Source organism: Prionailurus viverrinus, chromosome B2 (genome assembly GCF_022837055.1).
Source record: "Prionailurus viverrinus isolate Anna chromosome B2, UM_Priviv_1.0, whole genome shotgun sequence".
NCBI classification, from domain to species: domain Eukaryota; kingdom Metazoa; phylum Chordata; class Mammalia; order Carnivora; family Felidae; genus Prionailurus; species Prionailurus viverrinus.
The window spans coordinates 80,353,116-80,835,033 of record NC_062565.1 but is presented as its reverse complement, the minus strand read 5'-3'; the positions used below and the strand labels follow the sequence as shown (position 1 = coordinate 80,835,033).

The 481,918-nt window shown below is 40.8% G+C and overlaps 4 protein-coding genes and 1 pseudogene across 15 annotated transcripts; 2 read left to right on the top strand and 3 right to left on the bottom strand.

The window, feature by feature from the left end:
* Positions 1–4,528: 4,528 nt before the first annotated feature.
* Positions 4,529–43,865, bottom strand: CASP8AP2 (caspase 8 associated protein 2). Of its 3 annotated transcripts, none has more exons than XM_047858291.1 (11): positions 43,794–43,865; positions 30,597–30,679; positions 27,417–27,485; positions 22,606–22,706; positions 21,985–22,059; positions 20,202–20,317; positions 14,533–16,742; positions 10,793–13,919; positions 8,634–8,733; positions 7,794–7,846; positions 4,529–5,402 (listed from the first exon to the last, which is right to left on the bottom strand). In XM_047858291.1, the coding sequence occupies exons 2-11, from the start codon at positions 30,649–30,651 to the stop codon at positions 5,393–5,395; spliced, it is 5,916 nt and encodes a 1,971-aa protein (XP_047714247.1). In that variant the 5' UTR covers positions 30,652–30,679; positions 43,794–43,865; the 3' UTR covers positions 4,529–5,392. The 3 variants fall into 3 exon arrangements, with proteins under 3 accessions (XP_047714247.1, XP_047714249.1, XP_047714248.1); XM_047858293.1 differs by lacking the exon at positions 4,529–5,402 and adding an exon at positions 5,582–6,181 and having other exon boundaries at positions 7,760–7,846; XM_047858292.1 differs by lacking the exon at positions 4,529–5,402 and adding an exon at positions 5,582–6,181.
* A 21,737-nt stretch (positions 43,866–65,602) lies between these two features.
* MDN1 (midasin AAA ATPase 1) lies at positions 65,603–238,649 on the top strand. The gene is made up of 102 exons (XM_047857750.1): positions 65,603–65,847; positions 73,708–73,934; positions 79,759–79,983; positions 80,503–80,610; positions 80,691–80,883; positions 83,414–83,656; positions 83,898–84,029; positions 86,702–86,805; positions 90,427–90,541; positions 95,208–95,401; positions 96,929–97,010; positions 101,701–101,796; positions 103,367–103,479; positions 104,694–104,842; positions 105,717–105,777; positions 111,270–111,481; positions 119,217–119,320; positions 121,718–121,862; positions 122,337–122,433; positions 123,892–124,005; positions 126,020–126,167; positions 126,962–127,072; positions 130,007–130,158; positions 130,900–131,078; positions 131,682–131,890; positions 132,056–132,202; positions 133,722–133,863; positions 135,236–135,370; positions 135,452–135,590; positions 136,192–136,330; positions 136,594–136,724; positions 138,691–138,835; positions 141,340–141,469; positions 145,859–146,077; positions 146,790–146,987; positions 148,364–148,572; positions 149,259–149,381; positions 151,071–151,268; positions 152,548–152,655; positions 153,005–153,193; positions 157,417–157,506; positions 157,612–157,875; positions 158,166–158,427; positions 167,788–167,947; positions 168,775–168,891; positions 170,127–170,335; positions 173,460–173,608; positions 173,973–174,184; positions 174,527–174,747; positions 175,865–175,978; positions 177,611–177,743; positions 178,897–179,012; positions 179,774–179,907; positions 180,899–181,056; positions 181,273–181,393; positions 181,735–181,945; positions 182,304–182,535; positions 182,878–183,004; positions 184,101–184,271; positions 187,701–187,915; positions 188,270–188,657; positions 189,377–189,486; positions 190,315–191,020; positions 192,947–193,108; positions 193,319–193,592; positions 194,332–194,567; positions 195,315–195,410; positions 195,998–196,092; positions 196,736–196,857; positions 197,384–197,530; positions 198,377–198,486; positions 199,094–199,167; positions 199,650–199,842; positions 201,149–201,308; positions 203,406–203,552; positions 204,092–204,215; positions 205,422–205,527; positions 206,798–206,913; positions 207,821–208,306; positions 208,578–208,804; positions 209,565–209,720; positions 210,120–210,289; positions 210,864–211,025; positions 213,388–213,525; positions 217,277–217,415; positions 219,080–219,255; positions 219,824–219,970; positions 220,466–220,610; positions 223,324–223,646; positions 224,117–224,293; positions 225,382–225,483; positions 226,187–226,388; positions 227,494–227,658; positions 229,283–229,446; positions 230,171–230,260; positions 231,170–231,285; positions 231,876–232,050; positions 233,691–233,764; positions 233,858–233,972; positions 234,856–234,919; positions 236,333–236,475; positions 237,228–238,649. The coding sequence occupies exons 1-102, from the start codon at positions 65,716–65,718 to the stop codon at positions 237,414–237,416; spliced, it is 16,824 nt and encodes a 5,607-aa protein (XP_047713706.1). The 5' UTR covers positions 65,603–65,715; the 3' UTR covers positions 237,417–238,649.
* On the bottom strand, positions 232,445–461,887 carry ANKRD6 (ankyrin repeat domain 6). Of its 10 annotated transcripts, XR_007152004.1 has the most exons (19): positions 330,851–330,875; positions 299,083–299,134; positions 285,723–285,821; positions 283,154–283,491; positions 279,078–279,176; positions 276,650–276,748; positions 271,921–272,019; positions 270,237–270,335; positions 268,218–268,316; positions 266,947–267,024; positions 262,989–263,192; positions 261,528–261,662; positions 261,030–261,215; positions 260,414–260,566; positions 252,764–252,877; positions 251,885–252,011; positions 248,687–250,476; positions 232,567–232,570; positions 232,445–232,455 (listed from the first exon to the last, which is right to left on the bottom strand). XR_007152004.1 is itself a non-coding variant. In XM_047857754.1 (17 exons), exons 3-17 carry the CDS (start codon positions 330,968–330,970, stop codon positions 249,905–249,907), a joined length of 2,283 nt encoding a protein of 760 aa, XP_047713710.1. In that variant the 5' UTR covers positions 330,971–331,115; positions 341,451–341,529; positions 461,766–461,808; the 3' UTR covers positions 247,359–249,904. The 10 variants fall into 10 exon arrangements, 9 of the variants coding, with proteins under 9 accessions (XP_047713710.1, XP_047713707.1, XP_047713713.1 ...); XM_047857754.1 differs by lacking the exons at positions 232,445–232,455; positions 232,567–232,570; positions 283,154–283,491; positions 299,083–299,134 and adding exons at positions 341,451–341,529; positions 461,766–461,808 and having other exon boundaries at positions 247,359–250,476; positions 330,851–331,115; XM_047857751.1 differs by lacking the exons at positions 232,445–232,455; positions 232,567–232,570 and having other exon boundaries at positions 247,359–250,476.
* On the top strand, positions 242,308–247,137 carry LYRM2 (LYR motif containing 2). The gene is made up of 3 exons (XM_047857761.1): positions 242,308–242,378; positions 243,000–243,140; positions 243,586–247,137. Exons 1-3 carry the CDS (start codon positions 242,334–242,336, stop codon positions 243,664–243,666), a joined length of 267 nt encoding a protein of 88 aa, XP_047713717.1. The 5' UTR covers positions 242,308–242,333; the 3' UTR covers positions 243,667–247,137.
* Positions 461,888–467,887: 6,000 nt separating the features above from the next.
* Positions 467,888–468,346, bottom strand: LOC125165224 (60S ribosomal protein L21-like; annotated as a pseudogene).
* Between the last annotated feature and the right edge of the window lie 13,572 nt (positions 468,347–481,918).

The window sequence follows — 481,918 nt, the reverse complement described above, 5'->3', positions numbered from 1 at the left end:
AGGTAGCTCAGACTCTAGTATGTAATACTGTACCTGCTTTCTTTTCACTCAATCCAAACCTATAGCTTCATGTGCAGCTCCTTATAACCAGTTAGGTGAGGAGAAAGATTTGGGTCTGGTTTCCAGGTGTTTCTGCATTACATGCTAACACAAGCCAGAAGCAGACTGCTATAGTATTACAACCCAAATCAGGACAGAATGAAAAAGGGATAAAAGGGAAATTCTCCCCCAAGGAGGGGGGATAGAAGAAGTATAGAACTTTTTCTTTTTTTTTTTTAATTTGCTCATTTATTTTGAGAGAGAAAGGAAGCACACATCGGGGAGGGGCAGAGAAAGAGGGAGAGATTGAGAATCCCAAGCAGGCTGCACTGCCAGTGCAGAGCCAGACATGGGGCTCAAACTCACAAACTGTGAAATCAGGACCTGAGCCAAGGTTGGTCGCTCAACCAACTGGGCCACCCAGGCGCCCCAGGGTATAGGACTTACAACAATATATATAGTTGTCTCCTTCCTTCACTTTGAGAGCCAAAGCTAGAACCTATTCAAGGACAGTGGTTAAAGGCTTGACTGGATGGTTAAAGACTTAGAACATAATTGCATATATGACAAAGTCTTAGGGAAGCAGCAATGTGAATGGACTTCTAACATTGTAAACAAAGAATGAATATTGTGTCCCAGGTGAATGTTCACAAAAGGCACCTTGCAGAAGAGAATCTCCATGAGATGGACAAGATAATACATTCTGGAAATGAGTCTCTTCCCCGTGCAAACCCAGTGCTTACTTAATGGACCCAGGTACAAAATAGCCATATGGCAAGAAAGCAAGCTTTGTATGGGCTCAACAACATGGACTTCCCCTCACCACAGCTGTTCTTGTTACCTCCATTGTGTAAGGCTTATCCTATCAACCACGAAGTCAAAGTTGAGTTCAAATACAGACTACCAACTACTAAGTAGCAGGTGTATTATAGCAGACTCACTATCCATGGAGGGGAGGCAATTATATTATTGGAATGACACTATGGAATACCTGTTCACCATTATCACATTCCACACATTTTTTGTCCAAGAAACTCATTTCACAGCAAAATACATTCAGCAAATGGGCTTATGCTCATGTCTTTCACAATTTCATCATATACCTCTCACAGAAAACAGAAAAAAAGAACATTTCCAATGCATTTTATGAAGCCAGCATAATAACCTGAATACCAAAACCTGAGAAGGCATTATTAAGAAAATATTTTAGATCTCACAAAAAAATTAAAAACCCACAGAATATCCTAAACAAAACATTAGCAAACCAAATCTAATATTATATAAAGAGGATCTAATACATCACATTAAAGTGAGGCTGATTTTTTTTTTAAGTTTATTTATTTTGGGAGAGAGCATGCGCATATACACGCATGAGAGCAGGGCAGGGGCAGAGAGAGGGAGAGAGAACCCCAAACAGGCTCCAGGCTCGATCTCACAATTGTGAGATCATGACCTGAGCCAAAAGCAAGAGTCGAACACTTAACCCACTGAGCCACCCAGGTGCCCCAAACTTAGGCTCCCCCTAACTTAGGCTTATTCTGAGACTACAAGCTTTGTTTAGTATTTAAAAATCAACGTAATTCACATTTACAAAATAAAAGAAAATTTTAATAAAAGTAAACATCCATTCATGATTTTTTAAAAATTTATTTTAGAGAGAGAACGTGCAAGTGTGAGTGGGGGAGGGGCAGAGAGGCAGAGAGAGAGGGAGGAGAGAGAAACCCAAGTAGGTTCCATATGGAGCCCCGTGCAGGGCTTGAACTCAAGAACCATGAAATCATGACCTGGGCCCAAATCAAGAAATCCCACACTTAACCAACTGAGCCACCTGGGAACCCCCATTCAGGATTTAAAAAAAAAAAAAAATTCTGGGGCGCCTGGGTAGCTCAGTTGGTAAAGCGTCCAACTTCGGCTCAGGTCATGGTCTCACGGTTTGTGAGTTCGAGCCCCGCATCGGGCTCTATGCTGATAGCTCAGAGCCTGAAGCCTGCTTCAGATTCTGTGTCTCCCTCTCTCTCTGCCCTTCCCCCACTCACACTGTGTCTCTCTCCTTCTCAAAAATAAATACACATAAAAAAAAAATTTTTTTTTTTTAATTCTTAGGAATAGAAAGAAGGAAACTTCCTTAAACTGTAGTCGTTTTTATTTTTGTTTTTAATTTACAGGAAACCTTATATTTATAAAATATTGAGTCTTCACTATGAGATCAGGAATAAGACTAGTTCACTACCTTAGTGTTCACTAGTATCAAATTCTAAACTTTATTGTATTAAAGGTCTTTGACAGTGCAAAAAAAAGTAGAAAATAAAGCTTACAGATTATAAAGAAAGAAAACCATGATTTTGTACAGAAGATTCAAAAGAATTTACAAATTTTTGACACATATATGATAGTTCAGCAAATTTCTAGGTATAAAGTCAAGTGTATTTCTGTATCCCCAAAAGAAAACTAAATCATTTACTACAGGATCAGATACTATCAAACACTAAGAAAAATCTAATGAAAAATATGCAAGCCTTATACGCACACACACATCATTATTTAAATAATTATAATAAATGGTGGAATATACTATGCTCAAGGACTGGAAAATTCAACATTGTAAACATGTCAATTCTCCCCGAATTTATTCAGATTCTGTGGAACTTGATAAACTGATTCTAATATGTATGTGGAAATGTGAAGAACCAAATATATCCACTAGGATAGTGAGGAAAGAAAACAAAGTGATGGAACTTGTCTACTGAATATCAAAACTTATTATAAAGCTACAGTAATTAAGAGAGTGATAAGAAACTGAAAATAGAACTACCCTATGGTCCAGCAATTGCATTATTAGATATTTACTCAAAGGATACAAAAATACACTCAAAGGGGTACATGCACCCCAGTGTTTACAGCATTATCAATAATAGCCAAACTATGGAAAGAGCACAAATCTCCACTGACTGATGAATGGATAAAGGGGTGGTAACAAAGGGGTGGTAACGAAGGGATAGTGTGTGTGTGTGTGTATATATATACGTATACATACGTATATATATACACACACACACACACACACACACACACACATACACACACATATACACAATACCAGTATTACTCGGCCATCAAAAAGAATGAGCTCTTGCCATTTGCAGTGGTGTGGATAGAGCTAGAATGTATTATGCTAAGTGAAATGAGTCAATCAGGGAAAGACTAATACCATTATGATTCCACTCATGTGGAATTTAAGAAATAAAACAGATGAAGATATGGGAAGGTGGAGGAAGAGAAGTGAGGGAAACCACAAGAGACTCTTAATGATAGAGAACAAAGTAAGGGTTGATGGAAGGAGATGGGTGGGAGATTAAAGATTAAAATTAAGAATGTATATTCATCAAAAAATATGTGATCCAAGGAAAGGCAAACGACAAAGTGGGAAAAGGGATTTCCACATACAGAATAAAGAGCTCATATCCAGAATATATAAATTATTCTTACAAATTAATAAAAGAGATCAGAGACTTGAACAGGGACTTTACCAAAAAAGGAAATTCAAATAGCCAACAAACATTCAGGAGGTATCATTCCACCAGAATGGCTAAGATTAAAGACTTATCATACTGAGTGGTAGAGAGCATGTGCAGAAACTGGAGCTCACACTACTGAAGAAGTATAAATGGATAAACACACTTTAGAAAACTGTTTGGCAGTGTTTACTAAAATTTCACACCTTTATTCTCATTCTTGACCTGGGTGTTACACAAGTATCCACTTTGTGAAATTTACAGAGCTACTTTTCCTCAATGCCACACTTTAATTTTTTTTAAGCTTAGTCTTTTTTAATGTTTATTTTTATTTTTGAGAGTGCATGCATGAACGAGCGGGGAGGGGCAGAGAGAGAGGGAGACAGAGGATCCAAAGCAGGCTCCATGCTGACAGCAGAGTCAGTCAGATGCAGGACTTGAATACACAAACCATGAGATCATGACCTGAGCCGAAGTTGGTTACTCAACCAACTGAGCCACCTAGGTGCCCCACCAGACTTTAATTTTTAAAGTTCAGCGTTTTTATATTTGTACCTTCATCCTAACAAGGCAAGGACTCTAACATTTTCTTGGTCCCTTGACCTCCATCATGTTGATACTGTCTAAAATTAATTATGGATATTTCCTCTTTCTCGTCCTATTCACACTTTACCCAGGTATCTAACCACTCCTTCTGCCTAGCTCTGATAATATCTCTTGGACTTACTGTTGCTGAGCATTTTCTCAAAAAATGTTTATGATGTGGATTTTTGATTGGTAAATCTTAATGATTGTATTAAGCCCTCACATTTGAATAACAATTTAAATGGATGTAAAGCTTTAGGTCCAATACTTTAAAAGGTTTTCTTACAGTCAGTTTTGCTCTTGAAAAGACAGATCAATCTGATTCTTATTCCTTTATACAAGAAAAATTTTTATTTTTTACAAGAGTAACTTTTAGATTTTTCACATTATCAATATCTCTCTAGATGTGGGTACTTTCTTCTTGTTTGGCACTTCACGGCCCTTTCAATCTTTAATTTTTTCTTATCCTGGACCTCTTTTGTTACTTGAATGGTGGCACATCTATTTTGTCCTTCATCTCACTTAAATCTGAATTCATGTCTTCTTTTTTCTCTTTTGCTTCTTTCTGGGAGAATTTCTCAATTTGACTTTCCAACTCACTAACTCATTCATCAGCCATACTCATTCAATTTTTATTCCACTTATGTTATTTTAAATATGTTTTTTATATTTCAACTTGGCTCATTATTTCTTATTCTTATACCACATTGCTAAACTCTTCCCTTTTTTTTCTGTTTACAGGCTTAATTTTAGATTCTGATGATCTTATGTAATTGAGTTTTCTTTTGAACCAGTGGCATTTCTTGGTAATCACTTTACTTTGGCTTGTGAACTCACTTACCTGATGGTATAGGCTCTTCTGAGTGATAGAATGCCCTGGGGAAAGGCTGAGGGCAGCAATCTGGGCTATGTTGGGGGTTCAAAGAGAGGGAAGAAGATAAAGCCCTATGGTGCACAGCCCCAACACTACAAAAACCACAGTAAATTATTTGTTTGTTATCTACGAAGTAACCCTTCAACCATAGCTCCCTCTTTAGACACCGTGGGAGAAATGGCAATTTCCTAAGGCATTTCCTAAAGTCTAGGGCCTACGCTGTAACCCATTAGTCCTATAAGTCTGGAGGGGGAGGAGTGAACAAATAATGCACAAGCTAGTCAGTCCTTACCTGTTTTCCCCAAATCTTCACCCAAAAGGGTTTTGTGCTGCCCAGATTTTATCTGTGAGGACACCTGCAGCAGAGGTCTGGTTCACTGTACTAGTACCTGCTGTGAGAAAGCAGGCAAAGGCAACTGGTTTTCTCTAATGAATCTACTCACAGACATTCAGCCAGCCATACCCCCACCAAGAACCACTTCAAAACAGCTCCCATATCCCCTGTGAGTTTTACCTTTTTTTCTTGTAATTATTATCTAAACACACTAAAAGAAACATTCTAATCAAAATATAACAGAACTTTACATGGCTTTATTTATACATTACTGGTATTGAAAACAAACTTTATACAAAGTTTTATACAGATAAAAAAAAATCCTTGGCTAGGCAAAGCCATTTATGTGTGTATGTACACACAAACACACCTATACACAAAGTATTATACATCACTGTAATTATACATATTTACATATACACTATTTAAATTATTTTACAATGTACCAAAATGAGAGGCAATTAGAAAAGCAAATAAAAATGGATGAAAATGAACTAAATAATCGTTTCAAATGCTACAAAATTATTTTGAAAAATCTAGAAAGTCATTTCTTTGAGGTTTCAATGCCATTTCGTTGTTGCTTTTATCTTAATAACAAGTTCTGTTCAAAAATAAATATCTTGACCAATAACAAGTGAGCAAATCAGACTGATGACTGGAACAAGCCAAGCATGCTGACTTGAGATTAAAGCGTCAGCAATTACAAATGTAGATTTTTATTACTAATCGAATATGCCATGAAACTGCCCTCTACTTCCCCATTTAAAACATGAGGAATTCCAAGCTTCTGTGAAATATGCAATATCAATCAAGACTCCAAGGAATTCAGCAATTTATCTGTAATGTAAGAAAATGCTGATGTTATGATTCTATTTTTCTGATGACCATTTTATAAGGTGTTGTTCTTTAAATGAGTTCACTCAGGTAATATCAGTGATAAAGAACTAGCTTTTTACAGACTCAGTTTGGTAACTTTATTGCTATATTCTGATTCTGGCAAGAATCTTATGAGACTATAGCACTTGGATGGAAAACAAAAGTCAGTTAAGAGACAGATAGGAATAAAATAACCTACTATTTTTGCTATCATGCAAGCAAAAAAAAATTCAAGTAACAAATCCACTGAAGATTTTAGATTTGTAAAGGAATTTGGAAATTTCAAACTAATAAGCATCACTTTCAGATACAAGTTAATTCTTTCATAAATGTATATATTATCTTCACAAGGGAATGGAACTCACATTTTAACATAACATTCAGGTAAAATAAAAACTCAGTTTCATTTCTTAAAGGCAATAAAAATTTTAAAGCACAGTAAATCTGAAAAATAATCAGGCCATTTTAAAAGGTTCTTAAAGAATAAGCTTTTCTATTTAAATTCTCCATTATTCAATCTTACATTCTGAAATATGTAAATAGGATTTTAACTTCACAGTAAACTGCTAAATATCTTCTGAAGATCTCATTAGCAAACTAGTTGCTTAGAGAAGATATTGAAACTAACAGGTTATCCACAGATAATAAAATTTACACTGGGTCCAGAAGTCGATTTAAACTTCAAAAATATAAGGACCCTTCACACTAAGATCTATGTCCAAATATGGATTCTTTTCAGATTTAATTTAATTTGAACTGAACTGAATTTGAAATTGGGTGTTCTGCATTCAAGTAATTATGATACAAATATAGTGAAAACAGTGATAGGTTAAGTACCTTTACAACTTTCTTTATGTAAAGTCCAAAATATCTAAGCAATTGGTTCAGGCCTTAGAGAAAAAAAACCTGCTGATAATTATTGCCTGTACAGGAATGGCTTATATAATTATAAACCTGTAGGAATGGCTTAAATAAACTAAGAAAACATGTCAGTGAACATCATTAATAATTTAACTTGGTAAATCATGTCATGTATTCAGATGACAAAGGATTTCATGTTTATGAATGACGTACATTTTATATTTTAAAATATTTAGTACTCCTAATTAAAATTTGAAAAATACTAAATTTCAAAGACTACAGGACTACAGAGTTCACTGCCTGTGAAATGTATGCTATTCAAGAATGTTTTATTTTTCTTCATCTATAAAAAATTTTTTGTTAATCATCAAATGGATTATCCCCCCGCATCTTAGACTCATCAGCAATCAGAAGGTTGAGAAGAAATATGATATGTCGGTTATACTCCAAAAAAAAACAAAAAAAAGGGTTGAGGAGAGATGCCATGCTGATCTGAACTGCAGCAGGCTTCGCTCTAAGCCACGTCTCTATGGATGAAGCAACCTTTGAATCCTGCACGAGCAACCATCCTCCAACCTGTGACTGAAGCAGAAACTAAACTGGATGTCTCTACCCACTACTCATATCTTCAGTGACTAACAGGCCATTAACTGCACAGTTACAGTGTCAGATATTTACTTTACTGGTGTCCTGTAGCAGAACCATTAACTACCTGCATTTTGACTTTTCAAAGAGCTTCATTAGCTGCTGGAATCTTTCTGAGACCTGAAAAATTTTAAGTGACAGTTAATTACAAACATCTCAATATATATATATTTTTTATCTGTGATGAATATTTTCACAAAACATCTAAAGACAAAGAAAGTTGCCCTCAATAATAAAAACATGAAGTAATGTTTGGAAAAATAAAATATCTTCATACTAAAGGTGATTGCTAGTTTAATTGTTCAATATTAAACATTCTTAAAGAAGCAAACATCATTATAAGACAAATGAGATCAAATAAGTAAATGGTAAGACAATAGGAAAAAATTAGGATTGTTCCCAGCTACGTCCACAATCACCAAGATTTTATTTATTTATTTTATTTCCTTAAGTAATCTCTATACCCAAAGTGGAGCTCAAACTCAACATCCCAAGATCAAGAGTCACATGCTCTACTGACTGAGCCATCCCGGTGCCCCTTACCAAGTTTCTAATAGTCCTGTGTAAAGAGCCATACTGTTAAAGAAAATGGTTAATAGGAGCCCCTGGGTAGCTCAGTCGGTTGAGTGTCCAACTCTGGATGTCAGCTCAGGTCATGATCTCACGGTTCGGGAGATCAAGCCCCACATCAGCTCTGCGTGGACAGTGTGGAGCCTGCTTGGGATTCTCTCCCTCTCTCTTTGCCTCTCTCCCACTTGCGCTCTCTCTCTCTCAAAATAAAGAAACATTAAAAAAATTTTTTAAAGAAATTGGATAATATCTACGTATTTTAAACATGATAAAGGTTAAATCTAAATATAGTAGAAACACTTGTAAAATTATAGAAATGTAAAAATTGGGTAGTTACCTGATATGGATTTTTATTCAACTTGGCAGCTAAATAAGAAAATGTTTTCAATGATGGCCCTCTTTTTTGACACTCCAATAAAATTTCCCGGTCATCATTTCTGAAGAGAGAAAAATGTTATTTTAGTTTCTGTAGATTAGAGTAGGAAGGTAACAAAAATTCCAATGCCTTAATGTCTACAAATAGGAGGTGACATTTTTCTTAAAAGCCCACAGAAACAAACAAACTGCATATACCAAAATAAGAACAATGATTATCTCTGAGAAATAGTATGCATGATTCTAATGTTTGAGTTCACACATATTTCCCAAAAAATTTAAAAAAAAATTTTTTTAACATTTATTCATGTTTGAGAGACAGAGTGTGAGTGGGGAAGAGGCAGAGAGAGACAGAATCTGAAGCAGGCTCCAGGCTCTTAGCTATCAGCACAAAGCCCGACGTGGGGCTGGAACTCACACGCTACGAGATTATGACCTGAGCTGAAGTCAGATGCTCAACCAACTGAGCCACCCGGGGGCCCCCAAAATTTTCTAAAATAAACCAATTTATTCTAATGACAAAATTAAAGGTTTTTTTTTTTTCTTAATCTACCTTTAATGTGTAGAGTACTTTCTTTTTAATGTTTATTTTTGAGAGAAAGTGCACATGTTCACACACAGGGGAGGGGCAGAGAGAGAGGGAGAGGGAGACAGAGGATCCGAAGTGGGCTCTGCACTGACAGCAGACAGCCAGATGCAGGGCTTGAACTTGCAAACCAAGAGATCATAACAAGAGCTGAAGTCAGATGCTTAACCCACTGAGCCACCCAGGTGCCCCAATGTGTACTTTTAAAATTAGGGCCCAAACAAGATCAAAGTCTTCATAAGCAGAAAAACCAAAAGTAAAATAGAATCCAGGCATTCTCATTCCCAGATTTGTTTTTCTACGTGATCTGAACCAGTGCGTGTTATAATCTCTGAGATACTATTCTGCCATCTATAAATTATCTGGAATTAAGACATGGAAGACTGTGGTATTAAACAAAACTGGTTACCAGGGGGTTGCTATACAGTTCCCCTAGACCTTTGAGCATGTCCAGGACCAGAGGTTAAGAGCAAAAGCAAAGGGACAGTTTCTAGAGACTTGAGCTAAGCTCAAGGTGACAAGGGAGAAAGAATGTGGGACTCTCGGGGTGCCTGGGTAGCACAGTCGGTTGAGCATCCTACTCTTGATCTCGGCTCTGGTCATGGTCCCATAGTTGTTGAGTTTGATGGGGCTCTGTGCTGATGGAGTAGAGCCTGCCTGGGATTCTGTCTCTCCTCTCTGCCCCTCCCCCACTTGTGCTCTCTCTAAATTAATCAATTAATAAAACTTAAAAAAAAAAAAAAAAAAAAGGATGTGGGACTCTCAAATGGGGCAAAGAGCCAGGCACTTCACATGCATCCAAACACCAACTGTTCCCCAAATGTGCATGTCCCCACATTCCACTTCCCTCTCTCCCTCTGCCCCCCCCACTTGCACATGCATGTTCTCCCTATCAAAATAAATATATTTTTTAAAATTAAATGCAATTAATTAAATAGAATAAAGCAAATTAAACTAAATAAGTAAAATAAACAAAACTGGTCACCAATTTCAACATGATTCAGTTTCCCTCATTATGCACTCTAGTTAAGTCTGGAGAGCATGAACCTCTAGTCCAATGGTTCACAAATGTAGTCACCTTTAAATCTCCATTTCTTAAAAAGTTTACATGAAAGTCAAGAGGACAAGCAATTGATGAAACTTTTTCAAAACTCCTAGTTTAGAGGAAAACTCAAATTACAAATGCACTTTTTGCCCGTTTCACCACCTGTCATTCTTCCTTTCTAAAATGTGGTTATACCAGTTCCTTACAAAGAATTTTTAACTGAAAAAGTTAAAAAAAATTTTTTAAAAGAACAGTGAAAAGTTATGTCCATGGTGCTAATGCACATACCTGGTTAAGAGCCACTGCTCTAAACTGTTCTATACTACAGCTGGACTGCACTCTAGAATGCATCCTTTACCAACTTTGGCCACTTTTGAAGTCAGTCCTCACTTGCCTTATTTTAGGATGGGATAAAACTATGATGACATGACAGAACAGATGCCTGGCCTCTCAAAATTTCCTGGTGACTTAAAAGTCTCAAGATTCTTACCTTGTCCATAAAACTATAATTTCTCCCTTCTTTTTAATAACATTTTTTGCAGAAAGGCTTATAGGAGAAGTGGCAGTTGCTGACAGCTCCTCGATCCCTGGGCTTGACTTCAACGATGAGGGATCTTTAGTCACTGCAGGGGCCTTTTTCTTACTGGCTTTCTTTCGGTGAGCTTCACCATTCTCAGAAGAATCATGGGTAATTTTCTTAGTCTTTTCCCTACTGGTTAAGTCTGTTTCCTTTCTCTGTTTTTTATGAGAATGATTTAGATCAGAAAGTTTTTTTCTCTTTTTAGGAGCATTATCCAAAGTCCCAGGCAACACTGAACTATCAGAATTTGATGCCGACTCTGGTTTTAAGTCATCCTTTTTTACTTCACATGAACTGGGAGGTTCTGAGGTCAAATCGATACAGGCTTTCTCAACAATGCATTCCAAAGGCCCGTTTGCCACTTGCACCTTTCCTTCCTTACAGTTATCTTCATCTACACATATCACCTGACATTCCAAGCGTTCAACACCTAAAGCAGGATGGTTACTCTCATTTTTACTCTCACTTGAAACCTCTTGTGTCAAATCAATGAAAGCATCTACAGTATCAGGCTGCATATCATCTAGTATTTGAGCATTCTGATCCAAATTGCCTTCAGAGCATCCCAACTGATCAATATTTAAAACTGTTACTTCTATGAATTCCCCCAAGTTTTTGGTCTCAGTGACTGGATCTTTTGTGAGGTCTATATATGTGTCTGGAAGATGATCCTCAACAGAATGTGAAATTTCTTCCATTGGAGGCAATTCTTCAATGCTTTCAGGTACTTTTGGTTCCCATACTTGATGCAACTTGAAACACTCATCAGCCACTTCATTACCATGACTCACTTTACCTGAAGCATCTTTAAGAAATTCATATATATCAGGAACCTGTGTTTGTATCATACAGTCCTGTTCTTCATGAGCTGATTTACTGCTGTCAACATTGTTGTCGGAATTTAATTCCTCCACAGATTTAAAAACTCCATTCTGACATGAAACATATTCTTTCTCCACTGCTTTATCTGCTTCTTTTTCCACTCTGGGCAACGATGCCAGTGACTCGTCAGCCACCATATTCTGTTTAAGACTAGGGGAGGTAGATGGTGCAGCACGCCGTATTTTCACAATGAAATGATCATTGGACTTTTCCATTATGACAGCATGCATGGGTAGGTTGGGGTGGTACTGAAAGCCTGGAGTAACAGACCGACTTGTCCATGATGAAGAACAACTTGATTTGCTGCTGGAATTATCAGACTCCAGAGCTAAATGAATATCTTGTTCAGATGCATCCTCTTCTTCAAGTAAGGCATCTTCACTAAAATGGGCACTAATAACTTCTTCAGGAGTTGAACTAGACAAAACTTCAGGCTTTAAGAAACTGAGATGACCATCTGACTTCAGAGGTGATGGTACTGTTAAAGAGACTGCGAGATCTTCAAGAAGTATGGAGGAAATGCAGGGCTTGCTCTTTTCTGAACTACATCCATTATCTTTACTCAAAGCTATATTAGTGGACACTTCAAACATACAACTTTCATCCAACACATCAGGATGAACTGGCAAAGAAAGTCCTGAAGACAAAGATGGACCTTTCTCAGATGACAATAATGACCAATTGTCATCACTAATCATTTTAGGACATGGAGAAACCACCCCTGAAACCAGCTCGTCAGTTGTACAAGTTGGTATAGATTCGCACTTAAGACTCTCCAGCAGCTGTTTTTCTGGAGTCTTTAACTCCCACTCACTTTTTTCATTACAATTAACACTGTTATCCAAAAGATCAGAACCCTGTAACAAACTTTTGAATATTTCACCCATCTGTGCATCGCTCACTAAATTAAAAGTAAGGCTAGATGCTTGCTGTTCAGTAAGAATCTCGAAACTGCGTTCTGGCTTCAAAGCTGCATGCTGGGATGTTTGTGCATCCTCTATGGTGCTGCCTTCCATTTTTCCTGGCTTTGGGATGCTGGGACAATTTGGTTCCAAGGAGCGTTCTTCAGACTGAGAGTTCTTAATGTTATCAAAGCAAGTGTTAGAACTTTTTTTAATGTCACGCTTTACTGTGTTAATACTGAAATTATCTTGAGGTTTTTCCTCAGATTTTTTACATCCAAGTGCAGACTTATGATTAACAGAATCTTCCGATTTGGGGGATTTCTCTTTCAGCATTTCTTTGCTGGAGTTGTCCACATTCCCCTTCTGACAATTTGAATATTGTGCTTTCTCCTTATTTATCTTTTCACGTTTTCCTTCATCACTGTCACTGCCAAAGTTTATGGAATCACAAAACTTTCCTAAGATTTTCTTAAGCTTTCCAAACAAATAATCCAGCTGTTCTTCTACAAACTTCCACAATTTTTTTTTCATATCTGGTAGCTGCTGTTCAAACAAACGATCCACAATGCCATTCTTTTTAACTTGCTTAAGTTTGGATTCTATAACATCACAGAGATTATTCTGTAAAGTAGTCACTGACTTTGAGATCTTGGATAAGTCAAGGTGTTTAATTAGTGATGTAAAACTCAAAATTGCTGACTCGATAATTCTATGAAATTGTATTAATGAAAATTTTACCTTGAATTTCATATAATTTTTCCTTACATGTTTTCTTATCATTCGTAACATGTGCATAATCTCTCGTACAGAAGAGGGTGCAGCAATAATTGGAACTATTTTTTCCAGGCTGGAGGTACTCATGGTCTTATCTTTCCTCTCTGTTTTTGAAGATCTGCTAGATTCACTTTGTCTATTATTATTCCATCTGCTTTTGGTCTGATGAATTTTTATAGATGTTTTCCTACTGTCTTTACCCAAGTGCATAGTACTTTTCCTACTTCCTGGGTTACTTTTTGCATTCTGGACTTCAGTAGAAGTTCTAGGTTTGTCACTTTTTTCAAAACTTTCTTGTGGTTTAGATTTTTCACTGTCGCTTATAATTTCTCCTTCTTCCAATTCATCTAAAGATGAATTCTTATGGTAGTCTGCATCTGTAAATTTGTCAGATTTGCAAACTGGCTTTTGATTTTCCTTATTGAGATCAGACTTGCTCTTAGAGGTAGATTGAGCCGAATCTGGTGGAAATATATCTGTGGAAGAGAAAAGTGTATTATAGTCACATGACAACTGAGTTCTAGTCATTTGACATTTCCATACTAAATATAACAAAAACTTAAGTACTGAGGCAACTCATTATTTTAATAGCTTTTTTTTTTTTAGTGGAATGTTAATGCCTAATATTTAATCATGTCATATGTCTTTTGTCACCATTTTTAATAGCTTTTTTTTTCTTAGTAGTATGTTAATGTTTAATACTTAATCACATCCTATGTCTTTCCTGGCCTCAGTTGGTACTCAGTGATGGTGTGGTTTGGTCATTTGGATAACCATCAACCAACCGGTCAGGTATCTTTACTTCATGTTAGGATCACCTACTCTATACCATTTGATGATGGCTTTGGAATAAAAAATATATCTGAAAGCAAGCAAAGAGTATTTGAAACAACCTGTCCTACCACTCCCTTGTTTGTAAAAATAGAGTTATCTAAATTTAGATTAAAGGCTCGATGTACCTCTCTAATTAACAGGGGTCTGAACAATATGTTAACTATGTTATCAAAAAAGAAAAAAGAAAAAGCACTAATTCTTCTTATATATTTTACAATCTCACAAAAAGTTATAGAACATAATATAAACTATTACCTTTATGACTGTTATTACATAATGAAACTTGAGATGGGCTTTCCAGTCTAAGAACTTTTGCTACAGGTCTCACTGGACTATTCAGAGGACTGATGGCTTCTGGAATAGGCCTCAGGTGATTGAGGTCAATGCTCAAAACTGAATTCTCATCATCATTATATACTGAGTTTGTTTCACCGATTTCCATTCTGTTGTCCACTATCGCAGACTGCTGAAGTGAAGATTCTTGTGTCTCTTTAGGTGAGCAAGGCTCCAAATGACAAGACTTACTTTCATCCAATGGTGTATCTACAAGAGAAGGCTCAAATTTGGGGTTACCATCTTCTGAAAGGGCTACTGGCAAAATTTCAGTTTCTTCAACTGAAGGCTGCAAAATGCTGTCACTGGATTCAGCTACTTTTGTTGCAGAAGGCTCCTTCATCTCCATACCTTCAGAAACACTACAAGAATTTAAATCAACATTTCTTTTAGTATCCAATTCCAAGCCAAAGTTTTGAGAAACATTTGTTTGTAATATGTCCATTGCCACAGGAACTGCTTCCCTGGCACCATTAATGGTTTGTTCCATTTCTGTTGATGATGGAAACAAGGATTCTGTTTGTTCCATTTCCACAGGTGCTGAGAAGGAAGTCTCTGTACCACAAATGGGCACATCACAACCCATAGTGTTCTCAACAGATTTAACCAACACACTCTCTCCTTCCATTTTCCTTTCCGGATTACTGGTCCTGGGTTCAGATGCAACTGCAAGAGCATCCTTTGGTTCCAATAACTTTGATTTGGTTTCCTCTGCGGTATGTTCACTGACAGAGGGCACACATGTCACTGTTGTCGCCTGAACCAAGCACTCCAAATCACATATGCCACTGGATTTGGGGATATTGGTTATTTTCGGGTGGTTATCCTGAGAAACAGGCTGCTTTTTAGCAGGAGAAAGGGTTAAGTTCAATTTTTCCATAAAACTCAACTTTAAGTCTTTGTTTTTTGTTTCATTTGGACCACTGTCAGCTTTAATTGCAGGCTCTTTATTATCCACTCCTTCAGAAACCTCATTGTTAGAGACTTCACCTTTATCACTTTTGGGCTCATTCTGTCTCTTTAAATTCGTAGTGGTTTTCTTAGTTTCTTTGCTAGTCTTCTGCAAATGTTCTGTAGGTGTTCTTTTTTCATTTCTTATATGCCTATTTTCTTCTTTGCTTTCTCGTTCTCTTTTCCTCTTATCTTCAGTCCTATGCCGTTCTGCTCTTAAAGGTGTATTTTCCCACTGTTGCACAGCATCAGATTCTTTGGAGTCAGTGTGTTTATGAGTTCTGCTGGATGAAAAAAAGGATGGACATCTTCCTTCTTGAAAACTATGATTACTTACACCCCTATCTCTTTTACAATCTTCCCTTCCTCTTCTCTCTTCTAGATGGTATTTACTTGAATTATGAGATTTTATTTCATTCTTGGAATGAGTAAGTGATGGTCGTTCAGATCTTCTCCAATGATCCTGGTCTTTTACTACGGATTTAGGTTTCTGATCAACTTTCCTTTCTTCTTTGTCTTGCGACTTAAGTTCTTTTCTATTTATAGTTTGTGATCTTTCACTTTGTCTTTCTAGTTTTTTGTCACTTTGAGATTCTACTCGAGTATATGACCTTTCTCTAAAGGTCTCTTTTTCCCAAGAGTTAATGCGTTCATTTTTATAATCCGTATCTGTATTACTTTTAAACTTTGAATTTTTACTTTCAGCCTTTGGTTCACCTTTACCATATTTCTCAGGACGTCCTTGTAGCCTTTGACTAGCCTCTGTGTTCCTTGATTCACTATCACCACAACTAGAATTTAAGTCTTTCCGTATTCTATCCGTTCCTCTGCTATATTGGCTATGTCTAATATCTTTTCTCCCTCTTCTATTATCCTCATTTGAGATACTCTCACCAACCTGATAATGGGAACGTGACCAAATGCCATTGTTGCAGTGTTTTTCAGTAAATGGAGACAAATACAAAGTGCTCTTTTTTTCACAATGTGATTTTCCTTCCTTTTCGGGATTTGGCAGTGAAGTGCTATGATGTACATCTTTAGAAACATCACTTTTCACTCTGAGATCAGTCTTTGCACAATCATCCAAATGGGGAGATCTGGATTTAAGATCTTTTGTTTTAACTATATCTGGTGTCCTTAGAGTTTTGTGATTATTTCGAAAATGTGAGAACTCAGACAGTCTGTTGAGAGATAGAAATTCACAACAAAAAACAAAGTTAATTGCTTTTTAATGATCCAGATTTTAATCACATGCAAAACATTTTAAAATTCAGGGGTCCCCACACTGGCAAAACTGTTTTACTTCATATAAAGATGTGAGTGATGCTTACCAGCTTCCAACTAAATGGGCCTGTTTTCAAAACAAGGAACTCCCTTTCATTTGCTTTGTTCAACAAAGACTAGAGGACCTCTCTGTTCTATCCCAGGCCTTACACCAAGGTCTTCCAGACTTCCCTCACCACAGGTGGATAACTGCCAAACTAACCACAGATTCATTTCTTTTAGAACAAATAACATTATTTTCTTGCCCTCACTCACTCTAGTGCAACTGAAACAGAAGGAAAAGTAAAATGTTGCCAGACAACACAATCAGAGAGTTCTGCGTAGCTCTCTACCCTGGTTTTCTGTTTCACATACAATCCCACAGTAAACCAAAGCATCACTAGCCGTCTTAAAGTGCCACATACTATGCAAAAATAAAGAGAAATATAGAGTTGTGATTCTTTCTTAGGGAAATGGTGTGTATTTATTATTTAACCAAAAAAAGTCTAAGTCTTAGGGTTTTATATTAGTGTTTCAGAAAACTGGCAGTTTTCCTAACAATAATATGCAAATAGCTCATTTTAGTTCTCAGTCCATTTTCCTGAACTTCCATAACTTCTCTAAATCTCCATAAATCTAATCCTAATCAGTACTAAATGTACAGAGAACACCAAAATTTAAAAGACTCAGGAGAATAAGGGGAGATTTTAATTAAACAAAAGAGGATATGGGAAATATACAATCTAGAACAATATACAGATCTTACATGGATCTTATAATGGGTTAAGTTATGTTCTCCCCAAAATTCATATGTTCAAGTCCTAACTCCCAGTATCTTACAATGTGACTTTGAGGAGAGGGTCTTTACAGAGGGGAATCAAGTTAAAGAGAGGTCACTAGGGTGAACCCTAATCCACTATAACTAGTATCCCTATAAAAAAGGGAAATTTGGGGGTGCCTCAGTGGCCCAGTCAAACATCTAGCTCTCTATATCAGCTCAGATCATGATCTCACGGTTCGTGGGATCGAGCCCCACAACGGGCTCTGCACTGACAGCACAGAGCCTGCTTAGGATTTTCTCTCTCCCTCTCTGCCCCTCCCCAGCATGTGCACGCTAGATAGATAAAATACTATCAAAAGTTTTAGGGGGAGCCTGGCTCGCTCAGTTGGAAGAGAATGTGACTCTTGATCTTGGGTTCATGAGTTTGAGCCCCACATTGGGTGTACAGATTAGTTAAATAAATAAACTTAAAAAAAAAAAAGTTTTATTTAAAACAAACCTTTACATTACACACTTTCCAGAATTTATACTCTTAAATTTTCACCTTACATTATTTGTATGTTTTCTATTAAACGTGAGGTTTCAGCCAAATGATAACCAGTAGAATACCCAATACAGGTCACAATTAAAAAGTGAAAATAACTGGCAGAATGTTTATTAGATAAGGTATAACCACATGAATCAATCTAATGACATAAGTCTCATCATTTATTCACCCAGTTTCTCTCTCCACCCTGTTAAAACATCACAACTATCCGCTAAAAGATTTAAATATGTATAAAATTTCCCCAACATTTCAGGAAGCAATCATACTAGCTGCACTGGTGCGATTTAGTTTAGTAAACACACAGCCATCTTCATTTCCAAAAGGACTAAAGTGCTTTACAGTATCACACAGTCTACATATAAAATTACCTTCATTCACCTGTCAATCATTTATTGACCATCTGCCATGCGCCAAACTCTGAGCTAAGTGCTTGATAAAATGGTGAAGATACACAGACATGGTCACTGCTCCCATGAAGCTTACAGTTTAGTGAAAAGATAGATACTAAAAGATAATTCTAACCCATAGAGCTCTTAACAGAGATAACAGGGAGATTAGAAAGAGAAAGATACTAAACAAGTAACCCCATTAATGACTTTAAAAATTCTAAGTGTAAGAGGAATAACAGACTAATACCCCTGTGAAAAAGACCTGAGGATAGGTTGGTTTTTAGCAAGTGGAGGATGGGAAACAGGTGGCAAAGGCAGAGCTCATGGTACATCAGAGGAACCAAAAGAATGCAGAAATTCCAGAGCTATGATTTCTAGGGCAAAGGTAAACACTAAAGGCAAGGCCTGAAAAGTAGTTTAGAACCATATTGGGAAGAGTCTTATGGGCCATGTTCAGATTTATGATCTTTTATCCTAAGAACAATGAGAATCCATTGATGTATTTTAATTAAGAAAGAGGGTAGGATGGAGTAATTCTATGATAGTGAGATGTTCAGTGTGGTTTAGAAAGTGTCCTGTGTGGGGCTTTTATACCGAGAAGAGATGAACCAGAGGTGGAAAAGAGCAAGAATGGATGCAGAAATACCAGCACAAAGACCACTGCCAGATGAGAGTTGATAGGTAACAATGATGGTAAAATCGGAGAGAAATGAATAATTTGAGAGATTATAAAGACATAAAAATCAGCAGAACATGGTAATGAATTAGGTCTGAGGGATGATTAGAGAGGTAAGGGTCAATGACGGCTTCTAGGCATGGTGACTACGTGTCCCAGTTTGCCAAGTAATCTCAGTGCAATTATTAATAGCATGCCCTTCTACTCTCAAAAGGGTCCTGGTGTGGGAGATAAATTAAATGGCCAGTCTACCCCTAGGTCTCTGGTTTACACCAGCTGAATAAATGATGGAGAACCCACTGAGTAAGAAACAACTGAAGAGGTTTGATCATAAATTCCATTTTGAATGAGGTAATTTTGAAAATTCTGTATAGATGCGAAGTAGTTATTTCTATATAAATGGAACTGATGTAGTAGGAGTGAGATTACTTCAAATGAATATACGGACAGAGAAAGGAAAAGACACAGGTCTGAGTTTTAAGAATTCCAACCTAGTCAAGTACAGAAGAATAAACCTCAAGTGAGGAAGAAAATTAAGAATCATGAAAGCCAAATCAAGAGACTATTTTCAAGAAAAGGTCAATTATGTCATATAATGTGTGAGGGTAGTTAAAATGAGAAATCAAAACTATTTGATAGACTTAGAGGCAGTCACCGTTGAGCAAAATGACAGCTATTTGGGTGTACCAATGGAGGCAGAAGTCAGCGTGAAAGGGGGTCAAGAGTGAGTAGAAACATAAAATGAAGACAGCAAGTTTAGATAACTGCTTTGGAGGTTTGACTATGCAAGGGAAGGAAACATGAAATTCTCTGGAAAATACTGCCCCCAACCAAAATTTTAAAAAGAGAGAGAATATTAGTCATAGTAAAACCTTAAAGACTTAATAAAATGCATGATTTTCATCTTTCCACTCAAAAGTTTAAAATATTCCACATATCAACAGCCATGTAATTCATAAACAGATCCACACCCCTCAATTATACCTTTGGTGAAGATTATTTATTTCTTCATCCTTGCGATTTATTTCCACTCTAGCAGTTTTGATAAGTGCTGAAATATTCTTCTTAAGAGACTGGTTTTCATTTTTTAAGCTGAAATTCTAAACATCATAAAATATATTTAAAGTATATATATAAATAAAGCATAGGTCTACAGGATTATTAAACTTTTACTTATATAATACAGCTAATGTTTACTGAATGCTCTAACTGCAAGCCAGGCATCACTTTTTTTATCTTGTGTGACTCCAAAAAAAGTCCTACGAGAAAGAAGTACTATTATGTTCATTATACAGCTGAGATTCAAAGATAACAGACACCAAACAAAGGCCATTTCAAGTGAAACTACTTAAAACATGGATCAAGGGGCACCTGGGTGGCTGTCAGTTAAGCACCCAAGTCTTGATATTGGCTCAGGTTGTGATCTCGCAGTCATGAGATAAGACACTGCACTGAGCATGGAACCTGCTTGGGATTCTCTCTCCCCCTCTCTCTCTGCCCCTCCCATACACACCTGCATGCACATGCTCTCTCTCTCAAAATAAATAAACATTAAAAAAAAAAAAAGCCAGGTTCAAAATGAAAAGACAGTAACAAGAAAAAAGTTCTGCCTGGGTTATTACCTTGAAAACTGAAGATAAAAACGATAAGGCTTTATTATATTTAACAATTCACGTTTAACTTACAACAATGTACTAATTCTCAAATGAACAAAGAATGAATTTAGGATTGGCTAGTTATTTGGGGGGAAAGGGAAATGAAGAGAAACAACTTTACAAATAAATAAATAAATAAATAAATAAATAAATAAATAAATAAATATCAAAACAAGACATGACATTTCTGTATTCTGCAGCATGCTCACCAAAAAAGTCACTCTTGCAAAAATATGAAGGTATCACCACCTTCCCCCCGACAGCCATTCTAAATCTTTGCTCCTCAAACCATTCCCTTTTAAAACACCTGGTATCGGGGCTCCTGGGTGGCTCAGTCACTCAAAGTGTCCAACTCTTGATTTTGGCTCATGCCATGATCTCACAGTTCATGGGTTCAAACCCCATATTGGGCTCCACGCTGATAGAACAGGGCCTGCTTAGAATTCTCCCTCTCTCTCCCTCCCTCTCTCTCTGTCCCTCCCAACTTGTGTTCTCTCTCTCAAAATAAATTAACAAAAAAACAAAAAACAAAAAAATACCTGGTATCATCTCCATTAATGTTCTATTAGTTAACTAGTGTAACAGATTTTTATGCCAGTGCCATTAACAAATCAGTTTTCCAATATCATTTTCAGTGACACAGAAAATAATGCATGTTTTTGCATATTTGCTATATCATTTAACACTAAAAAGAAGAATTTCCTTATAAACCGCCAACACTTAAGCATTTTAATTTCTTTTTTAAAAATTTTTTTTAACATTTATTTATTTTTGAGACAGAGAGAGACAGAGCATGAACAGGGGAGGGTCAGAGAGAGGGAGACACAGAATCTGAAACAGGCTCCAGGCTCTGAGCTGTCAGCACAGAGCCCGACGCGGGGTTCGAACTCACAGCCCTCACGGACCGCGAGATCATGACCTGAGCTGAAGTCGGCCGCTTAACCGACTGAGCCACCCAGGCGCCCCACGCATTTTAATTTCTAACAAAAAAAAATTATTACATTTTGATTTTAAAATAACACAAAAGGCCCTAGGGCCTCAATAGAACTTCCCTTCAATGACTGGAGCAGTAAAAGAAAACAGAGAGGCAAAAATACTCATTATAATCCTACCTGTGTCTGTATTTCCTTAAACTTTTTCATCAGCTCTTTCATTTGCAGCTGACATTTACCATATTCTACTTGCAACTGTAAGATATAAAAAGATTAAGCATCATCCTAAATTATTTTCTTAGCTTATATGACACTTCAGAATATTTTAGAATTTAGAAAATCAACCCCCTACGAAGGATAGACAAGGTCTATTTCTACTAACAGATATTTAGTAAAACTACTAGTTTTTAACATTGTCTCAACCAAAACACATCTTGTTAAGTTTCACATTCAATCTCCAGACCTTAAAATTCAAATAAGGTAGAAAGAAATTCATCTGAATTAAGTCTTGGGACATTTTATAACTTAGTACAAATCATGGAAAGATAAAATGTTTTATCATACTGACTGCCTGTTGAGATTTTATATATTCGCTTAAATTTAATCAAGCAAATTATAACTAAATTTAGACAAACATTCAGAAAAGATTTTAAAAAGCAGATCTGAAGACAGAAACTTAAATATTCTTTTAGACTAAGAGCTATTTCTTCAACACAGAATGTTTAATAATAAGCTGATGTCTGCACTTCAGAAGCTACAAAAGGTTAAAATAACTCTGTCCTTAATTCTGGCAACCCATACATCATTATATGTTGCCTCCTTTGCAGTTCCTTCTTCAGTCAGGATTTCTTCATATAAATCCAAACAATTTCTGGATGGTACACAGGATTTGGAAGCACTGTCTAAAACAAACATACAAAAAGCCCTTAAATTAAAACATGTACTTTGAGATTCAATGCAATCCCTATCAGAATTCCAATGTCATTTTTCACAGAAATAGAAATAACAATCCTAAAATTCGTATGAAATGACAAGACTGCAAATAAAAAAGCTATCTTGGGGCGCCTGGGTGGCTCAGTCGGTTAAGCGTCCGACTTCGGCTCAGGTCATGATCTCGCAGTTTGTGGGTTCGAGCCCCGCGTCGGGCTCTGTGCTGACCGCTCAGAGCCTGGAGCCTGTTTCAGATTCTGTGTCTCCCTCTCTCTCTGACCCTCCCCCATTCATGCTCTGTCTCTCTCTGTCTCAAAAATAAACAAACACTTATTAAAAAAAATGTTTTTTTAATTAAAAAAAAAAAAAGCTATTTGAAAAAGAAGACCAAAGCTATAGGCATCACATTTCCTGATCTCTAATTATAATACAAAGCTATAGTAATCAAAACTGTATGCTATTGGCATAAAAACAGATATACAGATCAATGGAGCAGAATACAGAACCCAGAAATAAATACAGTAAATTTATGTATGACAGACAAGCGAAGAATATACAATGGGGAATAGATAAGCTCTTTCCATAAATGGTATTGAGAAAACTGGACCCCTATCTTACTCCATGCACAAAAATCAACTCCAAATGGTTTTTTTTTTTTAATTTTTTTAAATTTACATCCAAATTAGTTAGGATATATCATCAACAATGATTTCAGGAGTAGATTCCTTAGTGCCCCTTACCCATTTAGCCCATCCTCCCTCCACAACCCCTCCAGTAACCCTCAGTTTGTTCTCCATATTTATGAGTCTCTTCTGTTTTGTCCCCCTCCCTGTTTTTATATTATTTTTGTTTCCCTTCCCTTAGGTTCATCTGTTTTGTTTCTTAAAGTCCTCATATGAATGAAGTCATATGATTTGTGTCTTTCTCTGACTAATTTCACTTAGCATAATACCCTCCATTTCCACCCACGTAGTTGCAAATTCTTTTTGATTGCCAAGTAATACTCCATTGTATATATATACCACATATTCTTTATCCATTCATCCATCCATGGACACTTGGGCTCTTTCCATACTTTGGCTATTGTTGATAGTGCTGCTCTAAACATGAGGGTGCATGTGTCCCATCGAAACAGCACACCTGTACCCCGTGGATAAATGCCTAGTAGTACAATTGCTGGCCCGTAAGGTAGTTCTATTTTTAGTTTTTTGTGGAACCTCCATACTGTTTTCCAGAGTGGCTGCACCAGCTTGCATTCCAAATGGGATTTAAATGTGAGACCCAAAAAGTCTTAGGAAAAAAAAAAAAGGAAGGGGGTAAGCTCCTAGACATCAGTCTTGGCAAAGATTTTCTGGCTTTGACACCAAAAACATGGGAGACAATAGCAAAAATAACAAGTAGGACTACATCAAATTACAAAGCTGTAGCACAGGAAAGAAAACCATCAACAAAGTGAAAGGCAACCCACAGAATGGGAGAAAATATTTGCAAATTAAGTATCTGACATAGGGTTAATATCCAAAATATATAAAGAACTCATACACTCAACAGCAAAAGAAAAAAAAAAAATCTGACAGAAAAATGGGCAGAGAAACTGAATAGACATTTTCCCAAAGGCATACAAATGGCCAACAGGAACATGGAGAAGTGCTCAACCTGACTGTTAGGGAAATGCAAATCAAAATCACAATGAGATAACACCTTACACCTGCTAGAATGGCTATCACCAAAAAGAGGAGATAAAAGCTATAGAATAGAGAATATAATCAATAATATTGTAATAACTTTGTATGGTGACAAATAGTAACTACACTTACCATGATGAGCACTGCATTAGGTACAGAATTGTCAAATCACTATTTTGTACACTTGAAACTAATATAGCACTGTATGTCAACTATACTTCAATAAAATAAGTGAGTAAGTAAAAAATAAAAAGCACCAAACACTTGCCACACTTAGTAAGTAAATGTTCAGTAAAGACTGCTGTTATCAGAGACCTCCCCGATTAAAAAAAAACAAAAACCAAAAAACAACCATGAGATAACAAGTGTTGACAAGGATGTGGAGAAAATAGAATACTTGTGCAAGATTGGTGGGAATGTAAACCAGTGCAGCTACAATGGAAAACACTATGGAGGTTCCTCAAAAACTTAAAAATAGAAATATGATTCAGTAATCCCACCTCTGGGTATTAATCCAAAGGATATAAAAAGAGGATCTTAGGGCACCTGGGTGGCTCAATTGGTTAAGTGCCTAACTTCGGCTCAAGTGGAAGTGGTTCATGGGTTCAAGCCCTGCATCAGGCTCTCTGCAGTGTACAGAAAGCTATCTGTAATCAAATGCTCTACCACTAGACTATTACTATGGTGATCATTTCACATTATATACAAATACTGAATAATTGTGTTGTATGCCTGAAACTAATATGTAATAGAGTCATAAATATGATCTCACAGTTCATGGGTTTGAGCCCCATATAGGATTTTTGCTGTCAGTGCAGAGCCCAGTTCAGATCCTCTGTCCCCCCCTCTCTGCCCCTTCCCCACTCAATTTCTCTCTTTTCCTCTCTTTCTCTCTCTCTAAACAAATAAAGAAAAACTTAAAAAACAAACAAACCGGGATCTCAAAGAGATATCTGCACACCCATGTTCACTGCAGCATTATTCATAATAGCCAACATATGGAAACAACCTAAGTGTTCATTAACAGATGGTTAAAAGAGATGTGGCATATGTATACAATGGGATATTATCCAACCATGAGAAAGAAGGACCTCCTGCCATTTGCACTAACACGGACAGACCTTGCAGGCATTATGCTAATTGAAATAAGTCAGAAAGAGAAAGACAAATAGCACATGACACCAACTTGTATGTGAAATATAAAAATGCCAAATACATAGAAACAGACTAGAACAGTGGTTACCAGGGGCTGGGGTGACAGAAGAGATATTGATCAAAGAGTATGAACTTCCAGGGGCCCTTGGGTGGCTCAGTTGGTTGAGCACTCTTGATTTCAGCTCAGGTCATGATCTCATGGTTTGTGAGTTCTAGCCCCACATCAGGCTCAGTATTGACAGGGAAGAGCCTACTTGGGATTCTCTCTCTCCCTCTCTCTCTGCCCCTCCCCTGCTCATGCTCGCTTGTGCTCTCTAAATAAATAAATAAATAAATAAATAAATAAATAAACTTCAAAAAAACCAGAATATAAACTTCTAGCTATAAGATAAATAAGGTTTAGGGATCTAAAACAGAGCAGAGTGATGATAGTTAATCATACTGTGTGTATTACATACTTAAAAGATGCTAAGAGAATAGATCTTAAATGTTCTCACCACAAAAGAGAGATGGTAATTATATCACATAATTGATGCAGGCTAATTATATCACATAATTGATGCAGGTAATAATGTCACATAATTCAGCTAAGGCTAAAGTGGTAATCATTTTGCAACATATAAGTGTATCAAATCAATACTTAAACTTACACAATGTTACGTGTTAACTATATCTCAATAAAGGTGGGGAAAATAGAAAATATGTGTCAAGCTTTTTGATGTTGTGTCTACTGCAAATCAAAGGGTTATATATTTCTGCATCTCCTGCATTTCATCCAAATCTATACTGATTGGTTGGAAAGCCAATTTACCTAAAATACTTATGACAACAAATCAGATGTGAGGACCATATTTGTTCAAAGCTTTGAGAGATTTGATTATGGAAAGGTTTCTAATTTGGATAGGTCATTAGACTCTCTCCATACCACTCTTTTTTCTTTTCTTTCTTTTTTTTTTTTTTTTAATTTTTTTTCAACGTTTATTTATTTTTAGGACAGAGAGAGACAGAGCATGAATGGGGGAGGGGCAGAGAGAGAGGGAGACACAGAATCGGAAACAGGCTCCAGGCTCTGAGCCATCAGCCCAGAGCCTGACGCGGGGCTCGAACTCACGGACCGCAAGATCGTGACCTGGCTGAAGTCGGACGCTTAACCGACTGCGCCACCCAGGCGCCCTCCATACCACTCTTACTGATACATTTGTTTGTTTGTTGGTTTGTTTGTTTAATGTTTATTTTTGAGAGAGAGAGCGAGACAAAGAGAGAGAGAGAGAGAGAGACAGCAAGCAAGCAAGCACAAATGGGGGAAGGGCAGAGAGAGAGAGGGAGATCAGAATCTGAAACAGGCTCCAGGCTCTGACCTGTTAGCATAGAGGCCTGACAGGGCCTCGAACTCACAATGCAGGGCTCGAACTCACAAGCCACGAGATCATGACCTGAACCAAAGTTGGATGTCCAACCAACTGAGTCACCCAGGCACCTCTTACTGATACATTTGAAAACATTTATAGTAACTACCCTTTTCAAAAGTTCTAATATGTAAGCCATGACAGTATGAGTAGTAATATATGTATAGACACCACCAGCAGCTGCATTTCAATGTACAAAATATACCTGCTCTAGGTCCAGTTAAATCTAAGACCTAGATGAATAGCAAAACTGAGTGCTAATTTGTTTTAGTGATCAAACTTTGGTCAAAAAAATAATTACCTAAGTATAACCATTTCAAAGAATGGGCAAATTGTTCAGGAACTATGTATTACTCCAAGAATTGGCAACAACAAAATAAATACTTCCAGTACACTGACCAAAGAAAATGAAACTTTTATTTTAGAATTTACATACCAGAAACAGCACTGTCCAACCCAGCATATATGTCCAAAGAACCTTCATCATTATTTTTAAGAGGAGAAGCTGCAGGAAAATCAAAGATAATTAAAACTGACTTTATGCAGTTAGTGAAGTTTTTCTAATCCAGGAAAAGACAGAGACTTTATTAGTCTTATACCAAAAAACACAATTGTTTACAATTTTTAAACATCCTTATAAATAGAAAGATCTCAATACACAGATTTATGACTCTATTACATAAGATTTAGACTTAAAAACTCACTTTCAAAAACAAACTTGTGAGAAGGTTCCAATTCCACTAATTGCAGAGTGGTTCTATCAGACCAATCCTCCTGCTGATAACAACTATAAACTCTAAGCAACTTATGAAAAGCTATCTGTAGTCAAATGCTCTGCCACTAGACTATCATTGTGGTGATCATTTCACATTATATACAAATACTGAATCATTATGTTGTATTCCTGAAACTAATAGGATGTTATAAGTATAATTATAACTCAATTAAATAAGAAAAAAAAAGGCAATCTGAAAATCTAAAAACAATCCAAAGAGGGCAAAAACTGAATGGGAGACAACACCTGAAAGGAGAAAACAGTCTTGTATGCATTCCCTATCCCCCTTTATTAAAATTTTTTGTAGAGGGGCGCCTGGGTGGCGCAGTCGGTTAAGCGTCCGACTTCAGCCAGGTCACGATCTCGCTGTCCGTGAGTTCGAGCCCCGCGTCGGGCTCTGGGCTGATGGCTCAGAGCCTGGAGCCTGTTTCCGATTCTGTGTCTCCCTCTCTCTCTGCCCCTCCCCCGTTCATGCTCTGTCTCTCTCTGTCCCAAAAAAAAATAAAATGTTGAAAAAAAAAATAAAAAAAAAAAAAAAAAAAAAAAAAAATTTTTTGTAGAAGGATAAGCCCTAGTTGGAGCCACAATGAGCAGTGAAAGCTTAGATGGAAACCTCTGGTCCTAAAAGCTTGAATAATGACAGAAAAAAAATGGGGAATGATAACAGCAACTAGAAACTAAGAAAGAAAATCCAGAAAGAATATTCCCCAATTTGTGCCCAAATCTCCAAGTGACCTCCAAACTACATAAGTAAAGGTGAGAACTCCAAAATGTCCAGTTAAAGCTAAAATATATGAACAGATTTTCAGCTGCTATCCACTACAGGTAAGACAGAAGTTTAAGTTCAGGGGCGCCTGGGTGGCGCAGTCGGTTAAGCGTCCGACTTCAACCAGGTCACGATCTTGTGGTCCGTGAGTTCGAGCCCGGCGTCGGGCTCTGGGCTGATGGCTCAGAGCCTGGAGCCTGTTTCCGATTCTGTGTCTCCCTCTCTCTCTGCCCTTCCCCCGTTCATGCTCTGTCTCTCTCTGTCCCAAAAATAAATAAACGTTGAAAAAAAAAATTTTTTTTAATAAAAAAATTAAAAAAAATAAAAAATAAAAAAAGAAGTTTAAGTTCAGCCAAGTTAAATACTTGCTAAAAGTAAAAACAATATAGCATAATCCAGTGTCTCTGGAACATAACAGAATTGAGCATCCAGAATGCAGTCCAAAATTACTACATAGGAAATCTTGGCAGAGAAACAGAAACCATTAAAACAAAGAATGAGGGATGCCTGGCAGCCTCAGTTGGTGGAGTGCAACTCTTGATTTTGGGGTCATGAGTTTGGGCCCCACAATGGATGTAGAGATTGCTAAAATTAAATAAATAAAAAATAACAAACTAAAACAAACAAGCAAAGAATGAAAATCCTGAAACTGAAAAGTGCAATATCTAATGCCAAAAAAAAAAAAAAAAAAATTTTCACTGAAGGTGCTTAACAGTAGAGCCAGTGAACTTGAAGGTAAATCAATAAAAATTACCCAATCTGAAGAATAGAGAGAAAAAGATTTAAAACAAATAAACAACAACAAATGTCTTAGTAACCTTAGTAATATCAGAAGTTCTCACATACTGTATATCTGCAGTCCAAGAGGAAAAGAGAGAATGGGGAGGAAAATGATACTGAAAAGCTATTAGAGGATACTAGGACTAGAAACGATAAATAACAGAGTAAATATAAATAACAAATTTTTCTTAATTTCTTTTAATTCCTCTTAAGTTTAAAAATTTTTTTTTTCAACGTTTATTTATTTTTGGGACAGAGAGAGACAGAGCATGAACGGGGGAGGGGCAGAGAGAGAGGGAGACACAGAATCGGAAACAGGCTCCAGGCTCTGAGCCATCAGCCCAGAGCCCGACGCGGGGCCCGAACCCACGGACCGCGGAATCGTGACCTGGCTGAAGTCGGACACTTAACCGACTGTGCCACCCAGGCGCCCCATAATTCCTCTTAAGTTTTTAAAGATACGTAGAATGATATAAAGTAAAAATTGAAGCTCTGTATCATGAGGTTTATGACATCTTTAACATAAAAGGATGGATGAAGGTTAAATAAAACTATACATACAAGATTCTACATCTTAGGTGAAAAAGTACAATACTAGGAAGTAGACTACAAAATGTTAAAGAGGTATACTCCAATCCCTTAAGCAGCCATTAAAAAATAATGCAAAGAGGTGTTGTAGCCCAAAAAGCTAATATATAAATTAGAATGAAATTCTAAAATATATTCAACATTTGAAAGAAGGTAAGAAAATCAGAAGGAAAAAAAAAAGATGAGAAAAACTAAAAGTATTAAAATGATAGATTAAAATCCAATCATAATAATAAAGAAAATGTTGGGGTTACCTGGTAAAACAGGAACAAAAATAGCAGATTAAATAAAAGTATTATATCAATGTTAAATTTACTGAAATTTTGATAATTGTGCTGTTCTTATATTAAAAAACCCAAGTTTTTCTTATGAAATACACACTTAAGTATTTGGGAGTAAAGGACCATAATGTATTCAACTTACTCAAGGGTAACAAATACCTATTTTATATTTCTTTGGATAGAAAAATAAATATCATTACCACTCATATTGACAAAGTTGTTAATTTCATTATATTTGAGAGGCTTAAAAGCCCTGTAATAATAAGAAAGCTCACATTTACTAAACATTTCCTATTTGCCGGGCACCTTACTATGTTAATTCATTTATGTGTGGGAAGAAAGAGTTGATGACAGTGTTTTCAATGAGAATAAATGATTTTGCAATTAAATACACTTAGAAAGACAGTTCAGAAAGACAGGTCTTACCAGAAAAGACATCAAATAAACTTGTTCCATCACCATTGTCATCATCTGCTGCCATGATCCTATTTCCTTTTGACAGTCGCCATCTAAAGCATGAAATATAAAGATTTTTCCATTGTTAAAATCAACCTCACAATTCAGAGAATAAACGTAGCTTTCAGTTAAAAAGCAATTTTTAGGGGCACCTGGGTGGCTCAGTCGGTTAAGTGTCCTACTTCGGCCCAGGCCGTGATCTTGCAGTTCACGAGTTCAAGCCCCGCATCAGGCTCGGTGCTGACAACTCAGAGCCTGGATCCTGCTTCAGATTCTGTGTCTCCCTCTCTCTCTGCCCCTGCCTTGCTTGCACTGTGTCTCCCTCTCTTTCTCTCTCAAAAATAAACATTTAAAGAAATCGTTTTTAAAAACAGCAATTTTTAAATTTGGACACAATGAATAAGTTCACTCTCTACCATCACTTCAAAAAAAGTGCCTACTGTTTTCCAAAAGCTTAAGCTTACTTATTATGGCTAAACCATGTCACAAAGTAAATGATACTAATTTTATAAAATAGACCAAAATACAAATTAATTTTTATACAAAAATAAGCCAATATCATACTAAATAAGTACAACTACATGAGTTCTGTGAGTCCTCTTAGCAAATCATCAAACCTGGGAGCAGTCTGGGGAACTCCAGACATACGTGTTTTCACCAATAAGAGAGTAAGACAGGTAAATAGTAAAGAATTTGATACCATACTAGGGTTTGTAAAGATGTGACAAAAGACATACTCTCATACATCACCCAAGTATATACTTGCACAAACTCGATGGAGGCAATTTGACCATAGCTATCAAGTTTTTATATGCACATAATCTTTGACCCAACAAATCATATCTAGTAACTCATTCTGAGAGATATACAAGCACATGGTTACAAAATATATATACAGGAAAATTCAATGTAGTGCTATTTGTAGCAAGAAAAAAGCAACAGAAGTATCCAAAACAGCTTAAAAAAAAAAGAAAGAAAGAAAGAAAGAAAACCTGACTTATCTGACATTTTCCATTCTGCCAGTAAAGTCTGATGAATGATGCCTGTGGTCAATGAACTATGGCCACTGTGGATACGGACAGTCATTAAGAATACCTGCACCTGTATATTTCTGCTCCCACCAACTGAGATATAGGCTTATCGATAGCCAGATCACATTTACTACCAAATCCAATTATGCAGGTTTCCTTATTTTTCTAAGTAATAGTATTATGAAAGATTATATTGCCAAAGGAAGTTCTTTTCCAGTAAAAACTACGCTGAATGCTTTGAAAAGATTCATAGGTGAGCAGAAAGATACACACACGATTGCTTGTCAAATCAAGGTGAGATAATCCAAAATAATGGAAGAGAAAACCTAGTCTGTACTCACACTGATTAACAAGTATCTAGGGGCGCCTGGGTGGCTCAGTAGGTTGAGCATCAGACTTTAGCCCAGGTCATGATCTCACAATTCACGAGTTTGAGCCCTGCATCAGGCTCTGTGCTGACAGCTCAGGGCCTGGAGCCTGCTTCAGATTCTGTGTCCCCCTCTCTCTCTGCCCCTACCCAGCTCGTGTTCTGTCTTTCCCTTTCTCTTTCTCTTTCTCTTCCTCTTTCTCTTTCTCTCTCTCCTCTCTCTTTCAAAAATAAAAACATTAAAAAAGGAAAAAAAGAAAAAAACAAGTATCTAAATTCTTACTCCATTTTAATTAAAGAAGAAAGGAAGGGAGGGATGGAAATCATAAGCAATATCTTATAGGTGTGGTTTACACAAGAAAGAAGTCAGGGGGCACCTGGCTCAGCTGGTAAAGCATTTGACTCTTGATCTCGAGGTCATGAGTTCAAGCCCCACGCTGGGTATACAGCTTACTTAAGAAAAAAAAAGAAAGAAAGAAGTCAGAACTCTGATCACTGGACTCATTCTCAAAGAAAAAGTCATGGTTCTATCACAAGAGATACAATTTATGTTACTACTTTTAAATACAATCAAAGTATATATCTTTTTTTAAAGACGTTTATTTATTTTATATTTAGAGAGAGAGAAACAGTGTTCGTCTGAAAGTGGGGCAGGGACAGAGAGGGAGAGAGAGAGAGAGAGAGAGAGAGAACATCTCAAGCAGGCTCCACGCTGTTGGCACAGAGCCTGACTCAGGGCTCAGTACCATGAACAGTGAGGTAATGACCTGAGCAGAAATCAAGTCAGACACTTAACCAACTGAGCCACCCAGGCACCCCTAAAGTATAGCGTTTTGTTCATTACTCACATTCCCCACTGCAACACTTTTTCCAATTAGCTGAATTAACTGTTACAATATAGTCTGTACAATAATTACAAATGGCATAATCATATTTGTCAAATAACAGAACTAACTCTTGGTAAAGCAAAACTACTGACACAGCAGAAGCGCACAGGCTTTCTAACAGTAACTTATCACCAGCTATAAACCGTCATATGGGGGCACCTGGGTAGCTCAGTCAGTCGGTTAAGCAGCCAGCTCTCGATTTCAGCTCAGGCCATCTCACAGGTTCAGGAGTCTGAGCCCTGCATCGGGCTCTGGGCTCACAGTGCCGAGCCTGCTTTGGATCATCTGCCTCCCTTCTCTGCGTCTGCCTCTTTCCCGTTCACATGCATGCGTGTTCTCTCCCTCTCTCTCTCTCAAAAATAAATAAATGTTAAAAAAAAATAAAAGTGTGCCTGGGTGGCTCAGTCGTTAGGCAACCAGCTTTGGCTCAGGTCATGATCTCATGGCTCGTGGGTTTGAGCCCCCTGTCAGGCTCTGTGCTGACAGCTCAGAGCCTGGAGCCTGCTTCAGATTCTGTGTCTCCCTCTCTCTCTGCCCGTCTCCGACTCGCTCTCTGTCTCTCTCTCTTAAAAATAAACACACATTTGGGGCGCCTGGGTGGCGCAGTCGGTTAAGCGTCCGACTTCAGCCAGGTCACGATCTCGCGGTCCGTGAGTTCGAGCCCCGCGTCAGGCTCTGGGCTGATGGCTCAGAGCCTGGAGCCTGCTTCGGATTCTGTGTCTCCCTCTCTCTCTCTGCCCCTCCCCAGCTCACACTCTGTCTCTGTTTCTCTCTCAAAACTAAATACACATTAAAATTTAAAAAAAAAAAAAAAATAAAAAAAAAAAAATAAACACACATTAAAAAAAATTTTTTTAATGAAAATAAAAATAAAAATAAATTAATTTAAAAATAAATAAACTGTCATATGGAGGAGGGAAAATCAGTCAATGGGTTTTTTACAGAATGGTGATAATGATTTGGTTAAACAGAAATCTAATAGATCAAAGTCTTCATTGCATATCATTTTACAGTTTTAGTTTTTACTACTGGCAGGTATTACTTAAAAAAAAAAAAAAAAAAAAAAAAAAGATGGGGCAACTGGGTGGCTTAGTTGGTTAAGTGTCCCAACTCTTGATTTTGGCTCAGGTTATGATCCCACGGGATGAGCCCCACACCGGGCTCCACACTGAGCGTGAAGCCTGCTTGGGATCCTCTTTCTATCCCTCTGCCCCTTTTCCCCACATGAACCCTCTCTCTCTCCCTGTCTCTGAAATAAAATAAAAATACAATAAAATCTTAAAAAAAAAAAAACAAAAAAATGGGGCGCCTGGGTGGCTCAGTCAGTTGAGCGTCCGACTTCGGCTCAGGTCATGATGTCACAGTCTGTGAGTTCGAGCCCCATATCGAGCTCTGTGCTGATGGCTCAGAGCCTGGAGCCTGCTTCCGATTCTGTGTCTCCCTCTCTCTCTGCCCCTTCCCTGCTCATGCTCTGTCTCTCTCTGTCTCAAAAATAAATAAAAACATTAAGAAAAAAATTTTTAAAAATTAAAAAAAAAACCAAAAAACAAAAAAATAAAGCAGTGTTGGTTCATAATTACAGGAAATGTACCATACTAATATCATGTAATAAGACATTAACAATGGAGAAAACTGGGGAGGGAGATGTAGCATGATAAACAAGATTTCTCTGTACTCCTGATTTTTTTTTTTTTTTTAAGTAAGCTCTACACCTAATGTGGGGCTTGAACTCATGACCCTGAGATGAGGAGTCACATGCTGTACCTGAGCCAGACAGGCACCCCTGTGCTTCTGAATTTTACCATAAATCAAAAACCATTCTAACAAATGGTCTCTCAGTAAAAAAAAAATTTGTATATTTCATCATATTAGAGACAAAATATGTGTATCCTAACATCTGCTCAGGAAGAGCATATGATAAATTCAATATTAACTCCTAGCAAACTTGGGAGTTTATGAAAATTTAAGGGACCTTTTTTAAACTGATAAAGGATATATTTCTACTACAAAACAAAACAAAACCCTCAAACATCATACATGATGATGACACCACAAAAGCATCTCCTTTAAAGTCAAGCTTGCGGGGCGCCTGGGTGGCGCAGTCGGTTAAGCATCTGACTTCAGCCAGGTCACGATCTCGCGGTCCGTGAGTTCGAGCCCCGCATCAGGCTCTGGGCTGATGGCTCAGAGCCTGGAGCCTGTTTTCGATTCTGTGTCTCCCTCTCTCTCTGCCCCTCCCCCGTTCATGCTCTGTCTCTCTCTGTCCCAAAAATAAATAAACGTTGAAAAAAAAATTTTTTTTAAATAAAAAAATAAAAAAATAAATAAAGTCAAGCTTGCTTCTGTTTGAAAGAAGAATAAGGCATGAATTGAGACAGAACTGGAAAGAAGCAAAGCTGACATTATTTACACTATGGCCACCAATGTAGAAAATCTACAAATTATTAGAATAAGAGTTTTTTTTAAGTTCCTGAATGTAAGATAAACACACAAAAACACTTTCCTGTATGCCAGCAAAACAATTTTAAGGTGTTTTTTTTTTTTTAACTTTATTTATTTTGAGAAAGAGGGAGAGAGAGCGTTAGAGGGGCAGAGAGGGAGTGAGAGAGAATCTGAGCCACCCAGGCACCCCGCAAGAGTTTTAAAACATAACTGATAAAAAGATATTTACAACAACAAAACCATTAAGTACACAGAAATTATATTCTCATTCTCTCTCTCTCCCCCTCTCTCTCTCTCTCTCTTCCCCTCTTTCTTGGTGCCTGGGTGGCTCAGTTAGCTAAGCATCTGACTCTAGGTTTCAGCTCAGTTCATGATCCCATGGTTCATCGGTTTGAGCCCTGCGCAGAGCCTGCTTAGGATTCTCTGTCTGATTGTCTCCCTGCCTTTCTCTCTCTCTCAAAAATAAATAAACATTAAAAAAAAAAAAAAAAAAAGATTCTCTTTCCTCTCGCTCTGTCCCTCTCCCTACCCATGCCCTCTCTCTCTCAAAAAATAAATAAATAAATTATCAAAAAAAGAAAGAAAGAAAGAAAGAAAGAAATAGAAAGAAAGGCCTAAATCAGGGGTATGGAAACCTTTTCTTCTTACAAGGCCAGAAAGTAAATATTTTGTGCTTGCAGGCCATCTGGTCTGTCACAACCACCTACCCCTGCCACTGAAGCTCAAAAGCAACCAAAGACGACATGTAAACAAATAGGTCTGACTGTGTTCCAATAAAACTTTATTTACAAAAACAGGCAATTTGCTTCTGATCTAAATAAATGGCAAAACATAATTCAATCATATTTAGGAAAACTCAATATCAAAGTTGGCAATTCTCCCCAACTCAGTGCAATCCCACTCAAACTTAACAAGTTGACCATAAAAATTAAATTGAAATGTAAAGGGCCTAGGAGAGGCAGGACATTTTTTATTTTGGAGAAAAGGAAGTAACCTTTTTATTGAAGTATAACATATAGGAAAAAAACCCACCAATCATAAGTATACATACAGTCCTATGATTTTTGACAACCTACACACATCCATCTAACTACCACCCAGATCAAGAAACAGATCATTATCATCACCCTAGAAGTATTACTCATGCCCTCTTGTAGCCACTATCCACTCCCAAATGTTGGCAAAGATGTGAGGAGAATAAAAGCATGCATATGGCTGATGACTGGTTTGTAGAAGAAGGACATGCATATCAATGGAAGAGTGGGAGGAAGAGTGGAGATAGGTAGATTCCAAATGAGAACACCATTAACTTTGGAGGGAAGGCATATATGAACCTCAGGCAGAAGAGGACTGGGAGATAAGACTGTCAAATTTCATTAGAGTCAAACAGAAGATACTAAATGTCCAACTAAGGAATCTGGCCTTGAAATTTCAGAAGACAAGAGCACTGAAGGTTTCTGAGTTAGAAACACTGGTATAAAGAGAAAAGATTAACATGTGGAATGAACTAGAAAGACAAATGTGTAGGAAAAGAAACTGGGAAGGAGCTTATATAAGAGTCCACATAATAACATAACCCAAGATGGAGACAGTGAGATTGAAAAGGATATTTATATAAGGCATAATAATGAAAGAAAGCAAATAGGGTAGATGCCTAGATATGGGAAATATAAACAATTATCTCCTGCCTGAACTCATTCTCAAGCTACAAACTCTCATTATCTTTGATTCGTCCCTTACATCCACACTCACTTTCAAGTGATCACAAATTCTTAGTGATTTTATTTTTAAATCTCTCAAATTTAACATCTCCTTTCCACTCAGTCATTCCAGTTTTCAATATAATTATTACTCATTTAAATTATTACAAAGTCTCCTAACTAGTTTCCATACTACCAACACCTTTTTCCTTCTACCACTTTCCACACTAAAGCCAAAACCTGTTGACTTGTAACCTGTTTTACTCCCAGGTCAAAAAGCCTTTAAGAACTACCCAAAGCAACATTATTGAATTAAGCTTCCCTAGCACAGAACTACAAGGCCTTTCCAGAAATATCACTACTTTTCTCACACTGCTACTCTAACCTACCCTATTCAGCCACATGAGATATTCTGTACTACCACAGCATATTTCTATTTTTTTTAATGCTTATTTATTTATTTATTTATTTATTTATTTATTTTGAGAGAGAACAGGGAGAGGGGGAGGGGGAGAGGTGGGGAGAGAGAACCCCAAGCAGGCTCCAGCTCCATGCTGTCAGCAAAGAGCTTGACACAGGGCTCAAATTCATGAACCGTGGGATCATGCTCTGAGCTGAAATCAAGTCGGACACTTAACCAACTGAGCCACCCAGGTGCCCCTACCAAAGCATGTTTCTATAATTCGAGGCAGCACACACGTTATTGAGAAATAGAGAAATGATGTTAGTGTAATGCAGAAACTATACTGGTTCACACAGGGTTCTTCCCAGATCATTACAGTTTTGCACCATTAACAGCAGCTAAATGCAGCAACTCTTGAAGGAATCTAGTCCTACACTGATGCCCTTACCCTAGGTGCCCATAACTCTCCTTTCTTCCTCTTGTCTCAGTAGAGTAACAAGCTCTGTCTTGCAAGGGTGTAAGCATGATTTTCCTCAATCTTTGTCAGGGTAGAAATAACCCAAATACCAGGCAATAAGCCAAAGCCATCCAGTCTGCCATCACAGTATTCACATCAAACCTGCAACCTGTGTTTATGTCCCTCTGTTCTTGTCTCCACAAATCAACAGCTTCAATTCTTCCTTTTCCTCCTTCCATCAGCCTATTTCATCTTTCTTCTTTCTTGAGAAAAAATCTATATTGACTGAGATATTCATTAGGAATTTTACTTGCCTTAACTATGCCAACATTTTAATTAAAATTGTTATTGTTCCTGTTGGTGCTCTAGTAACATGAGTAGACAGGTTTTGAGTATTCTGCCCCTATTTTTCCCATAAACCCTGTTTTGGTGAGTTACAGAACTAAAGGTTTTTCAAAAATGCATACATTAAAGCAGAAATGTCTGTACTTGCAGTTCCTGAATTATGCCATGAACCTCAACTCCACAATCTCTTGCTCATTCTATTGCCCTGCCTGGTCTGCTCATCCTCTCCCCAACCCAGCTACCATAAAAGAGAACCCCCTTTTCTGGAGACATAGTCAACACTCATTCCCTTATTGTACTGACATACTAAATACATCATTACATTTAGCTACCTCCATTGCAATCATTTGCTTTCTAAAGTTGTTCTTAGAGGCACCTGGGTAGCTCAGTTAAGCATACAACTTTTGGTTTTGGCTCAGGTCATGATGTCAGGGTTCGTGGGTTCAAGCTTTGCATCAGGCTCCGCACTGTCAGTGCGGAGCCTGCTTGGAATCCTCCCTCTCTCTTCTTTCTCTGCCCCTTCTCTGTTCACTCACAGGGCCAGGGCCAGGGCTGGGCAGGGCAGGACAGAGCAGAGCAGGGCAGGGCAGGGCAGGGCAGGGAAGAGAAAGAGCGGAAGAAAGGAAGAAAGGGAAAGAAAAGAAAAAAAAGTTGTTTTTAGACTTCAGCATGTTTTTAGACTTCTAACCTGAAGGAGGTAGAACATAAGACTGATGAGTCCCATTCCCCCAGTTTTTGATTCTGTAGGTCTAGAGTGAGACATGAATATCTGCAACTCTAAAAAGTTCTCAGGTCATGCTGCTAGTTCAAGGACTACACTTTGAGAACTACCTTTTTAATTTTTTAATTTTTATTTTTTAAAGATTTTATTTTTAACTAATCTCTACACCCAATGTGGGGCTTGAACTTAACAACCCCCAAGACCACAAATCACATGCTCCACCGACTGAGCCAGCCAGATGCCCTAAGAACTACCTTTTTTAGACTAGTGCTGTCCAATAGAACTTTCTATAATGACAAAAATGTCCTATATCCGAGCTGTCCAATATAACACTAACCACATGTGACTATTGAGTACATAAAATATGCATAGTGTGACTGAGTACATTAGTCTCCTATTGCTGCTCTAACAACTTACCACAAACTTAGTGTCTTAACACATATTATCTTACAATCTCATTTGCCATGAAAAGCTCACAGAAAGGATTTCACAGAGCTGTGGTTATTACCATTTCAATAACACCTAACTAGCTCTAAATGCTATTGGGCTCTTATAAAAATGCTTTTGAATGTTGTACTAAGGCAATGAACTCCTGGACATCAGTATCTTATTTTCTATACCTGAAAAGCAAAATTTATTACGTTGTGTTAAACACTTGATGAACAAACACAAGGGGGTAAGGGATAAAGAGTAAATACTGCCACAAAAAGTAGGGGTACCAGATCAGATTTATAGACCCCTCTGCTGCCACCTCACAGTGCTGGAAAATTAGGAACTGTTTGTACTAAAACACAAACCAACAGTCAGCAATAAGATGCTAAAGTTAATAAACACATTCCTGTAAGTCCCAATTCACCAAGACCAAAACCAAAAGAGATCATCAACATCTGTCGCCTCCTGACATCTCTACTTCTTTCACCGGCACTAGCATTCCCTAATAGCCTTCTGATACAAGTCCACAATGTTTCTCCCATTTATCCTCGTTCTTTCCTTCTGAATTTTATTTCAGCTCCACTATACCTATCTAATTATATCCTCTCTCCAAATATATGCCATACACAATTGCTGGATTCGTTTTTCAGAAACAATCCTGCTCATTATCACTTCTTGCTCAAAAACTTTCCATTACTTCCCAATGTCTACTGAATAAAGCCCAAACGCCTTACCATGATACACACTAATGCCTACCTTTCTAGCTCCATCATTCACTATCCCAAGGTTTCCAAAATCCCAAGGTTCAGTGAAACTGGGTTCCCATTTGCAAACACAATTCCTATACCATCTCCCCACTACATCTATGAGCTCACAAGGAAGTATGGGTGTGAATACCTACAGATTAGAATTTGAGAAATGAGGGGTTTAATAATTTATTTTTTTATTTAAATCCAAGTTAGCATATAATGTAACAGTGATTTCAGGAGTAGATTCATTAACGCCCCTTACCCATTTATCCCATCCCCCCTCCCACAGCCCCTCCAGCAACCCTTTGTTTGTTCACCATATTTAAGAGTCTCTTAGGGGCGCCTGAGTGGCTCAGTCAGTTAAGCATAAGCTTCGACTTCGGCTCAGGTCATGATCTCACAGTTCATGGGTTCAAGACCCACATCAGGCTCTGTGCTGACGGCTGGGGCCTGGAGCCTGCTTCAGATTCTGTGTCTCCCTCTCTCTCTGCCCCTCCCCTGCTCACTCTGTCTGTCTCTGTCTCTCAATAATAAATAAACATTAAAAAATAATAAAAAGAGTCTCTTATGTTTTGTCTCCCTCCCTGTTTTTATATTATTCTTGCTTCCCTTCCCTTATGTTCAATCTGTTTTGTATCTTAAAGTCCTCATATGAGTGAAGTCGTATATTTGTCTTTCTCTGACTAATTTCACTTAGCCTAATACCCTCTAGTTCCATCCACAGAGTTGCAAATGGCAAGAGAGAAATGAGGTTTTAGAAGTCAGGTGATATATTACACGATTAAGATACTTGGACTTCATCCAGTAGAGAATGAGAGAAACCACTGAAGGTTTTTAAAGCAAGAGAATATCACGATCAAATCTGCATTCCAGGAATTTAACTCTAACAAGAAAAGTATTGAAAATATTAGTACCAAAAGATAAAGACTATTAAAACAGTGCAGGAGGGGCGCCTGGGTGGCGCAGTCGGTTAAGCGTCCAACTTCAGCCAGGTCACGATCTCGCGGTCCGGGAGTTCGAGCCCCGCGTCGGGCTCTGGGCTGATGGCTCAGAGCCTGGAGCCTGTTTCCGATTCTGTGTCTCCCTCTCTCTCTGCCCGTCCCCCGTTCATGCTCTGTCTCTCTCTGTCCCAAAAATAAATAAACGTTGAAAAAAAAAAAATTAAAACAGTGCAGGAGACAATGAGGGGTGACGAAGTCATCAGTAGTGGAAATAAGAAGCAGATCTAAGATTTGTGACAGAATCAAAAGATTTAATGGAAAGTGTATTCGAATGTCCAATCTTGACCACTTCAAAACCAGAGCCTGAGTTATCTTTTCAAAATGCAAATCTGATCATGTTCCCTCCTCTACTTAAAACCCTTCAGTGCTTCCTGCTGATTTTAGATTTAAAAATTTTGTCACAACTCTGCTTGCAAAGTCTAGGGAGACCTGGCCTCTGCCCACAATTCCAGAGATAGTCTGTATCCTTCTTCCCCATTTCCCAGCAGGCAGTCTTTACTCTTGATCATACTGACCTTCTTTCAGCTCTTCGGCCATGCCAATTGTTCCCTCCCGCCACAGGGCCTCTGCAGGGAATGCTCTTTCCTCAATGCTCTACCATCACTCAACTCCTCGCTGGTATTTTGTCTTAAGTAATGTTTGAGCCTTCCCTGGCTACTCTCTCTCTCCACTATGTCAGGCCCTCTGTTACAAACTCTTATACCACTGTGTCCTTTCTCGATACGGCCTCTTTTCAGTTTATAATTACATTTTTGTGCGATTCCTACAGAAATGTCCATCTCACCCACTGGAATGTAAGATCCATGAAGACCAGGACTGACTCTGTTCTGTTCACCACTGTATCACCAGCTCTCAGGACAGGGCCTTGCAAGTTAGTAGGTAATAAAAAAATATTTGTTGAATTACTGAAATCCCCAATTTATTAACAATAACTCCAAAGTTCCTAGCTTTGGTAACAAGGTAGTCATGCTTTTAACTGAAATAGAGAACCAAAGAAGACATAATAAATTATATGTATGACATCCAGGTGAAGATGTCTAATAGACAACAGGGAACAGGAGTATGTAGCACAAAAGACAAAACATAATTGGTAGAGTTGAGAGTTGAGATTACTGTCTTGAAATCACAAAGGCCAGTGATTCTCCTAAAATAGAAGGGAGGAGGGAAAAGAGGAAGGATTATGTATCAGAATCTCTTGGAAAGAGGGGTTTTATTCACATTTGCTCTCACTTTCCCCTAAATGAGGACCTCAATATATAATTAGAGGGACTACTGACAGAGGAGTGTTGCACCTAAACAGTGTAAAGGCAAAGGTTTACATGTTTAAAACCATGATGATCAAAGAAAAGAGTTGAAAGCTCACTCATAATCATTTTAGGAACAAAGCACATGAAAGGAGGATTACCTAGCCTTTTGTGATAGGACAATGTCTTAAAGACAGTCTAAAGGAAATTTTCCTTAAAAAAAAAAAAAATTGAAGGAATGAAGTTAAGCATTTATAGAGGAAAACAGGAAAAAGCCAGGGGAGGAGGAGAGTGTCTTTTAAGGTTCCTGGGAAAGGTTAAATCTAATACACCAAGATCCCCAAAGAAAATGTAAAGGGAAAATAACAAACACTACATATACTGAACACTACGTGCCAGGGCCTTAAATGTTCCAAATACATTATTTTAAATCTTCCCAAAATCCCGAGAAGTATATACTATTCTTTTTCCCGTTTCACAGTTGAGGAAACATATAACAAATGATTAAGAAACTTGCCCCAAGGTCAAACAGGTGTTAAATGGAATATTTGGGATTAGATTCCCACTGTCTTTAAAGCCAAATGACAAAATCAAGAATATTCATGAGAAAAGTATATATTTTTTTCTTTGAAAGGGGGCCACCTCTTGTGAAATGGGAAGAAATGCTAGAAGATAATTGGGGTGGGGGTGGGGAAATTTTTGCTCTGGTCTCTGTCCTCCAATCAAAGAAACGCTGAGCGAGATGGGGGAGGGGCACTGAGGAAGGGTAGAGGTTTGGAGCTATAGCTGCGGAGAATGGGAAAGACCAGGGAGGAATCTGGGAAAGACCAGGGAAGAATCAGTCAATGCCAACCCGATCCCTGAAGCACAAATCCTGAGATTCTGCACATTCTACATTAACATCTGAGTTGGGGCCAACTATGTGTCAGGTATGGTTCTAGGCGTTGTGGAGATAACTTCTCTGGGTATAAGAGTAGCGAAAACAACCAACATCAATGATCACCTTACACTTACGAAAGACCCATTCCTCCAGAATCCCATCCGGAAGCCTCAAGAAGTGCATTCCAAGACAAGATTGGTTTTGGGGGGAGGGGCGGGAGGAGCGGTCGAAAGCGTAGTTCCTACGTGCTCTCACCCCAATTCCCCCCTGGATCCTCTCGAGGGACCAGAGAGGAACGCGAATGCTAGCCCTGAAACTGCACCCGAGGGCGGCGGGAAATCGGCTAAGGGCCCCGGACATCAGGCGCGCCCCCCCCCCTTCCCCGACTCCGTGATTCTCTTCGACGCCTGGGCTCCCCGAAAACCGCTTGCTTCCGCTTGGAGTACTACCGTGCCATACAGCCTATTCCCAAGAGCCCCAAGCGGACCGGACCCCCACATCAACTTACCCGCCCTGCCCAGCCCAAGATAGCTGGGGCTCCTTTCTGGACACCGAGGTCTCCCAGGCATCTCCACCAATGCCAGAGCGCACTCAGGATGGGGAGGCGGGACCGAGCACCCATGGCCAATCAGACCAGACGTACAGCACGTCCCGGCGCACAGAACTAGTTCCCGCCTTTAGGAGGGCGAAAAAAAAAAAACACGATTGGCGCCAAACTCGCGTAAGCTGGTGCGGAGTTTAAGGGAAAGGGGCGGGGCCTATGCTGTTGCAGGAAGGGGCGGGGCTTGGAGCTGTTAAGGGCGGAGTCTGGGAGAAGCTCTTTAATGAAAGGGAAAGTAAACTCTAAGGCCCTGTCATTTATTTGGTCTTTTATTCTATAAATTCTGTTGAGTATGAACCGCGTGCTAGACGTGGTGCTGGACACTGGCTCGATAATGATGAATAAACACTGTTCCTTGCCCTCAGACACTTTCCTACATAATAGGCAAACAATTTAGGCCAGGGTGTTGAGAGCTTTGAAGAGGGGATACCAACTAAAGTGGGGTAGGAGGAACAGGAGAGCTTTTTAGAGGGTAGAATACCTGAATTGTCTTATAGAACATACAGGAACTAGAGGTGCCCCTAGGGTCTAGCCTACGGGGGCGGGGCCTACGCCATTGATTGGTAGGGAAGTAAACCAAAAACAACTTCCTCTGCTACCTGATCTGGGGATCTTCCTCTTGATCTCTAACCGTTTCCTCCTGTTTGTCCATTTTAATAACTTGTAACTGTCATATCGACTCGTATATTTTTTAATTTTCTGGAAAGACCTCCATTTGGCAGAATATGTTCTGGGAGAACACCAATTTCCCAGATTCTCTCCCAATCGCTTTGTTTCGGAGAAGTCAGTCAGACAGGCAAGCATTCCAGGTAGTGGAGACGGAAAGAGTAGAGGGTGTGCAACCATAAGGCATTTATTGTTGCTGGAGCATGAAGTGTGAGATGAGGCTGGCGGGGAAGCTATGGGTCAGAACTTGAAAGGCTATATATGCATACCTATATACACATATACATGTATATATATATATGTCAACGAACTTGGAATTTATCTTTAAATGATGAGGCATTGAAGGATTTTATGCTTGGTGCGGTGGTGATCTGATTTGCATTATTAAAATCCTCTGGCCTTGAGAAGAAGTTTCAGATGTTATTACAGAGATCAGGCTAGAGAAAATGAGGATCTGAAGGAAATGGTAGGCAACAGGATAGATTTGAAAATATTTAGGAGATGAAATCAACAAATTTAGCAATTGATTGAATATTGGTTTTCAGCATAGGTGCATAATGATGACATTCATCAAAAAATATTAATGGAGGGGCGCCTGGGTGGCTCAGTCGGTTGAGCGTCCGACTTCGGCTCAGGTCATGATCTCGCCGTCCGTGAGTTCGAGCCCCGCGTCGGGCTCCGTGCTGACAGCTCAGAGCCTGGAGCCTGTTTCGGATTCTGTGTCTCCCTCTCCCTCTGACCCTCCCCCATTCATGCTCTGTCTCTCTCTGTCTCAAAAATAAATAAATGTCAAAAAAATTAAAAATATATATATTAATGGAGAACATAAAATATATATCTCGGAAATAACTGAAGTTTTCCCCCAAAATTATCTTTCAGAGAAGAATGACCTTATTACTGATGTACTTACAAAGCCTCTCATTTTACTAGTACTTCTTAAAAACTTTACATTGACTAGAAAGTAGTGATTGGTTTAAAAATATTTGCTTAGGAGCGCCTGGGTGGCTCAGTTGGTTAGGCCTCTGACTTCAGCTCAGGTCATGATCTCACAGCTCATGAGTTCAAGCCCAGAGTAGGGCTCCATGCTGATAGCTCTGCTTTGGAATCTGTGTCTCCCTCTTTCCCGTGTAGAGCTCTGTGCTTCTGTGCTGACAGCGCTGCTTTGGAATCAATCTCCCTCTTTCTCTGTTTCTCTCTCTCTGTCTCAAAACAAACATTTTAAAAAATGTATTTGCTCAGAAAGACCTCAACCAATGCCAAATTGGGAATTTGGGATACTTACGGAACAGAAGTCAACTGAAGGTATTTTTTTTAAAGAAAACAAAGAAATGTAACACAGTTACATGTTTTATTAAGTGTGAACTCACAATTGCAAATGTTGCTTTAAAAAAAAAAAAAAAAAAAAAGCAAATTCCGGGCGCCTGGGTGGCTCAGTCGGCTCAGGTCATGATCTCACAGTTCATGAGTTGAAGCCCCGCATCTGGCTCTATGCTGACAGCTCAGAGCCTGGAGCCTGCTTCCAATTGTGTGTCTCCCTCTCTCTCTGCTTCTCCCCTGCTCACATGCTGTCTCTCTCTCAAAAATAAATAAAGATTAAAAAAAGATTATATTAAAAAAACACAAATTCTAGGGGCACTTAGCTGGCTTAGTAGAGCATGTGACTCTTGATCCTCTTGATCTTGGGGTAGTGAGTTCAAGCCCCACCTTGGGCATAAAGCTTACTTAAATAACAACAGGAAAAAAAAGCAACTCCTGAAGATGTCTATATGTACTTATATTGGGTAATCTCCTAGGGATAGTGTTAAGGAAGGAAAAAGTACAGTATGGTATGCTAGCTTTTGTATAAGAAAAAAATGAGTGAAAGAATGAGTGAAGAAATGCAGTACATATATTTGCTTGTTTTTGCATAAAAAACACTTAAAGGGTAGGGGCCCCTGGGTGGCTCAAATGTTTAAGTGTCCGACTTTGGTTCAGGTCATAATCTCGCGGTTTGTGAGTTCGAGCCCCACGTTGGGCTCTGTGCTGACAGCTCAGAGCCTGGAGCCTGCTTCGGATTCTGTGTCTCCCTCTCTCTCTCTGCCCCTCCCTCACTTGTGCTCTCTCTCTCTCTCTCTCTCTCTCTCAAAAATAAATAGTGTAAAAAAAAAAACACTTGAAGGGTAAATTAGAACTTAATAAAAGGGTAATTTGGAGTGCCTGGGTGGCTCGGTTGGTTGAGCAATTGACTCTTGATCTCAGCTCGGTTGTTGATCGCAGGGTTGTGAGTTCAAGACCCATGTCAGGCTCCAAGCTGGGTGTGGAGCCTACTTAAAAAAAAAAAAAAAAAGTGGGGCGCCTGGGTGGCTCAGTGGGTTAAGCAACTGACTTCAGCTCAGGTCTTGATCTCATGGTTCATGGGTTCGAGCCCCGCATTGGGCTCTGTGCAGACAGCTCGGAGCCTGGAGCCTGCTTCGGATTCTGTGTCTCCCTCTCTCTGCCCCTCCCCCACTTGTGCTCTGTCTCTTCCTCTCTCTCAAAAATAAATAAAACGTAAAAAAAAATTTTTTTAATAAAAAAATTTTAAAAAGGGTAATTCTTCAGGGAAAAAGACAGGTTTTTTTTGATAACAGCTTTATTGACATAATTCACATACCATATATTTCACCTATGTAAAGTGCTGAGTTTTCCTTTTTATAACCTTTTGCTTTTGAATCACAGAAGTGTTTCATATATTCAAAAACTGAATCAAATCAGAAGGAAAAAATGCAAAAATTGAAAATAAATTGAAATAAATGAAACTGTGTAAATGAGAGAAATATAACCACTCAAACCAATAATAAGTGACATTTGAACACAGTGCTCTGACTATACATCATTAGTGGGATATATTCCAAGCACAAAAAGGACTGGCAAAGAAATCTTATACTTTATGCAGTAGTTTTATTGTTAGTCTCAATATTGTAATTTTGTGGGGCGCCTGGGTGGCGCAGTCGGTTAAGCGTCCGACTTCAGGCAGGTCACGATCTCGCGGTCCGGGAGTTCGAGCCCCGCGTCAGGCTCTGGGCTGATGGCTCAGAGCCTGGAGCCTGTTTCCGATTCTGTGTCTCCCTCTCTCTCTGTCCCTCCCCCGTTCATGCTCTGTCTCTCTCTGTCCCAAAAATAAATAAACGTTGAAAAAAAAATTAAAAAAAATATTGTAATTTTGAAACTATTTCATGTATATTGTAAGATAAAGAAGTGTGTAATATGTTAATAATTTTAGGAACCAAGATACTTGGTGAAAGCAGCCACAGATAACATATAAACAAATTAATATGACTGTGTTTCAATAAAGCTTTATTTATAGAGACTGAAATTTGAATTTTATATTTTTTACCTGTCACAAAATATTATCCTTCTTTTGATTGTATTCCCAACCACTTAAAAATGTAAAAGCTATTCTTTGCTTATAGACCAAAATGTACAACACCAGTCAATGAGCAAGATTTGGTCCATGGGCTGTAGTTTGCTGACACTGCTTTAAAGTCTCATCGCGGGGCGCCTGGGTGGTGCAGTCGGTTAAGCGTCCGACTTCAGCCAGGTCACGATCTCACGGTCCGTGAGTTTGAGCCCCGCGTCAGGCTCTGGGCTGATGGCTCGGAGCCTGGAGCCTGTTTCCGATTCTGTGTCTCCCTCTGCCTCTGCGCCTCCCCCGTTCATGCTCTGTCTCTCTCTGTCCCAAAAATAAATAAATGTTGAAAAAAAAAATTTTTTTTTTAAATAAAAAAAATAAAGTCTCATCGCTTGGTACTCCCTCACAGGCACTATGCTTCCTACTGGCCCTACAAAACATTTTTTCTTTTTTTTAAAGATTTTATTATTTGTTATTTATTTTTATTTTTTATAATAAATTAATGTGGGGCTCAAACTCATGAACCATGAGATCATGACCTGAGCCAAAATCCAGAGCCAGACGTTTAACTGACTGAGCCACCCAGGCACCCCTAACCAAGACATTCTTTAAGAAGTTGGAGGACTTGCACTGTTAGTGAGCAGTGAGATGATTGATTTAATGTGTTAACTTATCTAGGTCACAGGCCCATATGTTTGGTTACATATTCTTTCTGGTTATGTCTGTGATAATGTTTCTGCCTGAAATGGTTGAATGAATAAAGTAGATTGCCCTCAGGGGGACTGGGTGGCTCAGTCGGTTAAGAATCCGACTTGGGGTCAGGTCATGATCTCACGAGTTCTTGAGTTTGAGCTCTGCATCTGGCTCTGTGCTGACGGCTGGAGCCCGGAGTCTGCTTCAGGTTCTGTGTCTCCCTCTCTCTCTGCCCCTCCCCTACTACTGCTCTGTCTCTCACCCCTCTCTCTCTAAAGTAAAAAAAATCTAAAAAAATTTTTTTTCATAAAAAATAGGGCACCTGAGTGGCTCAGCTGGTTAAGCATCCAACTTCTCAGGTCATGACCTTGTGGTTCTTGGGTTTGAGCCCCCATTGGACTCTGTGCTGGCAGATTAGAGCCTGGAGTCTGCTTCAGATTCTGTGTCTCCCTCTCTCTCTGCCCATTCCCCACTTTCACTCTGTCTCTCTCTCTCTCTCTCTCTCTCTCTCTCTCTCAAAAATTAACATTAAAAAAATCATTTAAATAAATAATAATAGGGGCGCCTGGGTGGCGCAGTCGGTTAAGCGTCCTACTTCAGCCAGGTCACGATCTCGCGGTCCGTGAGTTCAAGCCCCGCGTCAGGCTCTGGGCTGATGGCTCAGAGCCTGGAGCCTGTTTCCGATTCTGTGTCTCCCTCTGCCTCTGCCCCTCCCCCGTTCATGCTCTGTCTCTCTCTGTCCCAAAAATAAATAAACGTTGAAAAAAAATTTAAACAAATAATAATAAATAAATAAATAAATAAATAAATAAAGTAGATTGCCCTCACCACTGTGGGTATCATCCAATCAGTTGGAGGTCTGAATAGAACAACCAGGTGGAGGAAGAGAGAATTTACTCTGATTTAGATCTGGAACATTGATTTTCTCTTGCTCTGGGACTAGAACTTAGACCATTAGTGCTTCTGTGTTTCAGGTCTTTGGAATCAGACTAGAACTGCACCACTAACTTTCCTGGATCTCCAGCTTCCAGGTGGTAGATCATGGGACTTCCTAGACCTTGTAAGTTCATGAGTCAATTCCATATATGTCAAATATATATAATAGGATATTATAGGAAATATTTGTTTATACATAAGCATCTTGCATTGTTTCTGTTTCTCTGGAGAATCTTGACTACTACAACAGATTTCAAGACTCACTATAAAGCTACAATATTTATGACATGTGGCATTACTGCAAGTATAGACAAATGGCCTAATGGAACAGAATGGAGAGTCTAGGAACAGAACCACACATACAGGGTTACTTGATATATGATAAAGACAATAAAGGACTGTCTTCCAAGTGGGAGAGAAAAGCCCAGCCACAATAGTTTCTCCAGCAATGAATGAGATGTGGCAATCAGGGGAAAGTGAAACATACCGAATGAGTAATGTCAGTCAAAAGACACCATGGCACAGAATATCAGTATTCTGACCAGGGCTCAGAGATGTGGCATATCAGTATGTGAAAACGAGGGCCCGAATTTATGTGGAAGGGAAAGTAGACTATGGTGAATATACAGATAAAAATAATGTGAGGCAACAAGCAACAATAAATATAACTGATAACATTCTATTTCTGAGAGACCAGACCAAAGACAAGGCATAGAGTGGACGATTCTTCTTTGGTCATTGTTTAGTGCAGTCTCATTTCCAAATCATGTATATAGTCTTTACAGTTCCTAGGGACAAGAATTTATTCTTTTACATAAAAATGAAAGGTGCCTTTCAATAAAGGTGGAGAGCAACTGGATATCTATATGGAAATAAACCATGGATTGCTTTTAAAAAATATTTTTAAAAAAGGGGTGTCTGAATGGCTTAGTCAGTAAACCATGAGACTCTTGATCTTGGGATAGCAAGTTCCATTTGGCATATAAATAACTTAAAAAAATAATGTTAAAAAATTTACTGTACTGTACTTCACACCATGCATAAAAATTAGTTTAAGACAGATTATGGATTTAAATGTAAAAGTTGGGGCACCTGAGTGGCTCACTCAGTTAAACAACTGACTCTTAATATCAGCTCAGGTCATGATCTCACCATTTGTGAGATCAAGACTGCACTGGGCTCTGCACTAACAACACAGGGCCTGCTTGAGATTCTCTCTCTCTCTCTTTCTCTCTCTCTCTCTCTCTCTCTCTCCTTCTCTGCCCCTCCCCTACTCTCTCTCTCTCTCTCTCTCTCTCAAAATAAATAAATAAACATTTAATATAAATAAATAGAGGTACCTGGGTGGCTCCGTCAGTTGAGCATCCAATTTCAACTCAGGTCATGATCTCATGGTTCATGGGTTTGAGCCCCGCATTGGGCTCTGTGTTGACATCTGGGATCCTGGAGCCTGCTTTGGATTCAATGCCTCCCCCTCTCTCTGCCCCTTCCTCCCCCCCCCCCACCACCCCCACACACTCTCTCTCTCTCTCTCTCAAAAATAAACACAAAAAAAATTTTTAATAATAATATAAATAAATAAATGTAAAAGTTAAATCATAAAGCTTCTAGAAAAAAATAGAAGGATTATAATTTAATGACTTTGGTGTAGCCAAAGATTTTTTTTTAAACAGGCCAAGAAAGTACTGACCATAAAACCTTATTAAAATGAACTTTACTAAAAATTAAGAACTTTAGGGGGTGCCTGGGTGGCTCAGTTGGTTAATTGGCCAACTCTTGATCTTGGCTCAGGTCATGATCTCGAGGTTCATGAGATCAAGCCTCATGTTGGGCTCAGTGCTAATGGTGCGGAGCGTGCCCATGGAATTCTCTATCTCTCTCTCTCTCCCTGCCCCTCTCCTGCTTGCGTGCATGCTCTCTCTCTCTCACTCTCTCTCTCTCTCTCTAAAAAATAAAGAACTTTAAAAAAATTAAGAACTTTAGTTCAACAGATATCATTAATATAGTAAAAAGGGAAGCTACTGTAAGAGAGGAAAGTCTTCCGCTCTACCTTGTAGGTTCATAACTGCATCTATGAAATAAGCTGACAAAAGGCAGATTAACAGGATAAAAGGAATACAAATTTATTTGTTTATTTATTTATTACAAACTCACTGATTTTAATATCATATGCATCACAGTGTCATCACGGGGGGGGGGGCGGACTGTATACCCAAAAAAGCAGTGAGCTGTGAAAAAATTTTTTTAATGTTTATTATTTTTGAGAGAAAGAGACAGGCAGAGAGCAAGCAGGGGAGGGGCAGAGAGAGAGGAGACACAGAATCGGAAGCAGGCTCCAAGTTCTGAGATGTCAGCACAGAGCCCAACATGGGGCTCAACCTCACAGACCATGATATCATGACCTGACCTCAACCTGAATTGAGACGGACACTCAACTGACTGAGCCACCCAGTCGCCACCCTATGAAATCTTGTATACCATCTTACTAGGGAAAGGTTGAAGGGGTATGTAAACTTTTAAGGGAGAGTCAATGAGTTTTAGGAAAGATGAATAAACCCTTAGTAGTAGATAGTAGGGTAGTTTGTGACAAAATGTATCTGGGTATGGTGTAGACTTCTAGTCTCCTCTTCTGTGTTAAGATTCAATCTTCCCTGACCGATGAAACTCCCAGGAAGGGGATTTATGACAGTTGAGTTCCTTTTGGAGGATCTGTCTCTAGGCAGATAAAGGGAGTTCAGAGAAAGCCTCTCCCTGCATTTACTGGTTTTCAAGTGCCCTACAGCTCAAAATAATCAATATACCAGAGCAGTATATTTTAGGGTGGAATGTCCTAGGCTTCTTCACTACCAACCATGGGAAGATATTTATAATACATATATCTGACAAAGAATTAAATCCAGAATACTAAACAAAACAACAAGCCACACTCACACCCATAAATCAATAACAAAAAGACAACCCGATTTTTTTTTAATGGGCAAAAGAACTACACCAACAGTATACCCATATGACAACTAAGTAGTTGAAGACATACTAACATTCTTGCTCATCAGGGAAATGCAAATTCAAACAATGAGATACCTCTACAACCCAACCAGTCTGGCTAAAATTAAAAAAAGTCTGAGATGGGAATGCAAACTGGTGCAGCCACTCTGGAAAAAAGCATGGAGGTTCCTCAAAAATTAAAAATAGAACTACCTTACAAGCCAGCAATTGCACTACTAGGTATTTATCCACGAGATACAGGTATGCTGTTTCAAAGGGACACATGCACCCCAATGTTTATAGCAGCAGTATCAACAATAGGCAATGTATGGAAAGAGCCCAAATGTCCATCGGTGGACGAATGGATAAAGAAGATGTGGTATATATATACAATGGAGTATTACTCGGTGATCAAAAAGAATGAAATCATGCCATTTGCAACTACGCAGATGGAACTAGAGGGCATTACGCTAAGCGAAATTGGTCAGTCAGAGAAAGACAAATATCATATGACTTCACTCATATGAGGAATTTAAGATACAAAACAGATAAACATAAGGGAAGGGAAGCAAAAATAATATAAAAGCAGGGAGGGGGACAAAACAGAAGTGACTCTTAAATACAGAGAACAAACAAAGGGTTGCTTGGAAGGGTTGTGGGAGGGAGAATGGGCTAAATGGGTAAGGGGCACTAAGGAATCTACTCCTGAAATCATTGTTGCACTATATGCTAACTAACTTGGATGTAAATTAAAAAATAAATAATTTTTTAAATTCCAAAAAAATAATAACTAAATACAAAACTTCTGTGGGAAATTAGACACATAGAAATGATCTTAAAATTTATAGATGCATATTTTTCAAAATAAAGACAAAATAAAGGATCCAGTGGAAATTAAGGACTACAATGTTTGCTCAGAATGTTATTAATCACAGTTAACATAATAGTGTTACAGACTGTACTAGTGAACAGAGAAAAGAAGAAAAGGAGAAACTAATGATAATGGTGTGACTGTAAATGAAGACACTTGTATATAATCAACACCCTTTTCCATAAATGTATATGTAATAAAGAGAAAATAAATACTTTAAGTTATAAGGGGGAAAAAAAGTCTGAGAATAACAAGTATCAACAAAGAAACAGAATAACTGAAACTTTCACACTTTCCTAATGATGGTGAGAATTGTTGCAACCATTTTGGAAAACTGTTTAACATTATTTACCACAGCTTGTGTTTAAAATAACCAGCCTTGGGGCGCCTGGGTGGCGCAGTCGGTTAAGCGTCCGACTTCAGCCAGGTCATGATCTCGCGGTCCGTGAGTTCGAGCCCCGCGTCAGGCTCTGGGCTGATGGCTCAGAGCCTGGAGCCTGTTTCTGATTCTGTGTCTCCCTCTCTCTCTGCCCCTCCCCCGTTCATGCTCTGTCTCTCTCTGTCCCAAAATAAATAAACGTTGAAAAAAAAAATTAAAAAAAAATTAAATTAAATTAAATTAAAATAAAATAAAATAACCAGCCTTGGGGCACCTGGGTGGCTCAGTCGGTTGAGCGTTTGACTTCAGCTCAGGTCATGATCTTGCGGTTTGTGAGTTTGAGCCCTGCATCAGGCCCACTGCTGTCAGCAGATCCCACTTTGGATCCTCTGTACCCCCTCTCTCTGCCCCTCCCCTGATCACTCGAGTGCTCTCTCTCTCTCTCTCTCTCTCTCTCTCTCTCTCAGAAATGAATAAACATTATGGGGCACCTGGGTGGCTCAGTTGGTTGAGCCTCTGACTTCGGCTCATGTCATGATCTTATGGTTCATGGGTGTGAGCCCTGTGTCGGGCTCTGTGCTGAAATCTCAGAGCCTGGAGCCTGCTTCAGATTCTGTGTCTCCCTCTCTCTCTCTCTCTCTCTCCCCCTCCCCAGCTTGCTCTCTCTCTCTCTCTCAAAAATAAACATTTTTTAAAAATTTAGAAATGAATAAACATTAAAAATTAAGTCAGTCAAAGACAAATACCATATGATTTCACTCATATGTGGAATTTAAGATACAAACAGATGAACATAGGCAAGGGAAGCAAAAACTGAGAGAAAGACAAACCATAGGAGACTCTTAAATACAGAGAACAAACTGAGAGTTTCTGGTGAGGCATTGGGTGGAGGATGGGTTAAATGGGTGAGGGGCATTAAGGAGGACACTTGTTGAAATGAGCATTGGGTGTTACATATAAGTGATGAATCACTAAATTTTATTCCTGAAATCATTATTACACTATATGCTAACTAACTTGGATTTAAATTTTTTAAATTAATTAATTAAAAAAAAAAACTCAGTCTGGAAAAAAAAAAAAAAAACATCTTACGACCCCACAATCCCATTCTTGATTATATACCCAAGAGCTATGTGTGTTTTGTACATCAAGAAGCATATATCATGATATTTATAAAGGCTTCATTCATATTCATAACAGCTGTGACTGGAAACAACCTAAATGTTCATCTCTACAAGAAAGAAAAGGGGTGCCTGGATGGCTCAATTGGTTAAGCATCTGACTTTGGCTCAGATCATGATCTCACAGTTCATGAGTTCAAGGCTTAGGTCATGATCTCTCACGGCTCATGAGTTCGAGCCCCAAGTCTGCTATCGGCACAGAGGTTTCTTTCGGATCCTCTGTCCCTCTCTCTCTGCCACTCCCCTGCTCTCTACCCACCCCCCAAAATAATTAAACATTTAGGGGCGCCTGGGTGCCTCAGTCAGTTATGCATCTGACTTGGGTTCAGGTCACAATCTCATAGTTCATGAATTCGAGCCCCTCATGGGGTTCTGTGCTGACAGCTCAGGGGCTGGAGACTGCTTAGGATTCTATGTCTCCCTCACTCTCTGCCCCACCCCCACTCATACCCTGTGCCTCTGTCTCAAAAACAAACATTAAAATTGTTTTTAATTCACAAAAATTAAAAATACACATTTTTTTTTCAACATTTTTATTTATTTTTGGGACAGAGAGAGACAGAGCATGAATGGGGGGGGTGGGGGTCAGAGAGAGGGAGACAGATTATCCGAAACAGGCCCCAGGCTCTGAGCTGTCAGCACAGAGCCCGAGGCGGGGCTCGAACTCACGGACCGCGAGATCATGACCTGAGCTGAAGTCGGCCGCTTAACCGACTGAGCCACCCAGGCGCCCCAAAAATACACATTTTTAAAAGAAAAAGTATATTTATTTAAAATTTTTTTGATATTTATTTATTTATTTATTTATTTATTATAAAAAATGTTTATTTATTTTTGAGAGAGACAGAGAGAGAGACACACATTGCAAGTGGGGAAGAGGGAGAGAGAGAGATAGACACAGAATCTGAAGCAGGCTCCAAGCTCTGAGCTGTCAGCACAGAACCTAACGCGGGGCTTGAATTCACAAACCACAAGATCATGATCTGCGCCAGAGTTCGATCCTTAACCAACTAAGCCACACAAGCACCCCAAAAAGAAAAAGCACATTTAAAAAAAATAAGAGAAAGAAAAAAATAAATTGTGTTATAACAGACACAGATAATGCATACTGTGTGATTTCATTTATAGGAAGTTCAAGAACAGGTGAAACTAATCAATGGTCATATTGATAATGTTAAAAGATAAACTGAGATATATTAACATTTTTAAGGGTTTATTTAAGCAAAAATCTATTTGAGTCAGGCAGCATCCAATCTAGAAAATGAAAAAGAACTCCGAGGAGCTATATAAAATGAAGAACTTTCCTAAGCAAAAGAGAGTAGAAACAAGGAAGTTGTACTGGTAAAAAAATCAAATGGGTATTGCAGTTACTTTCCTCAGGGATTGGCAGGAGCCTTTCAGGCAGATTACCTACTAGTGCTAATCAGGCAGATTACCTACTAGTGCTAATCCTGACTGAATGGTTTAAAACTCCATTTCTGGTCATGCTGAACTGTAATTAAGTCTTGGTTTAGTGAAGTAGAGCTTTGCATAAGCACCTCCATTTTGGGATCTGTTGTCTTGTTTTTTTTAAATTTTTTTTAATTAAAAATATTTTTAAGTTTTTATTTATTTATTTTGAGAGAGAGACAGAGGGAGCAGGGGAGGGGCAGAGAGAGAGGGAGAGAATCCCAAGCAGACTGCACTGTCAGAACAAAGCCCCATGTGGCGCTCCAACTCACAAACCATGAGATCATGACCTGAGCTGAAACCAAGAGTCAGTCTGTTGTCTTGTTTTTAACAATAGTAAAGGTGGGGGTAATTGGTTAAAGAATTTGGGCTGTGAGAGGGGTGCCTGGGTGGCTCAGTCGGTTAGCATCCAATTTCAGCTCAGGTGATGATCTCATGGCTCGGCTCATGTGTTCAGGCCCCAGGTCAGGCTCTGTGCTGACAGCTCAGAGCCTGGAACCTGCTTTGGATTCTGTGTTTCCTTTTCACCCTGCCTCTCCCCTGCTCATGCTCTCTCTCTTTTTCTCTCAAAACGAAATAAACATTAAAAAGAAAAAAAAAAAGAATTCAGGCTGTGAGAAATGCATGGCTATTAATATGCTTTGGAAATTCTCCCAGATATTTTGGAAACATAACATATCATAGGTGAGGCTCTGTGGAAAAAGAATGGACTTTTCCCAGAAGAGACAGAGATTCACTTGATGGAGGAGCCTTTCTCAGAGCAGGGCAGAGAAAAGAGTGATTGAGACATAAAGGAATAGGGCTAGCAACAAAGGTCTCCATGAAAAGCTTACTAGAGAAATAGCATCTAATGTGTAATTTCTTTGATTTTTCTCTAAATCTGTGATAAAACCTATTATATTACTTTCGACCCTGAGCTTATATCCCACTTTCTCCAGAAGTGTTTGCTGTTTTCCAGGTTGACTTGGCAGATGCCCTATTTGTATTCTCATAGCACCTTCTCCCTAAATCCCTACGGGAACCCTTTGTGATACTATCCCTTAGGTGTCTGCCTTCACCATAAGACTGAGAATCCCTTAAGGTCTGGGCCCCTGTCTGTCATCTTTACATTGAGTATGAGAATTAGGAACAGTTGAAACCAGAAAATCTTGAGAGAGAAAGAGATTTTTTTTTTTTGCCTCTTATGGACATTTACTATTAAATATGAATAAAGAAAGGTCTATAGTAGGTATTGAATAAGCTAACTGGGTAGTCAATGTTTATGGAAGGAACTGATAATTTAGTAAGGAATTCATTATTGAAAATAATGATGAGAGGGACTTGGTTTCTTCTAATTCTCAATGTGACTGCTTGTTTTATGTATGAAATCACGGGATGCCTTGGGGGCTCAGTCAGTTGATTGTCTCTGCCTTCGGCTCAGGTTATGATCTCCAGGTTTGTGGGGCTGGGCTTGCTCTGAGGGCTCAGAGCCTACTTTGAATTCTCTGTCTCTCTCTCTCTGCCCCTCCCCTGTTCGTGCTGGTGCTCTCTCTCTCTCTCTCTCCCCCTCAACAATAAACATTAAAAAAATTTTATATATGAAATCACAGCTGTTGGGGAAAACAATTAAAAACAAAATCTCTTCCAAACCCAGAAAATTTCTCCATGAAAGCAGAGAAAGGTAACAATTTTATTACTGAATTAGCATAAAACCAGAATGTGATGCACATCACAAACAATCCCCTAAAGAGGTTGCAAAGACAGAAATTTCACCCTTTTATATAGTGTTAAAAGATACACCAAGGCTTAATAAAAATTTTAAGAGTGGGGGAAGGGGTGCCTGGGTGGCTCAGTGGGTTAAGTGTCTGACTTAGGCTCAGGTCATGATCTTACTGTTAGTGAGTTGAGCTATCAGCACAGAACCTGCGTTGGATCCTCTGTCCCTTCCTCTCTCTGACCCTCCCCTGCTGCTCGTTCTCTCTTTTTTTTTCTCTCTCTCTCTCTCCCTCAAAATAAATAAAATAAACATAAAAAATTTTATTAAAAAAAAAAGAGTTGGGTTGCCTGAGTGGCTCAGTTGGTTAAACATCCAACTCTTTTTTTGTCCTTAAGTTTATTCATTTTTGAGAGAGAGAGAGAGAGCACAAGCAGGGGAGGGGCAGAGAGAGAGAGAGAAATGCAGAATCCAAGGCAGGTTACAGGCTCTGAGCTGTCATCACAGAGCCTGATGCAGCGCTTGAACTCAAGAGCTGTGAGATCATGACCTGAGCCAAAGTCGGTCACTTAACCGACAGAGCCACCCTGGAACTCCAAGCATCCAATTCTTGATCTCAGCTCAGGTCTTGATCAAAGAGTCATGAGTTCAGGTCCTGTATTGAGCCCCACAAACAGTGCAGAGCCTACTTAAAAAATAGAAAAAATAAAATAAAAATTTAAGGGTTTATTTGAGCAAAAATCAATCCAAATTGGGCAGTGTTAAACCAGAAGTAGTACTCTGTGACAGAAGCCGAGAGAAAAATTTATACAGAAAGTATAGATGCAAAGAAAGGAATTGGATTTGCTATAGCTCAAAGCTGGGTTGGCTGTTTGTGATTGTCTTTAGTGTTTTGATTTCCTAACCTTCAAGCATTCACCAGACTTAGATTTTGATTTGCTTAGGAAGGCTACCAAGGCATTAGAGCCACCTCAGTCTCATGGCCTGTTTGTTTAATTAACTTAACAATAGCCAAGTGGCTATAATCCATTATATTAGGTGGGTTTTGCAATTCAGAGTCAGGTGACAAGTTAGGTCCACCTCCCCAGAAATTGGGCGACTGAGCATTATCTTCCTTGGCGATGATTTTGTTACAAAGAGATGGCTCCCAGGTCCTTAAAGAAAAATTCCCGAGTTGTAAAACTGGCAAGAGGCTTATTTTTAAAAAATATACATGTATTTGAAAAGAGCTGGAAAGAAGAAAAAGAAATTCTGAAAGAAAAGTATGAAGTGAAGTAGAGAGAGGAGGAGTTTCCTCCCTTGTTTTCAAGGAAAATTAAGCCTCTTAATTTGTATATGCTCTTACACAGTTTATAAGTAGATAGAGAAATCAGTGCAACAGTTTCCCCCCACCTTTTTTAAAGATTTCATTTTTAAGTAATTTCTACCCCCAATGTGGGGCTCAAACTCACAACCTTGAGATTAAGAGTCACACACGCTACCAACTGAGCCAGCCAGGTGCCCCTGGTACAACAGTTTCTAAACGTGTTATTTTTTATAATTTGCACAAGTGATTTAATTAAATTGCTCCTGGTTTTCTCAGTCATCCTGGAAAGGTTGACCATTTATTAAATGCATATTGTGTATGAGAAAAGTATGTCAGCACTGTGTGATATGGCACTTCCTGTGTTCCTAGAGTATTTATTGACTCTGGGAGACAGACACAGAATCAGAACTTCTAGAGAAAAACTGAGGCTTTGGAAGGTTAAGTCACTTAACCTAGGTCACACAGCTAGTTAATGGAAAAGTACAACTAATGGCTGAGGTCCTTAGATACTGTTTCAGGGCTCTCTCAACTTCAAAGAACACTTCTAATATCCTAATGAGACACAAATAATTTTTTTTTAATATTTTACTTTTAAGTAGTCTCTATACCCAATATTTTATTTTTAAGTAATCTTACAATCCCAATATCAAGAATTGCATGCTCCAGGGGCGCCTGGGTGGCTTAGTCAGTTAAGCGTCCAACTTTGGCTCAGGTCATGATCCCGCGGTTTGTGGGTTCGAGTCCTGCATCGGGCTCTTTCCCGACAGCTCCGAGCCTGGAGCCTGCTTCGGATTCTGTGTCTCCCTCTCTCTCTCTGCCCCTTCCCTATTCATGCTCTGTCTCTGTCTCTTAAAAATAAATAAACATTGAAAAAAATTAAAAAAAAAAAAAAAAGAATTGCATGCTCCAGCAACTGAGCCAGCCAGGTGCTCCTGAAGCACAAATAATTTTTTGACAGCAATAATTTGAAGTTAAAGAAGAGTGCCTGGGTGGCTCAGTCGGTGTAGCATCTGATTTTGTTTTAGCTCAGGTCTTGATCTCAAGGTTTGTGGGTTCAAGACCCTTGTGGGGCTCCACACTGTGCAGAACCTGCCTGGGACTCTCTCTCTCTCTCCCCCACCTCTCCCACTCATTCTCTCTCTCTCTCTTCCTCTCTCAAAATAGATAAATAAACTTAAAAAAAGAAAAAGAGCACCTGGGAGAAATGAGAACTCTTACCCCTGACGTGTCCTGAGTTCTGAATCCCACAATTTTTTAGTTTTTATTTACATTTTCTGTATTCATTAAAAAAACTTATAGAACAATAAAAACATCTATTAATGAAATATTATTATGTAAATATCATTGTAACTGCCACACAGGTCATGAAATCAAACTTACAAGCTTTTCTATACGCCCTACCCCAAACACAGCCCCTCTCCTCCAAACAAAAACTACTATCCTGACTGTCAGGGTAAAAACTCCCTTGCATTTTGTTATGGTTTGATTAACCAAGTGTGCATTTCTAGGCACTACAATTTAGTTTTGCCTGTGTTATAAAAATTTGCTAAGTGTCATAAGTCTCAGTCTTAGTTCAGGCTGCTAGAACAAAATACCACAGACTGGTGGCTTAACCAACAAACATTTATTTTTCACAGCTCTGGAGGCTGAGAGGTCTAAGGTTAAGGTGCCGGCAAATTCCGTGTCTGGTGAGAGCTCTCTTCCTGGTTTGTAGGTAGCTGCCTTCTTACTGAATGCTCACATGGCAGAAAGAGAGGTTAGGCTCTGGTTTCTTCTTGCAAGGGCACTAATCCCTTTATTGGTGCTCCACCCTCATGACTTTACCTAAAGCTAATTACTTCCCAAAGGCCTTGCCTCCAAATACCAAATACCTTGCCTCCAAATACCATTAATTTTGGAGGACACAAACATTCAGTCTGTAGCAGTCTCATAATTCAGTTTCCCCTCCCATACCTTTCTTTTCCTTTTTATTTATTTATTTTTTTGTTCTTGTTTTTTAATATTTCATTTTTAAGTAATTTCTACATCCAACATGGAGCTTGAACTCAGAACCCTGAGGTCAAGGATTGTGTGTTCTACCAAATGAGCCAGCCAGGTTCCCCAGCCTTTCTTTCTTTCTTTCTTTCTTTCTTTCTTTTAACATTTATTCATTTTTGAGAGACAGAGCATGAGTGGGGGAGGGGCAGAGAGAGAGACACAGAATCCTAAGTAAGCTCTAGGCTCTGAGCTGTCAGCACAGAGCCTGATGTGGGGCTTGAACTCACAAACCGCAAGATCATGACGAGCCAGTCAGATACTCAACTGACTGAGCCACCCAGGTGTCCCCCTTACTTTTTCTTCAAATTCATCTCTTTAGGGGCACGTGGCTGGCTCAGTCGGTTAAATGTCTGACTCTTGATTTTGGCTCCAGTCACGATCTTGAGGTTTGTGAGTTTGAGCCCTGAGTCAGGCTCAGCAGTGACAGTACAGAGCCTGCTTGGGATTCTCTTTCCTCTCTCTCTTCCCCTCTCTACTGTGGGCACCTGTGTGTGCACACATGCACTCTCTCTTTCTCCCAAAATAAATAATTGAAAAAAATAAGTTCATCTCTTGAAAAATTGTGTTTTTGACTTATAGACTCTCCCAACAGTCTGGATTTTGCTGATTATATATTCATGGTGCAGCTTAACATATTTCTCTGTTCTCTTTATTTTCTGCATATTGGCAGCTAGATCTGGAGATTTGATACTTTTGAGAAGACTATTGGTGGTATTACGTTCTTTTTATTTTTAATTTTTTTAAGTTTATTTATTTTTGAGGGGGTTGCAGAGAGGCAGAGACAGAGAGGGAGAGAGAATCCCAAGCAGCTCTGCACTCAGTGAGGACCAAAGGTGGGGCTTGATTTCACAATTGTGAGATCATCACCTGAGTCGAAATCAAGAGTTGGACACTTAAGCCACGCACTGAGCCATGCAGGTGCCCCCAAAGGTAACCAGTTTTTTAAAAATATTATTATGTACTCATGGATTTAAACATATATAATGTGTCAATTCATTGCAATTGTTATCTTCATTGAAGCTCAAATTGTACCATCATTGGTCAGCGGAGATCTCTTTAAGTTCGTACTGTAAAGGAGGAAAAGAAATAACTTTCCTTACCCATTTTGGGTTCTCTGGCTTGGGCCCAATAAAATACATTAAAAAGAGACAGATTAACAAGAGAAAAACATTAATTTATTAACATGTGCATCATGCATACACGTAGGAGGACTCAGATTAGTAACTCAAATAGTTAAAACTTGGGCTTATATGGTATCTTAAAAAAAGAACAATAAATTTTTAGAGAAGTGACAAAACAAAGGAAAAGAACTTTGAGTTTCTGGAGGTGGCAAATTGTGAGAAGGCAAATATATGGGGAAACAAATGGTAGATAACAGACAGTTTTAGCAAAGTTTGTTATATAGTTTCTTCTGCTGCTCTCTCTGTGCTAATAAAGGTCTACAGTTGTAGAGAAGGGAAGGGGAGACACTCTTAAAAACTTATATCCTGCTTACAGGCAAATAGGAGGGCAGAGAGCTTCTGGATCTGCTTTTCCTCAATTGTGTTCAGTTCTAGATCTTCTAGAAAAAGCAGCAATAGATTTGTAAAGAAATGACAAGGCAAAAGAGGTTTGGGCTAGAGGCAGTAAATTGTAGGCAAGCAACTGGAGACTTAGGGAGGGAAAATTAGTGGAAGATAAGGATTATTTTAGTATGTTTGTACAGACCCATTTGGTGTCAATTACCAGTCTCAGGTGATAAGTACCTTCTTTTATTCCTTGTAAAGTCGGGGGGGGGGCACTTTTCTCATGGGAAATTTTATGCCTTGCTATATGTAGAAAAGGGAGGCATGGTCAGAGAGCCCTTCCTGAATCTTCTGTTTCAAAGGGTCTTTACCTCAAAATAATCAATATACCAACGTGGCATAGTTTAGGGCGGCATGTTCCAAATTCCTTCATGCCTAAGTGGTATATTCTGCTACTGTTTAGTACCTGAGTCCTTTTGACATGACCCTAGTAGTCTTTTTAAAAATAGATATTATTTTACCTTTTGTTATTGAAATTTTTCTACTCAAAAGTAGAAAGAGTATAATGAACTCCCTTCACTCAACATCTAGTTTCATTAATTATCAATATATTGCCATTCTTGTTTCATCTGTACCTACACATATCCTATTCCTTGCTGATTAGTATAACTTTATTTTTAGAGCTTTTCCTTTTTTTTTTTTAAGTAGGCTCCACACTCACTGCAGACCCCAGTGTGGGGTTTGAACTTAACGACCCTGAGATCAAGACCCTGATGCTCAACTGACTGAGCCACCCAGGCACCGCTAAAGGTTTTCTGAGGTTTAACTTATATACCATAAAGTTCGTTCATTGTTAAGTGAGCAATTCAATGACTTTACTCCATTTATAGAGTTATGCCACCATCACCACAATACAGTCTTGGAACATTTCTATCACCCAAAAATGTTGCCTTATGTTTGCTTGAGAAAGGTCATAAGAAAGGGTGTGTAGAGGAGGAAAAATACTTTTTCCTTTATCCTTCTAAGTTCTTGGGTAAGACCACTGTCATATAAGACTGATTAACAAGAAAACAACAACACATAATTTTATTAACAAGTGCACTTCACATATATATGGGATATACCCAGGGGTAAAAATGACTAATTCCTCAAATGTGGGTAATTTTTCATCCATTGTGCTATGTCCTCAGGGAACCCTCTTGATCTTCTTGGGAATTTTAGAAACATTATTTATGTGGAAACGTTTTTTGCCCACCTCCACAGTTCCCTAGTTCTGGAAGTCCTGTGCTTGAGTTTGAGTTCCCCCAGAAGCTAACGTTCAAACCCTAGGGGAAAAAAATTCAAATTCAAATACATTTTTTAAAAATTTTATTTTTATGTAATCTCTTCACCCAACATGGGGCTTGAACTCACAACCCTGAGATCAAGAGTCACAGGCTCCACCAACTGAGCCAGTCAGGCATCCCTCAAATACCTTCTTAAAATATTGACTCATGGTATACACTTGCTATTAGAGATCTACCCCCCTTTAAAAACACTTTTTAGGGGGCGCCTGGGTGGCGCAGTCAGTTAAGCGTCCGACTTCAGCCAGGTCACGATCTCGCGGTCCGTGAGTTCGAGCCCCGCATCAGGCTCTGGGCTGATGGCTCAGAGCCTGGAGCCTGTTTCCGATTCTGTGTCTCCCTCTCTCTCTGCCCCTCCCCCGTTCATGCTCTGTCTCTCTCTGTCCCCAAAATAAATAAATGTTGAAAAAAAATTAAAAAAAAAATAAAAACACTTTTTAGGAATATAATTTACACAAGGTGCACAAATCTTGTGTACAATTTTTTGCTTTTTAAAATTTATCTACCAGAGTACCACCACCAAGAGGAAGATAAGGAAACATTTCCATTACCATAGCATGTTCCCTCAGGTTCCTTGGTTGGCAACACTTCTCATAGCAACCGTTAGCTTGACTTTGTCATTATTTTGGCTTGTTCTTGAACATCACAAAAATGAACTTTCAGGTTCTCTTCTACTCCACCCTTTTAAATGACGTCGTAATATAATATATATGCCCTACTTTACTTAAATATTCCCTAACTGAACACTTATTTCCAATATTTATATTAAGGATGCTGCAAGGTGGGGCGCTTGGGGAGCTCAGTCCTAAGCCTCCGACTTCCTGAATTCCACCCCTGCATCAGGCTCTGTGGTGACAGCTCAGAGCCTCGAGCCTGTTTCCCTGCTTGGGATTCTGTATCTCCCTCTGTCTCTCAAAAATAAATAAACATTAAAATAATTAAAAAAAAAAAAAGAATGCTGCAAGGGGGGGTGCTGGTCATACTTGTGAATTTCAATAGGAGGGAGGCACGGTGGGCTGAGGATCACATGCCGCTACGGGCTCCCTCAGTTCCGGGCCTAGTAGAATCTCCTGTCTCGCTGTCCCGCCACACCTTGTCTCCGGGACCTACCATCACTGCAATGGTCGGACCCGAATCACGATATCTATGCCCGCTTCAAAAGTCCTCCCGGAACTGGGGCGGTAGTGACTCCCGCTGTTTCCGCTGTTGAGGGGGCGGGGCTGGGGCCGCCCTGCCGTGGCGGTCGTGGTCGAGGGCTGATGACGTAGGGCGCCGCGTGCTCCCCCACGTGTGCTGCAGTTCTCCCGGTGTCTGCGGGGCAGCCGTGGCTGGTTTCCCCGGGGGCGTAGTTGCTGGCACCTGCAGCGCGGGACCTCGGGGGCTCGGGGGCTCCGAGCGCTAAGTAGGGAGCGCTGATGACCGCCGGGGGCGGAGGGTCTGCGGTCATGGAGCACCTTTTCCTAGAGGTGGCGGCCGCGCCGCTGCGCTTACTCGCTGCCAAGAACGAGAAGAGCCGCAGCGAACTGGGCAGGTTCTTGGCCAAGCAGGTAAAAGAAGGAGGGAGAGGGAAAACGCCGGGCCGCCCCCGGCCGCCCCCCTCGCGCGTGCCCTGCGACCCTGAGTGAGACGCGCAACTTTAAGGGAGGGGAGAAGCGGCGTTCTGTCACCCTGGCCCCCTCCGCAGGGCTGGTCCGGGGCGGAGACGTCCGCGCGTGTTTGAGGAAATTGGAAGAAGCCTTTTGTGTGTATCTGAGAGACCCTTCCATTCTCCTCCAACCTACCTCTGTCTCCTCTCTGTAGCAGACGTGGCCTTCCGAAAGAAATGTGGTTTGTTTTTCTGTAATTGAAGTTGTATCTCTGCCCACTTGACATGTGTATTAACTTAAGTGTGCCAAGTCTAGCCACCCCTGTTAGTCTGGGTGACTGTTTTTCTTTTCTGCTTCATCCTTTAGTTGTGGCCGGCTGACACGTATTGATTGCGTTCCTGCTTTACGTGAGGCACAGTATGGTTCTGTGAGGAGACAGAGAAATTCGTTACGGTCTCTGCCCCCAGGGAACTTAGCGTCTATTTTTGGAGACCGTTCATAAAGACAGAAAACAACTGAAGGACAAAGCAAGACAGCTAATGCTGTGTGACATTAACCGTAGAGACTATGATGTGGATTAGAATTTTCTAAGAAATGGGGTTTTGGCCTTTTAAGAGCCTTCTCTCAACTCCCTGCTAAGTTGAGAACCTTTATCATGCATTTTCTTTTCACGTTGCATTTTAATTTCCCATTTTATGCTTCCCCACTCCCAATATCTCTGAACTTCTAGAGAGTAGAAAATGTGTTTAGTTTATTTTTTTTCCTTCTAACTGCCGTATCTAGAACTTATTTATTCAGTCACGAATGCATTGTGTACACATATATCCTTTTGCTCAGGAAGCGACGGGAGTATTTTGGGTCTGGAGCTGCAGAGAACTAACATGAGAGGCATTTCTGTTTGGTGAAAACAAATTGAGCGTGTAAAGGGCAGGGGGAGGGGGAGAAGAGGGGTGGGAGAGAAGGTCAGAGATACCCTGGGGCCTCTGAGCCCCAGTGAAGGGAATCACTAAACATGGTGAGCTGGTGAAAGAGGAGTTTTGGTGGGCTGGACTAAGTAAGGAAAGAGATCATCACTTTGTATGAGCTGAGCTTTTGGTGACAGTCCTGAGTTATGGATTGTTGATAGATGTATTTTTCTGTAAGTGGGTGTTAGAATTTAGATCAGAGGTTCTGAAACTAGGGATCATAGACCAGCAACAGGGGATTTGTGTTTCCCTACCACTGTAATTGGGTGTAACATAGATGTTTATGTACTGGGGGTAGGGAGGGGAAATGGTTTATAGCCTTTATTAGATACAGTTTTAGAGAATCTGACAGGTGTGAGAATCACTCATGTGAATTCTGAGATTGTATAGAAGTAGTATTAGACCTGAAAGCTACTAGAAAGTTCATTTGAATTAAGGAGATTGGGACACCTTTGCTTCTCCCTTTTTTGTGTGTCACATTGTCAGATTCTCTCCTGAGATGTCTTTCAGTTCCTTATCATTTTCATGATTAATTTCAAACCTTTCACTCAGAAAGCTTGATTGTGTTGCCATTCTGTATTTATCCTATTTTTTGGAAACAAAGCAATTTTTATGGGAAAGCAAAGCCTTTTGAAACATGATTCTCATTGCAGTTGGGATCTGAAGTAAGAATTCTTTAGGATTGTGGGTTTTTTGTTTTGTTTTGTTCTTTATCTCAGCTGGTGACAGCAACTTCTGCCTATCCACTTTAGAGAACTGAGTGTCCTCACTCTTCTCACTTCTTTTCCTTCACATATGGCCAAGTCTTCCGTGTTTTATTTACTCAGTATTGAATCTATTACTTCCTTTCCATCCCTATTGTCACCACCATCCTACAGTTCTGACTCCATTCCAGTGTGGGTTTTCCAACACCTCCAAGCAATTCTCAGACACAAACTGGGTGTCATATAATTCATATAATTTAACTCAATTCTGACACTGTCTACTTGGAGATAACATGAGATCCCACGTGTTAAGGGCTGAGTCTTTCAAAACTGCCCTCCCCACGTCTGAACGCCATTTGAAAGTCCAGGTTGTCACCTGTACTTCTGACCAACTGGCTGTGGATTGGAGGTTCTCTACAACCTCCTCCTTGGGTTTGATTAATTTGCTAGAGTGGCTCACAGAACTCAAACATTTTACTTACTAAATTACTGGTTTGTTATGAAAGGATAGAATTCTGGAACTGCCAGATGGAAGAGATGCATAGGGACAAGGTATGTGAGGAGTGCAGAGCTTCCATGCCCTCTCCAGAGGTGACACTTTCTCCACATATCCATATTTTTACCAACCTGGAAGCTCTCCTGACCAAGTCCCTTTGGGTTTTTATGGAGGCTTCATTACATAGGGTATAATTGATGAAAACTTTAGCCATTGGTGTTGGAATTCATTGACCAACCCTTGGCCCTTGAGGTGGAGGTGGGGGTGGGACTGAAAGTTCCAACACTCATCACTTGGTTGGTTCTCTTGGCAGCCAGTTCCATCCTTGGGTGCTTTGCAAAATTCACCTCCTTGGGGCGCCTGGCTGGCTCAGTAGGTAGAGCATGCAACTGTTGATCTCAATCTAGTGAATTCAAGCACCATGTTGGGCCTAGAGCTTACTTAAAACAACAACAACCCCACCCCCAGCCCCCCCCCCCCCCCACAAAATTCACCTCCTTAACATAACAAAAGACACCTTTATCACTCTGCTCACAGGAAATTGCAAAGATTTTAGGAGCTCTGTGCCTGGAATGGGGTTGAGGACCAAACAAAAATGTGTTGTTATAAATCATATCACATATCCTTACCTCCTTGATTACTGTCTGTGTTCAAGAAAAGCGGAATGCTTAAGAGCATGCATGGATATTGGGATGAAGTATGGCTAAAGATCAAATTCTCTTTTACATAATTGCTTTTGGGGTTTGAACAAGTTACCTAACTCTTCTGAGTCACAATTTCTTGCTATATTACATATGGTAGCTACTACATAGTTGAAGGGGCTCTGGAACCAGACTGTGACGTGGATTCTTGGTTCTCCTAGCTTTGTGACCTTGACCCCTTTTTAATTTTTCAGTTTCCTTATCTGTAAAATAGGGATATATTGCCTGCTTTATGGGTTGCTGTGAGGACTAGATGCCTACACTATAGTAAGCACTCTTTGTAGAAGTGGTTCTTAATTATTATTGCTATTAATAAGGTTGTTGTAAGATCCAGATAATGCATGTGAGGAGCTTACCAAAATGCCTAGCACAAAGCAGGTAATCAGGGGCATCTGACTTCAGCTCAGGTCGTGATCTCGCGGTTCATGGGTTTGAACTCTGTGTCTGGCTCTGTGCTGACAGCTGGGAGCCTGGAGCCTGCTTCAGATTCTGTGTCTCCCTCTCTCTCTGCCTCTCCTCCATGCACGGTATTTCTGTGTGTCTGTCTCAATAAATAAACATTTAAAAAAATTAAAGAAAAACAGTAATCAGTACATATGAGCTATAATAATACTTTTTATGTTTATTTTTGAGAGCGAGTATGTGCGCTCGCAAGTGGGGGAAGGGCAGAGAGGGGGGAGAGAGGATCTAAAGTGGGCTCCATGCTGACAGCAGAGAACCTGATATGGGGCTCAGACTCACAAACCTTGAGATCATGACCTGAGTTGAAGTTGGACACTCAACTGACTGAGTCATCCATGCACCCCAATATAATAATTTTTAAAAACCGCTTTATTAAGATATAATTCAGGTACCAAAAACTTCTTCCATTTAAACTTATAGTTCAGTGGTTTTTTGCTGTTTTCACAGATGTGTGTAACTGTTACCAGTTTTAGACTGTGATGTTTAGACATTTTCATTCTTTTGTAATTTTTAAAATTATTTTTTAATTTTTTTTTAAGTTCATTTATTTTGAGAGAGAGAGTGCAAGCAGGGGAGGGGCAGAGAGAGAGGGAGGGAGAGAGAATCCCAAGCAGGCTCCACACTACCAGTGCAGAGCCCAATGTGGGGCTCGAACTCATGAACCATAAGATCATGACCTGAGTTGAGATCAAGAGTTGGACGCTTAGGCTTAGCTGACAGAGCCACCCAGGAGCCCCTCTTTTTTTATTTAAAAAAGTCCCCCAACATGGGACTTGAACTCATGACCCCAGGTCATGAGTTGCATGCTCTTTCAACTGGGCCAGCCAGGTGCCCTGACATTTTCATTATTTCAAAAAGAAGCCCCCATACCTTTTAGATGGTAGCACCCCCCATTCCCACCCCAGTCACTGTGCTCTCCCACAGCTCCTCAGACAACCACTAACTTAACTTTTTTCCTCTGTGGGTTCCCTATTCTGGTCATGAATAAGACATCTGAATCTATCACTGTTCTGCATAAAAGCTCCCTATTATCTCTATAATAAAAATTTCTAAGTGGTATATGAGGTGTTTTATATTTTTTGAAAATTTGTCACTTAAAAATGAAAGAAAACATTTTTTCTCTCAACTTTTTTTCCAGTTTTTGTTTGAAATACTTTTAAATCCAGTGCAGTGGTTCTCAACTGGGGCAATTTTTCCCCCAAGGGCAAATCTGGAGACATTTTTGGTTATCACAACTGTTGGTGGGGTTGCTTCTGGCATATAGTGTTTAGAGGGCAGAGATGCTGCTAAATATGTTACAATGCATGGGACAGCTTCCACAAAGAATTATCCAGCTCCAAATATCAGTAGTGCAAAATTAAGAAAGAAACTCTAAATATATATGTGCCTAATAACAGAGTATCAAAATATGTGAATCAAAAAGTGACAGAAAAGGAAAAATAGACAAATTCACAATTATAATTGGAGACTTTGACACTCTATCCTGATTAATTGATAGAACAAATACAGAAACTCTCTAAGCATGTAGAAGACCCGCTATCAACAAACTTGACCTAACTGATGTTTCTAGATTGCTGTGCCCAGTAACTGTAGGATACATATTCTGCACATCTGGAACATTTCCCAAGATAGACCATATTTTCAAGATAGACTATAGTTTCAATAAATTTAGGAGAATTAAAATCATGCATGGTATATTCAATGATCCCAATGAAATTAAATTAAGGAAGAAAAAAAACAACCAAAAGATAGTGGGAAAAATCCCTAAATGTTAAAGATTAAAAAAAAAAAAAAAAGATGGTTAAAAAATAATCACTGAGTCAGAAAATCATTTGAACTGAATCATGATTTAAACAAATTGAGGGAGGGGGCGCCTGGGTGCCCGACTTCGTCTCAGGTCATGATCTCATGGTCTGTGGATTCAAGCCCCACGTTAGGCTCTGTGCTGACAGCTCGGAGCCTGGAGCTTGCTTCAGACTGTCTCCCTCTCTCTCTGCCACTCCTCTGCTTGCATTCTGTCTCTCTTTCTCAAAAATAAACAAACATTTAAAAAAATTTAAAAAAAGGTAAGTTACTAATAATGAACAATTTATGAAATCAGTGTTTGAAGAATATAAATTACCAAAGCCCACTCAAGAAAAACAAGCTAGGAATAAAACAGAAACAAGTTAGCAATAGAATAAAATGTCCTCAAGCTGATACAGAGCATCTACAAAAACTTAATAGCTAGCATCACAGTTAATATGTGAACAACCCAGTTTCAAAATGGATAAAAGATGGGGCACCTGTGTGGCTCAGTCAGTTCACCGTCTGACTTCAGCTCATGTCATGATCTCGGTCTGTGAGTTCGAGCCCCATAGCTCAGAGTCTAGAGCCTGCTTCAGATCCTATTTCTCCCTTTTTCTCTGCCCCTCCCCTGCTCATGCTCTGTCTCTCTCTGTCTTTCAAAAGTGAATAAATGCTAAAAAAAAAAAAATTAAATGGATAAAAGATTGAACAAATGTACAACAGATGATAAATAAATGGCCATTAAACACTTGAAAAAATTCTCAACATCTTTGGCATCAGAGAAATTCAGATAAAAGCACCAGATTCCATTCCCCCTTCTCTAAAATGACTAAAATTTCAACTGACCATACTATGTGGTGGTGAAGTTATGTGGCAACCAGAGGTCTCAGACATTGCTGGTAGGTGTAAACTGGTACAACTGCTTGTTTTAAAGTTAAACACTGAGGGGTACCTGGCTGACTCAGTTGATGGAGCATGTGACTCTTGATCTCGGGGCTATGAGTTCAAGTCCCACATTGGGTATAGAGCTTACTTCAAAAAAGAAAAAAAGGCTAAGTATCTTGTTTTCTTTTTTTTTAAGTAGGCTCCACACTCAGCATGGAGTCCAGTGTGGGGCTGGAACTCAGGACCCTGAGATGAAGACCTGAGCCAAGATCAAGAGTATCAAGAGTATCTAGAGATGCTTAACTCCTTGAGCCACCCAGGCGCCCCTTCCTCATTTCCCTCAGGGGTGGAGAGAATCTTAAGTAGGGTCCACACCCAGCACAGAGCCTGACCTCGGGGCTTGATCTGCATCTCATGACCTTGAGACACCTGAGCTGAAATCAATGGTCGGGTGCTTAATTGACTGAACTACCCCACCTGCCCCTTTTCCTATTTTCAGTATCTGATTCATCTAACCCCGTTTTCCAGATTATCTTTTCAAGAGAAGGTTCATGAAGTGATATTCTCTCTGGAGATTTTTTTCCCAACTCACAAGTTTCTATATAACATGTCCAGGACAGTTGCACTTTTTTTCATTCATTTTGTAAGTGATGTGTTTCTTTTTCTTCACAATATAACCACTTACTATCTACTTTTTTGAATGATATCTTTAGAGGGCTTCATAGCATGCCCCTGTGAATCATGACCAAATCTGTTAAAATTTCCTTGCAGGACTAATATTGATAGAAATTGTTCCAAAATAACATCTTTCCCCACTCAGTGCTTTGTTCAGAATTAGGAATTTTTGGGGCTCCTGGGTGGCTCAGTCGGTTGAGCGTCTGACTTTGGCTGAGATCATGATCTCACGGTTCGTGGGTTTGAGCCCCGCATCGGGCTCTGTGCTGACAGCTCAGAGCCGGAAGCCTGTTTCGGATTCTGTGTCTCTCTCTCTGCCCCTCCCCCACTCGTGCTCTGTCTCTCTCTGTCTCAAAAATAAATAAACATTAAAAAAATTTTTTTTCAAAAAAAGAATTAGGAATTTTTGGAGCACTTGCGTGGCTCATTTGGTTAAGCATCCAACACTTGATTTTGGCTCAGGTCATGATTTCATGGTTGTGAGATGGAGCCTCACATGGGGCATGGACCCTGCTTAAGATTCTCCCTTTACCTCTGTCCCTTGAGTGTGTGCTCACACATGTGTGCGTGAGCTCTCTCTCTCAAAAAAAAAAAACAAAAACAAAAAACCTAGGTGTTTTTATGAGTGAATGCCCTATAATTTGAAAGACTTCGTAAGAGCTCAGGTGTAAGGTGACCTTTTTTGAGGGAGAACTTTGGAAAAAATTGTTATATTTTTGCATGGGGTATTTAGGTTGTGCTCAAGCTGCAGTCTTAATAGGTAAATGTTTTGTGTGAAACGCCTTAGCATAAACTCATAGCATTGGACTTGGTGAGTATTTTAAACCTGCTGTCTCATTGTCGGCAGCAGGGGTTGTGTAGACCCGCGTGCACACTAACAATATGAGACTGTAGCATTTTACATGGAATTCAGGTATCAGTCCTTTTCCTCAAACCTCAGTGGACTGAAACTTCTTTATAACAGCCTTTCACGTTAAATTAACTGCACTCTTCTATTGCAAAGCCCTTTTCTATGTTTTATAAGATAAACTCATTTATGATATGTGGAAATTGGATGTTTTGATTCTAAGCTAGGACTTTTTCCCTTTTGCAACAGTGCTAACAAGCAGCATTTACATAGATACATTGTTTTGCCTTTCTCTCAGGTGTGGACACCTCAAGATCGCCAGTGTATCCTGAGCACCTTAGCACAATTACTTCTGGATAAAGACTGTACTGTGCTGGTTGGTCGCCAGCTGCGCCCTCTTCTTTTGGATTTGTTGGAAAGGAATGCTGAAGCCATTAAAGCCGGAGGCCAAATCAACCACGATCTACACGAACGGCTCTGTGTGTCAATGAGCAAACTCATTTGTAACCATCCTGATGTCCTCCCGTGAGTAACAGTTTTATTCTTCACTTTTCTCCTTGAGGTAGTAGAACCTGGAAAGTAAAGGGGTGTGAGCTGAGAAGGGAAGAGGAGAAATACAAAAAGAAGGAAGATAAGTGGTACTGTTTATTAACAATTTAGTGACCATTTACTAGGTTTCTTTGAAGTCTTGGCCATCAGGATGGGTCTGGAAAACTGGCCATGATGTGTTCTTTGGCTTCAAGAATTATATCATCTGGTGAGATGAGGCAGATTTAAAAAGAGTTTCATCTGAGGTTCTTATAGCATCCATTTCAGATGGCTGCTTGCTGGAGTAGCTGAAGGGTGACGTTTAGAAGAGCTGTGGTGTCTTTCTAACTTTCTATAATCTGTCCAAAGCAGTTTTGTGAGAAGTTGTGTTAGAACTGGATTCTAATGTATTTCTCTTTAAAAAAAAAAAAAAAATTTTTTTTTTTTTAATCTTTATTTATTTTTGAGAGAGAGGGAGAGACAGAGCTCAAGCAGGGGAGGGGCAGAGAAGGAGTGAGACAGAATCCGAAGCAGGCTCCAGGCTCCGAGCTGTTAGCACAGAGCCTGACACGGGGCTTGAACTCACGAACTGCAAGATCATGACCTGAGCTGAAGTCGGACACTTAACCCACTGAACCACCCAGGCACCCCTAATGTATTTCTCTTCTGATCTGCTCTGTGTCCGGCCTGTGCTGGTTCACCCTTCCTTAGGCAGCCTGGTGGTCCCTTACTTCTGAGAGGTCACCATATTGATGCCAAACTTATTGTGCACCAGATCAGCATAGTGCATTGCAGTCAAGAACTATAGCCCAGCAATCCTCCTCCTGCCTCATCCACCTGAACAGCGGGGGCTACAGGCACGTACCACTGTATCTGCCTTTGTCTTTTAAATTAATAGCAAAATACTGTTGGTATGGAGTAAAGGGCCAGCAAAATGAGTATTAGGGTTTTTTTAATTGAGAAGGTGAAGAACTTTCACTCTAAACTTGAGTAGTATCTTTGCAACTAATAAGAGTATCCCTTATATCCATTCCTTATTTATTAGTTTTCATTTGGCTTTCTTAGAAGTATGATCTCTAATCTGGTTCATGAATGAAGGGAATAAGAACTGAACTCTTGGCAGAAAACCATAATTTGTATGAGATTTTCTTTTTTTTTTTAATGTTTATTTATTTTTGAGACAGAGCGAGAGAGAGAGAGAGAGAGAGAGAGCGCGCGCGAGCGAGAGAGAGCGAGCATGAGCGGGGGAGGGGCAGAGAGAGAGGGAGACACAGAGTGTGAAGCAGGCTCCAGGCTCTAGGCTCTGAAATGTTAGCACAGAGCTCAATGCAGGACTCAAACTCACAAGTCGTGAGATCATGACCTGAGCCGAAGTCGGACGCTTAACCCACAGAGCCACCCAGGTACCCCTGTATGAGCTTTTCTAAAAGGGGAGGGGGAAAAATGGGCCCAGTTTAATGGAACTAGAAGATATACAGCAAATATCATCATTATACGTGGTAGTTAGGAACATAAGCTGTGGGTTGATTGAAGGTTGAGATTGTGGCCTCACTTAGTACTCATTGATGTACTTGATTGTGGTACCATTTCATAACGTGTACTGACTGCCCTGTACTTACTATATAGAATTGACGTGTGGGTAACTTGAACCCCCGTTTCTCCTAGGCCTTTGTGGTACAGTGCTTCTGGATTGTGTTTGAGAATCATTAAAATGATGGATTAGTTACATCTGGTTTCCCATCCGCTTTGCACTTTATGTTCTTGTTAAATGCATGTGAACACAGAGCACACCCCTACTTTTTCTTCTTTTCATTTTGCCAAGGCAGTATATTTTATTTACACTCCCACCTTATTTCAAAAATTATATAATGCAGTTTATGAAGTTTCTTGTGCTAGAGTAACTTAAAAACAAGCCATAAAAAAAAGGAGCTATGTGTAAATGAATCAATACATGACGTGAAATGAATTATAGACAATGATGTAGAATGAGATTTTGATTTTCAGTTTTAAGAATTGTAGCTCATTAGTTCAGCATGTGCCCTAAATTTCCTCTGTAGAGGGAATATACCTAATGTGTTAGGGATATACCAAATATATTTAGATAGGATACAGTCATTCATTCAGTAGATAAATATAGAAGACCTCTCTTGGGGCCACATCATGGGGGTAAGAAAGTCAAGTATAATGGGTTCTTGTATTTTGCAAACAATTGAATATAATGCTAATAGAGATGTTAGCCAAATACTTAAGGGGAGCAAGAAAATCATTAAAGAAGAATGAATGTTATCCTCTTGAAAATCAGAGAAAGTTTTGTATTGTGGCAGATTGTGGAGGAAGAGGGAAGAGAAAAAGAATGAAGAGAAGAGAAATAGGATGGCAATGAAGATCTAGGAAAAAAGAGAGAGAGAGAGACAGACTGGAAAGGAGGATCCCAGTCAAGCTCCCTAGAATCCTAGTGCTTGCCCTTCATTTCCTGGTACATATCTCTTTCTGAGCCCAAGGTGTTTGGGGCTTCCATGAGGTTCTTTAGTAGTCTTAAACATTTCTTTTTTTTTTTTTTTTAATTTTTTTAATGTTTATTTATTTTTTTTGACAGAGAGAGAGAGAGAGAGAAAATGAATGAGCGGGGGAGGGGCAGAGAGAGAGGGAGGCATAGAATCCAAAGCAGGTTCCAGGCTCTGAGCTGTCAACACAGAGCCTGATTGCGGGGCTAGAACCCATGAACTGTGAGATCATGACCTGAGCCGGAGTCGGACGCTTAACCAACTGAGCCACCCAGGCGCCCCTTAAACATTTCTTTTTTTTAATCTTGCTTATATTATTTGTTCATTACTGTGTTCCCCTTTCCCCTGCCCAGCTTTATTGAGATTCAATTGAGATATATTTTTATTGACATATAATATTGTATAAATTGAAGGTAGAAAACATAGTGATTTGATACATGTACATATTGTGAAATATTTGCCACAGTAAGGTCAGTTACCACATCTTTCACTTCACATAATTACCGTTTTGTTGTTGTTTGCTCATTGTTTTTGATTCTAGAATCCTTGAACACGTTTTACTTTTTGGCAAGTTTTTTGTCAGGACTTTGTGAGTGCAATCCTGGTGTATTGATTCTTTCTCTATTCTAACATATTAGGTTTCCAAGTTCTTTTTTTTGTTTTTCCCCCAAAGATTTTACTTTTTGGGGCACCTGGGTGGCTCGGTCAGTTAAGCATCTGACTTTTGGTTTCAGCTCAGGTCGTGATCTCATAGTTTGTGAGTTCAGGCCCCACATCGGGCTCCACACTAACAGCTCAAAATCTAGAGTCATGTGGGGGCGCCTGGGTGGCTCAGTCGGTTGAGCGTCCGACTTCGGCTCAGGTCATGATCTCGCGGTCCGTGAGTTTTAGCCCTGCATCGGGTCTGTGCTGACAGCTCAGAGCCTGGAGCCTGTTTCAGATTCTGTGTCTCCCTCTCTCTCTGCCCCTCCCCCGTTCATGCTCTGTCTCTCTCTGTCTCAAAAATAAATAAATGTTAAAAAAATTAATAAAAAAATCTAGAGTCATGTGTTCTTCCAACTGAGCCATTTAAGCACCCTTTAATCTTTATACTGTAACATCTTAAGGCACTGTTAGTCTTATTTCAAATCTTTAGAGAAGTAAACTAAGTAGCTCTATCAGAGCCAGGACTGGACTGCAGGTCTTACTTCTGGATGCTGGAAAGACTGATGAGTTGCCCGAGTGGCTCATCCAAGATTAGATGTTTAACTGGGTGATATTCCTTGCTGTATTTTAGGCCTTATGACTATCTTACTCCAGGAAAGAGAACTTCTCCTCAGTCTTTGGATATTCTCTTAGGCAAAAACTGATCATGTCATTCTCTGGCTAAAAATGCTTTATTGTTGTTTAGATCAGAATTTTAGAGCACTCCCTGAAAGTGATGGGTCTTTGGAGAAAAGGGTGCTGTAGTTAAGTAAGTTTGGGAGAGAATATTGACCAGTTCCCCTTTGTATTTTTATGGTGGACCACAATTCTCTTCCTTGCACTGGCCGCACAGATGTAGGCCATTGCCAGTGCACTCGGCTTATTTCCCCCGGTCTTCCTCAAGGAAGGAAGGTCAACCCTGAGTTAGGTTGACCACTTGGTTGCTGCTTCTCTGTTTGTTACTGCCGGCTGGTTTCACATGTGCTGCCAACATCATCTGCCTCTGAGCTAGTGGAATACCAGCCTCTCTCCCCCAAAGAATGATTGTACTTATTCTGACAGCATCCTTGTGGAGAAAAAAAAAAGTCCTGTTTTTGTTTTTAATTTCAAAGGTGATACATTTAAATAATAACAATACAGAATTGCAAAAAGTGGAAGTCCTGGAATTTCATCCTGAAATCCTACTTTTTAGAGATAATTGTTATTAACAGTGTGATATGTTACCTCTTAAATCTCTTTTCTTTTTCTCACTCTGCCAGGTTTCTCTCTTTTTCTTTTTAAGTTTATTTATTTTGAGAGAGGTAGTGTATATGCATGTGAGTAGAGGAGGGGCAGAGAGAGGGAGAGAGAGAATCCTAAGCAGACTCTGCACTGTCCACACAGAGCCCGATGCACAAGGCTCAATCTCACAAACCCACAAACTGTGAGATCATGACCTGAGCTGAAATCAAAAGTTGGTCGCTCAACAGACTGACTCACCCAGGCGCCCCAGCCAGGTCTCTTCTGAGCCACAGCTGAATCTTCTAAGTCCCATTTGTCCAGTCTTCTTCAGAATATTGTGAGTGTTAACTTACCAAGACTCTATTTCTGTTTGCCCGGATTGCTTGTGGAAGTCTAAGCCTTCCCGCCCATCTCCTGAGTTCTCATTCTCTCTCCCTCTCATAACAGTTTTATGTTTGGGGATTTATTGAGCCAGCGATGTGGGGTATGTTTCCCTGGTGCTTCAGTGCAAATCGCTCTGGAAAGCAGATTCGAATGGCCCCTGCAGCTGCTCTGTCGCATTCCCAGTGGGCTCCTGAAGATTCTGTTACTGACCACTAGTTCACTAAGTTATTGTAAAAGGTTGCAACTCTGGAACAGGCTGATGGAAGAGATTGCTTCCTAATACTAGATTTCACAGTGTTTTTTTTTGGATGAAACCAAAAGCACAAGCAACTAAAACAAAAATAGACGAATGGGACATCAAACTAAAAAGCTTCAGCACAGCCAAGGAAACAAGAATGAAGAGACAATGTACAGATTGGGAGAAAATACTTCCAAGTCACCTATCCATTAGGGGATTAATATCCAGAATGTATAAAGAACTTCCTTCCATTTTTTTGTCCATCTTTTCCAGTTTTACTGCCTTCCTTTTGTGTTCCACAGAAATCTGTTCTCATCTTCAGATGCAACCAAAGCATCTCTTCTTGACTGCCCCCCACCCCCCACCCCGCCCCAGCCCTGTTGGTTTAGCTGAATCTTTTTTCTTTGTGCCTCTTGTTTCTGTGACTGTCTTCCTTGGTAGATAGCAAGCTGCTCAAGGAAAGTATCTCCTTGGTTTTGTACTCCTGGAACTTAACAGCATCTGGCTTCTAGTGAGAGGTCAATAAATGTTTATTGAAAACTAGTGCATTTTCAGTGGAAAACACTTGCAATAAGTACCTGTGGTTTTGTATTCTCTTAGACATCTCATGCCATTGTCCTGGTTCCTGAATTTGAACAGGATACAGTCTTAGGATTGGGTAGCTTCACTATTTGTCTCTTTATTCTCAGACCCTTGGAAATTCCTGTTGTATTCTGCTGGCCTGTCTCAAAGTAGAAAAGCATACTTTGAAATCTTCACCAACAAATGAAAAAAATTTCTTTTTCTGAAGGTTTGCCCTGAGGTATTTCAAGGACACTTCTCCAGTCTTCCAAAGACTCTTCCTAGAGAGTTCAGATGCTAATCCAGTCCGCTATGGGCGCAGGCGGATGAAGCTCCGGGACCTAATGGAAGCAGCTTACAAGTTTCTGCAGAACGAGCAGTCCGTGTTCCGGGAGCTCTGGGACTGGAGTGTGTGTGTCCCTCTCCTCAGAAGCCATGACACCTTGGTCCGCTGGTGTGTAGCTCCTGGAATTTTCTGGTGCTTCAAGTGTGGGGGTGGTATAAGGAGTGTAGAGTTCTGTGATGAGGCAGGAAAGGAAGCTATGTAAAATGTGTTATTTTTGTTCTGGTGCCTTTTGGGTTCCTCGTGCCTTTCCTTAATCATGCTTCTCCTCAGTGGCAAATGAGATGATACTTAATGGAGTTCTACCTTTTTCACATTCTATCAGGTGAATTCATCATACTTGATTTGTATTTTCTACTCTCAAATGTATTGAAATGTATTAATTCTATAAGATTTCCTTTTTTTCTTTTTAAAGTTTTTCTTTTTTTAATTTAAGTTTTTAGTAATCTCTACACCCAACATGGGGCTCGAACTTAGAACCCTGAAATCAAGAGTTACATGCTGTACCCACTAAGCCAGCCAGGCACTCCTAAGATTCCCTTTTCTAATGTTTAGTTGGCGAGAACATTTTCTTTTTTCTTGAGAATCAGTTGCTTTTCCTAAGTTTATGTATACTTTGGTTTTCTCCAGGTACACAGCCAATTGTCTTGCTTTGGTCACCTGTATGAATGAAGAGCACAAGTTATCATTCCTTAAGAAGATTTTTAATAGTGAGGAACTGATCCATTTCAGGTTAAGGTAAGAAGGAGGATTCCTGGAGATCTTGATGTAGCCTTACAGTGCATTAAAGTAACTAATGAGATATTCATTTTCCTCAGGTTATTAGAAGAGGCCCAGCTGCAGGACTTGGAGAAGGCCTTGGTTTTGGCTAATCCAGAAGCCTCCCTTTGGCGTAAGGAGAAAGAGCTGCAGTACTTACAGGGCCATCTTGTTTCAGCTGATCTCTCTGCCAGGGTGACTGCTGTCTGTGGTGTGATGCTGCCTGGGCAGCCACCAGCCCCTGGAGAGCAGGTATATTGGCATTAGTGGGATGTGTGTCCTCTTCTCCCCTCTTAAACATTGAGTGTGCTTTTTTCCTTGGCTGGACTGTGTGTTATAGGTGTGAGCCGAGTTGAGTTTTCCAAATTGCTGTTCCATGTACAGAACTATTCAGAATAGATTAAGGAAAATTTACCCAGGGTCCTCTTCTCTGATAGTTTCTTTGTCTCTGTTTGATGTTAAATTAGAAAGTCTAATGATGTCGATGTGATGCTTTTAACGTTAGCAAAGCACTTCCATATACTCTCTTATTTACTTGCTACGGTAACTCTGTGAAGTTGGGTAGCACATGTTGTGATACCATATTTATGTAAAACGAAGGTAGAATGACTGGCCCGGAGACCCATGGGCTGCCCTTTGTAGAGACGGTGCCAGGCCCAGGTATAACTCCCAGCAGCCTCTTTTTTTCAGAATATTCTTTTTGGTTGTTAGGTAGGAGACTAGTAACTGTAGTGAGCTTTCCCCCTGTCATATGAAATGAGCTTCTTTCCAAAAATATGGCTCCAGACCCACACTTTGGAAAAGCTTATAGATCAAAATCTAGCTCTGTAATCTGAAGCTATTTGCAGCCAGTTTTTAGTTAGTTGTCACTTTGTGTGATGGTCAGGTTCACCCAGTTTTCTTTTTAGAAGAAGACCTGGGTCATTCCTTGAACCATTGGTTTATCCATTGGGTAGTACAGTTTAAAAAAAAAAAGCATAATATGCATTTTAAAAATGCACATCTTAAATGTACAGCTCAATGATTATTCATAAACTGACTATATCTACGTACCTAGCACTAGGACACCAGCGCTTCCGCAGGCCCTTGTGTTTCCCTCTAGTCACTAAGATCCCCCAAACCCTAACCATTTTTCTAATATAGATAAGGTTTGGAGCATTAGAATTTTAACATAGGGAAAGATTCTAGTTGTGGTAGGTTTGATGTTGAGTACCAGTGGCTAGGCACTGGGGCAGAAGAACAGAATGGTTGCTATGGCCCAGCCTGCCTGCTAAGTTGCTGAGAGTAACAGCTCTGCAGAGAGTTCAGGAACTTCGGCCCTGAATCTCATTTTGTCTTCACATATCTATAGGAGACTAGCCATGTTTGAGAAGTTACTATTCCTTAAAAGTTGTTAAAATTCCACTTTTCCAAGAGATCTTTTTTCCTATATTAGGTACATTATTATTTGAAATTCTTTTTAATGCAGTAAAATACAACATTTACCATCTTAAACTTTTTTTTAGTAAGTAAACTCTATCTCCACCCTGAGGCTTGAACTCACAACCCTGAGATCGAGAGTCATATGCTCTACTGTCTGAGCCAGCCAGGCGCCCCAACCATCTTAAACATTTTTAAGTATGCACTTCAGTGGTGTTAAATATATTCACATTGTTGTGTGAATAAACTCCAGAACTTTTTCATCTTGGAAAGCTGAAACTCTATCCATTAAACATATTGGGAGCAGTTATTATTTTTCACATTTTCACATTTTGTTATGGAAAATATCAAATATATTCCAAAGTAGAAAAAGTAGTGTAATGAATCCCCATGTGCCCATCACTTGGCTTCAGTAATTATAAATTTATGGTTAATTATCTTTCATTTATACTGCTGCATACTCTCCCCACACCATCTTATTTTGAAGCAACTTTCAGATGTCACATCATTTCGTGCCTAAATATTTCAATATGTATAAAGGAAAAGAACTTTAAAAAAGCCATTATTCTTTATTACACCTGAAAAAAATGTAACAATTTTATAATACAAAACATCCTTTTAGTGTTCATACTTCCCTGATTTGATTTCCCTGATTTGTAAATAGTTGTGTGCATTCTTTTTTTTTTTTTTTAAGTAGGCTCCATGCCCAACATGGAGCTTGAGACCAAGACACATACTGTTACTGACTGAGCCCGCCATGCACCCCTATTGTTTACATTCTTTTTTTTTTAATTTTTTTTTTAATGTTTATTTATTTTTTGAGACAGAGAGAGACAGAGCATGAACAGGGGAGGGTCAGAGAGAGGGAGACACAGAATCTGAAACAGGCTCCAGGCTGTTGGAAGAGACAGCCTGAGCTGTCAGCACAGAGCCTGACGCGGGGCTCGAACTCATGGACTGTGAGATCATGACCTGAGCCGAAGTCGGCCACTTAACTGACTGAGCCACCCAGGCGCCCCTATTGTTTACATTTTTGATCTTAGATAACGAAATCTTAGAATGTGGCGAGAGGAAGGAAAACAAATAAAAATCTCTTCATGAGATTAGGTTTGCCCCCATCCCTCATGTGTCAACTTTTTTGACTTCTTAAACTCTGGGAGACTTTCCTTAAATTTGTTAGCAAATTTCTGCCAGAAGGAAAAAGATCCTATTTTGGATAACCTACCTACGGTTACTATAGTGCTGATATTAGTAATTTAGAGGTTTATGTAAAGGTCAGTGGAAGCATTGTTGTAGAAACTAATGTGTACCCTTTGGAGGAAAGACTGTTGACATGCCTTTTATTTTTCACTTGCCTCCTTAGGCTAGTAATAGAAGTTCTTCTCGTGAACAGGAGCTGGCCTTTAGGTCTTATGTGCTGGTTGATTCAATCTGCAAAAATCTTCAGACGCTGGCTATGGCAGTGGCTTCTCAGAATGCTGTATTGTTGGAAGGACCGATAGGATGTGGCAAAACTTCCTTAGTTGAATACTTAGGTGCAATGACGGGTAGAAGGAAGCCCCCTCAGCTTCTTAAAGTCCAGCTTGGAGATCAGACCGACAGTAAGGTAATTAAGAAATGGCAGGTTTTGGTGGATTAGCATGCTTATAAATGTTTGCATTAAAGTATTGTTTTTGCTAAGGGATGTGAGAATAGTCCTTGGTCTTCTTCATAACTGATGGGACCAAGCTGTAAAAACCTCAAGTGCCTGCTTATTTCTGTATAGAAGTTTAACAGTTAATCAAAGGTTATAGCAATTGTTATCTCAGATGTGTGGTGTCAGTAATTACTTTAACCTCTTCCTGTAGATGCTGTTGGGAATGTATCGCTGCACAGATGTCCCAGGAGAGTTTGTGTGGCAACCTGGTACCCTGACACAGGCAGCCACAAAGGGACACTGGATCCTTCTGGAGGATATTGACTATGCCCCTTTAGATGTGGTATGTCATCTCACTAATTATTTGCTGATTCTACCTTTGAAGAGCATTTGGTTAATAGTGATTCTGGGAGGTGTTTGATTTGAGATGGTATGTTTTGCAAGAAGCTCATTCATGGTTGCCTACCTAATCTGGTTTGAGGTAGGATTACTTGGCTTGTCTCTTTTTTGATAGAAAATTGATAAAATTCCACTGGTGCTGTTTCATTCAGTAGAGTAGTCCCCCCTTATCTGCTGTTCAGTTACCTGTGGTTACCCACGGTCCTGAAGCAAATGATTCTCCTCCTGTGTCTTCTGAAGGTTAGTAGTAGCCTGACGCTATGTCACAGTGCCTCGGTCATTCACCTCACTGTTACCTAGGCATTTTATCATCTTTCATCTCCACAAGAAGGGTAAGTACAGTACAATAAGATACTTTGAGAAAGAGAGACTCCATTCACATATCTTTTTTTATAGTATATTGTTAGAATTATTCTATTTTACTGTTAGTTATTGTTGTTAATCTCTTACCTTGCCAGTTTATGTTAAACTTTATCATAGGTATGTTTGTGTAAGAAAAAGTATACTGTAAATAAGGATCTGTATTATCCACAATTTCAAACATCCACCAGGGGTGTTGAAACATACACTGTGTGGATAGGGGGAACTACTATAATCGGATATGTGACCAATTTCACTGTAGTTTTTTCCTCCTTTAGTTAAATTATGTGACTAGTTTCATAACCTTTCCAAGAATAGGCCTTGTGGGAAACATCTTACCAATGTTACAGATACACTGAGAACTTTAAGACCCTACTTCCTAGCTATGGCATCCATAGAGCAGTGGGCTGAGGACAGATGAAGAAGAGATGATGTAACAAGAGTATCTTGCCTTGGTTTCATTAAGGAAAATCTACTGGACGTATATTTTCATTTTTTAAAGATTACTCTTCTATGTGTATCAAAATAACTATGCAGGCAGTCCATGTTTCCTCTATATTTTGTAAAGTATGACAAAAATGTATTGCAGAATGAAAAATTCTTCCTTGGGCACATTTTCCTGAGATTGGTTTTAATTTTTTTTTTTTTTTAATCATGAACCCTAAAGTACCTTTTGGATAGGAGAATAACGTGAGAGTGTGTGTGTGTTTGTATGTGTAGGTTTAGGAAAATATGAAGGGGAAGGAGTAGCTATAAATACATGTGTATTGCGATGATTTTACAGTCTGATGAAGTAAAGATGTAATGGAATTACTGGCCCAGGTAGGGCCTCATAATATGATTACCATGTTCTAGGGTCTCTGTCTCTCTCTCTCCCTTTTGTTTTGTTTTGTTTTGTTTTGTTTTGTTTCTTGAGTCTCATTGACATACCATGTTGTAAGGTCTTAATGCTCAGTTTTATAGGACTGGAAACTTAGTTTTCTTAATAAGCTCAGAGCTAAGGCTGACTCCTACAAATGAGCCTTAATAATACAACTGAAACATAAACCACATGGCCAAATATTTGCTGAGGGTTTTCACTTTCTTTTCTGTTTTCTTCTTCATTTTTTTTTCCTCCTCTCCACACCAAAACTAAGGCCTTTCATTTTCTAGTGCTGTCTTCCCTGGCATGTTTTTTAGATACCAGGGTACCTGGGAAGTCATTAGGATTATGGATTGTGGAATTAGAGCCAAAGAAGATAGATGAACATAAGAGATAGTCCATCCAGGCCATGATGGAGCCTAGGGATCCATCCCTGTCCTATAGTTAATTATATTCCTTGATGACCAGGTCCTGATTCAAGACCAAACTGACAGTTTCTATCTTGGTCTCCCTTTGCCAATATTTGATAAACATCATAAAATTCTACATTGAGTCCCATTTTGTATAGACTGGACTCTTTGGACTTCTTACTTTGGTTTTTCTTTTTAAACTTCCTGTATAAACTCATGTTCCCTAGATCCATATGTCTAGTCCGCCTTTTTGTCGGAAATATCTACTTGAATGTCCCTTAGCTGGTGGAAGTTCAAGATGTCCAAAATGGAGCTTGTCTGCTCGTTCTCAGAACAACCTTTTCTGCCACAGTTAGCAAGCCAGAAGTTTGATGTATCCTAGTCAGCACAGGAGACCCCAAGTCATTTATCTCTAAGTTTTGTAGTTTTCCACTACTTCATATGCACATTCTGCCCTAACAACAGAATCCTTTTATGACATACTCTTAGGAACAAAGACTTTTATCCATTTGAATATTTTTACATGGAGTTTAGTTTGTGCCATTTCTCTCCCACCAAACCTGGCTAATTCTTGCTCAGATTTAAGACTGAGTGAATATCATTACCTCTGGGATGGCTTCACTGCCCTGCTTCTACACTATTCCATTCTGATTCATAGCCACCCTCTATCTTCAGCTCTGGGGTCATGCTGTATGGTGGTTTGCATGGCTATCCCATCAGATGCTCGGCTGTAAAGCCTCAGTCATGCCTGGATTTTTAGTGTCTGGCTTGTTTCTAGTCCATAGTAGGCACTTAGTGAATGTGGAATGAATAAATCATTCTGTCAGAGTATAGGTGGCTCAGACATTCCTATCTGCCTTTTGGACCCAGTTCATGCTATGAGAATTAAGGTTTCCTTTACAGATGTGCTCATCATTTGGAGAGAAGGGTTTATTGTTGTTGTTGTTGCTTTAATAGCTTTATCAGTGGGGTTTTGTGATTTAGGTTTCTGTGCTGATCCCTCTCTTGGAGAACGGAGAGCTCTTGATTCCCGGCCGAGGTGACTGTCTGAAAGTGGCTCCTGGATTTCAGTTCTTTGCCACTAGGAGGTATGTCCTTTTAACCTTTCTGTTTCCACTGTGGAGGCTTTTCCTCATACATTCCCACACTAGAGTCCAAAATCCCTGGAATAGAGTTTCCTGGGCCCACTTTAAGCAAGTGATGACAGATCCAATTTTCATTCCTTACTTATTTTTAAAAATACCTGATTCTATATCAGCACTCTCTATTTTGTTCCGTTGTTCATTTGTCTTTACACCATTTGTCTTTGATTACTGAAGTTTTTGTTTGTTTGTTTTTAATTTTTAGAGAAAGAGAGTGCACTAGTGGGGGAGAGGGTCAGAGAGAGAGAGAGGCAGAGAAAATCTTAAGCAGGCTGCAAACTCAGCACAGAGCATGACATGGGGCTTGATCCCACAAGCTGTGATCCTGACCTGAGCTGAAATCAAGAGTTGGATGCTTAATCAACTAAGCCACCCAGGTGCCCCTGTAGCTTTTTAAAATTTAAGTGGGCTCTGTGCCCAACGTGGGGCTTGAACTCACAACCTGCAGATCAAGAATTGCATATTGTAATGACTGAGCCAGCTAGGCACCCCTTCATTCCTATTTTAAATAGAGATAACTAAATCAGAAAATGAGAGGGTTTTTTCCCCCCCACTTAAAAATATCCAGTTTTTTAAAACTACACCTTGTTTCATGTTTTCAGAAATAATCACCAGTGGAACTGTTGTGAGACAGCCCTAGGTTTGAGTCCTGACACTACATTTTGTATTTGTGTGTATCTTGCTTGTCTGATAATGATGGGGCTAATAATACCTACTTTATGACTTGGTGTAGGTGGTAAAGATTAAATGAAATAATTTATGTTAAAGACTTCTTACATAATAAGTGCCCAACTAACTAATGGCTAGCCACGATGATGGTGATGATGATGACCTGTAAATTTTAACCAGTGAAAAAATTGAACGTAAGCATCAACAAAGGAATAAAACCTAAACGAACTTAGTATATGTTCTTGTCTATCTTTTATAACAACATGGATGTAGTGGTTTATTTCCTACTGCTAGTCTGTGTCTTTACAGCTTTCCCATGGTCTTAAACTGCCCAAGAATGACACTAATGTCACATTGTATTTTAGTGGTGGTTAAATTAGTGTTTGCCTCAGTGAACATTTACAGACGGAGGGTGGAGTTAACCTAACGGTTTTCAAGGAGCACTTTGCTAGACCTTGCTTTTTTTTTCTTAAATAAACCATGGTTTCATTCATAGAAACAATGAAGTTCTTTCCTGCTATGTTCATATCTCAGAAAGTCCTGGGACATCATAGAAAGGTGTCAGACAGACTTGAATTCAGTTCTTGGCTCTTCCATTTATAGTCATAGTTGAGTGATCAAAGGACCTTGCCGCCTCTTCTTAAAAAAAATTTTTTTAATGTTTATTTTTGAGAGAGAGACAGAGCCAGGGAAGGACAGAGAGCGAGAGCGAGAGCGAGAGAGAGAGAGAGAGAGAGAGAGAATCCAAAACAGGCTCCAAGCTCTGAGCCATCAGCACAGAGCCTGATGCAAGGCTTGAACTCATGAACTGTGAGATCATGACCTGAGCCGAAGTTGGACACTCAACCGACTGAGCTACCCAGGTGCCCCATCCTCCTTTATGCGTTAGAAGAAAAGTAGGGTACCATCTCCTTAGGAAGTTGTGAGGATTATGTGAAATGGCCTGGGTGTAGGCTTGTGGCTTGGCCAGAGTATGTGTTTAATGAATATTCCTTCTTGAAATTTTGAATAATTTTGGTATAGTAGCTTTTGGTAATAAGCAGTGAACTTTAATTTTTTTTAATGTTTATTCATTTTTGAGAGACAGAGCGCAAGTGGGGGAGGGACAGAGAGAGAAGGAGACACAGAAGCTGAAGCAGGTGCCAGGCTCTGAACTGTCAGCACAGAGCCCAGTGCAGGGCTCCAACCCCTGAACTGTGAGATCATGATCTGAGCCAAAGTCCGATGCTTAACCAACTGAGCCACCCAGGTGCCCCAGCAGTGAACTTACTTTTAATGCTAGCGGCCTTGGATTATGTTTTCTCTTTCTTGAAGTTATGTCTTAAGGAAGAGAAATGTGTATTAAAATACCTGACGGGGCATCTGGGTGGCTCAGTCAGTTAAGTGACTGACTTCCGCTTAGGTCATGCATAATCTTACGGTTTGTGAGTTGGAGCCCAGCGTCGTGCACTGTGCTGACAGCTCGGAGCCTGGAGCCTGCTCTGGATTCTGTGGCTTCCTCTCTCTCTGCCCCTCCTCACTTGTACTCTATCTCTCTCAGAATAAATAAACATTAAAAAAAATTTTTTTTTTAATTTTTTTTTTTTGACGTTTATTTATTTTTGAGACAGAGAGAGACAGAGCATGAACGGGGGAGGGGCAGAGAGAGAGGGAGACACAGAATCAGAAGCAGGCTCCAGGCTCTGAGCCATCAGCCCAGAGCCCGACGCGGGGCTCGAACTCACGGACCGCGAGATCGTGACCTGGCTGAAGTCGGATGCTTAACCGACTGAGCCACCCAGGCACCCCTAAAAAAATTTTTTTTAATTAAAAAAATATCAAAACACCTGATAGAATCATTTGCAGTGATTAGAAAATGACTTGATTAACATTGAGCTACCACCTCACAGTAGTCAGTGTCTAAAATTAACAACTCAGGAAACAACAGATGCTGGCGGTGATGTGGAGAAACGGGAACCCTCTTACACTGGTTTTGGGAATGCAAACTGGTGCAGCTGCTTTGGAAAACAGTGTGGAGTTTCCTCAAAAAATTAAAAATAGAATTACCCTACAACCCAGCAATAGCACTTTGGATTTATCCAAAGGATAGAGGAGTGCTGATTCACAGGGGCACATGTACCCCAATGTTTATAGCAGTGCCATCAACAATAGCCAAATTCTGGAAAGAGCCCAAATGTCCATCAACTGATGAATGAATAAAGAAGTTGCAGTTTGTATATACAATGGAATACTACTTGGCAATGACAAGAATGAATTCTTGCCATTTGCAACAACGTGGCTGGAACTGGAGAGTATTATGCTAAATGAAATAAGTCAGTCAGAGAAACACAGATACATGTTTTCACTCATGTGGAATTTGAGAAACTCAACAGAAGACTATGGGGGAAGGGAAGGGGAAAAAATAGTTTCAAACAGAGAGAGAGGGAGGCAAACCATAAGAGACTCTTAAATACAGAGAACAAACAGGGTGGATGGGGAGGTGGCAGGAGGGAAGGGAGAAAAGGGTGATGGGCATTGAGGAGGGCACTTGTTGGGATGAGCACTGGGTGTTGTATATAAGTGATGAATCATGGGACTCTACTCCCGAAACCAAGAGTACACCGTATGTACTGTATGTTAGCTGACTTGACAATATATCATATTTAGAAGAAAAAAATAAAATAGATAAAGAAAATAACTTGGTTAAAGCTCTATTGTACCCCCTTAGGAAAAGAGTCAGACTTGGGTCAATTGGCAACCTTTCATTTGTCTTCTGCCCTATGAGCCCAGCATATCTGGCACCAGAAGGGGTTGTGAGTGTTATTCATATATGAGATACTGTCTAGCAAGGGCAACTAGAGGCATAATTAAAGATTAAAATTGGGAGTTTTGTGTAATTTTTTTTATTTTGAAATACAGACTCTTGAGCTGTGGAGGAAATTGGTATCGACCTCTAAATAGTCATGCTGCTCTGCTAGACAAATATTGGACCAAAATTCACATGGATAACATGGATAAGAAAGAACTGAATGAGGTATGTCGTTATTAGTGAGAAAGTACAGATGCTTTTCTTTAGTTTTTATTGTTAAAAGTTCCAGATATACATGTAAATAGAGGAAATGGTATAATGAATCACCAAAATACTCATTAATAGTTAATGTACTAACATTTTACTGTACTAACTTCATCTGGTATTTATTTGCGAATATATTGGAAAGCAAACGTTTCATACTTATGCATCTCTAAAAACTTAAATGCATTTTCATGCGTAATCACAATAACTTTATTATACTCTATAAAATGAACAGTAATTCCTCAGTAACATTTTTTTTAAGGTTTATTTATTTATTTTGAGAGAGAGCGCATGTGTGTAAGCATGAGCAGGCGATGGACAGAGAGAGAGGGAGAGAATCTCAAGCAGGCTCCTCACTGTTAGTGTAGAGCCTAAAGTAGGGCTCAAACCCACGAACTGTGAAATCATGACCTGAGCTGAGATCAAGAGTCAGACACTCAACTGACTGAGCCACCCAGGTGCCCCATCCTCATTACCATATAATTCTCAGACTGTATTTAAGTTTTCTCCATTGTTTCCAAAGAACTTTTTTTGTTTACTAAGTTGTTTTGTAACTAATGTCTTTAACACCCAGCAACTTAGTGTACATTGTGTTCCGGGTATTAATGAAAATTGAGATAAATTATTATTTTTTTTATTTTCCACATTGATTCACTTTAGTTTTTGCTGGTTATCCTTAATCATTATGAGGTGTACCTCTCTTCACCCTGCTAACCTCTCATTTTCCCTTTGTATCTACTCCCTCATTTGGAAAGCTTCCTAATCTGCAATGCTTCATTTTAGAGAAATGCATTGTCAGTGATCATTCAGGCATGGGAAGGATGGGAAGGATGCTTTACTCTTGGTATAAGTTTTTATTTAAATAAGTGACAAGACAACATTATCAAATATTTTAGTTGTTTATTAGCAGAGGGGGTTTTTCAGGGCGGTATCTACTTCACCATATTACTGGAGAAGGCTTGATCGTGCAATCTCTCAGAAGCCTTCTCTTGCCAGTGTGGTTTTTTTCTTTTTTTTTTTTTTATAACTGCAGCCTGTTTTGGACTTGTTAATTTCTTATCTTACTCTGGTTCCCAGGTGTCTTATTTCTGTGTATGTCTTTCCCCATTTTGCTGCCCGCAGCAGTAGCCCCTCCAGTGTCCCCAGCATCCACTATGCCTGGCCATTTGTAATTGTTTGGTGTATTACTGTGTTATCATGCAGCTCTTTTCTTTTGCAGTTGTAGACCTTTGAATGTTTAGTTTTCATTCCTAAATTGCCATCTGTTCTTTAAAAAGGACTGAAGTTCGCATTTAGGTGTGATTTTTTTTTTGGGGGGGGGGGGATTGAAAGGATCAGAACAGCATTTACAGCTACTTTATTTTTTTTTCACTTGTGTTCTTAAAGTAAAAGCCAAAGCTTATCTTTCCATTCCTGTCATGAGCAGCTGTGAGTCATTCTGTTCACAGGACGTACCATAGGAGCATTCACCTCATCACTTATATGAAGTATATCATATTTAAATAGTTGACCTTGAGAGGCTCGCTTGTTATTTTTAAACTTCTGGGCTTACTAATAAATTCTTATTCACCTGAATAAGTGACTGTGGTGAAAACACTTGTGTATATTAGTTAGAAAATACAGTAATCTCCTATGCTGACCTCATGGGAAGTACAAGGAATTGCATTTCTATTGCTGTCACCCCCACTTATTTTATGCTTAGAAGGCTGTCTTTGACGTCTTGCTGAAATAACAAATTATATTTTAAAAATTAACTATTTACACACTTATATAATGGAATTACTACTCAGCAGTAAAAAGGACTAAACTAGTGATACACAAAGTGGTGTTTAGATGAATCTCAAAAACAATAGCTGAGTGAGAGAAACCAAACTACATGCTCCATCCTATATGATTACATGTATGTGACAGACTTGAAAGCAGAACCATAGGGATTGGATTCTGATTCCTGATTCCCACAGGCAGGGATGTGGGGGAAGGGACTGACTGCAGAAGCGACATGAGGGAACTGTTTGTTTAAGGGGTGATGAAAATAGTCTATATTTTGTGGTGACCAAGGTCATGAATATATATGACCGATTTTATAAATGTTCCATCCCTACACAAAAATTTATATTCTGTATTTAAAAAACCTGTGTGTGTATCCATTTAATTGAATTTATTTTGTTAGTTTTCTGTTTTCATTTTTAATCCATATTCAATGTTTTCAGCAATATTTGTTGTAAAATCCTTCAGTAAAACAACATGAATAAGTAAAATCTATGAGATCTGCCACTTCAGATGACATTTGTTAAAAGGTTTTAGTTCTTTATCTTTGTAAATATGTGTATATTACATAATACAGAGTAAGTGCATCTTTCATATACAAATTGGAATGACAATATACCTTCAAGGTAACTTAAATGTATTGGATGACAATATTTCTTTTCTTTAAAAATTTTTTTTTGTATTAACTATACACCTGATGTGGGAACTGATGACCCCAAGATCAAGTGCCACATGTTCTACTAACTTAGCCAGCCTGGTGCCCCTGGATGACAGTATTTCTAATATATACATATTTCCCTTCCTTTTAAAATAGACTTGCCTGAATAAGTCCATATCATAAAACCTTGGAACCAATATCATGAGCACTAATTATCATTCTGCAGAAAATTTTCAGTAGTTATTGAAGTGAATAGGACTACATCTTTTGCCTTTTAATTTATGTTGTTTGCTTTTTTTAATTTTAATTTTATTTGTTTTAAAGTTTTTTTTTTTTTTTAAGTTTATTTATGTATTTTGAGAGAGACAGAGAGAGCACACATGTGCAAGCAGGGGAGGGGCAGAGAGAAAGGGAGAGAGAGCATCCCAAGCAGGCACTGTGCTGTCAGCATAGAGCTGGAGGAGGGCCTTGAATCCACGAACTGCGAGATCATAACCTGAGCTGAAACCAAGAGTTGGACAGTCGGATGCCCAGTCGACTGAGCCACCCAGGTGCCCCTGTTGTTTGCTTTTTAAAGATCAATTGCTTTTTATCAGTACTTAACATTAATCGTTTTACTGTGGTTTGGTTTTCACACTTCCTTTCTCTTTTCCTATTAACTGCTTCTGATTGCATTTGCTGAGAAATGACATAACAAACCTTACTAGAATTTCGTTTAAAATCAAAGTAAGTATTGGGGCGCCTTGGTGGCTCAGTCAGTTGAGCCTCTGTCTGACTCTTGGTTGCGGCTCAGGTCATGATCTCAACACTTAGTGAGTTGAGCCCCGCATTTGGCTCTGTGCTGGCAGCATGGAGCCTGCGTGGGATTCTCTCTCTTTCCTCTCTCTCTGCCCTTCCCCAACTCACGATATTCCTATCTCTCAAAATAAAGTTAAAAATTAGAGTAAGTAGTACTTGCAGGATTTTTCAGTGAGTCAGTTCCTAGGACTTGGATGTATATGTTGCTTGGACACCCTTTTACCATGTGACTTCTACACCCTAGGTTGTGTAAATGGTGAGGTTGCCAGATAACTGCATTTGGCTAGGAAAAAAAATTGTGGTCTTTGAGGGCGACAGGGGTGTGGGTATTGGCATAAGTTCTTACACAGTAGTTCCCCCTTATCCCTGTCACTTTTTGTTCTTTCAGCTACCCATGGTCAACCTCAGTCTAGATGGTCCTCCTTCTGATGTTGTCAGAAGGCCAGAAATAGCCTGACAGTATGTCACAATGCCTGTGTCATTCATCTCACTTTATCTCATGTAGGCATTTTATCATTTTACGTTATCGTAGTACAAAATATATTGAATAAATTTCTTTTTTTTTTAATTTTTAATGTTTTTATTTTTGAGAGAGAGACAGAGCGTGAGTGGGGAAGGGGCAGAGAGAAGGAGACACAGAATCGGAAGCAGGCTCTGTTCTGACAGCTCAGAGCCTGACGCGGGGCTGGAACTCACAAACTGTGAGATCATGACCTGAGCTGAAGTCGGACACTTAACCAACTGAGCCACCCAGGTGCCCCAGTACAAGATATATTGAGAGACCACATTCATATAATGTTTATTACAGCATATTGTTATAATTCTATTATATTATTAATTGTTAACTTCTTACTATGCTTAATTTATAAATTAAACTTTATCATAGGAATGTCTGTTTTGGAAAAAAACATAGTATTTATAGGGTTTCATACTAACTGCAGTTTCACGTATCCACTGGGGGTCTTGGGACGTATCCCCTGTGGATAAGGGGGGGACAACTGTACTTGGTACAAATTTTAGAGGGAAATTCATTTTTTGGTTGACTAATATCAGCAGGAGTTCACATGTGCTTTTATTTTTTTATTTTTTTTTAATTTTTTTATTTATTTTTTTTTTTTAAATTTTTTTTTTCCAACGTTTATTTATTTTTGGGACAGAGAGAGACAGAGCATGAACGGGGGAGGGGCAGAGAGAGAGGGAGACACAGAATCGGAAACAGGCTCCAGGCTCTGAGCCATCAGCCCAGAGCCCGACGCGGGGCTCGAACTCACGGACCGCGAGATCGTGACCTGGCTGAAGTCGGACGCTTAACCGACTGCGCCACCCAGGCGCCCCCACATGTGCTTTTAAAAATCACTGTGTCTGCTGCTAAATTTTCTTTGCTCTTTTTCCTCCCTCTGTCAGGTTCTTCAGAACAGATATCCCAGCCTCTTGGCAGTAACTGATCACTTGCTTGACATTTACATCCAAATTACTGGAGAGAAACATCACTCTCAGAATGATAGTTCTGTTACATGTGAACAGGCACCTGAGGAAGTTTCAGAAGCCAGAAGAGAAAACAAAGGACTAAGCCTTGAGGGAAGAGAGTTGTCTCTAAGGTACTGGATTAAACCTTGAGTATATACGTATATATATTTTTAAATTTTAGAGTGAGAGTAGGGGAGAGGGGCAGAGGGAGAGAGAGAGAGACTCCTAAGCAGGCTCCATGCTCAGTGTGGAGCCCAACATGGGGCTCGATCCCACAACCCTGGGATCATGACCTGTGCCAAAATCAAGAGTCAGACACCCCACTGCCTGAGCCACCCAGACAACTCAAGTTGATATTCTGTTTATTCATCTTTTAAGTAGGCTCCATGCCCAATGTGTGGCTTGAACCCCTGACTCCAAGGTCAGGAGTCCCATACTCCACTGACTGAGCCAGCCAGGTGCCTCCTGAGTTGATGTTTGATTGATTGATTGATTGATTGATTGGTTTTTAATGATTATTTATTTTTGAGAGAGCGAGTGCGCTCAAGAGCGCAAATGGGGGAGGGGCAAGCAGAGAGGGGGACATAGAATCTGAAGCAGGCTCCAGGCACCGAGCTGTCTGCCCAGATCCTGATGTGGGGCTCTAACTCACAAGCCATGAGATCATGACCTGAGCCAAAGTTGGGTCCTCAACCAACTGAGCCTCCCAGGCACCTCTTGAGTTGATATTGTAAAAATTCCTTCCCTTTAAAGTTCTTAGCAGCTAGCACTAAATGGTTATGAGGGGTCAGGTTTTGAAATTAGACCTGTGAACTGCTTCATGGTGTACAATCCTGTTTTCAGATCTTATAATCATTGAGAAGGCTTATTATAGGTAATGTTATTTTAGTTTTAAAAAGTAACTTTGGGGGCACCTGGCTGGCTCAGTTGGTAGAGCATGGGACTCTTAAACTCAGAGTCATGAGTTCAAGTCCCATATTGGGCATGGCGCCTACTTAAAAAAAATTTTAAAAGAAAAAATAATAACTTTATTTAAAGAAAAATCTGTATTTATTTGGGGGGTGCAGAGAAAGGGAGAAGAATTCCAAGCAGGCCCTGCGCAATCAGCGTGGAGCCTGATGCACGGCTTGATCCCACAAACTGTGAGTCACATGCTTAACTGACTGAACCACCCAGGCACCCCCAAAAAATAACTTTAGAAGGTTGGGACTAGTTACTGACATAATTCTTTCACTAGCTTTTTTTGTTGTTGTTACATTTGGGGTCATAAATAAGACTCGGATTTTGCTTATATGTATGGGTTCTGGGCCTTTGCTTTCTTTTCTTGATGGTTGACTTGCCCTTTGAGAAGTGAGCATTAGGAATGGACAGTTCCCCTCAGTTTGCTCTGAGAATTTATTGGCCACCCCTCAACCTTGTTTGGCATGGATTGGGGTAAAATGAATGATAGATCACTTCCTGGTAGGGGTAGGGAGTGGGACCCCCTCACTTATTCTTTCCACTGCTCTGTTTATTTTCACAATGTCAGAGTTACAGTGAGACTTCATTGTCTGGTGTCTCCAGACTTAAGTGGATTGAATTTAACGCTGATGTCTTTGTTGTCTATGACCTATGGTCTTTTATTTCCTGGCTTTTTTTTTTTTTTTTTTTTTTTTAAGGGATCTACTGAATTGGTGTAATAGGATCGTTCATAGCTTTGACAGTCTGTCTTCATCAGCATCCTTAAATATTTTTCAAGAGGTAAGAGAATCTTCAGAATCTTCCTGTTTGTTTTCTCTGTACTCTATAAGGCTATTGATTTTCATTTTTATTTTCTGTCTCTTGGCTGCTATCAGGATTTTTCTTTTGTGTTTATTATTCCTAGCTAGTTAAAACCAAACTAATGTCTTAAAACTGTGCATAATAAATGTTTGGTTTTGAAACAGGTTACTACTAATAACAAATAAGTATAGTTTGGATAGAGTAAAACAGACACTGAAATTAAAGATAAATAAAAACAAAATCTCCCAGGTGATAAGAGTGTTGTAAAATGTAGCATTTGTAAAATGTTTAGTATTTAAGGGTCCCTGGCTGGCCCAGTATAGCATCTTGATCTTGGGGTAGTGGTTTTGAGCCTCACATTGGGTGTGGTGCCTACTGAAAAAAATGTTCAATATTTATTCCTAGATATAATTTCAGTCTGTCTGATAGAGTTTTATTTGTCTGATCCCTCCACTAGTCTCTGTAGGACCTTTTAACTTTGTTCAGAAAAATTTATGTGGGGGTTGCAAAGTATAGCCTTGTATGCTGGGCTTGGGGAAAAAATGTGTTATGTGGGAGTGAAACCCTATTGAATTACAACTCTGCCATATTTTAGATTTAGAGATTTGTTCCTGCCTGTTTAGGAATAAAAGTGATACTGCCTGAAGATCTGTGGGCTCTCAAAGCACTGACCACTTTTGATTAGAGTTTAGTCCCTGCAGCTGTTTCCAATTTTCCACTTTCTCTCCAGCTGCTTTTGGGGAGGGGTGCTTTTCCCATATTCTCCCCTCCGCAGTCTCCATCCTCACTCTGCTCGCAAAAGCACCTCCCTTCCTGCACTTTCTCGCTCCCCAGGTTCACTTCTCCGTGCCGCATACCTGCTGAATTCTGTGGTTCAGGTTGTGCAGATTGTTGTGTTAATCCTCCAGTCAGTTTTCTAGGTGTGTAGGATGGTTTAGTGTTGGTCTGGCTGTATTTCATGGACGCGAGACACACAAAAAACTTCCATGCTGTTTACCACTTTTGATTATAAGGTGTTCTGGTTTCTGTTAGCTAGGATTGAGGAGAGTTTACAGTGTCTTGTTGTGTTTGGCAGTTAGCTTGAGTAGAAAGAAACCACATATGGAGTTCACACTTATGGGGAGCCGAACCTGAAATGCTGTGTGTCAGTCCTTGCTTGAATTTCGATCTTCTCTCCCATGAACTTGCCTTCTCATTCCCCTAAATTTCTCATTTTTCTAAGAAAAACTTTGTTTTTTATTTAAAAAAAATTTTTTTAACATTTATTTATTATTGAGAAACAGAGACAGAGCATGAGCGGGGGAGGGGCAGAGAGAGAGGGAGACACAGAATCCGAAGCAGGCCCCAGGCTCTGAGCTGTCAGCACAGAGCCCGATGCAGGGCTTGAACCCACGAACCACAAGATCATGACCTGAGCCGAAGTTGGACACTTAACCAACTGAGCCACCCAGGCACCCCTGTTTTATATTTTTAAAATAAAACTGGGGCATTAATAGGATTCCTATTATCTTTAGTCTCTGTTTTAGAATGTCATTCTGTGTGTTTGCATAGAACCACTTTATTGAGATATAATTCACATACCATAAAATCCACTCTTTTATTAAAGTTTGCAACTCAGCGTTTTTTACTGTATTCACAGAATTATGGAACCATCACCACTATCTAATTATAGAACTCTCTCTAATTGCATCACCCCAAAGGAAAACCATGTACCCATTAGCCATTATCCTCATTTTCCCCTCTCTATGTCCCCTGGCAACCACCGATCTACCTTCTGTCTATAGATTAGCTAAATTTGGACATTTCATATAAATGGAATCATACAATACATGACTCTTTGTATCTGGCTTCTTTGACTCCGCTTATTTTCTCGGTTAATCCATGTTGTAGTATGAGTGAATACTTCATTCTTTTTTTTTTGGCTGAATAACATTTTACTGTATCAATATATCACATTTTGTTATCCATTTATTTGTTAATGGATATGTGGGTTATCTTTACCTTTTGGCTACCTGAATAATGCTGCCCTGAACATTTGTATACAAGTATTTTATTAATATAGAAACAGTATATATGTATTGTTGAAAATGGGAAAATATAGGAAAGCAAAGTGATAAAAATATTCTTTCATTCAGAGGTACTCCAGCACTTTTAACACCTTGGTGTATCTCCTTCCAGATATTTTTCCTCTTTTTTAAGATTTTATTTTTAAGTAATTTCTATACCTAATGTGGGGCTCAAACTCACAACCCGGATATCAAGAGTCACATGCATTACTGACTGAGCCAGCTAGGCGCTCCCAGATTTTTTTCTGAGCATATAAGCTTAAGAATGCTTTTACTATCAGGGTTCCCCTCTTTACAGATACTATCTTTTTTTTTTTTTAATTTTATTTGTTTTTGAGAGAGACAGAGCACTAGCAGGAGAGGGGCAGAGAGAGAGGGAGACACAGAATCCGAAGCAGGCTCCAGGCTCTGAGCTGTCCGCACAGACCCCAGCATGGGGCTTGAAGCCACAACTGTGAGATCATGACCTGAACTGAAGTTGGATACTTAATTGACTGAGCCACCCAGGCGCCCCTAGAGATATTGTTGAAGAGATCAGGCCCGTTTTGCAGAACGTTCCACCTTTTGGCTTTATCCTGTTGCTTCTTCATTGCTCTGACACCAGCTGGTGTTCCATAATTCAATCCAGTTCTGATACTGACTATCTCGAGTTAGTGTAGACCCTACAGGTCAAGGGTGCAGTCCTCTAGAAGACTGCCCCCATTTTAGACTCAGGCTGCAAGTCTTGGTGGCTACTCTCACTTGTGACCTACCAACTATAAATTCAGGGGTTCCCACGACCGTGTCATGATCAGTAACCCACAGAACTCATTGAAAGCACTATACTTACAGTATATGTAATAGTTTTATTATAAAAGGTATAACTTAAAGACAGTCAGATGGAGGAGACAAAAAGGGCAAAGTTTCAAGGATCCTGATTATACAGGAGCTTCTGTTCCTTTGGAGTCAGGGTGTGCTACCTTCCTGGTTCATTAGTATGTCCACCAACAAGGAGGTTCTCTGAACTTTGGATGTCCAGTGTTGTTGTTGTTGTTGTTGTTTTAATATTATTTATATTCAGAGAGATTGACCGTGAGTGGGGGAGGGACAGAGAAAATCCCAAGCAGGCTCCCTGCTGTCAGCTCAGAGCCCTATGCGGGGCTCTATCTCATGAAATATGAGATCAGGACCTGAGCGGAAATCAAGACTTGGAAGCTTAACCAACTGAGCCACCCATGGCTTTTATTGGGGTCTTCTGTTATTGTCCATATGATGGAGCTCAATCTCTAGCCCCTCCTCCCACTCCAGAGGGTAGAACTTTCAGCTCCACCCCTCCAGTAAGTGCTGGGTCTTTCTGGCCAGACCAGCCCCTCCCTCAAACTGCCTAAGGGTCCCTCAGGAGTCACCTTGTTTATTAGCATAATAAACTCAAATATGATCCAAAGGGGCCCTAGTAAGTAACAAAAGACACTTCTTACTCTTGGTAATTCCAAGGGTTTTTGAAGCTCTGTGCCAGATACTAGGGACAAGGACTGGATAAGTTCCCTCTCTTTAAAAAAAATTTTTTTTAACATTTATTATTGAGAGGCAGAGAGAGACAGAGCATGAGCATGGGAGGGGCAGAGAAGGGGGAGACATAGAATCTGAAGCAGGCTGCAGGCTCTGAGCTGTCAGCAGAGCCTGATGCATGGGTCAAACCCACAAACCGCGAGATCATGACCTGAGCCGAAGTCGGATGCTCAACCAACTGAACCACCCAAGCGCCCCAAATTTTATTGATATTTTAACATTTGGTTGGTGGTGGCAGAACCAAATGTATTCTTTGTTTGCCACACTCGTGGTATCCTTTCCGTTGTCATTTTATCTCTTATCTTTCCTGTAAATGGAAATTTAACAAATGCGCAATATATTCAAATTCAGACCTTTTTAAAAAAATTTTTTTGTTAATGTTTATTTATTTTTGAGACAGAGGGAGACAGTGCGAGTGGGGGAGGGGCAGAGAGAGAAGGAGACACAGAATCTGAAACAGGCTTCAGGCTCTGAGCTGTCAGCACAGAGCCCGATGTGGGGCTTGAACCCATGAACCGTGAGATCATGACCTGAACCAAAGTCGGACGTTCAACCGACTGAGCCACCCAGGCGCCCCTCAAATTCAGACTTTTTTTGGGTAGACTCTTTTTTTGGTGGTGATATGTACTTTATATTTCATTACATCAGGAGACACATATCTGGTTGGCCTATCAGAAGTTGCTGAGATTGAGTACTGGATTAGGGTAATGACAATGTGATTTTTTTATTGTGCACCAAGAATTTACCTTTACAGCTAGAAATTAATCTTTTGGTGTTACTTCCACTGTAGAGTCAGATTTGTAAAATGAGACTTTTAAAGTTTTTTCCCAATTAACCAGTATTTTGATAGTAAAGGCTTCACATTTGTTTGTGTCTTGTCTCTCTTATGATAAGGTCCTTGATGCTAGAGCTGGTACTTTATTTCTACTCTCCTTACTCTTACAGAAATGTTCCTGCTGGGTTTTATGTTCTTTTTGTGGCCAGGATAGTGGCACTCTGTTATTAATACACTATTTTAAAAAGTCAGCCGGCATTGACCTTGGTTATTTTAATAGGCTCTGGACTGTTTCACAGCAATGCTTTCTAAGCATACAAGCAAACTGAAAATGGCAGAAGTCATTGGAAGCAAATTGAACATTTCCAAGAAAAAGGTACGTAGTACTATTTTTGCTTCTCTGTTGAAAGGAAGCTGGGTTATTTAGTTTATTTGCTAGTCTCTGGTCCTTACCTAGAACAGCTCCTTTGCAATAACTACCTCCTCTGAAAGTTGGTAGTTTCATTGCTCCCTTTCATGGACATAAAGCTCTCACTATCTTCTAAATAAGTAATTCTCCATGTGTTCTACATTCTTCTTTTTTTTAAAATATTTTTTTTATTACGTTTCTTTATTTTTGAGAGGCAGAGAAAGACAGAGCACAAGTAGGGGAGGGGCAGAGAGAGGGAGACACAGAATCTGAAGCAGGCTCCAGGCTCTGAGGTGTCCGCACAGAGCCCGATGCGGGGCTCGAACTCATGAATGGTGAGATCATGACCCGAGCCGAAGTCGGACGCTCAACTGACTGAGCCACCCAGGTGCCCGTCATGTGTTCTACATTTTTAAAGTGAGCTGCATTGTGCCTTATATCACATGCATGCTTTATTTTCTCTAGTGTTTTAATGAGCGTTTTCTGTAGATTGTGGACTCAGGACTGGAATTGTTTTACTAACACCTTTGTCTATAGTTTTATGCACAATTAGATTTTTTCCACCTTTTCATTATTAACATCAGAAAAGTTGAAAAGAATAGTACAAAGAATAGTACTTAGGTTCATTGATGACATTTTTAATATTTTGCCATTCTTGCTTTATTTCAAAAATTGTATTTTTGGAGGAGAGAGCTTTTTAGCAGTGGTGATGGTAGCTAGAGAACTGTCTGAGGCCTGTCTTGTGGTAGATGGCTGGCATTCTCAAATGAATGATGACTCAAAAAAGCTTTATGTCAGGAACTGCTCCTTAGCATTCTGAACCTGTTGGGATGGTTTTGGTTGCAGGTGACAGAATACCTACTGAAAAGGGCTTACATAATAAAAGAAATGAAGTGCCTCAGTTGGCTTAGATTAATCATTATCCCTTTTGGTTGAAGAGAGATTTACTTTCCCTGAATACTTTGCTGCCCCTTCCATTCCTGACCCAAATCTAAACAAAATCTGGGTTCTTAGAGTTAGCAACGAGGATAAGAAAGAATGGCTCTTGGGTAGAGACCCTGGAGCCTCTCTGACAGCTTTTCTGTGTTTTGGCTGTGGTCAGATGTACTATGGTTTATTCAAGTCATTGTTTCCTGCATTATGTTAGAATCTAAAGCAGAGGAAAGCATAACTGAAGAAAAATCACTCTGATTTTTTTCATAAATTATAGGAGTAGAACTTTCTGTTCATTCACTATTGGAATATGTTAATGTGTTCACTTTAGAGATAGGCAGATATGGGCTTATTGGAATGAATAAAAACTACCATTACAGGGAAACATTCATGATCAATGTTTTCAAATAAAACCACAGAAATTTAGAAAATTTTTAAAAAGACATAATTAAAGTTAACTCACCTGTCTTGGAAGTAGAAAATGCTTGTTAGTAAAGGGCTAATTAGAGGGGCACAGTAACCCACATGCATGAGGAAATGTTTGAAGCGTGTACAGAATTTTTTTAAAAGATCATACAGAAGTTTACTCTTTCCCCTCCCACAGGCTGAATTTTTCTGTCAACTTTATAAACCGGAAATTGTGATCAATGAGTTAGATGTGCAAGTGGGTCGAGTGCGGCTTCTTCGGAAACAAAGTGAGGCTGTCCACATACAGAGGTAAATAGGCGCTCAACTAGTCTGAGACTGTGGGCCGTTAGGAACATGATAGGAGGGTTAATCTAGCCCCCTGTCTCCAAGCAAAACGTGTGTGAATGGTGATCTCTCCTCTGTGCTGGATGGTAAGAAGCAGTACTTTCCCAAAGTATATTCTGTGAAATTAGATGTTAATAGGTGAAGGAGGTGAGGAGGGTTGTTAGGGATTTGGGACTAGTAAAGATGTATCTTTGATTTTATTCATTGTAGTGTATTTAGCAGAGTAAGCTTCCCTTGGAAGTTAGGCTAGATCCTAACGTTAGTCTGTAAATTCCTTGAATGCTGGAATGATTCTGAGATCTAGTTACCATTCATTAAATACTTACTATACTCCTAACATTGTGCTGAGTGCTTTGCATATGTTCTCTCGTGTAGTGGTGGAAATAATTTTATGAATTCATAATTAGTGTCTTACAGCTGCCATAACAAATTACCATAACTTGGTGGCCTAAAACAACAGACATTTATTCTCTCACAGTTCTGGAGGCTTGAAGTCTGAAATCAAGATGTTGGCAGGACCATACTTCCCCTGAAGGCTTTTGCCTCTTCCTGGCTTCTAATGGCTACCAGCAGTCTTTGGTGTTCCTTGCCCCTGTAGCTGCATCCTTCCCATCTCTGTCTCCATTGTCAGATCATCTTCTTTCTTGTGTGTGTTTGTGTTTCTAATTCTCTGTTTTTGTAAGGATACTAGTCAATGGATTTAAGGCTCACCCTTAAAGCCAGTATGATAGGATTTTAACTTTGTTATAGCTGCAAAGACCCTCTTTTCCAAATAAGGTCACATTCACACCTTCTGGGTGGACATGAATTTTGGGGGAAGGCTATTCAACCCACTACAAATAGTCACTCTTACCTAAATTTTATAGGTGAGGAGATGAGGGCTAAGAGAGGCTAAGTAATTTGCCGAAGATGACATAGCTAGTGCAGATAATGTCTTACCTTATGGGTGTTTTGATTCTCCAGAGTCTAGTAAAGTACTAGGTGTATAAATACTCAATGTTTGTAGAATGAATGAATAAATTCTGCAATTCCTAGGTTGTAAGGATATCTGTTTATAGCATCAAGACAGCTATTGTCACTTCTCTTCTCATTTTTGTGGAGTCCGGAAAATCTGGTTCCTCACTGAAAGAAACTTGTAGTCTGTTTCTCTAACTGCTTACTTGTTTTCCCCTTCCCAGGGAGAAGTTCACTTTTGCTCCCACAAGGCCATCCTCCATTCTTATCGAACAGCTTGCAGTGTGTGTTAGCAAAGGGGAACCGGTATTACTGGTGGGAGAGACTGGGACTGGCAAAACCTCTACTGTCCAGTACTTGGCTCACATTACAGGTAACTTAGAGGAGAAACATTCTGCCCCCACACAATAAACATTTCACACTGTCTGCCTTTTTTTTTTCTTAAATAAAATGTCCAAAAAATACCGGAGTTTAAAAAGTGCCACCTCACCACTGCCTGGAAGTAACCACTGGAAATTTTTTCCTTGGAAGTAATGTAATTTTTTCCCCCTGGAAATAACTACTGTTACAGCCTAGCATTATCTTTTTCAGTTTATTTATCTGTTTTTAAGCTTATTTATTTACCTGTAAATAGAAAGCAAGAGCTGGGGTTGGGCAGAGAGAGAGCTAGAGAGAGAATCCCAAACAGGCTCCATGCTGTCAGTGCCTAGCCCAATGTGGGGCTTGATTCCACAACCATGAGATCATGACCTGAGCCAAAACCAAGAGTTGGACACTCAACTGACTAAGTCACTCAGGTGCCCCAACTGTTTCCAGTTCTCACCTATGGTCTGCAAATATATAAACGTTTAAGTTTGGGTTTGTGTTGAAACAAATGGGATCACATTCTTATATATTGCATTTAGTTAATAAGCAAATTGGATATCTTTAAAAACAGAACTGCTTTACTCCTAATGGTTAAATAATATTACGTATTGGATGTTTATTTAATTCTAATTTATAGACATTTACTTATTGAAGGATTTTTTTGTTGTTTTCAGTTATCTGATTGTAGAGCAATAATACACAGTGAATCTTCTTGTATATCTCTCTGGGTTAGGTGAAAATTTTGAATGGTTAAAATTCCTGAAATTAAAATAAGAGGAGCAGAGGAAATGTGCCCATGTCCACACATCTTTAAGGATCACACTGGATATAATCAGTCTTGAAATTTTCAGAGTGACCCTTTTGCCCTTTCTTTTTAAAAGGCCACCATTTGAGGGTTGTCAATATGAATCAACAAAGTGACACTGCAGACTTGCTTGGAGGGTAAGTTTGTTTTAAAATTATTTTCTGGTTATTTTGAGTTCACTGCTTGAGGGAGCAAATAGTGTTTTCTTATAAAGCTCAAAATTAGCCTTAGAAAAAGGTTCAAAGACTTGCACTCCTACCCCCTACCACAGTAGGTTATTTATTGGACTTTACTGAGGACCTGTTGGATATATAGATGTTTCTCTCAATTTTAAAGAATGCTTGAGATTCTTGCTCTCAAAGATCATGCTGGAATGGAGAGGGACAAAAAAACCAAGCATGTAATTAGTATTTGTGTGTACTGACATTTATCTAAAGTGTACGTTCTAGAGTCGCACTGCCTTGGAGCTAGATTCTCTCCTGCAGTTCAATTATCTTTGAAACATTAAGTAGCTCTCTACTTGGTTAAATGTTGCTCATGGGATTCCACTGTGGTCATTAAAAGGCCCTTCTTCCCTGTTGGTGTTTTTGAATATGTTAGATTCGTGATCAGTTTTAGTTTGTGCCGAAGGCTGTAAAACTGATGGATGTTTTTGGCATACCTTAAGTTGAGTGATATTGGGATCTGTCCCATTAACTCTAAACAATTGCTTAAAAAAACCCTTAAAGGCATAAAGTAGAATTTATTGCCCTTTTTGCTCTTTATGGCATCTGCCAGAAAGCTTTTCATTTATCTCTTTTTTTGAGGGTCACATTACAGCAGTTTTTATTTTTACTCTTTCTTTGTCTTATAGCCCTCCCTGCTGTGGCGGGAATGCTACTTTGGATTCCTGCTTCCTCCTTTTACTTATATTCTCTTCTATACATATCACTAGTTATGTACTTAGTTAACACTTTTAAATATATATTCTGTCTTAAGATCCATCAGCTGAGATTTATCTTTCTTTAATTCTACTTTCATTTTTTTATTTTTTTCCCCAGTGATCTTTCTACCTTGTTTTTAGTTTACTTCTGTTAGTTCATTGACACTTAATCTCCTCTTTCCTTCATTGAGGTACTTGGCATGTTTTTTTAGTGATATAATTTGTTTCTTAACTCGGTATATCTATACTACCATGTATTTCTTTCTATTTTGTATCTATATATGTCTTCAGGAATGTTCTGCTATTACATACTCCTAACACAAATGGCTAGTCTTACAATAACTGAACATGGACTAGGTCTATTTCTTCTAAGAATTTATAGTGTTATGTCACGTCACCCATTATAAGTAGTTTTTTTTTTTAATTTTTTTTAAAAAAATTATTTTATTTTATTATTATTTTTTTAAATTTACATCCAAATTAGTTAGCATATAGTGCAACAATGATTTCAGGAGTAGATTCCTTAATGCCCCTTACCCAATTAGCCCATCCCCTCCTCCCACAACCCCTCCAGTAACCCTCTGTTCTCCATATTTAAGAGTCTTTTATGTTTTGTCCCCCTCCATTTTTATATTATTTTTGCTTCCCTTTCCTTATGTTCATCTGTTTTGTATCTTAAAGTCCTCATATGATATTTCTCTTTCTCTGACAAATTTCCTTAGCATAATACCTCTAGTTCCATCTACGTAGTTGCAAATGGCAAGATTTCATTCTTTTTGACTGCTGAGTAATACTCCATTGTGTGTGTGTGTGTGTGTGTGTGTGTGTGTGTGTGCGCGTGCGCGCGCACGCGCACACACACCACATCTTCTTTATTCATCCATCGATGAACATTTGGGTTCTTTCCATACTTGGCTATTGTTGATAGTGCTGCTATAAACATTGGGGTGCATGGGCCCCTTCGAAAGAGCACACTTGTATCCCTTAGACAAATACCTAGTAGTGCAATTGTTGGGTCGTAGGGTAGTTCTATTTCTAATTTTTTGAGGAACCTCTACACTTTTCCAGAGTGGCTGCACCAGTTTGCATTCCCACCAACAGTGCAAAAGAGATCTTTTCTCCGCATCCCCGCCAACATCTGTTGTTGCCTGAGTTGTTAAATGTTAGCCATTCTTACAGGTGTGAGGTGGTATCTCGTTGTGGTTTTGATTTGTATTTCCCTGATGATAAGTGATGTTGAGCATTTTTTCATGTGTCAGTTGGCCATCTGGAAGTCTTCTTTGGAGAAGTGTCTATTCATGTCTTTTGCCCATTTTTTTCACTAGATTATTTGTTTTTTGGGTGTTGAGTTTGATTAAGTTCTTTATAGATTTTGGATACTAACCCTTTATCTGATAATGTCATTTGTAAATATCTTCTCCCATTCCATCAGTTGCCTTTTTTTTTTTAATTTTTTTTTTTTTTTAACGTTTATTTATTTTTGAGACAGAGACAGAGCATGAATGGGGGAGGGTCAGAGAGAGAGGGAGACACAGAATCTGAAGCAGGCTCTAGGCTCTGAGCTGTCAGCACAGAGCCCGACGTGGGCTCGAACTCACAGACTGCGAGATCATGAACTGCGCCAAAGTCAGCCGCTCAACCGACTGAGCCACCCAGGCGCCCCATGCCTTTTTTTTTTTTTTAATTTTTTTAAACATGTATTTATTTTTTGAGAGAGTATGAGCAGTAGAGGGGCAGAGAGAGAGGGAGTCACGGATTCAGAAGCAAGCTCCAGGCTCTGAGCTGTCAGCACAGAGCCCAACACGAGGCTCGAACTCAAGAACCGCGAGATCATGACCTGAGCTGAAGTCACATGCTCAACCGACTCAGCCATCCGGGCACCCCCATCAGTTGCCTTTTAGTTTTGCTGATTGTTTCCTCCTCTGTGCAGAAGCTTTTTATTTTGATAAGGTCCCAATAGTTCATTTTTGCTTTTGTTTCCCTTGCCTCTGGAGACATGTTGAGTAAGAAGTTGCTGCAGCCAAGGTCAAAGAGGTTTTTGTCTGCTTTCTCCTGGAGGATTTTGATGGTTTCCTGTCTTACATTGAGGTCTTTCATCCATTTTGAGTTTATTTTTGTATATGGTGTAAGAAAGTGGTCCGGGTTGATTCTTCTGCATGTTGCTGTGCATTTTTCCCAGCACAACTTGCTGAAGAGACTGTCTTTATTTCATCGGATATTCTTTCCTGCTTTGTCAAAGATTAGTTGGCCATACATTTGTGGGTCCATTTCTGGGTTCTCTATTCTTTTCCATTGATCTGAGCGTCTGTTTTTGTGCCAGTACCATACTGTCTTGATGATTACAGCTTTGTAATATAGCTCGAAGCCCATGGTTTGCCCATTTTCAAATGAATTCTTACATGTAGTCTCAGTGTATGTTCTCCCAGGTGTCAGGCTGGTTCCCATTGAGTATTTGTGTTACAATTCATTTTTTTCTTTTCTGAAGTGTATATATGTTGACTCATTTTTTTCATCACTTGAAATATATTGACTTAACTGTTTCAGCCACTATGCTCCACTTTAAGTTAATTCTTATATGCACTCATGTTCCAGGCTCTGTTTGGAGTCCTTTATCTGTGTTAACTCATGTGGCCTTTTTAACAACCATGAGGCACAGACTCTTACCCCATTTTACACAACAGAGAACTGAGACACATAGGGATTAAGTATCTAGTACAAGGTAGTGGCTGGTTCATGTTTGAACCCAGGCAGTCTGTACTGAACCCAGGCAGCTGCCTCAGTTAGCTTTGGATTCCATTCGTACTATCATCTTTAAGACTAGCAACTTTATTTAAATAACATGTGTGTTTTGTTTAATTTCTCACTATTCCTAGTGTTCATCATCTTTTGCTTTGGTCCATTGTATAGGTCTCTCATGTTTGCTTCTACTCTTAACTTCCCTACAGTCTCTTCCATTGAGTAGTTAACAGTCCTTTTAAAGTATAATCAGATTGCATTACTCTCTGTCTCAAATCCTTACACTGACTTCTCAGGCCATTTAGAGTATACTCCAAAGGCTTTTTTGGGCCTATAAGACCCTTCATAATCTAGCACTGGTACTTCTCTGACATAATTTTCTCCCTTCGGCTCTGCTGTTGAGCTCCAGCCACACACTTTCTGTGTTGCACCTGGTTGCTTGCTGTTCTCTGTGTGGCATCCCTTGTGGTCCACAGATGTTTGGCTTAACTCCTTTCCTTGCTTGATTTGGGTTGCCTTGAAACGCTCATCTTTAACAAAGCCTTCCTATCATATTTAAATTACCAGTGCCTTCTCCACCCAGTCTCATTTATCTATAATCATAGCACTTAACTACTATTTGATATTTTATAGTAGATGTCTTTTTCTATTCTTTTGTTAGATTGTAGGTGGGGGAGGACCTTGTGGGTCTTGTTTACTCAGTGCCTAACACCTAACAGGTACTCAGTAAATTTTTGTTGAATAAATTGAATAAATGTCTTTACTAATGTGTTAGTGCTTACTGGTAAGTGTACATGAGTTTGAAGTTCTCATACTTTTTCTCTCTGGAATCAGACTCTTTGATGGATGCTCAGTATCTGGGCATTGGTTTTGCTTATCTCATGGTTTCTCTCTCACAGTCCAATGAGTAAATAGTGTCCATGAGTTTTCTAATTGTGCTTGATTGTTGCAAAACATACTTGTTTTTGTTTTAGTTCCCAAATTATTTTTTGTGGAAATAAAAGTTATGTCATTGTATTTGAATTATAGTATTTAGTATCTTAGGGTATAGAAGATTGTATACCTGAGGTTTTCCAGGAACAATTAGTTGCTGCTTGAGCAACTTCTAGCTACAGCAGTGGTTCTCGACTGTTTATTATCACCTGTCACCTCCAGATATTACAATTAATATGAACTAATTTCCTAGCTCCCCAACAGAGAAGTGCTATAGAATAAGAGAGAATCTAAATACTAAGAAATAAAATGTTGAGCTTTGGAGGGCCACAGACCATTGCAACATCTAAGGTTTTGTTGCTGTCCTCTCTCCCCTAGTTTTTCTCTTTGAGAGCAATTCTCTCCCCCATCAATTGAGAAGGCATGAGCTGTGTTCACTTTTCTTAAGCTAACCAGTTTCAGATGCTGTATTTTATTCTAAGATATTCTGAAAACTTTTGGTCAATCTTGATAAAATATGGTTTATCATTGAGTCTTCTACGTGATGTTTATTTAAACATGTTAGTAAAATAAGTGACATGCCTTTCACTGCCCAACTATGAATTTCAAATTCTTTTCATAATACTGTTTTTACCTTCAGTGTAGACTCTTCAAACATTTAGAATGAAGAAAATCGGTTATAATTTAAAACTTTAACATAGATTGTTAATATAGAGAGAGTGAGTCTGAGCAGAGAAGAAGGGCAGAGGGAGAGGGAGAGAGAATCCCAAGTAGTCTCTACGCTTGGTGCAGAGCCCCATGTGGGGCTCAGTCCCATGACCCTGGGATTAGGACCTGAGCCAAAATCAAGACTTGGATGCTCAACTAACTGAGCCACCCAGGCACCCCTAAAGCTTTAACATAGATCTTTAAAGTATTTTGATATTATTTATGATTTTGAGTAAATGAAATCTTGGACCTATTCCTATTTTCTAACACATGATTTCTAATCTCTAGTAGCTTCAGAAGTTTGGGAATTATATTTACCTTTTGTTTCAGTTACAAACCGGTGGACCATAAACTTATTTGGCTGCCCTTACGGGAGGCATTTGAAGAACTCTTTGCCCAGACATTTTCCAAGAAGCAAAACTTTACATTCTTAGGACACATTCAGACCTGTTACAGGCAGAAACGGTGGCATGATCTCCTCAGACTAATGCAGCATGTACACAAGTCGGCCGTCAACAAGGATGGAAAAGAAAGTGAAACTGGTAAGAACAGGACCCATACTGCTAGTGGGAGGCCATGAGGCTTTGGCTTAATTAACAGAATTGAAACCAGTGACCAAAGGGTTAATGGAACTAATAAGCACAGCTACAGACTAATAAACCAGGCTGCAGTGTTTTCCTTTAAATATCCGTGCCTCTTCTCCTTCCGGGAGACAGATTTGAGGCTTGCTCTCCCGTCTCCTTGTCTCACTGTCTCTTTTTTTTGTTTGGTTTTTAAGATTTTATTGTTAAGTAATCTCTATACCCAAAGTGGGGCTCAAACCTACAACCCTGAGATCAAGAGTTGTGTGCTGTATGACTGCCAGCCAGGCACCCCTTGGCTGCCTCTCAAGTAAACCCTTTCCTTGCTACATAATTGACATCTTAAATGGCTTTGCTGTGTGTTGGGCACATGAACTGGAGTTTAGTTACAAATTTGGTGAGCCAGGCAGGAGCTTTTTGCCAGTGGTTCATGAGCCCCTAGCCGACAACAACAATCTGGGGGAAAGTCTAAGCAGCTGCCTAGGCTCTTTTTCCTAAGGATGACACTCCCTGCCCTGACTGGGTGCTGCCACCCCTCAGTGTTTAATTTAGCTCTCATGGGCAGGGAATGGTTTTTGGTTTGGGCAGATGTGTCTTGGTGAGGTCATTTCTTCCTTCCATTTGGTTTGGCTCTCTTAGCATCCTTCCCTTGCTTAATTAGAAAAGGTTGACTAGGAAGCCATTTGGTTCAGTTGGTGAAGCCCTGACTTTTAGGGAGGAACCAGTGCTCACAGAGGTACTCGGGGTTTCATTCATTTGGTTTGTTGTTGCTTCTTTGGGGATCTTTGGGTAAAATCAGCTGCATTGTAATTGGAAAATGGGAAATGACAGTTTGATTCCTGAATGCAGCCTTTTGGGTTATATTCTTTAAAACTGAGCAGTGCTTAGTTATGAGCCCATGAAAGGAAAAAGATGATCTTTTTTGCGACACTGCTTGGTCATAATATTCATTAGACTCCAGGTAATGATGACCAATTAATGAATCCATGCGTTATAATACCATTTGCAGTTGGATTTGTTCTGTAAGATTTTGTTTGCATCTTTTTTGTATATTCATGTGTTCATGTATGTTGTAAATATGAGAAAATTTCTCCACCTTTGGATAGTATTGCTAAAATTAGTTTGTAAAGGAGTTATATATAAGTTGGTTTAAAGGCAAGTGCTTGTGGGGCACCTGGGTGGCTCAGTCAGTTGAACCTCTGACTTCGGCTCAGGTCATGATCTCACAGTTTGTGAGTTTGAGCCCCATGTCGGGCTCTGTGCTGACAGCCTGGAGCCTGCTTCAGATTCTCTGTCTTCCTCTCTCTCTGCCCCTCCCCTGCTTGCATTCTCTCAAAAATAAATAAACATTAAAAAAAAAAATTAAAAGAAAAAAAAAGCAAGTGCTTGTAAACTGTAGACATTCTAAAACTCAGAAACTAATGTAAGTTTTTCACATTTACGTGATCTGAAAAAATATTTGGTATTAAAGCTAATTTAAGGTTGTTGGTTTAAGGTTGTTTGTTTAATAGACGTGTGTTTAGAATTAACAGCATTGCTTCGATTTACTTAAGTCAAATAAGTTGATACAAAAAAATTTTTTTAAATATATGTTTCTTGGGAGAATGACTTTCTTCTAAAGTTTAGATTGGCAATCTAAACGTAACTATTAAGAAAAAAGAAACGGATATAAATAAGATAAAAAAGTTTATAGGTTGGGGAGCCTGGGTGGTTCAATTGGTTAAGCACCTGACTTTAGCTCCAGTCATGATCTCTCGGTTTATGAGTTCAAGCCGTCTGTTGGGCTCTGTGCTGACAGCTCAGAGCCTGGAGCCTACCAGAGATTCTGTGTCTCCCTCTCTGTCTGCCTCTGTCTCTCTCTCAAAAATGAATAAACATTAAAAAAAAAGTTTATAGGTAAACTTTTAAGTAGCTTTCAAAATCTTTGGTTACCTATAAAGTTTTACAAAGTTAAATGATGGGTTAAGTAAATTAAGTATCTATATAATTTCCAGGTAAGAAAACATTAATTACTAAACATAGTTTTATCTGCTTTTGGCTTCCTGTTACAGAGAAACTAAAGATATTTGGGTTTATTAGTAAACATGTTTTATGGTACACTGAAATAAGGCATACATTTAGAATTCTTCAGTGTAGTCATAAGTTTACCAATATAAAAAATGCCAACACAACAAACAGTTTACAATTAGTTACTACTTAGTTTTTACTAGAAACTTAAGATTTTTTAAGAGTTAAGAATTCTAATACATATAATTAGAATTACTGGAAATGATAAGGGAAACAATTTATATATGCAAGGAACGTGAGACTGGGTATGTAAAGAGGAAAAATGTAGGTCAAAATATGAATGTAAAAAGGAAAGTTGTAGAAGGTTTGTGAGAAGGGAATCTTTGGAAAGGAATTTTTGTGCATGGTAGTCACTAAGATTAATGATGTTAGTTGTTTTTTTGTTTTTGTTTTTTTATTATTTTTTAATTTTATTTTTTATATTTTAAAATTTACATCCAAATTAGTTAGCATCTAGTGCAACAATGATTTCAGGAGTAGATTCCTTAGTGCCCCTTACCCATTTAGCCTATCCTGCCTCCCACAACCCCTCCAGTAACCCTCTGTTTGTTCTCCATGTTTATGAGTCTCTTCTGTTTTGTCCCCCTCTCTGTTTTTATACCACTTTTGTTTCCCTTCCCTTATGTTCATCTGTTTTGTCTCTTAGAGTCTTCATATGAGTGAAGTCATAGGATTTGTGTCTTTCTCTGACTGACTAATTTCACTTAGCATAATACCCTCCAGTTCCATCCACATAGTTGCAAATGGCAAGATTTCATTCTTTTTGATTGCTGAGTAATACTCCATTGTGTATGTACACCACATCTTCTTTATCCATTCATCCACTGATGGACATTTGGGCTCTTTCCATACTTTGGCTATTGTTGATAGTGCTGCTATAAACATGGGGGTGCATGTGTCCCATCGAAACAGCACACCTGTATCCCGTGGATAAATGCCTAGCAGTGCAATTGCTGGGTCATAGGGTAGTTCTATTTTTAGTTTTTTGAGGAAACTCCATACTGTTTTCCAGAGTGGCTGCACCAGCTTGCATTCCCATGTTTTTGTTTTTTTAAAGAGAGAGAGCGTGCACACGGGAGAAGGGGAGAGGGGCAGAGGGAGAGAGAGAAAATCCCAAGCAGGCTCCTCCCTTAGCATGGAGCCCGACACAGGGCTTGGTCCCATGTCCCTGGGATCATGAACTGAACCAAGAAAAAAATCAAGAGTTGGATGCTCAACCTACTGAGCCACCCAGGAGCCCCAAGATTATGGATATTAGTATGTAAAGTTTATTAGGGAGTGGTCTACACCTGGGTAACAGAAAGGGGTAAGAGAGCAAGATTAAGCAGAAATTGAGCAGTGACACACTATCAACAGAAGCCATAGCTGATTCTCTGAGGAGTTCCAAAAGTTGGATTTTCTTGAGAACCATCCTAAATTGGGGCTGGACTTCTGTAATAGTCATTGGATGTGACCACCTGGGAAGAGGGCATGCCCTTGGCAGAGCAATTGTCTTCAGTCAAGGCAGTCCCTGATGGCATCTGAGAGTTGAGGACTGAGAGCCTTTCATTTCTTTTTTTTTTTTCCTTTCTTTTTTTTTTTTTTTTTTTTGTTTTTTTTGAGAGAGAGCCAGAGCAAGAGCATGAGCGCAAGTAGGGGGAGGGGCAGAGATGGGGTGGGGGAGGGGGAGGGAGGGAGGGAGAGAGAGAGGGAGAGAGAAAGAGAGAAAGAAAGAGAATATGAATCTTAAGCAGGCTCCATACCCAGCACAGAATCCATCAAGGGGCTCAATCTCAAGATCATGACCTGAGCTGGATGGTCAGCCAACTGAGCCCCCCCAGGCGCCCCGAAAGCCCTTCATTTCTGATGGAGATTCTGGTTAGCACGTCACCGCACGTGCCGCAAGAGATCAGATCTGTGCAGTGCCCTAGATGTCCTTGTCCCAATAACTATATATCAACATTGGAGATGACAGGGAGGAAAAAAGGAGGGACTGCATACATTTTTAAAGAATTCGTCTTGTTGGAAGAGTACCTTTTAATACAGGAAGTATACTGGTATAAAACTGGAATTAGGTTTTTCTGTTAAAATGACAGTTTCCTTCGGTTATTGGCCTAATAAGAAATTATAAACAAAGGTTTTTCTTTATCATTAATGTAACCTGCTTAGAAAAACAAAGTTTCTATGTTTTGTCTCTGTTAGATCCTTGATTATTTAAGAAAAGACTTCAGTGTTGCTAACAAATCTGTAACCTTCTGTATTTGCCTTTAGAATCTCTTATTGCTGCCTTGGCTAAATAGATAATTAAATACTAAATTTTGTAATGATTTGTAATCCTGTTTTGGCATATGCTTTAAAAATTTCTCATATTTCTGACAGACTTCCCAAAATTCAGCTTCTAAATGAAGTCTTTTTTTTACCAACTAGGCTTATTTGGTATATCAAATCACATGGGAAGCATGGTCAAATAAGTGATGATAAACCTTCTAAGGTTATAAGATTTTATTATATCATCACTTGTAATTCTAGTTATTGAAATGCTGACAAATTTCCTTGTCAACTGCATTATAATGAAGTCCCATCATATCTTTAACCGTGGCCATTTTGTAATCTTTTGTCATTTATAGTTACTATTTTACTCTGATGATCTTGCAAATACCTTTCACCTTTAATGCAATGCAAGGAAAGAACTTTTGACAAATACAGTTTTCTCATATCTTTAAGATCATAAAACTGAACTAGGTATAAATTTCTGGAACTAATGAAAAAACTGGATTCAAGCAGAGTAACATGGGACTGAAAGAATTAAGAAAAATGGTTTCATTTTTTATGACTTTTGTTTGAAACATTGCTGGCTCTTTAATGTTTGCCCTTCCAGATTTAAGGAAAGTTTTTCTCTTAAGCTGTGACTTGCAGAAATTTAATACAGTATTCCTTTGTAAACAAATATGAAACATTCATTTTTTTCCCCTACCTGATTCCTCCAGAATTCAAAAATTCTCAGTGAATATTCTTATATTTTCATGGCGGTTATTATTATTAGCATAAGTTCTCTAAGAATCTGTTCTATTTGTAACAGAACATCACTGGAAACAGTGGTTATATTACCAAGGCTCTGACTGGAATGTCCTATTTGAGTGTAAAATGCATAGACTCAAATGTGACCACATAGCTTTAAGGATCTAGGTTGACTCTATGGAGCCCATAAAGCCCCTTAGGAATAACAACTTGATGCCTTGCTTATAGTGTTTCTAGCAGCCTTATCAGGCCTAGCTTTGAGAGCCCACCTGCAGGACTGCCTCCTGAGCTAAGACAACTGTTGAACAGAACTAACCTATTAAGACTAAGACTGGTTTATAACACCTGGAGTAAACCTCATATCTAGGGTCAGAATAGTTAAACTCAGGCCAAGAAGAAACAATATTGAATTGTGAGGTTTTTCTAACAAAACAAAAACTTGTCAAAAGTGGAGAATGTTAATTTTTTTTAATGTTTATTTATGGGGGGGGGGGCGCAACGTATAGAGAATGCAGAGCCTAACACGGGGCTCGAACTCATGAACCATGAGATTATTACCTGAGCTGAAGTTGGACACTTAACAACTGAGCTACCCAGGCGCCCCAAGAATGTTAATTTGTAATGGTATACAAGGACTTTGACTATACTGTGATAACCCATCAACAAAGCTGAAGCCCTTTCCTTAGTACATGCCCATGGGGCTAGTTGGAAGGGAAGGGGACCTTTGACCTTGGAGAAAACAAGACAAAAAACAGAAGAGCCAGAATCACCCAAACCTTGGATGACATACCTTGAGCGCAGATTTCACCCACCATCTTTGGAATAAAATTTTGCTAACTATTCTTGTGAGCCCCAACAGATCTTAAGGTATTTTTCAGGAGACGGACTAACAGATGAGTGTGATTACTTCGGGTTACTGGTTTTGCTATTTTGCTGAATACTTTATAGCAGTTTGAATCCATAAGCAATAAAGGCTAGACACCAGGTGAAGGTTTTTGCACATGCTTGGAATGCCACTATAAGAACAGCTGTGTCTCTAATGGAGGAAAAGATAGTGGCCAGATTTCCTGCTTTTTTACTGCACAAGGATCTGAATATGGACATGCAGAAAAATAGACCAGATGGGTGTACCCACATGGTGGCCCCTGGAGCTGATTGAACACACCTGGTCAGAGTGGGAGATGCTGTGCTAGCCCTCCAGGATCCACCTGCTACATTATAAGAATATTCTTCTCCACAGTTAAATATTTCCTGAATTCACCTGCTTACTGTGTCATTGGTGTCACAGGCCAACCCCTACCATGAAGTAATGCCAGTTGACTTTGAGGAAACACCAAGACTTCAATCAGGCAGCTGGCTTTAAAGGAATGAGGAGATTCAATAGAATTCATTCAATTGTGTTTGAGACTGGTTCCAACACCAGTGAGAAATTCACCTAACATCAGAGCTTCAGGGCATCGCTATGAAAGAATTGGTTGGTGATAATGCAGTTGTCAGCCACAGCAAAAAAATGGGATGTAGTGATAAGAAAGAGCATTGGAGATGCAGTTCTTCCCCAAATTGTAAAGCCCCTTATTCTTGATAAAGTTTATTTGCTGCATGATGAAGATAAGGACTTTAGCTGTGCCTGGTAGTTTGTCTGGTTGCTCAAGATGTCAGCTTTCCGATGTTGCTTCAAAACAACCAAAGAAGACACTACTAGTTTGTTCAAGCAGAATGCACAGGTTAAGCTAAGTACCAGGGAATATTACCAAGAAAGCACGAAATTGTTTGATTCCTCAAACCGTGAAATTGCACCCTGTTTCAGCAGGAAGTAGCAAGAGCTGTCATCATCCCAGTTCCTTCAGGAATAAAGCATGATCAAAAGACAATGGGGATTGAAACTGGTAACCAAAGGGTTAATGGAACTAATGATAAGTGCAGCTGCAGACTAATAACCACAGATGCAACTTTTTACCCACATCTGTTTTCGTTTGCCTTTAAATATCCCTGACTCTTAAGGCTTGCGTATTTGAGGCTTGCTTTCCTGAGTCTCCTCATTTGGCTGCCTCTTAAATGCATCCTTGCTCTCTGTTTGGCTTTGCTGCATGTCAGGCAGACAGACCTGGGTTCAGTTATAGAATTAGGAGAGGAGTTTGGGGAAGAATGAAGCAATACAAATTGGAGCTTTCTGGGACTTAGGGGCAAAGATGACTAATTCTGAAGTATTGTCGTTCCTGTGATTCTAGGCAAGATTTCCATAAAAACATGGTTGGTGATGTTGATGTACCAGTACCACTTACTGGTCACTCAATCTTATTTCCTTAGAAAATAAGTTCTTCAAAAAGCTAAGTTCTATAGTCAAAGGGGTTTTGGTAGCTTAGTTGTCTTCTATGTGCTTTCTTATCCCTAAAATGGGAGTAAGAGTACCTACTTGAAAGGATTGTTGTGAAGGGTAAAAAAATTAACTAATATACACATGCATATATAAATGACCTGATTAGTATAGTTGCTGGTACATAACATTATATAAGTGTTAGGACTTATTTTTTAGTATGTCTAAGATGTTTGATTTTTATATGAGTTTTGTGTGTAAGTTAAATGTATTACAACTCAAAATGTGTGTTAAATTCTTGTCTTTATTCTTTTCTAGGGTTACTCCTAAAAGAGAAATGGGAAGCATTTGGTCTTAGACTCAGCCATGCTCAGCAACAGATGAAAATGACTGAAAATGCCCTCTTGTTTGCATTCGTAGAGGTATTTTGCTTTGGCTGGCTATCTAGGTTAAGGGAATGTTGATTTGATGCAAAATGCAAGTTTAGGCAGGCTACTATTACTGTTGATGTTTTTAGTGCTTGCTGTTTAAAATTTAATAAATACTAATATTTTGTGGGGAGGATTTCTGAAAAATGTCCTTTATGGAAATTGTAAGGTCTTGATAATCACCATTTTTTAAAAAATTTTTTTTATTTTTACATTTATTTATTTATTTTTGAGAGACAGAGAGAGACAGAGCACAAGTGGGGGATGGGCAGAGAGAGGAGACACAATCCAAATTAGTCTCCAGGCTCTGAGCTGTCAGCACAGAGCCTGACGCAGGGCTCGAACTCACAAATTGTGAGATCATGATCTCGGCTGAAGTCAGACGCTCAACTGACTGAGCCACCCAGGCGCCCCAGCACCATTATTTTTAAAGTTGCAGTTGAGGATGACTAGTGAACTCTGTTTCATGGCGGAGGCCGTGGCCGGGAGATTTGAGTGTGTTCTCTTTAGGCATTACTTTCTATTCTAGTAAATGGATAGCTCTATTGTTTTCTGTCCTGTGACCTGTGGGAAAGATCATCTTAATTAAATTTTCATGATGGAAGCTTATTAAATTCTTTTGTAGCATAATTGACTATGCCCTGAGAAAGGTAGGAATCTTATTTGAGATGGTGTTTTGGTGAGAGAGCAAGATCAGTCATATGTGCATCAGTATGGGAAATTTGGTCGTCATTGCTTAATCTTAGTAGGATTTATTTCTAAAATCACCCATTAGGATGTCAAGTGCTTTCAAAATAGGGTTTATACCTGGGGATGCAAGCTGGTACAGCCACTCTGGAAAACAGTATGGAGGTTCCTCAAAAAATGAAAAATATAGCTACCCTATGACCCAGCAATTGCACTACTAGGCATTTATCCAAGGGATACAGGTGTGCTGTTTCGAAGGGACACATGCACCCCCGTGTTTATAGCAGCACTATCAACAATAGCCGAAGTATGGAAAGAGCCCAAATGTCCATCAGTGGATGAATGGATAAAGAAGGTGTGTGTGTGTGTACACACACACACACACACACACACACACACACACACACACAATGGAGTATTACTCGGCCATCAAAAAGAATGAAATCTTGGCCATTTGCAACTATGTGGATAGAACTGGAGGGTATTATGCTAAGTGAAATTAGTCAAAGAAAGACAAAAATCATATGACTTCACTCATATGAAGACTTTAAGAGACAAAACAGATGAACATAAGGGAAGGGAAACAAAAATAATATAAAAACAGGGAGGGGGACAAAACAGAAGAGACTCATAAATATGGAGAACAAACTGAGGGTTACAGGAGGGGTTGTGGGAGGGGGGATGGGCTAAATGGGTAAGGGGCACTAAGGAATCTACTCCTGAAATCATTGTTGCACTAGATGCTAACTAATTTGGATGTAAGATTTAAAAGATAAAAAATAAAATAAAATAAATAAATGGAAAAAAAAGGGTTTATACCTATTTTATGATTTGGCATTACAGTGGAGTTCAATACATTTGTTCTGTTTTATTGTTTTCAATTAAATTTATTGAAGATTCTGTTAGGATCATCATGAAAGCAAAAGTACAAAGCCATTTAATAATAAAACAATCCAGTTTTTGATGTTCTGTCACCTGTGTAGATTTTAATATTTATCTTTCAGTGTTCTTGGAAGTAGAACTTGAAAAGATAACTCAGTAAAGATGAGAAAGATTTATTTTGATATTCTTCAACAAATGTGAAAGGCTATGTATTACAACCACTGTACCTTCTTGATTTAGTCATTTATTTCATCTTTGCATACTTGTCAGTATACTGACCCTGTATTTATTTTGGGTGCTTTTAATAACCATTTGGGCACCTATAAACATCTGAATACATTATAAGTTACAGGTTACCTCACCATGTATCTCCTGAGATGATTTACTTTGTTGCATCTCTCTGTTAGGCTCAAAGATATTCCCTTGACCCTTTTGGACATTTAAAAAAGGTTGTTTTGGCCTTAGCTCTGACAACAAGCTGGCAGCCATTGGGCCTTTAGGGTGAAAGCTCATCAAATACAAGAGGTTTGCCCTTGCCTCTTATTTCTTTCTTTTTTTTTTTTTTTTCAACGTTTATTTATTTTTGGGACAGAGAGAGACAGAGCATGAACGGGGGAGGGGCAGAGAGAGAGGGACACACAGAATCGGAAACAGGCTCCAGGCTCTGAGCCATCAGCCCAGAGCCTGACGCGGGGCTCGAACTCACGGACCGCAAGATCGTGACCTTTGCCTCTTATTTCTAATCCTGCTTGCATAACTGCTCTTGGTGAGTGTATCTTTATTTGAAATGGATTTTTAACATTTTACTTTATCTTTTTTTAGGGTACACTAGCTCAAGCTGTAAAGAAAGGAGAGTGGATCTTATTGGATGAGATTAATCTGGCTGCTCCAGAAACATTAGAATGTCTCAGTGGTTTACTTGAAGGCTCCTCTGGCTCACTGGTGTTGCTAGATCGAGGAGATACAGGTAGCACTTGATCCCTTTGGGGTTTGACTTGGCACTAGGCCTTGTGGCCTCTTTAGAGTAAGATTCTTTTGGTTAGGTGTGTTACATAGGTCTCCCAGTGTTCATTCCCTAGTACTAATTTTCTGACAACTTAGGTAGCATGGGGAATGCAAAGAATAAGATAATTTGTCAAGTTACTTGGGTAGTAGGTAATAGATGTGCATACTCAGTGACAAAATATCTGCTGTTCAATATAATGAACAACGATACCTTAAAAGATGGTGGAATGGCAGCAGAAGATTAAGGGGTATATAGGCCTGGAAACTGTTCAGTGGGGTTTCAGAAAAAGCAAGGATGGTTTAAGCAGCCAGCAGTAACAGTCTGAGGCAGGGTGTCTTGGCCTTAAGTTTTGGGGCGTTAGATAGTCTTCCTCTGTGGACCTAAGGCTGATGACTTGATGTTACCAGTAGAGAATTTATAATTTTCTTTTAACAGAACCACTGGTTCGTCATCCCGACTTCCGTTTATTTGCCTGTATGAACCCAGCAACAGATGTGGGCAAAAGGAATCTTCCACCAGGAATAAGAAACAGGTGAGGAGACATGGACTGGTTCCTGGGGATGGATGGATGGATGGATGGATGGATGGATGGATGGATGGATTTATTTATTTATTTATTTATTTATTTATTTATTTATTAAGTTCTCTTTGTTTATTGATTGGTAACACTAACACAACCAAACCTCATAACAATGCTTGAGATTTCTTGATCTCTGATAAGCGGAATCCTTCCTTATGTGTCATATTCCTCTACTTTCTCCAGATGGTAGGAATACAGAGGACTCCAAAACACTGGAGAATTTTTCCTTTAGGTTGTTAGTATGACACTTAATGGATCATGGATATTGTTGAAAACAAAATTTTTTCCTCCTTCAAATATCTTTGTAGTTACCAGAGAAATTTCACATACTGATAAATGTTTAAGTGCATTTTAGGAATGGAATCCCTTTGGACGAGACCAGTGATTTGTAAAAAGCCTTTTAAGTTTCAGTTTTCATCATTAAGCACTGACTGACACCAATAAGGTACCTAGTTGTTGGTATCTTATATATGTAGCATTTGGGAAAAGGTGAATGATCTAATTTTGTTGGTGATCTTTTGTTGAATTTCGAGTTTTAAAATGGTGTTAAAATTTTATTAGATTCCTCCCTCCATTATATGAGTAATGAAACCTTCTTAGGAAAATGTTATAAATTTCATTATGTATTTTCCTTTGCTCCTACAATTTTATCATTTTTTCCCCATGATTTTATTTTTGATGGTGATGTTGATACTGTTCTGTTGTTGTTGCAGCGTGTATGTTTTATTACATGTAGTTAGAATCAAAAACACCTCTGAAAATGAGGACAAATGTCTTACTTTTGTAACTCTTTCTTGTAAGGACTGTACATGAAAAACTTCATTACATGCAAATAAATTTTTGGCAATAGTTATCTTTCATTTCATTATGGTCCATATGTATCTACATGAAAGGCTTTTATTTATTAATTTAAAAAATTTTTTTTCAATATATGAGATTTATTGTCAAATTGGTTTCCATACAACACCCAGTGCTCATCCCAAAAGGTGCCCTCCTCAATACCCATCACCCACCCTCCCCTCCCTCCCACCCCCCATCAACCCTCAGTTTGTTCTCAGTTTTTAAGAGTCTCTTATGCTTTGGCTCTCTCCTGCTCTAACCTCTTTTTTTTTTTTCTTCCCCTACCCCATGGGTTTCTGTTAAGTTTCTCAGGATCCACATAAGAGTGAAAACATATGGTATTTGTCTTTCTCTGTATGGCTTATTTCACTTAGCATCACACTCTCCAGTTCCATCCATGTTGCTACAAAGGGCCGTATTTCGTTCTTTCTCATACATGAAAGGCTTTTATAGTTTATACTGTAAAAAGTTCAAATGAGTTTACATAACTTCTTGTGTTTTCTATTTTTTTATTATCAAAACAGTTGTATTCCTCAAAATTTTCATTCTGTAATAATAATTGTCTTCCAGGTTTACAGAACTTTATGTAGAAGAATTGGAAAGTAAAGAAGATTTACAGATTCTTATTGTGGATTATCTGAAAGGACTGAGTGTGAATAAGATCACAGTGCAAGGAATTATCAAGTAGGTTCACTTTGGTTTCTCTTGATAAACTTTTCCCCTGAACAAACAGTGTATGCCTCATGCATCTATATTTATTATTTCTTTTTTGCTAGAGAAGGATTATCATTAAGGTTTCTGTTTTAAAGTAGGGACCTTATGATCTTCTTTGGATTTTCCTAATGAAGCTACATTGAAAGCTTAAGAATCACCACGTATGAGAATATTTAAGTAATTGGATAATGCTGTCCTAATTACTTTTGTATTCATAGCTACGAGTTTGCATCCGTGGAAGATGTAACTGGCTTCTCTTTTGATCTGTCTTGATGAAATCTTCATTTCTGTAGTTTGCATACTACTTATGTGGGATATAGGGGGGAAAAGGTTGGTAAAATAAGGGATTCAGGTTTAGAATTAATTGAGGCTTAACTGAAAAACATACAGACTAGCCATGTGGCTTGGTGCTTTCTTGAGTCTTTTTTGTTTTTCTGTTTTTGTTTTTTATGCCTTGTGGATAGGGCATAATCTTTTATATCAGATAACTGGATTCTCATACAGGCTGTGTCAGAAACGAATTCTTTCGTCCTGGGCATGTCACTTAGTTAATTTTGTCTGTTGTCTAGATAGAAATACACACTATGTAAGTTGTTTTGTTTTTAATTTATAGGGAGGGAGGGAGAGAGAGCGAGTAGGGGAGGGGAGCAGAGGGAGAGAGAATCTTAAGCGGGCTCCATCCTCAGTGCACAGCCCAATGAGGGACTTGATCCCACGATGTTGGGGTTATGACCCGAGCTGAAATCAACTTGGATGCTCAAACAACTGAGCTGCCCAGGTGCCCCCTGTGTAAAGTTTTGAAATAGGATCATATTAATGTTTTACTTTGCATTTTGTGGTTTGTTCCTTATTTTTTATACAAATAATTACTGAGTTGCCCAGGTACTAGGGATACAGCTATAAATAAGAGACAGAATCCTGGTTCTCCTCATAGACCTTTTAATTCAAGAGGTGAAGGTAACCAATAAATAAGGAGATACATACTGTAATTTTAGGTTGTGTTAAGTGAATAAAAATAACACCACAAAATGGGGATTACAACATACAGGCTTAGAGCCCTATTTTACATAGGTTAGTTAAGGAGGCATTTATGAAAATGCTTTGAAATGGTTTACCAATTCCACATTCTAAAATTGGAACACTTTTTGTTAGCCAAGACTTTGGACAGAAGTATAAATATGTGTGGTTAAAATTCAAAAGTGGAGATAAAACAGGCTAGATAAAGCAGAGGCTCTTGTAAAATGCTGATAGTACGAGTAGTAAGTAGCCACTTTCTGCACAAAGAAGAATATATAGCTGAATTGCAAAGAGGCAAGCCAGATCCCATTTGGGCAAGCACTTGGATTTCATCTGTGACACACATTTGGTTACTCTTGATCTTGTGTAGCTGATCATCAGTTTCATGAAATTTTAAATTTCTTGCATTTCATGTTTCAGTCTGAAACTTCTTCCATCTTGTTATCTTCTGGACCCCTAAAGCCAATGGCAATGATAACAGTAACCGTCAGCTTATATTCATGCTTTTTAAATTTTGTCATTATTGATTATGGCCACATCTATGACCTTTCAGACCACCATGAGTTTTCTCTGTGCTTATCCATCACTATTGTCGCTAACATAGGAACTTTATTTCCCCATTGTATTAGAGCTAACTCTGAAACATTATGTTTGGACTCTATATATTCTTGGTAAAGGCCTCTCCTGTCTCTCTTTTTGTTATGAATCCAATGTTTCTCACCTCTCCTCTTTTCATCCTAAAGGAAATTGATAGATCCTTTTTTTTGAAAGAGTCTGTGAGCGTGTGAAAAATAGATTTAAAAGAGAATGTGAGAGGTTTTGGTGAATGCTCTAGCAAGTTGTATGCAAGCTTAACCATCTAATTCTGGGAAAATGGCTTTGGGCCTTATGTAGAAAAATTGGAATAACAGCAAAATAGTGAATGCTAATCAATTAATAAGTCACCTGAACTCTGTCCTTTTTGTAGCTTGTACACAGCTCTACGGAAAGACTCTGGGACAAAATTAGTGGATGGAACTGGCCATAGACCTCACTACAGCCTTCGGACTCTTTGCAGGGCCCTGCGATTTGCAGCCTCCAATCCGTGTAGCAACATCCAGCGCTCACTCTATGAGGTCTTTCTAAAGTCTGTGTTTTTTGTATGGGAGCTTGGCGGATGGGCTCACCGTGAGAAGGGAGGGAGTGATTATGTGTCTGCCAGGTTTGCCTGTGTTTTCCATTTAGTCAGATAAGCCCAGGACATTTCATACAGTACTACCCTGACCTTCTACCATCCTGTCACATTTAAAAGTTGTTCAGCATGGGGTGCCTGGGTGGCTCAGTCGGTTGAGTGTCCGACTTCAGCTCAGGTCATGATCTCACGGTCTGTGAGTTTGAGCACTACGTTGGGCTCTGTGCTGACAGCTCAGAACCCGGAGCCTGCTTCAGATTCTGTGTCTCCCTCCCTCTTTGCCCCTCCCCCACTCGTGCTCGCTTGCGCTCTCTCTCTCTCTGTCAAAAATAAACATTAAAAAAATAAATAAAAGTTGTTCAGCAGAGGGGGGTGGGGGGATTGCATGCCTGAGTGGCTCAGTCAGTTAAGCATTTAACTCTTGATTTTGGCTCTGCACTGGTGTGAGGCTTGCTTAGTATTCTCTCTCCCTTTTCCTCTGCCCCTTCCATTCTCATTCTCTCTCTCTCTCTCTCTCTCCCCCTCTCTCTTTCTCTTTCCCCCCACTCTCTCCCTCTCTCCCTTCCCCTTCTTTCCCTCTCTCCCCCTCCTTCCCTCCCTCCCTCAAGGAAAAAAAAAATAGTTCTGGGAACCAGTACCATCTAAGAAGGTTGAATTTTGTTCCCGAAATATGTTGGCCTGTTACTGCAGAAGGGTAATTAGTTTTATGCATATTTGTTTATTCTTTTTTTTCCCTAGGGCTTTTGTTTGGGTTTCTTAACACAGCTTGATAGGGCATCACATCCAGTAGTTCAGAAGCTCATTTGTCAACACCTTATCTCTGGCAGTGTAAAAAGTCTGCTGAAGCAGGTATGTTTTTTGATGTTTTTGACTTGTTTAATGTAAATGAATGGCTGAATTATCAACTTTTCAGCTTTTTTTTTTGCAGAAGTAATCTGTTGCAAAAGATTTAAATATTAGAAGGTGTCTTAGATGGTGCAAATTCCCAATAATCCTACTCCTACTCTTTAGAGATTTAAGCCTTATAGTCATTTCCACCTAAATTATGTATGTTTTTATTTTCTTATGTATTCACATTCTGACTGTGTGTATAGATTTATCAAGGCAAATTCTTTCTTGTTTTTATTTTAATTCCTAGTTAACCTACAGTGTTCTGTTAGTTTCAGGTGTACAATATAGTGATTCAAAAATTTTATACATTATTCGGTGTTCATCACAGTGAGTTTTCTTTTAATCCCTTCATCTGTTTTACCCATCCACACTCCCTCCTCCCCTCTGGTAATCATCAGTTTGTTCTCTATAGTTAAGAGTCTGTTTTTTGGTTTGTCTTTTTGTTGTTTTTTCAGACTCATATATGAGTGAAATCATATGGCATTTGTCTTTCTGACTTACTCCACTTAGAGTCAAATTCTAATACACATATCTAATATAAATGATTTTAAAAGGATCATCTTGGGACACCTGGGTGGCTCAGTTGGTTAAGCGCCCAGCTGTTGATATCAGCTCAGGTTGTGATCTCAGTGATGAGATTGAGCCCCGCATAGAGCACCACACTGAGCATGGAGCCTGCTTAGGGTTCTTTCTCTGTCCTCTATCTGCCCCTCCCCCACTTATTCTTTCTTTCTCTGTTTCAAAATAAATAAATGAAATTTAAAAAAAAAATTAAAAAGGACCGTCTCATAAGACTGTTCTGTAGCTTTCTTTTCTTAGCCTAACTGTATACTGGATATAGTTTTGTTTCTGTTCCCGAGATCACTGTGACATGGTTTCTAAAGGTTACATAGTATTTTGTTGCTTGTACCGTAATTTGTGTACACACTTCACATCTGATTGATGGTTGGGCTTCCCCCCCCCCCCCATTAAACACGGTAACTGGGTTGCCTGTGTCACTCAGTTGGTTGAGTGCCCAACTCTTGATTTCGGCTCAGGTTATGATCTCAAGGTCATAGGATCGAGCCCTGTGCTGAGCATGGAGCCTGTTTGGGTTTCTCCCTCCCCTACCCCCCTCCCTTTCACTAGCCCCTCCCCCATTTGTGCACATTCTCTCTCTCATGCTCTCTCTAAAATAAAAAAAAAATTCTAAATTAAAATGCAACTATTTCAGTTTGACAAAGGAAATTATAGGATAACATAGGACTGAAAGATGCACAGTAAGTTTACCAAATAAATGCTTTTTTATGTTGATTCATTCCTTTGTAGGAAGAAAGAGCCTTAGGGACTTTGGACTACTTTAGATTCAATATATTTTCCTCTTTAAAAATTGTACAAATGGGGCGCCTGCATGGTTCAGTTAGTTAAGCGTCCAACTCTTGATTGCGGCTCAGGTCATGATCTCATGGTTTGGTTCATGAGATCAAGCCCCATGTTGAGGCTTGGAAGTTTTCTTTTCTCTCTCTTTGTCTCTTCCCCCATTCACATGCACATACATTCTTTTTTTTTTTTTAATTTTTTTTTTTTAACGTTTATTTATTTTTGAGACAGAGACAGAGCATGAACGGGGGAGGGTCAGAGAGAGGGAGACACAGAATCTGAAACAGGCTCCGGGCTCTGAGCTGTCAGCACAGAGCGCGACATGGGGCTCGAACTCAGGGACCGCGAGATCATGACCCGAGCCGAAGTCGGCTGCCCAACCAACTGAGCCAACCAGGCGCCCTACATGCACATACATTCTGTCTCTCAACATAAATAAACTGTAAAAATTATACACGTAACACATGAATATTTACTTTTGGTAAAACATGAGAACATTGAAAAAAAGACTCAAGCTTGCTTTGATTATTATCTCAATACCATTTTTTTTGTGTGTGTTCCTCATGGTTACATGTGATTGGAGGCTTAAATATTCTTTTTCCCCACTGCTCCTGACTCAGTAGAGGAGCCCTTAAAAGCAGTAACTGCAATGGTGCTTCAAGTTAGGGAACTAAATGTTTGAGGAGAGCACTTCTTTGTAGTTATAGATCTCACCATTTTTTGATCTATGAAAATGAGAGTTTTGTAGAAATCAACTTCATATATTCAAAAGATTATGCTGTCACCCACAATATTATTTTTTTTTAATTTTTTTTTTAATGTTTTTAATTTATTTTTTGAGACAGAGAGAGGCAGAGCATGAGCAGGGGAGGGGCAGAGAGAGAGGGAGACACAGAATCCGAAGCAGGCTCCAGGCTCTGAGCTGTCAGCACAGAGCCAGATGTGGGGCTCGATCCCACGGACCGAGAGATCATGACCTGAGCTGAAGTCGGACGCTTAATTGACTGAGCCATCCAGGTGCCCCCACAATATTATTCTGAATAGATTAATTTCTCTAGATGGTGGCTTTTATTATTTGTTTCTTTGTTTGTTTAATGTCTTCCAGGAAGTCCAGGATGTAATAATGCAAAGGCCATTTCCCTCAATTGAATGTTGGTCCTGTTTTTAGGAACATGGTTTATATGAAGTACATGTTTTTGATCAAAGTACTTCATCAGAGTGGGAAATTTAATAGGTGAAAGAAAAGAACTGAATCATAAATTATTTGAGAATTTACTTGATTCAGTTTCTTCCTCATACACACCTACCACCCACCTGGATTTTAACACGAGTATGTGTCACTTGTCATTGTTTTGATCTCATTCCTCAGAGTAATTTATTTTCACATTTCACCTATGGCTTTAATGCTGAAAGCATTCAGAACAGGGCAGCATTCTTGGTGATAATTTTTTTTCCTACCTTACACTCCTTTCTGAAAGAAAGCCATAGTTGTCATTGGACTATGGGGTTATTTCTCTAACTTGTGTCTTTCAGCCTATTCCAGAACCAAAAGGAGGTCGTCTTATCCAAGTCGAAGGATACTGGATTTCGGTGGGAGACAGGGAACCTACAATAGATGAGACCTACATTCTTACGTCTTCTGTTAAGCTAAACCTGAGAGACATAGTCCGAGTGGTTTCTGCAGGGTATGTGGACCTTTTCTCTTGCTGCTCTGAAGCTTTACCAGAATGGGCATTAATGACATTCCAGTCTTACTTCCATAATTTTTCAAGTGCTGTATTTGTTGTTTGCTGGCTACGTGTCGCTTTTCTCCTGGCACAAAGCATTGTTCTAGTTATATCTTTGGTGGGAGCAACACCCACCAATTATTTTGGCCATCTTTAAAGTTGCTTTCCAATATTGGGCTGATGAATACTTGTCTCCCATTATTTAAGCGAGTAACAGCTAGTCCCATTTACTGTTTCTCATAAGTACTGCAAGAACGGTTGAGATTGTTTTCCTCTGTAATTTTTTTTTTTTTTTAATTTTTTTCAACGTTTATTTATTTTTGGGACGGAAGGAGACAGAGCATGAACGGGGGAAGGGCAGAGAGAGAGGGAGACACAGAATCGGAAACAGGCTCCAGGCTCCGAGCCATCAGCCCAGAGCCTGACGCGGGGCTCGAACTCACGGACCGCGAGATCGTGACCTGGCTGAAGTCGGACGCTTAACCGACTGCGCCACCCAGGCGCCCCTCTGTATTTTTTAAGGAACCATTTTTATATAGAAATTTCTCAGAACTTAAGAAACATTCCATTAGTGATGCATAGGTATATAAACATATTCTTTTATGCTGATAAATTCTGTATTTTTTTTAAAACTACTTGAATTAATTCTGGTTTCTTTCTTTTTTTTCTTAAATTGGCTTATTGTTTCGTGTTTTGAAGAACCTATCCAGTGTTGATTCAGGGAGAGACATCAGTTGGTAAAACAAGCCTGATCCGGTGGCTGGCAGCAGCTACTGGTAACCATTGTGTGCGTATTAACAATCACGAACACACAGATATTCAGGAGTATATTGGTTGTTACACATCTGACTCTTCAGGGAAGCTTGTGTTTAAAGAAGGTAGGATTATTATTTCATTCCATGTGTGTGGATATTCATTCTTTGAAACCCATTTCCCCAGGTAATCTTTATCCTTTCCAATTGGGGTACATGACCTTTGCCATAACAGCTGGTTTTTCTTTTTCTCTGATTTCCCTGGTTAAAGAATGATGGTGAGGGGTCCAGGTTCCTTTGAGCCCCACTGATCTCATCAGTTGTACACAGGACTACTGCCAAGTTTTGTAGAGTGCAGTTGAACTGCTACTTCATTTCCTAGAGACTCAGAACGGGGTGAATGTTGAACAGAGGGGAAGCTGAGAATAGATATGGGAATGTGGTAATTTAAATGAAATTGGACTGCGGGGGGTGGTGGTGGTGGAATAAGTTGAAAATGTGATATTTGTCAGCCTTACCTCCCCTTCTGTGTGAAATAAAAAGGATTACTTTGATTAAAAATTGTGCTTCCTTGATAACTCAGTGTCACAAGTTATCTTGAGGCGTGACTAACTGTAGGGAGTAATTTGTTTTGAAATTTAATGTTCTAGTATTGGTTGATTTGTATATTACATTTTTTTAAAACCTTGGACTAACTTATGTACTAATTCTCAGTGTTTGTTTTTTAAGGTATTCTTATTGATGCTATGAGAAAGGGCTATTGGATTATTTTAGATGAATTAAATTTGGCCCCTACCGATGTGTTAGAGGCACTGAACAGATTACTGGATGATAACCGTGAATTGCTCATCACAGAAACACAAGAAGTTGTTAAAGCTCACCCTCGGTTCATGCTTTTTGCTACCCAAAATCCCCCAGGACTTTATGGAGGCAGAAAGGTATGTAGCATTTGCCCCTTACTCCATTTGTTACCCCATTGAGTAGTAAATCTTCCTTGATATGACTGAAATTTTTTTTTTTTTGCTTCTTTTGAAGGGTTTTTCTTTTTCTGGTGAATAGCAGAGCCTCTGTTTTGGAAACTTTTTTTCTGATGTGTTTCCTAGGTGCTTTCTAGAGCCTTCAGGAATCGGTTTGTGGAGCTGCATTTTGATGAACTGCCTAGTTCTGAGCTGGAGACAATCTTGCATAAGCGCTGCAGTTTGCCACCCTCCTATTGTAGCAAGTTGGTTAAAGTCATGCTGGACCTTCAGGTATTTCACCTATCACTTAGTTTCAAATCGAATGTATTGATTATATTTGATGATCAAAATTTAAAATTTGATAGCCTTCTCCCGTCTGTTAATTTTTTTTTTCTCACAGTACAGATAGTATCTTTTTTTTTTTTTTTTTTTTTTTTTTTTAAATTAAGCCGGCTGTGAGGCTTGTGTTCTTTTTTTTTTTTTTTTTTTTTAATTTTTTTTTTTCAACGTTTATTTATTTTTGGACAGAGAGAGACAGAGCATGAACGGGGGAGGGGCAGAGAGAGAGGGAGACACAGAATCGGAAGCAGGCTCCAGGCTCTGAGCCATCAGCCCAGAGCCCGACGCGGGGCTCGAACTCACGGACCGCAAGATCGTGACCTGGCTGAAGTCAGACGCTTAACCGACTGCGCCACCCAGGCGCCCCCAGATAGTATCTTTAAAATGTGTTCCGTTAATATCCACTTTTTGGTTTTATAAATGAATAATTTAATATCGTGTTAAAAACTTTCTCATAATTGTATGTGATAACAGTTCCCTACTTGTTGATAATGTTGGAACATTTTGTTTAGGTTGGGATTTGGCATTGACAAACTACAGTTTTTGGTTTTAAAAAAATTTTTTTTTTAATGTTTATTTATTTTTGAGACAGAGAGAGACAGAGCATGAACGGGGGAAGGGCAGAGAGAGAGGGAGACACAGAATCGGAAGCAGGCTCCAGGCTCTGAGCCATCAGCCCAGAGCCCGACGCGGGGCTCGAACTCACGGACCGCGAGATCGTGACCTGAGCTGAAGTCGGACGCTTAACCGACTGAGCCACCCAGGCGCCCCCAGTTTTTGTTTTTTAAATGGAGCTAGTCCTTGAATGGACATAACTAAACATACCTTTTTCATGTCTCGGCCTTGTCAACTATGCAAAGCTACACTTTTTTGTTTTTTGTATCCCATTTTAAGGTGTTAGAAGTGTTATCAGAATTAATACACATTGACCTTCTAGAAAGCTAATAATAATTAGCAGTTATACTCCTCTATGTTCCCAAATTATGGGAATAATGTTTGCCACCATTTTGTATTCATAACTTTTTCTGTATGATATAGGAGATGGAATTCCTTTTTTTTTTTTTTTGGTGTTGTGATTTGAAATTCCATTGTTAATATTCTTATGTATGAGTTTGAATATTTATCTTCAAAGGATTACTTTCCATTTACTTAAAAAAAAATTTTTTTTTAATGTTTGTTTTTGAGAGAGAGAGACACAGTATGAGCAGGGGAAGGGCAGAGAGAGAGGGAGACACAGAATCTGAAGTAGGCTCCAGGCTCTGAGCTGTCAGCACAGAGCCCGATGTGGGGCTCAAACCCACAAGACATGAGATCATGACCTGAGCCGAAGTTGGACGCTTAACCGACTGAGCCACCCAGCCGCCCTGGGATGAACCATTTTCATGGGAGCTTATATTTGCTAAAAAATTTTATATAGGTTGTACAGTGTGCTTGCCATCACCCTTTTTCATTTGTTTTGATATTGTAATAGTCCTATCGCAGAAGTTCTTCAGTGTTTGCTGGAAAACAGGGCTTCATCACCCTTCGTGATCTGTTTCGATGGGCTGAAAGATACAGATTGGCTGAACAGACTGAGAAAGAGTATGACTGGCTACAGCATTTAGCCAATGATGGTATGTTTTCAATCGGATGTTCTCAAACCATTTAGTTATGTTAGATATTTAACTTTCTTATTAAAATAAGTTTTTCCCAAATTGTGATCTATATACATATTTTACTAGGTATTCCAGATTTAGTCTTTCTCCCTCAAGAGCAAAGTGCTTTTGAAAATGGTTCTTTTCTGTAGGCATTTGTGTTAATATGTTTGGATTTTTACAGTTTTCTCTTTGGTTTAGGTGCCTCCATGTAGGAGTCAGATAGGGGCACAGTGCCCATAAGACTTGAGGCAAATGGCTGGTGGTGTCTCTGTTGACCATTTATCTACAACTCGGTAACCATGGATAGTGGTGCTTCTGTCTTATACAGAAAGCTGACAGGTTTGGTCAGGTAATATCAGAGTTTTGAGAGGAAGCAGTTATGTCATGAGACTCCTGATTGGTCATTTTGGTTTAATCCATGGGAAGAATTTATGTTTCTCTATATCCTAGGAAAGAAAGCATTTCAGAATCTTCTGATTTGAAAGGTACTAATGAGTCATTAATAGAATCCTTAATAAGGAGAGTACAACTAACCCTTGAGAGTTTTGTTTTGTTTTGTTTTGTTTTCTTTACTGGTAAAGAGTAGATGGATGGAGGAACACATTTTTTAGAAAACTTTAAAAGGAAAACTTTTTAGTCAAGGTATAGCGTACAGTAAAATGAATGCAGTGCTGTATTTTTTCATGTACAAGGAAGATCTATTTTTTTTACATATGTATGTGTCCACGTGAATCATCATCTAGACCAAGGTTTAGAATATTTTTCAGTGCCTCAAAAGATTCCTTCATGGCTCTTGCCAGTCTTAACCTCCCTTGGAGGTAACCACTGCTTTGACATCTATCACCACTGCTTTGATTTTGCCTGTGCTTGAGCTTCAACTCGTGTCATGCAGTATGTACTCCTTAGGCTTGGCTTTTCACTCAGTCTAATGTGAGGTTCAGTCACGCTGCTCTGTGTATCAGGACTTCATTTTTTTTTTCTTATTATTGTAACCCGTTGTACAGGGATACCGTAATATATTTATTCATTCTCTTGTTGATGGATGTTTGGGTTATTTCTCCTTTTTAGCTGTTATGAATTAAACTGCCCTGAACTTTCCTCTATATATCTTTTGGTGCACACATGTTTATTTGTGTTTGGGTCTACCTGGAAGTCCTGTTGCTGGGAGACAAGGCATCCAAATTTGGTTATTTGCAGGAGGTTTTCCCAATTGTCCAGAATAGTTCTTTAGATACCCTCTCCACCTGCAAGCTTATAAGAGTTCCTGTTCTGTATTCTGAACATCCCTTGGTATTATAACTTGACACTTGATGACTTCTTTCTTTCTTTGTTTCTTTCTTTTTTTTAGGTTTTATGCTTCTCGCAGGCCGAGTCAGGAAGCAGGAGGAAATTGATGTGATTCAAGAAGTTATTGAAAAACATTTCAAGAAAAAATTGTGTCCTCAATCCCTTTTCTCCAAAGAAAATGTCTTAAAATTACTGAGTGAGTAGGTCAAAATATCTAGAGAAAATGAATTGAGTTGTACTCTTACTAGAAGCTAAATATTTATTCTGCCTTTTATAGGTAAATTGTCCACTCGGGTATCCATGTTGGAATCTGAGTTCAGCCACATTGTGTGGACTGAGGGCATGCGGAGACTGGCGATGCTGGTAGGAAGGGCGCTGGAATTTGGTGAACCAGTGCTACTGGTTGGGGACACTGGGTAAGTTCCTCTGCTTCTGTGACTGGAACTCATTATGATGGATCAGTTCAGTTCCATGGGAGTACGTGAGTTCTCTCTGAAGGGTTATCAGGAATACAATATTTGTTTTTTTCTTTTCCTTTTCTCCCGTCCTCTTTTTTTTAAAGGGCACGTAAGAGGTCTATTGTTTACTTTTCCTTCAGACTTTTGTGATGGAAAAAAAGGTTTCTTGCATTATTATCATTAGAGCAGTTTTTTTTCTTTGTAATTCTTCTGAATCATGACATTCATTCTATAGACATATACAGAACAGCAGATGAGATACTATCACTTGAAAGTCTGTAAGGATTGGATTTCTCTCCCATCCATTGGTTGTTGTTACTAGAAGTAGGAAAGAATGAAATTCATGCAGTATTTGCTTTTCTAGATAAGGAACGTTGTAGGGTGCGGATGTTTGGGGGAAGGGTACCCTTAGCCCAGGGTGCAGAGGTCCTGGGTTGGCCTGCAGTGTCTGCTCTAGTGAGGCCTTCACCAGGGCTCCCCTCTTTTGCTCACTGGGGTGTTTGTGGGTGTGTGTTTGGAATTTATGGTCCTTACTAATCTGGTGTGTATTTCTTAACAGGTGTGGGAAAACTACTGTCTGTCAGATGTTTGCAGGCTTGGCAAATCAGAAACTATACTCTGTTAACTGCCACTTACACATGGAGACATCGGATTTCCTGGGAGGGCTGCGACCAGTGAGACAAAAGCTAAAGGACAAGGTTTGTCCAGTAATAAATGATGTGTTTGTTCATTTGAAGAACTGCAGTTGGTTCTGTGCATGAATCAGCTGTGGAATTTGTTTATGGTGAGATTTTTGATTTGAGGTTTGATATGTATCTTTAGATTTTCACTTGTCTACAAGAGGCCTTCATGAGCATCCTGTTGTACAGGCTTTCTTCCTTATGTTTAGACCCTTAATTTCTGCAGAATCTTGTGGAGCCATCTGCTCTTTAATTTCACACCCCTCTTTTCCAAATTGTAGGAAGAAATTGATACATCAAGACTTTTTGAGTGGCATGATGGTCCTCTAGTTCTGGCCATGAAGGAGGATGGCTTTTTTCTCTTGGATGAAATCTCACTGGCTGACGACTCTGTTCTGGAAAGACTCAATAGGTATATGTGTAAGAGATTTACCCTGTGTTTGATGTTTGTGATGGTCTGGTTATTTATTTATTTTTTTTAACTAATTTAAAAATTAAAAAATTCCCATCTAGTTAACACAGTGTTATATTAGTTTCAGGTAGGTGTATAATGTAGTGATTCAGTAATCTATATGTTACACAGTGCTCATCGTGATACGTATACTCTTAATCTCCTTCAACTATTTCACCCATCCCCCCAACTACCTCTCCTCTGGTAACCATCAGTTTTTTTCTCTATAGTTAAGAGTCTGTTTCTTGGTTTGTCTCTTTTTTTCTTTGTTTCTTTTCTTAAATTCTACTTAGTGAAATCATTATATTTGTCCTTCTTTGACTTACTTAATTTAGCATTGTACTCTCTGGTTCTATCCATATTGTTGCAAATGGCAGGATTACATTCCTTTTTATGGCTGAATAATATTCCATTGTATATGTACATATACCATGTTTTCTCTAATCATTCATCTATCAGTGGACATTTGGACTGCTTGTCAATTTGGCTGTTGTAAATGATGCTAAAGTAAATATAGAGGTGCATATATCTTTTTGAATTAGTGTTTTCATTTTCTTTGGGTAAATATCCAGTAGTGGAATTACTAGATCATATGGTACTTCAAGTTTTTGAGGTACCTCCATACTGTTTTACTGGTCTGGTTTTTATAGATATTAATTCTTGTGCACAGTAATATTCTCCATAGGTGCATAGTAAATATTTGAAAATAATAATGAGTTACCGTTTTTGTGTTTTGTTTTGACTTTACCACTCAGGGTCCTTTAAGGGGCCTAGTTTTTCTGTTTTGCTGTCAGTAATCAGAAAGATGGCACTGTGGTGTGTTGGGGCTAAAACAAATGAGCCCAAGTTACAACTTTTTTTTTTTAATTTTTTTTATTTTTTATTATTATTTTTTTTGGTGTTTATTTTTCAGAGAGACAGACAGAGTACGAGCAGGGGAGGGGCAGAGAGAGAGAGGGAGACACAGAATCTGAAGTGGGCTCCAGGTTCCGAGCTGTCGGCACAGAGCCCAACATGGGGCTAGAGCTCATGAACCATGAGATCATGACCTGAGCTGAAGTCAGATGCTTGACCGACTGAGCCACCCAGGTGCCCCTACAACTTTTTTAAGGCAAATTTTATGTGACCATTATCTAAATTCTTTGAAAGAACTAGAATCAGAATTCTAAATATTATGGCTGCAAGGCCTCAAAATCTCAGACCAGTGTGAATTTTGATGTAGATCTATATTTCTTTTTTGAAGTTTAATTTGTACACCATAAAATGTATCCATGTTAAATGTGTAATTCAATAGGTTAGTAAATTTACTGAGTTTTGAGACCCCACAACCCAGTTTTATATTTCTACCATCACAGAAGGATGCATCTCTTTGGCCCCTTTACAGTATACTTCTGATGCCATCTCCTGCTCCAGGCAACTTTTTGCAAAATTTACTTTCTGCAAAAAAAGAGAAAAGATTTGTCTTTTCAGCACATTCATATAAATTGATTCTTCTCTCACTTTGCATCTTTTTGAGGTTCATCCATGTTGTAACCTATGTTAGTAGTTTGTTCCTTTTTATTCCTAAGAGTATTCCAGTGTATAGTTATACCTTATTTTTATCTACTCAGCACTTGATGGTATTTGTGTTGTTTCTACTTTTATGAATAATGCTGCCATGAATATTTGCATGGAGTTTTTTTTAATGCATTTTTGTGCATTTTTAAAACAAATGGATAAAAGGAATTTTTTTCTTTCGATCAGAAATATTGTTCCATTACACAGGAATTGGGATAATGAGTCATGTAAAAATTTGTGGTAGGAAATTATTAAAGTGAAAGCTCAGCAGAAGAGATAACTTTTTTCCTTTTTAAAAGAATGTTGAAGACCACAAAATAGAAGACTACATGAACCTTTTCTAATCTTAATTCTCCGATTTTTCTTTTAGTGTCCTTGAAGTGGAAAAGTCCTTGGTATTAGCTGAAAAAGGCAGTGTAGAAGACAAGGATAATGAGGTAGAGCTGTTGACTGCTGGGAAGAAATTCCGTATCTTAGCAACCATGAACCCTGGGGGCGACTTTGGAAAAAAAGAGGTAAAATTGTGTTCCTAAAGCATAATTTTTTTCCAGTTTTTGACCTCAGTTCACTGGTAGCTGTAAATATAATGTAAAAATGCATTTGGAATTTTATATTGGGTAATAATTTAAAGCCTAGAAAGATAGTTTAGAATTATTACAAAAATGAAGTCTGACAAAAACATTTCCTTATTTTTACATCTCATGGTGTGTATGTGTCTGAAATTTCATTGTGTCAGTCGCTTTGCCCAACTCAACTCTTTACATATGTTACCATGACAAATTCTCACAAGAACTTTGCATGAAAGTTATTTTCCTACTTTCATGGATGAGAAAAGATGAAACTGAAATTTAATCTATTTTTTTAAAGTTTATTTTGAGAGAGAGAGCTCACACATGCACAAGAGAGGGTACCAGCAGGAGAGAGGCAGAGAGAGAGAATCCCAAGAAGGCTCCACTCAACACAGAGCCCAACACAGAGCCCAACACGGGCTTAATCTCATGACAGTGAGATCCCGACTTAGCTGATATCTAGAGTCAGACGCTCAACTGACTGAGCCGCCCACTGCTCCGAAACTGAAATTTAATCTTTTTAGTTTAATCTTAAACTCTGCTTCTGGAGTCTCTTTCTTTTTTTAAATTTTTTTTTTTTCAACGTTTATTTATTTTTGGGACAGAGAGAGACAGAGCATGAACGGGGGAAGGGCAGAGAGAGAGGGAGACACAGAATCGGAAACAGGCTCCAGGCTCCGAGCCATCAGCCCAGAGCCTGACGCGGGGCTCGAACTCACGGACCGCGAGATCGTGACCTGGCTAAAGTCGGACGCTCAACCGACTGCGCCACCCAGGCGCCCCTGGAGTCTCCTTTCTTAAACACGAGTGTGGCTTTGAGTGATTTTAGAGTGACAAAAATGTTGCAGCCAGGAACCTCTTCTGGTTTTGCAAGTGGAGCCTATCTGTTCTCTCCAAGGATTTGTGGGTTATGCTTATAGACTATTGGTAAAGGAAAGGGTGGAAAGCAGTTCCTTCTGTTCATGGGGGTAGTGTTAGGATTCAGCCAGGATCCAATACCCTGAACACCATAGCTTTCAGGTTCATGAAGCCTCTCAATAGAGAAGTCTTCCTCTGTGTCGATCCTGGTCTGTTAGAGTTAGGAAAATGGTAATGTGGTGACAGGTCAGGGATGATGAGAACGGAGGTTGATTGTGAATGAAAGTAATTAAAAATCTTGGTAATTTGGTGGATACCCCTGAAATGTGAACATGATGTTTTGGGCTTGATTTTCCTCTGTAGTGTAACAAGAAAGATTATTGCTTTGCCTCTTGAAATGTTCTTAAGAGATGTAATAAAGTATATCACAGCTTCAAACATAATGTGAAAACTGGTTCCTGGGTTGGCTGGGTGGCTCATTCGGCTAAGTGTCCGTCTTTGGCTCAGGTCATGATCTCACAGTTCGTGAGTTCGAGCTCTTTGTTGGGCTCTGTGCTGATAGCTCAGAGCCTGGAACCTGCTTTGGATTCTGTCTCCCTCCCCCTGCCAATTGCACTCTGTCTCTCAAAATTAAATAAACATTAAAAAAAAACAAAACAAAATGGTTCCTTGGCAAATGGAAATCCCGTAGAAAGATCTGATTTTGACATTGTGTGTGTTAGCTTAGGTTAAGATAGTTTAAGTTTTTCTTAGAAAAAGATTGCCAACTTTTACCTAAGGGAAAGCTCTTTTTTGTTTTTGCACACCTAGCAAGCAGAGGTAGAATGCTGAAGACCAGAAGCACTGCTTGTCTAGGATGGCAACAGGGAACACTCACACATTCACTGGGTCTTGGTTGAGCTGCTACTGGGTATAGGCATTGCTCCTGGTCCTGTTGTAGTAGGCCAGATAGATGGATGGAGCTTATCAAGTTATAGGCAAGCAATGATAAACTAATAGTTATGTGCATATGTGGCATTGTAAATGCTTATTAATAGGGGAAGGGTAAGAGGAATCCATTTTGAGAGCAAAGGCCATAAGACTGGAAGAACTAACAATTCTTTGTTATACAAGAGGTAAAATATGTACCTCCTTACTAATTTGACTGTTCCTCTTTGAGCCACTTAGAAGATGTTTTCTCTGACTTCAGACAGCTCTCCCCTTATCGCACAATAGCATTTATTTTCTCTAAAACATTGGTTTTGTAACTGAAGGTAAAGGAATGGCCTTTGCTTAGGGGAAAGTATTCAGGTTTGGGAATCACCCACTGGGGCTAGAATTCAACTTACACCATTTACTCTATAAAACCTTGAAGTTCTGTATGTCTATAAAGAAAGTGATGGGAATATGGTGTTGGGGGGTGTGGTGGAGATTAATGAGATGACATATGGAAGGAGCCAGGACAAAGTAGACCTTTAATAAATTGTACCTACTAGTAGAGATAATAAGAGGAGCATTTGGTATTTGTTAGACTCACAGCTAACATTTCTTCAAAGGATTTGTTCTCTTTCCTCATAAGTATCCATTCATATTGAAATTTTTGTTTCTTGTAGTTGTCTCCTGCCTTAAGAAACAGGTTTACAGAAATATGGTGCCCACAAAGCACAGGTCGTGAAGATTTAATTCAGATTATCAGCCATAACCTTCGTCCAGGATTGTCTCTGGGCAAAGTAGATCATAAAGGTGAGTTTTTTCAGTTGGTACAGGTTGTAATGGTGGTTATGAGGTGGAGGGGATTGTATGTTGGGAATGAGAGGTGTTGTATAGGACATTAGCAGTGTATATATGTTGGCATGTTAAAAGGAGAAGAGGAGATAGAGAAATGGCAACAAATAGATGTAAGAAAATAGGCTATTTGGGGGCGCCCGGATGGGCTCAGTTGGTTGGGCGAGCAACTTCGGCTCGGGTCATGATCTTGCAGTTTGTGAGTTCGAGCCCCGTGTTGGGCTGTGTGCTGACAGCTCAGAGCCTGGAGCCTGCTTCGGCTTCTGTGTCTCCCTCTCTCTCTGCCCCTCCCCTGCTCACACTCTGTGTCTCTCTGTCTCTCAATAATAAATAAACGTTAAAAAAAAATTTTTAAAAACCAGGACATTTGTTATCTTCCACTTAAGTGTCCCTTCTTCATATTGCCTCCTTTACCAAGGTTTTTAAATTCTAGCTTTTTTGTTTTACCTATTGGCTCTCTTTATTTAAAGTATATTTGTTCTTCAGAGATGAGGAAGATTTGGTTTAAATTTTAGTCATTACCACCTTCAGAAAATGTTTATAGACTTTTTTTATGAAAAAAATTTTTTATGTTTATTTATTTTGAATGAGAGAGCACAAGTGGGAGAGGGGCAGAGAGAGAGGGAGAGAAAGAATCCTAAGCAGGCTCTGTGCTGTCAGCAAGGAGCCTGATGTGGGGCTCAATCCCATGAACTGTGAGATCATGACATGAACTGAAATTAAGAGTCAGATGCTTAACCAACTGAGCCACCCAGGTGCCCCAAAAATGCTTATATACTTTTAAACTGCATTTCTTTATCATCGACTAATTTATTATTAACTTTATTTAAAAATTTCATTATAAAAATTTTCAAACATAAGAAAATCAAAAAATAATATTAAAAAACTTCTGTATACCTAAAACCTAGATTTAGCTATTTTTAAGATATCTGGTAAGGGTCAAAACGTTTATTATAAAGTTCTTTAGCCTAAATTGCTTCGATGTATATATGCCTATATTTTTTTAAATGCTTATTTATTTGTTTTGAGAGAGAGAGAGGGAGGGAGAGCGGGTGCGTGTGCTGTGGGAGGGACAGAGAGAATTCCAAGCAGGCTCCTCAGTGTCATCATAGAGCCTGACCCAGGGCTCAAAGTCATGAACCATGAAATCATTACCTGAGCTGAAATCAAGAGTAGGGTGCTTAACCGATGGAGCCACCCAGGTGCCCCTACATGCATGTCTTTTTATTGAGGTATAATCAACATGTAACATCATATCAGTTTTAGGTACACCACATGATTTGATATTTGTAGCTATTGTGAAACGATTATAATATGTCCACTTAACATTTATCATGAGATGTGTGTTTGTGTATTGAATGGCTAAATTTAGAATCCAGTTCTGGGGCGCCTGGGTGGCTCAGTTGGTTAAGTGTTGACTTCGGCTCAGGTCATGATCTCGCAGTTCGTGAGTTCAAGCCCCGTATTGGGCTCTGTGCTCACAGCTTGGAGCCTGGAGCCTGCTTTGGATTCTGTGTCTCCCTCTCTCTCTGCCCCTCCCCTGTTCATGCTCTGTCTCTCTCTCTCTCAAAAATAAATAAACGTTAAAAAAAAAAAAAAAGGATTTAACAAACTGTGCAGTATAGGGGCGCCTGGGTGACTCAGTGATTAAGCATTCAACTCTTGATTTTGGCTCAGGTCATGATCTCACTGTTTGTGAGGTCGAGCCCTGCATCAGGCTCCATGCTGGCAGTGCAGAGCCTACTTGGGATTCTTTCTCCCTTTTTCTCTGCCCCTCCCCTTCTCCATGCGCTCTCTCATTCTCTCTCTCAAAAATAAATAAATAAACTTTTTAAAAAAGGGCAGAAAACTGTGCAGGATAAAATGGGAAACTAGAGGGGTGCCTGGGTGGCTCAGTCTGTTAAGCGTTCACCTTCGGCTCAGGTCATGATCTCATGTTTGTGGGTTTGAGCCCTGCGCTGAGCTCTGTGCTGACAGCTCAGAGCCTGGAGCCTGTTTCAGATTCTCTGTCTCCCTGTCTCTCTGCTCCTCACTTGCTCATGCTCTGTCTTGTCTCTCAAAAATAATGTTAAATTTATAAAATGGGAAACTAAGTAAAGATTTTATTTCCAGGTTTTCTTTTCTTTTTTTTTTTTTTTTTTAGTGTTTATTTATTTTTGAGACAGAGACAGAGCATGAACGGGGGAGGGGCAGAGAGAGAGGGAGACACAGAATCTGAAATGGGCTCCAGGCTCTGAGCTGTCAGCACAGAGCCCGACGCGGGGCTCGAACTCTCGGACTGTGAGATCATGACCTGAGCCGAAGTCGGACGCCCAACCGACTGAACCACCCAGGCGCCCCTCCAGGTTTTCTTTATAAAGATACATAAGATTTAATGGATCTAATATTTCAACTAATTATGAATTCTGAATTGAATTCTGACCCTGCTGAGAATACTCAAGATATACTTACTGCATTATCTAAATAAAAATATAAATATCCCTGAGTTCTACTTACTTTCTGTAGGACTTTTGTTCACAAGTTATAGTGGTAATTTTATCTATACATCCACAGTATGAACTAAGCAGAAAAGATTCCATTAAGTCAGTGTTTTGTTTTGTTTTTTTAATGACCTCTGAAGGGCATGTGGGCTTTTCTCAGTCTCACACTCTTATGACAGTACATCTAAAGATACTGTGTTTTCGTTAAAATGACATTTTTTAGAATTATTTCCTTGAGTTGTATTTCTAAAAGTGGAAATAAGGAAATTCATAGTTCTCATTGGTTATGGCCAGGTTGCTCTCCAGAAGGATGGTCCCATTCATAATTCTACCAGCAGCTTAGTAAATGTGCATGCTTGGGATAGTTCAACATGGAGTTTTCTTTTTTTCTAAATATAATGAAATCCATTGTTTTATCCTTGTTACTTTAATGAGTAAGCTAAAATTTCATTTTCTTTATTAGTGATGAGCATTTTCTATGATACATTTTTTTTAAATGCCAATCATTTTATTTTTATTTTATTTTTATTTTATTTTATTTTATTTTTTAAAGTAATCTCTATGCCCAGTGTGGGGCTCAAACTCATGACCCCGCATGAGCATGCGAGATCAAAAGTCGCATGCTCAACTGAGCCAACCTAGTCATTTTACACATTAGCATTTATTATTACATATTTTTTGCATGGGTTTCTATATTTGGTTACCTTTTAATATTTGTTATAAAAAAATCCCTATATGAACCCATCTACCTTAGCTGATGAACTTCTGTTCAATAGTGATGGTTTAATTCCCCTCTAACAATGGATCAGATTGTTAATTACGTCTTGTAAACATTTGTGGTTTTTTTCTGTAGTTAGTTTTTTTCTAAGTAATTCGCAGTGTAGCCTTGAAGCCTATTGCTGAATGGTCTACTTTATATTATAGCAGTGCTGATTCCTCCTCATCATATTTTCTTTTTTTAAAATACATTTTTGGTATTCCTACTTATTAGATAAATGTTTACTGTTGGCTTCAGAAGTTCCATAAAGTGCCTGACTAAATTTAATTGGCTTGGCTTTGCTCTGCCTTTTTTTTTTTTTTTTTTTTTTGACAGAGCCCTCATGAGAGAGAGAGAGAGAGAGAGAGAGAGAGAGAGAGAGAGAGAGAATATCTTAAGCAGGCTTCATGCCCAGCACAGAGCCTGACATGGGGCTTGAACTCAGGAAATCGTGAGATCATGAGCTAAAATGAAGAGTAGGACACTTAATCAACTGAGCCACCCGGGCACCACAAATTGTCTTTGCTTTAAATCTACATTACTTAAGAAGCATTTTATTTCCAAATATTTTACAATATGAAATTGTGATAATTAGAATAGTCCTTTAACTTAAGTCATGGAACAAAATTTATGAATCCTTTAATTTGCTGAATTCTGAGGGATGCATCAATTTAATAAAAGAAAAAGCCTGAACTAAATGCCACTGAAAATGTGGCATCCCCATTCCAGTGAATCAGTTTAAAATACAATAAAATTTATGTATTTTCTAAAATCATTGTGTCTTAACTTAAAAATTGTATCTGAACGGGAACCAAATGCATACTTTCTTTGAGTAGTTTTCAGGGCTCCATCTTAGGCTGTAATTCTCAAGGTGATTTTTCTTTTTTGGTAGGTATGGTATGCTATTCATGAACCCCTTGGGAATGTAGTAAAGCTATGGACCCCCTCTCCTTAGAAAAAGCAGTAATGTACATTCACAAAAATTTGCATATAATCTCATGAAGCACAGACCTCTTTTAGGCCTTTTCTGGGCCCTCCATTACAAACCCCTATTTTGTAGTGTTTTATTACAACCAGTTCCAAATTGCTTTTTACTTCCTTGTGTCTTAGGGGCTGACATAGCTGAGGTGATGCTGGATTTCATTGAATGGCTGACCCACCAGGAATTTGGCCGAAGGTGTGTGGTCAGTATCAGAGATATCCTGTCCTGGGTTAACTTCATGAACACAATGGGGGAGGAAGCTGCTTTGAAACGGCCAGAGACCATCTCCACTGTGACATCTTTTGTCCATGCTGCATGCCTGGTGTACATAGATGGAATAGGTTCAGGTATGTTGTCTGTTAGCTGGTGTGGGGACAAGGAGGTTAGGGTAGTGGGGAGTAAGAAATGGAATAAGCCCAAATCTCTGACCTCTGACCCAGATACTTTGTAAAATCACTTAACTCTAGCATTTCCAGGAGCCAGAATAGATTTTCTTTTCTTTCTACTCTTTTTGAGAGGTGGTTGATGTAAAAGATAGGCTGAAGCTTCACATTGATTATAGTCCAGGGTAACTGGTAAATGTGAAGTGATTATGAAGAAAAAGAAGACTGTTGGAAATGTCCTTGCTCCTAAAGGACTGAGGACTGGGTAATTCTTAACATGAATAGTCATTTATAGTGAATGGGCCTGAATCCTTTAGTTTTTTTTAAGTGTACTACAATTTTTTAAATTTCACAAAGTTCTGTTTTTTCAAGAGTAAAGATTAGAGATATAAACCAAAATGATCATTAGTACCACATTAATTACTCCTTCCTCCAGACTGACTTATCATGGAGTACATGGTGCTTTACTGAATAAGCTGCTGCTAATCTGTAAATTATTGGGATGGGAGGGGCAGACCTTTTGCCTTTGGACTGTTCACACTAGAAATCATATTTTGGGTATGCTTCAGCTAAGGTTTAATTTCCCCTGGAAACTGCCCAAGAGCTCCTGATGTGTACATATTTGGGAAGCTTGGTGTCATACTGTTGTTTGATGGTCTGATCCTCTCTATTTTAGGGGTAACTTCCTCAGGGTTTGGTACAGCTCTCTTGGCTCGCAAAGAATGTCTGAAATTCCTAATCAAGAAACTTTCCAAAATAGTGAGACTTACAGAGTGTCAGAAAAATGAATTGATGATTTATGACAGACTCAAGGCCAAAGAATTTACTGGAATAGATAACCTTTGGGGAATTCATCCATTTTTTATACCAAGGGGTAAGAATGATTTTAAATAAATGAAGGTTCTCTTCTTGTAGATCATGGGTACTTCACTTTTGTTGTGACTTTTAGTGTATCCTACTTCTGATTATTTTCAAACTAGTTATCTGAATTAGAATCTGACTTGGCATAACCAATCATAATTGCATGAACGATTAAAAATACGTAACTGGCACATAAAAATAGGGGAAAGTATAGTTTTTAATCTATGAATAAAATGTCTTATAAAATGCATTTGTTTTTTATTTGGTTCTTAAAACAAGAGCTTTCCTATAGTGATAATTCAGCCCAGGGTGTATCATCATGAGGATGACCCTCATCACTGCTTACAAAAACAGTTTTGTGAACTGTTGAGGACTTGGCTCACTCATCTTCCTCTCCCTGGCACCTGACATGAGCAATCCCAGGCATTCATAAAATGTCTGTTGATGGAGTGAATGGATGAATGAATGAATAAGATTGTTGCTTATCTAGCAGGGTCATCTGTTTCTTGTCCCTTCCTCCCTCCCTACATCAATAATTGTTGAGTGTCTGAAATGCATAGAGTGGCAGTTACTGGGGGTTCATTGGTGAACAAAATCAGCCCAGGTACCTGACCGAATGGAATATAGCCCTTTTCTCTCTCCCTCTTCAGTACTACTCTTCATCCCTGGTGGTGCATCAATGATTTAAGTTCCCTAAGTCACTGTCATAGTATTTAATTTTGTCATGTAGGAGCTATATGTTAGTGGCATGGGACTGAAGTGGTCCTTGCTTCTGCTTCCATAGCTGAGGTGTAATAGATGTTTTCCTAGCCCTCCAAATTGGTATATGAAAAGTTTATTCCAGGAGACATAGTAGTACAGATGTTAAGCCCTATAAAACTGTTATTAGCCTGCATTATAGTTACATTATGGGTTAAAGATGCATCCTGAATTGTCTTGTTGACCTAAAAACATTGGATGAAATTGCCTATATGGAACCATGTGGCCGATACACCTAGCATACACTTGATTTTTAGGAAGATACCAATTTATAAAGGTAAATCGTACAAGTACTTGAAGTAATTCCAGGTGTAGGTTGTGAAAGGAAAAGTGTGCTTGCAGTAAGACCTATGTATGTATGCATAGACCTAAGTACATGCATAGGTGTAAGAGCTGGAGAGATCTGAGTAGTAGGCACAGTTGAAGAACGTGTGCTGCTGGCTATTGCTTTAAAGCAGTTGATGAATCTAAAAGTGGTGAAGTGTTGAAATAGGGTTGAGCATTTTCACCACAGATGGTACTTCACTGACTGAAAGTCTGCTTGGTAGGTTCTTAAAAATCTTGGCTTGACATGTATATATGATTTGCTGATATTCATCTTCTATGTGGCTTTTCTTTTCTCTACTTAAGGACCTGTCCTTCACAGGAATAATATTGCTGACTATGCACTCAGTGCAGGCACCACTGCTATGAATGCCCAGAGGCTCTTAAGAGCTACAAAATTGAATAAACCCATTCTCCTGGAGGGCTCTCCTGGTGTGGGCAAGACAAGTTTGGTGACAGCATTAGCAAAGGCTTCAGGCAACATCCTTGTTCGAATCAACTTGTCAGAACAGACGGTAAGCTTAGTCATTCTACAGCTGATGAGGATGAGTGTAGGGAGTAATGTTTGTATCTGTTTATAGAGTTTCTTATTCAGAAATAGTTAGGACATTTTCAGTACCTCAGATATTTCATGGTGGTAAAGACCACACCAACATGACCTTCAAATTAAGTCTGCTTTTAGGTTTGTTAATAGCTGATATCTGTAATCTTGTTCCCCTCTAGATGCTTTATTCTAGTTGTCTTTTGAGAGATAGTTATCCAATTCAGTATATGTTATAACCTTGTTTTTTGTCATTTCTAAAAGGGAAAAATTAGTAGAAATAAAATGGCCTTTAAACAGTCTTAGGAAATAATGGGACAAGAGGTGACAAATGAGACTCCCTGGACGTTGTTATTGGTCTTTGTTTTGTTTTTTGTCTTTAAAGCTCACTAATTAATTTCCAAGTATAGCCACAGTTGAGAACTGCTGATATAGAGCTCCAACTCCAATCGATTGATACTTGCAGTATTGTGACAAAAAGGTTTTTGAGGGCATGTCTGGGCTCCTGGTACAGAGTGCTAGGTTGATTAGTTCTGTTGTGGTGGGTATAAAAAGGAAAAGTAGCATAAGGCTCAAGAATTTATCAGGTTAGACTTAAGGACTTGGGATCTAGTAAATTTTTTAATGTAATGTTTTCCTCCTTTCTACCCCCTCTTAAAGGACATCACAGACCTGTTTGGAGCAGATCTACCTGTTGAAGGTGGCAAGGGAGGAGAGTTTGCCTGGCGGGATGGCCCTTTGCTGGCGGCTCTGAAGGCAGGCCATTGGGTTGTGTTGGATGAGGTGAGAGGTTTGTTGTTCCAAGGATAGGGTCACAATGGGAAGAGTAGTCATACTTTTCTTGTTTCTAGGGCATATCTCAGTGGGTTGTCATGCTTTTTTGCTAGTAAAGACAGATTCTCTAATGAAGAAAAATCCTTCATGGTCTCTTTTAAGAATGAGAAAAGTCACTTATCACAAAGCACATATAGAGGCCCCTGTGTATACAAGCTACAAACCCCAGCTTTTGTAAGCCAGCTACTAGAGAAAAACTATCTCTTAAGTTGTCTTTTTTTTTTTTTTTTTTTTGGTAATGTTTATTTTTGAGACAGTGAGCAAGAGTGAGTGAGGAAGGGGCAGAGAGAGACAGGAGACAGAATTGGAAGTAGGCTCAGAGCTGTCAGTACAGAGCCTGACTCGGGGCTCAAACTTATGAACCATGAGATCTTGACCTGAGCCAAAGTTGGACCCTTAACTGAGACATACAAAAAAATGGTGAGAAAACGGTCAGTGGTACATGTGTATGTTAGATAAATGAATGAGTAGAAGAATGGAGCCCCTCATGATACCTGTGATAAATGCTGGATCTTAGTGACCAACAGGCACTGGAGATAGAGAAAAGTGATGCACAAAAATAAAAAATTTAAGGCTGTGGGCCAGTGTGTCTGGTCACAAGATTCCTTTGGAATCTGAAGCTGGAGGGCAGACTGTGGTATTTCTTTTCAGCTGAGCTGCTTCATCATGGAGGAGATATTAAGGAGAAGGAGCTGTCATGTGGACCACCCACCCACCTCAGTTTTTAGAAGAAGATGTCTGATAGTATTAAATTCTTTAGCCAGAAAAGAAAAAATGCCTAGTTTTAAAGCTTAAGGCTTGAGACCATTTTCCTACTGGGTGGAAATGCATCTAGGTACCCAAGGCGTTCTTGACTGCAGTCCCATTTAAGAGCAGCTTTTAGAACTTGACCTGTTTGGGAATATTCAGTGGAATTTGTGCTTTTGAGTGCTTCTATAAACATGATACTTTAAATTCTGGTATAATATAGTCTGGGTTTTTTGGGTCCATTTGCATTTTATTGATTTCACATTTTCCCAGTTGAATTTGTCCATGTTACCTAAAAACGATCACACTTCACATCCCTGAGCTCTGAAGTCAGCATCTGAAAACCTCCATTCAGCTATTTTCATTTTTGGCACAGAAACTCCTTGTATTTGTTCTTGTTCACAAAACTCTTAGTGAAAGTTAATTATGTCTATCTATTAATGTGGTTTATATCATGACTTTGAAGCCCATTTGGAGATTTCAGTCAGTATTTGTTCTGGGAAAGATACTTTTTTAATTATGTAGAGAGCTGTCTTCATCTTTAAAGATCTCAGAGTGCAAAAGTGAGATCTGTGTGTTGGCATGGTTTTTTTGTAAGCTATGATTTACGGGGTGGGTCCATATAGGTGAATACAGTGGATACAGTGTAATTTTAGAGAAGACTTTAACTGCTTTTTTAAAAATTCAGTCTGAGTATTCAATTTACTTAAGTTACTGTCAATTTATATCCTTCAGATGTCTCTACCACATATATATGAAATAATAAGATGAATATACTTGGCTTCCTCCTCCTGAAGATAACACTTACTCTACTTTTGTGCCTATTATTCCTCTGCTTTTTGTTATAGTTATACAGTGTATGTAATAAATGTGTGCACTTTCTTCAAATAGCTCAACCTGGCTTCTCAGTCTGTATTGGAAGGACTCAATGCTTGTTTTGACCACCGAGGAGAAATTTATGTTCCTGAGTTAGGAATGAGCTTTCAAGTACAGCATGAAAAGACGAAGATTTTTGGGTGTCAGAATCCCTTTAGACAAGGAGGTGGGAGGAAGGGCTTGCCAAGATCTTTCCTTAACAGATTCACTCAGGTAAGATTTGCTGTTGCCATGGAGACCAAAGGTGGAGTGTTGGGGGTGATAAGACTGCTGGCACGTAGCTATTAGGATGCTCATTATAAGAATGAGAGAGCTTCAGTTTAATGATGTATTTCTCAATTCCATGTCTTTATATGACAAATACTAATGCATCCAGTTCCCATCATCACTTCCCTCCTGCTGTGAGTCCCTTTGTTTTAAGTCCTAGAGGACCTGATGTGTTATCAGTTAGTGGAGAGTAAGGTCACCATTCCTCTAAGATTTCTATTACTGTGCTCAGGATAAAGGCCAGTATTTGACCTTTCTAGGTATCTGTGTGATGTATGAAAACATCGAAGTTTTAAAATTTTTTTTTTTAATATTTATTTATTTTTGAGAGACAGAGACAGTGCGAGCGGGGGAGGGACAGAGAGAGGGAAGACACAGAATCCGAAACAGGATCTAGGCTCTGAACTGTCAGTGCAGGGCCCAGTATGGGGCTCAAACCCTTAAACCGTGAGGTCACTCATGACCTGAGCCAAAGTCAGAAGCTTAACTGACTGACCCACCCAGGTACCCCAAAACATTGAGATTTTTTAATGGTGAAAATAATGCATTGTAGTTAAAGAAAAGGGAAAAATAAAATCCAGTATTCTCCATATAAGGGTCAATCATTATTAACATTTGGTGTCTTTTCTTACTGCCTTTATTCTCATTTACAGAGATAGGAGTTGTGTGTATGTATGATTACTTGTTTTAACATTTATTTGCCAAATTTTGACTAGTCTAGAGGTTTGGAAATGGCCCTAGATGTTAGCTTTCTTTAATGTCCTTTTCTGTTGACAAGTAAGGATTAGAGTATCTTTTCAGAATAATTTATTATGAAAAATATCAAATATATTGAAAAGTTGAAGGGATTTTGAAGTAACTGCTCATATGCCCTATCATCTAGAGTTCTGAGGGCATTATTACATAATGATAGGGAATTAAAAAAAAAAACAAATATACTTAAAAAATATACTTTGAAAAAGTGGTATGTTATCTTTTTTTCTTTAATTCAGTAGAGTGGAGCTAACAACACTACCAACACCTCTGTGTAAAATGTTTAAAATATTTTATGTGATTCTGTATGTTAAAATGCAAAAAAAGATTTCTGTAACTGAATTTTTATATATAAAGTGAGGTTTGATACCTTGGTGTTAAATAAAAACTTTGCATCATAGGTGGTAGTCATTTTTGGTGTTTGGTGAAGAGATGCTATAGCCTTTCTTCTTGTTATTTTTGGATTCTATAGGTCTTTGTGGATCCCCTTACAGTAGTTGACATGGAATTCATTGCCAGTACTCTGTTTCCAGCCATTGACAAAAATATTGTTAAGAAGATGGTTGCTTTCAACAACCAAGTAAGTACCTACTTGTATTAACTGTTCTTTGTTTTGATGGCTGTAATTGAACTATCATTTCATCGTGGGACACTATCACATTTACCAGTGTTTTTAAAAATAAAGCACATTGAATTGTCCCAGTTTCTAGTGGAATAAACTAATCATCTGAGGATTATAGTAATTCAGATCTATTTTGTATATCAGGTTAATGCTCAGAGAATATTTCTGGTTTAGATGTCTTGGTTGGGTGAAGGAGACATTTGTATCAAACCTGCTAATTTCTGTTTCAGATTATGCATGCATTATAGTACTTAATACAGTGCCTACCAGTGGGACATGTTTCCCAATAATAGTGTTTTCTTTTTAGATTGATCACGAAGTGACTGTTGAAAAGAAATGGGGGCAAAAAGGAGGACCCTGGGAATTCAACCTTCGGGACCTTTTCCGCTGGTGTCAGTTGATGCTAGTTGACCAGTCCCCCGGGTGTTATGATCCTGGTCAGCATGTGTTTTTGGTCTATGGTGAAAGAATGAGAACCAAGGAAGACAAGGAAAAGGTGAGTTTCATATTATTCTTTGGGTTTCTTTCCATCTGAAAGTTGATTTCTTCCTAAGAGAAAGGGCATACTCACTCATAACATTCAACACGGTAAAGCTACTTAGAATTAATTAATTAATTAATTTTTAAATGTTTATTTTTGAGAGAGAGAGAGAGAGAGAGAGAGAGAGAGTGCATGCAAGCAGGGGAAGGGCAGAGAGAGAGGGAGACACAGAATCTGAAACAGGCCCCAGGCTCTGAGCTGTCAGCACAGAGCCCGACGTGGGGCTCGAATTCATGAACTGTGAGATCATGACCTGGGCTGAAGTCGGCCGCTTAACTCACTGAGCCACCCAGGCACCCCAAAGCTGCTTAGAATTTAAAAGTTAAACAGACTAAATGTTCATTGACCTCAAAGTCTCAAAGTGCACCTTTCTAAGTTGCTCCGTGATGTATTAGTTTGCTTTTGAGTACACAATTTGCTTATCCATCTGAATTCCAAATATTGCAAACCTTGTTAAAGCAATATTGCCCTCCAGTAATAAAGAACTAGGTCCTTGAGGGGTGGGGGAGAGGGGAAAGTGGGTGATGGGCATTGAGGAGGGCACTTGTTGGGATGAGCACTGGGTGTTGTATGGAAGCCAATTTGACAATAAATTAAAAAAAAAGAATTAGGTCTTCATCTTTCTAGGCATAAAGGAGAGAAACAGGAGGAGATAGGTGATACTCAAGTAGAGAAGGAGGGTTTTCTGTTTTTAAATAAACTTTGAATTACAAAGTATTTTATCTAGAAAATATAATTAGATCTATAAGAGGGTATTCTGTATCTCGTCGGCAATAAAAATATCCCTTCGTAAATGGAGTAACACTAGAATTCCTAGCCTAATAAACTAATAATGTGTTCATTTTGCCTTGTGGTATTTAAAGTCCGATCTCACAAGATACTCATAATAGCTGCAGGTAGGAGGCACTATCATGACCTCTGAATAGTGAGGATCCAATGCTCTTAGTCATGGGGTATCACCTATAGTAAATAGTAGAGCCAGCACTTCTACATCGCAATTGTAGCTAAATGTTAACTCATTCATTATGTGCAAGTGGCTTTTGGTCAGTATATTAAGACAAAATATTCACCCAGTATTTTTTTATTTTTATTTTTTTACAACTCTGTTATATATAATTTATATACTATTAGCTGGTATTTTATTTTCTTCATTCATTAACTAAATTATAGTATATCTGTTGTGGCCAGACACTGGCCAGTTTTTGGATAATTGATGTTATTCAGATAGTATGTTACTGTAGAGTGTGGAAGATTTCCATCACTTCTCTAATTCAGTTATTGTAATTCACACACCTGAAAAAGTGAAAAATAATAATAGGAGAAAGACTTGTAAAAGCTGGAAGAATTTGAGTAAATTGAGTCTGACTTTATAAAACTAAACCAACTACATTGTGAAAGCATTTTTAATTTTAATTTTGGTAGACTGTCAGGGAGATGAGATTATATTCTGCCTTGGAGGGAAATATAAGCTCAGAAATCACCTGGACCCAGGAATATGTGACAGGAGCACTTTCTCCTATGCTGCTTTTTGACTCGTAGTCAATGTTTGGTACTGATAATGATTTTATCTTTACAGTTTTTTCCTAATGTTTCTGAAACTCTTTTATTAATTTATTTAGTTGAGGTATAATTGACATATAACATGAGTTTCAGGTGTACAACACAATGATTCAGTATTTGGGTGCATTGTGAAATGATGACTACAATAAGGCTAGGTAACATCTGTCACCTTACACAGCTACAAAAGGCTTTATTTATCTACTTATTTATTTATTATTTATTTACTGATATTTTTAAGAGAGAGAGTATGCATGCATGTGCACTAGCAGGGGAGGGGCAAAGGGAGAAGGAGTAAGAGAATCTTAAGCAGGCTTCAAGCCCAGTGCTAAGCCTGGCAGTGAGATCATGACCTGAGCTGAAATCAAGAGTTGGACACTACTTAACCGACTGAGCCACCCAGGCGCCCCAAGACTTTTTCTCTTTTGATGACAACTTTTTAAATCTGTTCCCTTAGCAGTTTTCAAATACATAGTATGGTATTATTATTTAAAATTTTTTTACTAGTTTTTAAAGTTTATTATTATTTTTTTTTTATTTTTTTTTTTTAACGTTTATTTATTTTTGAGACAGAGAGAGACAGAGCATGAACGGGGGAGGGGCAGAGAGAGGGACACACAAAATCTGAAACAGGCTCCAGGCTCTGAACCATCAGCCCAGAGCCCGACGCGGGGCTCGAACTCACGGACCGCGAGATCGTGACCTGGTTGAAGTCGGACGCCTAACCGACTGCGCCACCCAGGCGCCCCTAAAGTTTATTATTTTTAAGAGAGAGAGAGAGAGCGAGAGCGAGCGAGCAGGGGAGAAGCAAAGAGAGAGTGAGAGAAAAAATGCCAAGCATGCTCCGTGTAGTCAGTGCAGAGCCTGATGCGGGGCTTGAACCCACTAACCATGAGATCATGACCTGAGCTAAAATCAAGAGTCAGATGTTTGACTGAGCCACCCAAGTGCCCCTATGTTTATTTATTTTTTATTTATTTTTGAGAGAGAGTGAGCATGAGGGGGGCGTGGGGGACGCAGAGAGAGAGGGAGACACAGAATCTGAAGCAGGCTGTAAGGCTCTGAGCTGTTAGCACAGAGCCCAATGAGGGCTCGAACTCATGAGCAGTGAGATCATGACCTGAGCCGAAGTTGGATGCTTAACCAACTGAGCTACCTAGGTACTCCATGTAATACAGTATTATATTAACTATAGTCACTATACTGTACATTCTATTTCTATGACTTATTTTATAATAATTGTTATTTTTATTTTCTGACTTTAGTCCAGTGTATGATGATTAATATGAGTATTGCTGCTTTGTTAGAAGCATGCAGCTTTTTATACATATTTTGGGTGGCTGGAATTTTTCCTGCTGCTCTGGGCTAAATTAGTGTATTTTATACACCCATATCTTTCCCTCCTGCCCCAACTCCTCTTTAGAAGAAACCCAGCAAAGGGACACATGAGTGGCTCAGTTAAGCGTCCGACTTCAGCTCAGGTCATGATCTTGTGGTTCGTGAGTTTGAGCCCCTCTTGGGGCTCTGTGCTGACAGCTCAGAGCCTGGAGCCTGCTTCAGATTCTGTGTCTCCCTCTCTCCCTACCCCTCCCCCATTTGCACTCTGTGTGTGTGTGTGTCTCTCTCTCTCTCTCTCTCTCTCTCTCTTTCTCTCTCTCAAAGATAAACATTAAAAAAAAAATTTAAAAAAGAAGAAACCCAGCAAATAAGGTTAATGGAAAGTTTTCTAATCATATTTCTGGTAAGGGAGGGATAAATGAATGTAAATAATCAGAGAGATAACTTTGAGTGTCATTCTATGTAAATATTTATAAACCTAAAATGGTGTTTTGGGATGAAACTGGCTTCCAAGATTTTTTTTTTTTTTTAATATTTCTTTATTTTTGAGAGAGAGAGACAGAATGTGAGCCAGGAGAGAGGCAGAGAGGGAGACAGAATCTGAAGCAGGCTCCATGCTCTGAGCTGTCAGCACAGAGCCCGCTGCTGAGCTCGAACCCACAAACCATGAGATCATGACCTGAGCCAGAGTCGGGTGCTTAAATGACTGAGCCACCCAGACGCCCTGTCACTTCAAGATTTAAAAACAATTACCATGAGCAAATCCTGTTACTCTCATGAATCCCATTATCCATATCTGTAAAGCAGAAATGATACCTATTTTGCAAGGGTATGAGGATCAGAAATAACCTGTTGAAAGCACCCACTATAATAGTACATTAGTAGAGGCTTAAGAAATGGTCATTTTTCTTCATAATCTTCAGACTGTTATTCTCTTCTACTTCTTTTTAGGTGGTATCTTGAATGATGAAAGCAGATTCATTTTTCATCTGTAGATTTGCAATAGTGTCCATGGCTTTAATTTATGGGGCATTCTCACGGGAATCCCAAATAGTTTGAGGTTAGGTGACTACTCTTTGTTTGAGTTCCAGTTTACTTTCATTTCAAGATTTAAATAAATGTTATCTATCCTTTTTATAAGAGAAAAATCAAAATGATAGGAAAATTGTGACTAGTCTTCACTCAGTTTTATGACCTCTGTTGCTGTTCATGTCTTCTAGAAGGTTTGGCTCAGAATTTGGTGAAATCATTTGTGTTTTGACTGTATTATCATCTTCATTTAGGTCATTGCTGTATTCAAGAATGTGTTTAGTTCAAATTCCAGCCCATACATGGGAACCAGACTATTTCACATCACTCCCTATGATGTTCAGGTGAGGCAAGCAGGATAATCCTCTATTCTTTTACAATTTTCTATGATTTCCTCTGCTCCCACTACTAGGCACACTTGTAAAACCTCACTGGCATGTGTTTTTCAGCTGGGCTACTCAGTCCTCTCCCGTGGCAGTTACGCTCCTCTCCTGTCTCGCCATCCACTGTCACTCCTGCACCAATCATTACAGTCTCTGGAGTCAGTTATGAAGTGTGTGCAGATGAGCTGGATGGTCATCCTTGTGGGGCCAGCCTCTGTGGGCAAGACCAGCCTGGTGCAGCTCCTGGCACACCTTACTGGTCACACGTTAAAGATCATGGCTATGAACAGTGCAATGGACACTACGGAGCTTCTAGGTGGATTTGAGCAGGTAAATGGTCTGCCTTCACATTTTCAGGCAAAACATCTGTAATGCCATGGTCTGATTGATGGTCTTTTGTGTTGGTGAGTACCAATAGGATTATTCTTTTTTTAAGTAATCTCTGTACCCAATGTGGGACTCGAACTCATGACCCCAAGATCCAGAGTCACATGCTCTACCAACAGAGCCAGCCAAGCATCCCCTACCCCAACCCCCCGGCCACTTTTTTTAATTTAAAGGAGTGTTCATTTGACTCTGGCCAGTGGCTATGATGAGTTTTTGTGCTCTGGAAATTGCAGGTTGATCTTATACGGCCATGGAGGCATCTGCTAGAAAAGGTGGAAGGCACTGTAAGGGCACTTTTAAGAGACAGCCTCCTTATCAGTGCTGACGACGCAGAAGTAGTGCTGCGAGCCTGGAGTCATTTCCTTCTGACTTACAAACCCAAGTGTCTTGGAGATGGTGGTAAAGGTATCACGATGGAGATTGTCAACAAGCTGGAAGCAGTATTATTGCTTATGCAGAGACTCAACAATAAAATCAACTCCTACTCCAAGGCAGGTATGTGTGTTTGGATGTGTATCAGATACATAGTATTGTGCGTATAGTGTCCATATATAGGTAGTAATACATTTGTAATGTAATGTCTGCAATTTTTAAATTAATGTAATAGTTATTAACAAAACTTGAAAATCTTTGTTTTAGAAAGTTAAATGAAGATGATGTAAAATAATTCAGAATTGATGATCCTAAGCAAAGCAAAAGTAACAAAGAAATTGGTTAGTGAGTTTGATAGTTTATATTGTATGTGATCAGCTATAATGGTAAATCATTTGCATCTAAAGCTGGTTGTATTTTTCTTGGCTTGAAAACTAAGTAATTAAGAAATTGAGAATTTTATTTTTTATTTTATTTTATTTTATTTTATTTTATTTTATTTTATTTTATTTTATTTTATGTTTTTATTTTATTTTATTTTATGTTTTTATTTTTGAGAGAAAGAGAAAGAATAAGCGGGAGAGGGGCAGAGAGCAAGGGAGACACAGAATCCAAAGCAGGCTCCGGGCTCTGAACTGTCAGCACAAAGCCTGACGCGGGCCTCGAATTCATAAACCATGAGGTCATGACCTGAGCTGAGTCGGATGCTCAACTAGCTGAGCCACCCAGGCGCTCCTGAGAATTATTTTATTTTATTTTTAAAATAAAATTTATTTTGTTTTATTTTACTTTTTATCTTTAAAAAATATTTATTGGGGCGCCTGGGTGGCTCAGTCGGTTAAGCATCCGACTTCGGCTCAGGTCATGATCTCGCAGTCCGTGAGTTCGAGCCCCGCATCAGGCTCTGTGCTGACAGCTCAGAGCCTGGAGCCTGTTTCAAATTCTGTGTCTCCCTCTCTCTGACCCTCCCCCATTCATGCTGTCTCTCCCTGTCTCAAAAATAAATAAACGTTAAAAAAAATATATATTTATTTACTTTGAAAGAGAGAGAGAGTGGGCATGCACATATACACACGCTTGAGTCTGTCAAGGGGAGGAGCAGAGAGAGAAGGAGAGAGGCAATCCCAAGCAGGCTCCTCAATGTCAGCATGGAGTTTGATTTAGGGCTTGATCCCATGACCCTGGGGTCATGACCTGAGCCAAAATCAAGAGTTGGATGCTTAACTGACTTGAGCCACCCATGCAACCCAAGAAATTGAGCATTTTAAATGGGAGAATAGAAGTCTAGATTTATCGTTAGTATGTCTTTATTAATTTCATATAGAAAGTGGTAGAAATTCTGTAGATAACATGGAAACTTCTCTCATTTTGTGGCTCAGTTTTCTGTGTAGTGATGAGCATATGCCCTTAGGGAAGATTAAAAGGCTCTTCGGTTGTGTCTGTCACTATGATTGTTATGTTATTTCCAAAGCCTTTTTGTAACTGGTTACAAAGTCATTCCTTAGGGATAAAGAAATGAGACTCCTTTGTTCTATCTCTATAAACAGTGTATCCATGGCTGTGGGTCAAATAGTTTACTTTCTTAGGCTAGGCAAGAAAATGATTTTATTGTTGGTTTGATTTGTTACTTCTGAATTCAAGCCCATCATTTGGATTTGAAATTCTTTACTCATTCACTCAAATTAATTGTTAGAGGTATTTAGTGGAGTTGTACATTACTTTATATGTATATATATACAAAGTACTTTACTTTTGTATTTACTTTTATATGTAAAGTATAAGGTATATAAAGTATTTACTTGTATATATTTTAATTTATGTATATTTTAAATACGTATTTTAAAATATATATTTTATTTTATATATATTTTATATTGTAAAACTCACCATTGCGATATGAATTCCTACTGGGAGATAACTCCTATATTAACTATTTGCATTTAAAGCCTCACAACACCACTGCATTACAAAAAAAAAGACTATCCTCATTCTATGCTTGCAGAAATCAGTGCTCATAGAGGTTAAGTAACGTGCTCAATGTCTTAAAGTTACAAAGTGGTTAAACTAGACCTTGGATCTGATCCTCTGATTGTAAAGCCTTGAATCTATATATCTGTGCTTCTATATATCTTTCAGCTAAAATTTAAATATTTATTTATTTAGGGGCACCTGTGTGGCTCAGTTGGTTGAGTGTCTGACTTCGGCTCAAGTCATGTTCTCACAGTTCGTGAGTTGGAGCCCTACGTTGGGCTCTGCTGACAGCTTGGAGCCTGGAGCCTGCTTCAGAGACACAGAAACTCTAAAAAAAAAAATTAAATATTTATCCATTTAATATTTATTTGTGAGAGAGAGAATGTGTGTGTGCGCTGGGGAGGGGGAGAGAGACAAGGGGACAGAAGATCTGAAGCAGGCTCTGTGCTGACAGCAGAGTGCCTGACTCAGGGCTCGAACTCACAGAACCAAAGTTAGATGCTTAACTGAGCCACCCAGGCACCCCTAAAATTTAAATATTTAGAGTACATGCTCACAGCTCGTTCTAAATACAGGTTTTTATTTAGGATTCACTTTCATACTGAGTCATTTCTTAAGAGTACTAATAGAGTGAGGAAAGGTGAGTCTAAAACAGTCTACTCTTTTATTTTTGGTTAAAAATTTTCTTTCTTTCTAAATATATCTTTTAACATTAGTACGAAGGTGTATGACTGTTAAATATATTCTAGTTCTCTCGTGTTCACAATTTATCTTAAGAGCTTCTGCTTTTTTATAATATCTGTTTTAACATCTTTGCTAATTTCATCATCTATGACTTCTGGGGCTGTTCTGTTTTTTCTCCTGGTTATGAGTCATGTTTTCTTTGTGTGTCAAGTAATTTTGATTGCATGCTGTGAATTTTGAATTAGTGCTTATTGCTGCATTTTTGTTAGTTGCTCCTTGAATATTGAATAACATGGGTTTGAGCTGCATGGGTCCACTTACATGTGGATTTTTTCCAATAAGTATATGTACAGTACTGTAAATGCATTTTCCGTATAAATGTCTTTAACTTTAAGAATATGGCATATAATATGCAATGTACATAACATGTTAATTGTTATTCATAAGGCTTGTGGTCAACAGTAGGCTCTTAGCAGTTACGTTTTTGAGGAGTCAAAAGTTATATGTGGATTTTTGACTGATTGGAGGAGGAGCTGGCATCTTTGTCCTTTGTTGTTCAAGGGTCAACTATATTTCTTTAAAGACTTTTGGACTGGGCCGCCTGGGTGGCTCATTCGGTTAAGCGTCTGACTTCGGCTGAAGTCATGATCTCACAGTTCATGAGATCAAGCCCTGCATCAGGTTCTGTGCTCAGTGTGCAGAGCCTGCTTTGGACTCTGTCTACCTCTCTCTCTGCTGCTCTCCTGCTGTACTTGCTCGAGCTCATTCCCTCCCTCCTCCCTCCCTCTCTTCTTTGTCTCTCTCTCTCTCTCAAAAACAAAATAAACATTAAAAAAAAAAAAGAATTTTGGACTTTGTGGTAGGCAGTGAAGTTGTTTATGGATTATTTTGATCTTATATTTTTATTTCGCCTATTTAGACTAAAAAAAAAAAAAAAAAAGAGGGGCTCCTGGGTGGCTCAGTCGGTTAAGTGTCTGACTTTGGCTCTTGTCATGATCTTGCGGTTCACAAGTTCGAGCCCTGCATTGGATTCTTTGCTGACAGCTAAGAGCCTGGGGCCTACTTCAGATTCTGTGTCTCCCTCTCTCTCTGCCCCTCCCCTGCTCTCTCTCTCTCTCTCAAAAATAAATAAAAACATTTTAAAAAATTAAAAAAAAAACTGAAAACAAACATTTCACCCATTTCTTTCCCCAGCTCCCTCAATCTCCAGTCTGTTCTTTGTATCTATAAGCTTGGTCTTTTATCCCACATATAAAAGAGATCGTATGATATTTGTCTTGCTCTGATTTATTTCACTCGCATAATGCCTTTGAAGCCCATCCATGTTGTCACAGATAGCAAGATTTCATTCTTTTCTATGGCTAAATAATATTCCATTGTGTGTGTATATACACTACAATTTCTTTATCCGTTCATCTGTGGAAAGACAATTAGGTTGTTTCCATATCTTGGCTATAACAAACAATCCTGTAGTGAACATGGTGGTGCATTATCTTTCAAGTTAGTGATTTCATTTTCTTAGGATAAATACTCAGAAGTGGAATTGCTGGATCATATGGTAGTTCCATTTTTAATTTTTTGAGGAGCTTCTGTACTGTTTTCCATAGTAGTTGCACAAATTTACATTCTCACCAGTAGTACACAAGGGTTCCCTTTTCTCCACATGCTTGTGAGCACTTGTTATTTCTTACTGATAATAACCATTCTAACAGGAGTGAGGTGATAGCCTGTTGTGGTTTTGATTTGTATTTTCCTGATAATTAATGATGATGAGCATCTTTTCATGTACCTGTTGACTATCTAAAAGTCTTTGAAAGGGCACCTAGGTGCCTCAGTTGATTAAACATCCGTTCAAGCTGTTCATTGGGCTCTGTGCTGACATCTCAGAGCCTGGAACCTGCTTCAGATTCTGTGTCTGCCTCTCTCTCTGCCCCTCCCTCTGCTCGTTCTCTCTCTGTCTCTCTCCCTCTCCCTCTCTGAAAAATAAACATTAAAAACATTTTTTTTAAAAAGTCTTTTTAAAAAGTCTGAAAAATGTGTATTCAGATCCCCTGCCCAGTTTTTAATGGGTTTGTATATAATTTTGCTATTGAGATGTATGAGTTATTTATATATTTTGGATATTAGCCCCTTATCAGATAAATGACTTACAGGTATTTTCTCCCATTCAGTAGTAGATTGTCTTTTCATTTTGTTGATGGGTTTCCTTGCTGTGCTAAAGCTTTTTAGTTTGATGTAGTCCTACTTGTTTGTTTTTGCTTTTGGTATCATGTTAAAAAAGTCATCACCAAGACGTATGTTAAGGAGCTTACCATTTATGTTTTCTTCTAGGAGTTTTGTGGCTTAGGTCTTTTATTCAAGGCCTTAATCTATTTTGAATTTTTGTATATGGTATAAGACAGTGGTGCAGTTTTATTCTTGTATATGTGGCTGTCCAGATTCCCCAGCACCAATAATTGAGATTGTCCTTTCCTTATTGTGTATTCTTGGTTCCTTTGTTATAAATTAATTGGCGACATATTTGTGGGTTTATTTCTGGGCTCTCTCTTCTGTTCGTTGATCTGTGTGTCTTTATGCCCATATCATGCTGTTTTAATTACTTTAGCTTTGTGATATAATTTGAAATAAGGGAGTCTGATGCCTCCAGCTTTCTTCTTTTTCAAGATTGCTTTGGCTTTTGGGGGGGTCTTTTGTGGTTCCACACAAATTTTAGCATTATTTGTTCTATTTTGGTTAAAAATACCATTGGAATTTTGATAGGGGTTGTATGGCATCTGTATTGTTTTGGTAGTATGATCATTTTAATAACATGTGTCCAGTCCAGGAGCATGGGATGTCTTTCCATTCATTTATGTCTTCATCAATTTCTTTCATTAATGCCTTACCGTTTTCAACATACATGTCTTTCACCGCCGTGTTTAAATTTATTCCTAGGTTATTTGTTTTTGTTTTTGTTTTTGTTTCTGATGCAATTGTAAATGTGATTGTTTCAATTGCACTTTCTGATAGTTCATTATTAGTGTATGGAACCACAATGAATTTTTGTGTATGTATTGATTTTGTGTCCTGCAACTTTACTGAATTTGTTTATTTTCAGGGTTTTTTTTGTGGTGTCCTAGGGTTTTCTGTATATAGTATTATGTAATGTGCACAATTTTCCTTTTTCCTCTTCAATTTGGATGCCTCTTACTTTTCTCACCGAATTGCCCTGCCTGGATTTCCAATATTCTGTTGAACAACGTGGCGTGAGTGGGCATTCTTATCTTGTTCCTGATCTCAGAGGAAAAGCTTTCAGCTTTTCATTATTAAGTATGATGGTATCTCTGAGCTTATCTTATAGAGCTTTTATTAAGTTGAAGCATTTCTCTCTATACTCACTTTTAAGAGTTTATCATGAATGGATGTTGAATTCTGTCAAGTGCTTTCTCTTCTTCTATTGAAATGATCATATGATTTTTATCTTTCATTTTGCTAATGTGTTATATCACATTGATTTACAGATGTCAAACCATTCTTGCATCCCTGGAATAAATCCCAGTTGATCGTGGTATATGCTCCTTTCACAGTATTGTTGAATTCAGTTTGCTGGTTATTGTGTTGAGAATTTTTGGATCTGTGTTTATCAGTGATATTAGCCTGTAATTTTCTTTTCTTTTTAAATTTTTTTAATGTTTGGGGCGCCCGGGTGGCTCAGTCGGTTAAGCGGCTGACTTCAGCTCAGGTCATGATCTCGCGGTTTGTGAGTTCGAGCCCCGCGTCAGGCTCAGTGCTGACAGCTCAGAGCCTGGAGCCTGTTTCAGAATCTCTGTCTCCCTCTCTCTGACCCTCCCCCGTTCATGCTGTGTCTCTCTGTCTCAAAAATAAATAAACGTTAAAAAAAAAAATTTTTTTTTAATTTTTTTAATGTTTACTCATTTTTGAGAGAGCGTGAGCGGGGGAGGGACAGAGAGAGAGGGAGACACAGAATCAGAAGCAGGCTCCAGGCTCTGAGCTGTCAGCACAGAGCCTGATGTGTGGCGCGATCATGACCCAAGCCAAAGTTGGACACTCAACTGACTGAGCCATCCAGGTGCCTCTGTAATTTTCTTTTCTTGTGGCATCCTTGTCTGGTTTTGGTATCAGGGTAATGCTGAGTTTATAAAAGGAGTTTGGGCAAGTTCCCTCTTTTTTTTTTTTTTTTTGAAGAGTTTGAAAAGGATTGAAGGATTAATACTTATTCCTTTGGAATGTTTGGTAGAATTTATCAATTCTGTCTCCTTTTGGGTGACACTGAATCCAGTCCCATGGGATTAGGAACTCAAGCTCTCCTGGCCTCCAGAGCCAGAGGATCAAGAGGTGTCCCCTGGGTAGTAGCTGTAAAAATTAGGGCTCCAGACTTGTGTAAAAAGCTCTGGGAGGTGCTGGTGCTCTGGAGCACTACAAAGGAAGGGGACAAAGATGGCGCCCAGCAGGCTCTAGGATGATGTGTTATATTAGATGCCTGCCCCTCAGGTTCGTTCTTTTCTTTTCTTTTCTTTTCTTTTCTTTTCTTTTCTTTCTTTTCTTTCTTTCCTTCCTTCCTTCCTTCCTTCCTTCCTTCCTTCCTTCCTTCCTTCCTTTTCTTTCTTGTTTATTTATTTTGAGAGAGAAATAGAGAGGACGGGCAGAGAGACAAAGAGAATCCCAAGCAGGCTCTGTAGTGTCAGTGCAAAGCCCAGTGTGGGGCTTGATCCCACAAACTGTGAGAAGGTTGTTTCTTTAATAGAGGCAGGTGAAGCCTGGGTGGGATTGACTTCTCCTCTGAGCTGGGCCCTGGGACGAGTCTGAGTATGTGAGCCCTTTCTGGGATCACAGTCTTGGCATGCAAGCTCTGCTGCTTTTTATTTTTATTTATTTTTATTTTTATTGTATTACATTGTCTTTTTAGGGAAATGTGTTCTTTTTAAAGTTTATTTATTTTGAGAGATGGAGTTGGGTCTGCACTGTCAGCGCAGAGCCCAGGACGGGGCTTGAACTTACAGACTGAACTCACAAACCACGAGATCATAACCTGAGCCGAAATCAGGAGTTGGACGCTTAACTGACTGAGCCACCTAGGTGCCCCAAACTCTGTTGCTTTTAGAAGATAGATGTTTTTGAGGGCTTGCTTTTTAGGTACATGTTTTAGAAGTTGAGATTCTTGATGTAGGATTCAAACCTTTTGCTCCATAAGGGGAAGCTGCAGGTTTTCAGGTCCTTTCCAGTTGTGGGTCACTATGCTGCGGGGGTAGTGTTTATGGCGAGATTATTTCCTAGCCACTCTTTCCTGCTTGTTTTTTGTTTTTTGGGTTTTTTTTCCATTTGTCTGGTGTGTAGTCATCACTCAGCCAGACTTTAGGGTTCTTTTGGAGGAAATTGTTCCGTAGATAGCTATCAATTCAGTGTGTCCATGGAAGGAGGTGAGTTCAGGATCTTCCTACATTGCTCTCTTGAAAGGTCATTTTGATCTTTTCAAACTTTTTAAGGTCATTCCAGAGTAACCTTTACTGTAGGGCTAGATTAGCCTCCCTATTGAGGTGTAGCTTGCATGGCATCTCTGCTGAATTGCTGGTATATTCACTGGGGTCTCCTTAGTTTTGCTGGTGGGAACTGGAGTAATACTCAGTCTTGGGTGAGCTCTGGGAATCGTTCCACTCATAGCTCCCCAGGTTTTCCTTGCGAGTGTTCTCATCCTTGTGGAGCTTCACCATTTATAAGCACATGCAGATTTTTTTATTTAGCCAAAGATTCCAGAGGCCCTTATCTAAATTTCTGGAGCTCTTTGAATAGCTCCTTCATCTTGAGTACACTGCCCTTCAGCGTAGTTGGATTGGCTTGGCCTCCCTGAGTTTCAATCTGTCCTCAAATCAGTGAGACCTCTGTGGTACATTGGAGTTCCCTCTCCTTGCTTTGCAATCCAGAAATTCCTTCCAGGTGGAAATCAAGGGCAATTTTAGGGCTTTCTTTCCCCAGGTATCACAGAGCTCTGCTGTCTGTTCTCCAGTGTCTGAAAGCAGTTGTTTGTGTATCTTGTGTAGTTTTTAAATTGTTAACAGTGGAGCTGAAGTTTAAACCTTATTATTTCCTCATGGCCAGAAGCAGGAGTCCAATACATAATACTTTGTGATATGAACAAGGGTCATAAGGCAGTTTCCAGGGAAATAAAGTACTAGGCAATGGATGCCTGGGTGGCTCAGTCAGTTAAGCATCCGACTTTGGCCCAGGTCATGATCTTGCATTTCACGAGTCAGGCTCTGTGCTGACAGCTCAGCACCTGGAGTCTGCTTCGGATTCTGTGTCTCCCTTGCTCCCTGTCCCTCCTCCACTCATGCTTTGTCTCTCTCTCAAAAATAAACATAAAAAAAAAAAAAAAGGACTAGGAAAGTAAATACCAGTTGTTACTATAATCATGTGATATGGTCATTATAAAAGAAACCTTTGACTTCACGACTTTGATTTCATTGTGCCAACTTAATGCCCTTTCATTTGGTAAAAATGCAGTAATAGATGGGAGTCATTATTCTCCTTGTGCCATGTGAGAAAGTATGACAAAGATTATTTGCATCTCTGTCACCCTTGAGTTACCTCTATCTAGTCATTAAAAAGTATTTTCTGCCACCAGACCTAAATTTCGTACCTGTTTTGTTTAAACAAATTAAAAAAAAAACAAAACCCTCTTCTTATATATACTCTATTATGAAACTTCAAAAACTTGGACCAGAAGTTTCCTATTTTATTTTAATAAACTCTTAAGGGGTTTTGTTCATTTTTCTTTTGTTGTCTTTTTATTGCCTTCCTTTGACATTAAGTGCTATGGCTGTGACATTTCAGAGTTTGCCAAACTTGTGGAAGAATTCCGAAATTTTGGGGCGAAGCTTCTGCAATCCACCAGTGGTCGCAGCCATGGCACATTTGAATGGGTTGACAGCATGTTGGTTCGGGCTCTGAAGTCTGGAGATTGGCTTTTGATGGACAATGTTAACTTCTGCAAGTAAGGACATTCTGCTTAAACACCAGATTGAAATTTGGGATATGCTTATCAAAGTAGAAACCCAGTTGGAAGCTCTGGGTTTTGAACCTGTTGTTTTCTTAACCTCAAATGTATCCTCAGTCATCTTCTGTAGTCTTATCCCTGTGGTGAACAAAGGTAGTTGGTCATTAGCTGCAAGATTTTAGCTCTGTATGACTGTTTTGGGGTGAACTGAAAGCTAACAAAATTTGTTTACTTTTCCAGTTTTTGAGGTAGACCTTTTATTTAACATCAAAACTCCTTTTGTTAGGGTCATTCTTGAGTACAGGTTTTTGAAATGGAGGATCTTTTACAAGGCAGACATTAGAAAATGTGTATCAGTGTATTGCTTTGATTCTAAAATAACGAAAACGGTGTCATAAAACTACCGTAGTACACAGCATAATAGAAGCCACTCCAGGTTGGCTGATGGTTTCTCTACCTGAAGCATTTTTCAGAATGTTTTGAATTGAAACCCAGTTGCCTTTAAATTGATTTGATAATGTTGGGAAGTGGGGAAGATGGAAGGGGAAAGAGAAAAGAGTTAAACATCATGGAACCATTTCCCTTAATTTTGTTTATTTATTTAACAGTATTTTGGGTATTTACTGTGTATGAATCTCTGAGCAATGTGCCTTGGGGAGTGAAAAGGGGAGCAGATGGGGAGAGAGAGAGCACAATTCTATGTGGGGGAGTGATCCATGCTGAAGGAGGACATGGGTCAGGATCAGTGGGAAGCCTGTGTAACGAAAGTAGAATGCGTGCAGATGTCAGTCTGCCACCATTTAATTTGACGTCTCTCTATGCAGCCCATCAGTGCTGGATCGTTTGAATGCTTTGCTGGAACCTGGAGGTGTTCTTACTATTAGTGAAAGAGGAATGATAGATGGATCCACTCCCACCATAACACCAAATCCCAATTTCAGGTATTTGTGCCTCTTAAGTTTCTGATTAAGAATCTGACCACCTCAATAGTGGAGGTGGACATTCAGTAGGACGTTGTTACATATTATATTCATACATTCAGTCATAAATATGTTCACTCATTTATTGATTCAGTTAAATATTTATGGAGGCTCTGCTATTTGCCAGACTCTCAGTAAATAAGAGGGGGCACTTGGATGGCTCAGTTGGTTCAGGGGGTCGTGAGTTCAACCCCCACATTGGGCACAAAGCTTAATTTAAAAAAAAAATTAAAAAATAGTTGAGGTTTTTGTAGTGGGTTGGTGATAAAGGGTAGAAGCAGGGGGAATGGTCTTAAGCCTTTTGCAATAGTTCAAGCAAGAGATACCATAGCTTAGACTGGGGTAACATGAGTTGGGATTTGCTGATCAGACATGTGGGTTGAGAAAAAGAGGAAACAAAGATTTTACCTAAATTTTTGGCCTGAGTAATTGGATAAATATGCGAGCCATTTACTGAGAAAGGGAAGACTGGCAAAGGAGCAGGGTTTTGTTATTGTTGTTTTGTTTTGTTTTTATGTTTGTTTATTTTTGAGAGAGAGAGAGAGAGGGAGAGAGACTGTGAGTGGGGAAGGAACAGAGAGAGACACATAGAATCCAAAGCAGGCTCCAGGCTCTGAGCTGTCAGCACAGAGCCTGACATGGGGCTCAAACCCTTTAACCATGAGATCATGACCTGAGCTGATGTCAGATACTCAACTGACTGAACCACCCAGGTGCCCTGGAGCTTGTTTGATGTAGGGAAGGTCAACAGGGAATCCACTGTTTAGTTTTGGAGATGTTAGATAGCTAGGCAGAGATGTTGAATATATGAAGATAATTGTTTCAGAAGAGCACACTGCTCCCTTTTTTGATCTCTGTAGGTGAGTTAGAATGATGAATTAGCACTATTTGATTTGGGAAATATCTGAAAGTAAGAATTTTAATGTTCTCAGATAGCATTAAAGGTGCACTGGATAAACACTAGTTTCTAAGGTGAATAGGTTTAGAGACACTGATTTTGCTGTATTCATGCATTTTGGCACTACAAGATAGAAGACAGATGAAAGTAGCAGACTTTGAGTTAGTGAGATCCTCTTGATAAGCTCCCTGAAGAGGAGCCATATACTGTCTGCCTTCAGCACTTGTTGTTGAGCAGCCTCATCATTGGTTGCAACTGGGATTTTAATTTTTTTTCCTTTGGATTGCTGTATTACCAGACTTTTTCTCTCGATGGATCCTGTTCATGGAGAAATATCCCGAGCGATGAGGAATCGTGGACTTGAAATCTACATTTCAGGAGAAGGGGATGGGAACATCCCAGATAACCTGGATCTGAAAGTTCTCCTGCACAGCCTTGGGTTGGTGGGGGACAGTGTGTGTGACACCCTCTTGGCTCTACACATGGAGATCCAGAGTACTGTTGTAGGTAAGGTGCTTGACTTCTAGCCTCTGTGGAGTTTTCTTATAGAAATTCATATGAGGACTTCAAGCTGTATTACCAAGCTGTAATCATCAAGACAGTATGGTTCTGGCACAAAAACAGACACTCAGATCAGTGGATCAGAATAGAAAACCCAGAAATGGACCCTCAAATGCATGGCCATCTAATCTTTGACAAAGCAGGAAAGAATATCCAATGGAATAAATAGAGTCTCTTCAGCAAGTAGTGCTGGGAAAACTGGATGGCAACCTGCAGAAAAATGAACCTAGACCACTTTCTTAGACCACACACAAAAATAAACTCAAAATGGATGAAAGACCTCAATGTAAGACAGGAGGCCATCAAAATCCTCCAGGAGAAAGCAGGCAAAAACCTTTGACCTTGGCCACAGCAACTTCTTACTCAACACGTCTCTGGAGGCACGGGAAACAAAAGCAGAAATGAACTATCAAAATGAACTCATCAAAATAAAAAGCTTCTGCACAGTGAAGGAAACAATCAGCAAAACTCAAAGGCAACTGGGAATGGAAGAAGATATTTGCAAACGACATATCAGATAAGAGGTTAGTATCCAAAATCTATAAAGAACTTACCAAACTCAATACCCAAAAAACAAATAATCCAGTGAAGAAATGGGCAAAAGACATGAATAGACACTTTTCCAAAGAAGACATCCAGATGGCTAACAGACTCATGAAAAGATGCTCAACATCACTCATCATCAAGGAGATACAAATCAAAACCACTATGAGATACCACCACACACCTGTTAGAATTGCCAACATTTAACAACTCAAGCAACAACAGATGTTGGCGAGGATGCAGAGAAAGAGGATCTCTTTTGCACTGCTGGTGGGAATGCAAATTGGTGCAGTCACTCTGGAAAACAGTATGGAGGTTCCTCAAAAATTAAAAATAGAACTACCCTATGACCCAGCAGTTGCTCTACCAGGTATTTATCCAAGGGATACAGATATGCTGTTTCAAAGGGGCGCATGCACCCCAATGTTTATAGCAGCATTATCAACAATAACCAAAGTATGCAAAGAGCCCAAATGTTCATTGATGGATGAATGGATAAAGAAGATGTGGTATATATATATACAATGGACTATTACTCGGCAATCAAAATGAATGGAATCTTGCCATTTGCAACAACGTGGATGGAACTAGAGGGTATTATACTAAGCGAAATTAGTCTGTCAGAGAAAGACAAATATCATATGACTTTACTCGTATGAGGACTTTAAGAGACAAAACAGATGAACATAAGGGAAGGGAAGCAAAAATAATATAAAAACAGGGAGGGGGACAAAACATAAGAGATTCTTAAATATGGAGAACAAACAGGTGGTTACTGGAGGGGTTGTGGGAGGCAGGATGGGCTAAATGGGTAAGGGGCATTAAGGAATCTGCTCTTGAAATCATTGTTGCACTATATGGTAACTAACTTGAATGTAAATTTTAAAAAAGAAAGAAAGAAAGAAATTCATGTGTTGGGGTGCCTGGGTGGCTCAAGTGAGTTAGTCATCTGACTTTGGCTCAGGCCATGATCTCATGGCTCATGAGTTCAAGCCTCGCGTGAGGTTCTATGCTGAGAGCCTGGAGCCTGCTTTGGATTCTGTGTCTCCCTCTCTCTGCCCCTCCCCTGCTCTCGCTCTGTCTCTCTCAAAAATAAATAAACATTTAAAAAAAAAAACAATTAAAAAAAGATTCATGTGTTATTCCATTTAATTGCTAGTCTAGGTTTTTTGGTTTTTTTTTAATGTTTATTTTTGAGAGAGAAAGCATGAATGCGGGAGGGGTAGAGAGAGAGGAGCAGAAGATCTGAAGTGGGCTCTGCACTGACAGCAGTGAGCCCTATGGGGGGACTGAGGTGGGGGGGGGGCTCAAATTCATGAACCGTGAGCCAAAGTTGGACGCTCAAGTGACTGAGCCACACAGGCTCCCCTAGTCTAGAGGTTTTTAAATTTAGTGTACATACAAATAGAAATTACCTGAAAAGTCTTTAAAAATGTAGATATGGTGGTATCCTACTTCCCCCTAAGGGAGTGGGTTCAGCAAGTCTGAGTGAAGCACAGAAATTAGTATTTTAAAGAAGTTTCCCAGGTAATTCTGATGGATTCATCCAGAGACCCATTCTTTGAGGAATACTGCTTTAGACATTAAAGTTTGTCCTTATCTTCAGGATGGTCATTGAATCTTTTGAAGGTAGAATAAAGAGGGAACTTTGACTTGTTCAAAACAGCCAGGTGTTACTTCTTTTAAATGTCCAAATACACAGGAGTAGGCAAGAATAATAACAAAGATAATGCTGAGGGGCGCCTGGGTGGCGCAGTCGGTTAAGCGTCCGACTTCAGCCAGGTCACGATCTCGCGGTCCGTGGGTTCGAGCCCCGCGTTGGGCTCTGGGCTGATGGCTCAGAGCCTGGAGCCCGTTTCTGATTCTGTGTCTCCCTCTCTCTCTGACCCTCCCCCGTTCATGCTCTGTCTCTCTCTGTCCCAAAAATAAATAAAAAAACGTTGGGAAAAAAAAAATTAAAAAAAAAAAGATAATGCTAAAAAATGATGATACTCCTTATTGAGTAACCATTATGTGTTAGGTACAATGTCAATTGCTTTTTTAGTCTTCTTCACATTAGTTCTTCAGGGCATGTTTTCATTTTATAGATAGGGCTCAGAGAGGTTGAATAACTCATCAGAGCATAACAGTTAATAATGATAGGTGAGAATTGAAAGTAGTTCTGTTGGATTTTAAAGTGCTTGGTCCTTCATGAGACCATGCTCTTTCTGCTACCTTCATTGTGTGTCGACTTTAGGTTTAAGGATATGTGTGATCAGGCTTTGTCATACTTGTAATTGTTGCTTTCCTGCACTCTGCTTCTGACAGAAAGAGAGGGAGGGACACAGGTTAGGGAAGGAATATAAATGTTCCTACAAGTCCATTGTGTGCTAGGGAGACCCTAATATCCACTTAGATGCCTTTCTAAAATAAGTGTCTGGGTGAATTTGAGTAGAATGAAGCTTGATGTGAAGTTGAATTTGTTTGTTTTCATTGGAGATTTTGCAGAATCTGTTGCTCATAGATGGCAATATGTTTTCCTTTATAGGTTCTCCAACATCATCTATTTCAACTTTAATTCAGACAGCCTTACTCATTGTGCAGTGCCTACAGCGAGGGCTGAGTTTAGACACAGCCTTTTCTGAAGTATGCTGGGAAGCATATGTCCGCTCCCAGCATTCACCAGCAAACCAAAAGGTACTGTGAAATGTTGCAAATAGCTTTCTCAGTTATAACACTCTACGTTGTTTAGGTGGAGGAAATTCTATTGATGATAACTTTAATGAACTGAGAGTGGACTGCTTTAGTTACTTTCTAGTAGAGATCTGGTATCCCAAGTAATTTTCTGGTAAATAGGTGAAATACAATATTTACTTCTTGGAAACTTAGCTATCATTAGAAAAAGTGGAATTTACCCTGTAATGTTGAAAATTGAAGGATGTGTATGTTACAATATGACAACAACTATCGGGGCCTGGAAAACTATTATTACTCTGCTAGTTTTTGGTATTAGCACTTATATATTGTTGCTTATATACCACGTGTTTTTATCTCCTACCAGCTTGTGCAGGCTTTACTGGAGAAACATGTTTTTTCTCTACGAGCCCATGAAACCTGGGGTAACTCCATCCTTGCCATGGGCCTGTGGCCAGATTCTCTGCCCTCAGCAATCTTTGCTACAGAAGATTCTCACCTCTCTAGAGTCCGAAGTGATGGACAAGTCTTAGTATATTGCCTTAACAGGATGAGCATGAAAACCAGCAGCTGGGCCAGGTTAGTGGAGCCTTGAGGTTGTATCTCTTTGGCATCTTGGCTTTTTTTTGTTTTGTTTTGTTTTGTTTTTTAATGATAATGGTCATGACACAACATGTCTGACCAGAATGTTGTGTGGTCATTTATCACCCAGCTGTCACAGTTTCCTTGTTCATTGCGATATTCCTCCCTATTTATTATTCACTTCATAATGTTTTACTTGTCCTCCTTTGAAGGGGACTAATCTTTTCCCCATTACCTCTTTGATCCATTGTTTGCAAAGTTATTTACCTAGTTCTTTGAAATATAAGATGTAAGTTCATTCTAGTACTGACTTTGCCTTGCTGTTCTAATTAATTTCAGGATTCAGCCTCTTACCTTACCAGACTTGGAGAAAATTATGCAGTCCTCTAACCCTGAGAGCTTGAAATTCAGTTCAATCGAAGTGGCTACTTACTGGATTGATGAACCAGATGTTCTGGCTATGGCTGTTAAATTGCTTATAGAAAGAGCAACCAATCAAGATTGGGTGCTCAGAGTTAAATGGCTTTATCATTTAGCCAAGAATATACCACAGGGGCTTGGTGAGTCAAAAAGCTTACTTTGTATATGTAATAAGTGAATATATTTACCCGTACCCTATTTTTGTGCCTCAGCAGCTGTGTTATTCTGTGAGGACACTGTTAAAATTATATCTGGAAGATCTCCTAGCAAGAAATTTGTGACCTGGCATTACTGTTTGTATAACTGTTAAAAAATTAAGGAACATATCTGCTCTTAGATGTGTCCTAAGAGAAACTTTGCTCCCATGTAATTCATTTCAGTATCTTTCCACCTATCAAATCCAAAAAGAAAATGTACTATATTATGTTACTATTTATTTTTTGAACATGCTTCTGTACTATTGCTGCACAACATTACTATCTGGGAAGGGTTGCTTTTGGTAAATTCATTTCCCCTAAAAGTGCATAAGAGACTTTTATTTTCATTCCAGTGCTCTAATTTTTCATGCTTAATTTCTTTGTACTTCTTTCATTTTAAGAGGAAAAATCCAACAGTAACAACATTGCATGGGTTGCAAAGTACAGAGCATGGAATTTGTTGGTACACCTTGTTGCCTAAAGTAACTGAGTTTATATGAACCTTTCTATCCATGAGAAATTAGCCAGAAGATGTGTATATTGTATATGTGATCTGTCTACAAATGTATAGAGAATTTATAAATTCTTATCTGCATTGTCCTATATGAGAGCTACTAGCCACAGATGGCTACTAAAATGTAAATATAAGTTAATTAAAATGAAATAAAATCTAAAATCTGGTCCTTTGGGGTGCCTGGGTGGCACATTTGGTTAAGCATCTGACTTCAGCTCAGGTCATGATCTCTGTTCATGGGTTTGAGCCCCATGTCAGGCTCTATGTTGACAGCTCAGAGCCTGGAGCCTGCTTCAGATTCTATGTCTCCCTCTCTCTGCCCCTCCCCTGCTCATGCTCTTTCTTTCTCAAAAATAAATAAACATTAAAAAAATTTTTTTTTAATCCAGTCCTTAGTTGTACTGGCCACATTTCAAGTGCTTACTAACATGTGACTAGTGGCTACTCTGACAGTGCAACTATAGGATGTTTCTTTCCATCATCACAAAAAGTTTGCCTGGACAGCCTTACTTTAGATACTAACATTTGCTTCTCCTTCCTCCACAGAATCAATACAGATTCATTTGGAAGCCAGTGCTGCATCACTTAGGAATTTTTACTCAAATTCTCTCTCAGCTGGGGTCAGTAATGTCATCAAAATATTACAACCAAATATAACAGGTACTGCATGAGATTTGATTTTGAGTTCTCAGCATAGTTTAGGAAATTGGTCCATTGAGTTCATGGAAAAAGACCTGACAGAACTACCACTGTGATAACAGTAATATTTAGAAGACTCAAAGTATCCAGATGCAAATTCCTCTTCTTGTTAGAAACTATCCATTGTATCCTTTAGTCTTTGAAAGAGGATGATGATATACAAGCATAGAAGGAAGAACACAGGAGTGGAAGACTGGTCTCTGGTCCCAACTCAGCCACAACTGGCTTGTTCATTTGGGACCCATCATTCATACTCATTGCCTGTGTTTGAAAAATACGGGAATTAGGGGCACCTGGGTGGCTCAGTCAGTTAAGCATCCGACTCTTGGTTTCAGCTCAGGTCATGATCTTGAAGTTCGTGGGTTCAAGACCAGCACCGGGCTCTACGCTGACAGTGCGGGGGCCTGCTTGGGATTCTCTCTCCCTCTCTCTGCCCCTGCTGCACGCGTGCGCACGTCTTTCTCTCTCTTAAAAGGAATAAGGAAATTAGGGACATTTTGACAGAACCAGGCTTTTAATTTCCCACCCCATCTTCATTTGATTTTGACCAAAAAAGAAAGTATGATGCTTTTGTGCTAAACCAATTACCTTATCTACACTAAAGGTTAACAAGGTAAATGTTGGGAAGAAAACAAATAGGGAAAACTACCGTAGTGGTCATGTTGTGGCTGAACTAAATCATGGCTTGCCAAGTATGTGGGATTTTTGGTTATTGGGAACACAGTTCTAGAGTAGAATAGCAGGTTCCCTTTTAAGCAGATATCATTTGCCCATTATTGGAACATACTAGGTATGCCTTTGTCCTCCTTTTCAAATGTGTAGCTCTAGATTGTGTAGTCTTCCTGGACTTTGGAACACGCGCTCCCTCTTTCATGTACTTTGCTGTTCACAGTAGGCATTTGTTAGTCTACTGTATGGTGGGTACCATTAAACCTTGTGCTCCACTGACCTACCTAGCCATCTTCAACGTAATGTTACCGTTGTTTTGTCTTACCTCCCTTCCCTGGGTTCTCACAACCTCTGGAAAGGGGTCAGATCTGAGCACTGCTGCTTTACAAAAGAAGTGTCAAGTTTAAGCCAAAGAAGTGTGAGGTAGCAGCAAACACCATAGTCTGTTATTGTAAAGAAATGGCTTTTGGCTTTTAAGCGAAATAATCTTGTGTTGTTTTTCTTACTGAAAGCAAACAATGAGAAATATATTCATTCATTTTTCCACCATGTAAGTTAGTTTTTTTGCGGTTAATGAGCACAGGTTGGGTGATTAAGCTCATGGATTCTTTTCTGACCCACTGTGGGACCTGAGCAGGTAAATGTATTGGTCATAATGCTTATGTTGTAACAGGAACTACCTTCGTCCTAAAGCAGAATGAATTTTCAGGATTAGTAGAAATTTTGCATTTAGAAAGGAAATAGTGTAGAAGCAGTTGAACCTTACTTTTCTAGTATTATGGGCTGAAACCAGCATTTTCCTGTTCTTTGTCTTCCCCATCAGGACTCAATGTGATCAAATTAGGACCAAGAAAAGTCTTCAACTGAAATTTGCTAGGCAAGGAGTTTAACTCCAAAATTTCGTTTTTTTGTTTCTTAAACCAGATGAATTTGTGATCCCTTTGGACCCCCGGTGGAATATACAGGCTTTGGACATCATTAGAAATTCGATGGACTTTGACCCACAAACCGATCAGCCTGAGCAGCTCTTTGCCCTTTTAGAGTCTGTTGCAAACAAGTAGGTGAAGCCTGCTATTCTGGGCACTGTTTGCCTCACTGTACACCATAGCTTCACAGATCATGCCTTTTCTAAACTCTGTCACATCATGCTCTGTGCTCAGTGAAGTAATTCTGACTCTGATGTCAAAATGCCTATAAATTTTGCAAGTTCTTAATAATTTAACAAGATGCTTTAAGAGGTACTAGCTTAACTTTAATGTTGTGTTCATGTTACAATTAATTCTTTATCATAAGGTAGTTATGTTTCTATTGTTTTCTGTTCATGATTCTTGGCAGCTCCTCCCATTTTCACGTGCTCATTTTCTTGTAGGTCCTATCCTCAGTGTTGTGTCCACATCATTTTCCATCCTCAAATGCTGCAGAGATATGTAGCCCCTGCATGTTTACACACACACTCAACATATAAATTTACTTAATTGTGATATAAGCTGGTCTTTTCTCACATTTAATGTAATGGCCAGAGTATTTTTTTTTAATTAAATAATTTATTTTTTAATTTACATCCAAGTTAGTGCAACAATGATTTCAGGAGTAGATCCCCTTACCCATTTAGCCCATCCCCCCTCCCACAACCCCTCCAGCAACCCTCTGTTTGTTCTCAAGAGTCAGAGTATTTTTTTAATTAGCCATCAGTGTTAATGTAATAGGTTTTTAAAAATAATTTTATGATGAGGTATAATGTGCATTACAGAAAAGTACACTGTTATTAATAATGAGCATATTTGGTTTTGATGAATTTTCACGAAGTGAACTCATGCATGTGATGTGAACTAGCACCTCAAAGGCCCCCTTGTCTCCCCTCCCCTTGTTCCTCCCCTGGTAACTTCTAACACCAGAGATTAATTTTATAATGGCCACTTTTAAGAGTTCACAGTGCAGTTTGTCAGATCATGGCAGAGCAAGAGTGAGGCCTGGCAGTCTTCCTAGGTGCAGCTTTTCCAGGCCATCTGTCTTCTGCCCCGTGCTACCACCAACTCAGTTGTCATCACTACACCTCCATGTCTCTAGTCCAGAATTTTCAGGGGCTGGAGAGGAATGGCAGGTTGAAGGAGATTGATGTTCTCAAGATTTCAGCAGGTAGAGGATGTGATTGCAAAGTAGTATTCACCAATAACCAATACTACTTATTATGTTATTAAATCTCATTTCAGGACAATCATATATCTTGACCGGGAAAAACGGATATTTACTGAAGCAAATTTGGTTTCTGTTGGTGGCAAAAAGTTAAGAAATAGTGTTTTGAGAATGTCCTTTGAATTCCATAAAGGTGAGAGGTTTCCTTTTTGTATTCTTGAGTTAATGCATCTGATCACATAATGTCTCTAAAGTGAAGAGACCTTGAGCAGCTGCTGCCATTTCACTAATTTCCTTTTGATTTGCTGGACTGATTTTAAACACATCCCCTTATTCAGTAGTAACACCTAACTGCTTTTTACATGTCTTTGATTTCATTTACTTTTTATAACAACCTTATGTGGTGTAGGTCCCATGCTGTGAAAGAGAAAAAGGAGGCACAGAGATGCTCAAGGTCACATCTCTAGCAAGTAACAGAGCTAGAGTTTGAAATCTAGATCTGTTGGCTCAAAAAGTTCATGCTGCTAAGTATTTGGTTATAGGTTCTTTCTTCATCCTTTATTTTTTTTTTTGATTGAAAAGATAGAAGTCTGCGTTTGAAGCAGTTATTGTTAATAGTACATTGATTTGTATCTTCTCACCTGTCTGTGCTCTTCATCCATTCACACATATATACACATCTTGTTTTGTATTTAAAGAAGTACTTGTATAAAATATGCATTAATGCTCTATAATTTCCATTTTTCAGTAAGAAGTTATAAACATCTATAGGTGTACATACCTGATCAGTTATGTTTAATATGATAATGGTAGGCTAAGAATTTGCTTTCAGTTGTGACCTTTCAAAATTGACCGTACTGGAGATGCAGTTAAGTTCATATTACTGTTGAGTTTGAAAATATCTAGAGATGAATTTAAATCTGATGGAATGTTCTTATTTATGTCAACTCCAAGATCCAGAGAGCTATCACAGCCTGCCCCATGAAATTGTGGTCAATCTCGCTGCTTTTTTTGAACTTGGAGATGCACTAATCCTGCTCTGGGTACAGTCCTCCCAGGGGATGGTGTCTGATGTCAGTGTCATGGAGGTGAGGAAATGTAATTATATTAATTTTTGTGCCAAGACAAATGTTTAAGACTCTTAAGGGTGAGATAAACTACAATGTTGTTATATGTCCAATATTATTTGAGAAATTTAGTTCTTAACAGTTTTAAATATATATACATATTTTAAAGCTTAATGAGTATACAACTGACCTATGATGAAGAGCATATATTTGAAGTGTACAATTTTATGTTTTGACACGTACACACCTTTGAAGCCATTACCATGATAATGAACATGTACAATATCCTTGAGCCTTTCCTCATATTCTTTTGTATTTTCTTCTTCTCCCTTGCTCCCACCCTAAATTTGTTCTCCCTATAAGAGTCTCCCCAAAAAACTTTCTTAATAGATACCTTTAAGAAAATGAAAACACTGGGAGAAACTTGAAAATTGGGCTCTATTTTGTTTGTATGTAAATTACATAAAAGTATAATTCTAGATTATAGATACCATAAATTATACAAGCAAACTAATAACACCACCCAACTTTTTAAATGAGCAAGATAATTTGAATAGATACTTCTCAGAAGATACATGAATGTCCAGTAAGAACTTCAAAAATTCCAAAATCATTAGTTATCAAAGAAATGTAAGTGAGGTGCCATGCACCAAAATGGCTAAAGTTAAAATCACTAACAGTAGCAAGTATTGGCAAGGAAACAGAACAACTGGAATTCACCTGTGCTGCTGGTTGGAATGCAGCTGCTTTATAAGAAAAGTTGGCAGTTTTTTTTATAAAACTATATGTACACTTACCATGTGACTCAATAATTCCATTTTCCCTAAGGAAATAGTTCTGAACTTTAAGTACTTGGGGGGAGAATCTTTGTCTTCTCTGACTGCTTTAATGTCCCTAAAAATATTTCAACTGAATGCTACACCTTTCATGGGTGTATGTTGAGTATTGATTAACAATTGAAATCTGTGTCTTACTGAGAGGTGTTTGTGAGCGTGGTTTGCTCTGTTTTTAGATCTTGGATTCCCTGCGGTGGCGGGACCGGTTTTGGACCATAGCTGACACAGTAAAAGTGGATGCCTCAGGCCTGGCCCTGCTCGCCCTTCATTGGCACTGGGTTTTAAAACATCTGGTCCGTCAGATCCCTCAACTCCTAATGAACCATGAAGACAAGTAAGACTCCTATTTGGAGTAATAACTCAATATCTACAGTACTGATGATAAAGAGAAGAGGGTTTGGAATTGAAACTTTCTTCTTGCTTTATTTTGGCTTATTCCCATGGCCTTTTGGTGAATGGAAATCAAATATAAAATGTTAAATGATGTCTCTTACTATCCAGCACTTCCCCCTTTTCTTACATCCCTCTGCGCCTTTTCCCTTCTTTATAGATACTACAAAGAGGTTCAGACTGTCTCAGAACATATTCAGAATTGCCTGGGGAGCCCAACTGGCGGCTTCACTGGTGTAAAGAAGTTGCAAAAGTTCCTGGGACGGCCATTTCCTTTTAAGGTACAACTTGGAAACATGTAGCAAACACAAAGATTTGAGCTCTTATGCTCAAATCTGGAGTTCTGTAACATGGGAACTGCCATTCATCTAGACTCATAAATGTTTGCTGAATACTCTTAATTGATTTGTTAAGTGTTAACATTTTTGTTTATTCTTGAGAGTATTAAGTCTGGATAGAGTTTTAATTTGATTACTGTAAAATTTCCTGAGAGCAACAATAGACAAACCTTATGTTTTCTAGAAGAATTGTGGAAATATTTAAAATTTTTTGAGACATGAATAGGCTGCTAAAATCTGCATTTCTCCTCTGTAATAGATTCTGCTGGGTTTTGTTGTTTCAGAACAAGCTGGTGGTAGAGTGTTTTTCTCAATTGAAAGTACTTAACAAAGCACTTGCCATCAGGGAGTGGATGCCTGCCCTTGGGGAAAGCGGATGGTGGGAAGATGTTAATCATCTCCAAGTGGTTGCTTCTAAATGGACTTTAAAGAAAAGTCTCTTGCAGGCGTGGGGGCTGGTCCTCAGAGCTAATATTCTGGAAGATGTCAACCCAGGTAATCTGCTTTAGAGTTATCCTGCTAACAGTTGCTCTAAAAGTATCTGCTGCTCTGCAGCCAATAAATTTTAAGTTTTTCACATAGATTTTCTTTTTTTCTGTTTCTTTTTTCTTTTCCTTTTTTTTTTTTTTTTTTGTATACTATAACCGTCGTTAAATAAGCGTCAGGCATAGAACTGAACTTTACATATACTGTTTAATTCTGTCATTAGAATTGTGCAGGTAATAATAATATCATTTCACAGGTATAAAACTCAAGCTCAGGCTAAGCTCACAGTTACATAACTAGTTGTTGGGAATCTGAGCCTATACTACTGACCATTATTCTGTAATATCACTTGTGTCTTTTTGTCCAGATGAGCTGAAGGATCTTGTGAATGCTCACTATTTAGAACTAAAAGCCAAAGGAATTTCACTTGGTTTTCTGGAGAAAAAGCACAATGAAGCTTCCTCCCTGTTCCAACCAGACTTTACCTCCTTAATCCAACTCACCAGGAGTGTTCAGTTGTGGCCTGCAATGGAGTACCTGGCTCTGCTTTGGCAGTACAAAGTGACAGCTGATTTTATGACACAAGCTTGCCTAAGAAGGTAAGCCATTTTCCTCAGGGGAGATTTTTTTGTTGTTGTTAGGTTATTCTACGTATGCTACGTGTGAAACAAAGCATAGACTTGTCTTAAAGGGGAATAGTCTTACTGAAACAGAGGGAAGTCAGTTGCCACTTTGGAAGGCTGTAACTTCTTGAAGATTCTTTGCCTGTTTTGACTCCACCTCTATAAGTTACTAGGTATTTTTCCAGCAGAATTGCTTCTTTGTGTTTCAGTAAATGCACTGTAAGTTTTGTGTGTTCCATCTTCCCATACATAACAGATTTTTAGCAGTTTATTGATAGCCTATAGTCCATCCTCTCTTTCTCTTTATTTTTGGAACAGGTCCAGCAAAAATCAGCAACCCCAGACAGATAAGGAGAGAAGTCCTTACATCCTGTTTTGTCTTAAGCACACACCAATTGCTCCACAAGAGCTTCAAGCCTTTTGGTACTTACTGCACCATCAGAAGGTAAAAACCAAAACCAAAAAGGGAAATAAGCCTTCTTTATACTATAAGCCAATTAGACTTTCTGTGGCAGACTGGTTGCAGAATGGTTTATTTATTTAATTTTGCAATCCCGGGGTGCCTGAGTGGCTAAGTGTCTGACTTCGGCTCAGGTCAGGTGATGATCTCGCAGTTTGTGGGTTCAAGCCCTGCGTCGGGCTCTGTGCTGACAGCTTGGAGCCTGGAGGCTGCTTTGGATTCTGTGTCTCCTCTCTCTGTTCCTCCCCTGCTCACACTGTGTCTCTCTCTCTCTCTCAAAAATAAGTAAAGGTTTTTTAAAAAAAAGTTTAAAAATAAATAAAATAAAATAAAAATTTTGCAATCCCATGTTGTAAACTCTAGTCTTATCTGAATTAACTTTCAAAAGGGAAAATTTTGAATGTCATTTGCAGTAATTACCTGGGTATTTCTCACCTCTTATCACAGAATCATTCTATTTGGTTTCCATTAAATGAGGCTAAAATATTTATTTTTTATTGTTTATGTAAAAATATATCATGAGAGTGTTTTACTCTCTCCTCCAAGAATAGCTATTGAATATGAATGGTGGCAAACTATAGTCAACTTCATTACTTAATGTTTATTTTGAGAGAGAGACAGAAAGAGCAGGATAGGGGCAGAGAGGGAGGTAGAGAATCCCAAGCAGGCTTCGCATTGTCAGTGCTTGAGGTGGGTTCATTGAAAGCTTGAACCCACGAACTGTGAGATCATTACCTGAGCCGAAGTCAAGAGTCAGACGCTCAACCGACTGAGCCACCCAAGTGCCGTTCATTACTTAATATTCTAATGATGTTTTATTTATTTATCTGTTTTGCTGGTACATTATAATTGTTTGATTCACTTGTATTTTCTCATTTACCTTCTAAAGGCAGATCTCCGTTTTATAAAATTATAAACAGGATAAATGACTTAACCAAGATGACCGGGTGGCAGAAAATCAGCAACATTAGAATTAATATCTTTAAACCCATGTTAATTTTAGATAAGTCTTCTAAAAGAGAGACCTCATAACTTGATTTATGGATTTTTCTCAAATGTGCTCTTATTTATTTATCTCTAGGTGTCTACTGAAGAAATTATTTCCTTGTGGTCTGACTTATTTAATTCCACATTTATGTCTTTCTGGAGCAGTACTGTTACTACAAATCCAGAGTACTGGCTAATGTGGAGCCCTCTGCCTGGTGTACAGCAGAGGGAGATGCCCAAGTCCCTTTTGGACTCCACATTGAAGGTTTGTTGGCATAAAGTCATAAAAATATTTGATAGTGGAAAAAATTTCTTGATCTAGCAACAGAGCAGTGACTAAATAAGTGATGGCAATATTTTGTTTTCTGCAGGAAGTTAAGAAGTATACCTTCAAAAGAAAGATTCTGTCTTAAATCATTTGGGAAATTATGAATTAAAGTTAAAAAAAAGTTTCCTTTAAAAGGTCTTCATTTTCTTCTCTAATTAAAATACCATTTTTCCTAGTTACAAAATATTTTAACAGTATAGAAATGTGTATGTATGTGTGTATACGTATGTATATATGCAGTTGACCCTTAACACCAGGTTTGAACTGCATGGGATTACTTACACGTGGACTTTTTTCCGATAAATACGTATTTTATATTGTGACTGAAAAGTAAGGTAGAAGTTGCCAAATGACTAGATGCAAAAGGAAGATGGAGGAAGGATGCAGGAAGGCTGTAACAACAGGGCTACCACCTGATTCTGGCACTCCTTATCCCACTACCTATGGTATTGAACTGAGAGAGGTGTGAAGGAGCCAGGCAGGGCAGAGGTGGGTGGGGGTTGGTAGGGCCAGTCACTGGCCAGAGTTGGCCCAGGACCACAGAATGAGAACCTGCCTCCCTCCTGGGATAAGGAATTCAGGAAAACATCAGGGCAGGATAAGTACTAGGCAGGATTCTTGGTGGCAGAGGGGACAGCAGGGTGGGTGCTGTCTGTGGTTCTTTGCCTTTCTCTGGACTGTACTTGGAAGGAGATTCTGCACTCTTGGGTAGAGAAGCAAGTAGTGAACGTCACTCTAGGATCCAGCTTTGCTAACTTTGGGTGAGGATGAGAAGACCTGTGGTGTCTTGTTCTACTGTAATGTACATGGTTAAGTTTGGGGGAGTTAACTGTTAAATACATGGATTTTTTATTGTATGGGAGGGGGTTAGTACCCCTAACCCCTGCGTTGTTCAAGGGTCAGCGCTCATGTGTGCTCTCACTTTCTCTGTCTCCCTCTTCTCCCTCCCTCACCCTCTCCCTCTCTTTCTCTCTCTCTCTGTATATATATCAGAATTCTGCAGAAATAACTCCTCTTTGCTTCTTGTTTACATGTATTTTGCATTAAATGTATACATAAACAAAAATAAGATCACTTTCTCTGTTCACATAATATGTCATGGAAACATGTCATTCCAGCTTATTCTTTTTAAGGTATTCCATTGTTCTAGTTGCTGGAATTTATTTGATCATTTGCTTATTCATAAATGTTGAGGTTTCTTGCCTTTATTTCCTCCTTCCTATAACAAGCATAACTGCATCAACTACTCTTGCATAAATCTTTGTCTCTTTCTCCTAGTATTTCTGTGGATATGTTACAAGAACTGGAATTTAATCATTGGTTAGAATGTCTGCATAGTTAAAGAGATTCATGGCTATTCTGAGGATGTCTGGGCAGGTGGTTTTTGTTTTTACTTTTTTTTTTTTTTCTTTCCTGGTTTTTATTTGGATTCCAGTTAGTTAACATTCAGTGTAATATTATATTAGTTTCAGGTGTCGAATTTAGTGATTCATCACTTGCATATCGCACCCAGTGTTCCTCACAGAAAATGCCCCCCTTCTCCCCACCCCCCTAACCCTTCCAGCAACCTTCAGTTTGTTCTCTAGAATCTGTTTCTTGGTTTAACTCTCTTTTTCATACACACCCCATCCATGTTCATTTGTTTTGTTCCTTGAATTTCACGTATGAGTGAAATCATATGGTATTTGTCTCTCTCTGACTTGTTTCGCTTCGCATAATATTGTCTGGCTCCATCAATGTCATTGCAAATGGCAAGATTTCATTCTTTTTTATGGCCGAGTAATATTCCATTGTGTGCATGGGTATGTGTATGTAGGTGTACACACACACACACCCACACCCCCCACATCCTTTATCCATTCATCAGTCGGTGGACATTTGGGCTCTTTCCAACATTTGGCTATTGTTGATAGTGCTGCCATAAACATTAGGGTGTGTTTTTTACTTTTTTAAACATGCTAGGAGCTCATAAAGAGGGAGGTCATGAAGTTCTGGATGACCACAGGAGAACTTAGGACTAGAGCACAGTTTTACTTATTCGTATGTTTACAAGAACCTGTTTCTTATATCTTTGGCACACTAGGTGTTAGCAACATTTTTAATTATTACCAATTATTCAACTTAAAAATTATCATTTGGATTTGTACTCCTGTGATTATTTTTGAGATCAGACATCTTTACACGTGTATATTTTCTTCTCTGAAGTTTTCAGTCATGTTTATTACTTACTTTGTCAAAAAAAATTGAGTTTATCGCCATTTTCTTATTGAAGATCTTTTTACATGGTATGTATATTAAACCTTTATCTACCATAAGGTTGGAAATATATTTCTAGTGTTCTCTTGTCTCTCAAGTTTTATAATGTTTTCTCTTCAAATATTGTAGTCCCTTTCTTTTTTCTGGCTTTGATGTCATGCTTTAAAAAAAAAAAGTCTTCATTATCCCTAGAATTAAAAACCATTTTCCCATTATTTTCTTGTGTATTTGTTTTATATTTAAGTCCTCAGTTACATCTGGATATCTTGTTTTGTGAGATAGGTATACAATTGTTTTTTATTCTATACAAATAGCATTTCCAAAAGCAGCATAATACCACGTTTGACTAATTCATCCTTTCCACTCTCATTTGAAATGCCACCTTTATCATACTTTATTCCTATAGATGTTCATGGATTTGTTTCAGACTCTTCTATTCCCTTGCTCTGTCAAAATTGATTTTTAAAAAAATATTATTATTTTTAGTAATCTCTATGCCTGACATGGAGCTCGAACTCATGACCCTGAGATTAAGAGTCGCATGCTCTTCCAACTTAGCCCAGCCAGGCGCCCCTCAAAATTGATTTCTTTATTGTAAAACATTTCTCACAGCCTTTAGTGATATATCTTATGGATTCTCAAGGGTTGCAGAGTATACAGTGTTTCCCATTTTCTGTGTTTAACCACCTTATCTTTTGCTGTGGACAGCAATTACAATGTCCCAGGTAAATAGTCCAAGGAGCACAGGTTTGACAAACTTTGTCCCTGGCTCTTGCAGTTGTCTTCTAACTCTTTTCCTTGCCTCCAAGTCTCCCTGCAGTATGCCTGTAGCTCTGTTGTAAAAATGGTCTTCCTCATGCCCAGGTTGGAAAGATTTTCTTGCATTACTAAAGCACCCATTGTTCCTTATTCCTTGAGAATGGAGTCTATGTTTCTTTAAAGCCTACTAACACCTGACCCCATTCTATCCTTTGTTTGAGGCTTACCTGGTCCTAGCAACCTGAACCTCCTTTTCTTACTCTCTTTCTTCTCTTGGAAGTGCTCAGTGCTGCTTGTTGAAATCCATTTACTTATCTTCTAAAAGATACATGACTCCTCTCCATCCATCAGGGCCCTGGCAGTCTCAGTAGAGCCATCTTCTCCAAGTGCTGCTTTGAAGTATTGACCAGCAGCTGCAGAGCAAGTCCCTGGGATGTGAGCGGCCTCCCCATCCTGTCCTCCTCACATGTCACCCTGGGAGAGTGGTTTGAGAGAGCCCAGCAGCTCCGGGATATCAGCTTGGTGCTTTGGACCAACATGGCTGTGCCTTCAGTCGCAGAGTTCAGGTAGACTATAAAGCTCCATCTTTTCTATAGAGTGTGTAGAGAGAACCTCAGTCTGAACTTCATCTGTAGTGGCTAGTTTTGGTGGGTGAAAGCAAGTGTATTTTTTGGCTGGATCAGCAGATTTTTAGCCCATTACAGGCTATCATAAGCTGGGCAGTGCCTCTGTCACTTTTAATCTTCTTGTGATCAAGAGAGTGGTACTTAGAAAAGCATATAAGATTACTTGAGAAGAGAAATTCACCTCTAAGTATTGGCAGTGCAGTCTGCTGTGTCGTTTTCTAAAAGAATGATAGTGTGAGAAAGGAATGTCGTTTGATGTAATGCAAGCCCTTAAGTGCCTCCTTGTTCCTACAGATACACGGATTCCCAGCTCCAGAGGCTTGTGCTGTGCCGGCACTTGGCGGGTTTGGCAGAGCTGCTCCCTGAATCCCGGCGGCAGGAATACATGCAAAACTGTGAGCAGCTGCTGCTCGGGGACAAGCAGACCTTCCAGCATGTGGGCCAGACTCTTGGGGACATGGCCGGGCAGGAGGCCCTGCCCAAAGAGCTGCTATGCCTCTTGCTTACCTCCCTGCGCCACTTGTTTGGGGAAGGGGATGGTAAGCGGGACCTGCCCGAGGCAGCACGGCGTGGGAGCCTGTGGGTGAGCCTTGGCTTGCTCCAGATTCAGACATGGCTTCCGCAGGCACGCTTTGACCCCGCAGTGAAGAGGGAATACAAGCTCAAGTACGCTAAGGAAGAGGTATGGAGGGATGAGAGTTTGGAGCATGGGCTCCATCCCTGACTGGGTGGACTTGCTTAGTATATTACTCCTTTTATTCCCTTTTGGATGCTCAGAACATCAACGGGGTGATTTTGCATAAGCTGCCCTATGACTTCCCGGGAGTGTGTTCTAAAGACTACATTTTCCTCTTTGAGAATTCCTCTAAGTAAGCTTAGGCACTTGGAGGGGCCCTTCCTAAGCCTCTGATGTATCACTCCTGTCCAGACTCCCTCTACCTGAACTAAGTTTTGAATATTTGGACTTGGATAATTTCTTTAGATGTGGTATAGTATTCCTCAGGTTTTGAAGTTTTGGTGTTCCTTATCTAAAGTTCAGGGATCAAGTAGATTTAGATTATGTGGTATCCCTTGATATTTGAACTTGTAAGCAAATTCAGGAACTGAATACATAAAGATAGTGATAAGATTTTTCTTCTTCAAAATATGGAAGTAGTATATGAGTTGGTAAAACTGTAAGAGCAGAGTCTCATAAATTCAGTGGTATAAACAAGATAGTTTCCTTCACCTAACAGCTCTGAGATGAAGTGGTCCAGGTTAATGGAACAGAATCCCTTGCTCTTGGATTATTCAGGGGCCCAGGTTCCTTCTATCCAGTTGCTCTACCCTTCCCCAGGGCATTGTCCTCTTGGATGTGGGCACAGCTGAGCACAGCAGACCAGCTTCTTCCCTTTCTATTAGTTACACCAGCTGCAGTGTGAGTGGAAGACCCGAAACCTCTCATCCCAGCTACACACTGGAAGAGACCTGGAAGATGAAGTCATTCTCAGTTACTGTCATCCTCACATCAGGTAACAGCAGAGTTATTGTGTTGATGGTTTATTGACTCTTAAAAAAAAAAATTTTTTTTTTTTTGAGGTTGACCTTCACAGTGTAATTGCAGTGTTTGAGGTGATGATACAGATCTCTGAACTACATTGGCGATGAGATGCTAAAGCCATTGTTACTGTCAGGAAAAGTTAATACTCTGAAAGGAAGGGCAGATTCTCATGAGGCCAGGAGGGTTGAAACCAGAATTTATTCTCAACATGACAGAAGTTACATGTGATAATGTGCACTGAGTGCATTTGTTGTCTTAGTAAATATTGTATAATGTAGTAGGTCTGAGCTCCAGTCCTGTCCCTGTCCTTTGGCTTTAGACTTTGAAGAGATCACTTAATGTCTTTAAGCCTAAGAGGTCTGGGGTGCCTGAATAGCTCAGTCAGTTAAGCATCTTACTTCAGCTCAGGTCATGATCTCACTGTTGGTGGGTTCAAGCCCCACGTTGGGCTCTGTGCTGACAGCTCAGAGCCTGAAGCCTGCTTTGGATTCTGTATCTCCCTCTCTCTCTGTCCCTCCCCCACTCACACTCTGTCTCTCTGTATCTCTTGAAAATAAATAAATGTTAAAAAAAAAAAAGCCTAAGAGGTCTGTAAGAGTAGGGTAATACAACTACTTCAGTGAGTAGTAACACCACGTGTGGCATGTGATAAATGCTTTTTCTATATTCTCCATTTACATTATAATTGCCAGTATTTTCTTCATGTTATTCCTTAAAAGCTGATATGTCTTCATTCTGTTTTCCTAGCTAAGGGCTGAGTCTCTGACAGAATTTGCATATTGTGATAATTTGCCTTTAGATTACTGCGCCAAAGAATAGATCATCTGGAGAACTTAATCTGCAGCCTGTCCAAGAAGCAGGCCTTCAGACCCCAGGTGCCTGCCTATGAGTCATTGGTGCAGGAAATCCACCACTATGTCACCAGCATTGCCAAGGCCCCTGCTGTTCAGGATCTGCTCACACGGCTCCTGCAGGCTCTCCACATGGATGGGCCTCGGTCTGCCCAGGTGGCCCAAAACCTTCTGAAGGAGGAGGCTTCCTGGCAGCAGTCACACCACCAGTTCAGGAAGCGGTTGGCCGAGGAGTATGCCCTCTATCCAGATTCTGTGGCCCCACTGCAGGCATCCATCTTGCAATTGCAGCATGGCATGAGGCTGGTGGCATCTGAGGTCTACGCTTCATTCCATGGCAGTGTGGTCTGTGCAGACAGGCTGGGTGCCCTGGCCACATCCCTGTTGGCTTTTCCATCGGTGGGCCCCACCTTCCCCACTTACTATGCTCATGCAGACGCCTTATGCTCAGTGAAGTCAGAGGAGGTTCTTCGAGGCCTTGGGAAGTTGATCCTCAAGCGCTCAGGAGGAAAGGAGCTGGAAGGCAAGGGCCAGAGACCTTGTCCTACCCGAGAGCAGCTGCTGATGAATGCCCTCCTTTACCTGCGTTCCCATGTGCTGTGCAAGGGAGAGCTGGACCAGAGGGCCCTGCAGCTCTTCAGACATGTGTGCCAGGTAAGCCTATTTCTAGGGGGGCAGCACTGACCTTCTCCTAAAGGGAGCTGGAGGACACTGGCAGTACCCTGTGTAGATAGAGACCATGTGGTTGGGCAGTGGGATCTGGTGTCTGTTCCTTTCTTTCTCCTATTCAGCTGTTAGTTTTGGGGGTATTTGTCCCTCAATTTTTAAGACATTTTTAATTAGAAAAAATTAGTGATATTAGCTCTTTATCTGTGATACACACTGGAAATATTTTCTCCTATTTTGTGTCTTTTGATTTTATTTATGGTGAGTTTTGCCATGTAATAGTATCAACCTTTATTAAGAAAATAACTTTTTTTCCCCAACGAAAGCAATTTGTTTTTAACTTATACAATTAAAAGAATAAATATAAACAAAACCCAGTAAATTTTACCATTTAAAGCTGTATAAACTGTTAACATTGGTGCATCCCATTCTAGGCTTGTTTTTTTTTTTAAGTTTATTTTGAGAGAGAGAGAGTATGTGTTTGTTTGTGTGTGAGTGGGGTCTGTGGGGGGAGGGGCAGCAGGGGGGAGCAGAGAAAAAGGGAGAGAGAGAATCCCAAGCAGGCTCCATGCTGTCAGTGCAGAGCCCATCTTGGGGCTTGATCTCATGAACCATGAGATCATGACCTGAGCCAAAATCAAAAGTTGAATGCCACCCGGGTGCCCCTTTAGCAGTAGAACTCTTTCAAAAATAAAAATCTTAGAATAGTTTCCCAATATGTAGTAGATAAAAGAGCTGCTTTAGTTGAGAACAATTCTGTTCCCTCCCTGGTCTCTGAGACTGGTCCTTAAATCACTAGAGTTCTGTAAACCACTACTAAAGTTCATTCTGTTTTATACTTGGCTTTAAAAAACCTAACAGCATTTAGTGATTATTTTCTTCCATAATTATGCTATTCTTCAGCTGCATCATGTTGAATGGCTGCCCAGTTTTCTATTGTATGGATACGCTCGAAGATACTTAAATAATTTCTTATCATTGAACATTTGTTTTGTATGTAGTCTTTTTATTGTCTTGGAAAACACCAGCATTACCACAAATAGTCTTATACCTAGGTCTTTGGGTACAAATTCTGGAAAGCAGAATTGCTTAGGTTTTTAACACAAATTATCTTCCTGATTGATGGGTGCTCATTTCCTCAGTTCTCATCAATACTGCACGGTTTCTTTAACTTACAGTTTTTGCCAACTTAAGGATCTAAAATCTTAGAGGTACTAGGGAATTTAAGAAGTGTCTGATAAGGCATAGCCCAGTTTTCCTGATGGTTCCCCTCAACCACCCTGCCCCCAGCCCAGGTTTCCCTTTCCCAAACCCTTGGGCCAGCTGCTTGAGTTGTTAGCCAAGTATAGTCTGAATTACAACCCCCACATTGTCTATGCAGAGCCTGTCCTTAGTACAAAACACTACTAGCTCCTGACAGGAACTTCCAATGGCATTAGCTGTACTGTAGCAAGTTTTTACACCTGTGAAATTGTAGCACTACAGTAAGGGGGTGCTTTGGAAAATGGGTTGCTGCAGATACACAGTTTGAAAACAAAGTTCATTTGCTCTCTATACCTAAAATGTAGTTTCTTGGATGTGGGCATTTACTTCTTTTTGAACCATAGTACTTTTATTTTCATGAGAAATTGAAAGATAGCCAATCTTGGGACATCTGCGTGGCTCAGTGGGTTGAGTGTCTGACTCTTGATTTCAGCTCAGGTCATGATCCCAGAGTCATGCATCAGGCTCCAAGCTGAGTGTGGAGCCTGCTTGGGATACTCTCCCTTTACACCCTCTCCTCACCCCCTCACCCCCCACCCCTGTCTCAAACAAAACAAAACAAAACAAACCAACAACAGATAGCAAGTCTTGCTTTGTTTAAGTACTTCAGCAAAAGCAAATAAATTACTTTCTAATATTGTTACTTTTCAGGAAATTATCAATGAGTGGGATGAACAGGAACGCATAGCCCAAGAGAAGGCTGAGCAGGAAAACAGCTTGTACAGATACAGGAGCAGGAGCTCCAGGACTGCCCTGAGCGAGGAGGAGGTGGAAGAGCGGGAGTTCAGAAAGCAGTTCCCACTGCATGAAAAGGTCGGTGGTGGTAACAGGGTTTGTTTGGGAATGAATTCCCTTGATGCCACCTGTGTTACCTTTGGTTTTATAATCAGTCTTTTTACTATATCTATATGTAAGTCACTACTTCATTTTCTTGAGTGTTCACACAACATCTTTCCTCCTTCCTTTTTGAGTAGAACTGGATTCTGATTTTTAGAAGTTCAATTGCTCTAATGTTATTGGCAGGATTTTGCAGATATTTTGGTAGAATCAACACTGGAAGAGAAGAAGGGAACTTCAGATGGGCAAGAAGAGGGAGCAGCTTCAGATCCTGGCCTCCTCTCCCAGAGCTCAATGCAGGCTGTGATGCTCATTCATCAGCAGCTGTGCCTCAACTTTGCTCGGTCCCTCTGGTACCAACAGACTTTGCCACCACATGAGACAAAGCATTACCTTGGCCTGTTTCTATCCTGCTATCAAACTGGGGCATCTCTTGTGACACAGTTCTACCCTCTGATGGGTATGACAATTTATTTTTGTTATACTCTTGGGAAATGAGGACAAATAAATTTAATTACTACTTAGGGAACAATTAAAGTCATCACCTCCCTATTTTTTTGCTAAATTCCTTATCGAGGGAGTTTCCTTAGCTTAAGAGACTCCAGCTACTTCAAAAAACTTGATTTAAAATTCTGCAGTAAGGGATTTTTATCATTTGAATACTTTGGGAGGAAGGGATTTAAAAAACAAGGATATGGACTTAAATAGTTTTGTTCCTCAGTATTAGTTCTAATTTGCCTGTAATAGCTTTAGTGGTTTTCCCATCATTTATTATTGGGAGAAACCTGGGAACTCAGAAATTAAGCTTACAGAATATTGTTTGGTTCAGTTTCCTGTATGACTTCATTAGTCACTCCTTGATATTAAGCAGGAAGCTTTAATTTTCATTTCTGTCTACCAAGACAGCTATAAAAGCCAGGAATTTGAATCCATCAAACCAGACTCTGTACTCTTTTAACAACCAGGCAATGTCTGAGTTCCTCTGTATGTCTGAGAAACTTGGCAGATTTTGGTGATACTACTATGATACTAGGGTCCTGCTCCTCTAGGCCTATGTTGCTTTGGGCATGATTGGCACTGTGACGTAATCTGCTTCATTAGTTCTAGTAGTTATTGTTTCTGAGCATGTGTTTGACATCTTTGTAACCTGATGGCTCAACCTACTAAGTGCACTGACTGTACTCATGTTAACTTCACAGGAGCTGAACTGAATGACCAACTCCTGGGCAGCCAACTTTTGGCCTGTACCCTCTCCCATAACACTCTCTTTGGTGAGGCAGCCTCAGATCTGATAGTGAAGCCTGATGGGCCCTATGACTTCTACCAGCACCCCAATGTCCCAGAAGCAAGGCATTGTCAACCTGTGCTTCAGGGTTTCTCAGAGGCTGTCAGTCAGCTGCTGCAGGATTGGCCGGAACACCCAGCCCTTGAGCAGGTAGGGCAGCCTGTGAGGAGGGAACACTGAGGGTGTGGTCTCTGCCATCTCCCAGGGCAGTCATGTGCACATTTCAGTATATAAACAAAGGTTTACAGAATCCCACTTGAGTGAGACACTACTCACTTTAGGATGGACATACCAGTTTGTACTGCTGTTACATAAATGATGTTTGGGATTCTGCTAATTTTACTTGTTGGTCAGAGTTTGCTGTCGAGATGTTAAAATGCTGCTGTATTATTGCCCTCTTTATTCAGACACATACGCACATTAGCAAAGGCCTGGCTTTTTCAAGATTGGCAGTTTTAACGCAGACCTCACTCTGTGGTCTTCAACCAGTTTTTTAGTAACTCTTAACAGCGGAGAGTGGTTAAGAGTTATTATTTTGGGGGCATCTGGCTGGCTCAGTTGAAAGACAATGTGACTCTTGATTTCAGGGTCATGAGTTCAAGCCCCACATTGGCTGTAGAGATTACTAAAAAAATAAGTAAATAAACTTTAAAAAAAGAAAAAAAAAAAGAGTATCATATCAAAGTCCATCTTCTTTCCAGAGTAATGCAGCAGATAAAGTGTTTATCTTTGATCCACAGCCCTAGAAAGCCTCTGTGGCTTTCACAGGGGCTTGTGAAGTAGAGACTTTGCATAAAACTTTCATCAGGCCTCTTTTCAGTGGCCTGTGACTTTGAGTGAGTGTATTCCCACAGAGATGCCTACATCTTTTCTTCGTTTTCTTTTTCTTTCCTGCAGCTGCTGGTTGTAATAGACAGAATTCGTAGTTTCCCACTTTCCAGTCCTATCTCAAAGTTGCTGAATGGCTTAGAGATCCTTCTAGCAAAGGCACAGGTAAGATAATTCTCTCTCTCTCTTCCTCATTTTAGTTTGTAATCAATTGAAAAAAATGATCTTGGGGCAACATTATTGCCAGAGGGACAGAAAGTTATAGTTTGGGTTGGAGAAGAATAAGCCTCTTTGTTTTTCTGACATGGGGTCAGATCATTACAGGTGAAGCCATTATCTTATGGGGCACGTGAGGGGCCTGTGTCCCCTGTTTTCAAGGGTAGGACGCAGCATCCACTGGTACTGCAGTCTCCCTCTTCCAGGGCTCCCAGGTGGGCCTCCAGACCAGCTACGTGCCTGCATGTCCCATCCCCTCAGTCCTTTCACAGCCTCTGAACTATCTGGTGCTTCCCTGACGATCACGTTAGGGCTCTGCACTTTGGAGGGGGTCATGTGTCTAGCAATAGGCATTCACACTCAGGTTCCCAAATCCTTTACTTTTTGCCTGCCTCTAAACTCAGCTCTGCTTGATATTATCAGGTGACTAGAAACAACTTGAAGCTAGATGCACTGGATGTACACTCATTGCTATTGATAAATCAGCACAAGAGTTATTTAAGAGCCCAGCAGTAAATTTTATCTTTGTTTTTTAGGATTGGGAGGAGAATGCAAGTCGAGCTCTGTCTCTGCGGAAACATCTCGATTTAGTCAGTCAGATGATCATTCGTTGGCGTAAACTGGAACTGAAGTAAGTGATAATCTGTCACTTCCCTTCCCCTCCTGAACTTGTGCTGTAGGGACATTCATCTTTTGATAGTTTGCTTCTGCAGGGTTTCTGTAGTAAGATAGAGAATGTACTTTTCAGTTAGTAATCACAGAGTTAAACAGCAGGGCATTAGGGGTGCCTGGCTGGCCCAGTCAGTAGAGCATCTGACTCTGATCTCAGGGCCGTGAGTTCAAGCCCCACATTGGGCATGGAGCCTACTTAAAAAACAAATACGGCATTTAAAATGACCTCAGTAGAGGGACACCTGGGTGGCTCAGTCAGTTAAGTGTCCAACCTCAGCTCAGGTCATGATCTCACAGCTCGTGGGTTTGAGCCCCACATCAGGCTCTGTGCTGACAGCTCATATCCTGGAGCCTGCTTTAGATTCTGTCTCTGTCTCCCCCTCTCGCTCTCTGTCTCTCTCTCTCTCAAAAATAAACATTAAAAAAATAAAATAACCTCAGTAGAGACAATGGCATACATTCCTGAGGCGACAAACTAGGTAGCTTCTCCATCTCCACTTGGAAGGAGAGAATAGCGAATGTTTAGCTTTTGCTTCTATGGTTTCAGATCTTTCAAATGGGTTTCCTTAAATGCCTGCTTGGCTGCTTCTCTCATGTTTCAGCTGCTGGTCTATGAGTTTGGATAATACCATGAAGCGCCATACTGAGAAATCCACCAAGCACTGGTTCTCCATCTACCAGATGCTTGAGAAGCACATGCAGGAACAAACAGAGGAGCAGGAAGGTAACAACTGTCCATAAATTCCCTGCATATTTAGAAGTTGCAGGCTAATTGTAGAGTGCTGCAGATGTGGGATTTACCTGTTCCCTTGTCTCCTCGCACCACTCCTTTTACATGGGATGCATCATTGGACTTCATGGTGTTTCTGAGAGGTTTACGTGATTTGTTCAGAGTCTAGAGAGCTGGTCATAAGGTTTCTTTATGCTCTATATCCAAGAGACAGGCAAAAATGAAGATGTTTTTTCTTGGGTACTAGTTGACCTGCTTGAGTTAAAAGTGTTTCATTTCCTACTTAAAACAAGCACCTTATAATTCAGTTTCATAATCTGTTTTGAGTGCGTTTAACACATACCCCAAGTGAGCTGTTTTTATATCAGCTGGGAATTTACCTATGCTTCAGAGTTTCACTTTAATTATGGTCTCTCTTTTCCTGCCGTGCCCCAGTGTGTCCCATAGTAGATTGCATGCATGTTACAAATATGAAGTGATGGTTGCAGGTGCATATGTTTTCTTCTTTGAATCTTTAAAGATGATAAGCAGATGACCCTGATGTTGCTGGTCAGCACATTACAAGCATTTATAGAGGGATCCTCACTGGGAGAATTCCACGTACGGCTTCAGATGTTACTGGTTTTCCATTGTCATGTCTTGTTGATGCCTCAAGTTGAAGGAAAGGGTAAGGAGGGGTGTGTGTGTGTGTGTTTTTCTTTACTCTTACACTGTACTGTTTAAATGGGTTAGGCTTTGAATTCTTCACAAGATAGGCATCTTATTGCATACCAGGTTTTAAATGTGACGCTTTCAGTCATCTCTTACTTTGAAGTGATTCACATTAGATACAGAGAACAACATTAAAGTACAAACTGGTTATAAATGAAGCCCAAACTAATGAACTCTGCCAGAGGTAAATTGCCAAATGCAGATCTTGGGAACTGGCATGTAGAGGCTGCACATCTTTCTGTATTGACAGTGTAGGTGTCCTGCTAAGCTTCTGCTTGATCCAGGCCATAATTAGATTCTTTGATCTAGCAAGTGCTCTACTACATATCAAGTAACTGCATAGGAAACACTGTCAATTACTGTCCCTGACCACAGCTATTTGGATGAAAATGTAACTAGGACTATAGATTGTATGTGAATGAGCAGTCAGGGTGAACCTCTTAATAGGCCAGCTTTTAAAACAGGTTTAGTTTCTGCTGACTTTACAATAAGATTCTAAGAAAGGGTTTGAAATTGTGTTTAGTGGAACATCTGAGTACATCACCTTTAAGAGCAACAAAATTCAGTATAAGCTGTAATGAAAAAATGGGGTAGAGGCGACAGGCTGCCTGCATCTCAGGGAATTGCTAGACTCAGACTCCCTGGTAAGCTGTTAAATAACATGCCTGTGAAATGTTGTGCTGTCATCTCATGGCCTGAAGAGTAAAGAGGAAGGAGCGTCACTAAAATGTGAAGCCCACAGGTGGAGCCAGTAGCACATGCAGCAAGTGTGGTGTTTTTGTTTCCTTTTCATTTCTTCCAGATTCACTTTGCAGTGTTCTGTGGAATTTGTACCATTATTACAAGCAATTCTTTGACCGGGTCCAAGCCAAAATTGTGGAACTTCGTTCCCCCCTAGAAAAAGAACTTAAAGTAAGATGAACAGCTTTGTAATGATTACTCTTGGGAGAACAAAATCAGCAAATTCTTTGTTTAGTTCTTTTGTCCATTTAACTATGAAGCAGGGGGCTCTGGGGAATGGAGGAGAGAATTGCACCTGCCAATAGAATGGCAAGATTTATTCTGTGGCATTGGCTCCATTGCTGACCTGTCCCAAGTGTGTGACGGGTTAGTGGAGTGGCCCGTCAAAGGCTTCTCAAGAAGATTGCCACAAACGTCTGTTAGTGTTCACTCCCCCGCTCTTGCCCTGGCTGATTTTCCACCTCAGAGGAACGCCATCTAGTGTTGTGTGTCATCAAGGTGCCCTGGGGGAAAGGAGGGTCCTATCTTTTGATAATTCAGTGGTTGTGGAGGCAGCCCTGGTACAAGCTGAACACATATCAGGTGACATGTTGATCATAGGAGCACTCTCTTTTCATTGCTTTGTGACAAACACCTGGGTTTCCATTTTAGACTTGTTTTACTTGTTCACTGGTATACAGTCCTGTATGTGGGATGGAGTGGGCTCTGGTCTTCGGTAAACAGGTGATTTAGAAAGAAACAAAATGCTACCATTCCTCGTTCTTCATTTATCTTACAGGAATTTGTAAAGATATCCAAGTGGAATGATGTCAGCTTCTGGTCCATTAAACAATCTGTGGAAAAGACACACAGGTAATTTATCTTTTAAAAATTCAGAGTGACTAAAGGTGAGAATTTTTGTATGCTAGGTAGCAAGACTAAATTAAATTGTTCAAATGGTCTTAGTGCTGCTTTGAACTCATTATGAAGCACTAGATTGTTTGGGTGTGGCTTTTCGACAGCACCCCCTACCACCTGAAGCAAAGTCTGCCTACAAAAAGAATTGGTGTGCCTCGAGACAAAGCAGCCTAAGCACTTCTGCTACATACTAGCTGTCTTCCCTTGAGTGAAGTGATGCCCCCATTCCTGGCTTCAGTTTTTACTTCTAGAAAAAGGAGATGACAATACCTGCCTTACTTTTCCTTAAAAAATAAACAGGATGATTATGAGTATCTAAGGGGTTCATGCGTACAGACGATAAGGTTATTAAGTTATATGTGTGTGCATTATGCCATTTTACATTTCCTCACTTTCCATCCATCTTTTCCTCTTCATCTGTCATTACATGGGGCCAGGACCCTCTTTAAATTCATGAAGAAATTTGAAGCCGTCCTGAGTGAACCCTGTCGGTCATCCTTGGTGGAGAGTGACAAGGAGGAACAGCCTGACTTTTTGTCACAGCCAGCAGCCACCAGCGAGGCATCCCCCATTCAGAGTCTGAACATGGCACTGAGGGAGACCCTGTTGGCCCGGCCAGTAGCTGCACAGGTATACCTTATGAGATGGTGTTTGCTTATTCTTGGGCCAGTCTAGTGAGGTCTGTGCCTTATGTGGAAGAATGTCCCTAGAACTGGGCAAGGCAATTCCTTTGAAATCTTGCTCTTTGGACAAATATAACACTTGTCTGTATGTCTGACACTGCTACCTAATAAGGCAAAAGGCATCAGTCCTAGTGCTGAAAGTTTAATGTTCGTCTATGGGAAATACGCACTTTCTGTGCTTACCTGTGAAGATTTCATCTTCCTGTAATGGAAGACTGAAAGCATCAGTTGAGGAATATGCCACTGAAGCTGCCTTTGGGTTACCACATGATGAAGCGGCTGTATAGGTGAATGTTTGCAATGATAGGTTGATTTTAGTGGTTGCTGATGACCATGGTATAAATTCTCTCATCATGACCAACTTCAAGCACCAACAGTTAAGAGCTGGCTTGCAAAATTCCAGAAAATGTAACAGTTATGGAGACTTTGGGTGAGCAGGTCTGTTACAGAATGGGTGGTCCCGCATTATATCCTTAGATGTAAAGAGCTTTGGGATCAGAGAGCACACCTCAGGACAGTAATAGCCTTTGCCTTCCTACTGTACTTACCGTCGTGGGTCCATAGAGTAAGCAGTGGAAGTCCTCAAGCTATTTTTAGTATTTCCCAAGTACAGAAAGTGTAATAGAAATTGAGCATATAGCCATGCTGTGGTTCTACAAATATGGTGTGGGCTCCAAGTTCATTTTCTTTTGATTATATTCATCAGCTCACTGATTTCTGTCATGCTGACCAACATTTCTGATTTGCTGTTGATGACAGCATAGGAATTTCAGAGATTCTTCGGCGGGGGAGGGGGATGAAAATATGCCCCGGTGGACGAAAGTTTTTCCCATTATCCAGTATCTGGGTTCCTCCTAATCGAATTGAAGAAAGTGGAGGGTGGAAGAGGTGGTGGTAGAAGTACGACTTGTGTGTCCAAGACAGGCAGTGCAGCACAGCACCATAAAGGCACCAGTTCTAGTACATTCCAAAGTCTAGAATGGTCGCTCGCACAGGTAGTATTGCCGCAGGTGGGACGGGGTGCTTCTAAGTGATCTCACGTGGAGCAGCAGTAGGGTTCTCTAAATATCCAGGACACATCTTAATTTTGGTGATGCTGCTTTTGTTCTTGTGAGACCTCAGAGTTGGGGAGGAGAGGATTTAATACTTAGCTGAGTGTGTGTAGAGGGGTATGGCATTTAAATTTAGCACCAGTGCAGGTGACTGCTGTTACTGTTCTTGGCAGTGAGACTAACCTGTGCTCTGTCTCACAGGCTGTGATTCCAGAACAGTGTCAGGGTGCTTCTTTCCCCTTGGAGGGAGAGCTGCTGTGTCGCTTGCCAAAGCTCATGAAACGAATGAGGAAGGTGTGCCTGACGCTCATGAAGGAAAGCCGTCTGCCTTACCTAGTGGAGGGCCTTGATCACTTCACTGGTGAGTGCCAGCAGCCAGGGGCAAAGGGTGGGGTTTGCTCTGTTTTCTCTAGTGCCCCCAAGAGCGTGGGAATTTGCTACCTATGTCCTTTTTTTGACCTCATCAGTAGTGTTGAGCGGTTAATTGAATAAACAAGTGGGCTAAAAAACAGAGCCCAGTCGCAGAAACCAGCAGAGACCACACAAGCTGTTATAATTTTCACCTTGTCCATCTTATCCATAGCTAATGCTATGTTATGCCATTTTCTGCAGTAGCCTTGTCTATATCAGCTCTCTTTGGTTGGGGGCATGAATAGAGAGGTACAGAGACAAGTTTCTCAGAGTCTGTAAGCTGTTCCTACCTCTCCAAATATTGTCTCCCTTGAGTTAAAGGAGAAGGAAGATTCACTCACTGTCCTTTTCTTGCTTTCTTCACTGTGGAGAGATGTAGCAGTTTCATCTGCTGGTCGTCCTTGCACAGGGAAGTTGAGAGCCGAGATTTGCTCTGTAGTATAACAGCCGTGGCTGGGGAAGGGATTCCAGAACTTAATAGATTGAGGTCTTGTCATCCTCCAGCACTGTCTGCACCCCTAATCACCCCCCATGAGTATGGTGTCAGAGTGAAACTGGTCCTTCTTCAATGAGGCTACAATGTGATCTCAGGGAGCTCTTTATTTTTAAAACTTGTTAGGGGGTACCTGGGTGGTTCAGTTGGTTAAGCATCTGACTCTTGATTTCAGCTCAGGTTATGATTTCACAGTGTGTGGGATCGAGCCCCAAGCTAGGCTCTGAGCTGACAGTGTGGAGCCTGCTTGGGATTCTCTCTCACCCCCTCTTTTTGCCCCTCCCCTGCTTGTGCACATATGCATGTGTGCACTCCATATCTCTTTCTCTCTCTCCCTCTCTGTCTCAAAAAAATAAACATTAAAAAAAAAAACTTGTTAGAACAATAGCCTATTATATATATCTGTTGCTAAAGATGATCTGCCTACCTGATCCTGATGATCGAAATGAATGGGATACAGGTCCCATGTGCATCTTCTGGAAAGGGTACCCACTCTGTGATGCAAAGAATTCTCTGACTTTCCTACAATGTCCGTATAATGGTGTCCACTACACTTGCTTTCTTCTGGAAGGCTAGAATGTCCGTGTTAGTTTGTTAGAGCTACCTTAAAGTATCACATATAGGGTGGCTTAAACAAGAAAAGTTAGTTTTCTAAACAGTTCTGGAAGTTAAACATATGAAATCAAAGTATTTGCAGGTTTGGTTTCTTCTGAGGTCTGTCCCCTTGGCTGCTCTGTTTCCCCTCTGTGTTTTCACATGTTCTCCCATGTCCTACTCTTCTGTTAAGAACATCAGTCAGGTTGGATTAGGGCCCACCCATATTGCCTCACCTTACCTTAATTACCTCTTTAAAGGTCTTATCTCCAAATACACTCATAATCTGAGGCACTGGGGGTTAGGACTCTAACATGAATTTTGGGGGACACAGTCCATAACACTCCCTGTGGCAGGCAGACAGCAGCCTCATGTTACAGCCACCCATGGGTATTCAGCAAGGCAGTGTGCTGCTGGAGAAAGAATTTGGGTTTCAGAGTCAGTTTGGCCAGGGTTTGTGTCCTGTCTTCTAGTCACTCTTTAGCTGAATGAACTTTAGTAAGTGACTAGACCTTTCTGAGCCTCTCCAAACAGCTGTAAATCAGTGCTCCTGGAGTTGTACAGAGTAAGGGAACATCAACCACGAACCAGGTACAGGATAGGACCTCAGGATGTATCCTATTTATGGGAAATACATGATTTAAATTCTTACTATAAATTGCTACACATAGTGTTCAACAAGTGCTTTTTTTGCCTATTTTTAAACCCCATAAATTAAAAAAAGAAAAACTACTTTTATTTGGTTTGTTTGTTGTCAAGAGGGATGAATTCCATGAGTATTTTCTATTTCCGTGCACCTTTAATTTAGAATTTACCAAATGCTAAGGACTGTGCTAGTTATCAGAGCTGTAAAGATGAGTGTCACCTGGTTCTCGTGTCCCACGATGTCCTGGGTCTGAGTAGTTTAACATGTTAATTAGACTGTGGGATTTCGGTATTTCCTCCTTGTTATTTCCTTAGGTGAAGTGATTTCCTCTGTGAGTGAGCTGCAGAGCTTGAAGGTGGAGCCCTCTGCAGAGAAGGAGAAGCAGCGGTCAGAAGCCAAGCATATTCTCCTGCAGAAGCAGCGAGCTTTAGCAGACCTCTTTCAACACCTTGCCAAAACTGGTATGGTTCTCATTGGAAACCTGATGAAGAATGATCACCAGCTCTTAGGGAGGAAAACAACGCGGGTGATGTGGGGGGATTTTCTAGAGACGATTGGGGTGGTGGAAAGCAGGAGGCAGTAGGCAAGGTTTTGAAATGCCATTCTGAGAGTTCAGTCACACATATGAAATCCATGTGATGAACCAACCATTTGTGAGTCCCAAATATTTTCACAGTTTTGTAACGAAGGTTCTCAGAAACCATGCTTTGTTTTCATCACCATATGTTGTATGGCACCCACCCTTCCAATGTAGCTTAGAGAGCAAATTCTCAAACTTTAATGTATGTTCCAATGACTCAGGGAATTTTGTTAAATGCAGGGGTTCTGTTGTAGTAGGGGCAGGGCAGGGCCTGTCAGCCTGAGTTCTAACAAGCTCCTGGGTGGTGCTATTCCAAGGACTTTATTTTTAGAGTCACAGTGGCAGTGGGATGGGGTGGGGCATAGCACAGTCATTCTCTTCTGAGTTCCTTTACTTAAATGCATGCTATTTACTTCCTAGGTTTGTCATATCGCAAAGGTCTTGCCTGGGCCCGTTCAAAAAACCCTCAAGAGATGCTTCATCTTCACCCGTTAGATCTCCGGAGTGCATTGTCTGTAGTCAGCAGCACTCAGGCTGATTCTAGGTTTGTTTTTTAAATTATAAATGGAGCAAGTCATTTAAGCTTCATGTCTTCATTTGCCAAAATGGGGATAGAATACCTCTCTCCTAGCATTGCTGTAAAGATAACATTTTAAAAAGTGCCTGGCTCTGGCTCTGGCTCTGCATCTGGCACGTGGTGAGCATTCAGTAAGAGACTTTTTTTTTTTCTTTTTTTTTTTCTTTTTTCTTTTTCTTTCTCCTTGTATTCACCTCTCCCGTTATTTTTTTGGTCCTCTGATTTTCCTGAGGTCTCCTCACTTGGTTTGAATTCACAGGTGAAAATCTGTGAGAGAATGGCCACATTTTTAGCTATTTCATATGTAAATTCTTTATAATTTCTAATGTATTCTTCAATTTGAGAACCTATAAATTTTGAGACAGAGTTACCTCTGTGTTCATAACTGTGGCAGAAGTGGTTGTAAATAGATGATTTGTATGAGCTGGGTACACATACATTTGTATTTTGTTTGCTCAGTGGCCCTCTGAGTGCTTTAAAGTTTAATTCAACACAGCATTATAAAAAGTAGAAATTTTATTTTTAAGATTTATTTAAGTAATCTCTACACCCATCGTGGGACTCAAACTCACAACCCTGAGATCAAGAGTCACATGCTCTTCTGACTGAGCCAGCCAGGCATCCCCAAAGTAGAAATTTTACATAAATAAATAAATATTCTGAATTTCAGTTTTTCAGGAAGATTGGGCCAATTGGATTTGCTTTCCTGTGAGAAAGTTAAACTGTAGCTCCCTCCTTTGGACAGGACACATGCTCTCCAGATCACTACAGTCTGCAAACAGTCCTGTTGCTTTTCCCACATTGAGGTCGGCTGTCATTGCCATGTATCATTTTGTGCTTGTCTGTCCTTAATCATTTATGTTAACTGCTTGGCCCCCGTGGGCATCAGAATTTATGACCTTTAGCTTCCACTCCTAAGATAGTTATAAAGTTTTCATTAAGGAAACTATATTGTCATCATAATTTATTTTCCCTCTATACTTCCATTGTTAAGTATGTAATACATTTTTTGCATAAAGGACTAATGAACGCCTGACTGAATGAGACCTCACAGAAATGAATCTATTCGCACTCTTAGCTTTTGGTTGTGACTAAATAATACCAATCTCTGAGTCTTCAGGATCTTTGATGGGAAATAGTGGTTTTAATTAAGTATATCATGTTGATTTCTAGGCTGCTGACAGAAATCTCCTCTTCATGGGATGGATGCCAGAAGTACTTCTTTCGCTCTCTTGCACGGCACGCCAGGCTTAGTGCAGCCTTAGCAGCTCCTGCCAAGGTAGGTGAAAGAACCTCAGAATTGCCGGGGCCCAGGGAAAGCTCCTATTTTGTTCCTCCAGGGCAGCACTCTCAGGTCTTACCAAGTGATCAGAGCCCATTACAGAACGTGACGGAGCTTTTTGCAGAACATTATTAAACTTACAGTATAAATCAGTGTAATTTTGTGCTTAATCAGAAAGCATTTTATCATAAATTCTATTACTTACATTTGCCAACAAGACCAAATGCATAAGAAAAGTTATGTAGGGGGTGCCTGGGTAGCTCAGTCGATTGAGCATCTGACTTCGGCTGGAGTCATGATTTCAGGGTTTGTGAGTTCGAGCCCCTCGTGGACTCACTGCTGTCAGCATAGAGCCTGCTTCGGATCCTCTGTCTTCCTCTCTCTCTCTCTCTCTCTCTCTCTCTCTCTGCCCCTTCCCCACATGCGCTCATGCACACACACACTCTCTCTCAAAAATAAATAAAACATTTAGAAAAGAGGTTATAGGGGCGCCTGGGTGGCTCAGTCGGTTAAGCATCCGACTTCAGCTCAGGTCACGATCTCGCGGTCCGTGAGTTCGAGCCCCGCGTTGGGCTCTGGGCTGATGGCTCGGAGCCTGGAGCCTGCTTCCGATTCTGTGTCTCCCTCTCTCTCTGCCCCTCCCCCGTTCATGCTCTGTCTCTCTCTGTCTCAAAAATAAATAAATGTTTAAAAAAAAAAAAAAAAGAGGTTATATAAGAAATGCTTCATGTGGAGAATGCCATCTTCAGATAGTTTTCCTCTTGTGAATTGAGAAAAGGCCACTAATTTTGATGTTAAGCTAGTTCTTTTTTTGTTTTGTTTTGTTTTAGTTTATTTATTTACTTAGAGCGAGCTGGGGAGCAGCAGAGGGAAGGGGAGAGAGAGAGACACAGAGAGAGAATATCCCAACTAGGCTCCACACTGCCAGCATGGAGCCCGATGCGGGGCTCGAACTCACAAACTGTGAGACTAATGACCTGAGCCAAAATCTAGAGTCAGATGTTTAACCAGCTGAACCACTCAGGTGTCTCAGTGTTAAATCTAGTTCCTATTCATGGAACATCAGTGATTTGTGGAAGCACAATTTGAGAAGCACTGCTTAGAAAGATGAATGTGTTGCCTCTAGACTGCAGCATATCCAAAGCTTATCCAATTAAAAGGCACTTTCCCCAGCGAGTTTTGGATGAAACTGCTTTCTGGTGACACCTGCGTGTGTGGTGATGTTTGCTAGTAATTCCTTTGGCATGTTTCCATTTCCCCTTTGCAGGAGTTGGGCATGAGCAACGTCGAGCGATGCAAAGGGTTCTCGGCACATCTGATGAAGGTGCTTATTCAACAGCGGCGCTCCCTGACCACGCTGACTGAGCAGTGGATCCTCCTCAGGTATTCACGAACTAGTTAGTTGGGTTTGTGGCATGAATTAGGAACAATTGTGTGAGTCTGCTCTCAATTTGGAAATGAACTTTTGAGACCCAGAGAAGCAGATGGGGTTTCTCTTGGCTCTTCCCCTTGCTTTTTGGTGATGTGCTTCTGCCCTGTGGTTGTGGCAGCACCTCTTGGGAGAATGGGCCCTGGGAGATGAGTTCGGGGGCTGAATTAGATAAAATTGCCATGGCTGAAGTACACCTTGGTCTGGAGAGAGGGGGTTTGTGGTTGACAGTCCATCAGATTGCGTGACAGGATTGTGTGTATGGTATTGTAGCATCTGTCTCTGGGCATAGATTAGATTTGAGACTGCTTCAGTTCACGGGGGGTTTTGGACCACAGAGTTGCAATTTGCTGAGCCATGCATGGAGGTTCCTCAGTGGAATTAAATATTTAAAAGACGAGGACAGTTAGGAAGCCTGTCATCATTTTTTGAATGGATTCTTGGCTGAGAGGTAGTATTTCCAGATTGTAATCACTTTGGCCGCAACCATTTTCTGTTGTACGCATAAGGGTTTATCTAACAAAGTATACCACATTTACTAGATTTTTTTTTTTTTTTTAAGTAATGGTTGAAATCACTGCAGTGATTTGACTGTTAGATGGGAAAAAGCTGTAAGGGGGTAGGTGATAAGCAGTGAGTTTTGACACTTGTGTAAGACTGAAGACCCTTGCTTTCGGTCTTCAGAAGGTTGTGTTTAAGTATTTCAAAGGGCGTTTTAACAGTCTTAACCATGGGGGTTCTCTCCTTGATTATGTGAAAAAGCCCATACTTTGTTCAGAAACAAATGAAGTTATTGTTAAAAACAACATGGCGATGCAGTTTAAGGTGCCACATGATTTCTCCATGGGTTTCTCTGCACAGGAACCTCCTTGGCTGTGTGCAGGAGATTCATGGCAGGCTGACTGAGCCGCTGGTCTACCCGGTGGCCTTCCCCCCTCAGGATGGTGTGCAGCAGTGGACAGAAAGGCTGCAGCATCTGGCCATGCAGAGCCAGATCCTGCTTGAGCAGCTCTCCTTGCTCCTCCAGTGCTGCCCCAGTGCAGGGCCAACTCCAGGCCACAGTGGTGCCCAGGTACAGGGTCAGCCTTCTGCCCCCTACCCAGAAGGACCAGAGCTCACCAACTGCCAGCTTTCTGGAGCCATACAGGACCTCATCCCATCAGAATTGAGTTGCCCATCCCCACTACCTCGAAATCAGCTGCCCTCTGGTTGCTGGATGCGGAAACAGGACGAGCTTTGGCAACAGTCAACTGCAAGATTAACAGAGATGCTGAAAACCATTAAAACAGTGAAAGCTGATGTTGACAAAATCAGGCAGCAGTCTTGTGAGACTCTCTTTCATTCTTGGTGAGTATGGCTATGTCTGTACTGTCCCTCTTTGTGCTTGGGTGCTTGCTCAGAGTTTAGTAAGGGGATAAAATGATGAAAGGTTATTTTATTTCAATTCTGTTTTTCTGTGGACCTTCATAGTGCTTTGTAGCGTATGTCTAGCTGTTACTCTTGAGGTACAGTGAATTCTCCCCTGCTCACATTTTAGTGGATGGAAGGAGCGGGGTGTGTGTGTGTGTGTTTATGGTAGCCCCTTCTTCTCAACATTGTTGAATTTCTGTTGTTGCAGGAAAGATTTTGAAGTTTGTTCTTCTGGGCTGAGTTGCCTGTCCCAGGTGTCAGTTCATTTGCAAGGACTAGAGTCCTTGTTCATTATTCCCAGGATACAAGTTGAGCAAACAGACCAACAAATGGCATTAGTTGAGAGCCTGGACTATTTAAGAAGAGAAATCAATAAAGCCACAGATGACTTTACTTCCTGGAAGACACATCTACTTGCTTCAGGAAGCCAAAGTGGTAAGACTGTCTGTCACTCAGTAAGGGAGTCAAAGCCTGGTGTAGGAGTGATGTCTTACAGATTTAAATCTAGACTATCCTAAAGACACATTATGTTTTGTTCCAAACATATCTGTCCAGGTTCTAAGGCAGATAGGTGTGGTTGGAACCCCTAACTCTTAACTCTTTCTGCCTCATTTCTCTTTTTTCTTAAAGTTTATTTATTTATTTTGAGAGAGAGAAAGGAAGAGAGAGACAATCCCAAACAGGCTCCACACTGTCAGTGCAGAGTCCCATGTAGAGCTCGAACTCATGAATCATGAGATCATGACCTGAGCCAAAATCCAGAGTCGGAGTCGACCATCTGAGCCACCCAGGCACCTCTCTGCCTCATTTCTTTGAGTACCTTGCCTTTGAGTTGATCATGTCACTTTGTAGCACACATGTAGGGAGGCAGCACGGGCTCACTCGCTGTTAGCAGACAGTTCTTTCTGAGACTGGAAAGCTGAGGGCTGATATTTGGACTAAATTGGTGGTTATATACAGCATCTTAAATATTTTTGTATTTTTGGCATTCTTCTAGCAGAACTTTCAATAAAAGATGATAAACTTGTAATTCATCTTTGTATTCAGCACAGTTTGACACTGTGGCTCACTCGTAGTAGGTGGTTAACAGGTGGCTGTTTTGTAAAAATAACAAGTGAGGATTGTTAATGATTTCTAGAGGCACTGGAGCAAATGATTGGGTTTTTTGTTTGTTTTACACCTTCTTACTTACTAGGAAACCAAATGTTAGATGAAGGGTTTGTGGAAGATTTTTCAGAACAGGTGGAAACTGCCATCCGGGCCATCCTTTGTGCCATCCAGAACTTAGCAGAAAGAAACAGTAAAAAGACAGAGGAGAACACTGACCAAAGCAGACCACAAGAAGAGGATGGTATGTCTGAAATCAAGCAAAAGCTATTTTTCTACTTGATTTAATTTTTAAATTATTTTTCTGGCTAAATATTTAAAAAAATTTTTTTTGTGTTTATTGTTTATTTTTGAGAGAAAGAGACAGAGCACGAGTGGGGAGGGGCAGAGAGAGGGAGACACAGAATCTGAAGCAGGCTCCAGGCTCTGAGCTGTCAGCACAGACCCTGATGCAGGGCTCGAATCCACAAACCACAAGATCAAGACCAGGCCAAAGTCGGGCTCTCAACCGACTGAGCCACCCAGACGCCCCTTTGTGGCTAAATATTTAAGGACAGATATTGGGAATGATGAGTGCATGAATGGAGATGAAAAGGGTTTATTTTGTGTTACTCATCATGTCTTCCTTTTCTGTGAATGAAAGGGGCAGCAGGCTTGGAGGGACTGCAATCAGGACATCTAACAAAACTGTTAGAGGATGATTTGTGGGCCGACGTGAGCACTCTGCATGTGCAGAAAATCATTTCTGCTGTCTCTGAGCTGTTGGAGAGGCTGAAATCGTACGGTGAAGATGGCACAGCAGCAAAACACACGGTAACCAGCAGTGCTTCAGAAGCTTCTTGCCATCCAGAGTGGGTTTCACTTTGCTCCGTGTAGGTGCTCCCAAAGCAGGCCTTTGGGGGCAAAAATCACTCAAAATTTGTTTTCTTTATGCAGGTAAACATGACTGACAAACATGACAAACATGACTGACAAACTTAGGGCTTGCTAGCCTTATTTTGTAGGACATTGTAAGTCTGTAGCACTGACTCCAGTGCCAACTTTGATTCTGAATAGAATTCGTTTATAAACATCTTATTCAAAAAAAAAAAAAAAAACAACAAAAAAAACAGTACACTTTATTAAGTAAATGGATTGTAAGTGACAGAATTTAAAGTGTACTTTTGTGAAGGTTTGTGTGAAGACGGAAGAAATAGTAGAGGCGTGTGTGCGTGCGTATGTGTGTGTAAGAGAGAAAATATACATAAAACTTACCATCAGTAGCATTTAGTGCATTCACAACATTGTGAAATGACTGTTGCTGTTTAGTTCCAGAACATTTTTATTACAGGGAAAACCCAGCACCCATTACATAGTGTGAGCAGGCCTTGTGATCTTTTGCCCGCAGTTCTTCAGCCAATCCTGCTGCTTGTTGGTGCGTCTGGTGCCCATGCTCTCCAGGTACTCAGACCTCATCCTCTTCTTCCTGACCATGTCTTTGGCAACTCACCGTAGCACTGCAAAGCTGCTCTCTGTTCTTGCCCAGGTCTTTACAGAGCTCGCCCAGGAGGTAAGGACTGTTCATGTGAAGCACCCTGGTGCAGCCAGTACCAAATACTCGGTAGCCATTAAGTGCTTGCTTTCACAGGCTTTTATTTCGGACATTCACAAACAGCTGGAGGTCATTTGCTCTCCCTGTGGATTTTTTAGGGCTTTGTCCAGCACCCTTTCGCTATGCCTGTTTCCACTAAGGTCTTGGAACCTGCAGATCCCCCACTGATGAAATCCCTAAACTCCAGAGGCTATCCTTAACCTTCGTCTCCTTGTTTGTAAAATGAGATCTGCCCACACTCCTTAGCATTTTTGTGAGAACTACCTTCAATTGAATATACTTTTTGTTTTATTTTGATTTCCTTAGTATTCTAAGATTTTCTCCACATCTAAGTACAATACTCGTAAGAGTCACTTGAAGATAGGAATTTACAAATTAAAGATGGGCTTTAGGCTTCTTATAAATAGTCAAGAGTTCTTAATTCTGGGTAACTGGAATATTAGAAAGGGTTTAAAAATGGAAGACAAGCCCATGCAGTGTATGTAGAGGACGAATGTGTGTATTTGTTGAGTAATAAATAAATGAATGTCTTATTTGCTCCTTCTGTCTGATGGGCACTGAGCCAGTCTCACATCTCATCACTCCTTGGAAAATATACCATATGCAAAAGAGCGGTAGGACAGTGTATGGTGAGCATACCCTGAGATTCGGGTCAGTTCTATTTGTCCACTTGTGCTGTTGCTCTTGTCCGACAGGTTTTAGAATGACTTTGGCCTGTGTTTTGGAGTGGGGTGTGGGGGTTTTAATATAAGCAAAGTGTTGGGAGCCCTTCCGCTATTCCAGATGTAGCTACTGTGAGTGATGTGCCCTGCAGAACGACCTCTGAATCTCCGCCTGGTACAGTCATGTTCTGCCTGTACCTGAACCTATTTTAAATGTTTATTTATTTTTGAGAGAGAGAGAGAGAGACAGAGCATGAGCAGGGGAGGGACAGAGAGAGAGGGAGACACAGAATATGAAGCAGGCTCCAGGCTCTGAGCTGTCAACACAGAGCCCGATGTGGGGCTTGAACTCACCACAAGATCATGATCTAAGCCGAAGTCGGGCCCTTAACTAAGTCACCCAGGTCCCCCTCAGTCAGCTTTCTGAGAATACATGTCCTGATAGTGAGTTTGCCTTTCCTTTACGTTTTTAAGTATCCAGATTGTATTCATATCCTTTCTGAGTAGTCCTGAGGGAAACTGAAAGTAGGTTAGACTCAGTGCTAAGATAATAGATCTATGTCATAATTATAACACTTAATCCATGGAAAGCTGTTTCTTTGTAACTGAGTCACAATCGGTATTTGCAGGTTTGAGATCTTAATTCCTTGTTAGTTGGCAGCTTATTTTTTAATACATTTCCATCCTCAGATTGACAGCTTGAGAGCTTGTTGATAAAATTCCTGATTGAGAGCCACTATTTTTGTCTACGGCCGTACCACCCTGAACTCTCCCGATCTCATCTGATCTCGGAAGCTAAACAGGGTCGGGCCTGGTTAGTACTTGGATGGGAGAGAGCCACTATTTTCTTCTACTTGTTTTTCTATTTATTTTTGTCCCACATGCTAGCAGTTGATTTTTCTTTCCAAACTATTTTCCAACACGAAACAGTTTTGTTAACACTTGATGAGTGTTTCTGTGTCTGACCTGTTCTTGACTCTAGCCCCTATACTGTGCCAGCCAGGTGCCTTGGCAGAAAACAGCTGAGGCTAGATGTAGCACCTACCCCAGGAATGATAGATTTAGCTCAAGAGTTGAGGAGGAGCATATTCTTTTTATATTAAAACTAACATTTTACTTGAGAAGCACCATACCAAATTTTCTTCAATTTTTGAAGTAAAAATGAAACCTTTTGTGGCATCTGTTTCAAGGTGCTGAACCTCCAGGGTTACATGTCTTGTTTCCCTCCTCTTTCTCCTCTTAGTCTTACTAATTTGAGAAGCAAATAATGACAAAATCCCTTTGGGATTTAGACACTGAGAGGCTCTACCCTTGCTCAATGACTTACTCCTAGGTGCTATCCAAGTATAATTCATTAAGAGTTTTGTCTTGCCAAATGAAAAATTACCACACACTAAAAGGCCTCTACAGAGTCAAAACCTGATATGTTAAATCTGATGTCAAGCTTTGAAACTGCATAATAACTGTTATCAAGGAGGAAAACAATGTCAAAAGTTTACTGTATATATTCCCATCAGATTTAAAATATTGAGCTAAAAAAAGCTAACATTTTTTTTTTTTTTTTGTATCAGGACTAGAAATCCTTTTTTTTTGTTTCTGTTTTTGTTTTGTTGTTTTAATTGCTTTTGTACTTAACTGTTAACTCTTTTATTTTAAAGGGATTTTGCCTACCCAAAGAATTAATGGAAGATTCAGCAGGAGAGGGAGCAACTGAGTTCCGTGACTATGAGGGAGGTGGAATTGGGGAAGGCGAGGGCATGAAGGATGTGAGTGACCAGATTGAAAATGAAGAACAGGTATGTTTTCATATGTGTGAAATACACATACAGTTTACAGAAGCTCACCCCCATTTCCCTTTGTTTCCAATATTAAATTTTACACATCAATGTTTTTACTAAGTAATGGTTTCAATCTGTGATCCATGGAACCCTAAGAATACTAAAGCTTTAGGGAGTCAGGTATAAATAAGCCTAGAGAACAAGGAACTTTGCAGCTCAGTCATTAGTTATGGCTATAATTTGAAAGGGAAATGATTGAGGCGCCTGGGTGGCTCAGTTGGTTAAGCGTCCGACTTCAGCTCAGGTCACGATCTCGCGGTCTGTGAGTTTGAGCCCCGTGTCGGGCTCTGGGCTGATGGCTCAGAGCCTGGAGCCTGCTTCCGATTCTGTGTCTCCCTCTCTCCCTGTCCCTCCCCCATTCATGCTCTGTCTCTCTCTGTCTCAAAAATAAATAAACGTTAAAAAAAAAAATTTTTTTTTTTAAAGAAAGGGAAATGATTTGAACTTTTGGTGTTTATTTAATTTTTTTAATGTTTATTCATTTTTGAGAGAAAAAAGAGCATGAATGGGGGGCAGAGAGAGAGAGGGAGACACAGAATCTGAAGCAGGCTCTGAGCTGTTAGCATAGAGCCCAATGCAGGGCTTGAACCCATGAACTGCGAGATCATGACCTGAGCCAAAGTCGGATGCTTAACCAACTGAGTTACTCAGGCACCCCATTAAATTCTCTTATTTTAAATGGGGAGGTCTTTGTTGATGATTTTCTGAAGTGTTTTTGGTAGTGGTTCATTTAAAGATAAAAACCGTGGCTATTTTAAGTGACCACTGCATTAAGTAATAATGCCATTGTTTACTCTTAATAGGTTTTATTGTATGTCTTTAAGACCCATTGAAATTTTAATCTATATCCTCTTTTGGTTGGAATGAAGAATGTTTTTGAAATAGATGGCTTGGGCTAAGATTTATCCAAAGGACAAACGAGTGCCGATTCATAGGGGCACTTGTATCCCAATGTTTATAGCAGCATTTTCAACAATAGCCGAATTATGGAAAGAGCCTAAATGTCCATCAACTGATGAATGGATAAAGAAGATGAGGTTTGGGGCGCCTGGGTGGCGCAGTCGGTTAAGCGTCCGACTTCAGCCAGGTCACGATCTCGCGGTCCGGGAGTTTGAGCCCCGCATCGGGCTCTAGGCTGATGGCTCAGAGCCTGGAGCCTGTTTCCGATTCTGTGTCTCCCTCTCTCTGCCCCTCCCCCGTTCATGCTCTGTCTCTCTCTGTCCCAAAAATAAATAAACGTTGAAAAATAAAAATAAAAATAAAAAAAAAAGAAGAAGATGAGGTTTATATATACAATGGAATACTACTTGGCAATGAGAAAGAATGAAATCCTGCCATTTGCAACAGCATGGATGGGAATGGAGGGTATTATGCTAAGTGAAATAAGTCAGAGAAAGACAGATACCATATGTTTTCACTCATATGTGGAACTCAAGAAACTTAACAGAAGACCATGGGGGAACAGAAGGGGGAGAATAATTTCAAACAGAGAGTGAGGTAAACTGTAAGAGACTCTTAAATACAGAGAACAAACTGAGGGTGGAAGAGGGAGTGGTGCAGAGAAGAGGGAAAAATGGGTGATGGACATTGAGAAGGGCACTTGTGGGGATGAGCACTGGGTGTTGTATGTAAGCAATGCATCATGAGAATCTATCCCCAAAACCAAGAGCACACTGTATATGCTGTATGTTAGTTAACTTGACAATAAATTATATTAAAAAATTAAAAATTAAAAAATAAAAATGTTTTACTAGAAAAAAAATTAAAAATAAAGCCAAGAGGCACTTGGGTAACAAAAAAACGGTGTGTGTGTGTGTGTGTGTGTGTGTGTGTGTGTGTGTGTGTTGAGAGAGTGTGAGCAGGGGAAGGACAGAGAGAGGGAGAGAACTCCAAGCAGGCTCTGCATTTTCAGTGCAAAGCCTGATGTGGAGCTCGATCCCATGAACTGTGAGATCTGAAATCAAGAGTCAGATGCCCAATGGCCTGAGCCACCCAGACACCCCTGTTGGCTTTTTTAAATGCGTGTCTCATTTGGGAGTGATTTTTTTTTTTTTTTACGTATTATTATTATTAGTCATTTAGATTTATCAACTGTGACTTGAAGAATAAGAGATAATGGAATTTCTTTTTAGCGCCTATATTCTAAGTCTAAAGCAGACCATAAATTTTTATTTAAGGTGTGGTTATAACTATTAGAAATAAAGGACCAAACCAATTCAAACTTACTCTCATCCTTAGAAGGGAGAAGTGGAAAAAAAAGCCAAAAGTGTGGTAGAGCTCTTTTTTTAATTTTTTTATTTTTTTTAACGTTTTATTTATTTTCGAGACAGAGAGAGACAGAGCATGAACAGGGGAGGGGCAGAGAGAGAGGGAGACACAGAATCGGAAGCAGGCTCCAGGCCCTGAGCCATCAGCCCAGAGCCCGACGCGGGGCTCGAACTCACGGACCGCGAGATCGTGACCCGAGCTGAAGTCGGACACTTAACCAACTGAGCCACCCAGGCGCCCCAAGCTCTTTTAATGCATAATATATTTCTTTTTTATTTGCCTTTTATCTATTTCTCAAATTTAACTTTGTCAAAAGTACTTTTCTCATAGGAAAATATTAAAGCCAAAAAAAAAAAAATAGAAAAGTGCAATCCAATGTGAAAAATATTGAGATAAAAGCTATCAGAACAATTTGGTAGTATCTCATAGATTTTGAATTGTGTGTATTCTTTGACCTAGGAATTCCATGTTTCCTGATAGAAATGTTAATGTTTTTTACTCAAGTATGTTCACTATACTATTATTTATAATGGTGAAAATTATAAATTTCATTTATAATGGTGAAAATTATATTTATCAGAGGGAATTATTTAAATTATATTACCATCCATGCAGAATAGCATTATAAATTAGAATGAGGTAGATTTATATGTATCAGCATAGAAATATATCTAAGAGACATTTTTTGAGTTAAAAAAGAAAAGTAGAATGCCAGCTTGTGAAGCAATGATCCATTTTTGTTTAAAAAGATATTGGGAGGCAGATATTGCTACAGATTGCCTTTATTACTAAATGCTTATTGGTGTATTCACGGTTAAAAAGATGCACCAGAATGTCACTGATGCTGATTTCTTTGGGAGGAGGATGGTGGTGCCATGGGAAAGTAACTCTTTCTGTTTTGCTTAAAATTCTTTTAATGGGATTTTATTATTTTTGTATTTTAAAAAAGCATTTTTAAAAATCCAACCATAATGAAAGAACAGTCATGAATCTTTGGCCCAAATATCACCTAGAGTATATAGAAATATATAGTTTAAGGGAAAGTGGACAAAATTACATTGTGTTACTGTCTATGAGAGACTAAAGTGATAAAAATATTAGAGATATGGGGAATACAATAAGAATGAATTTTTATCCTTAAGAATTCATATTTTTTGAGACTGCATATTCTTGTTAAATCTGGATTTTTTTAACAATTCACATGAAAAAGGACAAAATTCTATATTCTCTAATCACAGCGCAGTAAAACTGGAAATTATAGACATATTAAAGCAAACTAGAAATTGTTTGTGGTTGTCTCTGTTGGTTCTCTTTTTTTCTCTCCCCAGAGATAACTTTATGCCATTAATGTTGGCATTTAGGTATTTCTGTTTTATTTAGAGCTAAATAAACACTGGCAAAGTTATAATGTTTATGTTTTCTATAATACTTTTTGATATAGGCAGAAGATACACTTCAGAAAGGCCAAGAAAAAGATAAAGAGGATCCCGACTCAAAACCAGACATTAAGGGCGAGGATAATGCCATTGAGATGTCAGAAGACTTTGATGGGAAAATGCATGATGGGGAACTTGAAAAAGGTTTGAGATTGTCACTTCATTCTTGTTTTTAAAAAATACTTTATCTAGGAAATTACATTTTCCCAATAAGGAGCCTATTATCTTTTTTAGCAAGTTTATTACTCTGCATAACTGCAGATGAAAACATCAGCTATATGCATGTTTCATCACTGTCTCCATGGAGGCAGAAGTCTATAGTCCGTTCTGGAGATTCTTCTGAGCAAACTGAGTCATTGACTGGTATTTTGGCTGCCTCATGCACTATGTGCAGTGACTTCCCCTTCAGGGAACCTTGAAGGAACAAGGAGAGATGTCCCTAACAGAGCTTGACTTAAAAGTAAATTGTTCAGGGGAGCCTGGGTGGCTCAGTTGGTTGAGCCAACTTCGGCTCAGGTCATGATCTCGCAGTTTGTGAGTTCGAGCCCCACATCAGGCTCTGTGCTGACAGCTCAGAGCCTGGAGCCTGCTTCAGACTCTGTGTCTCCTTCTCTCTGCCCCTCCGATGCTCACGCTCTGTCTCTCAAAAATAAATAAACATTAAAAAATTAAAAAAATGCCTCCTTAAAAAAAAACTTATATTAAAAAAAAGTAAATTGTTCAGGGTAGTTTCTTAAAAAATCTTTTTAAAAATTATATGGGGCGCCTGGGTGGCGCAGTCGGTTAAGCGTCCGACTTCAGCCAGGTCACGATCTCGCGGTCCGTGAGTTCGAGCCCCGCGTCGGGCTCTGGGCTGATGGCTCGGAGCCTGGAGCCTGTTTCCGATGCTGTGTCTCCCTCTCTCTCTGCCCCTCCCCCGTTCATGCTCTGTTTCTCTCTGTCCCAAAAATAAATAAAAAAAGTTGAAAAAAAAAATTTAAAAATTATAAAAATAGTAGACATTTGTGACAGATGATTTGGAACAAAAGTTCAGGAGTAAAATATCTATATCTACATTTGTAAAATAGATATCTATACACACACCATAAATAGTTCTATAGTCAGCTTTTTTCATTTAACATAAACATTCCCCTGTCATTACAATTTGCTTGAGAATATGATTTCTTATAGCACATTGTCATCTGTTGTGTTTATACCATAATTCAGTTCTTACCCCTAAATTTCTCTCCAAAGCTTAATTTGAGATAATTGTGTCTTCTTCTAAGTGAAGATCTTGCAGAAATGAAAATTGACCTTAGAGTAGAAAAGCATATGCTTGCCTGAGCAGCATAAGAATATAACCTTTGTCACAGTAGACTGAGCAAAAACAATTGCGAAAAATTATGATTGAATTAGATGTGTGATTTTAAAAGATGGTCAAAATAGAAGTGTAGAGTATGTTGGAGATGGGGAGGAACCTTGGACATCATTTCACAGACAAGAAACCAAAGCCCAGTAAAGTTGCTGAGTCTCATAATGATGACTCTCCTCCCCACCCCCAAGCACCAGAAGTAGACATCCTGACAGCTGTTCCATCACCCTTCTGTTTATTAATATCACACATTACAGACTTCTTTTTTCCTTCAAAAAGTTTGCAAAACACAGTAGGACTGCTTCAGGAGATCTAAAGGCATCTGTGTGTACAGTGTTCTGTAAATGCAAGCAGTAAATCTCAGGTGGGGCACTTGCCAGGTGGTGGGTCCATGCCTCTTCTGCACATGGCCCAGTCAGTTCGGGGATTTGCCTAACCTCAGTGCCTTCCCTTACAGAAGAGGATGATGGGAAATCAGACAGTGAGGGCGGAGACCTGGATAAACAGATGGGCGATCTGAATGGTGAGGAAGCTGACAAACTTGATGAAAGGCTTTGGGGTGATGACGATGATGAGGAAGATGAGGAAGAAGAAGACAGTAAAACTGAAGAAACAGGACCAGGAATGGATGAGGTAATTAAAAGATTCTCCCCACCCTGTAGTCCCCAGCTTGAGAGGAGACCTTCTTCCAACCAGCTACCACTCCCTGTCATTTACTGCTCTTCCTTTTCTGCCTTTTTTTCTTTCTTCCATCCTTCTTTTTTTTCTTCTTTTTTTTTTTTTTTTTCTGTCTTACTTAATTGAACTCAGAGCTAAAAGAATGGTCTGACCTGGGCCATTCCATGTGTAATGGAGGAGGAAAATTAAGGAGACTGTGCAAATGCTCTGATTCTGCTGTTGGCCACTGAACCTCCCCAGCTCTCTGCTTAGGAGAAATCAGGGCTGGGTGTGACACTGCAGCAGCACAGTGTGACCCACCCCACTGTTCACACACCTGCTAATACTGCTACCATCTGGATGAAGCCAGAATGTTCTTTCAGGGTCATGGAGGACACCCTGTCAGCTGGATATTTCCAGAGGATAGGCTCAACAGACAGAGATTGTACATGTCTAAGAGCTAGTTTAGGTAGAATCAACTTACGTGAAAGCGGTTTCTTAGATTGAGAGTAATGATTTTGTTTTTTCTGCCTCTGATATTTAGGAAGATTGTGGACTTGTTGCCAAAGACGACAACTTGGATGCTGGGAAGTCAAACAGAGATAAAAACCGAGATAAGGAAGAAAAGGAAGAAGCAGAAGTTGCTGATGATAGACAAGGCCAAGACAAAATTAATGAACAAATAGATGAGGTAATGAGGATTTGAAACCAATCTGCTCCTGATTCAAGGTCAGGGCTCACAGCTCCTGGGAGTCTCAAGACATTTTTTTTTCCCTATTCATCATTTTCCCATTGCCTCATAAAAGAACATGTTACAAAGTCTCTCAACAGGACATAAAATATCGAACTATTGGTTACTAATGAGGTTGTCCTGATTCTGTTTGGGCTCATGCTGGAGTTTGGAAGCTAAGTTCTGTGATTCTTTTCTATATATCTTCTCATAAATTTCCGTTTCCTCTTGAAATTAAGTAACGCAGTACCTCTTATCAGTGGAGAACCTGCACAGTGAGTGAGGTTTGAAAATCCAACATGAAAATTCTAGAAACATCAGTAAAATTCTAACATGTGGGAGAAATTTTAGGGAAGAGATCTTGTATTCTCTTAGCGTAAGTGCTTAGAGCTAATTATTTGCAAATGCTACTTTTTAAAAAAAATTAATTTTTTCCTGTTCTCGCCATTGTCAAAGAGGGAATATGATGAGAATGAGGTGGATCCTTACCATGGCAATCAGGAAGAGCTGCCAGAACCCGAGGCCTTGGACCTTCCAGATGACTTGAACCTGGATAGTGAAGACAAGAATGGTAGTGAGGACACAGACCAGGAAGAAGGAGGTGTGTCTTTTAAAACCTAAAGAGACCAGTTCAACTCACTGAAAATGAGCAATAACCTATTTCTTCAGGCCATATTATGGCCAAGTCATAAATCGTGTCTGGTCAGCCCAATTCCAATTTGAGAAAATTATTTGCTTTTTTTCTATAATCTTTCTCACCTGACTAGACTTAAAGCTTAATCTGAGAAGAATTAAAGTAAACTACCTGGTGTTTGTCATTAATTTACCCTCCTGTCCTGTGTTCTAGTACTGTAGAATCCGGGTGGTGCTTCATTTCCCCGCAGCTGTCTGTCTCCTGATGGCCCGCCTTATGGGGTGATATGAACACTCCAGTCTGGGTATATCCAGGCCTCTTACAGAGCCTTGTTACAGCTTTCTTAGGGAAATGATTGTTTCAGTTAATGATTGCTGTGCTTATGTTGTGTGTTTAGTTTGGAATATGAAGTCATTTTAGTGGGGTATGAAATTGAATAATCAAAAGAAATCACATGGCACTTGACAGTAATCTGCCTGTCACCCATTGTTCAGTTTGAGTGACTTCCCTAGGGAGAGCTGTCTCATATTGGAAGCATTATATAGTGCCCCGTAACAGAAGGTCCCCAATCATGGTGGGTATCCAGACAAAAATATGAGCTAGCCTTAGTATGCTTCATAATGAATCAGTTACGTATTTAGAAAACCCATTAAAAATTTTTTTAAACACCATATTGTTGGGGGGGGGCAGGGCGGGCACCTGGGTGGCTCAGTTGGTTGAGCATCTGACTTCATTTCAGCTCAGGTCATGATCCCAGGGTTGTGGGATCAAGCCCCGCTTGTGTTCCATGCTGAGTGTGGAGTCTGCTTAAGATTTTCTCTCTCCCTCTGCCCCTGTCCGTGTTCATCCATGCTCTCTCTCTCAAAAAAACAAAAACACAAAACAAAACAAAAAAACCCCACACCTTATTGGAACCAAATTAGCAAGTTACAAAAGAATAAGAGGTATCATTTATGTAAAAAGTTAATACAATACTATATATTATTAATGGGTACATCAAATGTAGGAAAACATTAGAATAAAACACAACTTCAGGTTATGGTGACTTCAGGTTAGGAAGGGCAAACACCTCCAGAATCCAGGTAGTTGTACCCAGAATCATTTGTTTCTTAAAAACAAGTGGCAGAAGGGGCGCATGGGTGGCTCGGTTGGTTGGGTGTCTGACTTCGGCTCAGGCCATGATCTCTCAGTTTGTGAGTTTGAGCACCGCATCAGGCTCTGTGCTATCAGCTTGGAGCCTGGAGCCCACTTCAGATTCTGTCTCTTTCTCTCTCTCTGCCCCTTCCCTGCTTATTCTCAGTCTCTCTCTCTCAAAACTAAGTAAACATTAAAAAAAAAAAAAAATTTAAAGTGACAGAAGTTTGACACATATATGGCAAAATGTTCACATCTATTAAATCTAGTAGGTGAGTATATGGGTCTTTTTATTTTATTTGGTTTTGCTTATTTTATAATATTTATTTTTGAGAGAGAGACACACAGCATGAGTTGGGGGTGCGGCAGAGAGAGAGAGAGAGAGTGAGACACAGAGTCCAAAACAGGCTCCAGGCTCTGAGCTGTCAGCAAAGAACCTGATGCGGGGCTCAAACCCACGAAACATGAGATTATGACCTGAGCCGGAGTCAGACACCCAACCAACTGAGCCACCCAGGTGCCCTGGCTCTTAAGATTTTAAAATGCATTTTCCATGTTTAAAGTATTTAGTAATTAAAAAACAATAAATTAGTGAACTATTTAACCAGAATCATTTGGTTGAAGATTTGATAGAGGCTTTCCTCATGCTAAGAAGAAGTCTTCACTCTTTGAATCTCTAGCTTACTTTTTTTTTTTCTTCATCTTCATATAACTTTATTATAGAAGGAAAAGAAAATCTCCCCAAATCTATAAAGGCCAAACTTCTTACATTAAATTCTAGCTGACTTTTTAAGCACTGAGTAAGTTGTTGCTTCAGAGGTCATTTCATTACCATATAATTTTACAATCTGACTTCAACCTTAAATTCAACAAGTAAGCCAGCATGAAATTAAGAAAATTAAAGAATTATTTGCTAACAAAGTGACTGTGATTCTGAAGTGTCCAAAGTATAGGAATGTTCTCTTAATAAATAAAACCTTTCCAAATAAGATTGTTTCCATTGAATGTATGTTGTACTTTCTATTTATGATAAAGAAGGATGTCTACCAGTTATTCCCAAGGATAATGTCATTTCCTATTTTTGATCTAAAATGTCCCTATTGTGGCAGCTCTCAGGATTTTTTAGTGGATTAATTACTTAGAGTTTGTTAATGGAATGCACCATCCAAACAACTGTATGTATGTAAAATATTAAGTATGGTTTAGAGCAGGTGTGGACTAAACTTTTTCTGTAGAGTCAGGTAATAAATATGTCAGATTTTACAGGCCATAAACTGACACAGGGGTTGCAAAAACTCTACTCTGCTGTTGTAGTAGTGTGAAAGCAGCCATAGACAATACAGAATGGGTGGAGAAAACACATAAGGAAATACATATGGCTGTATTCCAGTAAAACTTTATTTACAGAAATATGTTGGCCAGATTTGGCTCTTAGGACATAGTTTGCCAGTTCCTGGCTTGAGACTAATAAACACTTGTGTTAACTCCATCTCATGTTAAATCATGTTAAATTTGGTGTTCTTTCTTTTTGTTGTTATGTATCCAGAAGATAATCCTTTGGAAATTAAAGAAAAGCCAATGGATACTGAAGAAACAGGTCATGAAGCTGAGGAAATAAAGGAACAGACCGAGGCTGACCACAGTGAAGGTCAGGGTCAACCTGAACCTGAAGAAGGCCCCAGTGAAGATGATAAGGGTGAGGGAGAAGAAGAGATGGACACAGGAGCTGATGACCAAGATAAAGACACTGCTGAACATCCTGAAGAAAACTCAGACGATGAGTGTCAGTCTCTGGAGGACAAGGACAAGGAAGCCAATGAGGAAAGTGCAAACAATGACGTTCCTGTTGACCAAGGTCTCCAGCCCCAGGTATTGTAAGGTCTTTGGCTTGTCTCATGTTAAAAGTAATAGTGAGGAAGGGGCGCCCGGTTGGCTCAGTTGGTTAAGTGTCCAACTTCAGCTCAGGTCATGATCTCACAGTTCATGAGTTCAAGCCCCACATTGGGCTCTGTGCTGGTGGTGCAGAGCCTGCTTGGGATTCTCTGTGTCTCTCTGTCCCTTCCCCACTTGCCCTCTTTCTCAAAATAAATAAATAAACTTAAAATAAAAAAATAGTGTGGGGGAGAGTTTACCTTATTCCGATCAGAATCTTTTAGGATACTTCTCTATCACCAGGTGGCGCTGCCGAGCAGCTTTGTTTCTGTTTAAGACCCTTTCTGGCCATTACCCTCCCCGCAGTCTCCCCATGGTGAGCAGTGGGGCACCTGCCAGTTGTAGTGGTCCCCTACCTCATATTCTTCCCCCAGCACATTTTAATGTGGTGTTTGCTTACCCTGCAGAAGCAGGAAGAAGAAGAAGAAGGGAGCGGGGAGAACTCTGACACAGAGGAGCAGGTGCCAGAGGCCACGGAAAGGGAAGAACACGATTCCTGCGGGCAGACCGGGGTGGAGAGTGTGCAGAGTGCACAGGCTGTGGAGTTGGCTGGGGCCGCGCCCGAAAAGGAGCAGGGAAAGGAGGTGATAGGCCCTTACTGCTTCTGCCAGCTGCCTCTATTGGGGGGGGGGGGGGGGGGGGTCTCTGTTCCCTGTGTGAAATCACGACCCATTTAGCTGTAGTTGGTTTATGTGTGATTTTGTTTTATTGTTGACATCTAAAAGATCATTTCTCATTCTTTGGGAAATGATCGGATACCTGATTTTATATGCCTCTCAGAACAAACCCTAGAATATTTGCTACACTGTATTTAAGTATTGTGCTTAATGAGAAAAAGCTATTAAACTCATAGTTCTTTGTGGGAGAACAGGTTCATGTTAATTTTTAGAAAGCTCCCAAGGAAAGAAAGGTTGCATTTAGACTTCATATAGTAATAGGCCTCAAATAGTGTTTCCTTTTTCCTTGCTGTTCACCAGGCTCTAAAAGTTGTAACTTAAAAAGCAAAAGCACTTCTTTATTTCTCGAGCCAGAGTGATATGCTGTGTATGGCCACAGTCCAGGTGACTGGCATGCTGTGGAAAGAGCACTGACAGAGGACCTGCTCTGGTGACTCTGAACAGCTCCTTAAGCCTCATTGAGCCCAGTTCTCTCACCAGTAATAACACCTGTTTATACTTCTTGTGCCCCCCTCCACCACGTTTATTGAGCACCCATTAGGTGATGCTAAGCATTTTCATTACTTCAGGTCCTCACAGTAGTCCTGTAAGATAGCTGGTTAGTGTTCTTACAACGTTCTCCATTTTGTATTTGAGTTAAGCTGCAGTAAAGTGAAATGACAATCTCAAGGGTATACAGCTGGTTGATGGCAGAGTCTGGTTTCTAGTCGAGGTCTGTCCTGCCTTCAGAGTAAGCCATTACAATCCTGGAAACAAGGAACTAATCAGCCTTACATAGCGAAGTCACTCAAGAGGGTAACATATCTGGATATAGATGCTCCTGTTTTTGCCCACAGGCCAGGCCTTAGTCATGGCTCAGCTCTGGACCAGGGAGGCAGGTATATCATGTGACTCTGAGAGGAGAATAACAGAGAAGCTATGCGAACTACAGCCCAGTAAGCAGGTGTTTGTATAGCATCTTCCACCCTCACTCTCTCATGGCTTGGATTTCACAGGAGCACGGGAGTGGAGCTGCAGATGCAAACCAGGCAGAAGGCCACCAGTCCAACTTCATTGCTCGATTGGCTTCCCAGAAACAGACCAGGAAGGACACACAGGTCTCTGTCACTCTTCAGCAAAACTTAGGTGAAGGCTGCATCTGGAAAGGATGCGCTAAGTGTAGTGGTTTTTTTAACAAAAGCCACGTTCCCAGGCTTTGCCGTCTCACCAAACCTGATGATAGCCTCAGCAAGCAGATCAGGACCGTGGGGCTTTCCCATTGGAACCTGGGGCTTCTTCCCCATGTGGGTGCATGTACACACACACACACACACACACACACACACACACACACACTCCTCCTTATTCCTGTTACGCAGCCTAAGAGCCAGTTGTTGGGTGCTGTTGCCTAGGACTAGCCAGTCTTTTTTCCACCGTCATTACTCTTCTGTGTTTTAAAAATTAGGTTTTTTAAAACATGGTATAATTCATGTACATGATTTATGAAATTCATATATAAAAACAGTCCCCTAAAAAGCTTCCATCTTATTCCTGTTTTCAAGTCACCCAAGAGTAAATTGGTGCTACCAGTTTTATTTTAAAGATATTTTTGCATATGTAACATATTTCAGATACAAAGTATATCATAGACATTATCCTGAATTTGTGTATAGATACATGACCATTCTTCTTAACTGGCTCATTGAATTCCATTTTTGTATGGCTGTACGTAATTTAGTTAACCAGCCCCCTGTGGATAGACATTAGTTTTTTTTGCCATTACAGACAAACCTCTAATGAATTTCCTCATATTTCCCACAGAGTTTCAAGAGGAAACCTGGACAGGCTGACAATGAACGCTCCATGGGTGATCACAATGAGCGAGTGCATAAGCGGCTGAGGACTGTGGATATGGAGAGCCACACTGAGCAGGGGCCAGCCCAGCCCCACACCCAGGTGGAGGACGCAGATGCATTTGAGCACATTAAACAAGGCAGTGACCCTTATGATGCACAGACGTATGGTATGGTTCAGGGAAGGCTTCTCCTTTGCTCACTGAGCTCTCTGAGAGTTTATGCTGTATTACTGTGTGCCCAGCAGATGAACAAATCCATCTTAGGGATGGGAAACGGCTTTTTAAAATGTTTTCTCCCTAGTTCGAATTATGTGGGAATACAGTTTGTTTTTGGTATAAAGGTATCTGTAGACAAGTGCAGGTTTCGGGGTCTGGTGTAAGTCTTTTATATATCCTTGATAACAGCTGCCCGCATCCAAACCTAGTGCTTATCTCTGGGTTTCTGAGACGTGGACATTTCTTCATAGTCACAGTGAGGTCACTTCCTGCAATGGCAGGAGCTGTGAACTAGAAATGTGTTTTTCTTATAAGTGAAAAAGGAAAAAAAACTCCACATAAGAAGGGAGTGGTCAGTCATTACTCAGTCTCCTTTTTTAGTTCTCTTGGTGACTTCTTAATATTTCATTCCTAGTATATAAACTCATGTAGATAATATTTATCTTTGAGCACAGTTTCAGAAATGATTGCTCTATCATGAATTACCTTTTTTCTCTGTCTTCACTTTTTAGAAAAATCAAGCAGTAATAATAATTTGCTACCATGAATTGAGCTCTTACTTTGTACCAAACACTGTACTGAGCCTTTGCTGCATGATCATGGAATTTTTACAATAATCTTAAGATCTACGATATTTCCATTTTATAGATGAGCACACTGAGGCCAGACAAATTTAAGAACTTGTCCAAGATCACAGTGCTTGTCTTCAGCGTTGGTCTTTCTGTGTCCTGTGTTATACTCTTACTCATTACAATATCTCCACTCATAACTTGGTACAGGAGGATAATTCCATTAGCTGCTCTGAGTCATGTGTCCTCCCTGTTTATTCTGGTTCGGTCTCTTGTAATAGCAGTAAAAACCTAGCTAAGCATCCTACTTTTGTGGTAGAGAATAGGCAGTTACATCAATAGGTCAGTAGGGCATCACAGACAAGCCAAGCAGTGTGTTCATGCCATATAGTTGGTCAGCAGGAGAACAGCATTAGTAAGATCTCAGAAGTGAAAAGTGAGAAACCACACCCACACATGTTCTATGTGTTTGTATGCTTTATTGGCAGATGTGGCCAGCAAGGAGCAGCAACAGTCTGCAAAAGATTCCAGCAGGGGTCAGGAGGAGGAGATGGAGGACGCTTTCATGGACACAGAGGAGGAAGAGCTCCAAGCAGCAGACGCAGAGCAGCTGAAGCCAGAGGAGATCAAGTCAGGGACCACAGTGAGCCCCGGTGGGTCCTATGGTGAACAAATCCTTCCTACGTTCACTTACAGTAGTCACTTTCGTGTGGTACCATCTGATCTGGTGGTTCTATCTACATCCTGACCCATAGTGTAGGTGTTCATTTGCCTATGAAAATTCCACTCTATCTCACCTAGGAGTCAGAAGGTGGAAGAGTGACGTTGGAGACACTGTCCTGCAAGGAGACCTCAAAAGCCTGAGTTCTAGGCAAATGCCATCACTCTTCTTTAAATATGTAGAAGAAAAAAAATAGGACACTTACTTCAGTTATGACAGGAAGACACTTTTGATTATTAGACAGATGTTTTCAATTATATGAAAATACTCAATTTTAGCATAAAATGCAGTAAAATATTTAGAGAAATAGAGTGGGGAAAATGCATATGTAAAAGTAACCAAACTTCTTACATATAGTTCCATTTCATAGTTGACCAAGTGTTATTACTGGATAATTTATTTAAAAAATAAAAAAGACATGCATTTAACACATTAAAAAATAACTTTATCAGCAGTGGAATAAATACACATTCAAAACAACTTGCAAATTGAAACGGCTTTTTTCCCCTCTTTCCTAAACCTCTCAGAGGTTTTAGAAGCATTGACTGTGCCATTATATAACAGTGGGAATGGCGTAGCTCTGATGAAAACTCAAAATCCAGACTTTGCCTCTTACTCACATTATAGGCTGAGGCATATCATCCATATTTTCTTTGCCTCAGTTTCCTCATCTGTAAAATGGAACTAGGATTTATTTATTTAATTTTATTTTATTTATCTTTTTAACATTTATTTATCTTTGAGAGAGAAAGACAGAGTGTGAGTGGGGGAGGAGCAGAGAGAGAGGGAGACACAGAATCTGAAGGAGGCTCCAGGCTCTGAGCTGGATGGGGGGCTCGAACTCACTGACTTCGAGATCATGACAGAGACAGAGACTGAGAAACACAGAGCGTGAGTGGGGGAGGAGCAGAGAGAGAGGGAGACACAGAATCTGAAGCAGGCTCCAGGCTTTGAGCCCCGATGTGGGGCTCGAACTCACTGACTCCGAGATCATGACCTGAGCTGAAGTAGGATGCTCAACTGACTGAGCCACCCAGGCACCCCTATTTATTTTTTTTAATTTGAGGGAGCGCGTGCATGCAGGTTGGGGAGAGGGGCAGAGAGGGAGAGAGAGAATCCCAAGCAGGCTCAACGCTCAATGCAGAGCCCAGCGGGAGGCTGGATCGCATAAACCATGAGATCACAACCTAAGCCGAAATCAAGGGTTGGATGCCTAACGGACTCAGCCACCCAGGCATCCCTAGTTTTTATTTTCATCAAAGTTCTACGTGCATGTATTTTAAAGAGTCACACACTACACAGTGCAGTCTCCCTTATTCCCCTCCCTCCCAGAAGAGCCGCCTTCGACCTCATGGTGGGGAGGAGAGAAGGTCAGGGGAGTAAGAATTGGCAGTGAATATCCCAAAGAGAAAGAACATGTGGAACTTGTATGGGGAAACGTGCTGGGGAGTGAAGGAGTGAAGTGTGAGTAATCGTTAAGATTGGCAGGCAATCTTGGAGGCTCAGTCTGTGTGTAATATTAGAGTAAGTAAAACAGTGTCCTTGTATGCAAATAGGCTATGATGAGGTGGACATGGAGACCCACACTGTTAGAACAGAAGAAGACCAAGATCCCAGGACCGACATATCCCATGGGGAGACAGAGGATATGAAACCAGACAGAAGCCAAGATTCGACCATTCACACAGCGCATCAGTTCGTTGTGGACACAGTTTTCCAGGTGCTAAAATTTTCACAAATTATTGCTATGATAAGTTAACAAAATGTAATTATAAACTGGTTTAAAATTTTTGTCTTTAGAACTTCATGGAATATCTGGTTGTTTGGGGGCATCTCATCCTTATCAAAGTGTTTAGGAAACCAGTTGGTATGACCACTTCTCTAAACAGATGACACCATTCCGGCAGTTGGTCCCAGGGTCAGAGTGGGTGGTCTGCCCCAACCTGGCTGTGATGGTGTGTCTGGTTCTCCAGCCTCAGGCTCGCAGATCTAGATCTGCTCTTCCCATGTTCAGCATCCTTATGTGAGGAGCTGTAGGTAACAATTCAGTTCATGCTGACGAAGTAGCAAGAATATTTGGCTTAATGCCTGCATTTAGGAAAAGCAGATTTAATGGAGTTGTTTTCCCGAATCGTTCGACTTAATTAATAGCAGTCTAGATTATTCAGAGAACATTTTGATATTGATAATTTTGTGGAGTTTTTGTTTTTATTTTGCTGGATAGATTTCTTCTAAATGGTAAAACTTCCTTTATCTTGTCTCTACACAAAGGGAAGTAGAAGAATAGTTGTCTGGCATCTTATTGTGCCATCAAATTTGCTTACGCTTTGTGTCTCAGGGGCATGTATTTGTAGTTCGTACTACTGGGAAGAAGGCAGCCAGTGATATAATGAGTTGGTGATTTCAATCTAGGCTGCCTCTTATCTGTGGCTTTTTCTTCTTAGCCCTTTTTAAAAGATGTCAGTGAGCTAAGACAGGAGCTGGAGAGGCAGCTGGAAACATGGCATCCACACGAATCAGGAAACCCAGAAGAAGTAAGTCACCAGTCTTTTCATAAGATATCTTGATTTTCTTTTTTTTTAAGTTACAGCAAGCTTAACAGGTTCTTAGCACCAATTACTTTTGTAAAAGGGACTGAGTATATGAAGACTGTAATTACAGTCTGAAGCCTAAGTCTTTCCAGTGCTTTCTGCCTACTTTGCCACTAGACATGTAGTTTAATTAAACCACAGAAAAGCTGATGTGTTTATTTCCTTTAATTTCTCTTGCTGGCCCTATGAGTTACAACAGAGATGACATTGGTTGTGAAATGAGGCAAAATGTGTCATCCTCACAGTAGGCCACCTGGAATATTGCTGGCTGACTTAATGTGGCAGCATAGCTTAAACAGAAGCTTCATTTTTAACGAGCTTGCATCCTGAATTTACTGTATTATCCATGTTTGTATTTTGTGCCTATAATCATCATTCCTACTACACACCTGTATGAGGGCTCTGTCATACTTGGAGCTTTGTGTCTGGGAAAGAAGCACACTGTTGAGATTGGCACTCATCATTTTTGCTTTTGAAACTTGACCCTGAGGGCCCATGATTAAGTGGCTGGATCTGCTGGCACCAAAAGTACCCACTCACAGCTCCCCACCCATACAGAATGTGCAGTTTATCCTCTTTGTAGGTGATGAGAATTAGTTGTTGATTTGGTCATGCAATCCAATATTTTCTGCCTTGTTGTTTCACCCTTTCTCATTCGGAACTGTGAGTTGTGGTTTTGGTAGAAGATGAGACATTTTTAGGATGTGGACTGGAGGGCAGCCTGCCCAGTTGGCTTCTGTTGACAGAGTTCACGCGGGTCATTTTCTGCTACTCTGTTTCAAGTGTCTTCTTGCTGTAAATGACTTGGCTGGCTCTGACGTTGTAAGAGTCACTTCTATGTCGTTGTCACAGGAGAAGGCTGCAGTGGAGATGTGGCAGAGTTACCTGGCCGTAACTGCGCCTCTTTCACAACAGTTGTGTGAACAGCTTCGTCTCATATTAGAGCCTACCCAGGCCGCCAAGCTGAAGTAAGTCTTCTCCACTAAGCACGCCCACTGTGCCCTGAAAAGATGGCCGTGTCACCTTTTCTATTGAGCTCAGCCCCTAACCACTTAAAAGTGCTGGCTTCTAGGTTGCCATTTATGCTGCGTGGATATGTTATTCCATACCTTTTTTCATGTTCTCTCTAAAAACTGAAGTGTCTGCGAAGTTTGGTACGAGTGCAGTTCCTTTGATTCATTAGCCTCTGATGAGAAAATTGGTTGGTGGAGCCTTTGGGTGGGTGTATGGGCTTGCTGCATGTGTTACTCACCTAGATCTTCGCAAAGGTTTATCCAAACTCATAGTTTCAGATTAGAAAAGAGTCAAAGACTTAATCAGGGCAAATGTTCTTTTTCTAATTTTTTAAAACTTGTTGCAGCTTTCGTGGAAGGGCCTGATTATTGACACATATATAACCAGTTTTTCTGGCTGCCCTCCTTTCTCAGTTGATGATGACATTTGAGTGTGTCAGGTTACTGGTTAAAAGGTATTATAATGTGATCTTATTCTTTAAAAAAATTTTTGGAGGATGAACAATTGTTAACTAATCTTTGCCCCATTTGGGTAAATTTAATAGAGGAGACTATCGAACTGGGAAGCGGCTGAACATGCGGAAGGTCATTCCATATATTGCTAGTCAATTTCGGAAAGACAAGATTTGGCTTCGAAGGACCAAGCCCAGTAAACGCCAGTATCAAATTTGTTTGGCCATTGATGACTCTTCTAGCATGGTAGACAACCATACCAAACAGGTAAGGAAACACAGGTGCTAATTTAATGAGAAATTAATGCCAAGCCATGCTCTATGGCCACCTAAAAGTTTTAAATATAATCTGGCAAAAAGCACTTTGAAATACCAATTACTGTTCTGAGAATGTGCTACTATGTTTGAGAGGACCTAAAATTTTAAAACGAGTTCAAAAGGGCAGTTTTAGGATGTCTCAAATAATTGGTCCCTTACTGTTAGAGACCTTTAAAAAAAATTTTTTTTTAACATTTATTTATTTTGAGAGAGAGAAAGAGCTCGAGCAGGGCAGGGGCAGAGAGAAAGAGAGAGAGAATCCCAGGCAGGCTGCCCGCTGTCAGCTGAGCCCAACGTGGGGGTTGATTTCACCAACAGTGAGATCATGACCTGAGCCAAAATCAAGAGTCAGATGCTTAACCAACTGAACCACCCAGGCATCCCAAAATTGTTTTTTAGCCTTGCTGTCCTCCCGTCTAGCTGTAGAAGAGTAACTCTGACAGTATTTATTTTCCACAAAACACACTGTACTGGTAAACTGTTTTTTTAAGGCCTTGTACAATGTATTTGAATATCACTGGTTTTTAAAAGGTGTTTCGTGTACATCTCTTTAAGTCTGAAATTAGTTAGTGCTCTAATAGTATTCACAAAGCTTAAGAGCCTGAATAGAATTAATTACTTATGATACCATCATTATGGGCACAGAAGAGTGATGTGTTTTTGTTTTAAAGTTTATATATTTATTTTGAGAGAGAGAGAGAGAGCAAGCACAGGAGGTGCAGATAAAGAGGGAGAGAGAGAATCCCAATCAGGCTCCATGCTGACAGTGGACTCAGTTTTACCACTGTGAGATCATAACCTGAGCCGATATCAAGAGTCACTCACTTAACCAACTGAGCCATCCAGGTACCTGGAAGAGTGATGTTTTTTGCAGTGATGCTATTACCCAGTATGAACCAACGAGCAACCTAAATCCATACTTGTGCTCTGCTGTAAAAAAAAATGTGACCTCTGAACCTAGGTTCAGGTCCAAGCTCCTCACTTACTGCCATATGATATTGGGCAATTTATTTACTTCTTAACATGTCAGTTTCATCTTCTGAACAGTGAGGATTGTAACAGTATCTACCTCCTCCAGAGTTGTGAAAACTAAATGAAGTATGTACTGTGTGTAATGCATAGCACTTGGTATGTATTCAGTAGATGTTAGTTGCTCTAAGTAGCATCATCTTTTTAATGAAATTTAAATTCTGAGACCAGGCTGTCATTTATTTATGGGTTAATAAAATAAACTGGTTTTAAAAATTTTTTGCCTATCTGAGATTACTTTTTATGTAGTTCCCTCACCCCCCTAAAAGGGAAAAATTCTGAAAATTTTATGGACCAAATCTCTTAAGATCACTTTTATTAGATGCCTAGAGCAGACCTTTGCTACTGATGTAATGGACTCTGGGTTTCAGGATTTGTGGGATTAGCCAGGGTCTGAGGCCACCATGGCCTCTGGGTTGATTATGAATAGCCATGTTGACATTCCCTGTATGCCATGCAAAAATAACATTTTCTCTGAGACTCTTGGTATAAAAAAGGTTGAGAGGCACTGATCTAGAGGATATTCTGATTCCTTCAACCCTTAACCTTCTTATTTCATAGCTGGCATTTGAATCTTTGGCTGTGATTGGAAATGCTCTAACCCTCCTGGAAGTGGGTCAGATTGCTGTGTGCAGGTAAGGGTGCTTTTTAATCCCAGTGGGAAAATCAACTTCCTTTTGTTACGTTGATCACACAAAAAACACTGCATTTGTTTTTTCTATCCGTAGTTTTGGAGAGTCCGTAAAGCTATTACACCCATTCCACGAGCAGTTCAGTGATTCCTCGGGTTCCCAGATTCTGAGGCTCTGCAAATTCCAGCAAAAGAAAACCAAGATTGCTCAGGTATGCTTGTATCACATGTCCTCTGAACAGCCATTTTTCAGCAGGTGTGGGAGAGACATAATTTTTAGCACTCCCTCCTCCCCAGTATGGTGTTAGGACAGGTAAAAATTTCGAGGAAACAATTTCGGGATGCCGGGGTGGTTCAGTTCTAAACCTCAGGCCATGCACCACTGGAATAGAAACTTCCCTGGCATCCATTAACAAACAGGGTGTGAACTCTTTTTCTGAGTTCCTCAAGGGTTTCTGACTTTACATCACTAATTTTCAAGCTCCCTACTCTTTGAGAGATTTGGAACTTTTGTAGGAATAAACTGTCTCCCCGTACCCTTAATCGGGCCAATTTCTCTCCCCCATTTGACCTAGAGAAGAAATGATGTAAAATAGGGCCAATGACTTGCTCAGGATGACATAAGTTCAAAACACAGCCCAGGATAATGATTTTGTCCTCTTCATTTTTGCCCTCATCTAGCCTACTTTCTTTATGTTGCACTAGACATTTTATGTTTTCTTGCCCTTTTCTGCTCAGCTATTTTCTTCTGAAAGACGACAGCTGTTCTGTTCATTTGGGGGAGTTACTGATGTCTTGTCTTCACCCCCCAGGGGAAGTATTTCTTTTCCTCTAGGGTGTGTTACAGAACACTAGTGGTGTGTGTGCCAGAGACGCATGTCTGTGCTGGAGAGTGCCAGTGCCCAGGGGTACATGCTAGCACTGCAAGGATCATCATCCCCTTTGGACGGGGGGCGGGGAGGGACGGTTTGATTGCCTAGAGATCTGAGATGGTTATTTTGATAATCTCCTGAGTGTCAAAAGTAATTTCAATCTCTGTGACAATGGGAAGGGTTTTCGTGGTTTTCTAACGGCCTGTCTCTGGTTCTGGTCTAGTTTCTCGAGTCTGTAGCCAGCATGTTTGCAGCTGCTCAGCAGCCCTCCCAGCACGCCAGTCCAGGTGAGCTGCAGTTCTCATCTTTATCCACACAACGCTTTTCTACTGTGTGTATTCACAAGCCACTTGCTTCATGCCACAGAACCCATCTTTTAAAGTGGACACTGCATAGGAAAAGTTATAAGCAGGAGCTGGAGAGATATTAGGCATTCATGTAATTTGTTACTCAGCCATTTATCCATTCAGAAATTTGTGTTGAACCCATACTCATGAGGCTTATAACCACTGGAGGAATTAGATACTAATTAACTACACCTGGCCCTTGAACAGTGCGGTAGCGGGGTGGGGATGGGGGGTAGGAGCACCAAGCCCTTGCACAGTTGAAAATCCGTGTAACTTTTGACTCCTCAAAAACTTAGTTACTCATAGCCTACTGTTGACCAGAAGCCTTTACCGATAACATAATTAGCAATTTTGCATATTATATGTATTTTATACTGTATCCTTACAGCAAAGTAAGCTAAAGAGAAGAAAAGGTTAAGGAAATCATAAGGAAGAGAAAGTATATATGCAGTGCCATACAGTAAGATACCCACATACAAGTGGACCTGCTCACACACTTCAGACCTGTGTTGTTGAAGGGTCAGCTATAGTTTGTTATAACAGAGTTAAGCGTTGTGAAGGAGGAGCAAGGTGTAGGATTTTAGTATAAAGAATATTTTGTAATATGTTAATAACGGAGGGAAGCAGGGAAGGACATAATTCAGAAACCAGCTAATCCAACCACGATTGACTTAGGGCTTGAAACACACCAGTTCTGTATCTAGCTCTTCCTAAAATCTCTCAATCTTGATCGTTTCATGGAGAACCTTCCTATTTGAAGCATGTCCTTCCACACCTCTCAACACTCACTAAACTTCCTTGAGAGAAAGACTGCCTTCGTGCACTGTATGTAGTCTTCCATTGGAAACATTATAGGTAAACCATGAATACAAACGTTAAAAAATTATTTTAATGGCCCCTTCTACTTAAGTTTTCTTTTAAATGAGTCAATTTTCAGAGGAGAAGAATACCCAGATTAGGTACAAGAAATTTGGAAGACCCAGTTCCAGGTTTCTGATTTAGGTAGTTTCTTCTAATGGCCTACTCAGTATTGCCATTTTTCTACTTTATAGCCATGAGTGTATGTTTAATTCTTGTATGTTGTTATACAATGAAATTGATCTAATGTGATAGGGAAATTGTTTTATTGACCGAAGCTTCATATGTCTGTGTAACCTTGTGTCCGACTGTGGCATCTAATGTCCCATCTTAGAGGTCCCTTTTGCTTATGTCCAGAATTCATCAGTTTCAGATGTCTGTTTAGTGTTGGCTTTCTCTGTGCTATTAACCTATTTGTCTTTAGGTAGCTTGGAGTTGTTAACAGTGGGATCTTCATTTTGTTCCCTTCCTCTCCTGCTGTATGTTCTACCACAGAAAACGCACAGCTCCTCCTGGTGGTCTCTGATGGGCGCGGCCTTTTCCTCGAGGGCAAAGACAGAGTCCTGGCAGCAGTCCAGGCTGCCCGGAATGCTAACATCTTCGTCATTTTTGTTGTATTGGACAATCCCAGTTCACGGGTGAGTGATTACTAAAAGCTGCTTTTGGGGATAAAGTGGGGATACCCTTCATCATGTTCTATCTGAAATATGGCCTAGGTCACACCTTAACTCCTTATGTTCTGCCGGACACTATCCGAGGCACTGTATTTTTTGTTAATACTCCCACTTTACAGTGAAGGACAGAAACACAGGTCATAGGTCAAGAAAGCCAGAATTCGGACATTCCAGAGACCACCCTCTTAACCACTTGCTGTGTCAATTCCTGCTCTAGTGGGTCATCCTTTCCCTCTCTACTGTGTCATTTCCGGTACTGCAGCCTCGATGATGGGCCTTGTCTACTTCGAACTATACACCAGCCCTTTCCAGTTACTGGTATCCTAGCAGTGCCCTTCTCAGAGCAGGAAGCATCAGTTGCTAAGTGAAAGACCCCCACAGGACAGCTCTGTTCCAGGCGAAGCATGGTCTCTGCAGGTCACATTAAGGCCCGGATAACAAGTAGGAAGATTTAATGTGAATTACTCCAAGTAGAAAATGGGAAATTGGGTTTCTGGTCTCTCCCTCTTTTTCAGTGTCCATTTTCCTGGAAGGGGTGCTCAGAGATCTGCCTCCTCCTTAATGAAAGTTCTGCAAATTGTTTCTTAATAATAAAAGCTAATTTTATATTAGGAGTTAGATACAGGAGACCTAAAAACTATTAGCAAAAGAGATCAGGGAAGAGCTAGCCAAGGATATTGGTTTGGTTTTTATTTCAAAATGTCTCCTGTTTACAGGATTCTATCTTGGACATCAAAGTGCCCATATTTAAAGGACCTGGAGAGATGCCTGAAATCCGATCCTACATGGAAGAGTTCCCGTTCCCATTCTACATCATCCTTCGCGATGTGAACGCGCTCCCCGAGACGCTCAGTGATGCTCTTAGGCAGTGGTTTGAGTTGGTGGCAGCCTCTGACCACCTGTAGGGAAGGAACACAGTCTAAAGTGAGACTTTACACCATTGTCAGACTTTGGCGCCTCCAGCCTGTTGCTCCCTCTTTTGGACAACTGCTTCCGAACTCACAGCTCTAAAATGTTATTTTATCTTAGATCTGATTTATAAAGATTCATCTAATAGCTGCAGACAGTTTTTATTACAATGTACACTTTATCTTATAATGTGCTTTCAGAGCCTGGCCAGCCTCGGCCTCTGCTGTTGCCCCAGCTACGGCCATAACAAACCCAGGGCAGCGGCCGGTGTCTGGACCTGGAAGCCCCGGCCCAAGAGGAGGCCAGGGCCCAGCTGCTGCCCCCCCTGGAGGAGTAGCTGCTGGGAGAATGGGACCGTCCCAGTCCTTTGGACAAAGGACCACAGGCAGCTGCCCTTGTGACCCTGCTCTGAGGCTCCGCCTTGCCAATCCCACAGTGTGTATCTAAATGCCGTCAAGAGGCTCAGACAGCTACAGCTTTCTAGAGGCTCGAGTGCGTGTGTTTTGTCATTGTGCTTCATGTGCAGGGAACTACCTTCTCTTTGAGGGTTAGGGAGGTCAGGGTGTGTGTGCTCTTACAAAGCAACCAGATAGCATAGGAGCCCAGGTAAGCCGAAAAATGACCCCCGGGCTGTGTAAAAATGAAGTGGCTTTTCTGTGCCGTCCTTTGCGTTTGCTGCTGCGGGAGACTATGCAATGATGGAAAAGTGATTTTCCCTTTGGTTATTTCATTCTGTCAGCGCCACGGTCCCTGGTGTCGTAGTAATTTATTTCTTTAGTTCATTTTTTTCTTAACCGTTAAGGGGAAGAATATTCCTCACACTGCTTTCAAGCTGGACTGAGCCAGTCTCATTCTGGAAAAGAAATGCCGTGTTTAAGAAAACTAAGTACTTTTTTTTCCCCCCAGTTAAACTACATCAATGATTTTTAGACAGTTTTTACTTGGCCAGAAAGCACTGATTGAATACTTGAAATTGTTGCTGTGTTCTATTTAAGTTGTCAGAATGTCATTTTGTAGACAACATGCCATCACGTAATTGTCTATCTCCTGTTTGTTTTCAAGTTACACTGTGAAGTTTGCCACATTTTTGAGGTGGTCATCGAAGACACAGATTGCTTGTTGTTTAACCAAGTGTCCTAAAGCATGTACCTGAAGTTATATCATTTTTTATTCTAAAAAGCTATGCAGCTTATATTCTGAAAATTATTAAATATATACCACTGTTGTAATTTGTGACCAGTTTAAGTGTTTGAGAGGTGGAAACTGCAGAGAGTGAGTGGGAGAGAATCTGAAGCAGGCTCAGTGTGGAGCCCGATCTCACAACCCTGAGATCACGACCTGAGCCAAAATCCAAGAATCCGATGGACTCACCAAGCATCCCTGCAACCATTCTTAATGGGACACAACAGGTGTGTAAAAGGTGTGCTAAGGGAATGATCTTGTCTGCTGGATCAGTGGTCACTAGCTTACGCTGGACCCACCATGGACCCACCACCTTAGTGGCTTCCTGAAATAAGGGTTTATTTCTTGCTTGTGTTTCATGTCCGTGGTGGGTGAGCTGCCTACCATGCTCTGGCCTTGTGGCACAGGAAAGGGTAAGTTGGTGGAAAACAATGGCTTGTACAGATTTTGCTCCAAAATGACAGGTTTCATTGGCCATAGCCGTCTATAACGGGTCTGAAAGGGAAAGACACCAACATTCTGATGTGGTCTGTCATATGTACCTTTGAAATCGGGCCATCGAAACTGAAGCCTCCCTGCTGATACCCAAGAGTCTCGTTTGCAGCTTGTGCTGTGATGGGAAATGTGGGAGCAGTCCCAGGAGACCTATCAGGAACTGTGACAGGGTGAGGGTAAGCAGCATGATGCACTTGAGTCACTGAGTGGGAGTTAGAGGGTATGCTTGCTCTCACTTGGAGCTTAACCATTATAGCTGCCTTACGTAGTCTTCATCCAAACCCCAATCTTGTCTGGTCTTTTATCCCGTCTTCCCTTCTCTCCTGACTACACTGCACCTGGACACTCTTATTTTAGAGAACCCCAAGCAGGCTCCATGCTCCATGTGGAGCCCCCAACATGGGTGCCCACAACCCTGGAATCATGACCTGAGCCGAAAATCAAGAGTCTGATGCTCAACTGACTGAGCCACCCAGGCACCCTTGGAGCGCTTTTAATCTGTAGTCTGGACTACTTTGGTGGTAGCCCAGACAAGTCGCATTGCCTGCTTCATCTCATAACATCCAAGAAAGAGATCATGCTTCTAGGGTGACCTCTCCTGTCCCTTCTCTCCCAGAATCCCTACCACAGAAGGTTCTGGTTACAGCAAATGAGAAGTCCTGGAATCTGCTAGCATCCTAGGTGTCCTTTGGAATTTTCTTACCTAATGTGCCTTTCTGGAAACACCTACCTAGCTCAGAATAAGCCCTCAGGTATGAACCCTGACACCATCTGTAATATTTCATTGGACTTGCACTCCCACTTTAGGCAGGAAGACCTAAGACAGGGGAGCATCTATGACTCATGACAGTATTTCAGGGTCTAGCATGAGTTCATGTATAAAAATGTCTTTTCTAATTTATAGATTCAACACTATCAATTTTAATAAAGATTTTACAATGATGTGTAGGGAAAGGATATAAAAGATTCTTACAAGAAACTACAGGGGAGTAGTTCTGCCATTTAATAAAACATACTAGTCCTAGGTGAAATAATCCTGAAAAATTTTAGACCCTAAAAAAATTTACCATATGGGCATCATTTATTTATTTAGAGCACATGAGCCAGGGGACAGAGAGGAAGAGAGAATCCCAAGCAGGCTCCATGCTGTCAACACTGTCAGCACAGATCTGATGTGGGCCTTGATCCCCTGGGATCACGACCCAAGCCATTATCTAGAGTTGGATGCTCGATTGAGCCACCCAGGTACCTCTGAAGAATGATCTAATAAATAGTGTCCAAATTATAGTTTAGCAGCTGGCAAAAATACTAACATCCCCATCGTGCAATAAATCAAAATTAAAATATTTACACCACCTAAGGTTAACCAGGAAGACATAAATACAGAATTACAAAGCTCTGAAGGGGAAAAGATGAAATTGAGAAGGCTTGAAAGAATAATACATGACTATATAGAAACTTCTGAAAGCTATATAAACAGAAGGACTAAAATTGCTTTTAGTTTTGAGAGAGCACAGGGGAAGGGCAGAAAGAGAGGGAGGGAGAGAATCCCAAGTAGGTTCCTCACTGTCAGTATGGAGCCTGATGTGGAGCTTGATCTACCGAATTATGATCATGGCCAGAGCTGAAATCAAGAGTCAGACACTTGACTGAGCCACCCAGGTGCCCCCAAAAGGACTAAAATTTTTAAACAGGCAAACAACCCATATAAAATTAGAATAAAAACCTTGATCACCATAAATGGACCAGTCATGACAATTCATAAAAGTGGCAAGGGATATTTAACTTCACTTTTATAAGAAAAAAAGGAGTTGCTATTGCAATTACACAAAACTTCAAAAGTAGTCACATCATCACCCATACAATGCCTGGTAATGTTCAAGAAAGCTAATCATCAAGAGTATAGGTGGCAGGTCCTGTTTCTAGTAGGACTCAGGTAGGTCTTGCTTCACTTTACAGATGAGGAAAGAGGCTGGGAGAAATCAAGTTGCCAGAAAAACACAATTAGAAAAGGGGACCACACCAAACAATTCCAGCAAGTGACACAATCAAGTAAATGCTCACTAAACAGGTAACCAAATGAACATTTCTGGCTATATTCTAATTTAGAACAATTCTATTTGACAAAAAATACAGCAAAGATTCACTAATCCTACTTACATAAGGGCAGTTATGTGTTGTGAGGAGGATAAAATTACAAGGAAATAAAAGCTTAAAAGTGTGCACATTTTCAGTGTCTCATTAGTGATACAAAATTGTTAAAACGCCAGTGGGGCAGCCATTTAAAACCTCTTAAGAACTAATGTGAAAATTAATAAAGGGAGACTTCACAGGTGAGTCAGGAGGCTAGAAAGGAAAGCTGTACCACTCAATTTCCCTCCCTGGAAGAATTGTCCATTACAGACTCAAAACAGGTCAATAGAAAGGAATCCTAAATTACAGGCGCCAACAGGGAAAAGCTGGAAGAGGTGCAATGTACAAGACTTCAACCTCCCCTGAAACTCAATGAGAAATCATCACCCTCAACTCTTATTTTCCAATGGACTTTTCAAAACAACCCCCCTCAACTTTCTTCTTCATAAAATAAGATCCCCCCCCCATGTTCATTGGGCTTGCCTATGGTTTTGCCAGAGCTTGTAGGTACCCAGTTGTGAACTCTCTATTCCCAAATAACCCCATTTTTACTGATAAAATAACCTTTATGTTTAAGATTAACATAACTAATGGCAACCATGAAGATTACCACCAAGAGGAAATTGCTTGCAAACAGAAAACACCAAGATGGAACAGCAAAAAAAAAAAAAAAAAAAGATTTTAAAGTAAACATATCTTCATTATTTCTAACTATGCACGTTTAAAAGGCTCAAAAGGAATACACTAAATTTTACCCCTCACTCTCAAACCTCCATTTAATAAAAACCACAGTGCCAGGAACTGGGCCAGTTGCCTTGCCACTCCTTTTATCACAACTGTTTGTGGCACAAGAACTGTAATCGCCTCTCACCCAGAAGAAAATTTAGTCGAAGACAAAACTGCCCAAGGTTATACATAGCTCATTACTGGTTCCAACTGCTGGGGCTTCAGTTTAGATACACTGCAGGGGATTTGCGGGCCAAGTGTAATCCACAGGCCGTATCCCAGGAAACCGAGCTCCCTCCCCGCACCGCCTGCTGACCACGCCCCCACTTCCGCTCCTGCGCATTGGAGCTGTAGGGGAACCACGCTGCCTGGAGGACATGGCTACTTCCAGGTTACCCCCGGCGACTCTAACACTAAAGCAGGTAACACCTGTTCTCAAGAGCCTTTTAGAGCAGCTTTCCACGGTCTGATTTCAGTTATCCGTCTCTCCACACCCCCCTGCAGAGTGGGGCTCGGGGGCGGCTTAGCCCTCCGGGGAATTCTGGCCTGGTGTGCACTCCCCCTGAGATTGGCCCGGCTTGGGGCGGGGCTTCCTGCTGCGGAAGCTGGGGTGGGGGCTGACCTCTGGCCACGGATTCGGCGGGCCACCCGCCAACCCGCTGCCTATCTCTTGACGCTTTGGCCACGGGACAGATTGCTCTGGCTGTTGTACTGAGCTATTGTAAAGAATGAGATTACCAAAGGATTTTAACAACTGCATTGGTTTAGAAAAAGTGCTGTTACAGTAATCACAGGTTTTAGTAACTGGTAGCCCTTTTTCTGCCCAGTGGTCGTCTTTTGACGTTAAAGATTCTTAGGTTTGACAAAGGAGTAAGCAAACAGCCCAAACTTTTTGCCTTCTTCTGAAAAGGAAAAAGTTTTTCTTTGGTCCTCAGTTTTGAAAAAGGCAAAGAAAAGTCATCTGTTTAGTTTGGTTTCCCAAAGTAAAGCCCTCTCGGCTGTAGGTTTTGCAGTTGTATTGACATTTCTCCTCCATTCTACAGTTCATGAGAAGGCAACAAGTTCTACTTCTCTACAGAAGGATTTTGCAAGCAATTCGGCAAGTTCCAAATGATTCTGATCGCAAATACCTGAAGGACTGGGCAAGGGAAGAATTCAAAAGAAACAAAGGTGCCACCGAAGAGGTGAGAAAGAGATCACAGGCAGGACAGGCCCTGACCATTTTGTATTAATTGGCATTTTTTTTTTAAAAGATGAGTAGACATCTTGGAGTATGTCACAGAGATGATATATCTTCGTCATTGCTTTTAATGTTACTATTTTTCTACCCCAGTGATATTTAAAATTTCCTAATCTTTGCTCTACAGTAGCATCACCTGTCTGTTAACTGGACATACATACACACCTGAAAAGATTATAAATAGGCCAGCTTGATGGTTTGGGAAGTGTGATGACTAGGGTATCTGAAAGCATGCCAGACACTGTGCACCCATAGTTGTCAGCTTGGAGCTTTCCTGATACCCAGAAGTTCCAATTCTCAGTATTGGTTCCTGACTAACAAATAAAATGATAAAGTACAGCTCTATTTAATCAGGTAGAACAATGACCAGATTTCACTTTCTTCTACAGGATACAATCCGGATGATGATTACTCAAGGCAATATGCAGCTCAAGGAGTTAGAAAAAACACTTGCTTTGGCAAAATCTTAACTGTAGCATTATCCTGAAAGATTTTCAAAGTCTCCATGTATATTGTTGAGCTGATTCGACTCCATGATGGACAGCCTAACACCAAGTCAAACTGTACAGTACTTGGGAAAATACAGAACATGGAGCATGGCATGTCAAGGAAAAACACATCAGAACAATTGCCTTAACACTGAAAAATATACTTTGTATTCTGAAAATGTTTTTGGATATGTCAGCAGTTTAAGCAGCAAAAACCAGTACAGGTGGTCAATGCAGAAGGTGATCCCTACCATTAACTACCTGGGCAATGCAAGTCTAAACCACACTGAGACACTACCATATCAGCTGAAATAACTAATTAAAAAGATAATAACAAATGGTGGTAGAGATATAGGAAAATTGAACCTCTCACACATTGCTGTGGGAATAGAAAATGGCACAGCCACTTTGGAAAACAGAATGTCAGCTGCTTAAGAGAGTAAATTCGACAGTTCTGTTCCTAGGTCTGTAACCAAGAGAACTGAAAACCTTTCTACAAAAAAACTTGTACAGGAATATTCACAGCAGCATCATTCATACCAGCCAAAAAATAGAAGCAATCCCAATGCCGATCAACCGATAAGTGAATATGATGCCTATAGATTTAGTAATAAAAAGGAATTAAGTACTGATACATGCTACACATGGATGAACCCTGAGACCAATTGCAGAAGATCACTTATTGTAGGATTCCATTTACATGAAATGTCTGAAAGAGGCAGAAAGAGGTGGTTGCTCAGGGCTGTGGATAGCCTGGAGAGGAATTAAATGGCTTTGGGGTTCCTGTTCTGGGTAATGAAAGCACTCTAAAGTTAGATTGTGGTGTTAGATGCACAACTCAATATACTCAAGTCCAACGAATCGTACATTTTGCATGTATGGTATGTGAATTCTGCTTCAACAAAGCTAGGTTTTTCTGATTTTTTGTTTTTTGTTTTTTTTTTACTGATATACAGCAGTACTATGCGTCAATTAAATAAGTCAATAAAGCTGTTTTAAGAAGCAGTAGGAGATTTATGATTGGAAGCATACTGACCTCAGGAGATACCCTGGACCTTTCTTGAAAACAGTCCTTCTGTGTTACCCCTCAGGGTTGTTGAGGTAGGTTCTTCAGATGTGTTATGATCTCATAGCAGAGGACTCTCCAAAAAGTCACCACTGGGAATCTAGATCTTTGTTGGAAAGAGGAGAGAGAGAAGCCTCATGAACACATTGAAGCACTTAACCAAAAAGAAGAGACAACTTCTGGATGAAACTAATGCAATTACCTTAGCATCCACAAAGAAAGAAGTAAAAGGATCAGGGAATATCCTTGGTGCATTGGGTTCTCCTCCAGTGACAGGAAGAGAAAGAGTTTTAAGAATACATTGAAGACAAGAAATTGACCTGAGCACATTTTGAGACCAAAATGTGTAACACAGTTTAGTGAAAGCTTATGGAAGAGGCTGGATTGACAGTCCTTCAGACTGACCTCTGTTCATTTACAGAACAGATCTAAAAAATTAATCCAAGAACCTGACCAACACCTGGAAAATGTAGGAAAAATTTTGCAGAATGGTTACCTAGTACTGGATTGTGTGCCAAAGGCAAGAGAAGCAGATAGTGGCATTTGTCAATGACTTACATTATTGCCAGGGTCCACCTGACCCTTCCATAACCTCAAAGCCTGCAAGAAAAAATCATTTTTCAACAGGGTAATCGAATTCAAAATGCATGAGCTAATTATCAGGTTTGTATATAGGTGTACACATTAGTCAACCTATCACAAGGCCATGTGATGAACCAGAAGCACTTGTGAAGTTTCTAAACACAGAATACTTTTCTTTGTACAGCATGATATACACACTCAAGTTAGGCTGTCTCTAATAAATCTAAGATCTTGACACTAAAAATCATCCTTTTATGAGGTGTAGAAGTCAGTGACCTGGGTGACGTTTTTACTAGCACTGGTGTATGTCAAAGATGTAAGTGCATTTGTGGTTTAAATTTGCAAGATGCAAAAATGCCAAGAAAATCTAACTTGGGTTTGTTTTGATTGTTTAAATTGGGCAAAACACTGCAAATTTTCATCTTCCAGAGGTTAGGATTTTTATAATCTTATATAATGACAAGACTTTAGCGCTAAATAAATCTTAGTCTAAACAACAACTTCTCCTCTCACATATGGAACCATGCTCGTTAAGATGTTGGCCAGATTAGAACTGCTGGTGAAACACATTTAGCATCCTTATCAGTGTTCTAGATTAGACAACAAATTACCTTTTTGGATATTCCCTATAAACCATACTCTTAAAAAAACAACAACAAAAAAAGCGTTTATTTGAGAGAGAGTGAGTGCATGCAGGGGAGGGGCTGAGGGGGAGAGAGAATCCCAAGCAGGCCCCACACTGCACACTGTCAGTGCAGAGCCTAAAGTGGGCTCAATCTCACAAACCATGAGATCATGACCTGAGCCAAAAATCAAGAGTGAGATGCTTACCTGACTGAACCAACCATACTCTGGTGAGTATTCAAGTTTTGTTCCTAAGGTTTAATTTTCAGATGTTTGGATGTTCAATTTATGTATTTGAACTACAGTAAGTCAAATCTTCATATTAAAAAAAATATTTTTTTTTTTAATACAAAAGCATTCTAGCATGAGGAGAAGTGGCTAGGGCTATTTGCATACTAACTGTCCCTACGTCATTTCCTCCTTTTAAGTCTGCCATCGCGTAGGAAATTCAAAACCAAGGCACAGGCATTGCTGCGGATGTGCCTGCAGAGCAAAGGGCTTGAACATTTTGAGGAAAGCAGAACATTCTTCCTGGTATTTGTATTATTGTAGACACACCAGCAGCCATGCAGGAGAGGGGGGAGACCCACACTTACCTAACTTGTCTCTTTTATGGAAGAACAATGTGGCCAAACAGAGGGATGCAGCTCACGTCTACTGTGGGAAAAAATTGAGCTTACGTAGAGTTAAGGTCCAAGCAGGCTCAAAAGCAAATGTCACTTTGCCAAACTAGAAATCGCCCAGCCGGTTTCCTTCCTTCAGTCAGGCATTTAAGAAATTCTGTCAGAATTAAATTTACTATTTGTGTTTACTATGTCACTTTTTTACCCATTCTGTTTTGCATTAGAAAAAGTGTTGTGCTGTTTCTTAGGTGTCTCATGGATTTAATGTTAACATTTATTGTCATGGTATTTTGACAGTATTACAGAAGAATATTTCCCTTTAAAAATTTTTCTTACGCATAAGTATTCTAAAAGGTCAGTTTTGTTTGCCTTTAAATCTTATTTAATTGATTTGGCTTTTATATCACAAGAAGAAATGTATTTAGCTTTTATGAACAGTTTTGTCAAAAATGTTATTTTGCCTGCACACAATTAAGAGGTTTTGTTCTGTTCAAACTGTTGACCTTTTAGAAAATACTAAGCAAAACATTTAAGCTTGCACTAAGAAGTATTTCCATATTATGGGCTTCTGAAACATTTATTTTTCATGCAGTGCATCTGACCTCTACTTTGAAGCAAATGTATTTACCAGAAATCACACTTCTATAGAAACAAAGTAAAATGTAGCTGGGTGAAGGCACTCTTTCTGGGAACATAAATTTGGTCAACCACAGAAACGAAAATGTACACTAAACAAAACAGTCATACTTGCATTTTTTAAATAAGGATTTCAATATCCATAGTGTTGAGAACCATATTTAATGCTTGGAAGAGACAAATTCAAATTAATAAAAATATTAAATAGAAGACAACATATCTCTGCAGTATCAACGCTTGACTGAAAAAAAAAAGATTTAAATGTGAAAACATCACTTCCTTTATTTTGGGCCCCCAAAGTCAAATGATTAGAACTATATTCAACCTAATCACAGATATTTACTATATTCAATGCAATAATTCCCCAACAAAAAACCCCACTGCAATATTATACAGCTTTTCTGTGTCTTACATCATTTCCCCATAGCTATTGAAAGCTCCAATCTCTGTTTCAAACACAACCCGCATGACAGCCAATAAATTAATAGTTTTGCTTCTTTGGAAAAGTACTATTGTGGCATTTGCTCCTTTCAGCAGATAGCACAAGGGAAAAAAGGAAAAATACACATCAGACCCATAGTTGAGTTTTTGACAATACTAAGGAACAAAAACCCAGTTGTTTAAAATAAGCTATTGCAGTGGCCTTGAGATGCTGCCATCTCTCTGTGTTAGGAGGCAGACTGATCCTGTTTCCTCACCTCTACTGGTTTTCTGTTCTAGTAGAGAAAGATCCGTGTAACCTGTCAGACTAGGTGCCTTGGACCCTTCTCAGTCCTCCCTAGTCTCTTCCCTGTGACTTTGGCAAAAATATCCAGTTCACAATGGTAAGCTGCCCGCTTCTGATGAGTAGGGGTTGCATAATCAAAATACTTCCTACCACAGCACTCCGTAGTCTAGATAAAATTTGTCTTCATTTCTCAACAAGGATACTCCTTGAGATAACAGCTATTTTGGTAAGTGAAAAGAACTCCTGCTTAGACCACAACTTACTGAACATCTCAGGATTTCCTCTCTGAGTATTTGGCAGTTCTTAAGAAACTGATGTATATTGAGGAAAGCTGAAGATTTCAGTGATGCTGGATAAGGGAAAGATTTAAAAAACTGAAGGTACCATCTAGCTCTGCAATTCTGTGGTTCTGCATTAGGAACGGAGATGAGAAAAGGAAAGTACCTCTACATTTATCAGTGCAACAAGATCCTCTGGGGGAGAATCAGACGTTCTTAACAGTAGCTGAGGAACAAGACTAACACGCACATGAACATAAACTTGGGAGAATATTAAATTGATTCCCTATCCAGGTTGTGTAATGGTGACCTACATCTAGATCTATAGATTGTCACTGTTAAGAAAACAAAAACTGAGCTTGTTAGGCAAGAACAAAGGGACTAAAAACATACTTTGTTTTTCTGGGTGTTCCCATGTCAGGAAATCATTTTTTCTTTGGCTCTGTGAGCAACATTTTATTCAAACTTAGAGACAACAGTTTTTCAGTTCTGGGGTTAATGGAAATAGAATTGACATTTCTTTGCATACATGGAATTTTGAGGAGATGAATATAATCAAGGGGCAAGAAGCTTAAAAGATAACTAAATCCAAAGTTTCAACATACCCAAGCTACTTTTACAACTTATATACTCCACAGAGGAGAGGAAAATCCTTGGGGCTCCATAAGATGGGGAATTGTGGGGTCTAGACTGAGTTGACAATTTTTACCTTGACATAAAGACTGCAAAGCAGTGGGTAACTTCTGAGGTTCATCAATGACCGTATACAATTAGAAGTGAAATACTTTTAAGAAATAGCCTTATTTCTTTATAAAATGTAGACTGAGAAGCTCAAATTTAGAAAGGTACTCTTGGTTAACTGGGTTTGATTATGGATAGCTTATAGAAGTTTCAGGTGATTGTTAGGTGAATGCTTTTCCATTAATCTGCTTTAAAATTGGTAGGATTAATCAACTGTAGTGTTTCTGTATTTTGACTGAAAATACAGAAATCATGACCAAATGATTTGAACCTTTCTCATCTGAGTTTATTAACAAATATTCCCAGTGCTAGTAGCCAATTACTCATCATTTAAATACCCTCTGACTGCAAAATACTTTAATATATATTGGATCTAGTGACATCATGAAAATCTTTTTCTCCTCAAAATCAGTTTGGTAAGTTTTCATCTGGTTAAAAGGTCAGCACTTTAAGAATTAGGAATTCAAGAGAAGATTCAGTGCATCTCAGCCATAGCTCGTACAGAAAGATGCTCTCATCTGGGCACCACAGGAGTGCTCACATGAATGACTAAAGTTCACAAGGGATTAATTTTTCTTCCTTTTGATTTATGTTATTTCACACATCCTGAATTTTAGGCTTTAGGCTTTACACATCTTTCCGTTTCTTAGCGTGGCTCACTTAATCTGAGCTTTTGAACCTCAGATGAACCCAGACCGAGGTTTTAAGTTTGTAATGAAACCTAACACAAAGCAAGCTTCCCCTGGCTTTGGTGGTCACTGTTGAAGTTTCATAACTTCAGGGCGCAGGAAAGCGTGTGCCTGGCACATTTCAGCAATTTGACTTTTTGTTTTTAAAGGCAAGTCTGCTACGTGCACAAGAATGGACATCTTGGGCACAGCTGTTCTATAGATGCAAAAGCAGAAATCATCAAGAAGCCCCTTCTCAGGCCACTTCCCAGATTCTAATTTTCCTTCTGCACTTTAGTCCTTAGTTTAGCAAGTTCTTCTTCTAAACTTTTAATATGTTCCTTCAGGGTGGCCTTGTCTTGCTGGGCTTTCTGACTGGCTTGGCTTCGCGCTTCTTCAATCTTCCTCTCATACCACTTTTCCATCTGGGTAGAAACAGCCTCAAAAAAATACTGGGTAATCTCCAGAGCCTGGGAGGTGTCTCGAACGTGAGAGGCAGTCTGCTCACTGCCCGCTGCCGGGGGCGGCTGCCCACCGGCGGTGCCGGGTGCCGGGTGCTGGGGCCGATGCCTCGTCTGACCACTTTTCCCAGACTTCTTGGTTTGGGTGCCTCTGTCCACACAGGGCCCAGCCTGCTGATCACACTTGGCCGCCTCTTTCAAGGGTAGCAAGGCTGTCTGGACCTTGACATTCCTCAGTCGGGACGCGGTACAGTCTGAGGAAGACAGCTCCTGCTGTAGTCTGTGGGTAGCAGTGGAGTTGAAGGCCTTTTCCTTGGGCCTAACCACCTGAGGAGAACTGTCAGAAGCCGCTACCGGACCTGCAGTGGCCACGGACTGATCCACGCCTAGTTGCAGAAGGAAAACACAACTCAGAGTAAATCCACGTTCACACAGTCATGTGGCTATGGGCTGGCGTTTGAGAGTCCTGATAATCCCGTAAACCATCGGGCCTTCTCAATCGCCAACCACCATGTGCAGCTTCTGCTCTGCCCTTCCCTTCCACTTGCCCCTGGTTATCATTTTGGCTTGTCAGGGCTTTCATGGGTAATGATGTTAACCACACTGGTGGCATCTAAGCCAAAAGCAGCTGCTGGCCTTTCCTTTAGCCAGTTTCATTAAAAGGCTCTGGGTACCATTTTGTGATTGCTAAGGATGACAGCTCACCAAGTGTCTCCCAAACAGAACTGGGCATGTACTGAGGGAAATAAATATACCCATTCCCTGGGGCGCCTGGGTGGCTCAGTCGGTTGAGCGACCGACTTCAGCTCAGGTCATGATTTCACAGTCTGTGAGTTTGAGCCCTGCGTCGGGCTCTGTACTGACAGCTCGGAGCCTGGAGCTGCTTCAGATTCTGTGTCTCCCTCTCTCTCTGCCCCTCCCCTGCTCATGCTCTGTCTCTGTCTCAAAAATAACCAAAAACATTAAAATTATATACACACACACATCACACACACACACACACACACACCCATTCCCTAATTTCTGGGCCTTTTCCACACCATAGGCCCAGTTAGTAGTTGCTTCACCCAAGCTCCAATTTGGAGAGGTGGTCATATTCTCCATACCCAGAGCTCCAGCCAAGCTCCATAACTAGACCGATCATGAAAAATTTGCCCAGGATTTCTCCAATGTTACCACAGTTCCAGAGATGGTCTATGGTAACAGAACACACTTGACATGAAAATCCCCCATGGAGGCCTAATTACAAAGGCTCTGATTATCCTCAAAATTATCATCATGGAGTATAATCATTGTGGCTAATGAAAAGATGCTTTGTCTGAAACGTCATGTTATCTAGCACCTGGGGCAGCTTTAATACACGAACTGCTGTTTAAGGAAGTTTTCCACAGTTGGACAAAGGCAAAAGGCTGATCAAAGAGAAGAAAGGAGAAGGAAGAACAAGGGCCACAGCAAGAGACCTGCTGAGAAGACCAGTGTCCATTCATCAATCTTCATCTTTGGGGCTCACTCTGACACCATCAACATCGTACCTCAAACACTGCTGTCACCAGTCAACAATCCTTTTACTCTATGTTCTTTTACTCAAATATTCTTGAGCACTTAACTAGGAGTGCTTTATCACCATATAGAAACTGAATACACAGTAGTAAGTAAAATATGTCCTTGCCCCTACAGAATTTACAGTCCAGTGTTTTCCACAGACCTATCCTAGGTCCACAGGATACAGCAAAGAACAATATCTGGGGGTTTTACCACCTTTGAATGGAATGGCTCTCTCTGCACATGCGTTACCTGTAGACGACTCGCAAGTAGATGGTGTGGATTTGGTCCTAGAGACCCTAGAATCTCCAGAAAGTTTCAACTCCAGATTCTGAATCTTTAACATGCACCAGGTTTTTAATTCGTCAACCAATGACATCTAAAAAGAAAAACAAACGAATGACAGCAAAAAAAAAAACAACCAAAAAACAAACAAACAAACAAAAAAACAACACACACCAGATGAATTGGATCCATGGTTATGAAGTAAACCACCAAGAGTGGGTTTTTCAATTATGATAGTTCGAGATACCATCTTGACCAGCCTAAACGTTGTGAACTACCCCTCCCTTCCCACAGGCCACACAGCCTTCTCTGCTTGCCCTCTGTAGACCAGGATGCACATAGCACCAATGGTGATAGTTTCTATAATCTTCATTGAGGGACTCAGAGCTACCTTGAACACCCAAAGCTTCCCAAATCTTACAAATCAAGAATGTCTGGCCGCTTAGGAGCATAAATTCTCACACACTCAAAAAATACTCATTTTATGTCTGTTGTCTTGGGTAGACCACAAACTCCAAGGGCAGGAACCAAATCTTGTTCAACTACAGAGCAATACCCAGCAAATGTACAATACATAGAAATGATTCAAGGCAGAGACCACATTTTCCCGGTGTGTTCCATTAACTGTTCTGTCTCCACCTATTACCAGAATATTCAGCAACAAATGAACTGAATTACATGCTCTTTCCTATTAACTTCATTTCAGAGTTAGAAAAGAAGGACACACTATGTAATAAGAATGCTAGTAGGGGTTCTTGGCCTCTGGGTTTTCAATGATGGGTCTGAGTCTTAACTCAGTGGAGATGTGTGGTAAATCCCCAGTTAAGGACAGATCCTGGCTCTCACCTGTCGTCTCTCCCCCTCATGCTTCTCTGTATCTGAATGCTGTTGCAGGCGGTTCAGGCACTCTGTTCTCTCTGCTGACAGCCGCTCAACCATCAGCTTGTCCAGAACACGCATCTAGGATTCAATGAGCAAAAAGCAGAGGATGGAGATGATCTAAGGATGGGCCCTGGTCTCTTGACCTCTGGGGCTCTGGGGGACCAGCAGAGACCAGTGAAAACAGAGGCAAACCTCAACTTCTTTTATTCTAGTTTCATCCAGTATGCATCCAACTCCTGGCTTTTCACAATCCCTGAGCATGTTTTTGTATAAGCCAAGGCCTCTTTCTTATTGTTTACCTCCTAAGGGGTTGAAAGGACTGAACATGGTAAATACACAACTTGAGCCAATGCAGACCTTGTGCATAGAAGGATTTTTGTAGGTCTTACAACATTATTTCCAAGACTATTATTGAAAGGAAAACTATTTCTAGAAGTATGAAGCTGTTCATTATTTTCATTACCCTTTTCAATTAATTTTTAACACCCCTCCAAGCCCTTAAAATGTTAGTAGCTGCCCATGAGATAGCAAAAGCAGAATGCTCAGGGCTTTTACCCAGTGTTCCTAGTGAATACATCCCCTCAGTGCTTCACTGAAAGTAATCAAAGCAAGTGTGAAGAAGGGTGAGGAAGGAGTACAAGGGGAGTGCTCCAGAGAACCAATGATGGTCACTTTTCAGTCACGCCCTCCTGGATCCCCCCCCCCGCCCCTTTATCTTGATATTTCCCGTTAGGACCCTACAGCCAGGAAAGCCAAACTTTCACTGCTTTGACAAGGTCCATACCAGGGAGAGAGACTTTGTCAGCAGGGGCCAGCTCACAAGGGTTGTTCCACAATCAGATGTTCAAAACACAAACACAAAGAAGGGCCAGTTCTGGAATGTGAGGAGGGCTCACAGGTGAGCTCTTCTCCTGCCAGGGACACACATGATGTTCAAAAATCAAAAAAGCAGCAGCAGTTCTGGAGATGTGGTGAGCACCTTCTGTTTTGTTTCTTTGGCCCTCGTGTTTTTTCTGTGAGCTGCTCTCCTGTTTTCTAGGATTGGCCTACTCCACCCACGTCCTTATCCTCTGTCAAGAGCAACTGTGTTGACATACAGCTTTGTTCTGGGGCACGGCTGATTGCTTCAGGCATGGACACCAGACTCATGCCGCACCAGAGCCCATGCCAGAGTCCTTCACCTAGAACTGGGAATTAGGACTAAGGTTTTACACACCCATCTGTCACCCTCCTTGAACTGAAGCAAGGTCCTTGAGATGGTTGGTCCAGCACTCATCTAATACACTCCTCCCTGGGCTTAGGCCAGCTGAAGTGGGTTTTATTTACAAAACAGTCTTAACTAATATACTATGGCACTAGGAAAAGAGTTCTTAAATGTGCTTTCCATGAAGGGCAAATAGCAAATAAACCTAAAACATTCTACCTCACCAACAAACAAGGAAATAAAAATTAAACAATATACTTAATCGATTTGGCATAAACTTTAAAAATAATATTAGTGATGGCAAAGGTTTGAGACAGAGACTCGATTTATATCCTATCCTACCCATAGGATATAAATTCATACAACCTTTCTATTTAGTAGATTACTAATATTTATGAAGAGATTTAAACATCTTAACTATGGGCCCAATTATCCTAAAAAGGAGCAAATAACTTGAGAAGCAAATGTTTATACACATAAGTGTTCATCATAGCATTATTTATAAGAGTAAGAACTATAAGCAACTTTAAAGTCTAACAAAAAGGAAGACATAGAAAAATGCTTGGGATATCAAATTAAGTGAAAAAATCTGTAAGTAAAAATATGTGTAATTTAGGGAGGTGGGTGTGGGGATGGGTGAAATAGGTGAGGGGGGTTAAGGAATGAACTTGTGATGAGCACTGGGTGATGTATGGAACTGTTGAATCACTATATTGTACACCTGAAATATAACACTGTATGTTAACTATACTGGAGGTAAAAATAAATAAATAAGTAAATAAACCACATACTAGACAAAAAACAAATTATATGTGTAACTCCATACCCAGAACAGTACATCGCCATTAAACAGCATATTGAAATAACACACCTAAGACATATTACTTAATTTCAATGTAAGCTACAAAGATGACCAAGGCTCTTTGCGTCCAAGATAGCTAAGTAGGAAGACTCGGTAATCCTCTCCTCCACAGACACACCAAATCTATACCAATTTAAAGAAGAGTTAATACCTAGTCTTTCCAAACTGTTCCAAAAAACAGAAGATGGAAACCTTTCAAATACATTCTACATGGCCAGCATTATCTTGATACCAAAACCAGATAAAGATGCCCCCAAAAAACAAAATTACAGATCAATATCTCTTATGAACATAGATACAAAAAAACCTCAACAAAATATTAGCAAACTTCAACAATACTTCAAAATGATCAATCACCACAATCAAGTGGGATTTATTCTGGGGATGAAAGGATGGTTCAATATCCACAAGTCAATATGATACACCACATTAACAAAATGAATAAAAATTCTATAATCATCTCATTAGATGCAGAAAAAGCATTTGACAAGTTCAACATCTGTTCATGATAAAAACTCTCAAAAGAGTGGGTTTAAAGGGAACACACCTCAAAATAATAAAAGCCATATATGACAAACTGACAGCTTACATCATACTCAATGGTAAAAACAAACAAACAAAACAAAACAAAAAAAACACCTGAGCTTTTTTCCTAAGATCAGGAACAAGAAAAGGATGTCTACTCTCACCATTTTTATCCAACATAGTGCTAGAAGTTTTAGCCACAGCAATCAGACAAATAAAAGGTATCCAAATTGGTAAGGAAGAAGTAAAACTGTCACTGTTTGCAGTTGACATGATACTATACATAGGAAGCCCTAAAGCCTCTACCACAAACCTATTAGAATACATGAATTCAGTAAAGTTGCAGGATACAAAATTAATATACAGAAATCTGTTGCATTTCTATATACCAATAATAAAGTAGCAGAAAGAGAAATTAAGAAAACCATTCCATTTACACTTGCACCAAAAAGAATAAAATACCTAGGAATAAACTTAACCCAGAAGGTAAAAGACCTATACTCTGAAAATATAAAGCACTGATGAAAGAATTAAAGACAACACAAATGGAAAGATACTCCATGCTCATGGATTAGAAACTCAATATTTTAAAATGTCCACACTATCCAAAGCAATCTACAGATTCAATGCAATCCCTATCAAAATACCAACAGCATTTTTCACAGAACTAGTATAATCGTAAAATTTGTATGGAACTACAGAAGACCCCACATAGCTAAAGCAATCTTGCGAAAGAAGACAAGGCTGGCAATTTCACAATCCGAGATTTAAAAATATACTACAGAGCTATAATAAAATATGGCACTGGCACAAAAACAGACACATAGATCAATAAACAGAGAGCCAAGAAATAAACCCACACTTATATGGTCAATCTACAACACAAGAGGCAGAAATATATGGGAGGAAAAAGATAGTTTCTTAAAAAAAATTTTTTTTAGGGGTGCCTGGGTGGCTCAGTGGATTGAGCATCCGACTTCAGCTCAGGTCATGATCTCGCAGTTTGTGAGTTCGAGCCCTGCATCAGGCTCTGGGCTGACAGCTTGGAGCCTGGAGCCTGCTTCAGATTCTGTGTCTCCCTCTCTCTCTGCCCCTTGCTGCTCACACTATCACTCTCTCAAAAACAAACATTAAAAAAATTTTTTTAATTAAAATTTAAAAAATTTTTGGGGCGCCTGGGTGGCACAGTCGGTTGAGCGTCCGACTTCAGCCAGGTCACGATCTCACGGTCCGGGAGTTCGAGCCCCGCGTCGGGCTCTGGGCTGATGGCTCAGAGCCTGGAGCCTGTTTCCGATTCTGTGTCTCCCTCTCTCTCTGCCCCTCGCCCGTTCATGCTCTGTCTCTCTCTGTCCCAAAAATAAATAAATGTTGAAAAAAAAATTTTTTTTTTAAATTTAAAAAGTTTTTAATATTTTTTCATTTTTAATATTTATTTTTGAGACAGAGTGAGAGCACTTGTGCGTGCAAGCAGAGGAGAGACAGAGAGAGGGAGACACAGAATCCGAAGCAGGCCCCAGGTTCTGAGCTGTCAGCAAAGAACCCGATGTGGGTCTCAAACCCACAAACCTCAAGATCATGACCTGAGCCCAAATCAGACCCCAACCAACCGAGCCACCCAGGTGCCCCCAAGACAGTCTCTTTAATTAACGGTGCAGGGAAAACTACACAGCTACATGCAAAAGAAAAACCACACCACTTTCTTATACCATACGCAAAAATGAGTTTAAATGGATTAAAGACCTAAATGCGAGACCTGAACTCAAAAAACATCTAGGCGAAAATATAAGCAGTAATCTCTTTGACATCAGCCTTAGCAACATTTTTCTAGATAGGTCTCCTCAGGCAAAGGAACAAAAGCAAAAATAACTTTATTGGGATTACACCAAAATATAAAGCTTTTGCACATGAAGGAAATCATCAACGAAATGAAAAGGCAACCTACTGAATGGGAGAAGATATTTGCAAGTGATATATACAATAAGGGGTTTATAACCAAAATATATAAAGAACTTATACAACTCTACCCTCAACAATTTGATTTAAAAATAGGCAGGGGACCTGAACAGACATTCTTCCAAAGACAACATACAGATGGCAGACGGCATATGAAAGATGCTCAACAACACTAATAAGGGAAATGCAAATCAAAACCATGAGATATCGCCTCACACCAGTCAGAACAGCCAGTATCAAAAAGAAGTAAGTGTTGGCAAGGATGTGGAGAAGAAGGAACCCTTGTGCACTGTTGGTGGGAATGTAAATTGATAAAAATCACTGTGGAAAACAATATGGAGTTTCCTCAAAAATTAAAAATAGAACTACCATTTTTGATCCAATAATTCCACTACTGGGTATTTACCTGAAGAAAACAAAAACACTAACTCGGAAAAACAGATGCATTCCTATTCTTATTATAGTACTATTTATAGTAGCCAAGATATAGGAGCAACCCAAGTGTCCATTGATAAGATGAGTGGATAAGATATAGTGTGTGTGTCCACACACACACACACACACACACACACACACACACACACAATGAAGTATTACTCAGCCATAAAAAAGAATACCTTGCAGGGCACCCTGGGTGATTCAGTTGGTTAAACGTCAGACTCTTGGTTTCAGCTCAGGTCATCATCTCATGGTTCATGAGTTCAAGGCCCACCCTGGGCTCCACACTGACAGTGCAGAGTTTGCTTGGGATTCTCTCTCCCACTCTCTCTCTGCCCCTACCCTACTCATGCTCTCTCTCAAAATAAATAAACTTTAAAATAAAATAAAATGGTAAATCTTAAAAAAATATATATATTGCCATTTGTGACAGCATGGACGGACCCAGAGGGCATTTTCCTAAGTGAAATAAGGCAGACAGAGAGACAAATACCATAGAATTTCACTTATATGGAATCTAAAAACAAATGAACAAAAAAAGCAGAAACAAGGTATGAACTCCTCTGGTAGTTGCCAGAGAAGGGGTGGGGGGATGAGCAAAGTGGGTGAAGGGAAGTGGGAGGTACAGGTCTCCAGTTACGGAATGAAGAAGTCACGGGGTGAAAGGTAACAGACGGTAACTACACTTGGTGGTGAGCACGACAGAACATGTGGACTTGTGCAATCATTATGTTGTACACCTGAAACTAATGTAGTGTAACCTGTGTCAACTTTACTTCAATTAAAAAGCTGAGGAAGAGGGGCGCCTAGGTGGCTCAGTGGGTTAAGTGTCCAACTTCAGCAGAGGTCATGATCTCACGGTCTGTGAGTTCGAGCCCCGCGTCAGGCTCTGTGCTGACAGCTCAGAGCCTGGAGCCTGCTTCAGATTCTGTGTCTCCCTCCCTCTCTGCCCTTCCCCCACTCATGCTCTGTGTCTCTCTCTCAAAAATAAACATTAAAAAAAAAGCTGAAGAAGAAAAAACACAGCATAGTTCCATTTTTGTTTTAAAGTGGTAACTATATAAGTACTATCTATAAAAGAGAAAATCTACGGGAAAATACACAAAACCAGGAATGGAAGGTATCTCTGGAATGTATCGCTATATCTCATATTTCTGTAATGTGGATTTTTTCCTATTAATAGGCTAGCTTATACATTTTTAAAAGTGTCTTTTGTACTTAAAAATCTATATCCACCATACATTTCTGATTACAAAGAGAAAATATATTCTTTGATGGAGAAAGATGGTGGTTACTCACTTAGCCAAGTAATCAAACTTATCATTAATAAGGAGACATCCTGGCATTATGTGCCTCCTGATGTGACATAATTTGAAGCTTACGCCATTAACTATGACATTTTCTTGCCAAAAATACTTAATCTGAACCGAAATAAGCATCTAGACACTAGTGGTTCTCAAACTTGGAGGTCTTGTTCAAACACAGGTGGCTAGACCCCATCCCCAGAGGTTTATTCACAATTAAGTTCAGTAGATCTGGAATGAGGCCCAAGAATTGTCATTTTTGCCCCCATAGCTCCCAGATAATGCTGATGCTACTGGTCCAGGGAGGACACCTTTGAGACCCACTGCTCTAGACCCAACTTTCAGTTCACAGAGATACAGAGACAGAACAAGTTAAATAATACCATGAAGAGCCTATCAGACATGTCTAGAATGTTGAACATCCTATATAACAACTGGCCTAGACTTTTTAAAAAGATAATATCCTAGGAATAAAGAAAAAGATGGAAGAAGAAATCAGCCTGTTGTAGATGAAAAGAAACCAGAGAGACATAACCCAGATGCACAAAAGAATCACTGGATTCTGAGCTGGAATTTAAAACAAAAACAAGCTATAAGAAAACATTTTGGAAGAACGGAATAAATCGCAATACGGACTGGATATGATGCAATCATTGTTAATTTTCTCATACATGATAACGGATTGTGCTACAAAGGAGAAAGTCCTTATTCTTCGTCAAGATGCGCTCCGAAGTATTTAGAGGTGAGAAGTCAGGACAGGCTCCAACTAAATCTCAAAGGATTCAAGAGAAAGACAGGTGCATGTGAGAGACACAAAACAAATGTGGCAACATATTAACAAATGGTTGAGTCTAGGTGGAGAGTAGACATGCTTTCATTGCACTGTTTCACTGTTTCTCTTCTTTGAAAATTTTCAAAATAAAGACACCTATAGACAGGATTGTTCTGATTGTGTGTGCAGTGGGAAAGGGGCCAGGATACAAACATAAAGAGACTGGAAGAGAATAAACCCAAATGTTAGTAGTGATTTCTCACTGTGGTGGGCTTGTAGGGGATTTCTTTCCCTTTCTAAATTTCATATTTAAAGAAAATGCTCTGTAATAGGTATATATCATTTTTATAATCAGAAGCAATTTAAGCAGGTTCTTAAAAACTTTGAATAAATGCGCTTGGAAGAAATCACATAAGCCTCTTCCCTGAGAGTCCACCCGAGGTACTCAGCTCAGTCTGCAAAATACAAAGGGTGCTCAGTGTGGGCAGCTTCTGATTTCATTTCCTGACAGAACATCTGGCCATGGGGGGGTTGGGGGGGGGGGCAACTCACTGACCTGGTGCTGGGTTTTGTTCTCCATATGCCCCAGCTTTGTGTTCATTTTATCCTGAACCGAACCCAGCTCTGCTCGGATCTCCTCCACAGCTGCCTCCAACTGGTTCTCCAGCTTGTTGATTAGGGGTTCACATCTACAACCATTTATTGGTGCCTAACAGGGGAACAATAAAGGAGTCAATCCACTCATTCCCTCCTTCAACAAACTGGTTTTGAGTGCCCATCCAGTGCCAGTCAGTATGCCAGGGGGATACAGATGACGGAGGAGGCATAACTTTGGGATGTCCAATGGGCCAAGCTGTGGGTCCAACAGGCACTGAGAAGCTTCAGAGAGGTTAAGACATGGTCCCAATCCTTGTGGCTTTTATCTACTCTGGAGCCTCAAGATTACCTAGTCACTTAAGGATGGTGCACAAAGGTTTGTAACTACCCGTTTGCCTGGGCCTCAGCAGCAGCGGTGTATCTGCAGTGTAGGGAGGGACATCTGGTTTATCTCCAAAGCTCATTGCCTTCCCAAGTCAACACTGCAAGCGGATATTAGCCCCCAGGAATAGTGTTAAACAGACAGCCTTGCTTAAGGCCTACGGTCCTATGACCAGACAGGGCTCATGAAGTACCTGCATCACCTTCCCGTCCTTGCCCCGGTACAGCGTGTAGAGCTGGTACGCTCTGAACTCATGGGGAGGGGGTGGCGGTGAACATCGGTGCCTGGGCCTCTTTTTAGGGTGACTGTGAGCGTGCAAGTTCTTCTGGTGTCCAGGCTGTTGGTCTGCTGGTGGAGTGGGGTCAGAAAATGCTGACGCCTGTGGGAGAGGAAGCAACAATACCCCTGAGCACTGTGACATGGGCAAGACTGGCCCCCATCCAACGGCTCCCATCTCACCCTCGTCTTGCTTTGTCTCACGGCACTGCACTGGAAGCATCGCATGTCCAAAGAAATAGATCAGCACATTAACCTTGTGTTTGCAGTTACCCAGATTTAATTTTCGTGCTCTGGCTCCAAACCAGCAAGCCAAGTCCAGTGGCATTTTAGCTACTGGGCAGGATGCGATCCCAGGGCCCTTGGCCAACCTGCCTCCCAGCCCTCCCTTGGCTGCCTTCACGTGCCTCCTGACCTTGGGCCTTGACTTTCTCTGCCTGTTGTCCTTCGCCTTGGGCTCTGGGGAGGCGGACAGGACATCTTCTCTGGCCTCTTCTTTTCTGGGTGCAGCCTGTTCACTGCTGGGGGTGTCTCCTGCGGAGACACTTCCCTACAGAGGGGGGGGAAAAAGAAGTGCCCAGAAACCAGTTCTAATTGCCCCCTCTGCCTTCTTCTGTAATGGTGTAAAATTCTGTTTGCAAGATTGCATCCACTAAAGGACCCACAGGAACCTTAGCTGATGACAAAGAGGGAACACTGCTTGGTGGACTAAACTGAACATGTAGGACTTTCCCAGTTGGTTGAATATTTTGCTTTCACTTCATTAGGTGCCAAGGTAAACAGAGTCTTGGGTCTAATTCTATATCTTAGAGCTTCCGGAAGCTACCACAAACAGCTCAGCATTAGAAATTTTTAAATTTTTTTGCATTTCAACCACAGCAACAACAACCAAAAAAACCATTTATTCTTTGAACTTGGACTTCACAATTCATAATGGAGTAGGAGAACCCCCTGAAATGAAAACATCACATTTCTCGTCCTTATAAGAACTTTTACAAATCAATATGTACAATTCACCCACAGAAACTTAATCATAGTTACAATGCCTTAACCCTGAAAACTGATAAGAGGATTTTGAAATAGAACAATAAGCACTCGGTATAAAATTTTATGTGCCAAAAGTTGTCTTTATATCCTAGTCTTTTTCTTCCTGCGAGAGCTGAAAGGCATGGTTCGTTCCAGTTGTGCAAGCTGTTCACTGCACAAGGGCACCTAGCAGAGGGAGCTGAAATCCGACTCTGGCTCTCTTCGCCTTATGCACCCTGAGCAGGGCTGGGCTGCCCAAGGGGCAACTTTTTCTAAATTTGCAACAGAGGAATCACATGGGCTAGTGCAGCCTCAATCCATTCCCCAAGCCGAAAGAGAAGAAGCGACCCAGGCCAGTGGTTGTCAAACTTTAGTCCGCACCAGAATCACATGAAGGGCTTGTTCGAACAGATTGCTGGGCCCCCTCCCAGAGTTTCTGATCCAGTGGGTCTGAGGTGAGGCCCCCAACTCTGTGTTTCTAACAAGGTCCCAGATGGCACAGTGGACACTACATTTTGAAAATCACTGCCCTATACCATTAAGGGCCCAGCATTAGAGGCAGTGCTGTCCACACAGTAGTGATGAGGCCACAGACACATGGGGCTAGAAACTATGCCCAGACAAGGATGCCAAGAAAGACTGGCAACACAGGCACACGATCTGAAATCCTGAAGGAGTAGAGGACATGAAACCAAAGGGAAAACACGGACAACAGTTTGAAGAACCAGCGGAAAGGAGAGACACAGGAGGGCACGGCTGCTGCCAGATGAACCCAGAAGGAACAGCCAGACTGTTTCCCACCCTCTGTAAGGGGGTGACGTTTGGGAAGGGCGGGAGAGCTACCCCCCACCTTGCTTTGTGCCACCTCATCTCTTGGCACAGACTGAGCTCTCCTCTCTTCCTTGAGCCTCTCTCTCTTTTTCCTCAGGCTTCGCCCGCGACTGAAGCGCAAGACCTGAAGGAGGCAAGAGGCATGGTTACAAACCACGGTGTGTGCAGCGTCGTGACAGCATTGTCCTTGGACCTGGTGCTCTGATCTAGTGGAACTTCCAGCCTAGGGAGAGACCAAGCAATCACATCAAACACGCATCTCTGCCTGCCTGCTGGGCACCGAGGTCTTGTGCTGGGCTCTGTAGGAGCCCAGAAGGAAGTAGGACATGGTCCCCGATCTCAAGGAGCTTATGGTTGAGGACAACAATAGGCATTTGTGTGCCAGGCCACGGTCGCCATAGGGGGGTGTGCAGGCTGTGCACTGCTTAACTCCAGGGAACACCACTCACAGACGAGGATAGGAACGGCATCCCCTGGACTTGCACAACACAGCGGCCCCACGCCAGGCAGTGTCTCGCTATCTTGGTACGCTGGACCTGAACTAGCCCATCATATTTTCTCTTGACCAAACTGTATTCAAGTCAGTTTTTAGTTTGCTTCAAACACTGAGGTTCATCTGTGAACCATGGTACCAACCATGGGGCAAGAATCTGGTCCCCAAAAGGAAGCATTTGGCCTGCCCGAGAGGGCAGGAAGGTAGGACAGACACAGGCAAGTAGACATGGGGTCTGATAGCCCAATTTTGGAATTCAGCAGCAGCTAGCTGTAGGATCTTCCGGCAAGTTATTTGCCCTTTCTGTATTCTGTAAATACGGGTAGTTAATGGAATTAACCAAGACAAAGCAAGTGGCTGGCATACCCTGGACTTTCAGGCACTGTTAGGTGCCTCCCTCCTGCCTTGGCCCCTCGAGTTGCTTAATTAGCCAGAGGAAGTTTAACCAGAGTACAGAGCTTTGAGCTGGCAGAAGCTTTCAACCCATGGCCTTTTACTTCCAGCCCCAGAGTCACTCCTTTTCACTAAGGAGGTCCAGAAAGGGAAAACACTTCTTCAAGCTCTAATTTTTTTGCAATAAAACATTTTATGGTCTTCATGTGTAGATAGACAAGGGTTCTCTGAAGTTCAGCATAGTGCTTTCATCTAAATGTTCAACTTTCTTGTGTTGATTAAATTCAAGTGACATCATATGACAAGAAGAACCTCTATGGACAGCGGTACAATCTAAATGGAGAATTCCTGACGACATCTGCCTGTGGCTAAACCAGATTTTTAAATTGCATTCTCATCCTCTAAGCCAACAGCTCTGGAAGTGTCCAGGGAACCCCGGGTACACGAAACTGAAATTATTTTCATGACAGCGTAACAATGTCGGCTTTTTCCCTCTCACTGATTGTACAGCAGTGTTTACCAGAAGCTGCACACGACACCACAGTGGGTCACGTGCAGAAGTAGAGAGCAGCCTTCGGTCTTTCCATTAAGACGGTAAGGAGACTTGCAACAATGTAACATAATGCTACCTACTCTTCTCCCATAACTTTTGTTTTGAAAAATAGTTATTGCTCCTAAAGACAATGCTATTTGTTACAAAATGAACATACCATCTTCAACATTTCTCAAATTTCAAACATGGACACTATTAATAGATATAATTCACACACAGCTCTTAATGGGCCTCTAGAACATTAGATGTCCCCAGATCAAAAGGTCTGAGAACCATTTCTGAAACTAAATTCAGACTCACTAGGAAGTCAAGTCTGATGAGAAGAAGTGACTAATGTCCATTGCTCATTCGGTTTATGGGCTCTTAGAAGAGGATACAGCCCCAGCATCAATCCAAAATTCACTTTCAAAAGCATTTGTGAACATATCAATCTAAAATGAGAAGGGATACTCAGAGGTCACCCAAATCATCAGAGTAATTCCCTCCACAGACCAGGTTATTAGCCAGTGCAAATAACTTTGCATGGCGTACAGCCTTTCTCAGCGAACCATATCATCTACCAATGGAACGTCATCAATCTTTTCTAGTTCACCGAAATCGGGGAATATGGATCTTTAGAAAGATCTTAGTACTGCTGTGAGCCATTGAAATCCACGGTCCACTAAGGTGCCAAGGCAAAGGAATTTCCTGTTTCACACAAAGAGGAAAGCTAGTTCTGTAACTTGAGAACAAAAGAACAACATGTATACAATTTTATGCATATTCCAAAGTTCCTCATTCATATTGAGAACAGGGTTTAGCATATACAATCGTGTAAAATACTTCCATAAGAGGTCATCCTATTTGCTATTCAAATGGGCATGGAAAAACTGAAGTCATTTTTTAAAATGGAAACAGTAAAGGAGAACCACATAGGAAAATGGTCCATGGGAAAGCCTCTCCCCTAAGAACACAGATCCTTGAGTTCTGGAGACAAAGGACAGGGGGATCAAAGGCCTGTAAGTCTGTACCTTGGGGGATACTACATACACCCCACAAAATTTGATGATCTTCACATGGCTGAGGATACAGCTGGCTGTCCAAACTGCCAATACTGAAATGCCAGATAACAGAGATAAATTCTGACATTTATTATAGCATCCTGTACTTTTTGATCTGTAAGAGACCAGCCTTTTGCTATCAGGATTCATGGATGTGACTCCAGTAATGATTTGTTTGCAAATAGTTGGAAAGAGGTGGAAACTTTTTCCAAAGGACCACCTGACTCATGCCTGTCAGAGGCTCCAAGGATGTCCAGATGCTACTGAGAAGCACTAACTCCACAGGGAACAGGGTGACCAGTTTTCCAAAGACAAAAATCTTAACTACTTCCACAAACTGCTCGTTATATCAGGTAGGTTTTTAAAATTTAAATGACCCGAAGGCCATTCAGACCCTTCGGTTGACTGGGATCAGGCTCTGATGCAGCAGGCTGGTATCTGGAATCTTCCTCCGGCTCTCCAAGACTTTAGCTTCTCACAACATTAGTCAGAATAAGGTAGAAAACAAATCAGTTTTCACTGTAATGTAATACAGAGCAGCTCCGATGGGGAAACAAACCATTTCCTTAATGTTGGACGTTTAGGTTAACAAAATATTGGACATCAACAACAACAAAAAAAGCATACTGGCTTCTATTATGATGAGTAATTTTGAGAACTACAGAATGTTTTTCTATTATAGTTAAGATAAAGGGCAGCATACAAAAGGGTAGGCACAATTGTAAAAATCATGCGTCTGAAAGGGAATATGAACAAAAACAGTTATTTCAGGGCACTAAAATGATGAATAGCTTATAAATTACTAAATCTGTTAGAGGATTTCAATCTCAGCTCAAATGATATCAATTTTTTAACTTAAATGCCTAAAATACCATTATTCAATAAAAAAAGGAAAGAAAGCTATTTTATACTTAACTGCCTCTAATGGACATGTGAAACATTGTGAAAATATTAAAAGAATCTTGTAACTTTATTCTTTTTTCTCCTGCTGAAAAAAAATTAAACCAATTGTATGGAAAAAAAATTTTTTTTTTTTTTTTATTCACCCAGACGGGGATCCCTTCCTCCCACCTTTCTCTAGAAAAGGCTCCTCCCCTCTAACCATACAGTCAGATGGACGCAGCTATCTTCCTAAAGTGCCTGTCCTGCTCGTTCAGGCCGTTTGCCCCAAGCTCGTCAATCATGATCCTCTTCTGCGACCAGAACTTCTTCCCTGACAACCTGGGGAGTTATGGTCCACAAAGCTGGTAATGCCAATGATCCAGCCACGGGGAAGAAATGATGCCCGTGTATGAAGACAAGCCTACTGAACTTGAAGTTTCTTGTTCTGGTTATCTTAGAAGCCCCAAATGGATTCCTGCCTTTTCCACTGCCTGGTTGTGAGCCCATCAGTTTCCTATTTAGGTTAGTTTGATTTGGCTTTAGTAGATGGCCAGAGAATCACAACAACTTTGCAGCCCCACATAATCAATAGAATGGAAAATGTAATCAATCCTACCTGGGGAGCTTTAGTGAGGAGAAGAGCAACTTCCGGATTATTGTGGTAGCGGGCAGTCTCCAGTGGAGTCTGGCCTGCCTAAGGAAAGGCAAAGTGGGGGACAAGTGAGTAAGAGAGACCAACCCTGCACCCTAGCCCAACTGGGACAGCAATTCTGTGCTCAGTCACACCAGCACCTACACGTGCCCAACAAAATACAATCGCATAGAAGACCTGGCCTCACTCTTGAGCCTCCTCCATTCGATGAGGGGGCCAAATCACACCTGAGGGTCCAACGATTAATAACAACAGAGGGTAAGTGCTCTAGGAAGCAAAGCTCTGGAATACCTGCCCACCAAGGAATGCTTCCTGGAAGAGAGAGGAGAGAATGTAAACATCAGACAGGGCCAAAGGGGAAGATTTAGTTGAAGAAACACAAAGGATCATAAAGTCCAGCCAAGCAATGAATTTTCCCTGGAGAAGTGGAGAAGGCACTTGGAAGGGCAGACTGGGGCACAGCCACACAGTTTCAGGACCTGGACTGTGAGAGACAATTAGGTAGCTATGGCCATAATGGAGGCTCTAGGGAGATGAAGCCAAAAAGTAGGGAGTTGATAACAGTGGGATTCAAAAGAAGGGAAAGGCATCAGGGGACAGGCACAATGGTGCACCACCCAATACAGGTCGAAGAGGAGGAGGAAGGCGGGGACTCTCCATACAACTGTTCCACCCCCAGCCTTTGTCAGTATGTCAGTCTGTGCTACTTCAGACCACAGGTCAGCCTTAAGGAAGAAAGGGTGCCTGAGCTGGTGCCTGCCATAGGACCTAGGAGAGAGAGGGAACAATGGTGGGGTGGGATATTAAGAAAAAGAAGGAAGGAATAAGGTGATTTTGGAGAAGGGAATTTGAGTTTTGAGGATGATTAATCTGATGGTCATGTGGCCACTTTTCTGAGGACCCTGTCTGTTTACAGGGCAGGAACTCACTTTCAGTAACATCCACTTGTCAGTTTACTTAGACACCCCTGACCTTCCTTTTCCTGCCAGGATATGCTCACTTGAGCTAGGAGTCTAGAGATGAACCCTTAGGGCTCATCAACTCATGGAGCTGCTATGAGCAAGGGTTCCCTCAAGGTGGCCTCTGGGGTCCTCCTGTTAGCAGACCTCTAATCTCTTATAAAGTAAGGCTAAGGGAGGCTGTGTGCCCTGCAGGAGGTGAGGTAAGTAACAACACACTCCATTCTGGAAAGGGGTGGGAATGATTTCTAGAAACACTGTTGCAGCTTAACTTACATTATTAACAATGGTTCCATCTGCTCCAGCTTCCAGTAAGATTTTAACCACCTTCTTGTGATTTAGGGCAGCAGCAACATGAAGTGCTGTGTCTCCGGCCTGAAATTAAATCAGAAGAAAGGCAGCTAAACTCCATCTGATCATGGCTCACAGCCTTCCGGCTTTTCATCCCATGGCCTGGTAAGTAGCTTTTCAAATTAGGATTGGCCTTAGACTGATAGGGGACCCTTTGCTCAAGGGTTATGTGGTTCTCCTTAAAGAGATTGCTTTAAAATGACCTATGTATAAAGATCGCATTCCTTTCTGACTGAGGATACTAGAAATCACAGGGAAGGACAGGGGGGCAATCTGGGGTTGTTGAGAATGGGGACCTGAAGCTTTATACCAAGGTAGGATGACGGACAGATAGCCAGGGGCCAGCAGGCTAGCCATCACAGAGCTCTGTACCATATCCCTCTGCCCAGAGGGCCCCTTGATTTCTGAGCGCTAGAATGAGCAAAAGCTGTGGAAGTAGTTACTTCTACAAACACGGGGGGAGGATCCCAGGTGGGATCACATTCCCACCTGCTGGAATGTGAAGGGCCCACTAGGAATCACTTTGCAGGCTCAGGGTATTCTTCGTTTGGGTGGAGTCACTGAAAAAAATCAGTGTTCACTTAAGACCAGCTGTTTTCAACCTCTTACCAAATAGCCTATAATAAAGTTCATATTTTCTTTATATATCAGAAAAAGTTCAGACAATCAACCATGAAAGGAGGCTATAGACAAATGGAGCTTGATGGGCCAATTCCATATGTAAACGCTGGTGTTTCCCCAAGCAGAAGGCTATGAATAAACCAGGCCAATACAAATGTTAAATAATCCATCCTCTCCCATTGGGTGATCAAGTAAAGCTCCAGATAACTTGTTTTCCTGGGCAGCATGAAAACGCCACCATCCCATGGCCCTCCCCCATTGAAAGTAGCCAGGGAAACGTTTTGTTCGTTGCCAAGTCACTGAGTTGTGTGTACTGGGCAGTGGTTTCTAATCCTGGCTGCACACTGGAATCAGTGGAGGAGCTTTACTAACTACTGATGCTGGGGTCCCGCCCCTGGCATGCATTTAATTGTTCTGAATTGTAGGTTGGACGTGGTGATTTTTAAAGCTCCCAGGTGCCTGAAACATCCTGCCAAGGTGCAGAACCACTGGTTAGTGGGGGCTGGGTACAGGTAATCTGATGGACCAGAATCTGTTGGGGGCTGCAGAATGACAGGATGTATTTAGCTGTGTCAGTGGTTCTCAATCCTGACTGCACACTCAGGTCAGGAACTTTCTAACAATCCCATTACCTGGATTCTGGTCATTTAAACTCGGGTAGAATTCAGGAATGGTATTTATAACTGCCCTGTTGATTCTTATATGCAGCCAGGATCAGAAACCACTGTTATGGGGCATGGTTAACCTGAATAATGATTTTTAAAACTTCAAATATATGTACCCAAATGCAGAAATGTCAAACAATTTATCATTTAGGTATCAATAAATGCCAAGACATTTAAAAAATCTAAACTACTGAAAATCATGCACATTTCCATGGAACACTGTAGTAATCACAGCTTTATTGCACACCCCCCACTATACGGACAGATACAGACCACATACCCAATTTTACAGAGACCAGAGACTTCATCCAATCAAAGTGGCAGGGCAAGGAACAGAACTCTAATTCCCTTGCTTATTTATTTACTAAGCCACAGTCTTCTTTGTGGGTTTCCTTTGTAAAAAGCATTAAAAGCAAAACCTGCCCCAAGATCTTCAGAAAATGTTTAATATGCAAATGTGGAGATACGCACTGGAATAAGAGCAGGCTCTCTTCCCTCTAGGAGGCCAGATAAATCAGGACCACGGGGACTCAGTGGAACACACATGCAAAGGGCAGCACGGGCCCGGTCCCAGACCTCTGCCCTCAATTGTGCTAACACACCTGTCAGCCTTGTGAGAATGGGGCCTGGTGGCCATGGGGAGGACACATGCACTGACCTGGTTCTTTTCATGGACAGAACAGAAAGCACTGAGGAGGAGCTTAATGATGGACAAGTGATTATAGCGTGCAGCAACGTGCAAACAGGTATCGCCTGCCTGCGGACAGAAATCAAACTCTGAGCACAATCTGAGCAATTACAAAAAGTTAAAAAAAAATCATTAAAAAAACTGGCAGACTAGCATATGTTCTTTAGAGGGTATCAGCCTGAATTGAAATGATTCCCTTTACCGTAGACACTACTCCAAGACTCGCAGCTCCGTGCTGTCTGCAGCCCCACCTGCATTCTGCCATGCAGACTCTTTCAGGTCTCATACACTGGGTGCCTGCCCCCCGCAAGGCCATCACAAGAGTGAAGGCAGGCTCTGCTTACCCAGCACTTGATAAGAATCCACTGACCACAGCCTCTCCTGCAGCCCAAAGGCTCCAGAGTATACCGAATTAAGACCAACAGCACCACTTTGGAAATGAGCCCTTTTCCATCATGGGTTCCTCATGGCTCAAAGGACAGGGCAGCAGGGAGAGTGGTCAGATTTTAAGATCACATGTGTTCTAAAAAAAATTAGAGCTGCATTCCATTTTAGCAGGACTCCAATATCTCATATGGGGCAGAGTAGTCTGGGGAGCTGATGAGGAAGCAATCACTGGGCATAAAACAGAACATTCAGAAAAACTCAGGATCAAGATCTTCCTTGATGGTCATAGTCTAAGCTGCTCCCAGAGAGACAAAACGGGAAACAAAGTCATGACATTCTGCAGTGTTTTCTTGAGGTTTTCATCCTAACTTTCTCTAGAGATGGCAACCACTCAGCATAACCTTCTCCCCTGGATTAAGAAGGAGCACACGTGGGAAGCCTGGGTGGTTCAGTCAGTTGAACATCCGACTTTGGCTCAGGTCATGATCTCGCATTCATGGGTTCGAGCCCCACATCAGGTTCTGTGCTGACCGCTCAGAGCCTGGAACCTGCTTTGGATTCTGTGTCTCCCTCTCCTATTCACACTTTGTCTCAGTCTCTCAAAAAATAAAACGTTAAAAAAATTTTTTTAATAAAAATTAAAGACAAAAAAAAAGGAGCCAAGCCCAAAGCCAAGGTTCAGGGCATTCTGAGACCCACTGTAGAAGGAGACCTCAACTAAGGCTTTGGGGGGGGGGGGGCAAGCCTCAATCTCTAGTTGAGAGCCTGAGGCATGGGACTTACAAAGGAAAAACGGCTGCTTTAGAGGGAGGAGGCACACCCATGTGACCTTGAAAGTCAAGCATTCTCTAAGAACTACTGACCCATCGGCTCATCTCAAGGGCACCTGGGTAATCGATTTGTAGATGCTGGCCAAGGAGCATCAGACCTCCCCTGGATGGCATCACTGTACAACAATATGTGGGCAGGTTTCCTAGGCTCATCTGCCAGCATACGCAGTGAGAAATGTTAAAACAAACCCAGGCTGAGGAGCGAAGGGAAAAGAAGGGGGGAGAAAAACAGTGTTTGAGTCTTGATGACACTTCTGACCCTAAAGAACCCCTTAGGACATAGCAAAAAAAAAAAAAAAAAGAAGAATACTTTATAGATAGTCCCCAAATGCTTTTCACATTTTCATTTTCCAGATGTTAACACTCAAGTATGCTTTCGGAGTTATTTTCCTAGGTGACACAAGAGAGCACAAGAGAAGCCGGTGTTGTTCACCCACGTTATTTTTGAGGTCGGCTCGGGACCCGCCCAGCAGGAGGACTCGTGTGCTCTGGGAGTGGCTGTTCTGGCAGGCCAGGTGCAGAGCCGTGTTCCCCGCCTTGGAGAGAGGCAAGAGAAGGGAGGACACGTTAGCGACAAGCTTCTCGGCAGACCTGCGCCGGGCAGGCTTTGCAGAGGGGTGACGCATACAGGGAGATAGTCAATGGTCACATTCTCTGCTTCCTGATTGGTGATCCCAGCAGAGGTGTTTCAGTGGCAAGAACGTTTAATGTGGAATCCAAATGGGCACAAAAGGCACATCTGTCATAAAACCTTGGTTCCAAGTCCCAGCTCTACAACTTACGAGTTGAAAGTCACCGGTCAAGGCTCTTAACTATTCTCAGTCTTGAATTCCTTACCTGTTAAATGGAGTGTGACCCCTACGTCCTGAGGCTGTGAGGATGAATTTAGAGTGCCTAGGAGAGTATTTACTTAATGGTAAAATGCTGTGCACACAGCACCACGTTCCATTCCTTTTGAAGAGGACTGCATCCTTCCTGGCCAACACAGATAATAGCTGTGGCTACAAAACACCCCTGGAGTAAAGGCAAAACAGGCCACTTCCTATAAGTGTAGGTAACTGAGATTCAACTTGTAAGCCTCTCAAAAATCGTCCATGCTTGTATTCTCCTTGAAACATCAAAATTTGAACTACGGATGAGGTACCCACATAGCAGGAAATACAATTATATCCATCACTTACCATACAAATAGAAACCCTCTAGCTTTTTGGACTCTGTCCTCAATATGCCAAGTAAAAGTGACAGACAAGGGTCAGAATAATGTCCACAGTAATCTTACAGAAAGAATTCATGACATGAACAGAACTTTTTAAAACCATGCAAACAGTGCCCACAAAAGCTGCTGATAAAGAAAAGTAACAAGAAAAGCAGGCAGCACAAGAGGAGATTCAGTGTTAGAGAGGGCCTAGGAGCATACCGGAGGTTAAATCTATAAGCTCGGTGATTGTTCGGCTGAGCTAAAAAGCTGGGTCAGGACTGCAACTGTGTGGGCTCAAAGCTATTTCATTGCCTGTTTACAGCTTTGCCTCACCCAGGATCTGGATCACACAGCACTGTCTGGACACACTCACAGATGTTCTGTTCCTCACCTCTTGAAAAGAGGAATGAGTTTTATTAAAACACACACACACAACAAAACTGTATGTCACTGGTTCACTTACCTCCCCTCTCATACCCTTAGCTCTAAGTAGCCTGGTAGAATCTTTCTTCCTCACTGCTCCCTCCAGGAAGTTGGGGGTTGTAAACCTGAGGGTTTAGTGAACTCAGTGGTTATCAACCTTCTGCTGCACCTTAGAGTCACCTGCGGGAGCTTTTAAAACTATCAGTGCTCAGCTGCAACGCTTCCAGGGGCTCTGATTTACTTGGCCTAGGGGGTGGGTCTGAGAAGCTCAGGTTTTAGCACTAATGAAGTCCCAAATTCTAGTAAACCCCTCAGTTCAGGGGAAACTGGGACAGCCCGTTACCTTTGGCCTGGTCACCAGGTGAGTTTGTTTTTTCTCCCCTCTCTTTTTTGTTTGTTGAAAGTTTTCCAGGAGATTTTAAAGCACAGCCAGGTAGAGAGCCACTGCTAGCTTCCCTCTCAAAAACAAAGGATCTGCCCCCATTTTAAATTTTTTTTTTTTTTTCAATGTTTATTTATTTTTGGGACAGAGAGAGACAGAGCATGAACGGGGGAGGGGCAGAGAGAGAGGGAGACACAGAATCGGAAACAGGCTCCAGGCTCTGAGCCATCAGCCCAGAGCCCGACGCGGGGCTCGAACTCCCGGACCGCGAGATCGTGACCTGGCTGAAGTCGGACGCTTAACCGACTGCGCCACCCAGGCGCCCCCTGCCCCCATTTTAAACCCTCCATTCCCTGTGGAAGGGCTCAGTGCCTGGCTTGCTGTGTGATTCTTACTGCACAAGGAGTAGTTTGTCTCAAAGGTGTTGGCTTCGTGGGATTATTAACTGTATTGAATAAATGAATGAAATAAAAGAAATCTGATGGTTCTAGAACTATGTACCAAACTGCTTTGCTAATAAGAAAATATTAATTATGCCGAAAAACATTTGGATCAAGAAAATTAAAAACCGTGGGTTAACATAAACAAATTATGGTATGTTAATACACTGAAATATTACTTAGCAATAAAAAGGAATGAATTAGGGCACCTGGGTGGCTCAGTCAGTTAAGTGGCTAACTCCAGTCAGGTCATGATCTCACGGTTCATGAGTTCAAGCCCTGTGTCAGGCTTTGTGCTGACAGCTCAGAGCCTGGAGTCTGCTTTGTGTTCTAGGTCTCCCTCGCTCTCTGCCCCTCCCCCACTCTTACTCTGTCTCTCAAAAAATAAACATTAAAAAAAATGTTTTTAAGGAATTAATTAATCACACATGTAACAACATGGAGGAATCTCAAAAACATTAAGCTAACTGAAGGAAGTCACTTGCAGTGACTTAGAGAAGTCAGATACAAAATGCTGCATACTATACAATTCCATTTGTATGACATTCTGGGAAAGACAGAACAGGAGCTGGGGGTGGTGGGTGGGAACACCGCCACCAAGGGGCACAAAGGAAGCCTTGGGGTGATGGAAACATCCTATTATCTTGATTGTGGTGGTGGTTACACAACTGCATACTTTTGCCAAAATTCATACAACAGTATACCTAAGACAGATGAACTTTATTGTATATGGATTATACCTCAGAAGCTGACATTTCGAAAACGTGACCTAGGTAGATCTATGTAGCAGGCATTTTTCCCATCCTATTAAGTACTTATTTACAGACAGGGGCTGATCTACTCAGAAGAACCTTTCTTATATAACAGAATATGATTCACTCTTAAAAAAAGAGAGAAACTCTATCATTTGTGACACGTATGAACGTGGAGCTCATTATGTATGCTAAATGAAACAAGCCAGACAGAGAAATAAATACTGTATGGTATCACTTAGATGTGGAGGGTAGGGCAAATAGGGAGAGGTTGGTAAGTACAAACTTTCAGTTTTTCGATGAATAAGGTCTAAGGATCTAATGTAAAACATGGTGATGACAGTTGGTAAACTATATTGTATAACCAAAATTTACAAAGACTAGAACTTCAATGTTTTCATCAAAAAAAAAGTTTTAAAGGGTAAACGTGAGGTGATGGGTGTCTTAAGACATGTATATATATATGAAGCCATCACTTTGTACATTTTAAATATCTTATAATTTTATTTGTCTGTTATACCTCAATAAAGCTGGGGGTGGGGCGCCTGGGTGGCTCAGTTGGTTAAGCATCCGACTTCGGCTCAGGTCATGATCTCACAGTTCATGAGTTCGAGCCCCATGTCGGGCTCTGAGCTGACAGCTCAGAGCCTGGAGCCTGCTTCAGATTCTGTGTCTCCCTGTCTCTCTGCCCCTCCCCTGCTTGCACTCTGTCTCTCTCTCAAAAATAAATAAACGTTAAAAAAATAAAATAAAAAATAAAGCTGGGGGTGGCAGAGGACTTTTCTAGAAGCTTCCTCAGAGGCTGTGGCTGGTACAGAACATGGAAGTCCTTCTTCTGGGATAACACCTACCTTTGCTTCCGCTGTTTTATCCATAGAGAACTTGTGGCTTTCCACAATACTTTTGGGGCCCTACACAGGATAGGAGGCAGTGTGGTGGAGTACACAGACTCAGGATAGTTTATGGCCCTGACTGTGTCACAAACAAGTCAGGTGTCTTAGATAAGACTACCAGCTCCCAGCTTAGGCTTCCCTATCCATTAACTAGGAACCACCTACTTCTCAGAGTTCGAGGATCTAACGTACACCATGGATTCACCTACAACTCACATTCCACACAATGTACCACGGTGAAGAAATGAAGAAGCCACCAGTCTGCCAGGCATTATTGGAAATATTATGATGCATGGCTTGCTTCTTTTATTCAAGCTTCTGTCCCATGAGGGAACCATGAGAAACATTTAATGAGTAGATGACATCACAGAGCGGTGTGTGGTGCCAAGGGAGCCCTGTAGGAAATACCCTGATGCACCTTTGGGAAGGGTGCGGCTGCGGCCCTGGAAGCCTGAGTTGGAGGTCTACAGGCAGGAATGAGGAGCGAGATACCCACAGGGAGCAGGGGTGAGCTCACTCTGATAGCACAGGAGGCACATACTAAGAAAGGCACAGGGAAGAGGCTGCAGACATAGACTGAGGCCACTCCAGGGAGGCCTGAGGCAGTGCCAGGCTGAGGAGCTTTACTGGAAGGTTTCTGGGCAGGGGAGGAACAGGATGCAGAAGGAGGGAGGCAAGCTGGCCAATCTGCTGTGAGGCTTCTAAAATAATGCTGGGATGCATTCAGTAATAATGAGCACATGAAGAGGGGGATAAGACCTGAGCAGTGCTGGGAGGGCAGGTAGGAAAATGAGGGAGAACAGGTGCTACTGGCCTGCTTGCCTAACCGCACTCCAATAAACCAATGGGAAAGCAGGGAGTCCCAGGAGAGCCCAAAGGAAGTCAAAGCCACTCCAGTTTGTCTTGCTCACCACGGAGATTATGTTCACTATGGAGTTCCAAGCTTTCATTTCCCCTGCCAGGTTCCACATGCTCTCCTAAGCTCTTGCTCTGCTCAGAGAGGAGGTTCCCACAGGGACAAAAGCCCATAGCCATCCTCACCTGTGAATGGGGAGTTCTAGCACCTGCTGGGCCTCACCTTGTTCTTGGCAAGCACGTTGGCTCCTGCTTTAACGAGCAATTTGGCTGACTGGCTAAAACCGTGCCAGGACGCTTCGTGTAGGGCCGTATTCCCATCCTGAGGAACACATACAGAGACAGAGAACACATTACCCAAGACCGAAGTCATCTCATTATAATCAGTACATTGTAGCGTATTCCTAGGCCACACCACAGGTCCTTTTGATTTCAAAAGAGGCTTGTCGAGGCACCTGGGTGGCTCAGCTAAGCGTCCAGCTTCGGCTCAGGTCATGATCTCACAGCTCAGGAGTTCGAGTCCCGCGCTGGGCTCTGTGCTGACAGCTCAGAGCCTGGAACCTGCTTCAGATTCTGTGTCTCGCTCTCTCTTTCTGCCCCTCCCCTGCTCATGCTCGCTCTCACACTCACACTCTCTTTCTCTCTCTCAGAAATAAACACTAAAAAGAAAAAAAGCTTCTCATCTGAACCAGAGCCCAGAAAATGATTTCAGTGGCTAGTTTCTCCATTCTCCCAGAAATAGTACGTAACAAGTACCATTTTAGATTTATGATGTACAATGGATGCCTTCAGGCATTAGGGCTTAAATCTCCCTGGGAACCCTGGCTGAAAAAGGCTCATCCACAGGTCACATTTAACAGAAAGCAACATCAAGACGGCAGGCATGATGTTCATTCCTTCCCACCTCCATCACTCCTTGGGGTCTGCTCTGCTCTGCTCTGCTCCTGGCCCCAGAGAGAACCCTGCAAAGTCCATGCAAACGAAGAGTCCAGCTCCGTAAGTTGCCGGGCCCAAGGACCAGGGAGGCAGATTCCTCCTCTCTTTTTCTTTCCCCAAATTTAATCTGACCCAGCTTAATCCAATGTCTCAGGGACCAAAATAAATAAGCAGGCACCAAGAAAGCAGTGAGTTGTAAATAATATAAACAAGTGTCCTCAATATGTGGCTTAAAAAAAAAAAACCAACCAATTAACAAACACAGCTGTATTCAGTTAACTTCCTACAGAAAAAGAAATATTAAATGCAGTGAAGTGTGTGGGGTGGGGCTGAGAGGGTTGGGATTACAGGGAGAGAGAAGCACAGAGAGGAGAGGTAGAGAGACCACCTGTGCTGTTCCAGGTCAGAGCGCAGGGCACTGTCCAGTCATGTCCAGGCACTGGCTCTTTTATTCGTCCATACCACGAGACAGGCTGAATGGTGTGGACAACCCACAAGTGGAAGTCTAGGGTCTCAAAGGCCATAGTCGGGGAGTGACCCTACAGAGTGAAATGGTGCTGGGAAGGTCAGTGGCGATGTGCGGCCTGGCCAGTGGGACTGACTGCACAACGCAGGAAGCAAAAGTAAAAAGTGACTGGATGGGGGCACTGTTGAGGGGGCCTCCAGTGTGCTGATGTGATCTGCTTCTTGATCTGGGGGCTCACATAGATATGCTCTGTTAGTGAATACTCATGGAACTTTACACATATAACGTGCACATTTTTCTGTATATATATTACATGTAATAAAAAGTTGTCTAAAAAAGTAAGCAGAGGCTGAACTGCACCTAATTGTGAAGTTCCATGTTTTAAGACTGTTTAACAATTTATTTATTACATTTATTTATTTTTGAGAGACAGAAAAGACAGAGCACAAGTGAGAGAGGGGCAGAGAGAAGAGGAGACACAGAATCCAAAGCAGGCTCTAGGCTCTGAGATGTCAGCACAGAGCCCGACGTGGGGCTTGAACTCACGAACCGTGAGATAGGACCTGAGCCGAAGTCGGTTGCTTAACCGACTGAGCCACCCAGGCACCCCAAGGCTGTTTAACAATTTAAAAGCAACAAATCAGGGGCACCTGGGTGGCTCAGTAGGTAAAGCGTCAGACTTTGGGTGAGGTCATATCTCACGGTTCATGAGTTCGAGCCCCGCAGCGGGTTCTGTGCTGACAGCTCAGAGCCTGGAGCCTGCTTTGGATTTTGTGTCTCCTCCTCTCTCTTCTTCTCCGTCACGTGTGCTCTGTCTTTCTCTGTCTCTCAAAAATAAATAAATAAAAGCAACAAATCAATATGTCATTGGGATTTGTTAAAGAATTGATTTTGCTTATTGTTTTTCTTCCAATATTGTTTAAATAAATTAACTTGCTCACTTTCCTTCAAAAAAAAAAAAATTGGAAATAGAGTCCGGGGCACATCCCTTTCCCCACCCAAGCCTCCACAGATCATTATTTCTAGACTTTTTTCTTTACCATTTATACATATGTGGTTGCCCACTGCTGCCACAGAACAGGGTAAAGGATCAAAAAAATTAATATTTATTGGGATATTAGATACTCTTGCAAAAGAAAGGCTGAATTTACTATGTTAACTCATGATAAATAGGACTCAGCAATGATAACATATTGAGTCGTCACAAGTTCCCCAAGCAGGGTCCTCAGGCTGATATGCCCCATGTCACCTTGTCTTGGCGGTCCAGAGCACAGCCCTCCTGGATGAGCGCCGCGATGACTTCCGTGTTCCCCACCACTGTGGCCCGGTGCAAGGCGGTCTGATCCCCCTGCAGAGTGACACGTAGGCAGGAACAGCAGTCAGCTCTCCCAACCCCCCACTGCACCACTCACTACTCTGACACAAGGACATCTCCATCCTCGCTTGCAACAGACTGGTCACCCTGCCAGGTGGAGCATTTTTGTTCACAAACTTAGTGGGAATCTCAAACCAACCACAAAACAGCTCCAGAGGTGACCTTGGAATGAGGGTCAGGCACTCACCCGCCACCCTAAGGAAAGGCAGTGTTCAGAGGGAATATGACTGTCACATCTGTGAAAAGCTAGACTGTGTGTGTGATGCAATTAAACCAGCAATCGTTACTCCCCATTGAGTTCTCTACTCCCCACTTTCTCTCAGAGGAATGACTATCCAGCCATGCCAGTTAGCAACACTCATGATTTGATGATGGGTATGTATTTTTTTATATTGACTTTATGGGCCGAGAGCAATGGAGGGGTTTATGCTGTGTCATCTGAGGACTCCAGGACTACAAGCTGTGTAAGTCATTGTGTAAGTCTATGAAGCCTCTTCTGATATTTCATGACAGCATCCTCACTGACTTATGATGTATTTGACCCCTTATTCTATAATCAGATGCCTGGGACTGCCGACCTTCTCTTTCTCCATCAGTGCACCAAAGGGAACTTGACTCTTGCCCCAACTGCATTAGAGAGGAGGTAAGATGGTCAAGATAAGAGAGAGTTCTAAAGTCTCTAAGAGCAATCTCATCTCTGACATGTACGCAGGAAGTCCAGTCGAGACAAATCAAGTCTAGCCTGGGGTCCAAACTGAAATGGGGAGAAAGGTGAACAGTGTGGAAAACTTCTCGTAGGAAGGAAAGGGTACGGGGCAAGGGGTTCAGTAGATGTGAGTCTTACACAGCCTTGGGAAACACCAGCCACCTTGCTGCGCCTCGGGTTGAGGGGTGGATGACCTCCAAGGTCTCTTCCTTCCCTTCTTGGGTTCTAGGATTTGGTTGGTAAGAGTTTTGCATACATAAAATGTTCTGGTGGAGCACCAGAGGGGCAAAGACACCTCCTGTGGCATCCCTTGTCCTGAGCCCAAGAGAGGAAAGAGAGACTATTATAAGACAGAAAACATGGGGATTTTGAAAAGAGGGACGCACTGCTACCTATAAATAGCCTTAATGAAATGCTGAGTCTACTTACCGAACACCCTGGAATTTATAACCAACAACAGTGCACATTAAAAGCACTTAATCCAAGAATAAATTCTGGAGATGGATGGTGGTAATGGTTGTACAACAATGTGAATGCACTCAATGCCACTGAGTGTACAGTAAAAAATGGTTAAAATGGTAAATTTTATGTTACATGCATTTTATCACAATAAAATAGCACTTAATGCTATTTAAAACTCAAATTCACTTTCTTAAAATTAAAAAAAAACCCTCCATTTAAAAATCCATGAGGGGAAATGACTTTTATTTTCTTCCTCATAATTTTTAATACTTTCCAACTTTTTATATTTAACACATATAATTTTAGCAACAGCAAACACTGCTATTTATTAAAAGTCTAAGCTGTAACAATATATATTAATAATGGGATTGTCCACATCTTATAGTCTTTTCTCACTGTTCAGTTGTAGAATTTAAGGGGTTTACACAGTGATGGGTCAGGACATCCAGCTCCATTATTAAGATTTATCCACTGTCCACAGCATTTCTATCATGAACCCTCCCCTTGGCATCCTAAATCCTTATTCCCAGTATAAATTAGGTTTGGACATGGCTTTCTTCTCATGCATCTTCCCAGACCCCTCACTCAAGAAGAACCCTTTCTGCATGCCTTGTAGTCACAAGAGAATGTGGCCACTGGATCAGTGGCTGCAGGAGGTGTGTAAAGCCATTAATGTCCGTCTCAAACATCTTCAGGAGTGTTTCCAGATGATGTACACTTAATGTCCAAACAAGTAATACTATGAGAAACTGCCCAAGTCTTAACTTTATAAGAATTTCCAAGACTGGCATTTCCCCATCAGAATGGTGACAAGTTTTCCCAAAATGGACCTCAAGTGCAGTTTATGACCTGATGAGAAAGATGGCGCTCTGTTCTTGGCAAGAAAGAGGAGACCACAGCTCACTCCTCCAGAGTAAACACCGACAAGCCCTTTTCATATTCCCACAGACTGCTGGCACTCTACTCAGCACTCCACCAACCTTTTTGCATAATAGGTTCTGTCCCTGTCATGCACAAAGCCTCAAACTCATGGGTCGTGTTGGCCACTCTTCCATGCGAGTCATGGCACAAAGGGCCTCTGCTGGTTAAGGCACATTCTAACCTAAGCCTTGCTACAGGTCAATGGTTTATTGTGTTTCAGAAGCTGCCACTAAATCACGAATTGAGGCAGCTTTGGAGCCAGAACATCACCATTATTTATTACTTGCTCTCAGCATGAATCTACTGTTTTTGCTTCCCTGTGGAGAGGACTTTCCTTTGCGAAACTCTAACTCAGTGAAAGAAGCTAAATCTAACTTTCAGTTTAGCCTTTGGAAATTCCCAGGTGGATTATCGAGACTCAAGGAGATCTAACGACTTCTGTGAGGTTGCAGTGAGAACACAAATTGTCCTAAGCCACTGGCACCGGTGTCTCCTGTAGTGACCTTTTAGAGGCACTGCCTGTCTCCAGGCCATAGCTTCCCCTCCGTCTTTACTCCCCTCTGAGACCTCACTCAGCCTGGGTCCTGGCCTCATGAGTTGGATAAACACTGCTGGGAAGGCACCAACATCAGCCTTTCCACCATAAGTGGCTGCCCTTTAGCTCTATCATTAGCTTTGGGAACACTACACGGGACAATTCTGGAGGACTGAGTAAGACACTTTCTCTGGCCTAAAAACCCAGCTACCCTAAAGTTACCAAGATGAAAGTTAAACTCAGAGAGACATGAAATACATAAGCAAAGGGACACCTTGGGCTATCTATCTCAGGCTACTCTTCCCAGAACACAATACAATAAAGCACCTGAGACCCTCAACTGAAATAGAGTCAATTTCCTGGAAATCACCTTCCTCCTCTAAAATTTACTGTGGGAACATTTCCTCTGTGAAATAGGACCCAGAAGACAATAAAATGTGTCCTCAATACATACTTATTAACAGACCCAAGCAGCATCTTTGACATAATCCTTATTTCTGTGATATAAATAAACCCTGAAATTCTGAAACTTTGAAAAAAGATGCTAGAAAAAATATGACACTCTTGTCAGCAGTTACTTGTTCAATGCATATTTATTGACTCTCTACTGTACTCCAAGTGGCATCATTTTATTGATAAAAACAAAAAACAACTAAGGCTCAGGGCAGTTCAGTGCCTAGCCTAGGATAACCAGCTAATTCGGAGTAGCATGGTCAAGCCAGAATTCAATCTGTCAAGGCTCTTTGCACCTACTCCAAGCTCGTTCCACCCTATGAAGTCAATTAGCCCCAGGGCAGGCCTTAAAAAAGATCAGGTCCCTCTGTGGGGTTGGAGCTGCCTCTTTATGGCATCATCTAGCTAAGTGCTTTAGCACAGTGCCCTGGCCACTACAGGTGCCCAAGAAGTATTTGCCAAATGATTAACTACAAAGAAGCAGAAGGAAAAACACTGCAGTGGGAAACTCGGAGAGCCAGCAACCTTGCAGTTTGGCATTTTCATTTGGAACATGCTGACCTGTTTGCAAAGTGCATGAACTGCCAGCTCTCAATTTTTCTGACTTCAGTGTTTCTCACTTTGGGAACTTAAGGCGTTTGGAACCTCTGAGGTCTCAATATTTGTTTCACAATGCTTTTAGTTCTCTCTCCTACATGGTGAAAAAGAATGAGCACAGTGCAGGCAGATTTCAAAGCTAAGCTCATGGAAGAAACCCGAGTCATGCAAAGGTGGAACATGTCCCTCTTCAGGAGGAATCCCTCCCAGGAGGCACAGACAGACATGTTGCAAGGAAGCCCGAGACAGCGTAGGTGTGCAAAGCAAATTGCTGACCTCTTGTTCTCTCTCTGATCTTCTAGGGTTCTTCCTAGCCTTTCTTCTCTGTTTTTTCTTATTTTTTTCTTCCTTCATGGCTTTTATCATGGCCACAGGGTCCTGGGCTATTTCTGAGGTAGGGGCCGTGTGGTTGCTCATTGACCAATCAGAGATGGCATTAGAGCTCCAATGTGTGTTGACAGGATTGGCAGGAAGCCAAGGGGAATTTTCTCCTGGAGTTGCATATTCTAAAGAACTGGTTTCCACAGGTTGAAATTCATAATAATCCCACTCCAGGCCACTGGAGGTCATTCTTCAACTAATTCTCAGTCCTTACCGTGACATAAGGAACGTATCTGTAGAATATGAAGTTAGAAGTAAATTCTTCATAATATTAACATTCTCTATTTCTACCCATCATCCAAGACAGGTAACTTCTGAACTGATTATTTCCAATAATTAATATCCCAGCTTCTTTAAAAAAACACATAGTTTTCTTCTTCAGATTCTTGCATTAAGTTTCAAAGCCGATCAACAGGCATGGTAAATATGTAGAAGAGAGACGTGAACAATATTCTGGTGAACACATTACTTCAGAATTCTACCTTCTCCATTCCCAGCAGCTTTTACACTGTTTTGTTCTGGTGTTTCTGTTTTGTTTGTCTGTCTTGATTTAAGTTATCAGGGACAAGCAATGTACAGATTGATTAGGGCAAGGAGAAGATGCAAGAAAATACATTATTCCAATAAATGAAACACATTGTTCCCATCTAAAAGTAGAGGTGAATTTCCTTTTGCTGACATGTCTCCCCTTAGCTACCTTGTGAAAACTCCTTTTACTTCCTACCTTGCCTGATATAAACGCCCACAGTTCTAAGAAGTTAGCATGGCTCTTGCTGCATGAGAACACAGTGATTCTTGGAGCTCAAGAGCTGAGGCAGGAGTTGGCGGACCTGGCATGGTAGCCTTGCCACCATGGCCAGTGAGGACTTCAATTATGCAAAGAGAAGACCAGAGGCATCCCAACATGTTTGCACCAGCATCCCAATGCCCTGCCTTTTCTGTGGTCAGAATCTCTTCTCTCCCCTTGTATTTTCACTCCTGTCATCTAAGGATATGATAGAATCAGGAATGTTATCATGGTTACAGTGTAGGGAAAATGTATTATGACCCAAGGTAGAAATCAACAGCTGAAAGTTAAATCAGCATCTTTTGAAAGTAACATTTTTGATGACCCAATGATTCCAAATATAACCAGAGATTTATGAATGATACTGGACAGCCTTCTGCCTGTACATAAAACCATGACATTTAGTTATTTCTTTGTGAATGCTGTCCTTCTCACCATATGTTTGCCAAGTTTTAGGACATTACAAAGATACCTACAGAAAACTAGATGCACTTTGGTAACCTATACCCTACTAGCACACCTGAGGGGCTAAAATTTGATTAACACTCCCATACCCTCAGTTATCAAAGGTCAATCAGGAAGAGATTATGATATGTGCAAATTCTGTAAGATTCTCTGTTCCTCACAAAACTTCTTGTTTCTTAAAGTCCTACCACACAAATTAGAGTTGAAATTAGGAACAGTTTCTGAAAATAATTTCCAATTACATTATCATAAGGCTGTTTCCTAATAGCTCACTGGAGGACAATTCATTTCATCTTATTTATATCCTCTTCTTAGAGAATCTACTTCCTCAAAGATCCAATAGGCAACCCTGTGCACCACATGACCTCATCCCCACCACTGGTGATTGAGTCAGGAATGAATACTTGACTACAGAGGAGCCAATTGGAGTCTTTGTCTACATAATCTGAATGAATAAACTCAAAGTCTTTTTTTTTTTTTTAAGTAGGCTTCATGTCCAGTGCAGAACCCAACGGGGGCTTGAATTAATGACCCTGAGATCAAGACTTGAGCTGAGATCAAGAGTTGAACACTCTCAGCTGACTGAGCCGCCCAGGTGCCCCAGAGACTGAGTCTTAATAAAGGCATAACATGAGAGGAAACTCTTTCAGGATGCTTCCTTTTTCTTGGATTCCATGATATGTTAATTTTTTATTTGAACAGGTCCTTTTAAACTAAACGTATCCTAAGAGAAATCAAAGTGAGAAGAGGAAAAAGTCAAGTTTTTAAGCCCCACTTTTTCTCTAACGGTAAGCTTGGTCAATGACACATTTCCCACAGGCCTTGCCCACACTCACTCGTGTGTGTGTGTGTGCGCGTGCGTGTGTGTGTGTGTGTGTGTGTGTGTGTGGTGTGCTCCTTCACACCAAGACAGGACATAGACAATATGCCTTTGAGGCTCTAGACGTAGATGATACTAGATAGCCATGAACCATGATGGGAAAACCACCCCAAACTTGCAAACTATAGCTTGCTACTGAGAATGGGTCCCAGGATAGGTCTTCAAGAAGAAGGTCCCCGTGGGGACCCCATGGAGACTAAGATGGAGCTAAAAAGTGCTAGGAGAGCATCTTCTACCCTCCCACTGCCTAGCTGCTTACATACTATACTGTGTATTTCCAGATAGACAAGCTCCCAAACAACCCATCCCAATAGAATGTGGTTTCTACTCACATCATCCTGAACATCAAGGTCACAGCCAGCCTTCAGCAAGATCTGGACCACAGAAAGATGGCCCTTATTGGCAGCAAGATGAAGGGGGGTCCGGCCATGCTGTTAATGCAAAGGAAACACTGATTTCAGAACAGGATATCAAAACCACTTCCCTAGAGGCAGGTGTGGCCCTAGAGCAAGCTTTACACAGTCGGAGCCCCCTTCCCCTTCAGTTCGGCAGGAGATCCTTATATATTTACTCAGAATTCAAGTTTGTCTCTGTTAACCTTTGTAATTGGCATTGTAATAAATGAATAAAATATGCTAAAAACGCGAAGATTTCCTTTGGTGCATAATTTCTACTCCACACTCATCAAACAAATAGGAAAATGAAGAGTTTCATGTTTTCTCTTATTTTCTCCTTGGTGCTAACACTCAGGGATGATGAAGTGGTCACAATGAATCAGATGGGGCAAAAGATGAAAGAACAGCAAAAGGTCAAGCTAATCAGCCCCAGAAAAATCTGGTTAGTGATTATTAAAATTTGAAACTACTGGCCAGACTGTTCTGAATAGGTTCCCCCTTTTTTGAAACAAAATTTAAAATTACAAAATAGGGGCGCCTGGGTGGCTCAGTCCGTTAAGCCGTTGACTTGGCTCAGGTCATGATCTCACATTTCATGAGTTTGAGCCCTGCATTGGGTTCTGTGCTGACAGCTTGGAGCCTGGAACCTGCTGTGTATTCCGTGTCTCCCTCTCTCTCTGCCCCTCCCCGGCTCCCACTCTATCTCTCTCAAAAATAAGTAAACATTAAAAAAAATATTTAAATAAAATAAAATTACAAAATATTTCAGCCATTCAAAAATATGAATATTTTTAAATGTACATACCTACAAGTCACTTTAAGAAAACCTTAGAGAAATTATAGATGTTCCTTTTGAACCCCTCCCAGATTTCATTTCCCTTCAGCTCCAGAGGTAATCACTCTTTTTTTTTTTTTAAGATTTTATTTTTAAATAATCTCTACACCCAAGATGGGGCTTAAACTCACAACCCCTAGATCAAGAGTTGTATGCTCTACCGACTGAGCCAGTCAGGCACCACAAGGTATTGGTATTCTTAAATTAAATTAAATTAAATTTGGTATTTTTCATTCCCTTGCCTTTAATTACATATTTTGTTACGTGGGTATAGCCATAGATAATAAATATTGTTTTGCTTATTTTAGAACCTTACATAAATAGCATTAAACTCTTAAAATATCACTTGGCAATTTTTGTCCAATGTCATATTTTTGAGATTTCTTCTCATATTGTCACATGTAGTTCCAGATCATTTATTCATTATTCACCCATTCCCTAATGATGGGCATCCAGGTTCTTTTCAGCGGTTTGCAGAACGCACTTGTGTGCACGTCTCCCTGTGCACCTGAGTAGGCTTCTTAGCCTTGTGATCGGGTCACAGAAAGGACTGTTTCTTCAATAGCCCTCTAGTATAACACGGAGGGTAACACCCAGAATAACTCTTCAGTGTAAATCAACTTCTATCCAGAGAACTGACCTTGCGAAACTCCAAATTCTAAAGGGGACATCGTATTTCCTTTGCTTTTCCCTTCAAGTTCACTGTGAAGAAATCTACCTCCTGCTTCAAAAATCATTTAGCCATTGGCTCCCATCCATACTGAAACACACCCTGACAGGCTCATATGGGTCTCTTAATAAGGGAGAAATAGTCTCTTACATCCCTCTACACCTCAATAAAATTCTCCAAAGACCTTTATTGATATTCTAGTGGAATAAACTCATTTATGATCTCCATAAAGTGTCAGTTTGCCATGGGTAACTAGCCATGGAGGAAAACACAGATAGCAGACAATAAAGGATCTTAATTTCTACGCATGAAATGCAATCAAAGCACTAGAATGATTCTGTAAAGAAAGAGGTCAGAGCTCACTTTAAAATTAGAATTCTTAATTAAGAAAAAAGTTACTCCCAACAAAGTGGGCTATAAAAAGCCTTCATAAAAAGGCAATGTCTGAGAAAAGATGGAGTGACCTTCCTTGGCTAGCAACTGTCTCAGTGCACACTGCTTAACCTTGATTCTTTCCATGAAAGTCCACAGCTGATCAGATGGAGCAAAATAAGCAGGTTCCACTCACTGGGCCTGGTCCCAGGCTCCATCTGTCATCACGTGTCCTTGTTAAGGACATCAGAAAATGACCTTCACCAAGTTTCTAGGCATTATGACACACAGAAAGTTTGTTACTCTCGCGAGGAGACGGATGTGTGTGCTGTGAGGAAGGCTGACAGGACGGTAGGACACAAGTGCTTCTGAGCAACTGAAAACATAAACCATGATGAGGAGAGTTTGCTGGAGAGAGCCTGGAAGAGAGGACAAAGGACAAGGAATCTCAGGGTGTCAGATGAGGAAGCCTGAGGAACATCCTCATCAGGAACCAGATGTGGCTGGTTGGAAGCTGAGGCACAAGGAGGCAAAAGGGTTTGCCCAAGTGAACACAAATAAGCAGAAGACAGAAGGAAATGGTGCTGTGGTTCAAACCAGGTCATACCTGGGAAGGTGCTTTAGAAACTATAAATTACTAACAAGATGCCTTGGACTGGCATCCAAAGTCAACAGAGAATCCTCTCTCTGCAGAAAGGACAGGCTGGAGGCAACGGAGCCTGACGTGCCCAGTTCAAATCCCAGCTCTGACTAATCACCCCTATGGGACTTTGTCCACAACACTCTCCTGAGCCCATTTTCTCACCTATAATATAGGAAGAGGCTGGGGTGCCTGGTTGGCTCAGTTGGTTAAGTGTCTGACTCTTGATTTTGGTTCAGGTCATGATCTCACAGTTCATGTGATCAGGCCCTCATTTGGGGGTTGCAGAGCCTGCTTGAAATTCTCTCTCTCCTTCTCTCTCTACCCCTCCCCTGCTTTCGCTCTCTCAAAATAAATAAATACACATTTAAAAAATTATAAAACAGGAATAGCCTGCACTATCCACCCCATTATGCTTGAAATAAGAGTAACATCCACCATCGAAGACAGGGTTTTTTTCCCTTCCAGCTGTCCTGAGCCCTCGCCCCTGAAGACACCCCAATTGTTCCCTCTCCTCCTTAACACATTTGCACCTCTGCCTTAACAAAGACCAGTGAGATATTTTCAATGGCAAACAGACTTGGGTGAAGGGTTGGAAATCAGATCACTTGGATGGCCAAATGGGCCCCTAGCTGAAGGGTCATTTCCTACTGGCCAGTCCTGATCCACATGTCCACTTCCATCTTTGAAATACAGCCCACAGTTTCCGGTCTCTGTGTTTCTGCTGGATGGGCCTTCTTTCCTGGCAATGCCCTTCTCCAAACTTTGTCTTCTCTGACTCAGCAAGAAACATTCCTGGTCTTGTCTTCTCTGCTCCCACAGTGCCTCAGCTTCCTCCTAGGAAACCAGCACATTCTGTTTTGAATGTCACCCTGGGCACTGGCATTTTCTTCCAACCAGGCTATAATCTCCCTGAGGTCAGGACTGTGCCTTCCATGACGAGGAAGCAAGTTGTTTCTGGGATGGTACAGGGCCATGTCAAAGAGAAGCCAGTGTTCCTCAAGCACAGGCAGGCTGAGGCTACCAGGGACATGGGAGCAAATTCCAATTCCAGGCTTGGCCTCAAAGAAATGGAGAGCCTAGGGGTGCTCTAGGTTCTTGGATGTCTCAGCCCCTCAGGGGAAGTGTAAACAACTGGGGGTTTCATTAGTACTTAAGCAGGTGCAACAGTGACATGAGGACTTCTCTGAGAAGGGTGAATGTCCTCCTCACATGTCTGGCTCCCTTTCTAGCACCAGGTAAAAGTACAGCAGCATCAAAGGCAATAGGAATCAGTTTCCCACCGAACCTGAAGCTGTCCACTCCTGTTCCCTGGGTTTCCTAACACAAGACCAACTCCCTTAAACACACACACACACACACACACACACCACACCACCACCACCACCACCCAAAGGTGGAGAGAAAGAAGCAGATATGTAATTGTTTTCTAGAACATTCTACTATGAAAAGCAACAAAAGTAGAGCCAATCAGGGAAGTGGCTGCTCCCTTCCCTTGGATACCCCAAGGTCAAGCCTGACAAATGGGGAAGGCTGCAATCCCCTTAAGTGTGAGGGGGCAAATAACAACTGACCCTTAGAGGGGTATTTTAATGATTGAGACTCAAGGATGCAACTGCCATCATTTTCATGCCCCTAGGAATGGCCAATGAAAGAAATGGGAAAAGGAGAAAAGACTGTGAACTATGAATAAGACAAAGAAATTTCTGAAGCCTCCATTTGTCCTGGGACCTACCCCAGTTCAATAACCTGTTCAACTCAACTCAACCCAGGCCCTAGAGGGATTAGGAAGACCACTAATAATAAGGACATGAGCAAGAGACAGCAGCAGCTAACATTTAGCAGCAGCTAACATTCATGATACTTACATGACAGGCACTATCTTAAGACTTTTACCTGTATTAGCTCATTTAATCCCCCCCCCCCCCATGACTCTATGAGGTAGCACTATTAAGATGAGGAATTTCCATTTTACAGGTGATGAAACAGGCATGGAGGGACCCTGTCACCTTTTCTATGTCATACAGCAAGTAATTAGAGTCTGGTTTCACCCCTAAGCCGTCTGACTCTGGCCCCCAAGCTCTGACCCACCATTCTACCTGCTGCCTGCTTGCTGGGGGGTGAGGTGGGTGAAGCTCTCTTCTAGCAGAAGGGTTCCATGTCTCAGTGTTAGGAAGCTCCCAAGACGCCCAGATGATGACCTCTGGATATAACCTGGTTTCTTTAAATCTCAAGGATGAGGAGAGAGGTTTTCTACTCTCACTGTACATCCAAATCACTTGGGCAGGTTGGTCTGTTCTTCTGTCCATCTATATTGATGCCTGAGCCCTGTCTCCAGCATTTCTGGCTCAACTTGTGGTGGAGCCCAGGCATCTATTAACAATAGACCCTCCCCAGGTGATTCTTTCTTTCTTTCTTTTCTTTTTAAATGTTTAGTCATTTTTGAGAGACAGAGAGAGACAGAGTGCAAGCAGTGGAGGAGCAGAGAGAGAGGGAGATACAGAATCCAAAGCAGGCTCCAGGCTTTGAACTGTCAGCACAGAGCCCGATGTGGGGCTCGAACCCACAAACTGTGAGATCATGAGCTGAAGTTGGATGCTCAACTGACTGAGCCACCTGGGCACCCCTCCCCAGGTGATTCTAATGAGTGACCCAGGCTGAGACCCATAGGATGAGATGAAGAGGACCTAGGATAATTCTCTCCAAGAAGCTATAGGCCCTCAGGTGAAATCTGCCATGTCGGGCCTGTCCAAACAAGCATCATTCCTCTTGCCACATTCTTTGTGATGCTCTCAACCCCACCTGTCAGTACAAAACACTAAAATACTGCACTGCCACAACCCAGTTCCTGTTTCTTAAAAGAATATGTGAGCAATATAATGACATTACTAAAAATTTTGAAAATAAAAGCAAATAATTTGTAATTCTACCATCTAATACACCTATTATCATTTTTTACAGCTATTGTCATTTTCATCCAATCTTTTTCAGTGCATCTTTTCTACTGATGCTTTTGCATAGTTATATCAATAGGTCACATATAACTATCCTGCTTTCTATATTAATATTATACCTTGAACCAGTTGTTCTCAAACTTTGCTGGGCAGCAGTACTGGGCCTCCTTCCAGACTTTGTGATTCAGTAGGTCTGGAGTGGAGAATTTTCATTAAAAGTATGCATTTCTAACAAGTTCCCAGGAGAGGTAGATACTGCTCCTTAAGGATGACATTTTGAGAGCCACTGATGTAAACCACTGGTTTTCAAGCTTGGTTGCACATAAGAATCACTTGAAATCTTAAAAACAAACCCAAAATTTACCCCCAAAGGATTGGGTAGGGTGGGGATGATATGAATATGAAGTTTTTTAAAAAAAAATTCCAGGTGATTCTAAGATGCATCCAGAGGTTATGAACCCCTGCCTTGGGCCCTTTAAAGGTCCCAGTTCCTCCACCCTGCCCTGCTATTAGGATAGGCCATCTGAGACCAGGAGTAAGAGGGCACAGGACCCTGCAGGCAATGCACATTTCCATTGCTCTACCTAGGATAAGACAGAGACTCAGCCACTTCCAGGGAAGTAAACAGCCAAGGGCCTTGTGATGTTACCAGGCCATAACCACAAAAAAGTGGCCTTACTGTCAGCGATTCTGAGGCTCCGGTCTGGAGTGCTGCTTTGTTCTGGCAGGTCAGCCTGGTGGGTCCCAACTTCCAGCAGAACTGCTGCATGGAAATGGTAGAGAGAGTCCTGTTCTGGCAGGCGACCCATAAATTACACTCACAGGTGATCATGAAGGGTGTGAAGCAGTCCCTGCTACTCATTCTGAAGAGGCCAACTCCCAGCTGGAGAGGCAGGGCTCTGTCAGAGAGCATTCCAGGAGGAAGATTCCTGTTCAGATAAAGATCTCCTACTAGTGGGGATGACAAGGGAGCCCAGTTAAAGGTTACGGGCTTAAAATACACCTTGATTTTGTTCTCAGCAGATGTTCAGACATGCTGCTTAACCTTTCTCACCCAACAACCCCAGGCAGAGGGAAGCATTTATTGGAGAGACATCCTATGGAAGGGCTGAGCCCCAGGGAGGGGGATCGGGGAGACCATTTGAGAACCACAACTGACAGAAACCTGGAAAAGACTCCTTTTCTGCAGACTCCATGGGGCCACTACCCTCGTCACTCGTTACTGTAGGCACAATCCAGTCATTGGGTCCCAGCTCTTCTCTTGTGCTTTAGGTATCTTGGATCTTCCTTAGTAGAGAGCAGGCCTTTCAGACTGACAATACCTGCCCCAGGAATGACAAGCCCTGGCCCTCGTCAGGGCAGCTGCCTGGTCTAACAGAGCAGGCTTGAAAAGTTAGAAGGCAATACATACAAATCTCGAATCATTATGTTGTATACCTGTAAGTAATATAACGTTATATATCAATTGTATCTCAGTAAAAAAAAAAAAAAAAAAAAAAAGTGAGAAGTGTGCTGTGCTTACCCATTCCTGGAACACCGTCTTTGTCCAATGATATGCTTAAAACCAGAGTCACACAGAAACCTGGGGCAGAACCCAAAGGAATAAACAGGCTAGAAATTCTGAAGAGGTGGGGGTGGGGGGTAGGCAAGGATGAAGGAACCAGGAATCAGTAGCTCAAAGAAATAAACCATCTTAATTGGAGATTGTTACAAGGTGGGCAGTTGCACAGATGTTAGCCACACAAAGGGAAACCATTTAGGGGAGAAGAATTTAGGTTAGATCAACGTAATAACTTCAAAATGACAACACTTCCTTTCTTCAGGAGATCATAAGTTCGATCAGGGTCATGCAATCTCTACTGAGGCAAGTAATGTCTGTCTCTATTATCTGTAACATTAAACAAAGAAGCAAGGAAAAGAGGTAGGAGGCAAGAAGATGCAATGCTGGTAAAATAAGAGTAACATATTTTAGAAACAATATAACGTTCAGGTCTTTGAGGATCTTTGAAAGTTTAATTTGGATGAGGATAGTAAGGCTAACAGAGGTTCTTCGATTTTTCAAGATCACAAATCTCATTTCTGGTAGCTAGAGTCCTGGCCACTTGGCCCCTCATCTAGATTTAAATTGTAGAAAACTCCCACCAACTTTCTTAGATGCTCCCAGGGTCCTCATGTTATAGACAGTATTCCCCAAATCTCAACTGCCTGGAATGGTGTAGATTTGGATTAAAAAATAAAGCATTTCTCAGGCTTATGATTCAATGCAAACAAAGTCATGAAGACATTCAGAAGAAAATGGACAAAGAAAAATTGCCATGGATCAAAGGAGACGGAGACAATAAAACTTTTTATTTTAAAAAAGTTGATAGTTTAAAAAGCCTTCAAGGCTTTCTTTCCTTGTTGGAAAAATATTTTGTCCACCTGTCTACTCGGATGAGTGACTTATCACATCTTAAAGAGATGATAGGTGACAAAAAGCAGTGAGAGACTAACTTCCTTGGATGACAAAAATCAGGATCCAAGACAATCTCAGATCAGAAGAACAGGCTAATTTTAGTAAGACAAAATGTAATAGAAGCAGAAGTAAAACTCCTATGCTGAGGATCAACAGTCCAATCACACAAGGGCAGTAGGGTACAGGAATTGTCCCATTAAATGATCCTTCCTGGGCTGCTTGGGTGGCTCAGTCACTTAAGCATCTGACTTCTGCTCAGGTCATGATCTCTGGTTTGTGGGTTCGAGCCCCGCACCAGGCTCTGTGCTGACAGCTCAGAGCCTGGAGTCTGCTTTGTATCCTCTGCCCGCCTCTCTCTCTGCCCCTCCCCTTCTTGTGCACGCATGCGCTCTCTCTCTAGCTCTCTCTCTCTCAAAAATAAATAAATAAACTTTTTTTTTTAAAAGTCCACTAGCAAGAAGAACCAAAATACTTCAAGCAACTTAACTAGCTGTTAAGGATTCCGTCCGTTCCTGTAATATATCTGTTCGTAAGTGATAAAGCGTCACTTAATGGCCCCCATACTCCTCACAGGTAGCTGCTTAGACAACATTTTCAATGGGCTGATGCACTGACAGAGCAAAGCATGGTGATCCAATGCATGATGAACTATCATCAAGAGATAAGAACTGCCCTCTCATATTTTCTGGGTTTTTTAATTTTTTAATTAAAAATCACTGCCTTTTCAGCAACTGGTAACCATGTGGTTGGTTGGGTTTGTTTGTTTGTTTGTTTATTTATTTGTTTATAAGAGAGTGCAAGCAGGGGAGAGGGGCAGTGGGAAAGAGAGACAGAATCTTGATCCCACGACCTTGGGATCAGGCACCCTGTTTTCTCCTTTAATGTGTTAGTATATCAAATTATGGAACCATCTTCCATTCCTGGATCAAACTCCACATAATCACACTGTATTATTCTTTTCATAAGTGCTGTATCTTTCTAAGTAATGTTATTAAGAATTTTTGAATCTATATTTATAAGAGAGATTGATCTATGTACTGTATCTTTCTCTCCCTCTCTCATTTATATTTATCTGGTTTTGGTATTCAGGTTGTGTTTGTTTCACAAAACAAATCTAGCTTTCCATTTTGTTCTATGCTTTACACTAGTTTAAATAACAATGGAACTATGTTTTTTTTTTTCACTGTTAAAATATGGGACAGAGTTAATGATTTGGCCCAAGTACTTTTTTAAAGCTGCATTTTTAATCATGTTTCTACTCTTATCTATGGTAATCAGACTAAGTTTTCTGCTGCTTCTTGGGTCAATTTGTTCCTGATTTTTTTACTGTAGTAAAGTACACATAATATAAAATTTACCATTTTAACCATTTTTAAGTGTACAATTCAGTGGCATTGCATATATTCACAATGTTGTACAGCCATCACCACTATCAAATTCCAAATTTTTTCATTATCCTAACAAACTCTGTATCCATTAAACAATAACTCCATCCCCTCACCTTTTAACAGCCCCTGATAACCTCTATTCTATTTTCTGTCTCTATGAATTTGTCTATTCTAGGTACTTCACATAAGTTGAATCATACAAAGTTTGTCCTTTTGTATCTGACTTATTTCACATAGCACAACATCCTCAAAGTTCATCCTTGTTGTAGCACATATCAGAATTTCATTCCTTTTTAAGGTTGAATAATATTCCATTTCATGAACACACTACATTTTGTTTAAGCATTCATCTGTGGACGGACATATGGGTTGCTTCCACTTTTGCTATTGTGAATAATGCTGTATGAACATGGGTATACAAACATCTGTTCGAGTTCCTGCTTTCATTTCTTTTGGGTATATACCTAAAAGTGAAATTGCCAAATTATATGGTAACCCTATGTTTATTATTTTTTTAATTTTTTTTAAATTTTATTTATTTTTGAGACAGAGAGAGACAGAGCATGAACAGGGGAGGGGCAGAGAGAGAGGGAGACACAGAATCTGAAACAGGCTCCAGGCTCTGAGCTGTCAGCACAGAGCCCGATGCAGGGCTCGAACTCACGGATCGCGAGATCATGACCTGAGCTGAAGTTGGACGCTTAACCAACTGAGCCACCCAGGTGCCCCCCTATGTTTAATTTTTTGAGGAACCACCATACCATTTTCCAGGGTAGTTGCACCATTCTACATTCCCACCAGCAACACATATATGTTCTAATTTCTGCGTGATCTTAAAACACTTATTTTCTGTTTTTCTTTATTTGATAACAGCCATCATGATGAATGTGAAGTATCACATTATGATTTTGATGTGCATTTCCCTACTGACAAGTGCTATTAACCATCTTGTCATCTTGTGCTTATTGACCATTTATATATCTTCTTTGGAGAAACATCTATTCAAGTCCTTTGTTTATTTTAAAAATTGACCTGGGGAGCCTGGGTGGATCAGTTGGTTGAACATCCAACCAGCTCAGGTCATGATCTCACGGTCGTTGAGTTCAAGGTCTGCATTGGGCTCTGTGCTGACAGCTCAGAGCCTGGAGCTGCTTTGGATTCTGTGTCTCCCTCTCTGCCCCTCCTCCACTCATGTCTCTCTCTCTCTCTCTCTCTCTCTCTCTCAAAAAAAAAAAACATTAAAAAAGAAGATATAAAAAAATTGAGCTGTATTCACAAATTAATCAGTGAGATACATGATATCAATAAGAATAAAAACCATATGATCATTTCAATAGATGCAGAAAAACCATTTGATAAAGTACAACGTCCATTCATCATAAAAACCCTTAACAAAGTAGACTTAGAACATACCTCAACATAATAAAGGCCATATATGACAAACCCACAGCTAACATCATACTCGATGATGACGACCTGAGAGCTTTTCCCTTTAGATCAGGAACAAGACAAGGATGTCCACTCTCACCACTTTTATTCAGCACAGTACTAGAACTCCTAGCCACAGTAATCAGATAAGAAAAAGGAATAAAAGGTATCCAAATTGGTAAGGAAGAAGAAAAACTTTCACTATTTGCATATTATATGATACTAATATATAGGGGCACCTGGGTGGCTCAGTCATTTGGGCATCTGACTTTGGCTCAGGTCATGAACTCACAGTTCATGAGTTTGAGCCCCACATTAAGCTCTGCTGACAGCTCAGAGACTGGAGTCCGCTTCGGATTCTCTGTCTCCCTCTCTCTCTTCCCTTCCCCCACTCACACTCTGTCCCTGTCTCTCTCTCTGTCTCTCAAAAATAAACATTAAAAAAAGTATATGATACTACATATAGAAAACCCTAAAAATTCCACCAAAAACTACTAGAATTGATACATGAATTCAGTAAAGTCACAGGATACAGAATCAATGTACAGAAATCTGTTGCATTCTATACTCTATATAACAAAGTAGCAGAAAGAGAGATTAAGAAAACGATCTCACTTACAATTGCATGAAAAATGATAAAATATCTAGGAATAAACTTAACCAAGGAGGTGAAAGACCTGTACTCTGAAAACTATAAAACACTGATGAAAGAAATTGAAGACACGGGCACCTGAGTGGCTTAGTCAGTTGGACATCCAACTCTTGATCTTGGCTCAGGTCATGATCTCATGGTTCATGGGTTCTAGCCACGCACTGGGCTCTACAGTAACAGTGTGGAGCCTACTTGAAATTCTCTCTCTCCCCCGTCTCAAAGTAAATAAACTTAAAAAAAGAAAGAACGAAAGAAAGAAAGAGAGAGAGAGAGAAAGAAAGAAAGAAAGAAAGAAAGAAAGAAAGAAATTGAAGACAATACAAACAAATGGAAAGATATTCCATGCTCAAAGATTGGGAGAAAAAATACTGTTATAATGGCCATACTACTCAAAAAGCAACCTACAGATTTAATGCAATGCCTATCAAAATACCAACGGCATTTTTCACAGAACTAGAACAAAAATCCTAAAATTTTTATGAAACTTCAAAAGACCCCAATTAACCAAAGCAATCTTAAGAAAAGAGAACAAAAGTGGAGGTATCACAATACCAGATTTCAAGATATACTACAAAGCTGTAATAATCAAAACAATATGGTACTGGTACAAAAAGAGACACACAGACCAATGGAACAGAACAGAGAGCGCAGAAATAAAGCCCCTCGATTATATGGCCAATCTATCACAAAGGAGGCAAGAATATACAATGGGAAAAAGTATCTTCAACAAATGGTGTTGGGAAAACTGGACACCTACATGCAAAAGAATGAAACTGGACCACTTTATTACACTATACATCAAAATAAATTCAAAATGGATTAAAGACCTAAATGTGAGACCTGAAACCATAAAAAATCTAGAAGAGAGCGCAGGCAGTAATTTCTCTGACATTGGCCATAGCAACATTTTTTAGGTATGTCTCCTAAGGCAAAAGAAACAAAAGCAAAAATAAACTATTGGAACTACATCAAAATAAAAAGCTTCTGCATAGCAAAGAAAACAATCAACAAAACAAAAGATAACCATTGGATGGGAGAAGATATTTGCAAATGATATATCCAACAAGAGGTTAGTATGCAAAATATATAAAGAACTTCTAAAACTCAATCACACACACACAAAAAATCCAATTAAAAAATGGGCAGAAGTCATAAACAGACATTAGTCCAAAGAAGATGGCCAGCAGACACATGAAAAGATGCTAAACAACACCAATCATTAGGGTAATGCAAATCAAAACTACAATAAGATATCACCTCACACCTGTTAGAATGGCTAAAATCACCACACAAGAAATAACAAAGGTTGGTGAGGATGTGGAGAAAAAAGGAACACTTGTGTAACTGTTGGTGGGAATGCAAACTGGTGCAGCTACTATGAATGACAGTATTAAGTTTCCTTAAAAATTTAAAAATAGAATTACTATATGATCCAGTAATTCCACAATTGAGTATTTACCCAAAGAATATGAAAACACTAATTCAAAAAAGGATATATGCACCCCTATGTTTACTGCAGCATTATTTACAATAGCCAAATTATACAAGCAGCTCAAGGATCCATGGATAGAGGAGTGGATAAAGAAGATGTGGTGTGTGTGCGCGCGCACACACACACACACACACACACACACCCCACAGGAATGTTACTTTGCCATAAGAAAGAAATTAAATCTTGCCATCTGCATCAATATGGATAATACTAAGTAAAATAAGTCACAGAAAGACAAATATTATATGATTCCACTCATACGTAGATTTAAGACACAAAACAAATGAACAAAATAAAAAAGGGACAAACCAAAAAAACCAGACTCTTAACTATAGAGAACTAGTGGTTACCAGAGGGGAGGCAGGCATAGGAATGAGTGAAATAGGTGAAGGGAATTAAGAGTACACTTACTGTGATGGGCACTGAATAATGTATAGAATTGTTGAATCACTATATTGTACACCTGAAACGGATATAACACTGAATGTTAATTATACTAGAATTAAAATAATAATAATAAAAATAAAAATTGAGTTGTTTTGTTGTTGTTGTTGAGTTGTTGGATATGAATCCCTTGTCAGATGCATGATTTGCAAACATTTCCTCCCATTCTGTGTGTTGCCTTTTCACTCTGTTAATAGTCACAGTTTCACTTCCCCATCTCTCCAAAGTTAGGTGTGGCCACAGGACTTGCTCTGGCCGGCAAAATGGATGTGTGATGTAAGGAAGCATTTTGGAGCTAATGGGCATATCTCCACCTTCCCTTCCTCTGCTGCAGCACTGGAACTGACAGACACTATTCTCAGTGGCAGAGCCTCCATCAGTTTGGTCCTGAGCAAAAGCCTTGAGGGGCAGAGCCCGCTCTTCTACCCACCCCTGTAGACCCCCAATGAACATACAGCAGGAACAAAAAATAAACCTTAATAAAGCTTTTTTTTAAGCTTCTGAGATGTTAGATTTCTACAGCATTATGTAGGCTATCCTGGCAAATTTAAGGTAGCTATTATTATTACCCCATTCTACAGATGTAGAAACCAAGGCATAGGGGGGTCAATAACTTGTCAACAACACAGCTGCTAAGCAGTACAATGATATTTGAACCCAGACTGTCTCAATTCAAAGCCCTTGCTCTCGATCACCAGTTTTCACGTGATGGATCATCACCAGACCCCACCATGTGGAATTAGTCCTGGTGCTGGGAAGTGAGGAGCCCAGCTGTCTCCCAGAACTTGTGGGTGCTGGGAATAAGCTAGCTATTAGAGAAGAAGAAACTTGAATCAACACAGCTTTGCTTTTTTAATGCTTACATTGTCTTTGTCTTCTTTCGTGTTTGTTCTCCCTTAGTATTTGGGAGAGTTTCAGCCCATCCGAGTTATGCTAAGAGAACCAAGACCTGGCACTGTTTTTATGAAGGACCCTGAATCAGGTATGAATCCATACCAATCCATTTTATGAAATGCAAATTTCATGAGGCCTGAAACATACAATGTTGGAGTCTTTCCTTAAGAAAAAGATTAATTACAAAATTACAAATGCAAAATTAGGTAGAGGGCATTGAAAAGGGTCAGCGCAAGGAAGGGCCCTAAAACCTAAACCCCATCAACTTTCAGCCACTTCTATCGTAAAAATGAAGCTATTAACCCCAAGGTCAGGCTGTGCCAGCAAAGTGACAGAACTGCACAGGGAAAACCCAGGGCCCAGGGACAGAAAGAATGGAGGCTAGTCTTACCTCTCCTTTACTCAGTCTTCTTCCAGGTCTATAGCTCTGAACATGCTGGGACTTTCTTTAACTGAAGCAACTCCCTTTCTTCTCTGGCAGAGGTCTGAATTTTGAAGGTACTACTGCATGGGTATCTAAGAATTGTCTTCTGTAGTCAAGGTAGTAGGTGTAATTTACTTGGTGAACATTTTACTGAGTGCCAGACTAAGTACTGAGAATTCAAGGATGATAGAAACAAGGTCATTGCCCCTGCCAGTTGAGTGCTCACCCACATTTCCTATCAGCCTTTCCAACAACCAATCACAGCTCCTTCTCCACAAGCAGAGCAGCCCAGACAAGGCACCTAAGAGCCGTGCTCCAATGTGTGAAGGTGTAAGGGTGGGGGTACAATGTACATATAGGACATAAAATGCCAGAGATACACCACCAGAACTCAGAACCAAGCAATGCAAAAACCAGACGGATGCAGGCCTAGCTGACTGGGCAGGGAGAGTCAGAGATGTTCCAGATCTGCACAAACCCAACTCAGATCCTGAGACTTCCAGGTCCACCTTAGGCTTAAGGTTGTAAACTGTGGCCCTTAAGACAGGAATAGCTTTTAACTGTAGCCTTTTATTGTTCTCTGCCATCCCCTTTCCATTGTAATTTTTAAAAATTAAAGCTTTTATTTTGAGAGGAGTATGGATTTACATGCAGTTTTAAGAAATAATACAGAGTGCTCCCATGTACCCTCCAAGTGTAACAGCTACACAATTACTGTGTAATATTACAATCAGAATATACACTGACATCGATACAGTCAAGACACACACCTCTATTACCAAGGACCCCTCCTATTACGCCTTTATAAGTACACCCACTTCTCTCCCCTCCCCTGCCCCCCAATCCCTAACTCCTGTGAAACCATTAATCTGTTTTCAATTGCTTTCATTTTTTCAATGTCATGTAAATGGAATAGTAGAGTGTGTAGACTTGCATATATTGATAATCTTGTCTTTTTTACTACTGAGCCCATGTTCTATGGTATGAATGTATCATAATGTTTTTAAATTTTTTAAAGTTTATATATTTTTGAGAGAGAAAGACAGAGTACGAGCAGGAAAGGGGCAAAGAGAGAGAGGGAGACACAGAATCCAAAGCAGGCTCCAGGCTTTGAGCTATCAGCACAGAGCCTGACACGGAGCTCGAACTCACGAACTGTGAGATCATGACCCTAGCCGAAGTCAGAGGCCTAACCAACTGACCCACCCAGATGCCCTGAATGTACCATAATTTTTAACCATTCACCCACTGCAGGACATTTGGACTGTTTCCAGTTTGGGGTTATCATGAATAAGAGTGCTATAAACATCTGTGTGTGTATCTTTGTGTAAATATAAGCCTTCATTTCTCTTGGATAAATGTCCAAGAGTGCAACTGCTGCATTATATAGTAGTTGCATATTTACTTGTTTTAAGTTTATTTATTTATTTTGAGAGAGAGAGAAAGAGAATGTGTGTGCGTGAGTGTGGGAGGAGAAGAGAGAGAATCCCAAGCAGGCTCCATACTGTTAGTGCCGTCAACACGATGCACGAACCCACGAATTGTGAGATCATGACCTGAGCCAAAATCAACAGTCAGACACTTAACTGACTAAGCCACTCAGGTGCCCCACTAGTCGCATATTTAGTTTCATAAGAAATGGCCAGGGGCACCTGGGTGGCTCGGTTGGTTAAGCGTCCGACTTTGGCTCAGGTCATGATCTCATGGTTCATGAGTTCAAGCTCCACATCAGGCTTTGTGTTGACAGCTCAGATCCTGGAACCTGATTTGGATTCTGTGTCTCCCTCTCTTGCTGTCTGCCCCTCCCCCACTCATACTCTGTGTCTCTCTCAACAATAAACATTAAAAAAATTTTTTAAAAAGAAAAAAAGAAACGGCCAAACTGTTTTCTAGAGTGGTTGTATCATTTTATATTCTCACCAGCAACATATGAGAGATCCAGTTTCTCCACATCCTCATCAGCATTTGGTGTTGTCACTATTTTTTATTTTAGCCTTTCTGATAGATACAGTAATATGTTGCTGTGGTTTTAATTTGCATTAGCTCCTACTTGCTAATATTTAACATCTTTTCATGTGCTTATTTTCCAGCTGTATATTCTCTTCAGTGAAATGTCTCTTTATGTCTTTTGCCCATTTTCTGTTCATTATTTTACTGTTGAATTGAATTCAATTGTTGAATTGAATTTTACTATTGAATTCTAGACACAAGTCCTTTGTCAAATGTATGGTTTACAAATATTTTCTCCCAGACTGTAGGTTGCCTTTTCATCTTCTTAACACAGCTGCCCATAGAACAAAAGTTTTAAATTTTAATGAGATCCACTTTATCAAGTTTTCTTTTCATGTATCCTGTTTTATGTGTGAAGTCTAACAACTCTTTGCCTGGCCCTAGATCCTGAAGATTTTCTTTTCTGATTTTTTTCTAAGAGTTTTATAATTTTATATTTAAGGACATGACCCATTTGGGGTTAATTTCTGTATACGGTATTAGGTTCATTTTTTTTTTATTTTTTTATTTTATTTTATTTTTTTTTCAACGTTTATTTATTTTTTTTGGGACAGAGAGAGACAGAGCATGAACGGGGGACGGGCAGAGAGAGAGGGAGACACAGAACCGGAAACAGGCTCCAGGCTCTGAGCCATCAGCCCAGAGCCCGACGAGGGGCTCGAACTCACGGACCGCGAGATCGTGACCTGGCTGAAGTCGGACGCTTAACCGACTGCGCCACCCAGGTGCCCCTAGGTTCATTTTTTAAAACTATAGACGTCTAACTGCTCCAACATCATTTGCGTAGAGTTCCTCTACTGAATTACTTTTGCGCTTTTGTGAAAAATCAGTTGAACATATTTGTGTCGGTCTATTTCTGGGTTCTCAGTTGTGTTCTATTGATCTCTGTGTCCATCCTTCTACCAATACCTCACTCACTCTCCCAATTACTGTAGCTACATCGTGGGCCTTAATATCAAGTAGAGTAATTCCTTCCAATTTACTTGTTTTTAGCTATTTTAGGGTCTGTGCCTCTCCACACACATTAAAAATTTTTTTTTAATGTTTTTATTTATTTTTGAGAGAGAGGGCGAGAGAAACAGAGTGTGAATGGGGGAGGGGCAGAGAGCGAGAGGGAAACACAGAATCCAAAGCAGGCTCCGGGCTCTGAGCTGTCACCACAGAGCCCAACATGGTGCTCGAACCCACGAACTGTGAGACCATGACCTGAGCCGAAGTCAGACACTTAACTGACTGAGTCAGCCAGGTGCCCTCTCCTCATACATTGTAGAAAATGCCTGTCTATGCAAAAAATTTTGATAGGCTTTTAACAGAAACCACGTTCAACATATAGATCAATTTGGAGATAATTGTTTACTATATTGAGTCTTCTGTGAACGTGATGTGCATCTCTATTTTAGGCCTCCTTTGATTCTTCAGTATTTTCTAACTTTTCATATCCTGTACATGTTTTATTAAATATAACCTAAGTATTGGGGCACCTGGGTGGCTCAGGGACTCATACTCTGTGTCTCTCTCTGTCTCAAAAATAAACATTAAAAAAATTTTAAAAATATATTTTTAAAAAAATATTTTAAAAATACATAGTCACTTTAAAGTGACTATAATGGGTATTGTGTTTTTAATTTCCACTTCTACACGTTCGTCATTAGTATATAGCAATGCAATTGATTTTTGTGTGTTGATCTTCTATCCTGCACATTTGCTGAACTCTCTTACTAGTTTTAGGAGTATTTTGTATTTTCATTAGTATTTTCTTTTTCTGAGAGAGAGAGAGAGGGAGAGAGAGAGAGAGAGAGAGAGAGCACTCGTGAGTGGAGGAGAGGGGCAGACAGAGAGGGACAGGAGAGGAGAGGAGGAGTGGAGAATCTCAAGCAGGCTCCATGCTCAGCACAGAGCCCATCTCGGGGCTCAATCCCAGGACCCTGGGATCGTGACCTGAGCTGAAATCTTCGAGTCAGATGCTCAGTTGACTGAGCCCCCCCAGGTGCCCCTCCTTAGTATTTTCTATATAGACAATCATGTCATCTTCCAACAAGGACAGTATTATTTCTTCTTTTCCAACGCGCATGCCTTTTTTTTTTTCTTCTTGCATTGTTGCAGCGGCTAGAATTTGCATACTATATTGACTGAGTGGCATCCTTGCCTTGCTCCACATTTTACAGGGGTGTTTGTTCAGTCTTCCACTGTTAAGTATGAGGTCAGCTGTAGGTTTTATGTAGGTGATCTGAATCATGTTGAGAAAGTTCTCCTCGATGCCTATTTTGCTGAGTGTTTTGTTTTGTTTTGATGATGTATGGGTGTTGGATTTTGTCAAATGCCTTTGCTGCATCTGTTAATATGATTATATAGTTTTTCTTGTTTAGCTTATTGTTATGGCCTAAACGTTTGTCCCCCCCACACACATTTATATGTTGAAGTTCTAACTCCAAATGTGGTAGTATTTAGAGAAAGGCCTCTGGGAGGTAAACAGGATGAGATGAGAAGGTGAGTATGGGGACCCCATGATAGGAATTTTCTTTGTAAGAAGAGGGAGACCAGAGCTCTCGTTCTCTCTCTCTGTCATGTGGGAACTCAGCAAGAAGGTGACTGTAAGCCAGAAAGAGGAATTCTGACCAGGAACTGAATCTGCCAGCACCTTGATCTTAGACTTGCCAGCTTCAAGAATTGTGAGAAATTAAGTATCTGTTGTTCAAGCCCCCCAGTCTATGGTATCATATTATAGCAGCCTGAGCAGACTGAGATAGGGGAATTATATTAATTGAACCAGCTTTGCATACTTGGAATAAATTTCATCTGCTCATGGCATATAATTCTTTATACATTGGGGGGGGGGGTCGACGAAAACATGGGCTAAAAGAAGACCAGGCACAGCTGCCACCCACTCACCCATCTACCCTAGATCCTTGGTTCGCAACAACCTAAACATACAACAGCCAGTTCTCACTGAAAATACACTGAGAGGACCGATAAGAAAAAAATGTCACTTTCTGAACGAGTTTCTAATTTATTTTCTGAAACCCAAGTCATTATAGCTTAAGAGAACCAAGAAAACTAATAGGAGGGACTCCGGGAGTTCACCAATAGACCACTGCACTGGTATCTGGGCTGCTTCTAAAGCTCCCTCCCTCTATGGCCTCTTTATGACATTCTTCAATGCGGATTAGGTGATGACACCTCGGAAGCCTTGCAACAGGCTGATTACTGCCCTCGAAAACACTAATCCTCCAACGCACTGTGTTCAGAAAAGATGTAGCCATTTAGGGAGGATTTTTAAAATACTGACACCCAGGTATGCCAGGACATTTAAAATGTCTCCTCTAGAGTGGTTAGGAACTATTAACTACAGGACTTCAGGGTTTGTTTTCTTTTTTTAAACTTGGGGGGGTGGGGGTTATGGCACATTAATCTGGATAATAAAATACTCAGCTGTTAGAGGCTTCGATTTTAAGTGCAGACTAATGAGGCAAAGTGCAAACCGCACGGGCAGACCACAAGCACAAGGAAGGGTGGATGGCGAGCTGCCTGTACACCCGGGGACACTGGGGCGAAGCACCGGCCTGGCCCCGCCTCCACCCCCACTGAACACCACTGTCAACAGGCATGAGGGAGACTGAAGAGGAGCCACTCCGCAGACTTCCCCGAAGGCAGTGGAGGGGGAGGAGAGCAGCTGAGAGACTCAGGGCCAGCTCTGGTGCTCCTTTTCCCCAATGGCAGCTTCAACAGTCCCTCCTCAGATGCCGAGTTAGGTCTGAGTGTCCACCCAGAAGTTCTAAGACTTGCTCTCCTCGGTTGCAGGCTGTCTCTCCACAGGCTCCTGCAGGGACTCGTGTCTGACCTGCTACACCAGTACGCTGTCTGAGAGGGCCACTTTTCCTTCCTCCAAGAGCATCTCCTCAGGGTATCTCCTACCTTTCTCAGCTAGAAACATGAGTCACTGTGCTGTCTGCCTAATCCACCCCCTCATCATAAGGTAACACTTGCTGGGACTTTTCTAGTATCGACCCAATAAGTTTCCATGCACTGTCTCATAGGCAAGCCACACAATTCACAGCATGCATTTGCCTACCCACGTCTGAGACATTTATTTCCTGCTAGTAAACATGTCTTTAGTTCGGATTATGGCACTTCAATTATCAACATTTCATGGTGCTCTGCAAAGAGCACCAGGACTTCCGGGTGTCTAACCACAGAGTTGGCCGGATGCTCAACAGAACATGCTGTTCTACCCCACATGCAAGGCTCTGGGACCTCAGGGAGAAACATCCAGAGCAGTGAGTGGTTCCCCACTCGGCTGCTCATTAGAGCTTTGAAAACTCTCCAAGCCCAAGCCACACCCAGACCAGTTAAATCGGAACCTCTGAGTTGGGACCTGGGTATCAGTATTTTCAAAGACTCTCCAGGTGACCACATGTGCAGTAGACACCGAGAACCACTGACCCAAAGGAACGTCTGTGTCTGAGGACCATGGACTCAAGTGAGAGAACAGTAATATGATAATAGCTACCATCCGTTGATCTCTCTATATCCTTATTACACTATACAGTAAAACCTTGGTTTGTGAGCATAATTCATTCCGGAAACATGCTTGTAATCCAAAGCACTTGTATATAAAAGCATATTTCCCCGTAAGAAATAATGGAAACTCAGATGATTCATTCCACAACCCAAAATATTCATATAAAAATGATTACAATAATATAATACAAAATAATAAAGAAAATGCAAACTATAAAGAAAAATAAATTAACCTGCACTTACCTTTGAAAACCTTTGTGGCTGGTGTGAGGGAGACCAGAGAGAGAAGGGTTATTGTGTAGGACAACTTTCACTATCACTAACAGAATCACTGCTATCTTTTGGATCAATGGACTCATTTTCTGCATTGGTATCACTGTATATGCTTGCATGGATGTTGGCGACAGTACAGTATTAATAAACTCTTGTCACATACTGTATTTAATGTAACTGGCAATAAGGCACCAAGAGGGTCTATATCTGCAGGCAGCCTGACCTAGAATGGAGCAAAGCATTCCTAAGCTTACGGAAGAGCAAAGGACTGCCCATAGGTGCTTTGAAGTGACAAAAAAATACACTAGTGCCAGTTGTGGGCACCTTCCAACATTCTAAAAAAAAATCACTGATGTCTGCCAAACACCACAGCCTGAGACCAAGCATCTGAGCATGGAAGATGATCACCCACAATCCCGCAGATAGAGACAGAGACAGAGAGAGAGAGAAAGAGAGAGAAGGACCATTGGCTCAGTTGTGATCATGTGACATTCAGTGTCACGTACTACTCATATTGGAGGACATCACTTGTTTATCAAGTTAAAATTTATTAGAAATGTTTGCTCGTCGTACAGAACACTCACAGAACAAGTTGCTCACAATCCAAGGTTTTGCTGTACTAAGCACCCTGCACAGACTATCTTATTTAATCCTCACAACAATTCCCTGAGGTAGGTATTGTTAGGCTGATTCTACAGAAAGGAAACCAAGGCTCAAACTTGCTAATAACTTGGCCAAGCTCAAGAGATGGTCACAGAGATGCCTCCACTCCTGGTAAGAAAATAATGGGAAAGATTTTAAAATGGGTGACAAATTCAGAGAGACAGAAAGTGGAACAGTGGTTGCCAGAGACCAGGGGCAGGGGGAATGGGGAGTTACCATTGAACAGGCACAGAGGTTCAGTTTGAGAAGGTGAAAAAGGTTCCGGAGATGTATGGTGCTGACGGTTGCCCAAAATGCAAATGTACTTAATGCCATTGAATCGTACACTTAAATATGGTTCGGGGCACTTGGGTGGCTCAGTCAGTTAATTGCCTGACTCTCAATCTCTGTTCATGTCTTGATCTCAGGATAGAGAGTTTAGGCCCCGCGTTGGGCTCTGTGCTGGGCGTGAAGCTTACATACATACATACACACACACATAAATAAATAAATAAAGGTAGGGGTGCCTGGATGGCTCAGTTGGTTGGTCAGCTCAGGTCATGATCTCACTGTTCGTGGGTTCAAACCCCGCATCGGGCTCTGTGCTGACAGCTCGGAGCCTGAAGCCTGCTTTGGATTCTGTGTCTCCCTCTCTCTACCTCTGTCTCTCCCCTGCTCATGCTCTCTCTCTCTCTCAAAAATAAACATTAAAAAAAAGGTAAAAAAAAAAAAAATATATATATATATATATATGGTTCAGATGGTAAATATCATGTTATGTTTATTTTGCCATAATTTTAAAACAACAAAAGTAGAGAAATTTAAAAATAAAATAAAAATGGGTGAAAGAGCTAGAGAAAGAGAGGGGAATAGGTGCCCTGGCTCACGCACAATGCAATTCCAGGTTATCTCCCATTGTCTTCATTGTCTTTTAGTTATTTTATAGCTCTAAGTTGTAGAATGCTGAGGGTAATGCCAATAAATTGTGTCTAGAAGAGATCCAGTAGATACTGGCCGGCTTCATATCCAATAAGCAAATATATTTGCACTTTACTGATGGCCTACACAATTGTAATTGTTTGAATGCTCCTCTGAACCAGTTGCAACATCTCAGTGGTTCCCTCATGAATTAATATAATAAAATCTTAACATGTGTTTGTTTTATAACTGTTGCTCAGAATTACCACCATATGTCAGGTTTCCCTGATGATTTCTGATGATAAACTACAAAGGCCTAAGTTCTCCTGGTTGAGATTTTCTTCCCACGAGGCAAGGCTTGTAGTTACTGCAGAACAAAAAGCAGACTTTCTGTCAGACCTGACTTGTAACTGTACACCCTAGTTGCCCCCCGTGGAGTGTGCAGATCTAAGAGCCCCAAGCAGGACCAGGGGCTGTTATCAGCCCTGCGTAGTAGGCTCCTGCTTTCATTCGGGAGGTGAGAACACACTGGGCCACTGGGTGTGAGGTGAAAAGTCCCAGGCAGCCTTGGGAGGGAATCCTGTTTTCCAGCTGAGTGGATGGTGAGGAAGGGGAGGGGTGTGGAGACCATCCCACTGCTCCCTCCCATCAGCCACTCCCATGCTTTTCTCCCTGACTCCCAGCAGCAGGCCCTAGACACAACCCAGAGCACGTGAAAAAGAAAATCCTACAAAGCCCAAGCTGAAGTAGAGAGGAACAGAGGCCAAATTAGTCACAGCAGAGAGCTCCTCAAGAGAATGCTAGAAAGGCAGGATAAATTCAGAAGATGAAGAGCCAGGAAAAGAGAGAGGATGGAGCAGTCAGGAAGAAGAGGCCAGGAAACCACTGGTCATGGTGCATCCAAGCATGGGAGATGATCACCTACAATACCACGGCTGGGGGGGCGGGGAGCGGGGGAGAGAGAAGAACCATTGGCTAGGTAGACCTCCAAGCCTCTCTCGCTGTGCTAGTGGAGGGTCCACTGGCACAACCTCAGTGCAGAGCAATTCCACTCTGGCTGTCACAATTTCAAGGGCACATGTGCCCTGACCCAGCAGTGCCAATTCGAGAAATCTGTTCCACAGATATAACCACACTGTATAATAAGACCTTAGGACAAGGTTGGTCACTGCAGCATAATTTACAAGAGAAGATTAGCATAATCTAAATGCCCATCGATAGGGAATAGGGTAAGCCAATTACAGTCCACAGAATAAAGCAAAGTGAAGAATCATATGTACAGTAGCCTACAATTTGTATAAAAGGAGGTAAACAATAGAGATACTTCTATTTTTTTTATATATGCATGAAATATGTCAGGAAAAAATGCAAGAAACAGGTAACACAAGTTGTCTTCAGGGAGGGAAACACTGAGTGGGAGACAGCACAGGAGAAAGACTTGTCAACTTTGGTATCTTCTGTATCAGAACCATGTGAATGAGCTACTTATTCAAAAACTGAACAATTTTTGTATCTTTTTAAGCAAATATATGGAGACTTCTGGAAGAATCATGCTACACGCAACATGTTCTCTCTCACGTGAACCTCTTTACCTGAGCAACATTCTTGTAAGCATGTATTTCCCCCACCGCCCACCTCTTGGGGACTGACAGCTTTCAGGAAAGGACTTACAAACCCAAAGGCTGGCAGACACAAGTTCAGACTCACACCATTTCAATAAGTCCTAATATTAAATACACACCCACAGAACCAAAAACAAAGCAAATGAATAACAACAAAATAGGTCCTTGGTTTCCACTGCTTCCCTGTGCCTGGAAAGCTAGCTTCACAGACCCCTCCTGGAAGTTTTGACCAATGGGAAACAGGTTCAAGAGTAAGAAGTCCAGGCAGTAGCAGCAGGAGGGATGACGTACGCAGAGCCTGCTCTTGTTCTCTTTCCTAAACCATGAATGTACATCATTTACCTCCAGCCTTTCTTTGGAGTGACTGACAGAAAATATCTATCAGCCCCATATGCTCTTCATTTCTGCAAGAACTATCAAGTGTCATGCTTGGGTTTACTACAATCAAACCCTTTGCAAAGGGTTTACCTTCAGGAATTAACTCCTGCCAATTGTGGAGGCTTGGCAAATCCAAACTCTGCAGGGTAAGGGAGCAGACTGTGGACTTCAGCAAGAGTGGCTGTTTCACCTCAAGCCCGAAGGTAATCTGGATGCGGTATTCTCTTTTCCTCACAGGAATCTTTTTCACTTAAGGTCTTCAACTGATTGGACAAGACCCATCCACACCATGGAGGATAATGTGCCTAACTCAGAGTCTACTGATTTAAGTGTTAATCTCATCTATGAAACACCTTTACAAAAACATCTAGTTTTGACATCTACTTTTTTTACAAAAACATCTAAATGTGTGACCAAATATCTGGGTGTCATGGCTTAGCCAAATTGAAACATAAAATTTACCATCACACAAGATCACAAAGATTTTATCCTGTTTTCTTCTACAATTTTTATAGTTTGTAATTCCTGCATTTAAGCCTATGATCCATTTTGAGTTAATATTTACATGTGGTACATAACATTCACTTTTTTTGCATCCAATTGTTCCAGCACCATTTGTTGAAAAGACAGTTCTTGGGGCGCCTGGATGGCTCAGTTGGTTAAGCACCTGACTTTAGCTCAGGTCATGATCTCACGGTTTGTGGGTTTAAGCCCCACATTGGGCTCTGTGCTGACAGCTCAGAGCCTGGAGCCTGCTTCAGATTCTGTGTGTCCCTCTCTCTCTCTGCCCCGCCCCTGCTCATGCTCTGTCTCTCTCTGTCTCTCAAAAATAAGTAAATGTTAAAAACAAAATTAAAAAAAAAAAAAAGACTGTTCTTTTCCTGCTGAATTGCCTGGGTATGTTTGTCAAAAATCAATAGACCACATGTGTGTAGATCTATTTGTGGACTCTTTATTCTGGTCTCTTGACCTTTTCTGTCTTGATTACAATAGTTGTATAGTGGACCTAGAAATCAAGCAGTGACAGCCCTCCAACTTTGTTCATCAAAATTGCTTTGGTTAGTCTAGATCCTTCAAGTTTTCATATAAATTTTAGAATCATCTTCTCAACCTCCACCAAGAAAGCCTATAATGGTCATTTCTTTAATGCTAGAAATTGTGCTCAACAGTTGTCCTCCCATTTAACCTTCACAGCAACCACATAAGGTTGGGATTATCCTTATCTTTCAGATGAGGACATTGAGTGGCTTTGCATCCTCTGCTCAGGACTCCTGCCTGGTACTCAGACCAAAACTCTCAGACCAAGAGGTGGACACTGTGCATTGTCAGGATATCCTCCCGATGGCTACTGCACTTGGCACTAAGCACGGTTTTAAGTTCTTTGCATACATTGATTTGGTTGCTTAAACAACCAAATGGGTAGCTACTATTATTTAATACTCATTCCAGAGATGACAATATGAAACAAATATGAAGTAATCTCCCCAAGATACCAGAGGTGGTAAATATGCTGGCATCTGAACCCAAGGCAGTCTGGTTCCCATATCCATGCTCACACCCTCTACACTACACAGCCTTGGTACGGAATTTCGAAGTTGCTACAAAACTCCAGGAATGGTATGCACGTGGCATGGGAAGGGGTTGGGGGAGAGAGTCGGTGGTAGAAAAGTCCCTTTGGCCTAACCCCCTCCCACAGGAAAGCCTTGTTCTTTGTGTGTGTTGAGGGGGAGGGGCAGCAGGAAGGGATGGCTGGGGCTAATGCTGGAAAGAGCAGGGATAGTGCAGGCACTGGAAAAAGGGGCAGGCAGTGCCCTGAGCGTAGGACTCAGAGCCACACAGGGCTAATTCCCTCCCAGGTCAGCTTCTATGCTTAATTGGCCTTGACCCAGTTACTTCAAGTTCAGCAAGTCCCTTTCCTTACTAGTATGCCAGAGACAAGAGCACACAGCTGTTGGGAGCAATTCACTGAGACAGTATTTGTGGAGCAGCGGTCCAGTGCTGCTACAAGCACTCAAACACAACTTCAATCGACTTCATTTTATGTTTGGCAAATTACTAAAGTTAACATATGCTTATTTTAATAAGTGGAATGATATAATGGGAGAACCTATAAAACAAAGTTAATCATCTTCAGCACCAGGTAACCAACAGGAGCAGTCTCCTGTGTTCCCTGCTCAAGCAAGTACAAGCATGTTCACATAGAGAAGTGGATTTGTTTTTCAACCAAAATACATCATACTGTACCCATCACTTGCTACCTGCCTTCTTCACTTATCAATGGATATAAGTGGTCAATATAAGTTCTAACTCCCCAATTTCTTTGTGCATGAATATGTGTGTGTGTGTGTGTATATGTATATATGTATATTTATATATATGTATATGTATATATATGTATATGTATATATATGCAAATCGACACAAACGAGATCTATATGACACTGTATACATTTGCATATTATCTTTGGTTCTCATTTTTGTCTTGCTTCCGGGCCCTCCTTCCCTCCCTCCACAATCACCCCCATGTGGCCACCCCCAGAGTTTTCTGCCTGCTCACTCTGCAGTGAACTCTGGGGGCACTCTCTCTGAACAAGCTCCTTGAGGCCATGATCTGTACTTCTTAATCATCTAAATCCCTATGTTATTACTTAGGGTAGTGGTAGATATCAAATGGAGTTCTGGTAAGCATTAATTTTATGAATAAAACCATTTTTCTTCTTCACTAAAGTTGCATCAAATAACCTTTGTCTGGTTGCTTTGGGAGGGAACAAAAGCTGCAGTGAAACATCCCAAGGACCTGAAAGCTCGATAAAAAGACACTCTGCCTGTGGATTCCTAGAGGTTCACGACTCTTACTACATGGTCGGCGCTTGGCATTAAGAAGAAGTACAGAGGGTTTATTCAGACAAAAAAAAAAAACCTACTGGCATTGAGGTAACAAAACTAAGTTGTGTGTAAAAATTTTTAGCTAAAATGTGAGGTGACTATGGAGAGAAAAACAAAGCTTTCTTGCAAAGAAAAAAAATCCCACTTTCTGTTTTAATGCCAAATATGTCAGGCAGTATCTATGTGTGGGGCAACTAGAAAGGCACAGAGGAGAGAGAAAATTAGGAGGCAGACGGGGCCACGATAGGTCACTGGGAGCACGTGTAGGCAGAGGCATGTGAAGGAGTCAAAAGAAGGGAGGGTGGCTTGGGCTTCCGCTTGAGACTGGGCAAACGTGTGCATCCATCGGCAAAGAGACCGTGGAAAGAGGATTGGGTTTCAGGAGGGGCATTGGGACGGTGCTGGGTATTCAGATGTGATGTAGCTGTGAAGTACCCATGGATCACTCAGATAAAGATGCCCATCAGGGTAGCTTGGCAAGTCAATCAGGAGATACAGCTGAACTGGTGCCTGGCCAGAGCTGGTAAGTCAAGGCAGGTGTGCAGAGTAAGAGCAGATGAGGGCTGAGAGCCCCAAGGAAAGCCAGCTCCAGAGGCAGAGATGGCGAAAGGAGGTGGATGAGGCCGCATCAGAGAAGAAAACCAGAGGCAGAGCATCGGGGGGCCAAGGAAGCTTCATGGAGGGGAGGGTGGGCAACATGCCAATTCTAGCCCATCTCCCCAAAATAAAGACTTTTTTTTCTCTGTCTTGTTCATTGGTGTAAAGCAGGCGCTCAATTAATATTTGCTGGATAGGTGAGATGACAGGTGAGCAGTGGCACAGAGGTGAGGGGCGTGAGGAGCCAAATTACTGGGAGGTCCTGAGCCTCCAATTCTAACAGCCAATATACTCCAGGGACACATCTGATTTCACAGGATACCCACTGTTCATGTCAGGTTACCTGATCTAACTGAAAATGTGTTGGTCAATACAACATGAAAATAATTGGTCTACATATGAGAATTAGGCAAATGGCTAATCAGAGTTCTTAGTAAGCTTCTTAAAACATGAATTTTAAATGTTTGTATGTAGTTTCCACACCAATTCCCTGCTCCCAATCCCATTAAATCTGAGGACTTGTCCTGTGCACAATTCCACCCCTACATGATGGATAAGGCATCACAGCAACACACTGTTAGCTACTAAGTAAAGTCCCTATGAAAACAGAAGAGACTGCACTTGCCTGAGCCCTGGTGTAACAAAGAGGACATCTGCATGAGAGCCAGGAGATCCAGGCTCTGGTCCCAGCTCTGGCACTTTCTAGCTTGTCCAGTCACTCCCCTTTTATGGCCTTCCATTTCCTCACAACTCTAAAAGACAAATCTGTGGGGTGTGTGTGTGTGTGTGTGTGTGTGTGTACGTATGTGTATGTATATACACACAGGGCTCTGGGGCTGAGCAACACGTATGTGAAAATAATTTGGAAAGTGTAAAGTGTGACACCATATGCAATACAATTATTGGGATACTGGCTTATTAAAGTGCCTGTGCATGGGGTGCCTGGGTGGCTCAATCGTTTAATGATCTAACTCTCGATTTCGGCTTAGGTCAAGATCTCACAGTTCGTGGAAGTGAACACTCTGTCGGGCTCTGCACTGACAGCATGGAGCCTGCCTAGGATTCCCTCTCTCCTCTCTCTCTACCTCTCCCTCCCCACCATTACTCCCTCTCTCTCTCTCTCTCTCTCTCCCAAAATAAATAAATAAACATTTAAAAAAATAATCAAGTACCTATGCATATGAGGTCCCAGGCAGGAAAACATTTGCAGATTATATCTACCGTGTGCAAGATGCCAAGGAAGATAATCTAACAAGAAGTAGTTCACAGCGAGTTCACAATCCAAAATTATAAACCCACAGTTGCAACATGCTGGGTCAGAGCAAGGATTCTGGAGCCAGATGGCCAGGATTTGAATCCCAACCCTGACACTTTCTAACTGAAACATTGGATGGGTTAGTTACCTAACCTCTTCTTACCTGTTTCTTCATCTGTATAATGAGTTGAGGTTTAGAATATTTAATCACTGAATAGCTCTTGCAAGAGTACCAGGCACCTCATAAGTACTATCTAAGTGCAAGCAGTCTACACTCAACATTATTTCCCTCATTTAATGTACACGGGGCTTATTGTGTGAATACTGTGCTGGCCACTGCAGATTTTGTGCCCACTGAGATTTTATAACTGTGGCAACTCATGTTCTCATACTTAGTCTTTATGGAAGCCCTTTAGGTTTGGGGAGAAATTTGGGGTGCCTGATTGCCTCAGTGGGTAGAGTATGTGACTCTTGATCTTGGGGTTGTAAGTTCGAGCCCCGCATTAGGTTTAGAAATTACCTAAAAATAAAATCTGAAAAAAAAGTTTGGGGCGGAATTTGAAATTCATGAAGTAAAGAGATTTGCCTACATCAGTGGCTCTTAGTCAGGAGACTAGTCAGGGGACGTTTAGCAATTTCTGGAAACATTTTTGGTTGTCACAACTAGGGAGAAGCATCTAATGAGTAGAAGCCAGAGCTGCTGCCCCTCTCTTCCCTCCCACTCCTGGGAAAGAGAGAAGCCACCACTGCGGGTGGGTAGAGAAGCACTCGGCGCCTCCAGGAGGGGACTGTGCCCGCCCCTTCTGAACCTCTGAGTATGGCTGAACCAGGCGATGGGGCCGGCGGGCAGCCGAAGGTGCGCAACAGGGCTGGCGGGTGGCCTTGGTCTGGTGGCCCAGCAGAACCCCTGGAAGCCCTGTGGTGAGGCCCAAGATTGTACAGGAACAGCTTAAGACCACTCAGTGGTCATTACTACCCATTCGGTGGCCTGAGCAGTGGGAGCTGCACCCCAGTCTTCAGCTGGGTGCTGAGCACTCCAGTCTGCGGTGGGGAATTGCTGAAAAGGCACAGAGGAACATGCCTGCCTGCAGAGCAGGTCTGGGACCACAGGTGGAGTAGCCATGAACTCGGGAGCCGGAGTAGTCCATTCACCCTAAAATTCTTCCTTGATTTAGATGGCAGAGAAGTGGGGGGATCCATACATCCCATGTCTCTCAAACAAAGAAGTGTAGAAGCCAAAGGACTTTGAACACCAGAGCCTGGGAGGAAAAGAGACTGCATCTACTAGGAAGAAAATGGGAAAGCTGGAAAAAAGATAGGGCTACTCCAAGGAACAAATCAAAGCATACCTGGTAGAGGGTACAAAATATTACTATGAGTAGGGTAATAAAATAACCAAAGTCACAACAATGGAGAGCAAGTAACAAGCCCCGAAAAAATACCTCCTGAAAGGCCAGACCCTGGACAATGTATGACCCTCCTTTAAAATTTTTTTTTTTCAACGTTTATTTATTTTTGGGACAGAGAGAAACAGAGCATGAACGGGCGAGGGGCAGAGAGAGAGGGAGACACAGAATCGGAAACAGGCTCCAGGCTCTGAGCCATCAGCCCAGAGCCCGACGCGGGGCTTGAACTCACGGACCGCGAGATCGTGACCTGGCTGAAGTCGGACGCTTAACCGACTGCGCCACCCAGGCGCCCCTGACCCTCCTTTAATATAGCAGTGCTTCCAGGTGCAGAGCACACAAGCTTTTAAAATGCATAAAGGACAGAAAACTAGCCAAAATGATGAAACAGAAGAGTTCTCCTCAAAAGAAACTCCAGGAAGTAGCAACAGCTAATGAACTGATCAAAACCAATTTAAGCAATATAACAGAACAAGAATTTAGAATAATAGTCATAAAATCAATCGCTTGGCTTGAAAAAAGCATAGAGAACAGCAGAGAATCTATTGCTAGACATCAAGGGACTAAAAAATAGTCGTGATGAATTAAAAAATGCTATAAATGAGGTGCAAAATAAAATGGAGGCAGCCATAGCATGGATTGAAGAGGCAGAGGCGAGAATAGGTGAATTATAAGATAAAATTATGGAAAAAGAGGAAGCTGAGAAAAAGATAAAAAAGTCCACGAGTACAAGGGGAGAATAGAGAACTAAGTTGATGCAATCAAATGGAACAATATCCATATCATAGGAATTCTAGAAGAACAAGAAGAGAGAGAGAAAGGGGCTGAAGGTGTACTTGAACAAATCACAGCTGAGAGCTTCCCTGATCTGGGGAAGGAAACAGGCATTGAAATCCAAGAGGCACAGAGAACTCCCTTCAGATGTAACTTGAATCAATCTTCTGCATGAAGTGAAATTGGCAAATTTCAGAGAGAATTCTGAAAGCAGCTAGGGATAAACGGGCCCTAACATACAAAGGTAGACACATAAGGGTATTAGCAGACCTATTTACTGAAACTTGGCAGGCCAGAAGGGAGTGGCAGGTAATCTTCAATGTGATGAACAGAAAAAATATGCAGCCAAGAATCCTTTATCCAGCAACTCTGTCATTCAGAATACAAGGACAGATAAAAGTTTTCTGAAACAAGCAAAAACTGAAGGAATTCATCACCACTAAACCAGCCCTACCAGAGATCCTAAGGGGGAATCTGTGAGTGAAATGTTGCAAGGACCACAAAGTACCAGAGACATCACTACAAGTATGAAACCTACAGACATCACAATGACTCTAAACCTGTATCTTTCAACAATAACACTGAATGTAAATGGACTAAATGCTCCAACCAGAAGACATAGGGTATCAGCATGGATTAAAAAAAACAAGACCCATCTATTTGCTGTGTACAAGAGATTCATTTTAGACCTGAGGACACGTTCAGATTGAAAGTGAGGGGATGGAGAACTATCATGCTATTGGAAGTCAAAAGAAAGCTGGAGTAGCCATACTTATATCAGACGAACTAGACTTTAAATTAAAGGCTGTAACAAGAGATGAAGAAGGGCATTATATAATAATTACAGGGTCTATCCATCAGGAAGAGCTAACAATTATACATGTCTATGAGCTGAATATGGAAGCCCCCAAATATATAAAACAATCACAAACATAAGCAACCTTATTGGTAAGAATGTGGTAATTGCGGGAGACTTTAATACTCCACTTACAACAATGGATAGATCATCTAGACACAGAATCAATAAGGAAACAAGGGCCCTGAATGATACATTGGATCAGATGGACTTGACAGATATATTTAGAACTCTGCATCCCAAAGCAACAGAATATACTTTCTTGTCAAGTGCACATGGAACATTCTCCAAGATAGACCACATACTGGGTTACAAAATAGCCCATCATAAGTATAAAAGAATTGAGATCATACCATGGATACTTTCAGACCACAATGCTATGAAACTTGAAATCAACCACAGGAAAAAGTCTGAAAAACCTCCAAAAGCATGGAGGTTAAAGAGCACCCTACTAAAGAATGAATGGGTCAACCAGGCAATTAGAGAAGAAATTAAAAAATATATGGAAACAAATGAAAATGAAAATACAACAATCCAAATGCTTTGGGATGCAGCAAAGGCAATCCCGAGAGGAAAATACATTGCAATCCAGGCCTATCTCAAGAAACAGGAAAAATCCCAAATACAAAATCCAACGGCACACCTAAAGGAACTAGAAGCAGAACGGCAAAGACACCTCAAGCCCGGCAGAAGAAGAGAAATAATAAAGATCAGAGCAGAAATAAACAATATAGAATCTAAAAAAACTGGAGAGCAGATCAATGAAACCAAGAGTTGCTTTTTGAAAAAATAAACAAAATTGACAAACCTCTAGCCAGGCTTCTCAAAAAGAAGAGGGAGATGACCCAAATAGATAAAATCATGAATGAAAATGGAATTATTACAACCAATCTCTCAGAGATACAAGCAATTATCAGGGAATACTATGAAAAATTATATGCCAACAAACTAGACAACCTGGAAGAAATGGACAAATTCCTAAGCACCCACACACTTCCAAAATTCAAACAGGGAGAGATAGAAAACTTGAACAGACCCATAACCAGTGAAGAAATTGAATCAGTTATCAAAAAACTCCCAACAAATAAGAGTCCAGGACCAGATGGCTTCCCTGGGGAATTCAACCAGACATTTAAAGCCGAGATAATACGTATCCTTCTCAAGCTGTTCCAAAAAATAGAAAGTGAAGAAAAACTCCCAGACTCATTCTATGAAGCCAGCATTACTTTGACTCCCAAACCAGACAGAGACCCAGCAAAAAAAGAGAGAACTACAGGCCAATATCCCTGATGAATATGGATGCAAAAATTCTCAACAAGATACTAGCAAATCAAATTCAACAGCATATAAAAAGAATTATTCATCATGATCAAGTGGAATTCATTGCTGGGCTGCAGGGCTGGTTCAATATTCTCAAATCAATCAATGTGATACATCACATTAATAAAAGAAAACATAAGAACCATATGATCCTGTCAATCAATGCAGAAAAATCATTTGACAAAATTCAGCATTCTTTCTTAATAAAAACCCTTGAGAAAGTCAGGATAGAAGGAACATTCTCAAACATCATAAAAACCATTTATGAAAAGCCCACAGATAATATCATCCCCAATGGGGAAAAACTAAGAGCTTTCCCCCAGAGATCAGGAACACGACAGGGATATCCACTCTTACTGCTGTTGTTCAACATAGTCTTGGAAGTTCTAGCATCAGCAATCAGACAACAAAAGGAAATCAAAGGCATCAAAATTGGCAAAGATGAAGTCAAGCTTTCACTTTTTGCAGATGACATGATAATCTACATGGAAAACCTGACACACTCCACCAAAAGTCTGCTAGAACTGATACATGAGTTCTGCAAAGTCGAGGGATACAAAATTAATGTACAGAAATCAGTTGCATTCTTATACGCTAATAATGAAGCAACAGAAAGACAAATAAAGAAACTGATCCCATTCACAATTGCACCAAGAAGCATAAAATACCTAGGGATAAACCTAGATGTAAAAGATGTAAAAGGTCTGTATGCTGAAAACTATAGAAAGCTTATGAAGGAAATTGAAGAAGATACAAAGAAATGGAAAAGCATTCCATGCTCATGGATTGGAAGAATAAATATTGTTAAAATGTCAATACTACCCAAAGCAATCTACACATTCAATGCAATCCCAATCAAAATTGCACCAGCATTTTTCTCGAAGCTAGAACAAGCAATCCGAAAATTTGTATGGAACCACAAAAAACCCCGAATAGCCAAAGTAATATTGAAGAAGAAGACCAAAGCGGGAAGCATCACAATCCCAGACTTTGACCTCTACTACAAAGCTGTAATCATCAAGACAGCATGGCATTGGCACAAAAAGAGACACATAGACCAATGGAATAGAATAGAGACTCCAGAATTGGACCCACAGATGTATGGCCAACTAATCTTTGACAAAGCAGGAAAGAATATCCAATGGAAAAATGACAGTCTCTTTAACAAATGGTGCTGGGAGAACTGGACAGCAACATGCAGAAGAATGAAACTAGACCACTTTCTTACACCATTCACAAAAATAAATTCAAAATGGATGAAGGACCTAAATGGGAGACAGGAAACCATCAAAACCCTAGAGGAGAAAGCAGGAAAAAACCTCTCTGACCTCAGCCACAGCAATTTCTTACTCAACACATCTCCAAAGGCAAGGGAATTAAAAGCAAAAATGAACTATTGGGACCTCGTGAAGATAAAAAGCTTCTGCACTGCAAAGGAAACAATCAACAAAACTAAAAGGTAACTGATGGAATGGGAGAAGATATTTGCAAATGACATATTGGACAAAGGGCAAGTATCCAAAATCTACAAAGAACTCACCAAGCTCCACACCCAAAAAACAAATAAGCCAGTGAAGAAATGGGCAGAAAACATGAATAGACACTTCTCTAAAGAAGACATCCGGATGGCTAACAGGCACATGAAAAGATGCTCAACGTCGCTCCTCATCAGGGAAATACAAATTAAAACCATACGGAGATATCACCTCATGCCAGTCAGAGTGGCTAAAATGAACAAATCAGGAGACTATAGATGTTGGCGAGGATGTGGAGAAACGGGAACCCTCTTGCACTGTTGGTGGGAATGCAAACTGGTGCAGCCGCTTTGGAAAACAGTGTGGAGGTTCCTCAAAAAATTAAACATAGATCTATCCTATGACCCAATAAATAGCTAGGAATTTACCCAAGGGATACAGGAGTGCTGATGCATAGGGGCACTTGTACCCCAATGTTTATAGCAGCACTTTCAACAATAGCCAAATTATGGAAAGAGCCTAAATGTCCATCAACTGATGAATGGATAAAGAAGTTGTGGTTTATATATACGATGGAATACTACTTGGCAATGAGAAAGAAAGAAGGAAATATAGCCTTTTGTAGCAACGTGGATGGCGCTGGAGAGTGTTATGCTAAGTGAAGTAAGTCATACAGAGAAAGACAGATACCATATGTTTTCATTCTTCTGTGGATCCTGAGAAACTTAACAGAAGACCATGGGGGAGGGGAAGGGAAAAAAACGTTACAGAGAGGGAAGGAGGCAAACCATAGAGACTTTTAAAAACTGAGAATAAATTGAGGGTTGAGGGGGGTGGGAGGGAGAGGAAAATGGGTGGTGGGCATTGAGGAAGGCACCTATTGGGATGAGCACTGGGTGTTGTATGGAAACCAATTTGCCAATAAATTACATATTAAAGAAAAAATAAATAAAATTCATAGAAAAAATAATTAAGAAAAAAAAAGAAGAAGCCAGAGATGCTGCCAAACATTCTACCATGCATAGGGCCAATTCCCTCAACAAAGAACCGTGTGACCCAAAATGTCAATAATACAGAAGTCAAGAAACCCTGGCCACATTAACAAGTAGTTAATAAGCAGTGGAGCCTGTACCAAGGTCTTTGGATTCCAAATCCATTGCTTTTCTTCTATGCAAAACACACAGAAATGTGGGAGATAAACTCAGACCCAGGTCAGAGTGATAGTCTGGTGGGGGGTTCGGAGTAGTCACAGATACAGAAGGATCCAATTATTAGAGACACAGAGTGAAGGGGTAGCATTTCATCAGTTGAAAAGAGACAGAGTTCCATGCAGGATACTTCTCTGAGTGCAATCCCTGAGCCAGATTCTGAATGAATAGACCTTACAGGGGCAGAGTGGGTGCATAAGGCCTTGAAAGAGGTCTTGCAAGGAAGAATCTATAAACTGAGTTTCCCAGGCAACACTGTGAGCTCAAAGACAATAAAATATTGCCCTCAAGGTTCTGAGGCAAAACAATTCTCGGTCTAGGTTTTATACCAAACTGTCACTTAAGTGATTAGAATAAAGATATATTTCAGACATGCAGACTCTCAAAACATTTATCTTCCTGTTCCCTTTCTTCAGAAGTTACCAGTGACCATGCACCACCAAAGGGAGGGTGATGTGGGTTGTGGCAAATGGGATCTAACACAGGGGAGAGGTGAATGGAATTCTCAGGATGACTCTGTTCAAGTAGAAATAGAGAGAAACCCAGATCAAACTGGAATGGAGAGATGAATGACTCCAGAAGGGATATCTATCTCAAGGGAAAGAATAAAACTGGTAAGTACATGATGGGATTAATCATGGAAAATTGTACTAAGAACCGTTTTACAGAATTGCTGGAGGATAGAGGGAAGACTTAATTATAAGTCTGAATAAAACTAAACAAATAAAAAATCAAGGCAATTATCAAGTCCAGGAAAAACAGCAAGTTATATAAAAATGGAAATGTAATTAACTATAGTACAACTCTTGGCTCACCAATGAACAGCAATTACATAATCACAGTAATCACGAATCTGCTCAAAAACTGTGATATAACAAGATTGAGACAGTATGGAAGAGCAAGGGGCAATAGATTATGTCTAACACTGATCAATCTTGGGGTGCCTGGGTGGCTCAGTCAATTGAGCATCTGACTCTTGATTTCAGCTCAGGTCATGTTCTCACAGCCATGAGATCAAGCCCTGTGTCAGGCTCTGTGCTGAGTGTGAAGTCTGCTTGGGATTCTCTCCCCCTCTCTCTCTGCTCCTTGCCTCCTCATGCATGTGCACACACACATGCTCTCTCTCAAAATAAATAAATAAACATTAAAAAAAAATAAAGTTGATCGATCTCTCCCATGCATTCATTCTCAAGAAGACATAAGTGCTGTGTTATTCAACACAGTAGCCAACAGTCACATGTGGCATTCAAATTTTAATTAAAATTAAATTTGAAATTAAGCCACACTAGCCACATTCTAGGTACTCAATAGTCATGTGTTGCTAACCTAAATATAGACAGATATAGAACAGCACAAATATAGAACATTTCACTATCATAGAAAATTCTGTTGGACAGTGCTGTACTAGGGGGTGTACCACATCAAACCAAGGGAGTAAACCAAGAAAGAAAAAGACACTGAGGTCCAAAACCAAATCAACATATATAAAAATGGTAAGCGGAATCCATAGGATAATAGTGAAGAGTGATATCTGTCAGAAGGCCTGAAGGGCCACCAGTCCAGACTAAAATAGGGGAGGGGTCTCCAGAGAACATCTCTGCAAAGAGACTCAGTGGAGAGATTTATCTAACACATCTGAACATCCAGAGAGAAGATCAGGAACTGGGGAAGAGTTTGGGGATGACTTGTTATATGTACACACAAAACCAAGGGAACAAACATGGGATAATTATTAACATCATAGTAAGGAAATTACTACCAAAAAAAAAAAACAAAACAGGAAACATAATGATACTACATACTACATGGCTCAGCTATAAATAAACTTGTTAAATTAATGTAAAGACCAAATGCTGATGTCACCTAAGTAATGACACAACTATATTATGAAGGTAGAAACTGTATCTGAGAGCAGGGTAGAGGAAGAAAGCTATACCTTAAAACATCGGTTTTTATATTAAGTCAGCGGATGACGCCTAAAATGGAAAAATCAAAATCAAGCAATGTCAGGACATCATTTACAAATGTAAACACTAAAAGAAACTACCAAAAGACTTGCATGTAGTTGCCTATGAAGACTCAGAAATGGAAGACAAACAGTAAAAATATTTGACACTTAATGTGTAGGTGTAACATAAAAATTAAAGTAATACCTAAACTGCTTTTTGTTTGTTTTTATTCTAATTCCAGTTAGTTAACATTCAGTGCGATATTAGTTTCAGGTGTATGAGATAGTGATTCAGCACTTCCATACAGCACCCAACAAGTAATCCCTATCACTTATTTAACCCATCTCCCAACCCCTTCCCTCTGGTAACCATCGGTTTGTACTCTATAATTAAGAGTCTGTTTCTTGGTTTCTCTCTCTCTCTCTGTCTCTCTCTCTCTCTTTCACTTTGCTTGTTTGAATTGTTTCATTAATTCCACATGAGTGAAAGCATATGGTATTTCTCCTTCTCTGACTGACTTGTTTCACTTAGCAGAATACTCTCTAGCTCCATCCATGTTGTCACAAATGGCAAGATTTAGTTCTTTTTTATGGCTGAATAATATTCTGTTCCAGAATATATAAAACACCTTCTTTATCTATTCACCTATCAATGGATACTTGGGCTGCTTCCATATCTTGGTTATTGGAAATAATACTGCTATAAACATAGGGGTGAATGTATCCCTTTTAATTAGTGTTTTTCTTTTTTTAATTTTAACTTTATTTAAAAACTTTTTAAAGTTTATTTATTTAGTTTGAGAGAGAAAGAGAGCGAGCACAAAAGCACAAGAGCAACAGAGCAGAGAGAGAGGGAGAGAGAATTACAAGCAGGCTCTTTTGATGTAGTTCCAATAGTTTATTTTTGCTTGTTTCCCTTGCCCCAGGAGACATATCTTGAAAGAAGTTGCTATGGCCAATGTCAGAGAAGTTACTGCTTGCAGTCTTATCTAGGATTTTTATACTTTCAGGTCTCACATTTAGGTCTTTAATCCATGTTGAATTTATTGTTGTGTATGGTAAGAAAATGGTTTCATTCTTTTGCATGTAGCTGTCCAGTTTTCCCAGCACCATTTGTTGAAGAGACTTTTTCCCATTGCATATCTTCCCTTCTTTGTTGAAGATTAATTGACCATATAATTTTGGATTTATTTCTGGATTTCTATTCTGTTCCATTGGTCTATGTGTCTATTTTTGTGCTGGTACCATACTGTTTTGATTACCGCAGCTTTGTAATATAATTTGAAGTCTGGAATTGTGATGCCTCTGGCTTTGCTTTTCTTTTTCAAGATTGCTATAGCAGCTATTTGGGATCTTTTGTGGTTCCATACACATTTTAGGATTGTTTATTCTAGTTCTGTGAAAAATGCTGTTGGTATTTTGATAAGGATTGCATTGAATGTGTACATTGCTTTTGGTAGTATGGGCATTTTAACAATATTTTTTCTTCCAATCCATGAGCATGAATGTGTTTCCATTTCTTTGTGTAGCCTTCAATTTCTTTCATCAGTGTTTAATAGTTTTCAGAGTACAGGTCTTTCACCTCTTTTGGTTAGGTTTATTCCTAGGTATTTTATTATTTTTGGTACAATTGTAAATCAGATTGTTTTCTTAATTTCTCTTTCTGCTGCTTCATTATTGGTGTACAGAAATGAAATAGGGGCACCTGAGTGGCTCAGTCAGTTAAGTAAGCAACTCTTGATTTCGGCTCAGGTTGTGACCGTTCGTGAGATTGAGCCCTGTGTCAGGCTCCACACTGACAGCATGGAACCTGCCTAGGATTCTCTCTCACCCTCTCTCTCTGCCCCTCCCTCCCTCTCTCTCTCAAAATAAATAAATAAACTTAAAAAAAAAGAAATGAAACATTTGTGTAGATTGATTTTGTATCCTGCGACCTTATTGAATTTATCAATTCTAGCAGTTTTTTGGGGGACTAAACACTAAAGGTTTTCTATAGAGAGTATCATGTCATCTGCAAAGAGTGAAAGTTTTACTTCTTCCTTACCAACCCCGAGGCCTATTTCCCCCCTTGTCTGACTGCTGTGGCTGGGACTTCCAGTACTATGTGGAATAAAAGTGTTGAGAGTGGGCATCCTAATCTTGTTCCTGACCTTAGGGGAAAACCTCTCACTTATTCCCCATTAAGGATGATTTTCACTGTAAGTTTTTCATAAATGGCCTTTATTACAATGAAGTTTGTTCCCTCTAAACCTACTTTATTGAGGGTTTTTTATCATGAATGGATGTTGTACTTTGTCTAAACTTTTTTAAATGAAAAATTAAGCTGATTAATCAACTTAGCAGTATATGCATATTCATTATAGAAATATGGAGATCAATGCCAGCAGGAAAACAGCTAAGAGATCTGAGAGTTTGTTCTTTTGGGGAGCAGAGTTGAGGGGTGGGCAGAAGACAGCTCTTTCTGTTAAATGCCTTCCAACAGTATTTGAACTTACACTTTTAAACTTCCTATGTGCCTGCATTACTTTGAAAAAGATAACTATTAAAGAACAAATGATGTAAAAAAATAAAAAAGATAGGCAACAACAAGCATTGGCAAGGATACAGAGAAACTGGAACCCTTAAACACTGCGATGGGAATGTAAAATGGTACAACCACCCTGAAAAATAGTTTGGTAGTTCCTTAAAATGCTAAGCACAGATTTATCGTTTATTCCATCAATTCCACTCCTGGGTATTTACTAAAGAGAAATGAAAACACGTCCACACAAAAACCATACACTGGCATTCACAGCAGCATTATTCATAATAGTTCCAAGCTGGAAACAACCCAAAACATCCACCAACTGATGACTAGGTAAACAAAATGTGGCGTATCCATACAATGAGATACTATTCTGCAATAAAAGAGAATGACATACTGATGTAGGCTATAACATAGATCGACTCTGAAAACATTATGCTAAGTGAAAAAAGTCAGACACAAAAGGCTACATACTATATGATTCCATTTCTGGGAAATGTCCAGAAAACAGATATTTAAATTTTTTTAGGTTTATTTATTTATTTTGAGAGAGACAGAGAAAGCATGAGTAGGGGAGGGGCAGAGAGAAAGAGGATGAGAGAGAATCCGAAACAGGCTCTGCACCATCACTGCACAGCCCGATGCAGGGTTCAAACCCATGAAACCATGCGATCATGACCTGAGCCAAAACCGAGAGTCAGACACTTAACCCACTGAGCCACCCAGGCGCCTCTAGAAAACAGATACATAGAGACAGAAAGTAGATTAATGGTTGCCAGGAGCTGGGGGTGGGAATGGGGAATGACAGCTAATGAGTAGAAAGTTTCTTACTGGGATGATGGAAATGTTCTAAAATTAAAACACGGTGATTATTGCACAACTCTGTAAATACATCAAAAATCACTGAATTGTATACTTTAAATGGGTGAATTTTATGACATGTAAGTTATACCTCAATAAACCTGTTTTTAAAAAAAGCAAATGACGAAGTCTGTTTTAAAAAGAAAACTTTCGGGGCGCCTGGGTGGCTTGGTTGGTTAAGCGTCCAACTTCGGCTCAGGTCATGATCTCATGGTCCGTGAGTTCGAGCCCCACGTCGGGCTCTGTGCTGACCGCTCAGAGCCTGCAGCCTGTTTCAGATTCTGTGTCTCCCTCTCTCTCTGCCCCTCCCCTGTTCATGCTCTGTCTCTCTCTGTCTCAAAAATAAATGAATGTTAAAAAAAAAAAAAGTTTTAAAAAAAAAAAGAAAACTTTCAGGGCACCTGGACAGGTCAGTTGGTTAAGTATCCGATTCTTGATTTCAGCTGAGGTCATGATCTCACAGTTGGAGATCGAGCTCCATGTCAGGCTCCTCGCTGAGTGTGGAGCCTGCTTAAGATTCTCTCTCTCCCTCTCCCTCTGCCCCTCCCCTGCTTGCACATGCATTCTCTCCCTCAAGAAAGAAAGAAAGCTCACGTTAGAAAGAAAAAGAAAACTTTCAGACTATGAGCTAAATGTTTATCAATAATTTGTTATTATAACAATCCTGAAAAGATGGTATCATTAAGTCTTTTACAGTAAGGAAACTGATGCTCTAAGAAGTCAAGCAAGTGGCACAATTAGCAAACATAGCCAAGTGAAAATATGTGAGCATGCACCCTAACTACAGAGTTCATGCACCTTCCTGCAGTTGTGATTGCCCAGACCCTGAAGAGCTGTGGGCGAATCACACCAAAGCCTGAGCTATGGCTCTCTTCACCGTCAGTTCCATACAAGCTTATCACCATTTATGTGCAGGGCATTGTTAGGCCAATAGGTGACCTCTGCATAGCCCAATATTTTGTCAGAGACAAGCATTGTGATATTGTTTATAATGAATATATATTTGGTTTTAGTGTCCGTTCCTGGCTCACAGCTCCCCAAATCCTTGGAATTTCCTAAGTGATAAATCAGAACAACAGGAGCATCTTTTTTTACAGTAGCTGGTCTTTGTCCTCATTCCTGAAATAGCTCCGGAGACAAAAAAGTGAAAGTAATGTGTTCTTCATAATAAGCCCCTTTCAACCACACCTGAATTTATGTTAATGAGGGAACTTTTAGAAAGCCCTAAGGATGCTGCTGGTTGCCAGGGCAACCTACCATAATTAGATGGTCACATTTTCAGTCCCATCTCCTGACCTCCAGGGAGAGGGGTGAGGCTGGAGGTTGAATGTCAATGAGCAATCAGCCATGAAGCCTCCATAAAAATCCAAGACAAGCCAGAAAACTTCTGGGCTGGGGAAGACATGGAAGTTCCGGTAGGGTGGTGCACTCAGAGCGCATGGAAGCTATGTAGCCTTTTCCTCATACCTTGCCTTATGTATCTCTTCTATCTGGCTGGTCCTCAGTTACAACCTTTCACAATGACCTAGTAATTTGGTAAGCAAAATGTCTTCCTGAGTTCTGTGAGCTGCTCTAGCAGATCAGTCAAACCCAGGGGATCGGGGGATTGTGGGAACCCTCAATTCTGTGTTGGTCAGAAGCACAGGTGACAACCTGGACTTGGCGGCTGGCATCTGAAGTGGAGTGGGGGGAAATGCAGTCTTGTGGGACTGAGCCCTTCACCTGTGAGGCCTGATGCCACCTCCAGGTCGACAGTGTCGGAATTAACTGCTTGGTGGGGCCAAAAAAGCACACATCAGAATCATAAAATGCAGAGACCGCATGCGAGTAACTGAAAATGCGTGCTGGCCAATCTGTGCCACAGGTGGTCAGACATTAGCATTTGAAACTTAAGCTTCGCTTCTCTCCACAGCTATGTGGGGTGGCCTGGAGGGTGGGCTTTGGAGCCAGACTCTGTAGGTACAAGTAGCAATTCTGCCACCCAACAGCTGAAGAACAGACCCTGAGCAAGTAAATCTCTGTGCCTCAGGCTCTCTACATCTCTACAGTGGGGATGAAAAAAAGAACCTTTTCTAGAGGACTATAAAGTCCTTAGAGCAATACTAAGTGCTCAGTAAGTGTCTTCCATCAGCATTATTTCATCTATATATTTTAACTTGTCACCTATGCAGCCTGACTTTCCCCACTTTTGCTACAATATCGCCCTTTAGCCAGTATGTTTTCTCATCTACCGTGGAATTATCTGTTTCCTGACCCATATGAAATGAAAGCCCAAAGAGATGGTGGCCGTCATCTGGCCCAAGTCTGTTACTGTACAGATGGGAACAGTGAGGTTCTGCACAGCCGATGGGCTGCCCTGTCCCTGTACAATAACGAGATTACTGTACATTTTTTCCAATAACTTTTTATGCCCCCCAACTTCTCCAGAGACACCTCTTGTCCATTTAGCTAAAGAAGTAGGTGAGAAAAGGCCATACTGTGATTTTAAAGACTGTCAAATGCTAATTACAAGTCACTCCAGGGGCACCTGGATGGCTCAGTTGGTTAAGCATCTGACTTCGGCTCAGGTCATGATCTCATGATCTGTGAGTGCGAGCCTCACATCAGACTCTGTGCTGACATCTCAGAGCTTGGAGCTGCTTCAGATTCTGTGTCTCCCTCTCTCTCTCTGCTCCTCCCCCACTCTCACTCTGCCTCTCTCTCTCTCTTTCTCCAGAATAAATAAACATTAAAAAAATAAATAAATAAGTCACTCCACTTGAAAGATAGCATTGAAAGCATTTTAATCCTCCTTCCTGCTTCCCAAACTGCCACCACTGGAAAAAAGAAAAAGCTAGTTCCATGAAAGCTTCGAACCAACACAAAAGTTGTACAGACAATGGTTATTAAGAGGTAGGCTTTTTCCCAGGGAATGGTTAAAGTGTTAGTTTTTTTTTTTCTTGTTACCTTGGTAACTGCTACCTTGGCGCCCTTGTTGATGAGCTGAACCACATTCTCTGCTTGGCCTTTGTACGCAGCTATGAGAAGGCGTTCAGAAAGTGCAGCGACCGCATCCTGCTGGCTCATGAATTAGGAGAAAAAGAGGTTTTCAGGAAAGCAGTAGACAAGTTCCTTCAGCTCAACACGATGCCACTGGCCCGGGCAGGCACCCACGGGTAAAGACGCTCCCGATCATCAGAAGGTGCCTGTATTACTATGCCATCTTCGGGACCTAGGGATTACAAACAAAGTTGCCATCAGCACCGCTCAGCACACAGGACAGGCCACACACCTCCTCTCTCTGATTTTAGGGCATCTGCTGATCGCTCACTGCAGGGGACAGAAGCTGAGTGAAGACAGGACGAGCAGGAAGCACATACTCTGCACACCAAGCCCCTGAACTTGCGAGTAGAAGGCAGCAGATGTGCCAACCTCCCTCCCTTCTTCCTCCTTCAGGGACATTCTCCAGAGGACTATGGCCAAAACTGTGAGGTCTGCTCTGTACTTCCATCCCGGGTAGCAGAGGCCTGATATAACCCCATCAACATCACCTGGGTTCCAGGCCTGCCTTTGGCAGGTAACTGTACTGCGCATGATGACGAAGGGCCTTCTGGCCGTGTTTTGTGGGTCCACCACAGCCGACATGCTGATTCCCCTGGCAGGTGAAGATGCCCACGGACCACCCCCCACAGACACCCTCAGGGGTGGGTTAAACCCTTGGGTGTTCTGCCAGCATTTACTGCAGGTTTTTTGCTTCATCCTTGTCTCACTGGGAACAGTGCAGCTTCCTGAGTTCTGGGACAGACCAAGAACTGGGCACAGGCCCGGGCCATCGCCCAGTTCCAGTTACTGCCGGAACAACCCACCTTGGGAACAACGCGGATGCTAGAAACCCTGACAGTGCATACTGCCAACCGCATCAGGAGGGCCTGGTTTTGTTGCTTCCATGCTTAACAAGAAATAAAAGGCCTACTGAAACCACCTACAGGACGCAAAACCCCAGTCAGAGCAGTGGTCTAGAGGTAGTAGTAACTGTAGTAAAATTAAACTCTTCTTTCCACCAAATGACAAATGAACACAATTTTAAAGACTGACTTCTCCCAGGAGCCCTGGGCCACCATTAGAGCAAACCAAAGCCATTGGTAATTTATCCAAAGTAAAGTGTTCTTTGGAAGGAATGCTTTCAAGAATTGAACCCGCTCAGGGTGCCTGGGTGGTTCAGTCGATTAAGTATCCAACTCTTAGTTTGGACTCAGGTCATGATCTCATGATTTGTGAGTTCAAGCCTCACATCTGGCTTTGTGCTGTCAGATTCTCTCTCTCCCTCTCTCTCTCTGCCCCTCCCCCATGTGTGTGCATGCTCTGTCTCTCTCTCTCAAAATAAATAAACTTAAAAAAAAAAAAAGAATTGAATCCACTCCTGCTAGGACAGCAAGTAAGTGAAAGCTTCTTTGTGTTTTGAAACATACTTATTAAAAATACCTATGGGGCGGGGCGCCTGGGTGGCTCAGTCAGTTAAGCGTCCGACTTCGGCTCAGGTCATGATCTCGCGGTATGTGAGTTCGAGCCCCGCGTCGGGCTCTGTGCTGACTGCTCAGAGCCTGGAGCCTGTTTCAGATTCTGTGTCTCCCTCTCTCTCTGACCCTACCCCGTTCATGCTCTGTCTCTCTCTGTCTAAAAATAAATAAACGTTAAAAAAAAAATACCTATGGGGCACCTGGGTAGCTTAGTCAGTTGAGCCTCGACTCGATACAGGCTCAAATTGTGATCTTATGGTCCTGAGATCAAGCCCTGCATCAGGCTCCACTCTCAGTGTGGAACCTGCTTGGGATTCTCTCTTACTCTCTCTCTCTCTCCCTCTCTCTCTCTCTCTCTCTCTCTCTCTCTCTCTCTCTCTCTCCCTCCTTCCCTCCCTCCCTCTGTCCCTCTCTCCTGCTCGTGCACTCTCTCCCTCAAAATAAATACTTTAAAAATATTCCAATACATGCAAATACAAAGAAAATGCTGTGCCAAAAGGACTGCACTCTTCACCCCAGACCCTATCACACATTCTAATTTTGAAGGCCTGGAAGATACAGACATCTTTTACAGTTGCTTCTAGGCAAACCCAATGCTCCTTTCAACCTCTAAGATGAAGGAATTGGCCATGAGACGACTAGGAAAGATCTGGACTCTACGTGCCTTGCTCTAACTCTTGTTCACCATGACATTCCAGGCAATTCATTTTGTCAACAGCTCTGAGAGGCTGGGGTTAAATGATCACACATAAAACAGACACATACACACACACACACACACACACACACACACACACACACACACACAAAGAGGACCATGGTGGGATTAAAGATGGCAGTTTACTATGTGAAAGTATTGGCCAAAATGTGAATAACTTCAAAAAGGTAATTATTATCCCTCCTGCCCCAACTTGTTAATCATCAACTTTTCTCACTTCATCTGTATGTTGCCCAAAATGTGGTTAAAGAATAGCAAGGAAAGAAAGAACCTTCAAATCCACCTGCTCTGCTCATTGGAAATGCAATAAACCCGGAGAAGGTATGCTCCAAAGAGAACTCCTCTCTTAGCCATGGTCAGAGACCCCTGGGATGCATGAGGAATCTCGGTTGAATGAATGAGCCAATGAAAGAATCAAGCTGCAACTCAAAACAGAGAAACAGAGCTGGAAAATCCACTGGAAATTCCCAGGGTCCCACTGAAAGACTAGTTTAAGCTTTATGTTTGCCAGACTGTTCTACAGTGTAGAAGTTGTTTTTGGAAACGTTGGATACATTCTCTCTTTATTCAGGTAATCTGTGGTATCTGTAAACCAATTATACTGAGCTTCCCAATACTGGGTTTGCCCCAATATTGCAAGAACACTCCAGGCACAAATGGCAGGAAGCTACAATATTAGCCGTGACTTCCAAACTGCTCTCCCTCCACAACCACATTGTTCATTTACTCATTTGTTGTCTTTGCACACTCAGCCTGAACTGCCACCTTCCCCTGTATCCAAACTTTCCTTGCAGTGAGCATCTGAACGTCTCAATACAATGGCCCAATTCAGACAAATACTATTAAAATTTCACTCATTTTACTTCAGAGCTTAGCTCCTGGAGATAGAGACATCCTTGCTGCAAACTAGTGCAGCCCACCAGCTGAGGTCACAAGCTCCAGTCCAGCAGCACTGGCCAGTCTCCCCAGCAACAGATGCAGGGGTCAGCAGGCCTGTAGTACATGGACAGCCACTCCCCTCCTGTCCCAGACAATAAATTCAGCTCTCAGACACCCACTGCCATGGTTGCAAGCTACTGAGATAGCCTCGTTTATATAACTACCTTTGGTAAACAGCCCTTTATAAGTCTAGCACACATTACTACTCACTTTGTTTTAAGACAGAAAAAAACACTACAGTTGAGAAATATTGTCCAGACTTTTTTTTTCTTCAGTTACAACTACTTAAGAATGAAATGCTCCCCACTCCCCACCCTATCCCACCCCCTCCACCATGGCCAATACACAGCCTGCCTGAGGCACAGGGATTTGTTGCTCACAGGATTTTGGATACCGCTCCCACCACCCCCCCCCCCCCCAACTAGAATTACATAGAAAACTGCCTGCAAAGTCAGGAACAGAATCCCAGGTTTCCAGTTCCTAGTCTGTGGTTACCATCATCCCTACGTGCTTGGGATTCTCAAGTTCATTCTCAATTGAAATCCAGTAATAGCGTCACTGGTAGGATGCCCAGTATTCACCTACAGTTGCATATACACACAGGGTGGGTGGGAAAGAATCAAAGTGGCTGAGTCTTCTTTTCTGTTTCCTCTCTGTACCTCCATCCTTTTGGAGGAAGGGGCTTCTCATCTGAGACCTCTGAACTGACAAATCAGGAAGGCAGAGGCGGGTTGAGGGAGAAGAATAAGGAGGATAGAGGACCTTCACCAATGAGTGGGGAGGGTAGAGGAATAGAGACGTAGCAACTAGTCTGCAATCAACGAGTTAAACTTCACTGCCAACCTGTTGGGTACCTCGGCTGTAGCAGCCCCATTCCCTCATTCAATCTGAGCCTCCTCTTCCAAGTAGATCAGCTATCATTCAAGACACTTCCCACTGTTGGCGGTGAGGAATTTCTTCTGCCCTATATCTATCAATCACATCCTTCTTTGTCACAATGCTCACTTTCACAGCATTCTGGAGAAAAACATTAAATGCAAACATACTGCCAGCTCTTTAAGCAGAAATGAAATAAATCCATGATCATAAATATTCAATGAGCATCCTGAATCCAGAAAGGTATTTAGCTTCTAAGAAAGATTTTCCTGCTTTGTCCTAGCCCACCGCCCCATTTTCACTGCATTCCAATTTGCAAATGCTTTTTTTCTCTCATCACGAATGCTAGAGGGCCACACAGCTGCTTGGTCTGTGATGCGATCTGTTTTATTTTTATAGCAAAAGGTCTATGAGGTTTGCTTTTGCTGCTTTCTTGAGGATTTACAAGAAGTCTCCTGATACCAATATCCCCAAACTACTACATTCAGTTTCCTGACAGGCAACATATTTTAGAAGAGACCTGCAAACAGAAGTCCCAGCCAGGCATATGCATACCCCACCCAGAGACAGTCCACAAGCACCCAGAATCAGTGGTTAGGGGAGCACCATCAGTTACAATAATTCGCTTTGCTCCCACTGCTTAAAACTCTGTAGTGAAGAGAGATCGTACTCACATCCGGGGGTCTGTCCTCCCCATTCTACATGGTGTTCTGTTGCTGGGTAATTGCTGTCAATTATTTCCTGGAGACATGATTAGCTTCCTAGGGTTGTCACGCCCAGTGGGTCTGCAATCATTTACTTGCCTTTTTCCCTCGAGCTCTCTCTGCCAACTCTGGCCAAATCACATCTGAAAGCTTATTAAGACATCCATTCAGCTCGCAATGTCGTGGCTTCCTCCTAGTCTGCTCGTCACAGCTTCTGAAAGTCTTAGGGCTTCAGGTTTTGTCAGACTGCTCCCTTCTGCCGGCAGAGGACCTGTAACACTGCCCTATCAAAGAGTCAGGGAATAATTCACAAATGGGAGGAATGCTTTTGAATGAGAGAAATGAAGTCTGAACTCTGCCAGCAGTAATGCCAGGAGAAGAGAGGGATGTGCATGTTGTAAAGGAGGAAGAACGAAGGAGGGGTCAAGATCTATAATGAACCACCTTTCTGGTGACAACAGTCCACCCTCCTTGGCAGAGAGTTCCAGCACTGTGACTGCAGCCGCACGGGAGACAAGAGGCTGGGAGAGCAGCTGTTTCAGTGTTTGTAAGTCCAGAGTCTGTCTCACAAATGCTCCTCTGAGTCTCTGTGGGGTGGGGGAAGGGAGAAGACAGGGAGCAAAACTGTTCAAGTGCTGTCAGTGGTCCTAAACATCACAGGGGTGTCCTCCAGACCACTTGTAGAAGCAACAGAAAACTAACTCCCCAACTGAAGCAGTCCTAGAAAGGAAGAGTAGAAAGTCAAATTTCATTTTGACTTGAGCTGCATCACCACTTTTTCCTTATTTCTAAAGCAAGAATTATTGGTCCTGAAGATGGGAGAATTAATGTCAACGTAAACCCTCCCTGATCAAGACCTTGCCCCCATCTCCTTGAGGGTAGCAGCTCTTATGGGCAACAGGCTGGGATTCTGCTGTGGCCATTATCTGGTTTATACCAAAGGCAGAACAGCCAGACTCACGGCAGTGCGTTACAGAGAGACTGAATTCCGCTGGGGAGACAAAGCGCCAATAGAATGACAAGCTTATTTTTAGCATACAACAATCGTACTAGTTTATCCAGAGGTGGTGATTGCTGGATACTGCCATCACCCCTGGGGGACAAATCAGGTTAGAACAGAGACTAATGTGACTGACTCCCTACGTTAAAGAAACCGGCCCTGATGAGTCTCAGCGAGGGCCCAAAGGCCAGATGAGAAATGTAAACTGAATGTGACAGAAGTATAAAGAAAGGAGTGGTTACTTTTCTCAAAGCTTCTGGGACATTTCCTTCTTCTGAGAATATGTATTCCACAGGTAGGGACCCTCAACATAATACTATCAATGAGAACAGTAGAGCACTGGCCATTCACAGAGCCTGGTGTCCACAAATGCTATCTGCAAAACACCAGGACAACAGGCGCAGAGCAAGCCCATGACTCATTTTCTATACCTCACTATTGCAAAGGAACGTGTATGCTACCTGAAGTACAGTACTTCTGACACTTACTGAATCTTTGAAATAATCACCTTTGCAGGAGGCATATGGAAGCTGTTGCAGTAAAAAGCTGAGTGACATCAGGAAACCTGTGACATACTCTACCATAAAGAAAAGCTGCTACAAAATGTAAAAATAGTACCAGAGGCATAAAAATATCATTGAATGAAGTTATGACTGTCAGAAAGCTTGTGGTGTAGAGACCTCTTCTTTTCACATGGGACAATAATTACTTGTTGACTGCCCAGCACTGCTACATCACCAGAGCCACCAAGCTGGGGCTACTGAAATCACATATGCTGATATCTGCATGCTCAAAATCCAGAACAGGAGTCATTGCTGAGCTTTCTGCGGTCCTGTCTTTCCCCACATAAGGCAATCATGACTGTGTCTGTGCTCTTACAGTTTTCTATAAGCTTCCATTATGGGCTGATTTGTCTCCCCCCCAAATTCATATGTTGAGGCCTAACCCACACTGTGACTGTATTTGGAAATAGGGCCTTTAGGAGGTAATTAAGATAAAATGAGGTCTTAAGGGTGGGGCTCTGATCTGATAGGATTAGCGTCCTTATAAGAGAGACATCAATGGAAGTCTTTCTCTCCCTCTCTTTCCCTCATTCTCCCCCTCATCATACTCCTACCCACCTCACCCCCCACCCCCATTCTCAGAAGAAAGGCCATGTGAATACAGAGCAAGAAAATGGCCACCTGCAAGCCAGGAAGAAAGTCCTCACCAAAACCCAAACCCTCCTGGACCTTGATCTTGAACTTCCAGCCTCGAGAACTGTGAGAAAATAAATTTCTATTATTTAAGCCACTCAATCTATTATATCTTGTTATGGCAGCCTGAGCTAAGACAGCTCCCCTCATGGTGGAATTGCTGGCATGGACTCAAGATCAATATTCCTACTTAGACTAAACTCCTTGAGGACAGGAATTCTGTTTTGGTTATCTTGTATTCCAGTACCTGGCATGGTTCCTGGAACATAGCTCGTCTTTAGTGTTGTTATGTGGATGTCAGAAAAAACTAATAACTAATTGCTTTCCCTAGTCATTAACTGGTCTTCAGGAGCCTGTAGATCCCATGAGAAATAGAGAAGTGTCACCAAGTCAGCAAACCTTTTTCTCCTTCCCCCACAGATGAGGCAGGCTATGGCTCCTGAACCTCCAAGAGAACTAAACAGATGTAGTCCTTATCCTGTCTCCCTCCCTCCCCAAAATAGAGGACCACAGCTGCTGGGAGAAGAATTGCCAGCCTCAAGACAGACCCGACCCAGTGACACAGGTCTGTCAGCACCCCAAGGACTGGACAGCGCCACAACCCCTCCAGGAATTTTCTTCTCCCTACCCTCAACCCCTGTTGGGTAAAACCACAAACACTAAAGACAAACCAAAACAAGCAATATCAAATTATAATAAAACCAATCCCCACACATTAGTCTACCTTCCATGCATACATTTCTCCCTCCCACTTCTTAAATCGCTTTGATCAGGCTTCTTTCTGCCCCCAATTCTCACTAAACTGTTGATGTTGAAGACTGTGGGCACAAAGAACTATAGAATCAAGGAGAGGATTCTTTCTTGCTTAGTGTGCTATGGGTGAAAGGGAACAGCAAAGTTCTCACAGAAAAGGGTAGGTCTGGGATGTGTGATGGAAGATATGTAGGATTTTGTTAGGTAGAGAAGGGTAGAGGAGATAGGCTGAAAAAACCAGCAAGAGCAAAACAGACAGCGTGGTCTGCAAGTGCACATCATGAATGGGAAAGACACGCAAAGAGACTGTTGCAGCTGAGGCTTATAATACATGGGCAATGACCCAGAGATCACGTTGCAAAGTTGGGCTGTGAAAAAAATTTCATATCATGCCAAAGACATTGTTTGTATGTTGCATTTGTGATGGGAGCCCTAGAAGTTGGTAAGCAGAAAAGAAACTAGTTATTTTTTACTCAACTTGGAATTCAAGAATTCCAAGAATTGGATTAAGTATAATTATGGGTTGATGCTACACTTTCAAGATTGTAGGCACATGGCTTTCTTTCTATTTCTTCATTTATTTCTTCTTTAATTCCTTCCGTTCCTCTCTCCTCCTTTCTTTTTATGTTAATAGGTTTAGGTTTACAGAAAACTTAGCAGAAAGTACAAAGTTTCCATGTGCCCTCCACCCATTACTGCCCCCACCCCCTGCCAGTTTCCACACATTTTGCATTGGTGTGGAAAATGTTACAATTGATGAGTCAATATTGATACACTACTATTAAATAAATCCATGGTGGGGCGCCTGGGTGGCGCAGTTGGTTAAGCGTCCAACTTTAGCCAGGTCACGATCTCGCGGTCCGTGAGTTCGAGCCCTGCGTCAGGCTCTGGGCTGATGGCTCAGAGCCTGGAGCCTGTTTCCGATTCTGTGTCTCCCTCTCTCTCTGCCCCTCGCCCGCTCATGCTCTCTCTCTGTCCCAAAAATAAATAAACATTGAAAAAAAAATTAAAAAAAAATAATAATAAATGAATAAATAAATCCATGGTTTACATTAGGGTTCTTTGTGTTGTATAGTTGCATGGGTTTGGACAAATGTAAAATGAGGTATATACACCATTACAGTAACAAACAGAATAGATTCACTGGCCTAATGCTCCCCCTATTTATCCCTCTCTTCCCCCAACTCCTGGCAACCACCAAACTTATTACTGTCTCTATAGTTTTTGCCTTTTCCCAGAATGTCATATAGTTGGAATCCCACAGTTTATAACCTTTTCAGTTGGCTTCTTTCACTTGGTAATATGCATTTAAGTTTCCTCCATGCCTTTTCATGGCTTGATAGCTCAATTTTTAATCACTAAATAATATTCCATTCTACAGATATGTCAGTTTGTTCATCGATGCACCTATTAAAGGACATCTTGGTTGCATCCAAGTTTTAGCAATTATTAATAAAGCTGCTATAAACATTCATGTGCAGGTTTCTGTGTTATACTTTTTAAAAAAATCTCCTTTGGGTAAATACTAAGGAGTACCACTGCTAAATCATATGCTAGGAAATGTTTAGCTTTATAAGAAACTGCTATACTATCTTCCGAAACAGCTATAACATTTGCATTCCTGCCAGCTGATTTTACATTGACCTAATTGCCAAATGCAATGGTGACTTTCAGTTCTTACCTTATATGATTTCTCTGTTGTATTAGGCACTGCTATCGTTCCTTCATCACACTTCCTTCTCCTTTGGTTTCTGTGACCCAGTCTCTCTTCATTCTCCCACCATCCCTTAAATTATTTATTTTTCTCATTCAGGGGCTCTTCTTTCACTGGTCCCTTAAGTGCTGCAAGTCCCTGAGATTCTATCCCTGATTGCCTTATCTTCTCATTTTCTTCTCTGGAAAAATCTCAGTTACCCACCTCCCCACCCCCCGCTGCTGCTGCCCACATGCTCCTCTGCTGCCTAGATACAGACTTCTTTAGCCTCAATCACTTACTCTGAAGCTCCATATTTTAAGCACCCAACCATTTAACAGACATTTTACTTGGATGTCCCCCATCAACATGTTCACAACCAAATCATCATCCTTCTTTCAAACCCATTCCCCTTCCTGTGTCCCCATCTTGGTGAAGGACTCCACCTTTCATCTACCTGCCTACTTCTCCAAACTGGAACATGCCTCCCATGCCTGATTCTCCTTCCCCCACTTCCCCATTCCATAAATTACCAAATCCTTCTGATTTGAGACAGTAATGCACAGAGATTAAAAATGAGAGTTTTGAGGTCAAGATTGCCAGGGCTCAAATCTCAGCTCTGCCACTTACTTTGGGCAAGTTTCTAATGACTCTAAACCTGTTCTCTCATGCATAAAATAGAACAGTTCTTACCTCACTGGGTTGTTGCAAAGATTGAATGAGCTATTACACACACTATACAATGCCTGGCACATAGAAAGCACTCAGTAAATATAAGCATGGCTATATGATTGCTGCTTACAGGTGCTTTGATCTGTTCTCTCTTCTCTAGTTGCATTGCCACTGCTTTCAGTATGTCATTATTTATTTTTTTTAATTTTTATTTATTTTTTTAATTTACATCCAAGTTAGCATATAGTGCAACAATTATTTCAGGAGTAGATTCCTTGGTGTCCCTTACCCACTTAGCCCCTCCCCCTTCCCCCAACCCCTCCAGTAACCCTCTGTTTGGTCTCCATATTTATGAGTCTCTTCTGTTTTGTCCCCCTCCCTGTTTTCATATTATTTTTGCTTCCCTTCCCTTATGTTCATCTGTTTTGTATCTTAAAGTCCTCATATGAGTGAAGTCATATGATACTTGTCTTTCTCTGAGTATGAAATCATTTCTTACCTGAACTATCACAGTGGTCTCTGACTGGATGCTAAAGATGTTTCTTGAAATTCTGCTTGTGATCATCTAAACTTGGAAACTGGGATAAGAAAAGTGAAGTAGTTTTCAGCTTGTGAAATGGAAGCTGCTGATGCAGATGAGATTTTAACAAGGGAAAAGTAGGCCAGACTAATGTCCAGGATGCTGACAGTGAGTGTACTTTGGCTCACAGTACATCTTCAATAAAAGATAACTTTGCAGACATCAATATAACCTGCCTGGATAGTTGTTGGGATTTATTAAACTAGACCCTCAGGAAAGATAGAGCCATTGAGCCCATAGTGTTAAATTCTCTCTCTTTGGACTGAGCCTTAGAAGATCACTGAGCCATTAAGATGTAAGTTCCCCTTTCTGATATGTCAATGATAGAAGAAAGGGAGTAATGAGAAACTTCTCTTCTAGTTTGTTTCAAGATGGCAAAGATGGCAAACAGACAGATGAGCTGCACTGCAGGAGGAGTCATTAACACTGTGCCCATCTGCCAAGCAATAGTCTGCTAAGTGGCGGCACCTAGGTCTTTGGTACAGTTATTTTGCCTTTGTTTATGGACCTCTCATCCTCTGTGCCTCTGGACAAAGAGCATCTTATGACCAGACCATTAAGGGGTTATGGAGACTGTTAATCACAGGACAGAAGTTTGCATGCACTCCTTGTCTCAAGTCCTGCCCACTCCCTCCCTGACCTTAATATACGTGATCGCTGTCAGAATGCTCTTTTCACAACAACTGTGATAGTGCTTCCTCTTTGCTTATAACCCTCATGACTCACGTTACCCCAGAACAAAGTCCAGTGAGACATGACCTGGTCTTACCTCTCTCTCCAACCACCTCCTCTGCTGACACCCCACCCACCCACTCTGCACTCTGGCTGGCCACAAGTGTACTCAGAACACCTTAAAAGAACCATCCTGCCATTTTTGCTTATAATACTCTTTAGATCTTTTCCAAACTCTTTCTTATCCTTCAAACCTGATTCAAGGTGTCCTTCTCTCAGAAGATTCCTCCAGTGTTACTCTATCATCCAGGCTCCCAAGGCCCAAATCCAAGGTACTCTGAGCTCAAATCCCGGCGTGGCCACTTATTTTGGACAATGTATTTAATAAATCTAAGCTCCTTTCCTCAGGGTACCTGGGATGTGGGAAAGATCTAAAAAGCATTGTAAGCAAAAATGGCAGGATGGTGCTTTCAAGGTGTTCTGAGTACTGTGGCCAAACAGGAAGAATAACTGTTTTTACCCATTGGGCTGTTACAAACATTGAATGAGACCAATACAAAATAATGTAACGTTTAAACCTCACTGTAAATATTTACCAAACCGGACTGCAAGTGTGTGATGTCAGTACTCTTGGCCTCTCTTCCTACCTTCTGATTAAAAAGCCTTTCTGTTCACTTCCTCTTCTCTAAGGAGAATGTCCTAGCCTAGCCAGAAAGGCTCCTGGACTTTAGGATGCAGAATTAGAGACAGCAGAGAAGAGAAAGGAGAAGGTTGACTTGTCAAAGGAGGCCAAACTAATCTGTACAACAAAGAGCTGGGAGAGAAAGAAAGAAGTGCCATGCAGGACAGAGAATGGAACAAGAGTTTCTGGAGGGTGGTGGTAAACAATAATAGACTTCTGAACATTGTGGAATGTGAGAGAATTTGGGGGAGTGGGGGAGGTGGGAATGGGGATGTGAAAATTGTTACTGGGAGTTTAGGAACTGGGTTTCCTTTAATTTTGTAAGAGCAACAGTAAATGATGACTATTTTTTTAAATTACTTTTGGTCTTTGGATTATGATTCTTTGACTGTGTCCCTACAAACACTAGCCCACATGAAACTGAAATTCTTTGTTTACAAGGTCTTTGCTCTCAGACTCAGCTTCTCCAGACACAGGGACTCTGTCTCACTCCTTTCTGTAAACCCAATGCAAGCACACAGCCTGGCGCATGGCATATAAACAATAAATGCTTTGCTGAGCAAATAAACATATTTACGCTTATACAACTGGATCATAGACTCCTATGAACAAGTCAATGCTCTTATTTTTCCAGGTGTCCAAATAAATCATTAAATGCTGGAGTTCAATGGTGGCACCCAAAAAGATACGTCATTGTCCTAATCCCCAGAGCCTGAGTACTAAATTATATGACAAAAGATATATTATGTTAAGGATCCTGAGAAGAGACAGTTATCCTGGATTATCTGGGTGGGCCTGAAATGCAATGACGTGAATCCTTATAAGAGAAGCAGAGAGAGTTTTAAGACAGGAGAGGAGGCCATGTGACCCCAGAGGCAGAGATTAGAGTGATAAGGTCATATGCTACCTGGAGCCATCAGAGGACAGATGAGAAAAGGAAGAATTATCCCCTAGAGCCTCCAGAGGGAGTACGGTCCAGCTGACTGACACCTTGATTTTAGACTTCTGGCCTCCAGAACATGAGAGAATAACATCCTATTGTTTTAAGCCATTGAGTTTATGGTGATTTGTTACAGCAGCCACAGGAAACTAATACAAATGCCTTATACATAATGGATGTTCAATAACTCTTTGTCAATTACCTGTCTGGGTCACTTAGAATCACAAGCTGTGCTTCCTTTTCAAAGTCACTCACCCACACTTTGTGGTAAAGAGCCAAGGGTTCTACTATGTCGCTTCAACACTTGTGATGGCTGTTGTAACCAAGGGGCCCCTCACTACCATCCGAGAGATCATCAGGTTCCAGGGGCTAAGTGTTTGCTGACTGCATATTCTTACAGAATGTCCTTCACTCATTTCTTCAGGAAGGATAGTACAGTAGGGGAGCACTTGACAACAGGAGAAATGTGTCATGCCATGGAGGGTGGACAGCCACCCTTACTGGGACCACTCCAACGGGCAGCCAACTCAGATTGAGTACTCAGCAGTCTACCTACAGGAAACACCAGTGAACTGAAAGAAAGCAATGTCAGACTTTCAGTTCCCAATTCTGTACAACAGCACACACACACACACACACACACACACACACACACACCATAAAGTTGCTTAGGCAACCCTGCAGACGCAATTTCAATTATGGTAAAAGGAAGTCTGAGATTAACATGAGCATCTGCTCAGAAGTAAACATCAAAATATGTTGCCACTCTAATTTCAGCATTATTTCTTCTACTTTGTTCCTCAGAGGACAGAGGCCTTCTTCTCTCAGGGCTGGAGGAGGTCTCCTAGCCATCAAGCCCATGACCCTTGTGGGAGACCATTCAAACTCCCCCAGCCACACACACAGTCTGCTATGTGATCCTCCAGAAATTATTAAGTCTGCTGGACCCAGTTTTCATATGAGTGATCCCATTTTAATCAATTGCACTGTCAGTAAAGTATTAACATAATATCCCTCCAATACTAGAATAAATACTATGATGCATCTCACTCCTCCTTCTCACCTCCCATTTCCCCTTATCCACATGACTTTCTTCAATAGCTCTTTCACAACCAGCAGCTTTCAGCAAGCATGGCTGGGTTAGATGTAATTTGATAGTAATAGTGTCTACCACCTATAAAAGGAGACATCCAGTGTGATGGAAATGCTGATACGACATCAACTGTTTCCACACCACTGTTTGCAGAAGACTATACACACGTGGATTTCCCATCTCAATTCCCTTTGAAGAGTGGCTGAGGTAGGAGTGGGTAGAAGTAAGGGCAGAAGAAGGTTATTTAAACACTCCACCCACAGAGTGTGCTTCATGACTCTGGGCAGGTTATATAACTTTCTCGAGCCTTAATGTCCTCATCTGTAAAATGGGAATAATAATGGTAGCTACTGGCTTCATCAGGCAACTGAAAGAATTACCTGTGGGAGTAGATGACAAGCACTTAATATAGCACCTGGCACAGAGTAAGCACTCAGGAAATATTAATTGTGTCTGTGCACATGTATAAAGTCAACCAGAGGCTAAATTCTCGAATTAGATTTCCAAATCTTTTCCAACATTTAATCATTCTTCCATTTCTTCTTTATAGTTCCGAGGGGCTGCCCCAGGAAGAGCTTGGTCCCTTCGCTTTTTACTCAATACACAGCATGACGCGGTGTTCGATTTCAGCACAGACCTTTGCTGGGATCAAATGTCCCTGTAGAGGAGGAGAATTAGGATTTCAAGTAGAGCCAGTCATCAGGGAGGCTCTGCAGTCTCTCCCCATACTCAACCCATCACACACTGACAATCAGACACGTGCATGCTCGGTAAGATGGACTCTGACCTGTTAGACTCCACACCCCAGGAAAGTGAGGACCTATGTATTAGACGGAGGGCAAGCTTCAGGGGAATGCTCTGCCTGAAGTCAGTTTTCCTCACATTCGGCCTCTCCCTACCCCTGCTCATTTCCCAGCTCAGACTTTGTCTAAAATTAGTTACTGTTCCTATTTTCAGTTTCAGTTATAGATTAACCATAGGCAGATTTGGTCCTACATTCTTTTGCCAATAATTACATCGCATGACAAACACACCCAGTTGTTATCAGCATCAGTTACGGTGCATTGTTTATTATTTATTTATTTACTTTTAACGTTTATTTATTTATTTTTGAGACAGAGAATGAGAGAGCACAAGCAGGAGAGGGGCAGAGAGAGAGGGAGACACAGAATCCACAGCAGGCTCCAGGCTTGGAGCTGTCAGCACAGAGCCCAATGCAGGGCTCAAACCCAAGACTTGTGTGATCATGACCGGAGGTGAAGTAGGATGCTTAACTGACTGAGCTACCCAGGTGCCCCTATGGTGCATTATTTAAAGTTAAAATTCTGCCACATCTTTACAAGGAGAAGAGATTCCTACAGTGAAGGCAGCAGGAAGACAAATGACACTGACCTTGAATTGCTTATATATGCCCAGAATTAGCCCCAGAGATATTTATCCCCAAGAGTTTTAAACAATCTTAAAATAGTTAGGTCTCTCAGGAATTTCTCATTATTATCATAGTCAAACTATTTCCACAATGAAAATATATTTAATTAGTTGAGCTTCAGCAGTTTTCAGGAGACGGGGTCAACCTGAGAAATTACGAAGCATGAGAACCTCTGTGTAAGCATCCTAGGTGAAGCCTATGCCCTCCCTCTTCTGATAGTTTTCTCAAGGAATGAGGCTGTGCTTGTCTTCAGTGAAGGGTGTGTCTGGATTTGCTGTGATAGATGAAGAGATGAAGCTTTCATTCTGGGGCTTCAATCACTCTTCTTTGGGACTCAGGCCTTGGGAAGAATCCACAGACCCCCTCCAGCCCTTCTTCAGGGGGGTTCTCCCCAAACCCTGGGTGAGGGACAGTTCCACGCGTTCTGGGCAGATGGCCTCTTTGGCGGTCATTTGTATCTAACCCAATGTCCAAACAAAGAGCCTGGTGGAAAGAGGGCAATAGAGAAAAAAGGAGAAAGGCGGGGAGGAAGAGGAGGAACACAGGAGGAACATGAGAAGACTATGAGCCACTAGAGTGACAATGCACCCAAGAAGGTGGGGGGCACACTCAAGCTCAATCCCTTCCGATCTACAATCTACCCGTTCCCAACCAAAAGTGTTCCACCCAGCCCAATCTCTGCTCAGTGGGTATTTGGTAAATTAATGCAGGGATTCCTTCTGACAGAACATATTTATTGCATTTTCATAGTCGGTATCATGTTTAGCAATATTTTATTTTAGAATTAAAACTAGAGGTAAGGAAAACTTGAAAACAATTATGTATATGTATATATTATGTGTGTGTGTATATCCATTCTTTCTCTTTAAACTTTATAATATACAGGGGCACCTGGGTAGCTGAGTCGGTTAAGTGTCCAACTTCAGCTCAGATCAGGATCTCACCATTCATGAGTTCGAACCCCACATCAGGCCCTTCCCCATTCAGGCTCTGTCTTCTCTCTCTCTCAAAAATAAATAAACATTAAAAAATAAATTTAAGGGGCACCTGGGTGGCTCAGTTGATTGGGCATCTGACTCTTGGTTTCAGCCCAGGTCATGATCTCACAGTTTTGTGGGTTTGAGCCCCGCATCAGGCTCTGCGCTGGCAGCTCAGAGCCTGCTTGGGATTCTCTCTCTCTCCTCTCTGCCCCTCTGCCACTCAAACTGTTTCTGTCTCTCTCAAAATAAATAAACTTAAACTTTTTTTTTTAATTTATAATATACAGAGAAGTGTACAATGTGTTGAACTTTCAGAAACAGAACAGACCTGTGTACCTAGAACCTTAGTCACCTAAATAAACCACCAGTAACCCAGAAGCCCCCCTCATGCACTTTTTTTTGACAGAAAGAGAAAGTGTGTGTGCAAGCACGCAGGGGAGGGGAAGAGGAGGAGGGAGAGCAAATCCTAAACAGGCTCCGCGCTCAGCATGGGGTTCGATCCCACAATCCACAACTGTGAGCTCATAACCTGGGCTGAAATCTGAGTTGAAATCAAGAGTCAGATGCTTAACTGACTGAGCCACATAGTCACCACCCACCCCATGCACTTCTAATTACTACTTTTACCCCCAAGAGTAGCCACTCTCCTGATTTTTGACAAGTTTTGTCTATTTTGAGCTTATATGAATGGAATCAAACGGGATGTCCTTTTCCGCCTGGCTTCTTTCAGTCCCCATTTTATTTGTGAAATTCATCCATATGGTTGCAAATAGTTCTACTCCATTCACTCTCATGGCTATATAGTGTTCCATGGTATGAAAATTCCACAATTCATTTATCCATTCTTCTACCGATAGGCTTTTGGTTAGTTTTATGTTTTGTGTATTGAAAACAATGTGGCTATAAACATTCTTACATGCGTGTCTTTTGGTAAAGACATATATGCCATGTGTACCTGCGGAGTGGAATAGCTGGGTCACAGGCATGCATGCGTGTATTCAAATTCAGCAGATGTTTCTACGCATATTTCTCACCATCATGTATATCCTCTTGGTCTATGTGAATCATATAAGGCATGTGAGAGTTCCAGAGGCAGGAGTGCTGGGCACTGGATTTCTGTCTATTCCTCACTATTCTGGGAGGTACTCTGCCTTCAAAAAGTCATATAAGGAGAATAAACCTTTAACTCTAGTTTGCTTTTGTTATTTTTCATAACTATGTTAAAGAAAAAGAACTATCACTGCCTGAATATCATTAACTGGAAAATTACCTGCAGAGGAGGCTGACCCCGGACGGCACAGCCCTCTGTTCTAGGTCAACAGCAGTCTTGCCCCCTCTACCACTGGAACAAATCCCTCCACCCACTGGACGCACATCAAATGCCCCATGGATGAAAGGACGAGGACACCAAGGACAGCCTTTTATTTAGTTCATGACTTGTTTTTGTTAAATTAGACTTAAAAAGCAGTTGAATATATTCCAATGGTGAGAGATGAAAATGGAAATGGAAGCATAATTGCTCATGTGTAAATCATGTGCTCCCTGGCCCACACACGGAGACTCAGGTTCACACTGCTTTACAAATGTCTGCATGCCACCAGACAACTTTATGAAAACAGTAACAGAGCTCCAGAGGAGAAACCCCCTCCGGGAGACGGCTTCTCCATACTATGATAGTCTTCTAAAGCACTGCCTTGGAAACTTCCTTGTTTTACTTTCATACGTGAAAAAGACTCCAGAGTTTTCAAGTAAAAGTCCAGGGAAGTCACAGACATACCATGGAAATCAGCACTTCCACCTCCCAGCTGTATACATACACAAGTGAACTGAATACACATGATCACACAGAAACCTGCATACAAACCTGCACACATGAATACCTGCATTCACAGCAGCATTATTCACAACCAAAAAGTGGAAATAACTCAAATGTCTGTCAGCCTGATAAAATGAACACACAAAATGTAGTATATCCTTACAATGGAATATTACTCAACCATAAAAAAGAATGAGCTACTGATATATCCTATAACATGGATGGACCTTGAAAACATTAAGCTAAGTAGACGAAGCCAGACACAAAAGATCACATATTGTATGCTTGCATTTATATAAAATATCCAGAATAGGCAAATTCCATACAGACAGAAAGCACACTGGTGGCTGGCAGGAGTGAGGAGAGAGGAGAATGGGGAAGGGCTACTAGTGACTATGGGGTTCCTTTCTCTTTTTAAGTTTATTTATTTATTTTGAGAAAGAGAGTACATGAGTGGGGGAGGGGCAGAGAGAGAGGGAGAGCGAGGGAAAGAGTGAGAGAGAACGTCCCAAGCGGGCTCCACAGTGTCAGCGCAGAGCCCGACGCGGGGCTCAAACCCACCAAACCACAAGAGCGTGACTGAGCTGAACTTGGATGCTCAACCTCCTGAGCCATCCAGGCGCCCGCGTACGGGGTTTCTTTTCAGGGTGATGGAAATGTTCTGGAATAGGTAGTGGTGATGACTGCACAACTTTGTGGATATAGTAAAAACCACTGAATCTGTATACTTTATAAAGGGTGAGTTTATGATACATGAGATATTTCTCAATTTTTTAAAATGTCAAATGAAGACCAGGGCATTGAAATCAGACAGCTGCTACAGGGACTATGCTGTGAGCAAGCCATTTAAGCCCTCTAAGACTCAGTCTCTTCCTCTACAAAATGGAGATAATAAAAGAATGATCTCAAATGGCTACTGTGAGACTCAAGATGATAGTGTTTGGCACAGTGTCCACATAGAAAGTGTCCAAATAAACTATTGCTGATGTTAAGATTACAGAAATAGTAGAAATTGGCTTATAGCAAATGCACCTTTTGACATCCCCGGGATACACTCACCAATTATTTCTATCAGACGCACTAAAGGACGTAATTTTCTATACAATATATAAGGAGTTTCACTAGTGAGCTTTGCCGCTCAGTCCTAAGGGGGAAATCCTGCCATAAAGGAAGACATATCAACAAGGAGAAAAACAGGGATGCCAAGAGTTGTCCCCAGAGTTCCTGAGGATAAGCTGTCAAGGAACCTTTGTTGGCTGAGAATCAGCTGAGCAGGATGCCATCCCTCCCAATACCCCCAGGGCCTGGGAACAAGGCACCATGCTTGATGGCTTCCCACCTTACACCGTCGTCCTCAAGTATGGGCAAACACATGAACACTGGGGCCACAGGCCAAAGAAGAGACAGGTTCCATCACTGTATCTCTGAAAATGCTCAGCATGCTGCCTTCCTGGAGGTGGCAGGAGGAAGGTGTGATATTCTGGTTTCCCATCTCCAAGATCCACCTCTTACCAGAACAACCACTGCCCCCTACACCTGCCTAAATTTGTTGCTGGAACGCATCAAATTCAATCTCCTAAATAACAAGTTGTAACAGGATCTTTCTAGTTATCAGTTTTAGCAATGCCAATGGTCCTCCATAAATCAGAAACTTCCTTGAAAGTAGTATTTCAGGGGTGACGGTTCAAAATGAATCCTATAATTACCAAGGACCGAAGAAACACTGACTGCAGGGGGTGATCCTCTTCATGGTCCTGGGGACTGCTCATCTTGGTGAACGCCAATCACAGTGAGAAGATCCTATTTTTTTCTTTTACATTTTTCTAACTGTGGTTTGATGCAATTTTTTAAAAAATGATGTTTTTAGAACATCACTGATTCGCTGTACTGTTCCTTTCTCAGAAATTATTTACATATGTATAAAAACTTCTGAACTAGTATATACATTTCTTCCCTTAAATTTTCATGGCTTTGTTGGGTGTCAACATAGCTGCTAAAAATCAGGTGGTTAACAATGGAGTCGGATAAATTTAGGATTCACTCCTTACTGGTCATTTTATTATGGAGAAGCTACTTAGCTTCTCTGAGTATCAGCTGCTGCTTTTGTAAAATGGACATATTCTGTATGTAATGGAACGGTTAGGGACATTAAATAAAATAGTGTTAAATAAGATAATCGACACATTATGTTATAGAAATAAGATAATGAATCCAGAATGTACACAGATACCAGCTTTTAGTAACCACTATTATTATTGCTATTATGGAATTAGGCAACCATGCTTGACTCTAGTTCAATATTGCTTTCCTCGAGAGTTAGTCCATCTTTTGGGATTGGAGACACTTGAGGAAACTGGCTTCCTGTGAACCCTGTGAATGTATCTGTCACACAGGAAGTTCTGGATTTAAATGATGGATTTCTCTGACCTTGTCTTGTATATAAAGTCTCACAGAAACCTCCTGTTTCAGTCACTTGTGTGTGCCACTTCATCATTCTCTTGATTTCGCCTCACCATCCACTGCTGCTACAACCAAAACCACTGACCATAGACCCACACAGCACCTCACTTGGGATGCAGTTTTTTTGACAACATGGAGTGGGTCTCCCTCAGGACACCTCTTGGCACAACCTAGGTGTGTGGTGAGTTTACACGGATGGAGCCACCCTGAGACTTGCCATGGGGACATTTTGTGGGCAAGTCCCAGAATTCTGAACTCCCCAATTCCCTTGGACTTTCTGAACACCCAAAGCAACTTTTACTTGCTAGAGGAGAGCTGCCTCTTCTTGCCTAGAGACCAAAGACCTCACCTGAGGCCACTGCCTCATAAGGTGATGCTCCCCTTCCTCAAAATCCTTCCATCCCAGCCAATAATTAGGGTCAGGTTTCAGCACCATGTGAGGAAACAGAGTCCCTGCTCTTGCAGGAACTAGCTTCATAGTGAAGGACTTTCAGGTTCCAATGTTCCGTACTGATGGAACTGAGGGAACACATGGGTCCGAAGGAGGGTCAGTGGGGTGAATGTCAGGCTTGATTGGTGAGAATTTATTGACACAAAAACACTGTCTTGTAAGTTGTGGTTTAATACCAGCCAAAGACACCTGAAGCTGGCATAGTTCCTGGAAGCCTGGGCCCAATAGTGGTCTACAGAAACTAAGAGAGATGCTGGAACAGCTGTAGAAGAATATTGAGGGAGGAGTCAAAAGGCAAAAAGGTGGGTGTGCTAGACTGGATTTATTATGAGAGAACTAAAGAACTCACTATCTGAACATGATCCAAGAAAGGCCAAGAGGTCACTTCCTTCCCTAAAGGGATAAGGGCACTAATGAGGGGGATGGCATCATGGAGAAGTCCAATGGTTCTGTTCTCTGTTGATGAGTTGACTGTAGAAGATGCTGCCATAGTATTGGGCTCATATGAATTAATGAGAAATGATAGGATTCAAAATAGCAGGGGCCAGGTGGTGACAAGTAACCATCAAAGGCTAGGTGGATGTAAATACCATAACTGACAGCAAGGCCACAGTGGCAAACAAGGGGCTCTGATCATTAGGAGGGAATCTGTGGCAAAGCTAATCGGCCATGGGCAAGATGGGTAGACAACTGACTAGGATGTTACTTGATTTGTATAAAAAAGACAGTGAGCTGAGAGCAGAAGGTTGATATCAGTTGCTGTATTCATAGGTTCACAGGTCACTGGCTGAGGAGTGGTCTTGGGGAAGGACCCTGCAATACCACCACACAGTTCATATGATAAAGATTCCTCTGATCCTTCTATACAAGGACACGGAACCACGTACTAAGATTGTTGGTACTGAGGAAAGTGGGGTGCCAGGTTTTTCCTGTTGGCTATGGGTCCAAGCTGACCCTGATCCCATGGGACCAAAATGGTAGTTCTCCAATTGAAACAGAAATTTATGGAGTCCAAGTGATGAATAAAGTTGTCACCATGTCTATTTCACAGTGGGTCTAGTAGGTCCACAAAACCATCTTGTGGTTATTTTCCCAGCCTCCAAGTGTATAGATATACCAAGTATATATATATATATATATATATATATATATATATATATATACACACACACACACACACACACACACACACACACACACACCCCAAGTGTATAGATACGCCTAGAAACTGACAGAATTCCTGTAATGATTCCTTGTCGAAGAGTCAGGACACTCTCTCTGTAGAATAGGAAGACCTATCGATGTTATTTTTCTTGTATCTGTAAAGCAAAACATAGTATACTGTCCTTGGATTATAGTTGGCAGTCTGAAAAAGTAAAGTAAAAGGTAGTATATATTCTTTTACAAAATTATATGAAGGAACATTCACATTACATTTGCCTTTCATCATGTCTGTTATTCCTTACGTGTCCATGATATTTAGCAACCTGATACGATAGCCAGTATCAGGCAAGTTGAATATAAAATACCATAAAAACCCCAAGAATGAATACACATTTGGCAATTTGAGATTCAAAAGTTAAAAGATATTTATTTGGGCAAATGAAATCCATACTCTCCCCATAAAGTTACCTTTTTTTTTTTTTAATGAGCAGAAATACAAATTTGTTAGATAAATAGAAAGAAAAAAATGACATCAGCTTCTGAAATTGTATTGGCAAAAATGCAGAGAAAGGGGAATCCTTTTGCACTGTTGGTGGGAATGCAAACTGCTGCAGCCACTGTGGAAGACGGTATGGAGGTTCCTCAAAGAGTTAAAAATACAAGTACCTTATGATTCAGCAATCGTGCTCCTGGATATTTACTCAAAGAATACAAAACACTACTTCAAAGGGATACATGCACCCTGATATTTATATAGCAGCACTATCTATATTAGCCAAATTATGAATACAGCCCAAGTTTCTATGAATTAAAGAATGGATAAAGAAGTGGTATTGGTGGTGGTGGTGGTGGTGGTGGTGGTGTGTGTGTGTACAATGGAATATTATTCAGCCACAAAAAAGAATGAATTCTTACCATTTGCAACATGGATAGAGCTACCAAGTATAATGCTAAGCAAAATAAGTCAGTCAGAGAAAGACAATTACCGTATGATTTCACTCATACATGGAATTTAAGAAACAAGCAAAGGGAAAAAGAGAGACAAAGCAAAAAATACTCCTTTTTTTTTATTTTAGAGAGATAGAGAGAGTGTACACATGCACACGCACATGCATTGGGAAGGGGCAGAGGGAGAAAGCGAGAGAATCTCAAGCAGGCTCCATGCCCAGTGTGAAGCTCAACTCGGGACTTGATCTCATGACCCTAAGATCATGACCTGAGCTGAAATCAAGAGTCGGAAGTTCAACCGACTGGACCACCCAGGCACCCCTGGACTCTATTATAGAGAACAAACTGATGGTTACCAGAGGGGAGGTAGTGGGGGGATGGGTTAAATAGGTAATGGGGATTAAGGAGTGCACTTGTCATGAAGAGCACTGGGTGATATCTGGAAGTGTTGAATCCCTATATTGCACACTGAAATTAATAGAACACTGCACATTAACTAATTGGAACTGAAATAAAAAAAAATTGGTGAGAGCTATTTCTCTATGCAAGAAATCACTAGAAAAGCACTACCAAGTACAAGGACTTTGAGGGTGTCAAAAGGATTTTGTGTCCTATACTATCCATGCCTCCTATGCCTCCAGATGATCAAATAGTTGATGAGATGAAGTTTCTCTTTGTAGAAGTATCTCATAGTACAGAAGCACAGAGATAAATGAAGAAAGTATGATAGAATATGACCACTGTATATTGCCTAATGAATTCATGGATCTCAGCAATCAACAGGTAATAATATCACAGAGAGAGACAGCAGCAACTGGACACTGTATACTTCCTGCCGGAAGTATATAACACCAAACGTTCCTCCCACCCTCCAAAAAGAGCCTGACTCTGACCAAGCTTCCAGGAGATCTAACTACCAATAAACAGGAAATACAAAGAACAGAGGGACATGTTAAAGGACACCATGGGGATGGCTTTCTTCTAATTTGACTTTTTATTTCTAACATGTCTCAGTTTTTTAAATTATATCTGTAGATACAATAAAATTGCACTAGCAAAAAATTTTAATATATAAAATCCAACCCCTAATTTTTATTCATAGATTAAAAAGACATAAAATAAGAATTAGGAAAGCTATACACATTATTCTTTGAAAATGTGCATATAGGCAATTAATAGAAAACTGCTATTACATTCCCAACTTTCTGCCATTCTGCAGTCATAACTAAATAAAGTTATGAAAAAGTAGCAGTTGCTCATATTATGAGGAATAAATGCTTACATATACACTTTGAATAAACACTCTGTATATCACTATTTAAAAATTTTAATGTGAAAAATCAGCTTGCTTCAAGCCTGTTAACCAGTGTGACCTAAAATGGATTAAAGACAACACTACTGGGGCACCTGGGTGGCTCAGTTGGTTAAGCATCTGACTTTGGCTCAGGTCATGACCTCACTGTGAGTTTGAGCCCTGCATCGGGCTCTGTGTTGACAGCTCAGAACCTAGAGCCTGCTTCAGATTCTGTATCTCTTTTTCTGTTCTTCCTCTGCTCATGCTTTCTCACTCTCTCTCTCAAAATTAATCAAAACAAAAAAATAAATAAAACACTACTTACTGAGGATATTTATATGAATTTTTTCCAGGTTTAATAAAAATCATAGCAGAAAAAAACAGTCTCACAAATGTGTGACTTACAGAAATGGAAGAACAGATTTTAATATAACTTTAGCAAGCTCAAGATATTCACTTTTTAAACTTTATCTAAAATGAAACAACAGAAGTTGCATTTTCAAAATTTATCTTCAATCTATAGTAGCCAATTCTAGTAATTTATTTTGTAAGGTTAAATTTAAGTTATCTTTCAATGAAATAAATGGACTTCTAGATTCATGACTTTCCTCTACATGCATTTTCTTTTGATGGACAATTAAATTCAAAAATGTTTGGTCAAATTCAAATGATGTTTAGTGACCACTTGTTATATATGTACAATATCATATGGATATTCTTCATTGATCGTGGTTGTAATTAATGGAATATGTCATAACAATCAATTGAAACTGCTCTTCTGGGGCGCCTGGGAGGCTCAGTCAGGTAAGCGTTAGACTTCTGCTCAGGTCATGATCTCAGTTTTTGAGTTCGAGCCCCGTGTCGGTCTCTGTGCTGACAGCTCGGAGCCTGAAGCCTGCTTCAGACTCTATGTTTCCCTCTCTTTCTGCCCTTCCCCTGCTCTCTCGCTCTCTCTCTCTCTCTCTCTCTCTCTCTCACTCACTCAAAAATAAACATTAAAAAAAAATTTAGAAACTCTGCTCTTCCAAGCTTTTATTTCCCTTTTGGTCTTATTTGCCATTGAAAAACATGTTGCTTTTCTTCTTTGCACAAAAGTATTAAGGTGATTAAAATACCAAAGATATCACATAAATTTTATGTGGCTTCTTATCTTGAGGAACACTAGGAGTTCTTACACTTGACAGAACTTTTTCCCTCAAAAACCATCACACTTCTGTATGCAATAACTATTGTTTATGATTAGCTTCCACTTAGCACATAATAAAGACAATAAACTCAAATTTAATAGATTAGCCTTTATGTAAATTCATAATTTTTCTTATATTACTAAGCCTACTGCTTAATTCTGCTGACATGTTTTCATAGCCAAGACATTCGTGATGAAGGAAGCAGCACTTATTTACTTTCTGACACAAGCTTCTCCATCATCATAATTATTCTGGAATGTTTTCTTATCACCCTAGCTGCAGCATTAGAATGTCCTCAATACACAAAATTTAAGTCCAAACCACATTTGCTGATAATACTTATGTGACCGAATGTTACAGCAATGTCTAATTGCTAGAACACTTTCTAAACATTTACTCTGTACTTGTCACAAACCAGCACCAGACCACACTTCGAGAAACATTGCTCTGTTTCTGACCTCATTTCTTCAACAATAACAACAAAAAACTGCAGAAAATAAAAAAGAGAGAAATGTAGAGATTAAGAAAGACTTAAAAGACGCAGCCAATTGTTACATACAGCCTTTTTTGGATTCCAATGAGGAGAAACTTAAAATTTTATGTGACAATCAGAAAATGTAAATAATTACTGAATATTTTATGATATCAAGGAGTGATTGATTTTTGAAAGTATGATAAAGACACTGCAGTTATTTACCTTAGAAGAGTGCTTTTAGATATACAAACTGAAATAGTCACAGATGAAATAACAGGCTGTCTGGATTGGTACAAAGCAACCTGGTTTTGGGGGACACGGGTAGAGATGAAATAAGATTGGCCATGCTCTGAAAACTGTTGAAAGAGAGGGGATCTGTACAGGTCCATTTGCTTTTCTTTCTACTTTCATATGTGTTTAAAATGTTTTATAATGAAACTTTTTTTAAGTCATCAAGAAAATACCCAGTGACAAAAGATACAATGAATTACTGGTATTTTATTCTTGATCTACAGACATTAAAAAAAAAAATAGTAGAATATATGCACAAATTATCCAGGCCACGGATAATGGTTGGTGCAGTGTAGATTCACAGAGGACCCATAGCTCTGAGACATCCATGGTCCTTAGCTTTAAGCTTGTTGGGTTTTTTTCAGTTTAAGTCTTTTTTTTTCTTTCCAAGACAGAGAGAGAGAGAGAGAGAGAGAGAGAGAGAGAGAGAATATGAGTGGGGGAGGGGCAGAGAGAGAGAAGGGGCTCTAAGCTGACAGCAGAGAGCCTGATACAGGCTCGAACTCACAAACCATGAGATCATGACCTGAGCCAAAGTTGGATGCTTAACCAACTGAGCCACTGAGGCACCCCTAAAGTTTATCTATTTATTTTGAAAGAGACTGAGAGAGAGAATACATGCAAACTGAGGAGAGGCAGAAAGAAAGGGAGAGAGAATCCCAAGCAGGCTCCACAGTCAGCACGAGACTCGATCTCATGACCCATGGGACCATGACCTGAGCTGAAATTAAGAGTCAGACTCGCAACTAACTGAGCCACCCAGGCACCCCACTTTAAGCTTGTTTTTGGGTAATTCTTAATCTTTTAAAACTCAGGTCTCTTATGGTGTTTTCTGGGGATTACAACCAGCCTAGAAGATTTTGTTGAAGTTTTTTTATTCCTTTGTAGTACAAACACAGATATCTAGAATATGCTTTTCAAAACTCTACAGTCTACTCCCACCCCTCACTCACACACTCTCTCTCCCTTCAAATACATCCTCTTCCCTAGTGAAAATCATCATTCTAGGATACTTAGGTTCAAACTGCCTACAATTCAAGCCACCTTCAGAAACATCCCCTCTGAGGGGTGCCTGGGTGGCTCAGTCGGTTGAGCGTCCGACTTCAGCTCAGATCATGATCTCACAGCTCGTGAGTTCGAGCCCCGCAGCGGGTTCTGTGCTGTCAGTTCAGAGCCTGGAGCCAGCTTCAGATTCTGTGTATCCCTCTCTCTCTGCCCCTAACCCACTCGCATTTTGTCTCTGTCTCTCTCAAAAATAAATAAACGTTATAAAAAGGAAAGAAATATCCCCTGTGAGCTTGGACTGAGGGAGTGTACTTTACCTCAACTCGTTTCTACCTAACAACTAATAACACCAGCTTCTCCACTTCCTTCCCTCCTTACTGCCTCACCCTTTTCCCTCTTCCCTCCCTCCTTGCTGCCTCCCTCCCTTCCCTCCCTCCTCACTGCCTCTCCCCCTTCCCTCCTCCCTCACTGCTTCTCCCCTACCCCTCCTTGCTCTTGCTTCCTAGGAAGTTGGTTTCCCCCTTCAATGCCTAAACCCAACATTTATTCCCTTAAAAGCACAACTTTAGATTTGAAGCCAAATAAATCTAGCTCTCACAGATCATGTGCCCTCATGTCTGAATCTCCTGGGTGTTTATATTGCCTTCTTAGTCACACCCCTTTTTACTAACCCAGATTTAAGTCATTTGACAAAGATATCCAGCTTCATTGGCCAAGTCAGGCCCTCAGAGCAGATTAAACTCCTTTGCAGACCAAGGTCTAACTACTAGTATGCTGTTCATTTTATTTAGTCATCTAAACACTTAGAATTTGAATTGAACATGGATTTTGGCTGAAGACTGGCAATTGTGTCTGAAAATTACCAGTGTCCAAACTCTAAAACCTTGTGTGGGAGGTCGGGAGGGAGGTTCCTGGAGTGACAATGGAATGTGGTATCTTCACAAATATCCAGACTTACGCTCTGCAGTGGGGATTTTCAGAGACCTTACAGATTGGTGCTACAGATGAAATATGTGTGTCTCTCCAAATTCTCATAATGAAGTCCTGATCTCCAAGGTGATGGTATTAGGAATCAGGGCCTTTCAAAGGTACTTAGGTTTGGACGAGGTCATGAGGGTGGTGCCCCCATGATGGGATTAGTACCCTTATAAGAGAAGAGAAGGAGACCAGAGCCCTCTCTCTCTCTCTGCCAAGTGAGGACACCGCAAGAAGGCAGCTGTCTACAAGCCAGGAAGAGAGTTTCTCCAAAAACCCAAATCACTGGCACCTTGTCTTAGACCTCCCAGATTCCAGAACTGTAAGAAATAAATATTTATTGCTTATTTGTTGTCACAGAAGCCCGAACTAAGATAGCCTCATGCCTATTTTAGAAATTATTTTAAATTTAATTGCAATACATGCAATACAATACATGCATAAATTCTCATTGTAGGATAAAATTCAAATATGATATATAAAGCAATATTCCCCTTGACCACTGCCTCTTTTCCATTCAATTTCCCTCCTGGAGGGAACCACATTCTCAGTTTGGAGTCATCCCTTCCAGATTATTTCTGTGGGTGCACACACTTGTGGAAATACAATGGTATAGAGTTGTGTTTGTGTGTGTGTGTGTGTGTGTGTGTGTGTGTGTGCATTTTAGTATAATTACTATATGTATTATTTACAACTTGCTTTTTTCAAAAACTGCTCTTATAGTATCCTATGGAATACTTTAGTTTATCTAGGCAATTCTGTATTGATAATCACTTAGGTTGTTTCCAATTCTTTTTTTTTTTTTTGTCACAAATAAGGTTGCAATGAATAAATGTTTCTTTGTGTCCGTCATATTCATTTTCAGATGGGTCAATGAAGGTAAAATGTCTTGCCCAAGTTTGCAGCATGGCCTGGGGCAGAACAGAGAAGACGCACACTGGCCTATTGGCTTACTTCCCAAGGATCTCCCTACATAATATAAAAAGCTTTCATTTTGCTTAATTAGTTCTTTAAAAAAATTTTTTTTAACGTTTACTTTTGAGAGACAGAGAGAGAGCACGAGTAGGAGAGGGGCAAAGAGAGAAGGAGACAGAGAATCCCAAGCAGGCTCTGCACTGTCAGCACACAGCCTGATGTGAGGCTTGAACCCACTAACTGTGAGATCATGACCTGAGCCAAAGTCAGATACTCAACTGACCGAGCCACGCAGGCCCCCTGCTTAATCAGTTCTGATGCTTTAATATATTTTTAAAATAGGTATTTTTAAAAAGTATAAACATAATATAATTTACACATAATCTATATACACTATGTATTGTACATTTATATATTACATAGAACATATATATGTACACACTCAAGTTAGCCTGACAGAGAAGGCTTTCAAGACAACTCCTACTGGATCAACTACATTCCTTAAAAAATTCCCAGACATGTCTTTTTCTGCACACAGGCCCACGGAGAGGACAGTCACAGCAGCATTCCTCCAAGAGCACATTCCATCGCTCTGAGACTGAGAGCAATGCTGCTTTAAGAGTTAAGTTCACAGCAGCACATGTTTCCTCCCAGCTGTAGCTCCATTTCCGGGGATCTAGCTTTCATGCTGCTTTACAGAGAAAAGGGTGAAAACAAAAGGGCAAAGGGAGCCCCATATGGGCACCAGGTGGACCCCACCATGATGATGGCAGAAATGACAAGAGAGCTAATATTGAGCTTCTTACCCTAAACCATATATCGTGGTAGGGTCTTCACTTAATCCTCTTGGCAAGCACAAGAGGTTGGGGCTATGATTACCCACATTTCATAGATGAGGAAATAAACCAGAGGGAGGTCAGGCCACTTCACCAGGATTACACGGCCAGTAGTGATCAGGTCAGGATGTGAACCCAGGCTGTCACATATCAGGGAGAATACTCTGAACTGTTGTGTGATGCTACCTCCCTAGTTTCAAGAAGGCATCAACTTTCCATGTTAGGACAAGTACAGGCCAAGTTCTATGGTATTCTTTCAGAATAAATGCATTTTTGACTTAAATTTGCTCCCCACACAGTCTTTGAAGCAAAACCCTAAATCAGTGGTCACGGCTGTCAGTTCTCTGCAGAATATCCTGTTGAACAGAGAAGTGTACTTTATGGCCTAGAACAGGGCAGGAGTTCACCCAAACAACCCTATGTGTATCACGTGCCATATTCATCAGTGAGACCAAAAGCACAAACTACGATCTTTGCATTGCTCTTTCCCCACACAGAGTGTGTGTGTGTGTGTGTGTGTGTGTGTGTGTGTGTGTGTGTTAAACTCTTGTTTGGCTTAGTCTTATTGTCTCAGCTCTCAAAATACAGTGGCTGGAGGAACATGCAAACAGTCTATGGTAGTAGTTTTTCAAACCAAGTATTTTTTTCCCCAGAGTGGCTAATTCTTAGAAATTATACTTTAAGCATTTTGGGTCTACTACTTACAAACACTTCATGAAAGCCAAAGATTTACATTAGGAGGCACATTTCTCCCCATCTCCTAAATGAAGATACCTTTAGACATCATGGAGGAATTAAAATATTATTACTGACATTAAAATAAAGTTAATCATAAGCAAGTTTTAAATATACATTTGGTTTTAACGAACTTGATTAAGGCAGCGATTGGGGAACCTTACTCTTGTTTAAGATTTTAAATGCCTTCTCCTCTTTTCCCTAAAGAAGCTATGTGTTCTACTTAGAACTGAGCTGGGAGTCCAAAGAGAATCCTATTAATGGTTTGCCAGGTTCTTGCAAAGGCTTCCATTTCCATTTGTCACATGAGCAGCACCACCTCGCAGAGACAGGTGGGAGGGGGGCAGGAATGGAGCATGAGCTCCCTAAGTCTGTAACGTTTTTGTGGGTCTGAATGGCCTAGTTGCCTCCCTCCCCTAAATCCACATACTTTATCACATTGTCAATTTCTATTTTTTTGCACGAAGTCAACACCATTGTTCATTCATTTATTTACTTGGATATTGTTTGCCTCCAGTGACCAGCATCCCATAGGAGCTCCAAGACAGCAGGAGCCTTTTCCATGCTTACTACTTTATCTCAAAGTCTGCAACATTCCCTGGGCACAGCAGCACTTAGAAATATTTGTTGAATGAATGAATGAATCAGTTGGATATGAAATGGCTAGTCAAGAATGTAAAAATAGGGGCACCTGGGTGGCTCAGTTGGTTAAGCATCCAACTCTTGATTTTGGCTCAGGTCATGATATCACTGTTGTGAGACCGAGCCCTGCCTTGGGCTCTGCTCTGTGCATGGAGCCTGCTTAAGATTCTTTCTCTCTCTCTCTCTCTCTCTCTCTCTCTCTCCCTCTGCCCCTCCCCTGCTCGTTTTCTCTCTCCCCACCTCTTCAAAAAAAAAAAAAAAAAAAAAAGAATGTAAAAATAGGATCTAAAGATTGTTCTAAATAATCGCCCTATTCACCAAAAAGTACTTTATTAACTCACTGGTTAGGAGAAAGTATAGGCCAGAAGCCTTTATTCCTCCCTACTCCTCATTCTGGAGGATGGAACATGGTCTTTTTCTTTTCTACTTTTTTTTTTAACCTATACTTTTCAAGTTCAGAAAAGAACTTTTCCATAAAACAGGTTTTCAATTTGTTTTTGGCAAAGGCAACAACCACAGAGTAATTACAGGCTTTACACCTAACAGAATCATCAAGTAATTGAAAAGCTTTGTACTTCCCACAACGTATCTCTCCTTTGACTGTCAGCAAGAATCCGTTAGGGAGGCAACATGATATCAACTCAGTGGTTACAGACAAATGCTTCAAGTCAGCCATAAAATTGTCTAATTGTCTTTGAAAATTAAACTCTTTTACAGAAGAGCCACATTTGACTGCATTATTAATATTGTGACTTGGTATAGAAGAAAAAAAGACCCGCCCCATCATCTGGGGAATTAGTTCTAGGGTATGGGTTTGTAATTTAACACAATGAAATAGCTATAATATCCCCGAATTCTGGGAGTGCAGATGTATTTTCAAGTCTTCCAGAGAAGACACAGAGCCTGAAAACATGTAAGTATATACCGGATTTCAGAACACCAAATCTTATTTATTGGCACTAGGTACTGACACCCCTCCCCTTCCCTCTCCCCCTCCCCCTTCTACAGGTCACTAAGATGTCAGCTCAGAGAATACGGCTTACCTCACACACACCCCAATAGGTTGATCTAAATGGAAGACAGGGAGAAAGGGTTACTTTTTGAAGATACAGTGACTATGAAGAGAAGCATTTCTCCACCCATGCTTATTCATGGTGGCTGGAGGCAAGGAGGTTCCTACACAGACTAAGGTAACTTCAAGAAGGGAGGAGCAGCATTCTGTTCCCCAACTAGACATCTGCTTGGCCAGCAGACTTGCTAACTTTCCCCTATTTACTCGGGCAGAGAAAAAGAGAACTGAAGATGGCCCAGAAAGACCACAGGGTGAAGAAGGACCAGCTTCCCCATGAATTCCAGATTCCAGGTTCCTGAGATGTATTGAAGCGTACCCTCCAGACTGAAATCCAGGAGGCAGAGAACGCCACTTATCTCATTAGGTTGCTCTGAGTTGTCAAACGTATAGAATAGTACCTAGCTTACTGAGTGCTGTAAACATGAGCAGTTGCATTTACTATTATTTTATTTGAAGCCCAGATTCTATACAAATAGTCCCTAACCTCTGTGGGCCTCTATGTGGAAAAGTGAAGATAATAATGTTTACCTCACAGGGTTGTATCTATATGTAAGAGCCTTATACCTTGTAAGCTTTTAATGCGGTGTAAACTTGCAATACATTCATTCATCCACTCATTCACTGGATGATCTGTGAACAGCTAGTAAATGCCAGGCATGTGGCAGCAAAACAGATATGTCTCCTGCCCTCATGGAGCTGAAAGTCCGGCACTAAACAAGTGACTCTCAGTGTGATATTAAAGGGGAGTTCAGTGTGCTCTAGCAATATGTATCTGAGGGAATGAATGTAGCCTGGGAGGATCTGCGAAATTCCCTTTAAGGAAGTGGAATTTCAGCTGACACATGATGGGTAAATAAGAATGGGCCAGATGAAAAAGCACTCTGGGTGGAATAAGCAGCATGTGCAAAGGCCCAAAGTCCAGAATTAGTGTAGCACATCAGAAAAGCTAGAAGCAGTCCAGTGTGGATAGATGACAAAAAGCAAACAGGGAGGGAGATAGTTAATTCATGTGTCTACTTGGCTGGGCCATGGGGTGCACAGGTATTCATCAACATAGTCAAACATTATTCCACATTTCTGTGAGGTTTTTTTTGGATAAGATTAATGTTCTAATTCATAGACTTTCATTTATTTTTTATTTTGAGACAGAGAGAGAGAAAGAGAGTGTGAGTGGGGGAGGGATAGAGGGAGAAGGCAAGAGAGAGTCTCAAGCAGGCTCCACACCCAACACAGAGTACAACTCCAGGCTTGATCTCATGACCATGATATCATGACCTGAGCTGAAATCAAGAGTCAGAGGCTCAACCAACTGAGTCACCAAGGCACCCCTTACTCTGTAGACTTTGAGTAAAGCAGATTGCCCTCCATGATGTAGGTGGGCCTCATCTAATCAGCTAAAGGCTTGACTAGAACAACAACAACAACAACAACAACAACAAAAACAAAACCCCAGTCTCCCCCAAGCAAGAGAGAATTCTCTAGCAGACTGCCTTTGGACTTCATCTGCAATATCAACTCTTTCTGGTTCTCCAGCAGTCTGCCTTCAGACTAGAACTAAAACATCAGCTCTCCTGTATCTCCAGCCTGCTGGCCCACCCTGTAGATTTTGGACTTGCCAAATTGTGAGCCTATTCCTTATAATAAATCTCTTTCTGCATATATACACACAGCATTGGTCTCTTGTCTCTGAAGAACCCTGACTAAAACAGGACGTAAGGAGAAACAAGGTGATGGTACAGATGGGAGCCACACGAGGTCCAGGAAATCATGGGATGTGAGGGCAAGGAGGTGTAATGGGCAATGCTGAGCCCTGGGAGGGCATTTGAGAGGAAGTGTCATGACTAGATCTGTGATTTTTAAATGTCTGCCATGGTACAGCATAATGAGCAGAGGGATGTGGCAATGGGGGAGCAGGGGTTATCAGTAAGGTTTGTTGCTGCTGCAGCACGAGCAGATGTCAGAGGCTTGGACTGGGTAAGGATGGAGAGAAGTTGACCTAGAAGGATCTATGAAATATTGAGAAGTTTTGATCCACATGGTTGGATATTAGAATCTTTTCTTTAGAAAAGGGAGATAAAACATTTTGTAATTCTCCTTCAGCAAAGTGCTTGCCACTACAATGGATTTGTTGGTTCTTCTAATTTAAAACATATTTATTTGCCCATATCCTCCATTCTATTGGTTCTTCTATCTCCTTCCCTCAGTCTAACAGTGACATAACTGTAAAAACAGGAGCCAAGAGAAAGAACGGATCGGAACTTTGGCTGAATTCCCAGAAAGGAACGCACCTTCCCACCCACTGGGGAGGTGGATGCATGGTCACAGGTACACACAGCCAGCTCTCATTCCCACAGACAGCCCTCTGGGGTGCACAGCAACAATAATTGATCATGTATCCTTCACTTACAACTGCTAAAGCAAATTGAGGACAATACAGCCTCCCATGGATTCCCATGATAGCACTTTGTATGTGTGTGGTGCAAACAAACCCAACCATCTTTTTAACTCTTGACATTCAAATGTAGAAGTTTAATAAATAGATTTGCTTCTTGAAGCAACCTCTGTGAATTTTAAATGGCCTGCTGCTGTGCAGCATGAAGACTGAGAAGATGGAGTAATGGGGGAGCCAGGAGACACTGATGCAGGCTGTTTCTGTAACCTTTCTACCCCAAACAAGGTAAGACTCTCAGAATCAGATTATACCCTCACCTTGGGAACATTTTCAAAGCAAGCTCTTCTGGCTGGGTACACCAGAGGGGCCCTTCCTGCTGGCTTTGCCTGGCCTGGAGTTGGAGCGCTGTGAGTGACCAGGCTGATGTCTGGGCACTGCCCAAAGTGAAGACCACTGATGGTCTGTGTCTCTGAAAGTAAACTAGGCTACTTAACTCCTTGCTGCCAGGCCAAAAGAAAGGGATTCCAAATAGCCCTTTGGTCCCCCTTCCTGTATGATATTTAATTAAGGAGCCCTCGTCCCATGCCCACTTCAGGAGACAGTAAACAGGCATGAACTTCCCTGCAGAATCTGAACCACTGAGATATGGACAAGCTCCGCTAGTCCCTCTCTCTCCAGCTGAAGCCAGAGCTGCAATCTGAGGGGCCATATCTCAGAGCCTGGGAACAGGACTGACTACTGAGACTGGCAACTGCTGTCACTCTATTTCTCAGGGGCTCATAGATGAAAGGGCATGGGAGGCTCGGAACTCCCACTTTCTGGCATCATCATAGAGGTTTAACTGTCTTTGGCTCTCTGGATGTCAGCACCAGGGCATACGAGAAATATAGCATGGACAAACCACTCAAGTTCATCTGACATGCATGGTAACCAGAGGGCATGCTTACACTCACACACAAACATGCACAATTAGTACCTCTCAGAAGCAAACCAACAGCTCATGGCAACAAGAGGTTCCTGCAAGAAATATTACAAGCACGCAGTGAGAGGATGGAAATGCTGATTTCCCAGTGAAAAGGGAACGAGACAGGAGGAAGTACACCTGCTGCCAGTGAGGGTCCTCAAAGCTAGGGTGCAAGTCTCCAGGAATGGAGAGCTGGTCACAGGCACTCATTTTTGATTTTCTTAAAACAGCATAGAAAGAGCTCCTGGGGTGCAAAAGTTGAGCCGAGGGCATTTTCCTTTCCTGATGAAGGTTATTATTTTACTCTTGTTATTTGGGCTCCTCTTACATAGGGTGAAAAGCATATGAACTGACATTATGCACCTATATCCAATTCATATGAGCTAAGTTCATTATAGAAACAGGTTTTGTACTGGAGCAGATTGCACCGTTATTAGATACCAGAGGTAACAGAATTTAACATTAGGATTATTCTCTAATAGTAGATTACCCACTCAGCCAAGAAAGATTCATTCATGCTATAAACTCCTTGAGGGTAGTGACTTCAACATATTTACTTTGGCACACTCAGCACCTAACACGGTAGTATCCTAAGTGGTTGCTGGATGAATAAATGAAACTAAGTTCTTCAGCTGCTAAGAAAAGAGTACAGAGAAGTAAGAGGCCGGGGGCCTTGGCACGCACCACAAATCCTGCCACAGCCAACCTTTCACATCATCATTTATGTTAAAGATGGACCTAAAGCTCCTCTCTGGGCAGGATAAGAGTGAGTCACCAAGATGATAAACATAAAAGGAACTGTCCCCTTGTGGCACAGAGCAGTACTTCTGAGCTCTCATAAAAGATGCAGTGCTTGGTTTCATCACTTTTGGTGGCGTACCTAAATACACATACCCCCCTAGAAGAGCCTGAGGGTCTTCCAACCGTAAGCTGATCCAGTAACAGAAAAAGTCTTCTTGAAATATCTTCTATTTAGATCTTCTGCATGAGTCTTCAAAGGCAAATTCTCTCTTTAGATTGACCAAAAGCCAGCCTTTCCCCTGCCTCTTCTATGAAGACAGCTGCTCACCAATGCAAAGAAGCAAGCAGCCTCTCAAAGACAAAAGGAAGATGCAAATCTTGTCCACTGCAGAACTGACAGCCTGGGGCGCCTGGGTACCTCAGTCGGTTAAGCGTCCGACTATGGCTCAGGTCATTTTCTCAGAGTTCGTGGGTTCGAGCCCCCTGTCGGGCTCTGTGCTGACAGCTCGGAGCCTGGAGCCTACTTCAAATTCTGTGTCTCCCTCTCTCTCTGCCCCTCCCCCCGTTCTCACTCTATCTCTGTCTCTCAAAAATAAATAAACATTAAAAAAAAAAAAAAAACTGATAGCCAGATAGTGCCACAGCTCCTGAAACACCCTCCTCTGAGGCCTACAATCCGGTAGTTTGGCACCCATTAACACCATTAAGTGAGACTAAAACAACAGAGTGAAGAGGCTGTTCCAGCTCTCAGAGGGAAATCTCCTGTCTCTGTCTGACCTAGGCAGGCTGACAGCACAAAATGTCATCTCCGCATCTCTGCGTAGGAATACTTGTGACCTGGAGCATTCTGAGTCTCTGTACTTTTGACTCCCTGTCAAGCTGAAGGCTGACTCTCAGGAGGGTTGGGGCAGGGCTTTGGGGCACTAGAATGATCCCTTCCTCCCCTTATGCAGTTCCACTGGGGCCAGATACCAAAGGCCAGCAAGGGTACACTTCTAAGTAGGCAGAACTCTTGACCATGAGACTCTCCCTCCTAATCTCTTCTGGAAGAAAAGAAAACAAAGCAAAACAAAAACAAAAACAAAAAAGAAAACCACCTATGAGAAATTTCTCTAGAACCAAGATATGTTATTCCTTAAATCTTCTTTCTGTAGCTGCCCTAAAAAAGCTTCCCAGACTACTGGTATATACTGCTGACTCAGGAAGCTAGAATCCCTTCCACAGATTTTGGAAAGCATCAGTAAGCATTGTCAAAATGACAGACAAACCAAGCAGGGCTGACAATTTCCAATTGAGAAGGGTATCAGTTTATTTTATGACCAGTCAAGAAGGGTCATCACACCATTTCAAGATCATACAATAATATTATTTCATTTTTTTTATTGAGAGATAATTGACACATAACATTATATCATTGTTAGTATTTCACTTCCTTGTTTCCCCTTCAGCAGGTTCTGAGGGAGCATGCCTGCTTCAGCTCGTTCTGCAGGAAGCCACTTGGCGATTCATTCTCATAACAGGATGCCCTTTTCCTCTGACTTGTCAGAGATGCAACGGAGCTCCTTAAGCATCACACCCGCCCCAGCAACAGCCTCAAGAAGCCCCTATTGGTGGTTGCCTGCCCTTCAACAGAGCTCTGGAAACTGGAGCTTCTACAAGCACCTCCCAGGGACCCTTCTCCTATGGTTTAGATGCCAATATACTGTGTAGACACTGCTGCAGGCCAGAAATTAACAAGATTCAGGACTATGAATGGCAGGCTCTGAAAACAGGCCCCAGGTTTATCCATATACACTGATAGGGGATTCTTTCTGGGGACATGCACAAATTGATACCGAGGCATTTCATTTGTCGACACAAACCAAAGAACTTACATTGGAGGCTAAAAAGGATATTATCAGAAATGTAAGTTATAGGGGCACCTGGGTGGCTCAGTTGGTTAAGTGTCTGAACTTGGATTAGACTTATAATTACTTGTTTAGGGGCGCCTGGGTGGTTCAGTCAGTTAAGCCTCCAACTCTTGATTTCAGCTCAAGTCATGATCTCACAGTTTATGAGATCGAGCCCTGTGTCAGGCTCCATGCTGACAGCATGGAGCCTGCTTGAGTTGGGATTCTCTCTCTCCCTCTCTCTCTGTCCCGCCCCTGCGCTCGCTCGCTCTCTCTCTCTCTCTCTCTCTCAAAACAAATAAATTAACATTTAAAAAATTACTAGGGCGCCTGGGTGGCTCAGTCGGTTGAGCGTCCAATTCGGCTCAGGTCACGATCTCACTGTCCGTGGGTTCGAGCCCCGCGTCGGGCTCTGTGCTGACTGATCAGAGCCTGGAGCCTGTTTCAAATTCTGTGTCTCCCTCTCTCTCTGACCCTCCCCCGTTCATGCTCTGTCTCTCTCTGTCTCAAAAATGAATAAATGTTAAAAAATTACTTATTTAATAGCAGTCTCTTGGGAAGGACCATGAGCCTTGGAAGGGCAAGGACCACTAGGACCCCAGCTTGATACACAGTAGGTATTCAATAAATATTACATTTGAATACTTCTTTAAAAATGAAGTTCTGAAAACCAGGGCAACATTAAATAAAATCTCTGTACTTCTCAGCATGTTATCTCCTGTGATATTTTAAGAATTACATTTTAAAAGAAAAGCATGTGGGAGGACAAACATTTATTGTGCCAAGTCTTCCTGTATCTACATACCTACTGTTATCTAAGACAAAACAAACAGCAACTACTATCATAATTAAAGCTAATATAATTACTGCCTTATAAAAACATGCACCATTCGGGGCGCCTGGGTGGCTCAGTTGGTCAAGTGGCCAACTTCAGCTCAGGTCATGATCTCACAGATTGTGAGCTCGAGCCCCATGTTGGGGTCTGTGCTGACAGCTCAGAGCCTGGAGCCTGCTTCAGAAACTGTGTCTCCCTCTCTTTCTGTCCCTCCCCTGCTTGAGCCCTGTCTCTCTCTCTCTCTCAAAAATATATAAATATTTAAAAAAATTATAAAAACATGCAGTATTCTTACTTGCATGAAACAAGAAGAGCTGGACTCACTCACCCTTTCCACTCTGCAGCCTAGATTTCAAAGTTCAAGGGGATACTTCTTTCCCCATCTGGCCACCTGGACGCCAGGTCTGTTCTTGGCTCAGCAAAAGCCATTAATGATCCAGGAAATATGGAACAATCCAGGAAAAGACGTGAACTGTTGACAGAAGACCATTTTGATAGGACCTTGGGCCCCTGTCTTTTTCATCCTTTGTGGTTTAGCTGTGACAATTACGGCGATATTTTTTGAGTCTTTGCTATTTGTTGTGCCGCTGACAGATCTGCAGCCAAGCATATGCAGCACACTTCTGTTCATACATCTGTGCAGGTATTTGCCTGATGGGCCCGTGGCCCATGCAACAGATGAGACAGGTGTCGGCTGCAGGACTCTCAAGAAAAGAAGCACCAAATATCCTTTTACTCTCATAGCTTGAGTTCATTTTCCAACCTCGTTCCAAAATTCTTTTTTTTTAATTATTACTTTTTTTAATGTTTATTTACTTTTGAGGAAGAGACAGAGAGAGACAGAGCAGAAGCAGGGGAGGGGCAGAGAGAGAGGGAGACACAGAATCTGAAGCAGGCTCCAGGCTCCGAGCTGTCAGCAGAGGCTGACACGGGGCTCGAACCCACGGACCACGAGATCATGACCTGAGCTGAAGTTGGACGCTTAATCGATTGAGGCACCCAGGTGCCCCGTTCCAAAATTCTTGTAAGAAAAGTCAATTTCCCACACACACATGATCCAAAGAATCATTTCTGTTTGGTTAGAGATTCATTCTACTATTTTCTTCTCCAACTGATAGCTTTCCTAAGGAGACGATTATGCACTATCCTTATATCCTACTCCATCTCCTATGAAACATTTTTGACTATAGCTTGTTTTTTATTCAAAAACATTTATCAAAAATCTAAAATATGCCAGATAGTGCACTAAGTACTATTACCATCTGTAAGCCCAAGACTTTCAAATTCATATCTCAATTCCAAATCTCTCCTCCAAACTCCTGACCCACATATCCAACTACTCATCATTTCCACATGGATCTCAAGAGACAAATCTACAAATCTAAGACCAAGCTTATCATTCTCCAACCTAGTCTCCTCCAGTGTTCCTATTACAATTCTGCAAGTCTAAAGATTTGGTGTCAATCTTGAAATCTCCCTTTTCCTGTTCTCTCAGTTGAATCCATCAAACTGTCATCACTGCATCCTGTCAATTTCGCTTCCAAAATCTCTCTCACATCCATCTCTACTACCAAAAATTAATTTTCTTACAGTTCTGGAGGCTAGAAGTTCAAGACCAAGGTTCAGGCCAATTCCGTTTCTGGTGAGAGCTCTCTTCCTGGCTTGCAGATGACCACCTTCTTGTTTTGTTATCATAGCAAGGCCATGTCACACAGCCTTTCACTGGTGCATGGGTGGGGAGAGATGAGGCTCTCTCAGATGTCTCTTCTTACAAGGACACTAATCCTATCAGATCAGGCCTTACAACCTCACTTAACCTTAATTACTTCCTTACTCCAAATACAGCCAACCACACTAGGGATTAGGGCTACAACATAGAAACTTTGGGGGACACATATATTCAATCCATAACACCTTTAAGAAGAAGAAACACCAAGGATGCATGCACAGAGAGAAAAAGTCCTATGAGAACACAGCAAGAAGGCAACTATCTGCAAGCCAAAAGTGAACCCTTGGGAGAAACCAACACTGCCAGCACCTTGAGCTTGGACTTCCAGCCTCTAGAACTGTGCAAAAATTCATTTCTGTTGTTTTAGCCACTTAGTCTGTGGTATTTGTTTTGGCAGATCAAGCAATTGACACAGGTTTCCATTGCTCTTAAGATACAGATCTATGTTTCTGGCTTGATTTAAAAGGTTCTGCATGAAACCACCCTGCCAGTGTCATCCCGCTCATCACAACTCAACTTTCTGGGAATTGGTCACACTGAGTTTTCCTTCAGTTCCTCACTGGCAATTTGCTTTCTTGCATTGTAGGACTTTGTGTGAGCTCATCTGTCTGCCTGGAATGTTCATCAGATATCAGGTCATCTTCAGCCTTTCCTGATCTCCCAGACTAGCTCATGCTGTTTTTCCACGTTCTCATAGACTCATGTTCCTTCCTTTCAGATCACTAGTCTCAGTCTGTATAACACATTCATCTTAACGACTTTTTGGCTGTCTGTTTCCCCTTAGATTGTAAGCACTATGAAAGCAGGAATCATGTTGGGTTTTGCTGCTCAAATGATCTTTAGTACCTGGCACAGCACTTGGGACAAGGCAGGAGAGTAACAACAATGTAATAAATGAATCAGTGAAGGTATGAAGACATGGGCTTTACTCTCAAGGGCCAGCAGATAGGCTTGTATCTAAAAAAAATGGTGAAATAACTCTACAGGGGGTATGACCAGTGAGATCCCAGGATCCAAGCTGGTGTTACCATGGTAACCACATCCCATTAAGTATCCCAACAACCTTAGGAAAACAAACAACTAGGCTTCTAGGCTTCTAGTATATTTAGTCATTTTAAACTGACAAAGGACAATTTCTCTTTTTTAAAAATGTTGCCACTAATTTAGAAGTGGTCAGAATAAACATAACTATCAGTTTTTCCTTGTAGGAAATCATAAGAATGATTGTTTTGGTTAAACAATCTATCTGGACTATAAATCCAAATTTCTTCATCTATGATGTTCCACTAAAGTTGTTTTTTCACACTTGGTGTTTTTATTTTTTATTATCATTTTTAATGTTTATTTGTTTATTTTGAGAAAGAGAGAGCACAAGAGTAGGGGAGGAGAGAGAGAGAGAGAGAGAGAGAGAGAGAGAGAGAGAGAGAGAGAATATCCCAAGCAGACTCCAGGCTGTCAGCACAGAGCCCAATGCAAAGCTTAAACTCACAAACTACAAGATCATGACCTGAGCCAAACTTGGACAATTAACTGACTGAGCCATCCAGGTGCCCCTCAACAAATTTAAAAACAACTTTTTTAATGTTTATTTATGAGAGAGACAGAGTGTGAGCAAGGGAGGGGCAGGGACAGGGAGACAGAATCAGAAGCAGGCTTCAGGCTCCGAGCTGTCAGCACAGAGCCCAATACAGGGCTCAAACCCACCAACTGTGAGATCATGACTTAAGCTAAAGTTGGATGCTTAACCGACTGAGCCGTCCAGGCACCGCAAAAAAATTTTTAATAAATATACTACACTGTACTAGGGAAAACTAATGTGCATCAGATTTTCAACCTATGTGAATTCCATCAAATGAGTTGTTTGATTTTCTTAGTAATAAGAGACCAGCTCTATAGTAACAATAGAAATCATCGTACTTCTTTTCACAATGTATTAAAAATTACATACTTGTCATCACTACAATCAAAGAAAGAACTGCATTCCACTAATTTAATCTGAAACAGCAATTACAATCTAGAAATTGACCACAATACAGTTATTAAGCTACTACTCATTAAAAGAAGTTATGGACAAACCAACTTCTATCAGGACAACTGTATTAGTTTCCTGTGGCTGCTGTAACAAATTTCCACTTAGGGCTCACCATTTAGAGTCCATCCAGATAATCTAGGATAAGCTCCTCTTCTCAAGGTCCTTAATCACTTTTTTTTTTCTTTTTTTTTCTTTTTTTTTTTTTTTTTTGCCATATAAGGTAGTAGTCACTCTTTTATCATATAAATAATATTCACAGGCTCTGGTGATTAGGAAGTGAATATATCTTTGAAAGGCCATTTTGTCCACCAACCATACCAACCCTACCACCAATAACAACAAGAAAAGCCCAACAAAACATTAAAAAATCTGTTTGAAGACATCAAAGAGCTATCAAGGCAGCAGGGACCTAAGTAGCCAAGATCATGAAGGGAAGGTTAGTGCAAAGAGATGAGCTAAACATTTGGAGTCACATTTTCCTTTCTGGCATTTGCTGCTTTCCAAGCAGTTGTTAAGGGAGTTCAGGAAACACTAAGGTAGAAGGGCTTGAATAAATACTCCACGCTTCAGCTAGGGAGCCCTGAAAAGACTCACTGCCTTAGGAATAAGGATAAACTAGAAAGAACCCATCCCTTACAGAGACTGAAACCCAGGTTGGAATCTATTCCAGTGAAAGCCAAACTGAAGAGTGAGAGAAGAAATTTACAGTTCATACCTCCAGTTAAGGTCTGATGTCCAGAATACATAAAGAATGCCTTCAAGATCAGTAAGAAAAAGACAGACAATCCAATAGGAAAATGGTCCACAGTCTTTCACAGATAACTTCACAAAAAGCATACGGAAAGGTGCTTAACTTCAAAAGTCATCAAGGAAAAAGAAAATAAAACCACTACACCCTCACAAGAATGGCTAAAATTTTGAAAGACTGAAAATACCAAGTGTTGACATAGATCTGGAGCCATGGGAGCTCTCCCACACCTCTTGTTGGGGTGTAAATTGGCTTCACCACTTGAGAAAACTGTTCACTAGTGCCAAACACACGCACACCCTATGCCCAAACAATTCCAATTCTGTGACTATAACCATCAGAAATGCAAACACATGCGCATCAAAGGACATGGGGAATGTTCATGGCAGTGCCACTCTTAATAGTAAAAAACCGTAAAGAAAGTTATTGGTAGCCAGTCTCAAAACAGGGATGATGTGAATTGTCTCTGTTTCCACAAAATGTATTACAACAGGCTACTGAGGATGTCTTACGTACACTGTAATTCCATTTATGATTTGATTACTTATGTAACTAAAATGTGACAGAGTTTGATAATTCTTGTTGTCACAAATTGGAACATTAAATTTTCCTGTGTTATGATTTTCACAATTTATCTATAGAATAACAAATGCATCCTGAATCCCTTTACCATGACATAAACAGAGAAACATTTAATTACTTTATAACCTGTCTCTTCTGTGAAGTTCACTGCCACCTAAAATAAACATTTATGCCTTTCTATTCTAGAATGAAATTAACCAGAATATTTGAGCTATGTTCTGAAGTAGTTGTTGTTTAGTAATTGCTTAGTACTTTAGCAGCACACAAAATTGAAAATAAAGTTTAAAATATAGTATAGATAATTTTAAAAAGCCATACAACAACTTAAATGTCTATCAATAGCAGAAGGGACAAGTAAATTGTGATATATTAAGATTCTTATACCAATGCAAATCAATAAGCTATTACTACCCACAACCACATGAATAAATCTCACAAACATTCTGCTTATTAGCAAAAGAAACCAGACACAGAAAAGACACACTGTATGATTCTTATATAAAATTCAGAAACAAGCAAAACTAACCTACAAGTCAGGACAATGATTTGGGGAGGAGGGGAGGAAGGGAGGCAGTGACTGGGAGGGACGTGAAAGAGGCTTCTGGGCCACTGGCCACATTCAGTTTCCTGATCCAAATGGTAGTTACATTTACTTTGGAAAAAATTCATCAATCTATAGGTTCATAATTTGTGTACTTTTCAGTTTGTAATTATACTGTAATTTAAAAATTTAAAGCTCTAAACCTCTAGTTCTGGACTTTCTGAAAGGAAGCCACTTACTTTTCTAAGAAAATAAAAGGCAAAAAGGATTATTATTCTTTCCAGATTAGCTGAGAAATCTCCCCCAGTCATCGTTGGTTAAAATTGATACTGATACAAAGTGCTGCAGCAGCCATTTGCTAAGTGTCCTGGCATTTCTCACACTGCTAAGAAATTAGTTTCCAAGCTTCAGGAATACTGGTAAAGTGCTGCCAATATCTTGTTGCAGTCAAAATCGAAGTGCACGCAAATAGCAGAAGGGGCAGAGAAATCCAGATGCTGCTCCTGAGGAGACTCAGGCCTGCGGCCTCGCACAGGACTACATAGCCAGCTCCAGATGACAGCTCAGGAATTCGACTCCTATACAAGAATTCTATGCATCCTAGCACTGCACCTTCTGCCCCAAACTTAGATGGAGACACTCACTGTTGTTTTAAAAAATAAAACCAACAGATTGCTTAGATTTGCCTCATGGCAGTTCATGAGGGAGTAGAGAGTCAGGTACTACGACTGACATATCCAAAAGAGAATTTAAAAAAAAATTTTTTTTTTCAATGCTTATTTTTGAGAGACAGAGACAGCATGAGTGGGGGAGGGGGCAGAGAGAGAGGGACATACAGAATCCAAATCAGGCTTCCAGGCTCTGAGCTGCCAGCACAGAACCCAGCGCGGGGCTCAAGCTCACAAACTGTGAGATCTAAACTGTGACCCTAAGTTGGATGCTTAAACGACTGAGCCACCCAGGCACCCCCATCTTTTTTTTTTTTTTAATTTTTTTTTTTCAAAAGACAAAGTTTAACACTTCCTCTTTGTTTGTTGATCCTGAGAGCAGGCTTCTCTATTGGATGTGCTTGGAGTTTTGCAAACATAAAATTTTCTAATGTTTTAAAAATAATTGGTGTAAGTTTCTTTTTTTTTTTTTTTTTTTAAATTTTTTTTCAACATTTATTTATTTTTGGGACAGAGAGAGACAGAGCATGAACGGGGGAGGGGCAGAGAGAGAGGGAGACACAGAATCGGAAACAGGCTCCAGGCTCTGAGCCATCAGCCCAGAGCCCGACGTGGGGCTCGAACTCACGGGCCGCGAGATCGTGACCTGGCTGAAGTCGGACGCTTAACCGACTGCGCCACCCAGGCGCCCCAATTGGTGTAAGTTTCTATTGAGGGTAATGATCATCAAAGTGGAAGATATTTGTTACCCTTCTATAGCATCTGTGCATTGAGGTTTAAATGGCTCACACAGGCTTATACTGTGGCCATGTAACTACTTTCAACTTGGCTTCTTCAGGACTCAAAGAACAATCAGAGTAAGCCTAGGACAGAACCATCCTGAAGATCAAACAGTTAGGCAGTGTGGTCTTTGCTGTCATGGCCATCCATGGCCTTTCTATTCATTCCCCTCACCTCCCTTTCAGGAGATGACAGACACAGAAATTCAGTTACCTGCCACAAATCATCTTGCAAATCTTAGGGCAATTTAGAAAAGACTAATTTAAATTCAGTTATTTTGTTCCCTAGGGAATAGTGACATCAACAATATCATGGGGCACCTGGTTGGCTCAGTGGGTTAAGTGTCAACTCTTGATTTCAGTTCAGGTCATGATCTCATGATTCGTGGGTTTGAGCCGAGTTGGGCTCTGCACTGACAGCGTGGAGCCTGCTTGGGATTCTATGTCTCCCTCTCTCTCTGGCCCTCCCCTGCTCATTCTCTCTCTCTCTCTCTGTTTCAAAAATAAACAAATATTTATTTTTTTAATGTTTATTTATTTTTAAGAGAGAGAGTGAGACAGAGTGTGAGCAGGGGACAGGCAGAAAGAGAGGGAGACACAGAATCCGAAGCAGTCTCTAGGCTCTGAGTTGTTAGTATTAGAGGCCGACACAGGGCTCAAACCCATGAACCATGAGATCATGACATGAGCCGAAGTCAGTCACTTCACCGACTGAGCCATCCAGCTGCCCCCAAAATAAATAAACATTTAAGAAAAACAGTATCATGACCACATTTTCTATTTATTTATTTTGAGAGAGTAAGAGAGAGAGAGAGAGAGAGTACATGCAAGCAGGAAAGGGGGCAGAAAGAGAGGGAGAAAAAGAATCCCAAGCAGGCTGCACAGAGCCTGAAACAGGGCTCAAATTCACGAACCGTAAGATCATAACCTGAGCCGAAATTAAGAGTCAGACGCTTAATCAATGGAGCCACCCAGGCACCCCCTCATAGTCTTGAGTATGTGGGCTGAGTCCTTAAGCAAAGGCAAACAGGCTTCCCAGGCCTGGGTCTACAGGTGGGGGTAGAAATTCCACATGCCAGCAAGCCAGCAGTGCCTACTCAGAGCTGCAAGAATCTCCCAACACCTCAGTATGTGCCTGCGAGAAACAGGTACAATCCATGGCTTTAGGTCTCATCTCTGGCCAGGTATTCAGGGAAGGAGAGCCATGGACAGCAGGTTTCCCTGGAGAGGAGGGAACCCAGTGAGTTCCCGAGAAAAGCAGGGATTTGAGAGGCACCTGGGTGGCTCAGGTGGTTAAGCGTCCGACTTTGGCTCAGGTCATGATCTCATGATTCGTGAATTTGAACCCCACATCAGGCTCTGTGCTGACAGCTCAGAGCCTGGAGCCTGCTTCGGATTCTGTGTCTCCCTCTCTCTGCCCCTCCCCTGCTCACACTCTGTCCTTCTCTCTCAAAAATAAACATTAAAAAAAAATTAAAAAACAAAGTATGGATTTGAGAAGTCTATGGAGGAAGAGGAATCTAGGACATGGTGGGTTTGTACCTACTCCTTCATGACCTCAGCCATGCAAAGGAGCATCTTATTTAAGACTCACCCAATGTCAAGGGCATGGCCTTCATTGGGCCTATCTTTGCAACTTCATAATAAGCCCTGAGACAGAAGTTTCTGGATGAAAAGGAGACAGAGATTATCAGCAGGTTATTCTATTGCCCCCTTAACTCTTCATCCAGGGTGACACTGTGCAACACCCAGCTATCACCACCCTGCTTTCAGCCCTTGCCTTTGGCACCATTCACTCATCCAACGGATACATACTGAGCACCTAGTATGAGCCACGCACTGTGCTAGGTGCCAGAGTCACAGCAGAGAACACAGAAGGCAAAGATCCCTGCCCTAGAGGCACTTACATTCTATGATTCCATATACACAAAATGTCCAGAAAAGGCAAATCTATAGACAGAGAGGCGATTAGTAGTTGCCTAGGGTTGGGAGGTTTGGAGGCCGGGAGGAAATGGGAATGACTGCTAATGGGTAAAGGGGGTTCTTTTCTGGACTGATAAAACTGTTCTAAAATTGATTGTGGTGATGGTTGCACCATTCTGTGAATATAGTAAAAACTACTGAATGTACACTTTAAATAGGTGAACCGTATGGTATGTGGATGGTATCTCAATAAAGCTATTGTATCAAAAAAATAATAAGGACCAAAACCCAGAACTTTCAACCTCAAACTCCATGCTGTTTCCACAGTCCTACGCTGCCTTCTGTATATAAGGGAAAAAAATGCATGCCACCCAGTGAGGCTAAAAATATAAATTATTTGATGGGGCACCTGGGTGGCTCAGTTGGTTGAACGTCCAACTTCGGCTCAGGTCATGATCTCACAGTTTGTGGGTTCAAGCCCTGCGTCGGGCTCTGTGCTGACAGTTCAGAGCCTGGAGCCTGCTTCCAATTCTGTGTCTCCCTTGCTCTCTGCCCCTCCCCCACTCACGCTCTGCCTCTCTCTCAAAAATAAATAAACATTAAAAAATCGGGGCATCTGGGTGGCTCAGTCAGCTAAGCATCCAACTTCGGCTCAAGTCATGATCTCACAGTTTGTGGGTTTGAGCCCCGTGTTGGGCTCTGTGCTGACAGTTCAGAGCCTGGAGCCTGCTTTCGATTCTGTGTCTCCCTTGCTCTCCCCCACTCACTCTCTGCCTCTCTCTCTCTCAGAAATAAACATTAAAAAATGTTTTTTAAATAAATTATTTGGGGGAAAAATGTATCTTTGAAAATACTACAAACATGCATTTTTATTTGCAATAAAATATATTTTTCCATATCCTATTAAAATTTATAATATTCTATGAAATTATACATTTCATATAGGCTATGTTCTTTTATATTTATATGTATCTCATTATTTAAAACTTTGAGGCCTAAAAAAATTATTTGGAAAGATCTTTAAGTGTCCAATTTATTTACTACTGTATCCCTTAAAATATTAGGCACATGATAGATTACATGAGTCAGGATAAGCTGGGTAACAAACAAACCCAGAATCTTCATGGCTAAACAACACAAGTTCATTTCACATTCACACAATGTCCACGGAGGCTTGGTGGGGACTGTTTCCTCTCTGACTTGCCCAGGCTAACAGAGAAACCAACATCTGGAACTTTGCCAGTCTCCATGGCACAGGGAAAGACAGATCTAGTGACCACATTATCATCCAGAAGTGACACAACACGCTTTTCACAACTCCCTGGCTAGAATTGTCACATGGCCCGCAAAACACAAGGAGGCCAGGAAGTGCAAGTCCATCACATGCTTAGAAGATAGAAAGCGTTGAATATTCAGTAAATAGCATTAATGTTTGCACAGGGAATTAGGACATAATGTGGTAAGAGCATAGATTGTGAAACAGCCTGCTGAAGCTCTGAACTCCAATGCAGCCATGCACTAGCCAGATACCACACCACAACTTAGAGGAGTTAACTCGATCTATTTGTGCCTCAGTTTCCTCATCCATAAAATGGAGATAATAATAGCATTTACCTCATGGGTTTGTTAGAAGATTAAATGAGTGTTTCTATCTGTGAGAAACTTAGAACAGTACCTAGCAAGTACTAACACCATAAGTACTACAGAGCTTATATTACTTTGAAAACAATTTTTAAAGGAAATGCTTTTTATTTTTGTATTACAATTAATGGATGGGCACTGTGTGAGGATCAACACAGAAGCCAAACATACAAAGTAGGTACAACATAAAGAGCAGCCTTTATTAACAGAGAACTAGGGGGCCCAGACCCTCCTTGGCCTGGCCTCTAACCAGCTGCCTGGTCTTTGGCTTCTGGATTTATTTCTTATCTTTAAAAGAGGAGCTGTACAAGGTGACTTCCAAGGTTCTCCAGCACTAAAATCTTGGAATTCTTTGATTCATGGGTCACTGACTTGGCCTACCAAGATATTTTTCATTGTTTACTCTTTATTCTTTTACCATGACGGATGATCCTCCCCTTCAAATCAAGAGGGCACTAACCATTCCTGACCTGGTTCCGCAAGGCAAACCTCACTTGGATACTCCCCTCTAGGCAGACCTACCCTGACCCTACCAGTTTGGAAGAGTGCCCACCTGCCGCCAACCAACACCAGGAAGCTGCCAGGAGAGAGGCAGGTCCCTGTGCACACTTGACATGAAATGCCTCCCTTCCCAAGCAGAGTGGAGAGAGTGGTAAACAGTCACCCAGATGGCAGCCGGCCTCCACTCTGACGGCTCGCCTGCACCCACAGTTGAATGAGGACTTCAAAACCCTCAACGCACCACTCCTCACCCCACCCAGGAGACCCTCCCCACCTTCACCCTCCCTCCAACATCCTGCACCTGTGTGCTGAAGGGGCAGGAGCTGTCACCCTCATGGTTTAAGATGAGCCAAACATTCCCAGGGACCTTCCTATTGTCCAGTCTGGCGGTCAGGAACAGAGGCACAAATTTAAAAATGAGGAAGGTGTGCTCTGAGGGCGGGGGGGGGGGGGGGGAAGCTTTCAGTAAAACAAAGCTTTAAAGAGTGGGGAGTCATCCACAATATCTCAACCTTAGCTGAACACACTGAATGCATGAAGTAAAATGTGTGTGTGCCTAGGAAAAGAAATCTCTCAGTGCCGTTTTTCAAACATTAATGACTACATCAATTATTTCAGTCTCAGTAGCTGAGGCCCCTCCTTTCCAGGAGTCTTTAAAGCCACCTCCACAAGTGTAATCTATAACCTCAAATCCTTTCTGCCTCGCAGGATGTGTCTCCAAGCATGCTCTCATTCTGCTGTACACTCCATATGAATCTCTCTCTCTCCACCTTGTGTTATCATCTCCTGGCTAGAATGCCATGCTCGTGGGTTTCAGCTCAGCCAAGTGCCACCTTCAAGGTAAAGCTTTCCCTGAATTCACTCCAGCACCTCTGTCACCATTTCTGGGCCACTTACTGTCAATAGCACCCACGTGACACAGCCTTGTGCCATCTTTTAACGTTTAAGCCAATAGCCATGTGAGTGAGCCCTCTTGGAAGCAGACTGCTCAGCCCCAGTCAAGTTGCAAATGACAGAAGTCCAAGCCAATGGCTTGACTGCAACCTCATGAGGGATCCCAAGCCAGAACCACTCAGCAAGGCCGCTCCCAGATTCCTGATTCACAGTAACTGTGTAAAGGAATACACGCGTATTGTTCTAAATAAGCTGCTAAGTGTGCGGTAATTGGTTATGCAGCAATAGCTGACTTAGTAAATGACAAAGCACCTATAACTACAGGTGATAAAACAATTTTAATAAGATGTTGAATTTTATTTAGAATTTAGGTGATAGTTATACAGTGTTCCCTGTAAAATTCTTTCAATGTTGTACGTAGAAAATTTTTCAGGGGCTCCTGGGTGGTTCAGTCGGTTAAGCAACTGACTTCGGCTCAGGTCGTGATCTCATGGTTCATGGGTTTAACCCCGCATCAGACTCTGTGCTGACAGCTCGGAGCCTGGAGCCTGCTTCTGATTCTGTGTCTCCCTCTCTCTCTCTGCCCCTCCCCTGCTCCTGCTCTGTCTCTGTCTCTCTCAAAAATAAACATTAAAAAAATTCTTTTAATAAAAAATTAAAATTAAATTAAAAAGTAAAAGTTTTTCATAATCAAATGTTGGGGGGAAAACAACATAAACCATAATATAAAACTGGCAGCTGGATCAGTCCATAACACAGCTGCAGTAATGTTTTCTGAACAACAGAAGAGAATGATTTACAAGGGCTACCAAGGAATATAGTCTATTTTTAAAGCAGACATCTTCAGAGCATTATTTGCTATATATGTTTTTAAAGAGCACATTTGTGGGGTGCCTGGGTGGCTCTGTTGGTTGAGCGTCCAACTTTGGTTCAGGTCATGATCTCATGGTTCGTGAGTTCGAGCCCCGCGTCGGGCTCTGTGCTGACAGCTCAGAGCCTGGAGCCTGCTTCAGATTCTGTGTCTCCCTCTCTCTCTCTCTCTCTCTCTGCCCCTCCTCCATTCACACACTCTATCAAAAATAAACATTAAAAGTTTTTTCAAAAAACAAAGAGCACATTTGTATGTATCGAGTAGTATGTTAGTCATTTTTTATCTCAATGTCAAATTTTCAAAAAGACACAGATCTTCCAGTTTCAGTTTTATCAGTCAGGGTATTTATTTTTTTAGGAGCCCCATGACTGATAAGAAATTACTGTTATATCAACAGTAACCTATTTGTTCAGTTCATTCTGATTTAGTTTCCAAGCTAATTAGGCTAGCTGAATTCCCTGCTGCCTTATCAGGTAGTGGCCAGAGAAATTCGATTAACTCTTACAAAACGTACTCAACACAAAGCTGCAAGAAATGGATACTTCTGTGCTCCAGAGAATTTGGACTGGTCAGACCAGTGTCCACAGCAGTTTACGTTTCCCTTAATCTTTACCTGGACCTGACACCCACCAGTTCATATTTTTATAGCAAAATTAGTCTGCTAGTATTGCTCTTCGTGCCAAATGTTGATAACGTATTTTTAGATAAATAGCGCAACTAGCCTATTTTTTTAATGTAATGACACGAACCATAAAAACATTTTGTGATAAACAGAAACCCAGACTTGTTACTTTCTCCAAATGTAAATAAACTGAATCTGCCTGTTAATGACGGAGGCCCGCTTTGTTTATTTTACAGACATCAGAGAGGATCACCACAATGTAACTAATTATAAGAGCTCCTCTATTACAAGGTACACAGTATTGTGCTAAAGATAAACTTGGAAAATATTGACATTTGGATTCGGTGTTAACACAGAGTTGTGCGTGGTATCTTCTCAACACAGGCCAGCACCAACATACCTGGTATTCACTGCGGACAAGTGACATGTCATGGGGACTAGGGACTGGCTTGTTTGACCTCACCACATCCTCCACCTCGCTGGAGGCCAGAAAGCTATGGTTTGTAGTTTCCACGCCGTGTAGCTAGAGATTGGGATGTGAAACAACTGAAGGCGACTGTGCAAAATTAGGAAGCTGGGAGTGAACTGGAGGTCTCCTCTGTGCTGCTTTTGGCTCACAAGCAAGGTGTGGAAATGAAGGTTTTCTAGCGCCACACTGTAGGACCTTTCTCCTGGGTGCTGAGAGGCATAGTGCTGGCAGCCCTCCCTGGACTCAGGCTTCCTGGTCCCTGGCACCCAGGCAGGGAGTAGGTTCTCGAACCCACAGCCCCAGTTCATGTCCTCTGAGTTGGGACCCCCCTGGTAGGTCAGTTTCTCACTGTTCTGGGAACCGCCTGGAGGCAGCCTGGGGTCCAGCCCAGAGCTAAGTAATGAGTATTCAGTGCCTATCGCTCCTGCTTAAAACACCTGGAGTGGTTTCTGTTTCCTGCACTCAGCCCTTATGTATTCACGACAAAAATCCCGTGTCTTTTGAAAATACAACAAAATGCAAAGGCAGCTGTCGTCCTGTCTACTTTCTAACCACCCAATCCCTGAACACTTCAGGATGGGTGGTAAGTGCTGAAACTGCACACGCCCCCAGAGGAAACGGAAACACAGAGACCTGGTAAGGAAATCGAGAACTAGCACAGTGCCAGGGCTAGGGTCAGGCCAAGTCTGTCTGCACAGAAGGGACAAACAGAAGAGGGGAAGACGGCACAGAAAAACCCAAACCGTAAAGGCTACATTTAAATACAATTTAGTTTGGGGCGCCTGGGTGGCTCAGTCGGTTAAGCATCTGGTCATGAGTCAGTTCGGCTCAGGTCATGATCTCGCGGTTCGTGGGTTCAAGCCCTGTGTCAGGCTCTGTGCTGACAGCTCAGAGCCTGCAGCTGCTTCAGATCCTGTGTCTTCCTCTCTACCCCTCTCTTGCTTGCGATCTGTCTCGCTCTCTCAAAAATAAATAATCATTTAAAAAAATTAATAAATAAGTACAATTTAGTCTTAGATGAAACAATTTATTTAAAATGATTTAAGTTAATCAGTTTATTAGCTTGATTTAAATTAATGTATTAATCAATTGGTCAACCAATCAGCCACAAACATGCCTGAGGACCCATGTGACTTAGTGGAACCAGGCTTGCTGCTTTGGAGTCAGAACTCACACTGCATACGATGAGGCTAGGGGGCACCTCCATGGCTCAGTCAGTTAAGCATTGGATTTCAGCTCAGGTCATGATCTCATGGTTTGTGGGTTTGAGCCTCGTGTCAGGCTCTGTGCTGACAGATGGGAGCCTGGAGCCTGTTTCAGATTCTGTGTCTCCCTCTCTCTGCCCCTCCCCTGTTCACACCCTGTCTCTCTCTGTCTCTCAAAAATAAATAAAAAACATTTTAAAAATTAAAAAAAAGTTTAAAGATAAGGCTAAAACAAGGTGTGCCAGCAGCAGCTCTCCTATGTGTGTGTGATTTAACTGAGCCCTTCCAGGCTGTGGTTTCAGAGTAGTTTAGATTTTTAGTTAAAGGGAAAGGCAGGAAGCATGCTTTTGGTTCAAAGCCAGCAATTCGGAGTTCCATTCCCAGTGCTGTTACTGCTGACTGGACAGACAAATCCCTGACCGGTTTCCTGTCAGTATGTCATGATGTCCTACAAGACCACAAGCCCCCCAGTAATGGTAACAGGAGTAGCAGCTGCCCTTTTTTGAGGACCTACTATATGTCAGTGCTCTCTGTGCATCTTATTCAGCCTTACAGCCATGCCATCAGGTGGATATTATTAAAAAGGCCCAGAACTCCATCCGCTCTGCTCCTTCCCACCCCCACCCGAGTCCGAGCCTCCATCCTGTCTCACCTGGACACAGCACAGCCTCCTGCCTGGTCTTTCTGTTCCTGCCCTTCCCCACACACTACTGACTATTCCTCATCACAACTGGTCCTGTTAATTCTTAAGTTGCATCATGTCTCTTTTCTATTCAAACCTCCTTTCCCTGAACACAGCTTCTAACATGACCCAGTATAGAAACCCAGGTCTGCATCATGATCTACAAAGCCTCCCTCTTTCCTCTCTGATCACACCTCCTACCTAGTCCCCTGGCTCTCCAGCTACACTGGCCTCCTTGGTATTCTTTCAACACACCAGGTACACTTCTGCCTCAGGACATTTGCACTGCTGTCCCTCTATATAAACTGTTCTTCTTCACTTAGATATCTAAATGCACTCTCCTTGAGCCCCCCCACAGGTGTTTACACAAATGTCACCTTATCAGTGATGCCTTCTCTGACTACCTTATTTAAAATAGCAGTCTTAGCATTTATCACTACCTATATATTTACTTTGTTTACTATTCTTCACCCTCTTCTAGCTCCATGAGGGTAGGAATTGTTATGTTCAAGGCTGTATCAGCCTCATAGTAGGCACTTAATAAATACTTGTTGAATTTAATGGATGAAGAATCTAAGGGTTACAGAGCTTGCCCACATGTACACTGGTACTGAAGAAGGAGTGCAGGGGGCCAAACTCAGGTTCTGACCCAGATGCTCACACTCTATCCAGGCCACCTGAAATCCTCCTTCCACATCTCAGGGGGCTATGAGAGACACAGCACATGTAAGTTTTGAACTGATAGGAGTCTAATGGTTTCCTGTTCTCTACCCAGCAGAGGTGCTCACTATAGATGCACTGGGCCCAATCAACATTGCTTCCTAACTGGGCAGAGAAGCAGGGGGAGCCCACCTTCTGAGGACTTTCCTTGTCCTTTCAATCCTTCCTTGAGAGCCCCAGCAGCCAAAACGCATCAGACCCACCCACAAGTCTAATGCAAAAAGATGGGCACAGCCCCATAAGTTCTGTACTTTTAACCCAATCACTAACCTCAGCAAGGTGGCTTCTACAAATCACCTTATATTTAGGCATAAAGGACTGTATGGGTCCAAGCCGAGCATTGCAGCCTGTGGGAGGGAGGGAGGGTGGAAGGGCTTGGCAGCACCAGGAGGGGCCGAGGGAGGGAAGCAGTGGATAGGTTACAGCACAGGCTTATATAGAAATAGGAGCAGCAAAGGATGGCTGAAAGCCTGTTAGAATCACCTGACCTGCACCCCTCCCTCTGTCGAATGAAATATGTCTGTGAGGAGGTGGACCATTAGCTAGAGATTGGCAGCCTTTCTTGTTATACCCTATGTTGAGAATTCTGCATTTCTTTTAATTAAGTGAATTAATATGAGTAACAGACTTAGAATAGTACCTGCCACACAGGTACATGTCCATAGCTATTATCATAATGGAATTTAATCGCTGTATTTTCTCAACAATAGCCAGAAACGCAAAAAGGGTCCTGTCAAGTAAGGAAGACAGGATCAAGTCTGCATATGCCTTAAAAGCTGACTTTAAATAATATTTATTCACCAGCCCAGATTGTTCTAAAAAATAAATAAGACTAGGCTGTAAGCCTGATTAGACAGGGATCTGGACCTATTTCTTTTCCTATCTCTATTGACATGATGAAATGGTAATTCTGCATGAGATAATTACAGTTAGGTTACTTTTATTATGGTTATGTTCATATTTTTAGTGTTTATTTTTGAGAGAGAGAAAGTGAGCTGTCAGCCCAGAGCCCAATGCAGGAACCCATGAAAGGGGGAAGATCATGACCTGAGCCAAAGATGCTTCACAGACTGAGCCACACAGGGGCCCTATGGTTATGTTAATTATGGTAATGGTTATTTAAAATAACCATATATATGAAATCAAAAACCGCTTTAAAAATAAATAGGCAGTACAAAACCCACATCTGGCTACTATCATAATGATCACCATTGCTGCTGTGAAGAGATGTGGCAGACCGCAGAAGAATTACAAACTTCTAATAACCAGTGAGAGAAATGAAATAAAAAGTTTTAGGGCAAGTGTAATTTAATGTCAACAAGAATGCAGGGGGGACTGTGCTGTGTACAGCAGCTGCCAGCTAGACCTTCCAGCTGGAAACCAATGAAGGTGAGCAACTGAGAAACCATGCCACCCATTAAAAAAAGACCTGTTAAAAAAAGAGAGAAATTCTGTGGGTCAGTGGTGGGATGGGGCGTAATGTCATCTGCACCATTCAGTTCAAGTCTCTGCTTCATTTGGTTTTTGAAGATCACTTCCTCACAGTAAAGACCCAGCACCAAGAAGTCTTTTCAGTGAGAAAGGAATGAAAACGAAGAATTTTACAGCACTAGATGTCATATAAAACACAAATGCCCATTCACTCCAGTGTGAGAAACAGATTATTTCCAAGCATCTCCAAATGGATATCACCCAGAAAGCCCCTCCCCAATCACTGAATTAAGTACGTTTCTTTAATGCAAAGATACTGCAGGATACAGAGTTGATAGGCATTTTGTTACGTTTGTTTCCTTCAAGAGAGGTGCCTTGCCGGTTAGTGACAAAAACTAAATGCCTTGAATAAGCTAAGCGCTCTCATGGCGGGGAGTCCTGTCAAGCTCTTCAAAGGAATGTGTTACTAAGGAATGTTTAAGTAAGCTTAAGGCATTCCAAGTAACCCAAGATTTACGGTGCAGTGTGCTGTATTTGCCAAGAAGGCATTTCCCTTTTGAATGCAAATGTAGATTGAACCCCATTGATTTGAACTTAAGCTGTGGAGGGGAGACACAAGAGAGTTTTTGCTGAAAGCATGTGTCTGTTTCTATGAGCATGCGCTCCTTAAAAGACAAAACACTAGAAATACTTAGAAACAAGCCTGGTGCTTCCAGAAGAGAAAACAATTAGATAAGTCTAAGTCTTGATTTTTGTGGGCAGGATTTATGTACCCTAAACCTCAATAAGAAGCATTCCTCCGAGAATGTGTTGTGCAATTATGGTACAAAAAGAATCTACTCCTGAGAAATGGCCTCAACTGCAAGCCCCATCTTGATGCACATTCCCAGCAAAGTGTCTTTCAGACACAGTAAAAGCTGTGCTTTTCTGTGCTGGAAAGAAGTATGACTCAGCTGGGTACAATCCTCTTCTGACTTTGCTAAGTGCATACTTATTATCTTTATTGCTTCCTTAACCCACTGCCCTGGCCTGAAATAAATTCAGTTGTACCTAATAAATCAAAATACAACACGAATCAACACAAACTTAAACCATGACCCACAGTCCTGCTGCACAACCTTGACTATTATTAATGCCCAAAGCCACTAAAAGCATCACTGCTCTCATGAGAACGGTAATTAACTTTGGTATAGCCATTCGCTAATTCCAAAGTGCTTTCCCATCCCACATCCCCTTTAATCTCCACTTATGAGCTAGGAGATGGTTGTTATACTATTACCCCCTATTATCTGCAAGGACTCTCAGAAATTTGGAGGCTTACCATAGAAGACACACAAGGACTTTTTCAATTCCAGTTACTATCCAGTTTTAATGTATTTTTTGTTGGTATTTAAAATATATATCTGGTGAAAATTTTGCAGCTTGATGCATCTTTCTTCCTTCCTTCCTTCCTTCCTTCCTTCCTTCCTTCCTTCCTTCCTTCCTTCCTGAGAGAAGAGAGTGAGCACAAGTGGGGGAAGGGCAGAGGGAGAAGGAGAGAGAGAATCCCAAGCATGTTCCACATTGTCAGCACAGAGCCCGATGCAAGGCTCAAACCCACAAACCGTGAGATCACGACCACAAATGGTGAGCTGAATCCAACACTTAACTGACTGAGCCACCCAGGCGCCCCCTGATGCATTTTTCTAACCACGGGGTATCTCACTTTCACTTTTTGGTGCCAGCAACTTCAGGGCAGCATTTCTATCTTGGATACTGCAGGGCAAGCAGCTTCTGTCCTCCTTCCTTAGAATCTCACCTCTGGGTAGAGGGGCAGAGAAAGACAATGGCACCTGACTATCTCCTGGGAGGCCAGGCTTGAAGCCCTGTGCTGCTCCTTGAGGGACAGAAGCTGTCTAGGTGACAAGAACCTTTGTTTCTTGCCTCTGCCGGCACCAAGACCATCGGCTGGAGCAAGACGAAGCCAATGGGGGCAGAAAGGTGACCCACAACCTCTCTCATGATCACAGTCATCAATGTCACCCCAGCCCAGGCCTCATAAAACCGGGAGATGATGGAACATCTGGAGACACTGAACAAACTCTTAGCCCGGATGCCTTAGAGACTTTTCAGAAGCGTGGTTTTGTAGAGGCTTTAGGGATCTCAGTGGGCACTGCATGCTTTCCCCCCTTACTCTCTAGTTTGCAGTGTAGGCGCCTTCCTCTTGGAATGTACCCCTGGTGCTACAGGCTTGTGGGATTAAGGAGGGTGCCGAAACAGAGACGGAAGGCAAGCAGGCTAAACTGAGGAAAGGCATGGGAAAGGGACTTGGGGACTCCCTCTAAATTGCCCAAACCAGTGCAGCAGGGTCTCAAGAACCCTGGGTGGCATGCTCCCCTCGAGGACCAAGTCAGGGAAGTAGACTGCAACAGTGTTTCTTACCATGCACTATAGGCATTTTGAACAGGAACATTTTGTGCCGTGAGACTGCCCCACACAGCACAGGCTGTCAGCTCCCCTGGACTCGACTTGCTAAATAACAGCAGCACCTTGCAGACAGTGAGTTCCACCCCCTGGCTGACAACCACGGCACTAGATAATTTCTAGGACTTCCCATGCTTAAAATCTCCCAAGTCCACGATTAGACTGGCATGGTATTAGGTGTGAAAGTGCTCTAAGGTGGTAGAAAAGTGGTTTGCAGTTATCGGCAAAGAACACATTTAGCTGCAAACAACAACAACAAAAATAGACTAACCAGGCTTCACTAGATCCGGCTTATTTTTCCCCATCGGAAGAAGCCCTGAGGAAGGCAGAACATTCAGATTGTCAGACTCTGCAGTAAGAGGAAGGCAAGAGAGAAGCCAGCTGAGAATGAAGAAGCCGGCTTATGTTTTATATTCAATAACTCTTAAAAAATGTTTTTAACGTTGCGTTTATTTTGAGAGAGAGAGAGAGACAGCATGCACACCTGAGTGTAAGCAAGCGGAGGAGGGGCACAGAGAGAGGGAAAGAGAGAATCCCAAAGAGGCTCCACACTGTCAGCCAGGAGCCCAATGCAAGGCTTGATCCCACGAGCTGTGGGATCATGACCTGAGCCAAAATCAAGAGTTAGGCACCTAACCCACTGAGCCACCCAGGTGCCCCATCATCTCTCCTCTTAAAACAAAACTTGATTTTTAGCATAAAAACAAAATATACATGATTAAAAAAAACAGAAAGGAAACCTACCTATTTTCGACACAGAGTGATGTTTGAATTGTTATTTTATATTGCAGAACCAGTGGACATACAAGATTTACATATCATCATATCCTAGATTGCCACAGGTAGTACCTTGAACATAGCAGGACTGTTACATCTTAGTTAAATTAATATTTAGCTCTTTTATCCCCCCCTTTAACCCAGTACCTACATTTTCTAAAAACTATTTAGCTCCTTGGTTGCCTGGGTGGCTCAGTCAGTTAAGTGTTTCACTTCAGCTCAGGTCATGATCTCACAGTTCATGAGTTCGAGCCCTGTATTGGGCTCTCTGCTGTCAGCATGGAGCCTTCTTGGGATCTTGGGATCCTCTCTCTCTCTCTCTCTCTCTCTCTCTCTCTCTCTCTGCCCCTCCCCTGCTTATGCTATCTCTCTCTCAAAAAATAAATAAATAAACCTAAAACAATATTTAGCTCCTTAGCTACTGAAAAGCAGGAGATAAATACAAATGCATCTACTAAACTATAAATTAAGTGATATAGCATCTGGGATTGGTTTCAAAATAATCAAAGGGGGTGGGGAGAGGAAAATGGGGAAGGGGGAGATGAAACAAGATTGATTATGAGTTCATAACTATCGAATCTGGGAGTGAAGTACATGTGGGTGACTTACACTAGTCTCTAATTTTGAAATGTGCCACAATAGAAAGGTTTTTTTTAATACCTCTGGAACTAACACTGATATACATACGTCATGGATAAACCTCAAAAACAGGCTGAATGGAAATAGACAAACACAAGAAACCATATACTGTATGATTCTATTTATATGAAATGTTTAGAAAGGCACATTTACGGAGGCAGTTGTCTGGACCCAGGAGTGGGAGGGAGGACTGACTGCAAAGGGGCACAAGCAAACTTTCAGGAGTGATGAAAATGTTCTAAAACTGGTTAGGGTAATGGTTGCACAACTGTATAAATTTGCTTTAAAAATCTGTGAATTGCACACTTATAAATTTTGTGGTATATAAATTATACCTCAATAAAGCTATTTGTAAAATAGCTCTGGGGGGGCACCCAGCTGGCTCAGTCAGCAAAGCATGCAACTACACCTCCTCCGGATCATGAGTTCAAGCCCCACATTGGGCCTAGAGCTTGCTTTAAAAAAAAATGGGGGGACGGGGCGCCTGGGTGGCACAGTCGGTTGGGCGTCCGACTTCAGCCAAGTCACGATCTTGCTGTCCGTGAGTTCGAGCCCCGCGTCGGGCTCTGGGCTGATGGCTCAGAGCCTGGAGCCTGTTTCCGATTCTGTGTCTCCCTCTCTCTCTGCCCCTCCCCCGTTCATGCTCTGTCTCTCTCTGTCCCAAAAATAAATAAACGTTGAAAAAAAAAAATTTAAAAAAAAATGGGGGGACCGCACCTGGGTGGCCCAGTCGGTTGAACATCCGACTTCAGCTCAGGTCATGATCTCACAGCTTGTGAGTTCGAGCCCCACATCGGGCTTGCTGCTGTCAGCCTGTCAGCACACAGCCCACTTCAGATCCTCTGTCCCCCTCTCTCAGCCCCTCTCCCGCCTGTGCTCTCCCCCAAAATAAATATTTTTTTAAAAAGTGGGGTGCCTGGGTGGCTCAGTTTGTTAAGTATCCGACTCTTGATTTCGGCTCAGGTCAAGATCTCATGCTTTGTGAGATCGAGCCCCGCACTGAACTCCGTGTGCTGACAGCATAGAGCCTGCTTGGGATTCTCTTTCTCCCTCTCTCTCTCTCTGCCCCCTCCTGCTCATGCTGCCCTCCCTCCTTCTCCCTCTCTCTCTCAAAATAAATTTAAGAAGTAAACTTATTTTTTAAAAAAGCTCTAACACACACACATATGCGGGGGGGGGGGGGAGGGCGGGGAAGAGAGAGAAATGCACCCACTGCTCCTTGCTAGTACTACACTTAGGAAGACAAGACTTGCAGGAATTTTAAAAATAAACAATTTTGAGAAAAGGACACGTGGCAGGGATTTCAAAGGTCCTGAACCAGCATCATAGAAAAGCAGTGTCTAGTCATATACACCATTTCTTATAACGTTTCTATACATCTGAAAATAAGATAGAAAAACAAAACTAGCAAACAGGTGGGTGCTGGGTCCAGCTGAGTCAGTGCAGGTGCTTCATGCAGAGCAAGAACTCAACAGGAGTCAGAGCTCCACGGAGAGGAGGTAATTAGATACCTTTGTGTACAAAGTAAAAGAGAAAAACAAAGTATGCCAAGTAAAGAAATAAATGCAGTTTACAGTTTCAAATTCAACTTTTTTAAAAAAGATTTTCATTTTTAAGTAATCTCTGCACCCAAACAAACAAACAAACATTAAGAAACAAAGAAAGAAAGAAAGAGAGAGAAAGGAAATGGGCAAAATGAAAACAAGAAACCTTATTTTCTTTTGCAAAAGGAAGCACCTCTGGCAAGTTAGAATTTACATCAAAACAGAATAAAGGAAACTACAAAATTTTTCATCAGTATTGTCTATCAAGCAATAGCTGATAGAGTTTATGCTTAGATGTTGTAACAAACCTCTTATTATAAACCTCATAAGTTTCCCAATTCTGACACTTAATAAAAGTTTGTTCTTTGTCACTTGAAAGGCAGATGGTACGATTTAAATTTTAAAATTCCCCAGGGCACATACCTGAAAGGTGAAGTGGGGAGGAGGCAGATTTCCTGGTCCAGGATGGCACCATGCTTCATACCTATACCCACATCTCTGAGTTTACACATGGACTTCAGTTATGGTCCTGCAGGTTTGTCACAAACAGGATCGTGGCTGGTGATTTACTCCGCCCTCTGACAGCCATAATCACTGCAACAGAACCTCACCTTCTATGTACCCCCAGATGGCCCAACACCTCTTCATACACAGAATTCTGTTCTGTTTCCAAATGGAACTCCTAAGTACTTAAAAAAAAAAAAAAGCAACTTGCTAATAAGTCCTCTCTTCAGTGTTTGAGACATGGAGAAGTATAAATCCAGAGTTTTCTTTTTTTTTTCTTTTTTTCTTTTTTTGAGAGTGAGAAAGAGAGTGCACACATAAGCAAGGGAGGGGCAGAGGAAGAGAGCAAATCTTAAGCAGGCTCCACACTCAGCACAGAGCCCGACACAGGGCTTGATCCCATGACCCTAGGTTGGTGACCTGAGCCAAGATCAAGGGTTGGACACTTGGGGCATCCGGGTGGCTCAGTCAGTTAGGTGTCTAACTCTTGATTTCAGCTCAAGTTATGATCTCACAGTTCATGGGTTTGAGCCCTGCATCAGGCTCTGTGCTGACAGTGCCTGCTTATGATCCTCTGTCTCCCTCTCTCTCTGCCCCTCCCCTGCTCATGCTCACATTCTCTCTCCCTCTCAAAAATAAATAAATTAACTTTAAAAAAAAAAAAAGGAGTCAGACACTCAACCGACTGAGCCACCCAGGTACCCCCAGAGTTTTCATTTTTCAGCAGGCTTAGTAAGATATCCTGAAGACCTGAAGGTGGCCATCAGTTAGCTCCAGGGTTCTTTCCCTTCTTTACCGGGGCTGCACCAGAGCACACACACTGGTCTGGATTCCAATCCTGATCCACAGTTACCAGATGGGAGAACCTGGACAAGTTAGGTTTGAGCCTGTTTCCTCACTTTAAAAAATCAAGACAAGGGGTGCCAAGACTGGGTGGCTCAGTCAGTTGAGCGTCCAACTTCAGCTCAGGTCGTGATCTCACGGCTTGTGGGTTCGAGCCCTGCGTCGGGCTCTGTGCTGACAGCTTGGAGCCTGCAGCCTGCTTCAGAATCTGTGCCTCCCTCTCTCTCTGCCCCTAACCCACTCGCATTCTGTCTCTGTCTCTCTCCAAAATAAATAAACATCAAAAAAAAAATTGTTTTTAATCAAGACAATACCTATAACTCACAGGTGTAAATTAGATAAAGAAAAGGTGCCCTAGACAGCATGTAGCACAGGACTGGTATTTAATAAACTTGAGCTAAATGTAACATAATTAGTGTACTGAATTCTGCTAAGCTCTATGAAAGAGTCTCAGTATGACAAGTAAAAAGCACTACTGTCTCATCCTGTAGTAGAAAAATGAGCATACAGAAGAGTACCAGAAAACACTATGAAAGCAGGGCCTCCGCTCCCTAAAGCACCAGTGCAACTATCTCCAGAATGGCCAAGTGGATTTCATTTATTTCCTACCTGTCAGAGTCCGAGGCACAATACAGGCCAGCATCTACCTGCCCAGAGGTGAGTCCAGCAACAGGTCTGAGGCCCTAGGTCAACTTGGGGTTTGGAGGCGGACCCTTCCTCCCCTGCTATGGAAGAGATTACTCCCCAGATGCCTAGTTTTGAAATTGCACCAGCTCTGCTCCCACTCCTAAAGCCAGAGTTCATGCTAATCAGGTCCTTAGAATGGCCACGAGGCTTCTTATCAGTCACCAAATGTTCCTAGTCTAGGCCCAAAACCAACAATCAATTTCCTTTTCCCACATCACGATTTATCTAACATTCTCCCTGATGTTGCAATAAGTTTCCTAACATCAGCCCTCATGGGTGTTTTATTTTTCCTGTAGGTTGAATGCAAACAATAACATGCAGGCAGAGGCAGGTGCTGCATTATAACCAGGGGGCTGGGGAGCCGACTGCCCTGTAAACTGACCCTCCTATGGAAGGCGGCATGTCCACATTAGCAATCCAGAGAGGCAAGAGGAAATGACTGCAGGAGACAAGGGAATCCTGCATGGAGCCACTTTTCCAATTAGGAAGCTGCTGCATAAGGCTGCAGAAGCTTCCCCATCATCAGCACAAGCTTGGTTGCTGGTAATCTGGGTCGGCTTTTAGGGTCTTTCTGAGTCTGGAAAACACTGTTTAGAGGACTGTGGCAAATACTCTCTCCTTGACCCAACTCACTTGGGCCCCCATCCTTGTCAGGTCTGCATAGCCCAGTTTAGCAAGAATCCTGCTAAGTCAGTTTAGAGAGAATCCTCCTACCCTTTCAGATCACCCTCATTATCTGATCAAATTCCTCATCCCCTAAGGTCCTTTAGGTAACACTTGATCGCTCTGGCCTGCCTCCAGCAAGAATCCTGTTAGCTTAGCAAGAATTCCCCCTACCCTAGATGTCTCCTCTTAGTAACTTTCCATCCACCTCTCCAGCCGGCTCCTATACTAGGAACTGCCACTTGTTCTTGCTGTATTCAAAGTTGAGCCCGATCTCTCCCCCACACTGCAACAGTCCTGAAAACCATCACAATTCTGCACCTGTCACAACAATCCTGAATAAAGTCTTCATCATTTTAACTTATGTTAGAATAACTTTTTCTTTAACAATGCCTAGCAGTTAAATGGTGGCCCCTCAAAAGTTATGTTACATCCTAATGCCCAGAACCTGTGTGAACTTACACAGCAAGAGTGGATACTGCCTTATTGGGCCCTAAATGCAATCGCATGTATCCTTTTAAGATAGAGGCAGAGAGAGTCTGGGGACATGCACACAGAAGAGGAAACAGCAATGCAAAGACAGAAGCAAAGATTGGAGTTGTGTGGCCTCAAGCCAAGAAATACCTGTGACCTACAGTAGCTGTAAGAGTCTAGGAACAGAATCTCTAGAGCCTTTGGAGAGAGCCTGCCCTGCCAACAGCTTGATTTTGGACTTTCAGTTTATAGAACCGTGAGAGAATAAATTTCTGTTGTTTTATGCCACCCTGTTTGTGGTAACTTGTTACAACAGCTACAGGAAAATAATACAGGGATAGAACTATGTCTCAGGCCAACAAAATACCACAGGTGGGTGGCTTATCAACAACAGAAATTTATTTCTCACAGCTGAGGAGGATGAGAAGTCTAGGATCAAGGCGCCAGCCGGGTCAGTGTCAGTTGAGAGGTCACTTTCTGTTTCACAGCATCTTTCCGCTGTGTCCTTACATGGTGGAAAGAGAAGGGAGCTCTCTGGGACCACTTTTATAAAGGCATTTATCCCCTTCATGCAGGCTCCACCCTCATGAGCTAATAACCTCTCAAATGCCCAACCTCCAAAGACCATCACCTTGGGGATTAGGTTTCAACATTCAGGACAAACATTCAGACCATAGCAAAGTGAGAAGTGGGTTTTGCAGCCAGCTGAAGTATTAAGGAGCAACACATTCAAACCTACCACTTGACATTTTTATAATAAGCCTGAATTATTTGTATAATGAAAATTAATAATTAAAAACCATAAAACATTGAGTATATGTGAAATTTGGGTCATGGAGGAGAAAAAAGATATAAGAAGATATTGTGCAGGTCAGAAAGACAGCTGAGGAGACACAAGACTGTTAGCTGCTCTTTCTCAACCCAAAGAAATAAAATTTAATTTGATCCCCAAATGTATTTCTATCCCATTAAAGAAAAGAATAAGGTATCAAATGTTCCAGTTCTTCTCAAAGAAGAGCATGATGTGGGAGAGTTTGTTCTAGAATCTGAACCCCTGAGTCTCTGAAGCCATAGACTAGTTTTGTGTTGAGGAACATGATTTTTTTCATCTGGTTCAAAGATGTTCACTACACGTTCCAGGAATGATTATACATTAATTGATGATTTCAACGAAATAAAATGCCATGAAAATAGGGGCACCTGGCTGGCTCGATTGGTGGAGCATGCAACTCTTAATCTCAGGGTTTTGAGTTCGAGTGTCACATTGGGCTCAGAGTTTAGTTAATATATATATTTTTTATTTTTATTTTTAGTTTATTTTATTTACTTATTTTGAGAGAGAGAGAGAACACAAGCAGAGGAAGAGGGCAGAAGGAAGGAGAGAGAGAATCTCAAGCAGGATCTGCACTGTCAGCACACAGACTGAAGCAGGGTTCAAACTCACGAACTGCAAGATCATGACCTGAGCTGAGATCAAGAGTCAGATGCTTAACTGACTGAGCCACCCACGTAACCCTAAAAAATATTTTTAAAAGCCATTAAATTATATATATATATATATATATATATATATATATATATATATTTTTTTTTTAGGAAAATGCAGTGAGAACTACAAGTTCAAGAACAAGATGTGTAAAGGGACTAAAGCAATCCTCCAGTGGGTATGTATGGGTTTCTCCAGGGACAATAATCAGGGAACATTTACACTCTCCCCATATCCACACAAGAATGTAGCCACCTCATTCTGTGTTTTTTGTAACCCAGTGTTAAAAGCCATTACCTAAGAGGCAGTGCAATATACTATCACATGACCCTTTAAAAACACATTACTCAAACCACCACAAAGGCAAAGCGTCAGATACAAACTTTCCAGCCCTATATCCCTTGTTACTTCTGCTCACAAAATGTGTGCTCCAGCCAGACAGCTTGTCTTTTTTCAAATAGGGCTTTGGCTTCTCTGTACTTTCTCCAGATTTCGTCCTCCCTTTAGCAGGTTATGGCTGTGGAAATCAAGGCTGTGTTTTTTTTCTTTCCAGGGGAAAAAAAAAAGTGCTTGCATATAGAATTACAATTTTTGCATATTTTGATGAGTTTATGGATTTCCCTAAAGCAGATCTATGAATTATATAAGGATCTTTATATTCCATGTTAAAATCATGCCATAATAGTGTTTTTCCCCCATACTACTCTTCTTTTTTTTTTTAATGTTTATTTCTGAGAGAGAGAGAGAGAGAGAGAGAGAGAGAGAGACCGCGAGCAGGGGAGGGGCAGAGAGAGACGGAGACACAGAATCTGAAGCAGGCTCCAGGCTCTGAGCTGTCAGCACAGAGCCTGACTTGGGGCTTGAACTTACAAACCATGAGATCATGACCTGAGCTGAAGTTGGCGCTTAACCTAATGAGCCACCCAGGTGCCCCCTCCCCCAGACTACTCTTCTATATTAAAATTATTTTCAGAGGCATCTTGGTTAAGTGCCAACTTCAGCTCAGGTCATGATCTCACAATCCATGAGTTCAAGCCCCATCTTGGGCTCTGTGCTGACAGCTCAGAGCCTGGAGCTTGCTTCAGATCCTGTGTCTCCCTCTCTCTCTGCCCCTGTCCTATTCGCACTCTGTCTCTCTGTCTCTGTCTCTGTCTCTCTCTCAAAAATAAATATTTAAAAAAAAAATTTTTTTTTTAATTATTTTCAGAAAATTTTATGCCCTGGCCAGGATCCCTAAGATAGAGGACTTAAAAAAAAAAAAAAAAAAAAAGTTTCCCAGGACTGCCGTAACAAATTACCATGAACCTGGTAGCTTACCACAACAGAATTTTATTCTGTCACAGTTCTAGAAGTCACAACTCCAAAATCAAGGGGTGGGCTGGCCTGTACTCCTTCTGGAAACTCTTGAGGAAAATTCCTCCTTGCTCTGCCAGTTTCTGGTGGCCACAGCATTTGGCATTCCTTGACTTGCAACCTCATCACCCCAATCTCTGCTTCCCTGGTCACATGGTCTCCTCTCCTTCTGTCTCTGTCAAATCTCCCCCTGCCTCACGCTTAAAAGCATGCTTGCCACTGAATTGAGGGCTCACCCAGTTAATCCAGGATGATCCCATCCCAGAATCTTTCCCTTAATCACATCTGAATAAACCATTTTTCCAAATAATGAAACATTCCCAGGTTCCAGGGATTAGGACATGGATTAAATTTTCAACCCACTACAACACAGGCCAAGCTGATCTGTGACCTCTCACTGGAAGCCCTCTCTGATCTTATTTTCCGACCACAGAAGATGGTTTTCTGTTCTCTCAGACACCGCCTACAGCTTCTTAGCCGTGCTGGGTCCAGAGGGATCAGCCGGCCCACTGTTTCTCCAAAGTGAACCTCACCGGGTAGGAAAGAGGTAAGTACATATCTTCCTCACTGCAACCACCACACTGTCACTATAACCTCTGTGCCTATCCCCCCCACTCTCACCTGAGCATCTCGAGGGCAGGGCCCATGGCTTACTTACCTTTGGATCCCTGCCCCTGACTACAGTACCTATAAATAATAGGTGCTGAAATGTCAAATAAAAATGACTATATCTGAACCACATGAATATCGCTACTCACCAGGAGGTGATGCATATCTGGGACACACCATGCCTGGTAGGGAAGATAAATATTTCTGGGGTTCTCACCCATTCCACCACCAACAGTCTCTATCAGTAACACCCATGAAAGCTGTTTTAATGACCCAGTAATGGGCAGATAACAACAGCTTGAAAAACACTGACCCAGGTGATCACCAGGCTCTTTTTCAGTCCTAAATTCTATGATAACCAACAACTGGAAAAACAAACCGGTGTGCAACAGAATTATGGTGATCTGAGCACTTGGAAAGCCAAGACTAAGAAAAAATGCCTACATAAATGCAAGGTGCTTAGAAAGGACCGGACAAAATAAGATGTGAGCTTTGGGTAGCATACTTTGGTCATGTTGTTTGCAGGGAATAAATGTGTTAAACAAAACCACAAACCCCTGCATGATACTGGCCATGAAACCCCTGAATAGCAAGTGGCTGTAAGGGTTCTGGCCACCTTTGGTGGCTATCAGTACCCTCAACCCTAAGCCCTACTCAAGTCCACCCCAAGCCACCAGGTCTTCACAACATTTTCACAAAAACATTCAAAGAGCTCAGCAACTTCAAATGACCTTCAAGTTACCATTAGACACAGAAACTTCCCCAAGCCTGCAGCCTTCTCAGTTCCTGTTGACAGTCCTCTAAGCCCCCCATACCCCCTCCTACACCCCCACCCCTGGCTCTCAGCAGCTTTCCAAATCCCCATTAAATGTTATCTGATACAATCTTAAGGTATTCTTTTTATTTTTAATTTTTTTAAGTTTACTTATTTTGAGAGACAGAGCCAGCACAAGCAAGGGAGAGGCAGAGAGAAAGGGAGAGCGAGAATCCCAAGCAGGCTCCCCACCATCAGCACAGAGCCCAACGTGGGGCTCGAACTCACAAACCGTGAGATCATGACTGAGCTGAAACCAAGAACTGGATGCTTAACACACTGCACCACCCAGTCGCCCCTAGAATAATCAGGCACTCTTATATCGATCTGGAATTCCGGGAAACCAAAAAACTTATAAAATTTAAGAGAATGAACTCTTAATTATAACATTTTAGGCACCCAGGGATCAGTAGACATTTTAAAGAAAATCTTTTTTGGACCCCTTCAGAATGCACCGCCTAGGGAGGCACCTCTCTATGTACTTGAAAGTGAGCCAGCACTGGCCACAGATAGATCAATCCATGGGCAGCTGGCATCCTTAATAATGAACAACTTCCTTCTGTTCTGTCAAGAGCAGAGACAAAGACATGATTCAGGGACACTCAAATTGAATTATTGTCTTTGTTGAAACCTTCCCTCTCAGGCTGAGCTGCCAGCTGCAGCAGCCAGTCCAGAGAAGGATGAAAGTCCGCAAAAGCAGAGCTGTTTAAATGACCAGGCGACCAACACAAGGCACTCTGCCTCCATCTCCTGCCAGGCCCCGTGGCACGGAGACCCTTCCAGAGGTGATGCTCCAGGCATGGAAAGCCTGCCCTAGACCCAGCACTAAGAGGAAGGCAATGTGCTTTCCACCGTGAAAGGGCTCTTAAGTCCCCACCAAGGTTACCAGTCAGATCACGCTCAACAACAAACCACCTCAGGAACACAGTTTCCAAAGTATGGGTGGGTCATGGCCTATTTATGGGTCATGAAAATAAGTTAGTGGATAACAAGCAGCATTTTAAAGAATGAAACAGAACAGAAAAGGGGTGCCTGGGTGGCTCAGTCGGCTAAGCGTCTGACTCTAACTCAGGTCATGATCTCACAGTTCATGAGTTTGAACCCCACATTGGGTCTGCACTGTCAGCACAGAGCCTGCTTAGGATCCTCTGTCCCCTCCCTCTGCCCTGCCCTGTTTGCATGCATGCACTCTCTCCTTCTCTCGGTCAAAAATAAATAAGCATTAAAAGAAAAAGAAATAGAACAGAAAATATCAAAATCTGCATATATTTTAGGAAACAATTTTCTTACTTGTGTGTGTATTTATACTTGTATGCGTACATACTAGGTTACTATGTAAAATGCATTTCTTACAGTGGGTCATAGTCCAAGGTTGGAAAGCCACTACTCTTGAGCAAAAATGAATCAAGTATTCAATCCAAAAAAATAATAAAAATATAACCAACATTTCTTTTTAGAATGCAAATAATTATCAAAAGTACCTTGGCCAGCCTTTCCCAAGCATAGTTCTGAGGTTCTAAGAAGGATTTTCAGAAACTTGAGAATTTTCAATGAGAATTTTGTGTTCTTAATGAGAATCTAAACTGAACATATTTGGAATCATCTGGATGTCTCCCTCATAATTACGTTCGGTCATGTGGTTTAAATGTTCATGTTTGCACTTGTGTTTGAAATCAAAGGCAAGTGGGTGGATAGCTGAGAAGCTTCATCTAGCAACACCATGCTGGATACACAACAAGGCTATGGTGTGCCGTACACGGGGTCTCAGTCATCCAGACAGAAATGATGTGTGGAAGAACTGAGTCATCACCCAGCAACTGGTAGCACAGGCCTACTGAACAAGGACCCTGGGCCACAGCACTCACTACAAAGTCAAGTAGCACAGAGGACACGAGTACACTACGGATCCCATCTCTGTATATACCAACCTGCAACAACTTCTTCATGGTAAAAGTAAAAACTGCACAATGAAATAAGTAACGTTTACGTACCACAGAATGAAGAGTTGACAGTGTTTTATAAACTATATATTTTTCATGATGGTCACTTAAAAGCTGCATAATGCTGCATTATGTTACTATATCAGTAAGTTGCTAATTCTATCCTTAATATCGAATGTTTAATATACAACCAAATACTTAAAATGCATGTTCTTAACTAATAAGATTTATTGGTTTGTTCTGGTTATAAGAGTAATATAGTTCATTATTAAAAAAAAAAATATTAGGAAAGGGTGCCTGGATGGCCCAGTTAGTTAAGTGTCCGACTTTGGTCACATTTCCTACATTTTTTTTTTCCTTCCAGTATGTCTACAAGTTAAATTGGGTTGGGGGAAGAGTGTGTGAAGACCACTTGCGGGTTACACACTCACATCCTCTCACACACAAATAATTCTTGATCAACGAAGAAGTTATAGCATAGAAAATATCAACTGGCAGGTGATATACCTTGTTTTTTTATTTGACTATGGAATGTTTTATTGACTTTGTCTTGTGGCTGATTCATTTCCCTAATTATGCTTGCCCTAGAGCAATACTAAATTAGTTTATATTCCCAATTATTGGAAGGGGTGGGGGTCCCAGAACACACAGGATATTAGAAGGAAGCCAAGCTAAATTTTTTGCTTCAGCAGAGGGAAGTTGTTAGGAGTGAATATTGAGACAATTTTCCTGGAAGGCAATTCAGCAGTATGTATCCAAAGCCTCAAACTGTTGTTTGCTCTTTGGCCTAGAAATTCCACTTTGAGGAACTGATATGAAAGTAATAACTCTGGATGTCAAAAAAGATTCAGTTGCAAGAATGTCAAATACCAGGGGATTGGTTAGCAGAGATGGTATGGTCATATAATGATGCCAGTGCTGAAAACAGGATGGTACCTCTCAGATATTGAGTGCTTACTTTATACAAGAGTCTTTTCTAATCACTCAACATCTATTATCCCATTTAACTCTCAAAACATTCTAATGTAGTCGGTAATATTATTCTCCCCATTTTACAGAAGAGTAAACCAAAGCAAAAAGAAGTGAACTGTCCAGCTAATAAGAGGCAGGGCTGAGGTAGGAAGCCAGAGTCTGACTCTAAAGTATGTGCTCTTTGATTCCATTCTCCCAATGGATCACCAGCAGTCATGTAAAATTATGTAGTATCTATGTTAGAGAAATGTGCTCATGAGATAATGTGACATGAACAAAGCAGGTCATAAATCATCACATACTTGGGCGCCTGGCTGGCTCAGTTGGTAGAGCATGCAACTCTTGATCTCAGGGTTATGGGTTCAAGACCCACATTAGGCGTAGAGCCTAGTTAATTTAAAAAACAAAACAAAATATAACATACTGGAACTCCATTTCTGTCAAATTTGTAAGACTGGCATGGTATATATACTGGAATATATATAAATATATATATATACACATACATATATATATACACACACATATATAGTAATTATTATATAGTAGAGAATGTATATATATACATATATATATATACACATACACATATATAGTATTTACTGGGTTTTTTGGTTATTTATTTGATTTTTTTAGTTAAATACATTATTTGTGTAATTACAAACAACACATCAATTTAAAAATATGTTCCAGGTAACCTTACAGTTTAGTTATTGAGAGTTGGATATATGTGCAACATCATAGCAAATTTCTGGTGAGGATTTGTAACTCACATCTCTATTGCCTTTTACAAAAAAGACAATCCTAAGAGAAGTTTTTATGTGAGACTTTGATTTAATAACACTTCAATGGCAAATAAAAAGTAATTTAATCACACCAAACAATCTAAGAATTCAGAAATCCAGGAATTTTTATTCCAGCCCAAATCCCTTCTGCCTCATCAAGGCCCCTGGTCTGACCTCTGACCACTGGCAGGCAGATTTTCAGGGCACCACCTGCCTCCACAATGACCCCTTCCCAACAGACGGTGCCCTGCAGCAGGGCAGTGAGATGAGACAGCTGCCTTCCTCTCAGCGGAAGAGTCCAGGCCCTAGATGCCAGGCCTGTGGCCACAATAAACCCACTTCAACACTCTGAGGAAAAAAGGACGTAAAGGAAAATCCAAAGCCAACCAAAAAGCCAGGCCTGGCTCTGCACCTGTTTTTGAATAGTATCAGTATTTTTTTTCCTGTGCTTAGAGCAGGGACTTGACCCCAGCAATAAAGCTCTGAATCCCAGTTGCCATGGGAGGAGTGCCTTACCCCAGCATTACTGGGTCTGACTTCACTTCCAACAACACAGTGCTTAATGCTAAATGTGAGATACAGACATTAAGTGTAATAGTTCAGTAACACTTTGGATGTTTTCAATGCCCTGCTTACGAACTTGAGAGAAATAGAGCTGAAAGAATCGTAGTGATCATCCCCTCTAATGTTTCTCAGTTGGTGTGCCATCGGCATTTGGAGTGGGCCAATTCTTCACTGGCCTAAGTAGCATTTCAAGATTTCTGATTTCTGGGGTTCTCAACCATTAGTGTCCCCATACATTGTGACAATTAAAAATGGTTCCCCCCACACACGTTTCCAGTGTCCTTTAAAGGACAGAACCACCCCTGCTTGAGAACCATTGATTTAGTTCATCACTGAGGTCCAGAGAAGTTAGTCATTTGCCCACCGCCACTTGGGTAGCTAGACACAGATCCTGTATCTCACAACACTTAGTTTTCTGTTCTTTCCACTGTACCAAACTCTCTTATGTTCATTAGAGCATAAGACACTTAAAAATAGACTTTACACTTGGGGCTCCTGGGTGGCTCAGTTGGTTAGGCACCCGACTTCAGCTCAGGTCATGATCTCGTGGTTCGTGAGTTTGAGCTCCGCGTCAGGCTCTATGCTAACAGCTCAGAGAGTGGAGCCTGCTTCAGATTCTGATCCTCTTCAGATTCTCCCTCTCTCTGCCCCTTGCCTGTTCATACTCTCTCTCTCTCTCTCTCTCTCTCTCTCTCTCTCTCTCTCTGTCTCAAAGAATAAATATTTTAAAACAATTTTTAGATAGACTTTATAATGAGAGGATTTATGCATCTAAGACTGATTAAATGAGCTTTTTTTTCAATTTCATTATGGATATTCTAATATAAAAGCATAATTCTATTACTATAATTACTTTTAAAAAGAGCAAAAAAGTATCCGAACTAACAACCACCAATCAAGGCTTTAGGATGCATTGTGTACTAAAGTCATACTACAAAGATGAGTATCTATGAGACAGAGAGAGAGAGACAGAGCAAAAGAGAAGAAGGGGCAGAGAGGTAGGGGGACAGGGTCTGGAAATATTTGCATTTTATTAAGAAAGTGTTTTCCTAAAAGCATCATCTCTGCAAGCAGTCAGGAAAGTGGGTCCTATGTGGGATATTTATTTTATAAAATAAAACTCTTTATTTCAAGACTTTTTAAAATTAAGATTCTTCTCTAACTCAATCGAGCACTCATTCCAAATGTAAAATCTAAACTTATATTTTAAATAATTCCTTGCTAGTTCTTAAAGGATCTGTAACAAAATCAGTCCAAAGCATGACATACACTTTCTTACATGATAAGAGCACCAAAAATTTTATAAGTCACTTTGTTATATTTAGGATATTAGCACTACATAAATATGTCCACTGAAGTTTCAGAGGGGGAAAAAATCAGCATATCCCCATTTTTTTAGCAGTGGTTCATTCATGTGATTCTTCTAATGGTATGTGACTTTCCCCTTGTTTCTCTAACTTATATAGAGCACATAGCAATATTTCCTTTATGAGTTACACAATTTACCGTCACTACAAGGAAAGGGGAGGGGGGAGGAAAGGTAATTAAGTTTAGAGACAGAGAAGGAGAGAAAAAGGGAGAGAGAACTGGCCTCCAGAAAACACAATGAGAAAAATAAAATTATCCTACAGAAATTTCAGGTAAAATTCAAAAAGTTCTTGTATATGCACATACATATGGGCAAATGTGATTGTTTCTTTTCAGTATTCTTTTTCATTTCAAAAACCTTTATAGGGCCTATGTTTACATCGAGGACAGAGTGAGGTACAAAGAGACCACTCCCACTGCATGTGGCTGGAAGAACTTTCCAGCCCACGATCACTGCCCCAAATGGAACAGTTTTATAACACAGCTAATCTGGGGGCTTACCTCTGCAGCCAGGATGCTCAGGAGCCTCCCTGCAGCCCTTCCGGGGCTGGGGCTTTGTGTGGTTGGAGAGCTTGTGGGAAGGTCTGCTGAGGATCAGCCTTGGGGCCCCTCAACAATTTACATGTCAATGATCAAACCAAAGTTCCTCCAACTCCGGTGGCCAGGGCCCCTTTGGACAGCAAGGCTCTGAGTTTTGTCCTTCTCTCTTCTCCACAGGGCCTTGAATCTGCTGCCAGCAGGCATCTGGCAAACTCATTATGAGGGATTTGTCACCCTCCTCAAGCCCTGAGCCTAGGTAAATACATCAGCAATGGGCAGGCAGGCTTTTCAAATGATCTGACTGACACCATGCTGGGAGAGATGAATGCTTCAGATAAGATGACAGAATCTGAATTCCAAAAGCAGTCTGGGTTGAGAAAAATGAGCCGAAAGGAAAAAAGATTTCAGAGAAATAGACGCTACATCTTTCATTTAAGCTCAAAGAGCAACTGCTCTGGGGTTTTAGTTTGTTTACAAGTCGATATGAGACAATGGTGTGATGTGGATGCCAAAACCAACCAAACAAACAAAACTTACTTGCAGGATTCACTACCAGAAAGGCAGTATTATAAACACAGATGGATGAAGGAGAATAGGTAGCCTGCATACTATTCTACAGAGAAGATTGGGTAACCAAGAGAGCAAAAATTCTAGGAATCCTGTTCTATGAGAAAGAAATGATTTGGACAGGGAGGGGGCAGAGAACAGCCATCCTCCATACAAGGAAGGTACCAAGAGTAGATTTATTCTGGGGGCTCCAGACAGCAGAACAAAGGATTGATGGTTGGATGGAGACAGCATCTGCATAAGCACAGGAGAGTTTTCTAACAATGAAAATTTCTGGCCCCAAGGAGTCAGTGGTAAGGGAACTTTCCTGCAGGGCCATGTGTGGGGACTCCCATTCTCACCGGGAGGCCGACCGGCTTCCATGACTTCCTTAGCATCTAATGTGAGAAGATCACCTTGAGTACAGATTCTCAAGATTTTTAGAGCTGGAAACAAAAATGACTATGAAATAAAAATATGGATTTTTAAAAGGGGCAACAAAATCTGTGTAATGTAGAAAGACTGATTTATATTGGGTTGGGCCACTCTGATAATGCTCAAAAACAGTCCAAACATTAGTCATTTCTGAAATTACAAAATGCAGATCATTGACCCATTTATTGTGGTTTGAAAATGCCAAGGTTGGCTCCCTGGATCCCATTCCCTTAAATTCCTTTTCCTTTCTCTCTCCACTTCTCAAAAAGCTGCTAATATAATTTGGATCACTTACAGCACTTACATTTAGAAAAGGTTTTACGGTCAATTGAATTTTATGAATATTTCATAGGGCAGAATCTCACTGCTGGTCTAGGACTTTAAAAGCAGAGAAAAGGAGGAAGTTCCTAGGGAGTGCCTTCCAAATGTGTCTGCAAGGGCCTGCGTGGCCCCCTGACTGTTTCCAGCTTACAAACGGAAGGGTAAAAGCCCTTCCTTCCCTGGGAAGTGGACCTTTCTGCCTATGTTGTGGAGAATCATAAGAACTGCTTTGACCCACACTGCCCCCTTGGCACCGTTCTGGGTACAAAGCTGCCTCGGATGTGACTTTATCAAGCCTCCTCACATAGGAAAAGACACCAGCACCACTGCCACCAACACCACCACACCACCACAGTACCAAATGACATTGTTTATAGAAGTTATCGACACTCTTATTTTCCTAAAGTCAGCAGAGGAAATGCATAAGGGATGGATGGATGGATGGATGGAGAGAGATATATATATATATATTCACAATTTTGGTAATTACTGACAAATTACCCTCCAAATAGATTGTTCCAATTTATACCCCCACCAACATCATATGGAAGTGCCCATTTTCCTACCTGTTTTATCTTTGAGAACTTGATGGAGGGGAGAGAGAATCGGATTCTTGTTAAAACTCTGTATTTCATTTATTGCTAGTGAAGTTAAGTATCCTTATATTTTTTACATGCTAGGAAAAAAATTTGGTGAAATACCCTAAATTGCAGACCATGGTTGCTTTCATTTATTTATTTATTTAAAGTAGGCTTCACGCAGGAGCGCCCTGGGTGGCTCAGTCAGCTAGGTGTCTGACTTAGGCTCAGGTCATGATCTCACAGTTCGTGAGTTCCAGCCCACTACATGTGAGCTCGGGCCCCGCTTTGGGCTCTGAATTCTCTCTCCCTCTCTCTCTGCCCCTCACTCACTCATGCTGTCTCTAAAAAAAAAAAAGAAGAAGAAGAAAAAAGAAAAAGAAACACCTATATGTAAAAAAAGATATACATTACACGATTATTTATAACAACAAAAAACATTGGAAACAGACATCAGGGGAACTTTTATACAGTAAAAGAGCATGATTCAATAAACCAGGAATCCTCCATCTGGTGGAATATTACATTGCCCTAAAAATGTTGTTTCAAGGTTAGCATCCTTATCTCAGTAATGCATTATTGGTAATCTACCCTAAAGAAATAATCCAAAAACACAGGAAATTGAAAACACCCTAATGTTCAATCAACAATAGAATAATTAAGTAGGCTCCTATTGGTTCTTCAAAACTAAGCTCACATGGTACTTCTGGCAAGTGGGCCCTCACTCTGGCCTGGCTCTGGGCTCCTAGAATTGATTTGTTAATAAATTTCACTTGATTAATATGCATTGCCCATCATAGCATGACCCCAGGGTTCTATACATTACGTGCCAATCTCAGCACCTTAAGGACAGGGAACTTGACTTCACTGACTTGGTATTCCCAACATCTATCACAGTGCCCCAGACAAAGTAATTATTTATCCAAATGTCTATATCACTTAAGATGATAAAATCCGCGAACGTCTATTATCACGTAAGATGATAAAATCCGCGTACTGGTTTGTTAGGGCTGCTGTAACCAAGCACCACAAAGTGGATGGCTCCAAGAGCAGAAATTTACTGCCTCACAGTTCTGAGGCTAGAACTGTGAAATTAAAATGCCAGCAGGATCAGTTCCTTCTGAGAGTGATACAGGAAGGGCTCCTCACAGGCCTCTCTCCTTGGCTTATGGATGGCCATCTTCTCTATGTCTCTGCACAGCATCTTCCCTGTGTGCATGTATGTCTCCAAATTTCCTCTCTTTATAAAGATACCTGTCATATGGATTAGGATCCACCCTAATGCCTTCACTTTAACTTGATTACCTCTGTAGAGACCTTATCGGCAAATAAGGTCACAATATAGGGTGATGAGAGTTAGGACTTCCACATATGAATTTTGAGGGAAACACAATTCAACCCCTACCAATCAGCAAATTTAGAGATTCATGAGAATCGACAATGATACACAAATACTTATTTTACAATGGTTAGTAAGAAAAAAAGAGTTAAGTATATTTATGTACACAATGAGAGTTATTAATTTGGATTTTTAAAGTTTTTTCAAAGGGTCCATGACCACTAAGAACCATTAATGGTATAATATCTCAAGTATTTTTTTTTTTAATGTCAAGGTAATAAACCAAAATGTTGAAGGTGTTTGCTGCTGAGTAATAGGGTTTGGATATTTGGGATTATTTCTCAATTTCCTGTAACAGTTTCAAATTACTTTTACAGATGAGAAAAAAAAAAAAAACCACCTTTCACTTTTTATAAAAAAAGGAAAATTTTTTTTATTATGCTCTCTTAAAAGGACTTAGAAACAAAGGAAAATGAATATGTTTTATACAAATAGTATAGCTATAAACTGTACAACAAAGAAATGAAACATTAAGAAAAGGCAGGAAGGAAATATATAATGCTCACAAAGTTCATTAACAGAAGTTATAGAAAGAGTTCTGTGTGTGTCTTCCTATCAAAACAATTTTTTGTTTTGTTTTTAAATGTTTATTTTTGAGAGAGAGAGAGAGAGTGCATGTGCACAAGTGGGGTAGAGACAGAGAGAGAGGGGGACAGAGTTTCTGACGTAGGCTCTGTTCTGACAGCAGACAGCCTGATGCGGGGCTCAAACTCATGACCAAAGTCGGACACTTAACTAACTGGGCCACCCAAGCACCCTTTCCTAATTTTTTTTTTTATAATGAACTATATTACTCTTATAACCAGAACAAACCAATAAATCTTATTAGTTAAGAACATGCATTTTAAGTATTTGGTTGTATATTAAACATTCAATATTAAGGATAGAATTAGCAAGTTACTGATATAGTAACATAATGCAGCATTATGCAGCTTTTAAGTAAACATCATGAAAAATACGCACAAACAGAAAACAGCTTATGAGACACTTCAGTGAAAAAAGTAAAATATGAAAACATATATACACTAATTATCACTGGTAAACTATATACATATAGATGGTAATTTGCAAAAGTGAAAACCTCTTAAGAGTTGGATTATGCATTATTTTAAGATTCTTTAATATAATTATATTTTTATTTTTAAAGTATGAAAATATTCTTTTCTAAGAATATTTGTATACTGTTTAACACTGTCTAAAACATCTTATAACTTGGGGTGCCTGGGTAGTTTAGTCGGTTGAGCGTCTGATTTTGGCTCAGATCCTGATCTCACAGTTCATGAGTTCAAGCCCCATGTAGGGCTTGCTGCTGTTAGCACAGAGCCTGCTTCAGATCCTCTTCCTCTGTCCCCTTCTCTCTGCCCCTCTCCAACTTGTGCTGTCTCAAAGATGAGATGAGATGAGATAAAATAAGATAAATTTTAAACATCTTATAACCATTCCAAGAATCAACTTCTGGACTAGAAAATGGTTGGCAAAGACTCAGACTTTCCCGGTTCCCCACACACAACTCCTCAGTACCCATTACCGGTGGTCGGTTTCACTTGCACATGGGTACTTTGTTTCTAGAGGACAATTTGGCAGCATCTGCTAAGCCTAAAAACGTTCTCTCCCTTTGAGCATTTCCACATCTAGAAATCTGTCCTACAAAAACAATTGTACACGTGTACAGATGTAAAGGTAACAAGAACAAACAACTAGTCTACCTGGGGAGGGGGCTCTTTTATAGAGGGCACTGGGGGAGGAACAATTTCATTTGAAAAAGAAGCAGAGACACCTAGAATAACTACTAAATGAAAAACCCATGCAGCTTTGATTTGCTGCCCAGTTTGTCTCTTTCCTTTGATGTATTTATTTCTGGCAACTGACCAGAAACAAGGGTGCTGATTCGACTCTCCACATTCCAATCATATGCATGCCAGTACAGATGCTAACGTACAGACTGAACGGAAATAAGTGTGTTTTAGATTGCTTTCTTTTTAGCTCCCAGCTTCACAAACAGAATTTAGAGTACAGCAACTCTTAATATGAAAACAGTCATGGAATGAGAGCCATATGTGCTCTCATCTTTTCCTTTTTTATTGTTTAAACAGGAAATGTCCAGATCTTAAATTCAGGCTCCTAGGATTTGTTCCCTAAATAAGCTGTGTTTCCATGCATCTACTCATATTTACATACACAGTGTTAGGATTGTCGCTTTCTGACAATTTATAAACTAGACAAATTTCCCCCTTTACGTCAACTCTCTTTATGGTTGACTCAAAGTACAAAAATTCTGATCAGGTCAAGAATACAGTTAAATCAGATCTCTGCAGTGTAGGCTGCAAAGGAGCCAGATTAAAAGCACAAATAATAAATAATTTCAAGCCAAAATGAGATGAATGAAACAAAACACTAGGTTTGTTTCTAGACTATATTCATTGTAACAATGTAGTGGGCAATTTTTCAGATTAACAAAGAAGAGAAGAAATTCTGTAAATTATCAATATTTGAGTTCCTCCCAATGAAAATATCTTCATGAACTCTGATGATATCTATTTGTGGACCACTGTACATTATGAACATTTTTTTTTCTGTACATCAAGTTAATGACAGCTTTAGGGATGTGAAGAAAAAAGAGAAAAGGAAGTTAGGTTGGCTGTGTAGTAGCACAGTGCAGCCTACCTGGCAAGGTCTGACACCTTATGGGACACCTCCTGCTGTCCCTGAATTAGCAGCTTTAGAGGTTATTAGCAGGTGTTATGCCTTGAGTCTCACTATTGTTTGCACTAACCATTGACTGGAACACAAAATTTTTAAAGACCACTCGCATTGGTGATGTTAGTTAGATGTTACTTTCAAAATAACATTAGTACTGGGGGGCCTGGGGGGCTCAGTCAGTTGAGCATCCGACTTCAGCTCAGGTCATGATCTCACGGTTTGTGGGTTCGAGCCCCGCCTCGGGCTCTGTGCTGACAGCTCAGAGCCTGGAGCCTGCTTCAGATTCTGTGTCTCCCTCTCTCTCTCGGCACTGCCCCCACCCCCTTCACACTCTGTCTCTCTCTCCTTCAAAAATAAATAAACATTGAAAAAATTAAAAAAAAAATAACATTAGTACTGGTTATACATTTGGTACACAGAAATTTTCTGGTGGGATTTAAAGTTAGTCAACCCTTGAAGGATAAGAATAAAGATGAGATTGGGGCAGCTGGCTTGCTCACTAGGTGGAGCATGTGACTCTTGATCTCAGGGTTGTGAGTTCGAGCCCCACACTGGGTGTAGAGATTGCTTGAAAAAAAAAATGTAAAATAAATAAATAAATAAAAAGAATAAAAATGAGATTTAGGGGCGCCTGGGCGGCTCAGTTAGTTAAATGCCAACTCTTGAATTCAGCTCAGGTCATGATCTCACCATTCATTAGATTGAGCCCCATATCAGGCTCTGCGCTGACAGCATGGAGCCTGCTTGGGATTCTTTCTCTCCCTCACTCCCTCCCTTGCTCATTCTCTCTCTCTCTCTCTCTCTCTCTCTCTCTCTCTCTCTCTCTCTCTCTCAAAATAAATAAATAGACTTCTTTTTTAAAAAAGATAAGATTTAGGGGCACCTGGGTGGCTCTGTCAGTTAAGCATCTGACTTCGGATCAGGTCATGATCTCACGGTTCGTGAGTTCAAGCCCCTCATCTGGCTCTGTGCTGACAGCTTGGAGCCTGGAGCCTGCTTCGGATTCTGTGACTCCCTCTCTCTCTGTTCCCCCCCCCCCCACTCACACTCTGTCTCTGTCTCTCTCAAAAATAAATAAATAAATAAAAAGTTAAGAAAAAAAGATAAGATTTAAAAAGGAAAGAAAAAACAAGAAGTAACATCTTTAAGGTAAAATGTTTTCAATGATGTAATAAACATATGTTTTTAATAAACTTTCTAGCCCTACAGCAGTGCTTACATTAAGGTAAAAGACATAGGCAAGGGAGGAAAAACTTACAGTGTGCCTCAATTTGAAATTTAGGATGCCAGATTAGGAAAAAAAAATCTAATAATGTCTGATTTAAATTAACTCTACTAGGGGCGTGTGGGTGGCCCAGTCGGTTAAGCATCTAATTTCGGCTCAGGTCATGATCTCACGGTTTGTGAGTTCAAGCCCCGCATTGGGCTCTGTGCTGACAGCTCAGAGCTGGGAGCCTGCTTCAGATTCTGTGTCTCCCCCTCTCTCTCTACCCCTCCCCCCCACTCACACTCTGCCTCTCAAAAATGAATAGATGTTAAAAAAATTTTTTTTAATAAAAATTTAAAAAAAAAAGAAACTCTATTAAATACAAAGAAAGTACAAGCAGTACAGAATGACAACACAGAGCAAGCTCAGTGACTATGAGGACGGATGAGAGGTCAGACAGCAGGCAGTGGCCTCTCTTCCTCTGGGGCTTTTCCTCACCAGATGTGAGCCCAGGTACCAGGGGCACGAGAACCTTCTTATGAGGATAAGACATGACACAGCAAGTTGGGCTGAGCAATCTGCAGACATGGGGGCAGGGACTGAATGATTTTCTCTGCTATTCAGAGGGAGACTGTGGGGCAGATGGCCTGAAACAACATGATTCGCCTTGGCCTGCAGAGAAGGCCACTCACGGCCAAAGAGGTACAAAACAAGGAGACCAGGTGAGATGCTGAGATGTTAGCAGCGATAGGGTCCCCCTCTTTATAACCTACAGCCAAGTGCCAATCAACACCCTCACTCCAAGGTTTTCTGGAAGAATCCACAGGCGACACATTCATACTCCCAGCACAGCGGTCCTAAGAGGAGCCAAAAGTAAAGGTCCCAGCAAGTTTTTAACAGGTATGCAATGAAGCAGAATTACTGCCAAAGACAAGGGAAGACCTGGGAAGCGCAGTGACTCCAGTAACCACCTCCTCCTGTTCCTCTGCAGGTTCCTCCACCCTCAGGCACCTGCAGTGAATTCACTAGCTCTGGGCAGAATCACACTTAGACTTTGACGGTATGGGGCTGTTCTGGAATTCTAGAGAATAAGTCTGTGCATACACAAAGATGCATTTATATTTATGTATGTGGAGATATAAAGGAGGAAGGAAGAGCTGGGGGAAGGAGAGTTATTCCTCATTTAGAAGGAACAGGAGGTGGAACCACCTGACCTCTTAACTAATCCATCATCTATAAGACCTTGTGAAAATCTCTATACGTTTACTTGAAGGGAAGGTATTTCAAGAAGATATTCCAATAGACTCTGTGCTCTGGCAATAGACTCTCTTGGAATAGTTTTACTGTAAGAAAGGTCCTATAAAAACTAATTGATAGGGGTTCCTGGGTGGCTCAGTTGGTTAGGCGTCCAACTCTTGATTTAGGCTCAGGTCATGATCTCATGGTTCATGAGCTCAAGCCCCACGTGAGGCTCTGCACTGACAGTATGGAGCCTGCTTGGGATTCTCTCTCTCCTCTCTCTGCCCCTCCCCTATTCTCTCTCTCTCTCTCTCTCTCAAAATAAATAAACATTAAAAAAACTAACTGATAAAAGAATTAAGGTTTATCCTGCCTGTTCTATTACAAACTGCACCCCTAGTAGCCAAACAGTAAATGAGATAAAATTTCTCTTTATACTTCAGCTAATAAATAAAGAAATGATGTAATCAGAATATCCATTTAGCAGGGTGCCTGGCTGGCTTAGTTGGTGGAGTGTGTGACCCTTGATCTCAGAGTTGTGAGTTCAAGCCCCATGTTGGCTACAGATATGACTTAAATAAATAAATAAATACTAAAAAAAATCCATTTAGCAACACCCAATGGATTAATAGATCTAGATTTAAAGCATCAAAGGTTGTGAAAAAAAGAGAAAAAAAAAAACAGTACATTCCTTCTGATAAAAAAACACACCACCTCTTATAAAGTGGTCTTGTCAATATCAGATAAAGGGTTAGTATCCAAAATCTATAAAGGACTTATCAAACTCAACACCCAAAAAACAAGTAATCCAGTGAAGAAATGGGCAAAAGACATGAATAGACACTTTCCCAAAAAAGACATCCAGATGGCCAACAGACACATGAAAAGATGCTCAACATCACTCATCACCAGGGAAATACAAATCAAAGCCACAATGAGATACCACCTCACAGCTGTCAGAATGGCTAAAATTAACAACTCAGGAAACAACAGATGTGGGCGAGGATGCAGAGAAAGGGGAACACTTTTGTACTGCCTGTGGGAATGCAAACTGGTGCAGCCACTCTGGAAAACAGTATGGAGTTTCCTTAAAAAATTAAAAATAGAACTACTCTACAATCCAACTAGCAGTTGGATTACTAGGTATTTATCCAAAGGATAGAAAAAGGCTAATTTGAAAAGGTACATGACTAGCAGCACTATCAACAATAGCCAAAGTATGGAAAGAGCCTGAATGTCCATTGACTGATGAATGGATAAAGAAGATGTTATAATATATATACACGTACACAACGGAATATTACTCGGTGATCAAAAAGAATGACATCTTGCCATTTGCAACAATGGGTATGGAAGTAGAGTGTATTATGCTAAGCTAAATAAGTCAATCAGAGAAAGACAAATATCTGATGATTTCACTCATATGTGGAATTTAAGAAACAAAACAGATGAACACAGGGAAAGGGAAGGAAAAATAAGATAAAAACAGAGAGGGAGACAAACCATAAGAAACTCTTAAATACAGAGAACAAACAAAGGGCTGCTGGTGGGGTGTTGGGTGATGGGCATTAAGGAGGGCACTTGCTGGGATGAGCGCTGGGTGTTATATGTAAGTGATGAATCACTAAATTCCATTCCCAAAATCATTATTATGCTATATGCTAACTAACTGTGATTTAAATAAGAAAGAAAGAAAAAGAAAAAGAAAATCAAGTGGTCTTGTCAAAATAAATTGAACTTACATATGACTACTTTCAAAGACAACTGCCAATTTACAAGTACTGGGGACACAAAAAAAATATCTTAAATGACACCACAAAGACACAACCAGAAAAACCCAAATGGTGTAAAGCTCTACAGAACAAAGAACCTGGTTTCATCAAGACATAGTTCACAAGGAAAGAGACACAGAGAGAGAGAACATACAGGCAAGTAACAATAAAACAGTCCTAAGAATCACAATGACCAATCCCATATGTGAACTTTATTTGGATCCTTATTCAAAACAAACATTTAAAAATCTTATATTTTAGACAATCTGAAAACTGAAAACTGATGATATTTGATGCATTAAAGAACTGCTATTTTTTAGATATAATAGTGTGCTTATTTTCAATAAGTCTTTATCTTTTAGAGCTACATACTGAATTATTTACAGGTAAAATAATTCAATGCCCAGGATTTACTTCAAAATAATATGGGGGTGGGGAGAGCACCTGGGTGGCTCAGTTGGTTAAGAATCTGACTCTTGGGGTGCCTGCTGGCTCAGTCAGTTGGGCGTCTGACTTCGACTCAGGTCATGATCTTGCAGTCTGTGAGTTCAAGCCCCATGTTGGGCTCTGCGCTGACAGCTCAGAGCCTGGAGCCTGCCTCAGAGTCTGTCTCTGTCTCTCTCTGCCCCTCCCCTACTCTCACTGTGTGTCTCTCTCGCTCTCAAAAATAAAATAAAAACATTAAAAATTTAAAAAAAAAGAATCTGACTCTTGATTTCAGCTCAGGTCATGATATCATAGTTGTGAGATCAAGCCCCATATTGGGCTCTGCACTGGGCATGAAGCCTGGTTGGGATTCTCTCTCCCTCTCTCTCTCTGCTCCTCCCCACTTATGTGCTCTGTCTCTCTCTAAAATAAAGAAACTTAAAAAAATAATAAAATAATATGGGGGCAGAGGGCCTGCCTGGCTCAGTCAGTAGAGCATGTGACTCTTGATCTTGGGGTCATAAGTTTGAGCCCCACATTGGGTATAGAGATTACTTGACAATAAAATCTTTTTTATTGTCAGAAAATATAATGTTTGATGCTATTCACAATAACAACTTTTAAAAAGTACAATACAAATAAAGATATATGCACCCCTATGTTTATTGCAGCATTATTTACAATAGCCAAGGTACAGAAGCAACCCAAGTGCCCATTGATAGACGAATGGATAAAGATCTGGTAAGCAGTTAGATAGATAGATAGATAGATACACACACACACACACACACACACACACACACACACACACACAATCGAATATTATTCAGCCATAAACAAGAATGAGATCTTGCCATTTGCAACAATATGGACAGATATAGAGGGTATTATGCTAAGTGAAATAAGTCAGAGAAAGACAAATAACATATGACTTCACTTATATATGGAATCTAAAAAATAAAACAGATGAACAAAGAAACAAACAAAAAACACTCTTAAATATAGAGAACAAACTGATGGTTGCCGGGGGGAGATGAGTGTGGGGATGGGTGAAATAGATAAAAGGGAATTAAGAGATACAAACTTGTAAGGGCACCTGGGTGGCTCAGTCTGTTAAGCCATCCAACTCCTGATTTCGGCTCAGGTCATGATCTCACAGTTCATGAGATTAAGCCCTACGTTGGGCTCCACACTGAGTGCACAGAGCCTGCTTGGAATCCTCTCTCTTTCCCTGCCCCTCCCCTGCTCATGCACTCTCTCTCTCTCTCTCTCTGTGACAAAATAAATAAACATTTAAAAATAAAAGAAATACAAACTTGCACTTTGAAATAAGTCACAGAAACAAAAAGTACAGCATAGGGAATATAGTCAACAATATTATAATAATGTAGTTGGTGGCAGATGGTGACCACACTTACCATGGACAGCACTAAGTAATGTACAGAATTGCTGAATCACTATGTTGTACACTTGAAAGTAATATAACACTGTATGTTAATTATACTTCAATAATTTTTAAAAACTGTAATACACCTAGGAATAAATTTAATAAGAAATGGACAGTCCCTATATGAAGAAAACTAAAAACTGCTGAGGAATATATGTGAAAGATGACCTAAACAGGAAGAAAAATCTTGTTCTTAGATAGGAAAACTCCTTAAAGGAGTTGCCTATGCCTACAGCTCAGATTTCTCTCCTCCTCTCCCTTGAATCCACCCCAATTATGTTTTCACTCTGTCACTCCGCTACAAGTGCTCTTATCAGGGTCACTGGTGATCTCCACAGTGTTAAACTCCCAACATCACTTCTCAGTTCACCACTAACTTGACCCCTAAGCAACATCTGAGGAGGTGGATCCTTTCTCTTTGACTTTACTTGGCTTCCAGGAAAACACATACACACACACACACACACACACACACACACACACACACACACATACACACACTCACTCACTCACTCACTCACCTAGTTTTCTTCCTATCTTTCTGGTCCTTCCTTCTCATACTCTTGCTTACTCCTCCTCATCGACCCACCTATAATGTTAGGCAATCCCAGGACTCAGTCCTTGGGCCTCCAGTCTATCTATACTCATTCTTTAGATGTCTCATGCACTCTTATGGCTTCAATTACTTTCAAGTGCTGATAATTCCAGCAACTGAGTTTCTAGCCTAGATCTCTCCTCTAAATTCTAGACCTATCTGACCTTGTCTCCTATTGTCTGCACCACTCTAACCACAATGGCCTCTGTTCTTCCTGTTCTTTCAAACTTTCAAAATACCAGTGTGGGCTCACCTCAGGACCTCTGCACTTGCTGTTTCCTCTACCTTGATGCTCTTTCTCCAGACATTCACATGTTTGCTTCCTCCCTTCCTTCAGAACTTTACCCAACAGATTCTTCAATGAGGTCGTCCTGCCCATCTTACATAAATACTTATATTCCTCTTTTCCTCTTTAGCCTTTCCTCTTTATCACTTTGGGCACCTAATATTTTATATTACTTATTTATCTGGTTCACACTCAGCCTCTCCTCAAATACACATCTCCTGAAAGATATTCTAGATCAGAAGAATGTAGTAAATAGTCTAATTGAAGGAACACACACACACACACACACACACATACACACACACAAACGGATATTAACTTACAAAATGATATTCAACTTCAGTCTTGAAATATAGAAAAAAAAATTCAAACCACAAAACTGGCAAAGATTAGGATGTTTTGACACTATCCATGTTGGTAAGGGTAGTGAAAAAGCTGCTCACCACTTTATGTGAGTACAAGTTTCCTTTCTGATGGGCAATAACATCACCTAGAAAACACATACATTTGACCAAGCAAATTCATATGCAGGAATTTATCCTAAAGAGATAACAGGGAGATGGGAGAGTTTAAGGATATAGCTCTATAAAGATGTTCACTACTGTGATGATTAATTTTATGTATCAACTTAACAGGGCCCCAGGGTACCGAGATATTTGGTTAAACATTATTCTGGGTGTGTATGTGAGGGTATTTCTGGATGAGCTGGACATTTGAATCAGCAGAATGAGTAAAGCAGACTGTCCTCCCCAATGTAGGCAGGCCTCATCCAATCCCTAGCAGGCCTGACTAGAACAGATGGCTAAGCAAGAGAGAATTTGCTCTCACTGCCTTGAGGGTCTTCAATCTGGGAGATCAGTCTTCTCCCACTTTTAGATTTAGACTGGAACCTGCACCAATGGCTCTGCTGATTCTTAGGCCCTCAAATGCAGATCTTGGGACTTCTCAGCCTCTGTCATCCCATGAGCTAATTCCTTATAATAAATTTTTGCGTGTGGTGTGTGTGTGTGAGTGTGTGTGTGTGTGTGTGTGTGTGTGTGTGTCTCTTCCTTTGATCCTCTTTCTTTAAAGAACCCTAATGAATTAAACTACAGTGTTAGTTATATGAGCAAAAAACCAGGACAGAATGAGTGTGCCCATCAAAAGGTAGTGAATTAAATAATTTTGGTTCAATGGAATACTTTACAGCCATTTACAGTGATGGTGAGAATTAACATAAACTGACTCAGAAAGATGTCTCCAGTATATTGTTGATTTTTTTAAAAGCAGGTTATTGATCAGCATGAATGTGTGATTTCACTGATATATGTGTGAAATGGAATGGGATGTTTAGTGAAAGGCAATTTATTCCTCTAAGTGATGGCATTTTCAACAATTTTTATCCTCTTCAAATTCTCAATTATTTGTGTTTTCCTCCAATGAGCTTCTTTATCAGGAAAATCAACAACGCTATTCTCTTTCACACACACACACAAAAAATCCATTGAGGGAAGAAGAACCGTGGCTGCAGCAAGAAGAGGATTTGGGTAAAGAGAGAGTTTGGGGGGCATCTGGGCAGCTCAATCGGTTAAGCGTCTAACTCTCGATTTTGGCTCAGGTCGTGATCTCACAGTTTGAGAGTCTCACTGAACAGACGGAGCCACCCAGGTGCCCCTCAAATACTCCATTTTATAAACAGGTATTTCCTCTTCTCCTACTGAGCTGGGTATAAGAAAGTGAGGCAGGGGCACCCAGGTGGCTCAGCCAGTTAAGTGTCTGACTTCGATCTCACAGCTCATGAGTTCAAGCCCTGCATCGGGCTCTGTGCTGACAGCTCAGATACTGCCTTAGATTCTGTGTCTCCCTCTCTCTCTGCCCCTCCCCTCCCCTCACTTGTGCTCTGTCTCTCTCAAAAATAAATTTTAAAAAACATTAAAAATTAAAAAAAAAAAAGAATGAGGCAGTAATAATTAACAGTTATCCTGGGTGCCTGGGTGGCTCAGTTGGTTATGCATCTCACCTCGGCTCAGGTCATGATCTCACAGTTCCTGAGCATGAGCTTCACTTCGAGACAGCTCACTCTGTCTCTGTCTCTGTCTCAGTCTCTCTCTCAAAAATAAACATTTAATATATATATCATATATATAACATATATATCATATATATAATATCAGTAGGGGCTCCTGGGTGGCTCAGTTGGTTAAGTGTCCAACTTCAGGGGTGCCTGGGTGACTCAGTTGGTTAAGCGTCCGACTTCGGCTCAGGTCATGATCTCGCGGTTCGTGAGTTCAAGCCCCACGTCGGGCTCTGTGCTGACAACTCAGAGCCTGGAGCCTGTTTCCAATTCTGTGTCTCCCTCTCTCTCTCTCTCTGACCCCCCCCCCGTTCATGCTCTGTCTCTGTCTCGAAAATAAACAAACGTTTAAAAAAAAAAAGTGTCCAACTTAAACTTAGGTCATGATCTCATGGTTCATGAATTTGAACCCCACATCGGGCTCTCTGCTGTCAGCACAGAGCCCACTTCAGATCCTCTGTCCCCCTCTTTCAGCCCCTACCCCACTCATTCTCTCTCTCTCTTTCAAAAGAAATAATCTTAAAAAATATTAATAATATTGGTAAGAACTTGATTTCTGCTCAGCTGATTTATACAGATTTTATGTATTTCCCCACAGTCTATTCTCACTTTCAAATAAAAGGTTATAGATAATACAGAACATTCCATTAAACTTTTTTTAAAAATTTTAAATCTTTATTTATTTTTGAGAGAGATAAAGACAGAGTGCAAGCAGGGGAGGGGCACAGAAGAGGAAGACAGAATCTGAAGCAGGCTCCAGGTTCTGGACTGTCAGCACAGAGCCCGACATGGGGCTCGAACAGCAACCCGAGTTCATGACCTGAGCAGAAGCTGGATGCTTACCTGACTTAGCCACCCAGGTGCCCCTTCATTAAACTTTTTTCAAAGTTTATTTATTTATTTTGAAAGAGACAGAGCACGAGTTGGGGAGGGGTAGAGAGAGAGGGAGAGATCAAGCTCCACCAAGCAGGCTCTGCAGGTCATTGCACAGAGCCTGATGTGGGACTTGAACCCATGAAAACTGCGAGATCATGACCTGAGCTGAAATCAAGAGCCAGATGCCCACCCAACTGAGCCACCCAGGTGACTCATATTTTATTAAACTTTGAATAAAAAGTCCAGACAAGTAAGATAAGCACCCTCATTATAACCTATTAGGTAAAATGTGAATGTTTAGACTCCCCAACCAGAACTTCAAAACAGTCCACAGAGAGAATAACCTATTAAGAAAAACTCACCTGTGATACCTAAGCCATAGAAGCCTGGTATGAGTCACCTCAAGGTTTTTAGACGGCTTTTCTGCTCAGTAGCAATGTCTACTTAGACACCTGGGGGGATTTGCGTGGGTGAGGCTTGGGAAGTAAAGAAGGTGGAACACTGCCATATGAACTGCAAATTCTATCAGTGTAACAGGAATTTTTGCAGTTGTTTTAAATTGCAAAATGTGTTTATAGGTATGAATAAAGTTTCAAACTGCACTAAGGAAATGCACTTCAGCTCCAGGTTTCGCAAAAATATATACTTCCTGCTCAAGCTTCAAAATGCTACACGGATAAATGAGTCCCCCAACATGAGATGTTTTCAGGAGTGTTCAGGAGGCCTGAGCAACAATGATCTTCCCTACACAGGGTGAGCTCTTGTGATACTTATCAAAGAGGATCAGTGGAACGTAAATCTTTTGCAAGGATTCCAATCTTTTTTATTTTTTTTTTAATTTTTTTTTTTCAACGTTTATTTATTTTTGGGACAGAGAGAGACAGCATGAACGGGGGAGGGGCAGAGAGAGAGGGAGACACAGAATCGGAAACAGGCTCCAGGCTCTGAGCCATCAGCCCAGAGCCTGACGCGGGGCTCGAACTCACAGACCGCGAGATCGTGACCTGGCTGAAGTCGACGCTTAACCGACTGCGCCACCCAGGCGCCCCTGCAAGGATTCCAATCTTTCTAAGAATCCCATCTTTCAAGTCATTTGGATACTAAACATCATGACCTCAGTTCTAGAATCACAAAAATCCATGCATCTTCCACCTTGACTTTTGACCTATCTACACAGTGAGTCCTTGATAAATACAGGGCAAAAACAATGTGTCTGATTATAAAAGTTTAAATACTAAGACAATGTCCAGTAAATAGCTGAGGAATCTATCAAGATATCATAGGTATAGCACAAAATAGGATTCATAATATCTAATCAGAATGAATGAAGTATATTCCACCCAAACCATAAATCAACTTACCAACAAGTATCTGGTGTACTCAGAAGGAAAAAAAAAAGACTTCCCTGTTATATCAATAAATAATATGCCGGGGCACCTGGCTGGCTCAGTAAGTTAGGCGTCCAACTCTTTTGATTTCAGCTCAGGTCATGATCTCACGGTTTCTGAGATCAAGCCCAGCGTCTAGCTCTGTGCTGACAACGTGGAGCCTGCTTGGGGTTCTCTCTCTCCTTTCTCTACTCCTCTTTCACCCTGCCCTCAGCATGCACTCGCTCTCTATCAAAATAAATAAACGTTTTTTTAAAGTTTTAAATAAATAATATACCATTATACATATCAATTGATTTGTAGTTTTTCTCTCAGAGAACTCATGGATGAAACTTAATTGACCAAGCTCAGAGTATTAGATTCATTAGCAAACTTGCTGAAACTATTTCCTGGGGGAAAAAAATCTTAACAAACTCAATTAACAGCTTTTCATATAAAGATCTCTTACAAACTGATAGTTTATAAGAAGGTGAATACTTAAAAAAAAAAGTGCACAAAAAATTCACAGGCATTTCACACACATAGAAGAAAATGAAATTCAAAAGCTAAAAACCACATATAAATGTTTGGCTTTCTTCATGATCAAACAAAAATAAAACAATGATACAATTTTTTCACTTCTAAAACAGGATGTAAAAAATTTAGAATAATCAATACTGACAAGAAGGCAAGAAAACAAACACTCATGTATTGCGAGTAAAAATTTCTAGAAGGCAATCTGGCAATATGTGTCAAAGCTGTAAAAATATAGGGGCTCCTGGGTGGCTCAGTCGGTTAAGCATGTGACTTCAGCTCAGGTCATGATTTCACAGTTGTGAGTTCCAGCCCTGCATCAGGCTCTGTGCTGACAGCTCAGAGCCTGGAGTCTGCTTCAGATTCTGTGTCTCTGTCTCTCTCCTCCTCCCCTCTCTCTCTCTCATAAGTAAATAAACATTTAAAAAAATTTTTAAAGCTTTAAAAATATAAATAATTACATTTTCCTTCAGTAATTCCATTTCTCTTTAAAGAAAGTAACCTCAAGAGTGAGATTAATATGCAAAAATGTTTATTGAAGCATTATTTCTAAAAGTGAAAAACTGGAAGCCACCTGAAAGCTTCAACTATATGGGAACAGTTTAATAAATTGAAATATATTCAATATATTCCACTCAATGAAGTTCTGTCTTTTAGACAGAATGATTTTGAAAACTGAGTAGTATGGGAAAAGGCTCATAATATATTATTAAGGGGGGAAAGTTACAAAATATCATGAAAGTATGATCTCAATGTTGTGTACAAAAATATATATAAGGATATTTACCAATATATTAATAGTAGTTAATTATAGGTGGAAGGATTGGAGATGTTGTCTTCTTTTCTCTAAATTTCCATATTATCTACTTTTATACAATGAATATGTATTAATTTTGCTGAGTAAGTATTTTATCCATAACAAACCAAAAAGGTAGATACTATTATTATCTCCATTTCAAATATAAGGAAACTGAGACGTAGAGAGGTTAAGTAACTTGTCCAAGGTCACACAGCTGGTACGCCATGGAGCCAGGATTTGTCTTAGCTGACCTAGCTCTAGAGTCTGCTCTCTTCACCACTTTGCAATGATTCACTTTTTAAAAAATAATTTAAAACAAAATGCCAGATAATCTATAATTACATGCACTACAGATTCTTAAAAAAAGAGGATCTCTGTGGGTCAGAATTTTCAAGGCATATTAGGAGGCAGCCTGTAAAGCCAGAAGTTTTCTCCTGTCTCACTGCATTGTCCCTTTTCTGTTTCAGGTTTTTACCCAAGTTATCTAAAAAGTCATCTATTTACTCTTCTATGACCATTCACCCTCCCTTCACCACACACAAACACAAATTATCAAAAGCTCACACTGAAATTGGCAACACTCTCCTGCTCCCTTTCCAGCGCACGATAATTCCTGAGAATTTCTTTTCCTGTTCCTAATAGCCAAGGTGGGTCGCACACAAATCACTCCTCATTAGTCTATCCAGACATATTAAAATTTAACTCATAATCTGGTATAAAACAAAGTATTTTCTGTTTCCCTTACAAATAAAAATGTATGTTATTTTCCCCTGAGGATGTTCCAGGGTAGTTTAGATGGAAGCAATGTAACTTCTTGGAAAGGTGCTATTAAAATACAAAAGACTCTTGACAAACTATGGTGTGGCACATAAGAATAGGTAAGATTACAGGATCTTTTCCTGTGTATCATGTGTCGTTCCTGCTCTGGCCTCTGAACAAAAGCCTGACAGATGTAAGTGCTTGTAGATAACACTCTGAACACTCTGTAGATCCAGGGTGCACTGCGATTTCTGTAAGGGTGTGGATGATCAAGTTGCAAGAGACTAAAAAAATGTCTTATGTAACCTAGAGGAAAAAATATTACTAATCAGTATAAAGCAAGCTCAGACATCTGTTGTTCTAAAATTAGACACTTGATCAGGTTAAAAAGAAGAGAAGTTCCTGCTGGTGGAAGCAGGAATCTAGACTACAAGATAGAATATCACCAGTAGTGATGAAATTATCTAGTGATGAATTACAGAACAATGGCAGCTTTTTAACTTCAGGGACCAATAATAGTTCTCTTCAGTTACAGTTCATAAAAAAGTATTTTATTCTGTTATCCCAATGCTTCTTACAGACAAGCTCCTGTTACCAAAGGATTGTGTTTGATAAATTAGATTAATAAATTAGATTGATCCATATATCCAGTACAAAGATATCTTTGTTTTCAGAAGTGAACCTAACTGCCTTACCAAAGAATGAGACGAGTTAGTATGAGCTCCTTCAATGATAAAAATTTATCAAAAAGCAATCTTAAAATTCATATGAAACCCCAAAAGACCTCAAATAGACAAAGCAAAAAGAACAAAACTGAAAGCCTCACACTACATTATTTCAAAATAATGTACAAAGCTACAGTAACTAAAATAGCACGGTACTGGCATAAAAGCAAATATATAGACCAATGGAACAAAATAGACAGCCTAGAAATAAAACGAAGCATTTACAGTCAATTGATCTTCAATAAAGGTGCCAAAAAACACAATGGGGAAGGACATTCTCTTCAATAAATGGTGCTGGGAAAACTGATTATATCCACATGCTAAAGAATAAAAGTGGACCCTTATCTCACTCCTTATATAAAAATCAATTCAAAATGGATTAAAGACTTAAATGTAAGAACTGAAACTGTAAGACCATTAGAAGAAAATATAGGGGAAAACTCTTCTTGACATTGGTCTGGGCGATGATTTTTTGGATATGACCCCAAACGCAGAGGCAACAAAGCAAAAATAAATAAATGGGATTGCATCAAACTGAAAAGTTTCTACACAGCAAAGGAAACAATCAACAGAGTGAAGAGATAACCTATGGGATGGGAGAAAATATTTGACAATCACCCAAAGTATATAAGGTACTCAAACAACTCAAAAGCAGGAAAATAAATAACCCAATTTAAAAGTAGGCAAAGGACCTGAATAGACATTTCTCCAAAGAAGACAAATAAGCAAATGCCAACAGACACATGAAAGATGCTCAACATCATTAATCATCAAAGAAATGCACATGAAAACCACAATGAGATATCACCTCACACTTGTTAGAATGGCTATTATTAAAAAGACAAATGATAACAAGTGTTGGCTAGGATGTGGAGAAAAGGGAACCCTTGTACATACTTGGTGAGAATGTAAATTGGTGAAGCCACTATGGAAAATGGTACGGAGGTTCCTCAAAAAATTAAAACCAGAGCAACTATATGACTCAGCAATCCCACCTTGGGTATACATTCAAAGGAAATAAAAATGGAATATCAAAGAGGCATCTGCTCTCCTGTATTCACTGAAGCATTATTCACAATAGCCAAGCCATGGAAACAACCTAAATGTTCACTGATGAATGAATGAATAAAGAAAATGTGGTGCATATATATACAGTGGAATATATTTCAGCCTTAAAAAAGTAAGTCCTATTTTAACAACATGAATTAACCTAGAGAGCTTTAATTGAAATAAGCCATAGAAAGAGTCTCACTTCTATGTGGAATCTTTGGTGGACACAAGGGAAAGGTGAAGTCATAAAAACAGAGAGTAGAAAAGTGGTTGCCAGGGGCTGGAGTGTGGGGAAAATAGCAAGAGGTCGGTAAAAGAGTAGAAACTGTCAGTTATAAAGTGAAAAAGTTTTTGGGAATGCAAGTTGGTGCAGCCACTCTGGAAAACAGTATAAAGATTCCTCAAAAAACTAAAAATAGAACTACCCTACGACTGAGCAGTTGCACTACTAGGCATTTATCCAAGGGATACAGGTGTGCTGTTTCAAAAGGACACATGCACCCCCATGTTTATAGCAGCACTATCAACAATAGCCAAAGTATGGAAAGAGCCCAAATGTCCATCAATGGATGAATGGATAAAGAAAATGTGGTATATACATACATATATATATATATATATATATATATATATATATATATACACACATACAATGGAGTATTACTCGGCAATCAAAAAGAATGAAATCTTGCCATTTGCAACTACATGGATGGAACTGGAGGGAATTATGCTAAGTGAAATTAGTTAGAGAAAGACAAAAATCATATGACTTCACTCATATGAAGACTTTAAGAGACAAAACAGATAAACATAAGGGAAGGGAAACAAAAATAATATAAAAACAGGGAGGGGGACAAAACAGAAGAGACTCATAAATATGGAGAACAAACTGAGGGTTACAGGAGGGGTTGTGGGAGGGGGGATGGGCTAAATGGGTAAGGGGCACTAAGGAATCTACTCCTGAAATCATTGTTGCACTATATGCTAACTAATTTGGATATAAATTTTAAAAAATAAAAAATAAAATTAAAAAAAAGCAATTGTAAAAATTTGCTAAACTTTTTAAAAGAATTCTGCAAGATAAAACCTTGAGAAAGAAGCAAATAAATAAAATAATCATTTAAAAAAGAAAGAAAGAAAGAAAGAAAGAAAGAAAGAGAGTAAGTTCTGAAGATCTAATTAATGTACAACATACTGACTATAGTTGATAACACTGTATATAACTGAAATTTGCTAACAAGGTACAATTCAAATGTTCTTACCAAAATGAAAAAAAGAAAAAGGCAACACATGAGATAATGGAAGTGTTAACTCCACTGGGGGAATCCTTTCACAATGTATACATATATGAAATCATCATGTTATACACCTTAAATACCTTGCTAAAAAAAACTTACATGGGCGCCTGGGTGGCTCAGTCGGTTAGGCGTCTGACTTCAGTTCAGGTGATGATCTCACCATTTGTGGGTTCAAGCCTCACTTTGGGCTCTGTGCTGAGCTGTCAGCACAGAGCCTGATGTGGGCTCGAACCCACGGACTGTGAAATCATGACCTGAGCTGAAGTCATACACTCAACCGACTGAGCCACCCAGGCAACCTTAGATTGTTGTAGATTTAAATAAAACTATATGGGTAAAAATGTATGGTGACTCTGGGGGTGCCTGGGTGACTCAGTTGGTTAAATGTACGACTTTGGTTTGGGTCACAATCTTACTGTTAATGGGTTCAAGCACCGCATCGGGCTCTGTGCTGACAGCTCAGAGCCTGGAGCCTGCTTCAGATTCTGTGTCTCTCTCTCTCCCTGCCCTCTGCCCCAGTTGTGCTCTATCTCTCTCTCTCAAAAAAAATAAATAAACATTAAAAAGAACTTTTAAAAAATTTATAATTTTGTCAGTTATACTTGAATAAAGCTGAAGGGAAAAAAAAAGACAAAATGCCTCAACAATGGTTTCTGATTAAAAAAAATTTATTAAACACCTCCCAAATCTTCTCCCACCAAAGACCCAGCCAAGGTGAGAGAAAAGGAATAAAGACAAGCTCCATTAAGAAATAGAACATGGGAGGGGCGCCTAGGTTGCTTAGTCAGTTAAGCATCAGCCTCTAGATTTCCACCTAGGTCGTGATCTCAGGGTCCCTGGTTCCTGAGTTCGAGCCCCACATCGGATCCTCACTTACAGTGTGGAGCCTGCTTGTGATTCTCTCTCTCTCTCTCTCTCTCTCTCTCTCTCTCTCTCTTTCTGTGCCCCTTCAGCATGGGCTCTCTAAATAAATAAGTAAATAAGTAAGCAAGTAAATAAAATTAATTAATTAATTAATTAAAAAATAGAACACGGGTAGGCCACCGACTTCAGCGTAGATCATGATCTCACAGTTAGTGAGTTTGAGCCCCTCATCGGGCTCTGCGCTCTCTGAGCAAAGCCTGCTTCAGATCCTCTGTCTCCCTCCCTCTCTCTGTCCCTCCCTCTCTCTCTTTCAAAAATAAACATTAAAAAAAAAAAAAAAGAAATAGAACAGGGTTGTGGCCAAAAGTGGAGGAGAGATTTCAGTAGTTATACAAGATGGAAAGCCAGCAGAGAAATGGTAACTGCTATACCAGTGGTAGAAAAAGAAGCCTCAGCATGTGTTTACACAAGGGGACACTTGCAGAAAGGGACAATTTTGCTCTGCAAAATCCTGCTGAGGTTTGGAACTTAGAACCACTTGGTACTGGGGTAGGCACAATACACAAACTGGGGAGAAACTGAAAAATGGTATTTGTACCCGGTTATGAGTGCCCAACGTGCACTGATCCATTAGGACAATCTCTGTCTCAAACACTGTAATATTAAAACCTATGTACACACATCCACCAGCACACAGAGGTGAATTGTTCCAGTACTGAAGACTGAGAGGAAGGCAGACAAGCACCTCCTGGCCATGCCCCTCCCCTGAGCTCCCAACCAGTGAGAACTAAACACAATACCACCCTTTCTCACCCAATCACACAACTTTATTCCACTGAGGTTTCTCTTTCTGCCTTTATTTCATGTGTAGCTGAATGGTTTTGACCTATCATGCCTTACAGAGGGGTGTAAGTGGTAGCAATAAAGGTGTAGAAGTGCCATGAAGAACCCTGCAGAAGGCAAAGAATGGAACTCATGACCAGCAGGCAATCAGGGACCCGTGGAAGTATCTCTTAAGCATCGCTGGGGAGACTGATTAGTGTCTAGAGGTACCCATGGCTAGAGGACATCAGGGCTTCAGGGAACATGGTGCCAAAAACATCTCCAAAGGAATTATGTATAACCCAACCTGTTCATGCTGATTCATTTCACACTGTTATTTCTCAAAGAGTGGGTCTTGATTATGAACAGTCAACTCCTCCACTCCAGGCATAGAACACTGTCAGTCAAGCAGCTACTTTCTCAACATGGATTGAAAGGAGTTTCCTTCCAAACTTCTCATTTTTATTATGAAATATTTGACACATAGAAAATACTGTATGTAATAAATTACATATATGTCAGTAATGGAAATGATAATAAAACTCACTTCCCAATTTAGAATGTAATCAATAACAGTGAAACTTTATGCTCACCCCAATCACATCCCGAAAATGCAAGCACTATTTGAATTTTGTGTTTAATTTCCTTTGCCATTATGATGGTTTTGCCATATATGCATATATCCACAAGCTATATAACGATTAATTTTTTCAACTTGTAAAACTAATATTATATTAATTCATAATTAATATTATATTAATTCATAATTAATATTACATTAATTCATCTGTGGATTGCTTTTTTTTGCCAACATTATAAGTTTCTAGAGATTTTGAACAGTTCTTAAGGCAAGTGCTTCACACACACATTTTGCCCATACAGCCTCCAATTGCCTTTTAGTCTTAAACATGAACACAAAACCAAGATCACCAGACATTCAAAGTTTCCAAAAATGAAAAGGAGAGACCACAGTAAACAAAAAGAAATACCCCTGGAGTAAGCCCCTGAGATAATGTTGTTCCCCAACAAGAATTTTCAAAAACCCAAAAACTTGAATTGATATCCTCAGAAAGATTAAATAAAGTATTACAGAACAAGTTATAATGAAAAAGAATGATCAGAGAACAAAAAAGAGTTCTTGGAAATAGAAATGTGATTGACAAAATTTTAAAAATTCAACACAAGGACTGAAAGTTTAAAAAATCTCCCAGGAAGTAGAACCAAAAGACAGAAAGATTCAATCCAATAGGTCCAATATCTGCATATCATAAGTTTTTAAAGAGAAAACAAAGAAAGAGGACAGAAGAACTACCACAGAAATGATAGAAGAAAATTTTCCAGAAGTGAAGAGCAAGTCTCCATATTGAATGAGCCAAGCACAATGAATGGAAAAAAAAAAAAAAAATCAACCACATCAAGTAGTTGGCATTTCAGAGTTATCTAAATTCTCTAGATGGAAAAGGAAAGATTATTTTAATTTTTATTACCATTTTTAAAAAAGATAAGCATCCACATCCATTTCATTTGATAAGCATCACCTCACTACTCTGAGATGGGTGTAACTATTTGAAGACGTACAAAGAAAGGCATCCAATCAATTACACTAAAAGCCCCACACTGTCCTAGAATTAAACAAGTTACAGTTTATTGCTAATATTAAGGTGTGGGATCTGGTGAGTTTACAAAGCACTGTAATAGCGTTAAAAGCTACAGCTATAAATAAAAGCTAGTCTTGAAAGGGATTGATTTTCTAGTCCTGTTTCCCACAAGTTGAAAGACTTTATGCTGAGCATAATATTTTGTGAAGCAGGAAATCAAGTTCCCATCATGAACATGTTAAAAACTAAGAACTCATCTTGGTGGTCAATTCAAGGGGGTACCTGTATGTACTTTTGTATTTTTATAAATGTTTCTAAAAATAAATAAAAGGGCTCAAATAACAAGAGATTTGTTAATATAGCAAATCTGTTATAGGAAGTAATTGCCCAAAGACAATCTTTCATTGTCATATCCATTAGGCGTTATTCTCTCTGAAACAAAATACTATATATGAAATAGAAAAGACAGAACATAGACTTGTGAACCCTACTCCAGTCAGGAGTAGGACTTGAGAGTTGAGAGTTCATAAGCTACCCAGTCACCACGCTAAATCCCTGTGATTCTATGCCCTGTACATGCTCTTTAGCCTCTACCAGGCTGTCACCTCAGTTCAAGTCTCTATCCTGAAGCACAGAGATATCTTTGTTCCTCAGGCAGACAGACAGAAGAAGCCAACAGCAAGCTCGTATTACATGTTTGCAAAGAACTGTTTATTATTCACCCATCTCCACCACAAATAAGTTTCAGACATTTATTTTGTGTCTACAAAACAGCCAGATCCCAAATGAACACAAACACTTCTGCCTTCACTACATTTTGAAACTAGCAACCAGTTACCTCTAATGAGCCTATGAAGTGAGGTAGAATATAAGTAAATTAATTCTTAGTTACATTTTCAGATACGAATTGTATGCAACTCAGCGTGACAAGTATTCAATTTATTAGATGAATTTCCACAGATGTAAAGGTTCAATAACAGCATTTCTTTTTTTTTTAATTTTTTAAATGTTTTTATTTATTTTTGAGACAGAGAGAGACAGAGCATGAGCAAGGGAGGGGCAGAAAGAGAGGGAGACACAGAATCTGAAGCAGGCTCCATGCTCTGCGCTGTCAGCACAGAGCCTGATGCGGGGCTCAAACTCACAGACTGTGAGATCATGACCTGAGCTGAAGTTGGACGCCCAACCTGACTGGGCCACCCAGGTGTCCCAATAACAGCATTTCTAATATTCTATTCACAAGAGTTTGGATTGAATATTGCACTCATTTTTGCAGCCACGTGAAGTCCAATCAAACTACAATACATTAGGAAGCTTTTTAAATAATGTTGCTAATTTTCCTTATGAATAAACCCCAAACATCTTTATTTAACAAATGATATTGGGACACCTGGGTGATTCAGTCGCTTAAGTGTCCAACTCTTGATTTTGGCTCAGGTCATGATCTCATGGTAGTGAGATTGGGCCTTAGGTTAGTCTCTACACTGGGTGTGGATCCTGCTTAAAAGTCTCTCTCTGCCTCTCCCTCTGCTTCTCCCCCTGCCCCTCTACCACATGCTTGCGTGAGCGCACACACTCACACACACACATTCTCTTGTTCTCAATCTCTCTCAAAAAAAAGATACTGAGTTGTTGAGTGAATGTGGACTGCTAGAAATATTTAGATCCTAGAGTCTGGGCGTCAGTTTTGCAATGGACATAAGCTGATTAACATAAAGCCAGAATCTCATACTTCTTCATACTGCAAAGTTACTTGGGTAAGTATAGATCTTCCTACAAATACCAAGTGATACTTTAGCATAATCTGTCATGAGAAATCTCATCTCACACCAATTCTACTATCTCCCCTCAACTAACAGACTCTCCCTACTACTATTCACCATCACCTCTGTTCAACTTGTTTCTCTTCCTTTTTATATTCTTCCTGTTCCTTAGCACATGCTCAGCCGTCATTTCTAGTACAGTCTCCTACCCACACAAAGGCATATATGATACCTGAAACTGTTGATCCCAATATCAAGAAACTCAGTAACTTCTGAAATTTATATGAATCTTTTGGAACTAATATTCTACTTTGTGAATTCCTGTACAGTGATATGGCATTAGTACAACCCAGTAAGGGTGGATAATGTGACTCTGAGATAATTCATTTCTTTCTCTACTCCTCTACATGTCTCTCATTCTGAAATGATCCTAACTAGAAAATTTAACAGAAAACTTGAGAGGAAAAATTCTTAAAAATGTATACTTTCTAAAAAAAAAAAATGTATACTTCCTAAATCTTGTTAATCTATAAGGCACGGCTTATCTTAGTTGGTTTAGTTTATAAATATTGCCCATATTCTTTCTCTTTTAAAGAAAGGAAAAGGGGCGCCTGGGTGGCTTGGTCGGTTAAGCGTCTTACTTCGGCTCAGGTCACGATCTCACGGTCCGTGAGTTCGAGCCCCACGTTGGGCTCTGTGCTGACAGCTTGGAGCCTGGAGCCTGTTTCAGATTCTGTGTCTCCCTCTCTCTCTGCCCCTCCCCTGTTCATGCTCTGTCTCTCTCTGTCTCAAAAATAAATAAACGTTAAAAAAAAATTTTTTTTTTTAAAAAAAGAAAGGAAAAAATGAATTTGGTACTCATTAATGATAACTACATTATTATCCAAATAGATCCAAGCAAGTTTCCTGTCTTTGTGATCATGATCTTTCAGATACCATTATTCACATATCTGGGATGCTGTTTGGGGCCTCAATTTGAAAACGTGAGGAAGAGCTCCAGGACGACAATTCTAAAAGACTGCCACAAGGGAAAGTGAATTATTTGAATTAAAAGCAAAATGCTTTCTTTCCTAAAATGTATGCTCTCTAGGGCCAAGGATAATATTTAATCAATTTTACACAGTAGCACTATACAGAAACATTAGAAATACTTACATATTATCTGCTTTCTTCATCCGTAATAATTAAGCAGATAAATATTTACAGAAAGAAGTAAGGATGGGGCCTGATACATCTGCTTATAATTGTCATCATATTTCAATAAAACCAACCCTAATTCTCAAAAAGCTGCTTAAATAAATGATCTTTAGATGGCAGTGGAAATAGAGGCTGCAGGACCAAGCCAGGAAGGGACATTGTAGAGTCCAGTTCTTGGGAACAAAGGCTTTTAATTCACTTGAGGCTGATTTCAGTTACTGCTAGATTTATGGAAATTGAAGCGATCAACTTAAAGGCCTGGTAATTTGGAAGAACAAAGACTATCAGAAAAAGGAAAGACAAATGAGGGTGAAATTTGTGATACAACAGGATATGAGGCACCTACATCCACAGAAGTGCACACCCCCACCCCCACAGATTGCCCTGGGTTGCTCTGCCACCAGTCTGAAAATCAAAGGCTGGATCCAAGGTGGACCAGCAGTAGTAGCTCCCCATGGTACTGAACCCCAAGGCACACCACAGGCCAAAGACTAGGCAAGACTACTGTCCCTCAGTGGAATGTCACATACATTCTACTCCTCCATAATATTAGAGCCAAAAATCATCACCAGTTTTCCCCTATAATTTTCATTTATTAGTTGTACCCTTCAAATAGATTAATTAGGGGTGCCTGGATGGCTCAGTCGGTTAAGCATCTCACTTCAGCTCAGGTCATGATCTCACAGTTCACGAGTTTGAGCCCCACATCGGGCTCTCTGCTGTCAGCACAGAGCCCACTTTGGATCCTCTGTATCCCTCTGTCTCTGCCCCTCCCCTGCTCTCTCTCGCTCTCTCTCAAAAATAAGTAAACATTAAAAAAAATAGATTACTTACTTAGAAATCCTCTTTTCGGGGGCACGTGGGTGGCTCAGTCAGTTAAGCATCTGACTCTTGATTTCAGCTCAGGTCATGGTCCCAAGGTCACAGGATCAAGCCCTGCATCAGACTCTGTGCTAAGCATGGAGCCTGTTTATGATTCTCTCTCTCTCCCTCTGCCCCTCTCAAAAAACAAACAAACAAAATCCTCTTTTCATATAACAGACTAAAAAATTTGAGAAAAAATAGTTCAATTAGTTTAATTAGGGTTAACTCATAAAACTTCAGAGTTATAGCTTTAACCTATGAGTCACACTGTTTCCTAGTAACATAAGCCAAAATTCCTACTGCCACATTTTAGAGTTCAGAATCCACCATTTGATTCAAGATCAGTATCTCAGATGAATGCCAAAGCTGAAGAGAAATCTATTAAGAGATAAATGTAGGTATTTGGGCTGATATAATGCTTTTAGTCAGACACAGAAATTGAGCATAAAAAGTTATTTTGACAGGTGCTTGGCTGGCTCAGTCCATAGAACATGCAACTCCTGACCTCAGGGTTGTGAGTTCTAGCCCCACGTTGGAGTTTACTTTTTAAAAAGTTATCTTGGGGCGCATGGGTGGTCAGTTAGTTAAGTGTCCAACCCTTGATCTTGGCTCAGGTCATGATCTCATGGTTGGTGAGACTGAGCACTGCATCAGTGCTGACAGCACAGAGCCTGCTTGGGATTCTCTCTCTCCCTCTGTCCCTCATACCCTCTTAAAATAAATACATAAATAAACTTTTTTAAAGTTATCTTGAAAACTTTTAAAAACATGAACTCATTGGGGCACCTGGGTGACTCAGTCTGTAAAGTGTCTGACTCTTGATCTCATTTCAGGTCTTGATCTCAGGGTCATGAGTTCAAGTCCCACACTGGGCTCCATGCTGGGCATGGAGCCTACTTAAAAAAAAACAAAAACACTATTTACAAAAAAAACACATTAACTCATTAAATGTGAAGTATGAAATAGAAAGTTAGCATTTAGTAATGTTTAATTTTTTTTACTAAGCTCTATGCCAAATGTGGGACTTAAACTCAACCCTGAGATCAAGAGTCTGTATGCTCTACCGACTGAGACAGGCAGGTGCCCCTGGTAATGTTTAATTTTGATGACTTATCTGTAAGATAATCAAGCATTTGAAGGTGGAGGTTTGCAAACAGGTTTCCCAGAAGTGAGATACTTTTTCCCCATTTATGGCAGCCAGCCTCCAAGATGGCTCCCAATAATCCATACCTTGTGGCGTTCACACCCTTGTGGTGTTCCCTTATACAGTGAATCAAGGCTGAATCTATGTGACCAATAGAACATGGTGAAAATGACAATGCATCGCAGCTTCTGTCCTGGCCTCTTGGATTACTCACTCAGGGGAAGTCAGCTGCCATGCCATCAGAACACTGTAGAAGGCTACTGAGGCCTCCCACCAGCAGCCATCACCAGCATGACAACCATGTGAATAAGCCATTTTAGAGGAGGATTATCTGGCCCCAGTCAAGCTTTCAGATGAGTGTAGCCCCAGCTAGTATATGACAATAAACTTGAGAGATAAGAGTCAGAACCTCTCAGCTGGGACACTCTCCAATTCCTGACTGAAAGGCTGTGAGAGATAATAAGTAATTCTTGCTGTTTCAAGCTGCCAAGTTTTGGGGTGATTTGCTATACAGCCTTACAAATGGAACATATTTTTACCCAACATAATCGGGGCCTAATCTTTAACAGTGTTCTTCATGAATGATCCTGAGTCTTTAATGAAAAGTTTATGTAACTACAATTTAGGCTTTATGTGATTAGTGGTCAAACAGCCCAACTATTTCAATAGAGAAGTAGTAAAGGAAAGAAAGGGATAGTTTCATATGTTGAAACTCTAACTCCCAGTACTAGGAATGGGACTGTAGTTGGAGACAGGGTCTTTATGGGGGAAATTAAGTTAAAATGAAGCCATTAAGGTAAGCGCTAATCCAATAGGACTGGCATCATTATAAGAAGTGAAAGAGACACTAGGAGTGCATGCACACAGAGGAAAGACCATATGAGGGTACAGTGAGGAGGTGACCATCTACAAGCCAAAGAGAGAGACCTCAGGGAAAACCAAATCTGCTAACACCTTGATCTGGAACTTCCAGCCTCCAGAACTCTGAGAGAATAGTTTCTGTTGTTTAAGTCACCCCATCTGTGGTACTTTGTTATGGCAGCTCTAATAAACTAATACAGAAGAGAAACGCATAGATTACAGAGAGAGGAGACATAAAAACAATTTGAGGAACAACATTAAACCATAGTTTCTAAAGATGCACACGTGGGTAATAGAACTATAAAAAAGTAAATAAAAGGAAATGGTTACTATAACAGAGTAGTACATGCAGCCTTCACTTTACATGGTTCTAAAATGCACAATTTCAGTTCCTAGAGTTTTTTAAATTACACCACTCCTCCAAACCTCACTCACCACAGTGTATTAACCAAGAAATTGCATAAAATACAAACTTCACTAATAGCTCTTCAGCCTACAAATCACTAATTAATAGAATGTGCATCATGATCAGTGACGAATCATGTCACATCTCCCAAAGTCTGTCAGTGATGGGTCGCTCCTCATCTGTTACTCAGCTCACATGCAGACAGCAAACCATGTATTTGTATTGTCTCCTTGTCACCCACTAATAAACCCACACAATATTTTACCAAAATGAACAACTGACAGCAATAATTGGCCAAAAAAGAAAGTACCGTAAAGAAACGAGAAGTGATAGCACTGGTGTGCAATCTGAATGGAATGCAATGGAGTTACAGAAGCAATAGCTGACCAAGGGAATGTGGACATTGACACCACATGACAACTCTCAATGTGCAGCCAGAGGAACTTAATGAAGGCAGCTCATCAACATAAAGGAGCAAAGTGATTGAGATGAAAAGGCCAAAGAAACGATGCCGGCACAAACTTCACATTAAGGGCACCTGGCTGGCTCAGTCGGAAGAGCATGTGACTCCTGATGTCACAGCTGTGAGTTCAAGCCCTACATTGGGCATAGAACTTACTTAAAAAGTAAATTAATTAATTAAAAGACAACAACAGCAACAACAACAACACAGGGGTGCCTGGGTGACTCAGTGGGTTAAGGGTCTGACTCTTAATTTCAGCTCAGGTCATGATCTCACAGTTCGTGAGTTTGAGCCCTGTGTCAGGCTCTGTGCTGATACCATGCAATCTGCTTGAGATTCCCTCTCCCTCCCTCTCTGCCCCTGCCCTGGTCTCTCTCTCTCTCTCTCTCTCTCTCTCTCTCTCTGTCCCTCCCCTATGCATGTGTATATGCTCTCTCTCATTTTCTCTCAAAATAAATAAATAAGCATACATACATGCATAAAAGCACAAAAGATAGGCAGACAGGCTCTCTGCTGTCCTGCTTGTTGCTCCTTTGCAGTGTATTCAATAAACTTCCACCTCCTTTAGGGGCACCTGGGTGGATCAGTTGGTTTCGCGTCTGACTTCGGCTCAGGTCATGATCTCGGGGTTCGGGAGTTCGAGCCACATGTCAGGCTCTGTGCTGACAGCTCAGAGCCTGGATCCTGCTTCGGATTCTGTGTCTCCCTCTCTCTCTGCCCCTCCCCCACTCACACTCTGTCTCTCTCAGTCTCTCAAAAATGAATAAACGTTAGAAAAATTTTTTTTCTATCTCCTTTAAAAAAATAAAAATAAAAGCACAAAGGATAAAATACCAGAAATGGATCCAAATTTCAAAAGGACTATGAAAACATTTAAGACACAGAAGGGCACTTGTATCACAAGTTATAGGATGGGGAGAAAAAGGCAAGCCAAACCACTCTTGGTAAGTTTTTACAAAGCAATAAAAGCTTAACTCTCAATGTTGCTAACGTTTTAAATTACAGTGTACTAAATTTTACTGGTTTTTTTTTCATTTCTCTATACAATTATAATGGACAGTAAGAGCATTTTTAATGTTGAAGCCAAATGTCTAAAGGTCCCAGGATAACTGCAGTTTCCCTCGCTGATTATTAAGATCGCCCGCGAGGGCTCTGGCACACACTATCATCCTTGCGGATCCACAGCGCCATGCCATGCCATGCAAGGGCTGCCTGCAGTCACTCTGGGGGGACAAAGGGACAGGGTCACGACTGAGATCTGACACAAGGAAAGGCTTCTGGGGTGATGGCAGAGCTCTGTTTCCTGACCACAGTGCCAATTATAAGGGTATTTTCCTTATAACAATTTGTTAAGCTAAAAAAATGTTTCTGTGACTTAAATCCATGGGAGCAGGGGACTCATAAACGAGGACCCATCGGAAACATCAGGCCTACGGTCACCTTTCTAAGAGAAAAGAAACGCAAAGCCACAGAAGTAGGAAAGTGACTTGGCAGAGGGTACAAAGGCTGCTGTCAGAGCTGAAACCAGAGCCCAGGCCTTCCTGGCAGCCAGGTGTGCACTCCTCTCTTTCAAGCCTGCCAGTCTCCCGTGAAACGGACATCCCCTAAAGGGCATCCTTATTGTCCACTTCCAACCGAGGTAATTCAGCCAGGTTTGAATGTGGGGGCCTGGGGTTTTAAGATACATTACCTAATGCTAACCAGAAAGAAAAAGACAAATAAATAAGGAGGCCAAAAGAAGAGTCTCTGACCTTAAAATCTGCTTCTTCAATTATTTTTCAGGTGGAGAGATTAGGCTTGCCGAGCATCCTCAAAACAGTCTGAGTCCTGATCTTAGGGCAACCATACACTCAAATTTAATGAATGGCATTTATTCTGTGGGGCTGAATAAATTCAATGCTGCAGTGGATTTATGATACCTGGTTAGGTGATAATCCATACTTGGTCTTTCCTTCTACATTTAGTACTGTAATGTAACATTTTCCCCCTCACTTAAACACCCTAGGAGCCTCTGATGTTGCCTTTTTCATACAGAAGCCATCAGGCATTACATGGCTTCTATTTGCTGACTGATGTGGGGAGTATGTTTCCCCTTCATTTTACACACAGCCTTAATTAATACTAACAAGAAGCCCGCCTTAGAACAAAGAAGCAAACAAAAAACAGAAACAGACTCATAAATACAGAGAAAAAAACTGTTGGGGGGGCGGTGGGCAAAATGGGTGAAAGGGATTAAGAGATACAAGCTTCCAGTTATAAAACAAATAAGTCACAGGGATGAAAAGTAAAGCATGGGGAATATAGTCAATAATATTGTAATAACTTTGTGTGGTAACAAATGGTAACTACATTTGCCATAGTGGGCCTTTCGTAATGCACAGAATTTTTTTTCTTTAAATTTTTTTTTTCAAACGTTTTTTATTTATTTTTGGGACAGAGAGAGACAGAGCATGAACGGGGAAGGGGCAGAGAGAGAGGGAGACACAGAATCTGAAACAGGCTCCAGGCTCTGAGCCATCAGCCCAGAGCCTGACACGGGGCTCGAACACACGGACCGCGAGATCGTGACCTGGCTGAAGTCAGACGCTTAACCGACTGCGCCACCCAGGCGCCCCCAGAATTTTTTTTCTTGAGTAGGCTCCATGACAAGTGTGGAGCCCCATACAGTGCTTGAACTCATGACCCTGAGACCAAGATCTGTGCTGAGATCAAGAGTTGGATGCTTAACCGACTGAGCCACCCAGGTGCCCCGTAATGTACAGAATTTTCAAATCATTATGTTCTATATCTGAAACTCATATATGTCAACTATACTTCAGTTTAAAAATTTAAGGGGCACCTGGCTGGCTCAGTCAGTAGAGCATGTAACTCTTGTTCTTGGGGTTGTACGTTCAAGGCCTACATGTGGGTGTGGTGATTACGTAAAAATAAAAGCTTTTTTAAAAATTTAAAAAAGAGGGGTGCCTGGGTGCCTCAGTTGGTTAAGCGTCCAACTTTGGCTCAGGTCATGATCTCACAGTTTGTGGGTTCAAGCCCCGCGTCAGACTCTGTGCTGATAGCTCAGAGCCTGGAGCCTGCTTCAGATTCATTCTCTCTCTCTCTCTCTCTCTCTCTCTCTCTCTCTCTGTCCCTCCCGTTTGTGCTCTTTCTCTGTCCCTCAAAAATAAATAAATGTCAAAAATTTTTTTTAATTTATAAAAGAAAAATACTAAATGATAATAATGACGATGATGTCATGCTAACATAAAAAAAGAACACTTTATAGAACTGAGATGTTGTTGACTTCCATCCAATTTAATTGGGTAGTAAATTCAGAGCAAATATTAAAAGTCTTTAAGATTTATTCTTTTACAGTCAATGTACCTGACATTAAGGGAATTCCAAAGGCTGGGGACAGAAAGAAATATAAGAAACTGCAGAGAGGTCCTGGGGCAAAATCTGACACAATATTTTATGTTCTATATTTAGATGCACAAAAAACATGGTCACTTTTAACACCACCAGTCAATAATTAGCGTTAGTGTTTCTGACTCTTTAACTACTAAGGCAAGGGGGACCTGGGTGGCTCAGTCTATTGTGCATACGACTATTGATTTTGACTCAGGTGGTGATCTCACGGTTTGTGAGTTTGAGCCCCATGTGGGGCTCTGCCCTGACACCGTGGAGCCTCTTGGGATTCTCTCTCTCTCCCTCTCTCTCTGCCCCTGCTCTCATTCTCCCTCTCTCTTTCAAAATAAATAAATATTTTAAATACCAAGGCAAGATATAAATTAGTGAATTTAGGATTTAAAAAAAAGGAAATGCACCAAGCATTAAGAAAATTGTTTCTTGGTATATCAAAATAATAATTAGCTTTTAAAGATACAAGCTTTATCTTCCAAGGTGCCTGACTGGCTTGGTCCGTAGAGAACACGTGACTCTTAATCTCATCGTCATGAGTTTGAGTCTCACATTGGGAATAGAGTTTACTCTATCAGTCATATTAGCTAAAGACATAAGGTTTATCTTCTTCAAAATGGCCTTTTCTTTAAGGTTTTAGTAACCAAAAAGAAATTCTGGTATCTAGAGATAAATTAGACCGGTTACATTTTTTGGAGGGGGGACAGGAATGATCTAGAGCCATAATTTTAGTAACAACAGAAGATGGTTATTCAGTTTACAACCTTTTGAGAATGCGTTCCTCAGTGGTGTTCCTACCTCCTGGCAAGGATGGGCCTGAACAGAGGGTATACTTTGAATTTTAGTAATTCTAATCATATATCAATATCCTTGGTCTAAGGGAACTCATTATTTAAAGGAATCCTTTAATAATCTTACATAGGATTTTAAAAATCCCTATTAGCACGTCTTTGAAATCAATTTCCCTAGATGTCTCTCAACAGGAAGATACCTAATTAGCTGTAAATCCTTCATTGGATGATAAAGTGTTCACTTTACTTACATTTCAAAGTACAAAATACCCTGGCTTACACCCAATCAAGCATCCATATTTTACTTCAGCTGGATAGCAAAAACGGGAAATGTTTAAAGGTACCTGACTATTCATTTTCAAGCAGTGCTTGTGAATGGCAGCAACATGGCTCCATTCATATCAAGTACTGAAGGTGTGAAGTTCTTTGGCTCTTCCCTCAAGTTTTCATTTATTTGTTTTGTTTTGTTTTTTGGTCTGGAGGAGTTGAGGGGGAGGGGTCTTACTTTTTTTTATATTGTATAAAAACCCCAAGGTGCCAGAGAATTTTGCTGTTATTCATGACTGGTTCTGCAGCTCTTTACTAAATTTTTGAATAGCAAATGGAGAGAAACAAAGGCTTCAGTGAGCAAGCCATTCATTAAGTATCCCCTAACCCAGGATAATACATTCTGGAGATTAAGGGAATTATAAACAATTAAATAAGCATCCGTTCCTAAAGCGCCTATAAAGCACCAGGACTTTGGTTCTTCCTCTCTGGATAACTCCCTCTGCTATTAACTTTTACCTTGATTTTAAAAAGAGAGAGCTAACCCAGGGCCATAATGCTAATTTTAGCTTTGATTTGTTCTCTCTTAGCATCAAGAAGCATACTGAGCTCCAGTGTAAACTAGTCACATTCGCTAAAGCCCCAGTGCCAACTTTCTTATCATTATTTCTATTTAGAAGCAAAGCAGATGGCTCTATAGGTGAGGTCAGGCAGTGAATGATTTGATTTATAGGATAAACCCACTGGCTGAGTCTCTCAGCACATGTTCAGAATGCTGAAGATTAACACCCGCTGGGCATTCTCCTTTCGGTTGCAAGCTCTCCCATCAAGTAGCAAGGCTTCTATGCTGGGTGAGACAAGAGGCATATTTAGAGCTGCCAGAGAAACTAAAACTATGTCTAGGGACCAAAAAACACAAGTTGCCACGAGGGTCTGAGTTCCATCAAGTCCAGGCCACTTGCGTGAGAATTTGGGGTACTCATTAAATGTGCACCTCCCCAGCCCTACTAAGTTAGCATCTAAGCTGTGAGGGTAAGAATCTCTGAAACTTTAAAATTTTTTTAATGTTTATTTATTTTTGAGACAGAGAGAGACAGAGAGTGAGCGGGGTTGGAGCAGAGTGAGAGGGAGACACAGAATCCGAAGCAGGCTCCAGGCTCTGAGCTGTCAGCACAGGGCCCAAAGTGGGGCTCAAACTCATGAATTGCGTGACCATGATGCTTAACCAACTGAGCCACCCACGTGCCCTAGGAATCTCTGAATTTTAATAGATTTCCCAGATGATTCTCAGCAAGATAGGTTTGAAAAATATTGGTCTAAGGAAGCTAACTGGAAGACAGAGAGGCAGATAGCTGTCTAGAAGATAAATTTAGTAACTTGCCTCAGGTCATTTAATTTAAAATCTCCTTTCTTTACTGTATTACATAGGTCTTATTATCCCCACTGTGATGATGAGAACCCTATGGGCCAGAGAGATTAAGTAAAATTTAACCAGGAGCAGAATTAACTTTCAAAACAAGTTAGAGTAACTTTAACTTTAGTGAAGGGTTAGCAAACTTTTCCTGTAAAGGAATAGACAGTAAATATATTAGGTGTTGAGGACGATATGGTCTCTGTGATAACTACTCAACTCTGTCAGTGTAGTGTGAATGCAGCCACAGGTAGTATATAAGTGAATGAGTTTGGCTGCGTTCTTCTAAAACTTTACAAGAACAGGCAGTGCGCTGCATTTGGTCCATGGCTATAATTTGCTGACCTTGGGTTTGGTGCACCTTTAATTCCAACATGGGTAACATGAAATATAACTTGAAAAGAACTAGGACTTGGGGCGCCTGGGTGGCTCAGTCGGTTGAGTGTCTGACTTCGGCTCAGGTCATGATCTCACAGACTGTGAGTTTGAGCCCTGCATCGGGCTCTGTGCCGACAGCTCAGAGCCTGGAGCCTGCTTCCCATTCTGTGTCTCCTTCTCTCTCTGCCCCTCCCCTGTTCATGCTCTGTCTCTGTCTGTCTGTCTGTCTCTCTCTCTGTCAAAAATAAATAAACATTAAAAAAAAAACTAGGACTTAAAAGATGGTAAATATTAATCATGTGGACCACTTCCTCAGGTAGAATGGTCCAATCTCAGTTAATAATGTGTAAGTGAATCATTACTATAGTTAGTGTATACCACTAAAGTTGTGGACCATTTTCTCCATGACTCCAACTGGGTACTGGGATCTTTCCTATAGCCTTGTATTAATCCCTCAATATGTTCCATTTGCAGTGGTCGGATGCTGGACATGGCCAAATGGTGCCCTCCTAGGCACAAATTTACTTCAAGCAAATAAGACAAATAGGTCCAAATCTTACAACTTTAGTTTCCCTTAGTATCAAATAAGTAAAAGTGATACATACACTTGTGATTGTGTAATACATTCCATAGCAAAGACAGCCTTTTTTTTTTAAAGAGGAAAAGAGTTTCACACTTTATTGCCAGCAGCTTGAAGTAGTTTTAAACTGTTACGATAACATTCATGAAGCCAATAAAACATGCATATTCTTGTTCTTTGCTAATCTCCCTCTGTTCCACCTTCCTCAAATGCACAGTTCTCTACATAGCTGGATGACTCTGAATAAATCAAATACGCTTTGTTCCCTAATAAATTTATGAACCTAGATGGCTTAATCCCATTTTATTTATTTACATGGCAATTACAATACAACTGCTTCCTGTATGGAGGTCTCATCCATACGTTACACTATAAAGACATACTACGTATATACAGATATTTGGAAAGTGAGAAATAAATCATATGAAGGCAGTTACACCTAACTTCCCAGTAAACAGACTAGCATATTTATAGACAAGATGGCTACTTATCCACCAAAGAGTTCCATTCCCCTTTCAAAGTAAATAATTATTGCTCAGAAATAATTGCCCAGCCAGGGAGTGTATTTCCCAGCTTCTTTAAATCTAGGTGGGGCTGTGTGACTCCCTCTGGCCACTGGGATGTGAGTAGAAGTGATGTGTTTCACTTGCTGGTGAAGGTAGTTCATTTAGTATGCCTTTCCATACTCTGTTCCCACTTACAGTGACACTGGAGACCACGTGCTGAAGATGGTGGCATTGGAAGATGGAAGAAGCCTTTATCCCTGAGTCTCATGAAGGACAGCTCACCAGGAGAACTGCCCAACCACGAACAACAGATTTGGACCTTGTATGAGCTAGAAATAAGCTTTTACAGGATCAAGCCACTGACATTTGAGATGGTTACTTCTTATAGCACTTAGCCTACCTTAACAGAACATATTTGAGTTGGATAAAAGAGTCAATAAACATGATTTATTGAAGGGTTTCTGAGATAAATTCAAATACTGAGGAGTCGTATGTATAAGAAAAACTTGAAAATTATAATTTGTACTATTTATGCAATCTATTCATATGAGCTACAAACCAATCTGAATATATTCTAATATTCAACATCTTTTATAGCGATATGTCAATGCATTAGCTACCTAGATCACTGGATTACTACACAAGATAAATTATTGTATATTTATAATACATTTATAACAGAAAGTAAAGGCAATCTTAAAATTAAATTTGCATTCCCCAAGGCAGAATTTACTGAACTTTAATCATTTGGTACCACTTCATGAGTAATTCCTTCCTCTTTTCTGGAGCCTGAGGAAGGTGGAGAGGGAGAGAGGTTGTGAGGCTAAGTTCTGCACAAGACTTTAGTTCCACTTGTCTACTGGGGACTCCAAAATAGTTCATCCTGGGGCAGCTCTAGCCCTTGAGGAATGGATCCTGAAGTTTGTAGGACACACATGAATGACCAGAGGCCCTAAGGGTAAAGAACTGTTGAGGCTTATCCCAGGTTTGAGCTGAAAGAAACCCCCTGGGGGAAAGATACACCAGAGAACTGAAAGGGGCTAAGATACCCAAGTGAAAGAGCCTATTATGGGGTAGGCATATCTCTGTAAACAATATTTTCTTGTACTGCTTATTAACCATTTGGGGATTAGAGAACCATTTGAGAATCTTGATGAAACCCTGGAACTTCTTTCTACTCAAATATACATATGAACATTTATTTATATATTTATACATAAATTCAGGGAGCTCAGGGCATCTGTAGCCCATGGATGAACTTCCAGGTTAAGGATTCCTATTTTTTTTTTAATTTTTTTTTCAGTGTTTATTTATTTTTGAGACAGAGAGAGACAAAGCATGAATGGGGGAGGGCCAGAGAGAGGGAGACACAGAATCTGAAACAGGCTCCAGGCTCTGAGCCGTCAGCACAGAGCCCGACGCGGGGCTCGAACTCACGGACTGAGAGATCATGACCTGGGCCGAAGTCGGCCACTCAACCGACTGAGCCACCCAGGTGCCCCAAGGATTCCTATTTTTAAGGCAGCTTTAATAGCTGCCCCTCAGGTTGGTATAAGAACTCACTAATAGGGCCCCCTGGGGGGCTCAGTCAGTTGAGTGTCTGACTCTTGATTTAGGCTCAGGTCATGATCTCACGGTTCGTTAGTTCAAGCCCCATGTCAGGCTCTGCCCTGGGGTTGTGGAGCCTGCTTGGAATTCTCTCTCTCTCTCTGCCCCTCCCAGAATCAGTCAATCTCTCTCTCTCTCTCTCTCTCTCTCTCTCTCTCAAAATAAATAAACTTAAAAAAAAAACTCACTAGTAAATAATATACACTTCGTTATACAAGAGAAACACTGCTATTACTTACATCTTTTTTCCCTATGACTAGGGATGGGAGGAGAAAGAAAAGAAAGGCAATGTCACTCCTCAGCTTTTCTGGCAATCTCACACTGTCCCTAACCTCAGTGCCTTGGTACAGTCCAGCAGTGGGATACCATCAATGGAATTTTTTTTTTGTAAACTTTATTTTGATATAATATTGGCCTCATATAAAAGTTGCAAAAAGGGGCGCCTGGGTGGCGCAGTCGGTTGAGCGTCCGACTTCAGCCAGGTCACGATCTCGCGCCGTCTGTGAGTTCGAGCCCCGCGTCGGGCTCTGGGCTGATGGCTCAGAGCCTGGAGCCTGTTTCCGATTCTGTGTCTCCCTCTCTCTCTGCCCCTCCCCCGTTCATGCTCTGTCTCTCTCTGTCCCAAAAATAAATAAACATTGAAAAAAAATTTTTAAAAAAAAAGTTGCAAAAATAATACACAAACCTCAAAGATATTAAGAAAGGTGAAATAAGCCAACCAAAAAAGGAAAATACTGTATGACTGCACTTATAATATAAGTTATCTAGGGTAATGAAATTCATAGAGACAGACAGTAGAACAGAGGTTACCAGGGTCTGGGGCATGGCAGGGAGAAGGAGAATGAAGAATTATTGTCTAATGTATCCAGAGTTTCAGATTGGGATGATGAAAAAGTTCTGGAAATTAATAGTGGTGATGGTTGTACAACATCATGACTGTAATTAATGTCACTGAACAGCATACTTAAAAATTATGAAAATGGATGGGCTGCCTGTCTGGCTCAGTTGGTAAAGCATGTGACTCTGGATCTCGGGGTTGTGAGTTCAAGCCCCATGTTGGGGGTAGAGGTTACTCTTCAAAAATTATTAAAGTGGTAAATTTTATATTATGTATATTTTACCACAATAAAAAAAATTACAGAGTTCCTGTGTACCCTACCTACCCACCAATGATGATCTTACATACACAATACAATTATCAAAACAGGGAAACTGGATTGGTATAATTCTATTAATGAAACTTTAGACCTTATTTGAATTTCACTTTTTCCAGGCACTCTCTGTGGGTGTGTGTGTGTGGTTCCATGAATTTTATCACATATGTAGATTCATGTGACCACCACCACCATAAAGGTTTGAAACTATTTCAAATCCTCATTTTATAGTTGAAGAAACTGAGCCATAAAGAGGTTAAGTAGATTGTCAAAATTTTTACAACCAATAGATGGCAAGCCAGGCATCAAACTCAGTAAGATCAGCAGTGAAGTCCATGGCTCTTAACTATTGGTGGCTCTAAACACAGCAGATACCTAGGAAACTCAAATGCATCCATAAATACCCACTCAGGAAACCTGCTCTCCAGTACTTGCATATTTTATACCAACTATGGAATAATATAAAATATAACTACAACTAAAATATAAATAAAATATAAAATGCAATGCATCTCAGCATTCTACTTAAGTTGGGTTGAATTCAGAATTTCATGCTGGGATATATAGTTAATTCGGCATTTTCTAGCTAAAAAATAAGTTTTAAAACTGGCAAAAGACATGTTCTCCCTGCCAGAGAAAAGGAAATAATAATTTTGTTTTGTGAAAAACCTGAACTGAAATTTTCCAAGTTGATTGCTCATAGTTTGGTTTATTTTTTAACCTTAATAATAAATTCAAATCACTGTCACGATTGGGGGGTGGGGCTGGCTGGCTCAGTCAGAAGAACATACAACTTTTTGTCTCAGGGTTGTGACTTCAAGGCCCACCTTGGACACAGAACTTACCCTAAAAAAAAGAAAAAAAAAATCACGGGCTTCTGGGTGGCTCCGTCGGTTAAGCGGCTGACTTTGGCTCTGGTCACGATCTTGAGTTCATGGGTTCGAGCCCTGATGCAGGCTCCGTGCTGACAGCTCAGAGCCTGGAGCCTGCTTCAGATTCTGTGTCTCCTTCTCTCTCTGCCCCTCCCCTGCTTGCACTCTTTCTCTCTCTCAAAAATAAATAAACATTTTAAAAAATTTTTCTAATTAAAAAAAAAGATTCTTAAAAAAATCACTAGCATATAAGCATGATAAAATAGGTTAGCCATGTCATCACAATTTCACCTCTTATTAAACACATATTTTAGTTACTAGAACATCCAAACAGTCCCACTGTGGGAACAAAGTATTTTTTTAATACTAATTTGATTAATATTGAGTTTTATTGTGTAATTTTTAAAGTTTTTTACCTGACTTATCTATTTTTCTGATTAAATGTAATATGTGTTCATCACAAGGAGTCTTTACAGTTCCCATAAAGATGCAGGGGGGAAAACCCCAATACTTCTAAAAATCACTATCTAGAAGAAATTTCCTTGTATATCAGATTCCCATGGGACTTTACTAGAGGCACAATAAAATGCAGAAAAAAAGAAACTGAATAATTTTTTTATAAATATTTTTTTAATGTTTATTTTTGTGAAAGAGACACAGTTACATCAAGAGTTACATCAAGTTAACAACCTCATTGGTTCCTTTTGTTCCACAGATCATCAGGTAGACCCGAAGACACCTATCACTAGAATTATGGGGAAACAAAATGGTGCCACTTTGAATATGTATAATTTCAAAAAACTGCATTTAAAAAAATTTTTTTAAGTTTATTTTTCAGACTTCAAGCTGTACTACAAGGCTGTAATCATCAAGACAGTATGGTACTAGCACAAAAACAGACACTCAGATCAATGGAACAGAATAGAGAACCCAGAAATGGACCCACAAACGTTGGCCAACTAATCTTTGACAAAGCAGGAAAGAATATCCAATGGAATAAAGACAGTCTCCTCAGCAAGTGGTGCTGGGAAAACTGGACAGCGACATGCAGAATGAACCTGGACCACTTTTTTACACCATACAAAAAAATAAACTCAAAATGGATGAAAGACTTCAATCTAAAACAGGAAGCCATCAAAATCCTCGAGGAGAAAGCAGGCAAAAACCTCCTTGACCTTGGCCACAGGAACTTCTTACTCAACACGTCTCCGAAGGCAAGGGAAACAAAAGCAAAAATAAGTATTAGGACCTCATCAAAATAGAAAGCTTCTGCACAGCAAAGGAAACAATCAGCAAAACTCAAAGGCAACCGACAGAATGGGAGAAGATATCTGCAAATGACATAGCAGATAAAGGGTTAGTATCCCAAATCTATAAAGAACTTACCAAACTGAACACACAAAAAACAAATAATCCAGTGAAAAAATGGGCAAAGACATGAATAGACACTTCTCCAAAGAAGACATCCAGATGGTCAACCGACACATGAAAAAACGCTCAACATCACTCATCATCAGGGAAATGCAAATCAAAACCACAGTGAGATACCACCTCACACCTGTCCGAATGGCTAACATTAACAACTCAGGCAACAACAGATGTTGGCGAGGATGTGGGGAAAGAGGATCTCTTTTACATTGTTGGTGGGAATGCAAGCTGGTGCAGCCACTCTGTAAAACAGTATGGAGGTTCCTCAAAACACTAAAAATAGAACTACCCTACGACCCAGCAATTGCACTACTAGGTATGTATCCAAGGGATACAGGTGTGCTGTTTCAAAGGGGCAAATGAACCCCAATGTTTACAGCGGCACTGTCAACAATAGCCAAAGTATGGAAAGAGCCCAAATGTCCATCAATGGATGAATGGATAAAGAAGATGTGGTGTACACACACACACACACACACACACACACACACACACACACACACAAAATGGAGTATTGCTCGGCAATCAAAAAGAATGAAATCTTGCCATTTGCAACTACGTGGATGGAACTAGAGGGTATTATGCTAAGTGAGATTAGTCAGTCAGAGAAAGACAAAAATCATATGACTTAACTCATACGAGGACTTTAAGATATAAAACAGATGAACATAAAGGAAGGGAAACAAAAATAATATAAAAACAGGGAGGGGGGGGCGCCTGGGTGGCACAGTCGGTTAATCGTCCGACTTCAGCCAGGTCACGATCTTGCGGTCTGGGAGTTCGAGCCCCGCGTCGGGCTCTGGGCTGATGGCTCGGAGCCTGGAGCCTGTTTCCGATTCTGTGTCTCCCTCTCTCTATGCCCCTCCCCCGTTCATGCTCTGTCTCCTTCTGTCCCAAAAATAAATAAACGTTGAAAAAAATTAAAAAAAAAAAACAAAAAACAAAAAACAGGGAGGGGGACAAAACAGAAGAGACTCATAAATATGGAGAACACACTGAGGGTTACAGGAGGGGTTGTGGGAGGGGGGAATGGGCTAAATGGGTAAGGGGCATTAAGGAATCTACTCCTGAAATCACTGTTGCACTATATGATAACTAACTTGGATATAAATTTAAAAAATAAATAAAAATTAAGAAAAACCTAAAATAACATATCATTACATACCTATTATGGATAAAACCACAATAAAAACCTGACAGTACTAAAAAGGTGATGAGGACCGACAACAATGGGAACACTCAGGTATTGCCAAGTGGAATGAACTATAGTACAATCATGTTGGGAAAAGGCTGAACAGTTTCTTTTAAAATTAAATAATTATTCACAATGCAACTCAAAAAAAGAAGTTTATTTATTTTTGAGAGAGAGAGAGAAAATGAGAGAGGAGGGGAGGGGGAGAGGGGGAGAGAGAGAATTCCAAGAAGGCTCCACACTGTCAGTGGAGAGCCCCAAAGCAGGGCTCAACCCACAAATCATGACACCATGACCTGAGCCAAAATCAAGAGTCGGATGCTTAACCAACTGAGCCACCCAGGCACCCCTGAACTATGTATTTTTAAAAGAAATATTTTGGTCTAGTCCCCTTATTTAGGGAAGAAAAAATTGAGGCTCTAAGAAATTCAGAGTGTCTAGAGCTCCACAGTGAGCTGGTAGCCAGAATTATACCAAGTGTCTTGATGTCCATCAATGTCCTTTCATCTTCCCCAAGCCCCCAGGATTTGGTCCACCATCTCCCACTGCCTCACCCAACCCAGCCAGATAGGAGAGAAGATTCCTAAAGCTAATGTGGCAAATGTCATCACCACAAGAGAACTAAGTTCTATACTCATCTTTCATTCACTTAATATATGTAAGAAAAATCAACCTTATTCTAGTCTATTGTATCTATTCATCTTAAAAAAAATTATTCAAGCATATGTCCTTTATAAAAACAAAGACAAGGGCGCCTGGGTGGCTCAGCTGGTTGAGCGCCAGACTTCAGCTCAGGTCATGATCTCACGGTCCATGGGTTCGAGCCCCCCAATTGGGCTTTATGCTGCTGGAGCCTGCTTCAGATTCTGTCTCCCTCTCCCTCTCCCTCTGCCCTTCCCCTGCTTGCTCTCTCTCTCTCTCTCTCTCTCTCTCTCTCTCTCTCAAAAATAAACATTTTAAAAACTGTGATATTAAAAAAAAAAAAACTCCTTGCTCATTCCTGTTTAGCGATTAAGATTAGTTTACTTCGGGCTAATTCTCCATTATTGGTTATTATTTACTGATGGGTTCATTAAATTCACTTTTTTTAAAGGGCGTTTTTTACCATCACAGGTAGAAATATTTCCCATAATCTCCATTCTTATACCAAGAACAAATCAGTGATACAAGAATTAAGTCCATACAGCTACCAATAAGCTCCCAAATTTAAATACAATGTTTTAATCTTTGTTTGCCCTTTCCTAGTTTTTCATGAAAATACTGAGTCAAGTATTTCCCAAAGTACTTTGTACCTAGTGCATCGAATTCTAATAGTTAAATAGATGCTCAAACTTTCTGACTTTCTATTTTAATTTTTTAAATGTCTATTTTTGAGAGAGAGAGAGACATAATGTAAGCAGAGGAGAGGCAGAGAGAGAGGGAGACACAGAATCCGAAGCAGTTCCAGGCTCTGAGCTGTCAGCACAGAACCTGACACGGGACTCAAACCGACAGACCCTGAGATCATAACCTGAGCCGAAGTCGGACGCTCAACTGATTGAGTCACCCAGGCGCCCTTAATTTTTTTAAAGTAATCTCTACACCAAATGTGGGGCTTGAACTCACAACCCTAAGATCAAGAGTCACATGCTCGGGATGCTTGGATCGCACAGTTGGTTAAAGCTCAGGTTGCGCCCCATGTTGTGAAGCCTACTTAAGATTCTCTCTGTGCCACTCCCTCCCCCTTTATTCTTCTCCCCCACTTAAGCTCTAAATAGATAGATAGATAGATAGATAGATAGACAGACAGACAGACAAAGTTTTTAGAGGGTCACATGCTCTGCACAATGAGCCAGCCAGGCACCCCTCAATTTTAAGTAAAAGAGTAACAGATAACAAAAGGAAAAACAATTCATTCTAACCAACGTTTTATTATCTATAATGTAGTTTTCTACTTTGTACCCTGAAATCTTAAGATTTTGAATATTAGATATAACCAGTCTAATGCAGGGAAAGATTTGAAATTCTTATTTATTTTTTTAAAGAGAAATTCAATGTTAAATGAAAATAATGTTGACAATTTATTACATGGGCATCAAATGAAAAAAAGAGAACAATTAGTTAAGAAGAATCAAAATAATTTCTCCCACACACATATGTCCCCAAATTTTACAAAGAAATTTAAAACTCTCAACATTAGGAACCAGAGACGCCTGGCTGGCTCAGTTGGTAGAGCATGCAACTCTTGATCTCGGGGTCCTGAGTTCAAGCCCCATGTTGGGTATACAGCCTACTTTAGAAAAGAAAAAAAAAAAAAAAACCTAGGAACAAACACAAATAAAATTGTATCCAGTAATATTTAAGTCAACTTGGAAGCATCATCATCACCTATAGTTCTGTACAAACTCCCTAACGATAAATGACCAAAGAAAGCAATAATAAAAATCAACAACTACACTAGGCAAATATCACTATTGAATGTATTGTCACAAACTGTCAAAGTATCACCAAGTTCTAGCTTAGGGTTGGGGTCTGGAAAATAAACAGGACAAGGGAATAAAGGTCTGTGTTTCCTAAAAGACATCATGACAGCCATCTATGACATCTTTTTTTAAATCTTTTTTTTTTTTTTTTTTGAGAGAGAGAGAGAGAGAGAGAGAGAGAGAACATGTTCAAGAGAGAGGGGGGAGGAGAGAGGGAGAGAGAGAGAGAGAGAGAGAGAGAGGGAGAGGGAGAGAATCTTAAGCAGACTCCACGCTCAGTGCAGAGCCTGATGTGGGTCTTGATTCCACAACCCTGGGATCATAACCTGAGCTGAAATGAAAAGTGAGACGCTCAACTGGCTGAGCCACACAGGCATCCCGACCTCTTTATTCAGGTCAGCCTTTCTTAGAGGATTAGTAAATACCACTTATTGATAGGAATTATCATGTAATGCTAATCAGTTTAATAAAACTATTTCATCTGAAAAGACTGTCTGCCTCTCTGTGCTGTAAGTATATGCAAAAATTAAACCCTACATGAAACATATTCAGGTCTGTAACCTGTAGGGGAGAAAGACCTTCCTCTGCCCTATGGTCCTTCTAGCTGCACTTAGAATCAAATTGACATGAGACAGGTTAACAGGAGAAAATCAAATTTAATAGGCGTACCAATGGAGAATCCACACAGACGTGAGATTCCAAAGATAAGGAGGCAACATGAAGCTTATAGAGGAGCTAAGGGAAAAGGTAGGGGCTTGAAGACACAAAGTGGAGAAAATTCATTAACAAGAAGGTGAAAGAAGATGTTTGGAAAAAACAAAAATGTTTTATTATGCAGATGAGTTCCTTAGTAAAAGGGGCCTCTGATAACACTTTCTTCCTGTTACACGTTCTCCTTTCCAATGTAAATTTAGGCAGTTATGGGGAGGCAGAGTACCTTTCCTATATCTACTGGGTTTCTATTACTTTTAACTCTAAATAATGGGGGGAGGGTTCTTTTTTCATTTTATTTACTTTAGAGAGAGAGAGTTAGGGAGAGGGGCAGAGGGAGAGAGAGAGAGAGAGAGAGAGAGAGAGAGAATCTCAAGGAGGCTCCACCTTGAGCATGAAGCCTGACACAGGGCTCAGTCCCACAGCCCTGGGATCATGACTTGAGCTGAAATCCAGAGGTAGACATTCAAACAACTCTCCTAACTCTAAATAATCTTTATGCCAAATTGGCACATTTGGGGGCAGCCTGCCCTGGGCCCCTACAAACCAAGACAAAGTCCCTTCCTCCTGAAATAAAAAGTCAACTTGTCCAAGCTCAGGCCTTCTCCCTCCATTCAGTTATGACCTCCTCCTCAAACCTGGGCACATGTTGGCAAATGAGCATTTAAAATGAGTATTTCAAAGATGGTGTGCAGAGTCAAAATGTACCACAATGGGACATCAGAGTTTGCTGTTTGAAAATGGTAAGTCACTTTATATTGTGAACCAACTAGTTCATAATTTATTTGCTAGCATTGAGATTTCAAGCACTAGCTGTTCTTAAATAGGGACTATGATATATTTACCAATTACTGGACTATTGAGTACTATTAAACAATCATAAAACAGCTACCATTTCTTGAGACTATTGTATTCCAGGTCCTTTAGAGATGCTTCTCTGTACATTACCTAGTTTAATCCTCTCAACAACCCAATGGGGCAGGCTTTAGACATTCCATTTTATGTAGATGAGAATCCAAGATTTAGCCCACTCCACATAGAAACTTAACCTGGGGCTACTTCAAATGGACCTCTCCTTTAATAACTGCTCTCTCCCAGAAGAGGATTTTACCCCAGGCCATCAATTCCCAAACTGAGCACCAAGACACTCTGGATACTGTAGCAAATTCACAAGGGCAATTTAGGATATTTGAAAGTTTCAAGGGAAACCTGGTATATTCAACATATTGGACACCGCAGAACCTATAAACCAGAATTCAAAGTTTCAACGTTAGATCACGTTATATTCCTATCAATGACATCATACACATCTTTGCAAAACCTGTGTTTTCAGTGGATGCTGTGATAAAAAGTGAGTGCTGCAGAAAAATTTAAGTGGAACAGGAAATGAGAGTGGTGATATCCAATCTGATCCCAAGATTTAAGAATTAGTACAGGCAAACACATCCTGCTTGTAACTGTGGTTATTTAAGAATGATAGAACAAGATTTTTTCTAGGGGTACCTGGGGGCTCAGTTGGTTGGCCATGTGACTTTGGCTCAGGTCATGATCTCACGGTTCGTGGGTTCAAACCTTGCATCGGGCCCTCCACTATCAGCACGGACCCTGCTTTGGGCCCTCTGTCCCCTGTCTCTCTCTCTGCACCTCCCCTGCTCTAACACATGCTCTCTCTCTCTCTCTCTTTCTCTCAAAAACCAAAAATAAACATAAAAAAACCAATCAATAATTTTTCTCAGTTTATTTGTATTATTTTTTAAAAATACCTTCTATGGAGGCATCTAGGTGGCTCAGTAGTTTAAGTTCTGACTCTGGTTTTCAGCTCAGGTCATGATCTCACTCATGGTTCATGAGTTCGAGTGCACATGGGGCTCTGGACTGGCAGTGTGGAGTCTGTGATTCTCTCTCTCTCCTGCTCTCTCTGCCCCTCTCCTGCTCTCTCTCACTCTCAAATTAAATAAACTTAAAAAAAATAGCTTCTATGTTGTTAGGACATAAATACTTACTACGTTGCTTGAACATAACTATGACTAACTACTTACAACGAGGGGCACTGTGAAAAAATTACTAAGATACTAAGGGAGCCATGAACCAAGTTTAGGAAACTTTTGCCTTAACCAAGAAGTGAAGAATTGTGTAAGATTCTCTGAGCTGACACAGAGTTGTGTGACCCCGAGAAAATAACTTAAGACAAAGTCCATAACACAAGCATAATAACCAGGAAAGGGAGAATTTGGATTAAAACCATTTTTAAAGGTTGCTCTCAGTCAGTTTAATCCTTCAAATCTCACAAAATGTTTCCTGGGATAATTTGTATTTAAAAAAAAAAAAAAACTTCTAAAACACATGCACACAAATTACTATTTTTCTAATTCTTAGCGACTCAAGCAAAGCTTTTAAAAATTATAGCCTCTAGGCTATGTTGGAAGAGACAGGGCCTCCCCTGCACAGACAGAACACGCCCATGGAGGCTGTGCCAAGAAAACCTGAGGAAAACCTTGAAAGACAGACTGCCCCATCCCAGTACTTTGAGATTGTCACCTTTTTTGTGGTTTGCATCCTACTGTCAATATCCTGCTTTTAAGTTCAATAAGAATGCTCCAGGTTATTGTGGAAATGCTTGTTTGGAAACTTCCCTTTCACAGAGTTTTTTACATAGCATATGATGTGTGCAAAGATAGGAAAAAATTAACACAAAATCCCGACTAATGGTTCCTTGCAGGGAGGAGAGGTGGAATGCCATGGGAGGGGTACTAGAGTGTGGTGGGGGTAGGGGTGGAGGACTCCAAGGTTCGGGGATGCTCTATTTCTTCAGCTGAGTGATGAGTGCTTTGGGGTCTGTGGGTGCTATTCTTATTCTTTAAATTTAAAGCATAGTTTGATATTTTGTGCAGGTATATTTTAGTGAGGGTAAGGCGCACCAGAAATTCTATGTGGGAGGGCCTCCAGAGTTGAAAGTATGCCTTGTCTCTAAGTTGAGCTGGATCACTTAGCCATCAGCCTTTACTTGGAATAAATGCTTAGCGGGAGGGCTCTGGAGAGGCTGACAGGTTGAAGTGGGAAGTTAAGGTACATTTTTGGTAAAAACAAGGAGTTAACAGATGAGCATTTCTCTCTTTTTTTAATATTTAGGGATGCCTGGGTGGCTCAGGCGTTTAAGCATCTGACTTCCACCAGGTCATGATCTCACGGTTGGTGAGTTCAAGCCCTGCATCCAGCTCTCTGCTATCAGCACAGAGCTCACTTCAGATCCTCTGTCCCCCTCTCTCTCTCTGCCCCTCCCCTGCTCTTATATGCTCTCTCTCTCAAATATAAATAAACATTTAAAAATATATATTTAAAGTTTTCATTCAAGTAATCTTTACCCAGCGTAGGGATGGAACTCACAACCCTGAAATCAAGAGTCACATGCTCCACTGACTGAGCTGGCTAGGTGCCCCATCTTTATCACCCTTGATTTACGCTGTCCAACAACGTGCAGCTAGTTGTTTTATGGTCTCTTATTCTTCTTTAGCCTGTCCAGCTCTCCCCTCCCCACTTATGACCTAGAGGACAGAAAACTCTTCCAATTTTAATTTATATCCCTAATTTTTAAAAAATTATTCATTTGCCATATGCTAAGCACCTGCTAGGGATGGCAAAAGGAAGTTAAACATGTATCGTTGCACCTGCTATATGCAAGAACAAAAGATTGCCATTGCTATTTTAGGAATAGGAATTATCACCTCAGAGATACACTTGTGGCACTGCCGTGGACCCAGGTGTATTTGTCTTCATTGCCAAGTTCTTTCCACTTACTTTGGCCTGATAGGCATTACTATAAACACGAATGGATATCATCATCCAACAGGTTCACAAAAAGGATCCCTAACGTTCAAGAGCACTATGCCAAGCATTTTACTGGCATCATTTCATTTATGAAATATACCCAGTTATGTATAATACACCAAGTTTACAGTTTTAAAAACTAAGTTTCACAAAGCAGGTTTCCCAGGCTGGTCCAAGCGCAGTGATGTTTACAATGAATTGATCACAGCCTGTTACAGATGTCTTTGTTCCTTCTCCACTCCCACTGATTCATTTGACAACCCTTAAAAGAAAAAAAAGAAAAAGGGAGGGAGAAGGAAGGAAGGAAAAAGGTAAAAAGAAATGGGTTTTCCAAAAGAAAGAAAGAGAAAAAGTAAAAAGAAATGGGTCTTCCAGTCACAAACTTAACAAGTGGTGGAATCAACACAGTGTCATAACCCCAAAGCAGATCTCAACACTACTTGAATCATCTCGCTGTGCTGCCGGGAAAACATTCTTGACCAGCTTTATGAAATTCAAGCCCCTCTCAGGTCACAGATAATGCTCCACACTTCCCCTCCCGCTCCCCAAAATACCGGAAGCACTACACTTAAATCCCCAAGACAAACTGGTGTCCGAACTCAAACCAACGTGCTCGCTTCCTCCGCCCCGGCCCTGGGAGATGCCACCTGCTAACTCTTCACAGGGCTTAATTCCGGCCAGAGCGGATCTCGCTCCCATTCTCCCGGGTCTGCGCCTCTTGCAGTCCTCAAAGGGGTAAGGGGATGGGGCGGGATGGGGCGGGGGGGGGGGGGGGGGTGCGGAAAAGCTGCTGGCGCGAGCAAGCCGAACCCGGTCCCTCCGAGGCCGGCCCGCAGGCCCGGGGACCCCGGAGAGCGTAAGGCGACCAAAGGAGACCCTCCTTTTCGCCCGCAGACCGCCAGCCACCGCATCCGGGAGAAAAGCCGGTGACCCCCACCCCCCTACCACCACTTTCTTCAAACTCTGAGCTCACTGGAGAAAGAGGAGGGGGACAAGCAAAGACGACAAAGTTCTCCGCCCCCACCCAAAGTTCTCTACTCTGGGGAGGCGAGTGAAGCAAAGCGGTAAGGGAGGCGTCCTAGGAAGACCCCCTCCCGTCCGGGCTTTCCGGAGGCCGCAGGAGAGGGGGCAACGCGCTCCCTCTGAGTCTCTTCCCCAGGCAGACGCCGACAAGGGGGGGGGGGGGGGCCGAGGGAGCAGCGCCCCCACCTCCAACACCGTCCTCCCCGGCTCGGAGGTTCTCCGGGAGTGGGGGGCGCCGGCCCTCAGATGAAGGGGTCTCCAAAGAACCGAGCGAGGTCGCACCATACCTTTCTCGCGCGCGCCGGACGTCCGCGCCGCAGGGACCGCGGCCGGCGACAGGGTGGGGGGCGAGGCGAGACGACGGGGACGCGTTCTCGCAGGCTCCGGCGGCCCCTGGGCCTCGGCGCCGCGCAGCGCCGCGCCTCCAGCCGCCCGCTCGCCAGGCTGCGCTCCCCGCTCCCGCAAGTAACCTGTGGCCGAGCCCGCCGCGCCCGCAGCCCGCACGGCCCTGGCCCCGCCCCGCCCTCGGCTCCTAACCTGGGGCCGCAGCGCCCCGCAGCGGCCTGCTCCCGGCACGGCGGGGACCGGGGGGAGGTGGGGCCCCTAAGGCCCTGGGGCTGGCGCTGGGCTGCAGGCCCCTCCCAGCTCGGGCCGCTGTCCCTTCCTTGCCCCCCGGGGAAGCCTCCTTCCAAAGAGTGGAAGGAAGGGGGGGCTGCAGCGGGGTGATCTTGTCCGGGCACTGGTCTCCAGGAGGTTTATTGGAGGGAGAGGAGAATTAGGGAGTTAGGGAGGAGAAAACCATGCCTCACCCCGTGGCCAAACGGATATTTCAGTATATTCATAGTTCACTTAACTGGAAGGGCTCAGCGGAAGCTCAACAATGATAAATGATGCAGATTCATGAGAGAGCTGGAAAAGGGAAAGGAAGCCCTTATTCCAAACAGCTTATCTGTCAGTAGCTTGTCAAAACCATCCACCCCATATGACACTGACAAAAGCATTGCGCATTCCTGACTCCTATATTCAAATCACACTCTATACACCATTAACTTGGTCAGGTTTTGTCTGGTTTTCAGTTACTTCCTCAGTACCTAGAAGAGTTCCCTGAACAAAGTGAGCATTCAATAAAGTATTGTTGCATGAATGTGTCAATGAATGGAACCTCATTCAACCTTTTGAAGACAACAGGTAACTGCTGTCCAAACACAGCTGGAGGGGGAGGTGGAAACCTAGAAGGGAGTCTCCGTCTTACCCGAGGTTTGGGACAAGCTTATTTTGAACCGGATTTTTCTTATCTGCTTTGAAAAAGGCCTGGTTTCCAGAAGTAAAGAAATATGATCATCTCTGCCTTTTTCATGAGATGTCTGTCTCCCTGTCTCTTTCAGGGAGCATTAGGTAGAAGAAATCCAACCAGCTCCAACTCACACCAGGGAAGTGCTTGATTTTCCTCTACAATTTCAGAACTTCCACACCCTATAGCCATAGCTGCAATTTTTCTTGGCAGGGTGTGAAACCTCTTCTGTCATTTGACCCTCTTCAGATTTGTTCCCCATCCCTGTCACTCTGCATCTAGAGCTGTTAGAAGAACACGTTTCCCTTCCCTGCCCATCAGTAGCTCTGGATTTCTCTCCAGGGAATCACCAGTGACTTACAGGTGACCCCCAAAGTCAAGATATGTATGCATGACCTTTCAAACCGATCATTTCTTTCTTATACATTTCCAGATTAAAGAGTTTTCCTAGTAGCTACTCCCTTGAATGAACTTCCAGAGATACAATGTTGCATTCCTCTGGGAGGCTTTTATAATATCACCATAAAGTCAAGATGGAGTTTTAAGTTACATTTGTGGGCAGTCAGAGCAATCAGGCATTAATTCTGCTGAAAGGAACAGAAAGCCCAAGCTGGCCTATAAGACATGTGAATGCTGCTGGAAGCCAACTGGCCTGTAATTGTTCCCAGACCTTGATTAGTGGGAATTCCTGACAGAGGGGCCTCATGAAAACCAAAGCAGAAGGTGGGTGAGCTGCCTGGAGATCTTGTTTGCTCGTCTCCAAGTGGGCACACAGTCTTTGGGAAACTAATGAAAAGACACTCTAAACCTCCCTCCAAATGAGGAAGGCTCCCAGCCTACAGTTCCATTCTTATACCTCAATTCAGCTTAATCAAAGCCAGCCTCATATATCCGCCTCACTACTTTTTCCTTCTGCCTCGTGAGAAAGAAGTCTGTTCTGCCAATGATAATTTTCCCTGCTTCCTGAGAATATAATCTGCTCTGATTTCTAGCAACATTTCTTTAATGAGTTGACTGCACTAGCTATTTTTCATGTCATTAGCTTCAATTCATCCTTCAGTCCACCATTCCAGCTTCTATCCCTGCCATTCACTCCCTGAAACTGACCTTGCTAAAGCTTCTACCCAAGGAGACTTCAATGTGCCTCACCACAATCATATCCTCCTTCTCCTCCAAAGGAAACCAGCATGCTAAATTTTGTGTTAGCTTTTGTGGCTTTCCCCTCAGAGCAGGTGAAGGTGCAACTCTCCTCAATCATCCTGAATCCAGGTTCTTCTGCCACCAGCCACCTCCACCAGGCCACCTAAATTCAACCCCAAGAAGGTCAAAGTCATATACCTGAGGTGCACCCTTAGGGAAGTCCATACCACATTGGCCCTGGCCCCCAAAATTGGCCCCCTGGGCTGATCTGTCTCCAGAGAGTTGGTGATGACATCACAAGGCAACCTGTAATTGGAAGGGTCTAAGGATTACAGAGAAACTGAACATTCAGAACAGATAGGCCCAGATTGAAGTAATACCTTCTGCCTCTGCCCTGATCAGAGCCCTCAAGGAACCACCAAGAGACAGAAAGAAGCAGAAAAACATTAAGCACAGTGGAAATATCACTTTTGATGAGATTGTCAACATTGCCCTACAGATGCAGCACCAATCTTCAGCCAGAGAACTCTCTGGAACTGTTAAAGAGATCCTGGGGACTGCCCAGTCTGTGGACTGCAATGTTGCTGGCCACCATCCTCACAACATCATAGATGACATAAATAGTGGCATAGTGGAATGCCCACAGCTCCTTAAGAACTGCAGAGGAAAATATTTCAATAAAGGATCATCTGACAACCAAAACAAAACTTGTGTGTGTATTAATAATTCTCTTATCACAAATATATATATGTATATATATATATATATATATATATATATACACACATATATATATATCCCTAATCACTACATTGTACAGTTTTGCTAATTTTTGAACTTTGTCAATGGAATCATTCCACACTCTTCCTATGCAACTTGGTTTTTCCACTCAGCATTCTGTTTCTGAGATTCAGCTATTCAATTTCTCTGCTATATAGTGTTTCACTGTAAGAAGATACCACAATTTATTTATCCAGTCTACTTTTGGACATTGGGTAGGCTCCAGTTTTTGCTGTTGCAAACAGTGTTGCTATGAACACTCTTAAATATTTCTCCTGACGCATGCACTTAAGAGTTTTCAGGATCTTTATGTAGGAGTGGAATTTTGGGGTCTTAAGGTATATGTGTGTTCAGATTTACTAAGTAATGCCAGACTGTTTTCTAAACCAGTTTGTACCAATTTTCATTCCCATCAACAATGTACTAAAGTTCTGCTTCCTCTACATCTTTGCCAGAGCTTGTTTTTGATTTGTGTGTGTGCTTGTGAAATTATTACTTATTATGATGATTTGTATTTCCCCAATTACCAGTATAATTGGGCATCTTTAATATTTATTAACTATTCTTATTTTCTCTTTTGTTAACTGGTCATATCTTTGGCTCTGTTTCAAGCGTTTGTGAAATCCTTCCTGACCGTGAGGTGTACAAATATTCTCCCATATTTTCTTCTAAAAGTTGTAAAGTTTTGCCTTTCGTCTTTAAGTCCATATTCCATCTGAAATTCATTTCTCCTCTCATTTGCTGTGCCAAAGAGATCTTATGAGTTTCCATGTATGATTGGGTCTGTTTCAGGTTCTCTATTTTGTTCCATTTGCCTGTTCCTGTACTTAGTACCACACTGCCTGAAAATCTGTGGGTTTTTTGTTAAATCTTGATTTCATAAAGAATTTCAAGTGTTCTTAGCTCTTTTCTCTTCCACAGGCATTTTAGGATTGTCTGTCTGGCTCCATGAAAATTTTGTTTCTTGTTTTTTAATTTTTTTAATTTATTTTAAATTTATTCAATTTTAATTTTGAGAGAGAAAGGGAGAGACTGAGAGTGGGGCAGGGTCAGAGAAAGAGGGAGATACAGAATCTGAAGCAGACTCCAGGCTCCAAGCTGTCAGCACAGAGCCCAATGTGGGACTCAAACCCACAAATCGCGACATCATGACCTGAACTGAAGTTGCACATTTAACCAACTGAGCCACCCAGGTGCCCCTAAATTTTTAAACTTTTTTAAGTAAACTCTCCACCAAACATGGGGCATGAACTCAACAACCTAAAGATCAAGCGTCACATGCTCTACTGAACCAGCCAGGCACCCACCCCTCCATGAAAACTTTGTGATCTTGATTTGAAATCACAGTGAACCTATGTGTTGGGTGGCAATTTTTATTCACAATTATTTGTTCTGTTCCTATATTTGCCATACTTTCCTATAGTGACATAGACTCCTCTGCCCCACTGTTTTGGGGCTTGTGTGACTTACCTTGACCAACACCATGTTGGAGCAGAAGCTTTAAATATGTCGTGGGCTTTAGTGATTCTTCTCCCCTGCTTCTCTCACCTTGAGCTTTTGCCCTATGCCAGGAGAATATCATGCCACAAAGAGTGGCTGCCTCTTTAGCTGGGGTCTCGCTATGAGAAAATACATGGAATCACACAGAGCCCAGAGTGGCTACAGGTGGTCTGCAGTCCTCGCATAATGGGAACAAGAAATACATTGTTTGCTGCTACTGTAATTTCGAGAGAATTAACATGTTTACACTGTTGAGTCTTCCTATCTATGAACATGTGTGACATGTATGTCTATTTGCTTAGAACTTTAGTGACTTCAAAAGTTTCAGAACTTTCCATTTTCTGAGATTTATTATCTTTTTTTTTTTACCATTGCAAGTGTATCTCTTAAAAAGTACATTTTCTACCCTTTTTGTTGTCAAGAGAATGCAAATATCTTTGTTTACTAAACTTATACCCAAAAAGATTGCTAAATTCTGTTATTAATGTGAGTAATTTATAGATTATTTCATTTTCTATGTACCTATAAATGATATTTTATTTCTTCCTTTGTAATCCTTATATCTTTAAAAAAAATTATTTTGAGGACTGTCTGGGTGTCTCAGTGGGTAAAGTGTCCAACTCTTGATTTCGGCTCAGGTCATAATCTCACCACTCATGGGATCAAGTCCCATGTCGGGCTCTGTGCTGACAAGCAGAGACTGCTTGGGATTCTCTCTCTTCCTCTCTCTGCCCCTCTTCCACTCTCAAGATAAAGAAATAAACATTAAATTTTTTTGAGATAATTACAGATTCACAAGAAGTTGCAAAATAGTATAGACAAGTCCTTTGTATCCTTCACCCAGTTTTCCCCAACAGTTACATTTTACAGAACTATAGCACAATATCAAACCAGGAAATTGACATTGGTACAATGTATGTGCAATTTTATCTCATGTGCAGCTTTTTTTAACCACCATCACAATCAGGATAAAGAACTATTCCATCACCACAATGAATTGTACTCACACTCCAGACCTTCCTTTTTCCCCATACCAGCCTAACCCCTGACAGCCACTAATCTGTTTTCCATCTTTACAATTTTATCTTTCAAGAATGTTATATGAATAGAATCATATGGAACGTGACCTGTTAAGACTGTCTTTTTTTTTTTTCCCAGTGTAATGCCCTAGAGAGGCATCCAAGTTGTTGGCATGTTTCAACAGTTCATTCCTTGTATTGCTGAATAGTATTCCACGGTATGGATGTACCATAGCTTGTTTAACCATTCATCTTTTGAAAGGCATCTGGGTTGTTTAGATGTTTTGGATATTGTGAATAAAGCTGCCATGAACAATCATGTACAGGTTTTCATATAAACATGGTTTCATTTCTCTGAGATAAGTGTCCAGAAAGGCAATTGCTGGGTTGTATAGTAGTTGCATGTTTACTTTTATAAGAAACTACCAAACTGTTTTCCAGAGTAGCTATATCATTTTACATTCCCATCGCCAATGTATGAGAGACCCAGTTTTTCCACATTCTTGCCAGCATTTGCTGTTCTTTTTTTTTTTTTTTTTTTTGGCCATTTTGATGGTATGGAGTTGTATCTCATTGTTGTCCCAATAATTTGAATTTCCTTAATGGCTAGTGGTATTGGACATCTTTTACAGTCTGGAGGGTTTTTTTAAATCATTATTTTTAATTTTTTTAATACTCATTAAGCCATGAATGCATAGGGAATGGATTCCAGCAGCTCAGGCTCCACTTCTCACAAAGTGTGCCTCCCTGCGGGGGCAGGTGGATGCTCCAATTTATCCAATCATCTTTCTCTTGGGCTTCCTTCTTTTTCTGATCATTTTCCTTCACTTTTTCAGGAAGCCCTAAGGACTCTTAGAGTGCTCAATACAGACATTAATTCTCTTGGCAAGAATGTTGCCTTTAACCCGTTTGTTTACAACAATGCCAACAGCATGCTGGGTAACACTGCAGACTTCCAGTTTTGCCATAGGAACATTTGTGGGACATTCCTTTTTGAATAGTGCCCATTGCCTTGATGTCTACCACGTCACCTTTCTTGTAGATTTGCATGTATGTGGCCAAAGGAACAAATCCATGTTTTCTAAGGCCTAGAGAATATATAGTGGGTGTCTCTCCTTTTTCTCTTTGGGTTGGTCATTTTGGAAGACCAAAAGATGGTGGTTCTGGCCAGAAGACTGAACATCTTTTCATGTGTTTATTTGACATCCCTATATTTTCTTCAGTAAAATACCTTTTCATGCTTTTGCCTGTTTTCCAACTGGATTTTATGTTTTGCTGTTGAGTTTTGAAAATTCTTTACATATTATAGATGTGAGTCCTTAGTCAGATACATGGTTAACAAATATTTTACTCCAGTCTATAGCTTGTCGTTTATTCTCTTTTAAAAAAGAAAGAAAGAGAGAGAAAAAGAAAGAAAGAAAAGAAAGAAAGAAAGAAAGAAAGAAAGAAAGAAAGAAAGAAAGAAAGAAAATTCTTTTTCTTCTCTAATCTCTATGCCCAACATGGGTCTTGAACATGCCCAACATGGTCTAAGATCAAGAGTCTCATGCTCTATCGACTAAGCTAGCCAGCTGCACCTTGTCTTTTAATTCTCGACAGGAAGTTTGCAAAGAAAAAATTTTAATTTTGATGAAATATAATTTATCAGATTTTTTCTCTTATGGATAGTACTTGTTTTTGGTGTCACAATCTTTTTGTTTCTTTTAGCTATCTTATGCAATCAAGGATGTACAGAACACTGTGGAATAAGAGCGGGGGTGGGGGTGGGCAGTGGGCATCCTTCTCTGTTCCTGATTTTAAGCTACTGAATATCGGATCTGTCTCCCTCACTCACGTTCAGTTCCAAAGATAAAAGGACCACATTTATCAGTTAGAATGTGTTTGGCTACAAGAGGGAGCATACTTGACTAGAGTGGTTTAAATCACAAAACACATGGTAACTTACAGAAAAAAAATATCTGGGTTTAGGCTCTGTCTAGATTCTATTGTATCACCCTCAGTGTTGGCTTTTGTCTTTAGCTTGGCATTTAAGCAGGAAAAAGGGCCAGACCTTCTCACTGTATTTATTTTAATTTGGGAACAAATTCTTCTCAGATGACCCTTAAATATATTTCCTCTTATGTATCATTGATCACAACTGGGCCACAAGGTGGAAGGGGACACGGTTGCCATTCTTAGGTGAATCATGAGTCTTGACTCAACCTCTAGGTCTGAGGTTCCTTCTAGCCAAGAATATTTAGGTATACCAAACTAAGGGAAGGGGGAGTGGGGGTGTTAGTTATGCCACCAACAATGTCTGCCTGACGTTTGTCTGACTTTGCATTTCTTGTGCCTGACCATGTGAGGTATGTGGTGGGCACATCTAGAGGCTTCCGTTCAGATTATTCCCCTTTGTTAAGACCTACCTATCTACTTATAAGGGTAGACTTCTGCAGCCACCAATTGCACCCCAGCCATTGTGGACTGGACCATTAATTCAGCATATTTCTTGGGACTGATCACCATCAAGCCGCCATGTTACAAATAGAATACAATGTAAACGGTGTGCCCTAGAATTGTGCTTCATGGAGTTCTGACCACTGTGCTAGGCACTTGAGGACAGAAGGGGGAGGAAACCAGATGGTCCCAGAGTCTAGTGGTGAATACAGTCCTCTATCAAATATTAAATTATAGCTGAAATAAATGCTCTGAAGGTATAGCAGTACATGGAACTATGTAAAGTATGATTGGGGGATTAGGCCAGGAGTGGACCACTGGCCCAAACTCAATCAGATTTTCTTGCCTGGGAATCAAAGATAATAATAACTAACATTTATATAGTGTTTGCCTTTTAAATATGGATATATGGATACACACACACTTTAGTGGGTTTAGTTCCTACAACTCTATTAAGCTTTATAACATTATCACCAGTTTAGAGATGAGGAAATTGAGGCACAGGGAGTTAAGTAACTTGGTCCAGGTAACACAGCTAGTTAGTGGTGGAACTAGGATTTGAACCCGGGTAGCCTGGTTCTAGAGCCTGGGTCCACTATCACTGGGACTGGACAGGTGGGGTAGCCATCTTCAGTCACCTGGCATGAAAAGCAGAGAGAGCCAGTTTTCATGCAGAGATTAAAAAATGAAGTGAGAAGTACAGAAAGAAGCAAAAATGAGTTTCCTTTCTAATCAAGCCTCAGTTATCCCCTGTAATATCCTGAGACACCTTTACCAGGATCCTCTGACTATAACATAACTTCTGAACTTCATCACCAACTATATGATCAGGTTTTATCCATCCAATCCTCCCATCCTCCCTCCACTCATAGAGGGTATATATTGCGTCAGTTAGGACACATTCTACTGCAAAGTTCAGAACACCCACCTTCAGTGTTTTTTTAAAGTAAGCTCTAGCCTAATGTAGGGTTTGAACTCACTACCCCGAGACCAAGAGTTGTATGCCCCACTGACTGAGACAGCCAGGCACCCTCACCCACCTTCAGTGGCGTAAGCAGAACTTCCCAACTGGTTTGCTGTTACCGCTTGTATGCAAATAAATGGGTTATGGATATGGCTAAGTTACTGATACCTTCAGTCTTTGGGGCAGCTGGGGGGACCTGAGGTGGCCAAAGTCTCTGGGCCAGTCACCTCTGACTGCAAACAGCCTGTCCATTTAGGTAACTGTGCAATAAAAATAGTATCATTTCCTATTTGCACCTTGACTATACAGGGTGGGGAAGCACTGGCTTCAAGAATGGACTTCAGGGTGGGGGGCCTGGGTGGCTCAGTCGATTGAGTGTCCGACTTCAGCTCGGGTCATGATCTCGCGGTCTGTGGGTCCAGGCCCCTCGTCCGGCTCTGTGCTAACAGCTCAGAGCTTGGAGCCTGCTTCGGATTCTGTGTCTCCCTGTCTCTCTGCCCCTCCCCTGCTCGTGCTTTGTCTCTCTCTCTCTGTCAAAAATAAACTTAAAAAAAAAAATTAAAAAAAAAAAAAAGAATGGACTTCAGGGGCACCGGGGTGGCTCAGTCGGTTAAGTGTCTGACTCTTTGTCTTGTTCAAGTCATGATCTCACATTTTGTGGGTTCAAGCTCTGTGCTGATGGTGCAAAACCTGCTTGGGATCCTATCTGTCCTTCTCTCTGCCCCACTTGTGCTCTATCTCTCTCAAAATAAATAAATAAAAAAAAAAGGAAAAGAAAAAGAAAAAAAAAAAGAATGGACTTCAATTGTCTCGTGATATAAGAAGTTGGGACATAGGCCTTTCCAGGTCTGAGTACACTGGTTCAGCAAGGTCATTCAGTCTCTTTCTATTCTATTCTGCCATTGCCATGACAGGGTTTTGGTCTTAGGCCTGGTACCTCATGTTGCAAAATGACTTCCCTACCTCTAAGTACCATATTCTTTTTTTTTTTTTTTAGTTTTTTTTTTTTTCAACGTTTATTTATTTTTGGGACAGAGAGAGACACAGCATGAACGGGGGAGGGGCAGAGAGAGAGGGAGACACAGAATCAGAAACAGGCTCCAGGCTCTGAGCCATCAGCCCAGAGCCTGACGCAGGGCTCGAACTCACGGACCGCGAGATCGTGACCTGGCTGAAGTCGGACGCTTAACCGACTGCGCCACCCAGGCGCCCCTAAGTACCATATTCTTACACAACTGTGTTCAAAGTAGGAAAGGGTAATGTCAAGGGGCTCTTCTGATTCATCGGCCTCTCTTATCAGAAAGCAAACTCTTTCCTAGAAGTTCCCCAACAAGATTACTTCTAACTGACCAAATATGAAGGCGTCATATGAGTACCTGACTTTTCCCATTTCTAGTTTGGGAAGTAGGCACAGGGAAGAACAGGGAAGCGGGTTTTGGAATGGCTGATAAGTAGCTGACCAACCATGTCTGCCACTTTTGTAGGTGACATTAAGTGAAATGTATAAGTGATAGTTCCTAGATCTCATTCTTCTAGATATTTATTTATTTAGTAAACTCTACCCTCAATGTGGGGCTTGAACTCATGACCCTGAGATCAAGAGTTGCATGGTCTATGGACTGAGCCAACCAAGTTCCCCTCTTACAGATTTTTAATAAGGTCATTTGTCTTGGAATATCTTGTATCATTGAAAGATATTTGGTGTAACCTCCCAGCCAAAGCAGGAGTTGCCAAGTCCAAACTAATCTACAGATACATAGAGCTGTTAATACCTCTGCCCAGTTGACTCTGTTGTCAAGAGGTTTCTACCCTCATGTTACAGCACCATATATATCAGAAGCTTGTCCTTAAAAGTCCATACGAATAAAAAGTTGATTTTTTTTAATAGAAGTCCACATGTAGCAATTCTATCTCACTACTTTGGGACTTTTTAATTACAAGTGTCATCTTCAGGGGTGCCTGGGTGGCTCAGTAGGCTGGGCATCCTACTTCAGCCCAGGTCATGATCTCGCAGTTTGTGAGTTCGAGCCCCTCATCGGGCTCTGGGCTGACAGTTCAGAGCCTGGAGCCTGCTTCAGATTCTGTATCTCCTTCTCTCTCTGCCTCTCCCTTGCTGGCACTCTCTCTCTCAAAAATACACAAACATTAAAAACAAATGCTTATCCTTTAAAAAACAAAAACAAAACAAAAAACACAAATGTCATCTTCAGGAGCCCTGGGAGCACTCAGTAGGTTAAATGTCCGACTCTTCATTTTGGCTTAGGTCATGATTTCATGGTTCCTGATATTGAGCCCTTCATGGAGCCTTCTTGGGATTCTCTCTCTCTCCCTCTCTCTCTGCCTTTCCCCGCTCATGCTCTCTCTCTCAAAATAAATAAATAAACTTAAAAAAACAAAAAACAGGGGCACCTGTGTGGCTCAGTTGGTTAAGTGTCCAACTGTTGGTTTTAGTTCAGATTATGATCTCAGTTTTGTGAGGTTGAGCCCCGCATCGGGCTCTGGCTGACAGTACTGAGCCTGCTTGGGATTCTCTCTCTCTCTCTCTCTCTCTCTCTCTCTCTCTCCCTCTCTCTCTCTGCCTCTTCCCCACTCATGTTGTCTCTCTCTCAAAATAAATAAACTGAGGGGCGCCTGGGTGGCGCAGTCGGTTAAGCGTCCGACTTCAGCCAGGTCACGATCTCGCAGTCCGTGAGTTCGAGCCCCGCGTCGGGCTCTGGGCTGATGGCTCAGAGCCTGGAGCCTGTTTCCGATTCTGTGTCTCCCTCTCTCTCTGCCCCTCCCCCGTTCATGCTCTGTCTCTCTCTGTCCCAAAAATAAATAAACGTTAAAAAAAAAAAAAATTAAAAAAATTAAAAAAAAAATAAAAAAAAATAAATAAACTGAAGAAAAATGTCATCTTCAGTACATTCATGGCTCTAAGTTGGAAAATATCATTATTTATTCCAAAGACAACATGATAGACATCTAAGAAATAGCCAAATCACAGGATTAAGAGAGATTGTCCTGTGACAATATACAATAACTAGACTGTTAAAAATCAAGGACCTTGGGGCGCCTGGGTGGCGCAGTCGGTTAAGCGTCCGACTTCAGCCAGGTCACGATCTCGCAGTCCATGAGTTCGAGCCCCGCGTCAGGCTCTGGGCTGATGGCCCTGGAGCATGTTTCCGATTCTGTGTCTCCCTCTCTCTCTGCCCCTCCCCTGTTCATGCTCTGTCTCTCTCTGTCCCAAAAATAAATAAAAACGTTGAAAAAAAAAATTAAAAAAAAAAAATCAAGGACCTTGGGGCACCTGGATGGCTCAGTCCATTAAGTGTCCGACTTCGGCTCAGGTCATGATCTCACGGTTCGTGGGTTTGAGCCCTGCGTCAGGCTCTGTGCTCAGAGCAGCTTGCTCAGAGCCTGGAGCCTGCTTCAGATTCTGTGTCTCCTTCTCTCTCTGCCCTTCCCCTGCCCGTGCTCTCTCTGTCTCTCAAAAATAAATAAGTGTAAAAAACAATTTTTTTTTTAAATCAAGGACCTTGATTCACATCTTGCCCCCCAATCCTGTTCCTATCTAGGTCTTACTTATTTTAATAAATGGCATTACTATACTTCTAGTTACTCAAACCAAATGCCTGGGAGGAGCCTTCTCCCTGACTACCATGTTAAATAAGCTATCAACAAATCTTATCTAGTCTACTTCTGAAATTTATATAAAATCTACCCACGTCTCTCACTTTCCACTGTTATTTTCTTCCACCCTTAAATCTGCAATCCATTTTCCCCACATCAGCCAGAATGTAGGCATCAGTTATCTACCGCAGTGTGACAGATCATCCCAAACACTGCTGGATTTAAAAAACAGCCATTTTAGGGGTGCCTAGCTGGCTGTCAGTAGAACATGCAACTGTTGATCTAGGGGTTATGATTTCAAGTCCCACATTGGGTGTAGAGTCTAACAAAACAAAACAAAACAAAACAAAACAAAACAAAACACAAAACCCAGCCATTTTGTTTGCTCATGATTCTGTGGATTGGCAGAGCAGTGTTCAGCTGGAATAGCAAGCCTGTGTTCCATGTGGTGTGGACTGGACTTGCTCATGTGCCTGCAATTTGGGCTGGAGAATCCAATATGGCTGGGATGGCTCATTGGAGATGGCTGGGATGTTGGAGCCTCTCTACTCTGGCATCCTTCAGGGCCTCTCTGTACATGGGGATTCTCCAGCAAGCTAGCCCAGACCTCTTTGCATGGTAGCTCCAGGCTCCAAGAAAATAAAAAAGGATGTAGTAGCAAGGCCTTTTATGGTCCAGTCTCAGAAGTTGTACACTGTCACTGTCACATCTACCACAATCTATTGGTTAAAGCAAGTCACAGGCCCTGTGCACATCCAAGAAGAGGAAAAATAGGTGGAAGGAGTGGCAAAGTCACATTTGCAAAAGGGCGTGTGGGATGGCGTGGAGGGTTGTAGCCATCTTTGGAAACAATCTACCAGCAAGGGCTTTTAGAAAAGCAAACCACACATCTCATCTCCCTTCTTAAAACTTTTCAATGCTTCTAGAGGTACTTAGAATAAAATCCAAACTCCTTATCCTGAAAAGACGGCCTGTCTCTAATGCCTACTACTGTCTCCCTCTCTCATCACACTGACATTTTGTTCCTCCAATGCCCTTTCTTTTCTCCTTGGCCTTTCCAACTACTGAGAAACCTTCAAGGGAACACTTTCCATTCCAGCTTTAACTTTGCTATCCCCTCATGCTCAACTCAAATGTCATCTTTTCATCTATTTATTAATTTTTTAAATATTTTACTTTTTTAAAGTAATCTCTACCTCCAATGTGGCGCTCAAACCTACAACCCCTAGATCAAGAGTCACATGCTCTACTGACTGAGCCAGCCAGGTATCCCTAAAAAATTTTTTCTAAGTAAGCCCTATGCCCAAAGTCAGGCTTGAATTCACAACCCTGAGGTCAAGAGTCACATGCTCTACTGACTAAACCAGTCAGTTGTCCCAAATGTCATCTTTTTTAGAGAGGTTTTCTCTGGCCATCCCATCAAATTCAGGCTCCTTCTCTCATCCTCACATACTTTCACCTCCCTCTGTTTATCTCCTCCAAAGCACAGCCCTAAAAATCTAATTGTCTTCATGGTCATTAAAAACAAAACAAAACAGGGGCGCCTGGGTGGTGCAGTCGGTTAAGCGTCCGACTTCAGCCAGGTCACGATCTCGCGGTCCGGGAGTTCGAGCCCCGCGTCGGGCTCTGGGCTGATGGCTCAGAGCCTGGAGCCTGTTTCCGATTCTGTGTCTCCCTCTCTCTCTGCCCCTCTCCCGTTCATGCTCTGTCTCTCTCTGTCCCAAAAATAAATAAACGTTGAAAAAATTTAAAAACAAAACAAAACAAAACAAAAATATTTGGGGCACCTGGGTAGCTCAGTCAGTTGAGCATCTGACTCTTGATTTTGGCTCAGGTCATGATACCAGGGTTATGGAATCGAGCCCTACATTGGGCTCCATGCTAAGCATAGAGCCTGCTTAAGATTCTCTTTCTCTTTCTCTTTCTCTCTCTCTCTCTCTCTCTCTCTCTCTCTCTCCCCACACACACACACACCCTGGCCCCTGGGTGGCTCAGTTTGTTAAACCTCCAACTCTTGGTTTCGGCTCAGGTCACAATCTCACAGTTCGTGAGTTTGAGCCCCCCTCTAACTCCACACTGGAGTTCCACACTGACAGGGCAGAGAGAGAGACAGAAGGATACAGAATCTAAAGCAGATTCCAGGCTCTGAGCTGTCAGGACAGAACCTGACGGGGGGCTCGAACCCACAAACCATGAGACCATGACCTGAGATGAAGTCGGATGCTTAACCAACTGAGCCACCCAGGTGCCCCTCAAAACATTATATTAATAAAATCTCTATAATGATGGATTGCTTCAATGAAAATGATTTAACAATTTTTTTTAAATGATTTCATCAATTCATTGACTGTCTTAGGAGAACTGGAGACTGTAAGCTGCCCTTTTGAAAAATTCGATTGGCTTCCCTGGATTAGCAGGAGTCCAGTGAGATTTTGTAGAAGGCTCTTTCCTTTGTTTGCTTCAAGAGAGAATTAATGGCTTTAAATACATATTTTAAAAGAAAGCCTAAAAGGCTTTCAACATATGAATCCCAGGAACCAGGCATAATGCCATCAGATGCCTTAAAATATCCTAAGATGCAGGATGCAGGCTGTATTTAATTGCTTGCCCTCTTCAGGACTGCAATTATTCTGCCTAAATTGTACAGGTCTCTTTTACATAGCTCTCATGTTCCTTGTCACAAGGCATCTAATTGCAAACAGCAAAATAATTCGCCAAAATAAGGGCACAAACTTGTGGCCTTTAAAATTCAAATTTTAGGGCACCTGGGGGGCTCAGTTGGTAAAGTGCCTAACTTCTGCTCAGGTCATGATCTCATGGTCTGTGAGTTCGAGCCCCTCATGGGGCTCTGTGCTGACAGCTCAGAGCCTGGAGCCTGTTTCAGATTCTGTGTCTCCCTCTCTCTTTGCCCCTCCCTTGCTTACTCTGTCTCTCTCTCTCTCAAAAAAAAAACAAACACAATTTTTTTTTAATTTTAAAAAATAAATAAAATTCAAATTTTAAATAAAAAACCCACTTAGATATCATACTTTAGCTTAATGTATGGTTCAATATACCATATAAACCAGAAGGGTTATTAAATCACTTGCTATTTGTGTTCCTAATAGAAGGAGCCAAAATAATCAGTATTTTTTTTAAGTTTATTTATTTGGGGGGAGACAGAATGTGAGCAGAAGAGGGACAGAGACAGTGGAAGGGCTTGAACTCACAAACCGTGAGATCATGACTTGAACCAAAATCAAGAGTTGGAAGCTCAACCAACTGAGCCATCCAGGTGCCCCAATCAGCAATTTTATTGTGACAAGTAGTTTTCTAACTTTTGGGGGTTAGGAAACTTTGCATTTTTTTTCTTCCTTTCAGTGAATCCTGTAAATTAAATGGCCTGAGACAGCAGACCCATTTTCTGAGTGTATATGTGTTTTGATTCTTTACCTAGAAGATTGGGAGCCAGTTCTTCCCTTCCCTTCCCTTCCCCTGTTTTCAGTTTAAGGCTATAATGTAATTGACTGTAGCCTTTATTTTAATTTTATTTAAAAATTTTTTTTAACGTTTATTAATTTTTGAGGGACAGACTGTGAGCTGGGGAGGGGCAGAGAGAGATGCAGAATTCAAAGCAGGCTCCAGGCTCTGAGCTGTCAGCACAGAGCCTGATGTAGGGCTTGAACTCATGAACTGCGACATCATGACCTGAGCCAAAGTCGGACGCTTAACCAACTAAGCCACTCAGGCCCTCCTTTGTTTTAAGTTTATTTATTTTGAGAGAGACAGAGATAGCACAAATGGGGGAGTGGCAGAGAGAACCCCAAGCAGGCTCCACGCTGCAAGCCCAGAGCCTGTCGTGGGACTTGAAACCACAAAGCTGTGATGTCGTAACCTGAGCCAAAACCAAAAGTTGGACGTTTAACTGAGTGAGTCACCCAGGCATCCTGACTGTAGCCTTTAAATAAGATCTAATGTCTGAGTTCCAAAGTGGTTCCACTGTCCACTCCAGGTCCACTTCATGTGGTACGTTGGGCAAATTGTTTAACCTCAGTGTTTTTACCTGTAAAGTAAGAACAATCATATTACTTACTTAATGGGAATATTTCGAAGGTCATATTATTTTGGAGGAGTGCCTCATTTATGGAAAATCTCAGTAAATATTAGTCGGCTAAATTTTAGTTATGTTTTAGTGGGCGACAGACAAAGTTTTCAGGATGCTACAAAATACCTCTGAGTTAAGAATTTTTGTCAACTATAGGGGCACCTGGGTGGCTCAGTTGGTTGAGGGTCAGACTCTTGATTTTCGCTCAGGTCATAAGCTCATGGTTTGTGAGTTTGAGCCCCTCATAGGGATCTGCTCTGACAGTGTGGAACCTGATTTAGATTCTCTCTCTCCCTCTCTCACTTCCCCTCCCTCTTTCTTTTTCTCAAAATAAATTTAAAAAATGAAAAAAAAAGTTTTTGTCAACTATACTCAAATAAAAATAAACAAAATAGGCACTCCTGAGTGAGTCAGTCGGTTAAGTGTCTGACTTCAGCTCAGGTCATGATCTTGTGGTCTGTGAATTCAAACTCACCAGTTTCTGTGTTGACACTCAGAGCCTGGAGGCTGTTTTGGATTCCGTGTCTCCCTCTCTTTCTGCCCCTGCCCTGCTCATGCTCTGTCTCTCTCTCTCTCTCTCTCTCTCTCTCTCTCTCAAAAATTAACATTAAATTTTTTTTAAATAAACACTACAAAAAACAGTTTTTAAAGGGGAAAAAAGAGTTAAGAGTTTTTAGAAGGAAGAGTTAGTAAAAATAAAATAGGCATTTAATAGTCATCGGGCAATGACTAATCATTCAGCAAAGTCTTTAGGCAGTCCTGAAGGGATGAAAACCTAAGAGTGATCATCTCTCGTAGGTCAGCTCCTTCCTGATTACACTCTAATAACTCACAGTTTGTACTTATCTCACTGTGGCATTACCCAGGGTTTAGAGTAAGCAGAAAATTTAGCTTCTGTCTCTTCCTGAAGTTTCTCTCAAAAATATGCCAAGTCTGTGCAGAGAGCTGGCCTGTACTATCTTTCTTCTTTTCTTTCATTCACTCCATAGGCATTAAGCACCCATCATGTACATGGCAACCCGAAATGGTTACATTCAACAGCAAAAACCATGGGCAACCCAGAAACAGATCCTCATATTTTTATTATTTTTTATGTTAATTTTTTTTAATGTTTATTTATTTTTGAGAGAGAGAGACAGAGCATGAGCAGGGGAAGGACAGAGAGAGGAGACACAGAATCCAAAGCAGGCTCCAGACACTGAGCTGTCAGCACAGAGCCAGACACAGGGCTCGAACTCATGAGCCCTGAGATCATGACCTGAGCCAAAATCAGATGCTTAACCAACTGAGCCACCCAGGCGCCCCAATTTTTTTTTATGTTTTTAAAGTAAGCTCTACACCCAACATGGGCTTGAACTCACTCGTGACCCTGAAATCAAGAAAGAGTTGCATGCTCCAGCAACTGAGTCCACCAGGCACCCCAAAGTCTTTCCATTTTTATTTAAATTCTGAAAGAATCCATACACAGGACTTTTTAAATTAAAAAAACATCTCTAAGATGTTTTTTCCAACATATCCCTTATTTGAAAGCTGACAATGTTGAAATAACAGCAAAAGGAAAGCAATAATATTTTTTCTTGTTGTGTTTATCAATACCGTACATGTATGAATGACAGTGAATTAGAAGCTCTTAAACCTGTGTGCGACTCTTCTTTCTACCTGAGGGTGGAGCATAATTCAGGATTTGGCTTTTATTGATTTTTTGTGGATTTGTTCCTCTTTTCTCAAGAATAGCCCAGTTTTCAAATGTTTAGGGTATGCTCCAGTCTACTGCTGGTGTTCCCTCTAAAATCTCTTTTGGCTTTGGGCGTGGTGCGCCTGGGTGGCTCAGTCAGTTGAGCATCAGACTCTTGACTTTGGCTCAGGTCGTTATCTCACAGCTCATGGCTTTGAAGCCTACTTGGGTTTCTCTCTCTCTCCCTGCCCCTACCTCTCTCTTGCATGCTCTCTCTCTCTTTCTCAAAATAAATAAAAATAAATAAACTCTCTTTGGGAGAAGGCAGAAGATCATCGAAGATCTCCATCCTTTCTGGGTCTCAGGCACAGTGGCTCTATTGGCTTACCAATTGTCCTCTCTTGAACCCCTGGGTCCCTGGGGCAGACATGCTCAGCAACCAGCCCAGGAATGCTCTGTTTGGGTTGACCTTGGACTGGCTGCTGGGGTCCCATAAGTAGGCCTCTGCAGTTTGAATCAGGCCAGCTGAATGTCCTTCCCAGGCTGGTGGGTTTGTTCTGGGATAGCTGAAAGTCTTTAAACCCCCTCTGGGAAAGGACTTCTTCCTTCCCCCTGGGGACTTCCTTTTATAAAATGGATGGGCTAGGAAAATTATCTCAGAGTAACTTCTGATAAAAGTGAGTAGAAGCTTCTTGTGGGGGCTATGCCAGTTGCCCCCTACTCCAGCCACAGCCTAGGACCCACTATCTGCCCTCCCTGCCCAATCTCTGTGTCCTGGACTAGTTTCCAGACTCCCTTGCCCTCTGGTTTCCAGCTGGGTGTAGCCGCTGGGAGGCAGGCACTTCCAGGAGAATTGGGGAGATTGGAGAGAGAGGTCCGAGTATTTCTTCCTACTGCTGTCTCCTTGACAGTGAGATGGTTCTGGCAGTGGTTGCTTCCTCATCAGCTATAGTTCCTGCTTTGTGCCCCCCTGCCCAGTATGCTAGCCCCTTCCTTTACTCCTACTAGTTTTGGGGTGATAATCCCTTCCCACTGTTGCTAATCCCTGTGTTGATTTTCTGAACTCTGTCCATGCCCCTGTGCTTAAATCTCTTAACTTAAAGCTTTCTAGAAGTTAAAAATCTTTGCATGTGCCATCTATTTTCCTCCTGAGAAAGACCTTGATGGATACAGTCATAGCAAGTTATGTTGCCTCCACTTGTAAAATCTCAAGACCTTTCCAGTTAGAAGTAGCTGTCTCCTAGGTGTCAACATTAACCTTCAACACGCACAACTACTACAAACTCCAGAACATGAGTCATGGTTGGCTAGACTGAGAGTTCTTCCAGGGAAGGGACACTGTTCTGAATATAGGTGGATTCAGCCTCCCTCACCCCTGCACTTAGCCCAGCTCCTGGCATATAGTAGGTGTTCAGTAAATGTCTCTGACAGAGGCAGCACCCGTGGGCCCCAAGAGCTTCCACTCTCAGCTCCCCGCCTCCTCCCCTACACCACCTGCAGCGTTGCTGGCACCTGTAGGATCTGGATCACCATGCTGGCCAGCTGGTTTATTTCTTATTGTGCTTGACAGAAGGAAGTTCATCCACGTGATTTTTGCAGTATCCAGAAAGGGTGGGTACAGTATGTCCTGTGGTAAAAAGCTTGTGGAGAAATGCAGGTTTTAGTTTCACCCCCACATAGTTGCTATTCTTATGTGAGAGTTGCCCCCCTCATCCCCCCAAGCCTTGAAACATTTTATTTTGAGATGTGCGATTACAGTCTATGAAACAAATGAGACAGGAGGTGGTCATGAAGAGCCCCAGTATGTTGTACCTGCGACCTATACCCAAATGCTGCAGAGGAATTATTATTTAGTCTAGGCAGCCATGAGGCATGTTATGTTTTTAAGAAACATTTACATCCGGGTAGGCCTGATTTTCTAATATTCCTGGTGGGAAGC

Excerpts from the sequence above, each read along its gene's own strand:
- CASP8AP2 (XM_047858291.1), bottom strand. The coding sequence starts at position 30,651 with ATGGCAGCAGATGATGACAATGGTGATGGAACAAGTTTATTTGATGTC. Across the intron at positions 22,060-22,605 it reads AGGAGGCAACATATAATGAT|TTGCAAGTAGAATATGGTAA; the intron begins GTATGGGTTGCC and ends TATATCTTACAG. Across the intron at positions 16,743-20,201 it reads ATAAATAATCTTCACCAAAG|ACTGTCTGAGTTCTCACATT; the intron begins GTATAATTGAGG and ends ATCTCTCAACAG.
- MDN1 (XM_047857750.1), top strand. The coding sequence starts at position 65,716 with ATGACCGCCGGGGGCGGAGGGTCTGCGGTCATGGAGCACCTTTTCCTA. Across the intron at positions 126,168-126,961 it reads TCCAGCGCTCACTCTATGAG|GGCTTTTGTTTGGGTTTCTT; the intron begins GTCTTTCTAAAG and ends TTTTTTCCCTAG. Across the intron at positions 194,568-195,314 it reads AACACCCAGCCCTTGAGCAG|CTGCTGGTTGTAATAGACAG; the intron begins GTAGGGCAGCCT and ends TCTTTCCTGCAG.
- LYRM2 (XM_047857761.1), top strand. The coding sequence starts at position 242,334 with ATGGCTACTTCCAGGTTACCCCCGGCGACTCTAACACTAAAGCAG. Across the intron at positions 242,379-242,999 it reads CGACTCTAACACTAAAGCAG|TTCATGAGAAGGCAACAAGT; the intron begins GTAACACCTGTT and ends TCCATTCTACAG. Across the intron at positions 243,141-243,585 it reads ACAAAGGTGCCACCGAAGAG|GATACAATCCGGATGATGAT; the intron begins GTGAGAAAGAGA and ends TTTCTTCTACAG.
- ANKRD6 (XM_047857752.1), bottom strand. The coding sequence starts at position 283,447 with ATGACCTCCAGTGGCCTGGAGTGGGATTATTATGAATTTCAACCTGTG. Across the intron at positions 276,749-279,077 it reads CTCTGGACCGCCAAGACAAG|GATGGGAATACGGCCCTACA; the intron begins GTGACATGGGGC and ends TGTGTTCCTCAG. Across the intron at positions 260,567-261,029 it reads AGGACGGGAAGGTGATGCAG|GCACCAATAAATGGTTGTAG; the intron begins GTACTTCATGAG and ends TTCCCCTGTTAG.